This window comes from Buteo buteo, chromosome 13 (genome assembly GCF_964188355.1).
Source record: "Buteo buteo chromosome 13, bButBut1.hap1.1, whole genome shotgun sequence".
NCBI classification, from domain to species: domain Eukaryota; kingdom Metazoa; phylum Chordata; class Aves; order Accipitriformes; family Accipitridae; genus Buteo; species Buteo buteo.
In genome coordinates this window covers 692,727-1,137,233 of record NC_134183.1, presented here as the reverse complement: position 1 = coordinate 1,137,233, position 444,507 = coordinate 692,727, and the positions used below count along the sequence as shown (strand labels likewise).

The 444,507-nt window shown below is 61.6% G+C and overlaps 23 protein-coding genes across 46 annotated transcripts; 15 read left to right on the top strand and 8 right to left on the bottom strand.

Annotated features, from left to right (window-relative positions):
* The first annotated feature begins 18,079 nt into the window (after positions 1-18,079).
* Positions 18,080-22,831, top strand: CBX4 (chromobox 4). The gene is made up of 5 exons (XM_075044133.1): positions 18,080-18,301; positions 18,387-18,430; positions 19,295-19,360; positions 20,122-20,188; positions 20,741-22,831. Exons 1-5 carry the CDS (start codon positions 18,233-18,235, stop codon positions 22,064-22,066), a joined length of 1,572 nt encoding a protein of 523 aa, XP_074900234.1. The 5' UTR covers positions 18,080-18,232; the 3' UTR covers positions 22,067-22,831.
* A 20,206-nt stretch (positions 22,832-43,037) lies between these two features.
* CBX8 (chromobox 8) lies at positions 43,038-46,215 on the top strand. Of its 2 annotated transcripts, none has more exons than XM_075044134.1 (5): positions 43,038-43,197; positions 43,738-43,781; positions 43,995-44,060; positions 44,135-44,225; positions 44,414-46,215. In XM_075044134.1, the coding sequence occupies exons 1-5, from the start codon at positions 43,129-43,131 to the stop codon at positions 45,248-45,250; spliced, it is 1,107 nt and encodes a 368-aa protein (XP_074900235.1). In that variant the 5' UTR covers positions 43,038-43,128; the 3' UTR covers positions 45,251-46,215. The 2 variants fall into 2 exon arrangements, with proteins under 2 accessions (XP_074900235.1, XP_074900236.1); XM_075044135.1 differs by having other exon boundaries at positions 44,159-44,225; positions 44,414-46,214.
* Positions 46,216-53,539: 7,324 nt separating this feature from the next.
* CBX2 (chromobox 2) lies at positions 53,540-58,094 on the bottom strand. Its single transcript, XM_075044129.1, has 5 exons — positions 57,997-58,094; positions 57,832-57,875; positions 57,211-57,276; positions 55,369-55,438; positions 53,540-54,883 (listed from the first exon to the last, which is right to left on the bottom strand). The coding sequence occupies exons 1-5, from the start codon at positions 58,066-58,068 to the stop codon at positions 53,540-53,542; spliced, it is 1,596 nt and encodes a 531-aa protein (XP_074900230.1). The 5' UTR covers positions 58,069-58,094.
* Positions 58,095-58,666: 572 nt separating this feature from the next.
* On the top strand, positions 58,667-247,370 carry RBFOX3 (RNA binding fox-1 homolog 3). 2 transcript variants are annotated; one of them, XM_075044130.1, is made up of 16 exons: positions 58,667-58,758; positions 58,908-59,100; positions 145,067-145,183; positions 210,808-210,852; positions 223,681-224,013; positions 239,791-240,042; positions 240,862-240,999; positions 241,532-241,585; positions 242,112-242,204; positions 243,399-243,459; positions 243,745-243,798; positions 244,079-244,211; positions 244,793-244,832; positions 245,438-245,499; positions 245,829-245,907; positions 246,972-247,370. In XM_075044130.1, the coding sequence occupies exons 5-16, from the start codon at positions 223,912-223,914 to the stop codon at positions 247,014-247,016; spliced, it is 1,113 nt and encodes a 370-aa protein (XP_074900231.1). In that variant the 5' UTR covers positions 58,667-58,758; positions 58,908-59,100; positions 145,067-145,183; positions 210,808-210,852; positions 223,681-223,911; the 3' UTR covers positions 247,017-247,370. The 2 variants fall into 2 exon arrangements, with proteins under 2 accessions (XP_074900231.1, XP_074900232.1); XM_075044131.1 differs by lacking the exons at positions 58,667-58,758; positions 58,908-59,100; positions 223,681-224,013 and adding an exon at positions 90,878-91,056.
* Positions 66,109-71,318, bottom strand: ENPP7 (ectonucleotide pyrophosphatase/phosphodiesterase 7). Its single transcript, XM_075043831.1, has 5 exons — positions 71,078-71,318; positions 69,058-69,203; positions 67,571-68,191; positions 66,771-66,984; positions 66,109-66,197 (listed from the first exon to the last, which is right to left on the bottom strand). The coding sequence occupies exons 1-5, from the start codon at positions 71,316-71,318 to the stop codon at positions 66,109-66,111; spliced, it is 1,311 nt and encodes a 436-aa protein (XP_074899932.1).
* A 2,774-nt stretch (positions 247,371-250,144) lies between the features above and the next one.
* ENGASE (endo-beta-N-acetylglucosaminidase) lies at positions 250,145-254,682 on the bottom strand. Of its 2 annotated transcripts, XM_075044126.1 has the most exons (14): positions 254,471-254,681; positions 254,211-254,287; positions 253,875-254,076; positions 253,420-253,568; positions 253,171-253,328; positions 252,911-253,059; positions 252,563-252,728; positions 252,112-252,215; positions 251,780-251,888; positions 251,498-251,670; positions 251,114-251,268; positions 250,905-251,007; positions 250,697-250,811; positions 250,145-250,565 (listed from the first exon to the last, which is right to left on the bottom strand). In XM_075044126.1, the coding sequence occupies exons 1-14, from the start codon at positions 254,578-254,580 to the stop codon at positions 250,173-250,175; spliced, it is 2,163 nt and encodes a 720-aa protein (XP_074900227.1). In that variant the 5' UTR covers positions 254,581-254,681; the 3' UTR covers positions 250,145-250,172. The 2 variants fall into 2 exon arrangements, with proteins under 2 accessions (XP_074900227.1, XP_074900228.1); XM_075044127.1 differs by lacking the exons at positions 251,780-251,888; positions 252,112-252,215 and having other exon boundaries at positions 254,471-254,682.
* A 1,486-nt stretch (positions 254,683-256,168) lies between these two features.
* C1QTNF1 (C1q and TNF related 1) lies at positions 256,169-261,997 on the bottom strand. The gene is made up of 5 exons (XM_075044132.1): positions 261,926-261,997; positions 258,897-259,035; positions 258,325-258,481; positions 258,066-258,211; positions 256,169-257,616 (listed from the first exon to the last, which is right to left on the bottom strand). The coding sequence occupies exons 3-5, from the start codon at positions 258,465-258,467 to the stop codon at positions 257,066-257,068; spliced, it is 840 nt and encodes a 279-aa protein (XP_074900233.1). The 5' UTR covers positions 258,468-258,481; positions 258,897-259,035; positions 261,926-261,997; the 3' UTR covers positions 256,169-257,065.
* Positions 261,998-262,904: 907 nt separating this feature from the next.
* CANT1 (calcium activated nucleotidase 1) lies at positions 262,905-267,574 on the top strand. Its single transcript, XM_075043830.1, has 4 exons — positions 262,905-263,031; positions 264,762-265,401; positions 265,664-265,867; positions 266,315-267,574. The coding sequence occupies exons 2-4, from the start codon at positions 264,783-264,785 to the stop codon at positions 266,683-266,685; spliced, it is 1,194 nt and encodes a 397-aa protein (XP_074899931.1). The 5' UTR covers positions 262,905-263,031; positions 264,762-264,782; the 3' UTR covers positions 266,686-267,574.
* A 3,316-nt stretch (positions 267,575-270,890) lies between these two features.
* Positions 270,891-282,532, top strand: TIMP2 (TIMP metallopeptidase inhibitor 2). Its single transcript, XM_075044125.1, has 5 exons — positions 270,891-271,233; positions 279,350-279,450; positions 279,534-279,642; positions 280,032-280,156; positions 280,760-282,532. The coding sequence occupies exons 1-5, from the start codon at positions 271,107-271,109 to the stop codon at positions 280,958-280,960; spliced, it is 663 nt and encodes a 220-aa protein (XP_074900226.1). The 5' UTR covers positions 270,891-271,106; the 3' UTR covers positions 280,961-282,532.
* Positions 282,533-282,671: 139 nt separating this feature from the next.
* Positions 282,672-294,242, top strand: USP36 (ubiquitin specific peptidase 36). 4 transcript variants are annotated; one of them, XM_075044122.1, is made up of 20 exons: positions 282,672-283,156; positions 283,569-283,851; positions 283,924-284,139; positions 284,927-285,037; positions 285,335-285,437; positions 286,067-286,134; positions 286,560-286,630; positions 287,046-287,128; positions 287,461-287,572; positions 287,873-288,013; positions 288,324-288,424; positions 288,731-288,872; positions 289,114-289,824; positions 290,491-290,618; positions 291,179-291,694; positions 291,970-292,136; positions 292,594-292,755; positions 293,049-293,164; positions 293,254-293,383; positions 293,470-294,242. In XM_075044122.1, the coding sequence occupies exons 1-19, from the start codon at positions 283,154-283,156 to the stop codon at positions 293,380-293,382; spliced, it is 3,363 nt and encodes a 1,120-aa protein (XP_074900223.1). In that variant the 5' UTR covers positions 282,672-283,153; the 3' UTR covers position 293,383; positions 293,470-294,242. The 4 variants fall into 4 exon arrangements, with proteins under 4 accessions (XP_074900223.1, XP_074900225.1, XP_074900222.1 ...); XM_075044124.1 differs by having other exon boundaries at positions 283,921-284,139; positions 291,320-291,694; XM_075044121.1 differs by having other exon boundaries at positions 283,921-284,139.
* A 136-nt stretch (positions 294,243-294,378) lies between these two features.
* CYTH1 (cytohesin 1) lies at positions 294,379-313,522 on the top strand. Of its 4 annotated transcripts, none has more exons than XM_075044119.1 (13): positions 294,379-294,446; positions 304,207-304,289; positions 305,477-305,541; positions 306,341-306,407; positions 306,635-306,753; positions 307,099-307,179; positions 307,319-307,431; positions 307,502-307,650; positions 307,752-307,863; positions 310,885-310,961; positions 311,266-311,337; positions 311,701-311,855; positions 312,063-313,522. In XM_075044119.1, the coding sequence occupies exons 1-13, from the start codon at positions 294,425-294,427 to the stop codon at positions 312,139-312,141; spliced, it is 1,194 nt and encodes a 397-aa protein (XP_074900220.1). In that variant the 5' UTR covers positions 294,379-294,424; the 3' UTR covers positions 312,142-313,522. The 4 variants fall into 4 exon arrangements, with proteins under 4 accessions (XP_074900220.1, XP_074900219.1, XP_074900218.1 ...); XM_075044118.1 differs by lacking the exon at positions 294,379-294,446 and adding an exon at positions 301,328-301,493 and having other exon boundaries at positions 312,063-313,521; XM_075044117.1 differs by lacking the exon at positions 294,379-294,446 and adding an exon at positions 303,017-303,041 and having other exon boundaries at positions 312,063-313,521.
* A 1,274-nt stretch (positions 313,523-314,796) lies between these two features.
* DNAH17 (dynein axonemal heavy chain 17) lies at positions 314,797-354,315 on the top strand. Of its 3 annotated transcripts, XM_075044110.1 has the most exons (80): positions 314,797-315,248; positions 316,038-316,231; positions 316,498-316,690; positions 316,777-316,876; positions 316,967-317,052; positions 317,221-317,346; positions 317,672-317,827; positions 317,908-317,991; positions 318,415-318,582; positions 318,814-318,930; positions 319,150-319,418; positions 319,544-319,739; positions 319,885-320,031; positions 320,388-320,496; positions 320,784-320,887; positions 320,991-321,131; positions 321,536-321,679; positions 321,933-322,115; positions 322,215-322,469; positions 322,588-322,757; positions 323,011-323,233; positions 323,313-323,429; positions 323,551-323,637; positions 323,928-324,080; positions 324,617-324,865; positions 325,093-325,215; positions 325,444-325,791; positions 325,870-325,961; positions 326,143-326,269; positions 326,504-326,656; positions 327,128-327,253; positions 327,420-327,527; positions 327,668-327,799; positions 328,286-328,446; positions 328,555-328,711; positions 329,151-329,255; positions 329,768-329,925; positions 330,508-330,646; positions 331,126-331,353; positions 331,516-331,653; positions 332,211-332,343; positions 332,641-332,768; positions 332,885-333,033; positions 333,166-333,448; positions 333,584-333,757; positions 334,490-334,697; positions 334,794-334,959; positions 335,561-335,663; positions 335,827-335,974; positions 336,330-336,421; positions 336,603-336,764; positions 336,932-337,096; positions 337,256-337,447; positions 337,904-338,170; positions 338,715-338,876; positions 339,481-339,714; positions 339,912-340,076; positions 340,188-340,283; positions 340,376-340,593; positions 340,840-341,047; positions 341,351-341,466; positions 341,822-342,014; positions 342,129-342,364; positions 342,666-342,788; positions 343,559-343,763; positions 344,136-344,300; positions 344,455-344,595; positions 344,727-344,897; positions 345,087-345,209; positions 345,925-346,118; positions 346,250-346,398; positions 346,556-346,683; positions 347,564-347,791; positions 348,378-348,569; positions 349,280-349,459; positions 349,803-349,985; positions 351,063-351,245; positions 351,506-351,649; positions 352,192-352,417; positions 353,192-354,315. In XM_075044110.1, the coding sequence occupies exons 1-80, from the start codon at positions 314,904-314,906 to the stop codon at positions 353,437-353,439; spliced, it is 13,392 nt and encodes a 4,463-aa protein (XP_074900211.1). In that variant the 5' UTR covers positions 314,797-314,903; the 3' UTR covers positions 353,440-354,315. The 3 variants fall into 3 exon arrangements, with proteins under 3 accessions (XP_074900211.1, XP_074900209.1, XP_074900210.1); XM_075044108.1 differs by lacking the exons at positions 314,797-315,248; positions 316,038-316,231; positions 316,498-316,690; ... (8 more) ...; positions 319,544-319,739; positions 319,885-320,031 and having other exon boundaries at positions 320,304-320,496; positions 325,444-325,961; positions 334,490-334,959; positions 341,333-341,466; XM_075044109.1 differs by lacking the exons at positions 314,797-315,248; positions 316,038-316,231; positions 316,498-316,690; ... (9 more) ...; positions 319,885-320,031; positions 320,784-320,887 and having other exon boundaries at positions 320,446-320,496; positions 325,444-325,961; positions 334,490-334,959; ... (2 more) ...; positions 353,192-353,433; positions 353,753-354,315.
* Positions 338,736-373,545, bottom strand: PGS1 (phosphatidylglycerophosphate synthase 1). 5 transcript variants are annotated; one of them, XM_075044112.1, is made up of 10 exons: positions 373,343-373,545; positions 367,483-367,672; positions 366,252-366,329; positions 365,040-365,139; positions 364,173-364,362; positions 363,634-363,812; positions 362,155-362,688; positions 357,729-357,877; positions 355,222-355,364; positions 338,736-338,852 (listed from the first exon to the last, which is right to left on the bottom strand). In XM_075044112.1, the coding sequence occupies exons 1-9, from the start codon at positions 373,528-373,530 to the stop codon at positions 355,245-355,247; spliced, it is 1,728 nt and encodes a 575-aa protein (XP_074900213.1). In that variant the 5' UTR covers positions 373,531-373,545; the 3' UTR covers positions 338,736-338,852; positions 355,222-355,244. The 5 variants fall into 5 exon arrangements, with proteins under 5 accessions (XP_074900213.1, XP_074900212.1, XP_074900217.1 ...); XM_075044111.1 differs by lacking the exon at positions 338,736-338,852 and adding an exon at positions 351,729-353,373; XM_075044116.1 differs by lacking the exons at positions 338,736-338,852; positions 373,343-373,545 and adding exons at positions 351,729-353,373; positions 373,025-373,093.
* A 1,463-nt stretch (positions 373,546-375,008) lies between these two features.
* Positions 375,009-377,755, top strand: SOCS3 (suppressor of cytokine signaling 3). Its single transcript, XM_075044107.1, has 2 exons — positions 375,009-375,118; positions 375,840-377,755. Exon 2 carries the CDS (start codon positions 375,907-375,909, stop codon positions 376,534-376,536), a length of 630 nt encoding a protein of 209 aa, XP_074900208.1. The 5' UTR covers positions 375,009-375,118; positions 375,840-375,906; the 3' UTR covers positions 376,537-377,755.
* A 17,006-nt stretch (positions 377,756-394,761) lies between these two features.
* LOC142038601 (uncharacterized) lies at positions 394,762-398,699 on the top strand. The gene is made up of 7 exons (XM_075044103.1): positions 394,762-395,147; positions 395,402-395,485; positions 396,242-396,330; positions 396,535-396,720; positions 396,900-397,037; positions 397,228-397,420; positions 397,877-398,699. Exons 1-7 carry the CDS (start codon positions 394,937-394,939, stop codon positions 398,212-398,214), a joined length of 1,239 nt encoding a protein of 412 aa, XP_074900204.1. The 5' UTR covers positions 394,762-394,936; the 3' UTR covers positions 398,215-398,699.
* A 1,209-nt stretch (positions 398,700-399,908) lies between these two features.
* Positions 399,909-403,362, bottom strand: AFMID (arylformamidase). 2 transcript variants are annotated; one of them, XM_075044104.1, is made up of 11 exons: positions 403,189-403,362; positions 402,958-403,048; positions 402,721-402,825; positions 402,594-402,642; positions 402,326-402,411; positions 402,180-402,252; positions 401,694-401,791; positions 401,290-401,368; positions 400,856-400,991; positions 400,497-400,601; positions 399,909-400,301 (listed from the first exon to the last, which is right to left on the bottom strand). In XM_075044104.1, exons 1-11 carry the CDS (start codon positions 403,348-403,350, stop codon positions 400,272-400,274), a joined length of 1,014 nt encoding a protein of 337 aa, XP_074900205.1. In that variant the 5' UTR covers positions 403,351-403,362; the 3' UTR covers positions 399,909-400,271. The 2 variants fall into 2 exon arrangements, with proteins under 2 accessions (XP_074900205.1, XP_074900207.1); XM_075044106.1 differs by lacking the exons at positions 402,180-402,252; positions 402,326-402,411.
* A 374-nt stretch (positions 403,363-403,736) lies between these two features.
* On the top strand, positions 403,737-407,124 carry TK1 (thymidine kinase 1). The gene is made up of 7 exons (XM_075043828.1): positions 403,737-403,846; positions 404,179-404,210; positions 404,284-404,397; positions 404,484-404,577; positions 404,898-404,987; positions 405,075-405,194; positions 405,315-407,124. The coding sequence occupies exons 1-7, from the start codon at positions 403,781-403,783 to the stop codon at positions 405,471-405,473; spliced, it is 675 nt and encodes a 224-aa protein (XP_074899929.1). The 5' UTR covers positions 403,737-403,780; the 3' UTR covers positions 405,474-407,124.
* A 112-nt stretch (positions 407,125-407,236) lies between these two features.
* Positions 407,237-409,724, bottom strand: SYNGR2 (synaptogyrin 2). The gene is made up of 4 exons (XM_075044100.1): positions 409,597-409,724; positions 409,064-409,301; positions 408,593-408,732; positions 407,237-408,475 (listed from the first exon to the last, which is right to left on the bottom strand). The coding sequence occupies exons 1-4, from the start codon at positions 409,696-409,698 to the stop codon at positions 408,278-408,280; spliced, it is 678 nt and encodes a 225-aa protein (XP_074900201.1). The 5' UTR covers positions 409,699-409,724; the 3' UTR covers positions 407,237-408,277.
* A 112-nt stretch (positions 409,725-409,836) lies between these two features.
* On the top strand, positions 409,837-418,818 carry TMC6 (transmembrane channel like 6). Of its 2 annotated transcripts, XM_075044096.1 has the most exons (22): positions 410,091-410,128; positions 411,041-411,151; positions 411,430-411,548; positions 411,889-412,020; positions 412,136-412,294; positions 412,412-412,517; positions 412,610-412,706; positions 412,800-413,054; positions 413,381-413,571; positions 413,647-413,791; positions 414,056-414,211; positions 414,414-414,589; positions 414,739-414,820; positions 415,130-415,227; positions 415,410-415,505; positions 415,984-416,088; positions 416,292-416,367; positions 416,660-416,793; positions 417,103-417,279; positions 417,469-417,547; positions 417,720-417,798; positions 418,079-418,818. In XM_075044096.1, exons 2-21 carry the CDS (start codon positions 411,096-411,098, stop codon positions 417,789-417,791), a joined length of 2,511 nt encoding a protein of 836 aa, XP_074900197.1. In that variant the 5' UTR covers positions 410,091-410,128; positions 411,041-411,095; the 3' UTR covers positions 417,792-417,798; positions 418,079-418,818. The 2 variants fall into 2 exon arrangements, with proteins under 2 accessions (XP_074900199.1, XP_074900197.1); XM_075044098.1 differs by lacking the exon at positions 415,984-416,088 and having other exon boundaries at positions 409,837-410,128.
* A 976-nt stretch (positions 418,819-419,794) lies between these two features.
* Positions 419,795-421,329, bottom strand: ARL16 (ARF like GTPase 16). The gene is made up of 5 exons (XM_075043827.1): positions 421,225-421,329; positions 421,018-421,077; positions 420,807-420,920; positions 420,374-420,489; positions 419,795-420,139 (listed from the first exon to the last, which is right to left on the bottom strand). The coding sequence occupies exons 1-5, from the start codon at positions 421,309-421,311 to the stop codon at positions 419,968-419,970; spliced, it is 549 nt and encodes a 182-aa protein (XP_074899928.1). The 5' UTR covers positions 421,312-421,329; the 3' UTR covers positions 419,795-419,967.
* Positions 421,330-421,390: 61 nt separating this feature from the next.
* HGS (hepatocyte growth factor-regulated tyrosine kinase substrate) lies at positions 421,391-431,663 on the top strand. Of its 3 annotated transcripts, none has more exons than XM_075044095.1 (21): positions 421,391-421,500; positions 421,870-421,954; positions 422,354-422,429; positions 422,930-423,022; positions 425,020-425,143; positions 426,136-426,188; positions 426,734-426,802; positions 427,006-427,130; positions 427,369-427,447; positions 427,535-427,633; positions 428,014-428,109; positions 428,463-428,501; positions 428,586-428,729; positions 428,883-429,093; positions 429,265-429,437; positions 429,595-429,735; positions 429,814-429,991; positions 430,071-430,204; positions 430,498-430,614; positions 430,810-430,905; positions 431,001-431,663. In XM_075044095.1, exons 1-21 carry the CDS (start codon positions 421,464-421,466, stop codon positions 431,106-431,108), a joined length of 2,277 nt encoding a protein of 758 aa, XP_074900196.1. In that variant the 5' UTR covers positions 421,391-421,463; the 3' UTR covers positions 431,109-431,663. The 3 variants fall into 3 exon arrangements, with proteins under 3 accessions (XP_074900196.1, XP_074900195.1, XP_074900194.1); XM_075044094.1 differs by having other exon boundaries at positions 428,880-429,093; XM_075044093.1 differs by having other exon boundaries at positions 427,369-427,633.
* A 180-nt stretch (positions 431,664-431,843) lies between these two features.
* On the top strand, positions 431,844-435,759 carry MRPL12 (mitochondrial ribosomal protein L12). Its single transcript, XM_075044092.1, has 4 exons — positions 431,844-432,145; positions 432,253-432,330; positions 432,470-432,601; positions 435,375-435,759. Exons 1-4 carry the CDS (start codon positions 431,891-431,893, stop codon positions 435,489-435,491), a joined length of 582 nt encoding a protein of 193 aa, XP_074900193.1. The 5' UTR covers positions 431,844-431,890; the 3' UTR covers positions 435,492-435,759.
* A 377-nt stretch (positions 435,760-436,136) lies between these two features.
* On the top strand, positions 436,137-442,550 carry SLC25A10 (solute carrier family 25 member 10). Of its 5 annotated transcripts, none has more exons than XM_075044091.1 (12): positions 436,137-436,263; positions 438,675-438,794; positions 438,975-439,089; positions 439,172-439,220; positions 439,621-439,662; positions 440,092-440,135; positions 440,611-440,681; positions 440,785-440,877; positions 441,136-441,213; positions 441,293-441,349; positions 441,848-441,924; positions 442,213-442,411. In XM_075044091.1, the coding sequence occupies exons 1-11, from the start codon at positions 436,174-436,176 to the stop codon at positions 441,920-441,922; spliced, it is 834 nt and encodes a 277-aa protein (XP_074900192.1). In that variant the 5' UTR covers positions 436,137-436,173; the 3' UTR covers positions 441,923-441,924; positions 442,213-442,411. The 5 variants fall into 5 exon arrangements, with proteins under 5 accessions (XP_074900192.1, XP_074900190.1, XP_074900187.1 ...); XM_075044089.1 differs by having other exon boundaries at positions 441,826-441,924; XM_075044086.1 differs by lacking the exon at positions 441,848-441,924 and having other exon boundaries at positions 442,213-442,550.
* Positions 442,551-444,507: the final 1,957 nt, after the last annotated feature.

Below are 444,507 nucleotides of genomic sequence, written 5' to 3'. Positions count from 1 at the left end.
GACCTGCTCCACCCCATTGTTGCTCTGGCTGCACCATGAAATATCCTCCTGTGTTTTGCTGGACTCAGAGGGTTGGAGGTGCACCCCAATGAAATAATAGCAATTCTACTGCAAGTGACTTTTTTAAGCAGGATTAACCAAGCCACTGTCCTTGAGCGAGGTCTTCTCAACAAAGAAAAATTGCTGTTAAGGGACTCAGGTCTTCCTGCAGCCCAGCTGGATGTGTGGAACCGTCTGGGTCTCCTGGGGTCTGTGACTGACCCAGTGACGCCAGGCATGCTCCAAAAACACCGGAGTGAGCATGGTGACAGCTCATGCGATCCAGTAAAAGGGACCTGGTGTCAGCTGGCACTTTTATTGGTGCTTTTTGCCCACTGGAAGAGATTCTCCAGCTACCCTCAACCCTCCACCATACCCAGATACACCAGGTCCCTCTGAATTCAGCCAGCTGCAAGTTCAGTCCCTGCCAAAGCTCCTGTTTCGTGTAGGAAAGCAGCAGCAGGGACCCGGAGAAGGAGCAGCCTGAAGACTCTTCCTGGGATTTTTGATTTTGTTTGGCTTGGGTTTGTCTTTCAGGAACCACAAACAAGTTAAGCTGCTTCTGTCTGCGGCTGGTGCTTGACTAACCTTGGCAGTGGCAGAGGCGGCCGGGGAGGTGGCTCAGCCGCAGCGGCTGGGCGGTGGGCGTCCGCCAAAGTCCTCTGCTCTCCAGAGGTTTCTCAGGTGCTTTCACACATTGGAGAGGTCAGCGTCCCACAGAGACATGCAGGGCTGGGGAGGGGTTTGCTGTGTCCTGCCTGCACTGAATCAAGATTACATCTTGCCTTTCACGGGCTTATACACCACAGAAAAATAGTCTAAAAATCTAAAATCTAAACCGAGTTGGGTTGGTTGCTCCTGCTTCCCAGGAGCAGCACTGGGAAGAGCATCACTGAGCACCGCTGCCATCCCACTGCACCAGCTCTCGCCACTGGTCTCCTCCCCACCCTGGCTGAGCCCCGGAGGAGCTGCTGGCTCTTCGGTGGGTTGAGCTGGTGTTTATACACAAACAGGCCTCCCCTGGCTTCGGCTCTTGCAATACCTCCAGCTCTTCCCAGCTCCTGGAGGGAGGCAGAGCAGCATTGCTGAAACACCTGGAGATCTGGTGAATGGCTGTTTGCACAACATGGAGCCTGGGCTGTATCAGTGTCCGGGCTCCAAACAAGTGCGTTCCCCTCCCCAAGACTCAGCCCCGCTGGCTGCCAGCCCCATCGACCTCGCTTTGTCCCGGGACCACAACCCGCTGTGGGCACAGCCCTCGAATCCCAGCCCTTAGCCACCACGATGCTCTTAACAAGCCCCAAAACAGCCCGTCCCAGCCAGCCCGCACGCTCGGGGCTCTGCAGCAGTGATGGGGGCCAGGTCTGCGGCCGCTTGCATTCCAGCAGCTCCTTCCTCCCACACCTCGAGGCACACCAGGGATGCTAAAGCCACCATCCCCTCCGAAGCCCAGCAGCCTCCCGGGAGCACCAAGCCACCCTTCCTCTCTGGCTCACTGCACCCTGGCGTGCAGCGGGGGGCACGGGGGGGCCCTGCCAGAGCCTAGGTGTTGTGGGGACACAGCAAACACCCCAGCAGAGCGATCCCAACCCCTTGCGTGACCCCGAGTCCTCAGGACCAGGCAGAGCCCGTGCTGCGGATGAAGGACAGAGAGCCCTTCGGTACTGCTCATGCTGGGGAGCAGGGGCATCCGCTGGGAGGGCTGCCCGGCCCAAATCGGCTCTAGCAGCTGAGTCCTGGCTCCAGGAACCCAAATCCCATATATCGCACGGGAGGGTGGGCACTGAGAAACTTCAGCAGTGACTGGAAACCCTGGAAACAGCCCAAACACCAGCTGGCCCTTAGGCCTTCTGCCAAGGTGATAAATCTGCCCCAACACCAGCGCTGCAGCAGTGAGCGCTGGGAAGATGCTTGGTGAGGGGCAGCCACCATGCTGCTGGCTCTCCCCAGGGATCGGGACAAGTGGGAAGAGCGTGCCCCGGCCCTCGGAGCAACCCTGCACCACGGCAGCCCCCGGCTGCTTGCCGAGGGTGCGCGGGGATGCGGTACAGCCAGGACCAGGCTGGGAAAGGGGATGCCACACGAAGGCTGCGGGAGAGCTGGCGGCACCAAGCAGGATGCGGAGCAGCTTCCCCAAGCTGGAAGATGCCGCGTCCCCTCCTGCAGGCGTGCGGGAGCAAGGTCAGGCCCAGCTGCCGCAGCCAGAGGATCACAGCCACCATGACGCAAGCTCCAAGAAGCCTGCGTGCTCAGCCGTGCCTCCTCGCAGCGCAGCTGACGGGAGGAAAGGGTTAAGGAGCTGCCAGAGCGGGGAATGAGACCAGGGAATTCAGCTGCTGACGCAGGTAGGAGATCTGCAGGCGAAGCATCCCTGTACAGACTCAGCAGCGTCACCTCACCCCTCGCTGGGCTGTGCTGCTTCGGAGCTCCCCCCGCAAGCAGGAGCAGCACGCGGGGGAGTGGGCGGCCGACTCAGCTCCACGGATGGAGCAGACCGGGGGCCCTCCTTGGGCTGCCACCCCACACGGTGCTGCCCGGGTCACCCAGCACCACACCGGGGTGCCCACCCCTCTCCTTCCCACCACAAACACCGCCTGACCCAGCCCTTCTCCTGCAAATTGCCGCTGGAAGGATGCTCCGTGGCACGTGGATGCTCGCTGGCATCACGGACGTGTGGGGCAGAGCCGAGCCACAGCCCTGCCAGGAGAGTGGGCACCGTGGGGCAGGTGATGAGGGTCCGCACGTGCTGACCTTTCTGTTCTTGAAAAAGCTCTCATCGGCGGTTTGCATAATAAAAAGGCTCGGAACAAGCAAGGCTGATATTGGTGACACAGGAGGAAATGGCCACTCGAGACCTGGTGCTCGTGGGGCTGTTCCCCTGTGTAGGATGGGATGGGACGGGATCGGGGGGCCCACGGGACCCCGTCGCTTGGCTTCTCCTGGGCTTACAGGCAACACACGAGAGGAAGAGGCAGGCAGTGCTTCTGCTGTGGCTGGAAGGGGGAAGCAACGAGGGGAGGAGAGAGACCTGGGAGGGGATACAGCCCCACAGAAAGCGGGGGGCAGAGAAGACACGGCCCCCAGGCCCGCGCAAACAGCTGGAGCGAGCCCTGAGCTTGCCAGAGCTGGGATGGCCCCCGAAAGCCCTCCGGGCATGGGGAGGTTCCCCAAAACAGGAGCCGTTTCCCTTGCAGGTGCATCACCGCTGGCTTATGGGTTCTGCTGCGCCGGAGGACAGGGCAGGGGCTGATGCGGGGCCGTGGACCTGACGTTACCAGGGTGCCCAGTGCACCAGGCTCAGGGCTCCCGAGAGCAGAACCGAGCAAGGGCTGTTTGCACCGAGCTCCTGCCAAGGCCACGTGTGCTGCCCCTCCACAAGCCAGCTGTGAAGTCAGGCTCGATGGAAATATAATGGGATAATCGATGGCCTATTGTTGCCGGGCTTAATTTAGCCGTTCAGGCAGGGAACGAACAGTGTGAATGTACGTAAGCAGAAGCCAAGGCAAGAGATGAATCAGCGCCGCGTCCTCTGTAGCGCAGGGGGCTGAGTGGGCACAGGCAGCCGGTCTCACCTGCACCTGCCGGCCCCAGGGCCGCAGCCCCCAGACCCCCACGGCAGCCACACGTGGGGTGCGAGGAGGTGCCGTTAACGGGGATTTATTTCGCTTTGTCTAATGCCAGGTTTAAAATGGCTGCAGCTGGGCTTAGTGTTACATGCGTGCGCTGCCAAAGACCCCTTGCAAGCTGAAACGGGAGCAAGGAAGCTGCTGGGTGTGCTGGGAAGGGGGCCTGAGCTGAGCGCCGGGGGCACGGCTCAGGAAGGACATGGTTGCCGCCACGGTCCTTCCCAGCCACTGCCCAGGAGCACCAGCCGCATTCCTGCACCAGCTCCCCCTCCCAGGAAAGTCTTCCAGCCTTTGCCCAACCCAACTCGAAAGGCCCCAATAAATGCCATTTAGGGAGAGTCTCCCCACCCCATCCACCTCGCCAGCTGCAAGCACGTCCCAATGCACGGCCCCAGATTTCCAGCCTTCACACTTTGCCCTGCTGCTCAGCGGTGCCCACCCCGATACCTGGGGAATCACCCTTCCTTCTCACTGTTTATCTTCCTCGCATTCCTCCGGGCTGGCTCACACCCCACCCTAGCTGGCCAGCAGTGCCGCAGCACATTCGGGCTTTCCTCATAAATTAGTCACTGTTCTGTGATGGGTCTGTTATCTGCCCATCTCTGCTGTTCTCTCTGGGCTTTGGACAGTGTTTCAATCCCTGCCGGTAAGGACGTCCCTGGGGTCAGCCAGAGCAAGTCCCCAGAAGAAATGAGTCCTCCTGCATGACCCCAAAATCTCACTGCCTCCACTTTTTTCACCATTATTGCCCTCTGGAGCTGGCTGGTTTGACTGCATTTACCACACATCTGCTGGACCTCAGCTCACTGAACACCTCCAAGCTCTGGTCCTCAGCTTGTGTTGCAGAAGGCCCTACATCAGCTCGGTTCAGCCAAAACACTAGCACGGAGTTCACCACCACTGTATCTGCCACCCTGCTCCTTCCCCTCTGCCTCAGCTCCTGCCCCATCATCTCCCCCTCGAGATGCCCCTGAGCTCGAGCATCCCCTGGGATGGATCAGTAGTGTGGCTTCAGCCTGGATTTCAGTTCCATGCTTTCAGCCCATGCCAGTCTCTCCTGGTCCCTCTGATTCCCGTGTCTTGGCATCTGCAACACGTCCTGAGTTAGTCTCAGCTGCAAACATCCTCCCTGTGCCATGGACAGCCACTGCCACTCCGCAAAAGATGACATTAGATAAGAGCAGGCCTGGCTCCCAGCCCTGGGGAGGGCGCTTGAATATAAGTCAGCGAGCCCCTTCCCGGGGCTGTGGGACCAGCTGGGCACCGCTGCAGCTCTGGCCGTGCCCATGCAGGACCAGCCGGACGCGGTCCCCAGCACCCTGAGCACCCATGGGTGTTGGGGTGGGGGCCTGCCCGCAGGGACAGGGGCTGCCTGGCCCTTTCCCAGGTCCAGCGGGGCACAGGCTGTTCTGCAGGGCAGCAACAGGCTGGGGGCGGGGGGCCAGAGCATCCCCTCCATGGGACAGCCCCACAGCCCCAATTCCCAGCGGCAGGTCCCCAGGACGTGCGGCGGCCCCGATGCCGCGGGCCCAGCGCCAGCACCCTCCCCACGCCAGCACCCTCCCCACGCTGCCTTTTATGGCCCTGCTGCAGCTGCGGTCCAAACATGGGCTGCGGGAACGGCGGAGCTGGGAGCCTCCCCGGGGCTGGCCCTGAGATCGCCAAGGGATGCCCCGGACGGACCCCCAGCCTGGGCAGCTGCGCTCGGGGAGCCGGGGCTGAGCGGCAAAGTGCCCCGTGCCGGCAGCACCCCGCTCACCTGGGGGGTCCCCAAGCACCCTGCAGCTCTGTATCCCTGTCCATCCACCCCTGACAGCCCCCATCCCTGCCTCGAACAACCCTGCATCCCTGTCCCTCCGCCCCGACAGCCCCCATCCCTGCCTCAAACAACCCTGCATCCCTGTCCCTCCGCCCCGACAGCCCCCATCCCTGCCTCAAACAACCCTGCATCCCTGTCCCTCCGCCCCGACAGCCCCCATCCCTGCCTCAAACAACCCTGCATCCCTGTCCCTCCGCCCCGACAGCCCCCATCCCTGCCTCAAACAACCCTGCATCCCTGCCTCGTGCTCCACCCTGTGCCAGTCTACCGGCGTGCACAGTGTCACTTCGCACCTCCCTGTCGTGTCCCCCCACCCTGCAAGCCACACGGTCCCCGCAGCCCTGCCGTGCCCCAGACCAGCGCGGCACAGCTTGCACCGAGCCGGGGCAGAGACACAATCCCATTTTTGCTCACAGCGCTGCAGGGAAATCAGCTGCCAAAGGGCAGCGAGACGAGGAACCGACCGGCACGGCCGGCCCTGGGAACCCTCCTCCCGCCTGGTACCCGGGCAGGGCTTGCGGGGAACCTGTGGCTGGGCGAACTGGGCTCCCCACCAGAGGAAAGGGTGTGCCCCGCTGAGGGACACGGGGTGTGTCGGAAACCAAATGACTCGACCGTCCCCACGGTGTCACCCCCACAAGAGCGGGCTCCCGCCCGCTGACTTGCTGCCGGTCGCCGCGGGGCTCTAGCAGCTCCTCACCTCCATTTCGGTCCCAGCCATGCTGCAGCTGAGCCCGGGCTCCACCACGGGTCATCACAGGCTGGGACACACGTGAGACCTCACCGCAGCGGCCGGTGCTGGCCGTGCCTGGGCTTCCAGCTGGTTCCTTCAGCATCTGGCACACCAGGCAGCCACGGGGTGCCGTGGGGAGGGACACCCAGGGTGCACGTCCCCACCTCGTACAACGAGGCTGTCCCGTGTCCTGGTCACCGTGGGAGGGTGTCCTGAGCTTCACGGCTGTGGGCAACCCAACGCAGGGATGAGCTGGGCTCAGCGTGGGCGTCGGGGCAGAAAAGGGAGTGGGGTGGCTGGGTAAGACCGTGCAAGGGGGAGTCCGGGACCGAGCCCCGGGTTGTGTCTAGGCTCCCGGCTGTCCAGTGTGAGCAACGCAAGGAGGCTGCATTTGCTGTATTTCCTGGCTGCAGGCAGTAAATCCTCAGGCACTAGGACAGTGGTTGTGTTTTTAATGACAGAGCTCCATCAATCAGCATTGCAGTTGTCCGCATACCCTGCAATCCCATCTACTGGGGCAGATCATCATCATCATCAAAGCCCCCAGACCCAGGGTGAAGCCACAGCCCTTCCCTGGGCTAACAGTCACCTGTGTCCTCCGTGCTCTCACACAGGGAGAGCTGCTGCTCTTTTCTGGTCAGAGTGGCAAGGCTGATTTGGTTGGCTCATTTCTCAGATTTTCCTGACTCTTCCTGGCTGCTGGAAGCCTGAGACTGTCTCAGCCCCCAGAGAGTCCAGTGCCGGGGGTTTATCCCAGCAAGCAACCAAGGAGGGGAGTGACGCAGCCCTGACCGCAGCCTGTGCTGCCAACCTGGGAGGATGCTCCCCCGGACTGGGGGGAGCTCCTTAATCCATCGCAGGGAAACCCAACTGGATCCAACAGCTGGCTCCCCAGGCACCACGGGGGTGTCTTGACGGTGGCCTGGGCTGCCCCGACACGTGGGCTGCTGTTACGGTGCCAGTGACGTGGAGCGAGCGTGCACATGTGGCAATGAGAGCTGTCCCAAATGGTGTCCTGTGTGTCCCTGTCCCAGACTCTCCCCAGGCCTGGTGTGTGAGTGGGGGTGAACGGACCCTCACGTGCACCCCAGAGATTGCAGCAACCACAAGGTACAAAACCTGGAAGATCCCTGGAGCGGGGAAATGCACTTGGGGTGAAGTTCAACCCCCCCTCCCCGGACAAGGCCGTCCTGCCTGTCCTAGGAGCGCTGGCACTGCCGTCCCTGGCGAGAGGCATGCGAGGCGGGGGGTCTCCCATGCCAGGGCAGCTGCAGGGAAGCGGCAGAGCTGGTACACGTGTTGAGGAGCAGAGGAGCGAGCTCAGGAAGCGAAGCATCTCTCGCGCTGCCCGAGAGACAGCTGGAGTTCCCAGAACCTGCTCAGCATCCCCAGGGGAAACCAGACAGCGAGCGGCAGCCTAAAAATAGCTGCCCAGGGCACACACACTCGTCCGAGAGAAGGGGAAGTGAAAAGGGAGATGGTCTGCACCTTTCCAAGGAACAGCCCCCAGCCCAGCCACGGCCCCGCTCAGCCTTGTGCACGAAGGGACCTCTCCATCCTTCTGAGGGACAGCAGCTCTCTCCCTTCGCCCGCTAACTGCTCTCGTGGGACATGCCAAGGTCTCCCCTTGCCACAGACAAATCACTTGCTGCCGTTTTCCCATGGGTGACTCTCAGCACTGCAGGGTGGCCGGTGCTGAGCACCTTTCACAGCACTGCTGCTGCTGCCCAGACGCTGCTGGTAACCCCTGCCAGCCATGCTGGGCTCCTCTTCTCCAGCCCAGGATGATTCTTGCTCAGGTGAAAACAGTGCATCCAGTTTGTGAGACTCTGCTTGTGCCATCCTGGCAGCTCATCCGGGGTACATGGTGCCTGGAAGGACCCAACCTTCCCATGCAGCTGCCATCCCTCTGCTGAGAAGACATCGTTCCCTTTAAAATATCCCAGTGAATGACAAGCAAAAGGAGCGGTCTCAGTGGAGAAGTTTCCCCTGCCCAGAGAGATCCTCGATGTTGGGGTTTCTCAGTTTGCAGGACTCTCTGGACGGGAGCACCCTGCTCTCACCATGCTGCTTTGCCACTCTCCTGTGTGTGAATTGCAAAGTCTTTCCTACAACACCTTCATCTGAACATTCAGCATGAAAAAGCATCCGAGGGCCAGGCACCAGCACCCGCAGAGCCCAGGACAATGTCACTACGGGACAGGACCACTCTGCCAGGCAGGAGTAGTGCAGGATCCCAGGAGTCCAATTTGAGTCCCTTAGCAAATACTTGGCTCTATATAATCAAATACAGGTAGTCCAAGGAGGGGCAGAGGTTGGAGGAGCCAGTCTAACCAGTCAGCGACCAGTCCGTGTCTCCCCAGTAGTGCTCACCCAGCTTCTGCATGGCTGTTTCCACGGCTGTTTCGCCTAAACCTGGCGTGAGCCGGTGAACCCGCAGCCGGCCAGGAGCCCAGCACCTGCTCTGCCCTGCTTAACACACATGCAATGGACTGGCAGATTATCAACCTTTTGGTTTAAGGAATTTATACACCATGCAAATCACATCCAGGCCCAGGGCTGAGCTTTCTGCAGCAGCAGAGTGCCCCACGCCGGGTGCGGGCGCTGACTCGTCGCCCGAGCCCCGCAGGTCGGCAGGAGCTGGGGCGCAGAGAGGACCCCCACGCTGCGGGATGCGTGGCCGGTGGCTGCCTTGGATTGAGGCCCACAACCCTCTGGGTTTCTGCCTTGCAAATACAGATGGGCTCCCACCCCCAGGCAAACGTGTACACTTCCTAATAGGTTTAATGCAGTTCGACTTGGGTTGGACTAAGCAGCTTTATAGCAGGGAGATCTCTGGTGACAGTGTAACGCACAGAGGGCGGACAGCACACCCGGTAAATCTTTCTGAAACCTTTGAAAACATAAATACTTGGTGTAATCCGCTGAGAGGATAAAGTGCCAGGGCAGTCGCTGGGTTGGTGAAATCATCTTGCAACCAGCCACAGGCTCTGGCTAAACCTGCCGAGGCGATGCTCGCGCAGCGGCGCGGGCGGAAGGAAGCCGGCCGGCGCCTCAAGGCAGGCAGCCGGAGGGAAGGGCTGCTGGGGAGCTGTGCCGCTGCCTCGGCTCAGGTGCAGGGAGGATGGAAACTGCCTGACCACAGAGCCGCGCACGCTTCCTCCCTCCGCCTGCACGCAGCAGCGCCGTGCACGCAGGCGAGACTCCTCGGCCTCGCCGCTCGGGCGTGAACCAGCAGCGCCCTTTCGAAACCGTGACGCCTCTGTCAAACGCCGCGTTTTGCATTTTGCCAGCGATGGATCTGCCAGAGGGGAGAAGCGCAGGGGCCGTAGCTCCTCGCTCCCGCGCAGCAGGGCTCGGTCGAGTTGTGGCTACGCCGTCTCCCTGTCCGCGGCGCGGCTGCCGGATCCATCCCGGCAGCTCCCAGCTCACTGCTGAGGGAACCACGTGAGGGAACCGCGTGCTTGGAGCAAGGATCCCGTAGCCATTCGCGTAAGGAGAGACCCGAGAGCGCAGCCCCGAACCCACCCGCTGCACAGCCACAATGCCGAGTGCCGGCAGCTCCGCGGGAGCCGCAGCTCACGGTGCCACCAGCCGGGACGCCGCAGCCCTGCGGACACCAAAGGGCCCCTGGGTGATTCACAACCCCCAGAGCTGCAGAGAGTCCAAAGGTCTCCATCACCAGCAGTCACCACCTCCGCAGCCCTCGCAGAAGCTCAGCCCAGGGCTCAGCTCTGCAGCGCTCGGGAAGGGCCGGGCAATTTGCTGCGACCACCAGCACTTTGCCCGCTGCCCTGGCCAGCAGTTGCCAGCCTCTGCCGTCTGCCATTCCTGGACCGCGAGGCAGGACGTGTGCTGACAAGGCCCTCGCCTGCTCCTCTTCCTGCAGCTCCCTGAGCTGTCCCAGCCCAAACCAGTAATTATCACTTCTGTCTGTGGGCAATTACCAAACTCATGGCCACGCTGCCCGGGGAGGGAAGGCCAGGGCGTCAGTTTGGATCGGCGCCACGTGGCGTCTAATCGCCCTGCCAGAGGAGCTGGTCCTGGCAGCGAGTGGGAGTCGGAGCCGCGGCTCGGCGGTGCCTGCTGCTGCGCAAACGCTACCAGGCTGCCGTGGGAGCAGAGCCCCAGCGTGGTGCAGAGCACAGAGAGAAAAGTTCTGCTCCTGGGAGCCCGCACGGTACCCACTGCACAGGTCCCGGCATAGGAGGGCTGCAGCTTTCCCTGCTTCGCTTTCTCTCCCTCCTCCCCATGCCCCGTAGTGCCTGGAGCAGCTCTCTGTGGGGCTGCCTGTCACCCGGCCCTTCCTAGGCAGCTCATAGCAGCACCTGGGTGCAGGCACACTCTCCTCAGCTGTAATCATAGCCAATCAATCAATCAATCAATATCTGCACTTAAATAGCTTGGCATGACTAGCTCAGCTTCCTTTGCAGCTGGGGAAGGTCTTATGGATACTTGTCCCTCCCAGGAAGAGTTGCTTGTGTGGGTGGGAGCCAGGAGAGTTTGTGCATGGGATGAGGCAGCCAGGCTGCACCTCTGAGTGCGCTGGGCTTGCTGTGCCCTAGAAAACCTGGCTGAAGCCCCTTCTCTTGGGGCACAGCCCAGCTCCTGCCCAAGAGGGAGAAGTGGCCCCGAGCGCCTGGAAGCTCGGTGAGGAGGAACGGGCATGGGGCCATCCCTGCTCGGGGCGGGCGATGAGCACGTGGGTCAGAGGAGCAGCCTGGTGTGGGATGAGCAGAGGCTGGTGCTGGCGTTCCCGTGGGCGCGGGAAGACCAAGCTGGCTTTGCAGCCACATGAAGTGGAGGAATCAGGTTTTGCTGCATATGGCAATTCTAGCAGCGTGTATTATTGCTGAGGTTCAGGTGGTGGTTTATCTCCTGAAGATGTTTTTGGGACTGTTTTTTCCTGTGTTTAATGTCCTCTGAAAGGTGACAGTCTTAAAAGAAACTTCAGGTAGAGCTGCTCCAATCTTGTTTAACTACTGAAATGTCAAGACAATGCTTTTGTGTTTCAAAACCATAGCCCCTCCAGAGAAGCTGTCTCCCTGGCTGCCAATGCAGAGCTGGAGTGACCTGAGAAGCTCTGGCTGAAATGCTTCCCTGGAAGCTCTGGTTAACTGTCCGGCAGCACAGCTGTGTTGTCAGCCCTTATCCTGCCATCAGACCGCACGGGGCAAACCCCTGTGCCCGGTGACTCCTTTGCATGGTCAAGACTTTGTACTAGATACAAATCTTAGATTGTCTTCCTAGAAATGGATAAGGACCCTCCCGGAGGTATGTGCTTTGACTCACTTTATTAGAACTAGTTTGGTGGTTTTGTTCATTAAAGAGCGTGATCAGAGGCCAGGCTTCTGTTTGCTGTGGTGGTGGAAGTATCTGCCTGGAGGCTTTTGTCTTTGCGTCTTCAATGTGAAAAGAGCTGCAGCTTCTCAGCCTGGCTCCTAAGAAAAAGGGAATTTCTTGCTCTTGTCTCAAGTGTGTTGGAGAGTCACATGGGGGAAAAGCCCTCTGGAAGCCCTGGGAAGCCACAGAGGATAATTTCTTCCCAGTGCCTCTGTTGATGGCATTTCCAAACCACCACCCTAATCACCACCCCAACCTGCTCTCCTCAGCAAGACATCCTGGAGCCTCCGACTTTCTCACGCTCTCTGCAGCGGGTGCAGGGCAGGCGGCAGCGTAGCTCCCGTCTACCTGGAGAATGGAGAGGGGAGAGGAGAGGAAATCCCAGAGCCACCTCCAGGCTGTTATGCCTGGGCCAGGGCCAGCTGGAGCCATCCTGGCTCCTGGCCTGTGTGCGGGACTCCAGTGTTCCTTGTGTGGCTTTTGTTGCAGAGGAACCTTTGTTCAGTATGTTTTACTTGGGGTTTTGTGTCCAAAATTAAATCTGACTCCAGTAGCTTCTTGTTTGATTTTGTGGAGCGGCTCGAAAGTTGAGCTGTCTGGGGCTTGCAGCGTGTTGGCACTGTTTATTTTTTGATGGAAGTTTTTGTGATTCCAGTGGATGGAGAAGATTGGAAAAGCTTGCACAAAACATCTCAATCCTTTCAAAACTCGCTGAGCAACTCCTTGCTGCTGCCACCAGCGGATTGCAGCCTTGCTGGGAGATACATGCGCAGACCCATTTCTGATGGAGAAAATCTCATAATTACACTCAGCTGCCAAGGAATGGCATCAGCTTAAGTGATAAGAGGAGGAAGAGAGCTCCAAATACAGCCCTCTCCAGGGCTGCCAGATGAGCCGAAGGGGTCGGTAGAGAAGGTGCAGGGCAGGACGAGGCAGATGATGCGCACCAGGCTCCTTGCGGTGCACAGGGCAAGGGACTCCCATCTCCCTCTGCCCCAGACCCACAGCCCCCTGCTGCTCGCACTGGGCAAGGGGAATGCTTCCCATTTGGGAACAAGGGAACGCTTCCCCAGTGCTTGCTGTCTGGTGTCCCACGCAGTCTGCTTTGCTCTGGGGCTGTGGGGCAGGCAGGACCTGGTGCCACCAGCTGAGCGCTGAGCCCTGTGCTGTGGAAGGAAGGTCATGGACAGAGACAGAGGGACTTCAGTGCCTCTTTCCTCTGAATTTCTCCTGATTTGCCTGACTCTAAGAAGATTAAAGACAGATGGTCTCTGAGGCTTCCTCGCTGGCACCCATACTTGAGGCTGGGGGTGAAGGCACAGCAGAAAAGGGCCCTGGGGAAGGGGGGTTATTCCTGTCTGAGTCCCCAAAGAATGGAGTCTCCTGGGAACGTGCTGTTTGGTGCTGCCTGCCCTGCTTGCGCTGACTGCGGCTCTGCAGAGCAGGGCTGTCGCCTCCTTCTTCATAGGGGGGCTCCAGGGTGAGGGGAGGTGGGAGCGGGGAGTCCAGCTGTGCCCCCAAAACAACTGCTCTGGGTCACGGTGCCACCTGTACTCCTCATCTCGGTCCCTCCATCAGCTACGCAAATTGAGCAGGCTCCATTGTGCTTTGTTGAACCGCTGTGGAAGCGCACTGTGTACTCCTGACGAGTGTCTCATTTGTGGGGATTTTGCACACAGCCTCTCCTGGTTTGCGCTGGAAGCAGCACCAGAAAAAAGAATTCACCTAATGTGGCCCCATGTGCACCAGCAGCAACTGCAGCGATGCACTTGTGAAGCCATTTAAATTTCCACGTGATGACCCAGTTCAGGGTGATTTTGCCTCTGGATTTTCCCACTGCTGCTGCTTCTGTATGGGTGGTGGCAGCCCCAGACCCTGCTGTTGTACTTGGTTTTAAGGCCACCGCACTTGCTCCACACTGACAGCCCCAGCCTTGAGTGCTCAGGCTCTTTATGGTGCTTTCCGGAGTGTTACAAAATGCTGGGCTCTCTGCGCTGGTTTTCTTCTTGCAGCAGAGTGAAAATACTCTTGTGTGCTCCATGGTCCTGTAGGTTTTACTGGAAGCTTTGAAGAATAAACAGTTTGTTGCAAAGGGGTTTTTGCTGCTTTAGAAAGCCTGTTACACTGGGGGCAGGGCACATGTCACTTCAGCTGCTGGAGCAAAGGTGGTGGGGACGCTCCAGGGTTTTTCAGTGCATGTGTTGGAGTAAATTCCAGCCCAGCCTCCAGCGGAGTTGACTCTTCCCTCACCATTTTGAAACAGCCCTGGCCAGCAATCACTGAGCTTCTCAGCACCAGCATTGGGTTTGAACTGTGAGGCAAAGGGGCAGCTTGTATTTAGAAGGAGACAATAATTGCAAGTCAGATTTGCTTGTTCAATACTCTATTGACAGATTTGCCTTGGCAACCTGGAACAGGGTTTCATTGTTTGCATCTTACCTCATGGCATCCTATTGATTGGGTGTGTGGGTTTTGTTTTTTGTGGATTTGCTCCCCCCCCCCCCCCCCCCCCAAGCCTACCTACTCATCCTTTTCTTGTCTTTCTCCAGCATGGTGTTGACCTCAGCAAGGGCTATATTATAATCCGGTTTTCAGACTGGCCACAACTTCAAATGCAAGCCAGAGCTGACAAAAGCAGAAGGGCAAATCCACGAGCCCAGCTGGCCAAGGCTGCAGGCAGCCAGGTAGGAATGAATGGGGCCAGCGCCCTCCCCCTCCCTCCAAGGACACAGACATGCAAGAGAGTTGCAAAGTCCGTGCCTGGCCGCCTGTGAGAGCGGCCTTGAAGAAAATGCTATAACTATCCATGAATTAACTTTCTGTTATTATTTGGTGCTTAAGCCTGGTGTGCTCCTGGCCTGTTTGGGCTCCAGGAGGAACTGTTGGGCCTGCCGGGGCAGAGGGGACGAAAAGCTGAGCACCTGAACTGCAGCCTTGGAGTTTTCTTGGTGGAATTGGAGGATTACAGCTGAAAAAGAGTTGCTGGTTTGAATTGCTAATAATGATACAGACTAATGAGCAACATCAGAAATGATGGCGTGTGTAATCAGTGCTGCTTGATAGCAAACATACAGCAGGTCTGCAGGAGCTACTGGCGTAAGAGGTGAGGGGAAGCGGAGCATTTTGTGTTTTGGAGAGGCAGAACCCAACCCAAGCGAGGCACTGCCACAGAGCTGGCTCTGTCTCTGGGGTAAGAACTTTATAAATAATGATGAAAAGAGTAAATCTAGACAGACATCAGCTCTGGGTAGTAGGAGGGAACATGGCCAGCAAGTATTTGCGGGGAAATTGCCTTGGTATGCTTCCTAGCACCTGCAGGAAGCCCATCTGTCTCCGGCTGTTAGAGGTTTTGTCTTACAGCTGCACCCCAGCAGCCCCCACTCTGGATCAGGCCCTTGCTGGGTTGCATGGCACATGGGGGTGGCTGGACCCCCCCCCACTCCATCTGCCCGCTCCTCGCACCTCTGTCTGGGACAGAGTCCTCCCGCTGAAAGGAGCCGTGTTCCTGTTGACGATGCTCTGCAGATAAAGGGGAATCTGAATCTTCACACAGGTGTGTGGCAGAGGAGAAGAATACCCACAGAATGTGTATCTGCACCTCAAATCTGCCTTATAAACAGGCAAATCATAAACAAAATGCATGGTATTAACCAACTGCTAACTTGGCTTTAAAAGGCAGCGGTTGGCTCTTGTTTCTTTTGGTTGGAAACCCTTTTTCTTTTCTCATCTCTGTGATATGCCCCAACCAGTCGAGAAGAGGCAGCAGTTGGAAACATTTCCTGCTTTCCTTATTTAGGATATTTTATGTGGTTCAAATAAGGTGTCCTCTTTCGAATTGACAAAGGGAGAGATGTATCAGTTCATGAACTGCTGCTATCTGAGCAAGGTAAGAGAGAGAAAATCACCACCATTACAATCATTACTGCGAATCATGTGCAATCAGCCCAGTAACAGAAAGCAGATGAACATCGTGCAGAAACCTACAGGACAGGAGCTGGTGCTGAGCTGCGGGAGCCACGAGCCAGGCAATGATTAAATGTGCTTTTAATGTTAGTTTTCAGTGTCGCTTTCACCTTTTTTTTTTTTAATACATATATTATATTTCATCAATGGCCTCTCATACTGCTCCCCAAGCGGGTTCTACAGAGATGCCAAGGATGTCTGGTCACACATTTAAAAATATACATATTTTATATCTATGTCTCTATATATATGCAGCTAGCTAGCCCCTGCCCTCCTTATCTCCCACTCCTGGCTGTGTCCTGGGAAGAGCTGAGCCTTCCCGGCCGGGCTGGGCCCAGAGCTGCCGTGGCTCTGCGGGCTGGCCGTGCGCTGCAGCTTACCCAGATTGGAGGGGAATCGCACCAAATTGTGCTGGTCCCTGGGCATTTAGTTTTATTGCAAGCATTAGTGGTTTGTGCTCGGCTTGTCTCCTCTGGCAACAGGAGAAGCTTGAAATGTCAAAGGGGAGGGTTAACAAACTCCGCTGGCATAAATTTCAATGAATGTATGTTTCTTAGGAAAACCGCTAAGTTAAAAAAAAAATATTTTAAATCTTCCTGTCTGTGCTTTCTTTCGGCTGCTGTTCACAATGGATAATAATTCTTACATTAAGCCCCTTCGGCCCTCCAGGGAAATCAAAATTGTAATATCAGTTTGCTTTTTATTGGCTCGGCTCTACGATCGTGGCGGCTGCGTCTTTGTTACGGTCTCCAGCGCGGTGACATTCAGCCGTGCCCCCCCCCTCCCCGGTGCCCCCACACCTCCGGGGCCGGGAAGGGCCCCCGAAGGCACAGGCTGCTGCCGACCGGGGCTACGGGGGACGGGGATGGCGACCGGGAGAGCCCGCAGGCCTCGGCGGGACCGGCCCCGGGGCGGGGGGGGACACGGACGGACACGAGCATCCTCGGGGGACCCAGCACTGCTGCCCGACCCCCGGCAGAGAAGCCGCTCCGGGCCCCGGTGCCGCTCGGGCTCGGCCCCGCCGTTTCCGCACCCCGGAGAAAGTTGCGGAGAGCCCCGGCCACGGGGGTCCCGGCCCCGCGGGGAATGGCCGCCCCGTCCGTGGGCCGGCGGGACGCCGCGGCCCGGCAGAACCGGAGCGGTGGTGGCGGCGGGACCCCCGTCCACCCCGCCCCGGGGGCGGCCTCGCTGCGCACCGGGCGCGGTGGCTCCGGTCCCGCCCCGGCCGGGGGTCCCCTCCGCCGCCCCCCGCGCGTCCCTTTTCCCTGGCGGCGGTTTGAGGGGGGGGGGGCAGAGCCCGGCACCTGCGGGGACCGAGGTCAGCCAGTCCCTGGAGCCGAGACCCCCGGGAGGGTCTGGGGGCTCCAGGCGGCGCCACCCCCCCCCGCCGGCAGCGCCTTCCCGGGAATTGCCCCACGCGGGGCCGTACCCCCCGTCCTGCCCGCCCGCCCCCCCCGGGGTGGCGTGGCCGGGGCGCGGCTCCGGCGGCGGGGAAGGGCCGGAGCTGCCCGCCCCCACGGCGGGGGCTCCACACCGGGAAGGTGCCCGGCTGCTGGCGCGGCTCGGAGCGGCCGGCTCCGCTCCACCTGCCCGGGGGAAGATCGCCTTCGGTTCCGGCACCGCCGCCACGTTCCCCGCAGCAGAGCGGGGAAGGGCTGGGGGTCCCCCCGCTGGCAAGCCGGGGATCGGCGCGGACACGCGTGGGCCTCAGCCTACTGCCCTTCATCCGTTCGAACGAGAAGCGAGTGCGCGGAGCCGCCCGCCCCGGGCTCTCCGCCGGTCCCCGCACGCCGCCGCCGTTTGCGGCTTCCGGCACCGGGCGAGGAAAACTCGCCGCCACCTGCCCCGGGCACCCCCCCCCCCGGGTCCTCCGGCCATCTTGCAACGGGGGGGGGATCCCCGCCGCTGGCTGCCCCCGGACCGGGCTCCCCGCCGGCCGCAAGGGACCCGCCGAGCAGCACGGCGCCCGGGCCGGGAGCAGGGCTTCGGGCTCCTCCGGGCCGGTTCCCGCGGCCGCTCCCTCGCACCCGCCTCCCGCTGCGGGCCGGGCCCCACGGCAGGAGGCGGCGGGCCCGGGCCGTGCGGGGGGGTGGGCGCCGCCGCCCCCCGGGGCCCAGGGCAGCCCGCGACGTGGCGCGGCGTGGATTCCTCCCGAGGGCTCGTCCCCCGCCCCGGGACCCCGCCGGCAACGCGCGGACATTCCCCCCCCCCCGGGCACCGCGCATCCTCCGGGCGGCCCCCCCCCCGACACCCCCTTCCTCCCCCCGGGCGGCGCGTGTCGCGCACCTGCCCCGCGGGCTCTGCCGCCCCCCGCCGGGCCCGTGGGGGCCGTGCTGAGTCACGCGTGGGGCGGGGGCCGGGCTGCCCGCGCTGCCCCCCCCCCCCATCACCACCACCACCCCCCCCCGGCCCTTCCCCTCCCCTCCCCGCCGCTCCTGCCCGGCCCCCGCCCGCCCCCTCCCCGCCTCGCTCCCCGGCAGGTCTGCGCCAATCCCCCGGCCCCGCCGTTGACGGGCAGCCGGGCCCGGGAGGCGCCGCCTCCCTGACGTCTCGCTCCGGGATTTGCACGGGTTTGCGGTGCCGCGGCGGCCGGGGCTCAGTGTCTGTCGGGTCGGCGGCGGGAGCTGCCGGAGCCGGAGCCCAGCTCGGCTGCAGCGGCGGCCGCGGACGCCCGGCCCCGGCCCCGGCCCGGCCCCTCCCGGCTGCGGCATGGAGCTGCCGGCGGTGGGGGAGCACGTCTTCGCGGTGGAGAGCATCGAGAAGAAGCGGATCCGAAAGGTGAGGAGGGGCGGGGGCGGCGGGGGGCGGCCGGGCGGGCGGCGGGTCCAGCTGACGCCGTGTCTTTGCCTCCCGCGCTCCGCAGGGCAGAGTCGAGTACCTGGTGAAATGGAGGGGATGGTCGCCCAAGTGAGTAACCGAGCGGGGATGGGGACGGGGATGGGGATGGGGTAGGGGCGGCCCGGCCCGGCGGCGGGGCACCGCCGCGCTCGGTGCCCCGGGAAGGGCCCCGGCCGGGGCGGGCGGGCGGGCGGCGAGAAGCGACCGCGGGGGCCCGGTGGCGGCGGCGGCGGGAGCCGAGCGAGGCGGGCAGGCGGCGGCTGATGTGCACCAGAAAATGGCTCCTTCCCCCTTTCCCTCCTCGGGAGCCGGGCTCCATATTGCAGAACCGAGCGGGGGGGGTGGGGGGGTGGCGCGGGGGGGGGGGGGGGGGAGAAAAGGGGGGGAATAACCGCAAAAATAACCCGCGCCGCCCCGCAGCCCGCGGCGGGCGGGCGGCCCCCGAGAGCCGCCCGCGGAGGCGGAGGCACCGGCCGCGGAGCGAGGGCGGCCGCTGCGGAGTATTTGGGGTTTGCATGACAGTGCCGGCGGGGGGGGGGGTGGTGCGGGGGGGGGGGGGGGCGGCGCGGGGGAGGGGGTCCGCGCCGCTGTTCCGGACTCAGCGGCCGGGTCCCTCCTCCGCGCCGCGGCCGCTTTCCTGGGTCCGGGAAAGGGGATTTGGAAAATTTCATCATGACATGCCTAGAATTCCTCCGGAATAATAACTGCGCTAAATAAACAGTTCCGTCCCCGTACCCCCCCCCCCGCGCCTCCCTCTCTCCCTCCCCCCGCCCATCCCCCTCCCCCGGGACCCGAGCCCCGGACACCCGCTCCCAGGCGGGCCCGGTGCTCCCGGCCGTCAGCGGCGGCGGGGCGCCCCTTGCCCGGGACCCCCGGCCCCCCTCCCGGCGGGGCCCCGCGGCTGACGGCCGCTCTCCTCCCCTCTCGCACAAGATATAACACGTGGGAGCCGGAGGAGAACATCCTGGACCCCCGGCTGCTCATCGCCTTCCAGAACAGGTGAGCGGCAGGGAAGGTCGGGGCGGCGGGGGGGGGACACGGGACACACGACACGACACGACACCGGGAGGGGCGGCGGGCACCCGCGCCCGCTTCGGCAATTGCAGATGCGTCACGGAGCCGGGGGGCCGCGGCGGGGGCGGGCGCGGGACGGGGGCCCGGGCTCGGGCTCCTCGGGGGGGGCGGCCCCGGCGGGGCGGGCGGGCGGGCGCGGGGCCGCCGGGCGACGCCTCCGGTTCAAGGTTCCCCCCCGCGCCGTGCTCCCCCCACGCCGCGCCTTGCGCTCCTGCCTGCCCGGGGATTTGATGCCTGCGAGTGGAGGAGGCGGCGCTGCTGCTGCTGCTGCTGCGCTTGGACGGGCTTCGGCTTGCTTTTTTTTTTTTTTCTGCCTTTTTTTTTTTTTCTTCTTTCCGTGCATTTATTTCCTGTAGTATTTTGGCGCAAACTGTAAACTTCAGCCCCTCGCTGCAGCGGGGGGAGGCGAGAGCAGGAAAGTCGTCTCGCCAGGCGCCTGCTGCCTCAACGGGTCGGCCGTGCTGTTCTCCCCCCCCGTCCCGCCGCCTCCTGCGGGACCCCTGGCCTGCGGCTCCGCACCTGCGGGGCCTCGGCTCCCCTCCCGCCACCCCCTCGCACCAGCTCGCTGCACCCGCGTAGGGTCATTGGCACCGCAGGAGCTGCCCCGCGTGGGGCGCGGGGAAGGTTGCCCCCCGGGGGTCCACGTGCCGCCGCTCGGGCCTCGCCGTGACTCTGTGTTCCCGCAGGGAGCGGCAGGAGCAGCTGATGGGATACCGCAAGCGGGGGCCCAAGCCAAAGCCGCTGGTCGTGCAGGTAAATGCGCGGTGGAGCCCAGCCCCGCACCTCCCAGGCAGCCTGTTTGCAGCACGGCCCCGTCCCCAGGGAGCCGCTTTCAGCGGGTTTCATCATGCTGAGGAGCCGTGCGCGCAGTCCGGGCGCTTCGCGATGCCCCGGGGACCCCCAGGCCCCAGCGCTGAGCTCATCGGGCGGTCCCAGCCCCCCCTTCCCCTCCGGGCTGCAGGGCAGACCCGCTGCGCCCGCAGCCGAGCGGCATTAGCAGGCTGCTCGCAAGCTCGGCAGCAGCGGTCCTGCTTGGCCCCCGTTGCCGGACAGCTGATTGAAGGGTGCTTTTCTTCTTTTCATTGCTTCATTAATCTGGAGCAATGCACAGCCTGTAAGTTGGAGTGGGCTGGGGCTCGCCTGCTCGAGGACGCTGCGCCCCGCGATGCAGCGTCCCGTAACGAGAGCCGCCGGAGGGGCGGAGGTTTCACGGCGGGGGGGGGGGGGGGGCTTTGGCACCTGCCGGAGCACCGGCACCTCCCTCTCCGGCACCAGCTGACCGCGGCCCTTGGTTTTGTGTTGCAGCTTCCCTCCTTCGCCCGCCGCTCGAACATCCTCACGGGGCTGCAGGACCCCGCCGTGGACAACAGGCCAAAGCTGGATCTCGGCTCCTCCGGCAAGAGCCAGCAGCACCAGTATGAACTCAACAGCAAGAAGCACCACCAGTACCAGCCCAACGGCAAGGAGAGCGGCATGAAGCACCAGTCCCACAGCAAAGGGAAGTATTACTACCAGCTGAACAGCAAGAAGCACCACCACTACCAGCCGGACCCCAAGATGTACGAGCCCCATTACCAGCCCAGCAGCAAGGAGCCGCAGAGCCAGGCCTGCTTGGACAGTAACAAGAGCCCCTTGGTCGCCCACCCGGACAAGTGGGCTCACGGCCCGGCCAAAAACCTGCTGGGCCCGGTCAAGAACCTCGCCCCAGAGAGCAAGAACGGGGCCGAGAAGAACCTGTCCAGTGGTACCGGGCCTCCCCCCCGGGACAGGGTGGCCAGCAACGGCCTCGGGGGCAAGATGAAGATCGTCAAGAACAAAAACAAGAACGGGCGCATTGTGATCGTCATGAGCAAGTACATGGAGAACGGGATGCAGGCGGTGAAGATCAAGTCCGGGGAGCCTCCCCGGAAGCGGGCCGCGGAGGAGAGGACTCCTAAGAAGGGTGGGGAGGAGAAGCTGGAGGCTTGGAGGAAGCCGGGGGAGGAGAGGGTGGTGGGCAGCAACACGCTGAGCAAAGCCGAGGGCGAGGGCCGGCAGCCCCCCGCGGAGCTCGAGGAAAGTCCCCGAAAGACTCCCCTGGCCAAGGAGCTGCCCCTTCCTCCGGCGGAGCAGCCCCTGCAGCTCACCACCAAGCCGGACCTCGTGCCCTGGTCCCTGAGTCCCGTCTGCGAGCACAGCCCTTCCTCCATGGGACTGAACCTCTCCAGCCCCGGCTCGCGGAAGCGCTGCCTGTCGGAGCCGCACGCGGAGCGGGAGCCGGGCAAGAAGCGCTTGACCTCCCGGAGCATCAGTGCCCCCACCTGCCTCAGCCCCCCGGCCCCGGAGCGGCCGGAGCCGCCCGCCCAGCCGGAGGTCATCCTGCTGGATTCGGACCTGGACGAGCCCATAGACTTGCGCTGTGTGAAACCGCGGGCGGAGGGCGAGCTGGCCCTGGCGCAGGTGAAGCCGGAGGTGCCGCCGGCGCCGGCTGAGAAACCGGCCGCGGAGCCTCCGCAGCCCCAGGAGGCCGCGGAGGAGGAGGAGGAGGCCGAGTCCCTGCAGGAATTCAAGCCCTTCTTTGGGAATATAATTATCACAGACGTGACCGCAAACTGCCTGACCGTGACCTTCAAGGAGTACGTGACGGTGTGAGGTGGGACGGCGGCTGCTCCCCGTGGGAGCTGCCTGCCCGTCCCGGGGTCGCCGGCCCCACCGCCTCCCTCTAAGGTACTGGTGCCCCTTCCCCGGAGCCCACGTGCCCCCTGCCCACGCCGCGGCGGCCGAGCCCGCCGTCTCCGCCGAGGGGACGCCGGCGCAGGGCCGGGCACGGTGGCCATCCCTGCCACGTGGGGTGTCCTCGCCGCTGCTCCCACCCCGCGGTCAGGGGCTGCCCCGGGACCTGCGGGCGCCGGGACACACGAGGACGGGGCCTGCCAGTTACTCAGAGTCATAGTATTATATTTTAACAGTGCTAACTTGTCGAGTGATTCTTGCTCCCGTTTGTACGTGGTGTTATTGAAATGTATTGTTTGAGCTGAAAGCTGGTCGCTCTCTGGCCACGCTAATATATTTATTTGTAGGTATTTATATAATGAAATATAAAGCCTAGATTTATGGAGTCCCTAGATCACCTTATAAACTATATCAAACGACTATTTTCTGTTCTCCTTTTTAACCATTCAGCATTTGTTAGTCTTGTCCCCTTGCCCTCCTTACGCCCCGCAGGACCATCCCCGGTATATATTTTTTGATACTGTACACATGTGGTGTTTCTATGTGCAAAAAAAAAAAAAAAAATCGTTATCTAAAGCTAAACAAGCTATTATAGAAATTGCTGCTATTAGAAATGTCTAAACTATAAGCTTCCAATTATTAATTGCTTGAATGTAAATATTAAATGGAGATGTTGAAAGTGCATTTGATGTTCTGCAGCTAGTGTAGATCGGATTGCAAAGCCCAGCTGCTGGGAGGTGGAGCGCGAGCTGCCAGCGGCGCTTCCTGGTCCGAGGGCTGTGTCGCGGGGGAAGAAATGTATCATGCAATCATTGCAAAGGACTATAAACCTTTACAAAAACTACCGGGATTTGGAGTGCGTTTGTTACTGCATATGGACGGCACAGAAAGCGTCCCTGTGCGGGCAGGCTGCGGCCGGGGTGCCCCGGAGCAGGTACCTGCAGGTTAAAATCAGCTCCGAGACGCGGCGTATCAAATGCAGTTCTGGCTTTCCCCCAAAAGCGCGGAGGAGAGCGTGCCGCCCGCGCTGCGTGAGGGCACCCTGGTTGTTCCTCGTGCCGCCCAGGCGGGCAGCAAGGCCGGAGGAGGCGGCGGTTCGGTGTTTCCCTCTCCCCGCGGTGCTGAGGCAGGGCTGGGCTTCTCCAGAGCAAAACGGGCTGCGTGAGGTCTGCGTTGGGAAAACTGGAAGGCGGCTGGGAAGGTGGCTGCGATGGATGGGCGATCGCTAGTTCTCAGCCTGACACTGCCACCCCAGCGGCATTATCCCCGGCGTTGGGGAGTGTCGCAGTTAGATGAGAAGTTGAACTTCTCCAGAAAGGAAGATGGTCCAAATTCCACAAAAAAGCCTGCAGACGTCTCTGAACTAGATTAATAATTGCTGGAGTCCACTGAAAATACAGCGCTGGGCTAATTCTTTACAACGTGGCTTGCACGAAGGTGGCAACCTAGCAGCATGCCCGTGGAGCCCGCCTGGACACGGCTGAGATACAGCGCTCAGTCCCTGCTCCTCCCGGGATCCCCTATAACATTCCCAAGCAGAGTCGGGTGCTCATACAGCAGCTGCCCTCAGAATCTTGTGCTTGCCAAACTGGCTCCGTTGCCAGTCTTTCTTGTCTTGGACTTTTGCTTGAAGTTGATTTCTCTTCCAGGAAAGATCTTAGGTAAAATATTGTTGTTGATGGCACATCAATGTGTGTGGACAAGAGCCTCAAGCTTGTGAGAAGCAGAACTAATTGGTTTGGGTAAGGTAGACCCTGCAGTTACAGTGGAGCTACCTGAAGACACGGGTGAGTTGCCCCTGCTGTGTGCGAGAGCCCGAGGGGTGGGCAGCACCCTGCGGGCTCAGCCCCTGGGTCCTGCTGTGGCACAGCATCTGTCTGTCCGGGCGTGTGGCAGTGCTGTTCCCAGAGCCAAAATAACCCTCTCCGTCTCATGCTGCCCACTTCTGGGCCGCCTAGTCCTCCCAGGCTTCATTTTATTTAAATAAATTCAAAAGTTGGCTCGGCGACTGTTCCTTTGCAAATCCTGAGGATTATGTGGCATCCGCAGAAAGGTGGGGCAGCATCCAGCCAGGCGTCATCTGCTGGGGCTTGTTCGCAGCGGGAGCCACTGCGGGAGCCGTGTCAGCCCAAGTCTTGCCTACAGACATTCCCATGCCGGAGCCAGAGTGCTTTTCCAAGGCAGCTCGGGTTAAATTGGAGGGGAAGCAAACCACTGAGTGTGTGGATGCCGTTTTCTCAGCTGGGACAGGCAGCGGAGGCTTGTATCCAAGTGGAACAATCTCGACTATGGACATGGTTGTTGGAGACGTTGGTTGTGGTCTGGTGTAGCTCAGGTCTGCTACTCGGTGTGGTGCTCGTGTGGTGGTGGGAATGGCTTCTGGGAGCTTACACCAGAAAGCTGGCTCCATCCCAGCTATTTGGTTAAACTGGTTAGTGTGGGCAAGGTCAATACTGACAGCTCAATTCTTCTCTTGTCTCAGTTGATGCTTCAAAGTCAATGGAAACTTGTGCAATATGTTTAGTGCTTGTGATTTTCACCTGCCTGCATGGAGACCCCAAAATCTGATTGTATGTGCCCAGAGAGCAAGAGGAAATAGGTGAACTCTGATTAAAATCAACATTTTGCCTGTTACCTCTGCTGAATCTTAAGAGGGTTTTAATCGGCTCTGCCTGTCACCGGGGCTGTGTGAGTGACAGGCAGAGGCAGCGGTGGCCGAGGGTGCTGGCGAGCAGGTGTCGGGGCAAGAACCTGCGGGCCGTGCAGGTGAACCCCAGCCTGCGCCGGGGGGGTGCCCAGGGATGGTTTGGTGGGAAGCATTTCCCTGCCATCCCAGGCTTAGCTGGCAGAGCAGACGATCAGAAATGATGCATTTCCCTTGATTAATTAAGCTAATGGTTATCTGAAAACAAAAATGGCATGGAAGAGGAGACGCATGCTCAGAATGCAAAATGTGATTTATGAAAGGGGAAGTGCTGCTCGACAGACAGCGGCAGGAGCCAGTCCAGGAGCGGGGCTGGGCAGGCGGGCTCGCTCTGGGGCAGAGTGTCTGCGAAAGGAGAACTTCTTCTTTAGCCAAACAAAGGTAGATGAAACCAGTGGGGTTTCTCACAAATAGTAGGAGGTGTCTTTTAGACGTGGGCTTGCAGGTTCCTGGCCAAAGCCTGAGCATCGCTGCTGCGGTCGTGAGCCGGGTCAGCAGCTTCCTTCTCTAGTCTGTAGGTGTGTGAGACTCTTGGCAATTGGTAGCTGTTTGCAGGTTTAGTTAGCTCAGCTCCTGAACATCTTAAGAAATGGTTTTTATTGTGTTGCCGGTTTTTAAGGAAACAGTGTTCCTCCAAGTGTGTGCTTTCTGAGCTTCCTTTCCCTACGCCCACCGCTGCTCTATGCACCTAAAATATTGTCTCTGCTGGCAGTAACTGTGGTTTGTTTGAGGCACCATTTCCCGGAAACCACATAGCCAGATATTTCTTAGTTTAATAGTTTGATCATGTTTATCACAACTCCAGCAGCTTCCTGTGCAGTGAAAGGTGTGATAAGTAGTTACTGGTTTAAAAGATACACCCTCCCCTTGCTTTGTGCCAATTGGCTGGGAAGGATCTAGCGTTTAGGATATGAATTACTTATTCATACCGCTCTCTTTCCGTATTAAGTGCATCAAACCTAAATGCCTGTTACTGAGCAAATTAATGTGAAGTCCACTATGACTTCCAGTGGTTATCAAAGTGATCCAGGACGAGACAGAGCATCACCATGCTCCATTAGGAAGACTGGTGTGTGCTACATTTAATGTATTTCCCAGGAATGCGTTAACCTCTGCTTGGTTTGGATTTATTCCAGACAAACATTTGCTGATTTAAAAGGAGAATTTGTGTTCATATTTTAGCTCTTCTGAAAGGGTCTGATGCATCCATCTATACATGGCTGTGCTGCGGGGAGGGACTGCAACTTTGTGCTGTAAAGCTGCCTTCAGGCTCTCCCCTCCCCAGCCGTGGTGGTACCCGTGTCTGCACCAGTACTGGGTTGGAATCCAGCCGACGGTGCTCCAGTGCCAGCAATTGCCGTGGCCCTGTGCAGTTTCAGCAGGCGTTGGTGCGGTCCCTGCTCCATGGGAGGTGACAGAAACGCCGTCCCCAGACGATGGCCATGGGGCAGCAGGCAGGGTGGGCCCTGGGGCTTGGTAGAAGAGGTTGCATCTCTGGGGTGAGGATGCTGTTACGGAGAAGGATGTTAAATAAACACATGACACACAGCTGATATCTTTTAATCAGAATAAGAAACAGCCTCACAGGGAGTGGGAGACTTTGAGGTCCAGACTGGGAATGGGAGAGGAGCTCCTCCCTGGAAAAGGGCAGAAAGTGCAAGGGGCCATGTGCGGTGGGAAGCAGACGATTTTCCAGGCAGTCGGAGCACTCAGTGCTCTTGCTCATATGTGCGTGGGGGCAGCTCCTCCAGGCAGCCATTGCATGCATTTTGTGGGTTTTTTCCTTTATTTTTCCCATTCTCTATCATTACCCTATGCAATGTTGGGAGCTGACTGTGTGACTGCTGAATGTGGTGGCCTCAGCATCTCTCTCCCCCGCTGGAGAAGCCAGCAACAAGGTAAGGCATTCATGGTCACGTTGGGGGGGAAAAAAAAAGCCCGCTGTTCAGGCTGCATTTTTCCAGGCCTGTCCCCTTGAGCGTGGCGGGGGCTGTACAGCTTGGCCGTGCACGTGTTGGCTGCTATAAACCTTTTTAACTAAAACTGGATCCAGTGGGACTGATCCAGCAGCAGAGGCCTGCCACAGAGGGTTTTTTGCTGGATTTTTGGAGGGGCTGGTGTCCCTCTCTCTGTGAGAGCAGCTGCAGGAGGACAAGGCCAGGGTGCAGCCCCCGCTGCCGAACCGGGGCAGCTGGGCGAGGGGGATGCGATGGGGCTTGCCCTGGTTCTGCCCCATCCCTGAGCCCCTTCGCCTCCCCCATCCTGCCGGGCTGTCTCTGGTTTGAACGGTCGAAAATGCCTGGCGGTAGGAAATCCTCAGTCTCCTCTGCAGATAAGATCATTTGGATTCAGCCCAGACTCATGCAAGATCTGTGTCGGGAGGAGACGACCGCAAGGACACTGCTCTGTTTATGTTTTCCCCAGAAGAGGAAAAAGGCTGCACAGTGCTGGGCACAGCCCGGACCATCTCCAGGCTCTTCCAGAGCCTTGGCGAGTGGCTCCGGAGGGTCCCCTGTGCGCGGGAAAGCTCCTGCCTTCACCCTGAGCTGGGGAAAATCCTGTTAAAGGCAAAACGAAGCAACTCACATGTTAACGAGGCGGCCGCCACCAGCGATGTCTGACATAAACACAGCTCTGCAGCATAGCCCGGCCTTGGGCAGCATCGGTGTGGCGAGGAGGAGCGGTCGCGTGAGCAAGATGTTGGATGGAGGAGATGGGGGCTCAGCTCCTGGGCCCTCCTCACCGCGCTCCCAGCGAGGGACGCCCTGATTGCTGCGGGGAGTGACAGGGGAGGGGGACGGGGCTGGATGATGTGGGAGAAGGGCCGTGGTGGCTGCGGCTGGGCGCTGTGCAGCCTGCTCGGGCTGGGGGGGACAGGAAGGACAGAGGGTCCTGGTGATGTAGCTGCTCGTAGGAGCCGTCCCTGGGTCTGTGCCAGCACGTGGAGTCTCATGGACAACGAAGGGGTGTTACTGCGTGATGGACCTTTGGGTGCAAATGGGAGAGAAACGAGGGTCTCCGCAACGATGAAAGTTTGGGGCAGGCACTGGCAGGGGCTGAGGGCAGCCAGGGTCTCTCCCCCTTGGGCTGGGACCTGCCTGTGCCTCCCATCACAGGGCAACAGCCGAGGCTCAACCAGGAGCAATTTGCCAGCACCTACTGAAGTCATTTCTCAGAGGGAGCCATCAGTTCAGCTGACACCTTGATGTAGTTTAAGCAAACTGCAAACATGAAGATTTATTTTTATCGAACGAGCAGGCATATAAAACATGCTGTGCAATGCAGCGCAGCCTGGCAGGAAGCACCCTGAATCCCAGGAGTCGTGACTTCGGCACGCCGGGCCGTGCGCCATCCCTGGCTGACCCTGCTGATAGCAGGCCCATGGGGTTTAAGGGTGGGGAGAGAAGGAAACTTAATCACCAACTGCCAAACCTTCCAGGATCGCCGCCAAACACCAGGACCCTTCTGCAAGGGGCGGCACTGGCACCAGTTGGGACAACAGATCCTGACCCTGCCAAGGCTAAGGTAGAGCTCCACCGATGTTACAGGCTCTCTGTCCCAGGGAGGTACTGGGAAGGGGGTACGGCCACACTCCCATTTTCCAGGGGGGTTATGTGTTGCCATGACCCAAGTGCAGGTGCAGGTCCTGTGGCATAGGTGTGCTTCAGTCAGAAGTGCTTAATTGGAGGTGAGAGAGGGAGTAAGCTAAACCCTTAGGATGTATAGCTGTTGTGCTGCAGCAGCTAGGGCAAAGAAGTCCTACAGATAGAGAAAATAAATTAACAAGACTTAGATATTATTATAGAATGCATTAAGAGGCAGCCTGAATGGAGAGTTTGAGCTGATGGAAGCTTTAACAAATGTATTTAGTGTTGGATATAAAGGCTGCGCTGAGCAAAAAAATTCTTGTTGTACCAATGTAAAGCCACATCTCCTGGTCTCCTGGGAAGCCACTGGATGCTCCATCTTCATCTGCAGCAGGGATGAGCCTGGGATGTACAACACAAGGAATGGTGGTGTTCGGTAACAGCCGTGAAATGAGCCGCAGCCCAGATGTTCCAGAGGGAGCAACCTGCCCCTGGCCGGGGCTTTGCCCCGAGAAGGGCCCTGGGTCACTTGGGTTTGCCCCTTTCCCCACTCGCCCATGCCCAGCATGGGGACTGTCTTGCTTTTCTTTATGAAGCACAAGAATAGGAAAAGCAGAATGACTCAAACTTCAAAAGTTACTTCTCTAGAGATGGAAAATTGCAGCCCACGGGCTGCTCTGAGAGCTGTGAGCAGCAGAGGCCCCGCTGGAAATTCGGACTCAACATTTCCCTCCTGCCCGGGCCCGGCGGTGGCCCGGGGGGACACGGAGGCGGGGGGCGAGCACCAGCTCGGGGCTGGCCGGGGGCACCGGGCTGGTCCAGCCCCGGCCGGGGTGATGCTCTGCCGTGCCCTGTCACACCGCCTGGGCATCGGCACGCCAGCCCCGAGGCAGGATCTGTCCCCGGCCGCTTTAGAGAGTAAGAAAGCGGCGGTGGGTCTTGAGGGGCGAAGGGCCGGGGGGGGGGCAGCGAGCGGAGCTGCTCTCAGCGGGGAGGGGAGGCGAGCCTGCGGGCTAAAATGGCCACGCTCGGCTGCAGGCGTGGGCTCTGCCATGCGGCAAGGGTTAACCCCCCCAAAAGGCATGCTGGGAAAGGGGAAGGCAAAACTGCACCGGGAGAACTTGTGCGGTGGGGGCGGGCAGCGGCGGGCAGCGGCGGGCAGCGCTCCCCCGGCTGGCCCCGGTGCGGGGGGAGAGCAGCGAGGAAATCTCGAAAGTGCCCTTTGTGCGAGCCTGGACATCGTGATTTCAGAAGATGGGGGGTTGGGGTTGGTTCCCCCTTCCCCCCCCCGGCACTGAATTTCTGGGTCTCTGCCCCGGCACCTCTCCGTTCTCCCGCTTCCCGAGGGGGGGATGCCCGCTCCCACCGCTGATGCCGTGGAGGGGAATGCACTCCACAAGTCACTGCTCGTGGAGCTGTTCGGAGCTCACAGTCGCAGGGACTCGAGAAAAGAAATAATTTCTATTTTGGCTAAAAAAGGGGGAACGTCAGGTTCTTTTCAATACCAAATATAAGCCTTGGAGAGGGAGGGATTGCTCGGTATCGGGGAGCCACCGAAGCATCTCAAAGCACAAAACAAATGGTAATTTTCACATATGCTCGTAAACGTTAATTTTCACATATGTTAGTAATTCCACATGGCTTGAAAAATCAAGGATGAAACGTTGTCCCTGACTGTACCCGTCCATTTGCAGTGCGGTGCAAGCCAGGCTGTCATTTGAACATCAGGAATGTATTTTACAGCCGCTGCCCTCTGCGTGCGTTGGGTCCAGCCGTGACACTATCCTTCCTCCGCCTGCGTCCTTCTGGCACATGAAGTCACCAGCAACAGATAAAACAGGGAGATTCATTGTGGGTCATGCAGAGAAGACGATGTGGTGGTCAGACACCAGAGGTGCCTTGACTCGCCCCGGCTGGCTGGTGGAATGATGTCTTATCTCGAGTTTAAGGGCTCAACCTGACCCTGAGCCATTTTTAACCCGAGGTGGGAAGAGCCCTCCCTGGGTGTTCCACTCTGCTTTGAAAAATTCTTCACTCGCCCCACGGTATCTGCTTTCCTGGTGTTTTTCATTTTTGTAGCTCTGCAACCCGAACCAGACCCACTTTTCCAGCGTTTGATGCTCCGCTTCTTGAAGATGCTTTAACTCTCAGGACTCAGAAATAACTCCTAGCAAACGCAGTGCAGAGAGACCCAACAAGAAGACATCTAATCTAATGTATCACATTTCCATAGTTTGTGCTGCAAGCAGCAATTTGTGGTTCAGTAGCGACGGTTGAGTAGAGACGAGCATTATCACAGGAATTCCTTCCATCTCTCGCCTGAGTATGTGACAAATAAGTCTTGGTCGTGGCGTTGTCTTTTCTGGTTTCGGACTAACAGGCTTAACTCTTTTTTTCTTTCCCAGGAAAAGCAATTTTATCTTTGCCTTGCGCACCTCCACTGCCCGCAACTAAGCGTTTGCTGCGTGGTCCACCGTCCCATGTGCTTGGAGAGCAGAACGCCGGGGTGGGAGGTGGCACAGAGGGGCCCTAAATACCGGCACCCTCGAGGACGTGGGCTGGTGAGAGCGGTCAGCCGAGGTGCTCAGCACCGCTCAGTGCGAGCTGGACGGGGAATCTCCACGGGAGGGGCTGGGACTGCGTCCTGCCCGATGCTAAAACACAAAAGGGGATGCGATAACCGGAGGGCTGTTGCAGAGAACCGGCCTGGCATCCCTTTGGTGCGGGGCTCAGCCACCCTTCGGGGGCCACGGGACGTTCCCCCGCCGGTGAGGGGTGGGCTCCCAAAGTGCTCCCCCCTGCCCTGCTCCTGGAGAGGGACCGCGGGCAGGAGGTGCCAAGGGCTGAACCTGCTCGGTGGGCCGGGAGAGTGGGGGTCCCGGTCGGGAGCTGCTCCCCCGCCAGCACCGGTGCGGGGTTTGCGGTCAGGGATGGCTCCGTACCCGCATCCATCCCTCTTCGGGGAGCAGCCTGCCCGGAAGAATTCGAACGCAAAGCTCCGGGACAAGGGCCATCGCTTACAGCCGCTCTCTCGGCCCCGCCGGACCACCGGGCACCGGCTCCAGCCGTTCCCACGGGGGGGACGGAGACAGGGGGAGCACCGTCACCGAGGAGGGTTCCCCGGGTTCGCAGGGAAAGCTGAAGGCAGAGCCGGCTGGCGGTACTGCCTCGGTGTGTGGCACTGGTGAGCCCGCTTTCGCGTCTAACAGTCTTCGGTAGCTCAAAAGAGATACTGAAATATTGGAGAGGAGTCGGGAAAGAGGCAGAGGGATGCCGCGGGGGCGTGGGGAGCCCGGGAAGCCGGGGGCGCTGGGGCTGCGTGGCGTCTCAAAGGGAAGATTAAGGACATTTTGATTAGCTCGTAAACCTCTACACAGGGAAGAAATGCGGGGACTCAGCTGAGCTTTCATCCAGCAAATGAAGACACAACAGGATCCAGCGGCTGAAGTCCGCACCAGCAGTAGCTGGAGCTGGAATGCGGTGCCATTTTCACCGCGTCAGAAAAAAAAAGCCAGGTGGGAGGGCAAAAATCGGGGCTGCTTGGCATCGCTCTGCGCTCTGCTGCCATTCAGCCCCAGGCTGCTACGGCAGGATTCAAAAATGCAAGGGGTGTGATCCACAGCCTGTGGGACAGGGACGGGCAGTGGGTGATTATACTGGCTCCCCCCCAGTCTTAAAACGCCCCCCCGCACCCCGATATTTTACGCACCCCTGTGATCCGCCTTGCCCTGCTGGGTTTGTATCTTTATCACCTGTGACTTTTATAAGACTAATTCCTTCTTTCCAGGGCACTCGAGCGTTTCACTGGCAGCCGTGCCCGCACACCACCGCACACCGACACCTCGGGGTACCGGCCGGCGGGGCAGCCCGAGCCGAGCAGGGTGCGGGGCAGGGGGCTGCGGCGTGGGGGTCCCCCTTCCCGGGTGCTCCCACACGTGGCCGCGGTGTTGCGTGTCCCCGCGGTGCGTGTCCAAGTGTCAGATGCCAGCCGCGGAGAAGGGGAGCGGAGGTGGGACCCCCCACCCCCGCCTGCGGTCCCGCGTGGGACACGCAGCGCTGTTTGCAGCGGGACCGCGGGGAGGCGAGAGCGGGGACGGGGCGAAGCTCCGGCTCGAACGACGGCGAGGGTGGGGGGCTCCGGGGGGCGGCCCAGAGGTAACGTGGGGAGGGGGCAGTTTCCCCCAGGAGAAGCTGGAGCGGAGCAGGGCGGAGCCCGAGGACCCGCCACGAATCGGTGCAGCACCGGGGGCTTCGCAGCAGTCCCGGCGTCGGGGGGAGCCGCAGCCAGAAGCCGGGGAGTTGAGAGGACGAGGGTGACTGCCGTCGTGGCCGCCGGGCCTCCAGCGCCCGGGGCAGGATGAGGCCCCCCCCGCCTCGGCAAACAGTGGGCGAGGGGGAGGTCCCGGGAACACCGGGAGGAAACGTCCCGCCGTCCCGGCAGGAGCGGGAGGAAAACGAAACGGGGGCGAGAAAGCGGGAGAGAGCCGAAGCTCGGCGCGGTTGGGGCCGGGGGCGGTCCGGTGGGGCACGGGATGCCCGGCCCGGTTCGGCCCGGCGCGGCGCGGTGCTCACACCTGCATTGCTGCAGCGGCGGAGCGCTGCCGGGGCGGCGGGCTCGGCTCTCGGCGCGGCGCTGCATTGCAGCACTGCAGGAGCCCCCTCCTTCCCCTCTCCCTTCTCCTCCCTCCGCCGCCGCTCGGCTCCGGAGGCCCAGCCCGGGGAGCGGACCGGCCCCGCCGCGCTTCGCTCCCGTTCGCACGGGGCAGCCGCCGGCGCGCTCGGGTCTCCCGCGTCGTGCCACAGGCGAGTCCCCCCGGCCTGGGAATGCAGCCGTGGGGCGAGGGACACGCACCCACCCGCTGTGTCCCCCGGTTGGTCTCTGTCGCCGGCGTTCATCAGTTCCCGCGCGGGTGGAGGGGACCGGCCCGCCCCGTCGGAGCATCCGCCGTCCTGCCCGCCCGTCCCCGCGGCCACCGGCACAGCCCCGCGGCTCGTCCCGGCCTCCTCCCTCCCCCGCGCCGCCCTCCCCGCCGGGCTGACCGGGCTGTCCGCCCCGACGGGCCGCCCGACCTCCCGTGGGCCACGCACTGCCCGGCGCCGTCCCCACGGGCTTCCCGCGAGGGCGTTGGGGCTGGTCCCGCGGGGAGCCGGCACCGCCACCGGGACCGGGCAGGGCTGAAGGACGCTCTACCGGGCGACCCCGGCGCCGGGGCGGATCCTTCGCGACGGGACGGTGTGTGTCCCCCCCCTCCCGGCCGTCGGGGCACTTGCGGTACCCGTGGGGCGGGCGGAGGGAGGCGACCGGCCCCGCGTCGCCGGCCCGTCGGGAAGGGAGACTGGTGACCGCGCTCCGGGCTCTCTCGCCTGGGGACAGCGGCCCGGAGACCGGCGCCAGCCCCGCGTGACCGGGTCCTGCGTGGACCCGGCCGTCCACGACCCGCGGCTGCTGCGTGCGGGGGGCGCGAAGGGGAGCGGGGCGATGCCGGTGGGAAGGAGCCGGCGGCGGCCGAGGGTCCCGGGACCTGCCCCGCTCCCAGGTGCGGCGCCGCGGGGGCGGAGGGGAGCGGGGCCCCGGGCCGTGGGGACCGCCCGCCCCGGCACAACGGGGGCCCGTTCCCAAGGCTCCCGCTCTGTCTCTGCTTTGGGAAAACGCCAGCACGGTAACAAAATGGCGGGGAAAGGGTGGGATTGTCACGGCGATCCCTGCAAGCGCAGCCCGGCCGGCCCCCGGCACCGCCCGGCCGGGCTCAGGGCGTCCGTGCCGGCGGCAGGCAGCGGGGCGGGGGACCCCCCCGGGCTGTGCCGCCGCCCGGCCCCGCCGCCCGGCAGAGCTCCGGTGGAGACGCAGCTGCAGAAAATGGCTGCTCGGCGGAGCCCGCTGAATCCTGCCATGGGGGGGGGGGAACGGGGGGACGGCAAGGAAGCGGCGCAGCCCTCCCCGCCGGCCGCAGCCCCCCCCCCGGGGAGCCCGGGGGCAGGCGGTGCGGGGGGCGGCCGGAGGCTCCGCGGGGCGGCGGGATCGGAGAGGAGCCGGCGGCGCGGCGGGACCCCGGCGGCCGCCGCGGAGCCTCCCCGGCGGGGCCTCACCTGCGGCGCGGCGTGGGGGGGGGGGAAGCGGGCAGCCCGCCCCGATCGCGCCCGGCCCCCCGCGGCGCCGGGACGGCACGTGCCGGCAGCCCCCGCCCGGTGCCCGCCAAGGCGGAGGGCAGGGGCGGCTCCGAGTCCGGGGGCGGCGCGGCGAAGGGGCGGGCCGGTCACCCCCCCACCGGAGCCCCGCAGCCGCTCCCGCAGCGCCCAGTTAAAAATAAAATAAGAATAAAATTAAAAATAATAATAAAAAAATAAAGAATAAAAATAAAATAAAAATAAAATAAATAAAACCCGGGCGGGGGGACACGGCGTTGCGCGGCCGCGGCTCGGCCACGGCACCGGCTCCGCGGCGAAGCCGCAACGAAAACTCGACCCCGCGGCCCCGCGACGTGTCGCCGCCCCCCGCCCGCCACGGCGGCGGCCCCCCGGCGCCTGCCCGCGGCACCGGAGCGGGCACGCGTGGGTGCGCGGCTGGCGGTTGCGCTGCCTCTCCCCCGCGCAGTCGGAGGTTCGCTCCCCGCCGGTGCTCGTCGGTGCTGGCGGCGGGGCGAGGGGGCGTGCGGCAAGGCGCAGCGAAGCCCCCCCCCCTCCCCCGGTCTGTGTGCCCCGTATCGGGGTCACCCGTGTCCGCGCATCGCCGCGGCTCCCCGCTCCCCCAGTTCACACGTGGTCCCGTGTCGCCGCTCGGCGGAGCGGAGCGGAGCAGGGGGACCACGCCGTCCCGCCGTCTCTCCTGGCCCGCAGCCCCGCCGGGACCCGTCCGTCCCGCCGCCGCCTCCCCTTTCCCGCCGGCCGCTCCGCCGCGGGTGGGACGGACCGGGGTCTCCTCCGTGACCCAGGTTGCGGGGACAGGGCAGTGAGCGGCGGTCCCGCCGCACTTCGGGATCGCCGTGGGCTCCCGCGGTGCCGTCGGTGCCCACGGAAAAACGGCGCTACTGCCTCTCCTCCCGCACCGTGCAGTGGGGCGGCCTGGCCGGGACCCCCGGGGAGGGAAGGGGCACCGGGAGTGGGGTGTCCCGGGGGGGGGGGTTGCACGCTGTGGGGGGGGACATTGGTGGCGTCCCGTCGGGGGTCACCCGTGGGAGCGGGAGGTGTAAGCTCCATCCCCTCCGCCCCGGGGGGGTCCCGGCCCCGCGAGGTGGGCAGGGGTGTGGGGGGGGGGGGCGCGCGCGGGGCCGTTCCACTCGTGAGAGCCGGTTGCTGCGATACCGACGGGCCAATGAGCGTTCACCAGCTCACCCCGGGCTCTGGCACCGCTTCCTTATATGGTGCGCGCCGTCCGCGGGGCGCCGCGCTCATCGCCATATAAGGGCATGAACCTAAATACAGCATCTACCTTGGGCGGGGTGGGCGGGGCCGGGGCGGTGGGACGGGGCGGGCGGGGGCCGGGGCCGGGGACCGGGTCGGGCCCCGCCGCAGATACCGTGTGTCGTGTCCGTGTGCGTGTGTGTGTGTGTGTGTCCCACCCCCGCCACCAGCCCGGGAGAAGCCGCCGGCCGTCATTAGGTGGAATGCAAATGAGCCGCGTTTCACCTCTAATTGCTTTTGTTAAAAGCGGAGCGGCGGGGCCGCGGGCGGGCGGGGCCGGGCAGGGCCGGTAGCAGGGCGGGGGTAGAGACGGGGCCCAGGCGGATCCAGGCGCACCCCGGTGTCATCTGTCACCTCCCGGCTGAGATCTCCCACACACACCCCCCCCCCCGCCGGCTCCGGTACCCCGCTCCGTCCCGCCCCGTCGGTGGTGGTCTCTGCCCACTCGTGGTTCTTCCGTGGCCGCTGCCGCCGGAACCGCGAGGGAGCAGATTCGTCCTTCCGCCGTCCTTGCGGACCGACGTGGGCAGCAGCGCGGGCGGGACGGAGCCGCGCCGGTTAGACGGGGGGGGGGGGGGGGGGGGCGGAATATCCCGAAAGATTCAGGTTTCCTCGCCCGAGGCAGCGCTCGGGTCGGTTCCTTCTTCTCCCCCCTCTGCAAACAACTCGTATTTATATTCCTACAAATAATCAGCAAATTCAGAAACCCCGGAAACAAAAGGTCTTTTGTGCGGAGTGCTCGCAGCCTGGAGCGGGGCGATAAAGCGGTGCCCCCCCCCCCCCCGCCTCGCCCCCGGGAGCGGCACTTTCCTCGCACGGGGGTTTCGCTGTGACCCGTGGAGCTGCTTGGCTGCAGGGGGGGACAGCCCCGGGGCCGGGGGCGACGAGCGGCTCTCGCTGCGTGTCGGCGGGCCGGGAAAACGGGGAGTGGGCGCTCAGGGCTGCCCGTGGGGGCCGCCTGCAGTGGGACGCGGGTGGGCAGTCCCGCCGCTCAGCCTCGCCGGAGCAGGGCGTGTGCTCGGGGACACGCCGCCCCGCGCCCCCCCCCCCGGGCCCTGCTGGGGAGGGTGCACCAGTGGCTGCGGGGACACGCGTGGGGCGGCTCCCACGGGCAAGGCCGACGCGGGAGACTCTCCGACGGTTCGCGGGTAGGTGGGTGTGGTCAGGGAGGGAGGACGGCGGCCGCTCTCCCCCGTGGGGACCACGGAGGGGAGACACACCACACACGCACACACCACCACCACCCCCGCACCGCCCCGGGGCCTGGCACAGCTCCCGGGGGCCTCCTGCGGGAGCTTCGCCCTGCCGAAGTCCGCGGTGCGGGGGGGGTTCCCCGGGGCGGAGGGGGCGGCAGTGCACCCCCCCGGGGGCGGTGGGAGCGCAGCCGGCTCCGCGGCGGTCGCAGCCGCCATTTCCAGGAGGACGGTGCCACCTATGGAAAGCACCTGGAATTAATCGGGCCGGCGGGGGCCACGCCGGGAAGCGTCGTCTCTCCGTGCGGCACCGTGGGGACGAGCCCGGGCCGCGCCCGCGGCCGCCCCCGCCGCTCCCCGTGCCCGCCCCCGGGGACCGAACCGGGCCGCACCGGAGGGCGGCAGACGGGGCTCGACCGCTCCGGTCGGCGGGGACGCTGCTGTCCTTCAGCACCGCCCCCCCCCCGCCCCTCCCGGGCCGGCTGCCCCGGGGGGGATCACCCGGCGCGGAGGCTCCGTGGAGCGTGTCCCGCAGCGGACAGAGCGCTGTCGCGGCGGCTCCATCCCGAGCCCCGGAGGAGTGAGAGCGGCGCCGGGCACCCAGACCGGGGCGGGGGGGTGGCTGGACATGAGGAAGACGGGGAGGGGGCAAGGCTCCGGGGCGAGCGGAGGGCGGCGGCGGGGGCGCACTACGGCGGGGGGGGAAGCGCGGACCGCCGCGCACCCGCGCAGAGCGGTGCCCGGCGGCCGTCCCGAGGGGAGTCGCCTGCCGTGGGGGACCGCCCTGGTCCTGCCTGTCCCAGCTGCCCCCCCGGCACCCCCTGCCCGCACGCTCTCCTTCTCGCTGCCCTCTCCCCGCTGCCGCTGGGTCCGGCACCGCCGAGCTCCCCTCCACGGCCCCGCCAGCCCCGCCGGTCCCAGGGGAAGAGGCAGCAGCCGTGCCCGGTGCCCTCCCGGGGTCCGCCGGGCCTGAGCCGTGCCCACCGGGGCACGCTGCCAACCCCCGCCAGCCCTGGGCGCCGGCGCCTCCGGAGGCGCCGGGGAAGCCCTGCCCGGGCCTGAATTCGATGTCAAACACGTCGACACGAAAACTTCCTCGCGCGGGAATTCCTGAGCTGCCGGGAGTGGGAAGGAGCGGCCCCGCGGGGACACCGCTGCCCGGGCACCCCCTGAGAGCTGCCCTCCCGGCAGCGGGTACCCCCGTGCTCCGGACAGCGGCCGCCCCCGCGGTCCCGCCGGTAGCAGCCCCGCGGCACCGGGGGGATGTCGGGGGTCGGGGCGCACGGCAGCGCGGTGTCCCGAGGGAAAGAGGTGGGAAAAGCGGGCGGCCCGGTCCCGCCGGCAGCGACCCCACGCGTGACCGCAGCTCCGGGTATGGCCCCGTCTCCGGGCCCGCCCTCGGTCCCCGGGGGTGGGGGCCGGTCCTGCCCCGGCCGCCCTCTCCCGCGTGGGGTGCAGGTACCGCAGCCCGGGGCCAGTCGCTGCCTCCCAGCTTCGCCCGAGCTGCTCGGAAACGAAAAGGCAGCGTGTCGGCGGCCGGGCTGCCCCCCAGCCTCGGGCAGGGCCGGGGGCCACCGGGGGCCGGCGGTGCCGCGGGGTCCCCGGGTCCGCGCCCGCTCCGCCGGGACAGCCCGGCACCGGCCCGGGGGGGCGTGAATTTACCCCGAGGCTCGTCCCGGCTCCGTTCAGCCACAGGTGGAGGGAATCGTTTTCCCGCCCGGCTGGGGAATGGGACCGGGCCGGGAGAAACCCGGAGCCGAACCGAGCGGCGGGGCGGATCGGGAACCCGGGGCCGGGCGCCCTGACGGTCCGGAGGGGTGTCCACGCACGCAAGGAGCTCGCGTGGAATGGGGCTCCGGGGCGCGCTCTGCCCTGCCCGGCGGTACCCACGGCCCGGCCGGGCTGCGGGATGCCTCTCCAGGGAGACAAGGTCCGGTCCGGCCCGGCCGTAGGGTCGGTTCGGGGACTAGCAGTCGCTGGGGCTCTGCCGGGGGGGCGACTTGCTCTGCCCCCGCTTCCACCCGCGGTCTCAGCGTTGGGGCCATGCGCGGGTCGCCCAGGAGAAGGGGACACGGTGGTGGGGTGGGGGGGCGACAGTGGCGTGACCGGGTCTCCGACAGGCACCGGCACCTTCGGCCGCCCGGGGAATCGGGCCGTACCGGGAGCTGGGCTGGATCCGAGCCGCCCCGGGCACGGGTGTCCGTGGGGCGGAGCAGCTTGTGAAGCACGGTCACCAGAGCGTACGAGAAGCCGCGGGGAAGAGCCCGGCTGCGGTGCGGGGATCGATCGTGCCGGCGGTTGGGTTGGAGCCAGCTCCCTCCCGCCCCGCCGCCGCCCCCGGCTCAGCAGCACTCGGACACGCGTGCTCGCCCCGCCGCCCCCACGCGCGGCCGCGGGAGAGGCAGTAGCCCCCCGGTTTCGTTGCAAAGCTCGCAGCCGTGGAAGCCCCCGCACAGCGAGAAACGAGGGGGGAGCCGGGCGCTCTGCCCCGCGGCGGCCCGCCTAGCCCCGAGGAGCTCATCGCACAAGTACGGGCGGGGGGAGCGGAGATCCGGCGGCCGAGGGGCGGATTTGGGGTCAAATGGGCGGAAACGGGGTTTGCCGCAGCGGCACACGCCCTCGCCGGGCCGGAGCCGTCCCCGAGTCCGCGCCGAGCCCCGGGACACCAGGGCAGGGCCGGGGCCGGGGGGGGCAGGCGGGGGCGGAGGGGGCCCGGGGGCGAGCGGCCCCCCCTGGCCGAGAGCCCGTGGGGCGCCCAGGCAGCTTCTGCCGTTGACCTCGGGAGCGTGGAGGGCGGCCCGTGCCCGGGCTCCGCTCCTGCTCCCGGTGGCCCGGCCGGGCGGGAGGGGCCCCCGCAGCGCCGCCGGCCCCGGGCGAGGGGTCCGCGGGCCCCCTCCGGTAGCGGGAGGAACCGCCCGGCAGAGCCGAGGACGGTCCCGCCCGCCGCTGTCTCGTCCCGCAGCGCCGCCGGGACGGCTCCGTCCCGCTTCTCGTTCGGGGCCAAGACCCCCACGAGCGGCCACAGCCCCGGCCCGGGCTCGCCCACGGGCCGGGGGCTCCGGCCGGACACCCACGCAGCGGCGGTCGCTCCCCGCTGCTTTCCCGGCGCCGTTCTCGTTTGCGTCTCGCCTTCTGCCGGCCCCCCCCCCGCACCGCAACCGGGGACCCGGCCACGGCCCCGCGCGGGTCCCGCGTGGGTCCCGGCGGGGGATGGAGCTGTTCCCTCCGCTGATGCCCGCGCAGGAGGCAGTTAGAGCCATGGCCTCCCCCCTCTCCGCCCCCACGCGTGGCTGTGGGGCTCCGCGGAGCCGCGGAGCTCCGCGCGGGCGACGGGGCAGAGGCGGCGGCTCAGCCGGGAGCTCCGCGGCCCCTTAGGGCTCCCGTGCGGTGTCGGTGCGGGGAGGCTCGGCTCCGTGACCGTGCTTCCCACCTGCACCGGGACACCGGCAGCGGAGGTGCGGGGCAAACACCCGTTTTTCCCGGGCTGCAGCACCCCACACGGCCACGGGGATGGGGCCCCCGCCTCGGCCCCGCTGCGCCGCGGCGGACGCTGCCCCGGGACCCCCGAGCAGCGGACGAGGCGGCGGCACCGGCACCGTCGGACCCGGGAGGACGATCCGCCCCCCCCTTCCACTCCTCAGCCCCGCGCCCCCCCCGGAACCCCCCGGGCGGGCCTTGCGCCCGCTGTCCCCGGGTCTCTCTTCTGCGTGGCACCTTCCCGGGAGCGGGCTCCGGTCCGCTGCGTCCACGCCAATTCACGAGCCGCCCCGCGACCTGCCTTAATTAACAACGATTAATTCGACATTAACGAAAAACTCCCCGGGACGCCGCTCGCCGGGGGCCGGGAGGGCGCGGGGGGGGACCCTCCCCCCGCCCGGCTCCTCCGCACGGGCCGCGCACGCCGCGCAAAATCCGCGGGGCGCGGCGGGTCCCGCGGCCGCGGGGTTGGAGGCGTGGGGCTGGGAGCCCACGGGAGCCGCGGGGTGGAAATCTGCCGCCTCCTCCCGTGAGCTCCTCCCGGTTTCACCTCGGCCAGCGGCGGCGGGGCGGAGGGCTCTGCCCGCGGAGACCCGACCCACGCGAGTCCCCCCTGGGGCCGGGGGGGCCCCAAGGGCCCCACCCATGTCCGTCCACCCCACACGCTGCAGGGGGAACCGGTGACCCCCGTTGGAGGTCCCTGCCCGCCCGGGTGGCGGGACCGGGCAGGGCTCCGCAGCGGCAGGCAGGAGCCCCGGGAGACAACGATCCCCGGGATGGGGACAACGCCGGTCCCCTCCGGTCCCCGCCGCCGGTCCTCGGCGTACCCCGGGGTCAGTGTCTCCCCCCGGGCGGCGTCCCGGGCCGGGGGAAGGCAAGGGCTCCGTAGGGGGAAGATGGTCCCCCGCAGCCGCGCTGGCCTCGCTGTCCCCGCCACGGGTGACCCGGCACCCCCCCGGCGGCAAACGGCAGCCAGACCAGAGCCCCGGGGCGAGGCAGCCGCGGTCTCGTTTTCCGGAGAGCAGGCGCAGCCGGATCCTCGGGGCCACGCCCACCGTGGGGTCTCCCACGCGTGAGCGCGGCGGCCGCCGAGGCCCGCTCCCCCACAGCTTCGAGCTCCTTAGCGGAGGAGAGCCGGCGGCGGGTGTGTGTGTGTGTGTGGGGGGAGGTGTGGGGGCAGGTCCACGAGAGGCTTCCCCTGGCCTCGTCCCGCGTGGACCGGGCTGCAGAAGCCCACTCAGCACCGGGCCGCGGTGCTGCGGGTCCCACTCGCGGGGCAGTCCCGGCCGGCACCGCTCCCCCCGGGAGTGGGAACCGCTTCGCTCCGCGGGACGGGGCTGAAGCGCTGCCCGGTCCCTCCGGAGCCTCCCCGCGGCGGCCCCGCGGGGAGGTGGGCAGTGGCGGTTTGGGACCCGTCCCCCGCGTCTCGCCGTCCCCACGCGCGTGTCTCGGTCTCCCGTGGCCGCCTCGGGAACGAAGTCGCGGCGGGAGAAGGCGACGGGAGACCGGGCGGGACGCGGTGCGGCGGGGCGACAGGCAGAGCCGGGAGAGGGGGCCCGGGGGGGGGGGAGGGGGGGGGCCGGTACCGGCTAGCAGCCCCGCAGTCCCACCCGCGCTCCCGCGCCGCTTTGCTGACCGGTAACGCGGGAGGGGCGGGGGGACGGGACACGGACGACGACACCAAATCCCGCGTGGGGCCGCCCCGCAGCTCCCGGGGCCACCCCTCCGCCCTCCCGGGGGCTGCCGGTGCCGGGATACCGGAGCCCTTCGAGCCCCGCTATGCTGCTAACTGCCCGCGCCGCCGGGAAGGGTTGGCACTCCCGCGGAGGCAGCGGTGCTGAACGGCCCGCGGGACCGCGCGTCTCCGTGGACGCTTCCACGCCACGGCGGGCTCTCCCGCTCCCGGGTACGGCGGTTTGTCCGTTCAGCGCTCCCGCCTCTGACGCCCTTCCCTTTGTCCGAGCACCGGGCCGCCGGGCCGGGCCGGGCCGCAGAGCACCGGGGAACGGCCCGCGGCGCCCCCCCCTCCCCCCGCCCCCCGGTCCGCCCCGTCCAGGTACTAGCGGGGGGGTCGGCCCGGCCCGTTCCCGGCGCTGGGGGAGGCGGTGGCGGCGGCGGCTCCCGGGCCGCCTTTGTGCTCCGCTCCGCTCCACCCGCCCCCCCGCCAACCTCCGCCGCGCCCCCCCCCCGCCCCCCGGCGCCGGGGCCATCCCCCCCTCCCCCCTTCTCCCCCTCCCTCCCCTGCAGCGGAGCGGGGCGTGGCGTGCGGTGGAGGGCGTGACGGGGCGTGGCATCCCGCCCTCTCCCTCCCCTCCCCGCTCCCCCCCCCCCCCCACCGCCGGCCCCGCCCCGCGCTCATCGGGACGCGGCGCACGTCGTGGGGCGGGGCCGGCGGCGCGGGCCAATGCGGCGCGGGCGGAATATTCCACCCGGCTCCGCCAGCAACAAGTGCGGGGGGGGGCCGGGAGGAGGAGAAGGGAGGGGGGGGGCGGCGGCGGCGGCGGCGGCGGGGAAGGGAGGGAGGGAGGGAGGGGGGGGCCGCGGCGCTGACGTCAGCGGGCGGAGTATTATGGTCTGGGCTGCGCTGGCGGCTGCCTGTGTGCTGCGAGCGGCCGCGTAAACATGGAGCTCTCGGCCGTCGGGGAGCGCGTCTTCGCGGCCGAGGCCCTGCTCAAGCGCCGCATCCGCAAAGTAGGTGCCTCCCCCCTCCTCCTCCCCCCTGCGCGACCCCCCCACGCGGCCCCGCGCCACCCCTCTCCTCCTCCTCCTCCTCCTCTCCCCACCGCCACCCCCCCCACTCCCTCCCCCCCCCCCCCCCCATCCCTTCCCCGCCCCGGGCCCCGCCGCTGCGGCGGCCCCGCCGGCCCCGGCCCGGTTGCGGCTCGGAGCCCGTTTGAGAAGGGGGGGGGGGCGGCTCTTTCTTCCCCGCCGCATGCCCGGGAGCTCCCCGCCGGCGGGGCGGGCGTGCTCCGCCGCTGCCTGCCCGCCTGCCTGCCGGGCTGCGCACCCCCGGGTTTTTTGTTGTTTGTTTTTTTTTTTTTTTAAAAATAATTTTTTTGTGTTGTTGTCGCCTCCCCCTGCCCCCCCCCTTCCCCGCAACCCCCCGCGTGTTTTCGACACGCGCCGCGGGCGCGCGTTTGTTGCACGCGTGGAATTGCGGGTGTATCTTTGTTGCGGGCGTTTATCGCGGTTTCCCTCCATGCATATTTATTTTTCTCTTTGCATCTGCAGGGGCGCATGGAATATCTCGTAAAATGGAAGGGCTGGTCTCAGAAGTAAGTCGGCCGTTTGTCCGTAGGGGTTCTGCAGCCGGGGAGCCGTGGGGAGATGGCTGGTTGCAGCCCTGCTCCCCCATTGTAGCAGAAAGGAAACTTGGGTCCCTTCCTTTAGGCCCCGTATTTTTTTATTTTATTTATTTATTTTCTGTTTCTGGCTCCTCATGCTGTTCCTTCTCTCTGTGTGTCCCCCCTTCCCCCCCTCCCCCCCAGGTACAGCACTTGGGAACCCGAGGAAAACATCCTGGATGCCCGGCTGCTCGCAGCCTTTGAGGAAAGGTACAAGGCCTTTGCTAGCCGTAGCCCTTGTGCTTGTAAATATGTTGCTGTCTTGTAGCTATGCTGAATTGAAGCTTTGGTTTTTTTAACACCTCTAGGGAGCGAGAAATGGAGCTATACGGGCCCAAAAAGCGAGGCCCCAAGCCCAAAACCTTCCTGTTAAAGGTAAGGAGGCCGGAGCCCCACGCGAGCCGGTGCCGGCCAGGGCTGCGCGCTGCGGCAGGGAGCGGGGGTCCCTCTCCGGCCCCCGTGGAGGATGCTCCTTGCAAAGGCGGCCTCCTGTCTTGTAAGTTGTAATTACGCAGCTGGATGGCAGGATAATAAAGTCACTGGTTGATTTATCTTCTTTGCAGGCCCAGGCAAAAGCAAAAGCCAAAACCTATGAATTCCGCAGTGACTCTTCCAGGGGGATCCGGGTGCCGTATCCCGGCAGGTCCCCCCAGGAGCTGGGCTCCACGTCCCGGGCTAGGGAAGGACTGAGAAACATAGCCTTGGCTCCCCAGGGCAGCTCCAGCACCGGCACCCCCAAGGGAGACAGCATCCGGGACCGCGTGATCCGCGTGGAGGAGAAACCTGGGGAGACCCCCAAAAAGAGGGGCCCGAAGCCCAGGAAGGAGCTTTACAAGGACCTGGCGGAGACTCTGGATGCCTCCAAGAGGAAACTGGGGGACCCGGGGGACAAGGTGGGGGACTACCTGAAGGCCAGGAAGATGGAGGAGGCGGCGGGGGCGGCCAAGTTCAGCTCGGGACACAGCGTCATCCAGCTGGCCAGGCGGCAGGACCCCGACCTCCCCGGCGCCCTGCCCGGCCCCAACCGAGCCGAGGTGGGTGCCAAGCTGGGAGCTGCCGAGAGCTACCCTCCCCGGCTGGCCAAGCACCGGGCAGACTTTCTGGACCCCAAGGGGCAGGGGGGGCTGGACCCTGGTGGGCCCAAGCTCCTGCATGGAGCGGTGAGCCCAGGTGCTGTGGGCAGCCTGTACCGTGATGGCATGGGGGGCCAGGCGGGGCGGCCCTCCCTCATCGCCAGGATCCCCGTCTCCAGGATCCTGGGGGACCCCGAGGAGGAGTCCTGGAGCCCCTCTCTCAACAACCTGGAGAAGGTGGTGGTAACTGATGTGACCTCTAACTTTTTGACCGTCACCATCAAGGAGAGCAGCACGGACCAAGGATTCTTTAAAGAGAAGCGATGAGTTTGTTGGAGGTGGTGCTGGGGTTTTCTTTGGTCAGATCCAGACAAAAGCTTGGTTAGAGCTTGGTGGGCCTTTTTTTTTTTTTCTTTCTTTTTTTTTTTTTCCCCCCTTTATTTTTTGTCCTGGAGAGGATTTAGAAACTGTCCTAAATTCATTAGCTCATTCATTTTTTTGTTTGTTTGTTTTTTCCCCTCCACGTCTTACATTTCGTTGGAAAGATTATCTCTAGAGTTATATTTTCTATTAGATGTAAATATGTTATTTAAGAAAAAATACTTATATATATCTATATATATATTTCAACTCTGAGTTGTTTTATTTAAATGGAGACAACAGTGACTGCTCAGTTGCTCTTAGAAAGGACAATAAAACTGAGAACTAACGGAGTTCACGCATCTGTTGCAGGAGCCGGTGTACATAACGAACGATGTTCATAGCTAATTATGTTCTGGGTTTTTTTAACTATTATTTTTCATATGATGCTATGGATGGTGGAGGGGGAAGTGTTAACTCCCTTGGAGGGCGAAGTGCCCTGATTTCTTGATTGTGATATAAGGTGTTGCTTGTACAATCAAGTGTGCTGTATCCAGAACTGTTGCCCTTGACAGTTGAAGTAAGCACTTGAATTTACAGTATTGTTGGGGAGGGGGCGTTTCCAGTCTAACAAAAAAAATAATGTTGCTACAAAGTTGGGACGTGGAAAAGCAGAAATCCATAAAAAGGCTAAAACTGTTCTAGCGGAGTATTAACTTGAATTACCTTTTCTTGTGGAGGAAGAGGAGGTTTGTGTGTGTAAGGTTCCTGAGAGGGGTGATACTGAAATGCACTTTAATAGAGTTGTCGTAGCAGTTGTGGGAGATGGGACTGAGCTGAGAATCTGTTTTCATTTTGTCTGGTCGCTTGATTCTGTTCCCCCACCCACTAAAAAAAAAAAAAAAAAAAAGGAAAAAAAACCCCAACAAAAACCCCCTCTGTTTACATTCCTGAAATGCCAGAGAGGTTTGGGAGGGTAGCATGTCACTGCCCATATTTAGATGCTTTATACTGCTATAGAAAGTGGATTATTATTATTTTTTTCCCCCCAAACACAGTTCACTTCAGACTGTTGGAAGACTCCAGATAAAGTGTTTTGTAATATCCACATCTCTGACAAATCCCAGAGCCACCTTTATGCATTCAGAGACAATAAATATTTCCCTTTTCTTATGCTAGTTAAACAATAGCCAAGAGGCGAAATATTCCTGTGCGCGAGCAGCCCTGCTGACTCGGGTGGCTTTTTGTGGTTTATTTGCCTGTGTTATTTCTCCTGGCTGAGGAGGACCCTGCCGTTTTTCTCCCTGGGCTGGGGCAGGGCACAGCCGTGGGGTTTCATGGCTCCAAGTGAAGTGCAGCAGTTTCCCCGCTGGGTTGAGTAGTGGCTGAGGGGGAGGTGGATGGGGGGCTGCAGCCCCTGGCTCTGCTTGCTCCTTCTCCCACAGCTGGGTTGCAGCCTGACCCAGGTGGGGAACGGGACCTTCACCTGTGCTGTGATTTCGGTTGAGGTGGAGCAGGTGTCCCCATCCTGACACGTTGGTCTGAGCATCTCTCTGGGTTGGAAAGCACAAATCCATCTGGCAGCACCCAAGGGCTGGGGCTGGGCCAGGTCACCCTCGTTCTTCCTCGCTGCCTGCCCCAGCTGAGCTCCTGAAGGCTCCTGGTTTGGGGGGCTGTACAGGGGGTGATGGCACAGGGGGTCTGATGGGGAGGGGAAAGGGGCTGGGGAAAGGTGCACCCCTGCGCTGTTGGGCCCATCAGTGGTTCCACCTCGCTCGGTCCCCTTCCCCATCCGTTTCTGGGACCTCTGTCAGATGGCCTAGCAGGAGGGTGCTGTATTGACTGTAGAAAGGGACCCATGTCTGTGAGTTCTGGTTTAATATTTTTTGGGGTGTTGTTTTTTTTTTTTTTAGTTTTTCTTCTTTTTTTAAGGCATATTTTGTAAAATTGAGATTTTTAACTTGGTTTGTACGAAGAACCAATGTGCTGGTTTCAGTGCTGGTGCCAGGGGCAGCCGACACGGGACACGTGTGTTGTTGGAGGGGCGATGATGGGATTGAGCTGCCCGTCCTCCCGCTGCTGCCGGGCCAAGCCTGGGGGATGTCTCCCTTTGCGAAAGAGCCTGGAGCCACGCTCCTGTCCCGCCAGGATGCGGTTGGGATTTGGTGTGCTTCGCTCCAGCCCTGCCTATGTGTGTGCGACCTGACGCACACATACATGGAGCAAAACATACATGTGGGTGTATATGTGTGTATGTATATAGCGACGTATATACTGAGTGTGTGTGCGTGGGGGTGTGTGTGTGAATTATTTAAATCTAAGACTTGTACAAAAACGATTTGGCTAAATCTCAGTCTCAGAAGTGAAGCTTAACTACGTGTCTTCTGCCAGCCGTGAATGTCCATATGAGACCTGCTTTTTATGTGAGTTTAAATATATACTTTGTAAATAGAAACGTGTCTGTCTTCCCTTTGTGGCCCTGGGGCGAAGCGGGTGGGTGTGGGCCGGGGGCTGCCCGGGAGCACCGTGGGGTGGGCGGTGGGGCCCCGACGGGGCGGGGGTGGTGGTGGGGAAGTCCGGGCCGCCCCCGGGCCCAGGTGCCGCCCGGCCGGGCCGCCCCCCCGAGGTGGGGGGTGTCCTGCGGTGCCCGGACGGGGGGGGCGTCGGCGGGTGCCGTGTGCGGCTCCCCTCCGAGGAGAAGCCCAGGGGCCGCCGCTCTCGCCGCCGGGGAAGGCGCCCGGTTACCGGGCCGGGGCCCTGCGCTGTCCCGGGTCCCGGCGTTCCGCCCTTCCGACGGGGCGGGCAGCGCGGCGGGGGGTGCGGGGAGCGGCGGCCGCCCCTGCCCGGCGAGCCCGGCCTTTGTATTCAAATCTGCCCCGGCCGCGCAGGCGGAGGGGAGCGGGGGGGGGGGCGGTGGTGGTTTTGGTGGGGTTTTTTTTTTTTTGGTTTGGTTTTTGTTTTTTTTTTTTTTAAGCTGTGTCCTCATTAACCTCCTTTTTCTGCTCCGACGGGTGAAAGGCGCGGACCCCGCACTATGGGAGCTGTCAGCGGCTGGGCGCGGAAAATGAGTGTCAAGGAGGAGCGGGAGAAAGGGCCGCACAATGGCGCCTTTCTCCCCCGGCCCAGCGGGGGGGCCCTTTCACACGGGCCGCGGCGGGGCCCCGGCGGGGCGGGCGCGGAGGGAGGGGGTGGGGATGGGGACGGAGTGGGGGGGGGGGCACCGGCTGGCAGAGCCCCCGGACGCGGCCCGCAGGAGCCGGCCCCCGGTGTCCCCCCCCCGGGGCTCAGCTCCCTCCCGACGGCAGCCCCGACGGCGGAGCCCCGGGCGGGTCCCGGTGCCGCAGGTGGGGGGAGGCCGGGCGGGTCCCCGGCGCTGAGCGGAGACACCTGAGACCCCCCCCCCCCGACCCCCCCCCCCCGACCCCCCCCAGCCCCGGGCAGGCGCAGCTCCGGCCGCAGACCGAGCCCGGCGGACCGCGCGTTGCCGCCCGGTAGGAGCTGGGGCCCCGGGGCGGGGAGGGGGCCGCGTCCTCGGGGCCGGGGGGGGGGAGGTGGATGGTTCCCCGGCTGCGGTTCCCCTCAGCCTCGCCCATCCCCGAGGCCCGGCAGCAGCCCGGGCCGGCAGCCCCCGGGCAGGGGTGGGAATTCGGCGCTCCCGGGGCGGGGGGAGATGCGGTTTCGCAAGGCAGCGGCAGCCCCGGGGGGCGGGCGGTACCCGGGGAGGGTGGGGGGGGTGGCCCTCCCGGAGCAGTGACCACACCAGGCTGAAAAGTTTAAAAAAATATTTATTGATACGCTAAAAAGGAGCAGTGGAAAAGTTATACAAAAAACCCCCGCCCGACATAACCATCTCCTAGTGTTTTCCTGCAAATAAATTAAAAGCAGCCTAGAGGTCGTGGGTCTACACTAGCGTTAGTGTCCAGAAGCACTAGAAAACACACCGCACAAAAGGCAAGCGAGGTGCCGGGAGGGCGACCGGAGGCCCCAGGGGGAGCAGTGACCGTGGCCCCGCAGCCCCGCGTCGCTCGGCAGGCTGGGCGCCTGTCCTGCTCGACAAAGCCCTTACGCTTTCCCAGGGTAATAACATCTCCAACTTTTGTTCTCTGAAAATAAAAGCAAACAAACAGCTGTAGTTTAAAGCAATTATAAGTGTCATACAGGAATGATTTGGCTCTCTCTTTAATTAAAACATACAAATCAGACCAGTGACTGGCACAAGTTACAAGAACAATTGTTTGTTTTCACCCATCCCTCAATCTCTTTCAGTAAAAACCTCCTCTCCAGCTCTGGAGCCCTTCACACCCAGCTCATAAACTCAACGCAAACCAAACCCCCTAAACTATCCCCATCCCTCCACCAGCTCCAGTTTTTTTGGTACAAAATATATATATAAAAATAGACTAAGTTTCTAGGGAAGATGGCTGAATTGGCCACCTCTTCCAGTCCAATGGAAAACAACAAGTATGCTTAACCAGATTATGCCTGGAGAAAATATCCATTCAATATACAAATACTGCAGGACTTTCCACATCGGAAACCCCTTAGAAAATGACAAGTGACAAACCTTTAATTGGCTGTTTGACACCCAGCTGAACACTCCAACCCATAGCAGCAAACTTAAAAAAAAAAAAAGGGCGAAAAAAAAAAAGGTAGACCTTGAATACTAATGGTACTGACTGGTAAACAGGGTCTGCGCCGGCTTTCAACCCCTGTCCACAAAAGATTACAGTAAATCACTCACATAATGTGCCTTTCAGAGGCAAACTCCAACAGGAACCCTTCGCTCAGACACCCCAGCGCTGCTGGGAGAGCCGAGATCCTGAAACATGAGGTCAGGAAGGGGCTGGGGAAGGAACGCAGGAGGAGATGAAGGTCAGAAAAATTTCTGGATTATCATTTTCACCATCCTTAGACCTTTGGAATTGAACCAGCTGGTGAGCAAAAGGCACAATAGCAAGTGGTGACAGCAGAGTCCTGCCGCTACTGGGAGGGGACACCCCTGGGAAGGGTGGGTGATGGAGGAAAGCCGCTCGCCGTCGGGATACGCGTTCCCCCGGGTACAAGCCTGGGCCCAGTGACCCTTCGCCCGGCCGGGAGGCAGGAGCAAGCCCCCGCACAGAGAAATGCATGGGAGCTTCGATGGGGGCTCTGGGGGGAGCAGCCGTCTTGGAGCCGGCGTGCAGCGAGCCCAGCACCCACTGTCACAGCTCGTCTCCTGCACCCTCTGTGGATGCTCGGTGCCCGACCCCTTCTTGGAGCATCCTCAGATGCTTTTTTCCCCCCTCGGGGACACCAGCCGCCACATTCTACTGCTCTAGGCAAGAGCATCCCTGCTGGTGGCGGGAATCCCTCGTCTGCCTTCAGCGCTGCGGCAGGGCTCTGTGCGACGGCTGGGTGTCCCGCTGGGGACCAGGCCACCTCTCCCCATTGGTGTCACGGCTGTCCCCAGGACCCTGTGACCACCCTGCTTTGCATAGGCACAAACCTGTCGTGGGACCGGTGTCGCAGACAAGGCTGAGATAAGGACGGTCCGAAAGGCACATTGTCGTTCAGTTTGGATTTGCAAAGGCCAAGTAGCAAACATTTGGTGTGTGAGGAAGAGCGTTACCCCCGTGCTACCAGATTCCTTGATTCTTCTCCCAAAAGGCTCGTATCCCCAGCACAAAAGCACACCCAGCGGAGACCGTGCCCAGAGCATTCGTTTCTGCTGACACAGGCTAACGTTTCCTTGGACTGTTCAAAGCAACAGTAGCTCGTTTGGCAAAGTTAAAGTCTGGAAGGTAAACAGCACAGACTGTGACATTTTGGCATCGTGGAGCTCGACGGAAACTCTGTCCTTGGGAACATCCTCCGTGGACAAGGCTCCCTCCTCCTCCCTCGGCCCTTTGCCTGGCAGATCGACACGCAGCACATTGCTGGGCCAGGCGGCCAGCAGCAGAGCAGGGCTGCACCAGTCCTCTGCAGACCACGTGCCCCAGGTTGCCCAACGCTGTGGCCAGGTGACATTCAAGGCTGCCTGGCTGCACTGGGGCTAGAGCTGGAGCTGGCCAAGAAGCCTGCGCAGGTCCTGCTGCAAGGCAACTATACGCCTCTATCCACCCCGGCTCGCCGGCACGTTGTCGGCTCACGCAGGACGCCACGCTCAGCTCTGTAACACAACAAACTCAAAGCCACGACCAACAGGTCGGCTGGTGATTAAACACAAAAGCTAAAGGAGAGCATCTCTGGAGCACAGGAGCCTGCCCTGGCAGAGGCTGCAGCTGCCGTGTGGGGAACAACCATCCATCCCTTGAACAACCGGGCAGGATGTGCAGCCAGCGCTGGCTTTTCATTTCACCTGAGAATTGCACTGCTGCCAGCCAGCGGCAGCAAACGTGACCACTGTGAGCTGATGCGTCGGGGGGGGGTGTCAGAAGTACCTGTACCTCCAGTTTGGTCCATTTATCTCCGCACTCCTGTGTGTGATGACACAGCGAGTGTCCCTGCCTGTGGCAAAGTAAGATGCCTGTCCTGGTGCCAGGTCAGTCACCCAGCAAGCGGTGACCCCCGAAGCGGTGCCTGTTCATGCACGCACCAAGCAGCCACCCCGGAGATGCTGGCGGGACAGCCCTTCGGAGGCACCTCCTTAACCACGCACCGAGACCGGGCAGACTGCAGGCTTCTTATCTCCTCTGAGAAAGGAGTTCAGCATTAACAGAACTAAAATGACCTCAAATGCTACTAAACTCTGCCTGAACTACTGCTGCTAATTTTGGTTTGTAAGAGTAATCTACAGGAGGGAAAAAGACCTCTGTAAGAAAGCCACTACTGGTTGCAATTATAAGCCAAAATGAACACCCCGGCTGCTGGCACAGGATGGCAAGATGAAGGCAAACGGCTGCCGCAAGCCCTCCGGCTCCTTGGGGAACAGTGGCCTGAGGAACCCGCTGGCACTGTCCGGCCCTGCCCCTTCTCCTCTCCTTCCCTTTCGCACCACTCCAGATCACCCACGCAGGTGTCCTCGACCAGCTTCTGAGCCCTCCGGCTGGAGAAAAACGTGGATGATCAGTGTGAGTCAAACCCAGCGAGCATCCAAGGCTGGGTCCAGCTGGGGTCCCAGCAGGGAGAGCTCACTCACCCCTGGCTCTGTTTTTAACTGAACTGCAGCACCGACCTCGCAGACACCTGGCAGTCCGAGTACCAACCTACCTGCCGCTGGAAGGGTTCGTGTCTTCTGCAAGTCTTAAAAAATATTCCCAGCTCGGTCCCTACGAGTGCCTGGAAACTGCTGAATGGGAGGGGGAGACGCTGGCGATGCTGGGATGAGGCAGAGGAGCGGCGCTGGGGCTCCCTGTGCTGCACAACAATCTGGGCTTTGCTTTCCTCTGAAAATCAAGTCACTACAAAGAAGCCAGTGGCTCTCGCTGGCTCCCAAGGCAGGACCCTCCCTGGGCAGCAAGGAGGTACCCACTGCCAGCCGCCCCTGGCTCTGAATGAGGCACCTTTGACGCCCGTCTCATCAGTGGCATCCAGGATTCAGTCTTCCCTAGACTGGGTTTATTCCCCTCCCTCAAAAAAAAAAGGAATTTTCCTTAATAAAATATGTAAACAATATTTCCCTATCAGCTGGAAACCCCAACAGAAACGTCGTGGGCTTCGCCATCATTGGAAGTGACCTTGCCCAGGGGGGTGGCTGGGCTGAATGTACCCTGAAAAACCCCCATATACAGCCGCCACCCAGCAGCCCCCGAGGGCTGGGAGCAGCGGCTGTCTCATTTGGATTGACTTGTGACTCCCCACGACTCACAGACAGATTAATGGAGAGCCCAGAGGAAAGAAAAGGATCTCCTTTTCCTCTCCCGAGTATAAGCCTGGCCCATCGCAGCTCCACACCCTCTCCCTGCTGCCAGAGAGCTGCAGACCTTGTCATCTGCTGTTTCAAGCTGTAAAGCAGAGAAACCCGCGTACAGTGAAGCCTGGCTCAAAACTTGCCAGCCTGTCAGCCCCGGCAGCACCAGTGCCCCTGCTCCCGGAGAACGGCATCAGCCACCTCCGCTCAGGGCACTGCTTCGGGAGAGGATGGAGAGAAGCCAGGAGGGATCCATCGACCCGCTGGCAGTTCTGAGCAGGTTTCACCGCGTCTTTCTCAAGCCTCTCTAGACACGAGTCCCAGCAGGTCTCACGCGTTCACTTGAAGAAAGAAAAACCTGATGGAAGAGCTGGGCAAAGCTGAGGGAGAGGCTGAAGGACCCTCTCCCTCCTCTCATGCTCCTGGGCTCAGTATTGCCGTAGGTTGAAAAACCCGACGCTGGTGGGGGACTCCTTGACTGTCACTGTGATCAGGTTAGCGGTGACGTCGGTGACAAAGACGTGCTCGATCAGGCTGCGGGTGGGTTTCCAGTCCTGGCTGGTCTGGATGGAGACAGACATGTTCTGACCCACGCCTGGGAAGGAAGCCGAATCCCGGTCCGAATCTGAGCTGGTCTCTTCGCCTGTGCTCATTTCGGAAAGGGTGGCCTGCTTGCGGTTCTCCGCAGCCGCGTGCCCCTCCTGCGTGCCGGCTGTGCCGCTTTTGGCCAAGTCCCTGTCGCCTGCCCGGTGTGCCTGCTTCTCGCTCTTGCCGCCGTCCCCCCCTGAGAGCACACCGGCGCTGGCAGCATTCAACCCAGCACCCGCCGTGCCGCCCTTCGTGCTGCCGGCACCCGCGCTCCCCGCCGTGCCAGAGCCTTTGGACAGGGTGCTGCAAAGATGGCGAGGGACGCTGCTCCCGCCAGCCACGGTTGGCCCATTTTTGACACTCTGCAGGTTTAGAGCTTGGAGGTTCAGCTCCTGACTGGAGGTCGGCTGGCTGCCGGCCGCGGACGAGCTCACAGGCGTCTTGCTGCCGTTGTGCAGCATTTGGCCTCCCGCAGCAAACCCTGATTTCTGGTCGCTTCCAGCACCGCTACTAGGAGCCTTAGCAGTCTTGGGTCCTTGCATGCTCAGCCCAAGCTCCCCAGATCCTTTCTGGCTCCTCATTTTTAAGTCCAGCCCTAAGCCGCTCTTACTGGATGCCTGGGACTTCAGTGCCAGCCTGCCCAGGGGCGAGGTCTCTGCCGAGTTCTGGCTTTGGGACATCCTGTTCATGTAGTGCACGATGGAGCTTTGCCAGCTGATGGCCCGGTTTGGGCTCGCCGAGCCGCTCTTCATCATGTTGGGCAGGTTTTCTGCAGACGAACCCCCCGAGCTGAGCCCGGCCAAGGCACCCGCCGGGTCCTTCAGCACGGCCATGCCCGAGCCCTGCGAGCCGTGCTGGGGCTGCAGCTTCCCCATCAGCTTGCCGCTGCCGCCCACCTCCTTCCGGGACGTTTTCAGCACCTTTGTCAGGTTCACGGTCCTTCGAGCTGCTTTCTGCTCTGGGGGAAGAGGTTTCCGCCCACGCTTCTTCCTGGAAGTGTCTTTCATTTCGGGCTTCGCCACCAGGATCTGAGCTTTCTTCTGCGGTACCGGGTGAGTCTCTCTGCTGCGGGGACCTCTCTTTGCTTCCAGGTCACTTTCATCCTCTTCATCCGAGGAGGAAGAAGAGGAGGATGTGGAGGAAGAGGAGCTACTTGACTTAGTTTTTGCAGGCATCTCTGGTTCCTGCAAAGCAATGGAGAGACAGGGAAAGTTCACACAAGCTACCAAAGAACCATTACGGGCATCGCAAATCCTTCGGTGTTGCCTGGCCAGGTGCCTCAGACACACACAGGCTCTTCCCGGTGTTAGCTGATCTGCTTGTCCTCTGCCATGAAATGAGTTAGGGAGCGTACAGTACAAAACCGACCAGGCTTAAATACCAGGCAGGACCCTAGTGCCAGAGAACTCTTCTGCCTCCTTCTACACCATCGCCAGAGCAGCGATGAAGAGACGTCCTCCTCGCAGGCATCCTCATCCACCCACCCGTCACTGCAATCTTCAGAGCCCCACGCCCGGGGTCTGCAGGCATCGCCGTGTCCTCACCACCCTCCAGAGGGTGAGCACCCACTGCACCCTACGCTGTGGACAGACACTCGCTGGTGCCTTCCAAGGCCAGAGCCCCTCCAGCGCCGTCACGGCTGTGGATTTCCACCACCACCAGCACTCACCACGTGTTTCCTGGGCCTGCCCCTGGGCCGCTTGCCCCTCTTGCGATTCTGCACTTCTTTTTCGTGTTCCCTGAAAAAACAACGATTAAGGACAATGTTTGCAGGGAAGAAAAAGAAAATCCAAAATAACTCTGGTTTCTCCCTTTCTTCTATCATTAAAAAAAAATTCCTTGCTCGGGGTGCCGTAGGCTCAGCTCCCATCCCAGTGCCTGAGCAGCGGCTGGGAGGTGTCCTTAACCCCTACCAACATGGGACGATCTTACAGGCTCCAAGCACATTGTTTACTTGAACCCATACTGTTACAGGAACAGCACAGTCACGTGCAGTCAAAGAGCCCCAAGAACTGTTCGGAAGCCTGGGGACTTGTGCAGTTCAACCTCTCCCACAGGACACCCGGACCGTTTACCCTGCGGGACCGGCACAGGTTGCTGGAAAACTTGGGCCATGAATGCAATGCAATGCAAGAAAAAGAACTACAAAGTGAGGAAAGGGTTATAAGAGTTGTGGCCTTGTTCTAAGGACAGCTATCTGGACGTCAGGGTACCCAGCTGGCTCAGCAGCAGGCATCTGCCCTGATTTACTGGAAGAAAGGTGAAAGGAAAGAGAAACTCTCTTGCATACAGCATGGGACTGAACTGCACGGATGGCTGAAATATATTTACCAAACTGCTCACAGAGCCAAAATCCTTTGCCATGCAGGACCTTCCCACTGGTTACCCCAGCAGCCAGCGATGGACCACACGGTGTTACCCATCCTGAATCAGTGGCTCTTCCAATTCATGGTAAAATTTGCAGTTTTTCTGGTACAACGGGATCAGGCAAACAGAAGCATCTGCCCTGTCTCTGCTAAGCCTTGCCTTAGTTACACACTTGCAGAGCCCAGCTTCCCCTCTGCTCACAGTGAGCAGCAGTACAGCCTCCCTGCGGAGGAAAAGCAAATGCATTCCCTGGAAATTCGGCAAGTTCTCTCCTTTCTCTGGGCTCGTTTCGCCTCTCTTGCACCGCCTGGTCTGGACGCAGTGGCCCAGGCTGGCAGACGCGCAAAGCCCAAGGTGTTCGTATGGGGAATGTATACTCTTTCGTAGCTCTCCGTTTAAAAAGGACAGTGTTAAGCTGTAACACATATAGCTAATTAAACACCGTGCTGTCTGCACTAACCACCAGATTCCATTCTTGAAAAAATGGATCCAGAAATGAGTTATAATTAAATCCTAACATAAACTTTAATGATTTTTATTAATACGGAGCCAAAATATTTGGCAGCACTGTGCTTACCATAGCCAGCTGGCTACTTTTTTACCTCCGTGTGTGATTCCTGGTGTGCAATAGCTGCAGAACAATTACTGCTCCCAGCTCGGCTCTGGGCAGTAGCCCCGGCCCTGACAGAGGACACCATTTTCTCCCACCCGTTACTTCCTCAACCTCTTGTAGCTGTGCCCTCCAGAAGTACATTTTGGTGCTTTCCAAGCCCACTGCTTCTGCAGTCCCAGGTGCCGTCTCCCCACCGGGGCCTGCGGTCGCCCCCCAAGCACAGCCGAGGCCCCGACCGCTGGACGGGGATCGAGAGCCAAAGGTCTCTGCTGGGTGCTGCCGCGCTCCCATTGTACAGCCAGCGCAAAACCAGATTGTGCGCAGGGCCATAAATTCTTCGTGTTTACCCAGCCCGGGGAGAGACGTCCTAGGTGGACCTGAACTGTGATTTCAGGAGATGAACAAAAGGGCTGTGCCACAAAAGGCACGGCGAGCTTCACTCTGTTGTTTCCACAACTTCCACCGCACGCGCAGCCAATTAGAAGTTAATTGACTTTATCGTTCGCTTAGAAATATTTATAGTTTGCTCACTTCTTTTGGAAAGCCAGGAGGAGTCTTGGATCAAGGATGTTCTCCTCGGGCTCCCAGCTGTTGTGCCTGCAACAGAGGACACGGACTGGGCGAGAGCGGGGGGCTGGCGCTCCCCGCCGCCCCCGTTACCGGCCCGGCACCGGGGAGTTCATCCAAGGACAAACGGGCCCTTCGTGCCCCCCGGCCCGAGCACCCGGCGCCGGGGCATCCCCGCACCGGGGGCCGGTACGGCCCCGTCCCGGTGGGGCGGGCAGGGGAGAAGGGGCCGGGGGAGGCAGATCGGGGAGGGGGCGGCCACGCCGCCGCGGGGCGCGGCGAGCCCCGCGCATCCCGGGGGGGGCTCCGGTTTCAGCGGGCGGACGGGCGGGGGGGGGCGCGGGGCCGGTGCCTGCCCGCCGGGGAGGGGGGTGCTCCGGGGGCGACCGGCCCGGTCCGGGGAAGGTGGGGGGCGAGGGGGTGGGGGGGGGAGCGGAGCCCCACGCGGCGGCGGGGAGGGCCGGGCCGCGGCCGCGCTTATTTGTAAACAAAAGGAGCGGCGCGACCCGAACAAAAGCGGCCGGGCGGGCGGCACCCCCGCGGCCGCGCACCGCACCGCGCACCGCTCCGCGCAGCCCCGCTCACTTGGAGGACCAGCCTCGCCACTTGACCAGGTACTCCAGCTTGCCCTGCGGAGAGAGACGGAGAGAGGCGCGTTAGCGGCGGCGGGGGGGGGCGGCCGGGGAGGGGGGCGGCGGCCGCGGTGGTGATGGGGGGGGCGGCCGTGATGGGGGGGCCGGCGGGTCCCACCTTGCGGAGCCGCTTGCTGAGGATGCACTCGGCGGCGAAGACCTGCTCTCCCACGCTGCTCAGCTCCTCCATGGCCCCGGCCCCGCACGCACGCACACGCACACACAAGGGGAGCCCCCCGGGCGCGCCCCCGACGACGACGGCGGCCGCGCGCGCGCGCGCCCCCGCTCCCCCCCCCCCCATCCCCGCGCGCCCCCCAGCACAATACGGCGCGCGCGGCCCCGGCGGGGGGCGGGGGGCCGGGAGTTGGGGGGGGGGGGAAAGAAAGCTGGCGAGAGGAGGTCGGGGGGGGCTCCCCAAATTCCCCGCCGGCCAATGGGGAGCGGAGGGCGTGGCGTGGCGGCGGGGGGAGTGGGGGGGAGGCATTGTCTGCGCGCGACCCCTCCTCTTCCTGCCCGCGCTTTGGGGGGGGGGGGGCGGCCGCTGCCCGGCCGGAGCGGGGACAATGGGGCCGGGCCCGGCCCGGTGCTTTGTTCCCCCGGGCGAGGGGCCGGCCCGGGCAGCGCGGGGCGGGGGGGAGCTCCGCCGGGGCCCCCTGCCCGGACAGCCGCGGTCCCCTCCCGGTGGACAAAGCGGCGGCGGGGGGCTCAGCCCGGTGCCGGGGGCAGGTCCCGGCCGGCCCCCGCCGGTGCCGAGCAGGAGGCGGCGGCACGGTTTTGGTTCTGAAACAGTCGGTTATCGCGGAATAAAGCGTGTTTCCCGGGTGGGTGGCGGTCGCGGTATTAACCGCCTCGCGGCGTGGGCTCCCGGGCGGGCAGCCAGGTACGGCCCGGCCCGCGGTCCCTTCCCCGCGGTCCCGACCGCGCCGCGGTGCCGCACACGCCATCGGGGCAGTGCGAGGCGGCGTGAGGAGCTGCTCCGCCGCGGTCGTGCGCTGTGGGCGTGGAGCAATGAAATATGGTGCTTTACAGGCATGGAAGAAGATGAGTCAGCACCTCAGGGAGTTTACAACCGCGGGCCCGGAGCCTGCGATTAACTGTGCAGGAGCCAGAGGGAAAGGAATTTCCGTAGCCCCAGCGCCTGGGTGCCCGCCGTGCGCAGGGAGCGAGTGGGAGACCCGGCCGGGCGATGGGGTGTCCCCCGCGCGGGGCAGTGCCGTCTCTGGTAAGCGATGCTGGGTTTAGAAAAAGCTTTTTTCAGCTCCAGGTTGGCGCGTTGGGCTGTCCCCGCTGCAGGAGATAGCGTCGCTGCTGGGGAGCCCCTGCATGATGGAAGGGGTGAAGCGCCGCTTCGTTAGCGGAGCAGCGGGGCCGACTCGGTCTGTAGGACGCGCCTGGGTCAGTACGGGGTGATTGTCCTTAGGTCGAGCGCTATCACCTTTTATTGTTTTCTCTTTACAATTCCAGTGGTTGCTCGCTGACCGGGAGAACGGTTAGAAGCATTTTTTTAACCGAAGGTGACACAGAAATGCAACCCGGCACTGCGCTTTTTCTTTCTTTAGAGTTAATTTACCTTTCGTCAGCTCTGCTCTTTGTGTGCAGCACGTCTTAAATTTTAGTAAAAAAACGTGTGCGACTTTCCATCCCCGCGCGCATGAGCCATGTGCGCGCACAATACGGCATTCACGGTGGTGTGCGTGCAGCTCAAGTGACCGGCCGTGCCGAGTGCCGGGGGTGAGGAGCGCGTGGGGCTCGCCCGGCCGCCGGGGTCTGCCTCGCCGGCGCTCAGAGTCGAACGCCGCTGGGAAACGAGCCCCGATTCGGGTAATGCCGGGTGGGCTCTTCTCCCAGCCAACCCTTGGTGCTGGTGTTCCTGAGCTCCCCGTGAGGATGCAGGAATAGAATAGCTTGTTCTCTTCCTTCCCAGAGCGAAGAAGAAAAGGCTGGTGTGAGCGGAGGTGCTCTTGTTCGCTGCACGCTGAGGCCGGGCATAGGAAGCGGGAGCAGCGCTCGGCGTTCGGGTCTCTTCGGGGACAGCGCGTGTGCAGCGTTTGGGAGGCTGGTGCCTGGCGCGGGGCCGCGCCAGCAGCTTTGTCCCTGACCCTTCGTGGCCAGCCCCGGGCAGCTCGTTTCCAGCAATACCCCACGTTTCTTTAATGCTGCGCAGCCCCAGCGCCTCCCACGTTCCCGCTCACGCCTCCACGTTGATGGGGAGTTGGGCCCCCTTTGCCTGTCCGGGGGGGGAAAAAGGCTGCGCTGCTCCGTGGACTGGAAATCTCGTTATATCCCTGGGGGTTTACTGGGAACCGGTCCTGATCAGCACCTGGGCTGCGGTGGGCTCCGTGCTTTCTGCCAGTTCTCCCCAGTTTGGAGCTGCAGGTTATTTTGCGTAGCTTAAAAGCTGCGTGCGATGGCTGCGGGCAGAGCGGGTGTTTCCTCAGAGCGCAAAGCACACCAAGGCCTGGCTGTTGTCCGTTCTGGGGCAGCAGCTTTCTCTGGTTGATCACAGGTTTCCCATTAGTTGATGGCTTTAATGGAGCCATGTGAGTAAATGAAAAATTTCTCTTCTTCTCAGTAAAGAAAAGGGAAAGAGAACAAATCACTCTGAGCATTAAAAAAGCCTGAACTCGTGGCTTTGAAGATTTGCAAAAACAGGAAGCGAATAAAAAAATCCTACATTTGTTTACATGTTAAAATCTTGTGAGTTTTTATGTTGCAATTCAGATCTTTTGCTCTTGGGCTCAGCAACAGCAAAATGGTCTTGCTGAAATCATAGCTGCCTACCCCTTCCCAGTGCCAGGGGTGCCAGCCTAGCGTTGCCCGGCTTTCTCTTTGGCATTTCAGGATGTTTTAGTGATGAAAAAAAATTGTCCGCGAGTGCCTTTTGCCCCTGCCCGTCTGCCTTCTGCTTATGCCTCCAGCTCCCCTGGGAAGGGCAGGGATGGCGTCTGCACGATGGGACTGAGGGCAAGGAGGGCTGGGGCTGCAAAGGGGAAACCCGGGGGAGTTACGGGTCCTGGCGTGACGGGATGTCCCCTTTCTGCTGAGTCGGCCAGAGGGGACCGTCCCAGCGATGGTGCTTCCCCGGGCATCGCAGCCCCGAGCCGCCACAGAGGCTGCAGCGGCTCTGGCTGGGGCAGAGCTCCCCAGGGAGGTGCGGGAGGAGACGCTCACCCGCTGCTGCCGAAGGTGCGGCTCCACCTGCGAGTGCCTTTGGGCTGAATTCAGTGTTCTCCATCCCTGACAGAGACTTCACCTTCCCAGAGAAACTTGGGAACACGCAGTAAATAGCTTGGCTGCCACATTCCCCAGCTCCAGCCGAGCTAAGTGACAGCAGAGCCAATAAACTCAGCAGTCACTGAGAAAACCTTTGGCATCTTAAAAATGAGACTCAGACTCCTGAACTCATCCGGTGCAACATAATTTGGTAGCTCTTCCCGAGTATGCCAGACATCCCAGGAATGCCGTGTATCCTGCGTTATGTTGGTAGTGGGGCGCTGTCACGCTGGGGTGGAGGTCTGCTGTCAGAGGAAGGTGTTCACCCAAAGACCAGAGCTTCCCGATGAAATGGATGGTGCCTCTGTCAGGTCAGGGGGTTTGGACCAGGCATACGACCAGGGCTGCAGGAGCAAGCGTGGCGGGGCCGGGCATCAGCCAGGGGCGAGACCCTGTCCTGTCGGGCTTTGTACCAGCGGTGAGGGATGCAGCTGCTCCCCGGGGGCTTCCAGAGCAAAGAGCCCTGGCTGGGGAGGTGCAGGGTGGGGGTCAGGGCCATGGCTATTGCCACAGGATGCTTGGTCCCCATCTTTGTGCCTGCACCCATCAGGAAGAAGGAACGTTGCTGGGGTGCCCCACGCTTCCCTCCAGCGCTGTGGGCTCGGGGCTTTCCTGGGTCAGGGTTAGTAGTAACGGGGTTTTCTGAGGGGCTGCCAAGTGTGTGCAATATTCCTGACTTCAAAGGGTGAAGCTGGGGCCAGCCTGGGGAGCGGCTGGGCCACGGTAGCCATGTTTGTTGTGGGCAAATGGTGGTTGTTTTCCCAAGGCATCAGCCAATTGAAGCACAGAGATCTGCATATCATTTGGGCACCGCAGCCGAGTGCAGCCGGGTATGGAACCGTGCAGCTTGCAGGATGGGATGACCAGAGAGCACGTCGTGTCTGGGCCCTGTGGCTGTGTGTGGGAATTGTAGGGGCACATGCCACCCCCAGACTGGGCATTTCAAGAGGCAGCAGTTTTCCTGCAAACTGTGTGTATACCATAAATAAATACGTGCATGTATATGTTTGTTGTTATGTTACCGTCTTGGAGCAGTTGGGACCCCTGGGTAGCAAGCATCTTTCTAGTGCAGGAAAAAGAAAGGGAAGCAAATGGTGTGGAAATGCATAGCAAATTGGGATGCAATACACAGCAGGGCTCTCCCTGCTGTGTGACCCCCAGCCCTGGGGAGGGGGGCGGTGGGGAATGAATTACTTGGGGATGGGACGGCAGGCGGAGATGCAGCACTCGGCAGAGCAGGGATCTTGGATGAGCCCAGCCACGCATCAGGCAGTGACAGCGTCCACCAGCACAGACCAGTGCTGGGTTTGCTGGCAAGGCCAGGCACGGCTTTGTCTGTCGGGTAAATGTTTGGTGGAAATGTCGCGTGGTGAAAGCGTACGAGGTGTTAGCTGCAACGGGAAGGGCCGGGAAAGACTCAAAGAAGGACATGCAAAATTTGACGGTGTCTTCTGGATGCCAGGGTTTGCCTGGGGAGAGGCTGGGCTGGAGACTGTTCCTGGGCTGGGGAGCGGGGGGTCAGCAGCCGGTTTAGGCTGTCACAGCTCTGCGTGTCTGTGGGGTTAAACCTCCTCACACCCACGGGGGAAGGATCTGCCTCACCCGTCCAGCCTGGCACTTCGAAGCATCCGTCATTCCGGGGCTGTATTGTCAGAGGGGAGGAAAGGACTGGAAGATGTAACTGTGTGACCTGAATCTCCAGAGCATCACTTGGAGCAACCCCGCATGTTCCGGCGCAGCCAGAGCTGCAATGGGTGCCGTGTGCTGGGGACCCCCAGCGGCTGCCAGAGGGGGGGTCCCGGGCTTGTGCTGCTGAGAGCTTCAGCTTTGTGTTATTACCGAGCAGCCCCGGAGAGGGGATTCCTCCCCGTGGAAGCCACCGAAGCCTTTCAGGCCGACATCTGGCCGCAGTTTATCGCCCCGGGGCAGCGGCCGGTAACCCCGGGCATGGAGATGCTCCTGGCCGGGGTTTTATCCTGAGCCCCCCTCCGCGGTGCCGGGCTCTGCCGGGGGCGGGGGGGGGTCGCGGGGCGGTGAGCGCGGCTCGGGAGCCACCGCCCGCCGGCTGCCGGTACTGCACCGGGACACGGGGCGGCGGGGGCTGCGGCGGGAGCAAAGGCCGGGCCCGGCGGGTTTTGTCAGGCGTGTGTGTGTGGGGGGGGAACCCAGGGGAGCAGGGGCTGGGAGAGGGCGGGGGGGGCACAGGGAGAGGGTCTGGGGGGGGAGGATGGAGAAGCAGGGCCGGGGGGGTGGTCGTCCCAATTCCTGCGCTGCTCAGGGACACGCGAAGTTCGGAGGATGCTCCGTGCTGTAAATACGGTGGGACTAAAGAAGTACCTTGTTCTGTGCTCGCTTTTTTCTTCCCCCCCCCGCCCAGCAACCAGTGAAAATAGCTGCCCCAGGGTAGGTCTAATGGCAAACTGTGTGATTTCAGGGGGGATGGAAACCTTCCCAGCAGGGACATGGCAGGGTTCAGTCCTCAGCCAGAACAGCATCTACCTCGCGGGAGACTTTTCTGACAGAGCCCTGTCTGACTGAAGCACTGCCCATTGAATCAGGAGCTAAATTCTCATTCAAAGCTGAGGCAAAAATCAGCCATTAGGTAAGGATTCCCATCAGGAGGTTGGTCACTATAAACTCCACGTTGCCTGCATGGGTCTGGGAACTGGACTGGGACCAGCCCTGTGAGCATCCTGCTCTGTACCTGTTGCAGCTGACCGCTGGGCACCCTGAGGACGCCCGGCACGGTGGCATGTGGAGCCTGGCAGTCTTGGGTTATGAGCTCTGTGGGCTCTGACTGCTGGCATCTCTGGGATACCAGCTTCACAACCAAGCTGGTTGCCTCCATCTGTAAAATGGGCACGGTTGTGCCGACCTGTGCGGAAAGTCCCAAGGTCTCCGGCAGAATTACTGGGAAAGTTGCTATGCGTTATATTATTAATATTATTTTTAATAATATTTGCAGCGCTGGCCTGTGCGGCTCCCCTTTCAGAGCCTCCCCGTTGTTTGCTGCTGGGCTGTTTGTGCTGCATGCTGCCGGCCTGACCCCCCCGCCCCCAGCACGGTTTCAAGCCAAACATTTTCTTCCTGTTTTTCCGAGTGGGGCCTGCGTCTCTTGTTTCATCTCGTTGGGTGAAGCTGATGCAGGGAAGGCAGCGAGCAAGTCTCTATGGCAACAGATGTTTATCGAGCCCCTGAGATGAGGCACAGGGTTGGGGAGAGGCACTTCAGCATCTGGGATGGGGTCTGGGGCAGCTGCCATGCTAACGCCACGCTGGAAGGGCCGGGACCCATGCTGCGGGATGGGGGGGTGTCCTGCTCCCTGTCCCCTAAGCCCCAGCATGACTGAGGGACCCTGGGCTGCTCCCTGCAGAGAGTTTGGCTTCGTACGAGGGCCCTTTGCATGCAGGGTGCACCAGCCCTGCTGTGGAGCGGGTACCAGATGGGTGGCACAAGCCAGCACGGGCTCTGCGTGGCCCTGGGCTCAGGAACCCAGGGTGTTTGCTTGGAGCTGGGGGGGGCCTGCCACATCCTCTGTCTCTCCAAAATACATCAAGGATTAATGCCCCCTCCCAGAGCTCCCATGAGGTGAATCAGGGCTGCAGATGAGTTAAGTCTCATGAGTGCTGCTATGGAATAGCGCAGCCGGGGCCCATCCTGTCCATGGGTTTTGAGCTCAGGCGCATGTAGGTGGTATTTCCCATTTTTGTCCACAGCCATAAGGGATAGAAAGACAAGCAGAATGGTTCTGAGGGCACCCAGGGCTCTTGGGGCAGAGGCTGGAAACACTGATTGACTTTGGGATCCCTCTAAGGCTCTCGGGCGAGGTGGTTGCCCCTGCTGGAGCAGAACTGGTTCTCCCAACACCGCTGTCGCAGCCAGCCCAGCCCTGCGGCCAGCAGAAACAAGCTGGGCCTCACTGTCTCCTCAGTGCATCCAGGCTGTCCACTCTGTGCTGGAGCCCAGCACCATTTACAGGAGGCTCCCGGCGCACTCAGAACAAATACTTTTAATTGCTTTAGAAGCTCAACACGTATTAGCTGTCCCTGGTTCAAACCGAGTTGGAGTTGTCCTGCCTCGAGCAGACGAGGAAGCTGGGGTAACGCAGACACGGGGTGACCTTGTCAAGGTCAGACTGTACATCAGTGCCAGCTTCCACAGTGGTACTTCCCGGTGTGCACCCCAAAGCTTGGGAGAGGCACCTCCCCTCTGGGGACTCAGTCATTCTGGAGGAGCATGGATCAGTAATTTGGGGAGGTTTTGGGAACTCTCTACAATTCTCTGAGACTGGGACTGGTTTTCTTCATGAGCCATGTCCTTCCTCATTTCGCCACACATTTCTGGTAGAGCTGCCTGGAACTCGGAGGCTGCCAAGACAGGAAAGCACAACACTGCTGTTACTTATTTCACATATATGCAGCCTGTGGATATCGGCTGGGTGTGCGCCGTGCTGGAAGTGCCAGGAAATTAGATTGAGAGTTACTTGCCCTGATGGGTCTCCAGGCACATGTACACAGTGAAGGCAAGCAGCAAACTTATGTCCTTATTTCTCTTGCAGCCACACACAGGCACAAGAAATGAAGCATTCACCCCTCCTTCGTGACACTCACACAACTGCCCTCCCGCCCAGACCCAGTTGCCCACAGAGGCCGGAGAGCAGGGGAACAGGCAGGAGGGCAGAGGGATGTCCAGCCCTTCTTTCTAGCCCAGCAAACGCCCCGGGTGATGTCAATGCTGGCCCGCGCAGTAAAAACCCAGAGTTCCTCTGCTTGAGGTGCAAAGGGTCTGCTGTGCCCTGCGGAGAGCGGCTGGTGGGCACCGCGCAGCGTGGGCTTTCACAGACGGACAAACCCCAGAGAGACCGAGAGCAGACGGGGCACGTGCCTGCCTGGACAAGGGCACTTCCAGGGTTTTTTCTGGCTGTCCCTGGAGTCAGTTACCTCTGATGGGTTGGGGTTTAGTATATTCCTCCCCAGCATCCCAGAACAAGAGCAATTCCCAGCATCACCGGCAGCTTCTTGGCAGGAGGGAGAGGAGCACTTGAACCTGTGATGCCCAGAGGAGGAATTTGGCATTAGCCGGGTGCCCGGTCCTGCCCAGGTGAGCAGCAGCCCCGGCCCCCCCGTCCCGGCAGGCTGCGAGTCGGGGGAGCCTGTGCTGGGAATTGGACACCCACAGCCACCCGCTCTGCTCCCCCCCCCGGGATGAGGCTTTGCTGGCCTCAGCACTGTGCATCTCCTGCTGCTGCTGAGCGCTAAGGGCTGTGGGGAGCTTTGCTTTGCTCTCGGGGGACATTTACACCCCGTTAAAGCGAACCCTGCCCGGTTGCCGAGCCCGCGGACCGGAGCGGGGGGAACGGGACGGGACACGACGACCCGCAACCTGCGCGATGCGGGGGGGGGGGAGCAGGGCGGACACCAGCAGGCGGCGACGGGGCCGGGGACCGATGCCCGGTCCCCGCCGGTGCCCCGGAGCCGCCGGACGGTGGCGGGAGCGGGAGGGGCGGCAGCCGCCAGGTGTCGCTGTTCCCGCGGGAATCCCGGCGGAGCGCGGGCGGCACCGGCGGGCGGCGGAGGGGCGGGGGGGTCCCGGGACCGGGGGGTGTTCCCCGGGACTCACGCAGCATGGGCTTCAGGGCATCCAGGGAGCCGTCGTGGGGCTCGGGGGTGATGCCCAGCAGCTCGCAGAGGAGGGCGTAGACGTTGACGCTTTCGAAGGGCTCGACCACCAGCCCCTGCTTGAAAGCCGGTCCCACGGCGCGGAAGATGGTTTTCATGTTCATGGCCTCGTTGTCGAAACCGTGCTCGCCTTTGTTGAACTGGACCTTGTATCTCTGAAAGGGAGAGAGGGGATGTGGGTGCCCAAACCCTTCAGCCCCCTGCCCCCAGCGCGGTCTCCGGGATGCTGGATGCCTCCACCTCCACTGACCGTGGCTCTCGCGTGCCGTGTTCCGCAGCCTTAACAGTCTGGTTTCTTTGAGTTTTTGCAGTTGATCTAACGATGTTAAACTTTGCGGAAGCTGGAGGGTGCTGCCTAGACAAAGCTGTCAAGCAATTACATCTTGCAGGTTCCCTCCCTAAATGTCAGCGCATCCAAATTTCATTGCACTGAGGAGCTTTGCAATGGGAAGCTGCCTGCTGGCCTTGACTTTGGGCCTTCCCTTAGTGCCAGGCTAGGAGGCGATCCTGCAACTGATACTCTGTCTTCATGCAAGCTGTGCTCCAAGACTCCTGGACCCTTTTTTGTCTGAACAGCAGAGAAGGTCTTTATACAAAGAGCTGGAATTTCCGTCTTTTTGTAGGGAGACCAATCCACATGAAGGCGTAAAGCCGGGTAGGTACTGGGGTGCTATGAGAAGGGCAGGAGGAGAGAGGCAGATTCCCAAAAGACAGTAAGGTATGTCTGTGCGTATATCTTACCCCATGAATCACGTATCCTGGATCGCTGTACAACAGGAGCGGGGTGATCCGGGAGTGGTTGGCGTAGTGGAATCTCCTCGGGAAGTCTGCTTTCTTGTACACGTGTAAGTTTGGGTGGGCATTTTTCAGGACTGAATACACATGCTCTAATTTTCCTTCTTTTGGCAGCAATAGTCCATTTGGTCCATAATCTAAGAGTTCAAACTGGATGTCTTTGAACGTGAAGTTCTTTACTGTCTGGATGTGAATCTCATTGGTCTTTATGACGGTCTCCATGCCGTGGTCAGATGTGATGATGAGGTTGAGGTTTGATTCGAGGCCACTTTCCTTGATACGCTGCCTCAAGTAACCGATGGTTCTGTCCACCTGCTTGACCATGTTTTTCCTCTCTGTGGATTCAGGGCCGTACTTGTGTCCTGCTGAGTCCGGCTCACCGAAGTAGAGGGCGATGAAGTCGAGGTTGTTCACCGTGAACCATTCCATGGCGGTGTCAATGTTCTCTCTCCAGTTGGCTTCGTTGCTGTAGTTGAACAAGAGGGGTTCCACCAACTTCATATTCACTTCTTCCCCTTGATATTTTGCTCTTCCTCCAGGGAAATAGATAGAGCCTGTCTTTAAACCCTGTTAGTGGAGACATTGCATAAACTCACCTGAACTTCCTCTACAGCATATTTCCATCTGTCAATGCAACCACCTACTAATGCGGTTAGTTCATTCAGCCCCCTAATGTCTACCTCTGCCTCTAATGAGGTTTTCTTGCTCATTGCCAATTAAAAGTGATTAATTGAAAGCACTGCCCTTCCCAGAATTCCTGCATGTTGGTTTTCTCACTGTGTTAGTAACACTAGTTATAACTTTGGAAACAGTGACCTGTTTGTACCTTGCATGGACCCTCCGGCTCTTGACCATCAAGACATTAAGGTGTGTTTTACTCCAATCATATAAGCACTCACCCTGAAGTCAGTGGAGCCAATCTGGCAGGTTAAGACAGGCAAAGGTACGTGTCTTGGGCCAGGTCTCAGGTCTTGTCTCAAAGCCAGATTCAAAGCTTACTGGGACCTAGGGAAGCCTTGCTGCAGTCCCTGGTGAAGAGGGGACCAGCCCCTGATGCTGCTGCCCAAAACGTCCTGGGGGAGGCTGTGGAAATGAGGAATGTGCCTTGGAGTGTATGAAGCCCCTGGGCTTGTGATGCTCCCTAAGGAACTGGCTGAGATTTCTTTAAACAGGAAAAGGATAACCTGTTTTATTAATGTCTTAATAAAGCTGAAATGCATCTATTATTTTTTGCTATTTTTAATAGAATGATCATAATTATTCCTGCCAGTGTCTGGGGATTTCATTTTTTTGCTAATTAGCCTGTCGTTTGCAGTGAGGATGTTAGCTCATGGCCACTAGAGATCGTGGCTTGCCTGTAGCTTTTACAACATGATTGCAGGCAGGATCCGTCTGTGCAGGGTCTGTGCGTGTGAGGAGGCTGCTGCACTTGCCTGTCTCTGAGCGGTGATCCAGATGGGCAGGCTGCCGTTGTCCCACCAGCTGTCCACGTCTTGCGTGCTGTGGTAGGGCAGCTTCTGACCCGTGCTGGTGTTGAACCACATGTTGTGGATCACCCCGTGGTTCTCCAGGTATCTTCCTGTCAGGAGAGGCGGAGGAGGAGGGGGTGAGCCGGGCTGTGGCTGGGGGGGTCTTGCCCCTGCTCTGGGCAATGGGCCAGCTCCAGGTCAGCGAGGAGCTTCTGCCTTTCGTACCCCATCCCAGCTTTCCCTTTGCCTCTGCTTTGCCTCCTTCCTCCCTCTGCCTTGTACAAAGTGGGGTTCCCAGGGCAGGGAATGAGATGCTGGGGGGATGCCTGCTCCTCACACGGGTGGGTTGATCCCAAGCGGGTCTCACCCAGACCCCAACCGGGGCACCCTCGCCCCTGCAGGTGCCGGTGCTGCCTGCAATTGCTCCTGCCCTTCTCAGCGCAGGGCAGGGGGGTGTTTCACAGTTACCCTGCATTTAACTAATTGCTTTGGTGTTTCGCTTTCTCTGTTGTTCACAACCCGTGAGGTCAGCATGCAGCAGAAATTCCTGTTAGAAATGAGATGAGCACTTTGTACTATTACATTTCAAGCTATTTTTATTATTCTGGTCCTGAAGACTGCACAGTTACTTCTGCACGATATCCCTGTCCTCCCTTGTATTGACAATGCCTCTCTGCCTTTTCTCATCAGCAGATTTCATTAGCATGTTCCACTCTTTTATGCCAAGGTTATTAATTAAAATCTTAAATAAGATTGGCTCCAAAATCAATTCTTCAGGAATGCCCCCATTGCCCTCCCTCCAGCGTGACAATCTCCTCTCAGCATCACCTGCTGTCCTCTTCCCTGTAGCCCCTTACTTCCCCACATTAGAGATTTTGTACTAATCTTCATCTTTTCCATCTTAACTAACGATTTCCGGTGTGGCACTGTATCAAATACATTACTGAAGTCCAGAAAGATTAAATTTAGTGCATCTCCCTCGTCTAAAAAATCATTTATCTAATCAAAGGAGTCTGTCAGGTTGGTCTGGTGCTATTTACCTTTGATAAATACAGGTTCAGTTCTATCCCTTTCTGCAGCTATTGCCTGTCTCTCACTGACTGGGGAATCTGGATTAGGACAATATTGTATGGAATATTATTTTGTGTTTGTGCCTTTGTAATTATATTTGTGTGTTTGTGATGTTATAGCTTGGGTTGTACTCCAATATGTACACAGATTAGAGGCTATCAATATTTGGCACCTATATAATATAGATAATGCAGGTAGGCTAATAAAAACAAAGGGAGGACACTGTAGTGAGAGACTAATTTGTGCCAGAGCTTAGCACTAGTGACTAAAGTAAATGAAGACTTAGGCTGCATGAACTATAACTTAATCTTTGTTTTGTGACTCTAGTAGGTAAGGAAGTATAACTAAACTAACTACAGGCTATCCTGTGACAAAAGAGAAGGAAATGTCTCAAGACACAGACAAAAAGGGTACCTGGAGGCTGCAAGAGTGAAGCAGGAGAAGAGAAGACCCCAGACACCGTGAACAGGACTGGATGAGCAGAAATGCCATCAGGAAATCAGGGAACCTATAGAGACTATAAATCCAGTAACAACCGACAGGCATCCAGCTCGAGCTGCAGATCACATGCATTAGGAATAAATACATACGAAAGAGTTGAGCTGATCTGTTATTAAAGCAGAACTTAGGGATGAGCCCTGTTGGGGGGGCCTCTGTGTAATTCCTACCATGGTCTAGGTGGCAGCTGCATAATTCCTAGGACATCTGGTGCTATTTAGCTTTGATAAATACAGGTTCAGTTCTAGCACTTTCTGCAACTATTGCCTTGTCTCTATTCTAAAGCTTCGCATGCTGCTGAGGCTGAATGGCTGCTTGACTTAGTGTCCTTCGCTGATGCGTAAGCTTTAAATTTGCCCTTCCCCAGCCTGCACCCTGTGCTGCTCTGCCTGGCTTGGGGCTGGGGGGGACTCACCGGTCAGCAGCGTGAAGTGGCACGGGCTGGTGATGGTGATAAAGGCAGGGGTCATGTACCGTGCCTTCACCCCCTCTGCAGCCATAGCGTCGAGGTTGGGGGTGTCCACGTCCTGGTCGTAGTTCCACCGAAAGCCATCAAAGGACACCAGGAGGACTTTGTTATTGTTGGATATCTGCTGCACAGGGATACATCTTGCTAAAGAGAGGGCAGCAAATAGGAACCCCAGTGAAGTGAACATCTTCATGCCCTTGAACTGGAATAGCCCAGACATCCAGAGAGCTCACTTTAATACATGCGGGATGGGACTAAGTTCAGTTCTTATCTAATCTTGCAGTTGCTGATCAGATGCATGGCTTCATCCGGCACGTAGTATCAGAAAGAGCCTCTCTTGTTTTTGTCTAGCTGAAGTAGATTAGCTTAGATTTCCTTCTGGGTCAAACACCAAATCTGCCTCCTCCATCAGTGGCATTGGATGCTATTCCAGTACTCATGGAATGGGAAGAATTGCTCCTGTGGCGGGACGCTGTCTTCTGCAGGCAGCCTGTGCGAACCCTGCCACCCCAGCACCCTGTGCCCCAGCCGCCATCCTTCACCCTGTGCTAGCTCCCTGCAGCCCGTTGCGGTGTCCTTTCCACACTCCTGGCTTTTGCTGCCTTGCTCTTTGGTCAGCAGTTCAGCTTCAAAAGGCACCCCCCCAAACCCCAGGGCCACTCAACCACCTCGAGCGCAGTGCTCAGAGGGTCAGAAAGGAGGCTGGATTTACCCTAGGTCCTTGAGTGTGGCTTTGTGGAGCTACATACTGGGGAAGGAGGCTCTTTCCTGGATCCTGCCCATACCAGCAACCTCCAGAGATGCTCCTGAGTGTGAGCCTGGCTCTGAAGCCCCTGTGTCCCAGCCCCCAGCCCAGCTCCTGCAGCTCAGGCTCTGCTGCTCACCGCGGGTGACCCTCATCCACTCGTGCACTGCTGAGCTTCGCCGTATCAGCATCCCACGTTATCAATATCTACTGGTTTTATGACTTCTCTGGGGTTTAATCATTGCTGACGACTCATTTCTCGGCAAAACTGAGTGTAAGGCTTTTGTAGACTTACGTAACAGAGGTTGATTTGGTTCCCCAGTGTCTGAACTCTCAACCTTTGTGTCTTTGCTCATCTCCTGCTCGGGTTCCAGATTTATTCCTTGTTGCTTTGCTTCCTAATTGCCCAGCCATCCCCGCCCTCACCAAGCAGAGCCATCTCCACTGCTTTCCCCAGCACTGTCTGGGGTCATTCCTTGGCATTTCTCCCCCAAGGGTGAGCTGGGCAGATGAGTCTCACGCGCATGCCATGTTTTGTCCTTCCTGGCCCACGACTGTCTCTTTGTAGACCCGAGCATCCCCGAGTATTCCCGTCTGGACCGATTCCTCAGGGTGCATCAATGTTTCAGCTGCCTCTTCCCCTGCGTATGTGTTTCCCAGGTCTGACATGGGATAATCGTGCAAGGACACTGTGAGAAGTTCGAGCGATCCCACCAGGGACCTCATGGCCGACACAAGCCAGGAGCGCAGCCTTGGGTGCTTCGTTTGCAGACAGTGGAAACGAACCCAAACTGCACTGGGATGGAGCCAGCTCTGAGCCCCGAGCCAAGCCCTCCTCCTGCTAACAGAGGGCATGGGGTGGGTGTTGGTCTGACAGCAGCCCAAGGGGAAATCCTTTTGCTGGGAGCAGGGCTGTGGGGCTGTGCTGGGCTCTGCTGGGCTCTGCTGGGTGCTGTGAAGCCAGAGGGTACTGGTATGACCGGCATGTTTGTGCACCCTGGGTTTAGCCAGGCTGGAGCAGAGTAGTCATTCTGCTGGGGTCGTGTCTGTCCGTTCCAGTAGCTGCCGTGTGTCTGGACAGTGGAGAGCACTGGGAGGGAAGCTGCTTGCCGGGCAACCCACTCTGCCAGCCCTGGCACTGCAGTTCACTCAAGGAACTGTTTTGTTATCAGCGTTAGCTGCCCTGGTTCTGATACCATCCTTTCAGCGAGGACAGGGGGGCCTGGCAGGCACTGAGGGTTTAAAGGGCTCATATGATAAAGATGTTATTGCTTATCAAGCTCAGGGACAGTCCTAAATATTCAGCGTGTTGTTCTGAGGTGAGTCAATAAGTCTCCAAGCCATTGCTAACAGCACAGGGAAGGTCCCGATAAGTTATCATGTTGATCAGCTCTGCTGGGAGGGAAGAGGCTAGAGAGAAAGAAGCACTGCTCTAATCTCAGAGGAATATTTAATAACAGGAGTGTCTCAAGGCACGTTTTGGTATTTGGTATCTGAGGAGCATGAGACACAGATAAAGAACATCACCTTTGGCCACCCTGCCTGAGGACACTGTCCATCTCCAGTTAAAAAGGCTGATGCAATTGATCTTGCACTAACAGCACCCTGGGTGCTTATCCTACAAACAGATGTGCCTGAGGGGCTGTGGCTGCTCTGGAGCCACCGTGTCCCTGCTCAGCACCCTCTGGATTACGGGCCTCTTGGTGACAGCACTGATCCTGCATCCTTGGAAGCACTTATGGCACCATGCAATGAGCTATGCTCTGAGGGTGCAAGTTGTCAGTCCCAACACCTGACTGGGGAAGATGGTCCCTGCAAAGGCATGCTGGGGCCGAGACTGTCCTTCCCACACTTGTGTACCAATTAACTCAGTGAAGACAGATGAAAGGGCTAGAAGATAGAAATCATGAGCACAGAGAAGTCATCCGCCAGTGGAACTGCCCTGTTTGTCTGAAATGTGATGCTCGGGGGCCCAGCCTGTTTCCAGCCTTCGGAAAAAGTGACATGCTGAGCTCGCCTTGGGTGAAACCGCAGCTTCCCTGCAGCGTGTGAATGCATGTGGGCAGTGCTGGGCAGCTGCCGGGGGGGAGCAGTTTGGTCAGGCAGGCAGGGGCCAGCTGGATTTTCCTTCTTTAGTTTGTATTTTTAAAGGGAAAACCAAATTGCAAATTTCTCAGGGGTGCCACCTGAATTTCAGTCAGGAATGTCACACTTCATCCCCCACAAGTGGTCACTCAGCTCCGCAGGGCACATGTCTGCAGGGATCCGTTACCAGCATGGCCTGGGCTGCTCCCTGGCGATGGGACTGACGAGCTGGGAGATGCCTGGGCAGGGCTCCACAGGTGAGACTGGTTGACTGGAGGGAGGGGGATTGGGGGATGCTTTATAAAAGCTCTCCATGGCCCTAAGGGCCCTTTTGGTGCAGCTCTGCCTGAGCATGGAGGGAGGAAGCTCTGGGAAGCAGAAGGACAGCAGAGACCTGGGTCTGACCCACCTCTAGGAGAGGTAGGATGCGTGTGGGGCCTCTGGGTGGGTGGGTGGGCAGCTGCTTCCCCAGGAGAATGGCTGAGCTGCAGCCTTCTGCGCTCCCCAGGGAGAGCCCCCTCCCAGGCGCTTGTCGAGGTGTTGGAGGGCAGGATCGCTGCAGGCTGGAAATGGTGCATTTGGACGTAACACAGAGGATGAGTTGATGGAAAGCAAGTAGGTATTTTTCTTTTGCTCACCTCCCTGTCCTGCCCAGAGTAGCTCTGCTCTGTAGATCAGTTGCGCTGTCCTAATGGTTAAGGCATCGCATATGCAGCCTGTTGGAAAGAGGGCGAAGGAAGGGAAAAGGGGAGAGAGGAGGTGGCCAGGAGGGTGAGGAGAGAATTGAACAAAGCAGCTGGGGATGCCCTGGTTTGCTCTTTACACCAAGCCTATGTCCTTCATCAGTTTGGTGCAGCTCAGATGCAGGGTAAATGTCTGCAATGCTGCTCTTGGCTCCCAGCACATGATTGCCTGAGTACCAAGGGCCTAGATAAGCTCATTAGCATCATTGAAAAAAATCTAGTGCCAGGACCTTGTGGTTGAAGTTGTAATACTGCCCTGGTGAGCAGAACCAGGAGGAGCTCTGCAGCCGAGTGGCTCCGGAGTGCCTGTGAGGGGAGGTATGTGGGGCTACTGAGTGTTGGATGGAGCTGCAGAGTCTATGGAAGCTGCTGGGGACTGGATGCACCTGGGATGGTTGGGTGGAGTTGATGGGTGTAGAGCAGACCCTGTTCTGCTCCCTGTAGGGTGCAGCTGAGGGCAGCTCTTGGAGAGAAGGCTGCTCCCAGGCAGAGCAGACACCTGGTTTTACCCACACCCACCGCCAACCAGGGAGAGTCAACGCTGCCTGTGGGTGTTGAAGCTGCTTTATGCCAGGCATGGCCAAGGAACCGGGATGCGGGCAAAGCAAGTGCCGATAATGGCCTCAAAGTCAGGAGTGACAGTGCGCTGCATGAAATCAAAAGCCAGGAGCAGCCCGGGACTTGGCCTGAGCCCCGAGGCAGATGGAGAGAGGAAGGTGCTCCAGCCAAGCAGCTCACAAAGGCTGGGAAAGAGCCGAAGAGGCTGGAAAAGAGGCAAAGAGGTTGCTGCAGGGGAGCTCCTCGGGCAGGGCCCGGCCGCTGCACCGGGAGGCAGGAGTTGGGTGAAGCTGCTCCCTCGGTGCCGCAGCTGCGGTCTGCGGGGTCACCCGGACCCAGGAGCCCGGGCGGTGCCTGCGGGGATCCCCCGAACCGCCCCTTTCCCCGGGGCTGGGCCCCCCCAGCCCGGCCAGGGACCCCCCCCTTCAGCCGCAGGGCCGAGGCACTCGCCGTTCCAGCCTGCCGTGCGGGCAGGGCCGGGCCCGCTGCGGGCGCGGAGAGCTGCTTTTTTATTTTTTTTTGGGGGGGGGACGACGCGGCTGTTCCCGGGGCAGAGGGACCCCCGCGCCCCCCCAGCAGCGCGGCCGGGCCCGGCCGCCAGGTGGCGCTGTTCGGCCGCCGGCGGGGGGCGCGGGGGGGGTCCCGGGAGGCTGCGGGGCAGCGGCGGAGGGTCCTGCGCTAGTCCCGAGGGGGTGGGGGGGCACTGATTGGGTTGGTGTGTCGTACCCCCTCCCCCCGTCGGGGTGGTTGCCCGGTTCTGTCTTGTCCGCCGGGACGGGCGATGTGCCCCCCCCCGCCCCCCAACCCCGTCGGAACGTGTGGGAGGGAGGGAGGGAGGCGTGAGGAGGGGGGTGAACTGGTCAGATGTACCCACGGTCAGCGCTCGACACGGCACTGGGACCACCCCCAGCCCCCCGGGTCATGGGGCAGCTGTTCCCGCTGGGGTGCGGGGTCTGCGAAGGGGGACAGTGACAGGAATGTGTCTTGCACAGCCCACGGTGACAGGATCCAGTGATGTGCAGGGATGGAGCGTGTGTCCTGGGCGCCAGGAGAGCCAGGAGCAGCCTCCTGGGATCACGGTTATGATTTCAGCTCCAGTGGGAGAAGGGAGCCCACCCCCTGGGAAGAGATCCCAGGGGACAGCCACTTTATTCCTCTTCACAGGCATGTAGAGAAACTCTGCCTTAAGCACAGCCCAAGGCCGCAATACTCTTGAGACATCACTAGCTATGTGCCTGGTCCCCAAAGACTCCCCTGCATGGAGATCGGTGCTCCTTCTCTCTGCTGGCTTGGGTCTGATCAGGCTCTGGCCATCTGGTTTCAGCAAGTGTGGGAAGGGGAGTAGCAGGGGTCAGGAATGAGGGCGACAGCCTTGGAAACAGAAGAGAGCACGGAGCTGGAGTTCAGCGCCAGGGCTGGGCTGGCTCGAGGAGCTGGGTGTTTGATGGAGCCCAGGGCAGGAGCGTGGCAGGGTCCCAGCACCAGGGCTGAGTCAGCTGCAGCGCTGTCAGTGAGACCCGGAGCTTGTGCCCACTCGCTGCTTGGGGCTGTCTGCCTTCCCCAGCGCTAAATTTGCTCATGGGCTGAAAATCAAGACTCTCTCCTGAGGAAGCCCTGTGTGTGGTGACTCAGCCGAGCGCCGGCACCACCCGGACGGGCTCCAAGCGCGCTGGGTCGGGGGGGCACTAGGGCATCTCTCAAGGTTGGGGCCTGGGCAAGTCCTGACTCAGCAGCAGCTCTGTTTACCTGGGCTGGTGCAACACCTTCTTGGGAGGGTGACCTCTTCGCCATCTAGTTTGCACTTCTTTCATGTGGTGGCCCTTGGGGAGCAATCCAGCACAGTGCTCAAGGTGAGGAGAGAGGCAAAGGGACAAGAGCAGTGAGGAAAACTGCTCTGCAGCCAGCCCTTCTCTGAGGAGGCAGCTGTCAGCCAGGCAGTGTGGGTATGAGTGAGGCTTTTGCATGTCTCTTCTGTTCCAGGTGATCTCCCCAGAATGCCCATAGCTGCCCCGCACCCTCCTGGGCTGGGCCCCACAGCAAGGACCGACACCTGAAGTTCACTGCAGCCTTTGGTCCACAGGAGAAAGACCCATGGCTAAAACCCTGGCTCTTGCTCTCCACAGCCAAGTGATGTCCCCGGATGATGATGAGGGGCTCGAGTCCCCTTTTTTCCCTGCCAGCAGCAGTCCCATTCCCTCTCACCCCCTTATCGCTGTTGCTGAATACTCATGTCTGGTCCAGAGTCCATGGTGCTTCTCGGGGCTCAGCACTAGGCTTTTCAGCAGGCCATAGCCTGGTCTCCTCTTTCTGCTCCCTGTTGGGGGTCCGAGCCCCAAGGAGCAGGGTCAGCCCTGTTTCGTGGCTGCAGCCTGGCTCTGCTCTCCACCTGGGACCCTTCTGCTGCTGCTCGGTTAAACCCGGCATCGACCGCTCCATCAGAGCCTGGGGCTCTTTCTCAGCTTTCTTAGCTAATGGCTGTGTCTGCCTCCCATTGATCCTCAGCTGCAGAGCTCATTGATTAAGTACATTTCTTATTACACTTAATGGTATTTTACTCCTTTCTGTGCTTACCTTGTGCCAGATGCTCACCCTGTGCTTCTGCCTGCCAGGAGGAGAATTCCTCTGGTCAGAGAAATGTCCCTCCTCTGTGCTGGCCCTGCTCTCCTCCCCTCAGTCACCACCCCAGCCCTCTCCCTCTGCCTGACTGGTCTTCCTTCTGCTTTCCCTACCTGCCTCTTCCTTCTGGGTCAGGGCAATTCCTCTGTCTTCCAGTTCTTTACCCCTTGATCCCTGCTCCTATGCCTTCCTGGCAGGTCTGATCATCTCCCAAGCAAAGCAACGAGGCAGCTGTGGTTCCCAATGCTTCAAGAGGACTGTGAGCCTCCTGGGACAACCTGTCCTGTACCCAGCCTCTGCACGGCCCCTCCTGCATCTCGCTAATGCCTCCACTGAGCTGCCAGGGATCTTGCACTAAGCTCCTTTCCAACCTGGTGGTGCCTCCCTCCCTGCTACTCACTGCAGCATCCCTCCAGCTTCCCAGAGGCCACCACATGCAGGGCTGCCCTGCCTTGCTGGTGTGGTCATATTGCCTTTCTGGGGTGTCTCAGCTGTCTAGGGTGCGGGTCTTACAAGGAGTCTTCGGGATGTGTCTTACAGACTGCATAGAGCCTCTTGAGAGCAAGAGGGCTCCTGCCTGATGCAGGCTTGGTCAGAAGGATGCAGGTTTCTCTCACGGATGCTCCCTGGGGTGGGTACCAAGGGAAGGGGAGGAAATGGGTCAGCATGTTGGCTGGTATCATCCACTTGGGGCATAACAATCTCCCTGTAAGATTCACTCTAACTTTTCTGCAGTGAAACGGTGTTGTTAACCCAACAACTGGAATAGCCCTGCCCTGCTGTGCTGTCCCTGCCAGCAGCCACCCAGCCAGGGTGAGAGGCACCAGCCAGGGCACTGTGTTCTCCTTTGCCTTCCCCCACAAACACCTTCACACTTAGCACGCACTGTATGTTGCCTCTCTCTGTGCCTCACCTCCTTTCAACTCTCTTGCATGCATCATTCAAAAGCCATAACATTATTGGGCATAAAATATTTACTTAACTGAGCTTTTTGCAAATATTCCCCTCCATTATTTTTCCTCCTTTTGGGAGCAGACACTGCTTCTCCTGTGCTCTCAAATGGCTTCTCTTAAATAATACAAGAAGAACATATGAACACCCAGTAGCCTTTTTCTTTCTCTTGAAATACCCATAAATATAACAGTGTCACCAATCCATTACAGCTACACCAGGACCATGGCTCAGGAACACCCAGTAGCACAGGCCCAGCCTGTGTAATCGCCTTGCTGCTGAAGAGGGACAGACAGGGAAGGTGCTCAGGGAGGGAGCATAAATACATGAGAAGAACTGACATGATGCAGAGTATTAATATTAATTAAGAAATGTTCCTTTCAGGAGGGACATCTGAAACCTAGCAGAGGGAGTACAGGACTGAACGCTCCCAGTCTGGTCCCAGCTAGGATGCTGGGCCGACTGCTCGGAACAAAATTCCCTACAGCAGGGAAATGGCTGGTTTCCGAGAGGCCAGCCTGAGGCACGGGGGTGCTGAGGGATGCTTCCCACTGCAGACAGCAGGCCGGGCAGTCCTCAACAGCTCTTAAGAACAGGATAAAGAATTTTAGGAGCCTGGGAACGCCAGAAGGGGTTGATGTTTTTCAGAAGTAGATGTGTGTGTTGGATGGTGAGCGTGTTCCACCCCATGTGTGAAGGCATCTGGCTGCACATCCACGGCTTTCCCTGCTGTGGACTGGTGCTTGGGTAACGGGGGGCTCTCCCCACAGAGGTGCCATGGGAGGACCGGTCTCAGGGGTCGGGCTGGGCCCAGTTTGGGGCTCCAGCTCCCCAGTGTGGGGTGTGCCATACCCGGCGTGGGGTGCCCTGGGGGGTGTGTGTGTGGGTGCCTGGCTCCCTGGGCATGGGCCCTGCCGGGCTTCACCGTGGGGGTCCGGCTCCTGGTCGTGGGGTGTGCCGTGCCCAGACTGGGGGGGGGGTCGGGTCTGGTTCCCGGCTGTGGGCTGGGCGGGACGTGGGTGCGGCGTGGGGCTCGCCCCGCCCGCCCGTGGGTCCGGCGGCAGCCGGCGCTGTCCGCGGTGCTGACGGCGGAGTCCGGGGCGGCCGCGCTCTCCCGGCGAGATCCCCCTCCGCGCCCCCCACGCACCCACCCACGTGTCCTCGCATGGCACCTGCGGGTACCGCCTATTGATTCGCCCGGTTCTATCAATAAGTGCCCAGAGGCGCAATCCTCCCTTACCCGCCCCCCACCCAAGGAGAGGAGGTCCCTGGGGGGGCAGGGGGAGCAGTCTCCCCCCCCCAGCCCAGGGCAGCCGTCCCTGTCGGAAAGGCTTGACTGATCCCTGCAGCTCTGGCCAAGTGTTCGTGGGATGCCTGGGTTTTTTCTTCTCTCTGATAAGGTGTAAAATCACCTCAGAGGGAAGAAAATCTGCAAATGGCAGGAAAAAGCCACCCAGAGAACACCACTGCAGTAAGGAGGGAAAAAAAAAAAAAATATCAAAGGACCTTGTTCCCTCATACGTGCGTCGTCATTGTCCTCGTGTGATCTGAGCCTCCGGGATGTCACTGCCTATGAAGAAACAAGTAGTTAAATGTGTTGGGAGGAGGACATGGGGATATACCTCAAGTTGGCCCCCCCCACCCAGGAGAGCTGGGCTAGGGAGCTGTGAATTTAATATCGTATCTGCCTGCACCAATCTCATTTGCTGGCTGTTATCAGTAATAGTTGGGATAGTTTAAATCTAAAGCTGATAGGGCAGGGTTGTGGAAGAATTTTACAGTGTGAGTGGCTGGGTGGCAAAATGGCAGATGAATGTTGCTGAGTCCAAGTAATACAGATGAGAACACATCCTTAACCACAAAACCATGAAGCTGGCCTTTAATTTAATATTTCCTACTCAGGAAAAGAGACCTTGCAGTCACTGAGGGTAGTTCTATGAAAATGTCATCTCAGAGCCCAGTGTCAGTCAAATAAGGCAAATTCCTTGTTAGTAGTTATTAGGAAAGGGACTGAAAACAAACCAGGCAGCAGCATTATGCCAAGGTATAATACGCTGTGTCGCAGTGCAAATGCTGTGTGCGGTTTTGGTTGCCAATCACAAAAAGGAGGTAGTTGAACTAGAAAAGGTAAAGAAAAGGATGACAAGGCTGATCAAAGGCACAGAACGGCTTCTATGTGAGAAGAAACTAATAAATTAGGGCTTTCTTGGTTAGAACAGAGACAATAGAGGTGATCTATGGTAGAGTTCTACAAATTCAGGAGCAGTATAAAGGTGAGTAATAGGAAATGGATATTCACTATTTCTCATAAATAGGTGGCATCAAATGAAACAATCAGGCAACAGGTTTAAAACGTAAATGAAGAAAAGGTTTTTCTTTTTTTTTCATGCAGTGCTTAATTATGCTGTAGAACTCAGCACTGCAGGGCAGTTCAGGGACCCACAGCCCCTGGGTCAGAAAGCAATTAGACAAGTTCACAGAAGATGGATGCATTAGCAGCGATTAAGCGTGGTGATGCAGATGCAAGGCCCGGCACAAGGAGTGCTCTGCTGTTGGCGGCCAGGTCGGCTGGGGAGAGGAGGCTGCCTGGCAGTTGGCTGCAGCTCGTGGCGTGCCGGTACCTGCAGGCAGGTCTGTGAGCCGGTTCAGGGCTCTGCTCTGCTCCCCCACCCAGCCGGGACCCCCTTCACCTGCATCCAGCCTGGCCTGCCTGTCGTCTCCCAGGGTGGAAGGGTTGGACGCGTGGGCTGGGTATGGTCCCACGGGCAGTGCGGAGGAGCTGGGGAGCAGAGACGGAGCCTGAAGCGGCTCTGACCTGCGGTGTGTAGCCAGGGCCAGGCTATGGGCAGCTCAGTGCACGCGGCTGTTGCTGCTCTATCATTCCCTCTCCTGCAGTGAAACCATCCCTGGCCCTGCCCAGAGCTTAGCTGGCCGTGGTGTCAGCTAGCCCCGGCTTGGGAAGTGCCTTTGTGTCACCAAGGACTGTTTAAGTGTTTCCCTGTAACAGCCAAACGAACAGACCTTTCCCTGTAATGCCGGCAAATCCCTGTTCCTGAGGAGCCGTTAATTGATTTCCCTTTTCATCATTCCTCTCCTGCCTGTGGCTGTGCTGACACCCGCCTGCCCGCGCTCTCCCTGCCTGCGCTCCCAGTCAGTGGCTGCGACAGGCAGATCCTGAAATTATTGATAAACACTCATTGGGGCTGGAGCCTGGGAAATTGCCAGCAACCCCAGTGGATTTCTCTCTTGCCAGCATCATTTTTCTTGATGACAGCATGTTCCGAAGTTTGTTGGGGAGGGGGCAGGGCCTCCTGGTAACTTTTTTTGGGGGTTATGCATTGGTTGTTTTAAAAGATCCTTGCATAAAAGGAGAGAGGAGAGGCTCGGGAGCTAGTGCCTGCAGTTACTCCACCAAAGGGCAGTGGGCTGGGTTGGATTCTGCTCCGAGCTTTGCCCAGACCTGCGTCCACCCTCGCAGGTCAGTCCCGCTCTGCTGTCCCACGCAGTGCCTCTCCAGGCTCAGGACTTCTTGATCCCAACGTGACGGATCCTTGTTTCTTCCTCCCAATCCTCCACTCCCGCAGGCTATTACCCCATGTCACAGCATGCACACGGGCAAGGATGCTGGGCCACGGTCTGAGCAGGGACAGGAGCCAGCGTGGGCACAGCAGCTGGAGCAGGACATCCCTCTTCTGAGCCAGGACAGTCCTTGTCACCAAGGAGCCCGGCTGTTGGAAAGGCTGGCTCTGGCTGGCAGCTTGCCCTCCCCGGAGGGCAAAAATCAACTCAAGCATCTCCCATAGCCAGTCGCTACCAGACCAGTGTAATTTGGCCCGGGCACTGCTCTGTGCCCAGCTTACGCAGCACATACAAATGCGTGCAGTGCGTCGGGTCTCTAGCTGTTGCTCTTTCTGGAGCTCGGAGCATTTTTCTCTCTGCTAGGTCTGCTAATTAGTGGGAGGTTGTGGATCAGGAACAGAGGGAAATGTCCTTCTGTGGTTCTGGCACTAGAAATAATTGAGCCATTTTTCACCTATGGCCAATCTAATTCTGTCCACATCTTGATTTTTCTCTTAATAGCTTGGGGTACTGTTGGCAGCCATGGGATTCACAGCCATGTCCAAAGCTTTTCAGTAATCGCCTGGATTTCGTGCTCTCTTGCTAACTGGTTGCTGGTTTCTTCTTAGTTTTTGCTTAAGCTCCTCCGGGGATGGGAAAGGAGCTCATTTTAGCCAAGCTGCACTTGCCTCTGCACCAATATTCCTCAGTCCCTCTCCTAGGGCAGCGGTGCAGGACGGTGCACGCAGCGCGGCTCCTCTGCAGCCAGCAGCCGCGCATCCCTACAGCCGTCGCTCAGGTCTGGTTCCCATCCCTTTCCTGCCCTGCCCAGACTGCAGGCAGCGTTCCTGCCTCTGTTTGCATGGGCAGGGGCTTCTGTCACCCCAGACTCCCCCGGACCCTTCCCTCGGCGCACAGAGCACGTCCCACGGTGGAAGATGATGGGCAGCGGCTCCTCGGGCTACCACGGAGTGGGAAGCAGCCCCGGTCTGTGCTCTCCGGGGTCAGTCCCGCTGCTTCCCCGGCCAGGCAGCCCCCTGTGCGGGCAGGGGCTGCGAGAAGTGGGGCTGCTGCTCGCTGGCTCGGGGTGCAGGGTGAGCAGAGACCTGTGCACGGGGCATCGCCGCCCGCTCGGGGCAGCTTCACAGCAGCAGCTGATCTTGGTTGGTGCCCAATGACCGTGTTCCTGCACACCCCGGCGCTCCCAAACCAGCAAACACCCCACTACAGTTGTCATGGAAATTAGAAAGTGTGTCTGCTTGGGTTTCCTCGGCACAGGGCTCCATGTTCCCAGCGGTTCATACATCAGATTGCCTCTCGCTGCGCCGGTGCGGGAGTAGCTCTCGTGAGGTGGCCGGGGCTCTGCGGGCAGCCGCCGCTCTGCCCACCACGCTGGTGCTGGGGCCGGTGCCGCAATTTGACATGTCAGCCGCCGGCCAGCTTGGGAAAGTGAAGATGTTCACGGTGAACTGAAAGGTGCGATTTATCAGTGTTGGTCCCCAGAGGCTCAGGGCCTGTCAGGCACCAAAAAATCCCATACATCACGGGGAGGGGTGCTTCTGCCTCTTTTTTGGGGGTGGGGTTTTTTTTTTTTTACTATTTTATTTTTCTGTGAGTGCTGGAGCACTGTGAGGCAAACGGTGGGGCAGGAGAGGGGCAGCAGTGTGAGAGCTGGCCCTGGGCACGGGAAGCCTCAGGCTGAAGAGCTGTGGGGATTTATGGATGCAACTCACCTTTTCATGTATTATAGAAATCTTGCCCCTTTGCCCGCACATTTGGAGGTGGGGAGGCTGCGGCGTGTGTGTGAGGAGGTCTCCAGCCTCTGCACAAATGAAGGGGCTCAGATGTCTTCCTCAGCTTCACCCTGTCCTCCACGTTTGTCCCTCTGTCTGTCTGTACACGTGTGCATGCGCCTGTGTGCAGATTTGATTGTTTTCTTCTTTATAACATTTTCCAATGTTTATGGGCCATGGGATTGGAAGCGAAGCATCTACTTAATTGCTGTCAGGCAAGGAAACGGGTTATAAAGTTGCCAAGGGAAAAAATAGATCACTCTGGGGTAAATGCAGGGGAGCAGGGCTGATGTTAAAAGGAGGTACAGAAAGCCTGTGGATGGGAAGAGATGGAGGGGGGAGAAAGAACAGGCAAGGATTGGCATGCAGTGAAGGGAGCTGGCTCGGGAAGGGACGTGGGGGGTCTCCCTGCCTCCGGGCTGAAATGGCACCTTCTGCTCTGGGGACCTTCAATGGTGCTGAGGAGTGAGACGCTTCACAGAAGGGAAGGGTCTGTGCTGGGAACACCCTGGGGCTGGGGCAGCTCATCCCCACAGTGCTCTCTTTTGCCTTAAACACGACGGTTCTACTAATGTGGTGTTTCCAGACATGTCCCGACACTGCTGAGCGTGCGAGTGCCTGCCCTGGGGCGGCAGGAGTGAGGATGGTCGAGTGCGAGGCTGTGCAGGGGTGTGCTGGGGCACGAGTCGACCTGTCTGCCCTCCCTTGGGGGCTCTGCCCATGTGCCCCAGGATGGTGGCATTCACCTCCCTTGTGCCGTGAGTGGGGCTGCTGGAGCACTCTGCAGAGGAAAAGTGGGAGAAGGGAGTCCTCCCCATCCTCCCCATCCTCCCCATCCTCCCCATCCTCCCCATCCTCCCCATCCTCCCCATCGCCAGAGCCTCATGGCTGCTGCTGCTCCAGTTCCAAGCTCTTAGCTTGCAACTCTCTTCATCTGCATCCCTTTCTTGTTTCCTTCATTATCTCCCCCAGTCTAACCCTCCACCATGTCATCTTCATTGCACGGCTCCTCCCTCTCCCCATTCGCCACATTACTGCAGCAAGGACTCACTTTCCCATCTTTTAGTCTCAGTGCCATACATAAAAGCGCTCTGATGGCCATGGCGTGATAGCAAAGACAGAACTTAATTTCACAGCATTTTCATATAATACTCCATAAAACTGAACAAATTTGCTGGAGTCCAAATCCATCTCATTATGCAGAGTCATTGAAAGGGAGGCTTTTACATTCTGGGACTCGGTGCTCAACTAGGGGATGGTACAGAAGAAGAGAAAAATAATTAATTAGGTGCTGCTCTGGATCTTTGATCCTGCATTGCAAGGCACATTAAATAAAATGCCTGCCTCATGAATAAACCCAGCACGGAGCCCTATTTTTCTGACCCCACTCAGAAGCTTTTCAGTGAGGCTGAGGTGTATGTGGGGAGGTCCCTGGCCTGAGTCTGTGCCCCAGGAGCAGGGCAGGGAGGAGGAGATGGCGCAGGGCAGGACATCTCCCCAGGGTGGGAGCAGTAGGCTGCAGTGACAACCCCACTGGCATGGTTACAAAAAGCAAAGCGTGGCTGCAATGCCCTGGCAGGGTACTGGGGATCGGGATGGGATGAAGGAGCACCCAGCTTCCCTGGAGCTCTGCCGTCGTCCCTGCTATCCCCCATTGCTCCCAGGGACCCTGCCTGGCACATCCAGGGTCTTAGCCCTGCTCTGGTGGGAGAGGCTGCGAGGCAAGGAGCCGTGCCTGCAGCAGTCTGGGGATGGTGCGATGTGTCAGGGTCCCTGCAGCAGCCCCCATCCTCCTCCCCCCGTCCCTTGCATTTAAGTCTATCCTTTGTACACAGCTGCAGTCCGTCTCTCGATGTTTGTAAGTGAGCTTGAGATTCGTGTATCTTTTGAGTAATGCAATTTGTGAGATGTAAGGACGGAGGATTCAGCCAGGCGGGCGAGCGGGCTCGGGGTGCACCGGGCGAAGGGGTCCTGGGGCAGGGGCTGCGCACTGAGCCCTTGGCTGAGTTGCGAACCGGCCCTTGCGTGCACGCACTGTGCTTTGCCTGGCAGCAAGGGCTCTCTGCCCTGCCTGTCACTTGGCCAGAACAGATGATTAGACCAGGCAGCGCTAACCCAGGCAGGGGAGTGGGAAGCCTCAAGGAAGCCTTAAAGTTTGGCTTTATTCACTGGCATCCCCCAATGTCCTGGTATGGGAACAAGTCCTGGCCAGGGCTCCTGTGCCCTGATCGACAGGCAGTGCTGCTGCCCCGTGGTAGGGTGGTGCGGTGCCCTCGGGGGCAGCCATGGTGCCAGGCAGGTGGATTAAAAATACACCAGCAAAGCAATCCTGCAGAGGAGAGAGCTCGCTTCACCTCGCGCTGTTAATTAATCTCTGAGCCAATGAGGATGCTCTCATCTGGTCTTTACTTAATCCATAACCCAGAAATCCTCAAATTATGTCATTTGTTCAATACAGATGAAATTAATTACTCTGGGAAATAGGCAACAAGTTGCATTTCTGATGCCCCTTATCGCATAATCAAATCTACAAAGTGCTTTCCATGCAGCCGCAGTGGCAGCGGTGGGATTGCCTGCAGCAGGCATGAAATACTGAGCAGCATCCGCTATAAATCTGGCACGGCGCTGACTCTTACAGGAAGCCGATGGCCGAGCGAGGCCGGGGAGTCTCTGCAGGAGCGCTGGCGGTGCAGCAGCCCGAGCAGCGAGGGCAGGGCGGCCGCCGCACGCACCTCTGCTCTTCCCACTGAGCAGAGCTGCCGAGGACCCTCCACCAAGGGCTTAAGCACCACCTTGGCCCCACCGCTCCCTCCTGCGCCTGCCACCCGCCTCCCTTTTATTTATTACCTCTTATTGGGGTCATAGATACAGCTGGCGGGGCTTCCTGGGGGATCCAGAGAGATGGGTCCCCCCTGCAGCCCCCCCCCCGAGCCTGACCCCTTCCCCCGGGGCTCTGCGCCTGCAGGATGCGTCCCTCTGCCTGGTGACTTTGAGGAGGCGAGGGGAAGGTCCTCATCAGGATGGATCAGAAGAGCTGGGTACAGAAGAATAGCGATTTACTCTTTATTGGAGTTATCGCGGGGAGGGAGAGCTGGGACGTGAGAGGCAAAGCCTATGGCTGCGGCAGCGCTGCGGGAGCGCGGCAGGGGTGGGAGCGTGGTGCTGGCCCTGCGGGTGCTGGCTCCATGGGTGCCGGCTGTGCAGCCTGGGGGCCTCTGCTCTGCCTGGGGGGGCCGGTGGGGCACGGTACAGGGGGGTGGGCAGGTCAGGCACTGCCTTTCTGCCAGGAGAGCGGGTGTTATCACACAGATCAGCAAGGGCTGTATCCCCATGCCCAGCCCAGCGTGCTGCCTTCCCTGCCGCGGGGTCTCGCCTGTGTGGCACCCAGGCAGGGGCTGGCTTTGCCCTTGCCGGTTCCCTGCTTCTGCTCCTGCCCTTCACTCTGGGCTCAGATGGTGCCTTTTTAATCACCTGCTTGACAAACCTGGACAGACCATGAAGCGCTCCAGCGAGCTGTCATCTGTTTGCCCTCTTGCCCGCTGCCCACCTGCATTCCCACAGTGGCACCTGCAGAGAAATGCTCCGGTGCTGTGAATGCCCCGATGGGGAGCAGCCCTGGCACGGCTGGAACCTGTGCCTGTGCCAGCCGTCACCTGTGCCCCTGACACCTCCAAATTCCCCTCCTGAGAGAGGGCTGCAGCCTGGAAATAAGCCCTTCCTTCCCTGCTTGTCCTGAGCGTTTCTCCCCTGTGCTGGGAAAACCCTCAGAGGGTTTGCTGGAGCCTGTTGTGAGGGAGCCTGCGTGCTCCAGCACAGCTAGAGATCTTGTAGAGAGCACTAAAGATGATTCCCAAAGGCATAAGAGCAAAATTTGCAGCCCAAGCGTGCTCCCTCCTCCCACCGCTCAGCTGCAGAACGCTGCTCTGGCATGTGAACTGCCGATCGGCTCCGAGTGTCAGCAGAGCGCATCCCCAGAAACACTTTAATTCCAGCCTCTGGCCAGGAATGGGCTCTCGCGGCAGGACAAGCCCCCGGGCTGGGCTGCCCGCACAGAGGGATGCCTCATCCCCTTTTTCTGGCCAGTTGGGGGGCTGTGGGGAGGTGGCTGGGGACCCCTGACCCCTTCCTGTAGGCTGGTTTTGGTGGGTCGGTTTTCTGGAGGGAAAGCTTTACTGTAAGCGGTTAAGGCAGGTACCAGGTTACACACGACTAACATGTTAAGAGCTGTTGTAACAAAAAATCTATACTAGTTGTTTGCTAAAATGGCAGTAATGAATTGAAAAATATTACAAGCTGATCAAGGCAGCTATTCCAAGGCTTGTTAGGGCCCTTAGCCCGGCTCTTCAGCTCGCCTGGGTCACCAGACACAGTAAAATCTATTCGGAGAAGATAGAAATGTAATTTCTCTCTGCCCTATCAATTTAAATAAATTATCTATTAGATTAGCTGCAGTTAAAACAAAACAAGAAATCAATCCCACCAGCCCCGGCTGCTATTAAACTATGTTTTGCACCACTAAACCTATAATTGCCAAAGGTCCCCACGAAAGGAGAGCAGCCCGGCTGCGGGTGCTGCTGGTGGGCGCGGGCTGTTCTCCCCGGGCAGGAGGAAGGGTGCGGGGGGCAGCGGCCGGGGGAGAAGGACCAACTGCCTGACTGCCTGCCCCGAGCTCTTCTGCCCCTGCCGCAGCAGCGGAGCCTGAGATAATCCACGGGCGAGCTCCCTTGGGTGCCTGGGCTCACATGGGCAGCCTGGTCCCAGCCTGGAAGAGGTGCTGAGGTCGGGGCTGGCTGCTGGGCTCTCCCCTGCGCATCCCTGAGGATTGCCACCTTGGAAGTGCCTAAAGCCCCGGGGCAGGCGGTGGGTTTGATGTGTGATCCCACTGCACCCTCCGCCCCCGGTTTGCTTCTCCAAGTGGGTGAACAGAGCCGGAGCTGTGCCCAGAGAGTGCTGAGCCAGGGTGCAGGCAGCCCATCGGGCCGAGTGGGATGGAGGCAGGCATCCCTGCAGGGAGCTGGGGAGGGCAGGAGTCCCCGGGTGGGAGGGCAGGTTTCTGAAACAGCATTTCAGACATGGCTGTTCCCTTTTTTTTTTTTCTTTCTTTCCTGCTGAAATTGCCGCCTTGTGCAAACCTGCTTGAGCTGCTCAGATAAATTAGCATCTAGGGGATTTTTTTTCCTCTACGTTTTGTGCAGTTGCATAAGAGGGAAGAACAGAGGAGCCCAAGTAGCAGATTGCTTTGTAGAGAAGCATGAAACAGCCGCAGACAGAGCTGCTGTCTCCCTGCTGCTAACAGATCTCATGCATTCGGCTGGGTGAAGCTCACGCGTGTGATCCGGGCATATCCAGGATCGTCTGGGTGAGCGTGGGCAGGACAGGGAGAGCAGGGATGTGTGCAGGCGGCGGGGGCTCTTCCCGGCACGGCTGGTCATCTCCCGGCTGCCGCTGGTGTTCCCAGGTCTCCCAGTTTGCAGGGTGTCCAGGCCCAGCAGGAGCAGCCCCCCCGCAGGCAGCCCAGCCCTGTCCAGGAGAAGGCAGCTGCCAGGCCCTTGCCCGCTGCTGCTGGTCTTTGCCTCTTTCCCACCTCTCCCAGGGGATTGAGAAGCCCCTTTGCAAAGACACCCAAGGATGCTCTCGGGATACGCCTGTGCAGGAGCCAGGGAAGCTGCGGGGGCTTCCCAGCGGGTGCCGTTCCTGGCGAGAGGAGGAGGAGGAGGAGGAGGGTATCGGTATCCACTCGGCTCCTCTCTCCCTGACCTAACCCCATTGATTTGCACCGATCGGAGTCTGATGAGATGTGTGAAGCAATCAATATACCTGCAGCTCTGCAAGTGGATGCGGGGAAGCAGGGGATGAGGGTACGGTGTTTAACCCTTCCTATCCCACGCTGCAGATCCCACCCCTCCCCTGGGGCTCAGGAGTTCCTGCTCAGGTCCCACTGGCCAGGCTGGGCTGTGTGTCCCATCACTGCCTGGGGACAGGCAGGTGGCTCCTGAATCATGCTTGTCCCTTTGACCACACACATCCCGGGATATCCCCTGCCAATTGCACCACCAGCTTGCCCGGCCTCTGCTGCTGAGTTACCTCCCTTGGGGATTTTATTGCACCTGGGCAGCGGGACTGATGCTGTTGGGCTCCTTGGGCAGCACCGTGGTGCAACGGCCTCCCCACCCTTCTCCAGCCTTCCCCAGGATGAGTCTGGCTCAGCGCAGGCTCTGCTCTGACCCACGTGCCATTTGCAGCCTCCTTACATACACCTGCATTATTGTTTCACCTTCCCATAAAACTCCAGACGGGAACTGGGAAGAGCGGGGGGAGGAAGGAAACAAAAGGGGGAAAAAAAAAAGATTCAAAAAGGCTCAAACTTGCAGAAGGGTGAAGAAACTTGGGGTAGGAGAAGGGAGGGAGAGGGGCTGCTTGTGGGGCTGCAGGGCTGCTGGGCACCCTTGGGGATGCTCGGCAAGAGGAGCCAGGAGCTCTCACCCGTGGGGAGGGAACCGGGGGGGGCAGAGAGCTTAGGAGTGGCTGCGCCGGGGGAACACTTGGCTGTAAGTGCTTTCATAACCCTCAGCCAGAAGTGATTTTTCTGAGGCATAAGTAATGTAGGTAAATAGGATTATCTCACAAAAGGGAACGGCAAAATAATAAACATCCTCATAACAGCAACGCCCCGGTAAATGACTGGAGCTGAGGAGGTGCCGGGGCAGGCAGCCCTCCCCACAGCCAGCACTGGGAGCGGAGCTGCATCCGTGTGAGAGCACGCCGAGGAGTCATCACCCAGAGAGCCTGTTCAGGACGACAGGGTTAAACACCCGAGTGGCCCTCGGCAAGTGGAGAAGCTGCTTTTTGGGACCTGGCCTGACTCTACGGCTCCTTGTAAGTGCAAACCCGCGGCCGCTTAGGGCTCAGTATCACAAGGCTGGCTTTTGGGGTGACATGAACTCGGTGTTCTGCGTGGAGTGCTCGGTGGTGTGTGTGCTCAGCAGCCTGGAAGCACGACTGCGACTTGTGCAGAGGTACTGGGGCTATCGGGGAAGACCAAGCTCGGGTGCCAAACGCGTGGGGCTCGGTGCCACGAAGCAGCACATGCCCGGCTGGGCGAGGGGCTTGCATCAGGATGTGACCCCATGTGGGCAGAAGGGAGCAGGTGTCCAGCCCGGATCCCTTGAGAGGAGGTTGGGAACTGGTCCGGGTGTGCTGTGCCGTGCCAGCTGCCACCGAGGGCTCTGCCCTCGCCTGCCGGGGTGTTTTCTTCCTCCATCCCAGAGCCTGGGGTCTGTCCTGGCTCCCTGTAAGCAAGATGTGACGGAGCCCTGCTCATCATGGAGCAGGCTCAGCTGCGTCGGGAGGGGAGAGCAGAGTGGTGGAGACCCCTCCACCAGGCAGGAGATAAGGAACTGGGTCTCTGGGAAAAACCGAGAGTGAAGCTGTGTCCGAGGGGGGTGAGGCTGTCTCAGGCAGGGGGAAGTGCTGCCTACATGCTCCCTGCACGCTCTGCGGTGTTCTCGTCAGGATGCTGCAGGACCGAAGGCACAAAAGTCCCCCCTGACTTCATTACGGTGACAGAGACTGAGTCTCCTCTAGCAGGGAAAGGCTCTTTAGCTGCATTAACAGGCTGAGATCTGATGGGAAAGATGAAAGAAATCAGTCTCCTCCACATCACTCACCTGAGACTCTATCAGACTTGCCACAATTAGGAAAATTCACATCGAAGGCTTCCTTTGTAAAGGACCAAAATATGAGAAAGCATTTGGCCCAGAGGGAAGCAGAGAAGGAATTTAAGCTGCTTCTCATCTTTCATCATTTGCCTTCTCCCACTCCTATCTTGGCAGCCCCAGTATTTTGCTTTGTCTCCTTCAGGTGACTAATCATTAGACTAATTAGTTGCTAATCAATGTTTAATTAAAACTTAGCTGTTAATTACTGGAGGTGCTACTGTAGGTTAGATATGAAATGTTATAAAAACATTTTTAAGGGCAGTTTATAGTGAAGCTGGCCTCCCTCCCTTGTCTCTGGTGTGTCCCTTGGTCGGGGTCCCCTCCTCTGGAAGGCTGCTCTCCCAGCTGAGGAACTGGGACGGGCCCTGTGGGTGTAAAGCATCCGTACAGCACCTCCGCACCCTGCAGTGCCCACTGCCCACGCTCTGGAGTCGGCTCCATCACCTGGGATGGGACCATGGTGCGGGCAGCTCGGAAGCATCCCTGACGCTTTCCCATGGAGCAGCCAGGGATGGAGGTGGGTGACGCGGGGGACATCCCTGCTGGTTCCCTGTGGGAATGGGAAGAAGTCAAAGCAAGATTCTGGTGCCCTGCCCAGGGCTGCGAGCCCCTCGTGTGTTGGGCCCCAGCTTTGCGAGCTGTATGACCGTTTGGGATGCTGATGAACGTCCAGCCAAAAGCCAAGCGCAGTGGTGTAGCTACCATTCCTGTATCTCCCTGCTCAGGCTCTGTCTCTTCCCTTCAATCTCTCTGAAAGCTGGGGCCAGGCAGCAGGGCCTGCCTCCGGAGACGGAGTCTTCGTTATGCACCTCGCACTGCATGCAAGAGCCCGGAGGTTTTTCATGCACAATCCACTGAAAGGAGCCCGTTAAATATTCCATCAGTGATGGCTATGTAGGTCACCCAGGTGTGCTGCTGCCTCCAGGTACCAGCTCATTTCAGCCCTTGGTGGGGAGCCTGTGTCTGCTCATTAATTCTGCGGCTGCTTCTCCCTCCCAGCGTCCTTCTGGAGCCGGGGCTGGCGGGGCTGGCGTGCCCGGCCAGGAGCAGGGACTGGCCCCGGGGGCTTGGGGGCTTTGTGCAAACCTGGAGGGGTCTGCAGGGCTGGGGGTACCACATCTTGTTCAAGGGTGCTGAACCCCTTACTGCTCCATAGGGTGGGCACCTGGGAGAGGGGGGCCAGGGGAGCACCCCCAGTCCGGGGCAGGGGACCCCCAGGGCCCCCATGCAGAAGAACTGTTGCTCCATCTCAGGGCGGCACGGGAGCCGTCCCTCCTTGGGGGCTGCGCTGACCCGGTGGGGTACAGGCGCTTTGCAAGTGCTGTACATATGCTAATGACACGATTTACATTCTCCCTGCTCTTTACATTCCTTATTTCACTTTACTTGTCATTTTACGGCTCATTTTAATTTCTTGCGAGCAGACCCATAGGATAATAAGGTCTAGTGCTGCAGAGGGTCCCGAGGCAGACACTCTGTCTCCATCCAGACAGAGACGCTGGGAGCACCGCTAATGTGCCTGTGTCTGGGTCAAGCGGTGGCATGTTCCCGTCACCTGGGGAAGAGCAGGGGGTTTCTCTGCAGAAGCAGAGAAGTTGGGCGGCTGAACAGGAGCTGATGCGCTGGGGCCTGTGGGAGAGCCAGCCCCCCAGACCCTGTGCTCAGTGGTTTTGCTTGTCCCTCCTCTGAAAACAGGCACCTCTTCAAGGGGCTGCTGAGCCCAGCTGGGTCCCTGTCACCCCGATGGTGTTTGCTGCAGAGATGGGTGCTGCGAGCAGAGGGCAGCTCCAGAGCTCTCCCGACCGAGGCACTGGAGAGTCTCAGCCACTGCCAGGGCGATGTCCCCATCCCGCGCTGTCCCTGGGCGATGCCTGTGCCTCCCTCCCGCTGCGGGCCAGGACTTGTGTCCCTCCCCACGTTGACTTACTCTGCCTGAGTGTGGGCTGGGGTGCTGCAGGGCTGGGGAAGGCGAGGGTATGGGTGTGCTCTTTGTTTGCTTGCTTGATGCCACTGGATGTGGGTTTTTTTCAGAAAAAAAATTATCTTTTTTTCTCCCTGCTAGTTAGAGAAAGATGCTGACAACAGACCAGGGTTTTGGTGATTTGGGTGGTGACAATGCAAGGAAAGGTAGCTATGTTTAGAAATAATTGCTTTGTCTTTTGCAGAGGTATTAGTGCTTCCATGCTGGCAGTTACAGGAATTAGCTGAAGGTATTGGTGACATAAATACAGAAGGAAAATTATTGCTACTTATTATCACTTTCATGTGCGTGAGAGAGCAAGAGACATTATCAGGGCAGAAAGAGGAGAAGGAAACAGGGAGCCAGAGGGGCAGGAGCTCTGGGGTCTCCAGTACAAGGCTGGCACATCCTCGGGGTCTGCTCTGGAGGCCAGAGACCTTGCGGCTGTGGGGCCGGGGGGGTTTGCTGGTGCAGCTCCACGCCAGCCCCCGCAGCTCCTGCTCCACTGCAAAGAGTTGCTGGCTCTGCCGAGGGTCTGAGCCCACCTCTGGGGCAGGGTCACCAGAGGGACCCACAGCACCAGCTCCGCCGAACGGCACCTTTCCTGCCGCTGGGCTTGGGCCCAGGGGAGGGTGGGTTATGGGGCTTGGCTGGATGGGAGCTGGGGCAGATGGGGTCCCCCAGCCCAAAGTGAGGCTCGGGGGGCTGGAGGGGTCCCCCCCACTGCTGGCTCTGGGGGAGGCGAAATGGGCCGTGCCACCCCAGCAGAGACCCGGCCCCCGTCCGTCGGCTGGAGGGGACAGGCAGCCGGTGTTCGGGGAGCCATGCGGGAAGCAATCGCTGGATTTGTCTTAACAGTAGCAAGCGGAGTCTGACATTTTCCTTCTAGAAAATCATTAAGCAGCCAAGGAAGGAGTCGGGTTGTAGGGACAAGAACAGAGCGGTTCGGTTCCAGATGAGTGGCTGCAGGCAGCGTGGTTGAGCTGCAGCAGGGAAACTCGCTATGCCGAGGGCATCGTTCCTGCGGTGTCCCAGCCACCACCCTGCAGGGGTGGGAAGGTGGCCTGATGGCATCCCGGCTCCCGGCTGGCACACCGCTGCTGCAGGGACACAGCCCGGAGAGGGAGCGGAGGTGGCTGGAGCCCTTGGGACCGGGAGGGTCTTTGCAACCAGGAGAAGCTGAAGAGCCGCAAGAATGGAGCATGTGAAAACGAAATAGCGGGATCCTCCTGCAGCACAAAAGATACTTGATGCGGAGAGGCTGATCCGGGTAAGCAGCACCAGAGGGATGCGCAGCCAAGGCGAAGGTTCCCTGTGGCAAAGTCCTCCTGGATCCTGGTACGCCCTGCCCAGGCTCCTCTTTGGACAGAGGAGTGAACTGGGCAGATTTAAGAAGTCACAACATTTTGCCTGTTAAGATGGGACTAGATGACAGTGTGTAAGGCCATAAGCTGAGGGCCCTACGCAGATCCAGGTGCTCACTGGAGGAGTGGCAGCCCTGTGTCCCGGCACCCACCCAGCGCGGCAGCGGCTGTGGATGGGAGCTGGAAGATCCTCCCTCAGAAGAGCCAGCAGAGCCCCTCGGGAGGATGCTCTCCTCTGGATCGTGGAGCTGCTGCTCCATCAGGAGCACCCAAGGATGCGGCTGTGGCTCCAGCGATGCTCTGCTCTCCCGCTGTTTGGTTCTTTCGGGCTCCAGCAGCGCAGTTCCTCACAGGCACTGTCCTCCCCGTCCCTGCCCGTTCCTCGGTGGTGGGGCTGGCTGCAAAAAGTCAAGTCAAATGTTGGGAAGGAACAGACCTCTGATGAAACAAGGCCATTCATGCTTTCAGATATTAAATTCCATGCAGAATATTAAATAATTTCCTCTTCAATGATCCCGGTAAATTTAATTAGCTCTTGTTCCCCCGATAGAGTTGTCTCTGCAATCCTGAAGCGCTGCGTTTGGAGCGAAGGGGAACTCGGCTCCTGTTTGAAGTGCTGCCTCCCTGCAGTGTGCATGCTGCAATTGCCCTTGGTTGCCGCTGCATTTCTGTTCCTTCTGCCACCTCCCCGCTCCGTGCCGGGGCTCCTTCGGAGCAGGATCCAGCTGCAGTGGTGAGGAGGAGGAGGACGGGGCACGGAAGCCCCTTCCTCTCCGGTCCAGCTCCCGGCGGCTTGGCTCTGGGGTGCTGGTTGAGGCAGGTTTTGTAGATGGTGCGGTACAGCTTTGCTCAGAGGATGGTGTGAGCTTCTCTGCCTGGAGGGTGAAGGTCTGGGGAAGGGAAGGAACCTGCTCCGGGCAGGGGCAGGGGAAAATCAATGGGGTTTGGGTGATTTGACTAGGGCCTTTTCTGTGGCCACTTGAGAGCCAGGTCCCAAGGGGAGAGGCACGGAAGTCACACAAGTGCTTGACTTTCAGTAGAAATGTTTGCTGCTAATGATTTTGTTGGGGTTGGTTGGGGTTTTTTTTGGTGTTTTGTTTGTTTTTTTAAGTTTTAGACCCTCAGAGCAAGAAAAAAAAATCCCTTCCTGATGGAAGCGGCTAATAGCAGGTTATAAATGTGTCCCTGGCATGGTTCATTAGCTGCCATGACATATTGAGAGCTATGATCGGTATGATACCAGCAAATCAATTCAGAATTTAATCTGAAAAAGAACGTGGGGAGGTCGGATCATGCAGCACGTTACCAAATATTTCTTCTCAGCCGAAATAGAGCAGCTCTCCTCTCCCGGTGCTCCTCCTGCCTGGTTGCTGTGCAAAATGCAAAATAAATAAATAAACAAGTACCTGATTTACTGATGATTAATTTGCATAATTAGCACTGTGTCAAATCACTTCACCGAGGTGCAAGGCACACTTTGCTGTAGGTGTTTGCGTGGACATCTTTCCAGGGTTACTCAAGCTCACCTTATTTCACATTTAACAGTCTCGTAAGGATGTAGCATTGGTGTTGATGGGATTTCATGGAGCCGAAAGGGGAGGCGAGAGCCCGGGGGCTGCAGGGTGAAACCCCTGCCAGCCTTTGTGTGCTCTGTCCTGCTGTTGGAGCAAATGCCCTTCCCTGAAAATATGTGTTGCAGTGGGTGGCTGTGGTCCTGGAGCCAGGAATGAGCTCAGACCTAGCTCTGCCCACGGGCACAGACCTGCAGGCTCCGGCCAACGTCGGCTCCTCGGAGAGCGGCAGCGACGTGACGGCTGAATCCCGGCCATTTCGTATCCATTTGCTGTTCACCACGGCTCTGCTCTTAGGGGTGCTTTGGGAAGGTGCTTGGGGTGGGCAGCCGGGGATAAGCCTTTTGCCTCCAGCTGGGGGCAAAGGCAGCGATGGGGCCTGACCCGCAGTGCCCGGGAGGGGGGACGCGGGCGTCCGAGCGCCTCGGCAGCACCCGCTGCGGTGTGTCCCTTGCTTTTTACAGGACTTGCCTTTTTGCATGGTGTTGTCTGACACTGAGCACTGCTAATGCTGCAGAGTCGATCGCTTGGCACTGGGGAAATCCCAGCAGCGAGGCCAGCAGCACTTCTCTCCTCAGCCTCCTGCTCCCGAGCAGGGACTCGGGGTCCGAGCACAGAGATGGCTTCAGGCTCTTTACTCTCCCTCTCCTGGAACAGGGGAAGCGGCTGCAAAACACCCAACAGGTGAAGTATTACATCAAAGACGTAAATACATTTTACGTTTTAAAACACGCTGCGCTGTGGGCAGCCGTGGTTGCATGCCCTCGCTCCTTCTCCCCTCCGTAATGGATATCAGATTGTTCTACTGATCTTGGCATTGTTTTAGTAATTGACTGATGCAATGCAATGTTCACTGATTTAATAAGTTTGTTAGTATAACAGAGGTTCAGGATTTTGCTGTTAATGTGCAGTGACAATTACATTTTAGATTTGCTCATTATGTTGCATAACTTAGCTATGAAATCTATTGTAAATTATATTTAAAAAAGCATTATTTCAGAGCACATTAGCATGGCTCTCCCTTCTCCTCTCTCCAGTGCTGGAGAGCACTTTGCAGGCTGAGCGTGTTCATGACCAGACGTGCATTCAGCTCCTCGCCGGGTATTGCACGTTCCGCTTTGGCTTTTTTGGGTCAGGGCATGTGACACTTGCCAAAAAAAAAATCTGGGTCCTGCCATGTCATCCCACCGCCTCCATCACAGCCAAGGACGGTGCAGGTACCTGGTGTTCTGGTGGCTTTCTGGGGAAAGCTCCAGCTGGCACCGTGCCCCCCAGCCCGCTGGTGGGCAGAGGGCTCCGCGCTGCTGCCCCACCTGCACAGGTAGGATGGGCGCTGGTGCTGGTGAACCCCCTGGCAGGGCCAGGCTTCGGCTGCTGGTGCTGCGTCAGAGCTGAACATGTTGAAACATCCCCTTTTCAGGCAGAGTCATGGCGAGGGGCTGGATGTCGTTTGGGCACCTCGCAGTCGAGGGTCCCTGAGAGCTAGAGGCATTATGGAAGACTTGGAGGGGCTGCCGCCTCCTTGTCTCGCGTCTCTTCCCAATACCGAATGGCATCTGTTGCTTCGCAGAGGTGATTTCTGCAGATCCGGGACTGGCCGCTTGGCACTGTCCTTGCTGGGGCTCCGCAGAGGGAATAATGGGGGCAAGATGCTCAGCCCTGGGGACTGAGAGGAGCCCCACGTGCTGGGGTTTTGCTGTGCCTCCTGCTTACAGCATCTGCGTTCAGGAAAAACCCAAGACAGAGCCACAACAGGTCTTGTCATCTCTTTACCCCAGCCACGGTTATGAGAAGGAAAACCTCATCATCATTAAGGATAAAAACAAAAAAGCAGCAGTAATTTAACAACTCTGCCTCCAAACGAAGGCCCTAAATGGCAAATAGACTGTGAAATAAGCTAAGAAAAAAAGAAAAACAAATATTTTTTCCAGATTAATACTTATTCCCTCTGGTTCACATAACAGCCTTGCCAAAAGGCAGGGGCTTGTTGACTTGTGCTTTTTCTAACTGCTTCCCTTCCCTCCACTGTCGCTCTCGTGCATTCTCTGCCATCATCCCCCGTCTCCTCCTCCTCCTCCTCCTCTCGCGGCCGGGTTCAGATGCTCGCCCTCCTGGAGACCCACAGGCAGATTCCCCCGGTGGGTTCCTCTCTCGGTGTTTCCCTGCCCGGGAGCCCCGGTGCGGATGCGAGCCCCGGCTGGGCGCACTGCTTGGCTCAGGCCTTTTCCCGGTGGGCAGCACGGGGTTGCCTAGCAATCCCGAGCATCTCCTCCGTGCCGCTTAGCGCACGCACACCTCCCGGTTTGCAAGGCTGCACCTCCGGAGCGGGTACCGGTTTTGCATTTCTAGGAACAGATGTCAACAGGGACCCGGTTCGGAGGCTTGAAATGCAGAGAAAATTTTGCAGAGCTGCGCTCTCCCGTGTTCCCGGTTCCTCGTTCTCCAAATCTGCTGCCTAAAGCATCTTCAGCCTCAATGAACCGTGAGAAAACAGCACAGCGGGGCATAGCAAGGAGCCATCCTGGCTGAGCGCTGCCTTTGTCTGGCAGGTCGTGAGAACAAGGGCTGCTGCCGCTCTGACAGGGCAGCGAGGCTCGGGTTCGGGTGCTTACGGCATCCTGGAGGGCTAAAAATATACACGTTCATCATACAAAATGGATGTTGAGATGTATGAGGTGCATTTGGTGCATTTTATCGTCCTCATTCATGTTACGGCTCTATATAACCCTGATGATTTTCTCTAGAGTGTTCCTCAAAGCCCTTGGGAGGAAGGTAAAACGGTGTTAGGAGGGGAAGGGGGGGAGTGGTGCCTTTTTTCAGGGGGCTGCGCGTGGACTCTGCAGGATACTGATAATGTCTCATGGATGGATCCTGTGCTGGGTTCATAGGGAGTAAATGATGGCTTAAAGAGACTGCAGGTATTCCAGATATTTCTCAGGAAATATAACTTATGGGGGTTCACCACAGTCTTAACTATTGGGACCCACAAATAAATTGTTTGAGCCAGAAAAAGGTGCTGAGCCCCATCCAGTGACTCCGGCAGGTCGGCAAGGAGCCCTTTGGTGCTGCTGTGCTGTGCCACGTCCCCTGGGCTTGGCGAGGGGTTGGGTACAAGGGACCTGCGCTGCCAGGGCAGCCACTGCTCACGGCTGTTTGGGAGAGATGGCATCTCTGGCTAGTGAGCCAGAGGAGAAAGGGCAGAAGAACAGGACCTCTGACAGCCTGTGGTTTGCAAAATCTGATAATGCAGGTCTGCACCGTGTTCAGCCGGCTTCCCCGGGGGAAGAGGTAAACAGCAGGAGGATGGGAGAGAGCTGGGATCGCCAGAGGTCTGCTCTTGCATAACGCTCAAGGAAGGACTCCTGCTTCCAGCTGCTGTGGGAATGGCCGGATCGCTGCCCAGAATTCCTTAAATTAGATTTAAAGAGAAGGAAGGGTAAGGGGCTGAGACACACACGGAGCTTTAGTGAATCCGGGGTATGCTGCAAACCTACATCCCATGGGTTTCCTGCACTGCCTTGGGTTTTCCCAGTGTTGGCGATGAGGAACGGAAACCTCCTTCCTCGCTGCGGTCCTGCTGAAGCAGGCCCGGGCATCCCGCTCAGCCCTCAGGCATCCCACGCAGCGACGGAATCGGCGCCGTGCTCAGGCGCAGAGCGTCCGGGGGGGTCCGCTCCTCGCCCGCCTGCGCGTCCTGCACCGGCTGGACGCACGGAAAAATGGGGAGAAGGCCCTTGGGGCAGCTCCCTGCCCGCTTGCAGGCAGCAGCAAGCGCAGCCTCGCCGCGGGAATGAACTCCCCGTCCGTCACGGCCGTCACACGTTCATTTTTGGGGAGAAACAGGGAGGAAAAAAAAAAATAAATCGCTCTTTTTCCGGACCAGAGGTGGGAGCATGTGCCGAGCGCCCGCCGAGCACGCTGCCGGCCTGGGAGACGCCTCGCCGGGGTGTGTGTGGGGGTGGTCGCGGCTCCCGACCGGAGAAGCGGGGTGGGAGCAGCGGGGGGGGGGGGGGGATCCGGCCTCGGGCACACCGTGCCCCCCCCCCCCATTTCCCCCCCCCATCCCGGGTCTCCCCTCCGGGCCCCGCCAGCCCGGCGGGGACGAGGGGGGCGGCAGCCGCGGGGCGGGGCGGGGGCGGCCGCACGTGCCCCCCCTCCCGCGCCCCCCCCCGCCCCCCCCCCCCGCGGCGCTCGGCGGCGGCCGGGGGCGGGCGCGCTCGTTCGCTCGCTCGCTCGCGCGCTCGGCGGCTCCGGGGGCGGCGGCGGCGGCGCGGGCGCAGCCGCGTGCGAGGCTGCCCGGCGAGGCGAGCCCAGCCCCGCTTGCCGCGCCGCCTCCTGCCGCCGGGCTGCCCCCGGTCGTCCGGTGCTCGGGAGATGCCGTTCGGCGGGCGGGGACCCGCGGCTGCCCTCCGCCTCCGCCTCCTCCTCCGCCGCCGCCGCGGCGGGGACCTCTGAGCGCGTGAGTTACCGGGGGTGGGGTGGGGGGGGTGGGAAGCGGCGGTGGCGGGGGTACCGCGGCACCCTACGCCCGGCGGCGGCGGCGGCGGCGGGGAGGCGGCGGGAGGGGTCGGCTCGCCCCGGTGGCCGCCACGGGAACTCGGCGTGGGGGGGCGGGGGGGAGCGGCGAAGTTCCGCCGGGGCGGCCTTGGGAGGGGGGCGGGGGGGCTCCACCGGGAACCCCACCGGGAGCCCCGGGGCGGCGCCGCCGCCGGAGCGCATCCCGGGGGAAGGCTCGGGGCTCCGGGCGGAGCGGGGCGCGGCGGCGGGGGGGCCCCTCGGCGGCAGCGCCCTCCCCAGCGCCGCGGTGCTGCCCCGCGGGGCGCCGGGACGAAGTTGGGGTGCGGCGGGCGGTGCCGGGTTGGGAGCCTTGAGCTCGGGTCCGGTAACCGAGCCTGCCCGTTCGCAGCGTCTCTTCGAGCTGGAGTCGGCAGCGTTTGATTTGCCGGCGAAAGGATGCCGGCCCAACTTCTTCATTAAGTTTGCGTTAGAGGTTCTTAACGGATGTCTTAATTAGGTGCTGTTGTTAACAGGAATATTACGCTAATTAAAATCAGACCCTCCAGGTGAAGGTAAATTGTAAGAAAAAGTTGGGGGAGCTGGAGTCTGGATTAATGGCGTGAAGGAGGAGGAGGAGGAGAGGCTCCCACTCGGGCTGGCCTGCCTCGGGGAGCAGGCAAAGCCGTGGGGGCTGAGCTCGGCCCCGCGGCGAACGGGCAGAGCCAGGTGAGGAGGCGGCTTTCCCTGGGTTTTTCCTCTCTGGGATCCCTGCCTGGCTCCAGGAATTTCATCACGAGGCGAGCTCGCCGGGCCAGCGTGTTAAGGGCTCGCTGCGTGGGGAGGGACGGATGGAGAAGGCCTTTCGGAGTCACCCGCTTTATTTGTGTTGCGCGTGTAAGTGCCCAGCGCCGTTATCCAGCTGCCCATATGCCGGCGGTCCCCCGCCGGTGTGCGTGCCAGGAGGCTGCACCGCGCGCGGCATCGCATCCCAACGCTGCAAGGCAGATGTCTGAAGTAAACAAACGTGGCGCGGGGGTCGGGGAGCGGCCGTGCCGCCGAGGCGCTGGGCAGGCCTCGCGGGGGGACGGGCAGCGGGGTACGGGCAGCAGGGTGCGGGCAGCTGGCCGGCAGGAGCCGGGGGGCACGGACCCATCCCTCTGGCTGGAGCAGCCTGGAAAGCGCTGGGGAGGCTTCGTTAGTGCCTGCGTGTGCGCGGGCGGAGGGATGGGGGGGAGAGAGCAGGGAAGCAGGGATTTCTCGGCTTCTCACTCCAGTAAGCATGACATTAACAACACCGACTATTTTCGGTTGCCTTTCATGAAGGTTTGGAACTCGCTTGCTGCCTCCGCAGAAGCCTGGCCTCGGGCAGGGTGGCTCCTGCCGCCTGGGTTTCTGTCCTGGGGGGCACAGCCCGGGGTGGCCGCAGGTCGCTGTGCGCTGCGGCAGGCTGCGAGGTTGGAGAATACCTTGATTTTCCCCCTGCTAATTCCGCCCGGCATTTTCTGGGATGTCTGGGGCTCGTGGTTTATCTCGCAGCGCTTCGAGGGTGTATTCTGCTGCCCTGGTGTTATTTGCATTCCAGCGGTACCCAAAGGCTGCAGCCAGGCTGGAGTCCTTGCTGTGCTGGGTGCTGTGCAAACATAGATGAAGGCACTCTGTTCCCCAAAGAGCTTCCTGGTTTCAGGCTAAAATGGTTGAGGCGTGATAAAGCCTCACAAAGCAAGAAATTAAGGCTGTTTTTCTGGATAATAGATGGAGAAGGAGCCTGGATTTGATAATTTTTGTGGAGGGATGATTGCAGTGGGTTGGGGCTGGCAGGGCTGCCCAGATCTGGCCAGTCGTTAGGAACTTGTTCTTGGCTCTGGGGAGCTGTGGTGAGGCTCTGCTTGCTATTTCACAGAAAATACAGGAGGTTTTCCCCCCCCCCCCCCCCCCCGTCCTTTGGAGTGGTCTGTGGGATTGTTCAGCACCACAGAAAGCCTTGGCACAAGGGCACACAAACGCTCTGCTGCAGCATTAGGTAAACCTTTGCCACGTAGGGTTAAGGCGGTTGCTTTTGGGGCACGGCTGTGGGATCCTCTCACAGGGACGTGAATTTCGTGTGGCGAGCTGAGGGAGTGGTTTTGGAGCATGGAAGATAAGAGGTCCGGAGCCCACAGGCCAGCTGGCAGGTGAACTACTGTGGCCGTGAGCCCAAGCCCAGGTATCCTAAGGGGCGCAGAGGGACCAGGATGGGACTGGGAAACCCCCCAGCCCGGCGGTCGCGGCTCTCGCTCCTTCCTGGCAGTTGAGGAACCGCGTGGGGACAGACGTTGCAGAACTGGAGGCGCTGAAAGAGCCGTCACCGACAGACGTCTCCCCCGGGAGCTCGCTCGGCGTGAGGCAGCGCTGTCGGGAGCGCGAGGCTGGCGTCCCTCGTGGGCACCCCTGTGCTTGGGCGCAGGGCTGCTGCGGCACCCGTCCCTTCCCTTCCTGCTGCCCCTGAACGAGAGGGACCTGGGCAGGCTGGGAGGTTTTAGGATGTTTTAGGCTGCTGACCCTTGCTCCATGTGATGCTGCCTTTGGAAAACCGGCTCCTCCAGCTTTCCTTTCCCAAACCTGGCCAGTCATGCGTACTCCATATGTTCCACACTTACACAGTCCTTTTATGACAAGGGCTGGGGTTTTTCTCTCCTCCCTTTCCAAAATAAAGGGCGTCTTTCCTAGTTGTGCTTATCGCTCCATCTCCCATCACTAGAACATGTCGTCCTTAATTACTGCGTTCATGTCCCAGGCGGTGGGATGGCCGGGCAGCCTGCACGCTGCGTTGGCCGGTGGTGGAGCCCCTCTCTCCGTGCTGCTGCTGGTTGCTGGTCCTTTCTCTCCCTGTCCAGCGCAGCAGGTTTCTTCTTTCCCACCCTGGGTAGGACGGTTTAGCTCGTTTGCCGCGATGCCTGAGAGGGATCCCCGGGTCTCCCCGGCCGGTGGGGAGCGCAGGAGTGGGGCTGGAGCACACGCCGGCTGGGTTTGGGCACTCAGGGTAGGGATGCAAGTGTCCCCATCCCACTCGCGTCTCAAGCAGCTCGTCCAGCACAGGCCGTATTTGGTCATTCCGTGTATAAATAAAGGTTTTTAAGTGTGTGCATTTACTAAATTAGTTTGTCGTCACAATTTTTCAAATGGATCAGCTGACAGTAGATAACATGCCTCTGAAGGTTATTGAGATAATAAGAGGCATGAGGGAAGTTCCTTAATTTATTTGAGTTCTCTTTTAATTTACAGTCTTATGGGGTGAGAGTACACTGAATAATTAGTTCTTATGACTGATTTGCTCTTCCGTGGAAGAGGAAGGGGAGCCGGTGGTGAGGTCTGAGGCTGAGCTCAGTGGAGAGAGGTTGAGCTGGAGGTAGTGCAGCCGTGGATCTGCACGGCCGAAGTCGTGCGATGCTGGGAGCCTGGAGCTCCTCGGGCATCGCCGCGGAGCAGCCTGCAGAGGTGCCTGGTGTGGGTCGGTTGGCAACATCTCTCCTTTTTGCACATCTGGAATAAGAAAGTATGAGAGACTGAGGTGCTTTCCTGAGGTTGCGGAGTGAGTCAGTGTCTCAGCTGGGTTTGAAAGGTGACCTGCAGAGCAGCTTGCTTTCAAACGGGTCTGAACGCCTTTTGCTCATTGGTGATGAATACAATGAAGTGGAAAGAAGACATATTTTCAAGCGTGTAAGCTGACAGGCCTCCCACATATCCGCTCAGAGCCCACGGCGACCCTCCTCTGCCCTCCCCAGCCCCTGTCCTGCCCCGGCTGTTGCCGGCAGTCTGTCCCCCCCATCCCGGGGGGATTCGCTGCCCCCAGGACCCTCAGGGAGCGCCCGGCCAGTGAGCTGGGCAGCAGCCTGAGCCGAGAGCTCCGGTGCCTTCTCCCACCAGGATGCTCCATCCCTCGCCGGGCTGGGGTGCTCAGGGCTGCTGACAGCAGCTGCTTTTTTCCTCTGTAACCTTTCGCAGTACAGGCAGGGGCTGTTGTCGGTGCTGTTCCAGGGCTTTCTGCTGGAATCGTTTGAGGTATTTCGGGATGTGCGTTCCTGCAAATTAATTGACAGGCTGAGTTACCAGAAAAGGAAGCAAAATTTTCTTCTCTGTTATTTCATTAGTTATCGAGATTATTTTTTTTTTAAACTTTGTTTTTAATAAACCCATCTAAAGCCTGCTCTCTCCTTTGCTCAGCTCGCACTCAGATGCTCCAGGCATCATTGTGTCTTCCAGACTAGGCAAGATTGAATTTCTAATGGGTAGAAATGAGTACACGAGTGTAGGATCCCTTTTCATGTTTCATTATCCAGTGTGTATGTGTGTCCGTCTACCCCCCTCGCTCCCCCTCGCTGCCTATTGCGGGTTGTCCTGCCAGTGGCTCATGCCCATCCCAGGCTTTGCTGGGCATCTGTGATCCCGTTCCCTTGTTGGCATCTCCTGACATCCCCTCTCAGCCCCAGGCCATGGACATGCCTTGGCAGCACAGCGGGATCTGTGCAATTTTAAACTCCTCTGCGTGTCACCCCCACCCCAAGCTCCCCGCCGCGTCTCGGTACCACCGGCTGCCCTGGCCAAAGCTCCCTTTCAGGCTGTGTTTTCCCTCTGTGGCTCTTGCCGTGTTCCTCAGGCCACCGCGGCAGCAGAGCTGTTGTTCTATTTACGGCCGCGGTACACAGCCGTGCTGCTGGCTGTGAGGTGAGATAGCTGGTACGTGTGGGACCCCGGCCTGGGGGGAACTGGCCAGCCCACCGGCTCTGCAGCCCTGCACGGTGCTGCGTGATGCTGTTGAGTTTTTTTTCTCCCTTAGTTATTTTTTGGCTTTACTGCCTAGAAACTGAAGCTGTTTCTGCTCGCGTGAGCTTCCCGAGCAAAGAGTGGCTCTGGTGCTCAGTCCCTCGTTGCTTGGGGAGGGGGACAGGGGGCTGCGAGGACGGATCCTGCTGTGGCAGGGAGGGGGTCCGGAGGGTTTTGTTGCTGGGAAAAGGGGTTTCTCCCCAGCGTTTTGCTGTTGCTTTTCCCAAGCATCGAAGGAACCACGTGCTCATGTGGGCCCTGCCAGGCTGCCTGTGCCACTGCTGCGGGGACTCTTTTCTACCTGGGAAAATAAAAAAAGGCTTTTTTGTGATCTCGGCTGGCGCTGCCCCGGGGGGAGATGAGATGCTGCGCACAGCCCCCCAAGGCCTGGGCGGGGGGATGGCGGCTGCCGAGCTCCAGCCGGTTCTCTCCTCTCCTGGTTGTGCCGCGATGCCTGGCGTGCCGCAGTGCCCGGCTTGTGGATGCCCGGTGTGCCCTCCCGGTTGCACAGCTCTGCCCAGGTGGGAGATGGGTGAAAATGGGATTTAAATATACAGGAGGACCTGGACTCACTGGGGTTTGAGTAGAACCGGTGATGCTCGCTTTGGGCAGTCTGATTGATTCAGGATTTCTTGAAACTGGGAGTCCAGGCAATGGCTTGGGTTCTGTAATCGGCTAAAATCATCTCAAGGAATCGGTGAGCAGGGCGTGTGCGTGGCCCATGCTTAGAGAAAACAGGATTATTGAACCAGGGGAAGTCATTGCAACTAGAATTTATGGAAGTGATAAAACAACTTTTGACAACAGGCTCACCTCCTCTGCAGCCGGGAGAGAATATTTTCCTCTTGTTGGATCGATAAACAATTAATTCTAAAGCAGGGAGCCAGAGAAAAAGGGAGAGTTTTCCAGATTTCTAAACTCTTAATCAAGCTCTGGGTAAAACACAGATGTGAGAATCTGAGACCTGCTGATAAAATCTTGACCTTGATAACTGGTTCCTCAATTCCTGGACCGCAGATGATACTTCCTTTGCTGAATAAATCCACTTTTAAATATAGAACTTGTGCCTAGACATTTATGCTTCCAGTGTGTTTAATGTAGCTTTACTTAATCTGCTTCAAAATGCTGACTTTCCCCCCACATATTAATTGAATTCTAATTTCCATTCAGAATCAGCTTAAATTAAATGAGTTTAAAAACATAGTAAATAATACATATAATTCACTTAGTCTTAACATAAGCTGTGAAAATAAAGAATCCAAATAACTATGTAAACCTGCACGCGGTGCATCCTTCTCGTTAGCAGAAGACCCGGCATCCTTTTGTTCAATGTGACGTCTTTGCGAATTGGCCAGTAAGAAAGAAAAATTAATTTTAAGCCCGTAACCGGAGTCCAGATGGAAACGTGGTAACGTGCGATCAGTTAACAGTGCTGTGCTGGGGGATTTGCCTCCTGGCTGGCGGCGCTGGCTGGTTTCGGTCCCTGTGAGAAGATTTGGCCGGGTGCTGCCTGTCTGCGGGGCAGGCGCTGGGGCAGGCAGCGGCGCTGGTCCTCGCTGCAGGCAGCCTGGGGCGGCTGGGCTGGCATCTCCCCGCTCCGCATCCCTGGGGTGGATGGAGGGAGCCCAGGGCAGGGCGATCCCCGGAGCCGCTGGAGCGCTCTTCCCGCTCCCCATCCCACGGAGCCCTCTTCCCGCTCCCCATCCCACCAGTGCCCTGTTTCTCCACGGTGCCCCGTGGTGAGGGTCTGTCTGCCAGGGCCCCGCTGCCTGTCCCGCGGGTCTGCAGGCAGGGACGAGGCAGGGAGCAGTGGCTCCGAGGCAGCGACGGTCGGAGTAAACCCGTCCCCTTCGGTGGATGCTCAAGCAGGGCGCCTCGGCAGGCGCCACGTGCTCGCCAGAAACGGAGCGATGTCGACTGATGGAGCCGCTGGGTGGGTTTGGGTTTGCATCCCTGGCTGGGCTCGGGGAGCTTTTGGCTCTGTTTTCTTAGGGGCTCGAACTGCGTGGTGGCGGGAGGGGAGGTGGGTGATGATGGCACTGGTGTCCCGTCTCTATGGGTTTGGGAGGCCCCGGGTCACCGGGAGCACTGACGAAGCTTTGGGCTCTGGCAGACTCTCCATCAGCCGCCTTTGCTGCTGCTGTCACTGATGGAAACTGGGTTTTAATGAAACTTCCCCAAACAGCATTTGGGTCTGTAACGCCTGATGGGCACGGCGGTGTTGGGTTGTGGATATGATTGAGCGTTGTCTGTTTGCAGGCTGGGAAGGTCTCTTCGCTCTCCAGGAGTTACTGGGGTTGCCTGAGAGTCTGTTTTGTAGGAAGAAAGGATCAGAGATCTGATACAACTTGTGCTTTGGTTTCTGGGCAATGAAGGAATTTCTGCCGTAGCGCTGTAGCAGGCATCGAGCTGGCACAAGCTGCTGGCTGAACTGGGGACAAACACTGCTTTTGGCCGCTTTCTGGGCCCTGGCAAGGTGACCCCCATGGCTGGGGTGTCACAGCCCGGTGCTCGAGCCCCTCTCCGGTGGGCGCGGGGTAGGGGCTGTGGCGCTGCCTGCGCGGGGGCTCTGCGCGTGGCTACGGCTGTTCAGCACGTACAGATGGTGGATGCTGCTGGAGAACATCACTCTGCGCCGAGGGGCTCTGCAGGCAGCGCAGGTAATCTGCACGGCAGCGCATCGCTGCTGCAGCTGCCCAGAGCCGTGGTACAGCCTGGGCTGGGCGCACGGGCAGTGCCGCGGCGGGAGGACGTGCCTGCAGCGCCGGTGAGGCTGTCCCTGTGCCCCCTGCACGAGAGCAGGGCTCGGGGTGCACCCGCGGGACCCCCCAGAGCTGCGAGCAGGCAGGCGTTGCACGGGAGGGCTCTCGCAGGCAGATCCGCCTGGGAAGGTGCTTCATGGAATATGCAGATCCTGGTATGGAGAAGGGCCTAAATAATTATACGCATAGCCAGATTTTTTTAAATAAAGCTATCTACAGTATATTGCAGAAGTAATTAGGAATCCTGAGCTGGCTGTATCTCGATCTTTATAGCAACATAGCTGATAAAGCATGATTCAGGGACCTCGTTATCTTTTTTTAAAGAAGTTTTTATTTAACTTCCGTGAAGTTGCCATGGTTACTCCTGTGCATGGCTTCCCTGCCTCTCTTGCCTTAAGTGCAGCTGCTAGCGTTGAGAATTAAAACATCTACATTTGGAGCAGCCCTGGCCTCCCCCCGCTGTAATCCTGGCTGTGCTCTCACGGGGGGAGAGGCTGCGGTTCAGGAGCCTCGTCCCTTGCCGACCCTGGAAAAGGCATTTTCAGCTCCTGTGCTTGAGCTATTTGCCTTAGTAAAGCCCTGCCTTTCCTGTGCTAAGCAAACAACCCAGTGGGAAGAATTTGGAGGGTGGGTTTGGATCCCCATCGGTGTGGGAAAGAGAGACTCGTGCTACCTGACCCGAGCTGCCTCTGCAGCGATGCACCTCGCATGGCCGTCGCTCTCCGTACGCTGTTGCACGCTAAATGGCGTCAACGGCCCCATCGGGATCGCTGACCTCCAAAACCAGGGCTGGGGCTCTGGCTCCTTGTCCGGGACAGAGGAAACCTCGCTGCTGGTGGAGCTGCTCCCTCCGGCTGCAGTGCCTCTGCTGAGCGGAGCTGCAGACCCCTGCCCTCGTACCAGTGCTGGGAGCTTGGTTTTGGAGTCTCCTCCTGCGCTGGGATCGGCCGCTGGGTTTGGCTGCTGCCGGGGGCACGGTGTGGAGGACACTGGTGGCTTTGTGCAGGTGTGGCTGTGGGCATCCCAGATCAGGGCTGCACGGGTGGCCCAGGGCGGCTGTGCCGTGGTGGCCTGGCCGGTGCAGGTGGCCTCCAGCTTCTCCTTTGCTTTCTCGGCATCCATCGTGGCCCTGGCAGCCCCATGAGCGGGTGTCACGGGACGCAGCAGTGCCCGTAGCCCGTCGTGTGCAGGAGCACCCTTGCAGCCATCCCCAACAGCAGACTGGGGTCTAGGGACATGCTGGTCGGGCACTTCTCTTGCAAGGGACCTGCCGCTGTGGGCCCCCCCCATCACTGCGCAGCCTCCAGATGCCGTCGGTGACAGAGATTAACTGGCTCGCCAGCACGAGGGGTTCACGATGTGCATCGGCAGAGCCTGGGGTGTTCTCCGCTGTGTGATACAAGGCTCTCACGGGGCATGGGGGGGCTCTGGGGCTGCCTGTCCAGCCCTGAGCAGGATGGGGAAGGTGGTGGGAGGCACTGGGAGTGGAGTCCGGTGCTTGGGAGTCCTGGGTTGCTCTGTGTTTTGGCTAATAGGACCTCGTTGTCCAGGAGCTGACGGGGGCAGGGGGTTTAATGAGCCACAAATGAGCCCAGTCCTGATGCTGTGCCGGGAGGCCACAGATGCAGGTGCAGGGAGCCAAGGTGGGTTATGAGATCAGCCCATTTCCATGGCGATGGCCATGACATTAGACACTGACAGGAGATGTTTTGTAATAACATGTCCTGAGCCAGGCAAACCCAAGAAGTTGGGGAGCTGAGGAGGCAGCAGCCGTTCCCAGCCAGCCCAGGGGCTGGGCGCTGGGAGGGATGCTGGAGGGTAGGGAGCCTCCAGAAGGGAAAATCCATATTCGAGCAGTTGTTTGATGGGAAGGAGAAGCCGTGCCGCCTTCTCCTGCCAGTGAAGGGCTTTGATTTCTGCTGGCAGGGGCATTTGGGTCTCGCGGGTGCTTGGCGCTGCCGCTCCGATCCGCTGCGCCGCTTCCCGTCCCCGCGGTGCCGGCCAGGTAATGAGGAGCCCTGCGCCGGGCTGGTGATAACGGCCATCTGTCCAGGGCAGGGCTGAACTCTGTCCTCATTATGTCTGTCAAAGTTTTGTCAAGCTTCCCCTCCTGCTCCTCTCGGCATTTTTAAGCAGCGGAGGGTGGGAGGGTGCGTGGGAGGTGAAGCCGCACCAGAAATAATTCTGCGCGTTCGGGGGTGCGAGCGGCGCTGCGGGAAGGCACCTCTCCCCGGCAGCCCCGCTGCTGGCCCGCCGGCTGTTTGCCTGGTTCAAAAAGTCCCCCGGATGAAGTGAGCAGCTTTTATTTGTTTGTCTCTCCTTTCTCCCCCCCCGCCCCCCCCCGCCTTTCTTCATTTCTCTTTTCCCTTCTTCGTTTTCCTTCCTGATGAAAGATTTTCTTGCAGTGTCAAGGCAATGTGACCTGGTTCCGTAATAAAGAGGAGGCTTATTAGAATTAAAGCCCAACAGTGTTAAAAAAGCAATCTTTGCAAGATTGAGGCCATGAGGGAATTGTAAATTCTCAGCAAAGACCTCATTTAAAGACTGGGATGAAAACACATGCGCACGCACGCACCGAAGCCTTGCACCGCGAGGGGACGTCTGGTTTTGAGGAGAATTTGGGGGAGGACGAGGGAGTAGAGCGGCGCTCGAGTCCTCTTGGATTTGCCCGGGATCCTCCCGTTGGCACGTTCGTGGCTCCGCTCGCTCCTTGGCCGGGGCGGCTCCGTGAATATCCCTTGGGTTTGGGTTTGTTTTCCTTGTTCCTCCGGGGACACCCTCCCCGCGGCCCCCCGCATCCCTGCTCATCTCTTCCCGGCGCTGCCGCCCACCCACCGCGGTGGTGGGAGCGATGGCAGCCAGCGCCGAGCGTGCAGCCGGTGAGTCAGGCTGCCCGGGCTCCCCCGGCGACTCTCCGGCTCCGTGCAAGCCCCAAGGGTGCGGGGCTCCTCTGGCTGCTCCCCGCAGAAGTTTCCCTCGGGGTGTGATGGGTGCTGGGTCGGTGCCAGAGCCGGCGGGGAGAGGTTGGGATGGGGTGTCCCTCCCTGGGGCGAAGCGTGCCGGCTCTGCGGACCCCTTGCCCCGGCGCTTGCGGTGGGTGCTGTGTGCTGGGGGTGCTCCCCACCACGCCGACAGGGCTTGCAACGCTCTGCAGGGCAGACCAGCGCCTGTGGCGCAGCTGCGGCTTTGGCCTCATCCTGCACGGAATATGTTTCCCTCCTGCCTGCCTCTTCGGGAGCGCGCATGGGACTTCTCGTCCGTGCCCGGGGAGAAGGGCTGTGGTGGGGAGCAGGTGAAGCGACCCTGCTGCCCTCCGGCAGCTTCCCTCTCTCCCTCCTCCTGGTTTTTGATCCGGGGCTGTGGCTGCAGCGGGGGCTGCTGCCGCTGCGTTCCCACAGCCGGCTGCGGGGAGCGAGTGCGGAGCCCGCGGAGGAGCTGTCAGAAAGGCCCCAGAGCTCCCGCTGTCCGCAGAGCAGCAGTCCCTGCCATTCCCCACGGTGGTCTGTTGTCATGATTTGCTGTTATCTGTCTAATTAGAAAGTAAGCTCTCCTGGCAGGGAGCTCGGCTGCTTCCCTGGCTCTAAGTGCCGCGCACACCTGTGGTGCAGTAGAAATGAGGATATCTTAAGCAGCAAAAGGGAGGGCCGATGTGTGAGTGTTCGTCAGCTCGCCTGCCTGAGCTCGGGGCTGTAGGAGCCCGTGGTGCCCGGCTGGCGTGAGGATGAGCTGCCCAACGCTGGCCGGCCGAGGGGAGGGGGCCGCTGGCAGCCAGGGATGCCTGGGCTCCCGCTCAGCGATGCCCGAGGTCAGCGAGGGGCTCTCAGTAACGAGGATGCTTAGAGCCACTGGAGCCAGGTGGCCCGAGCCTGGTGCTGCCAGGGAAAGAGCTGCCACCTCCCACGGGTTTGTGTCCCGGTGCCTGTGGCCAAGGCTCCCCACCGCCTCGCCTGCCGGGTCACCGGCGAGCCCCGCTGCTCAGGTAGCCGAGGAGCCGGCTGCTCCGGAGGGACAAACCCGCGTGTGCCAGCAGATCCTGCCAACGGACGGGACATCAGAGAGTGTTTTCTCCCAGGTCTCGCTCAAGTGCGGGGGGGAAGCACAGGGCAGTTAAGTTCGGTGGCTGTGCTGTGTTCCCGTGATACATGGTGCACAGTTCAGCTGTAGCCTTTGTTGTCACTTCTGCTCCTGGATATTTATAGCTAGCCAGAGCTGCGCCCAGCCCGGCGTCTGCCTTGCAGCGCTGCTGCCTCTGCGTGTCGGTGCCTCCGCACCCCGGCCCGGGGAGGGGAGCGGGGGCTGCCACCCCGGTGTGTGGGGGGCTATGGGCTCCTGCTCGTGGGCAGCACCGGGGAGACGTTCTTGGTCACGGTGGGAGCTGGGTGCCAATGGAGCTGGGTTGTATCAGTGGGGAGTGTGGGGCAGACCCCCCCCCCCCCCCCGGGTGCTGTGTCGCTGCTCTGCTGTTACCTGAGCAGACAAACAGGGTTTGGAGCCCGAGGTGTGCATGGATGCAGCAGTGCTGCTCTCCAGACCCACGCTGGCATCCTCTGTGGCTGTATCCTGCTGCGTGGCTGGTGCAGCTGGGCGGTTTGTCCTGCTCCAGGAGGAGCAGGGTAGCTGGGCGCTGAGTTTTGAGGTCTCCGGCATGGCTGTTAGAAATGAAAGCTCCTTGTGGGTACTGCTTGGTTTGGTGCGTAAGTGGACGGCTGTGGCCATAACCGGGTTCTCTGCAGAGTGTGTGCTGTTGCAAGGGCTTTGCTCTTCCCTGCAGCAATCTGCTCTGATGGGTGGTTAGCGAGAAAACTCTTGCTGCAGCCTTGGAAGCCTGTAGAGATGCTTGCTTGCTCCATGCCGGGGGAGCTGCAAGGGTTAGGGGGATGCTTCAGACCCTGACCCAGGTCAGAACTTGAGGACTGCTGTCTCCGTCTGCTTTAGCCCTTGTGCAGAGTGGTGATGGTCTCGTGTGTGTCTGGAGGTGCATTTGTCCTGAGACGTGACTTAGAATTTGGGGTGTACGGTGGGGTTTGGGCAGATGGGCTTTGGGGGCATCCTGGTCCTCTCCCATTCGGCATCCTGGTCCTCTCCCATTCTCTGGATGTGCTGCAAAGACCCTAAGGAGCAGCCCCAGGGGTTGCAGAGGGGTTTCTTCCCGAAGGGGTCAAAACAGACCCCTGCCCTGCTGCCTGGGGCCCGTAGGAAGGCAAGGCTGGCGCTGCCATCTCTCCCTAACGCGCCATTAATTTAATGTCTCATCTTGGAGCCTTTCACTTGAGGATAAATGGCCTTTCTGTCCAGAGCCTGCGTGAGTTACTCTGACGTTTTGCTACTGAGTAGACGTGGGTAGGGGAGAGTTGGGTATTGGATTGGGTGATAGGCAAGAGAAGCAATCTCTGGGAGGCCATCAATTTGGATTAAGCTTTGTGGACTGGGATGTAGGGTAATCACCATCCTTCATTTCGGAGAGGTAAGAAACAAGTCAGCTTCTTTATGGATCATTATAGCTGCAGCAGGAATTGCTTCCACCCTAGCCATGGGCACGCATCCCCGCTGGGCTGGAGGTGGTGAAGGAGGGTGTAAAGCCGAAGGAGTGAGCCAGCTGCGGCAGAGCATGCCAGGGCAGATGCGGCTTTGGAGGTGCGAGCCGGACTTTGGCCTCGCTGCAGAGCTGGGTGCTGCCACCGCTTTCCCGATGGGTGTTGGAGTTGCCTCTTCGACCAGAGCTCACCGTGTGGCACCGCGGCGGCATGGGGGGGGAACCTGCCATGGCGGGGGGACACACGACAGACTGGCCGCTGTCTCGCTCTGTTTGCACAGCATCCCCCATTTTCAAGCCCTGCGATGGCAGGAGTTGCGGAGCATCTCCCCGGGCCCGCTGACAGCAGCGCTCTCCAGGCACCCTCCTCCCACCCGCCCGCGCACGCCCACGCACAGCCAGCGATAAAAGGCTCAGCCCCGTAAACAAGGGGGAGAGGAGGAGTGATGAAATGGAAATGGGGCAGCGGTCTGAGGCGGGGGAGTGCGGGTGTGAAGCTCGAACCAGCCGAGCTGAGCTGGTGGGGCTGGTGCAGCTGGTGCGCTGCCTGCGCGCTGCCTGCACGCTGCCTCTGGCTGCGGTGGGGAGATGCTCGCGGGCCGGCGGGGAGGAGAAATCTGTTTTGGACTTGCCGAGCGGAAGGCCTCTCTTCCCTTTTGTTTGCACTTTTTTTTTTTTTTAATATCTGAGTGCTTCATTTTCCAGAAGCTGTCATTTTACATAAACCTCTCAGCGAGGTACATCCATTCCCACTGCCAAAATCTCCATATCAAACACTTGTAACATGCCGCTGAACTGACAGCCCTGACTATACACGCTCCGTGGCTTTACAAAGGGATGCTGCGTCGGTGAAGGATATAAATACACGCATTGAAATGACACGCAGCGCGCTCGCTCTCCAGCTCGCTCTCCCCTGCTCTCTTGCTGCCCAGTTAAAATTTATCTGCAGCCTCGGCACAGGCACCCGCGGCCCTGCCGGCACCACCGCTGCGCCTGCCCGGCACTGGTGTGGGTGGAGGGGATGCAGGGCGGGCATCTGGCATGCTGCGCAGCGTGCTGCTGCAGCGGGCGCAGGGCTTGGGCGTCACATGCAGTGCGGGGAGCGGGCTGCAGCTGGGCAGCGGCATCCCTGGCACATGTGGGAGGCAGGAGCCCCCGGGCAGCGGTGCCTGCAGCCCGTGAGCGTGGGAAGCCCAGCTCCCCACCGCCTCTCCGTTGAGCGCAGGCAGCAGGGTGCGGGCAGGATGCCCCTGCCTGGCCGGCAAGCGGTTGAGGTGCCGAGGGGAGGGGGTCAGGGTGCCAGCAGCGGGGAAACAGCGCTAACCGTGCTGGATTGGAAAGGGCTCCTCCATCCCAGCGAAGCACCCAAGTTTGCTTTTTTTTTTTTTTTTTTTTAAAAAAAAGGGGAGCTGATGGCACCCCACAAGCCTGGCACCCAGGGCTGGCAATGTGCTTGCAGCTGCTGTGCGGGGTCCGGAGCCCATACGCAGGCTGCACCCCGGGCTCCCCGGGAATCCTTTTCCAGCCTGGATGCGGCTCTGTCGGCACCTTCTGCCTGGCAGCAGCTGCGGGTCGGAGCGTGGCCCAGCCTCTCTCTGCCAGGGACTGGGGTTATGAACACGGTTGCTCTGGGATGGGGCCCGTCTCCCCCTGCTGCACTGTGGCCACTGCTTGTTTGCCCCGAGCCCCCCCTTGTCTGGCGAGCAGCGGCTCTGCTGCAGTGGGGGTCCCAGTGGGGTGCAGAGGGGTGAGCAGCAATGGTGAGGCCCCAGGGTAACCCACGCTCCTGGTGATTCAGCAGGAGTGGGGCTGCTTGGCTTGAAAGTCTCTCTTTGCCTCAAATCCCGTTTTAATGGGAATATGGGGACAGAGAGAGTTGAGCAATCCGACTGCTTTCTTTTCAAAGAAAATTCTTTTCTTCTGGATGAAATTCAAACCCAACCCCAAATCTCGGTTTCTTTGCAAAGGAGAAGGAAGGAAATGCAAAATACATCCCCCCCTCCCCGAGTCTATCAGTCTTGCAGCTGATGAGCAGAACCATTCCTGCTCGTCCTGGGATTCCCTCCCTCCTCTTCGGAAAGTAGTCGCTGTCATTGCTGACGGCGTCGTAGCCGCATCCTGCCAGGCCCGCCGCGAGCACCGCTCAGCTGTTCCCCAGGATGAGACGTGGTTATCTGGGGAGGCAGCGGGAGCAGGTCGCAGGGAAGTGGGCTCTGCTCGAGGGCTGAGAGCTCCTGCGGTCCCTCACCCCCTTCCCGGGGTTACCTCGTTCCTTCTGCACCTGGACGTGCCGTGGGGGTCTCATGGCTGGTGCTGACCCCGCGAGGCTCGGGGACATGGGCCAGCGCCAGCCCAGGCTGGGGGGCTGCCTGTTGGCAGCGATAATTAATTAGAGGTCTAGGCGCAGGGGCTGCGTAGTTGGGGAAGGAGCGACTGAAATCGCAGCGAGCGGCAGCAGCAGCCCAGCAGCTGGGGTTCTCTTGGTTCCCTCCTATAAAAACCAGAGCTCTCCACGAGCAGCCTAAAATAGACAGAAGCTGCCTGTGCCTGCAGCGGGGGACGTGCTGCTGCGGCGGCAGGGCTGTAACTGCGGGGTCGGTGTGCGAGGCAGGATTGGTGCCCAGACCCGTCCCCGCTCGTGTGACCTGTCGGAGCATCCCGCGATGGAGCGGGGCTGCTGCCTCGGGCTGCTCCGGCGGTGGGCACCCCCTGCCCCCCCCACCGCGTTAACCGGCCTCGCTTCGTCGCAGCCCCTCGGGAGGGTCGGGGCGAGGCGAGCTCCCCCCGTGCTGCTGCTGTTGCTGGTGGCTCGGTCCTTCCTCCGACTCTGCTGCTGGAGCAAACTGGGAGCAAAATTCCGTGAGATGTGAGGCTCGCTGGGGCTCTGTGGGCTGTACTCGCTGCGTTACTTGGCTGCGTCGCTCCATCGGTCTTTCCCTTACCAGCGGAGCGCAGCAGGGCACGCGCTGGCCGGTGGCATGGGCTTTTGCTGGCAGAGCGCGTACCCCATCATTTGTAATGCTACGCTTGGAAGTTTCTGCCGCTCTTACAGACAAGAACCTTGACGTGGGAAATATGAGTTATTTTTTTTAATGTAATACCATTAAAATGGTTTTTAATTGAGTTCATTTCTGCAAGTTCAATGATAAATTTTTAAGCACCTCAACTTGGAGAGACAGGTCTGCGCTCGGCTCCTCTGCTTCTCGTGCGAGAGAAGCTCCAGGACCTGAAATGTTTCTGAGCTGTCGCTGTCTCTGTCCTCAGAAAACCTCCGAGATCTCTGCCCCCCAGCTAAGGAGAAGCTTGGCACATGCGTGGGGGTGTGTGTGTGTGTGCCCAAAGCTCCTGTGTCCCCCCGCCCCAGCTCTGCTGCCCAGGCTGGCGCTGCTGGGGGACGTGAAGATGCTCTGGGTCAGGTCTCTGGAGACCTGAGCTTGGCCGGGGCTGCCAGTGGAGGGTTTGTGTTGGCTCGCCCCTGGGACAAGGTGTGCGGGGGGCAACGTGGAACGAGCGCCCAGGGCCGTGTCGCCCCAGCTGCGCGTGGGGAGGGCGCGCTTGCAGCTGGGCGCAACGTGGTGCCCAGGCGGAGCGGTGGGTGGGAAGCCTCTGCTCTGCCTTGCGTCTGCAGCTCCTTCCAGCCAGGATGAATCAGCCTTTCCCAAGGACCTGTGAGAGATCTGCCGTCACCGTAGCCTCTGGTCCTCGGGGAGAAGCAGCCCTCCCCGGCCGGGGAGCCGTAATGGGCGAGGGCAGTGGCGATGCAAGCTGCGATGCCATCTGCTGCCTTCGCTGGCAGATAGGCACAGACCTCATGTCCCCAAACTGCTCTTTTTAGAGGAGAGAAGTGCACCTGGCTGGTGATGCTCCTGGGAGCCCAGGCAGTGCCGACATGCTGGGGCTGGCAGCTGCTGGGGGTTGTACCATCCTCGGGGGGCTGCTGCACCCACTGGGTGCCCGCTGTGGGCTCAGGGCAGTCCCCACGGCTGAGGACTGGGATTCCCTTTTCCCATGTTGGAGGGAACCATCCAGGCTTGGCCCCTGACTCCAGCGTGTGGCTCAGCCTGGAGCCCCGTGTTTGTCCCGAGGAGAGAGGTGACCATTCATCCTGGCGCTTGGAGCCAGCCTGGAGCTGGGACGGGCACACAGCTGAACTCTCCGCAGGCTGATGTATGGATGCTTGGGGAGGGTCCAGCTGTAAAACCGGAGAGGGCTGCTGCTGGGAAGGGGCTCGCCTGGAAGAAGCGGGTCTGGCTCTGTGCTTGCTGGGGGTGGCTGGCACGGCACTGCTCCGCTGGTGGGGAAATTCCCGGTTTCTGATTTCCCGGACAGGGTTGGCTGGGATGCACACGCCAAGGAGGCAGCCTGCCTGCGGCGGGAGCGAACTGAGCACAAAATGCTGCGTGGTTTGAGATGGGGCCCTTCGGTCCACGGCTGTGCCGTGGGGCAGGGTCCCCTTGCCTGTCAGAGCCCCGGGGATGCTCTAGGTCCAGGGGGGTTTGGCTGAGAGATGAACACCCGACCCCAGAGCTGCTCCTGGCCATCGCTCCCCTCTCCTCGCTGCCGAGGTGCACGGGCTGGCCATCGGGCGAGCGCGGTAGGTGGCTGTGCACAGCCCCGCACGCTGGGCTTGCCCATCTGCTGGCCGTGGGGAAGTGGGAGCAGGAGGGGACTTTTGGGAACAGGCTCAACCGGAGCATCGCCCTTGGCTCCGTCCCCTCGCAGGACCCGGCGGGGTGGCAGCGTGGGCAGGAGGTGCCTCTCCCAGCGTTGCCAGTACCTGCTCTCGGTTCCCTGCCCGCTCTCCCGCTGGCAGCGGCAGCTGCTGCTGCTGAGCCCGGCCGGGAGCAGCCCCCGGTGCCAGCTGCCTCCGGGCCACCTTCCCTCTTCCCCTCTTTGTCCGGAGGCTTTTCCCTCCCTGCCTGCGTGGGTTCCTGCAGGAGCGCTGGCGTTGGAGGGCAGGAGGGAGCTGGAGCTGGGCAGAGGGGTCGGTTAGGCTGCGGGCTCCCGCTGTGAGCGATGGAGGGAAGATGGTCTCTGCAGGCAAAGTTCATGAACGTTCATCACTGGCGATGGGAAGTTTTTGTATGTGCTGATTAACTGCCTCCCTCTGATGTGACATGGCAAGATAAAATATGAGCGACTGCATTCTTTGACTTAAAACTTAATTAAAACTATATATCAAAAACGTAAGACCCTAGCCTTAATAAAACCTGATAAAATTATACTAATACACTTCAATTTCAATCCAAGGCTCCCTGATGGAAGAGCGTGAGAGGCCGAACCCATAACTAGATTAGAAACACCTCCTATGCAATATTTATGGTGCTGTCCTGCTTGAGATGCATGGCCTCCGAGGAAGACTCTGGCACTGTGATGAAGAGGAGTTGTCAGCCCAGCTTACATGTAAATAGGAGAGAGGGCAAGATCATACAGGCATGCAGCTGGCAGCAGGAGAGCGACTCTGGGGCTGTGCTGGCCCCGGAGGATGAGCTCAAGGAGGGAGGGATGCTGCTCCCTGCCCTTGCCGCCAGTGCCCCGGGGATGCCTCCGCACCGCAGCCCTGCCTGTGCCACGCAGCGTTGCCGCAATCCCTGTCTGCGGCGCCGGTGGCCCGGCAGCCATTTGTCGGGGCGAAGGGAGAGGTCACGGAGCTCCGGCGGGTGGGTTCTGCCCGCAGGCTCCTGACAGCTGCCGATAGCTGTTGGCTGCTTCGCCTTTACGGGGTGATTTATTGAGTGAGATGCTGCACGTTGGATTATAGGCTTAGAGCCAGAGCCCTGCGATTAGGAGCGGAGTGGAGAAAATGAGCCTGTTAAGTTCACTGTGCAGGAGTGAAGGGAAGGCAGCAGTCGAGCTGCTGGGGGCTGATTCCGTAGTGGAGGTGCCCTTCTGCTCCCTCCGCCTCAGGTGAAAATCAGCCGGAGCGCCCAGTCCCCCACACGGTTCCCCTGGGCAGGTTCCCTCCGGCACAGCCCAGAGCATCCCTGCTGCTGGAATTGCTCGCTCAGCCTTTCCCCACTGGCCCCACGTCCCCAGAATTTCATTTTTGGGCAGAGATGTCCTGGGCTTGTGTCTGCAGAGGGGTTTGAGCCCAGGGCAGGTGTCACGCCACGGTGTTCAGTGGGGTTTGGGGTTACTGGCAGGGCTCCGTGCAGCTCAGCCGGCTGCAGTGCCACCTCGCCCCGGCGACACGGGAAGCGGCTCTGGTAGACTGCTAATGTGGAGCATAAATTGTGGTGGAGACAGGGTAGGTCAGAGGAGGGAGGCAGGACCAGTAAAGCATTGCGGTCAATGAGACTCTATCCTTAGAGGAGAAACCAGGGTCTGATTACAGAGCGAAGGGAAAACATGCAGTGATGCTTTACAGGGGCGGGCGGCCACGGGAGTGCTGCCCTGCGCTGCCGAGCTGCTGCCAGAGCAGCCCTGCCCGTGTCCCGCTGCCCACCGGGACGCCCCGTGCAGCCGGCGCTGCGGGCTCCGGCGTCCTCGTCTGCCGCATCGGCTAACGCTGCCTCTGCGTCCCTCGCTGCCAGCCCTCTCCCCGCTACAGCACGTTTTGGGGGCCGAGACTGCTTTTTCATGTGTTTGCACGCAGCCTGGAGCAACGTGCTCTCGGGGTCCGCAGCGATCGCAGCCAGTGGAGCGGGGACGTTTCTGCTGCCTTCGGTTCCTTGGGTTGCACGTAAACCCATCGGGACAGCCCGATTCTGTCTTGGTCGAGGCTGATGTGCAGCCTGCACCCAGACGGGATGCTGAGCATGAAGGGGGCCCCGGTACGCAGGGGGGGCCAGAGCAGTCTGTTGGGGCTGGGGGGCTGCTGGGACCCGGCACTGCTGGAGGGCTCTGTGCCCGTCTGCCGTGCCTGGGGGCCGTGGCCGCGGCTGCCCCCGCCGTTCCCTCCTCTCTTCTCCCTTCCAGGTGACCGGGCATGTATCTCCAGGGAGCGCTGATGTGTGTTGGTGTTTCTCCAAGGCAGTGGCAGCCCGTGTTCCTCCAGCAGCAAGCGGCCTGGCTTGACCCCGGCTGCTGGAAGGGGGGGGCGAGGTGGGCACTGGGCTGACGGGGACCCTGTTCCCGGGTGGGAGGGGACCTGGTGGGCAGCAGCATCGGCTCTGCTGGCCACAAGGTCCCTGTCCCCTTGTCCCCCTCCCCAGATCCCTGGGGAGCTGGAAGTAAGGGCAGAGCAAAAGGAGAAGGGATGGGTGTCGGTAAGCCGGTGCCCGACTCTGCCCTCCCCGCTTCCCTCTTTCCCACCCCGTTTCCCTCCTTCCCCAGGCTTTGCCCCTGGTTTGCTCCCTTGTGCCGTCCCTCTCCCCAGCCTCGCGTGGGGACGGCAGTGCACGGTGCTCCGTGGAGCTGTATTTTCAGAGACTGCGGGGGATGTCGTGTGTGTAAAATTAGCGCTGCCTTGTTAGTCCTTTTCAGGCTAATTCGGAGTGAAATGCTTTAGCAGCAGTGGGCTGATTCTATCAGGAGAACAAGAACTAATTAAATTCACTCTGACCATCAAGCAGTAAATTATTTATACCCAGACAGATGCAATCTAATCCATAGCATCCAGCCCCACTGAACTTGCATCCTCCTTGGTTCAGGGTGAGGGGCAGATTAAATGTGCAGAGGGGCAAAGGGGGGCAGCAGGAGGGCTGGGGGGGGCAGAGCGAGGGCAGCCAGGGAAAGCACATTTCTTTTCCCTTCTGGTGCCAGCACTGCAGCGGGACCCCTCTGCCGACACCATGGCCCCTGGCCCTGCCTGGGGAGCTCCAGGGCGCAGGCGGCTGTGGGGGGCTGTGAGGGTGGGACCGGGGAGGGGGGAGAAGAAGAGACGGGGTGTCCCCCAACAGCTGCCCGCGTTCCTCCATCTCAGGGAGCTGGCATCAGACCCGCGCTTTCGGCCAGGGAGGTGGCAGGGCAGGCGCTGCCCTTTGCCAATGTCCGCAGGGAGGTGTGGGAGTCCTCCTCCTCCTCCTCCTCCTCCTGGGGAGGAAGGCTGAGCGCCCTGCAGGGGTGAGGGCAGGTTTCCTGCTGCTGTGTCTTGGTCCCTGTGCTGCTGTGCGGTCTCCGTCACTTCCCTCCCTCCATCTCCCCCAGGCCCAGTGGCCGCGGGCAGGGTGGGCAGCTCAGCTCGGGGCAGATATGAACTGTTATCATCTCCTTAAGGATTTATTTTTTTTTGGTTATCTGATGCCGGTGTCTGATTAGATCATTCTTGCATCTCAGTGGTAACATGAGCTTTGACTGCTTAAAAGCTGCAGTTCACTCTAATTACTATTGAGCCGAGATCCCTCTTCTTCTCTCGAATTGAAAGGAAAGAGTGAAAAATCATTTGCTGATCCTTCGGGGGGTTGTAAAGGATTCCAGCAACCTGGGAAACTGCTCTGGTTGGGGTTGGGTAAGATAGCGTGTTACAAATTATCTGGTCGTTATTTATATTAGAGGGACACAAGGAACTAATGGCAGAGCAGCCAAGACAGTGCATTGTGGGGATGGTCCTTGCCTTCTTGGGGAAGGAGATCTCCATCCCGTCCTTGGGCAGGTGCAGTGTCAGGAGGGCTGCCCACTAATTCTTCCCAGTAAGAGGAGGCGCGGGCAGGCTCCAGGGCTTGCGCCTCGTTTGCATGCAGCACTCGGTCGCTTTGAACTGATACTTTCCACAACAAATTTATTTTTCCATAATACTCGAGGTAAAGGCGCAGACAAAAGGCTCCGACAACGTTACGCGTCGCAAAACCCCATCAGCGGGTGCGAGCGGTGCGGGGCGAGCCGGCAGCGTGCTCCAGCTGCGCTGCGTTTTGGGACGGTTGAGCCCAAATGGTGTTTGCATTTGCACCGGCGATTAATCTCTGTAGCAGGGGAGGGAACTCCTATTATGAATCAGGCTCATAACTCTCAGCGCACATATTTCCAAAGCCCTGTTGAACTATTAATCCTCCCGGCTCCCTGGGGTAGGGAGGATGGAGGGGGAAATGTCACCTTGTGGCAGGAGAGCTGTGATAGGCAGCCAAGCCAGCCAGCTCCGTCTTGGAGATGGCTCCTGGTCCCCAGATCACTCCGATGGACCATGTGGCCTCACAATTGATTTAAAAAGGGAAAAAAAAAGAAGGCAACTGCTTAGCTCTGGTTTTGCTGCTGCTGAGAGGACAGATTTGCCTGCTGGCAGCTATCTGCCATTAAATGGATGAGCTATTCAAGTGTGGGTTATGGATTTAGGATCAGCCTGACTGTGCTGGAGAAGATACACGATGCTGAGCCCAGATGGATGTGTGGTCCGGGATGGGGGCCCGGGGGGAGCTGACACGCTCTTTTCAGTAGTGGCAGAAGGTGGGATGGAGGAGCCTTCACCAGGAGCAGATAACCTTGCGAAGGGCGAAAAGCTCCTCCAAATTCCTCCGTTGGTGCGCGCGGGTGACTTGGCCGGGTCCCCTCGTGGCTGTGTGCGAGGGAGATTCACGGGGTGGGGGGACGTGCGCCGCAGCCTCCACGAGCAGAAAGGCTGAAAGCAGAGCAGGAAAAGCGAGCCTGGGTTTTGGCTCATGGCCGAATCGGATAACAGGAGGTTGATTAAACAGGCGCCGCTGGGAGGAAGGAATTGGGAATTTCCCTCTGGGTTTGGTGAAATTGGCTGGAAGGGACCACGGGCTGCGTGCGCGGCAGCACTGGAGGAGGGGGGCTTGGACGCGTTGGGCGATGGGGCCAGGGCTGCTTCATCCACCCGCCGTGCCGTGGTGCCACAGCCGCGCAGCGCTGCCTGCAAACCTGCTGCGGAGCTCAGCGGGCGAGGGCGAGCTCCCGGCGAGCTCCCGGCGAGCTCCCGGCTTCCTCAGTGCCCCGTCCCTATGGCGAGCGTGTCGCAGCCCGTCAGCAGGGCAGTGCTGGCGGCCGGGTGCGGCAGCAGCTTGCCGGGGCACCCAGCCAGTGCCACCACCGTCCTCCCCGCTGGGCAGCACCGGGAGAGGAGCCTTGCTTGGCTTGAACATTTCAGAGTCTGGGGGCAACCTCCAGGCTGCAAATATCCCTCTCCAGCCCCAAAGCTGCCGCGAACATCCTTGCTGCTCCTGCAGGCAGCCGGCGCATGTGGCCCTGGCAGCTGCAGGGATGTTAGGAAGTGAGTCGGACCTGGACCCGCTCCTGCCCCACTGACAGCCAGCAAGGAGAGGGACCTGATTTTTTGTTTTTGGCTCACAAGGATCACTTGTACGTTGAGCAACCAGCAAATGAAGCAGTAGGAAGGTGTCTCCCTGGTGTTGCTCTGAGCGGGTCGGGATGCTGCATGCTCACAGCCTGGGGATGCGCCTGTGGTCCCAGCGCCGCAGTCTCCCGTCTCCGCAGCCCGCCGGAGCTGCCGGGCGAGGGCAGCGGATGGAATCCGGCCTGGCAGTGCTAGCACAGTTCAAGAAATACAAGCATTTTAATTTTTTTTATTTTTATTTTCCATTTTTGACATTGTTCCTCAACCCCTCTATCGCGCTCCTTGTTAAGCTGTTAAATCACTCCATTTATTTAGTACGAGCATTGCTGAGAGCTCATTTTTATCTTGGTGAAAACCAGACTTGCTCATGGGCACATAATGAAATTGTATAAATATACCCTTAGCTGGGAATCTAATTTATTTTTCCTGTTCATTATGGGGTAGAAGGCCATTATGAGATGTATAACTTTTTTTTTCCCAGTGCTGGAATTGAAAGGCTGGTGCGGGCTCTTTTTATACTGATGATTTCGTCCTGATTCAATTTAAAGCTGGTTAGAGCTCAAATACTGTAGCATAATTGACAAAGATCAGTGTGGGTTGTAATGCTAATGTCTTGTCTGCGGCTCCGGCAGCAGCACTGGGTGAAGGCAGGTTGGAAACCGTGTCCAGTGGAGAACGGCCGGGTCGTGGCGTGCCTGGGACGAGCACGAGGAGCGGGGCCGAGCCGCCTGGGAGCAGCGCATCCGCGGGCATCCCTGCCGAACCGCGGGAGCGTGGAGCCCGCCTCGCCCCGTGCCGCAGGGAGCAGCGGTGGCCTGGCCCCGGGGTCAGCAGGACGTGAGTCTGTCCATTTGTCCATCAGCGGGATTGATTTTTGACTGTATTGATATTGCTATAAAGTCATGTTTATAGAGCTATAATTAAGCGGGGCCATTTAGCAGGCAGTGTTAAGTGCTAAGCAGATTTATGGCACGGTTCAGCCTTCTGCGGTGTTATATTTCACCATGAAGTACACCAGGTTTTTATGCGTTCTGCGATTGTGTTCGTTTGACAGTGATTAGTATAATGGGGGTTTCTGGGGTCGTGTTGCCAAGCTAAGGAAACAGCAATTACGGTCCCGCTGCAGTATCAACTTAATTGCATCTATTTGCAAGCGACGCGAGCTCGGGTGCGCGGGAGCCGCTGGTGGGGTGAGCCCCGGCCACCCCGCGCCCACCGGCCCCATCCTGCCCCTGGCCAAGGGATGCTGCTCACTGGCTCCGCCGGCACCGACTCGGCAGATTCATTATCGACCAGAAGAAAGGGCATCTCCCGCGCGGGTGCGCGATGTTGCCGCCCGGCACCGCGCGGCCGCGGTGGGCTCCTGTGCGCGCTCGGCTGGAGCGAAGTCACCGCTGCCGGGTGCCGGTGGGCTCGCGGTGCCGGGGGGATGGCGTGGGAGAGCCTGTGGGAACGGGCTTGTCCTCAGGGGCAGCAGCAGCAGTGGCAGCCCCAGGGGTTGGCCATGCTTCACTGGCATCGCCTGGGGCTGGGTTATCTCCCTGCGGCTGCGTTTCAGCCTCGCTCGCTTCCATTGCGTGACCCGAGCTCGCTGCTGGCAAGCGGCAGTGGGGGCACGAGGCTGGACAGTCTTTCCCCCGCGCTCGGGAGCTGCGCGGCCGGGGGACGGGCAGGCCAAGCGCTGCAGGCGGAGCGGGAGAGGGGAGCGAACAGATCAGAGGGCGAAAGTGCCACCGGTGAATTTCCAGCGGTGCAATTAGAGCTAACCTTGGCGTGCACTTGTCAGCCTTTCCTTTGAACTCTCTCCCCCAACGGCTTTCCTGAGATCTAGAGATTTACTGGCTCAGCCGTTCGCCATCCTGATAAGTTGCAGTGAGGTTTTGCGGAGCAGTTAATAGAAACCCGTGAAGGCTGCGAAAGAGCCTTTCCTGAGCATCAGGAATTTCGGTGCCCTGCTGTGGGCAGGTCCCATCCCTTAGCAAGGCATGGGAAGCACCCGGGGATGCTCAGGAGCGCGAGGGGCAGGAGCCCTGCCGTGCCCCCGCCGTACCCCCGCAGGCAGGGCCGTGGGTGGCAGGGCTGGCTGTGCTGCTGCGGGGGGCTGAGCACCCTGCCTGCTCAGGAGCGGCTGGAGGGAAGCAGCTCTGCCGGCGCTGGGTAAGGTGGGGATGCGTGTCCTGCTGTGGGACGCCAGTCCCTCGCCTGCTGACCTAGAAGCAGTGGAGCATCACGCGAGGCTCATGGATGCAGTGACACAAGCGCAGTGATCCCGTCTCTCTTCACAAGTGGAGACGGGGTTGGGAAAGGGCAGTCTTCCTTGCTCTTGCCCTTGCTATGCACGCTTTCCCAATTCGCTGCAGGGATCAGATGGGCTTTTGCCGACTAAGAGGTGTTAAACGGCTCTAAATACTCTTCATGCTGCAATATCTCCACCACAGCGTTTAATTGAGTGCCACAGAAATGCCTATAAATAAATGTAATATGCCTGTGCCAGTACCCTCCTACAGCATCTTGGAGCTTGCAAGAAAGTCGACAAGTGGCTTGTACTCAGGCTGCAGCTCCTGCCCTCCCTCCCCGCTCCTGCCCTTTTCTTTTTTCCCCTTTTTCCGCCATCTGAGAGCGAGTGTGTCCAGCCCTGTGTCGCTGCTACCCTGCACTGGCCGGCCCTGCCTGCGCCCTGCCTGCCCCTCTGCAAGGCCATGGCTTTTTGCCCTGCTTGCAGGTGAGCCGTCGCTGCCACCCTGCCTGCGGCACCGTCCCCATCCCTCTGATGCCCAGCGCAGTGCCACGTACGGCCACGTGCCCCCAGACCCAGGGAGCCGGGGGGTGTCGAGCCCCTCCGCAGCGATGCCATCCTGCTGATCCCAGCAGCCGCGGGAGCAGGGATGGGGGGGTCCGGAGCAGCAGCCCAGTCCCGGGCTGCAGGGCCCATCGGGATGGGACTGGGAAGCTCCTTGCAGGTGTCCCCACCGCTCCGGTTGTCCCTGGGAGCTGCGTCCCCAGGCGCTGGGCCCGACAGGCGCTCGGGCTGGGTGTTGCACCCGTCTGCACCCCGGAGTCAGCCAGCAACAGTGAGGAACGAATGCAAGTGTAGGAAATCGGAGAGCAGAGGGAAGGGTACGGAGCATTTCATGGCTGTTTATGCTGTTTCTGCATCTGTATTTGTGTCCAGATTCCTTTGTGATTGGAGATTCGTATACACCAAAATAGACGGATTTCCCACCAGACTGCCTTAAATCTCTGGCAGATCAGACTTTGAGTCCAAGCAGACAAAATGTGTGTGTTGTGCTTTATCTGTTGCAAAAGGTACTTTTTTGGTTGCTGGTGTGCAGAGCTGCCTCCTGAGAAGCACTGCTGCATTCCTTCCACGTTCCCTTCCCAGAGCCTTTATTAGAGAGAATAAACAACAAGCTTAAGGAAAGGGAGGAGTGGGCAGCCGGGTGCTCCTTGGCATGCCACGCAGCCTGGCGCAGCCGCTGCGGGAAGCGCTGGGTGCCCAGGGCGCCGGTACCGCAGGGTGCCCTTGTCGCACGGTCCCTTCCCTGGACGCAGGGCAGGGGACGGAGCTGGCTGCGTGCACGGGGCTGTCCCCGTCGGCTCCCGCCGGCCAGGCTGCTCCGTGTGCCCGGGCGGGCGCTGGGGAGGCTGTGGGGTCCGTAGGGCCCCGGGGATGCCCCTGCGCCGGGCAGCCAGACCACTGTCGTTGCAAGGGAGCCTTGGGGCCTTGCTTAGGATCCTCAGCCAACTGAGATCCCTAAATAGGATCCTCAGACTCGTCATTTGACTGCCTCTTCAGTGCTGATGAGCCACTCTGATGTTACTATTTAAAATCCTAATTGGTTTAATCAGCTCGCCTTTAGCCGCAGCTCAGCCAGCGGAGTCCAGGGGCTGAGAGCTCTCCTGCTCCCCTTCCGCCCGCAGCCCCCCGCGCTCTCCAGGCGCAGCTGCAGCCCGGGCGCCGCACGGGGACCCAGCATCCCCCAGACGCGGCATCCCACGGCTCTGCACCGGCACGTGCCCGTGGTGGGTCTTGGCCACAGCGGTGATGGGCCGGTGGGATGGCTGTGGGATGGCTGCAGAGCTGAGCATGGGTCTCCTGGGGAGGACGAGGACAAGGACTTTTAACAGATGAGGAGAAAAGGAGCTGCTGTTACCATGGGCTGAAAGATGCCAACGCTTTAAAGAGCTGGGAATTCCCTGTATGCTCTCCCATAGCTCCCTGTGCTCATCTTTATCACCATTAATTCCCTTCCAGGGTAAAATCCCTTCTCCTGTCCGGCAGGACCGAGGACAACCCCCAGTCCTGCTCCCTGTTCTATGCAGCGTGCAGCCAGCCCCCAGGAGAAGGGGACACATCCGAGCCGGCGGCTGGAGCTTTGCACTTGCAGCTCCTCTCGTGGCGGCGGCGCGGGGGCCGAGGTGGCAGCGGGTGGGCTGCAGCCAGCCCCGGCGCTGGATTTGGTGCCCTCCAGCCCCCTCCTGCATCTGGCTTGGCTCCTCCGAGCACAGCTTCGGGGTGTTTCTCCATCCTGGCCGGCTGTGGGGTGCGGGGGCTTGTGGGGGGCAGAGCTCTTCTGGGGCTGCGCTCGGAGCCAGGCTCGCTGGGATGGATGGGAGAGTGCCGGATTAAAATAGCGCGGCGCTTCCCCAGCTAGGGAGCCTTGCGGCAGGAGCCGCGCAGTGGAAAGACACCCACGCGGCTGCGCCGAGGAGGAGGATGTTGGCTGATCAGCGCCTGACACCGGCTGCGCTGGGCAGGGGTGGAGGGGCAGGAGAAGAGAAGACCCGAATCTGCTACCGCCGCGGGACCCCCTCCCTGCCTTTGTTGCCCTCTCCGGTTCTCCCTGGAGGTGTGCAGGTGCAGGGTGCTCCCTCCCTCGGCTCGAGGCTTTGTGGTTGCTAAAATCTGGGCTGGGCGGGAGGGATGCGTTTGCCCCTTGCCAGGAGGCACCTGGCAGAAGAGGGATGGGGAGACTGGGGTGCTCAGCGCTGGCAGGGGCCGGCAGCCCGCGGGCAGGCTGGGAGGAAATGAGCAGGAAACTGCCCGCTGCGGCCGGCGATGCCGACTTCCCTGCCGGAGCTGGCGGGCTTTCTGCTGCGGCTCCTCCTCTCTTGCCAAGCCTGGCAGCGTGGAAGGCGTTTGCCAGGGGACGGTGCCGGCACCCCGGGCGTGAGTGCCAGCTCTCGGGGGCAGGCTGCCCCTCGCCTTCTGTCGTGCCGTAACTTGGCTTCTCCGGGGTGGCGCGTCCCACCTGCAGCCCCTCTGCCAGCGCCAAGCAAGCCCCGGTCCTCGTCCCACCGGATTTGTGGGCACGTGGCTCCTCCGGCCTCCACGCCGGTGGCTGTGGGGGAGCCAGCTCCCCACCTCCTTCCCATATTGAGTTTGGGAGCAGAGCGGTGTCCCCGGGCCCTGGGAGCGCCCGTGCCTCAGGGCTTGGTGCGTCCCTCTCCTGGCCCCACGGTGCGGCAGCCTGCTCGCCGCCGGCGTGCACGGTGATGAGCGGTACAGGGGCTGGATGGGCAATGTGCTGCGGCGGCCCTGGGGCTGTGTTGTCCCAGAACATCCCTGCATGAGCAGAAAACCTCATACAGTGGATTGCACAACCCGCAGCAGACTTCCCGGGGAGCGAGGACATCTCCGCATTTATTCAAGGACATCCCTTCTCAATTAAATCCCGGCATGGGCTAAACAAATGGGCTGCTGAGATCAAAGCAGGTTTTTTTTCCACTTTTTTTTTCCCGAATCATTGAAAAGATGCATTGAAGGGAGAGTGGTGTGTTTGGCTTCCATTTGCCTGGTGGGAAGGAGAAACTTCCATTAAATTCGCATAAAGGCATTTGCCTGCTGTAATGTAGAACTGGTGGAGCGTTTGTAAGTGTTGGTTCTGGGGCGATGGCCCCGGGAGGCTGCGGCGGCTGGGGGTGAGCCCGTCGGCGCGGGATTGCCTGTCGGCGCAGGATTGCCCCTTGGCAAGGGGATTGCCTGTCACGCACCCGGAGATGAGCGGCCGATAACCGCTTCTCTGCACCCTCAGCCCATCCTCTCCCAGGATGGCTGCGGATCCGGCCCCAGGACGGTTACCTGCAGGGCTTGGGGCCAGCCCTGACCCCCTCACCATGGGGTCTGGGGGCGGGGGGGGGGTCGGCCCCTGCCTGGCCACGTGCCAGGGCTGGAGCCCCCGCGTCCCCCCGCTCCACCTCGGGCTCCTCGGGGATTGATGGCATCGTTAAAGCGTCAGGCTGGCCCGGGGCCGGCCCTGCTGCGGGTCAGGATTTATGGTGGAATCTGCCTCGGTGAAGGTTTTATCACAGCCGTTAAACAGCCGAGCGTGCGCTGGGGGGCCGGCAGCGCCTGGGGGTGGCGGGGCAGGGTCCGGCCTTGTTTACTGCCGGTGCAGTGAGGGTCTGCTCTCGCAATCATCGTTAATGATGGGGGTCGCTCTCCTGGGGACCCCTCGGATGGGGAGCAGTGCCAGGATCCCCCCGAGCTACGAGAGGATGTGATGGGATGCTGCAGCTGCACGGGGGCAGCTGTCCATGCGCAGGCAGGAGGGGCCGAAGCGCTGCTTGTTTGGGCGGTGAAACCCAGGGCCGTACCCACGAAGGAGCAGCTGGAACCAGCCCAATGGCTCCAGCCCTGTTCCAGACTGCTGGGGTCTGTGAGCTGCCGGTGCTGCCCCCGGCTGCGACCCCTGTGGCTGGGGTGGGCGTTGGGGCCGTGCCAGCCAGGGCAGTTATCCGCTGCTGATGCCGCTGCCGGTGTTGCTGGCACCGCGCTCCCCTCAGCGTCGTCTGCCAGTGGCCGACGGCCGGACAGCCGTGCTTGGCGGTGCCGTGCCGTTCCCTCCCACCGGCATCCTCGCACCCCAGAGCTGGCTCCTTCATATTGCTCTGGCCATCGCTCGGGCTTTGTGCTCTGTCCCCCGCAGCCCCTGGCAAGCGCCGGAGCCCCCAGGAGACGGGAGGATGTGCTGAGGCAAAGAGCCTGTGCAGCACCTGCCAGCGTGGCAAACCTCGGAGCCGTGGAGGTGCGCGCCGCCGCAGCGTGCCGTGCCGGCAGCAGGCACCGTGGGACCGTGCTTGGTGGGAGCCCTGACCCCGCGAGGCCAGCCCTTCCTGCGGCGGTAGCCCCAGCTCCGCTGTGTGGCATTAGGCTCCGTTTTCGGGGGTGCGGAGCACAGCGCTGCTTGGCCACGCGCAGCCCCGGTGTCCAGCTGCGTCCCCTGAAGCCGTCCCGGCGCAGGGGCTGGGCACGGTCTGCACAGCCAACCCCGGGGTCTGCGGCAGCTGGGCCTGACCTCCTCCCGCTCCCTCTGTCATGGATCCGTCTGTTAAGAAATCGATCCCTTTGCCACCAGCTCTGTCTCCTTTTTCCTTTTAAATGCTGTCACTCTTCTATTTCCTGGCCTTTCTAATAGATTTTTATATAATCACTACAGTGCACTTTTAAAGAGCGATAGATCACGTTCATTGCTTTTCCCCGTGATTAATTTCCCATAATAGTCCTCCGTAACACCAAGGCAAAGAGAGGAGAGAGAAGAAAACCCCCACATTATCCACTTTGTGCTCAGAGTATAAATGAATTAGATTTAATTTTTGTTTAATTGTTTCCATAGCTCAGCCTCTGCTAACTTTGCAGGATAATTTATTTTGCAGTCTTGGGGAAAAGAAGGGAAGAAAGTCTGCAGCCGAGCAGTCTGCCTGTGGATAGTGGTTAATTACAGCTGATAGCCTTATCTGCTTGTAATTACTGGAGTCGCGTTGGGCACACTCCTGCTGACGGCTCCCCTTTGCACACCCCAGGTCGATCACGGGCGAGCAGCACTGGGTCCGAAGCCGCGGGTGAGCCGGGAAGGGGCGAGCTGGGGATGTGGGATGTTCTCGTGCGTTTTCAAATCCAAAATGTGCAGGGGCCCCGACTGAGGAGCTGCTTGGCTTGGGGTGGGGTGGGCAGCAGCGGGACCCGTGGCTCAGGCTGGGCTCGGCCCCACAGGAGAAGGGTTGCGCGTCCCAAGCGCTGGCACGGCTCTGCCTGGCACTGGAGGCGGCTGTGACACCCCTGGGGCAGGACTCGGCAGCCGGGTGACGCTGCCGGTGTGGGCAGAGCTGGAGGAGGAACCAGGAGGGAGGTGAGGAGTCGGGCTGTCCCAGTGCGGGGCTGCCATGGGGCAGGGCTGGGTGCTGGGGGGCTGCCGTGGGGCAGGGCTGGGTGCTGGGGGGCTGCCGTGGGGCAGGGCTGGGCTCCCTTCCCGCTGCTTTCTGCCGCAAGCAGCCCCGATGGGATGGGAGGCGAGGGGCACGCTCCCACGGGACGCCCTGGCCCCTCGGCTCTGCAGACCCCGGGGTGGGAGCAGGCTGGTGACTTGCATCCCGGGGTGACAAGTAGCCAGGGTGAGGGGAGTTTACTCTGACCGCTTAATTTTTTGGAATAGCTCGTTAAGGGGAACGTTTCCTGGGGAAGGTGTGAGCTCCCTGCGCCATGAACCCCAGCAGCGGGGTCTCTCCTGGTTTGGCCGAGCCTCGAGCATCCTGCCCCGGCCAGGTTAGAGCGAGACCCCAGGGAAACGGCCCCACGACCAGCGCGCGTGAGAACAGGCAGGGATCTGGCAGCGTCGCTTCCTGCCCACGTGCCGTTGCCTCTTGCGCCGGGGAGCTGCTCTTTGGGGGGGTCTCCTCTCTGCTCTGTGGGTCTGAGCTGGTGCTGTCCTCTCCGTGCACAGGGTCCTTGGCTTCCTGGGAATCGTGTCCTACTTCCCCTGCCTGGTGGCGGTGCCTGCACAGGGTCATGCTGGCAGCGGGGAGAGGAGGCTCCGGGAATCGCTGCCCAGCATCCTCCCCTCCCATGGCCCCCGGTCCCATCCTGCCCCAGCGGGAGCGTGGGAAGAGCAGCGGGGACAGAGCCACCGCACGTCCCCCTCACCCAGCTCGCCCATTAATCACCCACTGCAGGGGCATCGGGCCCCTGCTTAAAATGCGCTGGCAGTGCCGAGGTGAGAGCAGGAGCTCGAGAGAGCCTCTGCTAATCTGCTCCCTCGGAGACGGGCTACCTTCGGCCTGTTAATCAGTTGCAGTAATTACAATCCCAACTTTACATGTGGAATGTTAATTAAAGGACGGGATGCAGGGACCTGCAGCCTGGCAGCGAGCGGTGTGCCTGGCAGCGAGGGGTCAGGCCGGGCTGGAGGCTGCGGGGGTAACCCCTGTGCCCCCGGGCTCATCTGCTTCTCCTCCCTGCAGCCAGGGCAGGCACCGAGCCGCGGCGATGCCGGGCAGAGAACTGGCTGCCTGTGCTTGCTGGCAGTTGGCACTGCCTGTGCTTTGTGTTCCCTGGACAGCGGCTGCTGGGTTTTCTGCTCCGGGACTGCTGCTTGCCTTTACGATTTCTTTGCTGATGTGAATGGCAAGATTTGGTGAGGAAATAGGATATTGCAAATGGAGGTTCGCTGCCCTCCCCGCTGCTTGCCCTGGCTCCGTCTTCCCTGTAACCCCTCCGGTGCCCCTGAGCCTCCCCTTCTCCGGGCTGAGCACCCTCTGCATCTCTGTCCTGCACTCCAGCCTCCGACCATCACCGTGGTCTTCTGCCAGACTCACTCTAGTGCATCAGTCCCCCCTGCACTGGGGGGCCAAAGCTGGAGATGGGATCCAGATGTGGCCTTACAGGGGACGATGGCAGGGCCAGCCGGCAGGGCACGCTGCTGGCTCGTCCCTCTGTCCCCAGCAGCGCGCTCCTGCCTGGCCGGCCACGGGCAGCTCTGCTCCGGGGACAGGGCTTGGCGTTTTCCTTCCTGAAGTTCATGAGGTCCCCTGAGCAATACCAGGCCAGGAGGAGATCCTCGCTCTCCGTCCCGCGCTGGAACCCTGTGCTGCTCTTGCTGGTAGCTTTAGCCCTTGGCGGGGTGCTGAGAGCTGGCAGATGTCGGCGTGTGGGCAGCTGATGCCCAGGGTGCTGCCCGTCCTCGGTCCCCTGCCTGGTCCCTGCCTCTGCAGAGCCCCACGCCGCGACGCTTTGAGAAGCATCCGTCTGACCGACACTGAGCCGCAGTTGTCCCTTCCCCATCCCCGAGGAATACGCGGCGTGCTGTAAGCCTGCGGCCCCTCCGGCTCTGCTGCATCGGTGCCCTTGGCCGTGCTCGCCTGTCCCGGGGGGCCGGGGAGCCCCGCAGTGCCGGGGTTTTGGAGGGAATTACGCGAGTCCCCGGGGCGGCTGAGAGCCTGGGCGGGAGGTGAGAGCGGCTCCCGGGCTGAGCCCCCGCTGAGCCTGGAGGTGGTGGATGCTCCTCGCTCATCCCTGCAGTGAGCCCGGGGCCTCGTTAGGTGCAAGTGTTTTGCGGAGGAGGAATGGCGGGGAGAGCCTCGCTGGCAGCCGGCGGAGGTGGGGATCAGCCCCTGCCGCGGCCGGGGGCGTCATTAAAACCCCGGTCAGCAGCAGCCGGGGAGCGGCACTGAGCAATCTGCCGGGGCGTTAGTGCCCTGGATTATTGCTGCGAGCAGCTGAAGGAGAGCAGAGAAGAGGCGTGAGCTGAGAGGAATGACAAAGAGGGGAAGGAGAGGAAGAAGCCCTGGAGGAGGAGGAGGAGGGGGGAGGCTGGATCAGTGCCGCAGGCAGCGCGGGGTGCTCCAGCAGCGATGCTTTGCTGTCCCAGCATCTGCCTGGTCCCCGCTCCCCGAGCAGGGCGTGCTGTCCTGGTGCGTGTCCTGTTGGCCCGGGGCACCCCGTCCCTTGGCAGCCCCCTCCCCTCGGTCTCTGGGGCTGCTGGGCTCCTTTCTTGTGTCGCTTTTGTTTTCCCCACAGAGAGGTGGAGTTGCCAGGTCACTCAGATCACTCACTGTCGCTTTCCCATGGGGTCTTAACCAGGTTCGCTAAAGCTCTTCTGTCTCTTCGTCCATGCTGGTCATAAATCTGGGGCTTGTCTTGCCGGGCTCTGGGCTGTTGCCAGTCTTCAGATGATCCGGCTTCTCAAAATGAGGAATGCTTCTCCTGGCATTTCTAACTCCCTCCCATCACCGGCGGTGTTGGAAAGGGCAGGGGGGAGGACGCGTGCGCTGCGGCAGCCGGCTCCAAAGGCAGCGCTGGATGCTGCACGCCCGCGTGGTGGCCGGGAAGGCTGGTGAGGTGCGGAGCTCTGTGCGGCGCCGGCACCGGCGCTTGGGCGGGTACTGGGGTGTGCCGTCATCCCGCCCGTCCCAGAGGCTTCGCCACCAAGGAGCCTCGGCAGCATGAACGCCGTGCCAAGGTAAGGAAAAAGGGGCTGGCGCTTCCCAGAGCGGAGCGCTGTGCCGGGCGGGCTGGCCTTCCACCGCCGTGGCAGAGGTGGGCACTGGAGCCGGCGATGCGCCCGCGTTCCGCCGGTGCGGCTGACTCGTGCTGCGTTGGGGCCGCAGCTGGCAGGTGAACCCGGAGAGGAGCAGTGCTGGTAGAGGAGCAGCACTGGTGATCAGCGTTGCTGCGGGAGGAGCCACGTCATGTATTTGCTCCCCAGGTTTGGGACCAAGGATGGTCCCTCAGGATCTTGCTGGCCCAGAGCAGCTGGACTGCAGTCCTGTCCTGGGCTGCCGCAGGCGCAGGATGGAGCACAAGTGCAGTCGGAGCTGCCGGCGTGCCGGGGCTGAGCGTGGCCATCCTGTGGGTCAGGAGTCCACGTCGAGCCAGAATGAGGGATTCCCCCGTTCCCTGGTGCCTGGCCCCATGGGGTTTCCAGCTTCTCTAAGATATGGCCAGTGAGTGGCTGACGGCAAGGGAAGGGGTTTAAGCTCCAGTAATGAGAGGGGGAGTGGGATGGACCTGATGAACACATCACTGGGTAGCTGAGTGTCACCTTGAGAGCCCGGTGTGTGTGTGCAGGCAGGGGTGCAGGCATGGCTCCGCAGATGGGCAGGCTGCTGGAATTGGGAATGATCGCAGGGACCTTGCGTGACTCACAGGGGCTCAGCGCGTTCAGGGCGGAGAGTGATGCCAGGCTGCATGCTAACCTGCCTCTGCTCATGCCGTGGAGGGCAATGCTGGCAGAGCTCGGGTCCTCCTGCCTCGCCCCACCAGGATGGCAGTGCGGTGTGGTCCCAGCCCTTGGCATGAGGACCAAGGGCCAGGGGGTCTCTGCAGGAGAGGGCGAAGCGGTGGGTTTGCTGAGGGCCTGGCTCAGGTCCTTGCTGCCCTTTTGGTTTCTCACCAGCCTCAAGTGTGGTCTCTCCTTCTTCCTTTTCCATGCCCCACTGGGGAGGCAGTATCATGGGCAGTGAAGCCAGCTGATACTGCCCACAGCTCTCTTGGGGTGATGCCTGTCCAGAGCCCAGCGGAGGCAAGACAGGTCTCCTCTCACTTGCATCTTGGATCCTCTATGCGGTGGCATTTTGGCCCTGTGGTACCTTCTACCTTCTCCCAGGGGCCTGGCACCGGTGCACTGGACTGGGTCCCCTTGCACGGCTGTGGGAACCACGTGTCCCCACTCGCCCTGTGCTGCAGAGCCCTGGCGCAGCCCCTGCTCCGAGCGGTGGAGGTGATGCTCCAAGTTGGGCTCCGTCTCGCTGCTCTGCACTCAGCAGGAGATCCCGTGTGCGGTTTGGAGTTGCAGACCTTAAAAGGGCAGGAGCACAGGAGTTGTCTTTCCATGTTTATCCAACTTTCTTTGTATTTGGCTTCAAACAGCCACTCCCAATGAGCTGCATGTGAGGAAGGCCTGGAAGAGCTTGTCGTGTGGACCATGGCTGTCCCGTTACACTGTGCAGATCTGCTGATCCCTCTCTGATTGATCCCCACCAGCCTCACGGAACAGCCCTTTTCCTCCCTTCTTGGAGCTCCTCGGATCTGCTCTGTGGTCTCTCTCCCCCTTGTTCCTCAGGTACCATTTCGCATCTGATTTCAGTCACGCGGGAGGTGGCTCGTGGAGGTCGTAGTGTTGGTCCCCGAGCTTCTGTCGATGAGGATCCCACTTCAGGATACCTTCATCCCTCTGTGCTAGAAAGTGCTGGCGTTTCTCCATGCAGCTACTTCCTCCTGGCAAAGCACCAGCTGGATCACCGGGAGACACACCGAGGCTTTCTCCGTGCTTCCTCCGCGTGCTCCCTGGCTGGTGGCTGGGTCCCTCTTGCGGGAGGTGGAAGCCTCCTGCCACCTCCCGTGGTCTGTCATCCTCTGATGGGGCAGGCTGCCTGCGGAGTTCCTGCGGGCATGCCTCCTCGGCACCCCGAAAACCCTCCTTGTGTTGGGAGTGGATCCAGGGACCCGTGGGCAGCTCACGAGGGGCACGGCTGTCACCCTGCAGCACCCAGCGGTTTTTTGTTCTCTGCCCTCCTACCTGCTGACTACCCCGAGAGCTGCCCTTAGCGGCTGTTCAGGCACCATGCTGTGAAAACCAGCCTGGCGGGGGGGTGGGAGGGTTTGGCTCCCACGGCCCACGAGAGCCTGAGCTCCACTGTGCCCCTTTTTGTACAAACTCCTTGAAATTGCACTGGATAGTTGCCCCGGCAGGACCACGAGGCCATGGGCTGAGGGTACCCAGCTCCAGGAGAGCTGGGTGGCCCCTCCTGCCTGCCTGGAGATGGACAGGAGAACGGAGATGTCATCCCATCAGCCTGCCGCTGGAGCAGAGCTGAGCTGGGGAGCCAGCGGCCGGGCAGGCAGGACTGCGATGCGCCCAGCTCGGGGCTTCGGGGCTGCAGCACGTGGGACCGGCACCACCGCACTCCTCTGCTGGTGGTGTGGATGTGGCACGGCTTTCCCACCGGTGGGCTGGTGCCGTGGGGTGGCCGGGGTGGGACCTGGTGGCACCGGCAGTGTTACGCGGCAGAGCATGACCCTGCGTCCTGGGGAGTCTCTTTCTGCAGCAGTACCAGATGCTTTCTGTGCAGTTTGCGGTTTTCCATCTCATTCGTTTTAGGGATTAATTAAAGTGTTTCCCCTCCCTCCCTCCCTCCTTCTCCGCTGCTACATACAGCTGCACATGGATTTTAGGGTCGTGCTTGTTTACATCAGTTATATTTACATTAATGGGTGTTTGTTTTAGGAAAAACAGCAGAAATCCTGTAAAAACAAATGTTCTTTGTGTCCCACAACCGCCACCACTGCCCCGTTGGGGTGGAGGGTCCTGAGGTGGTTGCCCTGGGCAGCCCCTGCCCAGCTGCCCCTTACCCACCGCAGTGGGTGTGGAGAGCTCTGACATGGGCACGGGTGGCTTCCAGCATCCATTGGGTACCAGCTGCGAGACATCCTCCGATGCACACGAGGAGCAGCACCCTGAGATGGGCACGTGGATTTTGTGGGTTTTGACCCCCTGGTCCCGCATCCCGGCAGCAGCAGGAGTACCTGCTGAGAAGCCAGGTCAGCTGCGCATTTGCCAGGGATAAATCCCTGTCCTGGAGCGGGGCTGCTGCTAAAACCTGCCTCTGCCAGGGCAGCCAGCGGGTTCATGCTCTTTCATCAGGAGGTGGGATGGGGGAGAGCGTTTAAGAAGAAGAAAGAGAAAGGGGAGGGAGGAAGTATAATTATTTTTTCAAATGGCTCTCAGCTGCTGGATGCCTTTAAAGTTCCCTTTGTGTTCCCACGGGTCAGGCTGGGCAGAGCCTGGCCCGGAGCAGCGCGGCGCCGGCCGCCTTTGTCGGCGTGTCTGCGGTCTCGGTTATTAGCTGGGATACGGAGACCCAGAACCTCAGATCTTCTGTGCGGCTGGTGGGAGAAATAAGCAGAGCTGCCTTATCACGCTCATTTAACTGGTTAATACATCTTCAGAGCAAATAATGCAGTCTGTGGGTGAATTGCTTAACCAACCTCATTACTATTGTGCATTTAGCAGCTTGGAGGAAGATAATACCTTTCAGGTTTGACCCAATTTTAGTTTTTGTTGTCATAACCATGGAAAATCGACCTTCAGAGACCCTCCGCAGTGAGCCTGAATAGGAAGTGATTTACAGCAAAAGTGCTGTGCAGAATACTTAATGCACTTGTGCAGAAAAACAGACTGCAACCGTCGTCCTGGCATCCCTGTCCCCCCTGCAGCAGGTGCTGCCCGCGCTCGCGCTGCCCCGGCTCCCGAGCACGTGCTGCCCGCGCTGCCCGCGCGCGGTCCGTGTGGGACGGGGTCCGCGGCGGCTCGGCCGTACCGCTGCTTTGCCTCGCCTGCACGGTGCTGTGTTTCCCTCCCCGCGGCATCGGGGCACTTCTCGGGTGAGCCGGAGAGGGGCTGCCATGGGCACCCGCTTCCCTGGGTGCGGGTGAGCCGCTGGCCGTCACCGCCGGTGCTGGGGCCGCTCGCTCTGGCGGTGCGGGACCCCTGACGCTGGGGGCTGTCACCGCTGCCCGTGCCAGAGGGGCAGCGTGCATCTACAAAATGGTTCTCGGGCTCGGTGGGAGTTGTGCCCCAGCCCCCGGGGTTCCCAGGGCTGTCCCGGGGGAGCAGGTACCCGCAGCCCTGCCTCGGCCCCCGCTCCTACCGCTGGAGGTGGGTGGTGAAGCATCCCGGCCGCTCGCAGCCACCGGGGCTGCCTCGGAGCATCAGGGGACGGATAAAAAGGTAGAGGAGGATGTTACTAACTGCAAAATGGAAAACAAAATTGCAGGAGGACTGTAGAGTTGTGAAGCCGGAGGGGTTCGTGCCCCACAGGCTGCCTTCCCGGCTGGCAGGGGGGGCCGGAGCTGACTGATGGATCCCCTCTGTCCCCCGTGGCACTTTCCGGGACTCTTTTCTCCATCCTTTTGTTCAAGATGGTTTCCCCTTCCGTTCGTTGCCTGTCTCTCCCTTCTTTCCTGGCTCTTTTATCTAATAGCAATGCACCTTTAGTACGCGGGGCTCTTTGCTAACTAAGGCTGTGATAACATTCTGTTCTCTGGAGCTGGGCTAGGAAAATGCAAATGCTACGAGCAGGGACACATCCTGCTCCCCAAGCGCCTGGAGTTGCCTCCCCGCTTCGCTCCTAATGAGCACTTTCCTTCCGGCTCGCTCAGCCTGCGCCCGCTCGCAGCCTGTTTCGGGCTTCTCGAGTGCTGTGGTGCACCCCACGGTACGCGTGCACCCCGCGAGCACCCCTCAGCGCGTGCGCTCTCAGCCTGGCCGGCTGAGCCTGCCGGAGCCCAGCGGCGGCGCGCTGATGGATGGCCTGGCCTTGGCCGGACTTTTCTCTCCCCGCCGCCGCTTGCGGGTGCTCAGAGCTGCCAGCCCGGTGCTTTTCTGCAAGTGCCCTTCGTCCGCCCGGTTTGCGCCGTGGGAGGCGGTGACAGCCCCGACGCCGCGCCGGCAGCGTTCCCACGGGTGAGATGTCACCCGCGCCTGGCGGGGGTGGTTCCCATCCCTTTGGTTATGTCTGTGGCAGGCAGAGACTTTCCCAGCTCCGGCAGCGGGGGTGCGTGGGACCTTCCTCTCGCTCAGACGGGGAGGAGGGTGGCAGGGAGGTGACAAGCCTTCCTCCCCTTTCCCCGAGGCAGCTGCGAGCGCGGCTTTGCCACCCAAGCCTGGCGGCTGCTGCTGCTGCTGCTGCGCGTGGGTGGTCCCCGCGGTGCGGGGTGCAGCTGACGGCGGAGCCCGGGGCCGGGGGAGCGCTGGGAGCGGGTGATGCCCGCGGGGTGCTGGTTCCCCCAGCCCGGTGGTGGGCGACCAGGCTGGCTCCAGCCCCCAGCACAGCCCCAGGGGCTGGAGGGCTCTGCCTGCTCCCGTTTGGGGTTTGGAGGCAGGAGCGGGGTCCTGCCGGCAAGGGGCTGCGGCCGGTGGGGTCAGTGGTGCCATGGGGATGCTGCAGCGGGGATGTGCTCTTCTCCCTCCTCTCTGCAGGGCTGTGCTGGACTGGGGGCATGAAGCGAGCAGCTAATATTAGATTGCTTTAATTCTGCTGTTTTGCAGCTAAAGGAGAAGCTGCTCCCTCAGCGCAAGAGTTGAAACTCTTTAGCCTTCCTCTGTGTCACCTCTATGGCCATGGATACCTCCAGGTGTGACGTAAGTGAGACTCGGGGAAAAAACATCTTCTGTTCAGCATCAAAATCCTATTACCAAGCGCTGTGTTCTGCTGCACAGATATCAGGCTCGGCACTGATAAGTGGGAAATAGCTCCTGATCTGGGCTGGAGCAGGAGCTGTATCTCGGGCTGCACAGGCTTGGAGTGCTGCTTCAGTGCGTTTTCTGCTGAAAGAGTCCCCGCTCTCCCCCTCCTCTGCAACCAAGGGAAAAATCACTGCGGGTACTCGCCTTCACACCTCCCCCGGCTGTCCCCTCCAGCGCTGCCCCGATGAGGGGGATTTCTCCGTCACCCCACTGCCACGACAGACTGCACTGGGCTGGGGTCGGGGCCAAGCATCCTCCGGGGAGCGTCCCTGCCGTGGGGGCAGCGGCAGGGGCTCAGCTGCCCAAAAATGAGCGGGTGCAGCCCGTGTCCTGCACCCCCCCGCAGCAGCAGCAGCAGCAGCTGCGGGGCTGGCCCTGGGATTGCGGATGCTGCGGGCAGCTGCCCTTATTTTTCCATCTCCTCCCTGGGGTGCTGCTGTCTTTGATAAAACCTCTTAGCCTTCCAGGGGTTGGCTTGTAGATCTAATCACAATGTTTTATTGTCTAGTAAAAGCCCGGTGGCTCCTGGGGGAGATGCCCCGTGGGGATCGGCAATCTGCTTTCACATCCCTCCTGGGGCTGGACCGCTTTCCCTGCGTGGGGGGGGATGTTGCAGGAACGGGGCTGGCTGCCGGTGGGCAAAGGTTGCTGCTGGGTCCCCACCGGTCCCATGCTGCTGGTAGGGAATACGCCAGCCCCGTCCCCCTGCACACACATGGGTTTGCTTTTGAAAACAGACGGTGCTGAAAAAATACTACTGTGTTCAGCTTGTTTTAGGGATGCTGTTGGGTTTTCCCTGCATTTATCGTGTCCTGCGCTCGCTGCATGTGCATGGGGGGTTTTTTTGGTCTTGGGTAAACCCAGCGATGCGAGCGTGGAAGCTGTAGCTAAATGAGTTTGTGTTGGAAATAAGGTGCTGGGGAGGAAACCCAGGGGTGCTGTCTCCAGTGCTGCCCAGCGCTGGGCTGCAGTTTGGTGGGGAGGGCTCTCGGTTGCTGAAGCCCCAGGGGAAGTGATTTGAGAGCAAAGCTGGGCTCAGGCAGGAGCTGTCTTTTCCTGCAGGGATTTCTGGGTGAAGGTCTTTGCCCTGTGTGGTGCAGGAACTCAGAGGAGATGATCCTTGTGTTCTTCCCAGCCCTCACGCCCAGCTCCCTCGCAGGCTTGAATACGGCTCGTGCCTCAAGCACCCGCGTTGGGCTGGTTCCCCCGGAGGTGCCGGGCTCACCGGCTGCTTTTCCCAGGGAACGCGGGGTGCCCGAAACTGGCTTGGGGAGCATGGAGGTGCCCGTCCTGGCTGCCTGCTCCGTTCTCCAGCTGGCCGGCGGTGCGTGCCGGGGGCAGCCGGGGAGCAGCGTGGGGGCTGTGTCGGGGGGAGCGGAGGGGAGATGTGTGCATGATTAAAAAGTCCCTCAGGAGCCAGGACGACCGAATCCCTGCTGAACCCCCAGCTCCCCTGCAGTTCCTGGTAGAACACACATAACCCAAGGCAGAGAGAAGAGGGGCTGCAACGGTGGGACAGGAGAGGACAGCAAAGGGGCTCCTGCGCCGGGGGGGTTAGGAGATCAGGCTGTGAGAGACCGATGTTAAAGGGGACTGGGATGGAGGGGGTGGGGAGCATGAAGTTGTGCTGAGCTGTGCTCTAGCTCTGTGAGCTAATCGGGAGCAGAGCCTAATGAGCAGGACTAATGAGGCAGAAGGGGAATTCCAGCAAGTTTGGGGAGGCTGGGGAGTTCCTGTGCTGTTCACCGTTTCTCTGGGGGTTTTCTGTCGTCTCTTCCCAAAAGTGGTGATGGGTTCCTGTCACGGGGATGGTGCCTGCTCCCAGCAGCGTGCTTGGCGTGCCTGGGTTTTGCGTCAGAGCCCGACGGCTGCACCCCAGAGCCGGGTGACTGCTGGCACCGGTCCCAGCGCGTCTGCGTGCTCCAGGCTGCTCCTGGGGCCGGAGGGACGCGTGCCCCGGACGTGCCCGTCCCTGCTCGGTGGCTGGGGATGCTGGAGCCTGAAGGAAGGAGATGGGTGTCACCACAGGGCTGGGAAAGGACGGTGATGTGGGGCCGAGGGCATGTCCTGAGTGTTGAGACTTGGGCCGCGCGCCTGCCTGCTTTCTTCATCGATGGAGACAGCCGTGGGAGCGTGCCCACCCGGCAGCCCTGGCCATCTCCTACCCCAGGAGGCCGGGGAGCCACAGGGGCAGTTCCGTGCCGTGTTCGGGATCCCTCTGCCCACCTTCCTCCATGTCCTCCCCTGGCCAGCATCCGAGAGCATCCATGGGCTGCCTGTCAGCTGCTTGCTGGCTCTCCTGCTCCTTCCCCAGGGCTGCCATGCTGCTGCACCACTCGGAGGTGGCATCCTCGTCTGGGTGCTGTGCTGCTTCGTTTATTGGGATGCTTCTGGGGTGGATGTTTAGGGGATGCTGGTGGCTTTGCACAGCCCGGGCTAGCAGCCTCTCCTGGGGATTGCTGCAGAGCCAGCCCGGGGGCTCCTGGCTCCCTTTCCACTTTCCTCTTGGTTTTGGCTGATTTGAAGGCAGGAGGGTGATTCGTGAGCCACACCACTGCGGGCATTTTTTTTTTCTTTTCTCTTCTCCTTGCTTTTTAATGAGCCAACCTTGGAGGACCTTGAGAGACGCTCCTGCAGCTTTGCTGTGACTTATCTCCCGGCCTCTGCCCCCTATTCCGCCGAGGGGATAAATCTCAGCTCCCAGCGCGGAGCCGGCGCGCCGAGCCCGTCCCGCCGCGCGGTGCAGGCGTCATAACTCACGGCGGGCGGGGGGGCTGCCTGGCGGAGGTCGCGGGGTGGACGTCGCCGCTCGGCGCCGTGATGGATGGGCTGCCCAGGGGGGAGCAGGGAAAAAAGTCCCATTACAATGGGGGACAAGCTGTTAAATTATCTCCCGTTCAACCTGGGTCGGGGAAAAACAAACCAGACCTGCTGAGAGTGACGTGGGACTGCGGACTGCCTCTGAGGAGCCTTTGGGGGGGGATGGGTGGGTCGGGGGCTATTTTTTCTCTTAGGAAGAAGCCTTTGCCTTACCTTGTGTCCATCCTGTGCTGTTCGTTGAGGCCAGGGCTTGTGCTCCCTGGGGAGGCAGGACCAGCCTCAGCATCCTGCACCAGTGCAGAGACCGGGACGTGGTCCCACTGGGGACCCCCGCACTGGGGACCCGCTGTGCACCCCTTGCAGCCAAGCCCCGTTCCCCAGGGCCGGACACGCTTCCCCCTCCCCGGGGGGCTTTGCCCGTGGGCAGGGCCCTGCCCGCTGGGCTGCCTCTGTGCGTGTCGGGCAGCCGAGCCACGCTCCAAAGCTGCTCTCTAGCCGTGAGATAATTGTGCTGTTAAAAGAGTCGGACAAGTAGCGTGCGAGTCTCTGGAAGCTGTGGCGTTCAGAGGCGCCGAGCTCTGCGGCGTCCTCCTCCGTTATTAGCAGCGATGCCTACACAGGGACGGGACTGGAGCCTCTCCCTCTCTCTTTCAGGCTGAGAAGCTGCTGCCGTGAGACCTCGACGGCTCTTCCTGACGGCTCCGAGGGGCAAACGCGAGCGTGAGCTCTCTTCTGCGACCGCAGCACGAGGTACCTGCTCTTGGCCTCCAGGTACGTCGCTCCCACCGAGCAGCCCAGGTAGGGGGGAGCATGGAGACAGTTCTTGGTTGAGGATGAAGCTGCTGCTTCCCACGGGCCGTGCCTGTACAGCAGCCTGCGATTCAGCCCCTCCTGTGCTTTGCACTGGGTACAGATCCCGTGCCCACCCGTGGTGGCACAAATGCCCAAGGTCCAGGCTCTCGTGAGATGACCCGGTGAAGGGGAGCGTTGCGGGGAGAAGCCACAGTCCCCATGGGATGGGGTGGGGGGAGGATCTGGTCCTGCCCCATGGGCTGGGCTCCCTGCTGCTCTGCGGGGATCGGTCCCGGCCATCTCCCTCCCGCTCGCTGCAGAAGCGCAGGGGTCCCGGAGGGTGCGGGACCTCAGTGGCCCCCCTGCACGGGCAAGGGAGCGTGCGAGCACGATGCACACGCAGCCCTGTGCATCGCAGCCCAGCTGGACCTGCCGAGACCCAGCTCTTGGCACAGACCGTGCCACAAAAACCCACCGCGGCTGCGTGCGTGGCTTCTGTTTGTTCTCGTTTGAACTCGTCCCTGTCAGTTCACGTTACACGGACTAAAACCCTGCATCGTGCTGACACCAGCCTGCACTGGGAGCTTGCACCAGCTTAAGAAGTAGTTAAAATTTAAACTTAGCAAAGGCAGTGTGACTTTCTCCTCCAGACGAACCATCGTTCCTGTTTCTTCCCAGCATTGCGAGTACCCGAGGGCGCAGGCGGCTGTTGGAGGGGCTGCGGCAGTGCTGTTGCAGCCACGCTTTCAATGCGACGGCCGGGGACTGGGTGCTGCTTGGGGACAGGCCACGCGGCGCCGTCTACCACTGCACGCATCTCCCGGCACGCTGCCCTGCCGGCTGCTGCTCTTGGGGGACCCCCAGAGCCGGGACCGCTCTTCTCCCGGCTGGCGTGAGCAGAGGGGAGCGCCTGGGTGGGAGCGGGTGCCGGCAGAGCCGTGCATCGCCGGCCGGCTCAGCCCGCCGCAGGGGTCCCAGCGCTGGGGAGCCACGCGTCCCCGCCTCGCAGCGCTGCTCGCTGCACGGCAGCTCCTCTGCTCTGCCCCGGTCCCAAGTGCATGCTTGGAAATCATCAAATAGGGAGCGAGATTTTGAGCATCCTTGTCCCTCGGCTGGGGCAGAGGTCGTCCCGAGCTGGGGATTAGAGAAGCCTCGCCTCTGCGAAGAGGCTGTGCAGATGGATTTCCCCAGCTGCATTAATCAGTTTGAAGGCAGCAAAGGCAGCTGAGCTCTGTGTATCACCTTGAAGCTTTTTTTTGTCTTTTAGAAAACTTTGGGTGGATGTTATTGCTCATGAAAGCGAGGGGCTGATCATGCTGGGAAGGAGCAGGCGTAGTGTGGGCTGGCACTATTATGCAAGCTTCCCACATGCCGCTCTGCCAGTGCACTCCGTTCCAGAACAACAGCACGCGCCCGCGTGCCAGCCCCGAGCCCACCCCCGGGTCTGCCGGAGCACCGCGGTCCCGCTCTGCCCACGTCGCCCTTGCCGCGGACCCAGCCTGCGCTGCCCGCGCCGCGCTCTGCCCTGCGCAACCCGCTCCCGCAGAGACGTGAGCCCGGCGGGAGGGCAGGGACGGCAGGGCCGGGGGGGGCGCGCGGTCCTGCCTGGCCTCTGCCGGAGGTGGAAGCGTGGGGCTGCGCCCCGAGCTGGTCGTGGGAAGAGGAGCTGAGTAAGGCTGCCCCACGGCACCGCGGTGTGCCGGAGCCAGCCCATCCCGAGCGCCCTGTCCGGAGCAGGAGCACTGGGAGTTTTTCTCCTGGGACCTTGCGGTGCGCTGGGGAACGTACAGGTCTTGGGGCTGGGGCTGTGCTGCTTTTCGTGGGGGCTTGGAGCCAGGTTGTTACCCCAGCAGTGACGTGCGTTGTGCCCCCGCGAGGGGAGGGAGGTGACCGTCCCTGGGGAACACGCTTCATCCGCTGCCGGGACCCCCTCTGGGCACCGGGGCAGCGGTGGGCTTGCTTGCGCTCAGGCCACCGAGCCTCTTCCCCAGCCAGATTTTCTCCCTGCTGCTTTCTTCTTTGCCCTTAAACCTCCCTCCCCGAGAGCCGTCTCCCTCGCTGGGGCCTTGCATGAAGGCTTTGGGTTGCCGGCCATGAACAGCAGTCGGGGGTGCTGGTGGCGTGCATGAGGCTCGCTGGGATGGCAGGGAGCAGCCTGGAGCACGGAGGAACGTGCCGATGCAGAGCCCCTGCGACGACTCTCCCCATCATCCCCAAACCCACCGGAGCCCCCCTGGGAGGAGAGCGCTCCTTAAAGGAAGGCTTGAAGATGAGCAATGGAGAAACATCTGACAGGGGAGCCCTCGAGGCACTTTTGTTCCAGCGAGTGGGAGTGCGAGATCCGCTCAGACATGAAAGGCTGCGCAGCTCCGTCCCCAAAGTCACGGCGAGGAGGAGGACGGGGGGTGTGCGGCTGCACAGGGAGGTCATCCCGGGAACGACTGGCACCGGGATCCCCGCTCCCTCCCTCCCCTCCAAGCAAGTAAATTAGGTCACACTTGAAAGTCAGTTTCTTGGCTGTGGATTTAATTTAGCTTTTCCAGGCTAGTTATCATATAATAAATTCCAGGAGATTTATAGAAAACATGCCCAGGGAGGCTTAGCCAGTGTGTAACAAGATTTGTGCCTATTTCCCGCTGTCGAGCAGCTCCAGCGAGCGCAGTGCTGCCGGCAGACGCGCAGGCAGGGCTGGCAGCCCCGCGGGAGCTCCCCGGGGGGTTGGCCCCCAGGACTGGGCAGCCGTAGCGGTGGGGAACCATCACCCCACGGCTCTCCGGGGCGCGGGAGCATCCCAAACGCAGACGTCCTCTGCCCCAGCTCGCCAGCAGCAGCAGCCGCTGCCATAAATCACCCAGGAGCGGGTGCGTTCCCCGTGGCCGTTCATCACTTGTCTTCTCGCATCGGCTCGACATGAGCAATGTCAAGTGGGATCCCGTCCCGGCGGTGCCCGGCACGCGAGCCGCAGGCAGGTGATGCCGGCAGCAGCGGCGGTGTGAGGACTCGGCAGCCCTGGGCTCGGTGCCAGAGGGGAGCGATGGGGGGCTTGGGGGGCCACCGGGTGCCTTTCTGCACGAGGGGGGGGAAGGTTTGTGGGAGACGTCCCTGCCAGGGAAGACCTTGTGTCCCCTCTTCCGCTGCTCCCGGGGCGCAGGTGGCCGTGAGACAGAGCTAAAATCTGCAGCTCTTTGCTCTCCCGGCTGCTGGAGGCGGGTTTCCCACCGCTCTGGGAAAGGCCGAGAAGGGAAAAGTGCTTGGGTTTGTAGTGATTTATGATACTTGCAGCACACCGGCAGCTAAGTGGCTGGGAGAGCGCCGGCTCGGCACAGAGGGCACTGCCAGCCGCGCTCCCCACTCTGTCTCTCACTGCTAACGCCGCCCAATTAGTGTCTTATTAGTCACTCCGCGTGTTAAAGCATTAAGAACAATTAAGGGTGAGAAGAGTTTCCAGATGTAGCGGCAAGCGCTGGAGCTGGAAGCTGGCAGCTCCGCTGGCTGCTCCCATATGGAAAGGATCTCACGCACAGTGGGGCTTGCTGTGGGACCACAAGGACCAGCCCGCGGGTGCTGGGGGCCGGCACGGGGTCCCAGGGCCACTGCGGTGCGGGCAGCCGGCGGGCGACCCCGCTGCGGTGCAGCCCCAGGGGCAGTGCCCGCCTCTGCCGTCAGTGCAGCAGCTGCGGGTCTCGCAGAGGTGGGATAGAGCCACGGGGGCTTGGGGGGTGAACGTGGGAAATATAGCCTCTGGGATGCTTGCTGCCGGGGGGGAACGGCCGGGCGCTGCTCCTGCCCCCGCGGCAGAGGCGGCCGCGCTGCCCCGAGCTGGGGGACGCACCTCCGAGCACTGCTTGAGCGCCTTGGACCTGCTCCCCGTTATTAAGTTTGCAAATGAACTCAAGTCAAATATTTATTTATTGGCTGGGCTGGGTGTGAGTCAGAGTCCCTCCGCTCGGCGCCCAGCCGTCGCTGGCAGCCCCGCGCTGCGCCGTGCCTTTTCTGGCGAGAAAACGGGGCTGGGAAAGCGCCTGGCTGCGAGCAGCTACGAAAGTGCATCTGGGACACAGCGTGTGGGGGACAACCGCCTCGATAAAGATAGCGCCCGTGTTGTGACACTTTGAAGCGCAGGAGAAGTAGCACAAGCAGAGACGAATGGGGCTTCAGAGCCCGAGCGCAAGTGACTTCAGCTCCCCATAAATAGTCTCTGGGCAGCGCTGGAGGGAGGGGGCCTGGAGCAGGCAGTTCCTGGGGGCTGTCGTGGGGCTCCCGCGGCTGGTCCCCCCCCCCACGCAAGGTAGGTGTCACCCCCACCATTGCACCCACTGTTGCACCCCACCTCGTTGCATCGGAGGGGGCCACCAGCCAGGGGCCGGGGAGGCGGCGGTGGCCTCCGGCCGGCACAGGCGATGGGGTGCGCGGCTGAGCGGGGCTGGCCGGGTGCCGTTCCCGTGCCGCTTGCTGGGCGTGCTCCTCCTTCCTCGCCTGCTCTCCGGGCAGCGACCCACGGCCAGCTCGTTGGCTTGGGTGAATGTATTTTATCTTGGCAGCCTCGGCATGTTTGCCTGCCTGGGGCGGTCGTACTTATAGCCGTGGCCTCCCCATGCTCCTCGGCACCAAACCCCTGGCCCTGCGACTGATGCTTCAGGAGGTTTTTCCGTCTGTTCCCGGAGGCTTTGCGTGCCCTCACGATGCGGAGGCTCTCTGCTCCCGGAGTGGGAGGCTGACCCAGCCCCAGCCAGGGGCTGCCTCGCTGGTGCGAGGGATGGGGGTCTCCCCGGGCGGGGGGTGCTGCGGTCCCCCCCCTTGCTGCAGCTGGGGCCGAGCGAGCGCCGCAAGATGCTGGCATGCAGCCGGGGCGGCGGAGGGGAGGACGGTGGCCTTCGGCGTGTTGGAATAATTTCTCTCCTGCTCTTTCCAGGGCGAGGAGCGGTTCTTGGACAGATGGTGTTTTTGAGTGACCTTGTAGCTCTGAGCGATTCCCTCGGCTGCTGAGTAATGGTGGGAGCCGCAGGAAGCGAGCAGCGGTGCTGCAACCTGCTCGCGCCGGTGGGAGTTTGTCAGGGAGCCAGGGCTGGGGAGGGATGTGGGGTGAACCAGGGGATGGAGCCAAAGCCCGAAAACCATGACGTAATGGCTGCAAGGAAATTAAATCTGCACCGCGATCCCCCGCTCCCCTCGGCTGTGGGAAGAGCGCGGCGTGTCTGGTGAGGCTCTTCTGACGCTCCCTGACAGCTCCTCCATCCCGTGCCCCCGTCTCCTTCTCCTCGGCAGCGAGATCGCTCCTCCTGCTCTTCTTTGGGAAGAGCCTGAGCTTTCTCCAAGAGCCAAGGCAGCGGTGCCGGCAGTCAGCGTGGCTGGGGCCAGGCATGGGGGGAAGTCCCCCCCGCCGCTGCCGGATAGTGCTGCCGCCGGCGCTGAGCCCCCCGGGAAGAGGGTGCGTGGTGGGGGGGAGGCCGGGTCATGCCCGTGAGGGCTGAGCCGCTCGGCGAGGGCACTGAGCGCTGGTGGGGGTGTTGAGCCCGAAAGGCAGGGACGGACGGTGCTGCGCACCCCCAGCGCTGGGTCGGGTCTGCAGCGGCGAGGCGAGCCCCCCAACCCAGCAGGTTAGGGTGGAGCGTGGGGTGGGACATACCCCCGTGGGAAGCGGGGCTTTCTGCTCCCCAGGAGCGCGGTGTGGGGTTCACTGTCCCCCACCATCTCCGGTGCGGGGGGGGGGCTGGGTCTGGCATCGCCACTCGGGGCGCAGCCCCAGACACGGCAGAGCGGCAGCGGGCAGAGCTCGCCTGCCCCCAGGGCTGGGGCTGTTCAGCTGCTGCCCACCCTGCCCGGGAGGTCAGGCTGTGCCCCGACCTGCTGACCCCCAAAATCGGCAGGGGCAGTGTCCCAAGGGCTGCGTCTGCTGCCTGAGCGCTGCCTCTGCGAGCCAGAAGCCGAAGACGGCTGAGAGTGCAGCAGGCAGAAAGGCTTTTGCGATATGAAGTTTGTCTCACAGCTACAATCTAGGACTGCAGTCCTAAGAGAAAAGAGCTAAGTGTGGGTAAAACAGCGCTTTGAGGGTCGCCTTTGCCATCGAAGAAGAGTCGCTCCTGGGTGAGCCTTAGCATGCTCCTTTGACACCCTTGCGGCTACCTACCAGCTATGTGAAGGCTGCAGCACCAAGAGGTGTCCTAAATTGAGGAAGGAACAAGGAGATCTTGGCACCAGCCCGGAGCATCATTTGCATTCAGGCGCAGCTCCCCGCTGCGAGGGCGGCGGGGGCCCCGGCAGCGCCTCGGGGTGAGGAGCGCGGCCGGCATGCCGGCTCTGGCTGTCAGAGCATCCCTTGGGACCGCCGCGGAGGGAGCTGTGTCTTGGGGATCGCCGTGCTCCAGGTTTCTTGTTTTCATGCTTCTCTGCTTCAACTTTATGTCCGAGTTTGCCATCCAAGATTTGCGCCTCTGCTCCTTCAGAATGGGAATTGCCGTCTTGCTTCAGCAGCCGGTGGCTCGGTGCCTCCCTTCGCTTCCAAGGGACGATGCTCCAAGCGCCGTCCCAGCCCAGTGGCTGTCGCAGAGCCCGTGGGCTGGTGGGGCTTTGGGTGAGGGGGGGCCGGGCCGTGCGTCCCTCGGGGCTGACGGGGGCTGTCTGGAGGAGGCTGCCCGCGGCAGTATCAGCGTGGGCTTCTCCAAACCTTTCCCTACAATTCCTGTAGGATGTAATCTGATAAACCATGGTGGGGCTGTTTCTATTCCTGTCTGTTCCTGTGCTCTCTGGGGATGGAGAGCGTCTCACCTTCCTGTAGGATGGACCTCAGGAACAGCCAGGGCCGGGCAATTCCCAGCTGGATTCAAGCGGTCCGTCGTGGTGTCCCATGGAGCAAGACGCTGCTGGCCCGGCTGGCCCCTGCCCAGGGGCTGTGCGGAGCGGGCAGCTCCCGCCTGGCAGCCTCTCCGAGCTGGGATGTGGAATCGCAGCAGGGCAGAGGGGAGCAGCGGAGGGTGTGCGGGGGTCCCGCAGGTCTGCGAGCGCAGCAGGTCGGGGCGCAGGACTCAAAGCTGCTCCAGAGTCACCGGAGGGAACGAGCTGGGGGCAAAGCGCTCCTGCTGCGTGTCCGGGTGAGGTGGGAGCACTGTGCAGAAGAGAAGGATGCATGTACCCTGCGGTGTTCTGCAGAGGGGATGGGGACCGTCCTCCCCAGGGTGCCCCGTGCCGGTGGCAATGCTCCCGGGCAGGAGAGCTGCCTGCGGAGACGGGGGTGGCTGCGGTCGGAAGGCTTTGCCCTGGGGATGGGGCAGGGTGGGAGAAGGGGATGGACCCTGCCGGGTCCCCTGCCCCTCGCGCTGCGGGTGCTGCTGGGGAAGGCCGGCTGCTGCTGGGTGCTCAGATGTGGTGCATCGCCCGCAGCCGCCGGTGCCAGGCTGCCTTGCAGCATCTGAGCAGCTCCAGTTACTTAACATGCAGCAAGTGTTGTACTCGGAGAAATTTAGACGTAATTTTTTTGTGCTTGCATGTAAATGTGGGTAGGTGCTGTCCTGATTGATGGCAATTAGCATTTTCTAACGGTAACAGATGTTCAGATTGCCAGGAGGCTGGTACCTAACGCCCACACTGCCATCTGTTCCACTGGGCACTGCCTGGGGAAGCGATACCAGCGCCGCAGACCTGCGAGTCCTTGGTGGGGTGTATTTAACAGTATTGTGCAAGGGTTTTTTTAATTTTTTTTCTGGGGGAAAATAATAATAATAAAGACGTTTTCAGGTTTATAAATAGTACACTCTGTTTATTATGGGATGGAGACTTTCCATCTGATTAGCAGCCTAGATTTCTGCATGGAGTTAGGGAAGCAGTCTGGACAGCGCATGGAGCAGGGGTGCCTGGCACACAGTTTTCCAGGGCTGCGGTGGGAAGGGGCTCCGGTGCGGTGGAGGCCGGGGGTGTCCGTGGGTGAACCCGCCGTTCTCTGCCTGCTCCCCGCAACGGGCGGTCACTGCTCTGCAGGGGAAAGGGCTGCCCAGCTGTGGCATGTGGCTCGTCAGCTCCAGTCATGGAAACGGTGAAACATCCGAATACCATTTAAAAGGAGTTTAAAGGCATGGTTTAGGAAGAGGCCCAGACCCCTGAGCCTGGTCCCTGCTGTCCAGGCGGTCCCAGCCGCAGCCCCTTTCCTCACCCGATCCAGCGCCTGTCCCTCCTCGTGCACAGAAACCTCCCGATTTCCCTCCTGCCTCCCTTTATTTGCAGCCTTTTACACCCGTTTATACTTGTGCCAACATTGTCCTTTAGCTCGAACAGCTCCTCTCTCTCCCCAGTGCCTACTCCCCGCATATTTATAGAGAAGCAGCTTTGGCTGGGCTTGGACGAGCTCCTCTGTCCTTCTGTCGGCTCCCCAGAGCAGCGGTCCATCCCCTGGGCAGCCCTGCCCTGCTCCTCCATCCCAGCCCCTCTCACGCGTGGTCACCCAGCGGTACGGATCCGGCCCCAGCGGAGCATCGCCCAGTGGCGTGGCTGCTGCCTGCTTTCTCCTGGAAATCTCTGTGCCAGGCAGCCTAGAAACACACTTGCTTTTTTCACAGATACAGGAGCTGGTGACTCATAGTCAGCTTGTAACTGAGTAATATACCTAGATGTTTCTCTGTGTGTTTTTCCAGGTTAGAGCAGACATTCTCGCGTAGTCCTTATGTTCAGCATTTTGAACTTTGTGCTGTTTGGTCGCTCCAGTCCCGAGGTCTGCCAGCCCCCCCGGGCTGAAGCCTCTCCTCCTGCACGGCAAATGCCTCCCCCGGCCCTCGCCAGCCCGTCTCGTTGGGGTGCTGCTGCTGGCCAAGCCGCTCGCGTTCCCCTTGTCTGAAGGAAGGTACCAACTTGTTCGGGCATGAGCTGCCTTTGGTAAGGCAATGTTACATCTTACCTCTTTGTCTTGTATTTCCACCTTGTTTTTCATTGAGCTTCTGTTCTGTGTGTTGGGGAGGGGTCCGGGGGGTCTCTCCTTGCCCCTGGCTTCTTTCTTGGCTCCGTGCTGCTCTTTTCCAGTGCGGTGGCTCATCGCAGCTTGACACGTCTGTGGTCGGGCTGTGAGTTGGGCCAGTTCTGGAGGGTTTCTGGGATGGAGGTTTCCTCTTTCCTCTGACTTGAACTCATTGGACGTTTTGAGTTTTGCTCCTGCTTTGGAGACTGTAGCTTCAATTTCTGTTCCTCTGTTGTGTAAAGCAGCCTGCAGACCTCAGTGTGTTAATAACCATCCCTCCTGAAAGCCGAAGCTAATTGTTCAATCAGTTTTCAGGCAACACCTAGGTTAGTTTTATCTCTACTCATCCATGCTGTGTAGCAGCCTCACTTTTTTCTGTATTATCTTTTTATTTGCATAACTAATGAACCTTTTACTATTTTGCCGCAGCATCTCGTTCAGCCCCCCCGGCAATCCTCGCTCTGCCCCGTGCTGCCTGGCACACGAGCTTTTCTGTGCCGCTGCTGCCTCTCCCCTGTTCCTTGCAGGCTCCCTTCGCTCGGCTCAGGTCCTGCTGGCTCGGTTATTTATCCGCTCAGTTCTGGGTCTGTTCTCTGGGAGCTTTCTTCCTCTTGCTGAGGACTTTATTTACTCCTCCTGCATTAAATAAAATTCTGCTGGCCTTACAGCTGAAGGCTGCGGCCTCTTAGGTCCTCTTGTCTTTACTCTTGGAGCTAGCCCTAACATACAGATATATTTTTGTTTGCTATTGTGTTACTTAGACTGACTCAACACGTGGCCATCTGAGCCAAGGTTGTTTTCTGCAGCCATTCCTCCTGTTCTGTGTCTGTGCCAGGCCCTTCGCGTGGCAGGAGGACGGTCTGTGGAAGCCCCGCACCATGCCTGGAGATGTCAGGCTGCCAGAGAGGTGCAGACGATGCCCTTTATTGTAAGCTGCAAAGTGCCATAAAGGCATGAAAAGATTCCTGCTGGAAGTTGTGCACCTGTCAGGGGAGAAGCTGAAAGACAAATGGATGAAAAATGCTGAAAATCTCAGATATGTGGTTTGCAAAATGTTACTGTGTCGTTGCTGATTCCTCTCAGAAAGAGCAGTGAGTCACAGGCGAGGCTGGCCTGGAGGAATTAGCGATTCCCCCCAAATCCCTTTGCTCATCCGGGACAGGCTTCCTCAGCCGGCCTCAGGGTGTCCCGCTGGCACGTGCACGTGGGTTGAGGCAAGATGCCAGGAGCGAGACCACGCCACGGAGGTCCCCAAGTAGATGAAGGAGTTTGTTATTTCCTAGAGGTCAGGTCAGCTTGAAAACGTGCTGGTAGGAAAAGAGAAACCTGAGCTTTTTTCCATTAAATTGTGCCCAATGACAAGACCGTCCCCGGGCGATCTGGCAGGTGGGTGCTCTGCTCCCCGGGGTGTGCCGGTGCGGCGTGGGGGCACCCAGAAGGCGATGTGAGGCTTTGGGGGGACGACGAGGTGCTGGGTGCTGGGTGCCGTGGCTGGGCAGAGGTGCTGGTCACCAGTGCAGGCAGGGGACAGCTCCCCCCGGCTCTTGCCCATTCCCTGCTCACCGGCATGTGACATTCCCCACCGGATCCTTTGGGTTTTGTCCTTCCTGGGAGACCTTCCCCATCTGTAGCGTGTCCCAGCTATTTCTGTTACCCTGCTGCCCATCCTGCTCCCCTCTTCTGTCTGTTTGTTGCGATATCCACAATTTGGGTGATATCTCCTGGGAGAGGAGGCGGTTGCTGCCTGCCCCCGGCTGCGGGAGGGAGCTGGGAGGCTCTTGGGACCGTTCGGTTGCGTCCCCGACCGCGCCGGGCTGGACCAGCTGCTCCATCCCCCGGTGCTCACCGGGTCCCACCGGCCGAGGCAGACGGCGGCGGGTGATGCTCTCCCCTTGGTCTGGTGGGGCCAGGAGGGGTCTGCCGCTGTCACCAGGAGCAGTCCCTGGGAGCTGCAGGTGCTAAACCTGTGGACGGGGCCGTCGCCGGACACATCGCTGACCCGTGGCATCCCCGCGGTGCCACCACGGAGAGGAGCCCCAGTCCTGCCCTCACCTGCGGCCACCGTGTCCCCTGGCCGCCCCGCGCGGGGCTGGGGCCGTGTAGCACTTTGACTGGCACAAAGTTGTTTCCATGACACATGATTAGCTCTTCCCTGGGCATCATTAACATTTCTCTAAAAAGACCCTGGCGTTCTGCCAGCTGCTTTGTAAGCTGCTTCAGAGGAGAGGAAATCAGCTCGTCTCCTTGGCAAACTGGGCCAGGGGATGGAAGTTTTCCGATGCAGCTCGGTGTTCAGGGCAGGAACCTGCTCACCGGTGGGAGCAAGCGTTCCCCAGGCCACGCCGTGGATTTCCCAGTGCACGGCCATTACCCGGCTGTACCGCTCGGCTGCCAGCGGCAAGAGGGGTGGTGATTAAATGACAAAAGGTGAATTATATAGAAAGTGCTTTCCTCCTCTCCAGAGAGCTCCCACGCTTTCTCTGAGGTTTGATTCTGAGGCATTTCTGTATTTTTTCTTTCCCTCTCCCCCTCCCAATTTTCCTTTTAAAAACATGAGTCAATTGTAGTGTGCACAAAGGGGAATACTGGGAGCCGGGGCTGGATGCCGCAAGCTGCGGAGCCCTGCTGAAATAAATCCTGTCCTTGGCACTCGGCTGCTCCAGCTCAGGGAGGCTTTGCTGGGCTCAGGAGCAGCAGGCGAGCCGGGTCCTCCAGTTCAGCGTCTGGGGTTTCCCTCTGGTGTGCCCAGCTGGAAGAGCCCCAGCAGCACGAGCTGAACCCCTCAGCCTTGCTGAGCCCCGGGACCCCCCTCCTGGGCAGCTTCTTTGGGGGACGGTGCTGGCGAGGGCATCGCTGGGAGCCGGGGCAGAGCTGTGCCCGCTGTTGCTGGTGTTGCGACAAGAGGCACCGTGGAGTTTCGGGTCTCTGGAGAGCCCCGGTGTCTTCTGCTGCCCGGGCCTCCTGCGGCATCTCCCTGCTGCTGGCTGGAGCGTGGTCCCTGCTCTGCCAACGGGACAGGCAGCAGTCCCGCACCTCCGGCTGCTGCTGGGGCTGCAGGGGCGAACCGGCAGCAATTTTCCAGCGTCCCATCCTGCTGGGGATGCAGGTTCCGTTCCCCCATCTCCCTTTCCGCTTTCCTTCCCCACACAGCCCACCGTGTCCCCGGACACCAGGCCAGTCAGCAGCCAGGCTGTGCCACCATCTGGGCAGGGAAAAGCCTCCGCTTTAGCCCGTGCGCTCCCCCATCAATACCGACCAGTGGCTGGGCACACTCTCCTTTTGGCTTTTTTTCCGTGTCCATATCCAGTGTTTGTGGCAGCGGGAGCGGAGCGAGCCGCACCCGGGGAAAGGTGACCCCCGTTACTGATTACTTTTTAAATTCTGCCAGAGCTGGCCTCTGGCCCAGTCGTTTCCCCCTCGGAGGCAGAGCCGTGTGCTGGCAGGGGAGGAGAGGCTGAGGGCAGTCAAATAAATCAGGTGATGGATTGACTCAGGGCCAGGCTGGAAAGGTTTATCAGCTGCCATCGCCAGGTGCTTCTCCGGCTGCAGCAGCCCAGCGGGGCTGGTGATGGCGAGCGGGCTGGGGGCTGCACCGGCGCAGCCCCCGGGAGCGGGTGTGCGCCCCAGGACCCCACGGTTCCCGTGGCCGCATCCAGCAGCCCGGCAAACTGGGGAGCTCTGGTCTAAGTTCAGAGCCGTGGAATTTGGTTCGCTTCGTTTGTCCGTGTTCTCGTCAGGTTTGGGACCTGGCAGCGTCCCTGAGCCGTGGCTGCCGCGCGGCGCTGCCGGAGTTTGGGATCGGCTCAGGAAAGGCTCCGGGGCAGCTGGACCAGCCGGGGGTGAGGCTCAGCCGCTGCTCTGCTGCAGCACCGGGAAACCTGAAGGCACTTCTCTCTGCCCTTTAAATGAGATGTTGGCCCTGGCCAGAGCCGGGCATGGTGCGTGGTGAGGTGGGGGGCACGGAAGCCACCGTGTTGGGCAGAGGAGCCGGTGGGCAGCGGGCAGCTTTGGGACGAGCCAAAGCCTCACCCTGGTGTGAGCGAGTTCGGACCTCGCTGCAGAGCTGGTCCCAGAGCGCCCAGCGCTGCACAGGAGATGTGGGCTGGGGATGGGGCGAGGGGCTATGGGTGTGGGCAGGCTTCTCCCCTCCTTCTTTTTTTTTTTTGTTGGAAAACAAGTCTGCTTTGCCGTCTTTGTCGTTCTTCCCTCACTTGCTTTTCAAATTCATCTGGGAAAACTTACCCGAGTGTTCGCATAGGTGTCACCAGCCCGACAGCTTGTGCCGCTCTAATAAAATGGCTCTGTAGCAGAGGGTTTGATCTATTTTTAAAGTGAGCTCAGCGCTGTCTCCTCCCGCCCTCCCACCAGCAGGCTAAACTAAGCCCGAAGGCTCTTGGGAGCGCGGCAGTGGTGCGGAGCGGCTCATGAGCCCAAAGCCTTCGCTCCCCTGGCATTGCCGGCGGCAGTCGCCATGGCTGGGGAGGCTGGCCCCAACTCCTGCTCTCCGTGACCGGGAGATGCTCTGGTGTGGCAGGAGCAGGGAGCAGGAGAGGGCTCCCTTTGCTGCTTTGTCAGAGAGAGGAGCTCTTTGCATGATTTTTATTCCTTCAAGCAGTGAATGTGCTGTATAAATTAACATACGGAAACTTAGCTCCGCTTGGAAGTTTGGTATTTTCTCCTCGTTTGATGCCCTGTTATTAAAACTCAATTTTCTACGAATAACGTCCTTTAAATAGAATTCGTCTTCCAGCGATGACTCATATCAAAGCAGCAGCTCCTCGCAGGAGAAGGCAGGCACGAGGGCAGGTCTGGCACTCGCAGCCTTGGGAATCCCCAGATTAGCTCCTGGTGCTTTGCCGCGCTTGGGGGAAGCTGCCCTGCTTGCCTCTCCTGCCTGTCCCGCTTCCTCCGCCTGCTCCGGCTGTCATTGATGCCCAGGGACTCGGTACGGGGATTGGATCCCCCGGCACGGTCCGGGGTGTCCCTGGAGCCTGCAGACCTGCCCGTCCCTGCCTGGCCGGGAGCGGCAGGAGGTGACGGTGCTGCCCCATGGCTGCCCACCCACCCGTGCCGCGGCGCAGCCTGCGGTGGCACCGTGCCGCTGCCTCCTGCTCGCCCTGTCCCCTTGCACTTGCCGTGTTACAGGCTGGGGATGGGATGTGCTCCCGGAGCGGACCTGCGGTGAGCCCAGGATGCGATGGATCACCACACAGGCTGGCTCTGTCTGACCTTGCCAAGTGGTGGCTGGGGGGATCTGGCAGCAGGACGTGGGGCACGATAAAATCTGGCTTTTTCCCTTCCACCACATCTGTGTCTGTTCTGCCTGGCACCGGCTCCTTGCCTGTGCCGGTCCTCCTAGCCGCTCTGTAGCTGTTCTGTGGGCAGATGTGGCTCCTGTCCATGCAGGAGATGCGGTGCTGGGCTGCTTGTTGCGCAGGCAGATGCGGACATACATCGAAAGGGACAGCTATTGCTGAGCTGACTTGTACCCGTCTGCAGCTTGCAAGTGCTGGGGGAGCAAAGGGAGGCCGGAGGGCTGGAGGGAGCTTCTGCTCAGCTGCCCAGGCAGGCGGGGCTTGGACCAGGCTCTTCTGTGCAAGATGGGGATGTGGTTTGCACGTGGCTGCAGTTTGTTGTTGAGTGCCAAATGTTTGGTTTGGCCTGCTGGGGAAAGGATCTCTGCCCCCTTGGTTAGATTGATGAAGCTTCTTAGATTTTCATTTCCCAAAGGGAAGGAAAAGTCTTCTAAATGCCACGGTGAAGAAATGCAGGATAGCAGCATGGCAATGGCTCCGCTCAGCCAGGGCAGCATGCGGCTGTGTGTGAGCCAGTGTACCTGGACATGGCTGGTCAGTGTCTGCAAGCACAGTAATAATTTTTTACTTGTTACTAGAGGTGCCAAAGGGTGTTGTGGGTCCACTGCACCCACCGTGGCCTTGGCAGACCGACAGGAAGGCAGGAGCGGTGCAGGTGGGCGATGGGGATCTCGCAGGCATTGTTAGTGGGAGCGTGCTGGTGTTGTGGCTCCTGGCATGTGGCAAGACCGGCACTGTGATGTGGAAAGAAAAGGAAAGGGAGGACACGCTGGCAGGAACCTGGGGGACCCCGGGGAGGCAAGGGCTGGGACAGCCTCAGCTTAAAGCAGCTGCCAGGGGCTGGGCAATGGAAACGTTACCTCGGTGGGGACTGTCCCACTGCTCACTGGGTTACATCTTCTTGGAAGGGACTGCGTGTCCTGTGGGCTTTGCCCCCGCCGTTGCCTGCCTGCAGCCCATTTGCTACCAGAGCATGGGCTGTGCCGGCTGCCGGAGCCTGTGCTGCCCTGTCTCCCTGCCCTCGCCTTGGTTCTGCCGCGGGACCAAGGGACGCAGTCCTGGACTCCCGAGGCCCTTCGCAGCCCTGCTTGCAGCCCTCGGGGTGAGTGGCAAATCCAGGGTCTATCCTGCTAATGGGCAAGGTCGCCCGCAGGCTGCTCAGGCACCGTTTGCTTTAGCTCACTGTTAGTGTAAAACCTTCCTTAGACTGGGGAGGGGGAAGAAGGGGAGGCCCGGTTGGTGGAGGCATTCCCATGCTGCGCTGTGCATGCGGTGATGCTGTGCCGTGCATGCGGTGATGCTGTGCCGTCCGTCACGGTGGGGCTGCCAGTGCTGGGCGAGCCGTCCTGGTGCCCGCTCCCTGGCAGAGCATTGGGTGTAGCTGGATGGAAGACCCCGTGGCTGTACCTAACCCATAATACAGTTTATCGCTCCTGAAGACAGAGGCTCAAACCTCACCGGGGCTCCGCGTGCATCTCCCGAGACCCCCAGCTGCAGCGGGCTGTTGCCTGGCTGGAGCAGGCAGGAGGCGGCGGGCGGGCGCTGGAGTTAATTGGGAAGGCTGTGGGTGGAAGGAGTGAGTGGCAGGGTGCTCGGGGGCATAGCTCAGCACCCGAGCAGAGCGTGGGCGAGGGGAGCGGGAGGATGGATGCTTCAGCAGCCGGCACCGAGCTATTCGGCAGCATCGCGTGTGGGGCGCCCGGGGCTGGGGGAGCGGGCAGAGTGGCAGGGGAGGGCGAGAGGTGTCAGGGACAGAAATAGGTGTGGGAATCATGTCAGGGAGGGAGGAGGCGCGTTGTAGGTCCTTACTGGGGTGGAGGACTGGTCCAGCAGGCAGGGAGGCAGGATGGATGGGGCTGGGGCTGAAGGGCTCCTGTCTAAAGCCGTGTTTCACCAGCACTACGGCACATCTGCATGAGGCAATTTCCCCTGCGGGAGGAAGAGTAGGGCGCAAGCAAATCTTCCAACACTGGCAGTGTCAGGCTGGGGCAGCTCTGAGTGGTCCTGAGCTCCTGCGAAAATGAGTTTTCTCCCACCTTGTGCCCCCCTCCCCGGGACGCCGCTCGCTCCGGTTCAAAGTTTCCTGCCAGGATTATTATTCTTTCTAGTCTGGCATCTGTTAAGGTGACAGCAGCCGGGGAAAGGGAAGGTATTGGAACAAATTTCTCATAAAAAGTAGCTAAGTTGATGAAACCATTACGGTGCCTGCATCCTGCACTCAATCATCGTGACACGCCGGGGGAGAGGTGCACGCGCTGCCGTACACCGAGCTTTCCTGCGGGAGAGCGGGGCCAGCCCTGCCTTCCCACAGCTCCTGTCCCTGGGCGTGCGCATAAGCTCTGACCCGTCCCCTCTGCCTGTCCCGCAGCCTGGGCTTCCCCGCATCTGCCCGTTTCTCCTCGCTGGTGCAACTGCCGGTGTTAAACGCGAGGGCCCCGCCGGCGGGGTTCAATCACCGTGGCGGAGCAGAGCACCCATCGCTGGCAAAGTGACGGTGTGGAGACAACGTCCGACAGCGAGCACCGCTGCGGGCAGCGCCTGCTGCGGCTCCTGCAGGATGAGAATCCCTGCAACCATCTATCAGGGATCGGCAGAGGAGAACCGGGCAGACAGCAGCCCGGCATGGGACAGTCCCGTGGGAGCAGGGTCTGTGCTAAATCCCCGGCCCCAGGGCAGTGCCATCGGGTAGAGCGAGCTGGGGCTGGGGGAGATGGGGCGACCAGGGACGAGAAAACAGGGCCGAGTGCTGGATTTCCAGAGTGTTACCTGCTTTTATTAAAAATCAATGATGCACTTGAGCGGTTCCACTTTGTCTCCCTGACAGCGAGGCCTCTGCATCAGTCGGGACGCAGGATCCGGCACCACTCACGGCTCTTGTTATCACCCTCTTCCCTCTGCTGCTCGCCCCCCCCGAAAGCCAGCCAGCTCATCTCCTGCCCCATCAGCACCGAGATTTACAGCCGGTCTCTGCCGATTGCTTGTCTCACCCTTCTGGTTTTATTCCTATGATCTATCATGCCCCGCTCCTGCTGCGCAGCCACTGGGACACTTTGTCAGGCAAACTCATGCCTCGTCGTCCCGTTTCGGTAGAGGAAAGCACGCGTGATGGTGTTAAAATAACAGGGCAAGGTCTCCTTCCCCACCCGCTGCACTGGCCTGCCCCTTCCCCGGTTCCACGGGGGTTAAGGGTGGCAGCGACCAGCAGCTGCTGCCCGCAGGAGCCCGGGGCTCTTGGTCCCTCAGCCGTCCTTCTAAGCAAGCGTTAGTTATTTAATCGGCTTTTTGTATTTCTGGAGGAGCAGGGCCGGTGCACGCGAGCTGCTGCATTACAGATAAGCGGGCAGGCGGCTGCCAGCTGAGCGCTGGAGCCTGCGGGACCCGCGGGCAGCAGTGCCCGATGCGGGGCTGGCACCAGGTAGGCTGCAGAGCTCTGCGAGGGCTGGGGCAGCCCCGGGGGGTCGGATCACACCGTCAGGCTGACGGTGGCTCTGTGCTCCCTCCTGAGAAGCGGAGGGGCCGTGGCCGCTCCAGGCACCCTTGGCTGTGCCGTGTGCCATGCGGTCCGTGCTGCTGGAGCATGATGCATCCCTCCTCCGTACCCCTCCCTGGGACCCCCGTAAATAAACACAGCATCCAGGGAGCTGCAGGTGGGGCTGGAGCTTGTGCAGCGAGGCAGGGGAGACTCTTTACCACCAAGGTCACAGGTATTGCCAGCCAGGATGTATCTTCTGTGCGCAGTGTTGGTTCTTAGACATGGCATCTGCCACGCAAAATACGGTGAAAATCAGTTTGCCGGCCCAGGTCCTGGTGGTCTGTCCTTGTCCAGCCAGGTTCCCCTGGGGCTTTAAATTCTGCAATTGCCTTTTCCTGCAGAGGTGCTGCTCCAGGGAGCATAAAGAGCTGAGAGGACTCCAGAAATGGCAGCCAGGTCTCAGAAATTTTTTTCAATCCCTTTTCCACCCCCACAGCCTGCTTCATGCTAGGCTTGAAGTGGTCACCCATGTTAAGTGCTTGCTCCTAGTCTGGGTATCGAGCTGGTGGAGGAGGCACTGGGATGTGAAAGGAAAACCCTTTTTCCTGCAGGCATTGAGCTATTCCTTACTCTGACCTAGATGTCAGTTTAATGCTCCGGCAAGTCCCAAGACTCGCATATGAAGTTGCCCAGGGGAAGATGATATTTCAGGAACACAGAAGCTTCTCAGCAGTGGTAAAGTGCACGAGCTTTCCCTGGCAGGAGCCTTGCAGAGCCTCCGTATGCTAGCGACCGCCATGCCAGCCATGGAGCAGTGACCCCCTCTCCTCGGGGGTGCAAGCGCAGTGCCCGGGCAGCGGGAATGTCGGCCGTGCTCCGGCACACGACAGCGGTGCTGGGCAGAGCCCGTGGTGCTGCCGGGGCTGGGGGCTGGAGCGTGACTGCAAGCCGCTCGTGATGCCCCGTGCTCCGCAGCGTTGCAGCGCTGCCATCCGTGCTGCCCGCCTGGTGCTCGGCCTTCTTGCCCAGAGCAGGAGCATTCCCAGCTTCATCACGTGGATCCACAGCGGAGGCTGTGAGCAGGCTGCGGAGAGGAATGCGGCGCGAGTTGAGGATGCACGCTTGCCGTGCTGGGTAAATCCGCATTTGCAGACTCGTCCATCGTTGTGGCTGTCAGGTCCCATCTCCCACGCGGGGCTCCGGCAGCCAGGGCTGAACACGGGGAACGCCGCTCGCCTTCTCCTCTCTGCTCTCCTCTTCCTGTCTATGTTTAATTATTTTAATGAAGTGCACTGTGTTCCCCCAGGCACCCCCAGCCTAAGCCCTGCTCATACACAGGCTCTGAAGTATCTTAGCAAGTGCCCAAGTACTGAGGAGGTCTGACAAGTTGTGGAGCAGTGGGGAGACACAGAATCTGTCCCCCTGAGTCGTGGTTTTGGAGCTCTCCGAGGGGTTGCAGAGCTACCACCCGGTCTGTCTTCAGGCACCAGAAGAAGAGCTTGAGCTGGGACCTTACGAGGTTTGGAGGGGTTGAGCTGGTTCCCCGCAGGCAGATCGGGGGTGCGGAGATGGCCCCGCTTTCCTAGCATCCCCACTGCAGGACGGCCCCGTGCCCCGTCCTCCTCCTGCGAGCTGCTCACGCCAGGAGGGGAGCGATGCCGCGCCACGTCCCCCTCCTTTCATCTGGGTGATAGCGCAATAAATCATTGTAAACGGCCCGTGGCCCCGTGCATCACTGCGGGCGGCGTGCACGGCACTGGCTGAAGGTGTCTGGTGCAGCTGAGCTGGGCGCGCAGGGGAGGGCTGGCGAGAAGATGGGTCTGCCTGGTGTTGGACGGCGGCATCAGCGTGGGGCCGCACGAGGCTGGATTGCACAGGTTCACTTTGACAGATCGATTTGAAAAATGTGGCGATTTAAGTCCGGTTTTCTTACTTATCTTTATTCCGCTGAGGCGGCTGCAGGTGTGGGTTGAGGAGCAGGGACTCCACGCAGCACAGCCCGCTCGCAGTCACACCGGCCGGTGGGGATTGTTCCCAGCCACATCCCCAGCACGTCCCTGCCCGGGGACAGGCTCAGGAGCCCTCGGCTCCCTGGGGCATTGCTCATTGCACTCCGTTACCTGCCGGCTTCAGAGGGGCTTGGGACGGCGGGGGAGTCCCTGGCAGCACCGGCAGGGAAAGCTGGCAGCTGCCTGAAATGGGGCTTCCCTCGTTTTCTGCAGAAGGCTTTCTCCTTCATCGGGCACATCTGCGGGTGGTTGGAGCAATGAGGGCTCGGGGCGGGGAGCAACGCTGCTGCCCTATAAGAGCCCCCCAAGGAGAGGTGGGGGGGTCTCGTCTGCAGGAGGGCTGCTTTGGAGTTCTGTTCCCAGCTTGCAAGTGCAGCAGTGTGGAGAGGAGATGGAAAAGGTTAGTGGGGTCATGGAGGGAATTTTGTGCTTGTTTTAGTCTCCCAATGGCTTTTTCTTTTTTCCTTTACTGCCTTGTGCCTTGGTTTACCTGCCTGTTGAGCAGAGGTCAGATTTAACATCCTTCTGCAGACTGCGTGGTGTAGTTGGTGTTTGCTGTAGGGTGTCCTGGTGAGGCAGGACCCTGTCCCCTGCCTTCCCCCCTGCCCCCGTGCTCCTCCCTGGTTCCTCCATCAGCCCCCAGTGCTAGTTGGGGACCAAGTGTTCTTCCCTGCTCATGCCTGGGTGGTTGTGCATCCTCCTTCCTTCCTCGCTCCCCGGTGCCCCCTCTGTGCCCGCTGGGCTTGGGTGCGTTCCAGGGGGTCTGCTGGGGGTTTGTCCCGCCAGGTCCCCCCTGCCTGTTGTCAGAGCCTTTGTGGCGGGCGCTGCCCAGCACAACTGATGCTATGGAAAAGTTGATGCTTTCATCTCCTGTTCCCCCGCACCTGTGTGTTCCCCCATGGATGATTTAGCACAGAAAGCCTGTGCTCTGGCACTGGGAGAGGGTTCCCGAGATAAAATAATCTCTGCCAGCAGCTGAAGTGACAGAAGCCCCATTAACAGCAGCATATGCCTGAAAACACACACGTACTGCGAGGGAGGAAGATGCGGGGTGGGGGGAGTGCGGGAGCAGCAGCCCACAGGAAGGGGGGGATGCAATAGCTGGTAATTACTCTGCTGCCATTGGGATGCTCCTTGCTAATTTACAGCATTAGTGAAATCGGGATGTGATTCTTCCTCCTGAGCCCGGGCAGGGCTGTCCCCTGGTGCAGGCAGCCGTAATTATCCACATTTAACTGAGGGCTTGTAAAATCTATTTGTCTAGCAGAATGTGAGTATAATTGCTGTGGATTAAATAAGGATGCAGTTGTGGCTGGAGCAGGACCTCGCCTGACGGAGAGCACAGAAAGTTGTGGCTCCCCGGGCTGCTCCCTGGCACCCTGTGCCGGTGGGGAGGGAGGCTGCCGCTGGCCTGGAGCCGGGGAGGATTTTGGAGGCTTCTGTGCATTGCTGTGTCTCCAGCACAGACCTTCCCTCCCGCTCTTGTGGCTGGTCTGACTGGAGTGGATGTGCTGACGGGAGCCAGGCAACCTGTGAGTATTCCCCGTGATCTGCTGGTTTATCTCCTCTCTCAGCTTTGGTCCCGGGGCCAGGGACTGCCCTGTTTTTTTTTTTACTTGACAAGTGCGTTTGCAGAAGCTGGTCTCCGTGTGCAGCCGGTTTGCTGGGCCGTTCCTTGGGCGCAGGTCAGCGTGCTGAGGTTTTTGCCTCGGTAGCTTGCCTTCCCCCCGGCAGCGCTCCCGGCTGCAGCCGCAGCACCGTTCCTCTTCCTGCGGCACCTCCGTGCTGGCATCCTCGTGGTGTGGGGTGCATCCCAGCTTGGACGGGGGCTCGGGCACCGCAGAGCTCCCCGTCAGGGTGGGGAGCAGAGGCTGGGTGCTGTGCGGTGACCTTTCAGGTGGGTGGCACTGGGAGGGCTGGCAGAAAGCCAGTTGCCCCCCCCCCCCCCCCCCCCCAGGCTCTGGGTGCTGTATGGGAGACCTGCTGTGGGTCTCACTAATTCTAGTTGCTGACCCCCCCCAAGGCAAGCTCCCAAGGTGTTCTTAAGGCACTTGAAGCTTTGCTCCCCCAGTAGCTGTTTCCTTCGCCCGGAGCGGCAGTGACAAACCTGTGACTTGGACCCGCTGAGCCTGGAGGAAACAGCGCTGGGGTGGCAATGGCTTCATCTGTCCCCTTGGCCCAGGTGCAGGTCGCTGGCTGGGCAAAGGGGCTTGGGGACCATCCTGCTTGGAAACCAGGCTGGCAGGAGGAGAGTGGGGGAGGGCAGCCGCTCTCCGTGGCTGTCTCCCCCCCCCCCTCCAGCACCAGGGCAGGATGCTAAATGTCCCTTCTCTGCGTTAGGTTGATTGTGGCTGCAATCCACTAATGGCTCAATTGAAAGGCTTTCCATAGCAGTGCGGTGAGCTCCTGGGTGAGGAAGGGTGCATCTGTGGTGGGAGTGCCAGCAGTGCCATCGGGATGCTGGGACCATTCTTGGTGTCTGTGCTGGAAAAACACTGGTGACATGGGAAGTGTGCAGAAAAGAGCTACAGAAATGGTTCACAGTCTGGAAAATCTGCTCTGCTATGGGAGATGTAGCCTAAGTAGGTTGAACTTTTCATCCAAGAGAAGTTTAAGAGGTGGCTTTGTGACGTAGGTCATTTTAGGCTGTGATCAAGAGATTTCTGCGGGTACAGAGTGCTCTAATTTAGCAGGGAAAAGACATAACAAGATCCAGGCACTGAAAGCTCCAGCTAGACAAATTTTGACTAGAAAAGAAGTGCATATTTTTATCAGGGAAGGTAATTAACCACTGGAACAGCTTAAGCCTGTGGGGGATTCTCCATTGCTTGACATCTCTGGATCAAACCCGGATATCTGTCTGGCAGGGATGTGGTAGCTTGAATGAAAACGGGATTAGAGCATGGCTGTCTTCAGCCTGTGTTCCTGGGCGCTGCACTCGCTGGGTCTAATGGCCCTTCTAGCCCTAAGCTGTAATAAGCAATAACGTGCAGCGTTGATACTTGGGGGTAGGTTGAAATTTAGGTTATGGCAGGAGAGGAGCACTAAAGCACTTGAAAATGGGAATTGAGAGAGCTTGTCGCTGTAGAGAAGGAATCTTGTTTTCCCAGGGGATTTCTAGAAGGAGGTGGTAGTGTGCTAAAGTCACCCTCAAGTCGGGTGAGAAGAAAGTGAACGATGCCATGGGCTGGCACGAGGGCTTTGCTGTTGGAGCACCCTGGGAGCCTCTGTTGGAAACAAGCTCTGGCAGACAGCTGCTTCCCGGGACGTTTTGGGCTCGAGCACCTCTGGCTGTGTGCTTGTGCTCTGGGCATGCCTGTGTGTGCCCCCAGGAGGTGGTGGAGAAGGGGCTAGTGGCTGCCCTGTCCCTCCTGGCCAGGAAGGGTTGGTTTCTGTTGTCTCTGGGACCTCTGTGTGGTGTGTGGCCATGGGTCAGTGCTGCTGCAGGAGACACGGAGCTGCAGCCGAACTCTGCTCTGCAGCTGGTGTGCAACCAGTGATGGGCAGAGTTGCTCTGTGTCTCGCAGGTGACATTCTCTGTGTGCATTTGGGCATGTTGTTGGCCTTTTTTCCATGTAGCATACCCGGGCTTGTTCCTTTTTGTCTTGGGATCCACAATGAATACTCCTCCTCTCCCAAAAAGGCTGCCCCTTACCTGGGTGCCCCCTCCTCAGTGTGTGCCGGTTGCAGCTCCTGCCTGCTGCAGGGCAGCCTCTGCCCTCTCCCCTCCAGCCCCAGCCCAGTTCTAGCCCTGTACCACTTTGGTATCTGCAGGAAGCTGAAGAAAACTTTCAGTGCTTAATGATGAAAATCAGACACTCCAAAGACAGGCCTGTTCATGGTTTTCCAGCCCACTTTTTTGTGCCCATGCTGTAATGCTTCTGGCTAGACCACGCTGCTCTGCTTTATTTACGAGTGCTGTGTAATGGGGTATCAGAAGCTTTCCTGAAGTCAAAGTCAGTCATGTTCCCTCCTGTATCAAGAGATCCAGTTACCTTCTAGGGGAATGGAGTTAGATTGGGGTGTCCTTGACGCATCCATGTTGGCTGTTCTTGTGTGGCTCCTTATTTTGAGCTGGGTCACCATGGCCAAACAGACAGTTGCCCGTCCTGCAGCCCCACGTGCTCTGTGCTCAGCAGCATCCCTGGGGCAGGCGCGGAGGTCTGACCTCTGCCGTCGGCTCGTGCGGAGCCAGGCAGCACATTGTCAGAGCAGGCAGGACATTCGCTCAGCGTGCGTTGGGAGGGTTCCCAGGGCCATCCATCTGCTCCTCCACGGCAGCGTGAAATTTGTGCAGAGCCAGCGAACCGATGGCCATGGGCCGGGGCCAGCCTGCTCGGGAACCTTCCGCCTGGCCCGCGCGTGCTGGGGGACGTAGGCGTCCGCTTGCTGGCAGGCCCCGGGCAGGAGCTGCCCGTGGTGCGTTGCTGCCAGGTCCTCAGCTGGCACCCGGCATGGTGCTGGTGGCTGACCGTGTTCCCGATGGAGGAGCATCCTCTCCTGCTGACTAGGGCTGCAAATAGCAACTGAGTCAGACTCTGGAATGGGACCATCTTCCCAGGTACCATATTTTCTCAAATAATTTTAAAGCTTTCCTCTGCTCAGACTGAATCCTGTATCAGAGGGGCGTGCCACGGGACGGTGGTGTTAAGTGGGATTTCTGTCACTTCTCAGTGAGACGGGGACTTGTTGTGCCGCGTCCCCATGGGGCAGCGTGTCCCCTCTCTCCCTGCTTGTGATGCTTGCCCGACGCTTGCGTTCCACACCAGGGGCTGAAGCAGCAGAAGTTGCGCTGGTCTTAACATTTCTGAGCATCGAGGACTGCTCCTGTGCAAAGCTGGTCCCTGCCATGAGAACATCTCTGTCATGCGTTGTCCAAGGGCTGTGGGCAGCAAGTGTGGCAGCGGCTGGTCTGCCCCAGCACGGCAGGGCTGGCAGGAGAGCATCGCTCCTGCCTTGTCACAGCCCCTCGCCAAGGATGAAGCGTTACCCTGCGTGTCTGTGCTGCTGCTCTTTGCCTTCATCCTTGAGACAACTGTCCATGGGACTGAGGGCACCCCGGCCTTCCGGGCTGAAGGAAAGGGGAGAAAATAGGAAGTGTGGCACGGGAAGGGTTAATGCAGAAAGATTTTTACCCTGTGGCGTAAACACTACAGAATGCATGTTTGCCTTCATTTGCATATTGAAACATATCCTAAAGGCCCCTCGTTTGGAAAGTTCTGTTTTTTACTCCATCTTCCTATAGAAGGGAGGAAATTATTCATAATTAAAAAGTAATAATAATGTGGAATGAAGGAACCCAGCTGTATAATACCCAGCACAAAAGGGGGAGCATGGGGAATCTATTTTTAATGGTTTCCACAGCAACGGAGATTTTGTTTACAGTGATTTTCCTCCTGTGCTGTGAGGCTGTTCCCAATTTACATTTATAAGAAGCTCTTGCATAGGAGGTCCATCACTGGAGGGTGCTCTGGGCACTCGGGAAGGATGCTGAGAAGATAAGGTGCAGTTGCGGAGAGGCCGACTGGCGCTTGTGGGATGGGGTGTGATAAGCAAAACACCCAAGAGCCGGGCACCTACCCGGGCATCGTGCCCTGACCTGTGGCATCCCTGCTGTCCCCCGGGCTGGGCTGTGTGCGGCTCTGGTGGCTGTGTGACACAGATAAATGTCTGCTAAAGACCAGCCTAAGACTTTTAGATTTACAGCTGCCTTCAGGAGCTGAATGGTGACCCTGCCAGCTGGTACATGGACCCGCTGGCCTCTGTCCGGCAGGAGCCGCAGCACGGTTCCCTCGGGAAGGCTGTGGCTCTGCTGGTGAAGCTGGGAGCTGAGGCCCTGCAGAAAGCGGGGGTACGCTCGCTGCTGGGGGGCACGCCTGGGCTGTGCATGGGAGGGCTGTGCTGGGCAAGGGGGTCCCTTGTGTCTGCCGAGCCGATCTGTTCTCTCTGAACAGCGCGGAGGGTTGGTTTCCCTGCCATACGTGGGATCTGGGTGCTGGGGAGAGGAGGAGGGTGCTCGCTGCTCCCCTGCACTGCTGCCTGCCTGGCCGGGCTGCAGCTTGCCCTGGGTGCTGGCGGTGGAGAAGAGCTGTGCCCGGCTGGGGTCTGCAGCTGGTGCTGCCCCAGAGCCACAGGCTCTGGAGGGGGCATGTGCATCGCTGCTGCAGGGTAAATAACGGAGCAGAGGAGACGCTGATTATTAGAGAGCTCTTTCATCTGGCAGGCACAGGCACAACAAGATCCAGTAGCTGGAAATTGAAACTTGCCTGATAGGTACGGGTTTTTAACGAGGGCTAATAGACCAATGGAGCAATTTGCTGGGAGCTCATTGTGTTCCTTGGCACTGGGTCTCTCCCTCTGTGGCTCCCGAAAGCAGACATGAAGTAGTTTAACTGCGAGCGCTTTGATTGCTGGAGGAATAGTGCAGCTCCCCCGGGCAGAGAGCGCTGGACGGGGCTAAGTGAGGGCGAAGGGTGTTTGTCCATGATCTCTCCTGAAGCCTGCAGAGGATCTTTTTTTTTTTTCTCTGGGAGGATGGGGAGGTGGATAAGGGCTCTTCTGCTTTTTTAGGTTCCTTCCCCTTTTCCCTCTGGGGGTGGATGGTGAACAGCTCTTTCCCTTTCCCCATGCCTGTCCCCGGGTGCTTTAGCTGTGCGTCCCTAGGGATGGTGGCTCAGCTCTACTTCAGGATGGTGACAGATGTGTCAGCCCTGAGGACCCTGGGCCAGGACTGGCTTTGGCTCTGCTCTCACCCTGTGCAACCAAGTATGCGGGGGTGTCCCTTGGGAGCAGAGCTCTGCTGCCTTGCCTAGGGTACCCCCAGTATCTGGGTGGGTTTTTGTTTTAATTACAGATTCATTTTCATCAGTAGAAAGCGAGGTTGGCTCTTAGTGCTGTGATCTGAAGCAGCGAATCTGGGCTTCACCACCCAAGGGAAGGTGATGCTCAGGATGTTTGAGGGCTCTTTGGGAGCAGGGAGTGTGGGTGATCCTGGCTGGGCTGCCTGGGGAAGGGTGTTGGCCCCTTCCAGCTGTGCAGTGGGGAGCTGCTGCCCAGAGATCAGCTCCTTTTATGAACCAATAAAAAGAATGTTTTTATCACCTGTTCCAGCTAATTTTCTGTGGTTTGTAATGGCTTTGGGAAGCAGGTAATTGCAGTGATCACATTACATGTGTAGGCATTAAAGGGAATTGAGGGGACTGTTTGTTAATTAGCTGTACTTGTGTGGAACCTGAAACATATTAACCTTCATATAATCCCAAACTATTAGGGATGAAGAAGGGATTTAATGATGGGAGAAACAGAAAAACAAAAAGCAATTAGGGCTCTTTTTCCCAGCATTGCTGGTGTGTTGGAGCAGGGGGGTGACTGGCAGAGCAGCCCAGCAGGCAGGCTCAGGAGTTGGGGGGGGTGGGAGGGCCCCCACAGGGTGGTGGGGCTGAGAGCTGTGGGTATGTGCAAACTCCTCTGGCGGCAGCATCCCTGGGCAGGAGGATGAGCAGGGAGAACAGGGCACCCATTTAACCTCCTGATGCTGCTGATCTCCCCTGTTTTCAACTTTGCATCATCTGAACTGGGACTCGGATGCCGCAGAGGCAGGTGTGTGTGCCGGGGAGCAGCGATCTCCTCTGCTGTGGGCTTCTCTGGCTCTTCTTGAGCAACTCTGCAAATGCTGAGATCCAGGTGCTCTCCTGGCTGCAGGTCTGCTGGTCACGGGGCAGCCCGACGGCCCTTCGGAGGGATGGGCAGCAGTGGGTGGTCTTGGGCTGCGGGACGTGCGTGGGACAGGGCAGGCTCCAGGCACCGCTTCCCTTTGAAATCCCTGGAGATGCTCTGGGATGTGCGGCCCTGCGGTGCAGCTGCTGACTCAGCACCCTGAGGCTGTGGGGATCTTGCTGGCAATTGCGGAGGGGTTTGAGCCCCCAGGGGCTGGGGGCTGAAGCATAAGCAGAGGGAGCGGGTGATGGAGACCCTGGTCTCTGCGAGGGCCGTGCAGTCTGGGCGGCGGGAGGAGAGGGGCAGCGGGGCTGAGAGGTGGCTGGGTTGGGGTCAGGGAGCTGGGCAGGGAGAGCCGGGATCTGGAGCTGCAGGAAAGTAGAAATAGTGTTTCCATGGCAACTGTTCAACATAAACTCTTTCCTCCCTGATTATGGAGCTAACGATATTCTGATCAGTCCAGGGCTGCTCCCCCCCGTGGCAAAAGCCTTCAGGTGTTGGTTATTTTTCATGCTCCTTCGCAGAAGCGGGCAGCGCTGGCCGCATGTGCGGGTGCCGTTCTGCAGCGGTGAAACACCGTGCTGTTGGAGCTGCGGTGGGAAGAGCCACGTTAGCTCCTCGCTTGCTTTTGGAAGCCTGGGCTGGAGGTTTGGAGGCTGGGCACTGGCTCCTCCAAAGAAGTTTAACCTGCCGCTGCTCTGGTTGCACAGAAATGGGACAGACTTCTTGCCTGCTCCTGCTGCCTGGGTGGGTGCTGGTGGCTCAGTTACTGGGTGCTGGGCCCTGTTGCCCTCGAGGGATGCAGAGCCTGGAGGGACTCGGGGATCCCTGGTGCTGCACATCTGGCTGGCAGCCTGCTAACGCATCCTCCTCCATTCAACACGTGCAGAGTGGTAGATGCCTCTCCCTAGGGAGAGCCCTGGTTTTTCCCATCTGTGCACAGTAGTAGCATGTGCCATGACTACCATGACACCTCCTGCCCAAAATTGTCAAAGCCCGGCTGGGCGCATGAAGCCACTAAGACAGCTCCACTTTCCTGCTGGGAGCCCTGGTGCCTTCACCAGCAATCGTTAATATCCATCAGCACCGTGCAAACAAACTCCCCGCTCCATTTATTCCACCCAGCTCCCGATTTAATTAGGTTTTCCAGTTTTCTGCTTGTCCTGGGCCGATCACTCCTTAAAACAGTGGAGAATTAATTTGCACCTGCTGTCAGAAAGTGTCTCTCCCCAGTTAGAAAAATAATTAAGCCATCATCACACATCAGGGGTAATGAATCACTGCGCTCCATTCCCTTCACAGGTCGTTTGTTTCCTTCCACACTGGCAAAAGAAGGTGCAAACTAAATGTGAGCAGCTGCCAAGTTATCCCTGTTTCCTCTCTGCCCAATTTCATTCTAGCTCCATGGATTTTCCAGCTAAGCTGGACCATGGCCTTTTGGAAAGGTCCTGAGCAGGCAGGTGAGTGAAGTTTCCCAGTAGCCCCAGGGATGAGAACCTGGGTTTGCTCCTTCCCCAGTGCCCTGGAGGGGGGTGTGCCGGAGGGACGGGCTCTGGCTTCTCATGCCACATCCCGCCTGCGGCAGTGTCCTGTCGGGAAGGGGAGCTTGGCCCAAGCTTGGGGCTTGCACCATGCAGACAGGTGATCCTGTGGTGTCAGCCTGTGGGCTGGTGAGGGACAAGAGGCATCAGCGGCACACTGGGGGGGAACAGCGGACCTGCCTGTGGTAGCCGAAGTACACCTAGTACCAGGCTTCTGGGTGACTGCTGCAAAATCCAATAATGCTGTTCATGTCATGTGTCAATAGGAGTGTACCTGTTGGAGTGGTTGTGGAAGTTGGTAGAAGGGAAGGGGGGGTGATGTGGCAGGAGCTGGTGCCTGGGGGGGTTTGGCTGTGTGTTAACCAACAGCGCGGCAGAGCCCAGCATGGCAGGACCACGGGCACCCCTGACCCACGGGTCTGTGCAGTGCCTGCGTGGGACCATCACTGGTGAGCTTATGTTTGATAAAATGTATTTTAGTTGTTGAGTCTGGACATGCTGTAATGCTGGGGAGAAAGTGATATGACTGATGGGAGAGAACGTGGTAAATGCATGATATGACATAATCACTGGCTTAGGTGTAAATGCACCCCCAGATTTGGGGTCAGGAAGAATTTTCCTCCAGATCAGATTGGTGGGGGGTTGCTGGAGGCTTTGTCCTCTGCTGTGCAGGTGAGTTCTGCTTATGGTGATCAAATGAGGACTTTAATGAACCATTTCCAGGACTTCTGTCCCCATCTCCCCTCCTGTGCCGCGTTGTACTTGTCTTTCCATCTTTTACTCCATGGCAGGAGCTCACTGCACACTTGCAGGCCTGTGGTGTGTGGGGCGGCCGTGGCGGGATGCTCCTGCACATCCTCTGTGGCCTGTGACGGAGGCAGCGAGGAGACACCACGTGCTTGGAGAGATCCAAGATCTCTGCGCAGATGCCTCGGGCAGAGGCTGTGCTGAGTTAGCCTCCTTTCTCTGACAGACATGTTTTTATTTCTTCTTGAGGGTAACTGTGCTCACCAGGAGTGTCTGAGCTGAGAGCTGCTGGGCTCAGGGAAGTTGCCTTGCGTTTGGGTAAGGCAGAGATTTCAGAGGACGCAGTACACGTGGCACCTTTCCTCCTGTCGCCTTTTCCAAGTGCCAGGCTGGTGCTTCCCCCTCTTTGCAGTAAATCGATCTGTCATTTTGCATATGGGAAGCACTTGGGGGAGTGAGGTTTCATCCAGGATGGGAAGAGGCTGGGAAGGCAGGTGAGCTCTGTGCAGCACCTGCAGCTGCTCTGGATGGAGCTGCTGGGTCCCTGGGGACGGCTCCCTCCTGCTCTTTCCCTCTGAACTGCTCTGCCTTGGGTTAGCAGCACTCTGGGTCTGCAGGAACGCTGGTGGGGATGAATGCGCCTGCAAGCGAGGCCAGCAGACTCCTTCCACTTGTAACCAATGCCCCATCTGGTCTCATGTCATCTGCAATGAATCTTCCCTATGTGCTGCGGTTCCTGAATGCTGGGGTTACTTGAGGAGCTTTCCTAATGGAAGTGCTCCTCGGTAGCAGAGTGCCCGAGACGTGGTGTGAGTTGTGCCTTTACACTGGTGAAAAGTGCCAGTGGACATGCTGGCCATGCAGTGCCATTAGCTTCTATTCTGTGGGCCCGGTGAATGGAGATGAAAGGCTTGCCTTTGCCTTTGCTGATTTGTGCTCACACCTGCTCACATGAAAGCCCAGTGCCCACTTCAGTGCCAGCTGATTAAATTAAAGTCCTAGTGAGTTTGAATAATTTTCCCTGTGAAATGTGGCAGATGGCCTCCATTAGGCGTCTGCTCCCAGCATCTGCCAGGATGTGATCAACCCCTCTTTGGAAAATGCACAAAAGGGAGTGGAAGTGGAGAGACTTGGGAATGGGAGCCCATCCCTTCATCCATGAAGAGGGAATCAGATATTCTCTTTGGAAGCAACCGATGTTCTGGACAAGCGGTGTCCACGTGTCCCTCCAGCTCCTCTGCACGCTTGCTGCCGTATCCAGAGACGGCAGGAGGAGGAGGGATGGGGCTGCTGTTCCTGGCCCACCAGTTCAGGTCACCCCAAGGGTAAGCAGAGCCCTAAAATTGGAGCGTGCTGTCCCATCCGAGGCTGCGCTGTGCCCTGGTGCCACCAGGCTGGTGCTGCACAACTGGGTGGGCTCCCAGGGCGCCTGCCCCCACTGCTTAGCCCCCTCCTCTGCCAGGGCCGTGGGAGCAGCTCTCCTGTGCCGGGACAGCCGGGGAGCGCTGCCGGTGCTGGCTGGGCTGGGGGATCCTTCAGGTGTTCGCACCAAACTGGCGCAGCCTGCGGCGAACCCTGCGAGCCCTCCCGTGCCGTCGCTCCGGTCCATGGTGCGGCGGGCGCCTGGCACGTGCGTGGTCGTCTGCCACGCGGCCGCACGCGTGTCCCTCTGCCTCGTGATCCCGTTACAGAGGGTACCGGGCACGGGGAGTCGCGTACGCGCTGGGGCGTCCCATCTCCAAATGCTTCTCCCACGGGACCGCAGGGCCTTGGAGGGGGGGAGCGTGCTGTCAAAGGCGCTGGGGACCCGTTGGTGACAGGCGGCGGGTGGCGCAGGGAGTGGGAGAGGGGGTGCTTGTTGGCGCGACAGAAGGGGACCGATCGCACCGGAGCGGACGGGCGGTTTCCCGCGGGTAGGGGCTGGCGGCAGCCCCTGCAGGTCCCGCCGGGAGGGGAGCGGAGGGCAGAGCCGAGCGGGGCTGGCGGGGAGCGGCGGCGGCTGCTCCCTCCGGCGGGGCCGGGCTGCCGGCAGGTGGCAGCGGCTGCCCGCGCCGGGCCGGGGGCGGCGGCGGCGGCGGCCCCGGGCTGGGGGACGGGGACGGCGGGGCAGAGCCGGGAGCCGCCGGGGAGCGCTCCGGTGCGAGGCTGCCCGCCCTTGCCTGCCCCCGCGGGCTTTGCGTCCTGCCGGCCGGGGCGGTGGGGGTCCCGGCCGCCGCTTGAGCGTGTCGCGGCCCGGCTCGATCGCTGTGACGCGCACGCGTGACCGACCCCCAGCCCCCCGTGGCGGAGAGGCGCCCCCCGCGGGGCGGCGGCGGCCGGAGGGAGGAGGGGGATGCGCTGGGGCGGTCGCCAGCTCGCAGGCAGGGGCACCGCTCCGCTGGAGATCGATACGAATTAAGATGGTTTCCCTTGAAAACGGCTTAATAAAGCAGAAAAAAAAAAAAAAAAGGCGATGAAGCTGCGCTCAAACCTCTGCAAGCGCTGCAGGATGGAGCTCGCCCTGGGCAGCTGCCAGGGAAGCTCGCTGGGGACGGGCAGCAGGAGCTGCGGATGGGGCTCCCTCCTTCCCCCCGCTCGCAGCAGCGCGGGCCGCGCTCCCCCGGCGTTGCGGGGAGAAAGCAGGTCTCTGCTCAGCTTGCTGTTGAAACGCGGTGGAAGGTACCAATAAAAAACCCCATTCCCTGCCCCAGAGACCTTGCAGTAGGATTAGATGCTGTAGCCTGTGTTTGGGAGCAGAAACCGTGCTAGGGAGGAGGAGGAGGAACTGCTGGAGGCTACCCAGCATGCCTGCGGTGGCAGGGAGAAGGCTGCGAGTCGGAGGATAATCCGGGGGAAGAGTCTTGCGCGCTCGCCTGCGTGCACTGAGCATCTGCAGCCGGACGGGGAGGTGAGATGGTCCTTCGAACTCCGTCCTTGTGCAGTGGGGAAGCTCAGCCTGTGCCTCTGCCGTGGGGCCTTGCTGCATCCCTCTGCTCTTGTATTTGTGCCCTTATTACAGATAGGTGTTCTCCTTCACTTGCTAATTTAGCCATTTTCGTGTTCTTTTAATTAAATTAGCATCTTTTAATACATTTTGTCCTGCTATCACAGCTTAATGTCTCTCTAGCTGCAGGGAGCTCGGAGCTCCTTCAGGACCCATGGTGTGTGTGTGCACGGCCTCGCTGGCGTGGGGGTGCTCAGGTGAGCTGGCACCAGCTGGGGTGCAGGATGTGCCCCTTCCTGGGGTCCTGGGACCGGGTCCCATCCCTTAACTCCTGTAGGTCACTGGCATCCGTCGGGAAGGGTAGCAGAAGGAGCTCTGGCCTCACCAGGTAACTGCTGCCCCTGGTAGGAGGGGAAGGGGATGGAGCCGTCCCTCGAGGCACCAGGGCCTGCACGCTCTAGGGCTGGGCAGCTCAGGGTAGTCTCGGTGCTTGTGTGTTGCCTGCAAATTGTCAGGATCTGCCCATCCTCTGCCAGGCGTGCTGCCCACTGCTGTGGTCAGACAGGCTAGCACATCTCCTGCCCTTCCTTGCCCCCCACCTGGCTGCTCCCCTCCGAGATGGGGTCCAGGCACCTTCTGGGCACAGGCAGGGCGGTCAGCACCAGTGGTCTGCACTGCGGGCACTGCTGCGTTCTGTGCCAGGGTCAGGCAGGCGCTCTGCGCCCCGTAATGGATGTACCAGCATCTCTATTAACATTTTCACACAAGTCAATTCTCTTCCTTAAGTGACCTTTAAGTGTGATGCCTGAGTGATAATTGGCCAGCAGTGAATACGGGGCCCTGGCAGGACGAGTCTCCATCCTGCTGGGCTCCCTTTTGGTGGGCTCCAGCCCTGCTGCTGCAGTTTGGGGGCTGGCACGCTCCAGTGGGCTGGGGAGCACATGGGTGCTGCAGGTCTGGGTGCCCTGGGGAGACGGGCAGCAATGGCTGCTGCTGAAGAGGTGATGGGTGCTTGTGTCTGTACGGTTTCCTCCCGAGGAGGGTGCTGCGGCTGCCCCCAGCTCGTGGGTGGGCTCCCTCGGGTCCCCTCTCCCTGTTGCCACAGGCAGGGCACAGTGTGGCAGGGCTGGCCTCGCTGCTGGCTGTCCCCAGGTCTCCGGGCCCCTGGTTTGGCGTGATGGTGAGGGTATTTCAGGCTGTCGGCCCTTCCAGCCTCCGGGAGGGTGTTGCGGAATCATTAGTGTGGGTGCTGTGGGTGGGATGATCCCGGTGCAGTCCTTCCACCAGGCCTGCTGTGGTGGCATCCCGGCGAGGAGAGGAGCTGGTCCATCCCTGGCTGTGGAGGTGGGGGTCCAGTGGTGCCGCAGTGAGGGGCTGCTGGCATTTCTGAACCTCGCACGTTTGCTCCAGTCGTTTCCTGGCTCGGTGAGGGGGGGGACAGGTGGAGGGGGGCTCCTGTAGTTGCCCTGCCTTGCTGAACCGCAGCAAAAACACCTCAATTGTTAGTCGGGGCTTGTCGGTTGTATCGCAGGAGCACCGGATAAAGTGTTCCAGTGAAGAAGATAATTGAAAATCAAAAAAGACTTTGTTAATTTGATTAGGCAGAGCCGTAGTTGAATTGTTCTTCATCAAAAGAGATTTAATTTTGACATGCAATTAAATCCTTCTGCTGTACTGGTGCCCTGCGTGTTCCCAGCAATAGGGCAGGCTGAGGTGGGGGGGTTTACAGGGCAGCGGAGAGATGAGACGTGCTGGGGGGGCAGAGGGGAAGAGAGGTAAGGGGAGTGCAAGTGCCTGATAGGCATGATGGGAGTGCAGAGGTGAGGAGGGTCTGTTGTAGCAAACACTACCATTTAGCGCTGGATTTGAGTTGTGGTTTAACTGCTTTAACTAATTGCATCCATGCAGAAGGCATCTCTGTACCTGCTCGGTCCCCTTGTCCCGCCAGCCTGGATCTCCTGGGGATAAAGCCCCGACCTACAGGGCTGCCTTTGTGTGAAAAGGGTCTTTGCTGGCAGTTGGGTTTGGTGCAGCGGCTGGAGCAGGTTTGCTGCAGGATCGGCATCCTCCAGCCGGGCAGGAGCTCCCTCCCGCTGCTGGGAGCTGGGGTGGGCGGCACTGGCGTCAGGGTCCCCGCAAGCTCTAGCTGTCCTTCTTGCCGGCTGCTCCCTGCACTGATAAGGCAGAGGATTATCGCTGCTGCTGAGCTGAGGTGCCGTAATCCCTCCCCGCTGCGCTGGCGGGGGTGGTGGCCGGGTGGAAATCCCACAGTCGGGGTTGTGGATTTAGAGCTGGTGGTGGGAGAAGGAGCTCAGTGGGATGCGACAGAGCTTTAAAACGTGCAAAAAAATGTCTGTATGCCTCCTTGGGCGGGAGCAGAGAAAGGCCCTCGCAGTGAGAAAGAGCTTTAGGAGGATTTGCGGGAGGTCTGTGTGCTGCGTCCACGGCATCGTGCACCCTTCAGCTGCGGCAGCGGGAGCCTGGCGGATGTGGCGGCGTGGGCAAGGAGTCTGGGACTCGGTCGATGCTGCAGCTCACCAGGGTTGGGCTCTGGCCGGGACCCTTCCACCTTTGCGGCACGGCAGGCGGTGCTGCCGGCATGGCCGGGTCCTGGCTCTGCTCGGAGCCGCAGGCCGGTTCGATGTGGGGTGCCCGCTGAGCCGAGCCCCATCCTTCCCCTCCCTGGGTTCACGTCAACCTCGCTAGGAGCACGCCGGCTCCCACAGCGCTCGGCGCTGCCCTCGGCGGAGGAAGGTCTCCGAGGTCTTGGCATGGGCAAAGCCCACGGTGCCATGAGCTGCCCGCGCACCCTGCCCGCACCTCTCCCTGGGCTCGGCACCGGCGGCGAGGCTGGGAGTTCTTGGCACCGGGGGATTTCGGCTGCTCTGATCTATTTCTTCTTAGACTGCATGGAGCCACGGGGAGATTTTCTATTACAGCCTCGCTCTTCCACTTGCCAGCCCAGAAGAGCACGGCTGTGAGAGGCGATGGACTTGGCCATGCAGGAGGCTTTTTAATTCCTGGGGTCTCTGTGCTGATGGGCTGTTCGTGGTGCCTGGCATGAGCTCTGCACTGGTGTCCCGGGCTGGTGGGGTGGCAGCAGGCTCTTTGCTGGTCACTTCTGGGCAGCAAAGCACTCCTTCCCCAGGAGGGCTGGCAGAGCCTATGGAGACAGGCTGGGGAGGGAGCAACAGGGCTGGTGTAAATCAGGTTTCCTGGTCTGGAGCGTGAGGTGGCCAGGCCTGCCCATGGCCCCTCTCCTCTCTGCCATCCCTTTTGCCTCAGTCTTTGTCTCTGTTCCCCGCTCCTGCATTGCCATCTGCCTGGCTCCCTCCAGACCTGCTGCAGCTCTCGCTATACGTGTCCATATTTCCTGCTGTTTTCCACGTTGACCGGCCCAGCTCCATCCAGTTAACTGTGCACCGAGCTCTCCTGCCCCACAGCTGCTTGGCCCAGATGGCGGTGGGAGGACGGGGACCTGCTGCGGGATGCTTGGTGTCGGCTGTGGGAGGTGGCAGGGCTGAGCCCCGCTCCGGGCAGAGCGGGAGATGGGGGGGTCCCAGGGGACCCCTTGGTGCCTTCCCGGTGGGGCCGGGTGCTTGGCCAGCTTGCGTTGATGCAGCCTGGGCACCCTTGGCTGCGTGCGATGCTGCAGCGTATGTTTCCACCTGTGAAGTGGGCACCCTGTTGGTCTCCCCAGGGCTGCGTGGGTGAATTGGGTATTGATCTGCCTCTTCCCTCTCGCTCAGTTCCCTGGGGCTCTCCTCTGACCTCTGCACTGAGGTGGGTGACTTGAGCAGCGGCAGAGATGTCACTCGAGCCAGAGCTGACAAATGTCACCGCTCGGGCTGTTCCAATTGCCTTTAAAATGCTAACCGAGAGCCAGAGGCACCACGTGAGGGCAAGAAAACACCGCTGCCCGCAGCAGCCGGGGTGCCCGCTGGAGATGTCAGGGAGGATCAGAGCGCTCTGCCCGCTCTGGGGGGATGCGGTGAGCTCGTGCAGCGGGATGGCCCCGAGGAGACCCGGAGCGTGCTGCTGCACGGGGTGCAGGGAACGCCAGCGGGCCACCAGCAGGCTCCGGCACGCGGGCTCCAGCGGCGCAGGGGAGCTGAGCACCGTACGCGCCGCACTTAAAAGCAGTGCTGGCAGCTTGTGTGCACACAGGACTTGGGTGTTTCTGCAAGGCTGGGAGGGTCAGCAGTGCAAACCTGTGCTGCGTTTGCATGGGTTTGCGTCCTTGTCCCGAAGAGCGGCGGTCCCAATTCGGGAAGGGGGAGGTCCTGAAGCAGCTGCAGAGCTGATGCCATGTCTGGATAATGTCCCATGGCATCATCTTTGCCCTGAGCTGCGGGGTCCCACACCCGCTGGGGTGAGTACTCAGCCCCGCAGACCTAGCAGCATCGGGGCAGGAGGATCAAGGGGAGAAGCACAGATATCCCTCATCCCAGCCCCGGGGCCGGCAGCGTGCAGGCAGAGAGCAGGTTGAAAGCGGGCACCTGCAGCTGCCCGTGGTTGGGGTGCAGCAGTCCCTGCGAGCTCAGTGCAGTGTTTACCACTTCCATCTTGGCTTGTTGCCTTATTTGTTCTCCTCTAATTGAGCAAATGCGCTGTAGGCAGTGAAGCTAGGCCAGCATTGACTTTATTAGGGGAAAGCATCAATACAACGCTGCATGTTAGGAGGCTTAGTCTAACACTGTCAGACTACTGGAGTTTTAAAGTTGCACTTTATTCATGATGTTTTGATTTCTCTTGCTCTGGGGACTCCGACTTTGATAGATTGTGATGCGGTACCAGAACAATATGATACACAAGAGCAGCTTGCTTCCAAAACAGGCATTTGCCGCGAGAGCCCAACATTTTCCTGAATTTTTTTTTTTAGAGTGAAAAATGATGGCATAAAGAAATCTTAAGCTTTGCGCAGTTCAATCGTCCAGAATTAGCAACCAGAAAGTTGATTTTACTGCTGACTGGTAGGCTGTTAGAAGTAGTTACGCCAAGCTAATTCCTGGGTTCATTTTGCTGCGTTTTGCTGCTGCAGCAGCGCTGGCAGGAACTGTTTTCACTCCAGAAGTTGGAGTTGCTGGCTGCCAGTTACGGAATTCTTCTTTTGCAAGTGAGCACCCGCTCTGCTGCCGTGTTGCTTCTGCTGTTCCAGCCCGTGGTCTCTTCATGCCCCTGCTTTCCTGGTCCTCCTTGCACTTGTGAATTTTGCAGGCATGAGAGCAGGTAGAAATTGCAGGTGCAGACCCTGCACATACCTGCTAATCCCCATTGTCAGGGCACCAGAGTGCTCTCTGTCCCTCTGAATCTGGTTCCTGAGGATGTGTTATCAAATATGCCAGTGATACACGTCACAGGATATATTTTCTTTTAACACATTTCTCATGTGCGACTGTGCTGGAGTTGTCGGGTGCTCGTTGTCTCAGCACTAAGTACAACTCGTTTATCTGCTCTTCGTGTGGATGCCATAGGGGCTTCTGTTGGAGCTCCCCTGGAATTAAGTATGAATTAAGTGTACCATTAAAGTGTTATCACAGCCGTTTAATGAGTTTGAGTCTGTAACAGCTTCATTTTCCCATGTTTGATGGCCATGCCCCTTCTTATTTCAGCTGATTCTCATAGGTTCCTATCGACGGGCACTTGTGTTACTTAAGCACAAGCAGTGTGTTCCAAGCACCTCTGCCAGGCTCTGCTGCCTTGGGTTGGGTGTAAATAACTTTCTCGAGTTAGGCAGTCGGGCAGCCGTCCCAACGGAGAACTCATCTCTGCTCCCTGGGGATGACCCAGCCGTGAAAGCTGCCCAGCCCTGGCTTTGCCACCCCTGTGGCAGGTCTGGCTCAGGGTAAGCTGGCCACATACTGGGCAGCCCTGCTTTTGGTAAAAACAGGGAGGGGGGAGTGCTGTTGAACTGCACGCTTTTTACCAGAAGGGATCTGATGGGTAATTGGCTGCCCTGCTGCAGGATTGGACCCTCTTGCACAGAGGGGCTGGGGAAGCGGCAGCGGGGCAGCACAGGGGCTGGGCTACGTCTCGGTGCTCTTGGTGATGCTTTGCAACTTCGTTTTCTTGACTTATTCCCTCATTTTATGGGGAGGGGGAGAAGCGCAGGAGAAGCGATGGCTGCTGTGTGCACAGTGGTGTGTGGGTAGCACCAGAGCTTCGGGCAGGCAGCGGCTCGGTGGGGGAGCGGGGACTGGGAGCACCCGTTGCCTCCTGCCCTGCTCCGGCTGCTTGCCCGGCCACAGGAAGGTGTGGAGGTTTCTGAGCATTAGGGTTGTAGAATGCTTTTTTTTTTTTAATGTGTCAAAACAGCATTTTTCCACAGCCTTGTTCTCGGAAATGTTTGAACCATACTCGCTAAAACTTCCCTCAAAATTTCAGCCTGAGGCAGAGGCTCAATATGGGAAACATCAGAGCGAAATGACTTGCGTTGCACAAAGGCACAGGCAAGTGATAATAGGGTCTTTTAAAGTGTTGGGGAATCGCTGAACGGTGGCACCGCAATCTATAAAGCCTCACAGCAACCTGGAGATGTGCAGGCTGCCTGCATCCCTGGCATCTTCCCAGGCTTCAGCAGAGTCCCTGCGGGTGGGTTTGGCCCTTGGAAACACAGCACTGACCTCCCGGGTCACATCCACGCAGGCTGGAAATCTTCCTTGCCCCTTGCTGGGTGACCCCACGTGCCGTGGAGCATTCGCAGCCTCAGCAGAGTTTGCTCCCGGCCTGATCCGGCTCCAGCGGTGCTTTCCTTGCTGTCTGGCCGAGGCCGTTTTAGGAGGCTGCATTGCTGCCTGCGACACTGGGGATCCCACAAGGCTGGACGGGGATGCTGTGGTCTTGGGGGGTCTCTCTGGGCAGCCGGTCCTGCCATGCTGGGTCCCCCATGGGGGATGCGTTGTGGCCGTGGCGATGCCTCCGCTGAGCGCGGCGGCGGGAGCTCTTTGCTGAGCACCCCGCGCTGGGAGCGGTGGAGGAGACGCCGCTGCCGTCGCCCCGGCTGGGCTCTGATAGCCGTGTAAATACGCAGCAGGCAAGGGCGCGTTAGGCTGGGTGGCTGTATTATTTACAGAGAGGCTTGGGGAGTCTCTGAGGATAGCTGGCACAACTTGCATATTAAAACAGAAACTGCAATTAACAACAAAAAAGGGCATTTTTATAACACTTTTATTGAAGTCTTAATGAACAAATAAAGAAGCAGAGAAATCTGCATATGCATTTGTGAGATATAAAACTGACTGAATCAAGATGAAGCAGCAAGAAGCCTTGGCTTCTCTTATTTTCTGCTAGATAAGTAAAACAAAACAGCAAAGAAGGGAGAGGAGAGGGGGAAGAAAACTGAAGTGTGGGAACCGGGAGGCCCCAGTATGTGGTTCCTGTGAACCCAGTAAGATGCAGGAGGCTGGCTCAGCAGAGCTGTCTGTCGTCCTCCCCTCTGAGCTGGGCCGAGGGGATTTGGAGGGATTTCTGAAAGCATATCGGGAAAGAAATTGGAAGCTGAAAAAAAGTAGAAAACCATGGCTTTGGACCGAGATTCCGTACAGGCAGCAGGTGCTGCGCTGCCTGCAGAGCCGGGGGTCGGTCCGCTCTGGTGAGGGGAGCAGGGTGCCCGGCAGAGGCTGCGGGTGAGCGGGGGCAGCCGGTTGGGAGACGGCAGGCGGCTTGGCCGCGGGTGACGGGACTGTTGGATCCCCCCCGGTAACGCAGGTGGTGCGGAGCCCGGTCTGAGGAGCCCGCGGCAGGGATGGTGCTGGCGGAGGGGAGGAACGGGCAGGCGGCCGCGGTGCCGGAGAGCGCGGCCGCACCAGGACACGCGGGCACGGAGGTGGTGTGCGGCGGTGTCAGGGCTGGGGCTGGCCCCGCGGAGGGAAGGTGGGGGGCTTTGTTCAGAGCACGGGTGGGAGTTTTGGGTATCGCCCCAAGATCTGCATTTGGAGACCGAACGCTGGCGTTGGTTTTGTGTCGCGTCGAGCCCCGGGATCCCACGAGCTGGGTTTGGGGGTGCTGAGCGGGCAGGGAGAAGGGGGCAGGTAGGGTCTGGAAGGCCAACGAGGTGACTCCGAGTATTACGGGCTACAGAAACGCCTGTGTTAAGAGGAGCTTATCTGGTACTGAGGGCGATGAGGCGCATCAATCAACGTCAGAGAGATGTATTGACAAACGAGTCGGCGTACAGACTGAGCAGAGCCGCCGCTGATGGCGGAGCGCGGCGGTGCGGGCAAGCTGCTGCCGAGACCAGCCGGGAGGTCAGAGCCGCAGCCGCCCCCGTGATAGATGGAACCGCTGCGGTAGTCCCTGTGCCCGCTCCCTGTCTGTCTGGGGAGCAGAGATCCACGTCGCTCTGCAAATTGCTCTGCAGCCTTTCCGTGTCGCAGGGGCATCGTGTGCAGCCGGTTCCCTCTCCTCCCTTCCGAGTTTCCCAGAGCACGGCAGACCCTCTCTTCCTTTTTGGCACAGGCGGCTCCAGTGGGACTTCTGCAAAATACTCCCCAGAATGATTTATGATACTCCTTCAGCTAATTTTTAACTCTGATTGCTGCTTCTTCTCTTCAGTAGAATTTAACTAGTTTGCCTGGAACATTAATAATTAAACATCAAGGAATTATATCCCAAGCAGTCTTTTCAGATGAACGTTTGTGATTGTTTTAAAGCGCACAGTGCCGGGTTTTAGTGGCTCTTCGATAGAATTTTGCTTCTTTTAAACTGCTGACACCAGTAACCCTATAAATTAGCAGATGATGGAGGGAAATCTCCTGGCTGCTTCTGTTGGTTTTTATAGTTTGATTTGTTAATAGGAGTTTTGGGTCACAGCCAGGAATTCCTTACCCAGCAAAGGGAAGGGTTTGCCCCATGGTGCAGCGGCGACTGCCTGGCTCTGCCGTGCTGCACCACGTGCCGTGTGGGGCTGCGCGTGTGCCCGGGCCGGCACCGGCCTTCGGCCACGCGTGGGAGCAGAGGTGCCTGTCGGTGCCGGCAGCGCGCAGGCACGCGTGTCTGCCCACCGCTGCGTCCCTGCGAGCGGAGCGGTGTCTGTGGGTATGTGGCACTGAATGGGTGGGAGGGTGTAAAGGCACCTCGGCTTTGAGGGTACGCTGGTGATCGCTTCTCTGTGCAGTGAGACAGCCGCGGTGGGACGCTTTGAACGCGCTTTCCCTGTGGGAGCAGATGGGCAGGGAAGCAGGACAAGGCCCCACCGTAACGTGCGCAGGAGATCCTGCCATTAACAGGGATGCTCGGCAGGTCATGGAGGCTGTAGCCTGTTGCTGGTGTTCACTGCGACTGCGATGATCGCTGCTGCAAAGGAGGATTCTGCCTCTTCGCTTAATGCTGCTGAACTACCCACAGCAGCTCGTGCTGCCGGCGTGAGATGACGGCTTCTCGGGCATGATTCATCTTGTTATCTGCAGAGCGGGTATAAAATGCTGCCGGCACAGAGTGCACGTGGTGGTATTCACCGTCCCCCGGCATGTGGCAGGGGAAGGACAGAACCCTGCTGCCTACCTGCCAGTAAACAGAGTCAGCTGTGAACTCGAGGCATTGCCCAAGCGCGGGGAAATTGCAGCAGCCAGCTTGGATGGGTTTAATTGCTCCACTCGCAAGCGCGTGCCTGTCATCCCTGCCTGCAGCCAGGAGCAGGCAGGGCAGCTGCAATCCAGGAAATCATCTTTTCCAACGCTGAACATGTGTTTCTGAGAGCGTGGCCGAGGCGGGAGCCTTCCCCGCTGTCTGTCCTGCCTGGGTTCCTCCTGCAGCTCCCGCGCCAGGGGCATGAGGCTGCTGCCCGGCGGGTGCCGACGTTTCGGTGCTGACGGCTGGAGAGCCCCGGGCGGGCAGCGAGCCGTGGAGGAGGGAGGCTGAAGGGGCAGAGGGGAATCCCTGCGAGCAGAGGGAACATGTGTTTCCTAATTCCAGAGTGGAGATGCTGTCAAAGGAAAGGAGCTAATTGCACCTGCTGATGTTTGCTTTGAGCCTGGGGAGCACCCAGCGCTGGGTGCAGAGCTCCCGTGGGAGGGGGGTTCCCAAAGGGGGGGAGTTCTGCATGCAGAGGTGCCATAGGGGGGGTCTGGGCTCCCCAGCAGCGCAGGGGAAGCTGACCAGTGTGGTCTGGGCTCTGAACGGGAGCTTTTCCAGTGGCAGGGGCAGCGCTAAGAGCTGGAGTCACTGCTTCAGCCCTGCCCAGTCTGTCCTGCGTGTCTCCCACTCGTGGGACGGCTGCTGGAGGGAGTCTGGGGGGGTGCTGCGTGCTCTGTGGTCCCACTCCCACGCTGTCCCTCAGGGCTGAGGGTCTGCACTCGCCCATCCTGCTCCCACCCCTTGCCATAGAGCTGAAGCTTCATTTATTCTGAAGGGAAAAGAATCCACATCTCCCCGACCAACGTGAACCCAAATACAAATAAATTTCTCTCAAAGTGCAGTCGTTGGAGAAAACTAAAGGCCGTTAGTCAGGCTGACATCAGAGGAGCCGCATTCGCTCTGACAAGCAGCAAAGGCTTATGTTTTATTCACCAGGCCTGAAAAATACCTTCCCGAAGAGGGGGCCCATAAATAAACCAGTGTGATGAATATTACACGGGATAAAAACTGATAAAGCAAGGGCCCTAAACACGAGATGCACGATGAGGTTAGAAAAGCACATGGTTTTCATTACATCTAATCCTGCGTGACGGGCTAGGGAGGTGAGCGGCAGGGTGGGAAGGGGAAGCCACCCGTGGGAATGCTTCTGGCACCCCAGGGAGAGAGGGGAGGTGGGATGGGCTGAGCCGGCCCCGATCCTGGCTGCGCACCTCCGTGGGGAGAGGCAGCACGGGCAGGGCTGGGGGCAGCTCTGCAGCCCCTGGCCTGGGACGGAGGGAAGGGGTCGAGAGGCTGCAGAGGTGCTCCCAGCCCTGCCTGGGATGCCTTCGAAACGGGATCCCAGCCGCCGTGGTCTGTGTACCTAGAGTGTGTTTCCTGGCTGTGAAATGTCCGTGGTTCTTTGGGATCTCCCCTGAGGGGTTTCCTGGAGTCTCTCTGGCCCCAAAAGCCCTGTTTTTTGCAGTTTCTGTGGGGCCGTGTCAGGATGCTGAGGCTCGGGGCTGAGCTGGGTACCGCTGTGGGCAGGTCCCCCTTGTGCACCGTGTTCCCTCACCATCATTTCTCTGGCCGTGGGTTTGCCAGGGATCCATCACCAGCGCCAGTGCCAGAGCTGCCAGGCTGTCGCTGCGGCCGTGGCCTGGCAGGACCGACCTGCCCGGGGTCCGAACAGTGGAGGTGGGCTCAGCCCCGCAGCCCTGGCCTTGCTGAAGGCAGCCGGGGGGGGGTGCAGGCTTGAAGAGAGGAGCTTGGGGTGCTGCTGGTGTCGGAGGGCCGTCTCATGCTATTGTGTTTCTTGGCATGAAATGCCTCTCGAATATATTGGTTTTGAGAACAAGTAGAGAATTATGAAGGCTGTGATCGTAAAGAGTGTCTTCAAAGATGAAGTTTCCATGTTTTGGAATGATATTTAAGGGTGTCTTCCTTGCTTTCCGCAGCCTCTTCCTTGCTTTCCGCAGACACGTGTGGGTGCTGGTTGCACTCAGGGTTATGGTGGTGTTCGTTCGGGGGGTCAGGCCGTGGTGCAGTGCCCCCAGTGATGCCTGTTGGGCTGCCCCAGCCCTGCCAACGCGGGAGGACAGTCCCCGTCTCCCTGTGCGGTGGCTCTCCCCATGCCCCAGCACGTCTGGGGGTCGGGGCAGCAGCACTTTAGGGGGAAAACCCTTCCTCTGGGTCATGCATGGCGAGTCAGAGCCCAGCTGGGGCTGTGGCACCTTTGCTGCTGGGGAGCCCAGCTCCTGATGCTGGTGTGCTCCTCAGAGAGTTGCCGGAGCAGTGGTGTGTTCCCTGGGGGTACCGGCCACTGCCACGGGAGGTGAGCTGTGTGCCAGCTCTGTCCCTGCCCTGGCATGGGGACAGACAGTGGTGGGGTCTGCGGTGCCCTGGGGCTGGGTGGTTGCCCCATGTGCCCACCCTTAAACCGGCGTGGGCTGCCTCAGACTGCAGAAATACCGTGTAAACAGAGTAAATGTTTAATAAACAAAGCTCTCCGCCGGATCAGGAGGGGGTGTCAGAAGAGGCGTTGTGATGGGTATTAAAGCCGTTTGGAAATGCCATCACAGAGTTGTTATTCTGTCTCCCCGCAATCTCTGCAATCCAGTGAGGAAGTGTTGCAGTTCTTTCCCTGCCCAGGGAACGCTGGGGGCTCGGTGTGGCCGGGCAGCCTGCAGCCCCTCGCCCAGCCCGGCCCGTATCAGTGGGGGGCTCAGCAGTGGGTGGCTGCTCCTGCCCGGCCTCTGCGAGGAGCCGGTGGTGAAAGGCAGCATTCTCCTGGGGAAAACGCTGCTTCCACTGTGGGCACAAGCCTGATGCAGGGAGGAGGAGGAAGAGGGCTCTGAGTGCAGCAGCAGAGCGGAGCTGGGAGGAGGAAAGGGAACGGCGTCAATGGTCCTTGGAGCCATGAGCATCCGCAGGTCAGGGTTGGCGCTGGCTGCCCCGGGGCTGGGAGGTGTGCGCTGGGGCACTGTGTGCTCTGCTACTGCCACGGCCCTCCTGCCTCCTCCGGGTGATGGGCAGGATCAGGCCCCCTCTGCGCCAGTGGACAACTGGAGTCTGGGGGCAGCCGGAGTGGGCGGCCGCTCCGCATGCTTTGCCGGAGGGCGTGCGGTGGTGGTGAGGCTTGTGCAGAGCTTGCTGCGCAGCGCTGGGCTCCCACCGGCTTCACCTGCCTTTAACTTTCGGGAACGTTTGCCTTTCCTTCTCTCTACCTAATTTAAGAAAAACAAAAGTAAGGCTCCTCGGGAAGCAACTGCAGGGCTGCGGCTTTGTGGAGGTCCCTCCATGTCCCTGAACAGCAGGCCACAGACAACACGAGAAGCATTTCATTCAAAAGCCACGCGTTCAAAGGCTGCAGAAGGAAGTTTGCACAGATTTATGCGCCGTAATCCCTCATTGGGCAGATTTTGTGTAAACTGTGTGCAAACCTCCTTTGAAAAGTTCCTCCACTCTTCCTCGGAAACCCCAGGCTGGACCCTGTGGGGAGCGGGAGCAGCCCCCTGCCCCGCACCTCCCCGCAGAGCGGGAGGCAGGAACCTCAGAATACGAGCACTTAGCTTTTTATTACACCATTTAGTTGCTGCCTGACAGTCTAATCCACCATTAAAAACACCAAAGCTCAGGGGAATTCACCATTGTTATTCAACATGTATCTCTCTCCTCCTCGCCTCCGCTGCTCAGAGATCCCGTCTGCTCCCTCCTTCCACCCCACTCGCTCCCGGGACAGCGCGCTGGCCAGCGGTGAGCGTGCAGTCGCTGCGCGCTTGGTCTCGCTGCTGGAGACCTTGGTGGAAGCGGTGGGTGCCAGTAAGGGGAATCGGGGGGGGCTGCAGTGCCGTCCTCCGCTGCTGGCACAGGCTCCTGGGCAGCATGACGAGGGGGCTGGGGCTGTCGAAGTGAAGCTGTGCAGGTGTCCGGGAACCGTGATGCTTACGGGCATCGCAGCTGGTACGGAAACACCTGGGGGAGCTTGTCAGCCAACCCCCTCCCCAGCCTGTGGGGCCGCAGGGCCGGTGCTTGCCGTTCCCGGGAGCACACGTGGCAGAACGTACGTGCAGAAACACAGGTCCCAGCTGAAGCCGGCCATGTGGCATGGGGGGTTTCCTCCCCTGGGACCACCAGACCCATCTCTGTCCTGGGGGGCAGCTGCACACACATGAGTCGGTGTCCTGTCCGCAGGAGGAGCGTGCCAGCCTCCCCCGTGCTGTAAGCATCCTCTGCGCTCACCACGAGCCGCAGGGCAGGTGCTTTCAGATGCCGGTTTTCTGCTGAGTGGGGCCGTGGGCGGCTCTTCTCAGTGGTCCCAGGGATGGTGCTGACTTGGTGCTCAGCTCCTCCGGAATGAGAGGCTCGGCCTTTCTCACTGTGTCTTGGAACAGGAGCTGAAAGCAACCCCTACGGTGGCGAGCCATCCCCTCCCCATCCTTAGCTGCCCACGGCTCCTGCTAGCGAGCTGCTTTGCAGATGCAAAAAACAGTTTGGGAAATCTCTTTTCATGTTGGATACGGCTTTTGCAAAGCTTTTTTCTTCTGAGCTGCAGCTCACTGTGCTGGGCCGTGTGCCCGGGTGGGCGCTGGGGTGCGGAGGAGGCACGTGCTGCCGTGCTCACGTACTGCGTCTGCATCCTTCTCGCTGGGGCTGGATCCTCCAAAGGATTGCAGGACCCGACCGCGCGCTCCCGACTTCATGTTTGCTGCTCACCGGGAGCAGGAGCGAGCGTCCCTCCCTCCGTGGGATCCTGCTGCCTTTCCAGCCGCTACCTGCCAGTGGTGGGGGGGGCCAGGCAGGAGTGATGGGTTTGGCCGCTCCTCTGAGCGGTTCTTGCTCATGCTCTCCTAAGTAATGATTTGTCTTTTTTTTTATTTCTGTTGTGTGAAAAATAATGGTGCTGGCTGCCGTGGTAGGATGCATTGATCGGGGAGCTCTTGGCTGCCAAGGGGACGTGGGGGAAGCGGAGCTCCTGTGCCCCCCCCAGCCACAGCAGGAGCCCCACGAGAGACCCGTCGTGGGGGGAGCAGCCCCAGGAGGGCAAGAGCCACAAGGCCCCTGCAGACTGTGTGACCGTGGTTATCTGAAACTACTGGTTTGTTTTCCCCTGGGACTCCTCTGCATTCAAGTACAGGGGCTGGTTCCCCGGTCCCCTTCCTTGTGCTGTCCCCAGTTAAAGCAGAAGGCGACCACGGATGCTGCTGCCGGGGCAGGGGGGTGGGTGGCCCCAGGCCCTTCTGTAAATTGCAGCTGAGACCCCTCGAGACGAAGGGACTGCCGGGGATGTCACATCGTACCCGTGTTTCTGCTCGGCTCCTGAAGCCTGGTCCTAGTTGTGCTCCCAGCGCTGCTCCCAGCTCCGTGCGCACTGGTGCGCGCAGGACGAGGAGGTGGGAGCTGCCCCCCTGCCCTGCCGTGGGGAGCGTTGTGCCGGCCGGGCTTGTGGCAGAGGGGAGCCGCGGCATTTTGTTGGCTGAGCCACCATTGCCGGCTCCCGCTCGTTGGCACATCTGCTGTGGTTGCAGCCCGGAGGGGTCTGTACAGCTCTTTCCGGCAAAGCAAAGCCAACGCCGCTGTCCCCATCATGGGTGGATGAGTGGGGCTGTGAGGAGCCCCAGCAGTTTGCCCACGGCCACTTGAGCGCACGCGTTAGCAGGACCAGGGCAGTCGGGGCCCCTGGTCCTTAGTGCCACGCTCCAGCAGCGCAGCCCCGCTCTGCCGGCAGAGCCCCCCGCCCCGCACTGCACGGGGGTCCCCGGGCTGCCCTCCCCTGCCTGCTGCCAGCACTGTATTAAAAAAACATAATTGATTTTCCTTCCTGCCAGCGCTTAACCTGGACTTTCCCGCTGCAGCGGCAGAGGGCCTGATTACAATATCTCTGAAGAGGCCAGTGAGTTATAGTAATGGACACTCTTCTAGCTGTCTGTGCTGCTCATAAATCTATCCCCTCCTGAAAGTGCAGATGGTCCATAATCGTCCATCATCCCGAGCTGAGCGCCGGGCAGCGCCGGGGTGGGTTTCTCCTCTGAGGCTGCTTTTTCTGCAAGCTAAACGGAACTGCGATGCGGTGCGAGCTCTCTCCGTAATGGAGTGCGAGCAGCCCCGCCGTCAGCCGTGATTTAGGAGGGAATGAACAATAAATATCCCGGAGGTTGGGGCTGCGAGCAGCCGCGGGAGGGGAAGGCAGCAGGGCCAGGGGTGTATTTACACACAGCCCTGTTTGCTCTGGCTCTGGCAAGCGTGGCGTGACCCCCGGTGAGGTGGGGGCTCGGGGAGGCTCTCCAAAGGCTGCTGCCCTGCTCCGCTCTCTGCAACAGCGTGTGGGGCAGGAGCATCAGTAGAAATCCTAGCTGCGTGGCGTGTGTGGCCCTGGGTGCTTTGTGACTCCGCCTGGGAATAACGCCAGCTCTTGGCAGCCGGCAGTGGCCGTCCAGGCGTTCCCAAGGCCCTGACAGGCAGGAGGGGACCGGTGTGCCGGCACAGCCCCGCCGCAGGTAAGAGCCTGGGCGGCGCGGCAGGGAGCTGCCTTTTCTGTACGTCGTCCCCGCTCCTGCCGTTGCGGGTCTGCGCACTTGCCTGCTGCGAGGTGCAGCGCGCTGTGCTGTGCTCTTCCCCACAGCAGTGCCAGCCCTGGGGTGCTGGTGTTCGCCCTCTGCCTGGGACGAGCTGGGCTGAGCAAAAAGTTGTTGCTGCTTCCAAACAGGCAACTGAGAGCCTGTGCATAGGCTGGCAGGGCAGGCAGAGCCCCTTCCTCCTCCACGGTAGCAGAGCTGGCGGCACGTTACAGGTGTCTCTGGTGACGTCCTTTCCCGTGCATTTCAGCGGGCCCTTGGTGCTGCCCCCTCTCCCTGCCATGCGTCGGTGGGCACCCATGTGCTCGCAGCTGAGCAAGATGCAGCTCCAGCTCCTGCCCGGCCGTCCTCAGCCCCGCAGCTCAGGCTCTGTCCCGTGGCAATGGTCTCTGTCTGGGGGTGCAGGATTCGGCCCCTCCTGGAGCTGTGGGCTGGCAGGGCCCCGTTGGTGTGAGCTCACAAAACTTGACCTGGTGATGCTGTGCTTGAGGCTTGGCCGGCCCCGGGTGCTCCTGCCATCACTGCCGGGTGTTCGCTGCCTGCGCCTCTCGGGGCAGGCCCTCGGCACTGGTGCCATCCAGGCAGGAGCCTGGAGGGATTTTGTTGCTCCGGTAGCCCCAGCTGGTGCCCGCTGTGCCGGCGGGACCCTCGGCGGCTGTTGGGGACCTGCCTGCGCTGCCCACATGGGAGCACGTCCCCGGCACCTCCCTGGGGACTTGTCCTCCCCTCGCCCCCTTGCTGCCCACGAGCATGGGCTGCCCTACGCAGCCCCCGAGCTCTCCGTCCCCAGGTCCCCGGAGCTCCTTGCTGGCTCCAGCCCCTGTGTGTCGATGCTGTCCCCATCCCTGCTGTGCCACCCGGGCTCTGCCCTCTCCCCGTGGGAGATCTGCATCGACGTATCGATGCTGACGGCCGTAGCGCGGGGAGCCGGCGATACCCGGCTGTGGTGCTAAATGTCTGTATCGACCCTCCCACCAGAGTCGATTCCGGCTTGGTTACGGTGATTTTATTTGGTATTTAACATCTGAAACGTGTGTGTCTGCGCCTGTGAGTGCTGGGGGATGCGGGTGGCAGGTGGACCGCGCTGTGCTTGCTTGGAGCCGGGCTGGGATTCCCTGTGCCAGTGCTGAGGACCTTGCCTCTTGCATGGTGACGGTCACCAAGACCTCTCCCACAGAAGAAGTTGTCCCCATGCCAGCGGTCCCCAGACTGGGCAGGAGAGCAGACCTGGGGCCGAGGACCCCAGCAGCCTGGCCCCTCACTCTCCTCCTCCTCCACCTCGGGCTGCCTGCAGGCAGGAGTGCTCACCAAGGGTTTTAGGAGGAAACACTCAAGCTTTTCTCCCAGAAGCCTGTCCTAGACTGATTCCAAGCTCAGATCTGCTTTTTATCAGTGCTGCCTTGCGGCCGAGCCCGAGAAGCTGCCCCCACCTTGCCGAGTGCCCTTATTTACAAGAATCCCCCTGGCATGGCCTTTAAGCGCTTCCATTAACATTTTTGCATCTTGCTTATTGCAAGTCCGGGCCCGCCGAGACCCGCGCGTGGCAGGCAGCAGGCAGGAGCACTAGGCTCGCTTTAATTGGTTTGAAGCTCTTGCTGCTGGCTGTGGAGGGGTCTCTTTCCTTGAGTAATGACCTGGAATTTGATCACGCTGCTTTTATTAGATTGTGAGACTGGAAGTGTAACTGTACAGGATCAAAGCAAAGCAAAGCAGGCACCGCCGTGAGCTGGGACCCGCAGGGCTGAGGGAGAGGAACCCCTCACTGCCAGCCACCCCGGCAGATTAAAACAACCCAGCAGCCTGCTAACGGGTTTCGAGCTCCTAATGACGGAGCCGCTCCAGCGGGCACGTGCAGGCAGCGCAGCCCCGCTGCCTCGACGGCTGCTGGAAGACGATGCGCTCCTCTGCCGAGCTGCCACCGACCCCCGGCGCTGTCCTGCCCCGTGCCACCAGCCGGCACCCCGGTACTGGGGGGGTCGCACCCACCAGAGCTCGGTCGGCCGAGGTCCTGCTGGCTGCGTGGTGCCTGAGGACGTCTCCCGTCCCGGCATGGCCCGGGGGGCTGGCGGGGACTGCGGGGGACCCCAGCGGTGCTAGCGCTGCCGGCGGCAGCGGGTGCCACCGCGACCCCATGCGTCGCTGGCATTGGGGCTGCCGAGGGCAGCGCTGGGAGCCGGGCAGGACGGGGCAGGGAGAGCAATTGCAGCGGTGATTAATGGCGCGCTGGCGGGAGCTGACAGCTCGCGGTGCCCGCGGTGGCGATGAGCAGCTGGATCCTCTGCTCCCGACAAACTGTTCCGGGCCCCCCCAGGCCGTCGGGGCCGTGCCCTGCCGAGGGCAGCCCCGCACGGGCTCTCGGCGCCAGCCGGGGCTACGGGAGCTGTGCCGACAGCCCGCGCCGCAGCGGCTCTCCCTGCTCCTGCCCGCTTCTGTGGTGAGGAGGGCTCGCGGCAGGTTTGGAGATTCTGGCAGCATCGGCTGGGTTTATTAAGCTAATAAAACAATGTTAAGTATCCGCACACTGGAGCCCCCTGAGGTCTCTTTATGTGCAGAGAGGAGCCGGGGGATCCCAGTGCCTCTGCACTGATGATTGCTCTGTCACGCTAATAAATAGAGAGGAGCAGGTAGCACTGCGCCAGGCTGCGGGGCGGCCGCCGCTTCTCCCGCCGGCACCGGGCACGGGGGGATGTGCGTTTGGTTCTTCTGCCGAGCCACTACACCGGCACTTGGGCACCTCGCCGTGCCCTCTGTGCTCTCGGCGGGCAGGGAGCGGAGCAGCGGAGGTTGCCGGGCTCCCAAAAGGGGCTGCGCAGCTCAGGGGATGCTGGTGGCATCTCCCTCTACCCGTCCCCTGGTGCATGTGGCTGCGCGGTGCCAAAGCCGGGCCGGGAGAGCGTCGTCTCGCACCGCGCCTGGGGCTCTGCCTCCGCTCCCTGCGCTGTGGCTGGGCTGCGCTGGTGGCACAGAGCTGTTGCTTTATAAAGTCAGGCAGGGTCTCCCTGGCTGCAGGCTGGTTTAGAAACACCCGATCCCGAGGCGGGAAAGTCCCATGCTCCCAGAGGGTTTGCGAGGGGCCCGGGCAGCCAGCAGCACCCCAGGAGCACGGCTCCACCGGCGGGCAGCGCTGCCCGCAGCTCTCCCCGTGCTGCAGTGCGTCCATGTGGGGTGGTGGTGGTAGGCGATGCACTGGCAGCATGCAAAGCAGGCCGTGTATAATAGATAATAATTAATAGACTGCTCCGGCGGCTAGCTAGGTAAGTAGATAAATAATTTTAATTATCCTTGGGGAGGCTGTAAATTCGCACACAGCCCTTTATTAAACTCTCTGTTTACAACAGTCATTTATATTGTGTGTCATTTTGCATAAAACCCCCTTGGGGCTGAATAACACTGCGTAATAACGGCTCCGTTATTGCCAGGGCCTCTGCTCGAGAGCCGCCGCCGGCGCGGGCAGGAGTGCTGCGGGCAGGGACCCGGGAGCTGGCTGCTGTGGGACACGGGCACCCTGGCCAAGGGGCAGCTCTGGGTCTCCTTGGGAGTCTTTGGTGTGCTCCTCCTGAAGGCGAGGAACCAGGTGCTGCGGACCCAGCCACTGGGGACGACTGCTGTCCCGGGGGTCCCTGAGGGGTCCCCCCAGACCCCAGCTCCTTCCCAGTAGAGTTTATGTTTTTGTGCTGATGGCAGGGTATTTTTTCCCCCTTTTTTGCGCATGTCTCTCAAAAGAACCATAAATTCCGAGCTGTGAAATCCCGCTGCATCAGCAGTCTGCAAAATGAATTGATATTAAACGTGACAAAAGTCTCTCTAATTCACCCTGGCCAGTTTCTGCTTCCCTCCCTGAAGACGTAATTGAAAAGTGGAAGAATGGAGATTGCCATCGTCCCTGCCCGGAATAACACTGAGCCATCTATTACTGAGAATCTCATTAATTAAGGATTATTTACAAATAACTGTGCTCTCGCCATGCCGCACATGCTGCCCTGTCCATGCATGTGTGCTCCCTCCCGCTGCCCGCCCCTCCCGTCACATGCATGTACACACGCGCTTCCCGAGCCCATCAGTCCCCGAGCACCCGTGCATCGCTCCAGCTCCCGCGGGGCTTTGGGAGATGGTTTTGCTGGGGCGGAGGGTCACAGGAGCTGCACAAGCAAGCCGCGGTGCTTGCTGTGATGCTCGCTGTGGCAGCAGAGCGACCCGCTCGCTCGCCGCAGTGACCTCGCTTGCGGAGGACCGTGCTCCATGGACTAATTTGTTTTCAATGGCAGTTTCTGGCAGAGTCTCTGCCAACATCAGGACAAGAGTCTTTGGGGGTTTAAAATTACTTTTACAGGAACAGCGTGTGTTTCTCTGCTCCTGGATGAGTTTAAGGGCTTTTTTGGTGCAGGAGGGGCTGGGTGCTGCTGCTCAGCCACTGGAACCTGCCAGGCTTGCGCCTGGTGCCCTTCGCTTGCCCGGCTGAGGGGGACACGTGCCTGGGGAGGGCATGGGGTCCTGCAGCCCGTACCTGCACCTGGCAGGTTGCAAGGAGGGGTTTCGTATTGCTGGCAGCGGGCGGCTTCCCCGGGGAGCATCGGCTGGCGGTGGTGGGTGGCTGGGTGGCCGCTGCCCCACGAAGCAGCTGCCTGGCACCGTGCACCCTTGGGTGGCCGGTTCGCAGAGCAGTCGAGCAGTGCGGTGGGGAGGCTTGTGCCGGGCAGGCTGGCACCGGCCTGGGGGAGCAGCTCGAGAGATGTGCTGGTGCTGCCTTTGGGTAGGGGCAGCGTTTTTTGGTGCCGCCACGACGCACAGCGGTGTTCATGCTCACTCTGACTCCAGGCATGTGCGAGAGAGGTAACTTTGCAGAAGGCAGTCAAATAACCATATAGTTTAATATCCCCGCGATCAGGGCTGACATTTATGTCGTTAATTTTAAAACACTTTATTTCTTCTCTATTAAGTTAGACTCATTTCCAACAGACTAAATAACTCTCTCTCCCTAACTGCGGGCTGGTGTTTTATCGTTTCCTTCCCTCTTTGTTTTTTGTTCCCTTTCTGGGAAGCTCAGCAAGATGGAAGGAGAAGAGCACTGTGCCATGCAGGTGTTACCTGTCTGGGTGATGCCGGGGTATCCCAGCGGACGGGCAGCTCTCACCTTCTCTCCTCTGGAGTAGGCAGAGGTGCATCCTTGTGCTTTCTTGGAAATGTGCAGTGACAGAAAAGATAGGGATCAGAGAACTTGGACACGGGGACTTTACCAGTCCCCTCTTGTCCATTTCCAGAGCCTGGAGGGATCGCATCTTGTGATGACTTCCCAGGATTTAAAGTCCCAAGTGATGGCTCTGCATGGGGACAGTGCCTGGCCTGGCAGGTCTGTGAGTGCAGAGAGGGACGACAGACACAAACGTGCTGGTTCTCCACTCCCGTCGGTCACCACCTCCTGCGGAGCGAGTGTCTGTGGCTTCATTCTGGGTGGTTTGGTGGGGTGGGGGTGACCCAGCAGTGCTGGGACCGGACCAGCCCCAGTGAGGCCCTGAGCCAGTGGCTGCGGATGCAGGAGGGGTTTTCTGAATCCGAAAGGGAAGTTTCTGCCCTCCGTCCCCATCCATCTGCCTCAGTCTTCCCCCGGCGGCGTCTCCTCCGACTCCTCTGCCGGCTCTTCCCTCCTGCCAGCCCTGAGCCCAGGGCTTGTGCACCACTGTCCCCTCTGCTCATCCTGTCCCTCCAGCGGTGCTGGGACGCGTCACCCTCCTGCGCTGGGGGGGCTGTGCCCATCCTCATCCTCACCCTCGGCCTGCCGCACTGGCTGGACCCAGGCTCGCCATGTGCAGGGTGAATGGGGGTGGTTTCGGGACCCTGTGCCGGGGAGGAGTGCTCCCCGGCCACGCCGGGCCAGGGTTATTAGTTATTTTTAGCAATCGATGTTATTGATGCCGAGCTAGCTGGAGGAAGCCACTGGAGGGCTGTTCTTCCATCTCATTACATTTAGAGCTGAACTATCCCCTTTCTATATAAATCCTGACACATAAAGATAAAATACGCCATTTTCCATAGAGCTGTAGCCCAGAGTCGGGGCTGGCACTGGCTGGGGCCACCCTGCGCACGCGCGTGCTGGGGAGGGTCCCCTGGCTCTGCCGGGAGGAACGTGCTGGGCTGAGCGAGGCCTGGAGCAAACGTGCCAGAGACGCCAAAAACTGCTCTGGAGGGGCTGTCACCTCAGGGTCCTGTGTGTCCCCTCTGCTGCGTCCCTCTCCAGGACTGGGAAACCTCCTGGGGATCTCTCTGTGCTTCACGACCTAGGATGATCCTCTCCTCCCAGCCAGCTTTGCGGGGGTCTGAGCTGCTGCTGCTAACAAACAGGGGGCAGGGTTGGAAAAAGTGCCCTGTACATCAGTCCGACACCTGCAAGCATCACGTCTGTCTGACATCTGTGTTACTGCACAGTGCGCGCGGTCTGTGCGACCCACTGGAGATGCTGCTGTGGGGTCCCGAGCCCCTCTCGGGCTGCGCCGGGCGATGCTCACCGCAGGCTGGAGGTCTCCAGCCGGCTGCCTGCAGGAGGGACTCAGGCTTTTGTGCATGGCCGGCAGCGATGCTGTGCTAAGACGCTGTCCCAGCCTCCATACCCGCTCCCCAGTCAGGCAGAAGCCCCTCGGAGGGGCTGGGCTCCCCCTCGCCTCTGCCCTTGGCACTGGCTCCCGGTGCTGCCGGGGGGCTCCCCCACCCTGCGAGAGCCGTGCTGCTGCTTCATTAGCATTAATACTTGGCCAATCTCTTTGATTAATGCACTGACTTGAGCAGGAGAAACTAGTGCGGAGATGAAATGGAAACCCCAGGCTTCCTCCAGCTCGGTCCCTGCCCCAGCCCGCTCACTCGATGGAAACTCAATCCCAGCCAGAGGGATCGATGCTAACCCGCTCACTGCCCACGCTGCGCCGGTCCGGGGCCCGCAGGAGGCTTTGCTCTTTGGGAGGCGGGAGGAGTGACACCGGCGTGCCCACCCCAAGGGGCTGCGCCTCGGTGCGGGGCTGCCCTGGACCACCACCCGCGTGGCCGGAGGGTGTGGGATTTGGGAACGGACCCCCGAGTGTGACCATCCTGACCACATCAGTGGGGAACCCTGGGCAGGCGAGCGGGAGCAGCCTGAGGCATCTAGAGAGCAGGACAGTGTCCGGGTGTCTCTGCTCCTCCCAGGTTGCGGCAGCGTGTCCGTCTGGAGCTGGGCACGCAGAGCTGCTCCCCCGGTGCCCTTCTCCCCGGCTTGGGGGGACATCCCTGCCCAGGCACAGAGCAGAGGGCACCTGTGTTTCCAGTGAAATCAGCCCAGCGGTGGCGAGGCAGCCGTCCAGGCTCGATGGAGAGGGCTCTTTCCATTTACTTTTGTAGTTTTTCATTTCAAGATGAAATTAAGCTACAGAGAGCAAAAAACAAACCTTTTTTTAAAGCAATGCATCAACGCATCCCTTAAGGGGAAAACACTCTTACACAGAGGTTTTCCTGCACTTTAGTTATCCTCGATGTCTCAGTTCTCCTGCGCTTTCAAAATGCTCGCCTCTGGCCAATTCCCCGTGCGCTCTGGGTTTTTGGTGGTTTGGTTTTTTTTGTTTCTTTTTTTGCTATTGTTTCCAATCAATTTTACAGTACGTTTGTATTTAGGATAAAAGCCTCCCCCATCCTCCGCTCACCCTGCCGCATTTTGTGCCCCTGCGCCTCCACTGACGCAGCCTGGGAGCGGGGGGGGGCCGAGCGGAGACCCTGTGCTGGGTGGCTGCCCCTCGCCCGTGGGTCACCTACCTCCACTCTGGGGCTCGCTCCGTGCCTGCGCCTGGGTGTCCGCAGCCAAGGATGCCCCGATACGCATGGCTCTTCTTCCACGGTCTAACCCCGCTCGCAGGTGCTGCAGCTGCTGCAGGCTGCTCAGCGTTCCCACGGGCTCCTGCGGCAGCTCCGGTCCCCCTCTCCCCGTCTGCTCGGTCCTGGCCATCCCGCTGGCCGCACATCCCTCCCTTGCTCCGCGTCAAGTGATCTCGGCAGTGGTCACCCCTGGAGTGGAGCTGTCTCCTTTTGTCATGTCCCATCAGGTTCTCGCTAAAGCGGTTGAGCCGCAGGTTAATTTATGGTGTACGGGGGAGCCGAGGATGGGAATAGCGTCTGCCCTCTAAATAAGTCATGAAGCAGGATCCCAACAGCACAATTAGAACCCTCCGTTAATGATTATTTATGGGGCTGGGAATGCTTATTTAACCTGACTATATTAAATATTAAACCAAATTATAATATTTATAACTGTATTTACAACAAAAGGGAGTGGCATGTTGCCGGGGCTGCGGTGTGCGGGCAAGGTGAGGGGCGTACCGACACCAGAGGGATCACGGGCAGCACGCGGTGGCTCGCGAGGACCAGAGGAATGGTCTTGGCTCTGTCCCCACGCTGGCCCGGCCCGTGGCTTGTAAACTGTTTGTCTGGAGCATCCCCACGGAACAGGGGAGCCTGCCCTGCCCCAGCCGGAGGGTGAGGGGTCCCTGCCAGCGGCTGGCACTGAGCCACGGGGGGATGCTGCTGGGCACGACCTCTGCTCGTCCCTCCATCGGTGGGCGTCGAGGAGCTCCTGGACCGAGCGGTGCTGGCAGCCCCCTCCTGGGAAGCGCAGCCCCCCGCGGGGCTCCCATCCGCTGGCGGTGGCAAGGTATAAGCCATTTGCCTTCTCCTGGCCCTGCCTTCCCTGTGGTCAACCCTGGCATCCCGGTGAAGGGGTCTGCGCGCCCACCCCACTGCACGTGTCCTGTGGGGGAAGAGGGAGAAGCCCCGTCGCCCTGGCAAGGCCGGCGGGGCGCGATCGACTGCGGCTCTCGGCAGCTGCCGAGGGAGACGGGCAGGGAAATCGGCTGCTGTTAGCAGAGTCCCGACTGAGTAAAGCATCCAATTGAATTGATTTCACTTGCAATTGGAAAGTCTATTGGCAAAGCAAACGGTGTTATCGGCCCACAACGAGCTGAGCGTGCGCTCCTCCGAAGAGCGCGCTGGGGGGCTGCTTTGCCATGGGGGCCCTGCCTGCGCTGCCCCGCCGTGCCCGCGCTGCCTCGGGGGGCTTTTTGCTCCCAAAACCAGAGTGGGAAGGAATCGTCTGCTGTGTTTGGGGGTGCGGTATCCAGCCACCCGGTGTCCTGCAGGGAGGACGAGCTCTGCTGGCTGCAGGCTGCTTTCTGTCCCACACTCTGCCCTCAAAGCGTGCCGGCAGCCCTGGTAGCGGGGGCCAGAGAGCTCTGTAACCCCCCCGCTGGGGCTGGTCTGCCCCCTCCAGCCGAGCGGGGTGCAGGCGATGGGGAGGCAGCGGGTCCCCCTGGGCTGCGGGTGCTGGGGACGCCTGGCAGACCACTGTGCCCGCTGCATTGCCCTGGGGAGGTCCCTGGGGTGCTTACCCCTGGGGAAACAAGGGGGTCCCAATCCCAACCCCAGCCCGCGGTGCTGCTCGCCGTGCAGAGCGCCTGTCGGGGAGATGGGGCCATATAAAATACCCTGCCCCGTGCCGCAGCAGAGGGGACAGTCAGGCTGTAAAACCCCTTGGCTCCCGAGCAGCGGGCTGCTCTCTGCACTGAGAGCGGCAGGTTTTGCAGAGACAAGGGCACGGCACTTCGAGGAGCGGAGAAGCAGCCTGGGGGATTTCCAGATGCCGAGGGCAGCTGAGAGGAGACCTGTGGCTGGGTTTCTGCAAAGGTTCAATGCCGTTGTGACCACTAACAATATTTTCAGGTATGCAATCTAAGATAATGACAGGGCTAATCAAATCTCCAGCATAAGCTGTTGGTTTTGGGGTCAGGAGGGAATGTACTGCACCTAGAGCAGCAGTGCTTAATTGCTTTTGTCTTCCTCTGAATCAGAGGAGACAGCTGGGCTTGGTGGGCCATGGGGTCTCACGCTCAGGTCTCGCAGCTGCGTGTGGCTGGGCGGTTGCTGCATGCTGGAATTTAGCTCCTTTAGGGCAGAGCCATGGCTCCTATTCTGCTGGCCCTAGCAATTGCAGGAGATAAGTGAAAAATCCCTCCATGCTCCCAAAGACGGTGTGATTGCAGGTTCCGCAGCCTATTGCAGATAAAATGATGATTAAGGGGTCCTACCCTATAAGCAGACAACCATGTTGACCTTATTTAGGCTCCTAATCAATTTGCCCCCGGTGTGATTAATTGAGATGCTTGCCATTGATTTTCCGTGAGACAGGAGCGGCTGAGGTGGGATTCACAGGGATGCCTGCAGGGAGATCTCCGCATCTGTTTGCGCCGTGGCGGCAGCGAGAGGCTGAGCTGTGCCGAGTCCTCTGCCAGGCGGGGATTATCCCGTCTCTCCTCGGCCGCGGCTCCTGGGGCCGGCTGCTGGAGGCTGCTGCGGGGCTGCCTCCCTGCCTCTGCCTGCAGGAGAGAGGGCAAGGGCTGGGCGCTGCAGGGCTGGTCACAGAGGTCCGCGCGGGATTTGGGCTTCCCGGGAGCCCTCCTGCATCCCACAAATGGCGCAGCGGATCCGGGACCCCGGGAGGGACAGTGCGCTCTTCTGAGCGAGCGAGCTGCCAGCTTGGGGAAGAGCCCGTGCAGCCGGTGCCACCGTCAGTCCCTCCATCCAGACCTGCCTGCCCTCTGCCCAGGGTCCCTGCCTGCTGCTTGCCCAGATGCCACGTCTCCTGCCCCCAGGCGTGTGGTTTGGGTCCCCCCTTGCCACCGGCTGCAGCAGCGCCAGCAAGAGGGTCCCTGGAGCGTTGGCTTGGTCCCGGCACACTGCGAGGGGCGGCGTGACCCCCTCCCCGAGCGTCCCCAACGGAGGTGCTGTGGGATCACCAAGTGCCAGGGCCCCTGCGTGAGCTGCCGGCGGCTGCCAGAGTGGGAAACGCTCTGCCCAGAGCTGCACGTTGGGGGTGAAGGACCTACAGCACGGATGATTGGAAAGGATTTTCTAGCTAAATTGCTGAGCAGATGGATTTACCCTGGACTGGTCCTTGTGGACTCTGGAACATTTTCTCTTCTGTCACGGTTCCTTTTTATGACCTGCCATTTGCTCCAGCAAGCGAGAAGAGAGCCCTTGGCGTCCAGCTCCCGCTCCAGCTGCCGTTCAGGAACACGTCGGCATCGCTGCCGGGAGCCGCTTGCTCCTTTTCAGGAACAGTGCCGGGGCCTGGCAGGACACCCCTGCCCGCCCCTGCTCTCCGGCTGCGCCGGAGCGGGGCACGTGGGGGCTGTGCCGCTCCCCCCTGCCTGCGTGGCCAGGGCTCTGCCTGCGCTGCCCGCCCTGGCTGGCGACTGCGGGAGAGGTGGGAAGGGGCAGCTCCTGCTGAGGCAGGAGGAGCTGGCAGCTGCCGGCTGGCATTGGAGGATGCTGTGCCAGCGATACGGCGGTGGTTTTTATAACGAGCCGTGAATCGTTATAGCGACCACCTGCAGTGTGTGCGGCAGCCAGCTTGTGGTCTGCTTGGGGGGGGTCTGCTGCACGGGGGAAGAGGGATGCCCCATCCCGTCTGCTGCCCCATCCTCTCTGCCGCCCCGATGCCAGGATGGGCAGCACCAGGAGACCATCGGTGGGTCTTGCCTAAGCCGTGAGCCCTGACGCTGCCGGGACAGCGGCGGTGGCAGCAGGCTCGGGAGGTGCTCCCCACCACGCTGGAGTCGGGGCTGCAAATGTGGTTTCTCTCTTTGCCTGGTGGCCCATCAGCTCTGCTAATTACACACAGGCTGATCCCAGCCACGGTGTGTGCCCTTGGCAGCCCACTGGAGCTGGGCACCTCCCACGTGCTGGGTGTATTTTCTGCCCCTCCATCGTCTCCCTGGTACTGGTTACAGTCCTTTGGGGGTGGTTTCTTGGTGGACCCCTCCACGGTGGCAGCATGTGCAGAGGGACAGTGGTGGCCCCGGGAGGGCAGGCTGGGTGCTCCCCTTGCTCCGCCGTCGGTGCTTCCGTGCAGTGACTCGGCTGGTTACTTCAGCTTTCACCATCCCTGTTTATGACTAATATTTCTCTTTCTTAGAAGAAGGGGGAAGGACGACACACTATCTCCCACCAAAAGCCCTTCCCCTTCCTCCAGCAGCGTTTCTGCCATTTACATTAAAGGCTATAACGGGTTGGAGTAAATGGAGCAGGTTTGCAATTAGTTTTCAAAGTACTTATCTCATTAAAGTAAATGAATTATTGATTTAGTGACACTCATGCTTTTAGTGAGCGGCACAGTGCCATCACCACTCTGTTCCCTGGCTCACAATGGTGGTGGCCAGCCCTCGCACGCCTGCTCCTTGTGTGCACGCGTGTGCGTGAGCAGCGAGTGGCCTCTCTGCCCCTTACGTGGCTTCAGAGTCAGTGCAGACCCACCTTGATGTGAGTCGTGTCCGTGGGACCACAGGCACAGCTTTGCAAGGGGCACCCGTCACGGTGCGGGCAGGCATCGGGCAGCAGAGCCCTCTGGGGAGGGACGGGCTGGTGACCTGCGCTGCCTGCCGAGGGCTGTGCCCGGGATGAGCTCCGGACCCCGGTGCCCTGGCACTCCCCCGTGGGCACGGCGGCCACACCGGGACACCACCTGCCAACCCGTCCTTGCTCTGCCAAGGATGATGAGGGAGGGAGGGAGGAAGGCAGCCCACCGGTGCCACGGGGCGCTTGGCTCGCCTGGTGACCGGCAGTACAGCAGAGGACTGGCGTGGAGCTGCCAGGTGGTACGAGGGGGCCGGGGCTGGTCCCATCCACTGCCCACGCTGCCTGCAGCCCCTCCGGCCGGCCCAGCACTCTCCGGGGCAGGGAGAGGGGTTCGCGCTGGGCGCTCGGGGCTGGACGCTGCCCGGCAGAGTGTGGCCGCAGGAGGGTGAAGTACTGAAGCGCTGTGCTAGAGCCAAATGCTTATGGCTGAACCTGCCGCCCCCCAGCCAGCTGCTGATTCAGCTCTTTTGCGCTTCTCTGTTCAGAGATTTAATCTCTCCTGTAAGATAAAATACTCCATTAATGGGAACCTGCCTACTCAGAGCCGCCCTTCTCTGGGTTCCAGGCAGGAAGGGCTGTGCTCTCCTGCCGCCAAGAGCTGAGGCTGCCGCTGCTGGGAGAGCACCGGGAACGGCCCCGGGGGCCCGGGAGATGCCCAGCCCCGCACGGGCCGGCTGCGTGGCCAGACACGCTCCCCCTTTTTGCTCCTGTGCCCCCATGTCTGATGTGGGGTGGGACAAGGGGCCGTGGGAGGGATGCCTGCGGGATGAGCTGGGAATGCCAGACTCCTCCAGCGGTGCCTGCCATGTGAGTGGGTGCCCACGTGGCTCTGCCGGTGGGTTTCATGGGTGATGCATGTGTGAGACGCACTTTGTCCTCCTTGGGAGCACGGCGCGGTGGGAGGGAGGAGGTGGCGATGCTGCAAGAGCCGCAGTCGTCGGGCAGGAGGAAGAGGTGGGGAACGAGAAGTTGCAGCAAGAATATGGGTTGAAAGGTTCACAGCAATTACTCAGGCTGGTGTTTTGGTAACCGGAGTTAGGACTGGCAGTGCTGGCAGGGGCCGTACCGAGCGGGCGCGTTCCCTGGGTCGTGCCGTCCCCTCCCTGCAGGCTGATGGGCTCTGGTTGTCCCTTGCCAAAGGAGATGGCTCTCCCTGGGCAGGGGGGAGCTGCAGGTCGCTCAGTGTCCCCCGCACCGGCGGCAGCCCTCGCCCTGCGGCGCGACACCCTCGCCTGTGCCCCCGAGGAACCTGCGGCTGGGGCTGGCGGTCAGCCCTGTGCCGGGGACCCTGCCCGTCCCCGGGAGGGAGCGAGCGGCGTGCGTGCCGCTCCACCCGCACACCCTGCCTGCGGGCTCGGCGAGGCAGAGCAGGGCCCCTGGGCAGGCAGGAGCTGGGCGGTTGCAGTATTTGGAAGGGGGTTACCAAAGAGGGGTCAGCGCCATGCGTTGTCACTGTCCCCAAGAAATGGCCGCGCTTTCTGGACTGGAGCCGCTGGTTTGAGGACTCTCCTGGTGGCGGCTCCTCGCCCAGCCTCGCCGCGAGAGCCGGGGCTCCTCCGGGCGCTGCCCGAGCATCTCCTGCCTGCGGCTTTTGGCTGGCAGCGCGGCACAGCCCCAGCTCTGCAGCAGGCAGCCGGGCAGAGCCGGACGGTGGTGAAACACATCCCGAGAGCTGCGCTGCAGGAGCCAGCCCCGTGCCCCAGCCCCCTGCCCGCTCCTGCCACGCACCTCCAGGAGCTGCTGGGAACGGGGCGTTTTATCTTTCTTAGTTAAAAAAAAAACCTTCTCATTTAATTAAAAGTGTTGACATTGTGCCTGGCCATCCCGCCCGCCAGAGAACGTGGTTATAAATTAAACATTAAACCTTTAATGGCCCATAAAAAAATATTCGCTGCTGCTTATGTATATAGGGGATATAAATAGAGAGGGCTGCTGGGGGAGGGGCAGGATATTATTTTTCCTCAGCCAGATAATCTTTGCTAATGAATTTAATTAAAAGCAAAATTAATTTAGGATTTTTGGTGTAGAGAAGAGGGGTCAAAACGTACTTTGAAAAACTACTGAGAAGTTTCCTAGCAAAGCGGAGCGGGGCAGCTAGCCCAGGCCTGCTGCAGGGTTTGCCCCTCGGTTGCAAAGTGGGGATGGGGGGCTGTTGGGGTGCAGCATCCGTGGGGCCCCGTGCAGCTGCCGGGCTGGGTGACACAGGTTGTATTTCCAGGGGGGCCTGTGCAGACACCCTGCTTCGGATCTGAGTGGGTTTAGCTGGGTTGGGTTTTGCTTGTGAGCTGGCCTGGGTTGGGCTCGCCTGTTCTGGTTGCGGGTCCCTGCGAGGCTGCCCGGGGCTCCAGCCAGAGCCGATCAGCCCGGAGCTTTGCCAGAAAAGCAGGGGCAGGAGCAAGATCCCCCCAGTGACGCTGACCCTGATTGCCCAGAGCCCTGAGCTGCTCCTAGCCCACCTCGCATCAACGCTCTGCCGGGGCTTTTCCTCTCCTGCTTTGGCATGTGCGGCAGGACGGGGAGGCTTTGGCTGAGCATCCCCGTCCCTGCAGTGTCTGGGACCACCTGAGATTTTTGCCTGGGCTGGTGCCAGGCTCGGCGAGCTCCCCAGCCGCGCAGGCGAGCGTGGTGCATCGCGACTGCTGGGGCCCCAAGCTGCTGTGGGGAGTTTCTCAGAAGGCGCCTTCCTTGGGAAACGTGTTTGGGAAATGAGATTTTACCCATCACCGTACCTCCCCGAGGAGAGTGAGCATCCTTCAATTATTCATTGCCAAACAGGCTGTCTGGGTTCCCAGCACACCCAAACCTACTGTAGCACACGCCGGAGTTCTCTGCTCCCGCTTTGCCGTCTCCTGCCTTCCCCTGCCAGGGATCCTGGTGAGCGCTTTCTTGGCGAAGCCGAGGAAGACCTCGGGAGCGGTTGCTGTGAGGCAGGAGGCTCTGCGGGGCCCACGGCCATGCAGGGGTGTCCCCTTGCTGCTGGGGATGGGGGAGTTTCCAATCAACTTCTTTAGGGCACTCTCATCCCGCAGCTGAGTCTGTGGGAGGCCAGGGAGAGGAGAACCCCGAGCCTGGAAAGCTCGTCTGGCTGGGTGAGAGCTTTCTGGAGGGTTTTTATCATAAGAGCACTAATGGAAGTCAGCACCAGCCTAATGAGCTGTGCTCCTCCATGAATCTGATTCATTGAGGCAGGAATTACCATAATTGATTATCCTGCTGTGCGGCTAAGAGCGGTGTTTGCTAACAGAAGTGCCTGGGAACCGGCTCAGCTCTTCCTGAGCCACCGCCGCGTGCGGCTGCGCCTCCGGACCATCCGTGGGCCACGGTCTCGCAGGGGTCCGGCCGTGGGTTTGGGGCAGCGTCTGCTCACCTGGCCCCGGGCGCAGGGTCCCTACACCCACACTTGTGCACCCACGGCTGCCTTGTCTTAGGGGGCTGCCTTCTGGGGCAGGGGATCAGAGGAGCATCGCAGCTCTGGTGTTTTAAGAGTAGAGCTGTTGCTGCCTGCCTGGGCAGACAGGGAGAGGCTGTGGGACTCGACACCTCCAGGTCCCCAAAGAAGCAGTTAACAAACAGATACAGCCCTCGCTTACTCTTTTTAAAAAACTCTCGTGACGTTTAAGCTGTTCTCATTATTTTTGAGGGTCTGACATGATTTATGAACATTTGTGTTGGCAATGTTGCAAAAGCCAATTAGTTGAAGTGCAGCTTTCAGGAAGTTTTCTTTGAAATTTGGCGATATTCTCCAAGAAGTGCCCGGAGCCGGGACGGCAGCGGCAGAGCCGTGTGCTGCAGGGCTTGCTCCTTGCAGGAGCGTGGCACCGCGCCGGGGACCGAGGGGCAAGGACGGGCGCTGCCGGGAGGGGGCAGAAACGCTGGAGCATCCTTGGGTGCGTGCAGCGAGCCAGGGTGGGCCAAGGGGTTGGGACACACCAAACTGGCTGTGTGTCCGGCGCTTCGGCAACGGCCGTGTCCTATCCAACCCCACTGAGCCACGGGCTGTGCATGGGGCCGGGGCTGCGCTTGCAGAGTCCCGGGGAAGCTGAGGAAGGGGCCAGCGGTCCATAGGAGCTGGGTTGGGTTCGAGGTGTGCTGGGAGGGCTGGAGGCAGGGGTCCTGCTCCCATCGCCCCGTGCAAAGTGCAGGCAGGCGCTGCTGCTGCTGCTGCTGCTGCTGCTGCTCGGCATCGGGGCTCGGCCGCCCCGGGCTGAACCCCCAGCCTGGCTGCCAGCTCTTAACCAGGGCAGGTTTCCCAGTGCGCCCGGGGAGATAATGCTCACGTTCATACTCTTATTTGAACATTTTGCCAGTCGATGAGCAAATAGCATTGACTGTAAGCAGGTTAGCGATGATGATCATTGATTTTAATTCTTCCTCCTCTTTCTTGTCTTTTCTTAGAGAGCCCAGGGCGAGCACCGCAGCAGGAGCTGGGCTGAATAAAAGGTACGGAGGCGTTCGTATCTGACGGGCCAGAGAGGCGAGGGGTTGCTGTGGGGCTGGGGCAGCGGCTCCTGGGCCCCCTCGGCTGCACAGCCTGAGCTGCTGCTCTTGGGGCCCAGGGCCCCTCCGGGGTCCATGCTAAAAGCTGCATGCCAAAACCTGCATGTTTCGGGGCAGGCGATGGGTGCTGCTGCCCGAGCTGCGCGGGGCCGGGTGGGACAGGGCAGCACCCTCTGCCCGCGGCTCTGGGGTCCGGCAGGGGCAGGTGGGCAGGCGCAGAGACGTGTGCTGGGGAGGGCCGGGAGGAACGCTGCCCGCTCCTCTCTGCCAGCGGCCCCCCGCACCCACCGGGCGCCGAGCCCCCGCGCAGGCGTGATGCGAGTGGTGTGAGTCCCGGGTGAGGAGGGCCGAGGGCTGCAGTGTCTGTGAGCTGTCCGTGTGTGCTGACGTTGCTGTCTGTCTGTCTGTGCTCTGCGCGGCTCCCGGGAGCAGTCCCCGGGGAAGCCGATTGAGGGGACGCTGCCCTTACCAGAGTGGCATTAGCCCCCAGCCCCGGGTCCTGGCCCCGAATTAGCAGTTGCCCACCGCAGGGGATGTTTGCCCCCGGGGGTCCTGCAGCCCATGCTGTGAGGTGTCACACCAGTTCATGGTGTCCCCTGGGCTGAGACCCACCTCAGGCAGGCGATGGCTTGTGCACATGAAAGGGGGGGCCAGGCTGGGTGCCCCCTGCCAGCCCAGTGCCGGGCTCCTTCCCGTCGTAACCTTGCGTTGCTGGGCTTCACGGCAGTAGACTCTGGTCCCATCATAGGGTGGGGGGACCAGGTCCCCCCAAAAGTTTATCCTGCTGTGTACAGCACAAACCCATGCTCCCGCCCTTGCCTAAGCTGGTAAAATAAAAAAAATGCTGATGCATCCATTCCTCCGTGCCCCAGCACTGGTCCAGAGATGCCTGTGCAGCAGTGGGACCAGGGGGTGGCGGTGGCCGAGGCAGCGGTGCTGGGCACCAGGGAGCTGTCCCTGTGCAAAGGTGATGGAGAAAAGAGGCGTTTGGGGGGGGGGAGTGCTCTCGTCTCTGTCATTGGCAGGATAAGGATGAAGGTGACGCACTGGGAGGGGGTTGTGGTCCAGAAGGGTCCTGAGATGCTGTGAGAAATGTGGAAAAGGAGCCGCTAGAAGGAGTGGGATGGCTGGGGTGGGAGCTGGGCTCGCAGGCAGCACGAGTCAGGAGCCAGGATTAACGGGACGAAGGCTGGGCTGCGGGTGTGAGTCTGGGGGGAGGAAAAACGTGCCAGTCAGCAGCAGCGGCGTGGGCTGCGGGGCTGGGGTGCAGGGCGCCAGGGCTGCTGCAGCATGGTGGTTTGCTTCCGTGCAGGAGCGAGAGTCCGAGTTTGGCTGGTTCTGTGCTGGGCCATTCGGTGAAAACCATCAGCCCTGGTGCAGCGTGGGCAGGGCAGGCAGGGGGTGCGTGATCACTGGGGCTGAGCAACAGGACCAGCAGGATGGTCCCTGTGGGCCCAGGGCTCACCCCCACCTCTGGCATTCCTGTCTGTACTGATGTCTTTGCAACTTGCTCCCTGTGCCGAAGCGAGGGCTTTGCTCCCTCCCGGTGTCTGGCTGCGCGCGGGGGACGGGTGGCACTCGGGTGGGTCCCTGGGGCTGTGGTGGGCTGTGGGTGCCCGGAGTGCACCAGGCCGTGGCCACACGGTTGTGTCCGGAGAGATGTGCCCCGCAGCGGAGCGGAGGCAGCAGCAGCGGAGTCGGTGTCCTGCAGCTGAGCAGCCCCGGTTTGGGTGGGAGAACTAGGACATGGCTGAGGGGTGACGGGGCACTGTTTGCAAAGGCTCCTCGGGGCGAGGGGCGTGCGTGGATGCGGGGCTGGGGATGCTGAAGCAGGAGAAGGTGGAACAGTGCTGGGAAGAGAGCTGAGCCAGGGAGCCAAGCTGGGGAAGTGCTCCCACTGCCGACCCTGCCCTGGCTCCAGGGTGCTGCTGCTGCTGCCCCCCTGCCCAGTGACCCCCCCAGGATTCGGCCTGCATGGTGATGGAGGGGTTTTATTCTGCTGCATTGAGCCCTTCTGCCCCGGGTTTCCGTGCAGCTGGCGTGTGCCAAGAGCACGTCCCGTGCAGCAGCGTGGGGGTCCAGCAGGCTGTGGGACCCCAGGCCACGGCCGGGGCTGCGTTTGGCGGGCACAGAGAAAGAGGAGAGGGTTTTGATCACCAAGATATAAGAGGGAGTGGGAAGCCCCCCGCCCCAGCTGCCTGCAGTGGTGGCTCCTCTGCTTTATCACCCTCTCCTGGTGCTGAATTATTGAGAGTGTTGCTTTCTTTTATTGCTGTGCTGGAGGAGAAATGCCTCAGCCTGGCTCTGCTTTGAATATGATTATGGGGCTGGAGATGTCAGAGCCAGCTGGGCCCCAGAGACCGATCCGCCACCCCTCTCGCTCCTGTGCCTTCCCTTATTCTTATTTATTCCCTTGCTCCCGCGTCCGGTTCAGCGCACACGGTCCCCTCGCTCTCCTCTGCCGAGCGGTGCCCCAGGAGGACGGGAGATTTAGTGCCTGACAAGCAGCGCTGCCCTGCCGCCGCGCACCGGAGGCAGCCGGCAGCTCGCTCCCGGCGGGGAAGGTCCATCTCGCCCCAGAGCCCCGCTGCCCCACGGGTGGAGGACCCACGCTGCCGCCGGGCTGCCGGCAGAGCCCGAGCGGGGCTTGGCCCCGTGGGCCATCCTGCGGCCAGCTCTCCCCTCGCCTCCCGTGCGGGATCTCGGCCGGTCCCGTGGCTCTCCCCTGTGGGACAGGGTCTCTGTCCGGGGGGGTCTGCGAGGGTGCGATGCTGGGGCTTGAGGGACGGCTGCTGCCCCAGTGTTGGTGGGGACTTCTGGGTGCCCTTCTCGTGCAGACCACAGCGGCCACATCCCAGGCTGCGGGGCAGCCGGCTTGCGCGGGGACTGTCCCCGTTGCTCCCGCACGCAGGGACCGGGGGCTGCTGGCTCTGCCCCCCTCGGGCCGCAACTCGGCCGCATCCTGCAAAGCGGGCGATGCCGGGCCCCCCGAGACGACCCATCCCAACAGGGCCTGCCAGACCCCGGCCGAGCATCCCTGCCTGCCGGGAGCAGAGGTGAGGAGCAGGCGGTCGGGCAAACCGCTGCCCGCCGCGGGGGTGCCGGGAGCCGGCTGGCAGCTCGCAGGTTAACCGCGAGAGCGGCCGATTCCCTTATTGACAGGGTAGCTTGAAAAATGCTGAGGCAGGACATCGGCTCCTCCGGGTGTCAGCGCCGGAGCCCACGCTGCGCCGGTGAGCGCGCACGCTGCCGCTGCCCCCCAACGCCCAGGCCGGCCGCCTGGCCCCGGACCCCCCCGGGGTGCTCCGGCTGGGGAGCGGGTCAGCTCCCCCTCGCCCTTCCCTTTGCTCTTAAAGACGCCAGAGAGGATTTCATTTTTATTCCTCCCTCTCCCGTGTTTTTTCCCCTGGGCTGAATAAGCCCCTGCCCCGCTGCGTGCCCGGGGCTGCCCTGGTGTCCATCCTCCGGCCCCCGCTCTCCAGCCAGCCCAGCAGCAGCATGTTGGACGCCGGCAGCCGGCTCTGAAGCGTGCGGCGGCCCGCGGCGAGTGACCACGCCGCGCCGGGGAGGGAGGCGAGCGCCCAGGGCACCCGGCCACGCCGGCCCTTGGCGCTGGAGCCGGACAGCGAGCGCCCGAGGGGAGAGAGCCCACCAAGGAGGAGCGGCACCCAGTGCAGCCGGCATCGGGGAGCAGCCCACCACCCTCCCGCCGATCCCGCGGAGCTCCTCAGCACCCCGCTGCCGACATGATGATGTATTTTTGGGTAGGTACCGCCAGCGAGGGTGGGCATTTCCCCTCCCTCTCGGCCGGGGTCGTGCTCGGGGTCTGGGTCTTTTCTCGCCGTTGTTGCTTCCCGGCTGAGCTGCTGGCCAGGAGAGCTTTCCTCCTCCTCCGGCCAGGCGCTCGCTGCCCTGCAGCTTGCAGGTTGCGATGCTGGAGGCAGGCCTGGCGTCGGGGAGGAACGGGGCAGCGGCAGAGGCAGACGGGGGTCCCTGCCTGGGCGCTGCAGTCTCATCCCTGCCTGAGGGCACCCCTCGACCACCCTCCTGCCTCCCCTCCGCTCCCTCCGAGCTCCGCGCCGTGCTGGCCGCAGGCAGCAGCCCCCTCGCCTGCCCAGGGTGGGCAGAGGCTGCACAGAAACACCCCCCTGCCCCCGTCCCCTCTCGGCTGTGCTGGGTTGGTGAGTGGTGGGCTCCGGACCCTGCGCCGGGGGGCTGCGCTAGGAGGGGGCTGCGGGTCTGTGGTGGCAGCGAGGCGTTCAGGTGATGGGTCTGTGCGGAGCAGCAGCCAGCCTCTCTCGCTTGGGGGGTCTGTTCCGCATGGGTGCCCACCCAGGGCAGCCCCCACACTTGTATCCCAAGCTTGAAGTTGGTGGCCAAGGCTTTCGAGATCCCCGTGGGGACCCCGAGGTCCCTCTGCGGCACCACAGTCCCTGTTCAGGCGGTTTGGAGCCTGCAGGGCCGCACGGTTCTGTCTGCTTGTCCCCCGCTGAGCCCGGAGCCGGGGGCACGGCCGGGCAGGAGGGCTGGGCTCTGCGGGGGCTCAGCCTCTCCCCGCACTAGCAGACCTGTCAAGCCATGCAGGGCGATGGCTGGCGGGGGACCGGCCGAGACCCCCCCGGCCATCCCAAGGGCTTTGAGCAGGAAGAGGGAGGAGGGGGATCTGATGGGGTCTGTCCAGGCACTTTGCTCGGGGATGGGATGCTGAATGCGGGTGCAAGCTTGTCTCATGGTGCGGCTGGAACAGCGAGCGGAGGGGAAGGGGACGGAGGCCAGCAGCCTCCCGCAGGGCGGCTCGTCCTCCCCAAAGCTGTAGGAGCTGGGCTAAGCATCAGGCTCTGCACCGTCCCGGGGGGCTCCCCATGACATCCCAGCTCACGAACTGGGGCTTAAGCCAGTGGCACCAGCTCCTTCCACCCCCTCCCTCCTGCTCCAGCTCCCCCAAAGCTGGCGGGGGGCCGGGGGGCTGCAGCATCCCCTGGGGGATTACACGCTCCGGGGAGCTGTGCTCCCCTGGATTTTGGAGCAAGCAGCGGAGCAGACAGAGCTGGGTGAAGGGGAATGTGGGGAAAGGAGCTTACAAGGAGGAGGAGGAGGATAATGCGAATTCATTGTTTCTCAGGGAAGCAGCTTTCAGGCGTAAGGTGCTTTGTCATGAGAGATCTCGGTGCAGCCGCCGATCCCCTCCGGTCAGGAGCCCGTCGTGGCTCGCAGAGCCTTCTCCAGCTAGGGCGTTAATTCTGCCCAGGGACTTAATGAGCTGCCATGGCTGTGAAAGCAAACTGCTCTGGAGTTTCCACTTGCAGCTCCATAGCTGCTGCGTGGCTTCATGGAGCTCCAGCCAGCGCAGGGCACGGGGCAGCAGTGCCGGGGTGCCCGTCCCTGTGGGAGCTCCACGCACAGCTCCCCCAATGCGTTTGCTGCCTGTGGCAGTGGGCAGGGCAGTGCCACTCGAGGGTCTCCCTTCCCCGTCCCACGCGGTGCACATAGCCAGCAAGCCCGGGACGGCCAGCTCTCGGCATCGCGTGGGGCACAGCGGCATCCCCAGCCCTGCCGGGAGAGAGGCCAGGCGAGGGCTTTGCTCCCGGCAGAGCGGCTGAGCATCATTTCTTGGCATCATGGGCGTCTCTCCGTCGCGAGCGTGGGAGGAAGCGGAGGGGTTTGGTTTCCCTGCGTGGCGGGAGCGTGACCACCGTCGGGAGCGCTGCGGGGAGCGCTGCGGTGGCAGGCGGCAGCGGGTGGCTCAGTAATCGACACTGCAACAGGCTGAGATGCCAAAGCAAAATGTCTTCAAATTAGCAGTAATTGCAGGCGAAATAAAGAGCATGTGGGGCGAGTGGAAGGAGGGTTCTATAAATATTATGATTTTTAAAGTTTGCCCTGGAGTCCTAGAGCCTGTTTAAACGCTAATATCCTGTCTGTGCATTTAAAAAGCCTTATAATGAGGATTGAGTGTCTACTTCCAGAGCACCTCCTGCCTGGTGCTCCCCTTCTGCCCACGTCACCTGTCTGCCGCTCCCGGTGGCATCCCAGCCCAGGCTGCCCTGTGCCCAGCACCAGCAGTGCCGCGCATGCCCCTGCTCTCGCCCCTGCTCAGGGATGTGCTAACCCCTCCAGGCAGCCTTGACCATTCCATCCTGCACCTTGCACTGGCACCCCATGGGCTGCTGCCGAAGCCTCCCACTGCAGCCTGCGAGGCCGGTGTGCAGCGTTGCACCAGCTCGGGGGAGTGCATTTTCTTGGGAACTGCCCGTTGGGCAGCAGGTCTGGTCTCAGGGAAGGGGAGGCTCTGGGAATGCAGCATTTTGGGTCCCCGAGTCTGCAGGTGCTCATTCCTTCCATCGCCCTCCATCATTTGTGCATCGCCCTCCATCCTATGCCAGGCCCCGTGGTGGCTGTGGCTCCGGCCCCAGCAGCACCGGTGCGGCACACCCTGCTGAGTGTGGTGCAGCCGTTTTACCTGCTGCGGCCCTGCCAGCGCTGCCCACCCGGCCTGTGAGCTCGAGGTGCTCGACAGCATCTGTTCTGCCGCGGTTCTGCTGCCTGCACGTTAATTCTCATTAAATCTAGGGAGCCTAATTGCCATTTCATGTAAATATTTTGTCAAGTGAAAGGGCTTTAGGAAGGGCCGCGCTGACTGAAGGCAAGAAGCCAGGGTCTCTCGCCGCTGCGGTGACAAGCTCCTGTTTGTCCTGCCCAACCACAGGTGTAAAACATGTCCCCGCGGGAGCTGCCGCATGTCCCGCCGTGAGCCCAGAGCTTGGATGTGGCCGGCTGCTGGGAGGTCCCTGTGCACCGTTTGCTTGTGCTGGATAACGGGGGGACGCCAGCTTCCCTGCTCACGCATCTTGCAGGATGCGGGCTCTGTTTTGTGGAGAGCACTGAGGGTCCCGAGGCAATTCCCGTGTTGGCTGAAGGGCAGAGGAGGGATGGCTCAAGGGGAAGCAGGACGTCCCCGGGTGCTGGCCCAGCTGCTCTTCTGCTCCGCACAGCCCTGGCAACTCCGGCTGGAGGTCAAAGCCTCTCCAGGCCCCCGTCCCATCCCCTCCTGCAGCGGGCAAGGAAAGTTTCAGTGCGGTGGTGTTTCTCCCTAGATCCCATTAAACTTTCATGTGCATTCTCTGCATTTCTGCTCCCCTCCCGGCTGCCACAGCTGCTGTCTCAGATACTTGCCTTGTGTGGTCATGGTCCCCTCTTCACCTGATGATGTCATAGCCAGGAGCTGACATCCCCACCCCTGCCTGGGATGTGTGACCTCACGGCCGCTGTGGCAGGCAGGGAGGCAGCGGCCGGGGGCAGAGGCAGGATCTGGGTCAGCAGCAGCGAGGGTGCTGGGAAGGTGCAGAGCGGAGGTTTTCAGTACAATCTCCGGCTTCTTTGGGAGTTCAAAGCAGGTGCGGGGGGGGACTCCAGTAACCCCCCTGCAAGCTGCTGGAGGAGGAAGGAGCAGGGGAAGATGGAGAGGAATTTTAACTGGGGGCAGAGGAGGCTCAGCCAGGTGTCCCTGGGGAGCCGGGGCATCCTCCCCAACATCCCACCTGCACTCCTCCAGGGTCCCTGCACCCTGTCAGGGCTGCTCCATAACAGCCATATCGGGTTCCAGTACACCTGCGGTTAGTTTAAACCACATTTGTCTTTTAGAGATGGAGCAAGAAACCAGGAGTCTATAGGCGGCTGCGTGGCCGTCTCCAGAGACAGGGGAGCATGCGGGGATTTGGGGCAGCACATGACACGGGGACGGTGTGAGCTGAGCCAGCTGGGCCGGGAGCTGTGACACGGCCAGGGCTGGCGATGCTGGTGGTGGGAGAAAGCGCTTTGGTTTCTGTTGTTGCTGGTGCTGGGTGCTCTATGCCAGCTGGTCCCGCAGTTGGGGGACCCCTGCCTGGGAACGCTCAGCCTGCGCAGCCCCCATGGCTCCCCGCTCTTCCCGTGCTCCTCGGCACCCATCACGCTCTGGGAGAGGCATCCCCGTCCCAGTCCAGTCCCAGTAAATTCTGATGCTGGTCCTGTGCAGTGGGGCCAGGAGGGCCCAAGGAGAGCTCGGGCAGAGGAAGCAGTGGTACAGTGATGGCGTGTAGGCAGCCGGGGCGGTGGGCAAGGACCTCTCTGCACCAAGGACCCTGCTGACCACGCAGTGCTCTCGCCCATCACCTCTCTCGGTCCCTTTTCGTTGTTCTGGTCTGTGCCCGGCGTTGGGGCACTGCCTGCGGCTGAGCCAACGGGTGTGCGGGGCTTTCCCCTCACTTCACGGCAGCTCAGATCCGTCAGTGCCTTCATCTAATTGCTTTATGTCTATGACTAACTACTAATGAGCTTTTAATTAATGAATGCCGCAGCTTGAGGGCATTCTGGAGCGGGTGGGAGGAGAGGACTAGACGGGTGCCCCGCTCCCGGGGTGCTGTGGAGCTGCTGGCACTGCACTCGCAGGCTGACCCCGTGGAGGCTGGGAGCACCCGACCTCGCTGGTCCTCGCAGCGGCCGCTGTGCTTCAGCCTGGCCTGCATCCCCTCTTGGCAGCTCTCCCAAGTGGCAGCATCTGGGCTTGCACCCCGGCTTTGCACTGCGAGCGCATGCTGGGAGGTGCCACGGGGGTCCCGTAAAACACTGGACACTTGCAGCCCCTGAGGCATCCAGCCCACCCGTGGTTGTGCATTGCGTCCCCACAGCAGGTCCATGGGCCACCGCATCATCCCTCTCTGCCGGGAGAGGGAGTGGGATGGCATCCCAGTGAGGGCTGCAGTGGTGGGGGCTGTGATTTCCCGTTGCATCCCTTGTAGGGGCTGGGTCGGGGGTCTGGACGTGGCGTTGGGGGCAGCCCTTGGCAGGCAGCAGGTCTGACGTGCGTTCAGGGGCTTGGTGCAACACGCACCTGGATGCGTGGGACGTGCCACAGTCATGCCGTGTCTCTGGTCTGCTGGTCTGCACAGCAGCGTGCTCAGGCAGGCTCGGGGGCAGAGCCCTGGCCAGGGCTCCAGGCAGACCTCGGAGCCCTCATTTCTGTCAGGTAAAGTTTCCAAATGGCTGAGGCGAGCGTGCCTCGGAGGGGAGCTGAGCGCCCGGCGGTTCTGGCATCTCCCCGGGAGTGGGAGCCGGCAGCGCCACAGCGGGTCTCTGCCGCTGGGCCAGCTCCTGACCACGCGTGGCCAGTACATCCCGGCTGCCTGGGAGCAGCCCAAAGCATCAGGCTTTCCCTGGCGGGTTCCCTCGGTGATTCGGGGGGCACACGCCCGTCAGCCCTCCCAGCACCGGCTCTGCCCCTCAGCCCTGGTGCCTCACTGAGCTCCGGACCAGCGGCCGAGGCTGCTCCTGTCCCGGCGCCATGTTGTTCTCCCTCTTCCAGAAAACAAAACCAAGGAGCCCTCAAGGGTTCATTTAAAATAAATAAAAAATGAAAATAGTGCTGATTTGAAGGAAAGCCAGCCCCATCCTGTGCATGGGAGCGCATCGCCAACCCATCCCCGAAGGGCAGAGAGAAAGATGTGCTTAGAACTGCAGCCCTGTGCAACTTCTGCCTTTGATCATATATCTTACATGTGCCCTTTGCTTTCCCTCGTCTGATATTTATTAGGTTTAATTTTACTGGGACGCGGCTGTAAGTGAGACAGATGGAACGGGGTCTGTGCGCCTGGTGAACACATCTTAATTAAACAGATAAATAAACTTTCATTCCAGGAGACTTCAGTTTTGGAGGGGTTCCTCTGGGGCTGCGGCTCCGCGGGGCTGGGCAGCCCTGGCCGGGGCTCCTCGGGCCCAGGCACCATGGGGCTGCCCCGGCACAGCCCTGGTGCTACTGCCAGTGCCGTCGGCCGGGGCTGCAGCGTGCCGTCACCGGCAGGGCAGCTGGGAGCAGCAGGGCGAGGGAAATCGGCTGGTGGTGGCCAGGGACCTGTTCCCTACTCTGGAGCCGGCCGGTGGGTTGGTATAGCCCTGCCGTGCCGGTGTCCCACAGGGGCTCCCCGCTGCTGTGGGGGCATCTCTGCAGACAGGCAGATGTTGGTGATGGCTGGAGGAGGGAGAGGGGAGACTTGAACGCTCCTCAGCTCCCAGAGCCGTTGCTGGAGTATTTATCCTGGGGAAACATGGCTAGTTCCTGCCGCTGCCGGTGGTGCGGAGGGTCTGCACCAGCAGGGTCGGGGCTGGGGTATCTGCCCAACGTGTTGCTCTGTGCATTCTCCCTGCAGGAGAGCGGCGTCTCTCCTTGCCGTGCGGCTGGAGCCAGCCCGGACCTTTCCGCGACGTGGGCTGCTGGCTCGGGGCAGTGCCAGGGCTCATGGCGCTGCCACTGGCCAGGAGCGCCTTTGAGTCACCCTGCCCGGAGCCAGGCTCCGGCGCGGGGGAGGACGGGCAGATTACCTCATCCTGGAGCCGGCTCCCGCCTCACGTGGTTTGCTTGGTTGGGCACTGCAAGCCCAGAGCGTCAGGCCATGCCCTTCCCTTTTCACCTCTGCCTGAGAGCAGTGCCGGAGCTGCGGTGGAGCCAGACCGGACCAGGGCCTTTGGAGTTGCCCATCACCTTGCCCAGGGCATCCCTCACCCCGCGCCAGGGTGCTGTGCGGTGCTCAGGTGCATGTGGGTGCCTGGTGGGGACCCGCTCCCCACAGCTGCACAAGGGGCTGTGGGAGGACGTGCTTGTCCCCCAGCCCTTGCAAAGCTGCCCCGCGTCCTGCCCCGGGCACCGGAGCGTGCGGGAAAGTATGGGAAGCGGGGCCGTAGGAGTCCCTGGGGAAGGGGAGCTGAGGCAGGTGGGGAGCATGGGGTCTGAGCACCGAGGTGTGCAGGATGGGCTGCTGCATCGGGATCCGTCGTGGTCCCTTGGGAGCTGGAGGGTGAGCGGTTGTGGGGGGACACGGGAGCTCGCTGCAGCCCATGCTCCTCGCAGGGAGCAACGGCTGGAGGATGCTGTTAGTAGTGATGTTGCTGCCAGACTCCTTTCGGCTCTCGGTACCGCGGGGCGGTGGTGATGAGAAACCCTCCCCCTGGCACGGCATCCCCTCCCTGATTTGGCACCTTGCGATCCCTTTGGAGCCTGGTCACCCCAGCAGCAGGACCCCACGGGGGGGCTGACACCCCCTTGGCCCCAGGCGCCGCTCCTTCAGGACGGCTTTTCCCAGAGCTGTTTGTTTCCACCAGGTTTGCCCCGTGGCTCTGGGCCGGCCGTGCCACACACCGCTGCTGTTGAGTATCTGCAGCAGAAACGGGAACCGCTGCGAGTGTACCAGGACACTGCAGCATGTCGCTATGTCTGGGGATACTGTGGAAAATCCCAGCCTCCGAATAGGGCTGGTCGTGTGCTGGAGGCTCCGGCGGAGACGGAGCATCAGCAGCTGCTGGCACAGACCTGCCTTTGTGCATCACATTTGGCCAAGATGGAAACTGAACTGAGCCCAGGTTTTGTTTCCCCCATACCCAAGCACAACGCCGTCCCGGCTGCTTCGTTGCTGGCCGCGGCTCTGAAGTCGGGTGCGACGCAGCGCCGGCGGTGCGGGGCGCCGAGGCAGGGACCCCCGTGCCAGCGCCGAGCTTTGCGGCACCAGGGCTGCCACAGGGCCGCAACGGGAGGAGGCGCGAGGTGGGACCGGGGACCCGAACGAGCACACGTGCGTGCCCACGCCGGCTATCCCTCGCGGGCACCGGCGCGTAGGCTATTGCCATGGCAGCTGCGATAGAGGTGTGCGCGGCGTTGATGCGTCAGGGCTGCCGGCAGCACCGGCAGGCCAGTCCAAAATGCCAAAAAGCCTCTTGAGCTCTGTCGGGGCCGGCCCCCTGCCCGCCGCCGGCGGGAGATGCTCGGGGCAGGAGGTCCCCATCGCTCTGGGGAGCAGAGGGAAGCCGGCGCCCGCGGGCAGGGCCCCTCCGTGTCACCCCGGGGTGCCGGGCTCCCCCTTGCCATCGGGGGCTGGCAGGCAGGCGGGGGGGGCTCGCAGGCTGCCGGGAGCTCACACGCCTTCGCGCTTGGCGGGGCCGAGCCGCCCGTGCCCGGGGCGTGCAGGCAGCGTCGAGGCTGCGGCCACGGCTCCTCTGGCAGGGAAGGCCGGCGGGCTGCCGGGGCCCTGCCCGCCGTGGCACGAGCCCGTGGCGGCGCGGCGCGTGGCTGCCGGGGCCGCGCGTGCTGCGGGGCCGCAGGCGTGAGCAGGTATGTGCCTCTCCGGGGAGGCGGAGCTGGGTCTGCTGCATGGCTCCCTGCCCGTCCCTGCCAGCGCGGCCATCCCTGTCTGCGTGTGTGTCTCCCAAGGAGAGCGTGGTGCGTGTGCACGTGTCCGGCTGTGTGTGCGTGGGGGAGTCCCGCGGCCGCCCGGCGTGGCGGCGAGGCGCTGCCATCGTGGGGGCTGCGCGGCTGGAAGTGCCGGCCGCTCGGCGCGGTTTCCCGGGGCGCCCGCGTTGCATCACCGAAACTCCCGGTAAGACCCTTCTTCCCTTGGGAGCCAGCGCCGGGAAGGGAGACGGTTCTGCCGGCTCGGCCCCATCCTGCCTGCCTGCTTCCCCGGCGCGGCAGCGCGTGGCCGGGGGCTGCGAGGGGCTGCCCGGGCGGCGGGGAAGCCATCTGCGAGCGGCGGCGGCGGAGGGGTTAAGTGCGGGATCAGCTGTTCTCATGTCATTACGGATTCTCTTCATTTTATACAGAGCTCTGTTTGATGTCTGAATGCACAGGGGACTCCCCCTCCTCCTCCAACTCCCACCCCTTTTATTTCGCTCCCTCGCCCTCTCTCCCTTCCTCCTCCCCTTCCTTTCTCTCTCCCCGCTCCCGCTCTGGCTCACACACACCCTTTGCAGACCGTGCGCTCAGTGCCAGTGTCTAATGGCACCGAAGTGAACAGGCGAGCGCTGCTCCCGGGGCGCACGGCGCAGCCGGCCTGCCGCAGATGAATCCCTCCTAACTAGCGCCGAGGGGTCGGGAGGGACGGCCGAGGAGGGGAGAGCCCGAGGGGCGAGCCGGGAAGACGAGGATAGCGGTGTGCGGAAGAGGACGGACCCGCGAGCAGCTTCACGGCTACCTGTCGACACATGCTGTGCTCCATGGCTAACTCGGGCTGCCTCCTTGTCTCCAACTCAGGCATGCTTCCTCACTCTCTCCCCTGTCCTCCAGCCTTCCTCTACCTCCAACAGGTAAGTCACCCTCTCCGGGGGATTTTTTTGCTTTCCGGTTCACACGTGTTTCTGGCCGGTTCCCTCTCCGTGGAGGGTCAGAGCTTAACCGCTTCCTCCCCGGCCACGGGGCCTCTCCGGCACCAGCCCCGCGGCACTGGCGAGTTGCGTTGCAGTGGTGGCTCGTGGTCCTCGCCCGCGATTCCTTTGGGGTTTCTCCGGTTTCTCTGCCGAGGCGGCTGGGAGCGCGACCGGGGCTGGAGAGCGGGCTGAGACGCGGGCAGTGCGGCAGGCAGAGCCGCCGGCGCGGGTCCAGCGCTTTCCCTGCCTTGGCGCTGCTGCCGTTCGGCAGAGGCGAGGGACGATGATGGATGCTCGGATAAAGGAACGAGGCTCCTGCGTGGCCTGAGCAGCCTCCGGGGAGAAGGGAAGGTGAAGACCTTGTGCATGCACACGCGTGTGCGCATGTGTGTGTGTGTGCGTGTGCCGTCACGTCGTGCGTGTCTGCAGCCAGGCCGTGGGGTCGAGCGTGTGTGGGTTTGTCTCGCTGTGGACAGGAAGGTGCTGCAGAGTGACCCGGGGGGTGGGGGGGGTGGGCAGTGGGTCTGGGCGAGCCCCAGGACCGGGCAGCCCAGCCAGAGGGTGCCCAGGCCGTCAGTTTGGTCCTTAACTTCTGGCCAGGGCGCGCTGCCCTCGGGTCCCACGCCGGACCCAGCGCGCCGGGTTTCCGGGCTTGTCGTCCCAGGGGAAGCGCAGCTCGGGAGAGACAGCGTTTTCTTCAAAAGCCTCTTTGCTGCGTCGGAAATCCCATCTCCCAGCCAGGCGAACTGCTCCATTTGTGCTTTCAGGAGTTTAAAAATTCATAGCATCCTCACCGTGCTCGGCACGGCCTGCGCGGCTCACCTGGCAGCCGAGGACAGGCGGCGTGGGCACGAACCCTCCTGCCCCAGCGGGGAAGGATTGGGGAGCATTTCAGTCCCTCGGGACAGCCGTAGCCTGCGTCCGAGCGGGCTTGGGGCCGGACCGCGGCCGCGCTGGCGATGGGGACGGCGAGGCCCATCGTCGCTCCATCCGGCGCGCTGGAGATGGGGTTGGCAAAGCCGGTGCTGCCGCCGGTTATACAAGTGCAGCGGCAGCCACGGGGTGCGCGCGGGGCCGGGGCTCACACGGGGGCTGCTGCAGAGGCCGGCCGAGACGGGTGCGTGATTTATTGCACCCTCCTGCAGGCAGAGGCTGGGGAGAGCTGGGGCTGGGCTGGATTTCGGTCTCAGCTTCCCCAGGCTGCGCCGAGGTCCCTGCGGCTGCTGCTCGGCTGCCCAGGCGTGTCTGACACCGAGCAGAAACCATCCCCGAGCCCCCACCCATCCCCGGGGAGGTTTTCTGTCCCTCCGAAGGGAGAGCATGGATGCTTTGAACCGGCAGCCGGCGCAGGGCCTGGAGCCTCTGATGGGAGCGGGCGGCAGTGTGGGAGATTTCCCTCTCCGGCCGGGATCCCCTTGTCCCCCAGCTGCCACGAGGGGCTCGGCTGCGCCGCTCGCCCTGCGGAGCGCTCCGGCACAGACCGGCTGCGCTGATTGCCGGCTCCCGGGGCTGCGGCTGGAGGCAGCAGGGGCCGGCGGCGTTGCGGGCAGGCGTGGGCTGCCCGCTGCCGGTGCCCAGCTGGGCTGCGCGCAAGCGGAGTTTGGGGTCCCTGGGAAGGGGGAGCTTTTCCCCAATGCACGGCGCTCTGCACCCAGCAGCTCCTGGTTCCCCCATTGCCCTGTTTGTTTTAATTTGACCGTCGTGTTTAGCGTCTCTTCCTCCCCGCTCTCCCAGAAGCCTCCTGCTCCTTGGCAGCAGGTCTGGACTTGCGAGCCAGGAAGGAGGGTTTTATTAACAGATTTGGAGTTGGATTTTCACCCAGCTAATGAGCGCGATGGAGGCCGAAATCTCCGTCCTCTTCCCGGGGCTTGTCCCTTGCTGAGGTTCTGCGCCCAGCGCTTGGGGACGGGGTGTTCCTGGCGCGTGTCGCAACGAGGCGTCAGGCAGAGGGACGTCACTGGCAGCCGTCACGTGGGGAAGGGGCACAGGGCACGCGCTGCTGCCGGGCTCCTCATCCTGCCCGGCTGAGCAATGGGCTTGCCTGGCGGTTTAGCCCTGAATTCGCTCTGGATTTTGGGCGTGCGCACTTTCGGCGCGCCTGCGCTAGAGGAGTGCGCAGGGAGCAATGCTGCCTTTGCCCGTGGGCACGTGCCTGCCACAGAGCTCGCCGTTGGCCAGCTGGCTTGGCTCACCTGTGTGTGGCCAGAGACACCTGGAGGGGTTTAACCAACTCTCCCTGAAGGTGTTGCGACCTGGGGTCTGTGGGGAGCTCGGTTTAGACCCCCCAGGTTACGGTTCCCTGTCCAGAGCGTGTGTGTACGTAGGGAGGCAGATGTCTGTGCATCAGACCTGGGGTGGTGGGCACGTACGCACGGATGGTGCCTGAGCCCTGCGGCTGCGGGGGCCCGTGCTGGCCACCGGCTCCCACCGCGCCAGGACGCGTGTCTGGTTGGGCCGGCCTTGGCTGGTCAGGGGGTCTGAGAGCTGGGGGGCCATAGGGTCTGTGCGCAGTAACTGGCCTTATCCCCTTTGGGCACATGGTCTCCCCACAGGGTCCTTGTTGGCATTTGCTGTATTTGTTCCCGAGGAGGCCACTCGTGTTTCGTAGCTCACCAGCCCCGGCATTTTTGACAGTGCTGGTATTTGAAGGAATGACCAAGAAATGAAGTTGTCTGCAAAACTTGGACTAGGCCAGTGCCAGGGCAAATCCAGCTGCCAGCGGGCTCTGTTGGTGCAAATGGCTCATCCAAGCGGCTGCGGGTGCCTTGCAGCTCAACTCCCCCCACGCAGCTGCTCGGCCGCCCCAGTCCTAGCCGCAGGAGCCGTGGTTCGTGGCACTCTGCGTGGTGCAGCCGCGCTGCGTGCAGGAATCGCCCCCTCGCCCTGCCGCGCTCCAGCATCGGGGCAGGAGCGGGGTTCCAGGGGGCCGGGAGGGGAGGGGGCTGCAGGGTGGGCGGCAGGAGGGTGGGTGCGTGCCCATGGCGGAGCAGCCCACGCTGGTGGGGCAGGCGGGAACACCGTGTCCTTCGGTGGGGCTTGGCGGTAACGTTTAGCTCTTGCTCAGCGAGGACCTGGGCGCAGAGGGAGACTCTGGTAGCTGCGTTTTGTTAGCAGAGGAATCAGTTGCTGCCTAAAAAGTGTCTCCGCTGTAATTATAGACGAGCAGCTAATACTCCAGGACAAGGCGCGGTGCTGACCTGGAACAGACCCGGGCTCTGAGGCTCAGCATCGGCGTTGGAGCGTGGCACAGACCCGGGCGCAGGCAGTGATGCGCACGCGGGGCTGGATGCGAGTGCAGGTTGATGTGCAGGTGGGCTGAAACCTGCCGCAGAGCTGCCCCCGAGGTGTCGCTCGCCGGGGTGTCCCCGGTGCCCGCGGCTGCACCGCGCTGCCCAGCCCACGGCGCAGGAGGCTCCTCTGAGCAGCACCCGGCCCGCTGGGAAGCAGCCTCTGCAAAAGGCTGCTTGGAAAATTCCTTTCCAAAAGGGCTGCTGCCAAGTTTAGCATATTATATTTTTAGGGAGCAAGTCTATTCCGAGCAATATTGTAGCGTGTTGCAGCAGCGGGTTCGTTTCAAACCTGGTTTCTCCCCCTGCTTGCGCGTTGCACGGATGCGAGACCCGGCGCGTGGCTCCCGGCTCCGGCCGAGTGCCCACACTGCAGCGGGCGCCTTGCTTGCACAGCAGAGGACAGGTTTTAAAGCCGCAAAAAACAAGTTTTCCTTTTCTTTAATATATTGAAAACACTGACATTAATTTTAGCTTTGCAAAGCTGGTTTTCCCACAATAGCTGTAATTTAGGCCTACACTGCCTGGCGATGCTCTTTTTATAGGTATATTCCTATTTTAGTACTATAGTGATGGGTGAATGAGTAGATTAAATTAGATTTAGTATCTATCATTCTTTAAAGCATTACAGGCAGCCGGTGGAGGGGTACGGTTTAACAAAGAAGGAAGGCTAATTAGGAGAGCAGGCTCAGGCTGCCCACGCCAGCTCCCGCCACCCCCAGCCCCGGTCTGCCCCCGGCCTGCAACCGCCCTTGCTCAGGGCCCAGCGTCCAAATAGGAAAGTGCGTTTGAAACCAGATTTTCCTGTGCTGCCCCAGGACCGGGATGGCTCCGGGGTTTGCAGCCAGGGATGGGTGGGATGCTGGCCGCTGGGGCCAAGCACCCGGGGCTCCTCACCCCTCTGGGGATCTGCAGAGTCACGGTGGTGACTTGGCTTTCCGGCTGCATTCCCCACGGGGGGAGCGCTGCCGCCGGCTCCTGCCTGGGTCCTGCTGCTGGACCCGGACGGGACTCCCACCCGTGGGTGCGTTGCGTCTGCTGCGCTGGAGGGACCTTGGCAGCAGGGCCCTGCCGGCACCAACGCCGGTGTGAGCGCGGCGGGTCTGCAGGCAGCAGGAGCGACGCCGCCCTATTCCCAAGGCTTGTGGCTGTGAAATGACGGGCTTCACTGGTGGAGCCGGCAAGCGGCGGGGGCACCAAGGGTCACCGCAGCCCCTCCAGAAAGGGCATTAGTCCCTGAGGTGCAGCTGGTAGTGGCAAGCAGGCACACCGGGCAGGCATGGGGCTGGGCTGCTGGGAGGATACGGGGAGCTTGAGAAAGTGCCGGCATCAGGGAATGCTGGGAAGGGTGCCTTGGCACGGGAGGGAACCACACGTCCGAGGAAGGAGCTGGGTCTTCCCAGTGCTGGGATGCCCAGGCTGGGGCAGAGGAGGCTCCAAGCCCATGGAAAGCCATGGCTTCGACATTCCTGCTGGGGCCGCGGCAGCCGGGCCACCCCAGCCTCATCCAGCCAGGCAGCGGGGTGTGGGGAGCAGGAGCCAGACTGAGCGGGGAGCACTGTAGGGAAACGGCAGCCCCCAGCGAGAGCCCAGTGGTGCAGAGCGAGCGTGGGCACAAGCCCCCCGGTGCAGGGCACACAGGGGTACCCGTGTGCTGGGCAGGGCTGCAAGGCAGTGCCTGCACAACCCTGCTTGTGCCAGCGCCTCGGCGCACTGAGGCTGCTCCCTGCGGCAGCGGCTATCGCCTGGTGAGCCCTGCTGTGCCGGTGCAAGCCCTCGTATGAGCCGGGCAGTGAGTGACCAGGGTGTTCTGCAATCCTGGCCATGCTGTGACTACTGGCTCAGTGAAAGGCCACCGCCGTCGAGCAGGCTCGGAGCTCCAGGCTGCCCGCAGGGCTTCGGACCTCCGCTGCCTGCAGGCAAGCGTGGCTGTACTGCGGGCAGCCCTAGAGGGGCTTTAACCTGCGCCGCTTTCCTCGGTGTTCATCTGGCCAGGCAGGAGCAGACGTCCTCCCTCGCTCCCTGAGGCAAGGGCTGCTGCAGCGGTGGCACCGCTGGCATTGCAGCCCAGGTGGCAGCTGGGGGAGCAGCCCCCCTGACCCGAGCTCAGTGGGCTGCAGGTTGGGGGAGGCTCTGCCCGGGGAGGGACGGAAGGCCACGTCCCAGCAGGTGACAGGGTTTGTGGTGGCCACCACAGGATAGGCATCCTCCGGGGCTGCAGGCATTGCCTGCAGTGGGGTCGGGTGCAGTTCCCAAATCCCCTACAAGCCCTGCTGTCCCCAGCCAGCGTCCCCCCGCCCGGGTTCTCACTTTGCCCTCCTGCCACCTTCCCAAGCATTCAGCTGGCTCCGGCGGTCGGCAGCCACGGCGTCCCCAGGGGCAGAGCCCCCGCCCCAGCAGCCTTGGCATCCCGGTTGCGCTGCACGGATCTTACAGACGGGGTTTGCACAGCATCAGCAGGATTCGCTCCAGCCCCTGTGTGAGCAGCACTGCTGAGATGTGATCCCTGGCAGCAATAACCTATTAAACAGAGCGAGACAAGCGCTGGAAGGAGACCCAGTTGGAGGAGGCAGTTTGCGGGGACGGTGCCGGGAGCGGCACTCAGGCAGCCCCCGCCTCCGTGCCGGTGCTGCCAGGGTTTTGGTGCGCAGGACGGGCCAGTGCTGCCAGGGAAAGCAGGTGGTTTAGGGACTTGTCGGGGTCGGCACCTGCGAAGCTGGGTCCCGCTCCCACCCTTGGGGATCTCAGCCGTTCCCCCTCTGTCAAAGAGCCAGCGAGCTGCTGCACCCCAGTCCCAGGAGGGCTCCTGCCAGCGTGAAATGGGTGCTGGGGCTGGAGCGTGTCTGCAGAGCGAGGGTGGCCGTGTGCGTGCCCACCGGGTCCCTGTGGCCAGCACCGAGGAGCGGTGGCTGGTACACGCCGGCAGGGCCACGATGGCAGTGGGGCTCGCTGCAGATGTAGGGGTGGTGGCAGCTGGCACGCCTGGCGGTGGCCCCGTGGCAGGGGGATGAGGCAGGTCTGGCTGCTCCTGCTCCCCCTTGCCGGAGCGCCGGGCTTGCAGCACTTTGTCATGATTTTCCCCTCGTCTCCGAGCAGCGATCCCTCACTGCTCGCATTACCCGAGTAGAAAATGACACATAAGCTGACATGATTGCTGCGGCTCCCAGCGCCCCGCGGCAGCTCTTCCCTGGTGGCACGGGGCGGGGGGGCGGGCGGGCAGGGTGGGTGGCACACTGCCTGGCCCCCACCTCCTCACCCTGTCTGTGCTCCCCGCTGCTGTGGCGTTCCCCTCCAGCCGACCTGTCGCAGAGCCGGGGAGAGGAGGGGACCGGCGGTGCCGAGGCGGCACGTAGGCGAAGCTGAGCGGCAGAGCGCCGTGACCAGCTACCTGCGTGCCCCGGCCGCTCGTCTCCCCATCTGCTCCGTGCCTGCACCATGCCGGGGATCGTGCTGCTCCCCTGCGTCCCCCCGGCCTCCCGCAGCTCTCTGCGTGGCTGGGGACCCCCCAGCAGCGCGTGGCCGCCCCATCTGTCGGCGTCCCTTCGGCGGCTTTCAGGCCCGGGCGAGACCGGTGTTTACCGGCAGATTCCTGCCCCTGTCCTTTCGCCCTGGCTGGCCGGGAATGCGACTGGGGACGTGCTGGGCTGGCAGGGTCAGAGCTCGAGCCTCAGGTCTAGGATGCGAGCCTGGGCCATGCTGGCTGCATCCCCGCTCCGGGTGCCCGGCAGGATGCGCGGGTACCGGGTGTGCGGCCGGCTCGTCCCCCGGCAGCGGGACCGGTCATGGCGTGCGGGAACTGCCCAGGGAGGGAAGCAGGGGAAGGACAGGCAGGTCCTGCTTCGGTGCAGGGGCTCAGAGAGCCTGGGGTGAGCTGAGCTCCGTCTCCGGGACGGGGTCCCCCAGGGGAGCAGCAGCAGGGCCGTGCCTGGAGGAGCCCTGGCACCGGCTGCGGGGGGAGCAGCCCCCAGCCTGGGGGGATCCCGCGTGCCGCCCTCCCCGCCTGCGCCCGCTCGGCATCTCCCCACCGCAGCACTGGCCGCAGCCTTCAAACGGCTCTTGTATAAAATCAAAAAATGGGGAGAGAAGAGCGGGAGCAGGCGACAGTGGCAGCTTATTTGTGATCTGCATTGTATGGGGAGCTCTTAATTAGAGCTAATTAGACTAATTAACTTGCAAATGAGAAACTCGTCTTTTTCCCCTTTTCTTTTACAAGAAAAATAAAAAAGACGAACAACAAGATAAATACTGAGGCTAATTACTTTGTACCTGCTGCAGAACCCCTCCAGCTCGTGGGATGCCCCGCTCCTGACCAGCATGCCTGCCCGACATGGTGTGCCGTGCCTATCCCTGTCCTGGTGTCCTTGTGGTGCCTGTCCCCGCTCAGGGCTCATGCCACTGCAGGGCACAGCTATCCACGTCCCTGCAGTCCCTGCTGGCAGAGAGGGACCAGTTGCCATCCTCTGTGCACCCTCGTGCCCCCATGCCTGGCAAGGATGCAGCGCATGTCCAGGAGCCAGTGGGGGTATGGCACCGGCATCGTAGCCTGGCACCCTCCCACCAAACCCATCCCTTCCCACCCTGGGACCAGATTGGGGGGGGGTGCCCTTTGCGGCACCACGCAGTCCCAGCTGTTTTTCAGCTCTTCCCTTGTGGCATCTCTAGTTTCCCCCTCACTCTGCCGCCGCAACACCCCGGGGGCTTTGTTAGCACAACTCGGTTCAAATGTCTGATTAGTCTTTAGGAGATCGAGGGGTCAATTTTCCACAGCTCCTTCCTCTCCATTTAACTAATTTAACTGCACGATTGTTACAAATTTCATTTTATTATAGCCCTGCTTCTCAGTCCAATTGAATTACCAAAATCTCATTTTCTCAGAAGTGCTGAATATGTAATTAGAGGAAAAATTATGCTCCTGACTGCCTATTAGAGAGGGCTGTGTGAGGGAGCTTGTCCGGGCACACACGCAGGTCCGCGGTTCCCCAAGCACCCACGCTGGCCGGTGCGAGCATGCGCGCGCTTGCGAGGCTGCGCGCGAGCGAGCGCCACGTGCGGCTGTGCCAGAGCCCCGGCGCAGCGGCGGTGTGACAGTGACAGGGGGCTGTGGGTGGGCTCCTGGGCGCGAAGGCCTTTGCAGGACTGGGCCAAGGGCCGGGCAGCGCCGGCTGGGCTCCTCGGGGACCTGTGAGCCGTGGGGCAGGGTGCGGGGATGGCGGCTGGAGCTGGCGTGGTGCTCGCGGGGGAGGCGTGAGGACAGCGGACGTGGCTGTTCATCCTGCTGCTCGCTGTGTCTTGAGCTGTCTGGATCCGGCCAGGCTGGACTCGGATGCCGGTGGCTCCGGCAGCGCCGCGCAAGGGCCGCGGCTGCCAGGGAGCCAACAGGGGCAGCTGGCGGGGAGAGCACCAGTCCCCGAGCAGGACCAGCCTCTTGGCAGGTGCTGGGAGCGCCCAGGGAAGGGAGCCCAGTGCCGTGCCTGCGCTTGTCTTATGAGACCTGGGGCAGGCTTGGGAGCCGGCAGCCCCAGCAGCGGCAGCCCCGCTTTCCGGCACTTGCAATGGGCCGGGCACCCCGGCCTCCACTCGCCTGCCTGCATCTGCAGCGGGACCCGCTCCAGGGCCTGGGAGGGACCGTAGCCCTGCCGGCACATGGCCCTGCTGGAGGAAGATGCCTGCCCGTCTCTACCTGGGCTGTGGTGGCCACCCACGCGCTTTAGCCTCACAGTGCGGGCTGGGACACCTGAAGGTGCCGTGTCCCCTCCAGAGCCCCTCTGTGCCTCTCCATCTGGGTGCACTGGGGACGAGGCACCCTGCAGCCCTTCCCAGAGCAGCAGCTGCTCTCCAGAGCCCCCAGCCCCTGCCAGCAGTGGGCAGACAGCGGCTGCCCCCCAGGACAGCGGGCAGCAGCAGACGGGCCAGCCTCTGGCGTGGCTTGGTCACCCTGGTGCGCAGAGCCGTGCGGTGCGTGGGCACCCGCATCTGACGCTCAGGAGGAGCAGGTAGCTCAGGCAGACACTGCTGAGGACTCTGGTCCTCTCCAGCCTGTCCCCATCCCCGGGCTCAGTGGCCAAGCTTGTGCCTCATGTGCCCACCTGTCCCAAACCCTTTGGCGGCCACTGGGGGCCAAGCGGTGCTGGGAATCCCGGCCAGCACTGCGTGTGCCAGGTCTGCGTCGCTCCGGTGTGCCTGTAAGAAGAGCTGTGCCGGGGGGGCTGGCCTGGCTGCTGCCCTCCAGCAGCATCTGCTTGGGGCTGGGAGCTACTAGGGGTGAGTCCCGGCGATGCCGGGAGCTGCTGTGGGTGAGCCCTGGCACCGCCGGCGATGCCAGGCCCTGCTCAGGAGGGAGGAGAGTGCCGCGCGTCCTGGAGCCGTGGTCCTCCTGCTGACTGCAGGCCTGATCCTGTCACGTCTCCGGCAGTGACGCAGCCCTGTCCCTCCCCGGTGCAGCAGCACAGGTACACGCGAGCCTGGGAGATGTCAGCCACGTGCACGTGGGGGGTGGCCGGGAGCCCCCCCAAGCACCCCCGTCTCGCCTCGGTTACACAACATTATCATTTCATAATACTCTGAAATATACATGAAGTTGGCTGAATGCAGATGAAATTGCACCATTTACTTCATGAATATTTCATGCAGCCTCAGCTCCGAAGTTTCCGGCTGGCAGAGCCAGGAGCCGGGACCGGACCCTGCTCCCCCCCCCGCCCCACGCAGGAGGTGACAGGGATGCGCGGTCCGGTCTGCGCCCCGGGGTTGGCGTCTCGTCCCCCCTCTTGCTGGGTACTGCGGGGCCGCTGGCCGCCACGTCCTTCCTCGCCGGGCTCCCGCGGGCAGAGGGGAAGCAGCGTCCGGCCCTGGCCGTGCGGCAGCCGCGGCAGCCGGGCTCTGCCGGGGGGGGCTCACGGGGCTGAGGGCAGGAGCTGGCCCCGCTGCCCTGGGCTGGCAAGAGGCAGCTCCCCTCTTTCAGGGTCCTGGTGCAGGGGAGGGGGGGCAGAAGGTGCCGGGACAGTTTGTGGCTGCCTGGAAAAATGGTCTTTTTTCCCATGCCAGCAGGCTGGCCTGCCTTCCCCCCCCCGCTCCTCCTCCTCCTCCTCCTCCTCCTCCTCCTCTCGCGCCATCGCTCCTGCCCCTCGGGTCCTGCCTGTTCTCTCCAGCCCCGCTGCTCTTTGCAGAGCTTCCCACTTGAGCATCCCCGGCAGATGCCATTAGCAGGCTCTCACCCCTCCCCTGCCTCCTCGTTAATGAAGACATTAAGCACGGCGGCTGCTACCTCCAGCCTCCGCAGCTCCTCACCTCCTTTCACGGCTCCTTCCCGGGGGGGTGATTCCCCCGTTGTCCCCCCCCAGCTCTCTGTGGGGCCGCGATGGCCCCCGTTCTGGGGAGGAGAGGAGAAGCGATCCGCTGGCCCCCACGGCGGACAGGGCTTGTCCCTCCTGGGCCAGGGACGTCCCCGCGGCCAGCACCCCGACCCCGCTCCCCCGCTGCAGCCCGGGGCTCTGTGGCTGGTGCCTGCTCGGGGCCGGGCGCGCTGCTTTGTATGGATGGCGCAGCATTTTGGGTAATGAAATATTCACAGGTCAGTGATTCCTTGAGAAATGACGGGGATCAGTCAATTCCTTTTCAGGGAGTAATTTTCTTCCCCTTCACGGCCTCTGTTTCATGTTGACAGTCATTAGCATGAGCGAGCGGCTGGATCGAAGGGGGGACGTCGTGGCTGTCACGCAGATGAGCCGTGCCGGGCACGGCCTCGCAGCAGCCCGCGGTGGTGGCACGGCCGCGCGACCCCTGGGTGCCTGGGGGGCACGTGAGGCCGTGCGAGGACCCTCCTGCCGCCGCCGGGCGTTCGCTGAGCCCGTCTCTGCCACCCGGCACAGCACGGCACTGCTGCACCATCCTGCTCCGCGGCAGCGGGCACGAGGGCAGACGCTGCCGTCGGCCCCGGTCTGTCCCCAGCTCCGTGTCCTGCTGGCGGGCACGGCAGGTCCAGCTGCAGCAGCGCGCTGCAGACCTGTTGCAGCAGCGAGCGGCTGCCCTGGCGCTGGCAGAGCGGCAGGCTGGGGTGCCCTCGGGGAATTGCTCAACATCCTTCCCTGCGTTCGGCTCTGACCTCGGGCTGCCTCGCCGTGCGGCAAGGGGACGCCCTGACAGGGAGCGAGCAAGCAGGAGCCAGTCTGGGTCAGAGTAATGCGCTTGCTGCCTGCGCTGCCTGCGCTGCCTGCGGGATGTGCTGCCCACCGAGGCTTTGCAGCTTGGAGGAACGTCTCGACAAGCTCCTTGGATGCTGTGGTGGGGTTAGGACCCCGGCCCCTCGCTGCACCCCTCGGCGGGTGGCTGGTTCCCAGTGGAAGGAGCGGGACAGCCACCAGCCCTGGGGGCCGGAGCTGGGCTGGGCTGCCTGCAGATCCGTGCTGCCTTTGCTTCCCGGCCACCCGTGGCTGCAGGCTCCTCATTGTGTGCTGCTCCGGGGACTCCTTTCTCGCTGGCAGTGGGCAGATACGTGGTGATGGGACTGTGCCCCCTCCCCAGCTGCTCCGGGGCTCAGCATGCTGGCTTCCAGGCTGCACGTGTGCCATGACCAGGTGGTGCCGTGCCACCCCTGCACCAGCAGCACTGGCCTGAGTGCAGCACGTGGGAAGGGGACATCCGCAGGCAGAGCTGGCCGGGTGTGGGTCGCCCTGGGCTAGAGAGGAGAGCAGGGCTGGGCCGAGGTGGTAGGACGGCCGCGAGGCTGTTGGAGGAAACTCTGGGCACATTTGTGGTGGCTGCGGGGTCGCAGGGGAGGGGACCAGCCCCAGGACAGGCTGCTGCCTGGTTGTAAATTGTGACCGCGTGTGCAAGCAAAGGCTCTGGCTGAGTGTGGGCACAGCTCGCTGGCTGGCTTTGCGGGACCACCATGGGACCACCGCGCTGCCCGTCCATGGCTGGAGGCGGGTGGCAGCAGGTGACGGTTGCTCGTGAGCGGTCGATAACTCAGGGGAGCTCTCACGCTGCACCTTTGCACCATGCCGGCAGGACGCCCATCGCGGGCAAGGTGTGGTGGCACGTTGCAGGGTGCCTGGGGCCAGTGGGTGCCCTATTGTGAGTGCAGGTGCTCTGCGCTCAGCTAATTGCTCAGACACATCCTCTGCGTTCGGGGGCTCCTGGTGCGTTATTTTCTTAAAAAGGAGCAAATGTTAAAAATGGCGTCGTCAGCCCTGAGCTGACAGGCACAATCACCAAAGTGCGGCGTCGGCAGGAACCGGCCCCACGCGCTAAATGACTTGAAAGGAGATGGCCTGGATTGTGCTGAGGAGGCAGAGTGCGGTGGGGAGAAAGCAAGTGGAGCAAACAAAAAAACTTCATTAATTAAAGAAACTCGTTAATGAGGGACATTTAATCAGCTAAAGATGATATCCACCCCTGCCTGCTGCAGCAGCTGCTGCGCAGGGCTGGTGGTGTGAGGCTGAGCCGTGGGCAGGGCAGGGGATGCCGCACAGGGGACACCACGCAGGCGCCCTCGGGGTCCCCCCAGCTCTGCCCTCCAGGGCTGGGCTTGGGGAGCAGCGTCCCGCAGCCGGCTGGATTGGAGCCTCTCCCCGGGGGGGGTTCCCCTGGCCCCAGGCTCCTCAGCGCAGTGGTCTGCCAAGGAGCTGGGAGGCAGCAGGACGCCCGCCAGCCCGCAGGATGCAGCGGCGCGTGCCACGCTTCCCAGAGCCGCTTCTCCCCTTGACAGCGAAGGCCTCTGCTGCCGTCCCCAGGGCCACGGTGTTTTGGTACAGGGCTGTGCCACAGCCTGCCGGCATCCTGCCTGAGCAGATGGGCAGCGTGGGGTCCGGAGGTGGCGGGGTGCTGCTCGTGCCCCCCGTGCCGTGTTAAATACCGCCGGCTTTGCTCCACACTTGGTCTTGGGCACTGCACTAATCTCCTGACTCGTTTACTAAATGAGGGCCATGGGCTATTAATAATCAGATTTTCTTTTAATGCAAGTGTGGAAAGCTGCCCCACAAAGCGCCATGCAGGACCATCCCTCCTGCTGCTGGGAGGGACATGCAGTGCGTGAGCAAGGGATGCCCGTCGGAGCCCCCTGTCCTTGGCACCCACCGGCTGGCACTGCGCCACGGGTTCCCCACAGGGCTGGGCACCCCAAGATGGAAGCACCTGGCTGCAGGCTGGTGCCGTCTGGCTGCCTCCCCTGGGGTGCAGAGGTGGGTCCCCAGGACCCCCCGGGCACTCGGCGCAGGGAAGGACCCAGGGAAGGGGCTGCTCCTGGTGCAGGCTCAGGGGCTGCCATGGGGCCGGGGCCCCAGTAACCTTCCCGGGAAGAGCAGAGGGGCCCCCTCACTGCCCAGGGCTGCCCAGGGACGGGGCTTTTCCCACGCTGCAGGCAGCCCAGAGCAGCCGGCGGGGAAGGACGCAGGCAGCACGGGGTGTGGAGCCGAGCAGCAGCCGTTTCCCCGTGACGTCAACGGGCATTGCGCAGCCAAACCCGTCGCCATCGCCCTCCCCGCGGGGCCCTCGCCCCCGGCAGCCCCCCGCCACTGAGCCGAGCAGCCCCATCCCTGGGCACGGACAGGCAGCGCTGGCGGGAGGGAGGTGCTGGGAGCCATAGATCTGCGCCTCTGCAGCACCAGCAGCCCCGGCGACGGCGAGCAGCAAAACAGGGGAACCTAATGGTCCCTGAATGAAATAATACTTGGGCTGACAAGCACTGCGACAGCCCTAATTAATAACAGATATGAACGTGGCTGTCGGGACAGGCTGGCAAGGAGCCAGCGGGGCCCAAGACCTGGGCAGGTGGGGATGGTCCCTGCCCTGGCACCCGTCTGCGTCCCCCTGCCCGCTGGCTCTTTCTGCCTGGGCAGCAGTGCCCATCCCCACCGTGTTGGTGGCTGATCCTGGCTACGGTGACAGCAAGGATGGATGTCCAGCGTCCAGGAGTGCTGCAGGCAGGGAGGGTCGGGCACTGGGCATCAGGGATGCAGGCAGGGAGTGTCGGGCACGGGGACCGTGACCGCTGTGACTGTTCGGTATCTGCCCGCTCCCTGGAGCAGGCTCAGGTGCCGGGGCCAGGCTGAGTGCAGGATGGAAACCCTCCAGCCTGCGAGATGAGGTTTGCACCCACAGTACAGGTAGGAGCGTTGGCCCCGGCTGCCCGGCTCGGGGGCAGTGCCGGGGATGGGGCTCTGCCGTCCTGCAGCATCGGCAGCCCCAGGCCGTGCTGGCAGGTGCATCTGGCTGGTGCGTCCCGAGCAGCTGAGTCAGCACGGGAAGGCGCTGGCGAGCCTGCCAATGACTTGCAGATCTGTAGCGGGATTATTCACGCTGGGTTTGCATGTGGTCCCCGCCGTGCCCCCGGCGCGGGCTCCGCTGCCTCCCTCGCAGGCGCGACGGCCCTGCCGACTGGGGGACAGCAGCGAGCAGCGCGGCCCCACGCCTGCCCCCCGCCGTCCCTCCGCACCATAAATTGGCCACACACACAATTAAGGAGCTTGTCTCCACAGGCTGAGCCACCGATGTATTTCATGGGTGAGAGGCTGCCACGGCGGGTTGTAAAGCATCCGAGGGGCTGCCGGCGCTGCCCCGCGCGCTGGCTCGAGCGTTTGCAGCCCTTGGCTGCCGGCGGGGGCTGCTGCTGTGCGCCGCGGTGGGCGTCTGTGCGGCGGTGGGTGCAGCACACGCGTGTGCAAGGGGGGAGAGCCTGCGGGTGTACGCGGGGCTGTGAGGATGGATGGTGGATGGGTGTGCAAGAGAGGCACAGGCTGGCAGCCCCCCCTGCCGCCCCCCCCTGCCGGCAGGCAATGGGCAGCCCTCGGCCCATGGTGTGGGTGCAGCTCACCCCGTTTGACCGGGGCGGCCAGGCTGGCTGCGTTAGAGCAAAGGGCCTAATCAAATATTTAACAGTTAATTGATCCCTCTCTGGTGTTTGCTAAGGGGCCATCAACATCCCTCCCCGGCCGCCCCTCCCTGCCTCCCCAGCCCCGCTCCCCTTCGCTGCCACCACCGTCGCCAAGATGCCGGCTTTGCTGCTGGCAGGCGCTGGTGCTGTGCAGCCCCCCCGGAGCGACGTTGCCAGCCTGGCTTTGCTTTGCCCCACGTTGGGCTCCAAATCAAGGGCTGCCCTGGTTTCCTTCCCTGCGGAGAGGGTGATGTGCAGGCTCCCCTAGTTAAGGCCCGCAGCGGGGGGCTCCATCCTCCCGCTGCCCGAGCCGCAGTGCACTGGGCAGGCTGGGCCCCAGAGCAGGAGAGGATGGGGGCTCAGCTGCGGGCGATGCGACCCAAGAGCTGCCGTGGCACAGAGACAGGCCAGGGTTTGGAGGGGGGACGCCAAAGGCTGGGGCGTGGTGGGGCTGGGGGGCCTGGGTCTGGCTGCGGGGACCAGGACCCCTCCCCGGGGCAGGTCGCAGCCCAGGCACCCCAGGGACGTCAGTGGGTAAGGGGGATGGTGCCGCTGTCTCGGCAGGGTAACCAGGACGCCACGGCTCCGCCGGACGCGATGGCTCAGCCCTACCCCCCGGCCCAGTACCCCCCACCCCCCCAGAACGGGATCCCCGCAGAGTACGCACCACCGCACCCCCACCCCACGCAGGACTACTCGGGGCAAAGCACAGTACCGGAGCACGCCATGACCCTCTACACACCAGCACAGAGCCACGCCGAGCAGCCGGGCACCGACGCCAGCACACAGTCCATAGCAGGGACGCAGACGGTACCGGTAAGGGAACGGTGTCCACGGGGGCGGGTGGGGGTCCGAGGGCAGCGCCGGAGCTGCTGGGAGGGGTGCCAGGGCAGCAGCGCTTGCCTGGCTGCGGTCCCTCGGGGCGCCGGGCTGGGTGCCGCGGCCGCCAGCTCCTTCCCTCGCAGCCCCCCCCGTCATTTCTAATCACTTGTAATCTACCTGCTTGGCTGCCTTCCCACCAGATAGCTTCAATTACGGGGTTGTAATGCAGCGCCGGGGAAAATGCTGAGCCGAGCGCTTCCCAGCCTGGCCACGGCAGCCCCGCGTGCGGGGTCTGCCACCCCCTGCCCCGAGCACACCCCTGTGCCGCGGTCACGGCCCCCGGGCACCGTGCCACCGGGCTGACGGAGGGGAGAGAGACTGGCGCGAGACCACCCGATGCCGGCTGGCTTTCTGGAGTGGGTCACCCCCCGCACTCTCCCAGGCCTCCCCCTCCTTGCGGTGTGCTCCCTGCACACACACCCCCCCCCAGCACTTAGCCCCCCAGGTCCCTGGCACCACTTATTGGGCAGATGATGCCCTGACCCCGCTGGCAGCATCGGCTGAGGCGGGGAAGTGCAGGCTGGTTCCCGATTCCCCGCAGGCAGAGATTCCCTCTGGCATTCCCCCGACTCGCCGGGCTGCAGGGAGACCCGTGGGGTGCTGCCTAGAGCTTGGGGACTGCAGGGTCCAGGGTGTCCCTGGAGACAGGCAGGGCCAAGCACAGGGGAGGGGGACAGTCCCTGAGCCCGGACACCCGCCAGGGACGCGGGGCTGGCAATGCCGGGGGCTGACGGCCGGCGGTGCTTCCCACAGCAGACAGACGAGGCGGCACAGACAGACAGCCAGCAGCTACACTCCTCAGACAACACAGACAAGCAGCAGCCCAAGAGGTTACACGTCTCCAACATCCCCTTCCGATTCCGGGACCCTGACCTGCGGCAAATGTTTGGGGTGAGTCCAGCCCCATCCAGCCACCTGCATCCCCTGCTCTCCGCTCAGGTGCTGCCCCGCGGCACCCCAGGGACCCCGGCACTGTCCCATACCAAGGGCCCATCCTGCCCAGCCTGCGGCATGCCCGGGTACCTCCGTGCCGCTGCTGGTGGGGAGCGGTGGTTTGCAGGATTTGCCCCCTGGTTAACAGCCGGGCTGTTGAACCAAGGCCCGTGCATGGAGGGGGCAGTGATACAGAGCCCTTTTCCCTCCCCTTGTCCCCTTCCCAGCCCTCATTAGGATTCAGAGCAGTGCAGGCTAATGAGATTTTTGGGTGATATTCCTCAAGTTCTGGAAGAGCAGGTGCCATGGGAGGGACAGGGGCTCTCCCCTGCATGGCACCGAGGGTCCCCCGGTCTGGCCCCCAAGGCAGCCCCCTGCCCGTCCCTGGCCCGGCTGGGCGCAGAGCCCTGTGCCAGCAGCCCCGGGTGCGGGTGCGGGCGCGGGGCAGGAGCTTTGCGGGTGCTCATGCCTCTGCTCTCTCTGCTTGCAGCAATTCGGGAAGATCCTGGACGTGGAGATCATTTTCAATGAGCGGGGCTCCAAGGTGGGTGCTGCCCGCGGCCGGCACCATTATGGCAAGCCCTGGGGAGGGGGCCAGGCAGAGCCGGGATGGCCGGCAGCTCCTCTGCCCGCTCTGCCCTCCTCTGCTGCCCCGGGGGACCCAGGCATGGGGTACCCCATCTCGGGGCAGCCCCGTCCCACTGCCCTGCGCCGGCTGAGGGGGCTGTGTGGGTCCCTGCGCCCCGAGCGCCGGAGGGAGGGGAGGGCTCGCTCTGCCCCTCCCCGCACAGGCAGCTCTTGTCCCTCTGTGTGTGGATGTCTCTGTTGTATCTTCCCTGCTTTCTGTGCCCCTCTCCCAGACTCTTTTCCCAGCTCGCAGGCGATGCTGGGGCCTCAGCCGGGACCCCCAGACCCAGCGGGGGACCCGGCCCGGGCTCTCCATCTCTGCACTGCGGCAGCCTCATCTCCTGCGCCAGCTCTCCTGATTCACCCCCTCTCTCTCTCTGTCCCCGCACCCTCTCTCTGTCTCTCTCTGTCTCTTTCTTTCTCCTTTTCTCCTCTGCTCACAGGGTTTTGGGTTTGTAACTTTTGAAACTAGCACAGATGCCGACCGGGCACGGGAGAAGCTGAATGGCACCATCGTAGAGGGCCGGAAGATTGAGGTGCTCAGATAAGTGTGCTAGTGCCATGCCTGCGTGTGCGTGCGTCCCCTCCACCCTGCCTGGGGGCCCTCTCCTGCCGGCGGCTGCGGGCAGGGCAGAGCTGCTGGGGGGGCTGCAGGCAGGGGAGAGCCGGGGCAGGGGACACTTCGGGGCAGCCCCGGGTCCCGCACCAGTCCCGCATGCCCCAGGGGAGGCTTGCCCGGCGCGTGCATGCATCCGTGAATGCGGCACGGGAGCATGAGTGCCGGTTGCTGGGAAGGTCGTCACTTGGCGCAAGGAGCGTCTGGCTCACGCGAACCTCCTGCGTGTGGGGAGAGCTGGGGCACCGGCCCGGGCTCTGGCTGCATTTTGCCAGTTACGGAGGGGTCTGGCAGACCCCAGCTGCCTGCAGCCCTCGTTGCCCACCACGCAGCCGCCCCGAGCTCTGCAGGGAGGAGAGGGGCTCTCTGCTCCGCGTGCCGTCCCCCCCTCCCCCGTGCCCAGGAGGGAAGGATGCTGCGCAGGGCTCCCGTGCCCGCTGTGCAGGCAGCTGCCACGCTGCCCGGCCCCCGAGGCTTTTATTTCTTCAAGCCAGGCAGAGGGATCAGGCTCTGCCCGTTCGTTGGCAGCACCTTGCTGATCGCCGGCAAGCGGTGGGAAGCGGGACAGCACGTGGCAGAGGGACTGGGACACAAACGTCCCCAACAATGCTGAGTGCAGGGAAGGGCAGCCTGGCAGGGCACAGCGATGCCCCGTGGACGGGCCGTGCGTGTCGGAGAACATGGTCCGACAAAGCCAGGCAGGAGCTCGCGGGCGCTTGCAGGAGCGGCCCGGACGCCTGCCACGAGTGTGTCCTTCCTGCAGGCTGGGTTGGGCACGGGGTGGGGACAGGAGGCGGCCGAGCCTGGCAGCGGCACGTCAGGACTAAGCCTGAGCACGGCACTGCCGCGGTCAGGGTATCGGCCAGCAGCCCGACCAGTGCTCATTGCTGGAGCTGGGAGGCCTGTGCTGGCCGGGGGTATGGGCAGGACTGCATCACAGCGGGGCGGCTGCGGGCAGAGACTCTTCCCGTGTCTCCCCGTGCGGCTGGCATCCTTCGCTCCGGCACCTGAAGCAGCAGCAACGTGCGCCGAGCGCAGCCGAGCGGGCCCTGGACTGCGGCCTCGCCAGCCCTGCTGCCCGCAGGTGCTGAGCTCCCATCCCCTCTCTCTGCAGGTGAACAACGCCACGGCCCGGGTCATGACGAACAAGAAGGCTGCCAACCCCTACACCAACGGTAAGGGCCAGCACGAGGAGAGCTGGAGCTGCGGTGGGCCGGGGCATCCCTGGGCACCCTTGCTGCCAGGCTGCCACTGAGCTGCAGCAAACGCCCTCCGCACCCTTGGGCAGACGGGAGAGCGGCCGCTGCCTGCCCAGCACAGGGATGCGGCCCCCCCCGGGCACCCCATGCCCAGCGGCCGAGCGGGGATGGGAGCTGTGGCCCCTCGGAGCGCAGCCGGGGGGGTGGGGGGAACACCGCGGGGAGGATGCCCCCGGCCTCACCGGCTCTCCCTGCCCACAGGCTGGAAGCTGAACCCAGTGGTGGGAGCGGTCTACGGCCCTGAGTTCTACGCAGGTAACGTCACCTCGGGACCAGCCTCGCTGTGGGTCCCCCCGAACGTTGGCCCCACACCGTGTCCGACCCTGCCGAGCAGCCCCCGGCCCCTCTCCTCCTCCTGCACCCCTGCATGCGCAGCTCCCCTCGCCCCAGCATCCCTGCGGGGCTGCGTCCCCGCAGGCCATGGGGCAGAGGCGGGCTCTGGCATGGGACGTCCCGCGGTGGCTGCCGGGGGTCCCAGCCGTGCGCTGCGGGGAGCTGCTGCGGAAAGCCCACGTTTGTTCCCTCCCTCCCGCAGTAACGGGGTTCCCGTACCCCGCCACGGGGACGGCCGTGGCCTACCGAGGGGCACACTTACGGGGACGAGGACGCGCCGTCTACAACACCTTCCGGGCTGCGCCGCCGCCACCGCCCATCCCCACCTACGGCGCGTGAGTACCCGGGCAGCGGCGGGCACTGCCTGCCTTGGGGCGGGGGGATCATTTGCTGCCGCGTCGCTCCGATTCTGCTGCCGTCAGCATCGGCATTGCCGGGCTCTCGCGCTTCGGGAACGGGCTGCAGCTCCCCCAGCGCCTGCCTGGCCTCGGGCTCTGTGAACCCCCCCCCAGGCTGCTGCTCCTCGGCATGACCCACATGCTCACCAGCCTCCTGTGCCCCAAAGCACAGACCGTTATTCCAGCTGCGTTGGTTGGTTTAATAGAAATACTTTCTCTCCCGGCACACGCCGCCGCTCTGGTGTCAGGCACGGCCATGGCAAGATGTGGCCATTCAGTTGCTCCCAGCGGTGATCATGCCCTGGACGTCTCCATCCTTGTGGCAGCCCTGCCCTTGGCTATGCCCTCTGCCTGTCCCCACATCCCTGCCAGGAGTCCCAGCCCGGGACGTGCCCTCGGGCTGCCTGGACGGCCACTCCTGGCCTGTCGGCTGCACCGCTGGAAGCAGCTCCCCCAGTTCAACTGGCTGCACCCCAGTCCCTCTCGGCCGGGCTCTGACGCCTTCACCTCATTTGCAGGGTCGTCTACCAGGACGGGTTCTACGGAGCTGAGATCTACGTAAGTGCCGTGCCGGGGTCTGGGCCGTGCCAGAGACCCTGTGCTGGGGCGGGGGGTGAGTGGCACCGGGCAGCTCCGCGTTGGGGTCTGCCCCCTGCCAGCCCCTTCCCCTGGGGAAGGCAGCTGGAGCCCAGGCAGAGCGCGGACGTGAGCGCGGCTCCTCCGGAGCGAGCGAGGTGGCACCACGCAGGGTCCTGTGCCCCCAGCCAGGCCCCTCCCAGGGCCAGCACCGCGTGGGATTTACGGCCTCGGTGAGCACCAGTGCGCTGTCTTACACCAGCATTTAACCTCCATATTTAAGAAGCCATTGGCGATATTTCAGGCGGGTGGCTGAAGGATTTATCTAACGTGACACCTCATTAAAGCGATCAGGGAGGTGACATTCTCTCCTCTGGAAATTTAATTTTTTAAGGTTAATGTTTGTGAAAGCCCCTGGGGAATGGTAATGAGGCTGGTGCACGCCTGGTAGCACGGGTACCGGCTCCCCACAGGGTCCCACCACTGCTCCGTGGCAGTGCCCAGGGGGTGCCCAGCTGCCCCGGCCCCCCGAGCCTCCCCCGGTGGGTGCTGCCCCCTCCCTGACAGCAATCTCTCCTCCACTGCAGGGGGGCTATGCCGCCTACAGATACGCCCAGCCCGCGGCAGCAGCGGCAGCATACAGCGACAGGTAAGCACTGCTGCACCGCGGGCATTGCTCCCGGTGTGGGGGAAGACCCATTTCACCCCCCGTACTGCCCGGTGTGACACACCTCAGCTTTTGTGCCCCGCGGGACGAGGACGGAGCCAGGCACGATGAGGGTGTCCTGCAAACGGGGGCCCCTGCGCTCCCCTTGGGCTCGTTCTGAAAAGGACTGGCGCCCAGGCAGGGAGAAGCAGGGAGGTCCCGGGGGGCTCCCAGGCGCAGCAGGGGGAAGCAGCGGCTGGGAAGGGGGGCTGCTGAGGGGAGACGGGACCCCAACGCCGGTCGCTAACGCCCGCCGCTGTGTTTGCTCCTAGTTACGGCAGAGTGTATGCAGCGGCAGACCCGTACCACCACACCATCGGCCCCGCCGCCACGTACAGCATCGGCACCATGGTAAGAGCAGCCCCCACGGCCTTTCTTTGCTTCCCAGCGCGAGCTGCAGCCAGCCCCGGGGAGGGGGGGCCGGCACGGCAGCCCGGGGAGCCTGCGGGGTGCCGGGGCAGGCGAGGGGCGCGGGGCAGCCCGGCACACGGGGGCTGTGGGAGGGGGAGCCGGGAGCCGGCGGCGGTAGCAGGAGCGGCGCGGCCCCCGCCTGGCTCTGTCCGCAGGCAAGCAAGAGAGGAGGCCCCCCCCCACCCCCACGCCTCCACCCCATGTGCCCCGTTACGCCCAGCCCCCCGTATCCGCACGCAGTCCTGCCCGCGCACGCCGCTTCCCGGGGGCCCGGCTGCCCCCTGCGCCGGCTGCCTGGGCAGCCCCCCAGGGCCCTGCCCGGGGACTGGGACCCTCTTTCTCGTCCCCGGCGCAGGGCCGTGTCCCCAGGCCCCGGTGCGCAGCCACGCACAGGGAAGCACGCGTGCGCGCGCCGGCGCCTGCAGCCCACCCACGCGCCACGGCTCTTAGCTAGCTTCACAACCAGCATCAAAGATGAAAAATCCCACTCATGGGCGGGATCTCAAAGCCAACCCATCTTTTTCTTCCTTTTTTTTTAAACACACCCCCCCCTACCCCGGCTGGGACCGGGCTGCCGAGCGCCCCTCGGCACCCCCGGTCCCAGGCAGCCGCTAGCGAGGGGCCGTGGCCCCTCCGTCCCGCGGGGATGGGCAGGGTGGGTACCAGCCCAGTGCTGCAGCGGGGATGGGACGGGCTCCTCCGCGGTCACTGCAGGCGGGAGGAGACCTGCCCACGGTGGTGCCGTGCTGGGGGCACCGGGGCTTGGGGCACCCTGCAGCCCCTGGCCCGCGCACGGCTCCAAGGCAGCACTCGTGGCCGTCCCAGAACCAGGGCAGCCCTGGGCACCCTCAGCCCTGCCCACCCCTCACGTCCCAAGGACAGAAGCGATTTGGTGTCATTTTAAAGAGGAAAAAAAAAAAAAAAAAAGGAAAAAAAAGGGAAGAACTGGGCTTTGCCTCTCTCTCGAATACTGATTGGCTTTTTTTTCATCTTTGATGTTGCAGGCTAGTCTATACCGAGGAGGGTACAGCCGCTTCACTCCCTACTAGCAAGACAGACACAGCCCCTCCCACCACTAACACTGACTGCTCACTAGCACCAAACCAAACCAGGCAGACAGAGCCGAGGCCGAGCCTCTGGAGGAACCGCGGGCCCTGCCCGGCCGGGCTGGGGCTGGGGCTCAGGCCGGGCTCCGCTGAGCCACGGCAGCCCACACCCGTAGGGTTACCTCAAGCTGCTCCGTCCCGCCGCCCGCCCGCCTCTCCTGCGCCGTCCGCCCGCGCCGGCGCGGCCCCGCGCCTCGTGCCGCCGAGGGCCACGGGGCCACGGGCGGCTCCCGCCCCCGGCACCCCCGGGGGCTGCGGGGAGCGGGGCCAGCCCTCGGCCCCGCCGGCACCCCGTTCCCAAAGCCGGGTCGCGGGGTCCCCGCGCGGCTCCACGGCCCCGGCCCGAGCCCCAGCGGGCGCTGCCCCGGCTGGGGGCGCGGAGGGCTCGTCCGCCCCGCGAGGCAGGAGGGGATGCTCTGCCCGCGGGCGCGGGGGACGCGGCGCTGACGGCAGCCCCGGAGCGGCCCCTCTGCCCCCCCCGTAGGAGAGAGAGGAGCCGGCGGGGGCTGCCGCAGGCCCCGGGGACGGAGCCAGGCTGGGGCAGGTGCGGGACCCCGGGGACGGCGCCCCGGGCAGTAGCGCTTCTCTGGGCCGACCGCGCCGCTCTGCGGAGGAGCTCCGGTGCGGCAGGCTGGCTGCGCGGGCGTGGGGTGCGGTGTGGGGCTCGGGGGGCCGGGCTGGCGCCTGCATCCCCCCCCCCCCGGCCAGCGGCTCGGCCAGGCCGCCCCGCAAGCCGCTCCAGCGAAAGATCTGCCTCTCTGTTTCTGTTGTAGTGAAACCGCGGCCGTTTCCTTCTGGGACCAGGAAGGGCAAAAAAAATCCACACACACACAAAAAAATCAAAAATAAAAAAATTAAAAGCAAAGCAACAAAAAAAAAAAAAAAAGCAAAGCGGTAACAGCCAAGTGAAAGTCCCATACCGTCCACACACGCACCGAGCGAGCGAGTCCCGGAGGAGCGCCGCGGCGAGCACGGACCGGCCGGACGTGCCAGAGGGGTCCCTCTCCGCCCCGGCCCCGCAGCCCGTGGCAGGGAGGGAGAGCCGGCGCGCCGCCGAGCGTGGGGGCATCCGGAGGGGCCTCCGCCCGCCCAGGCGCAGGGCCTGGGCACCACGTCTTCCTTTCAGCCCCGGCGCGGCGGCGCTGGGGGTGCCAGCGGAGCGCTGCGGCACGCCGCCCCTTCCCCGGCTCTGGGGACTGGGCGCCGGGGTGGGAACTTGGCTTCGTGTTTCCCAAGCTACGGCGCTACGGCGCTTGCCGGTCATCAGCGTGTCAAGTGTGCGAGGCCTCGGCTCCCGTACGGAGCTGGGGTGGTGGTGCGGCCGCTTTGCTGAGGCGCTGGGCGTTGCAGGGGGATGAGCCTCTGCCTTTTAAAGGGAATTTTTGTTAAGAGGAGCTTGCAACTCGCTTGCGATCCCTTTCCCCTCCCTCCCCTCCATCCCCTGACGCACCTGGGGCTCCCACCCCGCAGGGAGCAGCCCTGACCAACGCCGCTCGCGGCCCCCTGCGCTGAGCCGGGACGGGGACTGCCCCGATCCTGCTCCCGCTCCCGCCTGCTCCGTGGCGCGGGACATGCTTACGGCCACCCGTCCCTGCCCGAGACAGCGGGACCCCACCAGCCCTCAGCGTGGGGTCTCGGCCATTGCATCGCCCAGGACCGGGGGCTGGCATCGCCCACGGGGACCGGCCCGAGCCCCGGGGTCCATCTGCAGCAGCCGGCGCGCCAGGTCCGGTGCGCAGCGGCACGGGGCGCTGCGGAGCCCACCCCGGGGTGCAGGTCTGTCCCGTAGGGCGGCCTCGCGCTCAGCCCCCCCCCCCGCACCCTGCCCCGCGTGGCTCCGCCACTCCTCAAACCTCACTTTATAGTCTGCAGACGCCCCCGATGCTCCAGCGACGAGCTCCCCCTTTTCTATTCCCGGTGTACATAGCCCCAGCCACCCCGGCCCCGCGCCCCCGCCCCTGTACAAAGCTCCTTCCATCGCTGTACTGGCTTCTTCCTTACAGCAAACCCCTGCGCCGGCCGCCGGTGCGCAGGCTGGCGCCGGCCCATTCTGTATGCTTCAAAGGTGTGACCATTCTAATAAACAGTATTATTATTATTATTATTATTATTATTATTATTACAAGGATTATTATTATTATTGAAATTATTAATAAAGATTTCTTTCTTCAACCAGGGCGACTCAAGTTTTGACTGGGGTGCTGGCACGGGGCCGTGGCTGGCACGGCGGGTCTGGCCATCCTGGCACGCCTCTGGGCAGGGGGCTGCAGCCTGCAGCAGGCAAGGGGGGAACACGCCAGGGCCTCCGGCCTCGCCATAGCAAGAGAGCGGGGTGCCGGCATGGCAGGTGCCCTCCCCTGGCTGTGCTGAGCCCTTCATTTTTCAAACCGTCAGATAATTCATTTCAGAGCGAGTCCCCCACCGGAGGAGCAGCAGCTTAACTGCTGACATATTAATTTTCCTGACCAGGAGCCAGCATTGTTTGTGGGACCGGGGCCGGCGCTCAGAGGGAGCTGGGGCTGGGCGACCCTGCTGCGCGGCGCGCTCGCCTGCCTCCCTGCCTGCTAATTGCTTGCTCACCAGACTGTGAGAAAATAATTGCTGCTATAAATTTTCTCTCTTTCGCTGCATAAGATATCCAGGGGAGGCAGCATGGGCGCAGCCGCTGCCTGCCAGCCCTGGGGAGAGGGCAGCGCGGGCTGGGTCCGTGGCGGACGGGCACAGCGGCTGCCCGCGCTGGGCTGCTCCTTCAGGGCTGAGTGCCGCAGCAGAGCCGGTGCTGGCAGCTTCGCAACCGTGCCGGGCTGGTCCCGGAGGCGAGCAGATGTGGGGCTGGGGGGGTCTCAGAGCAGGCACCCCCAGCTTGGGTGCCCACAGCTTGCAGGCAGCGAGGGTTGCAGGAGCTGGAGGGGTCCCTGGCAGCCCAGTGGGCCCCCACGGTGAGGGCTGAGCCCGGCCACAGGTGGGAGAAGAGGGACCCACCGAACCAGGGTGATGAAATGCAGCCTCCACCCTCTAAGCCCCCCACCTGGAGCCCACCCACCAGCACAGAGGAAACAGGGACGCCAGGCTGCACCGTGCTTGCCTTTAATGCCCGTCTCAGCTGGTGCCATGGGCCGGCTCGGAATAGACCAGCACCAGCCGGCCCCAGCGGTCGGGGTCTACGGGCAGCTTGTCACGCAGCACCGGCTCCACCAGCAGCTCCAGCCGGCAGGACTGCCCGGCCGCCGGCCGCGGCACCACCAAGCCCACGGCACGGTACAGGCAGGCGTGCGCCAGCCCCAGCAGCTGCAGCGGCGTCTGGCCCTGGCGGCAACGGGCGCCCTGGCTGAGGACGCGGAAGCAGCCGGCCTGGCCGGGCGGAAAGGTCCAGCGGAGGGTGACGCTGAGCGAGAGCTGCTCCTTCTCGGGGCCCTCCTGCCACCAGAGCTGCGAGGCCGTCAGACTCTGCACCTGCGGCGGGGAAGCTGCCACGCTGGCCGCATCCAGCACCTGCGGAGGGAACCGCAGGACCATTGGGGCCGGGGGCAAGAGCAGCGGGCGCCCACCCACCCTCCTGGCACAGGGCAGTGTGGGGCAGCACCGGGGCAGGTGGCTTCCAGCCGGCAGCGGTGGGCACTCACCCGGACCTCCCCGAGGAGGCAGGTGAAGGGTGTCTCCTGCGGGCTGGGCTGGTGGTGGGACACGAGCAGGGAGAGGTCTCGCAGGCTGCAGTCCTGCAGGTCGAGCTCATAGCACCTGAGAGCGAAGCAGCAGAGCAGCCATGGTGCTGGGGGAGCCCCAGAATGCCCACGCCTGCCCACAGGCACCGGGTGACAGCAGGGCACTCACCGGCTGGTCCAGCCATGGGAACCACGGTCACAGGCGGCAAGAAGCTTGGCGAGGCCGGGTGGTGGTGCCGGGAGGAACCGGGGGTGGTGCCGGCCGTTGGGCTCTGCCAGAGGGAGCAGGGTTGGGGGGGGGCAAGGGGCTGAGCTGGTCCCGTGCCCCGCAGCGGGTGCTGACAGCAGAGAGCACGGCGGGGGGGGCAGGGTCCTCACCAGGCAGGGAGGTGACGTTGCCCTCGTGGCAGGTATCCGAGTCCCAGGTGGTGAGCTCCAGTGCAACTGCAACCTCATCGGCATGCGGCCCCTCCAGCTTGTAGAGCAGGGTCAGGAAGAGCTTGGGGGGCGCCGGCATCTGCAAAGAGAAAAGGCTGATGACCCCAGATCCACCCAGAGAGAGACAGAGAGAGAGAGGGGAGAGAAAGAGAAGAGGCATCGGGTTAGGTCTGCTGGGCAGTATGGGCAGAGAGCCCCGTGGCACGCTCACCACGAGGCCCTGGGGCCACACGGCTCTCCCTGGGCCACGTGGGCCATGCCATGCCGGCATGGCGCCAGCCCAGCGCTGAGGGGGAGACAAGAGGGCTTCACTCCCCCACTCACCGGATGGCCATGCGCTCCTCGCCGGGGGAGATGGTCCCCTGCAGCCTCAGGGAGCTGCCCCCGCACCAGGCGTCCTGCAGGCAGCAGCTGGTGCTCAGCCTGCCCTCGTGCTCCATGTAGAGGGGCTGGATCTCCTGCGCGCTGAGGTCATACCAGGGCCCAGCCTCTTCTTCCTGCAGGACAGGGCAAGCTGAGCCAGGCGGGAAGCCGGGAGCAGGGACCCCCCTGCCTAGCCCACCCCTGCCCAGCCAGAGCCAAGCTGAGCCGTCACCCCACACCCACCTTCCCAGCCAGGAACCTGCTGGTCCCCATGCCCAGGCTGAAAGAGGTGGCGAGGGGCAGCGTGCAGATGCTGTGCGTGGGCAGGTACTCGGCCAGCAAGCTCCAGAACCTGGAGGAAAAGGCAGGTGTCCGAGCAGAGACCCCTGCTACTGCCGCTGCCCCAGCACGGCCGCCGGCATCACCTCAGCTGGGGCAGAGCGGTGCCAGCTGGTCCTGTCTGGCAGCCATGGCCTCCCGGCAGCCCTGTCCCACCGCCCGGCAGCCCTCCCGGCCCCGGGGTGCTCCCAGCCCTGTCTACCCCCACGGCCCCTGCCCCACTAAGCCGCCCTCACTTGTTCTCATTGTGCAGGAAGTTTTCTGCCCCCAGGTGCTCGTAGACCCAGCCGGGAGCGAAGATGGCTGCGGAGAGGTCGTGCTGGCGGATCAGGCGCAGGGACTGCAGAGACGAGCGGTGAGCAGCACAGGCCAGGCCAGGAGGTCACCTTGTCACCTGTCCTGTCCCCACTTCCCCAGGCCCCACCGGCCCCGTGATGGAGCAGGACAATGCCATGGGGATGTGCTGCGGCACCTCCTTCTCCAGGGACTGCAGCACTGGGATCCCCCAGCTGCCTCTCCATGCATGGCTGGCAACCCAGCAGCTCCGGGTTCCCCCATTCCTCACTGCTGCGTCCCTGGGTTAGCAGCCCGGCGTGGCACGGCACAGCTATCGGCGGGAGCTCAGAGCCCTGTGCTCCACAGCAAGAGGCCCAGGGTCCCGCTCTGGCCTGGCCCTGGTGCACCCACCTTGTCAGTGTCGAAGCCACCACCGATCACATCCCCGCGGGCAAAGACGTCGACACCGACGTAGACGTCAGTGTGGCGCGGCCCGGCCAGCCCACGCGTGCGCTCCAGGTGCTCCTCCTTCCAGTTGTAGTTGGTGAACAGCCCATCGCAGGCGTCGAAGAACACCCTGGGGACGAGGGTCAGGGTGGCAGGGCGGACGCTGCAGCTGTCCCCGCAGACCACCCCATCGGGGGCTGTGTGGGCCATGCCCTGACCACCCGCGAGTGCTGTGTTTGGGATGGGCTCGTGCCTGCCGCACCCAGCGCCGGTTTTGCCGGGGCAAGGTGGTGAGGCAGGGCCCGACCTCACCTATTCTCCTCGTTCAGCTCGTTCTGCCATCTCAGCGCGCCATTCTGCAGGACGCTGTCGTACCAGATCACCAGCCCCCCTGGCACGGCGCTGTGCACCTGCGCCGTCAAGTGCCGCAGGAAAGGGGGCAGGTTCCTCACCGCTGCCGCCTGGCAAGAGAGAGCAGGGACAGGTCGGCACGGGGCGAGGATCCCTGTGTGGGAGCAGCGCGAGGGCAGGGGAGGAGGCAGGGAGGTGGGCAGGGCGCAACCACGGCTCACACTCAGCGTGTTCTCCACGTTGACCAGCCAGCCATCAAAGCGGTAGTGCTGGGCGATACGGGCCAGCTGCTCGCTCACGGCGTGGTATGCCTCCTCCCCACCCGCCAGGAATGCCTCACACATCTTCTCCCCGTCTGTCCACTCAGTGATGAATGTGCCTGGGGAGGTGGTGAGACCAGCATCAGCCGTGCACCCTGGCAAACCCAGCGTGCGCCTGGGGGTCCCCCTTGCAGCCGGCCTTGCCCTCACCCAGCACAGGGACGCCATTCCTGTGCGCCGCATTGGTCCAGCACACGGGTGGGATGGTGACGGTGTGGTGGCTAAAGTAGACGAAGATGTCGATGTACCGCCAGTGGTAGAAGACATAGGGGTTGCGTGTAGCTGAGCCCTGGATGAACCTGCAGCGGCAGAGAGAGAAGAGGGTTGGGCAATGCGGGATGGACACCAGCAGACGGCTGCGGGGCTGGGCAGGACCCTGACTCATGCCCCAGGAGCTGGGCAGAGCTGTGGCACCGAGCCACCCCTGTGGACCTTGGCTAGGGCTGGCCCAAGCAAGGTTGCCGTGCTCTGGTGCCAAGAACCAAACCCCTCCATCCCTGCCCGCCTGTGGCCGAGCCGGCAGGAAACAAATCAAGAAGTGGAAGAGTTTTGGGGTTTGAGGTGTTGAGCCCCGCTACCACATCTCCCCTCCGCCCAGCACGTACCTGTCCTCCAGGTACCCGCCGCGCATGTCATGGCACAGCAGCGTCCGGGGCCTCTTGCTGCGGAGCGAGGGCTGGCGCTGCGCCAGCGGCACGGCGGAGACGTTGAAGTCGTCGTTGCTGTCCGGCTGCCAGGCCAGCAGCTCCTCCAGGCTGGACAAGAAGAAGCTGACGGGCTCCGTCGTCCCGGTGTCGAAGTGCCTCGCTGGGGCAGGTGGGGAGGGCGAGGACGGGGTCAGCGGGGAGCGCTGCCCGTGTGGCTCAGCACCGGCCCCGGCCCCGGCCCCGGCCCAGCGGGGACCCAGGGGTGCAGCGAGCACCCTCCCCGCGGTGCCTCACCTGGCAGGGGCTGCGGGCGGGCGCTGACGGTGTCGTGCAGGACGGTGGTTCCCCGGGGCTCCGCCGCCGGCTGGAAGCTGCCCGGGGATGGGGGGGCGGTGAGAGCCGGGCCAGGCCTCGGTGCTGGCCGGGCACCCGCCGCCGGGCCGGCCCGGGCCAGCACCGCGGCCAGCGCCCGCCGAGCCCGGCCCGGATCCCGCTCCCGCTCCCGCTCCCGGCCCGGATCCCGCTCCCGCTCCCGCTCCCGGCCCGCCGCACACCTCCGCCGCCGCCGCCGGTCGGCCCGCTCCGTTTCCGCCTCCGCCGGCTCCTCCGCCCCGGGCCCGGCCCTCTTGCCGCGCCGCCCGGGCCCCTCCTGCGCCTCCGCCATGGCGCTGCCGCCGCCGCTGCCCGCGCTGACGGCGGCGCCGGGCCCGGCCCGGCCCGGCCCGGCTTTCCCGGAGGCGCGGCCCGCGGAGCTCCGCCCGCCCCGGCCCCGGCCCCGGCCCCGGCCCCGGCCCCGGCCCCGGCCCCGGCTCCGCGCCGCCCCCAGCGCCCGGCCCGCCCCGGCCGCGCTCGGCGCCGCCTGGACCCGTGTGTCCTGGGCTGGGCCGTGCGTCCTGGGAGGGACTGCGTGTCCCGGGATGGGACGTGTGTCCCGGGATGGGCCATGTGTCTTGGGATTGGGACGTGGGTCCTGAGATTGGGACGTGTGTCCCAGGATGGGACGTGTGTCCTGGGATGGACTGCGTGTCCCGGGATGGGACGTGTGTCCTGGGATGGGCTGTGTGTCCTGGGATTGGGACACATGTCCCGAGATGGGATATGTGTCCTGGGATTGGGACATGGGTCCTGGGATTGGGACATGTGTCCCGGGATGGGACGTGTGTCCTGGGATGGGCTGTGTGTCCTGGGATCGGGACATGTGTCCTGGGATGGGGCCCTGTGTCCTGGGATGGGCTGTGTGTCCTGGGATTGGGACACATGTCCCGAGATGGGATACGTGTCCTGGGATTGGGACGTGGGTCCTGGGATTGGGACATGTGTCCCAGGATGGGATGTGTGTCCTGGGATTGGGACGTGTATCCTGAGATGGGCTGCGTGTCCTGGGACGGGGCCACGTGTCCTGGGATGGCCTGTGTCCTGGGATGACCTGTGTCCCAGGATGGGACATGTGTGCTGGGATGTGACCTGTGTCCCAGAACAGGCCCTGCTGTGCAGACTGGGACAGAGCCAGTACCTGGGCCGGCGGCCGCGCCGCAGCAGGCAGCCCTCCCCTCCTGCCATGTGCCAGCAGCGCCAGCAGCCCCAGCTCTGCCTGCTAACCGGGGGGCCGGGTGCTGCTTTGCCCCCACCATGGGGCTGAAACGGGGCCCTGGGCCGGCCATGGGCAGGGCAGCTGCCTCCATCCCCCCTGCAGGGTCCCTGGGGCCAGCCCCCCAGGGACAGCAGTGCTGGGGCCCTGGAGGCACTACCAGCCCTAAACAGCCTGACTGGCCTCACCTGCACCCCCCCCATGGGGCCAGGGCACTATTTAAGCTCAGCCCTGCTGCATTAGCAAGGATGCTGGTCTCCATTTGCAGCTCTGCTCTGCCTGGCTATGGACTCACTGATCCAGACCCCAGCCACCGGCTTCCCGTCTTGACGTCAGACCTGCCTCATCACCGTGGATGTGCCGGTTGATCTGGACTCTTGGTAAACCCAGCCACCACCCCAAGCCTGCCCTGCTCGCAGGCTGACTGCTCTGTTACTGCTCCCAGCTCTGAGGCCCTTAGGGAGCAGCTGGCGCTTGCAGAGCCTGGCTCAGGTCCCCCTGGCTCTCCAGGGGTGGTCTGCCCTTCCCTTTTCACCACCAGCTTGGCAGCACCGTGCCAGCCCATGGCTCTCGGGGAGCCCCTGCGCTCTGGGATTGGGAACCTGCCCTGAGCTGCTTGAGGGTCCCGCACTCACAAAGCAAGAGGACGCACTGGAAGTGTGAGTAGGAGTTGAAATTGTGGGGTGTTTAATGTGGTCATAAGCTGTACAGAGGGCGGGTAGCAGTACACTGCCCTGAGCCCCCACTCTGCTATTGCATCTACAAAAATACGAAGCCTGGCCAGCAGATAATCTAACTGAAGAGGAAGCAGCTGAGGCCAAAGGCCCTGCACCCAGGGCTGCCGGTGGGGATCCAGCCCCTCCTCGGCAGCTTTGGCACCGAGTAGAGGCTGCAGTGGGGGGGAACTGTGATGGGGACTTGCAGAGGGGAACTGATGCAATCTGCCTCCCCATGGGAGCATTTGGGTAAAGTGTCAGCCCGGAGGGTACCCAGCACCATGCTGCACCATCCATGCCGTTGGGACCCAGCTCTGCAGAAGGGAGGAGGGACCCTTAGTGGTTTTATTGCCTTTACTGCTGGATGCTGAACACCATCTGCCCTTTTCCAGGAGAAGGAGGCTGCAGAGCATGGCACAGTGCAAGCGGGGCAAGGGAGGAATACAGTGCATGTGTCTGCACTGCCTCACACCAGGGTACTGGCAGTCAAACCTGTTCAGCTGGTGCCACGAATGCCTGTTCCCCAGCAAACCTAGCTCTGAAGCAGACACAGGTGGGGATGAGCTCCCTGCTTGCCCCAGGTAAGTGGCCACTGCCCAGGTTACAAATGCAGCAGAGGCTGGAAATGGCTTCAACTCCTCCAGGTGAATCCAATTGGCCTCGAGGAGCTGGATGTGGGGGTATTCACACACTTGCACAGCTGCTGGGGGTAGTGGCATGTAAAAGGGCTAACAGCTTAATAATGGCAGGACACATGCCCAGGGTGAGAGGGTGGCAGGGGCTCCTTGGACACCTCCCCCAGGGGAGGAGGAGGAGGAGGAGGAGGAGCAGGGTGGACCAGGTGCTCAGGGGTCCCCGCTGTACTTGATGAGGTGGCCACTGAAGGTGATGTAAGTGTCGTACTCATCGCTGAAGACGGCATTCTCGCGCTCACCCTTGTAGAGCCGCACCCAGACCTCATCCTGCTCCTGCAGCTCCAGCATGACGCTTTGGCTCTGCATGATGCTGCGGTCGCTCACCTGGGCGTAGAGGATCACCACCTCCACCCCATTGCGCATGATGTGCAGGTATGTCTCCTTCTGGTTCCAGGTGTGCACGTTGAGGCTGAAGTAGTAGATCCCGGGGACATAGCAGTAAAACTTGCCCGTGAACATGTTGAAGTGGTCGTAGAGGTTGACAAACTCCGTGTCAAAGATGAGTGTCTGGTAGTAGTCGTTGCTGTGCAAGGGTTTCTTGCGGCCCACCGAGAAGGCAGCATAGTGGCTTTTGCAGCGCTCCCCCGGGGCGCCCACGCTGCCCTTCTGTCCCTTGGGCCCTGCATGGCCCCTGCTGCCGGCCACCCCTGTCTTGCCAAACTTGCCCTGCATGCCTCGCTCGCCACGGTCCCCCTTCTCACCTGGGCAAAGCAGGAGGGACAGTTGTGCTGTCAGGGGCAGGTGCCACCTCTAAATCCAGTGCCCTGGAAGCCCCTTTGCCTGACAGAAAGGGATGGAGACAACAGGGAATGCCCCCAGCCCCTGCCCCCTCCCTGGGCTCTGATTCTGCCTCCAAAGCTGCTGCCCAGAGGCCACCAGAGGAGAAGCAGCTCATGCCCAGGAATGTCTCCTGCCCACCGCCCCTCTGCCTGTGCAGGGTGCTGGACCGCTGGCACCAGCTCTGGCTTCTCACTCCCAGTTTGCGTGAGACTGGCATCCCAGAGAGCTGGCACTGGGAGCCTGGCTTTGCACTGGCCCTGGGGTGATGCTGGCAGACCAGGCAGACTGGTGGTGCCCAGCGGCATGGGGTACCCGGGCTGCAGGTTTGGCTGCGGGCAGTGCCGCAGCACGGGATCCTGCCAGCCCTCACCTTTCAGGATGGTCATGTTGATTTGAGGCAGGGGCTGGTACTGGGGGTAGGAGAAGCGCTGGTCGGGTGGTTCGCAGCAGCGAACACAGCGGGGCCGCGGGGGCAGCCCCTCCTGGGCACTGCTGGCTTTCTGCTCCCGTATGGCCCTGGGGAGGGCAGAAAGCAAAGCACAACAGGGAGCTACGGGTGGGGGCCAGGGCCCTTTGCGGTGCCAGGACTGCCCTGGCTGCAAAACACCCTGGCCCAGGGGTCCCCTCACCTGGCAGCATGGTGCTGGGATGGTGCCTCCTCGGGGTCTGTCTGCAAACGCCGGTCAGGGCTGGGGGTAGTCTGGCTCGCCACAGGGGAGGGCAGCAGCAGGCAGGAAAGCAGCAGGACACGGAGCACCCAAAGCCCCTCCATGCTGTGGCAGTGCCCTGTGAGATGCCAGGGATGGCTGAGGGGGATAGCAAGGCCTGGCAGAGCCAGGAGTTGCAGAGATGCCTGGCTGTGCCAGCCTGGCTGTGCCCTGTGCTGTCCCCAGGACAGGACCTGGTGCACCATGCAGCCCCAGGCAGGGCACAGCTGTATTTCCAGCCCCAAAAGGCTGCTCTTGCAGCAGCCCTTCTGCAGCAGAGCCCACAGCATAGGTACGTGTGTCTCTTGCAGCTGCAGGGACCATCTGTACCTGAACAGCTGCTTTTAGGTGGGCCGTGTGCCTCGATGATGCTCCAGTGAGCAGCCTGGGACACCAGCATTTGGGGCAGTGGAGGGGCTCCGGGCTCACCAACAAGCTGGGAGCTGGGGCTATGCAACTCCCAGAGCCTTGGCATGCATGGAAGAGGGAATTACCTGGGAAGCCAAGGGTGGAATGGAGCAGCAGCTTCTGGCTGACTGTCCAAGCCCTGGGCGAAGCACTGCTGCTCCTACTCAGCCTGGATTCAGCTGCCTCCCATGGATGCCTCAGAGTGGCAACTTGGGGTGTCAGCACCTGAAAAAAATTACAGGCAGCTCCAGATGCCATGGGGCAAATGTTGGGGTGCAGCCCTGTCTGTTGTGGGAGGCCCCAGTCCTGCCTGGGGAGGGTGTCTGCCTCCCTCCTTCTGCCCCAGACCGTGCAAGGACGCCTGCAGCACAGGCTGCCCAGACCCTGTGAAAGGGGCTCCTGTGCCCCAGGAGCTGCCAGCCTTCAGTCTGAGAGTTTGCAAGGAGACAAGACCCACTTCTCTGGAGACATGGGTGCGGGCTGGCAGCCCCAGCTGCGAGCTAGCTGCCATAGGGAGAAACCTTCCCGGGAACCCACACCCTGCGTGTGGCCAAAGCTAATATTTGCAGTAGCTGGTGGCACCATGGCACAACCTGGGCAGCTCCGCTGCCCTTCCCTGCCTTATCACAGCTGTGTCCGCTTGAGGCATGGGGCTGGGCCCACAGCACCTTGCCCCGAAGGCACCAGGACAGCCATGGTCAAACATGTGTGCAGCACTGCCCAGCCGTTTGGCATCCCGCAGCAGCAGGGTCCGAGGCGGTGCTGGGCCACAGCTGGACAGGCACAGGGCTGCAGGTGTGGGCTGCCTGGTCCCACACCCTGCCATGCTGGGGCCTTGCAGCGCTGGGGAAGGCTGTATGCCAGGCTCTTGTTTCTGTCAGGTGCCTTCCCGAAGGGGTATGGTCTCCGCCTTTCTCCCCTCCCCAGACACTGTCCCCCCCCTGCACTGACTGGCCATGCTCCACAGGATGGATGGGATCCTTTCCCAGGATCCCAGAGCGCCTGCCCAAGGCGCAAAGGGCCCTGCACAGCCCTGCGTCCTGGAGGTGGGCCAGACCATGAGGAAGTATTTTGGGGCCGAATCCTGTTGTTTTGGTGAATGTCTGCTCTCTGAGCACTGGGTCCCCAATCAGTGATTGCCAGGCTGGGCCAGCCTGTGGGCAGGCTATTACCGTTGTCCCCCGAGCATGGGGGCTGGTGGGGTCCAGGGACCGGGTGGCCGTGCTCCGGCAGCGGGTGCAGAGGGTGTTCGAGGCCAGGGTGGATGCCTGGCTTATGAGTCACCTTTGCTGGGGCCAGGAAGGGGCGGAGGAATGGGGAAAGGCTCCCAAGGGCTTTCCCGCTGCTCACACCCTCCGTAAAGGGTCTGTCCCCTCACGTGCTTCCTGGGTGCCTAGGTACCCCTGTCTCTGTCCCCCCTGCCTCTCACCCCATTATGTCGGTCCATGTCCCACTGGTGCTGCTGGGTATGGGGAGAGGCAGGGCTGTGGGCACCGCATGCGGGCAGCCTGGCGCCGCATCCTCCCTGCCTGCACCCTGGCCTGGTGCCTGCCCATGCTCAGCTCTGCGGGCAGGGGAAAAGCAGATCCATGGATAGAAGCACAGAGGAGGCCAGTCAGGGGCTTGTGAGCAGATTTCATCTAGGGCAGCCTTGGCCCTGGCTCTCTGCACCCTGTTTGGCCTCCAGCTGTGCCAGCCACATGCCAGTGAGCGTGGCATGCAGCCCACCAGGGTTTCGGGAAGCCCGTGGTTTTCCTTCAGCTCTGGGACCATCAAACCAGATGTTCTCCTGGGACCTGAAGCAGGCTCAACCCTGGGGAAAAAGCAGCTTCACAGGGGACTGCTCCATGAGGAGAAGAAATCCTTCACCAGGAAATTCTGACTGAGAAAGGCAGCATGCTTCCCAGGCTGTCATAGGGCTGGAAATGGAGGCGAGCACGCTGTGCATGCTCAGCGCCATTGGCAGCATGGTGCACCCACCAGTAGCGTGCAGGGCTCGCCGGGGCCCCTGAGTGTGTGTTTCCCCCTGCACCCTGCAGGCACGCTGGGCGGGAAGTGCCCGCGTACGCATGGGCATATACCGTCCCGCTGAAGGGACGCTGTTTTTCCTGTTAGGGTTGGATAATCTCCAGGAGCAGTTTGGAGATTTAAATTCAGTGGCTGCTAAAGCCTTGGGACTGCAAGTCAAAACATCCTGAAATACATTCCAGGCAGCAATGAAGACCAGGATGAAACAAGAGCAAACCCTGGGAGAGGGAGGAGGGGCCTCAGAGCGGCGGGGGCTGTGTGGAGGCAGCAGGACCTGCACACCCTCCTCACCCTCCCTGCTCAGGGGGGTGGATGTAGCTCTCCCTGAGCTGCAGCAGCCAGAGCCGGGATGCCTCTGGGGTTGTGCTGGTGGGATGGCTCTCCCCACTTTTTGCTGCAGCAGCTGGAATGGCTGCAGAGCCGTTTACGCCCCTGGAGCAGTGCAGACCCTGTGGGCAGCAGGGTGGGAGCTGCACAGGGCAGCTGTGGTAAAGGACCAGCAGGGTGGTTGCAGCCCTCCAGCTCCCACGGCACCCAGCAGCACCAGCCAGACGTTGAACTGGGGACTCTAGCAGACACCGTGTCCCGTCCCGTTCCCCGCCCCCCCCCAGACATGCCCAGGGGTGGCCCAGCCCTGGGTTTGACATGCTCGTGGGGACTGGCTTTTGGGGCACACGGCTGAGGCAGGGCTGGGGGACTCGCAGCGGATCTGTGCAGGGTCAAGCCAGCGCTGCAGGCTCCAGCAGTAACCCTCTCCCAGGGACTGTCCTCCCAGAGCTGCTGCGAGTCGGGCTGTGAGGTTCAGCCCTGCGCGCCCCACCGCCCCATTTTCGGATAGGGCAGGGGCCTCACTCAACTGGCTGGAGTAGGGGGGGGGGGGACACACCAGTCCCCCTTACTGGATGTGCCCCAGGGCACCCGTGTGCCTGGCAAGGCAGAGCTGCCTCCTGGGTGAATCCACACTGATGCCGCAGCGCCTGTCGCCGACAGCACTCACAGATAGGTATGCAACAAGGTGCAGTGCTGGGGTGCCGGTTCCCAAGCCTGCAGCCCCCCCCCCCCCCGCCAAAACCTGCCCCCCACCTACCTCTGGGGCAGGGCCGTTCCCTCCTGGCGCTGCCTTTCCTTCCCTAGAGCATCCCCCCAGTGCCGCCCTGCCAGCCTCTGGGCGCGGGGCAGAGCCTGCCCGGGACGGATCGGCTGCTGCCTCCCGCTCCGGCTGCCTCTTCTCCCTCGGCCTGGGCGGAAATGCACTTTCTAGAAAGTAAAGGAGGCAGCGGAGGAGCGGGACGAGGCGCGCAGCCCTCCCACTGCCAGATGTGAGCCCGGCAGCGCGGGCGGCCGGCGTTAACCATGTGTGCTCCCTGCGCCTGCCAGCACCGGGCCCACGGCCACGACCGTCGCTGGCCCGAGGTCAGGGAACGGGGGCGGCACGTGCCAGGGGCTTCACTGGTGTCGGTGTAGGGGGGGCTGGGAGCCCGGCAGCTGCAGCAGTGCCCTGGGGCAGGACCCTGCCCCACACCGGGAGACCCGCCGGCCGTTCCCCAGCCCCGGGGGGGCACCGGAGCCTGCCCAGCCCCGACCGGGGACGGGCCTTTCACGGGCGGCTGCTGGCAGCCAGACACGCACGGGTGTCCCACGGCGCTGGGCAGGATCTGTCCCCGCTCCCCGCACCCCAAGTGCCGGGGGGACACGGGGCGCGTCTGGGCCAGCGCTGGCGCGGTAGAAGAAGCAGTGGGCAGGGGCCAGTCTGCACCGGGGGCTGCACCGGGGTCGTGCCCACCGGACAGCCGGGCTGGGCCCACCCGGGGGGCTGGGCCCACCCCGGGGGCAGGGCCGCCTCCTTCCCCCGCAGTGCGGCTCCCCGTCGCTGGGTTCCAACCGCCCGTGCGTGGGTTGGGGAGGGGGGGGTAGGGGGTCGGCTCCTGTCCGGGCTGGCCGGGCCCGGTTCGGGGGCGGAGCAGGCCGCGGGGCGGACTGCAGCTCCCAGCATCCCCCGCGGCGCGGCTGGGCAGGGTGTGCAATAGGGGCGGCGGCGCGCGGGGGCTGCTGGGAGTTGTAGTTCCCGCCGCGGCCGTTTGGCCGCTGCCGGCTGCCGTGGCGGTGCGCGGGGCCTGCCGGGAGCTGTAGGCGGCGGCGGCTGCGCGCGGCGGCGGCGGGGGAGGCGGGCGGCTGCGCTCGGGCGGCGCCGCGGTGAGCGGGGACAGCGGGGCGGGGGGCGAGGGGCGCGCCCTGCGGCCCTAAAGCCGGGCCGGGCCTGCACCACGGGGGTCCCCGCCGGGCTGGGGCGGGAGCACCGCGGGCCCCGAGCACCCTGCTCGGGCGGGAGCATCGGGGTCCCCGGGGCTGTGCCCCGGGGCGGAGGGTGCCGGCGGCGCGGAGGCCCTCAAGGCCCCGCTCAGGCCGCCCTCCCGGCGGCTCGCTCGGGGAGGGGGCTTGGGGGTCCTCAAGGGCGGGCCCGGCGGAGCCGAGGAGGTCCCCGTGTCCATGGCCGGGGGGGGCCCCCGTGACCGTGCCCAGGGGGGGTAGTTCCCCCCGTGTCCATGCTCGGGGTGGTTGGGGTCCCGTGACGACGCCCGAGGGGGCCGGGGGTCCCGTGGCGGTGCTCGGGGCAGGCGCTGGGCTCCCTACGGCCGCGGTGGGGGCCAGTGCACCGAGCGGGCTCCCCGGGTCCCTGCCGAGGGCGATGCTCAGGGGTCCCGGCAGGACGGAGTGGGTGCTCTGTCCACACGGGGTCCATCCCCTGCCACAGCGGGGCCCCGGGGCGAGCAGCCATCTCTCACGGGCTCTCCCGTGTCCCAGAGCACACCCACCTGCCCGGGGCTCGGCCCCCCACGCTCAATGCAGCCTCTGTTCACACCTCGGGCTGCTGAAAGGCACATTGAGAGCCCCGCGGCGCGGCCGCCTGCGGGGAGCACGGCCCGTGCCCAGTACCAGGCCCGGGGCCCCACCGCGGCCAGTGATGGGCCCTTTGGGGACAGCGCTGGGCTGGCAGCTGTCCTCTGCCCTGCCCCGGGCTGGGGGTCCTTGCCCCATGCCGCGTGGCATGGGGTGAGAGCGGGTGGTGTTGGGGAAGCTTCCAGTCCCGGGGGGCTGCTTGCGCCCTGCACCGCCTGGAGCGCCCGCCTGCAGGAGCGCAGGGAGCTGCAGCCTCCTCTGCGCTGCATGGAGGGAGGTGGCAGGGAGAGGCACTGCTGGTGCCCTGGCACTGCGGGTGGGCACAGCCCGCGGTGGGCTGAAGGTACCCACCTGCAAGCCCTGCCCAGAGGAGATGCTATGACCGTGGGCAGGCCTGGCAGGGGTGGGGGGGGCTGCTGCGACTTTAAGGCTGGGCAGGTCAGGGTATTTGTCCCTTGGACCCGGGCGCTGCGCTTCCTGCTCAGGCGTTGGCATCCTGCTCGGGCGGAGCTGCCACGTGTCTCTCGGTATCCCTGTGGGGCCTGGGGACATGCCACTCGCTAGCCGGACCCTGCTCCAGAGACAGCAAGGGTCGTCCTTGCTGCTGGAAGGGAACCTCCTTCCTCCTGGGCCTGTGCGGGGATGCAGTTCAGCAGGACACCCCGACATAGGTTCCAGGGGCTCAGCCCGGGCCAGGGTGCCTCAACTCCCTGCCTGGGCTGCTGCGGACCCTGGGGCAGGTAGAGGTGCTGAGCAGGTTGTGCATGCCTGCCAACACACCAGGGCTTGTTCTGGTCTGGGAGTACAGAGTGGGGTTCAGAAGGGGCTGAGAGTTGCTCCAGCAGCAAAGCAGCCCCCTTGGCCTGCTGGCTCTTCCCTGCACAAGATGGCAGCACCTTCTCCTGCTGCAGGAGAGGGAATGGGTCCCCTCGTCTGTACCTCGTATCTGTGCCCTGCTGCCCCCCAAGCTCAGTGCAGCGCCAGGCTCCAGCTCTCTGACCCGTTCCTCCCCTCTTTGCCACCAGGTTCTCCTCGCCCCCAGTCTGATGCCCGTCCCGCCCTGCCATGAGTCTATGAGCCCCCTCCGGATCAGCGTGGGTGGCCTGCCTGTCCTCGCGTCCATGACCAAGGGTGCTGACCCCCGCTTCCGACTGCGCTGGAAGGCCATCGTGCTGTCGTCAGCCTGCGTGGGGTTTGTGCTGCTGCTTTTCTGCCTGCACCGGTCCTCCCCGGCACGGCCCATCCCTCCCAATCCTCGTAACTGGCAGCTCAGCCTGCAGGCAGGGGACCGCTACAATGACACCTACCCACTGTCCCCACCTCAGAGAAACCCTGAGGGTGTGCGCTACCGCATTGGAGTCATTGCGGACCTGGATACACAGTCCCGGGGCTCTGAGGAGCACACCTGGTTCAGTTACCTGAAGAAGGGCTACCTCGTGCTGTCGGACAGCGGGGACAGCGTGACGGTGGAGTGGGACAAAGATGAGAGCGTGCTGCAGTCCCACCTGGCTGAGAAGGGCAGGGGCATGGAGCTCTCTGAGCTGGTCGTCTTCAACGGGAAGCTGTACGCTGTGGACGACCGGACAGGAGTGGTCTACCAGATTGAGGGCAACAAGGTGGTGCCCTGGGTGATCCTCCCGGATGGGGACGGCACAGTGGGTAAAGGTGAGCTCCCCCGTCCCACCCCGCAGATGCAGAGCAGTGAAGCCTTTGGCTTTTTGTGGTTTGCTGGGCTGGGGTGCACCTTTTCTGTGACCCTGTAAGCCCAGCTGGGCCTGGGGCAATTCCTGCCCAGGGACTGGCTGGCTGCATGGGGGAAGGCTGTGCCCAGCACTGGGCCGTCTGGTGTGGCGGTCAGGGGAGTGGGAACTGGTGTGATGTCTGTGTCCTGGCCAAGCCCCAGCTCATGCCGCTCTCTCCACTGCAGGCTTCAAGGCAGAGTGGCTGGCGGTAAAGGACGAGCACCTCTATGTGGGGGGACTGGGCAAGGAGTGGACGACAACGACGGGGGAGGTGGTGAACGAGAATCCCGAGTGGGTGAAGGTCATTGGCTACAAGGGTGACGTCGGCCATGAGAACTGGGTGGCGAACTACAACGCGCTGAGGGCTGCAGCGGGGATCCGACCCCCAGGTACTGATCGAGGCTTCCTCCTGCCACCCTATGTCCCATACCTTCTGTGGGCTCTGGGGCTGAGGTCTCCCTACCCATAGATACTGGGACTGGTGTGAGATTTAAAGGATGCTGGAGGCCACAGACCTCCCCCTGTCCTGGCAGAGAGGCCATAGCCTGCCCTGGCCAGTTTTCTCCCCTTTCTGGGCCATGAGCAGCTCGAGGGTGGCTTAGCCAGTGGGCAGAGGAGGTCGTGCCAGGGTGCCCCTGCCCGGCTCTGGGGGGGACTGGGGGAGCTGCTGCACAGACAGTGGGGCAGGAGGAGGCAGAAACGTTCGCAGTAGTGGTTGCCTGCACGGGGCTGCGACCTCCCCAGCTGCGGTGCCTTTTGGAACGGGGAAAAGTCCTGCCCCAGCCTGGCAGGTGTCCCATTTGCCCCGTGCTGTCAGACACTGCTCCCTGCTGCAGGTTACCTGATCCATGAGTCAGCCTCCTGGAGCGACACCCTGCAGCGCTGGTTCTTCCTGCCGCGCCGCGCCAGCCACGAGCGATACAACGAGAAGGCGGATGAGCGGCGAGGCACCAACCTGCTGCTGAGCTCCACCCAGGACTTCGGGGACGTGACGGTGGGACGTGTGGGCGAAGTGGTCCCCACCCACGGCTTCTCCTCCTTCAAGTTCATCCCGGACACAGACGACCAGATCATCGTGGCGCTGAAATCAGAAGAGGACAACGGCAAGATCGCCAGCTACATCATGGCCTTCACGCTGGATGGGCGCTTCCTCCTGCCAGAGACCAGGATTGGGAGCGTGAAATACGAGGGCATTGAGTTTATTTAACCGACTTTTGCACTGGACTGGAGGGGTGAGGGAGGCCGAGGGGTGCTGGGGCAGGCCCTGCCAGCATGCTCCTAGCCGGGCGCTCTGCCGAGGGATGCTGGGCAGCGCTCCCAGCTCTGTAGTTGGCCTTGGCGTCTCCTGTAAAGTGTTGGCTCTGCTGCAGCAGGCGTGGTGCGAGTGTTTCGGCAGTGGCACCTGGTGGCAAGGGACTGCCACCACAGGGTGCTGCAAGCCCCAGCCCAGGAGACAGATGGTGAAGTCCCCTTGCGCCGGTTCCCCGGGCAGGCCCCGCACTGCAGCCATTAGCGTCCAGCCCTTAATTGCGACAGAAACCCTCTGTGGCAAGTCAGTGGTTCTGGTGACATCTGGGCTCCGGTTTTGCAGCCGAGGAGGAGCCTAAGCCCGTGCTCTCCCTTGTGTCCCGCCATGCTGCGGTGCTCCCTGGGTGGAGGAGCGGGTGTCCAGCTGGAGCAGTGGGCCTGTCCTGGGGCCACCCTGCAGGAGAACCTCTGATCCATGTCCTCAGCACCTGACTGGGAATGTACCGGAGACGTGGGGAAAATCATCCCTATGGGGAGGAGCATCCTTGAGGGCACGACTGGCAGGATCCTGCCCCGTTCCTGATCATCCTGAGGTCAGGGTGACTAGGGGTGATGGGGCCACGGCAGGGCGTCACAGCCGGGGCAGGCGAGAGCTGTCTACAATGTCATAGCCATGGAGGATTTCATCACACTTTTTCCCCAGAAGCTGGTCTTCCTTCCCTTTTCCCGTAAGCTGGGTGAGTGGGCGGCTGGGGTGATGAACAGCCCTGAGCACTGGGGAAAGTCTCACGTGGGAGGGGACTGTGGCGGTGTCCCTCTGCCCCGGTCACCGAGGGGGACGCAGCATTACCTGCACTTCCAGTAGCACCAGAGAAGAGGCTTTTAGTGGCCTCAAGCACCGGCAGCCAGGGCCACTCCTGGCGCTGCTGTACCGGCACAGCGGCTCTGCTGGCAGGACTGGGGGAAGTGAGTGTGGCCCCAAGTGACTGATGGGGTCAACAGCTGTGGCCGGGTGTAAAGTGGGCACATCCCTGTGCTCGGCCCCACACCATTCCCAGCTGCAGGTCTAGGAGGTACATGGCTTGCTGGCCACGTATCTTCTCCCAGCTCTGGCTGTGCCCGGCTCAGGCCCTGGCGGTGCCTCTAGACCCAGAGCTGTCAGCTCCAGGAAGAGCCGGGACCTGGACAGAAGCCGCCGGGAGCTGGCGGCCCACGCCTGCTCCGAGGGCTGCCGTACTCGGCACAGGAGGGAGAGCCAGAAGCACCAGCTTGGCTTCCCAAGGCCGGAAGCAGCTGGGAAGTGTTCGCAGCAGCCCCAGGCTTTTCTGGCCAGGGAGCCCTTCCCGAGCTCGCCAGTGGTGTTGTGAAATCGCAGCAGCAGCCTGCGGCCCCCCAGGAGGAACTTGCACAGGTCTCAGGATCCAAAAGTGCGAAACATGGGCATCTGCAGGCCCCCGGGGCCTCCTCCCCACCCCGCTAACTGCAAGAATTGCAGCTCCTGGCCTGGCCTGCGCTCCCCTGGCTCAGCTGAGCCCCTGTCCCAGTTCGCAGGGCAGCACAGCTTCACGCCAGCCACCAGCGAGGCACTGGGGCCAGTGTTTAGCTCTGCGGTGCACCCCAGTTTGGCAGGGGAGAGCTGCAGGCACAGGGCAGCTGGCGGGAGACGATGCGATGGCGGTGCCAGGACCTTCCGCAACCCTGGCTGCAGGAGTGGGATCTCCTTCCCCCTGGAGCTGGGCTGTGGTCCAGGGTCCCCCAGGAATGCATCCAATGCGATGTCAGGGTGACCTTGCGGCAGCCCCGGGTGCCTGCGGGAATGCTGCCAGCAGAGCTGCTGTCAGAGGGACCCGGTGCGGGTGGGAGCAGGCAGAAGTGCAGCTTGATAAGTGGCTGCCTTGTAGCTCCAGGCAGAAGCCCCCAGCTGACACCAAAACATGTTTGGGCCGTCTGGGTGTCTCCCTTCGGCTGGGGGTCCCTGTTAACACCCTTCCCCTCGGGCAGCTCTGCCAGCAGGCAGGGCATCAGAGAGCTGGGACCGGCTGCTGCGGTCCAGGGTGGGGGCTTGGGTCCCCTGTGCCTCCCAGCTGCCCCACTTTGGGGACCAGTTGTGCTTGGGGGAGGAGGGGGCCTGTTGATGCAGTGGCGGGCTGTGGTTGGGTGGGAGCACCCTTGGTGCAGAGAGCTGGTGGGGATGGAGGCCCTCCCGAGAGCCCAGCCAGGCTGGCCCCCCCCGCCCCTGTTTACAGTGTCAGGCACCTCTGCAAGCCGAGTGAGGAGCGCGTACGAGGCTGGACACGTGTTTTCGTTTAGCCCAGACAATGACTCACGCCGGCGCTGGGCTGCGAGCGGACACGCTCATCTCCTCTGCGGGGCAGCTCTGCCCCAGGCACGGACCCATCCCCAGCGCCGTGGGCAGAGCTGGCCTCGCCAGGGCACGTGGCCTCTGGGGCCGTGCAGCGCCCGGCCCAGTGCACCCAGGGTGCGTCCCCAGCCCACGCTGGGTGTCAGCTGGCATGGGCCACGTCGGCCACTCTGCCTTCGCCTATGCTTCACTTGGCACAGCCTCTCCTGGCCTCGCTCGCCCTCCTGGCCTCGGGCCGGTGGCTCCACAGCACCTGTTTTGGCCCCAGGGCTGTCCCGGTGGCTGTCCTTGCTGTGTGGCCCCTTCTTGTCCCCTGGGCTTAGCCAGGCAGGGAGCTCTGCACCCCGCTGGGAAGGGGGGCCTCCCTGTACCATGGCCCCCTGTGCCTCCAGACCATCCCACCGGCTGCCCTGCCTGCCCACGCCGGCCCTTTTCCTAGTGATTTGGCTGGACCCCATCTCCCCCCTCCTTGTGCAGGCAGGATATCAGGGGCCTGGGAGGCTGCCAGGGCCCGGGGCAGTAGTGCGGTGTGGGCAGCAGGACCGTCAGCCCCTGCCTCACCACAAACACGACTGGGCTGAAGCATCTCTGGGCCCCCAGACCCTCAGCTCCACGGTGCCCTCGGAGCAGTGCAAGCGCCCAGCAGCACCCCGCACCTTGGGCAGCTGGGCCGGCAGGACTCCTGGTGACTGCTGCCAAAGCATCTGCAAACTATGTGCCCCGCAGTGGGGTTGGGGATCTGGAGCCCCAGCTCCAGGTTTCATGCAACTTCCCAGCGCTGTGAATGCAGTCTCCTCCCCAGGTTCCCTTTAGCCTCGAGCAGGGCTTGGACCGGGTTCGGCTGCCCGCATTTCCGCTGTTTCTTCTCATCCTGGAGGGCAAGCAGCTCTGACACCTCCCTCAAACGTGAGTAGCCGTGGCAGGGCAGCTCTGTGGCAAGAAGCTGGCTCGGGAGCAGGTTTTGCGGCCGCTGGTGCCGTTTGTCCCCGGCAACGTGTGTGCCCGCGGCGCCCGGCTCAGCTGTGCTCCGAAGCCGTGTCCCTGCCCAGAGGCAGAGCTGGGCTCCCTGCCCGCTTCGCGGGGACGAAGGCACCGCCGGAGGGATGGAGCGTGCTCGTGCGGCCGGCTGGGCACGGGGGTACAGGTACCGTGAGAGCGGGAGCATCCCGCCGCCCTCCGCCGCGACGCAGCCGGGAGAGGGACGAGGTGGGGGTTCCGGAGACGCGCTCCAGGGCAGGCGGCTGCCGGCCAAGGGGGAGAAGCGCCCGAGGTCCGCGGGCCCGTCGCGGCGGCGCAGGACCCCCGGGTGGGCGCAGCTCACCGGCCGTGCCAGGGGCGCGGGGGAGGGAGCCGGCGAGGGGGGCTCGGGCGGTGGGATGAGCTGAGCTGGAGGAGCCGGAAGGAGAGGAAATGCTTGGGCACAGACATAATCGCAGCCCTCCCCTGCAATTTACCGCTCCGCTCGGCGCGGGCCGGCCGCCAGGTCTGCGAGCTGGGGCCGGGCTCCCGTGCCTGCCCCCGGCGCCTTCCCCGCCCGCCGCCCGGCCCTGCCCGCCGCTGCCGGGCCCCGCCCGGGAGAAGGGGCGGCGGGTCCCGGGGCCGCGGGGGGGGGGGGTGTGAGACGGGCGGGGGGGATGCGCGGGGCTCGGGCGGGGGCGGGGGCGGCCGGTGCCCGCGGCGGGGGCCGGGCCGGGCCGGGCCGGGCCGGGCCGGGGGAGGCGAGCGCGGCGCGGAGCCGCATCCTGCGGAGGGGCGGGAGCAGCCGGGCTGGCCCCGCGCCATGCAGAGGAGGAGCAGCAAATCCCCGGAGCACATTAAAAAGCGAGGCTGAGCGGCAGCCGGGGAAGGAAGAAAACACCTCCATAGAAGGCAGCGGAGGAGCGGCCGCAGCAGCGCCCGCAACGCCGCGCAGGGGCCGCGGCTGCCGGACCCAAACTTTCCGGCGGCGGCTCGGCCGGGCCCGGCGGTGGATGCGGCTTTCTCGGCCGGGTCGCTGAGCCTCGCAGCCCCGCCGCAAGATGCCCGCCGCGCTGCCCAGCCTGCTGGCCTGGCTGGCGGTGCTGCTGCTCGGCAGGGCCCGCCCGGCCGACGCCTGCAGCTGCTCGCCCATCCACCCGCAACAGGCCTTCTGCAACGCGGACGTAGGTGAGCGCCGACCGCCGCCCCCGCGCTTTGTCCCCGCGGGGCCCCGCGGCCCCCGGCAGGAGCCCCGGCAGGAGCCCCGGCAGCCCCGGCCCGCGCGAACTTCCCGGCGGGGGAAGGGGCGGAAAGTTGGCGCGGAGCGGGCGGGCAGGGAGCGGGCACCTGCCCGCGGTGCGGGCTCCGCGCCCCGGCCGGCCCGGGGGTGTGTCGGCGGGAGCAGATGCGCGGCCGGGCGCGGTCCGTCCGTCCGTCCGTCCGGGGTGTGTCCGCCCGTCCCTCCCCGCGCGTCTCGCCGTCTCGGGGCGGGGGACACACACGCACACACACACGACCCTCGCGGCCGCGCCCGGCATCGCTCCCCGGGGCGTCCCCGGGCGATGCGAGGAGCCGCCGGAGCGGGGCTCTGCTCCCGCCGCGGGGCCGCGCTCCCCGCTGCGCAGCCCCGGTGACACGGCCTGAGCCCGGCCTCTTCCAACTTTGATTAAACCGCGATGGTACGTGGCAGCGCGGGGAGCGGACGGCCCCGGGGGAGGCCGGGGCCCTCCGAGCGCGGCCGCCTCTCGCACGGCACCGGGCTGGAGCGCGGAGCCAGCACCCGGCCCGGGAGAGCCAGCCGCGGCGGGCTCGGTCACCTCCCGTCTGTTCCTTATTTCCAGGCATTTCCTCTCCCCCGTCCCACTTTGTTCGGCTTGGATGCTGCTGAAAGGGAGGGCTTGGCAGCGCCGGGATCTGGATTCCTCTTTCTATGAATAATGCCCTTATTAAATTTTAACATATTAAACAAACAGACCAGCTCCAGTTCCTGACGCTCTCCTTTGCGGGGCCGTTCCCAGGCTCAGCTGGAGAGGTAGCATTCCCAAACACTTAGGCAGCCCCAACCTCTGGACGGCCCTGCCCTGTCCCCTGCTCCTGAGCCAGGATGCTCCTGATGGATTCCCAGGCTCCCCTCGCCCCTTGCAGACCCCGCTCCCGGTGTTTCTCCTCCACGAGGGCAGCTCCCCGCAGCTTCTGGCTGCTGCCCCGTGTGCCCCGGCTCTGCCTGGCCTTGCTGCTCGGCACAGCGTGCCGCGAAGCATGTTGGGGACAGGGAGGTTTCTAGACAAAATGGAGCACTGAATTTTTGGAGCTGCTGCTCGAGCCGGTGTCCCTGGACCGCGGGATTCCCCGCGCCTGCTCTGGGAGCGGGGCTGCGGCTTCCCGTCACGCTCTTGTCGGGATCAGCTTTCTGGGGCACTCGTGACTCACTGCCCGTCCCGGGGTGCCGGCTCAGCCGTGACTCAGCTGCTGAGTCACTGTCTGTCTTGGCAGCTCTGGCTGTCTCAGCTGTCCCCTGGGAGAGCGCAGCATGGCTGGGCAGTGGTCTCCTGTGGGTCGGGCTGGCCCGCTGCCCTCGGCAGGTGCCTGTCCTGCGGGCTCCCAGAGCCCGTCCTGCCGAGGCAGCCTCCTCCCGGGCCGCGCTGCCCGCAGCGCTGGCACCTTCTGGCTCCCGGGCTGAGTCCCCTGTGCGGCTCGTCTGGATCAGTCTTGCCTTGTGTGAGCCCAGGTGGGGACAGTGCTGGGCTTGGGGGAGCAGGGCTCATCCCAGGATGAGCTCCCCAGCCTTCCCACGCAACACGGATCCGTCTCCTGCAGCGTGTGATCCCTGGCCTTCTTGGTGCTTCTCGTCTTCCCCCTGGATGCTCTCTGGGGCTGGGAGGCTCCTCAGCCAGCTCCCTCCCCAGGGCACGAGGAGCCCAGGGAGAGCCTGGGACGCTGGGTGCTGCCGGGACCTTCCCCGGCTGCTGCGGATGGAACAGCCTGTGTCCAGGCTGGGCCCGTGGGGGAGAGGTGGTGGTAGCTGATGCCCTGCAGTGGCAGGTGCACCCGGGGCGGCTGATGAGCCCCCAGGGCTCGCGCGCAGCCCTTCTTAGGGGGGAGCTGGGTGAGCATGGTGCGGGGTCCTGGCCCTGTGGGGCTGGGATCCCCGCTCTGCTCCATAGCATGGGGAGTGTCTGCCACGTTTGTCTGTGCCTCCCTGCAGCCCCTCTGCCCTCACCCGCGCCCCTGCAGCCGGCTGTCCCCTGCAGCAGGGCCAGAGGAGCCAGAGCCCAGGGCCGTGTTTTCAGGTGGTGAGGGGGGAGGCGAATGCAACTCTGCCTTGGGAATGTGGTGCCAGAGGGACTGGGGGTCACGGAGGGACTGGGAGTCTTGTCACTGGAGCTGGTGACTTGGAACAAGTGACCTGGCCTGCCTGCAATTGTGCTTCCTGGCCCGTGAGACGGGCAGCGGTTTTCTGCAGGGCCTGAGGGCTCAGGTCTGCCCCATCTGCCATTCCTCACCGGGGCCGTGCCCGGGCAGCGGTGACTGGTGGCTGCTCTCTGCCTGCCTGGGGGGTTGTTTTGCTGGGACCGCTTGGCTGCCAGGTGGGGACGTGGCTAGGCTGGGGGCTGCAACAGGAGACCTGGCTTCTGCTTGGTCTCCTCCAGAGCAGCGTGAGGATGTGGGGGGTGAGGGAGGTGATGCTCAGCCCTTCTGGGCATGGCCGTGGCTTTGGCCTTATGCGACAGTGCTGGGTCCAGGAGAGGTCGATGGGGCGGTGGAGAGCAGGGGCTCGGTGTGCCGCTTGGGACGGGGGGGCACCTTGGATGTGGCTCCTGGCAGCATCGCGCTGATCCCAGTTGTCCCAGTGCTTGGTTCCTCGGGATGGGGTGTAGGGAGCGCGGAGGCAGGGGAGGAACCGCGGGGGCTGCCGGTGGCCGTCAGGGACAAGGCAGAGGCGAGGGTTTGGGGAGAGAGGTGGGAGCAGTCCCTGCTGAGTGCTGCCGGGGGGAGCGTGGCTGCTCAGCGGGCCCTGCCGAGCCCTGGTGGAGCAGGGGAGCTGCCGGTCCCTGGTGCCGCCTCGCCGAGCTCCGGCGGTGGTCGGAGCCCTTCCCGTGCGGCTGGCGCGGAGGGGCCGTGGGCTGACTGCTGGAGCCGCCGCTGATTGGGCCCCGTCCCGCTCCCGTCAGAGGACCGGGATGACGCACGCGGCCATGGCAGCTCGTCGTAAGCTGTGGCTCCCGCGCAGGCCGGCGGGCGAGCGGGGCCTGGTGCCCGGGCACTGCCTCCTGCCTCCCCACGGGCACCGCCACGCACCGGGGGAGCCCCCGTGGCCTCCGCCTCTTCTCCACTGCGGGGCTGCCATGCTCAGCTCTGCATCCCTCCAGCCTCCGCGTCCCCAAAACTGCCCTGCCGCTGTGCCGGGGGGGGGGGTGCCCCACTCCGCTGCTCCTGCGGCTGCCGGGGTGCTGGCAGGCACCTGGGGGGCTGTTTGCTGCCTGCATGCCAGGCAGGGCTGGGGCTGAGTCCCTCCCGGGGGTGGTTTGCTGGCTTTCCATCTCTGCTGCCCTCAAGCAGGGCTGGAGTGACCCCAGTGCTGCCCCCACCGCGGTGCCGGGTGCCCGGGCTGGTGGTGCTGGGCAGGCAGTGGGCAGTGCTGGCACTGGCAGCCAGCCCCTTCGCTCAGCCAGTGCCAGCAGCCCCGGAGAAGGGAGCTTTGTTCCCTGGCCATTCAGCCCAGCCGCGGGCGGGTGCTGACGGGGCTGCCCGGTGGGGTCTGGGGTGGGATGGCGGAGGAAGGAGCGGTCATTTGGCACATCTCTGGCCGGGAGGGGAGTCCTGGGGCCAAGGCTCCTTGTGCTGCCCCTCTGCCCGTGGGGCACACGCAGGCGGGCACAGCGCTCTTCAGCAGCTCCGCTGAGCTGGGGCAGGCCGTGGCAGGATCCACCCTGGCTGCAGGGCAGCACCCACACAACTTCCCCTCTTGGCAGGTCTCACCAGGGCAGGTCACCGCTTCCAAACCTCCTTTCCTCCTTCCCCAGGGAGAACCTGGGGCTGCCAAATCTCCCTACAGGGTCTTGCAGCATCTCCCCGCCAGCCGCCCACGGCAGCTCCTGCTGCGATGGCAACTGTCAACAGCAGGAACTGTTCTGGCTTAGCAGCCAGAAACACGGGGTGCAGCCCCTGAGCTGGGGCAGCCATGCGGCGGGGACCAGGGAGGACAGCATCCCACCAGCTGGCAAGCGCAGAGAGACATCCCAGTGGGTTTGTGGCACTGGGTGACTCTATTTGCCCCCAGCTTTGCTCCTGGAGCTGCACCACAGCCCCAGTCTGTCGCAGGTGGTCTTGTGCTCGTCGCCCAGCGAGCGGGAGCGGTGGGGGGTCAGCTGGGCCCCGGCGTGGGGCCCTTCCTCGTGGCACCGCTGCCTGCCGTGGCGTGGGGACCGCTCTGCTGCAGGATGCCCTGGACTCCTCAGCCCCAGGCAGCCCCAGTTGGTCAGAGTGGGAAGTCACCACCTCCCACCAGCTCCCCCCAGACCCCCTCTGCAGCCAGGGGGAGATGCCCTTCTCCCTGCCTGCCCTTTCCCAAATCCCGCCGTGGGCAGAGGATGGGGCAGCGAGGAGCGGTGCTGGGAGGCAGCCGGCAGCCACGGGCCATGCCGAGGCAGCTGCAGCAGGGTGTGGGGGGGCTATCAAAAGCCCTTGGAACCGGCCCCAGCCCTGAGTCCCCTGAGGCAGCAGGCACGGCGGGCAGCCCCACTCGGTGGGCAGGGGCTGGGGGGCTCCGAAGGCCCCGGCTGCAAACACAGCCCTGCTCATGCAGCAGCTTCTGTGTGCAAGTTAAAGGCAAACGCTGGCATTTCTCCCAGTGCAGAGGCAGGAAGCGGCCAGCCGGCAACCTCGGCACGGGGGTGAATTTCCCTGCCCTGCCGGGGCGGTGGGTCTGATCCTGATGGCAGAGGGCAGGGAGAGGACCCGCTGCTTTGCAGGGGTCTGCCCCCAGAGGGCTGCAGGGTCCTCATTATGGGGTGGCCTTGGCTTGCAGCCCTGGGGGCCAGCACAGGGATTGTCACTGGTGGGGCTCCCACCCTGCCGGGAGGGGGGGGTCACCCTGCGGTGCGTCTTCTTGCCATGGCTTGTCCCGCCTGGGGAAGGAGCATTTCCAGCATTGCTCTGGTTGGACTTGGTTGTCCAGTGCTGGCGGCATGCTGCGCCTGCCACGCGCCCCAGGAGCCGGCACAGCCTCGGCTCAGTTTCACGGAGGGTCTGGGCTCCCGCGGCTGGTGGCTGTCCAGGTCGGTGGCAGGAGTGGTAGGTGACACGGCCGATGGGAGCATTGGCATGTGGGGACGTTCGACTGCTGGTCTCTGAGCACCTGGGGGTTTCCTCCATCCCTCGGCCCTGCCTCCTCATCCCAGGGATCTCAGCCGGGCTCTCCTCCGGGGCTCCCCTCCACGATCCCTGCGGCTCGCCCTCCTCGCCGCTCCGGTTCCTGGCTGGCGCAGAGCAGCTTGGCTGCACTGCTGGGGTCTTGGCGGGGAAAGCGCAGCGCAGCCGTCCCCTCCACAAAGCCGCACTGTTCAGAACAAATCCGCCTAGAATTGGGCTGCATTTTTGTCAAGTGATTCATCAGCACGTGAATGGAAAAGGCTGGAGCCCACTGAACCAGTAACCGTTCCCCGCGCCTGGAGCCACGGGGCCGGAGTCGGCGCACGGCTCTCCAGCTCGGTTGCGCCCAAGTTATGCCGCAGACGCGCGTATTGCAGCGAAGGGCCTGGCATGTGGGAGGATGCGACAGCAGCTGGGTTGGGGGGCAAGGGGTAGCCCATGCCTGCGGTGACCCAGGTGTGCCACTGGCAGAGGAGCGGGCGCAGGCACTGGCAGCCAGCAGGAACCGAGTCTGAATGTGCCAAGCAGAGCTCCTCCAGCCTGGGACAGGGACCGGGGCAGGGGGCTGCGCCGAGGGACTTGCCCTGCTGCCTACTGCAGGCAAGGAGGCTGGGGCTCACTGCACGGCTGAGACGCTGCCTGTGCTGCCAGTGTGCCTGGGCAGCCTGGCCCTTCCCCAAGGGAGGGGAGCACAGCTGGGAAAGCCCTCGGTGCAGCCCCGGTGCCGGCAGGCACTGCGTCCGCCTGCCCTGCACTGAGTGAGTGCCCCCATTGACTGGGGGCAGCTGTTTTGGGAAATCTCTTCCCCGGCCCCTGCTCATGCTGGTGGCCACCCTCTCCTTTCCAGAGTAAACTCAGCTGACACTTGCTGGTACCCACGTGGGGCTGTGCCCCCCTGACCTTCAGCTCAAATAGCCCATCCGCATGCCCCCGCGTCCCACAGTATTTATAGAGCACGGTCAGATTCCTTCTCCTTGCCGTGCCAGGCGAAAGAAGGCAAACTCATCTGTGCCAGGCTGGCAGGCAACCCTCTGCGCATCCCGGGCTGCTCCCACCCCAGGACTTTCAGTGGGGGACATGAGCCGGGTCGCCAGCTTGGCTGATGCTTGCCTTCCTGCAGCCTCCGCCAAAGCGCGGCTCCCCATTCCCTCCCGTGTGGCATGCACGCGGAGCGGGGCTGGCAGGGCACTGGGGTGCCCCTGAGGGATGGGGGAGCTGGCCTCCCCTTGGGATGGTGGTACCCCCAGCAGAGCGGGGAGCCCTGCAAACCCCTGCCCTGCAGCCAGGCCCCCTCCCCGGCTGTGAGGGTGCTGAGCAGGAGCTGTGGCTTTGGGGCTGCCACTGTCCCCTGCGCCATCAACATCCCTGGCGTCCCTGGTGCTCCCTGGGGCTGGCCGAGAGCTCCTGTCCCCGCGCCGGCGGGGGGAGCCAGGCAGGGTGGGGAGCCACAGGTCTCGGCGCAGGGACTCAGGCCCCGCACGTGTGAGCGGCTGCGTCCGCCGCACGCGGCTGCGACCCGCACAGCATGGCACCGAACCAGCCGCCGTGTCCCGAGCTGGTGAGTAAGGGTGAGCTGGCTGCCTACCGCCTGCTGCCTGCCCCGTCCACCCCGGGCACCCTGCAGGTCACTGCCACGTGCCGAGCACTCACATGCTGGTTTGTGTATCCCTGGGCTGTGCTGGCAGCGTGACCGCAGGGACCCTTCCACGGCAGAGCTGTCCCCCCCGTCACTGTCCCCGGGCTCCAGGGAGCTGCAGCCTTGCCAGCCCTGGGACATCCAACCTTGTCCCTCGGGGCGCTGGGACTGCCCCGGGGGCATGTGGAGCTGGGAGGGCTGTTGCCTTTGGCCTGGCTGGTTGAGGCTGCCAGCTGGGGAGCTCGCTGCCTCCCCTCATCGGGCCGTGTTTTTCCACTACCCCAGCCCTCGGCATCCCCAGGTTATTTTTGCAGGCAGCAAGGGCAGGAAGCGACACCCCGGCCCCGAGAGGATGCGGTTTCTGCGCCTGCACGGCACGAAGCTCCGCGCGGCAGTAGCTGAGCTCTGGCAGGGAGCCAGCAGGCAGAACATTGCCCCGTGGCAGCTGGGACCCCTCCATAGTGGGACAGGGACCCCATGCTCCGGCTGTGGTGTGCGAAGGCAGCCTGGTCCCGGGACCCCCACTCCCCCAGCACGGGGGTGCAGAGGGGCTGGCGGGGGGATCTCGGCACGAGCTGCCTGTGCAGGCGCTTGGTGGGCAGTGCTGGTGCCCATGCTGGCCGCAGCAAGCAGCCAGGATGCTGCCACAGGGACACGGCTCCCGCCTCCCTCTGCACCCAAAGGTGACCCTCCAAATAGCTCCCTCTGCCCTTTTCTCCTCCAGCCCACCTAGGTCATGCAGGCATTTGGCTGGGGCTCTTGTCAGAGTCTGGTTTAATTAATGACAGTGGGACAAATACCGTGGCGCTCCCAGGATGCTGCTGGCAGTTTTAGCTGTCCTGGTGCCATCTGGGTGACGGGCACGAGGCCGGGCAGGGCCAGCCTGTGCTCGGGAATCCGGCAGGGACTGGGCAGAGACCGAGCCAGTGCTGGCCAAGGGTGACAGGTCCAGCATGGCTGGTGCCAGTGGGGCTGGGTGATCGTGGAGTGACCTTTCCTTATCACTTGCCGTGATGGTGCTGCTGCAGCGCTGCCCGTCACCATCCCACGTGTGCCAGAGTCCTGTCTCTTTGGGGACAGTGTGTGACAGCCAGCTCTGCGGGCAGCTGGGCATCTGTGGGGAGGGCAGCAGGTTTCTCTGTGGGCAGCACAAACAGCCGGCCCCGTGCGAGGGTGGCAGCCCCTGTGGGATGGGGGCACTGAGTGGGACTGTCCTGCCGGGGCAGCACCGTGTGGCGCTGGCAGCACCGCCGGTCCTCGGCCACCCCTGCTGACCTCGACACCTCTCCATTGCAGTGATCCGAGCAAAGGCCGTCTCTGCGAAAGAGGTGGATTCGGGGAACGATATATATGGGAATCCGATCAAACGAATCCAGTATGAAATCAAGCAGATCAAGGTAACGGGGCACATCGGGGCAGGAGACTGGGAGGGACGGGGCAGCCTCCGTGCCAGCCGCTCACTCCTGCTCTTTCTCCCCAGATGTTTAAGGGCCCTGACAAGGACATAGAGTTCATCTACACGGCTCCGTCCACCGCCGTGTGCGGCCGGCTGCTGGACACCGGCGGGAAGAAGGAGTATCTCATCGCAGGTGGGTGACCGCAAGGGAGGGCTCTCGGGGGATGTCGGTGGCAGTGCTGGCCCTGCTGCCTCACGTGTCTCCTGAGATGCCTGCGACGCGTGTGCCTGCTCCCCGGGCACGGCCTCCCCCCTCCTCCTCCTGCTCCCCCCACCAGTCCTCGGGGGACCCCCTGGCTGCGTCCTGACTGCGCTCGGTAGCCCTGGGCTGTGGCGTGGGCAGCTGGAGGACGAGCCTCTGCTCCCTGGGGTTCACTGGGGACAGCGCACTGCAGGAGGTGCTGGATCGCAGCGGCCTCCAGCCCCCCCAGGCCAGGCTGAGCCCCAGGCACCCTGAGTCAATATTGGGTCCGGGGGCACCTGGGAGGGACCCTCTGAGCGGCTGGTCTGGCCTCTCCCCAGGCAAGTCAGAGGGTAACGGCAAGATGCACATCACGCTCTGCGACTTGGTGTCCACCTGGGACTCGCTGAGCCCGACCCAGAAGAAGAGCCTAAACCAGCGGTACCAGATGGGCTGCGAGTGCAAGGTGAGTGGCCGGGCTGCCCCCAAGCACAGGCTGCACCCCGCTCCCCATGCCAGTGGGGTCTGCAGCCCCGAGGCAGGCGTGGGCTCCGTGGCGAGGTGCTCTTTCGCTGTCCTTCAAGGGTGACGCTGTGCAGGGGGCACAGCATGCGGCCAGGGATATGGGACAGGCAGCCGAGTCTCCGGGTGGGAACCGAGGCCAGCCCTGGGACCCACACCCGGGGGTTCCCTCAGTCCCCCTGCATTGGGGTCACGTCCCTGCTGTGCCCTGCAGGCAAGGGGCAGCCTGGCATCCCTGGTCCAGAGCTGGGGGGTGGGTGGATGAAGCAGAGCTGTGGAGGACCACCAGCCCCAGCTTCCCCGTGCTGCTTCTTCAGACATTGGAATAGGCTGCCCAGGGAAGTGGTTGAGTCACCATCCCTGGAGGTATTCAAAAAGTGCGTAGACAGGGTACTCCATAACATGGTTTAGTGGGCATGGATGATGGTTGGACTCGATGATCTTGAAGGTCTTTTCCAACCTAAATGATTCTATGATTCTTCCCACCCCCCTCCTGCCCCAGCGTTCCCCCCTCGGGGTGGTCGGTGACAGTCTCTGTTGTGCACAGATCTCGCGCTGCCTCTCCATCCCCTGCTTCGTCTCCTCCTCGGACGAGTGTCTCTGGACGGACTGGGCGATGGAGAAGAACAACGTGGACGGGCGGCAGGCGAAGCACTACGCTTGCATCAAGAGGAGCGACGGCTCATGCGCCTGGTACCGCGGCATGGCCCCCCCCAAGCAAGAGTTTCTCGACATCGAGGACCCCTAAGCCAAACGAGCGCATTCCAGTAGCCAGTAGAAAAAAAACCTGCGAGATGTTAGACTGGTCCACGCTGATATCAATTCCTGGAGACAGCATGAAAATCCGCTCGGCCGTGGGGGTCCCCGGGCTGCGGCGGCTGCCATGCGCGTGCAGGGGGCAGGGACGGGGACCCGCTCTGTCGCAGGCACCCGGCAACCTGTGGCTGCACTGGGCGCTCCCGCAATCGTGGCAGGGCTGAGCGGGGCGCGGGGGGACCCCCCCTTGCCGGGGCCGTGTCCCCGCCTGGCCACACTCAGCCCTGGCGCCCTGGCAGCTGTGAAGGAATCGAACCGTCGTGAGTGGCGGGAGCTGCCCCGTCTGCGTAGCAGGTCTACCAGTGCCCCTGCCGCGGGGGAGCCACCCCAGCAGCTCTTGCCAGGCAGCCCTTCCCACCGCAGCATCCCCGGCCGCCCTCCAGCACCGGGGACCCTGCTGTCCCCCTCCCCACCCACTGACCGTCCCTCCCTTCGGGGTGCAGGAAGGGTACAGCCCTCCAGGCAGAGGTTCGGGGGGGGGCTTTACCATGTGGCAGAGCCCCCGGCTGTGCGCAAGGGGCTACGGGCCTTTTGCGGGGCCGGACGGCTCCTGCACAGGTGCCTTGTCCCGAAAAGCCAGAGGGGTACATTAGCATGGCTGGGGTGACCGCCCTGCATGCACCCAGGCACTGCTGTCCCTCTCCTCCACATGCTCCTCTCCCCACGGGGACACGGAGGTAAGCGCGGGGTTCACCGCCTTCCCCAGCATCACGGCGGGGGGGGGGTGTCCATTCCCACTGCAACCTCCTGCACGGGTGGAGAGCTGCAGCCAGACTCTTCTGCAGCTGCCGCTGTTGGACGGGCTTAGACCCCCCAGCCTTTGCAGGCCGGCGGGCAGCAGGGCTCAGCAGGGAGTTCCCCCTCGGCAGGGCACCGAGGCAGGAGCTCCGGTTGCACGGGTGCAGGGTGTTTATCATCGCCTCGTGCAGCTGTTGGTCGAGCCGCGTCGTAGCCTTCGGCAGCGCTGCGGCATTGCGGCCGGTCGAGCTCCCTCCTCTGCGGCGGCAGGGATGGGGCCCGGCAGGCGGCCGGGCGCGGGCGGCAACGCAGCCGCAGGAAAACCCGTCCTCTTCGGTGAACCCTCCCACACACCTCGGGTCCCGCTTTCTCTGAGCCATTCCCACATTGCAGCGGCGCCGGCGCGTGCCGCGAAGCTGCCCGTCGGCATCACGGGCGGCACCGGCACGCGTGCCCCGCCGCCGCTTACCGCAGCTTTGGGAGCGTGCCGGGAATAATCCCCGCAGCCCTGCTCCCGGGGGCGTTTTCATGCTGTGCGTCCCTGTAAGGTTTAAGATGTCGTACTGGACCAGTCTGGGCAATTTCAACATATTAAAGAGAAAAATTAAAAAGAAAGAAAAAGAAAAAAAAAAACCCCAACCTCTAATCAATCCCATATACGACTCCCGTTCGCTTACTGTATGGTTATATCATATGTGCCATTTACTCCTGTCTCTGCTGGTAGTCTATCTTTGAGTTTAATACTTCCACTTGTTTTGCCACCGCCTGTATGGTCCCTGTGCTGTAATTTCTGTCTCTCCTCGTCAGGCGCTGGAGTCGCACCGGTTTCGTGCGGGGAGCTCCCGGGGCAGGGGACAACGGCGGCGGGGCCCGCTCCTCCGGCTCGGCCCCCCCCTCAGCCGAGGAGAGCAGATGAGGGTTCCCCGCCGCTCTGAGCTCGGACCCCCGGGGCTGGGAGGGTGGCGGGGGGGACCCGCTGCGCGGCCGCTTTCGCGTCCCTGCCGGCCGCGCCGCTAACGGGGACGGGGGACCGGAGCGGGGGGCGGGGCCAGAGCGCCCGCGCGCCTGCGCATAATGAACCTCACTGGACCGCCCCCGATAGGCCCCGCCCCCTCCCGTTGCTACGACGCGCAAGCGCGGCTCCGCCCGTCACTGCGCTTCGGGACGCGGAGCCGGCGGAGGCGGGGCGGAGGTGTGGCGTCGGTGGGGCGGGCCGAGCGGAGGAGCGAGCGAGCGAGCGGGCGAGTCCTCAGGAGTGGGCGGGAGCTTGCTGCTGTCCCCGCCCCCTTAAGGGAGCGGCGCGGAAGGAGTCCGTGGCGGCGGCGGGCGGGCCGCCGGCTCCTCTTTAAGGCGGCCGCACGTGCGTGCGGCGGTAGCCGAGACCCGGATGGTGAGTGGGGCCGGGCCGTGCCGGGCCGGGCCGGGCGGGGTGGGGGTCTGCGTTCCGCGCCGCCCTCCCTTCCCCTGCCCCGATCGCGGGGAGGGAGGGCGCGGCGGAGCGCCGGTAGCGGGCGGGCCGCGCGTGGCGGCGGGCGGACCGGGGCAGCGCGGTGGCGGCAGCGGCGGCGACGCTCAAGGTCGCGGCGGCGGCGGCGGGCGGGAGGGCGCGGTGCCCGTCGCGGCGGCGGCGGGCGGGGACCCGCTGAGGCCTCCGGGGTGAGCGGCGGCGGCGGGGCCGGGCCGGCGGTGGGCCTAGGCCGCGGCCTGTTGCCCTGGCAACGCGCGGCCCCGCGTCGGGAGCGGAGCGGAACGGGCCGGCTCCCCCCCCCGCCTCCGCTCAACCGGCCGTCCCCTCCCCGCAGCCGGGGCCGTCGGGCCCCACGATGCCGCAGATCGTGGAGAAGCTGAGGGAGGTGCTGAAGTCGGGGCGGCGGGAGACGGGCGATGATGGGGAGCTGGGCCGGCTGCTGGCCGCCTCGGCCAAGAAGGTGCTGCTGCAGAAGATCGAGTTCGAGCCCGCCAGCCGCGGCTTCTCCGGCCAGCTGGAGCTGCTGCGGGGGAAGTACGTGCTGCTCAATCCCCGGACCGGCACCGAGACCGCCAGCCGCCACGGCGGCCTCGAGGAGAAAGGGCGCTGCAAGGAAGGTAGGTAGAGAGGACGAGGGGAGCCCTTCCCGCGCTCCGCACCCCCATGGCTCACTGCCCCTCTCCCAGAAGGTGGCGACCATGCTGGCGCGGAGGACGGCATCCCCACACCCCAGAAGGTGCTCTTCCCTGCGGAGCGCCTCTCCATGAAGTGGGAGCGGATCTACCGCATCGGTGCCGGGCTGCACAACCTAGGGAACACCTGCTTCCTCAATTCCACGGTGCAGTGTCTGACCTACACGCCGCCGCTCGCCAACTACCTGCTCTCCAAGGAGCACAGCCGCACCTGTGAGTGGGGAGGTCCGGTTCGGTGGGCAGCAGGGCTGGGGCGGCCGCACCAGCAGGGAGGAAGAGCACATGGTTGTCCTGCTCCCAGCGCTGCGCTCGGCACCTCCGCACATGGCTCTGGCAAGGCGTGTGCGGGTGTCGGGATGCGCCTTCGCTGCTCCCTCCTGCCCGTTTCTCCATTGAGAGGTTGCTCCTGCCTACGGCTCACTTTTCCTGGCCGTAGCGGCGTGCTCGAGCTCTGCGTCCTTGTGTCTGGGGAGGCTTTGTCTCTGCTGGGCATAGCCAGGACTAAGATGGGTCCAAATGCAGTCTTCTGGCTTCCGGGGGGGCTGAGCTGGGGGTGCCCAAACAGCCCCTGCCTGTGGGAACTGTGTGAGGGCAGGGCAGAAGGCTGCGTACTGGCAGCAGGTGCTGTTCCGAGCTGTGACCAAGGCAAGCAAGCACACAAGGCTCGCAGCCCTGTCCTTAGGGCTCCGGTAGGATCTGCCCCTCAGGGTCAACCTGTGGGCTCCTTCAGTGTCTACCTGTGACCTCTTTTCTATCCACGTGGATGCTGTCTCATCTCGGGGGGCGTTGCAGTGGCTGGTACTGTGGCTGTGCCAACTGGGGTGGTGTGTGCTGGTCTCCGTGTATGTGGGATGCCCCAGAGCTGTACTGTAGCACAGAGCTCGTAGGGAAAACTGAGTGTGGCTGAACTGTGTTGGACCAGAAATCTCCCGTCCCCTGTGCTGCCTCCATCTCTCCCGGGTTTGTCCCCAACGTCCTGTCTTCTCCTCTCCTGCTCCAGGTCAACAAGGAGGCTTTTGCATGATGTGCATTATGCAGAACCACACCATCCAGGCTTTTGCCAACAGCGGCAATGCAATAAAGCCAGTGTCCTTCATCCGAGACCTCAAGAGTAAGGATGGCTGCCCTCCCCTCCCGTAGCTATGCAGGAGAGTGGTGACTCATGCAGGGGCAGAACCTTTGAGATTGGGGCAGATCTTGGCAGATGGCTCTTCTGAGATGACTCACTGAGCCTGCTGGGGGCTGGTGACTTCATGGGCTGCGTGGGGTTTCCCCCATGGCCGGCATGAGTCTGACATCTGGTTTGGGTTGAGGGGGCTCAAACGCCAGAGTCCCTGCCCCAGGGGAGGGAGGGAGGGCCTACATCTGTTGCCGCACGTGCTGGGGCTGATCCCTCCCTCTCCTGCAGAGATTGCCCCGAACATCCGCTTTGGGAGACAGGAGGACGCACATGAGTTCCTGCGTTACACCATTGATGCCATGCAGAAGGCCTGCTTGAATGGCTGTACCAAGTATGTGGGGCCTCTGATGGCCCATTGCTGCTCTTCTCTGCTGTGCCCGTGGGAGGGGACTGTGGGGTGAATGTGTCCCCCAGGTCAGACTCATAGAGGGAGGTACTGGCTCCAGAGGCCTCGGGTAGATGACCCAACTCTCTGCCCCTCTGTGACACAGCTCTGGGCTGTTGTCTGCCTTCTCCTGATTCCTCTGTCCCAGCATAGCTGTCGTCCTGCCCCCAAATCCTAAGACTGCTATGCATTTGGATCCTGTACCAATTGCTGAAGAATCCAGGCGTGCTTGTTAGTTCAGCCCCAGCCCTATGGCTGTGTGTGAGCAGCTTTTCCCTGGGCCCTCCGTCCCAGGAAGCCTGTGTTGGCTCTGTCTGCAGTGCCCAGCTCTGACCTCCGGCCAGGAGCTTCCACTCCTTCTAGAGTAAGGTGTTCCTCAGAGCCTGGTGCCACCCCTTGAGCTTCGGCACTGGGAGAGCAGACTGGCAGAGGCTGTGACTTCCCTCTGCTCTTGGAGCTCTGCAGCCCATCAGCTGGCCACAGCGTGTAGGGGAGCTGTCCTCAGGACACAGTGGTGGCCCGCAGGGGTGGCTGTTGCAGAGGGGTGGTGTGAGATCCCGTGCTGCTGTCTCTAGGTTGGATCGCCAGACCCAGGCCACGACGCTGATTCACCAGATCTTTGGCGGTTACCTGCGGTCCCGTGGTAAGTGCTGGCTGCCAGGTCCTGGGCCTGTGGTGCTCAGGGCCGCTGTTTTCCTCAAGAGCCTTGCAGTAAAAATCTTTTGGGAAAATTGCTAAGCATGTGTAAATTATCCAGAGCTGCAGTTAGTCAGTCTTGCAGTACCTGTGGGTCATGACCCCTGTTGTGGCGATGGAAAAAACCTGTTGGTTGTGGGTCCCCAGCTCATTGCCACCAGCAAAGGAACCCGTGTTGCCAGCTATCTAGCAACACCTGCTGTCCCAGCACATAGTGGAATTGCCAGCCTTCCTCCTTGCCAGGCTGTGAATCCTGGTGCTCACATCCCAGAGCCCAAACCCGGAGAGGGGGAATACTGCAGCTGCCTGTGGCGGGGTGGTGGCGGGTGCAGGTGTTGTGCCAGGGTGTGCTCATTGCTCTTTCTTTTGCAGTGAAGTGCTCGGTGTGCAAGGGCGTCTCGGACACCTATGATCCTTACCTGGACCTGACACTGGAGATTGGGGTACCGTGGCAGGGTCGGGGATGGGGAGGAGCTCTGCTCTCGCAGGGGGTGTTCCTGCAACTGCACCATTACCACTCTCAAGGCTCCTTAACCTGCCAGTGTCAAGGCACGGTGCAGGCAAGAGGGAAGCAGCTTCTGTTGTTGTGCTGCCTTCTCTGTCTGGCAGAGCAGTGCCCATTGCCTGAACCTGAGCCACAGCTCCTCCGTTGAGGCTTTGTGGTGTTGGGGGACAGTGCAGCTCTCCCTTGCAGCATGCTGGCCAGTGCCGAAGCTGGTGGCAGGCTCATGGGTTTGGTGTAGTCTGTGGCCCTTTACCCATGTTCTGTGTTATCTCTTGGGGCCAGTGTCTCAGCAGGGAGCTGGGCTGTCGTGTGGACAGGCCACTTGTGCCCTGACCTCTCCTCTGTCCTTGCAGCAAGCCGCAAACATAGTGCGGGCGCTGGAGCTGTTTGTGAAGCCAGACATGCTGGGGGGTGAGAACGCCTACATGTGTGCCAAGTGAGTGTGTGGGGCTGCGGGCGGGAAGGGGCCAGCGGGTGTGCTGGTGGCAAGCAGGTGGAAAGCCTGCTGCAATACGGGAGGGCTTCTCTACCTGCTCCACAGCTAAACCGTGAGGTACGTGGCCATGGAAGCTTGTGGTGTAGCCTGCCATTCCTCAGCTCCCTCCTCTGCTGAGGAGGACCTGGGCCAGCAGACATGGCCATGAGCAGGCATCCTGGAGCGGTGTCTGGTGGCAGCAGGGTCATTTCCGTGGGGTTTGCTGCTTGGCCAGGGCTGGCAATCATCTGGGTGGTGGAGCAGCTTGAATAGCTTGAGCTCTTCCTGTGCAGATGCAAGAAGAAAGTGTCGGCCAGCAAACGCTTCACCATTCACCGAGCCTCCAATGTTCTCACGCTCTCACTGAAGCGCTTTGCTGACTTCGGTGGAGGCAAAATCACAAAGGTGAGTGCTTGGCAATCCAGAGCTGGGGCTGTCTCCTGGCCCGAGGCCCTGCTGCCCGGAGCAGGGTGGGAGGTGGTCCTGTGCGCAGTGCGAGCTCTGCTGCAGTCTTGCAGCCCTTCCCCAGCTGTGCAGTGCAGTGGCAGTTTGGCTCATCTTGGCATCTTCCTCACTGTGACCTCTGCCTGGGGATGGTGTGTCCCTGTCCGTTGAGAGACAGGACTTGTAGGACAGCTGAGCTGCTCTTGCTCTAGCAAGAAAGCCATCTGCTGTGCAGACTCCTGAGACATCCTCTCTCCACAGGACGTGGGGTACCCTGAGTTCTTGAACGTCCGCCCTTACATGTCTCAGAACAAGGGGGATCCTGTCATGTACGAACTCTATGCAGTGCTGGTGCACTCTGGCTACAGCTGCCACGCAGGGCATTATTACTGCTATGTGAAGGTGAGCCCAGGGTGCTCTCTTGGCACCCTTTCTGGGCTGGGGGCTGGTGGGTGCTTGTGGGTCCCTGTAGTGCGCAGAAAGGAGGGTGCTGAGCAGATGTGCGTGGTGTGGAGCACTGGATGGGGTGTACAGGCTGTGCTCTGCCACAGGAATCATGGAGGTCTGTTCGTGCAGAGTCCCATTGCCTGCAGTGGGCCACCTGTGGGTTTTGGGGAGAGGAGCTCTGCAGACGGGTGCTGTTCTTGCTGCTCTTCATGCCAGGAGCGTCCCTGGGCACAGCCCGACCCTGTTCTCTCTTCTTCTTCCGCAGGCCAGTAATGGGCAGTGGTATCAAATGAACGATGATGTGGTCCGCTGCAGCAATATCAAAGTGGTCCTCAACCAGCAGGCCTACGTGCTGTTCTACCTGAGGTGAGAGCGCACTGTGTCTCCCGACCCCTCTGCCCCCTGCTCTTAGCATTTGGGACAGGGCTGGTAGCACGTGTCTGGGTGTGGGAAGGAGCTTGGCCCCAGTAGTCCCAATGCCTGTGCACATGCGCTGGCTCAGAGGAAGGTGGCAGGGAGAGGTCCAGCCCTTTGTCATGGTTTTGCTGTAGATCAAGAGCACCTTACCTCCTCGGAGCTTCTGGCTCCTGTTTTTTGTGTTCATCTTTGACGAGAGTATTCCAGTCGCTCAAGCCCTCACAGTTAACATGTGCACTTCTCTGCCTTCACCAGAATCCCCAGCCCCAGGAAAAGGTCAGAGGGGACCATTGCCAGAGCTGCCTCCTGCCTGTCTGGCCGCACTCGCAGCATCGTCTCTGATCAGGTCAAGAAAACTGTGAACTTCAGGTCCCTGTCTTCACCGCCAATGGGCCGGGTGAGTCCTGAAGGCTGCTCTCAGCCCATGCTCCCAGGAACTGGGAGCTGCTGCCCCTCTGTCTGCTCTACGAGGGCAGGTAGGCTGCAGCTTTGCAGGGAGGCAGGCGCAAGGACAGTTTGCAGGCGGGATCCTGCTGAGCCAAGGGTTCCTGTGTAGGGATGAGGAGAGAACTATCACTCTGCGTCCTTGGCTCCTTGAATTCTCTCCTAGCTGAACTTCTCTCTTTCTCTTTGTCTAGAGACCAGACATGCTGCCGGGGAAGAAGCTGCTGGGGAAGAAGCTGCCAGAGCCAGAGGAGGTCGGAGTCCCTGTGGCCCGCAGCACGGTCGGGACAGGGCCGAAGCTGTCGAATGGAACCACTCCACCGAAACTGCCTGCTGGGTTCCCATCACCCAAACTGCCTCTCAGAGCCACCCACTCGGCCACAGCACTGCCCAAGGAGGCAGCCCGGAAGCCCAAGAAGCCACTCTCCTTTCCACAGCTGCCTCCTGTGCCCAGAGCAGGTCAGGGCTTCTGCAACACCAGCAATGCAAGTGGGGCCAAAGCAGGGCTGTCCCAGCAGAGATCCTGGGAGAGCAAGCAGCCACCTACCTCATCCAAGCTGCTGCTGGAGCCCACCTCCAGCCAGGAGCCTGGGGGCAGTGAGGAGAACACCAGGACCCTGGAGAAGGACTCCTGTGGCAGCAGTGCTGACAGCCCAGTGCATGGCACACCGGGAAAGCTGGCCAAAGCGTCCCAGAAGGCCGAGAGCAAAACCAGCAGCTTCTGTACCTCTCAGGAAACGGACTGTGGCACGGACCTCCTTGCTGGCCCTGGCACCGAGCTGGCTGCCTCCAAAGACTCCAAGTTGGCAAAACCTAAATCCTCCCTGTTGGCCAACGCTGCTCTGGAGCCAGGCAGCACTGTGTCACCGCCACCAGCCAAGAAGCTGGCACTCTCTGCCAAAAAGGTGAGTCTGAGCTTCTGCCCGGAGTCTTCGGTAGGCATCTTTGTGCCTTCTCAACTGGGGCTTGTGTCGGGGGCAAGCGTAGAGCTAATGCTGGGTGTCTTGCTAAGCTGGAGGTGGGTGGGGAGAGCCCCTCAGCCCCAGGGCTGTAGCAGTTGCTCTGCTCCCACTCTGTGTCAGGGTGTGGGGCCAGGCCGCTGCTGTTGTTTGCATCCCTGAGTGATGCAGGAGAAATGGCTCCTGCCTTCTTTCTCAGGAGGGAGGGGTGGCTGTGCCAGTCCCTGCGGCGGGGTGGCCTCCCCAGCATTCTCGGGGTAGCGTGTCCCCTGGGGTGAGTGGGAGCAGGTGATGCCGCAACTGGAGGGCTGCGGAGTTGCCTCCTTCCTGGGCAGTGGCGTGGGACCGGCCCTCTGGGTGCTGCTGGGCAGCCAGGGCTTGGGACAGTGCACTGGGGCTTCTGTTCTTTAAATTTCCTTCCTTCCTTTTTTCCTTTGTGCTTCTAACTAAAACCACTTATGATTCTTCTTCTACCACCCCTCACTTCCCTCCCCCTGTCTGTGTCTGTTCCCCTCCCCTCTCTCTGGGCTCCCCTTTTTATTTTCTCCTCTTGGCTCACGGAAACCTCTTTTCTTTAGACCACCAAGCTTTTATTTATGTCAATAACTGCAGGGCAGCACCCCGCGGAAGGCGAGCGGAAGTGACCGCCACACACAACCTCACCCACAATTTGCTGACCGCACCTGCCCCACGAACACCACCCACTCTGAGTCCACTCCCCAGCCTTTCGGCAAGTCAAGGTAAGCAGTGCCGATTGCTCCCAGGCTCCTGTGCAGCAGCAAGGCCAGCAGCAGCCTTGGAGTACTCTGTGAGGCAGCTGGCGTCACAGCTGGCTTGAGGAGCGATTTTTGGCAGCTGGTTCTCCTGGGCTGGCAGGGCTTGCTCTGGATCCTAGAAGCAAGGCAGTTTCTCTGACTGTTGGCACAGGGTGGGAGGGAACTTTGCAAGCTCTGACCACTTGCTAGTGTCCCGTGGGATCAGGAGGCACTAGCCTGGTGTAGATCTTGCTCCGGGTCTCCCTTGTAACCTTCACCATTGGCATGTGCTGCACCAACACTCACTCTCTCCTAATCCCCCGTGGGACAGTGTGTGCCCTGCGCATTGCTGGCACTGGGCAGGTGCAGCGTCACTCTGTGCGCTTGCAGCTGCTGCTCTGAGAGCAGGGTCCGATTCAGATTTCGTGGATGAGATTGTAGCAGTTGGGTGCTGTGCTCATGCACCTTGGAGTGGGGAAGAAGAGAGAAGCTCCCAGTCCTGACCTGGCTTTCAGATCACGTCAGCCTCTTTTCCTGTCCTTCAGGCTGTCCTCATCTGCTCTCAAAATGCCAAATCCTGAAAAGCCTACCTTCAGCTTCATCCTCATCTCAGCCCCTTGGCTCCCAGCCTCCCCCCTGACCAACGGTTCCACTGCCCACCCTTCACACTACCTTCCTTCATGCAGCAGGGAGAAGGGCACCCCCGGTTCCTCCAAAAAGAAGCAGCAAAAGCAGCATCGTGGAGCAGTTGGCAGCTCTCGTGCTCTAGCTGTGAAGGACAAGGATGAAGTCTCCAACCCCCCCACGAAGGAGAAGAAACTCATTCAGGAGGGCTTGGTGTCCCTCGTGGGGAAGGAGGCGGCAGGCAAGGGTCCCAGCAGTGGCCAGGAGGGGCTGGGCTCTCGGAACCTGGAGAGCTGGCCCAAGCCACAGGTGTCAGACCCCAGTGCTTCCCTGGACAAGGAATCCGTCTACCTCTTCAAGAAGAAGAAGAAAAAGAAGAAGAGGAGGAGAATGGAGGAGACAGAAGAGCACTGCCCTGGGATGCTGTCCTCGGACAGGTGAGGAGCTAGGGTCACGTGAGAGAACCTTGCACACCTCCGCTCTGCCAGGAGTCAGGCTCCCTGGGCTGTGGTCAGGTGCCTCTTGTCTTTCTGCGGGTGGGATGAGCCTTGCCATGGAGCCAGCTGAAGTGCTGGCTTGCTGGGGGTCGTTTCTCCCCTCCCCGAGCACAGCGCTGGGGTGTGGGTGTCCCTGTGTCCCACTGCCCTGCGGGGAGCTCAAGATTCCCCCTCTGGTCAGGCTAGAGTGGGCTGACCCCTGCTGCCTTCCCCAGCTCTAGGAGGGCTGAGATGGAGCCCTCGAGGAAAAAGCAGCGGTGGAGTGTGGAGGCTGGTGCTGGAAAGAGCGAGCACCGCAAGCGCAAGCGGAGGGAAAGCCTCAGCAGCCCAGCCTTGGAGCAGCCAGCTGCCAACGGTGTCTATGCCACAAACGGCACCCCAGGTATGACTGTGTGCCTCCACCCTGCCTGGTGCCTGGCAGGGAAGAGCCAGCTGCTTGGCTCCCCATGCAGTCCCTCCGAGCACTGGTGTGCAGTCCCCGGTGTTTGCTGGTCCCCACAACTGCCTGGTGGTGCCCGTCTTCCTGACCCCTGTCCGTGGCTGACCTGCCCGCAGGCCCATGTGCCACTCATGCGGGAGAGCTGCCTGGTTGTACCCTGGATGAGGGTGTGCTCCTCTTCAGATGTGTGGAGATGGACCCCTCAAGGGCTGAAGATTTACCCTCAGCTCCTCCCTGCCCAGGGCAGGCCCCAGTGTACCCAAACACCCAGCGTCCCAAACATCGGGATCTTGTTAATCCCGACAGTGTCTCCTGGGGTGAGACCTGCCTTGGAGATGGAGTGACACAGGAGCTCCCTCTGTTCCCTCCAGCTTGTCCTTACCCCTGCCTGTTTCCGCAGTGGCAGCGTCCAGCCAGGCTGGAGATGGGTACAGGTGTTGCCTGGCTGCCCCGAGCCCTGAGACCTGCCATGGGATTGGCATAGCACCTGGGAGCCAGAAGGAGTCCAGCGTGGTGGAGGAGCTGCTTGGGCACTCCTTGGACAAGGCTTATGGCAAACAAGGTAATCTGTGCTCGCCTGGGTGGGCAAACAGCCAGGCAGCTTGCCTTGAGCCCTGAATGTGGGCAGAGCCCTATGTGCTCTGACAGGGCCTGAGCTTCCCCCAGCACCAGCACAAGTAGCTACAGAGGCTGCTGGAGCCAGGCAGCTGCACCTGGCCAAGGGGCTGCTGCGGGTGCCACAGAGTGGGGTGCTGGAGTGAGGGGCTCCAGCTGCTGGCCCAGGGTGGGGATCCGGTGCAGGTGGGTGCAGCGGAGCACAGCGTGGTGCTCCCTGCTGATCACACTGCTCCGCAGTCTTGACCTGGGAAGGCAAGATCTCAGCTGTCAGCCAGGATGCCATTCAAGATGTAGCGTGGGCCCGGAGCGAGACTGTCATCGATGAGTGGGACGAGGATTTTGACAGAGGGAAGGTGGGTGCTGGCTATGTCCCAGGCTGGGGTGGGTGGGAGGAGGCAGGGGACTCTGCTCTGACCCCAAGAGCCTTCCTGCCTCTGCACAGGTAAAGAAGATTAAACTGAAGCAGGAACGGAGGAGACGCTTCATTTCCTTCCAAGAGCTGCAGAGCAAGCGCAACTTCTGGTCCGTGACTCACCCTGCCAAGGTGGCCGGCCTGAGCCACCGGCTCTGAGGTGAGCGAGACCCAGGGAGGGCAGGGGGGTGGTAGGGAGGGGAGCCGCTGCCTAGCGGCATGCTAACACTGCTCCTTTCCTCCCAGGTTGCAACCTGTGTCCCCTAGCCGACGAACGGAGCAGTCAGGTCAAGGACCAGTTGGGGAGTGCTGTCCTGGGAGCTGCTGGTGGACCCTGCTGCAGAGGGAAGGGGACACCAGTCCCGCATGTCTCCGGGGCCCCAGCCCTGGGGTCATGCTGTGCTTGGTGTCCCCTGCCTTCCCCTTCTCAAAGCTGCTGCCCCTGCAGGTCCCAGGGTCCTTGTGGGCCCAGGCTGTTTCCCTCTGCCTTCCAGCTGAGGAGGAGCCTGTCCAGCTCCAACCTGCCTTGTCCAGGCTCCTCTGCTAGCTCCTCTGTGCCTCTGCCTGGGGCTGGAGCACCCCCCTCTTCCACCCAGCCTGGAATTTAAGGCTGGGGAGGGGAGACTCCTGGAAAGTGCCTGTGGCCCATCCCTGCTGCTCCAGGTTCACATGCCACCCACCAGCCCCGTGGGGAGAGGGACGCCAGCCCACACTGCAGAGCCGGGACCACCAAGGCTGGCGTCCCTCTCCCCTCTTGCCCTGCTCCGTGCCCGGCTGGCCCCTCACTCCCTCCTCACCCCCTCCTCCCCCCTCCCCACCCCGCGCAAGTCGCAATGAAACCCTTGTTCTTTTAACCCCCACACCCCCCACCCCCCCCACCCACCCCCCCTCTATCCGCGGGCAGGGGCCCATTCCTCTCTGGCCCAGCCCGACCCCGCGCTGGCCGCGGGAGGCGGCGGTGGGGTCCCCGCGGGGAGGGGGTCGCTGCCGCCGTGACCGCGGGCAATAAACTCGTGGTGTTTGTCACTCGGCTCGGCTCGGCTCGGCTCGGCTCGGCTCGGCTCGGCTCGGCTCGGCGGGGGCGGGGCACCGGGAGGGGGAGGGGCTTGTCTTGCACCGCCCTTTCCCGCGTCACGTGCCGCCGCCCGTGGCGGCTTCCGCGCCCTCGTCACGCGGGCGGGGCCGGAGCGGCGGCGGCGGGATGGAGGAGGAGGGCGGCTACGGTCAGTGCGGGGCCGCGGCGGTCGCGGGGGGGTCCCGGCGGGGATGGGGCCGGGCCGGGGGCAGCGCCCAGCGTGGGGGGGGGGGGGTCTGGGACCCCCACCTGGACCGGGCAGCGGTGGGGCGAAGGGCCGGGGCGGGTCCCGGGCGGGTCCCGCGTGCCGGGCACGCAGCCGGTGGGGGCCGGGGCGAGGGGCCGGGGCGGTCCGTGATCCGCTGGTGGGGGGTCCCGGTGGGGCGGGGGCGGCTCTCCCGGGCGGGAGGGAGCGTTTGGACCGGGCCGCTCCCAGGCGGAAGACCGGGGTCGGTCGGCGGTTCGGGGGTCGGGCGGGGTTTCGGAGGCGGCGGGACCCGCGCCCGCAGGTGACAGAGCGGCTGCTCGCCCACGCGTGGCCGCGGCCTTGGCGGCATCGGCCGGGTGGGGCCGAGGGGGCGGTGGAGGAAGCGGCGGGAGGAAACCGGCAGCCGGTGCCCACAGCCAGCGCGGGGAGCGGGGCGAGCTGATGGGGGCTGGTTCCCCCCCCGGAGCCCCGGCGCTCCCCCTTCGCCGGCCTCGTCCCTTCTCGGGGCTCAGCCCCGGCGGCTCCGCACAGCCGGCGCCGCGCTGCTTTGGTGCCACAGCTCGCGAGCTGCCTGCAGTGTCAGCGCTGCCAGACCACGAACCTGCTGCCTGCAGTGTCAGTGCTGCCGGGCTCTGGGACCTGCTGCCTGCAGCGTCAGTGCTGCCAGACCGTGAACCTGCTGCCTGCACGCCTTCCCTCCGCCGCTCACGCTTTGTATTCAGCTGCTGCTTCTGAGCACTGAGTTCAGGCTCCGTAGATCTGCAGGGCAGGCTCGCGTCGATGGCGTCTGTTGAATGGCTCACAAACCACCCCGGCTCGGGAACACGCCTGCCTGGCATGGGAGCGCCCGGTGTGTGCCCAGAGCCCGCTCGCAGGGTGGGCCGAGCAGGGCGAGGCAGCTCAGGGGCTACAGGTCCCCCCTCTTGTGCATGTGCAGATTGCTTCCCTGCTTTCCTGCATGCTCTGTGTCTGCAGAGCATTGCCTCCTGGTGCCGAGGAGCTGGACCAGGCAGGAAGGCACTGCCTGTGCCTCAGCCCTCTGAGGCAGGTTCCTGTGGGTCAGCAGGTGGGTTTTCCTTGAGCAAGGACTTTGCTGAGGGGGAGGCTTGAGTCTGTCTGGGTGAGATCTGAAACCAAGGTCCCAATGCTGTGAGCCGTGCTGGTGACCATTCTTCCCAGGAGCTGAGATCACCCAGGCACTGCCGGTGCCGGCGAGGACGCTGCCGCTGGCAGTGCTGGTTCACAGGCTGGCTTCCTGCGTGCCGCAGTTGTGCAACGCAGCTGATTAGGAGGCTGCTGTTCTACCCCAGAAGTGACTGTGCTCGGCAGTGGGGAGTTTACTGTGTGAGATAAGGTGCGAGTGCCCAGCCCCACTGGTGCACAGCCCGGCACAGGCGTTGTCGATGCAGCCCATTAGCAGGAGAGCGCTGCAGGGAGCGATTCTGTGAGCAACCTCTTTACCGCTTCCTGGAATCGCCTGGAAGACGTCCCGGGTCGTCTTGTCAGCATCAGAAATTGCTTGCTTACCGTGCCATGGGGGCCGCAGGGCAGAGCACAAGATGGGTGGCACAGCCACCTCCAAATCCCCGCCGCTGTCCCTGTTGCAGGGGCATCGCAATCTGCAGCTGTCCTGAAGCTCTTGAGCTCTGTTGTTTTTGCAGAGGATGGTCTGCCGAGGCCTCAGAGTGGTGGGAGCCTGACGGGGAGGCTCTTGCTGGTGAGATTGTGCTGACGCCAGTGTCTGCCCCACAATACGCGGCCCCTCTCCAGCCGTCTGCCTCGGCAGAGAGCAAATCCTGGGGCGAGCAGCTGGCGGCACAGATGCGGGCTCCCCCCGCTCCTGCCAGGGCACGGGGCTGCGCTCCCACCCCCTTCCCAGCATCTCCTGGTGGGGACGGCGGTGAGACCAAACCCATCCACAGACCGGAGCTGACCGAGCGTGGTGGTGCAGGAGCGAACGCCTCTGGACGGCGGGGTGGCAGTATCGTGGCGGGGAACCGGCCTGGCTGCTCCTGCCCTGCCAAGCTGCAGCACTGGTGAGAAGCCGGAGGGAGCTCAATCCCTTCCCAGCACTGTGTCCTGAGCTGAGCCCCATCTCGGCTCAGGCCCGGCCCCGGGGTGAGGGGGATTGGGCAGCACTGGTAATCCTACTGCACCCGAGGGATTACTGCTCCCTCTGGCCCAGGGGATTAAGGGATTTTTCTAAGCAGGGTTGATGCAGCCTCCTGCAAAGCGGCTTGTGCTTGGGGGGGGGCCTTGCTGTCTGGGGCAGGATGGCTGGTGTCAGGAGGTGGGGTGGACTCTGCGAGGTGCGGGAGATCCTCAAAGGAGGGTGGGCTGTCAGGTCCTCCAGCAGGCTGGGGGGGTCCCCACCCAGGGGGATCCCCGCCCTCTCCTCACTGCCAGCCTGCATAGCCCTGTTTTGCCAGCAGGCCCCTCGGCGCAGGCTCAGCTGTTTTGGAGGCAGCCCAGGACCGCGGCGTGCACCTCTGCACTGAGGGGACTCCGGCCGGGGGGGGATCCTGCCAGGGGAGCTGCCAGCGAGGCACCAGCCCCTTCCCTGGCATGGTCCAGGGGTGAGCCGGGGCGAGTCGCTGGGCCTGGCTGGGGGAGCAGCTCTTCCGCAGAGCTCTGGGACTCCCAGGTTGAAGACATGGGGACAGTGCAGGGATGGCACCGGACTTGGAGAGCAGAGCCAGGGGCCAGGGCCAGCAGGGCTCAGGCAGCGTGGCATTGGTCAGAGGCAATTAGCTGGTTCCTCTCCCGAGATGTTTGGGAGCAGAGAACAACGTGCTGCGTTGCTGACGCTCAGCAATTACACATCAGGGACGCAGCAGGGCCTGTGTGTCCCTAAGCAAGTGTTTCGGCCATCGCAGTGGGGTTGAGGTCAGATGTTTCTGCTCTGGGCCTCTGGGAGGGGGGAGGCTGGCGGGGGAAGCTGCTCTCCGGGGCCCCACTTTCCGGCAGGCGGAGGATCGGGGCCCAGAGCCGTGGTTAACATAACCCCGGGGTGTTTGTAAACACCCTGCCTTGCCCAGGCAGGGTGTGAGGATTGAGCCGGGCATCTGGGTTGCTCAGTGTGGGAGATGCCGCCTGGCCCTGTTTCAAGCCGGCTGGAGCACCCATGGGTGCCCTTGCCTCACGGGGGTTTTTCTAGATGCCGGTCCAGGCCCTTGGCTGCTGCTTGCCACACCATGTGCCTGGCTGAGCCCCACCATCCCCCGGCTCCTCTCACTTGCCCTTTTGCCTCCCAGCGATGTGGCAACCACAGCTTCGGCCTCTGGGAAAGGGGAAGCGGTGCTGAAACCAGAAGGTTGGTCACGTCAGTGGCGAGTGCCTGGGTGCCCTCGCAGCCCTGGGAGCTGCTCTTCTCTGCCTTTCCTCCCATCTGCAGCCATACTGCTCCTGGGACCCGGGGTCCCCTCCTGCCCCACACCCTCCTGCCTGCGAGGGTGGCTTCCTCCCAGGGTGCCCTTCCCCGCCGCCCGGCTTGGGTTTCTCCTTGCTCAGCGCGTCCCAGTGCTTGCCGGCGCAGGCGAGCGGAGCCGGCAGCCGGGCTGTCCGCAGGACGCTGCCTCGTGCCCCGACAGGTTCTGGGGTTTGTTACTCATGGCCATGCCCTGCGTTCGGGGATCGCTTCTGCTTTGAGGGAAAGAGCTGTCGGTCCGGTTTGGGTTTGCTTGGCGCCTGTGGGGCTGGGGGGATGCAGGTGCAGTGAGCCTGGGGGTAGAAGGGCTGTGCCTTCCCCCCAGCTCCACAGCTGGCCCTGAGGCCAGGATCCCGGGGCAGGACCTCCTCCCCGCTTCCTGCTGCAGGAGCCCCTCGCACCCCAGGACCACCGCAGAGCGGGAGACACCTCCGTTGCCGCCGGGGCACGCCTGGAGCTCAGCCGTCTGACCGGCGTCACCGGGGGACTGGCAGAAGGCGCAGCGGGCCTGCCCGTGCACAGCACGTGGGGCAGGCTGAGCCTGTCGGACCTGTGCTGGGATCAGCGCCCGGGCCCTGCGCCCCATGAGCGGGGGCCGTGGCAGCACCCTCCGCTCCCCACGCCTCGCCAGAACCGCGTTGTCTCTTGGTGCACCTTCCTTTATGCAGTGCTGGTTGCTACGCGACCGCTGGCTCCCGATGCTTAATGCTCTAATACGGAGGGATAAAACCGCTCTAAAAATACCCCGCTGCCGGCCCCCCGCGGGGGTAAGGGGGCTGTCAGGGGGACAGGCGGCCCGGGGCGGGGGGGCTGCCGGGGAGTTCCCAAACTCCTTGTCCTCTAAGTGGCTTTGAGCCGCCGGCCGGAGCATCAGGAGCGGAGCAGGCTGGTGTGCAGGCAAGGAGCGGCGAGGATTGGCTGGGGCTGGCGCGTGGGCTCCTGCAGCTGGAGCTCCCCTGCCAGAGCCGCCTTCCCCGGCTCCAGCCAGAGCGGGGACTCCTCCGGCTCCCCTGCCTGCACCCTGCCCGCGGGTCCCGGCACCGGGGAGCCTGCTGCTCAGCCACGCAGCACCCGCCGGTCCTCTGCCTGCTCTCGCCTGCCCCGTCGCAGCTCGCGGTGTCCTGCACAGGCCTCCGCAGCATGGGGACGGTCAGCGAGCTCTGTGCCTCCAGTTTCCAGGCCTTCCTCTGCCCCTCGGTGGCTGCCAAGGCAGGTAGGCGCTTCGTGCCCTCCCCTCTGCTCGCCGTGGGGTCCCCGTCCCCCTGACAGACGTGGCGGCGCCCACGGATCGGGCTCCATATGGCTTCTGCTGACAGCGGCACAGAGTCCTTGCCGCCTCGCCGCCTCCTTCCCCTGCGCGCCGCTGGCCTCCCCAGGCTTGGGCCTCTGCAAGTGCTGAGCCCCGGCAGGACGGCTGGGCACCGGGCTGCCTCGTGTGGCATTGCCCCGCACCGGTGCCGGGTGCCACGCTGGGACCGGGGGTGCTCAGGAGCCGGTGGTGGTGGCCAGGAGGATGCATGCAGCTCGGTGCGGCTGTGGCAGGTCCTGCCCCAGCCCCTCGCCCTCCTGCGCTGCCCTGGGTGACACGTAAGCGCTCGGCCGCCCTTACTGCTGCAAGTGCGTGTAGCTGCAAGGGCAGCTCGGGGTGGCACTCTCCAAACCAAAATCTGTGCAGGAAAGCCCAGTGCCTGCTGCGTCGGGGATGCTATTGAGGGCTGGCCGCCTGCGTGAGCTGCTGCTGTCTGTGGGTTCCTGCCCGAGTGTGGGGCTGGGACTGGCTGCGTGGTGGGGCATGGGGCTGCGAGACCACCTCCAGCCAGCCTTGCGCCCTGCTGGCAGCTGAGGCCGAGCAGGAGCGGGCTCTGCTCCTCCTGAGGCCCAGCACAGTGAATGGTGCAGAGAGCAAGAGAGGTGCCTGCCGGGCTGCGCTCCCAGCACCTGCACAGTGCTCGGCGCGTGTGGACGTGGCCAAGCTGGTGCTTGCCCAGCCGCACCGTGGGCCGGGGGTCCACGCACAGGGAGTGTGGGAGCCTGGAGCCGCCAATGCGCGAGGCGACAGCTGTGGACGTGGGTTCCCTGCCGGGCTCTGGGCAGAAGAAAGAAGCGGGGGTGACGGACAGGGCTGCGCAAAAGCGGGATGAGGGCCTTGGCCGGCTCCAGGCGCAGGGTCCGGCCACCTGGGAGGGTCTTTCCTGGAGCCGCCTGTCCCCAAACCCTTCTCCTGACGCACCTCGGCTGTCAGTGGGGAAGGATGGGGCTGACGCAACCCAGGATGCGCGTGCGGCGCGGTGAAAACAGGATGTGGTGTGCCGAGACGGGCAGGAAGTTTCTGGGGGCCCCCGCGGGCCCCCCAGCCGTGGGGCATGGCAGGAGCGGGCAGTGGCAGCCCGCAGCAGAGCCCAGCAACAGCCGCTGGCAGCACCCTGGGCTCGGTCCCATGGTCTGCCTAAACCCGCTGCCTTTGCCCCTCCGGTGTGGCCTGGCGCAGGCGGGACGTGAGCCGTCGGGAGGGCTGGCTAGCGCGGCAGCACAGCTGTGGGCTGAAGGACCAATGTGAGGCTTCTGAAGCCTTTCCTCCCCTTGCTTTGTAGCCGTCGTTCTGGGTGCTGTTTCTCCATCTCGCACTGCTGAGCAGGATTTAGCTGAGTCAAGGCGGCCGAGGCTCACGCGGCCTCTCCAGGCAGCTGACAGCGGGATGGGGACGTGCCGGGGGTTCGCTCCCACTGCAGGCATGGCCCCACAGGCCCCAGACTCTGCCGCACAGTGGTCCTGTACGGAGTGGCAGGGTCTGTACAGGCACACTGGAGCAAAGGGGCAAGACAGTGGGGAGCAACCTCCTGTAGGGACCAGCATCGCTCCTGGTCCTGCTCCCGGTCCCAGTTCTGGTCCCATCCGGCCGTGTGAGCTGCAGTGGAGTCTGCAGAGGGCAGCAGGCACCGGTGGTCCCCACAGCTCTCCCGGTCCTGTCCGGGGCTCCATCCTTATAGCCTGGACAGGACCTGGACCTGCAGCGAGGGCTCTGGTGGAGCCGGAGGGGGAGCTGCGGGGCAGGGTGGGTGTCTTCTGGGGTGGGGGGCCCCAGCTGGTGGAGAGGAGGGGACCCCAGCATTGCCGCTCGCTCGAGGTGTGCCGGGTCGAGTGTCCTGGCAGCCCCGAAGGAAGGAAGGGCTGGGCCAGCCCCCAGTGCTTGCCTGGCTGGGACCCCAACACATCACGTGCCCCGACCCCAAGGCCGTAGGAGCGGGGAGCAGGGCCCTGGCTGACCCATTTCTCCACCCAGCCGGGAGCAGAGGAGTTAAGGCGCTGGCAGCCCAGGCTGGTCGTGGCAGGAACAGGGTGTTGCTGGTGCTGGCTCCTGGCAAGGCCAGGCCGGGATGCGTGACGCCGGGGCGGCTGCGGAGCTCATTGGCCCGGCACAGCCCTGACTCACCCCAGGAAGCACCGGGGTGGGCAGGTGTCCGCGCCCCAAAACAGCAGCACCTCTCCGGAGCGGCACGGGCACAGCGGACGGAGCCGGTGGAGACAGCCTGCCAGGATGGTGCTCAGGGCGGAGGGCAGCGGTGAGCTTGGCCGGGGGTGCGGGGAGACTGGTGGGGCCGGGGCGAGGGGGAGGCAGGCGGGTGGTTCCACGCCTGCCCCGTTCCTGTGCCACCAGCCGTGTCCGCTTGTCTTAGGGCGGTGGGGAAGGAAGGAGCCCAGGGGGTGAGCATGGCCTCTGTGTGTCACGGGGGGCTTTGGTTTGGGCATGGTGGGAGAGGGGGGGATGTGCTGCTGTTGCTGCTCCCAGCTGCCGCAGGCCCCAGCAGCCCTGGAGCCTGGGACAGATGGACAAATCCTGCCGGTGCCCCTTGCTGCCCTCCTCCTGCCACTGGTGTGCAGGGTCCTCGGGCTCGGCTGTCGGCAGCAGGAGCTGCAGGAGCCCCCGGGCCCCCCTGCGCTGGGGCCTCGTGGTGGCGGGGAGCAGGCGCCAGTGCTGGGATCCCGCAGTCCTGGGGGTCACTGCGCCCCAACTCCTGTGCCGGGCTGAAGCAAGTGCCTGCTCCAGCCTCCCCTTCCCTGCAGCACTGCTCTGCCCGCGGCGAGGCTCGCCAGCCTCTCGGGAGCCATTTGGGCTCTGCTCGGTGCTGCAGGGCGGGTGCTGTGTGCTGGGGAAGGGTTAACGCCCTCTTCCTTCCCCAGAAAAGCTCTTGCGTCTGGGGTTTCTCTTCCTCTGGCTGCTGCTGACATGGCTGGGCCAGTGTCACGAGTGCTCGCCCTCCGCCGTAGCGGCACGGGTGGGGAGGGACCTTCCTGGGCTCTGGTACAGACCCGCCGCCCCCTTTGCCCTGCAGCATCTCATCCTCTGCTGCGCCTGCCCCGGGGCCTGCCGAGACCCCTGCCCGCTCGCTGGTGGGCAGGGAGAGGCAGCGCTGCTGCTGCCGGCGTTTGCTTTGCTAGCTCCAGCCTTCGGCCAGCTCACCGCTGGGCAGGTCCAACCCTGGCACCAAATTTCACCTCCCCTGCGGCTGAGCGGGAGGGTCCTGCGGTGTACGCTGCAGCCCAGGGATTTAGAGGTTTTGGTGTCTGGCAACAGGCGTGTGATGCAGTTTGGCCCTCCCGCAGCAAGCCTGGGCTTGCCGGGCACCCTGGGCGCCAGGCAGGAGGGGCCAAGTGCCTGCGGGAACGGCACTGGGGTGCGCAAAAGGTGCTTGGATGTATTGATAAGGCAAGGCCTCTGGTATTTTTAAGTTTAAATAACTTTTAACCTGGTGCCATGAGCCGGGTTGTCTGGTTCATACTTCCTGGTGTCGGAGACTGAAAATATTGGGAAGTGTTGCCGTCGCATCTGGAGGGATGGTGTCGCAAGCCGTGGCTGTCTCTAACCTTGGCAGTGGGGGATTTTTGCGAAGGAGGAAGCTTGTCAGAAAGCCCGAGCGGAGCCAGGGAAGTGCTGAGTTCAGAGATTCGGTTTGCGTGGTCGCAGTCGCCCCAGGGGCGCATGCGGCTCCCACGGAGGAGGCAGCAGCTCAGGGAGAAACGATGCGCAGTTGAGGACGGTGCTGGTCCGGAGGGACGTGGCGTCCCTGGGCGCTGGTACGGGGCGGGTGGCCGTGCTGGGGACGTTCCGGGTGAGTCCAGGCTGGCGGCAGCGGTGGCCTGGAAAGCGCAGCCATGGTGGCACGTGGGGCCTCGGCAAAACGGAGCGGTAATGTTTGGGGAAGGAGAGGGCGGTGGCAGCCCTGCCAGGCGCCTGTCCCTAACACCCCCGGGCAGGAGGTGGGAGGTAGCGCCAGGGCCGAGCCGGTGGGTGCTGCTGCCACCTCCCTCGGGGACGGCGCTCTGGAGGAATGGTGCTTTGGTGTTCTTGCGGGTGACCTTGGTGTGGTGTGCGAGGGACACGCTGGCAGAGGCGGGAGGTGCAGGCAGTAGATGAGGGCCGGGACTGCTGTTGGAGGAGCGGGTGACCTTGGCGATGGGAGAGAACAGGAATGGGATGCCATGTCACTGCAGAGCGGAAGGTCACGCGCCAGGGAGCACTGGGAATGTCCTGGGAGCTGTGGGTCTCAGGAGCAAGGGGGGGTGTGCAGCAGCCTTGGGCTTGAGCCTTGGGGATGATGTTGGGGAGGGGGAGCCTGGCTCCTGCATGTGATAGGGAGGTGTAGATGTCACGGCACACAGTGAGGTTTGTCCAGAGGATGTGCCAGCTCTGGGCCCTGGCTTGGAAGGATGGATCCAGGGCAGAGGGGGCTGCAAGGGTGGCCAGGAGCTGTTTTTCTGTGGCAGAGCAACCCATGGGGCTCCAGGTCCATGTGGACCCCGATGCCACAGGGCACAACAGAATCGCCCAGCCACAGCAGGGACCAGGACGGGCACTGACGCTGGCGCAGCTGGGGCAGAGTGGAGTTAAATGGGACTTGGCGGGGTGGCAGGGCCAGGGCCTGGGGGAGGAGCGCTGGAGCCAGTCCAGGGGCCGTGCTGGTCCTCACTGCCCAGCCACCTCGGGCTGAATCAGCAGGAACCGGCGGTGCCCGGCTCCCCCGCTGCAGCCGCTGCCACTGCCCAGTGGGGCGATGCCCTGGCCCTCGCATTCCTCGCGTGCCATTGGTGGCACTTGGCCGCTGCATGGGGCTGGGGACGCCACTCGCCAGCCCAGCTCCTCCGGGCACCCGGCAGCTCCACATCCCAGCTCCTGAGAGGCCCCAGGCTGCTGGTCGGGAGCAGAGGTTGCGCCCAGAGCCTGGCAGGGATGATTCCCACAGCCACACATGCTGACCTGACCGTGTCTCTGCTCAGTGCCCAGTGACCTGACCCCGGAGGAGTGCCAGGAGCTGGAGAACATCCGTCGTCGCAAGCAGGAGCTGCTGGCTGACATACAGGTGTGATGCTGAGGACCACCGCCCGCGCGCACGATCCCCCTGTCCCGTGCATGGCAGCTTCTTGCTCGGGGTCATCCCCTGGGAGACAGGGACAATCTCCCTGCCTGTGTCACTGGGCAGAGTCCCTGCAGCCTCATCCAGGGTCCCTCGCCCCGCTGCTGGGAAAGGGGAGGGTGGCCCCAGTGAGGCGGGGAAGAGAGGCTGCCCTGGCCAGGGCTGTCCATAACAGCTGTGGGATCAGCGTACAGTGCCCTAGACCTGCAGACCCCGTGCAGGAGGAGGCCCAGGCAAGGCTGTGGGTCAGGTTTGCGCTCCTGTCCCCTTTCCTTGCCAGCCACCTGGCTCCTCGCAGCCTGTGGAGGCTCTCTTGGACCTTCTGGGGTATAAAATTGGAGCTGCTGGAGCCACAGACCAGGGTGAGCTGCGCCCGCTGGGCAGATACCAGCGGCTGCTGCAGGGAGCCCATGATCTGCCACCCCGCTGCCTGATAGTGCTGCCTCTGTGGGGCCCCAGGGCTGGGGAGAGGGTCCCAGTGGGGGACGTGGGCCCAGGCTGGCAGCTGCCCTGCCAGGCCGAGGCAGCCGCAGCTTTTCCTTGCTCCCCGCAGAGCTCTGGGCTGTGTTCCCCGCAGCCCAGGGCACCGGCATCTCTGTGCCAAGCACTCCCTGGCACGGGCAGGGACCGTGTCTCTGGGCCAGGCCACTGCCCTGGCAAGCTAGTGCGAGGTCAGTGCTCATCTGGGACACTCGTCAGTTGTGTCCCCGATTAAGGCAGCAGAGGCTAATTACTGCCATATGCTGGGCATGATCTAAAGGGATTAGGGGGTAATATTGTTAACCTCTGAATCTCTTCCTTCCTGCACGCTTGGAGCATGGTGATGCTGCAGGGGGATTAGCAGCGGGGTGCAGGCAGCCCCCTCTGCGAGTGCCCCCACGCTGGTTCAGCCCCCGGCAGCACTCAGGTTGGGAAGAAGGGAAGGAAGGAGGGACTGCCGGGGCCTCCTGGGGGAATGGCCCTGGGGCTGGCTCCTGCCTCCTCGAGCCCCAGTCCATGGGGATGCCCTGCCTGCTCTTGGAAGTGGGAAGGAAGGGCAGTCCTGGGCCCCAGCCTGCCGTCAGGGCTGGGGGGGCCAGAGGCTTTGGGAGGGATGGAGGGAGCTCCTGTCTCAGCGTGCTCTCTCCCCTCAGCGGCTGAAAGATGAGATAGCAGAAGTGACGAATGAGATCGAGAACCTGGGGTCCACGGAGGAGAGGTGAGTCCTCTGCTGACGCGACAGCCCAGGGTCTCAGCTGAGCCCCCTCCCCTGCAGCCAGGCTGGCCCTGAATGCCGGCTCACTCGCACCGTGTGGGAGCCGTGGGCAGCTGAGTGGTGCAGCACCCTGAGGGCGCTAGTGTGGGCGGCTTTCCCAGGCATTCTGAAATCCTTGGAGCGGTAGCAGAATCCCAGTCTGAACTGCTGCTCCAAAGGTCTGTTTTTCCAAGCCTCAGCCCCTCTGTCTGGCCACAGTGACTGTCGGACTTTGTTATTCTGAGCTGGCGCAGGCGGTGCCAGCCTGGGATTAGGGGGTCCCGGCAGCCGACAGGAGCTGACTCCCAGCATCGTTTCCAATCACCCACTGGCGCGTGAAGGCTGTCACCCTCACGCCAGCCCCACTGGGGCCTGAAGGCTGCTCTCCCCAGAGCCCCACCGCACCCAGCTTGCCCTAGCCTCCCTCTGTACAGAGGTGACCTGTGGAGATGCTGTACCCAGCACCCCTTCTGCATGGAGTGACCCCGTGGACGGGGCACGGCAGCTCCTGTTTGCTCTGGGCCCTGGCAGGCTGAGAGCAGCCCCATGCTGCTCTGCTGCAGAGCGGGGCAGAGACATGGAGCGACGCGCCAGCTTCACCCCGTGCAGGTTCAGTGCAAGAGGCCTGGCCCGGTCAAAGTTGCTCACCTCCTGTTCAGTCCAGGCTGACCCCTCCCCACAGTGCTCTGCCTGAGGGGCGAGGGGGTGGGCAGGAGGCAGCCAGGTCCCTCCTGGGTGCTCAGAGCTGCTTTGTGCCTTGCAGGAAAAACATGCAGAGGAACAAGCAGGTGGCCATGGGCAGGAAGAAGTTCAACATGGATCCCAAGAAGGTACTGTGGGGTGGGCTGGGTGGGGAGTGGGGCAGCAGGCTCCCAGTGAGGCTGCATGGAGGGGGCCTTCGCCAGCCTATCTGGTCTGTGCTGGGCTCTGTGACCTTGCAGTTGGGGTGCCTCACTGCCTGCTGGGGCCGGGGCAGAGCCAGCACCCAGGGCAGGGGCTGAGGAGGCATCAGACAGGCTGTTGGGGTCAGCAGCAAGCGCCTCTTGCACTGCTCCAGGGCATCCAGTTCCTGATCGAAAACGACCTGCTGAAGAACACGTGTGAGGATATTGCTCAGTTCCTTTACAAGGGAGAGGGCCTCAACAAGACAGCCATCGGTGACTATCTGGGCGAGAGGTACGCTGGCCTGGGGCAGCTCGCGTCTCCTGAGGATGCCCTGGGCTCTCACTGCCTCAGAGATGGGACACTGCAGTTCTTTGAGCTTGTGGGGCAGCTGAGTGGGGTACATGGGGGCTGGGCACCCTGAGTGCCAGGGCCAGCTGGGGGGCTGTTTGATCCGTGGCTGGCACTTGCAGGAGACCGGTGTGTGCAAACCAGCCCAGGACTTGAGTCGGGGTGTAGCTGCAGGTCTCCACCAACAAATGAGCAGAGTCTGGAGTGGGGCAGGGAGAAGTAGGGCTGCTCGGCAGTCACAGGACTTGCTGATCATGCATCCCTCGTGCTCTGGCTTTGTTCCTGCAGGGACGAGTTCAACATCCAAGTCCTGCATGCCTTCGTGGAGCTGCATGAGTTCACTGACCTCAACCTCGTGCAGGCCCTGCGGTGAGCGAAGGGTGCCAGGAGCTGAGCCACGTCTCATCAGGGGAGATGGGCGGTGGGCTGGCAGGGGGCTGTAGCGATGTGAGTGTGTCCGGAGGGTGCGTGGAGCCCCCAAAGCAGCGCGATGCTTTGCTCTTCGCAGGCAGTTCCTGTGGAGCTTCCGGCTGCCCGGGGAGGCGCAGAAGATTGACCGGATGATGGAGGCCTTCGCCCAGCGGTACTGCCAGTGCAACCCCGGCGTCTTCCAGTCCACAGGTGAGTGCCTGCCCTGGCCCCCTCCCTGGCCGTCCTGCCTCGCAGCTGACTTTTCCCTCTGTCCCTCTAGACACCTGCTACGTGCTCTCCTTTGCTATCATCATGCTGAACACCAGCCTGCACAACCCCAACGTCAAGGACAAACCTACAGCGGAGCGCTTCATCGCCATGAACCGTGGCATTAACGATGGGGGAGACCTACCTGAGGAGCTGCTTCGGGTGAGGGATGGGACATGGAGGGACCGGGCCAGGGCTGTGGAGCTGGCCTGTCGCAGGGCTCCTGGGTGGAACAGAGCTGATGCTGCGTATCATTGTACCAGAATCTCTATGAAAGCATCAAGAATGAACCCTTCAAAATCCCTGAGGACGATGGCAATGACCTCACCCACACCTTCTTCAATCCCGACCGGGAGGGCTGGCTCCTGAAGCTAGGTGAGTGCTGGCAGACAGACAGATGCGGCCTGGGGGGGGGCAGGCTTTCCCCAGGGACAGGGCTGGGACATGGGTGTGATGCCCCTGGGCTGCGCACCTCGCCTGCTGGCCTGGCTTCTCCGGTTGTGGCCCCGTGGAGGGGCAAGAGGCTGCCGACAGGGGCACAGCCCCCATGCAGAAGGCATCCATACATCCAGCAGCCCTCTGTCTTCCCTGGGCTGGGCAGCAGGAGCGGACTCACAGTTGACGAGGCCCTGTGGTGCGTCTGGGTGGGCGTCCCAGGGGATTCTGCCTCTAGGTTGGGCAAGCCGCAGGGTGCAGAGCTGGTACTGGGGTCCGATGTCGGCACATGGAGACCGCGAGGCCCTTCTCATCACCGAGTCACAGCAGGGTCTTGTTGGAGCAGGCCCCCGGGAGTGAGCGGCGAGCTGCCCCAGGCTGCGTGCGTCCCCCCTCCATGCCACAGACTGGTCCCTGCCTCACCTTCCCACAGCATTATCACCTCCGCATCCCGGCTCCACATGCAGGCAGCGTGCATGGCATCCCCGCGGCCCTGCTGCACAGCCCGGCTCTCGCGGCCGGCGAGCCCACCCCGTGCCCTGGCTCCTGTGGCTTCTCCTCTTGGCAGCTCTGGGGAATCCTCCGCCCTGGTTAAGCGAGGGGGGACGGGGTGCTGGCAGGAGCGGGGTCTGGTGGGGGCCTTTCCCTGGGACTCTTGCTAGGGTCGGGACTCTGTCCTCTCACCAGGGGGTGTTTCTGCCATATTGCCACCCCTCGGGATGGGAGAGGGGCTTTACCCGCCCCTGTGCCCTGACCGGTGCAGAGCCCGGCCCTGGGGCTGAGCAAGGGCCATCTGCCCCCTGGCTCTGGGGCAGGGAGATGTGGGGGAGAGCCCCAAACTGCCTCTCCTGTCCCTGAGCAAGCCCGGCGCTCCGCTGGCGGAAGGGCCCCGTGCATGGCAGGTTGGCACCTGCTGCCGTTGGGGCTGTTCGCGGCTGGGGGGGGGGCAGAGAGGTGGCAGAGCAGCCGTGAGCCCCAGCCTGGCTGCTGCAGCTCAGCCCACTCATGGGGCAGGGAAGGGACCCCATGGGGAGGCCATGGGGCAGGGGGAACCAGGCCCTGAGCCCCTCCAGCCGAGGAGATCTGTCCCGCAGAGCCACAGCGAGCCAGGGCAGGTTGGCCCCCGCAGCAGTGCCACCGGCCTGGCCCCTCACGGCTTCCCTGCTACAGCCCTGCCCCACTGACCCACGCGGGGCGAGGGGGGTTCTTTGGGGTTTCCTCTTTTTTTTTTTTTTTTTCCTTTTTTTTAATTTTCTTTTCTCCCTCATTTGTATGTTTCCATGATTTTGGCTCTTCCTTTCCTTGCCCCCAACTCCAGGAGGTACGTACCCCTCTCCCTGCTCTGCTCACGCCGCTGGGGCTTCGTTTCCTTTTCGTTTTTAATTGCTGGTGATTAGTCTCATTGCTGCTGCTGCTAACCACCCGCACCACCCCGGGGACCTCGCCTGCTGAGGGGACAGCCCTGCTCCCGTCGCTGCCAGGGCAGGGGTGTGGGGTACCGGCCTGACCGATGCCGAACGCTCCCCCAGGCCTGCCGGCCTCCTCCGCTGCCCTGGTGCACCCCACAGCCCAGGGACGGATGAGGCCATGGCCGCTTCTCCTTGCCCAGCCGCCGGCGGGGGCCACCCGCCCGTCCGTGCTTCGCCGTGTCTGCTGGCAGCTCAGCCCAGCTGCAGCGGGTCTTTGCCTACGGTGCCACGAGGGATGGGGACAGGTTTGAGGTGTCCTCAGGAAGGGCCCTAGCCTCTGTTTGGGGGGGGGGTCAGGGGTGCTGAGTGCCCCAGAGCGGGATGGAAGCAGGCAGGAGCTGTCTGCGTGGTGCCCTGTGCCGCACTGGGGGTTTGCAGCAGTCCCCATGCTGGGTGCCGGCACTGCCCTGGCTCCACCGCCTGCAGCCCTGGGGAACATTGGTGCTCCCCCTGGGCCTGCACTGGCCCTCGGTCCCATACGGCTCTGCAGACCCTGCCTGACCCCATGGGGCCCAGCACCCCTGCGGTCCCTAAAGCCCGGGATCCTCCTGCGCTCCCCGTGCCGCAGGACCCTGCCCTGGCACGTGGCCTCTTGCTATACCCGCAGCCCCAGGAGAGGAGGTGGCTCTGGGAAGGGCCAGGGGCTGGAGAGGGTCAAGCCTGAGGTTTTGGGGTGGGGTGGGCTTGGCTGGAGGGAGGCAGAGGAGCTTTTTCTAGGAAGCGCTGGCCCCAGCCTGGACTGGGGTGGGCGGCCAGCCGGCATGGGGGAGCAGGGAGGCATGGGGCCTTCCTGGCGGGGTGGAGGAGAAGACCGCAGCCCCCAGCACACACAGTGCCTTCTTGCATCCGTGCCGGACCCGGGCAGCACAGCCTGGGTGTTCATCCCATGGTGGCAGCACATCTGGCACCACCGCAATGGCCAGAGCACACCGGCGTGGCAGAAGGGGAGCTGAGCCCAGGGGTGAGCAGTCCCTGAGCCCAGGGAGCGGCTTCTCCCTCCGTGGTGGCCGTTGTGAAACTCCCTCTGATCAAGTCCATGAGCTGTGGCCCTGGGCTCGTGCCTTGCTCTGGCACCAGGCTGCACTGGCCAGGATGCAGCGAGACCGTGGTCAGTGTGAACAGAAAGTCCCCGCGTTCCCCCAAGAGCTGCCTGGCTGCAGTGTCCTCTGGCCACGCCGAATCAGTGTTTTGGGTGGGAATGGGTGCAGCGCTCCTGGCCCGGCACCCCACCACCTTCCACCTCCATCCTCATCCGTCTGCTTTCCGCTCCTGCTCGTGCCCTGCCCGGCGTGGTGTGTGCTGCCTGCTGCTGCTGTGCCCGGTGCCCGCCGGGCTGCCTGGCTCTGCTTGCGCCCCGGCGCCCGGTGCTTGTCTGTGTGTGTCTGCGTGGGCTCCAGCTCTGCCGTAGCCTCCGTGTGCCGCGAGCCTCCAGGCGCGTGCCCCGGCCGCGCTCCGCCGGGGCTGCGCCCAACCTGCTCCTCTCTGCTCCCAGGAGGTAGGGTGAAGACGTGGAAGCGACGCTGGTTCATCCTGACCGACAACTGCCTTTACTACTTCGAGTACACGACGGTCAGTGACCTTTGCTTGGGGTGTGCTGGGCCGGGACAGGGAGGGGGGCTGGATTCGGCCCAGCGCTCGCCTGCCTGCGTGGCATGGACCAGGCGCAGCATCCCAGCCGGCATGGGGCTGGCCGCTCGCCTCCTGCCGTGCTGGGGTGCCGGTGACTGCAGGGGTGCAGGATGCGACCCTCTGGCCCGGCAGCGCTAGATGCCTGTGCAGAGGGGTGTTTGCAGCCTCCAGCCCTGCCCAGAGCATGCAGGTGGGTTTTGGCGGTGTTCAGCCTACAGCTAAAGCCTCTGCTTGGCCCCACCAGGATAAAGAGCCCCGTGGCATCATCCCGCTGGAGAACCTGAGCATCCGTGAGGTGGAGGACTCGAAGAAGCCCGTGAGTGCCGCAGCAGGGTCCCCCGGGGCTGGAGGGGCAGCCCTTGTGCTTTGTTTGGGGCAGGGAAAGGCAGGAGGTGCAGCAGCCCCCCAGGGATGCCCCCGGGAGAGGCAGGAGGGCCCTGCAGTTGTCACCTCCACCCGTCATGGCAGCTGGGTGCAGACACTGCGGTGTCCAGGGCTGGTGGCAGGTCATGCCTGGGGGCCACGGGGTGACAACCACAGCATGTCCATCCCTCTCTGCTGCATTGGGGGTGGCTGTGCTAGGGGACCGCCTGCAGCCCTGGGGCTCTGCCTCGTCCCTCCCAGCCTGGGGTCCCCTTTGGAAGTGGGGGCTGCCTCTGAACCGTCTCCTCCCTCCCAGAATTGCTTTGAGCTCTACATCCCCGACAACAAGGACCAGGTGATCAAGGCCTGCAAGACGGAGGCGGACGGGCGGGTGGTGGAGGGGAACCACACGGTGTATCGCATCTCCGCCCCCACGCCCGAGGAGAAGGAGGAATGGATCAAGTGCATCAAGTGAGTGCTTGGAGGAGCAGGCGGCAGGGCGCTGGGCAGGGGCACAGCAGGGACCCGTCTGCTGTGCTTGAGGGTGGGCTGTGCTTCCCGGGGCACCCTGCAAGGATGGGGGGGAACAAAGGGACCTGCCTGAGGCCCTGAGAGGCAGGATAGACCCAGTTTTTGCCTGGCCATGTGGCTAACTGGAGCCCTCGTTCCCTCTGCCAGGGCAGCGATCAGTCGGGACCCTTTCTACGAGATGCTGGCTGCCAGGAAGAAGAAGGTCTCCTCCACCAAGAGACACTAGCAGCCTCCGCTGGCCCTGCGAGGCTGACGTGCCCCCGGCAGCCTGAGCGTCTCCCCTCCCCGGAGGGCTGCGGGGCTGGGGCTGCACTGCAGCCTGGCCCTTGGGGGCCCAGGACCCAGCTTCAGCTTCGCAGTTTCTTTACTGTGGGGAGGAGGAGGGGGCACAGGCATCTCGGTGGCTCCGGCCCCCCCATCACTGCCTCATTTCTAGGAAAGCATCTTCACGGGCTGGAGCTGGGACACTGACACCCCTGCGTTGCAGGGAGCCCCATCCTGCCCCGGGCTCGGCTGCAGGATGGGGAGTGCTGCATGTGTGTACTGTCCTCCCCTCCCGCCTCGGCCAGCCAGGGCACCACGGGCACCCTCCCTGCTCCCGATCCTCCCAGCAAGCATGCAGCCGCACATGCCACTGGGTCCCCCCAGCAGCCATGTCCTGAAGCACTTTGGGTGTCCCATTGGGAAGGGCGTTCCCAAACGGCTGCTGGTTAGCAGCTGGCGGTTTTGGGGTGCTGCAGGTGCTGGGATGAAGGGTGGCAGCCCCAGGGCAGCTGTGGGGGAGGCCCCACGGAGGCATGACTTCTGGCTCTCGTTGTAGCGGGCCTGGGTCTGTCCTGGGCTTCCCCATGCTGCTGCCTTGGAGCCTCCCAGCTGTTGCCTGCACCAGGGATGGTCCCTGCGGGCGCAGGGACGGCTGCAGGGCCGGGAGTTGTCACCGTCAACGGTGTGCAGTGGTGCCACATGGGGCACAGACATGTCCTTGCCAAGCCGTGGGGTGCCAGAGCTCAGATGAGAGCCCCTGTCCAGCAGCACCAGCTGGCATTGCCCCCCAGCATGTCCTTGCAGCACAATCCCCTCGGTGAGGGGCAGGGGAGGCTGTGCCAGGAGTGACTGTCGTCTCCTCGAGCACAAGCCCTTGCTCTGGAGCGGGTGGTGAGAATGTGGCCAGAGCCTGCACCAGGGATGGCTGCTGTTGGGGGGGTCCAGCCAGGCCAGGGGCTGCAGCCCCCCCTGCCTCTGCCTTGCAAACGCCCGTGTCTTGTCCTGTTCCCCTGGCCACTGCGCACGGTCTGGAGAGAGGCGCCTGGATCAGTATTAGTCTATTTATCAGAGGTGTAAATACTCCTGTATAGTTTTCTCCTTTTAGATTATTTTGTATGTTGGGTCGTTCTGTGCAGAGGCCTCTCTGGAGGGTGGGGGGTGGCAGGATTTTTTATTCTAACTTTTTTTTTTTTTTTTTTTTTTTTTTTTTTTGCCACGGCCTTGTAAACTAGTGCTGAGGATCTGCAGCAAATAAACACTGAACCGCGCTCAGCCTTAGCCTCCTGTAGTCTGTGTGCGGCTCGGGATGGGCAGGAGCCCCCAGCCAGCCCCCGCCTTGTGCCCCAGCTTTGCAACCAGGTTCATCCTTCTCCCAGGACCAAGATATCAGTGCCCAGTGCTGCAATGTGCCACATTGCTGCCAGCTTCATCCACTGTGGCCAACGTGGTCCTGGTTTGAGCCTCCACCTGTTCCTGTCCAAAGCCTCTCGTTTATTGGTGTGCTGGGAGGTGTTTGCGTGGCTTGTGCCCTCGCCAGCTCCCCATAGCTTCCCCCTGACCGCCAGGAAGGTGCCTTGGGGACCTCGCCGCAGGGCACAGGGTGGCTGTGCCGGGGCAGGATGGCTCCTGGTCCTGCATCCTGCACGCCACCTGCCCGGTGTGCAGTGGGGCTGGCACTGAGCTCGGCTGGGCAGGGGGCTGGCTGCCCACCTGCAGGAACCTGTGGGCTGGACCGTGTGGTGCCAGACCCCCCCGGCTGCACAGCGGCACACACTGTACTGGTGAGAGGGGCCTGGGAGAAGGCGGGTGGTGGGGCACCCCCTCGGGTACCCCTCGCTGACAGCCCAGCTCTTGTCTGGCAGCTGTGGGATGGCAGAGCACCTGGGAGAGGGGGGGTCCTGCCCTGCCTGTGATGGGGTCTTGGGGGGGGGGAGATGGTACCCAGGTGGTACCAGCTGTAAATGGGGATGTGATCAAAAGCTACGTCAGGGCCAAGGGCAAGCCAGGAACTGCAGAGCCTGTGCTGGCTGTGCTGCTGCCACCAGGGCTGGAGGAGGCTGGACTGGCCAAGGAGAGACATGGACCATGGCGGGGAGCCTGGCAGAGCCGGGGGGAGCCCCTGCCACGGACCCTGCCTGCCCCGTGCCTTGGATGGGGCAACCCTTGGCACCACAGTGTGAGTCTAGCCGGGGTGGTGGATATGTGGGCAAAGAAGCTTTGCTGAGGGACGGCAGGCAGGGATGCTGAGGGGTTGGGGGCTGCCCTGCAGTTCCAAGGCAGTTGGGCTGGCACCAGTGTCGGTTGGGGCTGGCACCAGTGTCGGTTGGGGCTGGTGTCGGTTGGGGCTGGTGTCGGTTGGGCTGTGGACGGTGGCTGGAGGCTGCTGGAGGGCTGAGGGGTGCCACAGGGTGGGGGAACAGTAGGGCCAGGCAGGATTGGGGCAGGCTGGGGGGCGATGGGGCCAAGGACAGGAGGGGTGACGAGGCCAAGGATGGGGCAGGCTGGGAGGCTATGGAGCCGGTGGGGGCGATGGGGCTGGCAGCTCTCTGTGAGGCTGCAGCGTGCAGAGGGAAGGCTGAGGGCAGTGGCGGGGGGGTGGCAAGGGGAGCGGGGAGGGGTTGGGGTGCAGGGTCTGCACAGCCCCTGGCTGAGTGGGGCTTTACCTGCCCCCTCTCCCGCTGCCCCAGGTGCTGGGGAGCTGCGGCCGAGCCCGGTGCCCGTGGGATGTCGGCCACGCCAGACGAGCGGCATGGCTTCCTGGAGAGCTTCACCACGCTGCTGCTGCGGGTCCGGCCGGACAAGTGGAACAAGTTTGTGGGCAGCGAGGAGGCTACGGCCGTGCTGGACGAGTTCTTCAGGCAGCAGGACGCGCTGGAGCTGGTTCTGGGGCTGAACCCCGCCGGGCAGCTCTCACCGACCACCGGCTTCCCACCCACCCTCAGGGGCAAGGGTGTCTACTTCGTGAAGAAGAAGAGGGAGAACATCACCCGGGAGAACTGCCAGAGTGGGCTGCTGGTGGGAGACATCAGCCCCTCGCCCGTGGAGCAGCTCATCGCCGTGGTGGAGGAGGTGAGTTGCCCACACGGGCAGGCACCGGGTGCAGGCTTGGGGCAAGTGGGATGAGCCAAGCTCCCTGCGCACGCCGCTGCTGCCTGGACACCCGCTGCGGGCTGCTGTAGCCAGAACTTTAGGTGGGTGCGAAAAGAAACTAAATTAAATTAATAGAAGAAAAATTGCCCCAGGCGCTGGCCCTGGCCTCACGGTGGCTCCTGGCCGCCTGCCCTGCTGTGCTCGTGGGCTGGCTGAGCCCCACCAGGACACAGAGCTGGGTGAAGGTCACAAGCCCAATTTTCTCCCAGGCCCCAGCTGGATCGCTTCCTCCCTGTGGTTTTAAAAACTGAGTGTAATTCCCCCTTCTCCGTGCCCCACAGCTGGGAAATGTCTGAGTGGATTTTTCTCAAACTTCCGATAAATATTCCCGCTCAGAGGCCTGCCAGCCCAGAGCACCCAAAAGCTGAGTCAGGTCCCAGGAGCCCCTGCAATTCCTCCTCCTCAATGCCAGGGGCTTTTGCTCATGCACCAGCCTCTGACCCCACTGGGTGCACTCACTGCTCTGCTCCCAGCACTTCCCAACACATGAGAGTGGGAAATCCACCAGAGGGTGAGGGGACTCCCGGTCACGCTGATGAGAGAGAAAAACATGAGTAGAACCCATCAATGGCTGCCAGAGCTGTGGCCAGGCTGAGACGGTGCTTGGATGGGCAGCAAGAGGGGACGCTGTGCAAACCAGCATGGCTGCATGCTGCCCTTTGCAAGGGGAGAGCTCGACTGAGCGCCCAACTGAACCCCCTCCTCCAGGTCATGTCCCCCCTGCTCCTGAGCAAGGAGAACACGGCAGGCTGGCCTGGGGTGGTGGTGGAGGACATCAAGCGACAAGTCCACCGGCTGAAGAACGAGATGTTCGTGATGGGCGGGAAGATCCAGGGGAAGCCGCTGCTCCGGCTGCCTGAGCACCTGGACAGCCAGGATGGCTCCAGCACTGTCCTGGAATGGTGGGTGCTGCTGGCGCTGCTCGGTGCCAGCGAAGCCTGGCAGGGGCTCAGGGCAGCATGAGTCCCTCTGGGAGGGACAGGAGCTGGGACACTGGCTTGGTCCCTGAGCATCCCTGGGCACAGCCACCCCTCAGCAGCAGAGCGCCTTCAAGAGGCTCGTACAGGCTGCTGTGCCGACAGAGTTGGCAACAAACAGGCGTGTGGGGCTCCCCCGGTGTGTTTCGGGGCCAGTCCCACTGCTGGAGCATAACCCAGCTGCCTTTCAGCCTGGAAGGGCCTGTGGACGTTTCAGTGCTGCACGCCATCGAGACCATCATCATCGAGTGGTCCCACCAGATCAGAGACATCCTGAGCAAGGACTCGGCGCAGCCGCTGCTGGAGGGGCAGCACCCCCTGCCCAGGACCGAGTTCGAGTTCTGGCACACCAGGATGGGCAACCTGCAGTGCATCAACGACCAGGTACCGCCTCGCCCGTGAGCGGCCGGCAGCCCCGTGTCCCTGGTGCTGAGCTCCCAGCGCTGAGCCCGCCATCTCTGCCCTGCCAGCTGCTCTCACCCCGAGTGACGGCACTGGCCGAGATACTGGAGAAGGCCAACAGCTGCTACTGGCCAGCGCTCCAGAGCATGTTCAGGGATGTCAGTGCTGGTAAGCCCCCGGGTGATGTGGTGGGCAGCTGCCTCTGCCTCTCCGGTGAGGCTTCCCCATCCCCAACGTGGAGTTTCTCCCCTGGCCCAGGCCTGGAGGAGGCCAAAGATGTCAGCCTCCACCTGCAACCGCTTCGGATCCTGCTGGAAGAGATGGAGCAAGTGGATTACTCCCAGGTAAGTTGTGTATGACAAAATAACCAGGCACTGCCTGGCTTCATCATCCAGGTAGAGGCAGCAACGCTGAGCCCCAGAGGCTGCTTGTGGGTGTGGATCCACCCCGGCTCTGCCCGACCCTCGTTAGCACGGCCACGGCCCCGCGCTAACGGGCCTCTGCTCCCACAGCTGCAGCCCTACATGGACAGGGCACTGTGCACCGTCCGCCTCCTCCGTGCTCACTGCCAGTACTACAGCTCGCCTGCCCACACCATCGTCGTCCTGCAGGAGATCTGCAACCTCCTCATTGAGATGGTAGAGCCCCGGGGCCGGCGCCGGCTCCGGCGGGACAGGGGTAGGGCAGCACCGAGCCATCGCCATCTCCTCCCGCTGCCCCACTGTGGGACCGTTGGCAGGAGGGGTGACACGGGGCAGGCAGGGGGAGCCCAGCTGGGATGACGTAGAGACACCCCACCAAGGGATCAGCAAAGCCCCTATATAGGGCTGGAGGGGGTTTGGGGCAGATGTGGGCTGCAGGTGATCGCCAGAGAGCCCATGGGGCCAGAGGGTAGATGGGGGCAGGAGGAGCCCCCCATGCTCCCCTCTGCCAACAGCCCCTGCCTGCATTTGTCTGTCCTAGACCCGTAACTTCCTGAGCCCAGAGGACGTGATGAAGGGGCTGCAAGGAGAAACCGAAGAGGCCTTAGGAGGAATCAGACTGAGCATTTCCACCATAGAGAAGCTCTTCCAGTCCTACAGCACTTACTGCTCCAACCTGATGCCCACGTTGTTCCCGGTGGGTGCCAGCGATGCTGCGGGTCCGACTGGCCCCATCCACCCCAGCTCTGTTCGCTGATGGACCCTCTCTGCTTCCAGGAGGAGCCGCAGCTCTGGGATTTTCCCCCTTCCCTCGTCTTCAGGAGAATGGACTCCTTCTTGCACAGGCTCAAGATCATTGAGGTGACAGCACAGCATTTTGGGGCACGGCACCAGGCCCATGTGGGCTCCCTGTGCCCTGGGGATGCTGGGGTGGTCCCCTGAGAGCAGCACAGGGGCAAACTCTGCTCCAGCCCCAGGGTGGGCTGGGGCTGCCCGCACAGGCAAGGAGCAGAGGGCAGGCGGGAGCCCAGCAGTGATGCATTGCTGGGAGTGCAGCGGCATCATCCCCAGCAGGACACCAGTGCCCCCGCACCCCTGGGGCTGGATGGGTACCCCCAGCCAGGCCACAAAGTGCCCTCTGGGAAGGATGCTTCTCGGGAGCGGGGAGCTCTCAGGATGCAGCCCTGTGCCTGCTGCAGCTCCTGCACCCGTAGCACTGGGGCTCAGGGAGCCGAGGTTTCCCACTGAGAGGAGCCGGGTGAGATGATGGTCTGTGCTTGCCAGGAGCTGTACCAGACAGCTATCGAGTTTCTGAAGCTGGAGAAGGCAGAGCTGGGAGGAGTGAGAGGAAATATCCTTGGGAGCCAGATGTTTCAGATCTACGAGGAGGTGTCCGAACTCATCAAGAGTTTTGCTGATTGCAAATATGATCCCTTAGACCCTGCAGAAGAGGTGAGTGACTGCTGGTATGGAAGTGTAAGCACCTGCTAAATGAAAAAAAAAGCACTTGCCAGAACACGCTGGAAGACCTGTGTGTAAAACTGTCCCATGGCAGCACGCATGCTTGCGCTGGGGCAGGTCATGGGGTTCCTGGCTGTCTGGGTTCAGCGAATCCTTCAGGAAGGATTTGGGAAGGAAGTGCAGAGGCTGTGCCAGCTTAAATCATTTTGCTCTTACTGGCAGAAATTGAACAAAGACTTTGCAGAGTTCCAGAAGAAGATTCAGGATGCAGACAGGCGGCTGGCCACCATCTTCTGCCAAGGCTTTGATGACTGCAACTGCCTGGCATCCTCTGTGAAGGTACACGTGGCCCCCCCCATCTCGTGTCCCCCCCCCCCGGCTTGACAGGTCCTGGCCTCGGGCACAGGGCATCCTTGCCTGAGCGCCAGAGGCTGGCAGCAGGCACGTTGCCTGCAGCCCAGCACGCTGCACCTGTGCTTGGGAACGACTGTGGGGCTGTCACTGGGCCGTTCCAGTGATGCTCTGGAGCACAGAAGCCGAAACCTCTTTCTCCTGCAGTTGGTGCACATGTTTGCCTCCCTGTTGGAGCGACCTTTGATAAAGGCTGAGGTTTCCCCCTATTACTCAGCCTTGCTGGGAATGTTTAAGGCTGAGCTGGAGAACGTGAAGGTGCTGTATGATGCCCAGACCGCTTCCCCGCCGCTGCACAGGGGCAGCCCGGCCATCAACAAAAACATGCCGCCAGTGGCCGGGCAGCTGAAGTGGGCTCTGGAGCTGCAGCAGCGGCTGGAGGGGCCACACAGGGACTTGTTCGCCATCAGCCACCCGTACGTGCAGGTCACCCTGTCACCCCACAGGGATGCGGGCCAGCAGCCGGGGCAGGGTCTGGCCCGGTGTGTGTCTCCTCCCATGCCCTACTGCAGCCGCTGCTTCTTTATCATGACCTTGACAGTGTGATGGTCAGTGCTGAAGCTCAACTGGTATCTGGGAAGTACAAAGAAATGATGGGACTGCTGCAAGGTTACCGCAAGAAGGTCTACGAGGAATGGGTGCATGGAGCTGGCCAGGACTGCCACTTCAGCCTGGAGCAGCCCTTGATCCTGAGGGACCCTGGCTCTTCCCTCCTCAGCGTGAACTTCAGCAAAGAGGTCAGTGCTGGCGCGGGCAGTCAGCTTGGTGCAGGGGAATGTCAGCAATCCCTCACCTGAATGTAAATCTGATTTTCTCAGAGGCTGTGGTGGGACATTTTGGGTTTTACTAACAAGCCTTTTCTCCGGTCATTGTGTCTCGCAGCTCGTCGCTGTTCTGCGGGAGGTGAAGTACTTGAACTTCCAGCAGCAGAAGGATATCCCAGGCAATGCTGAGAGCCTCTTTGCTCAAAATGAGACTTTCCAAAAGTTTGTGGACAACCTGGATCTTATCGTTGGCTGGTACAATGAGGCAGGTTGCAAAGAGGAGACAACCTGGCTGCTTTTCCATGCCCTGAGCACTGGCCAGGCTGAGACTGCCTGGGGACCCCCCAGGGAAGAGGCCCTTACGAATTGGATCCTGGAAGGCTGGCAGGGTTGGGGTACAGCAGGCACTTCACCAGCACCCTGGGTCCCTGCTTGTCCCGTGGCTGAGCCAAGCTGCTGCTGCTGCCACCACGCTGGCCGCCTTCTGCGCCCCAAGCTCCATGTTGGTGGGGTGGAGACCCCGTTCCTTTGTAAAACCAGTGCCCTAGCAAGCGCATCTCACGTGGAGCAGGGTCCCTCCGCTACCTGCAGCGCTCACCTGCGGATGCGTTGGCTCCCCAGGTGAAGCAGAGGCTGCTGCCGATGGAGCTCTCGCTGGTGGCAGGGGAGCTGGAGGCCGTGGACAGCCAGCTGGCCAGCGCAGAGCACACCCTGTTTTGGCACCATGAAGGTACAAACCCACCCGTGGCAGCCCAAGGCCAGAGATCCTCTTTGTTCCTTTTGGGGGGTCCCTGGTCCTCGGCACCGTCCTGCCTCCCACCCGGCGGCTGCCCTCGGGTCCCCACGGCCGTCACACCCGACACACGGACCCCCGCCCTGCAGGCATGGTGGGTGAGGCGGGGAGCCGGACGGTGTGTCCCCGCCATGGCGAATAGCCCCAAAGCGCCCCGACCGCCGCTTGCTGCCTTGGAGGCGTCTGTGTAACCTGTCAAGCTTGGGTGTGCATTTTCCTCCCAGGTGTCATGGAGTACATCCGAGAGATGAGAGAGATCTTGTATGACTTACAAACCAGGGTCCAGAAAGCAAAATTAAACTTGGAAAATATCACCCAACTGGTGGAGGTAGCTTTTGCTGGTGTTTTATGAGAGCCTTCCCGGGAAGCCTCCTGCAGGGATTTACCCTTCCCCAGCACAGCGGAGCAGCCCTGTTTTCTTCTCCCTGCAGGAGTGCTCAGCTGCTCCCTTGTTTGAAAGGAAGGACAACAAGGAGGCAGCGCTCCTGGACTTGGATGGGAAAGCAAACACCTTAACCAAGCGCTATGCTGCCATTAGGGACGCAGGTCTAAAGATCCAGGAGATGGTGGAGGTGAGACACATCCCAGGATACTTCAGAGTTGGTTTAACAAGGAGTGTGTCCAGCACTCGTGTGCTGCGATGCTCTGAACCCAGTGGTGTCCCCTGCTCTGTAACTGTGAGCTGTGAACTTAAACCTGGGGTGCAATCCTGTGGTCTCTGCTGAGACAAAGCTCCAGTGGAAGACCATTGAACACCTCACATGGATTCCAGAAATCCACTCCCTGCTCGGGTGAGGTCTTGGCTGCAGCTTCTGGTGTGGTACAGCTGGGAGAAAGGGAAGGATGCAGGATCCGTGCAAAGCCAGGCGGGACAAACCCCCAGGGGCAATGAGAGAGGGCTCACTCACAGTGTTAGGAGCTGGTACATTTGCTGGATACTTATTGACAAATACTAATTGTTTTTTCCTGCTTGCAGGAGAATGCAGATCTGCTTAAGGCTGACAAGTCATCGCAGATATGGCTGGACTATGTGGGATACATAGATAGAATCGTGCTGGATGGACTTTTCAGACTTGTCCACAAATCTCTGCAGCTACTGCTCACCAACATGGCCCCTGACGTAGGTCCAGGTTTGCCCTGCGGTGTGGTGCCCCTGTTTTTGCGATGCTCGGGATGTCCCACCACTTGCTGTTATTTTCTTCAGGCATTTGTTTACTGGCCAGACATGCCCGTCCCAGTGCTCCCTGGTGCACCTGGGCAGCAAGTGCCAGAGGTGCCAGTGTCCCCCTTGTCCCCTCTGTGGGGGGACAGTGGCTGGGGGCCGGAGGGGACGTGGGATGTGAAGCACCACGCGGGGCGCTGACCTTTTTCAGGCCAACGTGGCCCCATTGTTTGAGGTGCGCATGGAGCTGCGCGACGGCAGAGCGCGGTACCATCCCTCGCTGGACGCGGGAGATGACAACAACTTCTTGGAGCTGATGGAAAGCCTGCTCAGCGATATCTACACATCTGCGGCATGCGTGCCTCGGCTGCTGGAGGGGAAGCTGAGCTACAAGGTCAGTCCGTGGCAGGCGGCACCTCCTGGCTCAGCTGGAGGTGGGCGAGGATGCCCAGTCGCCCCAGCTGGTCCTCAAGAGCTCTGCCCGTCCCTTCAGACCACCCTGGAGGAGCAGGCAGATCTCAGCAGGATGCGGGAGGAGGTGGTGTCACTGGTGGTCAGTGCCATGGCAGAAGGTGAGGAGTACAGCGCTGACTTTGAGGAGCAAGCCCACCTGTGGCTGGAGGACCCTGAGGACTTCCTGCAGCGCTTCCTCACCTTGGACAGTGCCCCCGGCCCCGAGGAGCCGGAGCCACGGCCAGGGGAGCCCCCAGCTCACAGGGCCCCGTCCCTCCAACTTTTTCAGCAGGAGGTGTGGGGAAGGGTGCCTGGGGACGCACTGGGCGCCCAGGAGGACACCGGGCACCTGGGGAGGTGCTCGGTGCCCGGGGAGGTGACGGCTACGGGCTGTGACCAGATCTCGTCCTCAGATTGACGCGTGCGAGGCGCTGTGCGAGGAGGTGTCGGAGTTTGCAAACATGGAGGTGTTTGGAGGGTGGCTGCAGAGCGACTGCCGCCCCTTCAAGCAGGCACTGCTGGGTGCCGTCAGGCGCCGGGGTCTGACGCTCCGGCAGCACCTCGCCAGCCACGTCACTACCAGGTAGGGGCCCGGTTAGCCCCAGCGTGGGGATGGAGCGCTGCTGTTGACCGGAGCCTGGCTGGGCTGTGGCAAAGGCACCGCTGTGTGGCAGGACAGGGCTGGCCCCTGAGGGACGGAGCCGTGAAGGTGCTGGGCAGCCCTGCGGGGGCAAGTCACCGGGGGCTGTGTCCTGTAGAGCAAGCCCTGAGCAAGCATGGGGGTGGTTGTGAGCCCCGGTGGGGACGCCCGGTGAGTGCCACCACCTTCTTCCCAGTCTCCAGGAGCTGTCGGATTTCATCCAAGAGGCAAATGCCGGCTTGAGTAAACCTCTGGAGGAAGGAGACTATGATGGGCTGGTGGGGGTGATGGGGCACCTGATGAGGGTCAAGGAGAGGCAGGCAGCAACCGACAGCATGTTTCAGCCCCTGAAGGAGACCATCGCCCTGCTCAGCACTTACGGAGAGGAGATGCCGGAGGAGATCCACCTGCAGCTTCACGTGAGATGCTCGGGGTGCAGGGTGCCGGGCACGGGCTCCCTGTGGCCAGGCTGTCGACACCACGCGGTGCTCACTGCAGGACCTGCCCGAGCGCTGGGACAGCACCAAGAAGCTCTGCCTGCGCGTCAAGCATAACGCAGCACCCCTGCAAGCCAACGAGGTCAACATCATCCGCAAGAAGTGCCAGCAGTTCGAGGTGCCTGCCCTGGGGCTTGGGGGCGAGCAAACAGCTTCTCGGCAGCTTCGGGAAGACCCCGCTGCTCTCCACGGCTGCCAGCTCCTGGCTGCCCCTCCTGAGCCCCGTCATCCCCGCGCAGGGCCGGCAGCACACCTTCCGGGAGAGGTTCCGGGAAAAAGCCCCTTTTTCGTACACTGACCCAGATCCCTACAAGTCTTTGAACAAGGTAAGGAAGGGGAGGCTGCCAGGGCCGCCACTGTCCCCACTGGCCCTCCCTGGCCTCCTCTGGCCCTGTGGACGAGATGCTGCTACACAGGGGGGCTGGGGAGGGACAGCTGCTCTGGCTCCTGCTCTGGCTCCTGCTCTGGCTCCCAGCCTGATGGGGAGGGTCTGGCCCTGCGGCAGCGACTCTCCTGTCCCCGCCGTGCTGCAGTGGGGATGGAGCCATCGCTGGGGTAGGAGATGTGTCCCTGGCACAGGCTTCCCGGCTGAGTCCTTTTCTTTTTCTCCGGCCAGCAACAGAAGAGCATCGCTGCCATGGAGAGCGACATGGCAGCCCTCTCCAAGTCAGCCGGGCTGTTCGAAGTGTCAGTGCCAGAATATAAACAGCTCAAAGCATGCCACAGGGAGGTGCGCTTGCTGAAGGAGCTCTGGGACATGATCGTCCTGGTACGTGTCACGGTCTGTGAGCCAGCATGACGGGAAGGGCAGGAGGAGGCAGGAGCACGGGGATGTGCAGAACAGGCTTCTGGGATGTGCTGAGCTGGTCCTCACAGTTTTGAAGTTCCTGAGGCTGTGGACGAGCTGCCCAGCATCTGCAGACGGTGGCTGCTGGTAGCTGTCTGCAGTCCAGTGCAGTGACTGGGAGCCCTGGGCTCGGTGCTGGCCCCTGCACAGCCTGTGATGCCCAACGCTGCCTCCAGGCAAGGGCTTGACAGCAGACTGCTGCTGGCAGGCACGGGCACCCGGCATGGGCACCCTGCACCAGCTGGGCATTGCCAGCCAAAGGTACAAAGTTGTTGTAGCTCCTTCGAGAGTCTCACTGCCACGAGAGGTGGGATGAGACTCGGGGCTGGTTGTCACAGCATTAGAGCAGGTCTGCTGGTGCGGGGGCTGCCCACCCCAACAGGATATGTTGCTCTTCATCCTGGGCAGGAATGCTCCTGCTAATTACATGTCCTGTGAAAATGTATTCCCAAATTCAGGTTAACACGAACATTGACGACTGGAAGACCACCAGGTGGAAGGATATCAATGTTGAGCAGATGGATATCGATTGTAAGAAATTTGCTAAAGACATTCGGAGCTTGGATAAGGAGATGAGAAGCTGGGATGCGTTCACAGGGCTGGACAACAGTGTGAAGAACATGATAACGTCCCTGCGTGCCATGAACGAGCTGCAGAACCCTGCCATCAGGGACCGGCACTGGCAGGAGCTCATGCAGGCAACAAAGGTATTCCCAGCCCTCTCGCCCTTCCCTGGCTCCAACCCCCGGCCTGGGAGGCTCCTGAGATTTGCATCCGTCGGGGGAAGCATGCAATCTGTTTTAAAAGCTGGCCATACACAAATATTTGCGTAGGGTCTTTAAACGTGGGTGTTAATGAGCTCATTTGGGTGAGCTGCTGGGCTCCCTCTCCACGGAGGGGAGTCCATGCCCCGACGATGCCGGTTTTGCTCCAGGTGAACTTCACCATGTCCGAGGATACAACCCTTGCAGATCTGCTGCAGCTGAACCTGCACAAGTTCGAGGATGAGGTTCGCGGCATAGTGGACAAAGCCATGAAAGAGTCAGGGATGGAGAAGGTAAACGGGGCTTGGCTCCTGCCCTGCTTTGCTGAGAGCCCTGTTCCAATGCAGCTCTGTGGCTGTTAGCTCTCGTGTTCCTGCTCCTGGGGACTGGAGTCCACCCAGCGTGTGGCACCCATGTTGCTCGTGCCCCGGAGGAGATGTTCCTGTCACTGCTTTGCCTTTCCGCAGCGTCTGGGACTTGGCGCCACGGAGTCCAGCTCATTTCTCATGCCCCGTCTGCAGGTGCTGAATGCCCTGGATGCTACCTGGGCAACAATGAGGTTCGAGCACGAGCCCCATACCAGGACTGGAATCATGCTGCTCAAGTCGGATGAGGTGCTTATCGAGACACTGGAGGACAACCAAGTGCAGCTGCAGAACCTGATGACCTCCAAGTACCTAGCCTTCTTCCTTCAGGAGGTGTCAGGCTGGCAGCAGAAGCTGTCGACCACTGACTCCGTTATCAGCATCTGGTTTGAGGTGCAGAGGACATGGAGTCACCTGGAAAGCATCTTCATCGGCTCCGAAGACATCCGCAGTCAACTGCCGGAGGACTCGAAGCATTTTGACGCTATCGATCGAGATTTCAAAGTGCGAAGCCTGTCCCTTGCTGGGGCCCAAGAGCTCGCTGCTGGCTCAGGTAGAGCTGAAGCATTTTTCCTCTTGCAGGAATTAATGGCCGATGCGGTAAAAACTCCCAATGTGATTGAAGCTACGAACAAGCCTGGTCTCTATGACAAGCTAGAAGCATTGCAGAAAAGGTGAGGTTTGTGTTGTCCTGATGAAGCGTTACGGAGAGGCCTCCACTGGCTGGTCTAGGGCCAAAGAAGGAGTTTGATTTCTCCAAAGTGGTGTCTGTTTCAATAGGACAAGGACTTAGCAAAGGGTGAAAACTAATATGTGAGGGGGTTAACTGCAGGTTTTTTCCTTTGTTTCTGTTAGATTGGTGCTCTGTGAGAAGGCTTTGGCTGAATACCTCGAGACAAAAAGACTGGCTTTTCCCAGATTCTACTTTGTTTCCTCTGCAGACCTGCTTGATATTTTGTCTAATGGGAATGAGCCAGCTGAGGTATGGGTTGTGTATAAAGCATGGAGGCAAGTCCTGTGCCTCTTGCATGCTAACTTGTTATAGCAGTTTTAAAATATTTTTCATCTGAATGGACAGAACACCATCCCTAATACCCCCCTTCCCAGGGATGCAGCACCCTGAGAGCTGTGCATGATTTAATCCAAGTGGTGATTACACCTCTGGATGGGACCATGGAACAGCGGTCCCTGACCTCTGCCGTGCCTCTGTTCTCAGGTGTCCCGTCATCTCCCGAAGCTGTTCGACAGTCTGGCTAAACTGAAGTTCAAGATGAGTCCGGACAAAAAGCCCCTGAAGGTTGGCCTGGGGATGTTCAGTAGTGATGAGGAGTATGTGCCCCTCGATGCGGACTGTGACTTGTCCGGCCAGGTCAGCTGAGCTTCATGGAGCCTCCGCTTGCAGGGCGGGCAGGTTCAGGACGGGGATGAGCCTTTCGCTTGCTGTGCACTAACAGCCTGGCAGCGGTTTTAAAATGCAATCACAAAGCCTTTCAGTCAAAAAAAAAAACAGAAATGGAATCTGCATTATGGGTGTAGAACAACGCTGCAGCAGTATCAGTGTCATATAAACCCACTCCAGGCTCGCAGCCCCTCAGGCAGTCGCAGTGTGTTTTTCCTCTCTTTGTTGTTCACCCTCAGACCATGCGCCATAAACTGCCATGGCAAGCGCCCTGCGGGGCCACGTACCGGGGTCTTTCACGCAGCTTGTTACGACGCGCAGGGAGAAGCTTGCCGCGCAGAGCAGCAGGGAGCCGCTTGCACGCTGCCGAGGGGTCGTGCATCCAGACTGGACACAGGCTAGGAACTGCACGCTCAGGGTTTGCTGGATGTGGCCCTCTAGGTCGAGGTTTGGCTGAACCGAGTGCTGGCGAGCATGCGCTCCACCCTGCGGTGCCTGATCCCCGAGGCCGTGGTGACCTACGAGGAGAAGCCGCGGGAGCAGTGGGTGTTCGACTACCCAGCACAGGTGGGAGCTGCCACGCAGGGCCGGGCTGGCCGGTGGCTCCCGGAGCCAAGGTCCAAGAGGAGGAGCAAGGAGAGAGCCCGGGGAGGTGCAGGCGCCTGCCCTGAGCCTTCGCGGGCAAGGTGTATTTCCCTTTATGGCCACGTTTTGTCCCTGTGGTTTGCTGCAGGTTGCTCTGACGTGCACCCAGATCTGGTGGACCACAGAAGTCGGCATTGCCTTTTCAAGGCTGGAGGAAGGCTATGAGAATGCAATGAGGGATTACAACAAAAAGCAGGTTGGCATCCCTTGGGCCTGACCTCGAGCTGTCCCGCAGCCCCTCTCTGTTCTGAAGAGGCGAAGTTCAGTCCGGGGGTCACACGGAGATGGGCAAAGTATGATGTCATTCTTCTGTTCATCATGTCTTTCCTTCCTCAGATTGCTCAGCTAAATGCACTAATTTCACTACTCATTGGAAACCTAACTGCCAGCGACAGGATGAAGATCATGACAATCTGTACCATTGATGTCCACGCCAGGGATGTTGTGGCCAAAATGATCCTTGCAAAGGTATTCATTACAAGAGGGTATTTTTACTGCTTTGTTTCTTGGCACTTCTGAGCACAGTTTTTCCTGTTATTTTATTACTTTCCAATATTTTCAAAGTATCCTGATTGTTTGAGGAAACTACACATGAGTTGTTAGGGGTGCACAGGAGCTGGGGAGGTGACAGCATGGCTGGGATCAGATAAGACCAGGCTGGATCTTGTGCAACACCAGATGAAGGAGCAGTTTTGCTTGTTCCTGCCACGCTCGGCGGGAGCCGGGACCGTTGGTGCAGGGCTGTGCACCGAGTCGGCGGGTTTGGGGCAGGCTGGGCCACGTGGACGGATGGTCCTCACCCACCCGAGCATTGCACTGGGACCTGTTTGCACACTCTCCTCGTGTATGGAGGTGACAAACGGTCCTGATGTGTGTTCGGGAGCTCGCTCTGCCCATGGGTCAGGGTGGGCAGCACCGGCGCCTGCCTGCCCTCCGCAACTGGCTGCTCCGCAGGTGGAGAGTGCCCAGGAGTTCACCTGGCAGTCGCAGCTCCGGCACCGCTGGGACGAGGGGAGGAGGCACTGCTATGCCAACATCTGCGACGCTCAGCTCCAGTACTCCTACGAGTACCTGGGCAACACCCCCCGGCTGGTCATCACCCCTCTGACGGATCGGTAAGGGCTCGGCTCCCCGCACCTCCCGCTGCCCACGCCAATGACGCGGGCTCCGTGGCTGTGCCACGCTGCTGGCACTGCTCAGCCCTGACGTCCTCCCCTCCGCAGGTGCTACATCACCTTGACACAGTCCCTCCACCTCTTCATGGGGGGGGCCCCCGCTGGCCCTGCGGGCACTGGGAAGACGGAGACCACCAAGGACCTGGGCCGGGCAGTGGGCATGATGGTCTATGTCTTCAACTGCTCCGAGCAGATGGACTACAAGGTAAGGTGTAGGTGAGCAGGACGGTGGCACCGAGGCAAAAGCCACGGAGTGTCCAGCAAGACAAGGGGGGACCCTCTTTTGGGAGGCACTGCTGCAGGCTGCAAGCCCTGTGTTCGGCTGCAGCATCCATCGCCGATGCCCTAAAGCTGCTCTCCTCTCCCCGGCTTGACAGCCAGTGAGAAACATGTGGGTCCAGCAGCAGTCCCTGGTGCCATCCTGCACCACTCACTCCCACCACTGCTCCAGCCAGCTCGTGTCCCTGGAAGCCCGTGGGAGCCCAGGAGGGTTGTAACACTGTGGGGCATTTCCCTAGGGAACAGCACAAACCATAAAAGCAAGAGCAGCTCCCAGCATTTGAGCTTTCTTAACAAATCCCCACATTGCAGCCTCCATGCAAAAGCTTGGTGTCTGAAGCCCATCTCTGGTGCTTTCCCTCCAGTCCTGCGGCAATATCTACAAGGGGCTTGCTCAGACCGGTGCCTGGGGCTGTTTTGATGAATTCAATCGCATTTCAGTGGAGGTTTTGTCCGTGATTGCAGTGCAGGTACATGCTCTCCATACAAACCAGCAGCAGTGTGGTGCCATAGGGACTGGAAGAGATTTTCCAGTTCATGTACTGAACGTTGTCACAGTTAAACCTGACTTTCAGAGGGATGGTTTGCTGTTGTTATTTCCACTGTGTCATGTTGGGACACAAATGGAGGGGAAGCGCAGCAGTACAGGGGCTTTGGGCATGTTTAAGATTGCACAGCCCATCTGTGTCCCACCCCGGTGGCCTGTCACACACACACACACCCCCACCCTGCCGGCTCTGCCATAGCCCGGGGCCAAGGCGTCATGATGCCTGGCAAGAAGCTGATTCAAGGCCAGCTCTCCTGAGCCAGGGGATTGCTATGCTGCGTGGCTTCGGCAAGCTCTCAGTGTTGTTTCTAGCATTGCCGATGGCGCAGCCGAATCTCCAGGCTCGCCTTCCGTGGGTGGCGGTGAGGGTGAGCGGGGGGCGCAGGGCAGGGAGCCGCGGGGCCGCTGGCACTGACACCTCCACTCGCCTGACAGGTGAAATGTGTTCAAGATGCAATTCGTGCCAAGAAGAAAACATTCAATTTCCTTGGAGAGACGATCGCTCTGGTCCCATCGGTTGGGCTGTTCATAACCATGAACCCTGGCTACGCAGGACGGACAGAACTGCCCGAAAACTTAAAAGCTCTGTTCAGGTACCTGTAGGGTCAGTGTGTAACTGGCAGTCATTACAGCATTTACCTCTGCAGTAATACTCATGTGCTACATCCATAATGTGACCTAAGCCTTTGCTAGTGCAAATGAGGATATTTGTGTGTACTGGCGGCTGTTGTGTCAGGGAGACCTTGGCACTGAGATGGTCAGAAGCTGAGAGAGCTGGGCTGCTCAGCCTGGGGAAGAGGATGCTTGGGGTGTCTAATTGCCACCTTCAGCTAAAAATCCGACTGAGAATAAGAAAAAAAGGGTCAAGTGCTGGAAGGGCTGGCCCAGGCATGCTGTGGGATCTCTGTCCTTGGAGGAACTTGAACAGTGACTGCAGACGGCCCAGGGTGACCTGATGCAGCTGTGACATGAGCCCTGCCTGGAGCAGGAGGCTGGACAAGAGACCTCCAGAGACCCCAGCCAGTGTAAATTACTGCCCGGTTCTCTGATGCTAACAACAGTCAGGAATGATTTATATTGGAAACTTGAGTGCAAATTCTTGCTGGCTGTGGGAGGGCGAGGAGCTTGTGGATGTCCATGCACAGCCCTGCTAACCTGCTGCTGCTCTTCTCCAGACCCTGTGCCATGGTGGTCCCTGATTTTGAACTGATCTGTGAAATCATGCTTGTTGCAGAAGGTTTTATTGAAGCTAAGCTTCTAGCGAGAAAGTTCATTACGCTGTATACACTCTGCAAAGAATTACTGTCTAAACAGGTAATTTAACAATATTGCATGGTTCTTTAAGATGGAAGAGTTAATTTGAATTTCAAACCTGATGATGGATAGTTTAAAAATTTCTCGGCTGGTAGTAATGTGCTGATTTGCGTTCTGCACAGTTCAGGTCTACAGCTGGACAAATTCCACTTCCACACTGGTGCATCATGTGGCATATTTCTGCCTTCTGGAAGAAATCAAGAAGTCCAAAAATAGAATAGAATAGAATATAGCCAGTTGAGAGCATCCAGATATTATTCATCTCAGCAGAAGTGATTTAGGAAGCAAGCCAGACTGTCGTTCACGTTGTGGCAGACTGGGCCTTGTCTTGTACATAAGCTCACTTTAAGTCCAGTCTGCTGGACACTGCATGGATAACCTCGCGGTGGGGCGATGGGCAGGGTGTTCCTCTGTAATGTTGTTTAAAGCAGTTCTCTCTCACCAAAGTGAAATTGTAATACTTTGCTGCCTGTTGCCAGGACCATTATGACTGGGGTCTGCGGGCCATCAAGTCCGTGCTGGTGGTAGCGGGCTCCTTGAAGAGAGGGGATCCCAGCCGTGCCGAGGACCAAGTTCTGATGAGAGCTTTACGAGATTTCAACATCCCCAAGATTGTGACAGATGACTTGCCCGTCTTCATGGGGCTAATTGGGGACCTCTTCCCAGCGCTGGACGTCCCCAGGAAGAGGGACCTCAACTTTGAGAAGGTACAAGCCCCGGCGTGGTACCAGCACCACAGACATCCCAGCCCTGGCAGGGTCCAGAGGCTGAAGGTCCATTCGGCACTTCTGGGGGCAGCTGGCTCGTCTCTGGAGGTCTTGCCAAGGTGGTGATGGCTGTCTGTGGTCAGCGCCTGCTCTCCTTCCCAGATCATTAAGCAGTCCGTGCTGGAGCTGAAGCTGCAGGCAGAGGACAGCTTTGTGCTAAAGGTGGTGCAGCTCGAGGAACTGCTGCAAGTGAGACACTCCGTCTTTGTCGTCGGCAATGCCGGCTGCGGCAAGTCCCAGGTAGTGGCCAAACCATCCCAGAGGACATGGGTCCCCTCCTGCCCCAGCTAAGCACATCCCACAACTTCCCTAGTCCGTGCAGACCCCTGGCTGCAGCAGCAGCAGTGTCTGGGTAGAGGACGGCAGCACGGCCAGTGTCCGTGGCCATGCCAGGCCCTCCAGCACCACACGTGCCAGGCTCAGCCCATGGAGCCGAGCAGGTTTGGGATGGGGCTGTCCCTGCACCAGCTGGCATGGTTCAGGGACTGCTCAGGACACCCCTGGGGAGGGCAGGGACGAGGCAGGGGCACACTCTCGTGATATTCTGCGTGCTGCAGTGCCGGCAGGACGGGCAGGATGGTGCCGGCTGGTGGAGCTCTGGGCTCTCACAACATCCCAGCCAGGAGCTGGCTCTGCAGAGGGAGGTCCAGAGCCTTCCCAGCAGCTATCCAGGCCTGGGGGCTCCACAGCGGGTGGGAGCAAGGCTCTGTGCCCCCGGCTGCAGGCAAAGGCTGCTAAAGGCTGCAGACACCCTTGTAGGAACAGCGGCCACAGCTGCACGGTTGCCCTCTCCGCAGGTGCTGAGGTCACTCAACAAGACATACAAAAACATGAAGCGGAAGCCGGTCACCGTGGACCTCGACCCAAAGGCTGTGACCTGCAATGAGCTGTTTGGGGTTATTCATCCATCCACACGAGAGTGGAAGGATGGTGAGACACCAACACTTGTGGCCACCTGAGCGGTCACTTACCCCAGGTGGGACCTGGCACAAACCATCCTTCAGCAGCTGCTGGTGCATAGGCAACTATCTTCATAAAATGTGAACCTATAAACGATTTGTGATGCAGTGATGGGAATAGGAAGACCTTTCCCTGGGGCTTTTTACTGAGTGTGAGGGAGGAGGAATGTGTTTCAAGGAAGCACCCAGTCCTGCATGTCCCTCAGCAAACATGCCATGCGTGGAAAGAGCTGCAAAGGGCAAACCTACGTGTCTCTCTATGGGGCAGGTCTGTTTTCTTCAACGATGCGTGACCTGGCTAACATCACACATAAGGGGCCCAAGTGGATTATCCTCGATGGAGACATTGACCCCATGTGGATCGAGTCCCTGAACACGGTCATGGATGACAATAAGGTTGGTGCTATCACACTCTGGGAGCTTTATTCACTCATTAACTTGGAGTAATCAGCTTGTGTTCATGCCTAGGACCCAAGATCACGGCATCCCCCGTAACAGGCTGCTTCTTCCAGGTTCTCACCTTGGCCAGCAATGAGCGCATCCCCCTCAACCCCACCATGCGGCTCCTCTTCGAGATCAGCCACCTGCGGACTGCTACACCAGCTACTGTGTCCCGGGCAGGAATCCTCTACATCAACCCCACGGACCTGGGCTGGAACCCGTGAGCCTGGGGAGGGAGATGGGACGAGATGGGATGGGGTGGGATCGGATAGGGTGGGGTGGGATGGGATGCGACGAGATGGGTGCTGGCCCCCCACGTGCTCACCTGCAGCCCTGATCTTCTCTCCCACAGCATTGTGACCAGCTGGATCGAGATGAGGACGGTGCAGTCCGAGAAGGCCAATCTGATGATCCTCTTCGACAAGTACCTGCCGGTGTGCCTAGAGAAGCTCAAGTCTGGATTCAAGAAGATCACCCCCGTCCCTGAGGTCACGGTGATACAGACAGTGCTGTACCTGCTGGATTGCCTCCTGACGCCGCAGACCACCCCACCAGACTCCCCCCGGGAGCTCTACGAGCTCTACTTCATCTTTGCTTGCCTCTGGGCCTTTGGAGGGGCCATGTTCCAGGACCAGGTACGGCCGCCTGCCCACGCCTGCCCACTGGCCAGAGCGTCCTGCCCAGCTTCATCCCTCAGCTGCATCCCTTTGGAAAATACTAAAGCAACAACATTGGACAGTTTCTCAGTTTTTCTGTTTGGTTCCTCCCAGCTCGTGGATTACCGCCTGGAGTTCAGCAAGTGGTGGGTGAACGAGTTTAAAACCATCAAGTTTCCTTCTCAGGGGACAATTTTTGACTATTACATTGATCCAGAAACAAAGAAATTCATGCTCTGGACTGAAAAAGTGCCAAAATTTCAACTCGATCCTGAAGTCCCTTTACAGGTATTTCCCACAAGCTCTCTGTGTTTGTGTGTTTTATTTGTTTATTACTCCATGGTCTTGCCCCAAGCAATGCTGTGCAAGACCCCGCGCTTGGAGCAGCGCAGGGATTCGGGCTGGCTCTGCCATGCCGCCCCGTGGGCTGGTGGCACCCAGCAAACCCCGTGGGTTTCCGTGGTCCTGCTTTACTCTGCGGAAACCTCAGTGAGACCTGCAAGTTGCAACTCTTCTTTTTTAATTTCAGATTAACATGTGGCTTTGTAGATTCTCATGAAACAACTATTGCCTAAATGCAAAACTGTACTTTAATACTTTATTTGCATGTCTTTTGAAATGCTCTCCTGAGGGAGGGGGGTTGTGTCAAAGATGTCAGGGAAAGGCAGAGGTGCTGCAGCTGAATTTGGCCCATGCAGTGGCTGAACAAAGACACTGGGGACGGTTTCAGTAACCACGCTGTGTTGTTCTGGTTTAACAACTCATTTTTCTGACAGCTCCTATTTTTGGTTGGAAAATTTTTAGAATAACCAAGCACCTGAGACTTTTTGCTTTAGAGAGGGACTGGGTTTGTATGGAGAGAGAGCACCTTCCATTAGACAAGCTGGCATTGCCGGGAAAACCAGGCAAGGCTACCGGCACACTGCCCGCTGCTCTAATAGAAGATCCCACCTCTGCGTGCAAACATTGACTCTGGCAGCAAGAGGCGAGCTCCGGGGATTGACGGTACGATTTCCCCAGGCCTCCATGGTGCACACGACAGAGACCATTCGCATTCGCTACTTCATGGACCTGCTGATGGAGAAGCAGAGGCCAGTGATGCTAGTGGGGAATGCGGGGACAGGAAAATCGGTCCTGATGCGGGACAAGCTTGAAGCGCTCAGTGTGGATGAATACCTCGTGCAGTCCGTGCCCTTTAATTTCTACACCACCTCGGCCATGCTGCAGGGTAAGGGTGGCCTGAGCTGGCAGCCGACCCCACACCGGGCTGTGCCATGTGGCCCTGCGGCGCTGCCCCACTGCTTACCTGCTCTTCTCGTTGCAGCTGTCCTTGAGAAGCCCCTGGAGAAGAAATCAGGGAGGAACTATGGCCCGCCCGGGACCAGGAGGCTTATCTACTTCATCGACGACATGAACATGCCAGAGGTGGACAAATACGGCACCGTGGCACCGCACACGCTCATCCGGCAGCACATGGACCATGGTCACTGGTGGGTGCCCGGCCAGCAGCCCCCACCATGCAGCCTCAGTGACCCTCTGCCCAGCAAACCTGTGCCGTGCTGGCACCTCTGCCGTCGTGGTGCCTGACCCCAGCTGTGCCCTGCCCGTACTGCCTCCTGCGCCACGCTGCCAGTGGAGCTGAGCTGCTTGTTCCCCCCAGCCCGCTCATTCCCAGAGCTGCGGGGAAGGCTTTGGCAGAGGAATGGGAAAACTCTCTGCTGGTGACTCCAAACTGCGTCCAAAGCAAACAGCCCCGCTGCCAGCACCGGCGGGGGAAGCCCCGGCAGGGGATCCCCATGCCTGGCAGTGCAGCACGCGGCGCAGGCGGCAGGGAGGGCTCGCTCGGGGAGGGGGGAAGAGGTGACGAGTACGTGCTGCTGTGGGGGGGGTTGGGGCCAGGTGTGGCTGTGGGGCATGGGAAGGGCCCCACGTAGCATTGCCAAGAGTGGTGCCGGGCTTTTCCAAGCATCGGGGAAATGGGGATCCCTGCTCCTGTGTCCCCTTCGATGGAGATCCACGGGGCAGTGGGGCACAGCCCAACTGGAGGAACCCGTCCCTGGGGAAAGCATCACAGTGCCGGTCCCTGCACAGGTACGACAGGAACAAACTGACCCTGAAGGACATTCACAACTGCCAGTACGTGGCCTGCATGAACCCGACTGCAGGATCCTTCACCATCGACTCCAGGCTGCAGGTATGCAGGACCTGCAGGGCTGGGGGCTGTGCCCCACCGGGTTTGCTCTCCTGGGACTGGAGCCCGGAGTGGGTGGGATGGGGTGGGGGACCTTGCGGTGCTGGCTGGCTGCATCAGCTCCTGGGGGCAAAGCTCCCGCCTGAATTTTTGCCCCTTGCTGCAGCGCCACTTCTGCGTCTTCGCCGTGAGCTTTCCTGGCCAGGAGGCTCTGCTGACCGTGTACAGCACCATCCTCGCGCAGCACCTGGACCTGCAGAGGATGCCACTGGCTGTCCAGAAGCTGCAGCCCCAGCTGGTAGCAGCAGCGCTGGGTGAGCCCCTGCCACGGTGGGGGGTGGGAAGGCGGCACGCACCGTCATCGGCCCCCGGGGAAAGCACCCGCACCCACCGGCACCAGGAAACCCAACCACATCACAACTGGCCAGTGCCCTGGGAGCCCCATGCCGCACCTCCACATCACGGCACTGGGCAAATGAAACCTCAGTTCCTCCTTTTCTCCTGTTTGTATTCAAAACACAGCACCATGTCCCTAGAAATTGTCAGACTAAATAAAACCTCAGGCTTGTCCTACGGAGGGGAGAGCGAGCCAGGCTCAGGGATCCCGCTGGAGGCTGCAGTGGTCTCTGGGCACCTGCCCACCCGCTTACCTCTGTTTCCTGCCGACAGCCCTCCATCAGAAGGTCTCCTCCAACTTCTTGCCAACAGCCATCAAGTTCCACTACCTCTTCAACCTCCGGGACCTCTCCAACATATTCCAGGTAGTGGGAGGGCTGTTTCCTCTAAAGCGTCTGTATTCCTTTCTTTCCTTCATCATGCATCCTTGCCGTGCACCATGTCCCTGAAAAGTACTATGACCTCTTCCCAAAGCCAACCTTTAAACTCAGCTCTGAGTAGCAGTAAAATAACCCCCAAGGACTGAGGGATTCGCATGTTTGTCAGGGTCTGTTGTTCTCCACCCCCGAATGCCTGAAAAGTCCCGTGGACTTGGTGCGTCTCTGGCTCCATGAAGCTGAGAGGGTGTATGGAGACAAGCTTGTCGATGAAAGGGATCAAAAAGCCTTTGGGAAGATGCTGGCAGACACCTGCAAAAAGTTCTTCGATGTAAGTTGTGCTGGAAAATGAGGGAGTGCCCCAGCCTAGTGGGACTGCGCTGCCAGGCTGAGCTCCCCAGCGCGGGCTTGGCAGTGGCACAGGTAATGGTACCCCACGGCTGAGCCCCACAGCTGAGCCCCACGGCTGAGCCCCACATCTGCTGTTGCCTTTCCCAGGAACTTGGAGAAGACCTGGTGTTCGCCAAGCCCAACATCTACTGCCACTTCGCCCAGGGCATGGGGGAGCCCAAGTACCTGCCGGTGCCGACCTGGCCAGCTCTGAACAAGCTGCTGGGGGAAGCCTTGGACAGCTACAATGAGATGAACGCGGCAATGAGCCTGGTGAGTGCCCTGCTGCGGGCAGCTCCGCACCGAGGCAGCGCTTGCACCGCAGAGATGCAGCTGCGGCATCGCTCTCGCTCAGTTTGTACATTATGGGGCGTTCACTGCTTTTCCTGCTGTGATTCAGAATATCAAACCTTCCCCTCCTGTTTTCTTCAGGTGCTCTTTGAAGATGCAGTGTCTCATGTTTGCAGAATTAGTCGGATCTTAGAGTCTCCCTGGGGCAACGCACTGCTGGTGGGGGTAGGAGGCAGCGGCAAGCAGAGTCTGGCACGTCTGGCAGCATACATCAGCAATCTGGATGTGTTTCAGATTACGCTGAGGAAAGGCTACAGCATCCCGGACCTGAAGGTGAGAGGAGCTTTCGTCCCAGTCCCCCGGGCCAGCGCTGCCTGCTCACGGGGGGGATCCTGCAAATGCGGAGCGGTGCCAAGCTCGGCGGTGGCTCTGGTGCCTGGGGTGGGCGCATGGGGCTCTGCTCTCCTCTCGTCGCTGTGTCTGTGCACCGTGTGATGGGCTCAAAGGTGCTTTCTGAACACCCACGAGTCCTGCTCCGAGGGGCCGCAGAGTTTCCCTGGCCAGGGACGGGCAGGAGCCGATCGTGAGGGCAGGTGCTGTGCAGGCAGCCCTGGGAGCTGGCCCTGTCCCCGAGCAGAGCAGCCGGCACCCGGCACCTTCCCAAAGGCACCTTCCTGGCTTCCCAGCGTGGCCCAGGTGTGCCGGGCTGCGCTGAACCAGTCACTGCGGAGAACAGCTCGGTGGGGCTGAAAAGCGGGGGGTTGATGGGTTTTCTCTCCCCTGTCCCAGCTGGACCTCGCCTCCCAGTACATCAAGGCAGCCGTGAAGAACACCCCCACTGTGTTCCTGATGACAGACTCCCACGTTGCTGAAGAATCGTTCCTGGTCCTAATCAATGACTTCTTGGCATCTGGGGAGGTGCCGGGGCTCTTTCAGGATGATGACCTGGAAAACATTATCAGTGCCATGAGGCCCCAAGTGAAGTTCCTTGGATTGCAAGATACAAGGGAAAACTGCTGGAAATTATTTATAGAAAAAGTCAGGCGTCAGTTAAAGGTGGGTGTTCATTCAGGAGTGGTTTTTGTCAGTGCTCCTAACTTGCCTAATCCAAAACCTATTTGCAGACAACACACAGAAAACCATGGTTTCATTACATGGAGATAGGTTTGGGTGAAAGATGTTTTCAAAGGCTGCCCAGCCAATGGTGCACCCCCAGCCCCAGGCTGCAGCTCTTCACACCCATGTATTTACCTGCCTTGGGGCAGAAGGGGTGAGCAGCCTCCACGGCCATGTGCCAGCACCAGGCTGTGCTGGGCACTCACAGGGATGCCAATGTGGGCACGGTGCTCGGCTACTGGCCACAGCCACCAAAGTGGGGTTCAGTACCGGCTCTGACCCCACTGAGAGGCACAGGGTACACAATCACAGACCATCTCCCGCATACTGGGAAGGGGAATTAATAGGAGGGAGGCAAAGTCCTTACCTCAAGCAGAAGAGTTTGCAGCAATGCAGAGCCTACAGCAAAGCTCCTGCTGCCACACGCGCGAGCTCAGCCCGTGGCAGCAGGGATGCCCCACTCAGCAGCAGTGGTCTGCCCCAGGTCATCCTCTGCTTCTCTCCCGTGGGCTCAACCCTGCGAGTGCGGGCGAGGAGGTTCCCTGCCGTGGTCAACTGCACAGCCATTGACTGGTTCCACGAGTGGCCGGAGGATGCGCTTGTGTCTGTCAGCAGCAGGTTCCTGGAGGAAACAGGGGACATTGAGGTGAGCTGGGACCCCGGGTCGGTGCACGCCGTGCCTGTGCACAGCCCTCTGTCCTGGGGGGCTGGGGAAACTGGGCTGCTTTGGGGAATGACCTGCACCTCTGCTACTCTCCGTGTTGCAACATTCCAATGGGATGGGGGCCTGGCATGACCCAGGGGTACTGGGGGCAGCAAGCTGGGGATGGGGTCTGAGGTAAGCTCACAGCCGCCTCCAGGGTCAGAGCCTGCAGCCCCACAGCGTGTGGGTGGGGACAAACCTTTCCTCATTTCCCTTTTGTCCTTAAAACACCACCACAAATAACAACCTGGAAACAGCAGCTTTTCCCCAGTGCAGCCCAGGTTAGCTTGGGGGATTAGAGACAGGAAACCAGAGCTGGGTTTAAGAACCAGCATTGTCAGTGCTGTGATCACCTACATTTCTCAGCCACGCATTGTGCTGTTCAACGAAAAGCAGCACTTTGCCTCCCAGCCTCTGCAGCTGGATGTGGAACCAACACTGCAGGAAGGCTCGGTTCTACCCCAGCATTTCACTGCATCCACACAGCACAGCAGCTCACTGTCTGTGCTGCTGGCAGAGCATCTCACTGTCTGTGTTCCTGGTGCAGCCCGAGGTCAAGGTCTCCATCAGCCAGTTCATGTCCTATGTCCACATGAGCGTTAAGGAGATGTCCAAGACCTACCTGGCCGTGGAGAGACGCTATAATTACACCACGCCAAAGACCTTCCTGGAGCAGATAAACCTCTACAAAAACCTGCTGTCAAAAAAAAGGAGTGAGCTCACAGCCAAAATCGAGAGGCTGGAGAAGGGGCTGACGAAACTGCAGAGCACAGCATCACAGGTGCCTACCCACAGCATCACTTATGCATCGCGCCTGCTGGGGGTCCTACGTGCGGTGGGGGGCGAGGGGAGGCACGTCCCTGCAGGGCTGTCACAGTGGCCACGAGGTCCCCGAGCTATACCGAGCCACCGCTGTAAGGCCAGGCAGGGCTTAGCAGGATCAACCCTCTGATCCTCTCTGTTTCTCCCCCCATCAAGGTGGATGACCTGAAAGCCAAGCTGGCAGTCCAGGAGGAAGAGCTGAAGCAGAAGAACGAGGACGCAGATAAATTGATCCACGTGGTGGGTGTTGAGACGGAGAAGGTCAGCAAGGAGAAAGCCATCGCTGATGAGGAGGAGCTAAAGGTCCAGGCCATCAACACGGTGCGTGGTGCTGAGCTGGTGACCACTGGGCTAGGGTCCAACGTGGGACAGAGCAATGTGAGCTCTGTCAGCTCTGGCCGCTCACCCTGTCCTGTCCCCTCGCCTCCCCAGAACGTGGCCGAGAAGCAGCGAGCCTGTGAGACCGACCTGGCAAAAGCGGAGCCAGCACTCGTAGCTGCCCAGGAGGCCCTCGACACGCTCAACAAGGTGGGCAACCCCTCAGTGGGAAGTGGGTCCCCAGCTGGTGCCAGTGTCCCCGCACCAGGGCGATGCTCAGTGGCCCTGCGGTCCCCTCCCAGAACAACCTGACAGAGCTGAAGTCCTTCGGGTCCCCGCCGCAAGCGGTGGTGAACGTGACAGCAGCTGTGATGGTTCTGACGGCCCCCAAGGGCAAGATACCAAAGGATAAGAGCTGGAAGGCAGCAAAAGTCATGATGGGAAAAGTAGACACTTTCCTTGATGCCTTAAAGAAGTTTGACAAGGAGCACATCCCCGAGGCCTGTCTTAAGGCGTTTCAGTGAGTCCATGGCCGGTTCCTGCCCCCTTCCCGGCCCCACACCACCAGGCTGCCCTGGGCAGGGCATCCAGGAGAGACCCTCACCCAGCGAGCACAGCAGGGTTTCAGGGGCAGGAGTGGGATCCAGGCGTTTGCTCTGCTCTCCCACCCTGCTGCCCATCGGCAGCCCGAGCTCTGGGAGGAGTGGGATGGGGCTGCCAGCAGCTGCGGCATGGTGTCGTAGCGCAGCGTGTTCTCCCATTCCAGGCCCTACCAGTCAGACCCCAGTTTTGATCCAGAGTTCATAATGTCGAAGTCAACAGCTGCCGCAGGTCTGTGCTCCTGGTGCCTAAACATTGTTCGCTTCTACGAGGTGTTCTGCGAGGTGGAGCCCAAGAGGCAGGCGCTGGAGGAGGCCAACGCCGAGCTGGCAGAGGCACAAGAAAAACTCAGTCGCATTAAGAGCAAAATTGCTGTAAGTGCGTGCCCCCCTGCGCAGACCCCGGCCAGGGCCAGCTGCCGGAGCCAGCCGCTGTTTTCCTTGGCTGACACCCGCTGTGAGCCCATCAGTAATTCATCTGCGGGTCACAGCCAGAAGTCAAAAATGAGTGAGATCCTTATAATTTGTATAACCTGGAGCCCAGGTGCAAGAGCTGTGTCACCACCACAGGGGCTGTGGCAAAGCTCCCTCGGGTCTGCAGAGCTTTCTCCTGGCCTGGCAGCTTACTGCAGCTGTGCTGCATGCAGGAGGTAACTGTAGATGTGTTGTCTTTTGAAGGACCTGAATGCCAATTTGGCAGCTCTCACTGCAGAATTTGAGAAAGCTACAGCTGAAAAAATCAAATGTCAGCAGGAGGCTGATGCAACCAACAGAGTCATCACGCTGGCAAACAGGTACCAGGCTCCAGAAGCGCTGGGACCGTCTGCTGCTCCCTGGCATTGCCTGGTCACAATGACACAGGGGTCATGGAAGCATCAGAGCCCCCCCCACCCTCCCCAAAGTAAAAAATCCCAAGTATGAATTTGGCCAGAAATTCGGGGGGGGATGCTGCAGAGCCATATGCCCTGGCTGAGGGCAGCCCACCACCCGAGCAGAGAGGGGTTAATCCCAAGGGTGTTTGCTGATGGCCACCCTGGGGCATCACGGCTGAGTGCCCCCCCTCCCTCACCCCCTGCCCCCCCCCCCCCCCCCCCCCCCCCCCCCCCCGGCAGCACCACAGCAGCCACTGTCTCCTCTGGCCTCCCCCAGGCTCGTCGGGGGCCTGGCGTCCGAAAACGTCCGCTGGGCTGAGTCAGTGGAGATGCTCAGAGAGCAGGAGAAGACGCTGTGTGGAGACGTGCTGCTGGTCTCTGCCTTCGTGTCCTACGTCGGCTACTTCACCAAGAAGTACAGAGCCGAGCTGCTGGAGAAGCACTGGATCCCCTTCCTCAGCAGGCTGGCGGTGAGTGGCCACGGGTCCCGTCCTGGGTGCCTGGGCTCCTTCCCTCCGTGCCTGCTGGCACCAAGGGGCTCCCGCTCCTCTGTGGCCAGGCGCCCAACGGTCCCTCCCTGGCAGGTGCCCATCCCCATCACCCCAGGGCTGGACCCCCTCAGCCTCCTCACCGACACCGCTGACGTGGCTGCCTGGAGCAACCAGGGGCTGCCCAGCGACCGCACATCCACCGAGAACGCCACCATCCTCTGCAACACCCAGCGGTGGCCCCTGGTCGTGGACGCCCAGCTCCAGGGCATCAAGTGGATCAAGAACAAATACGGGGAGGAGCTGCGGGCCATCCGCCTGGGCCAGAGGAGGTGGGTCGGGCGCCGCGGGGCTGCCGCAGGCTCGGGCTGGAACGGCCCCCCCTTCCCCTGACACCAGAGGGGCATGGAGCTCTGCAAACCAGGCCACCCGCATCCCCCATCGGAGTCGGGACACCCGAGGGCAGCGGTGCTGACGGAAGCGCCCAACACCAACGTGGGCTGTGCAGGGGCTGGGGCTGGCAGTGCCGCGGGGGTCCCACCAGGGCACAGCGGCTGGCGGGCATTCACCCGAGCTCCCCACAGTGCGCGCACGCTCACCCCACACCGCGCCTCCCTCTCCTCTCGGCTGCAGCTATCTGGATGCCATAGAGCAGGCGGTTTCCGAAGGACAGACGCTGCTGATCGAGGACGTCGGCGAGACGATGGAGCCGGTGCTGGACCACCTGCTGGGCAGGAACACCACCAAGAAGGGCAGGTCAGCACACCTTGTTCTCTGGTGCCTAAGAGTTTCACCTGCTCTGAGCAACCACTGCTGCCCTAAAATGCCGATTTATGCCCCTTTGCATGACGGCAGCTGGGGCCCGATCCTTCCCCATGCACATGAGACCCTCTGGCCACATGCCTTAGTTTTCTCCTGGTATTTCCCAGTGGGGACACTTGTAGTTGATGTGACATTTTTGACCATTCTGCTCTGAAGAGTCCAGTTCATTCAGTGGTTTAAGAAGAGCATGTTCCCTGATGCACCTGCAATAAGGTGTGATAAACTGAGAGGGTTCTCTTGGCAGACACAGAAGCTGTTCTGTGATGGGGCTCTTGCTGAGAATCCCTGCCCCATCTCCCCCGCCCCACTCAGCACTGCCAGCCCCACTGCAGGCAGTGCTGCCTTCCCCAGACACCACCGACCTTCCTGGCCACATTCCTGGGATCTGGTGAGGGTTGGTCCCCCAGGACTGCAGGGATGGAGCTCTGAGGTGGGAGCAAACTCGTTTCATGGCAGGGACCCTGCAAGGAGCATCAGCCTGGAAGCCATGGCGGGCCTGTGGGCAGGGCAGCCTCCAGCTTCTTCTGCTCCTCCAGCCTTTGCCCTGCCAGGGCTGTTTTGGCACTTCTGCCCTTGCTATGCCTTTTCCCAACCAGAGAAATACATCTTAAGCAGCCAGGAACAGCACATGTGTTGAGGGCTTCTGTCTGTGATGAGTTACTGCTAAGTGTACAGAAATGTAATTTGTTTAATTAACTAAACAGATGCATTAGGATAGGAGATAAAGAAGTGGAATATCACCCGCGCTTCCAACTGATTCTGCACACCAAATATTCCAACCCTCACTACAAGCCAGAGGTGCAGGCTCAGTGCACCCTGATCAACTTCTTGGTGACCCGGGAGGGACTGGAGGACCAGCTCCTGGCTGCTGTGGTGGCCAAAGAGCGGCCAGACCTGGAGACCCTGAAGGTATGAACCCAGCTGCCGGCGAGACGGTAGCGGAGAGCGGCCTGGGGGAGCTGCGGAGTCTTTGCTGGCAGGGAGCAGTGAGATCTCACCTCTGTGAGCTCGCTGTTGTTTATCGAGAGCTGAGCGAGTCCCGATCGGACCGTGCTGTCTATGTGGGTGGCTGTGGGTCCACCGTTGCCCCACAGAGCCTGGCGCTGCCACAGGCACGCTCACCGCTTCGCCCTGCGGGTGACAGCATGTCCCAGGAGGGGCCATGTCCACCCTCCTCGTGCATCAGCGCTTCGGTGACAGTATGAAAAACATGGTGATTGACGCCAGTTTTCCTACAGTCTCTTGAATGACACGCATCTCTCCGGGGTGCTGGTGTTGTAGGCAAACCTCACAAAGAGCCAGAACGAGTTCAAGATCAAGCTGAAGGAGCTGGAGGACTCCCTGCTCGCCCGGCTGTCTGCTGCTGGGGGGGACTTCCTGGGGGACACAGCACTGGTGGAGAACCTGGAAACAACAAAGCGCACAGCCATAGAAATTGAGGAAAAAGTAAGTGAGCTGCCCCGAAGCCGGTCCTGCAATGTCGCGGGCAGTGGGAGAGCTCTCCCAGATCATGCTGGGCACCTGGCGCTCAGTGGGAGGTTGGGTGCTGCTTCAGCACATGCCAGGATGGCGGATAACACCCACCTTCTTGTGTGTCAAGGTGAAAGAAGCTAAAGCCACCGAAGTCCAAATAAATGTCGCTAGAGAAAACTACAGGCCAGCGGCAGAGCGAGCATCCCTGCTGTACTTCATCCTGAGTGACCTCAACAAGATCAACCCCATCTACCAATTCTCTCTCAAGGTAGAGGAATTGGTTTGGACGGGCAGGACAGGGTTTGGGGGGATCTCGGAGATTCGGTGTTTCAGCATTTATGCTGCTAACAAAACACCCAGCAGACCGGGTGCTGAGCTGCTCACCTGGCTCTTCCTCAGGCATTCAGCGGAGTCTTTGAGAAATCCATTCAGCACGCAGCCCCCGATGACAACATCAAGCAAAGGGTGATCAACCTGACAGATGAGATCACCTACTCAGTCTATATGTACACCGCACGGGGACTCTTTGAGAGAGACAAACTCATTTTCCTGGCCCAGGTTGCCTTCCAGGTAGTGGGTGCAAGTGTTTGAGACTTCTGTGGTATAATACTGTATGTGAGTTTATGTTGGTTTAGATAGGTTGTTCTCTTACCTCTGTGCTGCTGCTGGATGCTCAGTAGCTTCTGCCCAGAGCACAGCCCCTTGCACTGAGGCTGTGTGTACCAGGGTGGCTGTAACGCTGCGCTCTCAACTTGCCAGGTCCTGGCAATCAAGAAAGAAGTGAACCTGGCGGAGCTGGACTTTCTTCTACGCTTCCCTTCCAAGGCCGGCGTCGCATCCCCCGTGGACTTCCTGCAGCCTCAGGGCTGGGGTGGCATCAAGGTTGGTCCGCACAGTTGCCCGCTGTGCCGAGGCAATGCCAGCATGGCACCCAGCACAGTGGGTCTGGGGTCACCCGCAGCAGCCGGGAGGGTCCACAAAGCCTCCCTGTCCCCTGTGGCTGGTGAGACCCAGCAAATCCCAGCCCCCGGCAGGGGCTGTGGGATGGCAGCGTGCCGGCGGCATGGGGGTCCGCACTCAGCGCTGCGGCAGGCGGTAGGGTCAGCCATTCAGCCGACCGAGCGTCAGAGACAGCCTGTCCCACTGCTCCCCCTCCTCTGCACGTCCCGCTCACCCCGGGGGGCTGAGGGAAAGCGGAGATGGGCTGCTCACACTGGCAGGAGGAGGCAGCTGGCAAGGTTGCGTCTCGCCAGTATTTTTGACTGTCAGTGTCCCCCGTGCGCCCAGCTCCTCGTCCATGAGCTCAGGAGTGTCCAACTGATGACCCGCCAGCCCACGCGCAGCATCCCTGTTTCACCAGGCAGCCTTGGCACCCGAGGGATGCCTCTGGGACCCCCAATGCAGCCGTGTTCGGCAGAGGGCAGGTCTGGCAGCCTGCCTGGGCTGGTGGAGCAAGGCTGCGGGACCCCTCAGGGCCTGGCTGTGGCACAGGACCATCCCCACATACACATGACTCCGTGGGGACATCCCCAGCCTGGGGGGGCCAAGGGCGAGCAGAGCCCAGGATTGATTCAGCCCTTCTCTGGGGGATCTGAAGGTGCTCTCAGAAATGGAAGAGTTCAAGAACTTGGACGGTGACATCGAGGGCTCAGCAAAACGATGGAAGAAGTTTGTGGAGTCCGAGGTGCCAGAGAAGGAGGTGTTCCCCAAGGAGTGGAAGAACAAGTCAGCCCTGCAGAAGCTGTGCATGCTGCGGTGCATGCGGCCGGACAGGATGACCTACGCTATCAGGTACGCCAGCGCCCGCCCGGGGCGCGCAGCACGGTGCTCTCCTGGCAGAAGACCCACAGTGTCACTGCCCCAGCTGCGCCCAGTGACCACGTTTGTTCCTAACTCACATTATGGTTTTATTTTTTCTGTAGGAACTTTGTGGAAGAGAAGATGGGGAGCAAGTTTGTGGAAGGAAGGAGCGTGGATCTCTTCAAAGCGTACAAGGAGAGCAGCCCCTCCACGCCCCTGTTCTTCATTCTCTCCCCTGGCGTCGACCCGCTGAAAGACGTGGAGGCCGTGGGTGAGCCGCTGCCCTCTCCTCCGCCGGCACCAGCTCACAACGGCTGCATGCCGCTGCTGGTTTGAGCCACGAATGGCTGGAGCTGCACAGCCCCATCTTCCTCCTAATACTAACGAAAAAGGCATCTCACTTCGTGACGGTTTCCTCCCCTCCCCAGGCAGAAAGCTGAATTTCACCATTGACAACGGGAAGATCCACAACGTGTCGCTGGGGCAGGGCCAGGAGGCCGTGGCCGAACGGGCCCTGGAGGTGGCGGCCGCGCAGGGGCACTGGGTCATCCTGCAGGTGGGTGGGGGGCACCAGGGCACACGGTGGGGCACACAGCCCGGCACACAGCCCGGCACACAGCCAGATGCGGCTCAGAGGGTCCCCAGGCTCCCCCAGCCTCAGCATCCCCATTGACACTAAGGTGGCACCTGGGATGGCTGGAGCTCGGGGAGCATCAGCAGCTGCTCCGCTCCGCTCCCCACGTCCCGCTGCATTAGCAATCACGCACAGTCTCAGGGCTCAGCCGGTGCAGTGGCCGGGTCCAGGCTTGTCCTTGGTGGGGGCAGAGGCAGGAGCAGGGAGGGGACTGGGGGCAGCAGCGCTGCCGGCAGCAGGAAGGCACAGCGCTGCCTTGAGCAGGGGCAGCGGGAAGGGGGCAAGGAGGTGACACGGGGGGGGGGGGCTCAGAGAAACAGGGGACGCGGGAGGTGGGGAGTGCAGTGCCCCTTGCTCCCTGCAGTGGCGGGGGACAAGCAGGACCACCAGGTGGGGGGGGCACAATGACCCCTTACCGTCACTGCACTGCCACGAGCAAGGCAGGAGGCGAGGGGACATCCAGGACGGACAGATTTTGGGTGTGCACCAAGCCCTGCTGGCCTGCACCAAGGGAACTGGAGAGGGGCCACAGAGTAGGAGACCGGCAACAGAGAGTGGAGGCGAAAAGCGCAGGAGGCCATTCAGAGAGGATGGCAGCCCTTCTATGGGGGTGCAAGATTTTTCATGGTGTATCCCCACATGATGCCAGTGACACTGTCTGGGACAGTTGGGTGTCCCCAGCCCAAGCGGTGCCATGTTGCGCTGCACCTGCTCTGTGGAGCCACAGTAGGAATTTGGGGGGACGAGCGATGCCCAAGGTTGTACTTCAGCCCAAGCAGTACAGGAGGGGTTCCTGTTGCAGAACATCCACCTGGTGGCCCGGTGGCTGGGCACACTGGAGAAGAGAGTGGAGCAGTACAGCCTGGGCAGCCATGCCGACTACCGGGTGTTCATGAGCGCCGAGCCAGCCCCCAGCCCGGAGAGTCACATCATCCCACAGGGACTGCTGGAAGACGCCATCAAAATCACCAACGAGCCGCCGACGGGCATGTATGCCAACCTGCACAAAGCCCTCGACCTCTTCGCCCAGGTACCCTCACCCCACCACGCTGCTCTCCCCCACCATGGTCATGCTGTGCACAGCCAGTTCCTTTCAACCATTTTGGGTCAGCGTGTCCAGCTCACCCTGTCCCTGGGGTTTCACGGGCTGACCATCTCTGGGGGCATCACTGCAGACACGGATGCTGTGCCAGGAGCCAGCCCACCCCCAGGCACATCCTCCTGGGGGTGCTCAGAGCCCCCATTTGTCAGGACGTGATTTAAGGTTAACCAGAGCTGCCCGAGGGTTCTGAACCAGGGAAGATGCCGAATCACTGGCACCTTTCCCAAGGCTGAATGTCAAGCTGCTGCAGCCTGATGTCACAAACAAGCCACCTCAACTGTCAGTGGGGTGTATATGTGTGTGTGTGTATTCCTAATTTTTTTACAAACAAATGAGTGCAAAAATTAACCAACTAGCAAATCTTTAAAAGATAATTTTATGCCTTTTTTTTTTTTAATAAACAACCTTCAGTTCTCCTTTGCCATCATCTGTTAATTTTCTTCAATAGAGGGATGGCTGCTAGTGACATTCACTTATTCACTTGCAAACCCACTCTCATTTTATTCCACTGCAGGACACGTTAGAGATGTGCAGCAAAGAAATCGAGTTCAAATGCATCTTGTTTGCGCTCTGTTACTTCCACGCGGTGGTGGCTGAGCGGCGCAAGTTTGGCACTCAGGGCTGGAACAGATCTTACCCCTTCAACAACGGTGACCTGACCATATCGATTAACGTCCTGTACAATTACTTGGAGGCCAACCCCAAGGTAAGGGACTTACAAAGTGATCATACCTCAGCACAATACACACTGTCAAGCAACCTTTTTCAAAAAATTCATCAGCTTGCTGCACAAATGCCTTCTCTTGAAGAAACACAGCGTTGCCAGCAGCTCTTCCCCTCCTCCCCTGGGGAGCTGCCTGCACACTCTGGCAGGTGAAGGTGCATAGTCCTCAGCGCAACCAAGCTGGGTGGAAAGCGGGTGTTCAGCACCAGGCTGGGACGAGTGCCTGCTCTGGCTCATGCCTCGGTGCTTTGTTGGGTTGGGGTTTTTTTAATTACTTTCCACCTAAAAGACAAAGCCTGCCCTGAGAATGAAGGTGCAACAAGTAGGCTTGAGGTCTCACCTTTAGGAGAGTCCTGCTTTCACCTGGCTTCACAGACATGATCAATGTTGATCTGAATAAAGACGGGATGATGGGGGTTCAAAGTATGGCTGGCTGTGTCCATACTGGGACAAGGTGAAATCTGTGGGCAAACATGAGACCCCTGAGACAGGATCCCCTGCCTTGCTCCCCTTCACTCAGTCATCGAGCCTCTGCGGGTCCAGGGCCTGTCACTTCACTGGATGCTGGACAGACCGACCCAGGAGCCATTGCTCCGTGGCCCCACAGCTCTACAGCTGTGTGCAGCTTCCCCAGGCTGCAGGGGACTTCTGGGGAGCCACACAGAAAACCCACAGTGAGCATCTCCCTGTAGGTACCATGGGATGATCTCCGGTACCTATTTGGTGAAATCATGTACGGCGGGCATATCACAGATGACTGGGACCGCCGACTGTGTCGGACTTACCTGAGTGAATACATCCGTGCGGAGATGCTGGAAGGGGAAGTGTACTTAGCTCCAGGGTTTTTGATCCCTCCCAGCTTGGATTACAAGGTAAGAAAGATTAACACTGCAATTTGCTGTGGAAAACCACTGCTCTGGATAAATGTGCACTAGTCAGAGTTCCCTCGTGCTAACCAGCGGGGAATGTAGGGGAAAAAAAGTTTCAATCCCATGGAAACATGCAGAATAGCTGCAAAAATAATTCCTGTGGCTGGGGTGGTAAGGGAAAAACTTAGGTAAGACGTGAGTAAAAAAACCATCTCGAATAAGCAACGCCAGCTAGCTGTGAAGCACCACCACCAAATAGCAATGACGTATTTTCAAAGCTGAAGTGAAACTCAGGCTCCTTTGTACATATGTGTTAAACTAATGTCAGCGCCTGTCCTGTCCTTAGGGTTATCACGAGTACATCGATGACAACCTGCCACCAGAGAGCCCCTACTTGTACGGCCTCCACCCCAACGCAGAAATTGGGTTCCTGACTGTCACTTCAGACAGGCTTTTTCGGACGGTTTTGGAAATGCAGCCCAAAGAATCAGATGCTGGAGGAGGCTCAGGTGTCTCCCGAGAAGAAAAGGTAAGCAAAGTTTTACACTACGCAATAACAGTTCAGAGGCCAGGAGGGGACTAGGTGGGGAGGACAGATATGGGCCCACACACAATGGACAGAAGAATATGACCTGTAATAATTGATTTTCATCAGTGCAAGATAGTGGAGGTGTGATTCTAGCCCCATACCTAATGCTACAAACTGTCAGCCTGGAAAAAGGGGAGCTACTAGCACAGAGCTCACAAGAAACGCTGTGGTCAGGTTTTTATTTAAGTATATTTGCACTTGGTTTCTCTGTGACCAGGCTCTCCTTTCCATTTCAGTAACTTTGCCAGTCTTTGGCATTGGTAATGGAATTGAACACGAGCAAATGCTTCACTGCTCTACAGTTGCTGCGGAGGCAGCACTGCTACCGCAGCCCAGGGCAGACAAAGTACTGGCCACAGCTGCCTATTTGTCCTCGTCCCATCTGCAGCTCTCTCCCCTCTTCCCTGGTCTTGCATCAGTCTAGTTCCCAGGCAGGCAAGCAGCTAGTCACACAGATCATGAGACCATTAGCTGCTCTCCTCCAGCATCTCTCAGAAACGCAAAGGGTAAAGAGAAGGGGCTGAAATGCTGCCCCAGCAGTTTCTTTGTGTTCACTCCATCTGAACACATGGTGTGGTTACAAAAGTCAGCAGTGTTCAGAAAGGTTACTCTTTGATGGGGTCGAGATGTGCCAGTGGCAAAATGCGGCTTACATGCTGTGCCCTCAGCAGATGGAGCAGGCTTATTAACTTCCATTCATAATGGCAACTACTAAAAACACATGTGTTTTGTTTTGGTTTTTTTTTTTTTTTAAAAAAAAAAAAGGCTTCCTCCTGACTCCCTGGATTTTACACTTGAATTTCACAGCCTCCATGGCTTCAGTTCTTGGCTATCGAAAAAGAGCTGCAGCTTTTTAAGATCCAAGAGCAGTTAGTAAAATAATAGAGTATCAGTAACAGGGGAGGAGGCACAGCAAAACACAAAGGCAGAAAAAGAAAAATCTTATTAAGTTAATTAACTGTTAACCCACAGCATTTTTTCTTAGATAAGAGCAGTTCTATGGCCTATTCTTCCCAGGTGAAGTCGGTCCTAGACGAGATTATTGAGAAGCTGCCGGAGCCATTCAATATGGTGGAGGTCATGGCGAAAGCAGTGGACAAGACCCCGTATGTTGTAGTTGCCTTTCAGGAATGTGAAAGAATGAACATCTTGACCCATGAAATCAGGCGATCTTTGAAAGAGTTGGACTTGGGACTAAAGGTATGCATTAGGTAGCTGCCTAGAAAGCACCTCTCTCTATCAAATAATTTCCCATGATTTGCAAATGGCTGTTGCTCGTTCACGAACCTTGTCTTATACAAAGCGCTTGGCTACCCTTGCTCACACTCTTACACCTTCCACTGTGCTGGGTGCGGCCAGATGGTACCAGCCTCCTGCTTCGTGATGAGTTTGAGACCAAATACTTCCATCAGTTTTGCTTTTTTCAAATGAAACTGCCCAGACTTTTCTCTTTTTTAAAGGGAGAGCTAACAATTACATCAGATATGGAAGAGCTGGCAAACGCGCTCTTCTACGACAACGTTCCCGAGTCCTGGACACATTATGCCTATCCTTCTCTTCTTAGCTTAGGAGCCTGGTATGCAGACCTGCTCCTTCGGATTAGGGTGAGCAGATTTCTTGTGAAAGTTAAAGTTTAGGGTGCAAGCAGATACCACGGAAGACCAGGAATCACCTCCATCAGTGTACAGTGGTTAACTGGTTTATTTTTCAATATTAATTTAAGCAGTTTGAAGTACCTGAAATGGCCTGTTACCCCAAGACTGAGAGCAGAAGTTTGAAAACAATTCACCATTAGAGTATATCACTGTTTCAAAAGAATATTAGCTAACCCCATCATAACTTTATATGTCTCAGAAGAAAAAAATATTTAATAAAACCATCTATTTAAAGTGTGGCTTTGTTAAAAAAATAATAGGTATTTACTGCAATCCAAATTAACAGTTTTAAGTTTCATTGCTGCAGTGAAATCTGCTATTTATTCATCACGGACCACCTCCATCCTAGTCTCCCCCTCTGGAAGATTACCTGAAGCTCATGTTAGGCACAGTGAAACATCAGCTTTTTGTCATGTCATATCTCAAAGTAGTATTCTGCTGCTCAAAGGCCATGCTTCACTCTGAAGTACCTTGCTGGTTTTGTTTTCCAGGAACTGGAAGTCTGGACAATGGACTTTGTGCTGCCTGCAACAGTGTGGCTGGCAGGATTCTTCAATCCCCAGTCCTTCCTCACCGCTATCATGCAGTCCATGGCCAGAAGAAACGAATGGCCACTGGACAAGATGTGTCTTTCAGTGGAAGTGACTAAGAAAAACCGCGAGGATATAACAGCTCCACCCAGAGAAGGCTCCTATGTGCATGGATTATTCATGGAAGGTAAAAGACTGCATCTTTTATGAGATGTTTCAGACACAGAGAAAGCCCAGTTCAGCCTTAAAAATTCTTACAAACAGAACAGGTGTTAGTATTCACTGGCTTATTTGAATTTGTACTTTTGCAAAAGCTCCAAGCAGTGGAGCCTTTATTCCATGCTAATGTCAGACACGCCAGCTGAGGGCAGCACCCATCCAGTTTACAGAGTCTCACAAAGCAGAAACTGGTTTTTGGAAGACGACTGCCTATCACGAACCTGAGGACTGGGCTGTCTGAAGCTAGATGGTTCTAGTGAATAAATATATTACGCTCTTATTTGATGTGTGAGCAAAACAAATCAGGAAACTCAGAACCTAAAACAATTACTGCTAAAAAATGAGAGGGAATGAGATGGCAGTATCAGCAGAGCACCAAAGGAGTCCACTTAAACAAGAGCACAGACCACACAGGACAGCTTATCGTAGCTCCCACCACGGTCAAGTTCTACCTTCAGCTATGCAACTTTCATGCAAACCTGGTGCTGAAGGGATGAGTAGGGAGAGAATTTATTTAGACATCCCACATACAGTAAGGCAAAATGCATTCATGAGTCACAGTGAGATGATAACATGTTAGCCCTAATGACTACTAAGCCATGGCTACCCAATTTTCATACTCCATCCTCAACTGTGCTGCTAGAGCAACTCCTTCCCACCCATTAATAGTTATGAAAACAGCCCCCTCTAAGTGAAAAAGCCACTGGGTAGCTGGTACCCTGACAATTTCATAATATTGCAGGCGCTCGATGGGACATCCCCTCTGGTGTGATCGCAGACGCTCGACTGAAGGAGTTGACACCCATGATGCCAGTCATCTTCATCAGAGCCATCCCTGTGGACCGCATGGACACCAAGAATGTCTATGAATGTCCTGTCTATAAGACACGGATGCGAGGTCCCACCTATGTCTGGACCTTTAACCTAAAGACAAAAGAAAAAGCTGCTAAGTGGATCCTTGCCGCTGTTGCTCTGCTCTTACAGGTCTAAACTTTAATGACTATGGAAAACAAACAGCAAATGCTTTTACTTGCAAAAAAACTCAAAGTTGTGTAACTTATTCTAAGTTTGATTGTACCAGAACTATTTTAGCAAAGTATCAATAAAAACAGTGCTGGAACTGCTGTCATGTGGAGACTGCTCTTACAATACATGGAGTTTCTCATGATGGATACTGGTTTTCAATGGGTGGTTTCTGATAAAGTGCTGGTTTAGAGCCAGACCACCAAAGGAAGCCAAACAGAACAATTGCATGCAACTATCCGGATTCCTTTCCTTCTCATAGCAGTCTGTCTTTCCACAGCTATTTGTTTGATCACTCAGTGCTAACTGTGAGCAGAAATTCATCAAGCCGTGTGCATGACACATTCCTGCATGGAAGCATGTATCTGTTCAGACCAGATGGAAGAAGAAAGGCACAGATTTGACCCAGTTCACCAACACGTCAACCCATACAACCCAAAGAAAGTTGAGCTGCAAACAGATCAATCTCTGAAATATGTTTGTTTCTATTTCTAGGTTATAGAATCTACTCTACCCTTTCTTTCACAACAAATAATTTGTACCAGCAGTAACACCTATTAGGTGGTTAGATCTGCTCTTGCCACCATATGGAAGCCAATGCCTGTCCTTTTAGCATAAAATAATTCAGCAAAATCCCACTCCATGAAATGTCTGAACAATTAGTTCTAAAATACAGTTGCCTAAAACTTCCCTCACAGCTAGTGGTATGAAAAGCCACAAGGGGAGGCAAGTAGAGCTGCTTGTTTCTTTATAAAGTAGTAGCATTTAAAATAAATTACCATTAAGTTTTACACTTACCATCAGCCTTTTCAAGTGCCAGAAATCCCTTTTGTTGGCAATACAAGATCAGAACACATTGCACATACTCCACCAGTGAAACCCACAGGGCAGCCCAAGCCTGCACTCTAACACATTTTTATCTGGCTTCCCAACCACCTTCTTTGCAGGACATGTGTTACGCTTTGAGCCTCCCACTTTCAGCAAGTAACATCTAAAAATCACATCAGCACCAAAAGTCCTTTCATGCCCTCTCCACAGTTCATGAAAGACACCTGTAACGCATCTTAACATGAAGGAGCCAGATATACAACCCCAGAGATGGAGGCCACATTTATGTAAATAAAATGGATGCATGAACACTCAGCATCAAGGGCACACACTTAGGTGCCAACTGCATGGACTATGTGCACAGCACAAAAAAAAAAAAAAAAAAAAATCTAAGAGCAATTCCACAAAGCTGAGAAGGGCTCCAGCTACTGGGCAGTCGAACAGCCAGGCAAATCCAGGACATTGTACAAAGCAGAAAAGCAAAACCAACTGCCCCTGTTAACCAACACCTACAAGGTTAAAGCAAAGCACTGATGAGATAAAAAGAAGACAGAACATTTTAAATATTCCAACAATGTTTTCTATTAGCTAGTCAAGATAAAATAAACACAGTCCCGCTCCACAAAACTCTGAAACGGACATTTCAAAAATGGAAGTTTTATTTCTATGCATAGCAAATACCCTTGTATGGGTTCTCTTTCATTGACCCTTCCAGAAATTCTAGTAGATGAAATTCAATATAGGCGTTGAGCAATGATTCTAGTCAGTGGCAAGCACCCCAGAAGAAAAGAGAGATGTCTGTTTTCTCCCCACATCATCTATGTTTCCATCATCTGTTTCTTCCACATGACAGAGAGTACCACACTTATTAATTACGGTCAGTGCAATATAAATTCCCCATAAGAATGGCAGAAAACTCACCCAAAGCAGCAACTTCTCTTCTTTCAAAAGAAATTCTTGATCAGAGGTGTTACCAGCTTCACCCACAGTTTCACGTAACGATTTGGCTGCTCAAATGTTGATGATGAGACTACACCTGAGCAGAGGTAAAGCTGCTCCTGCTCCTATACAGGGAAGGAAACATCATCCGAGTAAATCCTAAGTGTTAAATTATATAATGGCCTTTAAGAAAAGCAAATTCTCAGATAAAACTGGCCACGGATCCTGCCAAAAGGATGCATCATTTCTCCCACAAGCCTGAACACAGGAGTCTCATTCCATTCAGCACAACTCAGAGAGTAACTAAGCCACCAAGAAGCTAGCACAGGATCTGTCCTTCACATCCGCCTGCCACAGCACTCTACCTTTTGATGACTATCAGTGTGCTCAGTAACCCAACCTCAAGAATTAGCAATTTAAAGTCTACAAAGAGCAAAGGCAGAAGGTTTTGCTTTTTTGAGCCCCACAGCTGCAGGAGAGCTGAACTTCAGTTTCAGAAAAATCCTAAATCCCTTGCTGTAATTGCCAGAAAAGGAAACCTTACCATAATCTCAAGAGACTGGCTTACGCAGCTCTTTCTAGACACAACTCAAGTGCTGTGTTTTCAAATGAATATGCAGTCATGATTTCAACTAAATTACCAGAAACACTTAGGCTTCTCCAGTGTGTATACTGCTGAAGGAGGAAATGAACCACCATGATGATAATACATGCTCGCATTGCACGTGAAAGCAGCTGTTTGATCAAAGGCAGAAGCGGTTTTCTTATCAAAGCCAGTCAGGTTTCTAGATTTGCAGGCAAACAAGGAGCAGATCATCTACTCTAAGTCTGTTCATAATCTTTTTTTCATTAGCTAAGCTGTCACAAACAACAGAAAATACCCTGCACTGTTTAAATTCAGGGTGGAACAGGGAAGCAGGAACCAAGCACTGGAAAGTAACACCAAAAAGATGAACCTACAACAGAAGGAAGACATTTGCGTGCCAAATCAGTCTAATTTTAGAACCCCCAAATGCTCCAAGACCTATAGTCAACCTTGCTGTGAAGATTCTGCACCACAGTCATCTGATAGAGTGACGTCATCTGATCACTGGAACCGAGACCAATTTTCTGAATTGAAGTTCAGCTCATTCAGTGGAGCATCCAAAGATACCCAGACCACTCAAATTTATTACCAAATCTTACCACGCATTTTTTAAATGGAACTCAATGTTACATAGGCAAAGTGATTTCATGGCAGCGTACCAGTAATGTATTAAGTCTTCTAAACAAAGGTCACAGAACGGTAAACAAACAGCCAATCTCAAAATCAGCTTCCAGCAAATGGGAATGGTTTAAAGCCCTTTAAATTAGATCACTGCAGCACTGTTTGAGAAAATTCCTTTGTCATATTTTCATTGATTCTCCCCTTCCATTAGAAACAAGTAGAGGCAAGATATGAATTGAAATATTCAAGCAACTCTTCCAGTAATAGAATTGTTTTTGATTAGATATACTCTGACTCATCCTGTGGAAGAGCCCTGATGCAATAGGGCAATTCCCATTGATCTTGAAGACAACTGTGCCTTCTTATGCCAGGACTTGGCTTAATGGAATACATTTTTGAGATCCCTAAGTCACACACAGAGGCACCAAACCAATTTGCTTTGTATCAGAGCACTACATGAGAAATTTACTTGGGACACTGTCAGTTCCAGCAGAAGATTCAGAGTCAAGACAGCTGGAGAACCAGACAAGATTTAGAGAAGCAGCAAAAGTCCTGAGCAGTCCAAGGTGCCTAATTAAAAAAAACTCAAAACCAAAAACTGGGACACTGGACATAAAACCATTGAAAAAAATGTTTGTGTGAAGATTATATAATGTCCTATTATTATTCAAGATTATATTATGTCATATAACTTCATGGGCAATCCAACCAGCCCAGAAATCCTCCTCTTGCAGAAACTAAGATCGCCTGCCTTTGTTCACCTCCACAGCCTGTGGGCAGCCACCCAAAAGCTAACTGATTGGCATTTATATTCCTACAAAGGATTTCCCAAATGCCTGAGAAGCAAAATCCTCCAGAAGTCCAAGATCAGCAATTCAAAGGGCCTGACCTCATTATCCTAGAGCATGGTGCAACCTTGGCAATGCCCAAATATTGGGTCTAAGGCCCAAGAACGTGCTGTGTGATCAGTAAGCAGAGGAGAGACAGCAGATCCTCTCTGAATGCTGTGTCTCTCAGCATCCAGTGCCTGAGCACTTGCGATACTCGAGTTCACTGGGGACACATGTTCTTTCCCGTTATGGCCTCCATTTCCCAGAAACAGGCACTTGCAGCAGGCATCTCATCAATAGTCACTTAACTGACAGCTCCTTGAGACTTCCTATGCTCAAGAAGGTTTTGAATTATTGTAGCTGTAGGTTTTTACTGCAACTGTGTCAGCAGCATTCCCTGTGTGACCAAGACGCACAATATCCATGTTATCTCCCCTTAATCAGCCACTTACCTGATGGAGTTGCTGCTGCAAAGCTTTATTTTCTGTCACTATCGCAACCTGAGCTTCCAAGTCACGATGAACCGATCGATATCCAAAATTAGGAGAGCCAATCAGAGTTAGGCAGGGAAGATCGCTTCCTGCCAAGTACAGCCAAAGACCTGCAGGAAAAACAGGAGAAGAAAGGAAGTGTGGCAGACCAAGGAAACGACCAGAGTAGCCTCACACAATCACTTCACTTAAAATGAATTAAACATGTTAGATTACAGGAACTATAAAAGATCACGACACAAAGCAAGCTTCCTTGCAGATGGTCTAGCATGTCTTGTAAAGCTTCGTATGAATCCTGGGGTACAGCTTGCATTATCCAAACTTGTGTGCTCTTAACAGGGGGGCTGCAGCACACTCGGTGCCGCCCTAGGGACACATTCTTAAGAATGTAAATACACTGCATGAAGGACCCCCAAAATAATCTAGAATGAGTTACTATCATTAAGTTAGAGGTCATTTTACACCACAGCATATCTCAGAAACACTGAAATAAGACAAACAGTTTTTCAGTAAAGGTAAACCTACACCAAGCAACAGAGCACCGGGAAGACAAGCCAGGCCTGGACCAGTCAGTTCCAGAACTGGAAGTGGCGCAGTTGCACAGCGACTAACCTCTCTCCTGAGACTACACAAGACAGTGACATGAAGAGGCATCTCCCTGCTCTGACAGGTGAATTCACATGAAATAAAGACTTGTAAGAGAAGTGCAAATTCTCACCCACTCACTTCCTGAGGACCCACCCGAAGATGAAATCAAACTCTTGCCAGGATGCAAGACTCCCAAGTCCACTCACCACTGCAGTTCACGCACAACTTTGCCAGTGCAACAACAAGAGCAAGTGTGATACAACTCAGGACAGTTTTTTCAAGCGCAAGATGGAAGCCCCATACTATTTTCAAGCACGCCACTGTAGCACAGCAGGAAAGAACAGCTAGGGATGCCACAGGAGAGCAAGGACTATTGCCAAGGAGAGTCTATACAGCCATTCTCTGTGTATAAATGGACCCAAGAAGTGTTTGCTTTCCACCTGGCACAGCACAAGTGCTTAGAACAGCCCCGGGCAGGTCCCCGATAGATGGCTTATCCCTACTGCAAGTCACGCAAAGACTACAACAAAGAAACTGTAGCATAAAAACTACCTAGTACTTAAAATAGAAGCAGGTTTCCTAACTCAACCCCAGAGCAGTTCCAAGAATGCCTTGAGTAAGAAGCTGCCGATTCACCGCTGGTTCCTGTAACCTCCTCCCCGCCCCCACACCACACACAGTCAGCAGCTTCACTGCCACTTTCAGTTACACCTCCTGGCTGAGCAATGGCACTGCCCATAACTCAGTGGCACAACGAACTCCTCCACAGGCTCACCCCCACCCACAGAAGGGCAGGAGTGCCAACGCAGGGGGCTCCAGGAGCTGCAAAAAAGTGCCCAAGTGGCGCAGAGATTCGGCAAGTTCTGCCACCAAACAGGATGGCTGCCACAGGCTGCGTGGTGCCCCGGCCCAACTGTGCACAAGGCTCCCAACATAGGTCAGAGCTCTGCCTGGGCAGTAGCTATGAGGAACACGCTTCCCCACTCTTTCTAAGCGGTCACGTGGCAGCCCTAAAGCCTTTACGGTCTCTCTGGCTTTATGGCCACCTGGCAGGATCTGCTCAAACAGTGACTCACCTTTCCAGAAAGGGGAAGCGCAGTTTCCCAGCCGCCATTCAATAGCAGTAATGCAGGTTTATCTCGGAGCAAACAGGCACCTGCCCGGCACTCTGTCACCCAACACTTCCATGGAAGGGACCCTACTCCTAAAGGATGTACCTGTGTCACCCACACCACCACACCCAGAAATGCAGCAGAAGACGGGTAGATGTGCACTGCTGCAGGTAGGCATCATGATGTTACACCCAGGAAAACCTCTCTCACTGCAAAGGTTTGCATTCCCTACTCACACATGAACGACGGCTGTGCAGTGCTCTGAAGTGGGCTGCTACAACTGCACTTGCACTGACGGAACCTAAGGACAGTTGTAACCCTGGTGGAAACACACACTGCTGGAAGTTGTGTATGAGGATATGACATACTTTAAGAGGAGCTGGAAGGGTTTACAAAACAGCAATCACAGCACCACAGTGTTTGGTGTAAATCGGCTAGGTCCTATGAGAGACTAAGGGGTCTCTTTTGCTTTAGCCCAAGAAGGAAGTATTAACGGGCTCTATTGGCTGCTAGGGACCTCACATCCTCTTCCAGGAGCCAGATCCCAAGTGCAGCTGCCCTTCATCTGTCTCCAGGCCTTCCTGCTTTTCCCTCTTCTGCCCTGTCCTGTCCTCTTTCACATACACTGTGTGACTCCTGCAGAAGGAAGGCGGGTAAATCAAATATGTGCCAAAGGGCAGAGCGTGCCAGAGAAGGGAGCTACAAGCTGATCCTTCCAGCACTCCAAAGAGGAAATGGAAACAAGGCAGCAAACGTCTCTGTCCCTCCTGCCAAGCACAGGAGCTGCTGAACTTCAAGTCTTGTATCCCTCTCTCAAAGAGAATACCATACAGAAGACGAAGCCCAAAGCACTTTCACAAGAAGGCACAGCTGGCCCAAAAAGGGACAGACTGCCATGTGCACTTTGGTAGCTTGGAAAAGCAGCCCATGCCTTCCTAGCTCAATCAGTGCCAAACCACAAAATCCCACTCGGAGTCAGCAGTGCCCAGCAAGAGGGGGAACCTGCGAACCACAGATTGCTTCAGCACGTGTTTCCTGGAAGACAGACCACACAGGACTTCCCAGCCAAGCAGGCACCTCCTTCAGGCTGCCCTGGATTGAGATAAGGGGTTTACTGCACTAGTTACTGATCTCACTGCAGGAGAGGCACAACACTCGTTAGAAAGGTTTGTAGTTTCGACATAGAAGCAGCCTAGTAACAGTCATGGTTTTTTTCAGTCAGGAGAAGGCCTACTCAGCAGCTTTCTCTCCCTACCACCTCTGAACCTTCTTCAGAACAGCCCTGCAGGAAGCAGGGCAGATAGAGGCATTCCCACAGTCATTAACAGCTAGTCTTAAACAAACAACGGGAGAACTCCGGAACAGGCCGGAGCCCAGAGCCCCAGGAGCTACATCCTTCCAGCTGCAAACAATGGAAATGCCCCTCAGCACACTGCAATGCCGGCTGGGGAAACCTGCATCTTGATTAGTGCCAGACTGGGTACTGCTTACAGTAATAGAGTTGTCCTAGGGGACCAGTGAGCCATCACAGGAAGTGACACAGTGACACGGTGCAGAGCTCTGCTTGCAGAAGATGAGAGTAACAGAAGATGCTGTGGAACACGGCAAAGATGTCTCAGCTCAGCCAAGGGCATGTCTGACCATGCGACCAAGTCATTTTGTGAGGTGTTCCACTGGTGCACCTCCACATGGGAAGACCTTAAGAACCTCAATATAAAGTGTCACATGCATCAGATTCCTCAAAAAAAAAAAAAGTCCTCAATTAAGTAGACTTCCTAAGCTATTTGCATTATTAAAATCCACTACTGAGCAATCAAACACTTACTACTGTGTATAAAGTAGGAGAACATAAGAGTCAAGGACAGCATTTTCTGGAAGGAAAATTTAGAGAGACAACCAGCAACAACCAGTCAGGGGAAAATATTCATGCTTTGGTCAAGGTGGCACTGAGCTTGTGAAAGCTGTACACAATCTATCAAGCAAGAAAGAACCTGGGGTCTTCTACAGAATATCATGATGGTGGTATTAATTATTTTTGTTTATTATTAACTACATTTGTTAAGCAATATTCATTTCTCAGCAACTTCCCCTCCAGCTCCCAGAAGGCACATGGGTGCAGTTATTCACCATGCTGCACCTTCCTGTATGCTGTAAACAGGAGCTGGTACAAATTCCTCGACACCTGCATCATCCCCATGAAGACCTGCTGCGTCCAGGACCACTGGGGAGTCACCACTAGTGAGCTTCCTTCCCGCTTCTGCTGCAGATCCCACCCTGGTGTCCCTGACACAGTCATCGCTTCTTGTTGCTGAAAACTGGCAAGAGGGATACGAGAAACTGAATCACAACTGTTACTGCGATCATAAATACATCCAGATGCCTCCTATTCTTTCATATCAAGTTGCACATCAAGACAGTGCCTTACTGTCACCACAGGGACAATTCTTTTATAATCTCTGGGACTACATTCGAATCAGAAATCCAGATGCAAGACATGACTTTGCATGGTTGTCCCCAAGTGATCCAAATCTTCCAGGTTTATGCAAGCAACGTTTGAACCCTGGATGAATATTTTGGACGTTAAGTCTAGACTAGACCCAGCCATCCCCCCACTAGCTGCGCAATCCAAATATGCACAAGTCTCAAAGGCCTTCTGAACAAGTCCTCTTAGGAAATAGACACCTTACCTTTGGCATGGAAAGTCCACCCAGCCCTAGAGTACTCCTGCAGTTGGACCCTCTCCTGTTGGTGAAGGTAGCAGACCTCACTGTAAAATTGGTGTTCAATGTAAACATAGGCAGCAGGGATGGCACCTGCCACCCCTTTGGCACCAAAAAAACCATTCACCTCTGGTGAGGCCAGAAGAATCCGATACTCAGCCCTAGTGCCCAGAATGAGGTCCATGTAAGCTTGTGTCAGGTTGAAGTAGCCAGTGCTAAGGTATATCCTGGCATCCCTTTCAGCCTCTGTCAGCAGCGTCTCTGTCACCATCTCATCTATTTGAATCCCAAAAGGTTTCATTTGGATTAAGGGATAAATCCAGGTGTCAGGTTCTGTTTTCAGACCCCCAGATGCTTGAGAGCCTTGCTGGGATAACAAGGAGCTGCCTTGCTGGCTGCTGTGGAAAGTCTTTGCATGAAGAAGTTCTTGTCGTGTCCTGGCAGAGTTGATCACCTCCATGACTCTTCGATTTGCTATCTCACAGTAAGCCACCTTGTCTCCTGCAGGAAAACCACAACACATCACGTTTGAGACCTAAAGGTACAGAGCTCAGAGCCATGCATCACCTACTATGTAATGGGAAAAACTACAGACAGGACACCAATATCAGAACAAAAAGGAGCTAACACAAAGACCACACAATTTTCTTCCCTAAGTCTCAAAACCAGATTTTTTTAAGGTTAGCAAAGCTACATTACAGAAGAAAAATATTCAGCTTCAAGAAGGGTAAGAAACTTGACTAGCAGCAGCTTGAAAAATCCACTGAAAAATGAAAAGACCAGGGCAAACCTAAAATGGTAACCAAGAATGAACTGGAACATGCAAAATAAACCAGTGCCCACAGTCTAAGCTTACATCACACAGCAGTGCACAAGGCCAGGACAAAAAACTTATGATGCAATCAGCCTGACTGATAGATGCTCTTCTCTGCCCACCTGAACACTTGTTCTCAGCCTTCCTAATTCAATATTCATTTGATTCCCAGAATAGACTCAACTACAAAATATTAATTACCCGAAAGAGCTCTACATTCATGAAACTTTCAGAATATGTACACACAGAACATCTAGAATTATAGACATCAATATAAAAAATATAAAGAACCTTTCAAGGAATACAAGTTCTTATTTAAGGTCATGAGCAGCAGAATTATGAAGAAGCAATGAGACAGTTACAGATGAACTTTTAGCCTTTGCGCTCTCTGCCACATTAGCTGGTGATAGCCACTGTGCTAGGAACACTCTGATAGATCCAGTCTCAAAACTCTAGCAATCTTGATTTTAATAACGGATGGCACAGATATGGGACACCCCCCCAGTCTGTACACAATGGTCAGAGACTCAGCAATTCAAAAATGGATGGAGTTGAAGTCATCCTTAAACCCCGGCTGTCACTCTCCTCCTCTGGATCGTAACATCCAACCAGAGAAGACAACTCCCTCCTACCTTGGTATGGGTGTACCATCCCCTCCATCATCTGGACTGTATCATCTCGCTGTAATTGCAGAGACACATCTCCAATCGCATCCACTAGCTCCGTGAAGAAGTCTGCAATCTCAGGAGAGTCCTGCAGGAGAACATAGCGGTCCTGACGATTGGTGAAGTACAAATCACTCAGGTTTGCGCTACGAGAGAAAAAGAAGAGTTGAGCTCCAGAACAGAGCATAGGCATATGATCCTGAACACCCCAGCCTAGGTTACAGATCTCACTCTGCATACAACTGGACTAAAGTACAAATTGGCCATTTCCTTTTGAATCTCAAGAAATGTGTCTTTTTTCCTTTTGAGAAAGACTTTCTCTTTCATATGAGAATCTCACGTGCAAGAGCTGCGTTTACTCTTCCATCTCAGAGGAGCATTGATATGATCACTACAGAAAGACCAGATGCAAATAATGAAGTTCAGACAACATTGGTAGCATGCATACCTTGCCTCAAAACCTCAGCTAAATGAACCATATAAGGGCCTAAAGAGGCAGGACTCACCCGCTCAGGATCACATTGTCATCAAAGAGATAGACCTTGATGTGCTGCAGTCCAATGGTCTCATTAAAACGCTCTGGAATCAAGAGCCTGAGAAGTCCACGCAGGTTTGGGGTGTGGAAGAGGGACACACGGACTTGCTCAGGAAATCGCTGCAGCAATGGAATTAGCATCGTTCGAGAATTCTTCCTGCCTGGGAGACAAGGGGAGTTTCACACACAGGATCACACCAGACAGGGGATACATCATGGCATAGCACCACAGCTCCTCAGCTAGAAGCTGGTTACACAATGAGCAGGCATCGCATCTGCTGGCACTTGATGTGTTCTCCTTTTTCTTTTTTCTAAATCGCCTTCATTTGTACTATGTCAATATTAAAATCGACATCCAGAACTGTAAGTTCTTTGATGAATGGGCCTTGGAAACAGTCACTGAGCAGGTCTGACACCATTCAAGCTTCTTAATTAAGCCACACCTAGCACTAGTAACACACTACAGTCACCACAAAGGTTTCTGCTTAAGTCTACTGCTACTTCCAACAATTCCCACTTTCCTTTCAAAATGAAAATACAAGAGCATGATGGATAAGGGCAAATGCACTGACAGATGAACTACACAAGAAAGCACAAGTTGCACAGAGCAGAGTTTGGCCCTTCTCACTCCTACCACCTATTTTCAGAAGAAAAGCTGCTCAGCTTCAACATTTTCTGGGAACAAGTAGTTACTGGTATACAAAAGGCCAGTTTTGAAAGGTATATGATTTAAGCAAGTAGGTCCAATTGGTCAAGACAGCCTCTCCCTGAAAAAACAGTTTATCCAGCCTAACTGTAAAATAAGCCTTTGAAGAAAGCAAAGCATTGTAATATCTACCCCGAGATCCCCTGGTGTAGTCAAGAAGAATGGAAACTTTGAGGTTAGACGATCCTTTTGCTTGCAGTGATTTCTCCAGTGTTTCTTCTAAGCAATCGACCTGCAGAGAGAGATTTCTCTACTCATTACAGAAAGCAAATAAAGCTTTATAAGGAAAGCATTCAGCAGCCAGGAGGCTGGTGGTCGTGAAAGCTTCCACACCCTGGTATGAGTCTTTCCTAATCATGCAAAACACTGCTAGTTTAGACTTTGCATCTGTCAGACTGGCATCCTACTCTATCAGCCTAAAGCAATACATGAAAGGGCATAGATTTTACATGCGCACATTCTTCAAGCCTCTAAAGAACAATTAATATTAGCAGAAAAAGTCCCAACATCATTCCCAAATCACAGATTTGCATTACCAAAAAGAAACCTTGGTAGTTCACAAACAATGCAGAAGCAGTTTTATTCCTTAACTACAAGGCTGTTTGTCACATGCAAATTCAAATCTTGTGTACAAGTCCAGACAAAGCCAGGCATAAAACCCTGTGCAGGACTCTCCACCTTTACCCTGCTGTGGAATTTGCATTCTAACATAAGAAATTGGCCAAGGTCAGGCTTCCCTAAAGGTCTTAGGTAATGCTTTTGTTTCTAGAGGGAAGAACAGGAAGCAGATAAGGTAAACAACATGAAGGAAAACTGACCTCTGCCTTAAATGCAGAGAGCTAATACTACATCTGCATACTGTGCTTGGAGGACAAAACATAACACTACATACACACAACTCTAATCATGTTCAAGGAAAATGCCAGGAAAAAAAATTGCCCATGATCCCATGGTTCTGCAGAAACCCTTTGAAAACTATACCAGTAACCTCTAACAGTCTGAAAGATCCAGGCTCATTATCCCGCGAAAAAATTCAGTAGTTCCACGGCTCTGTACTAGGACTAAAACAGAAACTCCTTGCGCCTCCCTTCCAAATTCCTCCCTCCCCCACCCCACGTACTCCAAGTACACAAATGCAGTCAGGAACCCTGAGAACACTCTGAAGGAGAGGAGAAAACACACATAAAGTGAATCCCTATATGGAAGTTTTAAGGTCATTACAAGCTCACAAATTGTAGCTCACGTACACCTCTTGTACCCACAGGAACAGGATGTTTTTTGCAAAGGCAGGCATTTTCTTTCTGCATTCACTTTTTCCCCTTCCCAAACCCTATCCACACTCACCAGCTCCTGTTCAAGGAGCCCAGTTCCCAGGTATAGTGAAGCCATCACCACTCGCTGCTTGGCTGTTTTTATCTGCACCTGGGAATAGCAGAAAATAAGTTCAGTTCCATCCTTGGTCTCTGTGATCACTAGGAACTAATGATCCAGACCACTGAAGAGCTGTGGTTCCCCTGAGCAGAATCACTTTAGCCAAATCATAGCATCGTCTCCCTCACCTTGTAGAAGGAAAGGCACAAGGATAACACACCGATGGCAAAGATGTAAAACACACAGGTCTTTACAGAGCAACATCAGCACCATTGTTGCATCCAGAAATCAAGGAAGAAATCAATGCTTTCTGGAAAACTGAGGAACACATTCCCTGCTGCTAAAACTATTACATACAAGAGCAGTTAATAAGCATTAGCTACAACATTGGGATTGTATCAGTACTGGCAATCACAGCTTTCATTCCACAACTGCTTTAATCCTTTGTACCCCATCCTGTGAACTAGCTAGAACCTAGAGACCTTTGTTTACAGAGCTCTCCTCCTTTCCCCTGTGCTCACCACTGATGCTGCAGGGGATGGTAGCTGCTGCCTTCATGGCCCACCCAAGCCTTGTTCTCCAACAGCTTAACATGGCGATTTAAGATCATGTTTCAGAAGTACTGGAATTTGCTTTAAACACGCATTGTGAAAAGACTCAAGCAACTGAGCTAAACAAAGAAATTCTCACCTCAGCCCTACTACTTACCTAAGAGATACGGTATTACAGGATTCACACTGTAATGACCCAAGAGACCTTTGGGAGGGATTGAGGGAGCTGTGCTTGTTTTGTATTGCAGAGAGGAGGCTGGGAGGCTGGTCTAACAGCAGCCTGTGACTACTTGAAGTGTAGTTACAAAGATGACAGAGCCAAACTCTTCTTGGTAGTTACAGCTGAGCAGCAGCCACAAAGAGCTTTGGAAAGTTCAGAGCTGACACCAGAAAAAAATTGTAAACTACTAAAATGATGCAGCACTGGAACTGCTCGACCAGAGGCAGAACCTCCATACTCAGCCGTTTTCAAGACTCAGCTAGACAAAGCCTGCCTAACCTGATCTAGTGTTGACAACAATCCTGTTTCAGGTTGCAGGCTGGACTAGTAACCTGCACATGCTCCTTCCTAACAACTTGTCTATGATTCTCCATAACCTCTGCAGTTCCCAGCCCCCAAAAACCATTCCCACAACTTGGAACCCACAACTCACCTTCAAGAGTTCATAGAATTCAGCTGGGGATGAAAGCACCTTGACATGTGAGCTGGAGATCCCAAACTCTGGAACCAGATTCCTGATCCACTGGAACCTGTGTGCTCCTTCTGGACAGAGCGAACAAGGTGGGGCTGTGATCACAGGAACAGGAGGTGTGAGCAATGGGGCTAGAAGAAGCCATGATGATCTGTGAAAAGAAAGATGGGAGAAATTCTTTATGGTGGAGCCTTTGCTTCCCACAAACAGCCTCCAAGTAGGTAAAGAAAGAGCTGCAACCAGGGCCAATACATTGAAAGGATCCACAATGGCAAGGATACCTTTCACTTTTCCATAATCGCAGCTGAATCACCAAAGCCAAATCTAGAAATAGAAAAACACAGGCAAAAGGTGGGAGAACAGATCTTAACATCGTAAGCTCCCTCCCCTAGCTGGCACGGGAGATGAGAGGAAACAACTTTTTCAGCGGAACAGGAACACAAGAAAGGAAACAAGCTGGAAACTGAGGATGTTAACTCTCCCAAACACCCACAAATCAGATGTCTGGCAGTGTTGCTGCAGCACCTGCTATACCTGTAATCAGCCAGTTCTGAATTGCCTTTATCACATACACATCAGCTTTGCCATGGCCAACAGTCACTGTCATGTCCAGCTTAGTTCTCAGGTGGGCTAAAGATTAGTTGTTTCTATTTCAGACAAAGATGTTTTAAAAAATGATGCTACTCTAAAAGTACCTTAACAAAACAGAAAAATGTCTCAACACCCCAAACTTATCCAAAAATTATCTATAACGCGCAAAGTGCCTGAGTGCAAGTCATAGCAAAAGCAACGAAGTCATGGCACCAGAATGACATACCAAAGGATCGAGTGTATTTCAACAGATATGAGCCAAAAACCACAACTGAGAAACATCAGGTAGCCCTCTACAACCATGCCACTTGCATTCTGCACAAGTAGTAAAAAAAGGTCAAGACTTCTCTTGCAAATGTCAAAGTAACTGTAAGGGAAACAGCAGGAAGCTCATTCTTTAAAAAGAAATTTCTGAACAAATTTAATTCCTTTGAAGTCACTTAGGGAAGAAACCAACTTACTGCTAACAGTCATGCTTAGGGGGGTGACAAGAAGCAAATGGCATCTTTTCTTCTGTGGAGGCTTCATGCATGCAAATTCATCAAGTCTTACAATAACCCCTGGTAGGAGTTTGTCCACATGACAAAACCACATTTCAGCACAATTAGCAGCAGCAGCTCCCATGAGATCCAGGAACTGACGAGCAACGGAGTGAACTACATCCCTGAACCTAACCGAAAACATTCTGGTCCGCAAATCCTACTTGCAGGACTCAGACTTGCTGTCAGGACAGAACCAAGGCGGCTGGTCTCATCCCAGAGGAACGCCAAGTCCCTCGGGCCAACAGGCAGCCACCATCTTGTGACCCATCCTGATGCATTCTGCCACCACCACACACCAAGAAGAAATTTGATTATGACCTTTACCAGAATTTGTTACGAAGAACTTTTAGGTTTTACCACAATCCAGAGCCCAAATGACCACAGATTCCAGGAAGATGATTTCACTCATTTGCTTAATGATAAAACACTGGATCTTCACAAGGTTTCCGAATAACCCTTACGCAGAAGCCAGGCAGTTTGCAGTTGCGTTTCCTGGAAAATCCACTAGTTTGTCACTGACTATTCATCGCAACAGAAATCTGAGTCAATTTGTGCAAGAATTCCTAGGATGGCGGTTTTCAGCAGATCATGTGGGCCAGGTTTAGACTTGACACCCAGAAGTTACACGGATTACCAACATAGTCTGTTAAAAACGATGGATATATTCCACAGAAGGTGTTAAAAAAAAAATCAAAGCAGAAAAGAAATATAAGAAATACTGGTTTTCAAGCACATTCTAGTCAATCTTTACAGAACCTGAGCAGGACCTTTGTGCATCTTTGCTTAACTCACATCTCAAGGCACAGGCTGCACAGTGGGAGCAGAGACCCACTGCTACGTTACTGCCAAGTGAACACGGCAAACTGAGCAAGGAAGACAGAGCTACATGAATTCAGACTACCATCCAAAAATACTTTTTTTTAAAAACAACAAAATGCATGGCTGGCAGAGCAGTAACAAAGTCAAGGCTATAACCTAGCCCTGCAGATTACAAATTACGTTCCCTGGAATTATTCCCACTGAGGTAACAGTGGCAAATTTTACGCATTTTACAATGACAATTTAGGGCAAGAGGAGATAAATATTTTTTCTTATTATTCCGTTAGTCAGTCCTGGCCAACTATACTTCTAGAAGCCAGTACAGTGGCTGAGAAGCCACTTTCCAGAAACATGATTCTAAGAAGCCATCTTCTGGCAAAGAGTATGAAAACTGCAAGTTAAACTGCATCCTCACTCTACGTAGCCGAATGTTACATTTATGGATTGACCAAGCGCTCTTCAGGCAGCCCCTTCCCGGTGCTGCTGAGGGAGTAAAATCGATCTGCATCACCAGCACTATTTGGTTTAAGCCTTCAGATTAATTCTATGCATGTATTGATAGCCACTAATCCTATACTCCAGATTTTTTACTGCCTACACAATTTGCAATATATCTACACTGTTTGATCTTTTAATCCAATACTGTAATTTTAGAACTTATTTAGTGTTGAGAGCCTAAGGCTTTTATAATTTTCAAATAAATCAGTATTTTGCTCCAGCCAACAGTAACAATGGCACAGCAACCATCTACCGAAGCAGCAGCTTCTACCCATCAGCAATTAAAAAAAGCTGAAGCGACTCCCCAAGTACGACACAACTGTACACACACAACAGTCAGAAACCACGTAACATTATGAAGAAATCATCAAAATTCCATATTTCGACAAACCAACTTTCAGAGAAACAGAAAATGGGGCAGAGGGGAGCCTTTCCCATGTACTCCACATCATCGAGTTAACCACAAAGAGAAAACAGAACTGAAAGGAACCACCTCAAGTCTTTTCTGCATAAAAAGTTGACCCTAAATATAAATGAGGGATTTTTTGTGTGTGTTCTATTTTAAAAATTGTGGGTTTGGTATACAGACTCATGATAAGAGCTGAGACACTCTTATTCACTGTAAAACCTCATCTGCAGAACCAGAGATGATGTGAAACTGCAGGATATGGTGCCATCCTTTCACCCACGCATACGTCATCACACAGAGGGATCTACAAATTGCTTGTCTTTGAATTCAGTTGTCTCTTTCCAGGGCTCAGTCTAGTAGTTTATCTATGCTAAAAAACACTGACGAAACCAAAAGAGAAATTTGAAAACAATTTCCTTGGCTCAACCAGGAACATAGAGCAGAGTACAGGCTAACACAGGGCTCTGAATCAACAGCAAGGACAACTGCAGCACATCTGCTGTCCAGGGGGAAAAGGAGAGTGAAGACTTGCTATGACACGAGAGATGCTACCCTTACAAAAATAAGTTTAACTCATCCAGAAGATTGTATCAGGCACTGTACTAACTAAAATAAAACACAGCATCCTTCTAGCACTCTTACCAAGCACAGTGCAAAGTGATGCCTGAAGACTGGGGGAAGAGACCTTTTTTAAAGACTCTTTCAAAGCATTTTCTTTGATCACTTCTGAACCCAGGACGTGGTTCTACAGAAAGACAATCATCTCTGGTTTTTTACTGTTTTGTTTCTGGTGTTAATTGTGCTCCTGATTGCACAGCCCCACAAAAGGAGCAGCACCAGCAAAACTAAGGCAGCGGTGCAAAAATAAGGAGAGTAGAAGCTGTTCAGGGCAGCGTAGCTGTGAAAAGACTGACTGGAGGAACCACAGTCTGAGACTGCGGCTGTGCATTCTCTTTAGCAGGGCACACAAGCCAGTCTGGCACCAAGAAGGGCAGATCTACCTACCCACAGCTGTGCCTTCCCTGTCCCTTCCACTCTCTGGGAAAGGAGAGAGAGGAAAGGGAGAGTTTGGGCAATTTTCTTCGGAGGTCAGCTCCTGGATCCTGCTCACTGTGCAGCTGCCCAAGAGAGATACCAGGAAGAGGAAGGAAGGCCCACTTATTCCCACAGTGGCCCACTCGGATCTGTTTAAAATGAGGGTGAAAACACCCTCTGTGCACAGTTCGATAATTCACCTGCTCCAGCACAATGGTGACTGCCACTGGAAAGAGCGGCCCTCTTCCCCCCTCGCCTTGTGCCAGATGCAGCCCCAGCACAGACAGAACCCACACCTGTTCTCATCTCTTTTCTGATGGGGAGCAGGGGGGATCTCACCTTCCAGGGACAACCCCCAGCCCAGACAGGTCGTGGCTAACACCTAAACCCCAGCCAGGGCCGCTCCAGAGGCTGACCAGCACTTGTGATATCCAAGGTGGAAAGCTATCCCTAGCAAACAAGTAATATCGTTTAGCACCTGAAAGACAGCAGGAGTAAAATAAATAAAAAAGAAGGAGAAAATACAGTACCCCTCTTGTCCTAAGGACAAATGGACAGCCAGCGCAGACTGACAACCCAAAGCAAGCTTAAGGAGCAGAACCAGCCTGGACCCCAACCCGCCTTTTCAGCAGCTGATTCACTGTGGAAAACAGCAACCGCTTCTGCGGAACCGGGGGGGCCGAGGGGTCCCTCACCGCGTCAGGGCCGTCACCTCCCGTACCTCCGCAGCGTTTTTATCGGCCTCGGTCGGGCACACGGGGAGCAGAAAGCCCCGGGCAGCACCGCGCCGAGAAAGGAGAAGCTGCGGGCAAGGAGGCAGCGCGCTTCCCCCGCCCGGGCCTTCCCGGATAACGCAAGGCCGACACCGGCCGAGGGCTCGCTGCCGCCCGCCGCGGCCCGGGGAGGGGGGCGGGGGGAGAAGCGGCCCGGCCGTAGGCACGGCAGCGGGGCCCCTCGCCCGGCGCGGACTGCTTACCTGCGGGCGCGGCGGTCGCGGCCGCGGGACAGGCGGTCGGAGAGGCGGCCGAGCAGCGCGGCCAGGCCCAGGCGGCCCCGGGGTAGCCAGGCCGACAGCCGTCGCCACAGCGCCGCGCCCCCCGCCGCCGCCGCCGCCATCAGCCCCGCGCGCCTTCCGCTTCCGGCCGCTGCCATGGCGACGCGCCCGCCCTAGCGGTTCCGCTTCCGGGCCGCCCACCTCCCTCCCCTGGCCGGCTGTCCGGGTGTCGTTCCCCCCCCGCCCGAGCGCGGCGGCCCGGGGCCTCCGGGGAGGCCTGGGCCCGGCCCGGCCTAGCGCCTCCCTGGCCCGCAGCCCCTCCGCGGCGCCAGCCCTGCCCGAGCCCGCTGCTCCCGGGAGGCCCCGGCCCAGCCCGGCCCGGCGGGCAGACTCGGCGTCTGCAGCGCACACCGGCTGCAGCTATTCGGCCCGGCCTGCCAGCGGCTGCCGCCCTCCCCGGCCCCTCGCCGAGCGCGGTGGCGGCACGGAGAGGCGGCTCCAAAACGCGAACGCCGCTGCTGGCGGCGGCGGCGGCGGCGGGGGGGGGGGCGGGCTCGGTCTGGGCTCGCTGCCCGGGGGCTCCTCCTGGCCCACGCACACGCAGGGCGGCTTTACCCACGCTTCCAGGCCCACTCGGGGAGGCGCAGCCCGAGCCCCGGGAACTTCATCGCCGTCCCGGCGATTTCAAGCCCCCCCACCTCCCCCGACCTCCCAGAGCCTTTCTCCTCCCCTCCCACCCCTTTCCTTCTTGGCGAACCAGGCCGCGGGGAAACGGCTCCTTCCCGCGGCGGAATCAGCGCCTGCCCCGCCTCCACCCCCCCGGGGGACCGGGAAGGGCGTTGGTGTACGGCCACGGAGGGGAGAGCCTGTCCCCCGCCGCCGGGGTCCCCGCCGCGTCCCCCCCACAGCGGGCAGAGCGAGGCGGACACCCACCCACCCACCCCCCACGGGGGGGGGGCCGCGGGTCCCGCAGCCGCGTTTCTGCCGCCCGGCCCCGGCTTGCGGACAGCCCGTCCCGCCGCAGCCCCCCGGCCGGAGCCTCCCGCCCCGCTCCCCTCCCCGTCCCTTCCCCCGTGTTTCACCACTCCTGCCTCAGGCAGAGCTCCAGAGCTCGTTTGCATTTCAGACCAGCTGGTTCACCGCAGCCTCACTTCCCAGAACTGCTCTTCTTGTGTTTATTCCTGACTGGCAGAGGCAGCAGCGGCCGCGGCAGCTCCTCCAGGGCAAATTAAACTATTTAAAATAAAATCCACTGACAAAGTCTGGTTTGTTTTCGAGGTCGAAACTGACAATTGCCAAACGAAAATGCAGAGAAACCAGGTGGGGAAGGGGGCCCCGGCCCCCACCTCGGCTCCGCTTGCTGCCCGCTCTGCCAGGCCAGACACGGTCCTCTCCCATGGCACCGGTGCTGCGGCTGCTGGCTCTGGCTGCCAGACCCCAGCCGGGGCAGAGGGATGAGGAAATCCCTTCGGGACAGAGCCCCACCGTGCCCACCCAGGGGCACCCAGCCAGGGGAAGGAGGGCCCCGGCTTCTCGTCCTCGCAGCGGCTCCCCACCAGCCCACGACGGCTCCGCAGACGGGCGCCTTGGCCCCTGCCCTCTGCTGCGCTGGGTGCCAAAGCACCAACCGCACGGAGCATCCCAGGGCTCCCGGAGCCAGCGTTGTCCCCAGCCACTGGCCACAGGCACCATCGGAGCCACCGCCACCACCGTCTCTCACCGCCCTCGTGGGACACAGCTGCCCGGGAGCAGGGCATGCCAGCAGCGTGGCTGAGCTGCTGCTGACCTGGCCAGCTCCTGGGAGCCCCCAGGCACAGCCTCAGGAGAGGATTCGCCCCCTTATTGTCCCCAGATGTGTAGATTGAGGGGGTTTTTCTTCCCACAGGCCTCCTGGGAAGCACAGCCAAGGCCAGCGGCAGCCTGGCACGTTTTATTTGAAATAAAGGCCGGCAACGTGGGGATGCTCGATCCGCTGCCCCACTGCATGGTGGCAGCCCCCCCCCCGGCGTACCCCTCCAGCCGGGCCCGAGCCGCCTCGTATGGTGGCAGCCCCCGCTCCGGTGTACCCCTCCAGCCGGGCCCAAGCCGCCTCATTAGGGTGAGCCCGCGCCTTTGCCCGGACGGGGTCCGGCTGCCCCCCCAGCAGCGGCAGGGGGGATTCGCAGTGCCCTCCGGGGGCACCGGCATCCCCGGTCCCCAGCTATCCTCCTCCCCGGGGTCCACCCGCGGGCACAACTCCCACCCCGGTGAGGGTGTCCCCTGGCCCGGGGAGGCGCGGGGGGGGAGGTCTGGCGGCCCCGCTCGGGGCAGCCCGACCCGGCCGGACCCGGCTTTCCCGGCTGGGAGAGGAGGGAGGGGGAAGGCTGGAGGGGGAAGGCTGGGGGGGGCCGCGGCCGGGCCGGCCGGGACTCTCCTCTTCTTAGAAGGAAAGAGCGTGAAGGGGAGCGGGAGGGGGCGGCCGCGCTGCCCGGAATGGGCCGGCGGTGGCTGGCGGCGCGCCGAGGCGGGCCGGGCCGGGCGGGGCGGCGGGAGGGCGCCGGGGAGCGTTACAAGAAGCCGCGCAGTTCCAGGAACCCGAGGGCGGGCTCTGCGCCCGCTATAAGAGGCCTCCCCGGGCAGCCCCAGCAGCTCCGCCGCTCGCTCGCCCGCCGCCGCGCACCGGTCCCGCTACCGCCGCCGCCGAGACCGGCCCCGGCACCCGCGCCCCAGGTACGGCGCTGCCCGGGACGGGACCTCGGGAGGGGGGTGGCGGGAACCGGTGCGACCCGCGGGGAGGGAGAGCCGGGCACCGGGAATGCCGGTGCCTCCCCCCCCACCCCCCCAGGAGGGGATAGCCCGGGACCGGGGATGCCGGTGCCCCCCCCCCCGCCCCTCCGGAGGGTAGGGGGGAGATAGCCGGGGGCCAGCGGAGCCCGTGCCCCGCGGCGAGGGAATAGCCGGTGCTTCCCACGGAGGGTGGTAGCCGGGGATGCCGGCGCCCCGGGAGGGCGATAGCCGAGAACCGGGAGTGCGGTGCCCCCCCCCCCCCGGTGAGGGTGATAGCCGGGGATGCCGGCGCCCCGGGAGGACAATAGCCGGGGATGCTGGTGCCCCCCGGGGAGGGTGATAGCCGGGGATGCTGGTGCCCCCCGGGGAGGGTGATAGCCGGGGATGCTGGTGCCCCCCGGGGAGGGTGATAGCCGGGGATGCCGGTGCCCCCCGGGCAGGGTGATAGCCGGGGATGCCGGTGCCCCGCGGGGAGTGAGACAGCCGGGGACCGGCAGAGCCGGTTTCCCCGCGCACCCCACCCCCGGCGAGGGAGCAGCCAGGGTCGGGGGATGCGGGTGCCCTGCGGGGGAGGGCGATAGCCCGGGACCGGGGATGCCGGTGCTCCCGGGAAGGGAGAGCCGGGGACCGGGGGTGCCGTGGCTCACCGCTGTCTCTGCCGCAGGTGATGGTGTAGCAGCGGCTGCTCCCGGCAGCAGCACCCCGAGCGCGCAAAGCTGGCTCCCTGCGCCATGGTCACCCACAGCAAGTTCCCCGCCGCCGGGATGAGCCGCCCCCTCGACACCAGCCTGCGCCTCAAGACGTTCAGCTCCAAGAGCGAGTACCAGCTGGTGGTGAACACCGTGCGCAAGCTGCAGGAGAGCGGCTTCTACTGGAGCACGGTGACGGGCGGCGAGGCCAACATGCTGCTGAGCACCGAGCCGGCCGGCACCTTCCTCATCAGGGACAGCTCGGACCAGCGGCACTTCTTCACCCTCAGCGTCAAGACGGAGTCGGGCACCAAGAACCTGCGCATCCAGTGCGAGGGCGGCAGCTTCTCCCTGCAGAGCGACCCTCGCAGCAGCCAGCCCGTGCCCCGCTTCGACTGCGTGCTCAAGCTGGTACATCACTACATGCCGCCCGCGCCCTGCGCCGTCCCCGAGCAGCCGGGGGAGGCCCTGCACCCCAAGCGCACCTACTACATCTACTCGGGTGGCGAGAAGATCCCCCTGGTGCTGAGCCGCCCGCTCTCCTCCAGTGTCTCCACCCTGCAGCACCTCTGCCGCAAGACCGTCAACGGGCACCTGGACTCCTACGAGAAGATGACTCAGCTGCCAACTCCCATCAAGGAGTTCCTCGACCAGTACGATGCCCCCCTCTAAGGGGCCGGCGGAGCGAGGTTACACGCTACAAGCACAAGAGCAGGGGACAGGCACAACACCCCACCGGTGCGGGGACTTGCAGGGCACACCAAGCCTCTCCCTCTGGGAAGGAGAGGAGGGGGACTGGGGCGAGCCGCCGTGGGCCCGATGCTGTGGCCAGCACAGCCTGGCGCCCTTGGTGCTGGGGGGACCCCCTGAGGAAGCGCGACACCCCCTCTCCGTGGGGAAGGAGACCGCTCCGGTCGGACTGCGGATGTTACAGTGCGCCCAGCGCAGAGGCCTCCCCGTCGCAGCTGGGAGAACCTGACGGCAAAGCCCCCGCGGGCTCAGGCAGCCAGGATGGCACCCGCGGCACGGGGTGATGTGCGCCCCGGCAGCCGCATCCCCGCTGCCGTGGTGGGACCACACCTGGGGGTGTCCTGGCGAGAGCCCCCTTCTGCCACCAGAGAACGGAAAGCACTGGAGTCCAGCTAGTGCCTGATCACTTTTCCTCCGTTTTAAGGGGAAAGTGTTTTTTGCCCGTAGTGTACTTTACCTCTTGCTGCCTCCTTGTGGGTGGAAGCTCCTTTCACACCAGGCCCCAGACTTGGAGGTCGCTGCCTTTTTCCCCTCGTTGCCATTTACCAGGGGACTAAGCCTTAATATTGTCCCTGCCCCGTGGTCTGGGTTACTGCACATCGTTTGGTGACGCTGCGCGATAACGGTCCCGGTGACATGCCGTGAAGCCTGAGGGGAAGCAGCATGTCCTGACATCGCTGAGAGTCCCATGCGACCGCGTCTGCAAGGAGCACCCTGGGGATCCGGTGCTGCTGCTGGACTGTCACTCCCAAGTGTTGCACCCCACCTCTGTCCGGCCGCTCCCTGCAGACCCTGGCCATGCTGCTCCGTGGGGGCACTGATTCCCATGGGAATGCGGCAGGAGGATCCCCTGGAGCGCACTGTCTTGCAAGTGCTTTTCTGTGTCTGCCCGGAGAAGCAGTTGGGTTTTTCTGGCTTTTTTTTTTTTTTTTTTTTTTTAACCGAAGGGATGTTTACAGGCCAACGTGAATCACTGTCTTTTATAAAGATTCCATCTTCACCTCCAGCCTCGAGGGCTGAGCAAAACCATGCTTGAAAATTCAACCAAAACAAAACTCAGATGAAACTTTGCACATATTTATATTTATATTCAGAAAGGAAATGTTTCCGTAATTTATAATAAAGAGCACTATTTTTTAATGAAAAACCTCAGATCTGGTTTGTTTCCTCCCCTGCACCCCCGAGGCCACTCAGGCCCCCGGTGTGACGCACGTCCCTCCCTGGCTGCTGCCCTCGCTGTGACGCCGGGATGGTGTTCACACCACGTAAGCGCCGGCTTCCTGGAGCCGCTTTCTGTGCTGGGTGATCCCGCCATGGTGACTCACAGCCCCAGCGCTCAGGTATGTCTGAGCCCCCCGACATCGCTCCGCCGGCCGGGCTGAGCCACGAGGCACTGCGGGGACAGGACCCGCTCCCGGCTCCAGGCATGTGGTGCAGCCGCAAACTGGCCCTGGACCGTGGGACACGACCCATTGCCCTGGGCACGTTGGAGCCAAGTTGGTGGCCAAGGCTGGCCTGTGGCACAGCCCCGCTCCGCAGCGCTCGTGCCACGATGTGCTGTGCTCTGCACTGAGTCCCTCCTGCGTCCCAGCCTCGCCCCAGCCCTGTTTTGGGAGGGGAAGGTGGAGGCGGTGTGTGATGGGGTGAAGAGCTGCGGGAACAGGGCACCGAGAGGTGCGGGGTTAGAAAAGGGTTTGTGGTGCTTCCACTGCAACCGCAGCGGGCTCAGGGGAGGGGGGGCTAAGCAGGAAGGCAGAGAGGGTTAAGCAGGGAGGCCGAGGTCCTGCTCACCCCCACGGCACAGAGTTAAAAGCTCCATCCCCGAGACATTGGGGCTGTCCTGTGCAGACCCCAGCCTGGCCCAGAGCAGGTGCCCGAGGAAGGGTATGAGAGGAGGACAGGAGGGAGAGGATTTCCCCCAGTGGTCTCCCAGACCCCAGCAGCGCCTGGTCCCCTACTCTTGCCTCCCTCGGAGGCACTGGCCGTGAGAGTGAGAACCAGATATGGGAATAAACCCGCAGCTCCAGCTGGCTGGAGAGGAGCGTGATGCCTGCATTTGGGAGGGCGTAGGGGAAACTCCTGGGTGGTGGGCAGCCCCCCACAACCCCGCAGAGCCCCCGGCAGCAAGGATCAGACTGTGCCTGGGCACCCTGTGCTTCACAGCCCCTCCAGCGCCCGCACAGCCCCCGCAGCATCGCCAGCCCCGCACCGTGGGCACCGTGCCAGGCATCGAGCACCATGCTCCCGCCTGGGAAACCCCAGCCACTGGGAAAAGGCTTCCCTTAGGAATCACCCCGGAGCAGAGGGATGGCAAATGTGCCCGCTCAGGCCGCAGGCACGGCACGGTCCCAGCGACTATTTTGGTGCTGCTCTCCAGGGCCATGGCTCGTGGGCTGCCAGGAAGCGCCGCATGGCCTGCCCGGGCACCCGCCGGAGCTATGCAAAGAATGTCCATGCGCGAGGGTGGCCGCCCGCCAGGCCCTGCCGAGGCACATCCCCGACGTCAGGGCTCCCGGCAGCGCCGGTGACTCCCGGTCTTGTGCCAGGGAACAGGGTGGGAGCAGTGCCGCGGGCAGAGCAGCCCACGGCTGGTGGGAATCATCGCCCCTGCGGCGCTCACAGCACCTGGGGAGGGACCTGGAGCATCGCGGCTCTTGGGCAGAACAAGGCACGGCAGGGGATGGGGAACCGGGGCCCTGGGGGGACCTGAGCACCCCCAGACCCCCCTTCCAGCAGAGTGAGGGGGTTCACAGCACCCTATGGTGGGGCAAAGCGGGGAAGCTGCCCTCCCTGGAGCAGCTGGGCTGCCTGCAGCGGCCCTGCCCGACAGCCCCGGCTGGACCCCAGCCTTCCCGTCCCTGCAGGAACGGCCCCTGCTTCACCGCTTCCCAGAAGGGCCCCGAGCGCCTGCGCCGCTGTTCGGGGGCCTCTTCCCTCCTGCTCAGGCCACAGCGGTGCTGCAACCCGCTGCTGAGTCGAGAGTCCGGGAAGCTCCACCAGCCCCACGGGTTTCTTGGAATAAACCCAACCTCGCGGCAGCGGTGACGCGGCGGCCGGCGGGCAAATCCCTGCCAAAGGTTTCACAAACCTCTCGCCTTCTCCAGAAAAGCCGAGCGGACTTGGCCCCACATTTCGTAAGCAGCCAATCGAGCGTGTCACGGGCAGCCAGTTCCCCTCTGCCCCATGGCTGGGGCAGGCTGAGCTCACCCCCCGCGGAGGCTTCCTGGACAGGGAAGGCGTTCTCGGCTGTGATTAGACCCCATGGCTGCGCGGTGGTGCTGGGAGCGGGATGGGAAATGGGGCACAAGCACAGGGGGCCAGGAGTGGGGCTGGGACACCATGGTCCTGCAGCTCCCCCCACCCCGTGTCTCTCGGGACCGGGCACCAGGTGGGTGCAACGAGGCTGCCCGCCGAGCCGGGGCTGAGCAGGGGATACTGCAGACCCACTCAGCCTGAGGCCCCGGCTCCCAACTGTCTGGCCAGGAGCATTTGGGCGATCAGCTGGCATCCCCAGAGAGAGACTCGGGGCAGCCTGAGGACTAGCCGGCGGTGAGCGCAGAGGCAGCCACAGCGAGCCAAACCGGGCAACCCAGCAGCCGAGCAGGGTGCCCGGTCTCCTCGCTGTGCTGCACCAGCGCTGGGATGGTCCAGGCACCGGCACCGGCACTGGCACTGGCAGAGCACCCTGCCAGGCAGCAGCCCCAGGTGCCATCCTCCCTGTGCTGGACGGGCAGCACACAGCTGGAGGCTGAAGCCACCCGTGGGCTTTCCTCTGTGCTGGGGCTGAGCCAGCACCAGCAGGGACGGGACAGGATGGGACAGGATGGGACGGGACAGGTCAGCCCGCAGCTCTGCTCTGCCTGCTCTGACCACCAACGACCCAAACCTGGCATGGCTGGACCGGGCAAACCAGTGCTGGCCCTGCCCTGCCCGGGGCACTTTTAGGCGACTGCAGCCCCCTGCACCAGCTGGCCAGCCTACATCATGGGGCTGCAGGGCCCAGCCTGTTCCCGCTTGCCTCCCACTTGGGAAGACTTCTGGCTTGTGCACGTCCCCAGGCAGCGTGGGAGCCACAGGCTGAAAACCGGCAGAACTCACTGCAGCTGTAAGCACAGCCTGTCCCCAGTGCCACCACCTCCTCTGCGCTGTGACGGTGGCCATGCAGAGCAGGGTGAGAGCGAACTGGGCCACACGAGAGCCCGTCGAGGTGCTGGGGTGCAGGAGGGAGGTTGGGCAGGGACAGACAGCTGCCCCGCTGCCCCTGGAACCCCCTGCCTTGCCCCAGCCTGGCTTTCCCAGAGGGGAGCAGGGCAGCCGCCAACGCTTCCCACCACGCTGCCGGCTTGTTACTGGCACCAGAAGGAAGTGTCCGCCAGGATGGTGAACCCAAACCCTGTGGGGTCAGGGGGTGCAGGAAACCTGCTCTGGTGCATGCCAGTATCTGCAGACCCAAAAACAGGAAACAACTGCAGCCTGCGATTGCCGCAGGCAGACAGCCCCCGGTGGGGCAGGCAGCACAGCAGTCACGGGGGCTCGGCCGGGCACTGCGGCTCTGCTGTGGGTACCCCAGCCGTTGCGGCAAAGCACAGCCAGAGGCCATGCCCACGGAGCTGGACAGACCCACAAGGGCACCCCAACCTGCCCTGGGCCACGGGCGTGCAGAGAGCAGCCCCGTCCCCTTTGCAGGAGCAGTGGCCGTGCCAGGAGGGGACCTTCCTGCTTGGAGCACTCTTGTCCCACCTGGGCCACGCTGGCTCCCTCCAGGCAGCATGCGCAGGCAGGGTAGGATGCGGTGCAGGCGCCGGCCCCGTGCCGGCCGGCCGAGAGAGCCCATGGGACAGGCTGGCCGGAGGGCAAGGCACGACCCACAGCCTGCGGTGGGAGGGAGGTCGCACCGTGTGGGGCACCCTAGGAGTGTCCCGCTGGGCTGGCTGGGCTGTCACCCAAGGGGCAGGTCACCTGCCAGCCTCTCCTGTCCTTGCACCCGGGACTCGGCAGTCAGCCCGAGGAAGGTGGCAGTGAGCGGCAGCACCAGCGGCCACCGGGGCAGCAGACCCAGGCAGGGAGCTCGCCGCGAACACCCCGACCTCGCGGCACACCCCTCGCGCACTTCCTCCTGCCTCAGCTCCGCAGCGCCAGGACGTTCCCACATCCACCGCTGCGTTTCCCAGTAGGATGCAGGAAAGGGCTGTGCAGCAGCCGGGGACTTACTGTAAATGGCACCACCTGCTCTTTACATGGAGCACACGTAAACACAATGGCACCACCACACGTGGCAATTCCTCTGCGGGCCAGGGCCAGGGGGACGGTTGGGAACAGGGACTGAGACATCTGCTTCCCGGCATGCTGCCGGGAAGCACGAGCTCAGGCTTTGTGGCACAGCCCAGGGCTGGCGCCGGCCACCCCGGCTGCAGGCTTGGGACGGGTGATTGCTCCCTGCACTGGAGGAGGAGTGGGGCTGAGCAGCCCTGCAGCTCGACATTGCTGGGGCCCGCGGGAGCCCCCCGGTCCCGCGGCATCACCTCATCTTGCCCCTCTGCCCCAGCAGGCACACACAGCGCAGTCCTGTGGTGTGGCACGAGATCCCTGGCCCCAGCAGGGGCTCGGCCGGCTGTAATCCATCCCATCGCTGGCGCAGAGGAGGCAGAGCCTTGGCGGCCGGGGGAGCCGCAGGGGCTGCCTTGAGCCCCTTCATCGCATGCCTGGCTTGGCCTCCAGCTCCTCCTGGCCTGGGCAGAGCTGCGAGCAGGCGGGGAGCGCGGGGCAGCAGCGGGACCCCCGTGCCCAGGCCAGGGCGTATTTTGGGATGCAGATGCAGACGAGTCCAGAGGCCTGTGTACATCCCCATGGAAACCCCTCTCTGTTGCTGCTTCTCCAGCCAGGCCCACAGTCAGCTCGGAGGGAGCCAGCAGCTGCAGATTCCTCACTCCTTCCATCAGCAGCTCTGCAGGGCTGCCTTGCTCCGGCCCCCCCCCACGCAGCAGCCACATCCACCAGCTCACCGCTCCCCCTTGCCCACCAGCCGGGCTGGGGGTCCTGCTGCCCTACTAGCCAGCACCGCCCTGAGCTTTGAGAGACGCAGACCCTTCACCTGCCCCACAGGATCCTGCGATGGAGCAGCCTCTCCCACCACCCCACAGCCACTGCCTGCCCCTGCCCACTCCAGAGCCTGCCAGGGCTCGGTCCTGCACCTCAAGACCACTGGCCACAGCGTGGGGCAGAGCTCTCGCTGCCCAGGCAGAGGCGGGTGTTCAGAGTGGAAAACCCCCCCGGTGCGGTTCCACAGCCCGGGAGGAAGTTTTCATCCCGGCAGCGGCAGCTGGAGCCCGAAGAAAGTCTTGACATTTCAGAGGAAGGTTTCAAACAAAGCCGTGTTGCTGTGGCAATGGCAGCCGCGGGCCCCCCCCGCCCCGTCCCGCGGCTGGGGACACAGCCAAGGCAGAGGGAGCAGCAGCCCAGCACCGGTGGTGCCTGGGCTGCGGGGTGGGTGGACGGCCGTGGGCCACATCCTGCAGCCCCAGCCCTGCCCCAGTGCTGGGGCTGGAGGGTCCCACTGCCACATGCCACCTGCACCATCCCCGGGAGGGCCATGCCCAGGGTGGGTGGAGGGTGCCTGCACACAGGCAGACCCCGTCCCACACCGTCCCTGGCATCAGCCCTCTCCCACTCCCCAGCCAGCAGCCCCAGCCCGGGCCCGCACTGCTCTTGCACCTGCATTTGCAGCGAGAGGCGAGGTACCTGCCACCGATGTGGTCACTGCTGGCCATGGGCACGCCGATGGCACGTCATGGGAGGTCCCCACGGGTGCTTCGGGCTGCAGGCTGCCGGCTGCCTTGGGTGTGTTTGCCCAGCACAGTGCAGAGTCCTTGGATGACCCTGGCAGAGCAGCCGTGGGCAGGTGCCAAACCCCAGCCCTGGAGCATCCCTTGGCCTTGCATCAGCCCTGGCCTCGGCCCCAGCGCAGGAGCAGGCAGTGGCAATGCCACACACGCAGCTGGGGACGGGGGTCCTGGATGTGGGACCCTGCATCCATAGGGCTGGTGATGCTGCTCCCAGTCCAGCCCTGCCCGCCTACCCCCTCCCCACCAGTGCACGGTGCTGGGGGGCCCAAATGTCCCCGCAAGCGTGGTGGGCTGTGCCTGTCCCACAGCTCCCGGGGCCCCTCGGCAGAGAGAAGCTCCAACCTGCGCCAGCCATGCTGGGGGCGATGGGTGGAGGTGGTGCCATGCTGGGCGAGGACGGGGCGTGCAGCTGGCAGAGGGCACAGCTGGAGCAGATGTTCCCTAGAAGGACCCAAGGGCCCCGTCTCAGCATTTAACGAGTGGGAATGGGAGCGAGCACTTTACTGTAATTCCAGCAATTACATTGTTCATCCTTGGCAGGCGACACCAGTTGGTGTCCAGCGCCATGGGATCACGATAAGCCACCTGGCACGGAGACTTGGCAGCGCGCCGTGCCGCCGGGCAGCCAGCCAAGGCAGGGCAATAAAGGGCTGCAGAGCGAGGTGCGAGGTACGGTAAGGGCCCGCCCCAGGAGTTCCTGTCACTGGCACGGCCCCAGCGCACAGGTGCCGACTGGGAGGGCCCTGGTGCCTGTGGGTGCCTGCTGAGCCTGCAAGACCAGGGATCCCCAGCCCTGCAGCTCCAGGGAGCGCAGATGCTGCACGGCGGGAGCGGAGGAGATGCTGCACGGCGGGGGCCCGGCAGCCTCTCTGCACCGCGGCAGCCCCTGCGCCCGTGCAGACTTGCTGAGGCTGCCGGCAGAAGGATGCTCCAGCTGCCCGAGCGGCAGGGAGGGCTTGAGGCGGTGAGGTGCCGGCAGGCTGGAGGAGACCCCCCACTTGCCAGGTGCAGGAGGGGTCTGCACATGGAGAGAGCCCCCATGCAGGAGGGGGACGGTGCACAGGCTGCACTCGAGGGCCCGTCACCCCTGGCGTCGCCGGGTAACTGGCATCGCACCCAGCCAGCACCTCCCCAGCCCCTGCTTGCCTGTTGCTGCTTCCAGGCAGGCGCTGCCCCCGGGCTCTCTTTCCCTGCATCACCCGCCCGCCCTGGCCCAGTCACCACATCTGCCGGGTGGTCCCCGCCGGTGCCCGGGGCCATGCGGGAGCAAGGGACAGTTGGCACCCAAGGGACGGGAGTGTGAGCCCTGCTGAGTCATCACTTCGCTGTTCTCGTTTTTCCATGGTGCTGTTGTGCAGTTTGCTGGAAGCCAGCTAAGAGCCATGACTAATCTGTTCTCAAAACAAGCACAAAGAGAGCAGGGAGGTTTGTGCAAACCCCGCGGGGAAGAGAGGCTGAATCACAGCGTGGGGCTGGGGGAGGCGAGCAGCCGGGAGCAGCTGGGAATGCCCAGCCACGGAGCAGCCCTGCGGGCAGCACCTGCGTGCGGTGGGCACAGCCCTGGGGCTGGGCAGGGGCAGCGAGGACCCCCGACCTCCCCTCCCATCCTCTCCCCATGCGGTGCAGTCGAGCCAGGCAGGGCCGGGGTGCAGGCAGCATGCCAGGGCGGGATGAAGCAGGCAGCGCAGGCAGGTGTGGGCCATCAGTGCTCGGAAACACACGTGCAGTCGCCAGGGTCATGCGGTTGCCGCAGGGTCGGGGCTCCCATCCTGGTCATTTCTGCCCTGCAGGGAAGCCACCGGCTGGGGAGGCCAGGGAAGGAAGCGCAGGAGTTTGCTCTGGCCGGAATCGGGCATCCATTGATTTGCTGTTATTAAAACCAGAGCTGCTGTCGGGAACTCTGCAGCCTGGCTGCCCTCGCGTGTGCTTCCTGGAAAGGGCCATCCTGCGTGCCTTCGCCGGTGGGGGACGGTCCCCCCAAAGCACCTGGCCGCGGCACTGGCCCACGCCGGGTTCGGGTGCCAGCTGAGGCATGGGAGGCTCCCGCGGGGATGGGAGCTGGGGAGTCAATTCTGTGCTTGGCGCCCACCTCTCCGCTGCCCAGCGGCTCTCAGCCCCCCGCCACCCCTGGCCCTCCTCAGTTCACCCAGCACCCCCAGTGCTGCCCACGGGGCTCAGGGTGGCCCCATCGCCCCACAGCGGGTGCTGGTGGCAGCGAGGGCGCAGTGGCACTCACTGCCCCTTTCTTCGTCTGCTGGGCTGAAGAGGGTTTACTGGAGAGGCAAAGTCATCGCTTCCAGTGGCGGATGAATCACCCCTGTCAGGAATTCTGCCCGGGGGCTTTTCTGTAAGAGCGTGGAATTTCGACACGATGGAGGGCCGCCGCTGCCGTGCCCTCCCAGCCCTGTGGGTCCCTCCTCCTTGCACAACCTCCCGCCGGGGTTCCTGTTCCCAGCCCTGGCCCTGCAGCTGCAGCAGCTGCCGAGGGGCCCCAGCCACAGGCACCCCGGCACGGGTGGTCCCAGCCCACGGCAAGGAGCGGGGCCCTGGGAGCCGCTGGAGCCACCTAGGGGGTCAGGATGACCCCGGGTTCCCAGCATGGCATAGGTGCCCGCAGCCACAGAGCTGCGCACCCCGGTGTCCCGCATGGCTGCCCCAGCCATAAGCAGGTCCCTGTGGGGCCGTGGGCTTGCCGGTGACGCCTGTGCTCAGCACCGCGTGGCCAAGGCTGCTGGCGGGCTGTCTCCGCGGCGGTCGTCTGCTGTTGGGTGCCCCCAGCTGCATTCGCACCCACAAGCAGGTGCCGACAGAGGGGAAGTGGCGGCTCCCTGCCAAAGTGGGTGCACCATCTCAGCAGCAGCACCTTCCGTCTGCCCCAACCGGGCACATCCCGCCCCCATTAGCGCTGGTGGCACCCCAGACCGACGGGAGCGGAGTGGGGGACACCGGCGGGGCAGAGGTGTGCGGCCATGGATGGAGGGGCAGCTCCCGGCAGACACCCACCCGATGCTCCCGCCACCATCCTGGTGCCATCCTGCTGCGGGGTCACAGCAGGGGGACACTGCTGACCTGGGGGGACACCACCGGCCTGGGGGCTGCCCCGGCATGGGCTGCTGCAGCCTCTGGGCCAGGCTACGGCTGGAGGGGAGGCAGGGAGGGGGCCAGGGGCCGGGGCTTTCCCGGCAGCCAGCAGTGATCCCACAGGAGCCCAGCCGGTCGGTGGGGCCATGCCGGGGCTGGGGTTTCTCTCAGTTTTCACATGCTGCGTAAACTCTCTTTCAGAGTGAGAGCAGAGGGGTTTCATGATAAGGGGGGAAGCACACTCAGAGCAGGAACTGAAATGTCACTTTTGAGACTGGTGGCTCTTCCCCAAGCCAGCCACCCGGCACAGCTTCGCCGCTCTCCTGGCAGCATTGCAGTAAAGGAGGCTGCCGGAGCAGGGGCTGGCCCTGCCGCACGCCCAGCCTAGCCCGCCAGAACCTGGCGTATGCTCCGGCTGTGCACACAGCGTGGCCCCGCTCTCTCCAGCATCCTGCTGCGGCCCCGCCTGCACAGGCTCGTCCCACGTCCCACCATGACGGCCTCTGCAGAGCCTCAGCCCCACCGATCCCCGTGGCCAGGGCACAGCTGAGCCCAGCCCCGCAGCCTCCTCCTTCGCTCAAAACCTCTGCTGCCCAACCAGCCCGCTCCCCCTTGGGGGCTCTGCCTCAGGCTCTACCAGCATGCCAGGGCTGGCCCTGGGGGCCAGAGCAGGGGGACATGGTGGCCAGCATGCAGGAGAGGTGAGGGGGCTCAGACAAACCCACCAGGCAGACGAAGCCGGCAGGAGCCCTGCGAGTGAAAGTGAGCCCCAGCCCAGTCTGCGGCCGCGGCAGCTGCACCGCGGTGAGCACGGTGTGGCGGGGACGGTGCTGGTTCCCCAAACACACTGTGCCGCAGGCGAGGTGAGCAAACAGCCCGGCTGCCCCCAGCCCCACAGGACCCGTGCGGGTGAGGCAAGCGCATCATTGTGGGAAACCAGAGATAACAGGTCCCGCTTCCTGGCGCCTCCTTTCCTGGACACAGGGCTGCCGGGAGCAAAACGCACTAGAGCCCATTCCCAGGAGGCCCTTCTTGATGCGAATCTTCTCCGTGCCCCACTCTGGGCATCCCAGTGAGGCTCCCGGCCAGGCTCAGCCCCACACGGCCAGTGTCCCTGGTGGGGAAGGGACGGCCGCTCCAGGCAGGGCAGCCCAGCACTATGTGGGGGTCACAGGGCTCGCAGCCTTTGCGGCCTCCCTGCGCCAGCCGGGCACATCTGCTGCAGGCAGCTTCGGTGCGATGGGCCCACGTGCAGGCCCTGCCACCACTGCGTTGCTTCCCGGCAGGGGCCAGCCGCCGTGCGGTAGCCACCAGCCACAGCTGCAGCGATGCTTCCCGGAGGGCTGGGTAATTTGCCTGCCCTGCTTTGCATGCCTGAGGCTACCCCGGGGGCAGGGGGACGAAGGGTGTGCAGCACGCCTGGTATAGGGGGCACAGCCGTGGCCCTCAACCCAAGGCAGGACAGGCAGGGGGGCAAAGACACCCCCGGTCCAGCACACTGAGCACCCAACAGCCTCTCCGTGTCTGGAGGAAGGGAGGTGGGGGATGTGGGGATGATCAGGACACCGGCTGTGGGAAGCTGCTTTATTTTGCTTTACACTTTCTGCCATTCCTGGAAAACAAACAGCTGGAGGGCCACTCTGACCTGCCTGCTGGGAAGCAGCCTCGGATCCCTTGGCCCCCTTGGCCTCTGCCCCTCTCTGCCCTGCCAGGATACTCCATGCCCAGGGGCTGCCTGCAACTCCCTGAGGAGCCGCTCCTCACCCAGAGGGTCTCACACGCTGTGGCTGCGGAGCCCAGCCTGCCCCTGAACTCATCCAACCGCCCTGAAACCTGGGGGGATGTTCATGCCTCAGTGTCACAAAGCAACCCCAGCCCCACTGGCTGGGACCGCTGCACTCGGGCCCCCTTCTGCTGCATGCAGCACTCGCGAACCCTGTGGGCTGCGATCCCGTGCACGGAGGCTGAGCAGCTCCATCCCAACCCTGAGCCGCCTGCGGGCTGCGGTCCTGCACACCGAGGCTGAGCAGCTCCATCCCAGCAAGCCCCACGCATTAGCACCAGGTTGATTTATAGAAATCCGATGGCTGGGGCTGCCAGTGCCTCCTGCCAAACCTCATTAACGGCTGGCCTGGGAGCAAGGCAAACAGCTCGTGCAGCAACAAGGAAATCCTTGTTTAAGCATTTCTGGCCATGCAGGGCCCTTCCCCTCACACCCAGGGGGGGAGGAGGAGGAGGAGGAGGAGGGGAGTGGTGGTGATGGTGCAGGCCACAAGCCCCAGGCTGGCACCACCTTGGCAGCCACAAGGAAGGAGATGCAAGGGGACATAGTGGGGTCTGCACATGGAGAGAGCCCCCAGGATGGGCTGTGAGCCGGGAGGGAGGGGGAAGCCACAGAGGCACAGTGGGGGGCAGAGGGCTCCCATGCTGCAGCACCAAGGTCTGCCCTCCTTGCACCACCACAGCAGCACTACTAACCCATGGGGACACAGGGACACCAGGGTGCCAGCAATGGGTGACCAAGGGCTGGCTCAGAAGGGCACTGCTGCTCAGCTGACAGCTTCAGGCAGCCAAAGGGCTTCGTGGCTCACTCCTGCCCCTTTGTCTGGGGCCACCGGCTGGCCCCCTGTGCTGCGCCATGCTGTGCCGTGCCGTGCCATGCCATGCCGTAGGGCAGCGCTCTGCCAGGGCTGGCTGAGGCTGTCCCAGAGGGATTCACCAGTCCACCCTGCGCAGAGCAGCCTGGAGGGAGCTGGGGTAGGATCCTGCCTGCCCCTCGGTGCCCCCTGCTCCCACCCACACTGGGTTCCTAGCACAAAGCACTGTCTGTGGGCGCAGTAAGCTCTGGGCACACGGAGCTGCTGGGAGGCCGTGGGAGCTGGTGATGGCATGCCTGCCCTGCAGCAGGCATGGGGCACCAGCATGGCTGGCCCGCAGACCTGGCACCGGTGAGCTCCAAAGCAGCCTCAGCGACCTGCATCCGCCTGCCCCACATGTGGCTCAGGATCTATTTCATCATCTGGAGAAAAGCATTTACTGCCAATAAACGGGCTAATTAATTCTCCTCAAAGACCTCTCAATTATTCATCTCAGGCCACAGAGAAAACAATTACAGCACTTACCTCAGCCCTGGCTCGACCAGTGCAGCAGCCAGCATGGGGCCACGGCTGGCGGCAGGCAGGGCACGGCCGGGGCCGGCCCGGCACAGCTGCCATCACAGAGCCCCAGCTCCCGGTGCCTGGCCAGCCCCGGCTTTGCCCACCCCGCAGGAGCAGCCCTGTGGAGCTCTGGGGAAGGGCTGCTGAGCTAGCAAAGCCACCCAGCCCAGACCCATCACCAGCAGCAGTGCTCTCCCAGGGTGACCCCGAGAGCTTCTCCCAGGGTGACCCCGAGAGCTTCTTGCAGCACTAGGACTCAGGAGCAAGGGGACCTACCCGGCCTCCTGCACCGCTTCTTGCCACACGGGTCTAACCCCAATCTGCCCATGTGGAGCCAGAGCTGCTGCATCCCATCCACGGAGGACATGGGAGCAGTTTGCTCCCTCCTCACCACCCACCTGCAGTGGTCTCCTCTCCCCATCTTTGTCGAGCAGCCCAGCCGCCCTCCCCACCTCCACCGAAGGACACGCACCTTCGAGCCATAGCCAGACCCAGCCGTGGGTGCCCGCTTGCAAGCAGAGGCTCAGGCTGCATGCCCCAAACGCTGGCTCCCAGCACCACCGCCCAGCCCCGCGCAGCCCATTGCTCCTGCTGGGCTGGGGCTGGGCAGGACCCCATCCCACCTGAGGCCGCCCACGGGCCAGGCTGTGCTGGGGTCCCCCTTGGAGAGGGGCTTTTTTCCCAGATGGTTCTCCAGCTCCTTGGCCCTTGGGATGCTCCTTCTGCCCCACAGCGGGATTGAGCCCCTGCTCCCTCTGCATCAGCTGCACCTCGAGAAGGAAAACCCACTGCACTGCTGGCACTGTGAGCTCGGGGGTCCCTTCCCGCGGTCCGGCCGGACCACCCCCGCGCAGGATGCGGGCGCAAAAGCCTCCCGGGGCCGGGGTCCGTGTCAGCTCTCTCCCACTCACCTCCCCCGTGCACGGCGGGTCGGGCTGCTCTAGCACTGCCGTCCCGCCGCCCCCCGGGACCCCCCCCGACTCCCCGGGGAGCGGGGGCACCGCTGACCCGGGGCGGGCGGCCGGAGCCCCCCTGCGCGGCTCCGCGGGGCGCTCGGCCCCGGGCTCGGAGCCACCGGCCGGGGCAGCGCGGGGGGCCCCGGGCGGCGGCGGGGCCGGGCCGGGAAGGGTTAAGGGCGGCCCGCGCCCCCCCGGCGGCCGAGGGGCGGGCCTGTCGGGAAGCCGGGATTTCTGCGGTGGTTTTACTGGAAAAGTTGTTGCCGGCGGAGGGAGGGGTCACCCGAGCAGCCCCGGCAGGTTGGGGACGGGGGGACCGGCCGGCACCGCACCTCCCGCCGGCTCCGCTCCGCTCCCGCGGGCCGGGCCGGCCGCAGCCCCGGGGACCGGCAGCATCCCCCGGGCTCCGGCTGCTCCGCCGGCCCCCGCGGGGCTCGCTGCCGGGACGCGGCACAAGCTCGCCCCGGCTGCCGGCCGGAGGCCGCCCCGGCGCACCGCTCCCGCCGCTGGGCCGAGGGACGGCCCCGGCCAGCCCGGGCTCCAGGGCCGCCAGCTGCCGCCCGCCCGGGGGGCTCTGCCCGCCGTGTCCCGTGCCGGTGCCCCGTGGGGAACAACCGGCCCTGGACCACAGCGACGGCAGTCGTGGCCAAAGCTCACTCAGTGCTGGCCAGCCCCGCCGGCCCTCCTCCAGGCGGTCCCGCCCCACCTGGCTGGGGTGGCAGTGCCGCCGGCTGCGTCCCAACAGGGCCGTCGAGGGTTTGGTCTGGGCTCAGGCTGCTTCGGATGCCGTGTGTGCGAGCAGCCACCAGCACACGCCCCAGGTAGCCCGGGCCCAACACGTCAACGGCGCCTTTACGCTGGGACAGCGGCAGGCTGGGGCCAGCAGAGAGGCCAGCGACCGTCCCTCAGTGCCGCGTCCACCCCCAGCACGGCCTGGCGCTGGTTGCGGCATGGCACGGCACGCTGGACGCCTGGCTGTGCCCCTGGCAGGCTGAGCCAGGAGCCCAGCACGTCCCAGCGCTTCCAGGCATCGCTCCATGTTTCCCGACAGTAGGAAATCACTTGGCTCCGCAGCTCCTACCCCTCCGGGGATGATTGATGGTGGCTCCCCCCTGCCTGGGTGGGAGCGGGGCCCTCCAGGCCGGCCAGCCCCAGCGCACAAGGACGAGGAGCTATGGCAGCCCGCAGCGCAGGCAGCGCAGGCAGCGCAGGCAGCGCGGCCGCGGTGCCAAAGCAGCCCAGCAGGAAAACACCCCCGAGCTCATGGCAAGCACTTTGGGGTCGCTGCCAGGCCCCGCAGCCAGCCGCAGGCACCTGGCACAAGACACCCAGGGCACCACCTGTGCCACCGGCACTCCCGTGCCCGCAGCCCCCCCCCAGCCCAGCCTGCAGCCCGCCGGCTCTGCGAGGCCGGGAGCAGAGTGCCCGCCGCCAGCCCTGACCCCAGGACAGCCATGTGAGCCGGGGGGCAGGCGGCTCGGCCCCGGCCCGGCGATGGCCGAGGAGGCACAGCCACACCGGTGCTGGCCACCATGCCTCCCCCCGGCCCGCAGCCCCTCCTGAGGCGCCCGCAGAGGGGACGCGTGTCGAGGCTCAGCCCCAGGGCTGGGGGCCGGGACGTGCAGCTGGGCGAGCGGGCAGAGCCTGGCAGCGGCTGCTCGCAGGGCTGCCTGTGGGGCCGGGGGCAGGGGGAGCCCGGCCGGCTCCGGGAATCGCCCCGGCGGCTGCCAGGCCTGTGGCAGGGAGGGCGGGGGGGAAACCCGATCCTCCCCGGCGGGACCTGGGCTCCGCTCCCCGCTCCCGGCCAGGCCTCAGCTGCTAATTTTAGCCCTGGGGAGGCACCGCCGGAGCATGAGCTCAGCCCACCGCGGCTGCACGTTCCGTGGGGACGGGAGCCGCCGGTGGCGCTGGCAGGTGGCGGCCGTGGGAGCCGTGGCACAGCGCGGCCCTGGGCGAGCCCCCAGGCGAGCCCCCCCAGCCGCTGGCCGAGCCCCCACCGAGCCGCCGGCCAGGCGCCGGAGCTGCCATCCCGCTGCCCACACGCCTGCAGCCTTGGCTCAGCCAGCCCCACACGTGGCCACGAGCCCTCCCGCCGGCCCAACGCTGGCCCCGCCGAGCCCCCACCGTGGCCCTGCTGGGCCCTGTACGGGCAGGGGAGCTCGTTGGGTGTCGGTGGCGGGGGGAGACCCCTGAGGCAGTGGGGCTGGCAGGACGTGGGGCTCCACGGGGGAGACCCTGCCACGCTGCAAGGTCCTGCAAAGGATGTGGCTGCCTCCCAGCGAAGGAGTCCCTGTGTGGCTGTGGACCCCAGGGCTGGGGGGGCTGCACAGCACAGAGCCCCGAGCCACCCCCTCAGGTCTCCGAAAGCAGCGCTTGCAGGGGCTGAGACGAGAGGCACGGCCAGGACAGGTGCTCTCCCAACACCAGGAACGGTGCTGCAGCCAGCCCCGCGGGGCACCCCAGGGCCACCCGGCCACCCCTGTCAGGAGCAGCAGGAGCGGATGGGTGAGCAGCTGGGGAGGCCACAGCTGAGGGATGCTCCAGCCAGCTGGCCATTCCCAAGGGAGCAGAGAAAGTGGCTCCGGAGCCTGCCCTGCCCTAGGGCAGCTGCCTCAGACACAGTGGGGTCCCCGGCCCAGGGCCCAGCGGCTATACTTCCCCCCCAGCCCTTCACCTGCGGCGTGACCGGCCGGGCTGCCCAGCGCTTACTGGAAGAGGAAGCTGCTGGGAAGGCAGCGCGTGCAGCGGGGCAGCTTTGGGGAGGAGAGGCTCGGCTCAGCAGCCGGCAGAGCTCGGCTGTCCATGCTCCCAGGTCCAGGGCCAGTAACGGGAAGCGTCTGCTCTCAGTGACGGTAAATCAGATCGGGGAGATTAGAGGCCTTTTTGCCTAATCATGAGCAGCTTGAAGTTGGAGGACAAGTTCCTGGAACAAAGAGGAAATGGAGGCAGTAAATAAAGAAAAACTGTTAACATGTGGCCCTGTGTGTGAAAAACGTCTCCGTGAAGGACTGTTTATGGCTCACTCATCTGCAGGGCTGACAGAACAGGCTGCTGCAGGAGGTGGTGATGAGGCCCCGCGTGCAGGGGTGCAGGCAGGACGGCAGGCGTGCAGGCAGCCAGCTGGGGCAGCTGCGGGGGGCTCTCGGATCAGGGGGAGAGCTGGGGGGGCTGAGGCCATGTTGCGGCAACTGGCAGAGGGAGGAAGATGGCAGCAGCATCGCAGGGGCCATGCCGCAGGCAGCTGGACGGGGCTGTCGGGGAGGCTGCGTGCACGGGGAGGCAGTGACACACACGTGCACCAGGCGGGCAGGGGCCAGGCAGCGTGTGGTCCCTGAGGGGAAGGAGGGCACCCGAATGCACCTGCCCCACTGCTCCCCTGGCAAGTGCCAGGAGAGGTGCCGAGTGCTGCAGAGCTGTGCCCCCTCCCAGCCTGCAGCATGAGGGGGGCACAGCCCAGGCTTTCCCAGCAGAGCCCTGTGGCCATGGGCCAGGACTGCCCTATGCAGCATCACCAGCCTCCAGCTGGTCCAGCCCGACGGGCGAAGATGGGAGCTCTCACTGTTGTGCTGGGCACGTGCCCCCCTGCTCCGGGGGCAGCAGGGATTTCTGCCAGGATCCAGATGCCGGCGGGCCCCCTCTCCGGCGCAGGCAGAGAGCACCGAGAGCTGCGGAGCTGCCCACAGCCAACGGCAGCATTGCTGCAGGACATGCCTGCCCGTGGTGCCACAGGACGGCGTGTGTCAGCTGTTTCCAGGGCAGGCGCAGCCTGGAAGAAGCCAGAGCCGATTCCCAGCAGCAAGGTCACCCCGCGCCATCCCTGCCAGCAGCGGGAGCGGCGTGGTGGGAGCCATTGCTGTTCAGCACGAGGCACCGTGGGCCTGCGGAAAGATTTGGGGATCCTCGGGGAGCCGCGGCCGAGTGGGCGCAGGCGGCTTCGTGCTGGCGCTCCCTCCAGCAGCGCGGCTGGGACGAGCAGAAGCTCCTGGCAAAGCGAGGGGCTGCGGGAGAGCCGGGGCCCGGGGCAGCACACACACCCCCCCCCCCCGGTCTCCCGCAGCCCCTCCGCCTGCCCCCACACCGTGGCTCGGGGGCGCCGCGGGCGCGGGGGACGGGGAGCCCCGGGCCGCCCTCGGTGCCCACGCGGGAGCCGCCGCCCCCGCGGGTCCCGGCCCCAGCCCCGCCCGCGACGGAGACCGGGGCCGTCCCGATCCCGATCCCGATCCCGCCCCCGTCCGCACACGCCCCCGGGAGCCCTGGCGGCGGGGCGGTCCCGGCGGTCCCGGCCATGCTGGCGGCGCGGGGCGCGGGCGCGGCGCTGCGGCGGGGCCGGCTGCTCGCCGCGGGGGCCGGGGCCGGGGCGGTGCAGCCGCGGGCCCCCCCCCGCACCGTGGACCTGCGGAGCGACACGGTGACCCGGCCCTGCGCGGGGATGCGCCGCGCCATGGCCCGCGCCGCCGTGGGCGACGACGACTACGGGGAGGACCCGGCGGTCAACGGTGGGCTCCGGGCCCGGCAGAGCCGGGGGGGGCGGCTGCCCCACACCTCCCACCCCGGTGGGGTCCCTGCCTGCAGGCCCCCCCAGCCCAGGGGGCGGCCGGGATGGGGACCCCAGAGGAGGACTTCTCCGGGGGGGGGGTGGCTGGGGGCGGCTGCCTGGACCTGGGGGGTTCCCGACCTCCCCCCCGTGCCCACCCAGGGCCAGCAGACGCTCCCCCCCCGCTCAGGACCCCCGTGCTTCTCCCCCCTGCAGAGCTGCAGCGCCAGGCCGCAGGGATCCTGGGGATGGAGGAGGCTCTTTTTGTGCCCACTGCCACCATGGCAAACCTCATCGCCGGTGAGTGCCCGGGGCTGTGCCCAGCCCTCCCTCCCCGGAGCTGCCAGGTCGCAAACCGAGGGGCAGGTTTATGTCCCCATCCCGTGGAGGGTGCGGAGGGTGAGAACAGCCCCGCTCCTCCCTGGGGTCCCAAGGAGAGCCCCACTTCTGCTCAGGAAGCTGCCTGGACAGCCACAGGGGAAAACTGTGGGCAGCAGGTCCTTTCTGACTCGGGTGCATCTCCTTACCGCCCTCCACCTCAAATTGGTAACAGCATGGCCCCGCTCGGACCCCGAAGCTGCTCCCCGCTTCATGCTGCTGCTGAGCAACCCCCCCCCTTGGGTCTGCTCATCCCCGTCTCTCGCTCGGCCTCCACTCTGCTCCATTAACCTTTACCCGGTTCGCTTTCCTGCCTTCCTGTGAGCGGGGGTCCGCTGTGTGCTGCGTGGGATCATGGGCCCTGCTTCAGCCCCGGCCACGGGCATGCACCGGGAGTTGAGGCCGTGCCCCCCAGCTGCTCCCCCACCTCCAGCCGCTGCGGGCACCCCCCGGGCGACAGCCCCAGCACTGCCGGGGACAGAGCGGGTGCCCCATGCCCGCAGGAGGCAACGCCGCTGCTGCAACGCCGTGCTGCCTGCCCAGCCTTCGCGCACCAGAGCCCCCCAAAACGCCCAAGCGCAGGCAGCCGGCGGGCACCCCGGCTGAGCCTGCCTGCCCCCCCGCACACGGTGCCAGCTGGGCACTGGCCCCCTCCCTCACGGCCCCTCTCCCTCCCAGTGATGTGCCACTGCCAGCGCAGGGGGGCTCAGCTGCTCCTGGGCCGGGACTCCCACCTGCACCTCTACGAGCACGGCGGGGCCGCGCAGGTGGGTGCCGGGGGCGAGCGGGGGCCGGCGGCGCAGGCAGGGCCGGGAGGGCGGCTTGCTGCTGCCCTCCTCTGGCTGCCGGGGCCGGGCAGGGCGGAGGATCGATCCCTTGCTGGGCAGCGGCTGCAGCCGCGGGGGGCCGGGACCCCCGTGCACCGCCACCGTCCCCCGTCAGCTCTGCTCTTTGCCCTGCCCTGGGCGCAGGTCGCTGGGGTCCACTCCCAGGCGCTGCCGGACCTGCCGGACGGCACCTTGGACCTGGACCGGCTGGAGCTGACCGTCCGTGAGGCCCACGGCAGCCGGTACCACCCGCGCCCCCAGCTCATCTGCCTGGAGAACACGCACAGCTCGGCGGGGGGCCGGGTGCTGCCCCTCACCTACCTCCGGCAGGTAGGAGCCCACAGCCGGCCACTGGCCGCAGCCCTGCCTGGGCGCAGGCAGCCGGACCCGGCAGGATGGCACCACGGGGACAACCAGGGCCTTGCCGAGGAGCTCAGAGCGCGGCTCACGTTGGTGCCGGCCGCCCCAGGGGTCCCTTCCGGCCCAGCTGCTCCTCTGCCTCCCCCCAGGTCCGTGGGCTTGCTGACCGCTACGGACTGCAGGTGCACATGGACGGAGCGCGGCTGATGAATGCGGCGGTGGCCCAGGACGTGGACCCAGCTCGGATCACCCAGCACTGTGACTCCGTGTCCCTCTGCTTCTCCAAGGTGTGCTTGCATGGGGAGGGGAGGTCCCTGGGGCCAAACGGGACCAGCACAAGACAGGGCCTCGCCCCTGTTCAGGGGCACCAGGCTGAGCCCCCGCCTTGCAGGCTGGGGCATCCCTGAGCACATCCCTGGGAGGGGCAGGGGGCTGCTCCCTGGCACAGCTTGGGTCACCCCTCTGGTGGGTCCGCAGGGCCTGGGTGCCCCAGCCGGCGCGGTGCTGGCTGGACGCAGGGAGTTTGTCGCTGAGGCCTGGCGTGTGCGGAAGCTGCTGGGCGGGGGGATGCGGCAGGCAGGCGTGCTGGCAGCCGCTGCCCGCGTTGGACTGGAGCACGCGGAGGCGACGCTGCGCAGAGACCACGACAACGCCCGACGCTTTGCTGAAGGTATCTTGGGGTCCCTCGGCACGCCGGGAGGTACAGGCGCCCACAGCCTAACGTCGCTCCCTCTGACCGGCTGTGCAGGCTTCCAGGCACTGCTGCGCAGCCAGGTCCTGCCCTGCCCGACAGCTCGGCGTGGGCCCAGCCTTATCCCCCACCCTCACCGCCGGCTGGGCTCACCACACCCAGCACTAGCCGGCACTGCCAGGGCTGATAGCGGTGCGGGCACCTTCCCCGGGCAGCCGTGCTGGATCTTGAGGATGCTGCTGGGGTCCCTGCCTGGCTGGAGTGCCGGGACGATGCCGTGCCTGTCCCCGCGGTGCTCACAGTGACCCTGGTGCAGCACAGGGGGGACGGTGAAGGGACCCTCCTTCAGCCAGGGTCTGGGGCAGGGCTTCGGCAGCCTCCTCTCCCGGGAAGCCGGGCACTGGGCTCCCAGCCTACTGCCTCTACCTCCCCCAGGCATCCAGGAGCTGAACTCACCCGTCTGCTCTGTCAACCTCGCAGCGGTGGAGACAAACATCGTGATGGTGAGCATCAGGGCAGGCTGGCTGTCCCCCACAGAGCTCTGTGAGCACTTGCGGGCAGTGAGTGAGGAGGAGCTGGCCGAAACCGGCCAGGCTGTCAGTGTCCTGCTGTTCCCCTGGTCGGCACACACTGTGCGCGCGGTCTGGCACCGCGATGTGTCAGCCCGTGACACCGAGCTCGCAAAGAACAAGCTAGAGTTTGTGGCCAGGAAGTGCCAGGAGAAGCTGGCCCTGGGACTGCCTCCGACTCCTCCGAGTGCAGGGGGAGCCTGAGCATCCTCCCAGCCCCAACCCCGGGGGCAGTTGCCTCCCCCTGGCTGCTGCAGGCAAGCTGGTGGGCTGCGGCAGAGTCGTGGTTTAACCCCAGCCAGCAACTAAGCACCATGCAGCTGTTCACTTGCTCCCTCCCCACCGAGTGGAATAGGGAGAGAGAATAGAAAAAAAGTAAAACTCATGGGTTGAGGTAAGAACAGTTTAATAGGACAGAAAGGAAGAAAATAATAACAATAATAATAATAAAATGATAATAATAATAATAATTTTGAAAAAGGATTGGAATATACAAGTGATGCACAATGCAAGTGCTCACCACCCGCTGATCAACACCCAGTTAGTTCCTGAGCGGCAATTCCCCCCAGTCCCACTCCCCCCAGTTCATATACTAGACATGAGGTCACATAGTACGGACTACCCCTTTGGCCAGTTTGGGTCTGCTGCCCTGGCTGTGTCCCCTCCCAACTTCTTGTGCCCCTACAGCCTTCTTGCTGGCTGGGCATGAGAAGCTGAAAAAATCCTTGACTTAGTCTAAACACTACTTAGCAACAACTGAAAATATCAGTGTTATCAACATTCTTCTCATACCGAACCCAAAGCATAGCACTGTACCAGCTACTAGGAAGACAATTAACTCTATCCCAGCTGAAACCAGGACAAGCAGCTGTCCCAGCCCTGTCCTGCCAGCCAGCAGCAAAGGGGCTGGGACCAGCCACGGCGTGGTCCAGGCATGTTCCCAGGCAGCTGCAGCACAGCATCCACCCCCATGTGCAGCCCCGCAAACCAGCGTGAGCCCAGCCCCAGGGAGACCCCAGCCCACTCCTGCAGTGGGAGCACCACACCTCTCGGGAGGCAGCACCTTCGCAGACATGCCCAGAGGGACAGAGAGCCCACATCTCACATCACCACACAGACCCCTCCAAGGCAGCATCCCTGCCTCACTAGTCACCCAGAAAAATGCATCCTCAGAGCACCCTCTAGTCCTCTACAGAAGCTCTGCTCCTCTAACTCAGGTCCCGCAGACAGCACCCAAAAGCAGAGCCAGACATCCCCCGTCCCAAAAGCCACACTGCACGTGGCCCATGTGCACCACATGTGTGCAAGGATGCTGCAGCAGGGAGACAGGTCCTAAGGGATGGTCAGGGCACCAAATAAACCTGTCTGGCAGTCCTGTGGCTGTGCAGGATGTTTTCTCCCAAGTGTGCTCCTCTCCTGGCTGCGCAGCAGGGACATCATCACAGCCCAGAGGTGCACCTATTGAGGGACAAGTGCTCCTGAGGACGTGGAATTGTCTCAGCCACAGGACCAGGGCCACTACACAGCAGCGCCGAAGTTTGTATCTGGCCAGGACTGTCCCAGGGGCATGAGCCCAGCCTGGCCCAGACAGCTCGCCAGTGTGCTCCTCCATCACCCCCCATCCCCAAAGGCTTCTATTACCCCTGTCCCACAGCCGCAGGCAGGCTCTCCAGGCTTCCCTGCCTGCCGAGCCTGTCACATTCTGGGTTGGTGAGACCCCAGCAAAGAGCTGGGCTGGGCTCAGTGGTTTGCTCCCCACTGCCAGCACAGAGGAGGCCAGCTGCAGATTGGGAGCTCCGTGCTGGAAGAGGAGATTCTCTCTGCAGCATCCACGTCTAGTGTCTACTCAGTGGCTTAGCACAGCCCCAGCTCCCCAGGAAGCAGAGTTACACTCAGGCAGCAGTTATTCCTATTTTATTTTGTATTGGCAATAAGCAGTTTAAAGGAAACCGAGGGAACAACTTCATCACCAGGTCATCCAGACAGAGCCCTGCAGGCCTGCCAGCCACATGCAGGGGCAGAAACACCCCAGCAAAGGAATGCCAGCCCAGGCAAGAACTGGTAATAACTGGTGCTCCCCTGCACCGAGCCCCTCCTGCTTGGCTGCAGGCTGGAGGGAGCAGAGGGGGCACAGAGGGTGTTCGGAGGCAGCAGCCGCCCTGTGCTGCAGGAGGAGACCCAGGCAGCTGGAGCGAGGAGGGCAGCAGGGCAGGGTGCATGCAGGGCTGCGGTTCCTGACTCAGTTTGCTCCCGACATGCCATCAAGCTCTTGAAATCATGTTCAGAATCACCTGGGATGAGGAACCGAGCCCTGTGAGCAGTGCCTGGCCCCACTCCTCCACTCGTGGAGACGATGGCCAGCCCTGAAGCCGCAGCCCCACATCGGCCCCCGTACGCAGGGGAACCTCGCCTCAGCACAGCTCTGCTGCGCTGCCGGTCTCAGCTGTGCTCAGAGAGTGAAGGGAGGACAGGAGGTCTTCCTCTACCTGAGTGAGGACATAGCTGTCCTCCGCCAGCTTCTCAATGATGTCAAAGTGATCCACGCCAGCAAGATCCAGCAGGGAGACGGACCAGCCGGCTGCACGCAGGGCCTGCGGAGAGAGCGGTGCTGGCAGGAGGGACCCTGACCCCCATCCGCTCTGGTCAGGGGAGCAGGAATGATGGCTCAGCAAGGACTAGCATCCTCCCCTGATCCACTGTCATCTTTGACAGCAGCCATTGCCACAGCAGCAGAAATACTGCTCTGATACAGCACATGAGCTCTTCATCCCAGCTTAGCAGGTCCGAGCGGGCTGGCTGGAGCTGCATCCCTGAGGAGCTGGGCAGGGTGCTACCCAGAGCTCACCTGGCCATACTCCTGCGATTGCCTGCGAAACTCTGGGGAGTCGTGCTGGGCCACAGCCACGAGCACCTCGCAGGTCGCAGCCGCAGGCGCTGCTGGGGAGATGCACAGCATGGGGCTGTTCCTCTGGGCAACCTCCCTGGAGGAGACAGTGCAGTGGCAGCTGATGTAGCCCCTCGCTCAGAGAAGGCATCTTTGCCTGCAGAGCACCCGTGTCCTTGGTTGTGCACACCAGCCAGGCGCAGGGCGCAGAGCCTGTGCCCGGGTCAGGCGCAGAGGCAGCCGGTGCCCCGCAGCGCAGGCAGGCTGTGCGGGCAGGGGCAGAGCAGGCTGCAGAGCCACTGGTGTTCGCCCGTAGGCTGTGCTGGCCAAAGGCAGGCATATGCAGCCTGCCTGTGCCCTTTCCCAGTTGCTGTCCCCATAGTGTGTGGGCTCACCGGCTCATGTTCAGCGCATCATTCACGTAGGTGTGCAGGATGGGCTCGAGGTCGTACACGCCGCTCACCAGCACAGCTCCTGGAGGCAGAGGTGCCGGCGGGTAAGGGGTCCTGCAGCTCGGGCCGCTCTCGCAGCCCTGCACCTGGGAACTCTGTTTGCACCCACATCCCCGGGCTTCAGTAAGCGGCTGGTGGGCACAGGACACACACACCCCCCGGGGGCAGCTTGTCCAGGAGCCCAGAGTCCTGCACTCCTAGCGCCTGTGGGCTGCTGTTGGCTGGGGCAGCTCATCCCCCTCAGCTCTACAGCCCCCACAGCCCCTTATGGGCAGCAGAGACAGCCTCGCTCCAGGTGCAGACACCAGTTCTCCTTCAGCCCCTGCACCTGGACACAGCAGCGCTACCTTTGATATCTGGCACCACTCCATATTCTGTCCAGTCCGTGGACAACACCATGGCTGCCAAGTGGGCCCCTGCCGAGTGTCCACACAGGTAAATGCCTCTGGAGAGAGGGAGCCATGAGCCAGTGTGGGGAGCGGCGGCACGGTGCCTGCTGCCTGGGGACACCCTGCTCCGCGCGGAGGAGGTGGCACAGCCGCAAGTGCCACAACCCAAATGCAGCAGCTCAGACGCGTTTCCCAGTCCATTGACCAACGAACGCCTCGCACAGTGACAAGGGAGCATGGCCACAGGCGTTGCCCAGCCCTTGGACAGAGGCGTCGAAGACTTTGTCACAGGGCACGGCTTGTTCGTGCCCCTCCTGTTGCTGCCACAGCCACCCCCAGGCACCGAACCACCCAGGGAGTGAGGTGGGCACAGTTTGCCTTGAAGGCCCGACAGCGGCCATAGTGGTGGGGCAGAGGGGACCCCGGGAGCTGCGTGCGGCCCACCTGATCCCAGAGTACCGCTCTACCAGGAAGGCGAGGCTGCGCCGCACCTGCAGCACCATGGCGTCCATGTGGCCTGGGCAGAGGGCAGAGTCAGAAGGGCGCCGGGCCAGCGCAGGCAGCCTCCACCTCCGCTGGGCAGCACCTACCTTTGGGGGCTGTGTCGTAACCTACTGCCACCACCGCCACGCCCTGTGACACCAGCGGGGGGGCTGCGAATCCTGACTCGTCTTTACTGGAGGGGGAGATGGAAGCTAGCCTGGCTGTGGGGAGCAGGGTCTCCCAGGGCTGGCCAGGAGGCCGATCAGACCCGGAGCACCCAGGACAAGTAGTCCAGGTCCCATGAGAAGGGAGACGGTAGGTGCGGGCCGGGGGGCTCCCTTCCCGAGGGATCCCCTTTGCGGCAGCCCACCTCACCTCAGGCACTGCCAGTATCCGCCATGGATGTAGACCAGGACCGGGAAGGCTGCGCAGCACGGCCCGGAGTGAGCAGGGGGGCACGGCCCCTGCCCGCCCCCACTGCCCCCGCTGCCCCGTCACCTACTTCCAGAAGGATCCGTGGGAAAATAGATGTCCAGCTTCTCGCCCTCACCATCGCCGTAGGGGACGTGCAGCGAGGTCTGCGCGCCGGCCCGGGCCCGCTGCGTCCCTGCGGCAGGACGGACACGGCGCCTGGGGCACCGCCGGCGGGACCGGGGTCCCGGCACCCGAGCGGCAGCCCTGCTCCCGGCCCCGGCGCCCACAGCCCAGACCCGCCCCGCCGCGGCCACCGGCCCCTCACCTGCTGCCGTCGCCTCGAGGTGGGCCTGGATGATGGTGTCCCTGCCCAGGCGGGGGGACCAGCGGCTGGGGGAGTACTGCTCCTCCAGCGCCTGCGGAGGAGGCACGGGGGCTGCGGCGCGGGGCAGCTCCGCCCGGGCGGCGGCCCCGGGGCGGCGGGGACAGGGCGAGGCCCCCCGGTCCCCGGCCCGGGCGAGAACCGCGCACTACCCGCCCCCGCCGCGGGCCCTACCTCCGCGGGCATGTCCCGCCACCCCCCCATGCTGCGGCCGGTCCCGATCCCGATCCCGATCCCGGTCCCGGTCCCGGTCCCGCGCCCGTCGCGGCGGCCCCGCGCCCCCTGCCCGCCCGGGGACGGGGTCCGAGTCCGGGGGCGGTGGCGCCCCACTCCCATTGGCCGCCCGGGGGGCGGGGCCCGGGGGCGGGGCACCGGGTGGGGCACAGGGCGGGGCCAGCCGGTTCCCGTTAGTCGCACGGTGGGCGGGGCCGCGCCGGGGACACCGGGCGGACTGACAGGGCGATGACGCGGGGGGCGTCCCGGCGCGCAGGCGGGCGCGGGGTGCACGCCGGGAAGGCGGCGCGGGCCCGGGAGCGGACGCGTGGAGGGAAATAAGAATTTTCGCGCCTGTGTCCCCATTGGCCTGCGCGGCGGCGCGGCTGCGCGAGCCCTCCTCCGATTGGCCGGTGAGGCGGCGCGTGGGTGTGAGGCCTCTCCGGATTGGCCGGCGCCGCGCCTCAGCGGAGAGGCGCGCGCGCGCGCGCGGGCGAGCGGTCGGTCAATCAGTCAGTCAGTCAGTCGGTCGGTCGGTCCGTCCGTCCGAACCATGAACTGCCTGACGGTGCCCGGCGTCCACCCCGGCTCGCCCAGCCGCCCGCGCGGGCAGATCCAGGTACCGGGACGGGCCGGGCCGGACGCCCTGGGGCTGCGGCGAGCGCCGTGGGGCCGGCACCGAGTGGGGCAGCGCGGGCGCCCGGGCTGTGCGGGGAGATGGCGTGGCCGGGCTGGTGCGGGTCGTGGGGCCGCGCCAGCCCCGGGCGGGGAGCCGGGGCTCCCAGAGCCGTGGCGGGGCTGGGCCGGTGCCAGGCGGGATGCCGGGCCGGGCCGGGCCGGGCCGGGCTGGGCTGGGCAGGGCGGCGGCCGGGCCAGCGCCCCGGGGCTGCTTGCGTGGTGCCCGTGCCCGGCTGTGTTCTCACGCGCTGACCCCCGTGGTTCTGCCCCCAGGTGATCTTCGGACCCATGTTCTCCGGGAAGAGGTAGGCCCGGGGCAGATGGGGGAGGAGGTGGGCAGGGAGGGGGCCGGGGCCCGCTGACGGCGGTCTCTTGCAGCACGGAGCTCATGCGGCGGGTGCGGCGGTTCCAGCTCGCTCAGTACCAGTGCCTGCTGGTGAAGTATGCCAAGGACACACGCTACTGCACCTCTGGTGTCTCCACGCACGACAGGTGAGTCCCTGGGGCAGGAGGGCCCACGCTTTTGGACCCAGCATCTGGGCTGCCTGGCTCACCTGCTTGTTCTCCCTTCCCCACAGGAACACCATGGAGGCCCTGCCAGCCTGCCTCCTCAAGGATGTGTACCAGGAGGCACTGGCCTCTGCAGTCATCGGCATTGACGAGGGCCAGTTCGTAAGTGCATGGCCAGGGCAGGTCCTGGGGAGCATCTGCAGGATGCGGTCTTTTCAGAGTACCCTGGGCAGAGGAAGGTCTGAACCCTCTGTAGGAGGGTGTGGGAAGAAATACCCTGGGACAGTTTGATCCTCCTGGATTATGCTTGTATAGTCAAACCCTTCCCTTCCCTTAGTCCCTGCAGGCTAAGAACAGTGGGACTGGAGTCTGTTTCACGGATAGGCAACATGGCTCTAACTTTCTTTGTGCCCTGTGCTGCTGGATCCTGAGCGAAGTGCTACCCCTTCTTCCTCCTGACGCTCTTTCTGTGACTCCTCTAGTTCCCAGACGTCGTGGAGTTCTGTGAGATGATGGCCAATGCTGGGAAAACCATCATCGTTGCCGCTCTTGATGGGACTTTCCAGAGAAAGGTAAAACACTCTTTTTTTAGCACAGCAGGTGCTTTGGGATCCTCATAGAGCCCATCCAACAGAACTGCCCCTGCTGTCTTGGCACAGGCCTTCGGGAGCATCCTGAACCTGGTGCCACTGGCAGAGAGCGTGGTGAAGCTGAATGCCGTGTGCATGGAGTGCTACCAAGAAGCCTCCTACACAAAGAGGCTGGGAGCAGAGAGGGAGGTGAGTTCCCTTGGAAGAAAAAGCGCTTCAGTAGCTTCACCTTGCCAGTCCTGCTAGTCTAGAGGAATCTCCTCAGGGGAACTGAGCTCTGCAGAGTCACTCTCCCAATTTTCTTGCCAGGTTGAAGTGATTGGAGGAGCAGACAAGTACCACTCCGTCTGCCGAGCCTGCTACTTCCGCAAGCGGCCTCAGCAGCCTGGGTCAGAAAACAAGGAGAACGTGCCCATGGGGCTGAAGCAGCTGGATGTGGCTGCCTCCCGGAAGATCTTTGCTTCTTGACTGCTGGGCTCCCACATGGGGAAAAACAAGGGGAAGGAAGCTAAATGCTGTGACTCCTGGATGCCAGGTTTGGCTGCTTCTGCTTTTAGCAAAACTGTTCAGTGTCTTATCTACCTGTCAAACCAAGCTGCTCTTCCTTTGCACCAAGCACCAGGAAAGAGGAGGATCAACCGGACCTGATGCCAGGGGGGAGCTGAAGCAGGAGCATGACTAAAAATGAGTTCCTTTCTCAGAACACGGAAGAGGCAGATGTAGTTACTGATGCTGCCACACAAACAGATCCTGGAAAGCTGTCAGCAAGCCAGACTGCAGGGCTTCCATCGCTGGCCTTAATTCTGGCCTGCTCTCCTGGGTCTTCTGCATATATTCAGACTGCCACTGATGGCTGGTTCACTTGCCTGTGAACACAACCGTTTCTTTCTTGCATGCTGTTGCTAAAGCCCAGGTTTCCTAAGACCGTGTACAGTAACTTAGTATTTTAAACTCACTTCCTTTTTTAACATAGTCTGAGGAGATAACCCATCCCTTGTCACAGAGCTATGGCACAACTTTTCAACTGACACACGTAGCAACAGGCTGGCCCTCAGCAGTCCCTTTGAACGAATGTTTGTGGCCTGTCCATTTGCCGTTATACTCAGTTGCTCTAACTGTCTTGTAAATTTTTGTTGAAATAGAAGAGGGGGAAAGGAAGGCTTGACTTGACAGCCTGACAGTAAGCTCTTGCTGGCTTTTGAACTTTAAAAGGGCAAGCAGTAGTCTGTATATTAAGACAGAGTCCTTTTGGAAGAACTAGACTTCACTTCAGGAAGAGCCTCCTCTCCAAAATCAGGGTGTTCTTGTTCAGGTCCAATCTTGGTGCTGCCACTTCAGTGTTTAGTTACCTGTGAAGGGTTTGGAGGCTCAGGACTTACTCTGTAAATGTTTGGACTACTGTGTCTGTGAAGATCTAGCTACTTGGAAAAGGGTCTCTGCTTTGAGTGGATGGTTCTCAACTCTAGTCATGCATCTTGCTCCCTCCTGAGCCTTCCAAAAATTTTCGAGGCTCATTCTTCCTCTGCTGTAAGTTGACTGAAGGATCCTCTTCCCCCTTTGCTTGACTTGGCTTCTGGAAGGTTGGTTTGTTTTTTTCTTACTCCTTGCAAAGTGCTGTTGACTGTAAGCCAGTGTCCACAAGCTCCAAGCAGTGGCTCCTTGTTTGGGCCAGGTCAAATCCACATGTGCAAGCGCAGCATGCTCTGTTTGCCTGCACCCTCCCTGGAAGCTTACAAGAGCCGTCTGAAAACCCCTGCTCCCTCTGTGTTACTTGAAGGGACGACACTTGTAGTACTCACAAGCACTTGATTGCCAGGCCTGGGCTTTCCCCTTAGGGACGGGGAAGGCAGCACTGCTACGGGTTCAGGTTAATAAATAACTTAACAAAATTGTCTGTGTGTGTTTTATACCAGACTGCTCTGGAAAAAGCTTCCCTGCAGCGAGCAGCATGCAAACAGTGCAGGCTGATCGCTCACAGCAGCTGCCTGTGCTGGAGGGCTGGTCGCAGGGGTGGCGTTGGTGCTCTCTGCTCGAACTCTCTATCAGACTCTGCAAGGAGCAGGAGGAGGGCTTGCCTAAAAATAGACACCAGCATGAGTGTGCTGTTTGCAGCGCAGCAGTTGGCTGGGGCGGTTCTGCTGTTTCCCCGCCTGGACCCCCCCCCGCCCCAGCCCTCGGGGAGAGAGGAGGAACCCTGTTTTGCTTCCCCAGAGAAGAAAAGCACGTACTGGCTAGGTGAAAAAGTTTATTCCATCTCTACAGTGACAAAGAACTATTTGAATGCCAGCCCCAGCAGTGACAGCTCGCATACCGCACACTGCTGCTGGGAACAGCTTCGCAACAGGTGCAGCAGAAAACACAACCGGAGCCAGCCAGCCAGCCTGCACAGGCACCCTCAGGGTCAGCCGGGAGCCCAGGCTGCGAGCAGGGTGCTGCAGAGGGAGCAGCAGGCAGGACGCGGGATAGTGGCCTCACTTCTGTGGAGGCAGTGCTTAGTGGGAGGCAAGTGAGGGGGGGCTGAGTCAGCAGGGAAAGCACGCCAGGACCTTCCCCAGACAGCTGGAACATCACAGCCCCACTGAGAGATCCCAGCGCTCGCTGCTCCCATGGATCCCAAACTGCGTCACCTGAGCACCAGCAGCTCTAGTGCAGGCTGTGGGAAGGCACAGCATGGGAGTTTATAGTCAAAAGAAGACAGGGCTTTGGCATCAAGCTCACCCAGCAGCAGCCAAGGGGGGAAGGCACAGAAGCTGGCGGCAGGCAGGAGCTGGACCGCCCGGCTGCGCTACGGCAGCGAGAGCTGGCACTTGAGGGGTTGCAGCTGGCAGGGCTGGAAAGGCACTGGTGCCAGGACAGGCTGGGGCAGCAGTCACAATGGCACAGCCAGGCTGGAGCCGGAGGGGTGCAAACCACACACCGGTCCTGCTGCTTCCTCCCACGGCTGCTTCCCCCAAGGCCACAACGGCAGGGGCAGGAGCTCACCCACCCTCGGCGGAGCCATGAGGCTGCGCTCAGCAGTTGCGAATCACCCACTGTGTGCCGAATCACCCACTACACACCAAGCACCGGATCCCAGTGGCGGGGAGCTCAGCTCCACCGTCAGGACCAGGCCCCTCCTGCACCCCAGCACCAAGGCGCGGTGGCCTTCACACAAAGCAGCCGCCACCCTCCCACCCCACCTTCCCCCTTCAAGTCACAGGTCCCTCCCCTCCCACCCCAAAGAAGAGAATTGCACTGGTACAGCCATCTTTGCCGGGCCACTGGGCAGGGGCTCAGTACACCGGCGGGGGCTGGTAACCCTCCGGGGCTTCTGCCGTGTGGGTGAAGGGCGGCTGCTGGTAGCTCTCGTGACTGATGTTGGGGTAGCTGGAGTAGGGAGCTGAAGCCTCCGGGGTGGGGTCGATGTAGCTGTGAGCAAAGTCCTCCACCCCCATTTTGTACCTCTTGTAAGCGAAGGCAATCAGGAGGCCCTAGAAAAATGAGGGGGTCGGTGGCGTCAGGGCTACCCTGGGCTGTGTGGCCCGGGGAGCCCCTCCACCCTGCCTCCCGAGCAAGGCAGGGCTGGGCTCTGCCGTGGCTTCACTCACCCAGGAGAAGATGGAGAAGAAGCTGAAGGTGATGGCGGCACGGGCCGAGTCAGCCCCAATGTATACGTCTTCAGCCTGCGTCCAGGCCCACTGGTTGGTCAAGAAACAAAAGCCAATGAACCACAGGAACGTCCAGAGACCTGCAGGAGGAAGGCGGTGTGAGGGACTGGGGCTGCATCCTGCTGCTCCCAGGCAGGTCCCCAGGCCAGACCCTGCTCCCACCGGGCTTCTGCTGCCATCGTGGGGGGGGGGGGCCTAGAGGCCAGCGCAGGCGCCCAGCCCGGCGCAGCTGCCAGCGTGCTGCTCCCCATGGCTCCTCAGAGCGCTTTCAAGCAGGCAGCGCGTGGCCCGTGGGCAGCATGCCAGGCGGGAGCGACTCCCTTCACCAGGCACCGGCGGCCACGTCACGAGACAAGGGCAGCCATCGTAGCAGCCGCAGAAGGCGCAGCCCTGCCCTGTGGCCGCCAGTACCTGAGAAGCCGAGGTCTGCCAGGACCAGGTACTTGCGGTCGGTGGTGTTGCTGATCTGGGGGAAGTAGATGTCCACCATGAAGAAGAAGATGCAGGCGAGGAAGGCGAGGACGCCGATGCCGATGCCGTAGCGGCAGGCGTCCTCGTTGTGGTTGAAGATGCAGAAGAGCTGGGGGGAACTGGGTACGTTGCTGTAGCCCTCCCCGATCAGGCAGGCGAAGACGATCAGGGCGAAGACCTGCAGAGGAGGGAGCGAGCAGGTGTCCGGCGGGCAGCACCGGGGCTGTGGGGCCCCTTCCAGGGGGGGCTCTCAGCGGAGTGCCCCTCACCGCGGCTGCGCCGGGGCAGGACGCCGCGAGGGGAAGGGAAGGCCGGGCCGGGCCGGGCCGGGCAGGAGGGAAGGAAGGCGGGGAAGGCCGGGCCGTGCGGGCTCCGGGACGCAGGGCCGGCCTGGCTCGGGGCCGCTCCACAGCCCCGCGGCGCGGCCCCGGAGCAGGCCCCGTCCCGTCCCGTCCCGTCCCGCCCCGACTCACCGCGCTGGCGATCCGCGCCAGGACCTGCGGCTGCTGCACGAAGCGGCCCAGGTCGAAGGCACCGCCGGCCTTGGCCGCCCCGTACGCTCCGCCGCCCTCCATCGCGCCGGAGCCGCCGCCGCCGCCGCGCTCCCCCGCCGCTTCTGCGCGGCGCCGCCCCGGGGAGGGCCGGGGCGGGGCGGAGCGGAGCGGAGCGGGGCGGGGAGGGGAGGGCCGAGCCACCGAGAGCAGCACCGGGTCCGGTCCCCTCGTGCTCCGCAGTCGCTCAGCCCAGCGCAGCGGCGAGGCCGGTCAGCCGCCCCCCGCCCGCGGCGGAGGGTCCCGCGTCCGCCCCCCCCTCACTCCCTCCCTGCCGGTGCCGCGGCTGCGCGGCCCCAGCGCAGCACCCGTGGCACCGGGCAGCGCCGTGGGGACGGGGGAGCGCCCGGCGCCTCCCGACCAGCTTTGTGCCGCCGGTCGGGCCCGGCCCCGCGCCCCCGAGCCCGTGCTCCCGCGAGTCGCAGCCCCACGGCCCGGCCGGCGGCGGGTCCCGGTGAGCGCGGCCGGAGGGGAAAGGAGGGGCTCTGCCAGGGCAGCTCCCGCCTCCCCCGGTACCGGGAGGCGGCAGGAGGGCTGGGCGGGGCTGGGGGGGGGGTCGGTGCTTCCCCCCCGTCCCCCCTCCCCGCTGCTGGACGGGGCCGGCTTCGCACCCACGCCGAGCCGCGGCGCTTAGCCGGCGCGGGCGGAGAGAGCCCCGGGACGCGTCTCCGTCGGCTCCTGGTACCGGGGCGGGCGGGCGGAGCCCCGGGTCGCGTCTCCGTCGGCTCCTGGTACCCGGGCGGGCGGGGGGCTGCCGGGGACTCCCGGGGGGGCGGGGAGCGCGGGCGGGGTGGCCGGGACCCCCCGCCGGGGCCGCCGCCCGCCCGCCCGGAGCAGCCTTAGTCCGCCCCGGGAGGACTGCGAAGCCTGAGGGCGATGGAGGGGGAAGAGGGAGGGGAGGAAGGAGAAGGCGCTGGGGCATCGGCGGGCGGTGGGCGCGGGCGGCGCGGCCCCGGCGGAGCCGCTCTCCGGCCCCGGGACGGCGCGGGCGGGCTGGGGGGGCACAGAGGTGTGTCCTCCCGCCCCGGGGCTGCCTCGCCCGCCCCGGGGCTGCGGATCCTGCCCTGCCCTTCCCCGGCAGAGCCCGAACCCCACCTCCGCCGCGGGCAGGACCTGCTCAGGCTGCGCCGCCTCCCCCATCCGCCCGCCTTCCTTCCTGCTCCCGCCTGCCGGGCCGGGCTGGCCCCGCTGTTCGCCCCGTGTTTACACCCGGGTTTAGCCCCGCGGCCCCTTGCGCTCCCGCCTGCCCCGGGCTCCCGCACGCAGCGGCACCGGCACCGGCTCCATCCCCGTCCCCGGGGCAGTCGGGGTGACCGGGGGTGCCGGCGGCGCGGGGCCGGCTGACGCCCGTCCGTTTGCCGTGCAGGGCGGCGTGTCGGAGGGAGCGGCGGGGCCGCGGGGGCCCGCTCGGTCCCAGCAGGATGTCCCGGCCGCCCTCCATCACCCTCCGCGTCTCCGAGGACACCGACAGCGATGGGTGAGTGTGGGCCTGCCCTGCCCTGCCCTCCTGCTGCCTGTGCCCACCCGAGCCGTGTCCCCGCACCCTCAGCCCCCGGCATCCCGCAGCCCCAGCGGCACGAGGCTGGCGTTCCCGCCGCGGGCGGCGGCAGCCCTCGTGCCCAGCCGGCACCGGGTGCGCGTGCCGCGAGGCGGCACGGCCACGCTCTGAGCCGGCACCGGGGCTTTGCCATCGTTCCGTCCCTCGGGTCCCGGTGCCCAGCCCAGGCCTAGGCGAGCGGGTCTGTGTCCCTGCAGCCAGGAGCCGAGCCCGGACAACGAAGGAGCCCTGCACACCTCCTTCCGCCAGCTCATCCAGGAGCAGAGCAGCTTGGTAGAGGCGGTTCTGGAGCTGGAGATGCAGGCGAGGGGCAGAGGTAAAGCACTGCGGCCGCAGCCAGGGTGGGATGGGGACAGTGCGTGTGCCCAGGGCTATTTACTGTCCCAGACCCTGCCTGGGCCAGCTAGGGCTCGTGCTGAGGCTGTGACCAAAGCACTTGTAGGAGCCCACTGACACCTTCACCTGTACAGGCAGTGGGGCAGGACCTACCCCTGGGGGGCACAGAGAGCATCCCCAGAGAAGGGGGTGCTCTAGGGGGAGCACACACTGGGGCAGGTGCCTTGCCTCTATGCCGGAGAAGAGCAGCAGGGCCACAGGGACTGGAGGTGTGGGTGGTCTGGCTCTCACTGCTCTGCATCCTGCCCTCCCTCTCCCAGAGCACCCAGCCCGCCTGGCCCCCCAAGATGCCTGTGCCACGGTGTGGCAGGAGCCTGGGCAGGATGAACAGCACCCTGGTTACTCCTCCGCCTCCCTGCGGATCCTCGCCAACATGCCCAGCCGTACCATCGGTAGGTGCCACACAACGTCCCACACTTCCCAGGCCCAGGAGCCCCTTGGGAGAACTCTCCCATCTGCCTTGCTCTCCCACGGCTGCTCACCCCCCTGCCCTGCTCTTGCCCACAGGGCGCAGCCGCGGGGCCATCATCTCCCAGTACTACAACCGCACAGCCCGGCTGCGGCGCCGGAGCAGCCGCCCACCCCTGCAGCAGCTCTGCCACACGGCGCGGCCCAGCCTGCGGCAGTACGACCTGGAGACCGACCCTGCCAGGGCCACGCTGGAAGGTGAGGGTCCCCCAGGAGTGGGAGCAGGCAGTGCCGGGCACTGTCCCCATGCCGGGTTCAGGATGGGCACACTGTGTCCTGGCTTGCCATGTCCCACTGAGCCCCTTGTGCCCCCAGACAAGCGGAGCCTGCTGGTGAAAGAGCTGCTGAGCCTCTCACCCAGCCAGCGCAGCCACATGCTGCTTAATGTGCCCCTCAGCCTGGCAGAGAAACGCACCCTCCGGTAGGTCCTCTCCCCCCAGTCAGGCAGGGCTCCCACAGCTGGAGCCATCCTGGGGCCCATGCCACCCTCTGACATCCCTCTCTGCTGGGTAGGCAGGAGCTGAGCGGGCAGAGGGGCTCCCTGAGGCAGCACGCCCAGTGCCAGGCCCCCTCCTCTCTCTGCGGATGGTCCAAGGACTACATCGTCCTCGTAAGTCTGGAGTATGGGTCTGCACAGCAGCTGTCGGGAGCTCTGGTACAGGCTCTGGCCCCGGTGCTCTCCCCAGGCTCCCTCTCTCCGCAGGGCTGCCGGGGCCTCTGGTACAGGCTCCTCTCCCTGCTCCCTGCCGCGAAGCCCTGGCATTACGCCCTGAAGCAGATCGGTGGCCGCTTCGGCTCCAGTGTCCTCTCCTACTTCCTCTTTCTCAAGACGCTCCTTATGTTCAACATCATCTCATTCCTCATTCTCCTGGTCTTCGTGGTGGCCCTGCAGGCTGCGTATCCCCCTGCCTCGACCAGCCCCCAGTCCTTCACTGGCCTCGAGCTCCTGACTGGAGCGGTAAGCACTGCCAGCACGCCAGTGCCAGCACATCCCTGGGCCAGGAGATGCTCCAAACCTGGGGCTCAGCCCTGCATCCCTGCCACAGTGATGCCCTGGTCCCTGTCCCGCATCCTTACATCCCCGCCGCGGTGATGCTCCAGTCCCTGCCCTCACACAGCTGGGGCCCTGTGACTGCCAGTGTTGTGGGTACAGAAGGGGGTGCCTGGTGCTGCCCCAACCCAGGGCTCTGCATCCCCATGAGCTGGCCCAGATGTCCCAGGCTGGGCAGGGAGCCACAGGCACCAGCGAGATCACCCTGGGCCCCATCGTGCACTTTCCCACAGGGCTACTTCACTCACTCACTGCTATACTACGGCTACTACAGCAACGTCACCCTCAACGACCCCTGCGCCTCCAGCCCCAATGACAGCGCGTGCCCCCTCGCAGCCCCCCCTCTCCCATACAACATGCCGTTGGCCTACGTGTTCAGTGTTGGGGTCTCCTTCCTCATCACCTGCATCCTGCTGGTGTACAGGTGAGTTGGCGGCGCCTCCGGCACTGCCAGCCTTCGCCCAGCCCTGATACCCTGACACCCTTCCCCTCGCCGCAGCGTGTACCGCTCCTTCCGGGAGAGCTACCGTGTGGGCAGCTCCGCTGGGGACCTGGCCGTCAAAGTCTTCTGTGCCTGGGACTTCAAGGTGATCCAGAGGCGCTCGGTCAAGCTGCAGTGTGAGAACATCTGCACCCAGCTGAAGGTGAGGAGCTGGGCTGGAGTCGGCTCCTGCACCCTGCAGTGGGCAGGCGAAGGCGTTCACAGGAGCCAGTCCCGACCCCAGGGCTCAGCACCCCGCCTCCTACCCGCTGCACAGGGGAGCCCTGCAACTGCAAATACCCCCTGACCCCCACCCCGCACCAGCACTTCGTTCATCAGCCCTCAGGGTCCCAGCTCAGTGCAGCAGGACAAAGCCTTGCTCCAGACCCAGAGCGTGTGCAGCAGCACTGGCACTGCTTTCTTCCAGGAGCTGCTCGCGGACCAGCAGTCCCGCTCCCGCTCCCTGAGCCTCTGCCAGCGCCTGGGGCACTCTGCTGTGCTTCTCCTGGCCTGGGCCCTCTCGCTGAGCACAGTGCTGGGCTGCGTACTGGCTGTGCACTACTTCTCAGAGCACATGCATGTGGTGAGTGCCGCCCCTTGCTGTGGGATCTTGTGCCCTGGTGTTGCGGGGCCGGGGCTGGGCTACTGGGGAGGGAGGCGGGAGCAGCCCTGGGAGGCAGGGGCAGCCCCGTTGCGGCTCCCCTCCTGGCCTTGGCATTTTCTGCCCTCCCCAAGGGTGCCAGGCTGCCGGCAGCCGCACGCTCACCCTGGTACCCGCTCACCAGGTTCAGCAGGACCACCGAGCACGGGGCAGCAGTGAGCGGCAGCAGGAAGCCATCCTGCTGGTCCTGCCCTTCATGGTGTCTCTCCTCAACATGCTGATGCCCCACCTGTACAACTTGCTGGCGACGTGGGAGAAGCAGGACTCCCCCGTGGCACAGGTCTACGTGGCAATCTGCAGGTAGACTGGCCAGGGCCGAGGCGGAGGGAGCATCCTGCACCCCTACCTGTGGCATGGGGGGAGGCTTTGGGGCCAGACACCCCATCCGCGGGGCTTGGCCCCTCCATCCCCAGGGCTCAGGGGCTTCTGGCCCTACTTCTGCTCCCCAGGAACCTCATTCTGAAGATGGTGGTCCTCGGCCTGCTCTGCTACCAGTGGCTCAGCCGGAGAGTTGTCTGCTCAACAGAGGAGGTCAGCACCGCCGCCCCGGGGCCATGCCATCCAGACTGTCCCTTGCCCAGGGAGCGTGGACCAAAGCCAAGGCTGCAGTCCTGGCACTGGCAGGCAGCAGAGGCAGGGGTCTGGCAGCAGGGCGTCTGCTGAACAGCACCACAGGCACCATCTGCTCCTTTGCCGGGGAGAGGGGGGTGATTGCCAGACATGGGGTAGCTGGGAAAGGGGCGCAGGGGAGGAAAAGGTCCCACAGCCCCTCACGGGAAAGTCATGGGGGGAGGAGAAGCCTCATTGCTCGCTTGATGCCACCTTTGCTTGTCTCCCCAGTGCTGGGAGACGTGTGTGGGGCAGGACCTGTATCGCTTCGTGGTGATGGACTTCATATTCACCCTGCTGGACACGCTCTTCGGGGAGCTGGTCTGGAGGTAATGTGCCCCAGGAGGGGGTCCCCCTGCCAGCATGGCATCCCCAGCATGGCCCCGGCTCTCCGCTGCCCAGGCAGCGCTGCCCTGGTGCACCCAGGCTCTGCTGCCGCCTGAGGGGGAAGATGGGGTGCTAAGCATCCCTGCTAGTGGCAGTGTGGGAGCAGAGCTCTGCTCTTTCCCAGGCTGATCTTGGAGAAGAAGCTGAAGAGGAAGCAGAAGCCCGAGTTTGACATCGCCCAAAATGTGCTGGAGCTGATCTATGGGCAGACCCTGACCTGGTGAGATGTCTCCTGCCCGGCACAGCTTGTTCCTCTGCTGGCAAATGCCTTGGGGGTCCCCTGGGAGCCCTGTGGCTGTTGGGGACCAGGCATGGGGAGCTGCACGTTTCGCTGAGCAGGGTCATTTTGCTCCACGTGGGTGGGACAAGGGAGACGGGTGGCTTGACAGTCACAGTGCCTGGTGCCAGCACCTTACAGTCACAATGCACGTGCTCACCGGGGAGATCTGGCTTTGGCACCAGGGTGAGAGCGACGGGGGGATCATCAGCAGAGCATCCCGGCTCTGGTACAGCATCCCCTGCCCAGCTGGTCCCCTCCAGAGTTCTGGGGAAGGAGCAGGCTCTGGTGCACGACCAGCCCCCCTCATTTGTCCAGACCATAATGGTGCTCGCTGCTCCGAGGCGAGCTGCTCCCCTCCAGCCTGTCTTCTCAGCTGCTCAGGCCCCTGCTTTGCCACCCCCCACCCGCTTTTCTGCAGCCCCTGGTCTCGCACCCCCCTGCCCAAGGAGGGGATCCCTGTGTGTGCTGCTGCGTTCCCACTCTCAACGCACCTGGGAGCTCCAAAGGCCACAACCGCCCTGGGGTTGGTGAGATCTCAGCCGCTGCCCAGCCCCAGCACAGGCTGCGCAGCAAACCTGGCACGGAGCGTCGTGTGCTTGCTCTTCGCTTTACGAAAGCCTGACGGCAGCTGGCATCAGTGCCCTGCCACTGCCCCCAGCTCTGCCCACCGCTAGCTCCTGCAGGGCCCAGACTTGGGACAAGCTCATCTTCCCCCCTCTCTCTCAGGCTGGGCATTCTCTTCGCACCACTCCTGCCGGCCGTGCAGACACTGAAGCTGCTGCTGCTGTTCTATATTAAAAAGGTGTGAGCAGCCCCTCTGCCCCGCAGCTCCCCATGTGTCCCTGTGATGGGCAGCCCTGCAGTGATGCTGCGCCCTGCTGCAGGCTGCCTCTGTCACAGCAGAGGTGCTGCACCGTGCAGCAAGCAGCGCTGTCATCGTGGGAGGGGGGAGGTGTTGCTGGGGACAGGGTGTCCCCAAGCTTGCCCAGCTCCCAGCGGATGGGACAGTGGGCTGGGGCAGCTGTCCCCACTTGCACTTCTGGGGCCGCTCCCCAGGAGACGGCAGCACACAGGACTCTGCTCCCTGTCTGCAGACCAGCCTGATGCAGAACTGCCAGTCCCCCAGCAAGCCCTGGCAAGCATCTCGCATGAGCACTGTCTTCATCACCCTTCTGTGCTTCCCATCCTTCCTGGGTGCAGCCGTCTTCCTCTCCTACACCATCTGGTCGTGAGTACCCGCTGGACCACAGCTTGGGGCACAGAACCGCTGGCTGCCTGGCAAAGGAGAGGGACTCGGGGAGACCGTGCCTCCCCAGCCCTGTACGGCACGCAGAGCGCGGTGTGCCCAGCACAGGGCTGTGCGGTGCTGCCCCAGGCAGGGAGATGCAGCAGTTGGTCTGTGCCCACTTGTCCCAGCTGTTCCTGATGCAGGACAAGGGGATGAGGACCCCCTCGTGCAGCCACTGGGGATGGCTAGGAGAAGCAGCCAGCTGGGCTGTCCATCGGTCTGACCAACCCCATCGGTCTGTCTGCTCAGGGTGCGGCCGTCGGAAACCTGTGGTCCCTTCCAGGGGCTGGAAAACATCTACAAGTCAGGGAAGACCTGGGTGCAAGTGCTGGAGAAGTCCAACCCGAACATCACCTGGCTCGCGTGGGTCCACCAGCACTTGGTGGAGAACACCTTCCTCCTGTTCTTCGTGTCTGGGGTCCTGCTGTGAGTACAGTCCCAAGCCTGAGGCTGAACCCTGGGCCCACACTTTGAGGGTCCCGCTGAGGAGCTGAGCCGGGGGCTGGGAGCCAGGGTGTCACTCCAGAGCCCTGCGCCCCAGCCTGGGGCCAGGACCGCAGCATCCCCCAGCTTCCTGCCCTGGCCGCCACCGTCTTGTGCTGCCTGTCGTTGCAGAGCCGTGATCTACTTCAACATCCAGGTGGTGAGAGGCCAGCAGAGGATCATCTGCCTGCTGAAGGAGCAGATTGCCAATGTGCGTGAGCTCTGCATGCTGCCCCTGGGCAGTCCCAGCAGTCCTGGCTGTTCCATGCCCTGGTCCAGCCTTGGGATCGCCGGATTCGGGTTCTAGTCCTGACAGCGCTGCCACCTCGGGCATGCAAGAGCACATCCCATGGATGCTCACTGCAATGTCTCTGCTGTTGCAGGAAGGGGAAGATAAAACATTTCTCATTCAGAAGCTTCACTCCATTTACGAGCAGAGAGAGAGACGCACCTGAGTCCCAGGTGAGGCCTGCATGAAATGGAGAGGGGGCTGCCAGGGTGCTCAGAGCTCGGCTGGACACAGACTTTGCTCTGTGCCGGAGTGTGGCTGGCGGGAGCGGCACTGCCAGGGCCAGCCCAGCTGCGGTAGAGCACTGCTTGCCAGGGAGCAGGAAGGTGCAGGAGATGACGGGGTGAAGGGGGATGGAGACATTTAGAGAGCCTCCTCTCTGCTTTCAGTGTGGGGCAGTCCTGTCTGCCCCCACACACTCGGGGGTCTCAGGGACTGTATCTCTCCTCTTAGTGTCAGACTCCCCAGGAAGGCGCGGGACAGGACACCACTCTGCTTGCAGCCAGGGACTGGATCCAGCCGTCTTTCTAAGCCATCACAGCGTGACACTGGAAGCAGTGGGACCATGGGGTGCTGGGGAAGATCCTCCCCTCCGGGTTGCAGCAGCCAAGGACTCATTGGGGCATGTCATCTGGCAGCTCTGCAGGGATGGTGTGGCACAGAGACGTGGGTGCTCCCGCTGCCCAGAGCTGCTGGGCATGGGGCAGGCACAGCAGGACCAGGACACAGCGCTGCGCAGGGCTGGCTCGCCAGCAGAGCCCTTCTCCGTGGGTGGTTACGGTTAGCAGAGAACAACTGGCCCTACTGTAAATGCCCCAGCCAGCTCATAGAACACCTTCAGGCTGTTTCCAGAAGACTTCAGGGACAGTGATGCTTTCTGGCTGGAGACAACCCTCAGCCCCCTTTGCACCGCCCAGGAGCAGCAAGTCTGGAGCCAGGAGCTGCCAGGCACCGACCCAGCTCCAGCCTCGTGTCTGGCTCACAAGGAGGAGAGCAGCTGGCCGATACCTTCCCTGTGAACAAGGCCACCCAGGCCCCCCCCAGCTCAGGCAGCCCTGCGGCACACCGCGCCTGCCGGTGGGACAGGCTCAGAGAGACCAGCGTGGTGCCGAGTGCTGGGCTGGGCAGAGGAACCCGAAGGCTCCGGCTCCCGTGCTGCAGGCTGACCTGGCCCATTAAAGTGTAGTTGTACAGGAGTGCTCCCAGCCTGTGTCCGACCCGTCGGGCTGGAAGCTGGCAAGCGGGTTTGGTGCGGTAGCATCAGCGTTCCTTAGGGATGGTGACTCAGCAGCTGTGGCAGGGTGTGCTCGGGCTCCTTGGCACTGCCTGCCTCCCTGTCAGGCTGCCCCGGGAAGAGCCTGACTCAGCCCACACCGCAGGAGCAAAGACTGTGGCCGTGTCATCGCATATGGCCCCAGGATCAACTCGCCATCGCGGTGTGGTGTCTGCAGCCCCCAGCACTGAGAACCGCTTTCCACCACAGCACGCTGTCAGCAGGCCCTGGCCCTGGCCCAAGCTGGTTTCCCCCCGTGCCATGGCACCAACAGACCCAGGGAGGGTTGTGCCACGGCGTGTGCCAGGCGCAGGCAGCCGCAAGTACCCCCGTGACTTGGCACTCATGCCACCGGGGGAGGCAGCTGCCTGCCCAGCTGGGCACTGGGCTGGGCTGTCAGTGTGGGCACCACAGGTTATCAGTGTGGACAGAGACACAGGTTATCGGTGCGGGCACGGGCCGGGTTCTCTGCACACACGCAGCTGTTCTCTGAGCCCAGGTAAGTGCTGGAGAGCAGCCACGGGCTGACACTTGCTGCAGCTCCTGAGACATCCCTGACTGAGGCATCCCTGCAGCTCAGCCTGCCCTGGCTCCGACACCCACCCAGGTCCCCCCTGTCTTTCCACATGTTCCTCCAGGTCACCCAGCTGTGCCTTGGCTGGCACAAGGCCTGCAGGGCCACAACTGCTGGCAGGAGCCCCACGTGTATTTGGTCTCCAACCCGGGAGGTGTTACCAGCCGCTGCTGCCCAGGTGCTGCCAGCCCCCCCCACCCCTCCTGTCCCCAGAGGTGCCAGCACTGCCCTGTGCCAGCACGGTCTGGCCTCTGGGGCTCCTGCTCGTCCCTTCCCCGAAAGGCTAGGGTCTCCACGCAAGCACAGGGCAGACACCAGCCTGGACAGTACGGTGGAAATTTTACTGTAAAGTTCCACAGGGGTCCTGTCCGCCACCAGCCCATGACACTGTCCTGGGCTCCACTCCCAGTCCCACGCAGGGCAGCTGCTCACCGGCCACCTCCTTCGGTGACAGGACTTGCCTGGGCTGCTGCAGGCACCCAGGCAGGGTCGGGGTCAGCGGGGGTCTCCGAGGGTGGCCCGAAGCCACTGCAGGACATCAGGCAGGCCGGTGCCATCGCGCGCGCTTGTCTCCAGCATCGTGATGGGCTGCGTGGCGCAGGAGACGATGTCCTGCATGCGGAACAGCGACTTCATCTCCGCCAGCGACATGTAGCAGGGCAGGTCACTGCAGGTGGGAGGGGGGTGGCTGCATTAGCCCACCCCAACAGCTCTCCTGCCCGGCCCAGCCCCTGCCTCGGGGGTCTCCGCAGGCCCAGCCAGCCCAGGGAGTGCAGTAAAGTGTGGCTGCTGCCCCCCAGGACACGCCAGGCTTCCTTGGGTGTCACCCAATGGAAGGGACACAGGAGCCACCGCAGGCCCTCAGTGTGCCCCCACCCTCCAGGCTGACCCCCCTCCTCACATCTTATTGAAGAGGACCAGCACGGGCACGGAGGCGAGCTGCGCTGCGGAGAGGACGGAGAGCAGCTGGACGCAGGACGAGGAGACCTGGGTGGGGTTGGCGGCATCGACCACAAACTGGAAGAGGAGAAGAAGGGAAAGCGGCGGTGTGGGCACGCCCGAGGGCGGCCCCGCATCTAGCTGCGCCGGATCAGGGCGCAGTGGAGGGAAATCACAGAGCCAGGGCGAAGCTGAGGGGCCCGACTCCCCGCAGCGGAGCAGGGGCCAGCGCCAACCCCTAGACACAGGGTGCCCTGCAGCTGCATCCCCCCCCGGCCGGGTCTGTCCCTCGGGGCCTCGGCGCCTCGGCTCAGCGATGGCAGCCACGGGGTCCCCGCTCGTCCGCCGCTGCCGCCCCGCCGGTGTGGGGTCCCGGTGCTGCCGCCAGCGCTCACCAGGAGAGCGCTGCACTCGCCGTAGTAGCTGGGCCAGATGGGGCCCATGCAGCCGCCCAGCTCCCGGAGCGTCGCCTTCCGCGGCAGCCGCAGGTCGGTCAGGTTGGTGCCCACCTGCCAGGACAGGCGCTCGGTTGGCTGCGCCCGCGCCCTGCAGACCCTCGGCCGCACCGGGGCTACCGGCCAGCGGTCCCCGCCGTGCCCTGCCTACCGTGGGCAGCGTGGCCGGGGGCTCGCCCAGCTCCGCGGCCCCCTCCTCGGCGCTCAGCTGTGCCGCGCGTTAAGGACACGACGACGCCTGGGAAGGGGACGGGGTCGCGGCCCGCCCGGCCCCCCCGCCCCGCCCCCCCGCCGGGACCGCCCCGGTACCCCCCCGGTACTCCCGGTACCCCCCCGTTCCCCGTCCCCGCCGGATATGGCGGAGCCGCCTGGCCAGCAGGCTCTTCCCGCCGCCCGCCGCCCCCAGCAGCAGGCACGTGGGCACCGCCCGCCCCGCGCCCGCCATCCCGCCCCGCCCCTCCCCGCCCCGCCCCGCCGGAAGGAGCCCCACCCCGCCCCGCCGGAAGGAGCCCCGCCCCTGTCGGAAGCCGGAAGCGGAAGCGCCCGCGGAGGGGGCGGTGGGACAGGCCGGACCGGCGGCGCGGGGGGCGACACATCATGGGGCGCGGCGGCGGCACCTTCGAGCGGCTTCTCGGTACCGGTCGCGGCCTTCCCCTCGGCGCGGGGGGCGGGGCGGGGCGGGAGCGGGGCCGGGCCGGGCCGGGCCGGGGGACGCGTCTCTCGGCCGAGCCGAGGTCCGCAGCGCTCGGCCTCGGGAGCTGGGGCGGGCCCGGGGCCGGCAGGAGCCGGAGCGGCGGGTCCGAGGTTATCGAGCGCCCCGGGGCGCCCGAAGGGGAAGATCTGGCGCGTTCCGGGGAAAATCGGGATTTTTCTCCAGCAGCGCTCGGGTCCGGGGCATCGCCGGCACCCGGGGGAGCTTTCCTGCAAACACACCAGCGGTTGTGGAGCGGAACCGGGATAAGCAGAAGTGCTTAAAGCAGCCTGACGGGTTTATTCCTTGCAGATAAGGCTACGAGCCAGCTTCTGCTGGAGACGGACTGGGAATCCATCCTGCAGATCTGCGACATGATCCGTCAGGGAGACACCCAGTAAGTGCTCTTTGGCTTTTGGATGCACTACAGGCGCAGCTCTTCTTGTCTTCACAAGACAAAGCGTGAGGGTCTTGGACCTGTCAGCCCGTGGTAGTATGCGTCTTGTTATCCCCTTCCAGAAAAGCATTGGAGAGGCAGTACAGTACACCCCAATGTGTTGAGGTGCTTCTCTGACCTCGGGAGTTGCGGGTTATCTCTGGCCTGAAATACTCAGAGAAACTCAAGCTTGAGCATGCTTATTCCTTCTCTTCCCAGTTTGCCTCAGGGGAATCGCGTAGACCATGAGCAAACTGTACCCTTTTGTTGGGGTGGGGGTTAGTGGGTTATCAGCAGCAGGCGGAATCTCCTCTCAGATTCTTGATTACCTGAGGATGTGTGCTCTCTTTCCTTACCTAGAGCAAAATACGCTGTCAACGCCATCAAGAAGAAAGTCAATGACAAGAATCCCCACGTGGCACTCTACGCACTGGAGGTAACGTCAGCACAAACCGCTAGCACGGCAGGGGCTGGTTCACAGGCCAGGGAACTTCCCATCTTTTATAAGCTTCCCTTCTGGGCTACGCAGTCTGCACAGCGTTCCCTGCCCTGCTCAGGGAGCGTCGGAGTTGCGGCTTGGAGTTTGCCTCCTCCTGGCTCTTTCATGATGGATCAGCAGGCCATAGTTTTCATTCTTGAATTCTGTCTCGGAGTTAGGAACGGACAAAGCTGGAACTTGAGACACTGTCCGTGGGGGTCTGTCTCTACAAAGCAGAGGTACAAAGGCCACCGTGCAGTTGAAGCATAGCTTACTCTCCAGGGTGCTAGTGTGGATTTCTCTGGCTTGGCTGATGCTGCCCTAATGCGACTCATTGCTGAAGTAGTGCCCCCATCTTGGTGTGCTGGCTGCAGTAACCTGTAACATGTGCTGGGACTCATTGCAGGCCACAGAGAAGGAAGAAAGTGGCAGACTAATAGTGTCCTTTGCCCTTGCAGGTTATGGAGTCAGTGGTGAAAAACTGTGGCCAAACAGTCCATGACGAGGTGGCCAATAAACAGACTATGGAGGAACTGAAGGAAATACTCAAGGTAAGTATATCTTATTTTACCATTGTTTTTGAATGAGGTTGGAAAAGAAGCAGCCGCAGGAGAAAATATGCATGTCCTCTCTTTCGTTCCCTTTGTCTAAGGAACAGAAGGGAAGCTGTTTGGAAATGCGTTTCAGAAAAGAGCAAACTGTATTGTGTGGTGTGAAGGGATGAGTGTAGGGTGCTAAGGAGTGCCTGCTAGGGAGAGAAGATGTCCTGAGAGCAAAGGTAGTGTTTGGCTATGTTGTGAAGTGGGGTAGGTATATGCTGCGAAGGCCTAGACCGTTTCATGGTAAATGCTCCTGGCTGCAACACTTTGCTTGGTTTGAGTCGGCAAAAGAAAACAGAGGTGAAGGTCTGGCAGTTGCACCGAGGACCTGAGCAGCAGTGAGGTGAATTCCCTCCCATAGTACAGTATGAGACACACAGGAAGGTGAGCAGCAAGGTAAAAACTGGCAGAAGCTTCCTCTTTATCGTGGCCGTTTCATTGGCCTGTGGAATTGTTTGAGGAGCTTTGCAGGATGTAGACCTGGCTGTTTTCACTGACAAGCTGTTGTCACAAGCTGTCGCTTGTCAGTTTGTTGTAATGTGATGCCTGCAGGAGCTCCGTGTGTCCTGGACTGGGGACTTCCACAAGTGAAATGGAAATAGGAACTTTGTCTCCAGCTCCCAGCCCCGGAACGGCAATGCCCAGACAAGAGCTTGTGGGAGTACTGCTGTTCCCTCCTTGCAGCCTCCATCTTCTGCCAGAAATAGACGACCAGGTGACCCAGATATTTGGTGAATGAGCTGTGCGAGTCCCATCATCTTGCACACTGTAGCAGGGTGTCTCTCTCCTGTCACCTTCCTGCTAGGGCTGACTCAGTCTCTGTGCAGGATGTTCTGCTGAGATTAGAACACTGCCATGATGTGACAGACAGGTGCAGTAGTGCAGCCACTCCGAGCACTGAGGAGACCAGATAAGATCAGGTCAAGAGATTTTGTGGTTCTCTCCAGTCCTTGTCTGCCTCGGTAGTTTCATAACTGCCATGGACCCATTCTCCTCCTCTGCTTGGAACTTTGCTGCTTGTGAATGTCCAGTGCTGGTAAAACAGTCTTTGTTCTGATGAGGTTCAGGGCTGTGACATTTGTGGAATGCAGGATTTTGCCAAATCTTCCAGAAGTTTGGAGCTCCAGGAATTGTCAGTAAGTGATACTGTGTGGGCCGAGCTCTTGGCTGAAATAGGAGCTTGACAATGCTCCTCTGGTTCCCCGGGGATTTCTGGAGCAGCTGGTCATGTGAATGCGCGATGACTTGGTCAGCTGATGACAGAGCTGCTCTCGGAGGCTGGCTGGGATAGGAACAGGCTTGCCAAGTTTCCTCTGGCTCCTTGAACTGTGATACAACCACCCTTGCCTCCAAAGGGCAGGCTTCCCAGCTGTCCTTTCTGCGTCACATCCCGAGGTAGCTTTACGTATTCCTGGGCAGGAGTCTCAGGGCTGGAGGTACTGACAGCCTGGCACCGATACCCTCCATTTCTGAGCTTGTGGTGTCCTGTCAGTTCTCGGGTGAGGCTGACTGTGCTGTTCTGCCCAGCTAGGTAGCTGTAGGTCCCTCAGTTTTCTGAGTGCGGGATGAGCAACTCTTGTGAGGAGGTGAACAGAGATGTTGGGCAGGCCAGTGCTCGTGCCTGCCCCGGGGAGCGGCTGAGCAAGCTTCTGTGGGCGTTTGCTCAAAGCATTGTAACCGCACCCCTTTTCAAGTTGGTCTGTGCTGCTCTGAAGGACATTTTCTTGTTTGTGCTGGAGGGGGGAGGTGGGAAAGCTGAAGGAGTATGTAGTACTTGCCACAAGTTGTCCTTATTGCAGCTTTCTGATGGCTCTTACCTTGCACAAGTAATCTAAAGTCTCTCTTTCCCTGAATGGTATTTCTGGCTCCTCTTCTGAGGGATTCACACAGTCCTTTGGGTTTCAGGGTCTTTTTCTTAGATTTTTTTTTCCCCCTCCCTTTCTGTGCAGAGGCAAGTGGAGACAAGTGTCCGCAGTAAGATCCTGTACCTTATCCAGGCCTGGGCTCACGCCTTCCGCAATGAGCCCAAGTACAAGGTGGTGCAGGACACCTATCAGATAATGAAGGTCGAAGGTGAGGACTCTGTGGGCAAAGGTGGGTGGACAATTGGCCAAGCAGTTCTGCTCTGGAGGAGCCTTGCAGGAGAAGGAATGGGTGTCAGGACCCTGCCTGGTGTTAGCAAATTCTGGACTTGCAGTACTGAGCTTTTTCTTGGTGCCCAATACCCGATGAACCTCTTGGAGTGATTGAATCCTGCTGCAGAGAGAGGACAGCCCCATTGTCCCAGGACTGGGGGCTGCCTTGCTCTAGGCCTCCAGCCCAGCTAGCAGCTAAGGGTTGGCAGTGAGACCTGAAAAGCAGGAGCTGCAAATGTTCTTCAGGAAACTGGCAGCAAATCAGTGTGTCCTCTGGGAAGGGATTTACAGTGGGGCGGTTCCTTCCTCTCAGGCTTTCATTAGTATTCCAGGATGGGTCCACGCTGCCGCTTTCTGACAGTGTCAGTATGGCACTTTCTCTCTTGTCCCGGGGATAGCAGTGTTTCCTGCGAGGGAAGGGATGCGCTGCTGTCTCTGCCTCTATTTCTGTGCACCAGCACCTCCACAGGCAGTGGCAAAGCCTGGAGGTCCTGGTCCCCCGCCGAGCGGGTGTTGCCACACTCTTGCCATTCAAGGGGTGAGACTCAAAGCCCTGCCTGCCTGTGCAGAGGGCTTTTTTCCCCCCATGCTGAGTTCAAGGTCTTGAGAAATAAGCCTTATCCAAAGGGCCCTGATGTCCCTTACAGGTGTGTAAGGGAAACCAATAGGGGATTGTCCTGTGCATTCGAGATCGTGGCTGAGAGCCCTGTACTTCGCAGACAGCAGCAAGTGCTGCATGAGCATTGCCCTCTGGCCTCCTGCAGGAGGAAGATTGCTGTTAGATGTGTCAGAGTAAGATAATGGGCAGGGCAGGTGTGCTGAGCTGGGTCTGACATGTGTGGCTGGGATCTACGGCACAAGGCTGTAGGCACCACAGCCTCCCTGTGCTGGAGGAGCCCTTTCACAACAGGACATTTGCTTCTCCCACAGGTCACGTGTTCCCGGAGTTCAAAGAGAGCGATGCCATGTTTGCTGCAGAAAGGGTGAGCTTTGCTGGTGGGGAGGGAGTTGGCACTGCAGGACAGACCTTGCTCTCCTGTCCCCTTCCTACTAAACCTTCAGTTCTTGCGTTCCTCCATTTCTTGCAGGTTAGAGACCTTGCTGGGTACACAAGTGCTCCCAGCTGTCATGCGGGCAGTTCTGGGGTGGTGTACAGCAATTTAGCCTAAAACTACCAGACGGAGGGGGGAATTGACCAGGTCAGGGAGTTAGTCTCATCTTACCCTACTCATTGGCCTTCCAGCAGCATGGCAGTCTGAACATGGCAGCAGGGCATTGCTAAAGCGATTGCTGTGTAGACACATTCCTAGAAAATCTCTTGCTGACTGGGAAAGCATCACAGTCTCTAGGAATATGCAAGGAGATAACTTGTGGGGATTAAAAATTCCTGTTGAGCTGCAAATGCTTCCAGTCTCCCCCATTCATGAGAGCACCTTGGTTAGCCGTAGGAGCTCCTGAAAGGTTCAGTGGAGACACTTTCCTCGAGGCCTTCCTCCCCTCCTTACACAAGCTTCCTTAACCCTGACAGGCTCCAGACTGGGTTGATGCTGAGGAGTGTCACAGATGTCGAGTGCAGTTTGGTGTTGTGACACGGAAGGTGGGTGCCACTCCTGCCCCTCTGGGTTCCCTGGTCCTGCACAGCCCCCTGGGACTTGCAGGAATCCCTGAGCCTGTGTGGAAGTGTGTCGGGGCTGGGCCACATTCCCTGGCCACTGGCAGGGAAGTGCCCAGAGTGTCTGAGTGATGTCTAATGGCGAAGGAGTATCTTGCTACTGCACTGATGTCTCCCACCTTTTGCAGCATCATTGCAGGGCCTGTGGGCAGATCTTCTGTGGCAAATGCTCCTCCAAGTATTCCACCATCCCCAAGTTTGGGATCGAGAAGGAAGTGAGAGTCTGCGAGCCCTGTTATGAGCATCTCAACAAGTCAGTACCCTTTGTGGTGTGTTTCTTTGCCTGCAACAGCTGGGACTGTGAGGGGGGAAGCTTGGCGTGGAGCCACCTTTCTGCAGACCAGAGCGAGGGTTTCCCGAGCTGTGCAGGCTGGGCTGGGTTCCCTTCCTTCCAGGGAATGGGGTTTACAGCTGTAGTGTTGTGCAGAGCTGGGGCTCCAGCACAGAAAAAGGAGCGCTCAGTCTGCACTGTCACCTCTTTCTGACTACAGGAAAGCTGAGGGTAAAGCTGCTGCCACCTCTGAACTGCCCCCCGAGTACCTGACCAGCCCCCTCTCTCAGCAGTCCCAGGTGAGTGGCTGCCCTGTAGGTGATGCAGTGATCCTGACATGCTTGTTGATCCCTTTGTTGACCACCTCCTCATATTTCTTCTTGCAGCTGCCTCCGAAGCGTGATGAGACAGCTCTGCAAGAGGAGGAGGAGCTCCAGCTAGCTATTGCCTTGTCTCAGTCAGAGGCTGAGGAGAAGGAGAGAATGGTTTGTGTCCTGCTTGGCATGTGGGAGTGGTTGTTGCCATACAGCCCAGATGTGCTGGGCATCTCCTAGCTGCGCAGTAACAGATCTGTAGGTGTGTCCTGGTGTGAGCGAGTCACGGGGCCTGTGGAATGAGAAGGTGAAAGCAGAGCCAGGCACATGCTGTGTCACAGTCCCAAATCTTGGAACCAGGCTGTGCCCAAGCTGCAAGCCTTGGGGCACGCTGGCCTGAGGGAATTGCTCAAAGCGTGAGGCTGGGTCTGCTGGCTGTGCCTGGCCATCTCTAGGAGCCTTGTCCATGCAGTGTGCCCAGTTTGTTGCTGACTGGGTGATTTGGAGGGGTCTGGACAGTCCCTGAGTCGACTGTTTTTTCTCTTTTCCAGAGGCAGAAAACAACCTACGCCATGTACCCGAAGGCTGAGCCCACACCCGTCACATCATCAGCTCCCCCAGTCAGCACGCTCTATTCCCCACCCGTGGTACGTTCATGGGAGCCCCTGAATGTGAAGTGGCTGGGCGCAGACCTCTTTCCTAGCCTGAGTCTGCCCTGCTTGGGTCAGATTTAGTTCCTGTTCTGGGAGAAAATATTTGCCCCGTTCAGTCCCTTGCTCTTTCACAGCACTGCTGTGTTTTCAGCCAGCATTTAAGTGCCTCCGCTGCTTCCTGTAGCTGCAGCATGTGTCTGGCTGAAGGACGCAGCTGTCCCTTTTCAGTCTCCTGCTGGTGCTCAGCACTGGTGGTTGTGCATGGCCAGGTCCGAGGAGGATGTCTGTGTGGGAGCTGTGGGTCTGTGGTTTCTCTGAACTCGATTTCCCTGTCTGTCTCTTTCCAGAATTCCTCTGCTCCCTTGGCTGAGGACATTGACCCGGAGGTAAGGATCCAGGCCTTACTAGTCCACGGCACAGGCTCACTCCCGGCGGGGCTGTGATGCTCATCTTCCTTCTCTTTCTGGCAGCTGGCTCGGTACCTGAACCGCAACTACTGGGAGAAGAAACAAGAGGAGGTTCGCAAGAGCCCCACCCCATCAGCACCTCTGTCCCTCACAGAACCAGCTGCTCAGCCTGGGGAAGCCCACCCTGCCCCACTCGGTGTTGTTGAGGTAAGAGGGGGCCTGGACCTGTGTTTGGCAGCTTCTGAGGGGTGAGAAGCGCCCAACTCCTTCGTTCAGCCCAGTCACGCAGCTCTGCAGGCTTGCTGCTGGCTCTTGACACAGCAGAGTTGAGGCTGACTGGCTGCCCTGTCCTTCCAGCAGCAGTACCAGAACGGCGAGTCTGAGGAGAACCACGAGCAGTTCCTGAAAGCACTGCAGAATGCGGTCACCACGTTTGTCAACCGCATGAAGAGCAACCACATGCGGGGCCGCAGCATCACCAATGACTCTGCCGTGTTGTCCCTCTTCCAGTCCATCAACAACATGCACCCCCAGCTGCTGGAGCTGCTCAACCAGCTGGATGAGCGCAGGCGTACGTGGGAGCTGCCCAGCCGTGGGCAGGCATCCTGGCGAGGGGCGGGTGGCTGCTGGGGTTTCCCCCAGTGCTGGGGTTCGGCATTCCCATGACAGCCTCTCTGGAGAGAAGCCAGCGCGGTGTGCTCTGCCCCGAGAGGGTCCCTGAGGCTGTCCCTTCCCTCCCCAGTGTACTACGAAGGCCTGCAGGACAAACTGGCCCAGATCCGGGATGCACGTGGGGCTCTGAACGCGCTGCGGGAGGAGCATCGGGAGAAGCTGCGCCGTGCAGCGGAGGAGGCAGAGCGCCAGCGCCAGATCCAGCTGGCCCAGAAGCTGGAGATCATGAGGCAGAAGAAGCAGGTGAGGCAGGGAGGTGTTTCCAGGGTATTCGGGGCCGCATCAGCCAGCAGGCCTGCTTGCACCTTGGGCCAGCCCAGGGCTGGCAGGGACAGCTGCCCTGGGAGGAGGGGATGCTGCGGTGTCCTGGCTTCTAGCTGTCACATCCCTGTTTCCATAGGAGTACCTGGAGATGCAGCGTCAGTTGGCCATCCAGCGACTGCAGGAGCAGGAGAAGGAGAGGCAGATGCGCCTGGAACAGCAGAAGCAGACCATCCAGATGAGAGCCCAGATGCCAGCTTTCTCGCTGCCTTATGCCCAAGTACGGCTGCTGGGCCAGAGACCCTCCTGCCAGGTCCCAGGGAACATGGCCTAAAGGTTGTTTTTCTTCCCTCAACAGCTCCAGGCCATGCCCGCAGCCAGTGGGGTGATCTACCAGCCTTCTGGGCCCACCAGCTTCCCTGGCACCTTCAGCCCGGCCGGCTCCGTGGAGGGCTCTCCCATGCACAGCGTATACATGAACCAGGCAGCACAAGGGGGCACGGGGCCGTACACTGCAATGCCCGTTACAGGGACAGGTACGTCAGCCAGCTGATCCCAGGCGGGTGGAGGCTAAGCGCAAGGTGGTTGCTTCAGTCTCTGCCCTCTCCGCCCCAGATCCCAGCATGGTGAATGCCTACATGTACCAGCCGGCAGCAGGCAGCGGGCAAGCGGCTCAGCAGGGGCAGGCGGTGCCCACCACCACCCCGGCGTACTCGTCCTACCAGCCAACTCCAACACAGGGCTACCAGGCAAGTGAGGGAAGAGCAGCTCGTGGCCGGCTGGGGCATTCTGTGGGGCTGGTGCAACTTGCCCCAGCTCGGTGATGGGATCTCCGAGCGGGAAGGAGAAAGGGCTGGTTGGTCCCAGATCTCTGGATCTGCTGCTGCTTTTGCTGTAGGAGTGGGTTGGGGCTCCCCATGGTGCAGAGGGAAGAAGACACCCTGGTTCTAGCAGAGCAGGGAGAGCCCTGCCACTCCTGGGGCCTTGGTTTGAGATGAACCATCGCTGCCTGCACCACCTCTCACCAGCCTCTCCTCCGCAGAGTGCAGCCTCGCAGTCGCAGAGCATCCCGGCCATCTCTCAGGCACCCCAGTCGGGCGCCATGGGCTACATGGGCAGCCAGTCGGTCTCCATGGGGTACCAGCCCTATGGCATGCAGGTGAGCACTCCCTGCCGCACGGGCACCTTCTTGGGCGCTGGTGGGGGGACGAGGTGTGGGTGGTCTCCAGCCCGTGCAGCCTTCCACGGTTCCAGGGAAGGGGGAGGCCTGGAGGAGGCTGTGGGCCTTCACCTCTGCCCTGTGGCCGCTGTACATCCTCCAGCCCCTCTGATGACCACCCCCTCGCTCCCACAGGGCCTCATGTCCGCCCTGCCGGGCCAGGAAGCAGCACTGAGCAGCCTGCCAGCCCAGCAGTCCTACCTGCCCGGGCAGCAGCCCCTCTACCAACAGGTGAGTGCTGCTGGCCCGGCCCGGCCCGGGACGGGGGGCGGGCTTGCCACCCTAGAGGTGTGCGTTTGCTAATGAAGCCGCCTCATCTGTTCCAGATGGCACCTGCTGGAGGGCCCCCCCAGCAGCAACAGCCCCAGCCGGCGCCTGCCCCCGTGCAGCAGCCCCAGGGCAGCGGAGAGGCCCAGCTCATCTCCTTTGACTGATCTCTGCCGTGGGGGGGGGCGCGGGGGGAGCCCGTGTAACACTACTCTTCATCCGGAATCACTTCTGCACTTCACCTACTCCTCCTGCCCCCTCAGCCCCCTCCCACCCATCCCACCTCCCCAGTCTGCCCCCGGCCCGGGGGCTGTGGGACCACAGGCTCCCGCCAGTGGTGCTGGGGCCGCAGGAGCGCAGCCCTCCCTGCCGAGACCCGGGGCTGCGGTCCTGCCCCCCCCCGACCTGGAAGCCCGCAGGCCCCCGCCTGCGCCGCGGGGCTGGGGGCCCTTGGCTGGGCCGTCCGGGGTGGGGGCCGCCGGCCCCCCCACCCCGCTGCCCGTCGCCTCGGGCACCGCGCTGTCCGCCGCCAGCCTGGCCTTGTCCGTCCCCCCCCCGCCGAGCCCCCTTCCCCGCCAGCGGCCTCTCCCCTCCCTGCCCCGGGGGCCCCCTCGCCGGGCCGGGCCTGTCCCCGCGGCGCGGCCGCTCGCTCCTCGCGGTGGGGAGGGGGTGTGTGGGGTGTGAACCGAGCGCGAACGGTGACAATAAAGTGTTCGGAACGAGCCGCGGCCCGGTGTGCTTGGGGGGGTGGAGGGGGGGGGCCGCCCCGCCGGCGGCCGGGGCCTACCGGAGCGAACGAGTGCCGGCGGACCCGGCGGCTAGAGCGCCGCCGCCTCCCCGCCCCGCCATCGAGAGGAGGCGCCGGAGCCTAGAGCGGCGCGGCGCGGCGCGGGGGCCGCCGGGACCATCGAGCGCGGGGCAGAGCGCCGCCGTGTCCTCTGCGGCCGCCATGCTGCCCGCCGCCCGCGCGCTGCCGCCGCGCCTGCTCCGCCGCCCGCCGCCCGCCTGGCGCTGGGCCGCGGCCGGGCCGCCCGCCGCCGCCCTGCGGGCGCTGGGCACGGGCCGCGCACGGCGCTCGGAGGCGCTGGCCGGGGCGCCGCTGGACACGGCCGCCAAGGAGTACTCGCCCAAGGTGCGGCAGCTGGTGCGGGACATCGCGGGGCTGACGCTGCTGGAGGTGGCCGACCTCAACGCGCTCCTCAAGGTGGGTGACGCGGGGCGGCGCGGCCCGCTTCGGCCCGGCTCGGCACGGCCCGGCACGGCCCGCGTGCGCCGCCTCACCGGCCGCCGGTGCCGCTGCTCTTCCCGTAGGAGACGCTGAAGATTCCGGACGTGGGGGTGATGCCGGCGGCGGCCGCCTCTCTCCAGCCCTCCCAGGCGGCTCCGCAGGTACCGGGCTCTCCGGGGAGGGGCCGGGAGTTGGGCCCCCGGGGCTCCGTGTTGGTCTCGCGGGTGCCCACGCGTGGGGGCAGGGAGAAGGGCCGCGGGGCCCGGGTGGGTGTCTTCACCGAGCTCTGGCTGCTTCCAGGAGGAGGAGGAGATCCCGCTCAAAAAGGAGAAAACGCATTTCACCGTCCGGCTGATGGAGCTGAAACCTGCTGACAAGGTGAAGCTGATCAAGGAGGTTAAGAACTTCGTGCCTGGAGTGAACCTCGTGCAGGTGAGGAGGGGGCTGCCCGAGGCTCCGGCCACCCGCCGCGTCGGCCCCAAGCCCACACAGCTCCTGAAGCACGTTGTAAGCAGTGGGCTCAGTTCTCTGTTCAAAAGGGAGCCTGGATTTCTGTGTTTAGGAGAATAGTCTGCTTGTGCACACGCCTCGGTGCAGAGATGTGGATGAGGTGTAGAGCAGGAGTTGGTTGCGTCTGTTTGTCTGGCGTTCTTTAGGGAAGGCTGTTCCCTCCCAGCTCTGCTGCGTGGCCAACAACTGAGCCCCTAGCAGGAGCGGTGAGATGAAGAAGGAGGCTCAGAGCAAAGACCTCAAAGGCCTCCATGCCACCCTCACCTTCTCCAAATCTAAGAGCTGCCATGAGCCTCCCTGCAGACCTCAGGAGTAGCCGGGATTGCTCACTGCAGCTGGATTTGGCTTGCCTTCCCTCTGGCTTTTTCGAGACCAACGTATTGCTGAAGTTAGGCAAGTTTCTCTAATTCACACATCCTGCAATCCATGCTTCCAATGCTTTTCAGAGCTCTTCTTTTTGTAGGTGATGCCTCCTCCTTCTTCCTCGGAGGAGACGGGTCTTTCACAGCCCTGTGCAGCATCTGAGCTCATGCCCTTGAGCTGCGATGTAGGCTCAGGACAAAGAATGGGTGATACAGCGGCTATTGCAGCAGCATTTAACATGCTTCAGTTCTCCACTGGGTGATGCTTTCATGTCTTGGGGATAATAGTAGCACTTTTTGTTTATCCAGTTGTAAGGAAGAAATGTTGAGTGTTGTAAAATCTGCTCTTATTTGTAGCCCAGGATATCAGAAGGATTTGTAGAAAAGCTTCCGACCCATTCATACTTGTATATTGGAAAGCAAACAATTTGGTGACAGAGAAACCGTGCTAGCGAGATATGAGTTTTGTTGGCCCACTGGGATAATTAACTTGCTATCAGTTGGGTTACTCTGGCAATTGTTTATCCGTTACCAGTCCCAAGCAAACATGAAACAACCAAAATCCCATAACGGACATGATCAGCGGATAATTAAAAGGTGTCTGGAGAACTGATGCTAAATCAACTTGGCTTAGCATGTGGAACCTGTCAAACAAGCTGGTTACCGTTCCGATGCGGTTACAAGGTTGGTAGATGCAGGTTACTGGGGGTAAACTTTGTCAAGTGTGACTTACCTGACCTGGTATTTTGGTTAAAACACACACACACACAAAACAAACTGCTGCGGAAGGTTGGTTCTGCCTAAAGAGGTTGTATTCAAAGTGTAGCTGATAAATTTTTGTTGTAAATTTTATTGCCATCAGTTTGAGGTGTTTTTAACGAGATTTGCAGGGAGCCTGTTCTTGGCCTGTGGGGCTGTTGGTGGTTTGGAAGAAAGCATTGCTAGTAAAATCTTTGGACATTGTGTGCTGATGTGACTCAAACAGGTCAGTCCTACGGGATGACTGCTTGATGAGACAGGCACGTTGTCAGCACAAGCCGGACTCGAGTCCGTTTGCCCCTCTGAAAGCATCTTCAGAGCCAGCCCAACAGACACTTACCTCGTATCTTCACGTGTCCTGGGCTGGCGTTCTCGTATGCTCCAGGTGGGGTTCAAAACGCATTGCCTCTACCCAGCGTCTGTTACAGTGCAGGTCCAGCTTGGCTCAGGCCCCGCTCCTTCTCCTGCTGGGCGCTCTGAACAGTTGCTTCCTCTGACCGAGGCTGCTTTAGAACAGAAGTTAAGCATTAGTGAGCAAGGATCTTTCATGAATAACCTTGATTGTGTTGCCTGTCCTCATCACAGCAAGCCAGAACAGGCTCCTTTCCAGATACTGTCCTGGGCTCTGGTGGGTGAAGGCATGCCTGCCCTGCCTGCACAGCTACGCCTTCTCATCCCTAGCAAAAAAAGCATTTTCTGCCCCCCTGGATACATCATTACTGTGCCCTATGTGAATTAAAACAACAAAAGCTTCTTTCTGTCAGCAATGGTCAATCTGTTGGGTGCTAAATACCTGCAGTGCCAGACGGCAGAGAGCTGGCAGTGGCTTTTCACCGTAGGAACCTCCCTGGGCTTTGTTTTTAAGGAGCTGAATAGCTTTGTTGCTGCTGCTTAGTGTAAGAGCAAGAGCATCTGACTGCAGCAGGGGCTCAGCCTCCCTTCCCTTATTATGGCAGTACTGCAGGAAGTCTCTTTGCATCAGTTCAACAGCTTTTCAGTTTGCCTTAAATATCGTGGTACTGCGTAGTATCAGTAGTTTCGTATAAAAAGTCCTGAAAATACCAAGATTGTGTTGTCAAGCATAGTCTGTACTGGAGTTCTTTTTCAGCTGGTACAGTGGATTCCTGTACAGTGGTGTACAAACCCTGCAACAGCCTCTCCTCCCCGCTGGCAGAAATATGTGAACCAAAACATTTGCCCTGAAAAAAGTCGACCCAACGCAGGCCGATAGCTGCCTTGGCAAGTTACCATGTGGTGGCTCTGCGTGCGTCCCAAGCACCTTCTCAGACCGGGGCTGCGCATCCTGGAGCACCGTGCACATGGTGGGAAGAATTTACGGGCTATTACTCGCTGAAAAAGGTCTTCCAGGGCTGCAGTGGATGTGCTGTCACTTGCAGTCAGGTTTAGACGTCTTCCGGCAGGATGTGCTGTAGTTCAAGTAAAAGTCTTGAAGTTTAGACCAGTCAGTGAGTTTTCCTGGTCTGCTTATGCAGAGGTCAGGCTCATGGCTCTAAATCTGTTAATCCGGTTAGTGAAAGCTAGTTTATAAGTCTCGTACTTTGTCCCTCCCGCAGGCAAAGAAGCTGGTGGAGTCCCTTCCGCAGGAGATCAAGGCTAACGCCTCCAAGGAGGAAGCAGAGAAGATCAAAGCGGCGTTGGAGGCAGCAGGAGGGACTGTGGTTCTGGAGTAGGCAGTGGCATCTCGCCACGGAGGGACTGGCATGATGGCAGCCTTCCATGCTGTCGCCTGCCCGGCCGCTGCCCAAGCCGGGGTCTGGACGTTTCCGACTGCAAAACGTCCCCTAGTCACGTGGTGGGAACGTTCTCTCAAAGCGATACGAGAATGCTGTACGGTTCGGCGGGGCTGCTCTCTCGTTCCGGCATCGCGATGAACTCTTACCTTCATAAATATCAAAAAAAAAAAACCCACCAAAAACCTGTAAAACAGTTCTTCTCTCCAAAATCAGCCCCACCTGATTGTCCCCTGGGCTCCACACACCTACCCCCGTACCGGCGCTGCCTATACCCACCGCGCCGCGCAGCAGCCCCCTTCCTCAAGCTGCGTTTTGGTGCCGCAGCCGTTAATCACGCCCCGTTAATTAACGGGGAGAGATGCCACCTGGAGGAGGGAGAACCGTGTCCCTGGAGCCCCGGGGTCGCCGCGGCAGCTCCCCCGCGCCGCGGGAGCGGCGCGGGGGAGCTGCCGCGACGACCCCGGGGCTCGTTGTAGCAGCCCCGGTCCCGGTGCCCCCCCCCCCCTCCGCGCCGCCTCCGCTGCCCCGGCTCCGGTACCGTGGGAGGGGGCGTGGCTTTATCGCAGAGGCGTGGCTTTGCCTCCGAGGAGGGGGCGTGGCTTATCGCCGAGCGGCGCCGATGGCGGAGCGGCGCGTGTCGCGCTGGTACTTCGGCGGCCTCGCTTCGTGCGGTGCCGCTTGCTGCACCCACCCGTTGGATCTGCTCAAGGTGAAAGGAAAAGGGGGGGGGGAACACACACGGACGGGGAACCGCTTTTGGGGGGACGGGGAGCGGTTCTGAGGGGTGGGGGAATGGCTGCCCGGTGGGGGGGGGGGGGGGCAGGTGGCCGTGGGGCCCGGGGACACGGCGGGGGGGGGGGGGCGGTTGTGGGGTACGGTGGTGAGGGGAGAGGGACGGGGGGACAGGGCTGAGGGGAGGCGGGGGGGGCAGAGTGCCGGCGTGTGAGGGGACAGGTGTGGGGCAGAGGGTTCTGGGGAGCTCGGGGTGCCGGCCCTGGGGGCTGTGGGGGCCGTGGAAGAAACCCCGGCCAACCCTGCCCAGGCTCCCGCGTAAGGCACGGCAGTGGCTCCGGGGCCTGCGGCGTTGGACACGGGCCCACTGGGCTCCGCGTCCTCGGGCCAAGATGTCACCTAGGCGCCTCGGACGGCCTGGCATCCCCGCTCCCGCACAAAGAGCGACGCGCGCAGCCCTGCGCTGCCAGCACCCGCGGACGGGGCGAACGCCAGCGCTGCCCGGAGCCTTGTGCGCCGGCCAAGCGGCGATGAGCCTGGCAGCCGGGCAGGCTGCGGAGGGGGAGCGGGGGAGTGAGGCCAGGCCAGGGCCTGCCATGCCCGGGGCCGTGCCCGTGGGTGAGGCTCGGGACAGGCAGCCCCTTCCCACCCCACTGCACGGAGAGAGGGGAAGATGCGCCGGGCGCAGGCCCAGGAGAGGAGCCAGCAGCGCTGGCAGGGGGATGCCGCTTCCCCGGTGCTCGGCCCGTTGCCGTGCCCGGCTGGCCCCGTCTGCCCAGCGGAGGTGGCTGGCAGCCCGTGGGGGCTCGCGTCGGATGCCCTGGCAAGGCGCTAAGAAGGGGGATTAGTCTGGCACACGCCTCTAGGTCTGCCTCTGTCTCTGAGCCAGCGTGACGGGTGTGACTTTTGGGCTGCGTCCCCACGTGCTATACCCTGCAGATGCGTAGCCCCTGCGTGCCCCGTGGCTGTGAGCAGCCCAGGCCAGCCGGCTGGTTTTGCCAGCTGAATATTGAACACAGACCTGCCTTTGGCCCAGAGCTCCCTTGCAGCAGGGGCTGGTGCCAGGCGTGGGGAAGCACGAGGGGCCTCAGGGTCCTGCAGGGCAGGGGGCCAAGGGCACTTTGCTGCACCTCTGGACCTTGGTCCCGGTGGGAGGCCACAGCCAGCCTGGCCGGAGGGTGCTCGCGCCCCTGAGCCGGCACTGCGCAGCCACTGGCCGCCCACAGGGCTGCCTGCCCTGCGGCAGTGACCACAGCCCCGGCCAGCTCCTCCCCTGCCCGCCTGCCTGCCCTTCCTGCGGCCCTGGGATGGGCAGGCAGCAGAGCGCTTCCAGGCATGGCTCTGCCCTTCCTCCCTGCCCGCCCGGTCCCTCTGTCCCGGCGTCCGGCAGCCGCTCGCCCAGCTCCCCGACATGCCACAAGCTCTGGTCCCCGTCGTCCAAAATCTGCGGCAGGCCCCTTCCCTGCATCCCCACTGCTGCCCTGCATGGGAGACGGAGGCTGTTCCCAGCATCCTGCTGCGAGTCCCACGCCCTGACCGTGCCGGGGCTTCTGTAACGGGAGCCAGGCCTGATCCCCCGCCAGCGGCCCTTTGCTCTCTTTAATTTTATCTCCTCGGGCCTTTGACCCGCACGTGATCTTCGCAGCATGGGGCTGGGCGGGTGCGCTCAGAACGTGCTCTGCCACTGGCCGACATGGCTCCTCCGACCCAGCCAGCCCCTGCAGTCCCACTGCCGCTTCCTCCGGTGATGGTGGGAAGCGTTGGGCTGCTGCAGGTGGCGAGGGGAGAGCCCGGACACCCGGGCTGTGCCTGGCTGTGGCAGGGAGCGGTTCAGAGCTGGTGAGCAGGGCTGCGGGGTTGTCTTCCTGCCTCTGCGATTCCTGTGGCTGGGGAGAAGGGGAAGTGACTTCTGGAGACCTGCTGCCTTGTGTGGCGAGGGTATAGGGCAGCAGGAGGTCATGAATTCACCGGCCCTGTCGTGGTCCGTCTGAGCAAACCCACACTGGTTGCTCGCTCGCTCACATGCTCCTGGATCCTCCCCGCCCCGATGTGGCCCAGGGCCTTTCTTGGCAGAGCAGGCACTGCCGCTTCATCTTGGGGCGTGCTGTTGAGGCCACCCAGCTGGGCAGGCGCCTGGGAGGGACCGTGGGCAGGTGCCTCGCCAGCCTCCACCCCTCTGATGCTGGGCTGGGCATGTTTACAAGTACTGCTTAGGTGTGGGGAGCCTGGAGCTGTTGGCTTTTGTGCAGAAGCTCCTGCATGAGTGCTAAGGAGTTACCTCGACAAGCACTCGGAGCGGCTGTCCCTGCTCCGCTGCCCTGCGCTCTCCTGTTTCTGCCCAGCCCCAGCACTGGGCTGGTGCACTGATGCTGCCGGACTCTGCCCCAGGTCCACCTGCAGACGCAGCAGGAGGTGAAGATGCGGATGACGGGGATGGCGATGCGTGTGATCCGCACCGACGGCTTCCTGGCTCTCTACAACGGGCTCAGCGCCTCGCTGTGCAGGCAGGTGAGTGCCACCGTGCCCTGACGGCCTCTGGTCCCCCCAGGCCAGCATGGAGCTCCTGCCGCACGGCACTGCCCACCCTGTCCGGCAGCTGGGCTGGAGCTGACAGGCTGCCCTGAGCCGCGGGGGCCGGGGAGGTGGGCGCCCAGCGGGACACAGCGGCTCATTCTCCCTCTCCTCCAGATGACGTATTCCTTGACTCGCTTCGCCATCTACGAGAGCGTGAGGGACCGCCTGGGCCAGGGCAGCCAGGGGCCTCCCCCCTTCTACCAGAAAGTGCTGCTGGGTGCAGTGGGAGGTGAGCGAGGGAGAGGGTCCCTCAGCCCCGGACTCCCTTGGGCTGGAGGAAGCCCCTGACCTCAGCTCTTCTTTGGCCGCAGGTTTCACCGGCGGGTTCGTGGGGACCCCGGCAGACATGGTGAACGTCAGGTCAGTTCTGCCCGCGTCCTGGCGCTGGTGGTGAGGGAGGCTTGTGGCTGGTGTGTGGCAGCAGTTGGGACGGTGGGGCGCTCCCCGTGCTCCTGACTTCTCTCCTGACCAGGCTGCCCCGTGGTTCGCGGCCCAGTCCCGGCAGGCAGCTCTGTACCCCGAAGGACCAGCGTTGTTCTGCCATTCAGTGTGACAGCTCTGGGCCCCAGCCCCTGCGTGGCCCTCCGGGGGGGTGTGGGGCTGGAGGCAGCTTGCTTGTCCCTTTGCAAACAGGCGACGCAGTCCGTCTGCTGGGCTGCTGCCCTGAGCAAGGGCAGGCTTGCCCCGGGTCCCTGGTGCTGGGGGGGGTGGACAGCGGGGCACTGGCCCCCTCCTCAGCCCATGGTGCTCTGCCTTCCAGGATGCAGAACGACGTGAAGCAGCCTCCTGCCCTGCGGCGCAAGTGAGTGACTGGGGGGCTGGGGCTCCCGAGGGGCCGGGGCAGGGTGTCAGGGGGTGCCAGGGCTCCTGGGGGGGCCGGGGCAGCGGGGCAGGGCGTCAGGGGGTGCCAGGGCTCCTGGGGGGGCCGGGGCAGCGGGGCAGGGGGTCAGGGGGTGCCAGGGCTCCTGGGGGGGCCGGGGCAGCGGGGCAGGGCGTCGGGGGGTGCCAGGGCTCACGGGGGGAGCGGAGCGGGGGGTCGGGGGCTCTCGGGGCCGGGGGTCCGTGTGGCCGCGGGGGGGCAGCACCGCACCGGCAGCACCGCACCGTGCCCGGGAGTGGCGGGGCCGGGGCCGCGGCCCCGGGAGCTGCAGCCACCGGCTCGGGGCGGCGGGGCTGTCGGGGGGCCGGGGAGCCTCGGACCCTGACACCTTCCCCTTCTCGCTCCTTCCAGCTATTCCCATGCCCTGGACGGCATGTACCGCGTCCTCCGGGAAGGTGAGGCCATGCCAGCTGGGGTCTGGTGAGCCCGCCCGGGCTGTCCTCGCTGACACTTGGGCGACCGTGGCAGGATTGACCCGGGGGGCTCCGTCTGGGAGCTGCCGTGGGTGCTCGCTCAGCCGAGAGTGGCTGTGGGAGCCGAGGGTCGGGCAGGGGCCGGCACCTCCGCAACAGCTGGCTGGGGCACGGGCCAGGCAGGGCCTGGCAGCCTGCCTGTGCTCCGGTGGAAAAGAGAGACCTGCCGGGAACTGCTATGAAAAAGGGCAAGAGGGTGGAGCAGGTGGGAAGGGGAATGAACGGCAGCAGGGAGGAGGTAGGGCTATTCGGAAGGATTCTCCTTTCCTGCAGCCTATTTGCTGTTGTGTGTTTTAAGCACTGTTGCATGAGCAGTCTGGGACACAGACCGGGCAGGGAGGAAGGGAGTGTGAGTAATGTCCCAGGACTGTGCTGATACCGATCTGTCTGTCTGCAGAGGGCTTGAAGAAACTTTTTTCGGGAGCTACGATGGCATCCAGCCGAGGGGCCCTGGTCACCATTGGGCAGGTAGGACAGCTCTGCCGGGCAGTAGGTGCCAGGGTAGGGACAGGGGTAGTCCCTGGCATGGCGAGGAGGGGGAACGTGTCACTAATATGCCGCGTCTCCACAGCTTTCCTGTTACGACCAGGCCAAGCAGCTGGTTCTCGCGACTGGGTTGCTGTCAGACAACATCTTCACTCACTTCCTGGCCAGCTTCATCGCTGTGAGCAGGGCTGGGTGCGGGGAGGCAGGACTGGGACTGGGTTTGCCTGCGGCTGAGCTCAGGACCCTGGGCTGGGTCTGTCAGAGCTGCCTCTCAGGACTCTGATGAAGCAGGGCTGGGCACAGGGGCTCCTGTGGGGCTCCCAGCATGGGATTGGGCCCAGGCAGAGCTCTGGGTCTCTCCAGTGACCATGGCAGTCGCTGGCACCCGGGTCTCCTCCGTGAGCCGGAGCTGCTGACCCCCACTGACTCTTTCCAGGGTGGATGCGCCACATTCCTGTGCCAGCCCCTGGATGTGCTCAAGACCCGCCTCATGAACTCCCAGGGCGAGTACCGGGTGAGTAGCCCATCCTGTCCCATTTGCACACTGGCCTCTGCCTCCGGGCGCTTCCTCACCTCTCTCCCTCTCGCTCCAGGGCGTTACCCACTGTGCCATGGAAACTGCCAAGCTCGGGCCCCTCGCCTTCTACAAGGTACCTACCTGGGGATGTATGGGGTGGGCTGGTAGGGTGCAGTGTGGGGAGACGGGGCCGGGCTGGAAGCAGAGGTTAAGGTGCAGAACAGTTCTGGAGTAGGAGCCTTCTGGGCTCCGCTGCCAGCAGCCTGACTGCTTCCTGCATCAGGCCTTTGTCTGCCACTCCCCAGCTTGGCCCTGGAGTATTGCGAGCCTTGGCCTCTTCTGGGCTTGCAGCCTGGGTCTGGGCACTGCAGCAGCTGCCCTGTTGCACCCGCTGCGTTCCCCAATGGGAATGCAGGTACGGGCAGTGGTGGTCCAGCACTCGTTGGAAGTTGCTGACCAGCAGACCCGGTCAGCTCTTGGGCCCTACATGCCCGGGCTTGGTGCAGTCACCCATGTGTTCAGTCTCACTCCTGGGAGGGCCCCTGAAAAGGGGTTTCAAACCCGAGGTTTTTTCCAGATGCTGCCAGTCAGGCATTTTCCCTGTTACAGCCTGTCCGCTCATCTTCCCCAGGCAGCGTCCAACCCCTTTCTGAACCGGGGGCTGTGGGATCTGACTCGGGCTTCTACTGAGATTCTGCCTACGTAGTGGTGATGCCGGCACTGATGTGTTTGGGGGCAGAGGGGTTGATGCATGATGCTGAGATCTGTGTGCACAGCGATGGCTGCGGTGCCTCCCTCACCGCTGTGGCAGTCTCTGCCTGACACCAAGGCCCCAGCTCCTCGGAGCTCGTGCTGCATGCCCAGCCAGCCGCTCCCCCGTGCTTGCAAGCTCGTGCCGCTCCCCAGGGGTTGGGCTGCTGGGCACCCTTGGCTCTGACAGGGAAGCCCAGGGCCAGGCACACGCTGACTCTCCACCTTCTCGCTGTCCCCTTCCAGGGCTTCGTTCCTGCTGCCATCCGGCTCATTCCTCACACTGTCCTCACCTTTGTCTTCCTGGAGCAGCTGCGCAAATACTTTGGGATCAAAGTGATCACCTGAGTAGGAGGGATGGGACCCTGCCTCGCCCCAGGGGGGTGAGCGTGCGGGTCACCGCTGAGATCCCAGAACCCCTCTCCACTGTCTGGGGCCAGCGCCGCTCCCCCTACCCCTCATCCCCACTCCTGTGCCTTGCCAGTGCCTGTGGCCAGCCAGTCCCGGTCTCCCCTTTCCTCTCTCACCCCCATTCTCAGCATCTCTGTTACCTCTGGGATATTCTTGGGCCTCTTGTCCCCTCTGCACTGTTTGTTTGGGGGTTTTTTTGCTGTCTTCCCACTGCCCTACTGGCCACGAGTTCTGCCCTTGCCTCCCTCAGCCCTGTCCCATATGGGCTGCCAGGAGCAGGACCACGCTGTCCTGGGGAGGACGGGGGATCCCGCCTTCTGGCTCCGTGCCTGGTCACAGAGCCCACGGGGCTGGGGGGTCCAGTGACCACACTGCAGCCGGGCCCGTGCTGGGGGCTGCGGGGCTGGCTCACTCCCAGCCTCTGCTGCCAGCAGCAAGGGGAGACGCAGGTTTGGCACAGCGAGGCCCTGTCCTCCCTTAGTGCCTCTGGCCCCACGTGCTCCTCCGCTGACCCCAGGGCAGCCTGGCATCCCTGCTCCGCTTCCCAGCCTCCCCAAACACCCCCTGCTCCTGCTTGGCCAAAACTCACCAGCGCCCGACGGCTGCTGGGCTCTTCAGGGATTGTGCCTCATACCAATGATGACAGAGAACGGACCCCGCGGGCGAGGGGCAGCCGCTCGGCCGCCCTGCCCTGCTGGCCAGGCACGGGATGGAGCCCTCCTCGCCTGCGGCAAGGCCGGCAGCTGCGCCGCTGTCCCCCGGCTCCGGCCAGGGCCAGGCAGCGCGTGTCGGAGGACCCGGCGTTCCCTCGCCCGCGGCGTGCTCCCCCTCCACCAGACCTGGCCTCGGGTGGGGGCGTCCGTCCAGCACCGTTCTGCGGCCTCACCCGCCCCCACCGGCCATCGCAACGAGGCCGGGGCAGACCCCAGCCCCGAGTGCACCGAGGCTGCCTCACAGCCCCCCCTTGCCCTGCACTGCCCCGCACGGGGGGGCTGCAGGCACCAGCCCCTCTGCTGTGTGCACCCCTGTGCGTGGTGGCCCCGAGGGATCAAAGAACTGGACTATCTGTGACCTTAATATATAATAAAGAGTGGAACAAGCGCAGGACCTGGTGTCCTTCTTGGGGGGGGGGGGGATGCTGTTCCCCCTCCTGCTGTGGGAGGGCTCAGGCTGGGAGCTGAGCTCCCCAGGAATGGAGGGAGGAGAGCGAGGCTCGTCCCCTCAGCACTGCACCAAGCAGGGGAGTCTTCACCCTGTTCTGTGCCCCCAGCCTGACCCCGAGGCAGGGGATGAGCCCAGCACCTCCTGGCCCCACGCAGCGGGGAGCCATGGGCCGGGCTGCCGGGGCCAGCCCTGCGCCGAGCTGTGCCCAGTCTCAGCCGAGCAGGCAGCTCCTGGGCAGAGCTGTGCCAAGGGCGCCTGCCCGCCTCTGCCTCTTCGTGGGAGCTGCCTCCTGGATGCGACACTAATTGGGCTCCAGCAGGCGGAACAGAGCCAGCCTGGGACAGCAGAGAAGTGAAAGCTCGTCACCTTAACGAAGTCTAATGATGCTGGCTGGCATCGCTGCTTTGTTCCTGTGCCTGGCCCTGTGTGAGAGCCGTGGGCAGGTGAGTGTGGGGCGAGCTAAGCCCTCTTTCCTTGTGAGGGGCTGGGGGCTGCCTGGCCCTGGCCGGGCTGCGCTGGCTCATGCCCCCAGCCACCCCGACACCGCTTCCAGGGCAGATGGGTGCTGCTCTGCACCCATGCAAAAGGCCAACATGGAGTAGGAGAGCGCTGGAGCTGCAGAGCCCTGCCCCAGCTGGCCATCACCCTCCAGCAGCACAGAGCCCCGCTCAGCCCTGTGCCGGCCAGCGGCAGGGACGTTCCAGCCGGGCCACGGTCCCACCAGCTGCGCCAGCCCTGCGCTCCTGGCACTGGCATACCCTCTTCCCACGTCCCTTATGGCAGCTGAGCTGCGCCGCAGCCACGCCGGCAGGACAGCATGTGCCAGACACAGCCTGGAGCACGGAGCGTCCAGGAGCTGCACAGCACGGGAGCGCTTCTTATCTCTGAGCATCGGAAAACGAGAGGCCTCGGGACTGTCAACAGCCTGTTGCCAGCGGTGTTTGCACTCGCTGTAGCTGGCTGGCC

Bases quoted from the DNA above. Each gene is read 5' to 3' on its own strand.
- CANT1 (XM_075043830.1), top strand. From the start codon at position 264,783: ATGCCCGTCCCGCCCTGCCATGAGTCTATGAGCCCCCTCCGGATCAGC. The intron at 265,402-265,663 runs GTGAGCTCCCCC...TCTCCACTGCAG, and splicing joins GGACGGCACAGTGGGTAAAG to GCTTCAAGGCAGAGTGGCTG. The intron at 265,868-266,314 runs GTACTGATCGAG...TCCCTGCTGCAG, and splicing joins AGCGGGGATCCGACCCCCAG to GTTACCTGATCCATGAGTCA.
- SLC25A10 (XM_075044086.1), top strand. From the start codon at position 436,174: ATGGCGGAGCGGCGCGTGTCGCGCTGGTACTTCGGCGGCCTCGCTTCG. The intron at 439,090-439,171 runs GTGAGCGAGGGA...CTTTGGCCGCAG, and splicing joins GCTGCTGGGTGCAGTGGGAG to GTTTCACCGGCGGGTTCGTG. The intron at 439,663-440,091 runs GTGAGTGACTGG...CGCTCCTTCCAG, and splicing joins CCTCCTGCCCTGCGGCGCAA to CTATTCCCATGCCCTGGACG.
- ARL16 (XM_075043827.1), bottom strand. From the start codon at position 421,311: ATGGCGGGCGCGGGGCGGGCGGTGCCCACGTGCCTGCTGCTGGGGGCG. The intron at 420,921-421,017 runs GTAGGCAGGGCA...CTGTCCTGGCAG, and splicing joins CCCCGGCCACGCTGCCCACG to GTGGGCACCAACCTGACCGA. The intron at 420,140-420,373 runs GTGAGGAGGGGG...TCCCACCTGCAG, and splicing joins CTGGTCCTCTTCAATAAGAT to TGACCTGCCCTGCTACATGT.
- DNAH17 (XM_075044110.1), top strand. From the start codon at position 314,904: ATGTCGGCCACGCCAGACGAGCGGCATGGCTTCCTGGAGAGCTTCACC. The intron at 322,116-322,214 runs GTCAGTCCGTGG...CCGTCCCTTCAG, and splicing joins AGGGGAAGCTGAGCTACAAG to ACCACCCTGGAGGAGCAGGC. The intron at 345,210-345,924 runs GTTGGTCCGCAC...GGGGATCTGAAG, and splicing joins AGGGCTGGGGTGGCATCAAG to GTGCTCTCAGAAATGGAAGA.
- SYNGR2 (XM_075044100.1), bottom strand. From the start codon at position 409,698: ATGGAGGGCGGCGGAGCGTACGGGGCGGCCAAGGCCGGCGGTGCCTTC. The intron at 409,302-409,596 runs GTGAGTCGGGGC...CCTCCTCTGCAG, and splicing joins TGGCGCGGATCGCCAGCGCG to GTCTTCGCCCTGATCGTCTT. The intron at 408,733-409,063 runs GTACTGGCGGCC...TTCCTCCTGCAG, and splicing joins GGCAGACCTCGGCTTCTCAG to GTCTCTGGACGTTCCTGTGG.
- TMC6 (XM_075044096.1), top strand. From the start codon at position 411,096: ATGTCCCGGCCGCCCTCCATCACCCTCCGCGTCTCCGAGGACACCGAC. The intron at 412,021-412,135 runs GTAGGTGCCACA...TCTTGCCCACAG, and splicing joins CATGCCCAGCCGTACCATCG to GGCGCAGCCGCGGGGCCATC. The intron at 417,280-417,468 runs GTGAGTACAGTC...CTGTCGTTGCAG, and splicing joins TTCGTGTCTGGGGTCCTGCT to AGCCGTGATCTACTTCAACA.
- RBFOX3 (XM_075044130.1), top strand. From the start codon at position 223,912: ATGCTGTGCTCCATGGCTAACTCGGGCTGCCTCCTTGTCTCCAACTCA. The intron at 243,460-243,744 runs GTAAGGGCCAGC...CCCTGCCCACAG, and splicing joins TGCCAACCCCTACACCAACG to GCTGGAAGCTGAACCCAGTG. The intron at 245,908-246,971 runs GTAAGAGCAGCC...TTGATGTTGCAG, and splicing joins CGTACAGCATCGGCACCATG to GCTAGTCTATACCGAGGAGG.
- PGS1 (XM_075044112.1), bottom strand. From the start codon at position 373,530: ATGCAAACGAGCTCTGGAGCTCTGCCTGAGGCAGGAGTGGTGAAACAC. The intron at 367,673-373,342 runs GTGGGTGTCCGC...TTCTTTTCACAG, and splicing joins CCCCCGTGGGGGGTGGGTGG to ATCATCATGGCTTCTTCTAG. The intron at 366,330-367,482 runs GTGAGTTGTGGG...TGCTATTCCCAG, and splicing joins AATTCTATGAACTCTTGAAG to GTGCAGATAAAAACAGCCAA.
- HGS (XM_075044093.1), top strand. From the start codon at position 421,464: ATGGGGCGCGGCGGCGGCACCTTCGAGCGGCTTCTCG. The intron at 421,955-422,353 runs GTAAGTGCTCTT...TTCCTTACCTAG, and splicing joins ATCCGTCAGGGAGACACCCA to AGCAAAATACGCTGTCAACG. The intron at 425,144-426,135 runs GTGAGGACTCTG...CTTCTCCCACAG, and splicing joins TCAGATAATGAAGGTCGAAG to GTCACGTGTTCCCGGAGTTC.
- ENPP7 (XM_075043831.1), bottom strand. From the start codon at position 71,318: ATGTTCACTTCACTGGGGTTCCTATTTGCTGCCCTCTCTTTAGCAAGA. The intron at 69,204-71,077 runs GTGAGTCCCCCC...CTCTCCTGACAG, and splicing joins CCACTTCACGCTGCTGACCG to GAAGATACCTGGAGAACCAC. The intron at 66,985-67,570 runs GTAAGATATACG...TCTCCCTTTCAG, and splicing joins CAGGATACGTGATTCATGGG to AGATACAAGGTCCAGTTCAA.
- CBX8 (XM_075044134.1), top strand. From the start codon at position 43,129: ATGGAGCTCTCGGCCGTCGGGGAGCGCGTCTTCGCGGCCGAGGCCCTG. The intron at 43,198-43,737 runs GTAGGTGCCTCC...TTGCATCTGCAG, and splicing joins TCAAGCGCCGCATCCGCAAA to GGGCGCATGGAATATCTCGT. The intron at 44,226-44,413 runs GTAAGGAGGCCG...TCTTCTTTGCAG, and splicing joins CCAAAACCTTCCTGTTAAAG to GCCCAGGCAAAAGCAAAAGC.
- LOC142038601 (XM_075044103.1), top strand. From the start codon at position 394,937: ATGCTGGCGGCGCGGGGCGCGGGCGCGGCGCTGCGGCGGGGCCGGCTG. The intron at 396,721-396,899 runs GTAGGAGCCCAC...GCCTCCCCCCAG, and splicing joins CCCTCACCTACCTCCGGCAG to GTCCGTGGGCTTGCTGACCG. The intron at 397,421-397,876 runs GTATCTTGGGGT...TACCTCCCCCAG, and splicing joins CGCCCGACGCTTTGCTGAAG to GCATCCAGGAGCTGAACTCA.
- USP36 (XM_075044121.1), top strand. The intron at 285,038-285,334 runs GTAAGGATGGCT...CCTCTCCTGCAG, and splicing joins CTTCATCCGAGACCTCAAGA to AGATTGCCCCGAACATCCGC. The intron at 287,129-287,460 runs GTGAGTGTGTGG...CTTCCTGTGCAG, and splicing joins AACGCCTACATGTGTGCCAA to ATGCAAGAAGAAAGTGTCGG.
- ENGASE (XM_075044126.1), bottom strand. From the start codon at position 254,580: ATGGCGGAGGCGCAGGAGGGGCCCGGGCGGCGCGGCAAGAGGGCCGGG. The intron at 251,269-251,497 runs GTGAGTGGGGGA...TGGGGTCATCAG, and splicing joins GAGGAGCGCATGGCCATCCG to CCTTTTCTCTTTGCAGATGC. The intron at 250,566-250,696 runs GTGAGTGCCCAC...TTCCCTCCGCAG, and splicing joins GCCTCCTCGGGGAGGTCCGG to GTGCTGGATGCGGCCAGCGT.
- AFMID (XM_075044104.1), bottom strand. From the start codon at position 403,350: ATGGGAGTGGGGCGCCACCGCCCCCGGACTCGGACCCCGTCCCCGGGC. The intron at 402,253-402,325 runs GTAGGTGCTGCC...CCCTCTGCCCAG, and splicing joins TTACGACACAGCCCCCAAAG to GCCACATGGACGCCATGGTG. The intron at 401,792-402,179 runs GTGGGCCGCACG...CCCTCTCTCCAG, and splicing joins GAGCGGTACTCTGGGATCAG to AGGCATTTACCTGTGTGGAC.
- MRPL12 (XM_075044092.1), top strand. From the start codon at position 431,891: ATGCTGCCCGCCGCCCGCGCGCTGCCGCCGCGCCTGCTCCGCCGCCCG. The intron at 432,146-432,252 runs GTGGGTGACGCG...CTCTTCCCGTAG, and splicing joins ACCTCAACGCGCTCCTCAAG to GAGACGCTGAAGATTCCGGA. The intron at 432,331-432,469 runs GTACCGGGCTCT...GGCTGCTTCCAG, and splicing joins CCTCCCAGGCGGCTCCGCAG to GAGGAGGAGGAGATCCCGCT.
- TK1 (XM_075043828.1), top strand. From the start codon at position 403,781: ATGAACTGCCTGACGGTGCCCGGCGTCCACCCCGGCTCGCCCAGCCGC. The intron at 404,211-404,283 runs GTAGGCCCGGGG...GGTCTCTTGCAG, and splicing joins CCCATGTTCTCCGGGAAGAG to CACGGAGCTCATGCGGCGGG. The intron at 404,578-404,897 runs GTAAGTGCATGG...TGACTCCTCTAG, and splicing joins GCATTGACGAGGGCCAGTTC to TTCCCAGACGTCGTGGAGTT.
- SOCS3 (XM_075044107.1), top strand. From the start codon at position 375,907: ATGGTCACCCACAGCAAGTTCCCCGCCGCCGGGATGAGCCGCCCCCTC.
- CBX4 (XM_075044133.1), top strand. From the start codon at position 18,233: ATGGAGCTGCCGGCGGTGGGGGAGCACGTCTTCGCGGTGGAGAGCATC. The intron at 18,302-18,386 runs GTGAGGAGGGGC...CGCGCTCCGCAG, and splicing joins AGAAGAAGCGGATCCGAAAG to GGCAGAGTCGAGTACCTGGT. The intron at 20,189-20,740 runs GTAAATGCGCGG...TTTGTGTTGCAG, and splicing joins CAAAGCCGCTGGTCGTGCAG to CTTCCCTCCTTCGCCCGCCG.
- C1QTNF1 (XM_075044132.1), bottom strand. From the start codon at position 258,467: ATGGAGGGGCTTTGGGTGCTCCGTGTCCTGCTGCTTTCCTGCCTGCTG. The intron at 258,212-258,324 runs GTGAGGGGACCC...TGCCCTCCCCAG, and splicing joins TCCCAGCACCATGCTGCCAG to GGCCATACGGGAGCAGAAAG. The intron at 257,617-258,065 runs GTGAGGGCTGGC...TGCTTTGCCCAG, and splicing joins CAACATGACCATCCTGAAAG to GTGAGAAGGGGGACCGTGGC.
- TIMP2 (XM_075044125.1), top strand. From the start codon at position 271,107: ATGCCCGCCGCGCTGCCCAGCCTGCTGGCCTGGCTGGCGGTGCTGCTG. The intron at 279,643-280,031 runs GTGGGTGACCGC...GCCTCTCCCCAG, and splicing joins GAAGGAGTATCTCATCGCAG to GCAAGTCAGAGGGTAACGGC. The intron at 280,157-280,759 runs GTGAGTGGCCGG...TGTTGTGCACAG, and splicing joins AGATGGGCTGCGAGTGCAAG to ATCTCGCGCTGCCTCTCCAT.
- CBX2 (XM_075044129.1), bottom strand. From the start codon at position 58,068: ATGGAGGAGCTGAGCAGCGTGGGAGAGCAGGTCTTCGCCGCCGAGTGC. The intron at 55,439-57,210 runs GTGAGCAAACTA...TTGTTTTTTCAG, and splicing joins CTCCTGGCTTTCCAAAAGAA to GGAACACGAAAAAGAAGTGC. The intron at 54,884-55,368 runs GTGAGTGCTGGT...ATTGCTTTGCAG, and splicing joins GCAGGCCCAGGAAACACGTG to GAACCAGAGATGCCTGCAAA.
- CYTH1 (XM_075044118.1), top strand. From the start codon at position 301,469: ATGGTGCTCAGGGCGGAGGGCAGCG. The intron at 306,408-306,634 runs GTACTGTGGGGT...GCACTGCTCCAG, and splicing joins TCAACATGGATCCCAAGAAG to GGCATCCAGTTCCTGATCGA. The intron at 307,180-307,318 runs GTGAGCGAAGGG...TGCTCTTCGCAG, and splicing joins AACCTCGTGCAGGCCCTGCG to GCAGTTCCTGTGGAGCTTCC.